This window comes from Thermobia domestica, chromosome 1 (assembly GCF_964235325.1).
Source record: "Thermobia domestica chromosome 1, izTheDome1.hap1.1, whole genome shotgun sequence".
Taxonomy (NCBI): domain Eukaryota; kingdom Metazoa; phylum Arthropoda; class Insecta; order Zygentoma; family Lepismatidae; genus Thermobia; species Thermobia domestica.
The window spans coordinates 209,008,341-209,585,056 of NC_137454.1; the positions used below are offsets into that span (position 1 = coordinate 209,008,341).

The window sequence follows — 576,716 nt, forward strand, 5'->3', positions numbered from 1 at the left end:
ATTCTCTGACCACATCTCCTCAATACTAAAGAATTCAATGTACATGTTGGGACTTCTTTATCGATTCACTGAATTACGCACTGTTTCTTCATTAGCAACTTTTTATAAAACTTTAATAGCGCCCAAGATCGAATACTGCTCTCCCATATGGGCCATGACAGCACATCTCTTCAGACTTGATTCTATTCTCAATTTCTTCATCGCTTCTCCGTTTTCGTGTTCCTGCACTTCGAATATTATCTAAGAAGGAACTCTTGCGACATCTTAATATTCAGACTCCTGAAGTATGCAGAACTATCTCTGACGTGAAATATCTTCATAAAATAGTTAATGGAAACTTAAGATCGGAAATATTACTTCAGGAACTACCTTACGTGTCCCTTCCCACATCACCCGGAATACCCACCTATTCTATCTTGCCCGTCCTAGGTTGACTATTATATTTCTTTTTCTTTTTTTTTTTAAATACAGAATACCAAACTGTTATAATCAAGTAACAACTGATATGGACCTTTTTTTCGAGCTACCCAGTGTTTGAAAGAGCAATGAAACGAGTTCTGACGGAATAATTTTACTTTTACACTCTTTTTTGACACTGTTCTATGTTGTTGTTGTTGTTGTCTTGTTTTTTTCTTTCTCTTGTTATCATTTCTCTGTGTAAAATGGCAAAGTTATGCTGGTAATTTATTCAATAAATAAATAAATAAATAAATAAAACCGAGATATCTTTTTCCACAAAACTGGCAGATTACAACAATCTCATCTTCTGTTAATTTCTTTAAAAGTAAAATAACATACCAATTATACACAAGGCAAGATATTTTCTCTGTCCTTAGTTCGTACATAGACTAACTGTTGTGTTATAATTTTGAACAAACATTAAAAGAATATGTTAAATTTCGCTAACTAAGCAAATATTACTTGAAATAGATGCAGTCCCAGTCGCCGCGAGCTATTTCTAGTGCTAACGTGCATCATTTGTTTGATGACAAATTAGTATTTGGACCAGGGGGCAGGAGGAGGCAATTGCCCCCCTAAGATTTTGAGGAATACTTATACTTTAATCGATTGTCTACTAATATACTAGTACAAAACGTGAAAGTCTTACGTGGGTGGTGCTCTTGCCTCTCCTCAAGCAAAGTCTGAAATGACGCCACTGATTTGAAGTATCTTCTTAGAAATCAGACAACAGGAAACGTACAAATGGACGATTGCATTATTTTGTGAAAATAATAATATCCGGTTTTCAGCATGATGTTACGCTCAAACTCACCTACATTTCGAGTTAAATTCAACTCACGTTCACATTTTTTAAAACAACTTAGCGTATGATAATACTCACGAAAAACGAACGCGCTTACTTACAACCCTGTTAGTTAATCTATGAAATGCATACAACTGATAATTGACGGATATTGTAAGTACTCGTGTGTATGAAAATTTACAGACCAAATGAACTGTTTTGAAAGCGTGAGTTGAACACTTAAATCAAGAAATAAAAAAGAATATAGTAGTGATAACAAACTAGTTTCAGTGGAATTAGTAGGCCTACAAACATTTGTGTTGCGTTATGTCATGACGCGTAATATACGCACTATTCTGTTCTAGCGAATAAAGTAATACAAGGGAAACTAAAGAAGCTTAATGGAAGTGTTAAAACTCTTGGAACATTCGCGTGTATGAATGTATTATTTTTGTTTTCTTGTGAAACAAACGAAATGCAGTATTTTCTCAGCATAATCTTTTCCCAAATGTACACTTCTGGTCACAAAAACCTAGACTCCGCTCCAGAGATTATTTCGAAAAAATTACCCTAGATCCTTACTAATTCTCTTTAGGTCTGGATCATTTTACGCGTACCTTCATTTCTGCCACAGATACGGGTGGAAATTGAATGATAATATTGCAGTAAGCATATGAAAATTTTGATGCATAAACAAATTAGCTACAATACAGAAAATTACGGTAATTTTAGATCGCGAATTTGATACGTTATTTATATTTTTAATCTAGAACGATTGAAAAAGCGATGGAAGGGGAAATATCATAACTACAAATAGACTACAATGATGAACCATCTGCTTCACGCGATTTGCTAATTGTTTTAGTATCAATTTGAGTGTTCCCATAACACTTTTGTTTGATTACCTTCCCTCGACCGAAAACTAAGGAGTAATTTATGATAAACTCAACGAACTCAGCAGGGTAAAAGCAATATTATTTCAAAACATTGTGCTGTTTTCTGGTATAACGTGATTCATCTGACCCGTCTTTTGCGTTGGAGGTTGAGAGGAAACTGGTCTGTATTTCTAAAAAGGTTGGAGATTTCAAGAAACAAAGTAAAATCACATTTTCTTGTAATGTCAGTATTACAAACTAGCAAAAAATAAACCAAAACTTGAATAAATTTTGCTACGTATAAGGCGAGTAAGTTTTGCTTTCTTTCCTTCTTTTACAGAGCTCTTATATCACGAAAATAGATAAAGACTTTTGGAAGTTTTTATTCTGTAAAATCCTTCAGAAAGTAGCTCTGTAATTAGTATTCAAAATACAAACACGATGAGAATAATTTTTAAAATTATGGATCTTTACTTTAAAAATGTAGTAATTTGCTTATTACTTCTATCTGGCGCGTGGGGTCCCTGGACTTTATGGTACACAAACACCATGAATCTCGATATTCTTAGAGTCCTCTCTTTTAATCCCACCTTTCTCCATTCTACCATTATTATCCATCTAATTATCACCATGTCCTTTAGCTTCGGTGCATTATGATGGTACCCTCTGTTCGCAAATCAGACCCAAAAAAGACTATTATAAGCTAAATTGCATGACAATTCCATATTTTACCAGGGAAAGAAATTTGAATGTTTAAAAATGTAAGAATAATGCCGATGTTTCATTACGTTAAAATAACTCTTGTGCATTTTAAATTCATAATATCCCACGACTGAAAGAAAGTAGGATTCTTATAACAGCATTCCTTAGAAGTTCAGTAGCGTATATTTATATATATACAGGGCTGGCCTTAAGCTGATTGCTCCCAATCGGGCCCCGCGCTAGTGCCGTCTACTCTACTCTTCAGTCTAATCTACTCTTCAGCAGGCGTGCCCACAAGGGGGGGCTATGACGCAAACTGCGTCATTGAAATATTTGGGGGGGGGTAAAAATCTATATAAATATGTTTGAGGGGGTGTAAAAATTAATCGAAAAGATTTTTTTTTTTCATGGAAGAACACCTACGGATAGACAATTGAGGGGGGTGCGTCATAGACATGAGGGGGAGTGGGCACCACTGTCTTCAGTGCCGTTTTAACAACATACAGGGTGTCCGAGAAGTCCTTTCCTGATTACAGAAATTGATAACTCAGGCTAGAAATAAGATAGAAATATGAAACTGGTGTTGAATTTTTACAAACTATAAAAGTTTTGGTCACATCAGTACACTTCCATATGAGCACCCTTGCTAGCACGTAGCACATCTAGGCGATATTCAATTTCCATCCATCCACACATTAGCCAACATCACTGGAGGGATCGATGCAACGACTGTGGTTATTCGTTGCTGCAGGGTTTCAAGATCTGGTACACGTGTTCGGTAGACCTCATCCTTGACATAACCCCATAAAAAGAAGTCTAATGGGGTTATGTCAGGAGAGCGTGGAGGCCAAGCTGTTGGTCCATCACGACCAATCCATCGCCCAGGAAATGTCCTATCGAGATAGGCACGGACGTGTTAGGTTTGTTCTGTTTTACAAAGTCTCAAATTTGTTTGTTTTAGGTTTGTAGTACGTAAGTAAGAAGCCATGCCAACCAACCAGGAGAAGGCACAGTGTGTCCTGTGGTACCATGAGACACGATCACCAACGGTGCAGAGACAGTTCCAGACAACATTTGGGTGGACTCCACCTGATGTCAAGAGCATTAAAGCCTGGTATGAGAAGTTCAAGAACACAGGGTCGGTTGCTGACCTTTGGAGGTCTGGTCGACCAAGAACCTCAGCAGACACGGTGGAGGCTGTGCGGCAGTCTTTTCTGAGAAGTCCTAAGAAATCGGTGCGCAGGGCCTCACGTGACTTACAGATGTCAAAAAGCTCTATCCATGACATTTTACACAAACGGCATGGTACCAAGACGGTCACCACCTCATTGGGGTTTGGACGTCCGTGCCTATCTCGATAGGACATTTCCTGGGCGATGGATTGGTCGTGATGGACCAACAGCTTGGCCTCCACGCTCTCCTGACATAACCCCATTAGACTTCCTTTTATGGGGTTATGTCAAGGATGAGGTCTACCGAACACGTGTACCAGATCTTGAAACCCTGCAGCAACGAATAACCACAGTCGTTGCATCGATCCCTCCAGTGATGTTGGCTAATGTGTGGATGGATGGAAATTGAATATCGCCTAGATGTGCTACGTGCTACCAAGGGTGCTCATATGGAAGTGTACTGATGTGACCAAAACTTTTATAGTTTGTAAACAATTCAACACCAGTTTCATATTTCTATCTTATTTCTAGCCTGTGTTATCAATTTCCGTAATCAGGGAAGGACTTCTCGGACACCCTGTATTAGGCCTCAGAGTGTTATGGTCCCTATGACTAAATTTTGCTCCTAATACATGTAATTAATACATGGCGAGCCCCCAGCCAAGTAAGTGGCTATGGTATCGTTAAAATGGCTTTGCTACTTTGCTATTCAAGTACACAACAACAACATATTACAATACAGGTGGATCCATGCACTCCACAAGGGAGGGTATGGCTTCTCCCTAACAAGTAAATGAATAGTTTGTATAGTTTCTTTGGGCCTTATGCAGAGTCGTTTTGACGCGTGATTAGTGCCATACTAAAGAGATCGACTAACATATGTTTCCTGCAGGCCTTAAGTATGACACTAATTATACGTCAAAACGACCCTGCATAGGGCGGTTTATTTTTTGCGTTACAACTTCTGTTGTAAAAATAGATACTATGTTCAGCTAGTATTCTGCACACTCCCAACATCCCTAACACTCCCCCAAATTTCCTTACACACACCCGTGGGCGTAATATATATATATATATATATATATATATATATATATATATATATATATATTTGAGTTTGCACACTCATCACATTATTATTCTGGGTGCACACCTCTTTTACTTTGAACACCCCACTAAGTAAAAGTTCCTGGCGTTCTTATTGATTATGCCATGTAATACTATCGTGAATACCGAAATGGTATCAAATAAATCAGCCTCAGAGTGACTTCTTTGCACATCCTTTCTCTTATTATAGCTATATTAAAAATACAAAACCAGAAGACAAACTGTGCCCTCTGCAGTGAAAAATCCCGTTTTTTGTTTTGTTTTTTAATCAAGTCAGAGAAACCGAATTATACTGTAGTGCGTAATGATTAGGTATCTGCTTATGAAGGTTTGTCTTCTAACTCGAATAATCCAATAGAAAATATGTCATCCATCTTCCATCAGTTCCTTAAGGTTTGTGATCGTTTCATCACCATTTCATTTTGTCTGCAGTCGATAACGATTTCGAGCTGATTATGCCTTTCATAAGTAGCTATCTACGATGTTCTCAATAGCGTACATTAGCTTTTCCTGACTTGAATTCTTTTCAAAAAGATACAACTGTTAAGAAATCTTTGAACCATCGAATTCATGTCAATGTACATTTCATTATATCTTACAAATATAAATTTATGGAAACAGACTTCGCCATTGGATTTCTCGTAAAATTCTAGCCCAATTTGACATATTATAAGACATTCCTCATTTTGAGATTTTAAACTAAAGTATATAGTAAACAGGTCACCTCCAAATATCAAAGACAATATAGGAGAGTGAAATCATCTTAAAATAGAAATGACATGTTTTGTTTGAAAACGCGGAAGGTTTAAGAAAAGTGAAATCGAAATCACTTCATAAACAATCCTAGTTTCAACTTTCAGTTCCGCGAATAGTAGAAATGAAAGTGCAGAAAACAACTATATAAACCTTAGACAATTTAGTTAAATCATCAAATGCCTATCAACCATACGCCTCTTAGTGACTACTCGCGTCTACTCGAAATAGAGATTAGTGGTTTCGGAAAGTGCTGTGCAGATTCTGTTTGCAATGGACACCATCATATTGTAAGTACGCTGATAAGAACTCTGTTGGTTACCATAGTGAAATTCACACAAGAGAGTCTTAACATGAAAGCGAGAATGCGAACCTCATAAGAATCATGATACTATTATTCATTTCATAGGCACCTTGGTGATGGTTAAAATTTATATACATTTTTGTTACGCATAATTCCAATAAATCAATTCTTCTTTATAGTATGCCATGCCCTTAATGCCTAGTTACTAGCTCTATACTACCTGTCCAATGTCTATCCTAATGTTACTATATTACGTCTTAATTATATGACACCTTCCAATTTTAAATGTCAAACGAGATACAAGATGGCCGACTTAAATATGACGGACATTATAAGTATACCCTCAAATAGATGTCTACTTCCTCCCAGTGTCGGTTAATGTCTTTTTGTTTTTCATCGCTTTACCCGTTTTAAAAATAAAATGAAAGTATCAAACTTGAAACAAATTGTTACGGCTTAGTCTGATCAATCAGGTTTTTGGCTACTGTGGCCGAGCCATTCCATGTGAAATTAACCAAATTTTCAAGAAAAAACCTCGTCGTCTCAGAATTTGATGAAACTTGGTGTATATGTAGGCCCCTATGAGAGATTATCATGCATCAAATTTTAGCCCTGTACCCCCTGTAGTTTCAGAGTACAGGGTGATAAAAAATGGACAAATTATGTTTTGTAGAATTTTGTTAGCTTCCATTGGTGATATCTCCCGTAAATATTGAGCTAGAGAAAAAATAATGTACCATTTTGAAGAAGAAAGAATAGGCTATAAGATATGTCAGTAACATTTATTTGAAAATCAAATATCATTTTCCGGAAAATCCTGGGAAAATTTTGGATCTTGATATATCTCAAAAAGTGCCAATTTGATTTCCTTGAAATTGGGCACGAAGGTAGCCCCATATGTCCAGCATAAGTGTGCCAAATGTCAACTTGGATCAAGAATGTGCCTGGAGTTTACAATGATTTTCGTGTGATCATGTCGGGAGACACCTAGAGTGTCAATATGGCAACTTGCCAACTTGTCAGTACTCATAAAGTAAGGTGTAACTGACCCAGCAGTAATATTTTTCTGTGCAATTTGTAATTCAGTAATCCTATGGGGATCTTTGGAACATTCCATTATCAATCGTTGAGTTGAGTTGAATGTCCCTTTCAGCAGCGAGGCCATAGAGACGGGACCTACTGATTAACGTGGAATCCGAACCACATGAGTCCCGCCGGGAATCGAACCCGGGTCGCCCACGCCAAAGGCGCGTACGCTAACCGTTTAGCCACGAAGGAGCTCATTATCAATCATAGTACATTGCATTGACCTAAATATGTGATGCAGCTCGACAGATACCTGGAACCCATAGATTTTACTCTATGGTTCCTGTGTCTAAAAGCACATTGACACGCTATATGAATCTTGTAGCTGTCATAAAAAAAAAAAAAAAACTTGCATCCCGATCTTTCTATTTACTGTTTAGATTTTACAACTTCCTGAAAGCAAGAAAGGTATCTCCACCCATACAGCACTGCACTCTAGTAGACAAACAGTGAACCTCCTCATTAAAAACGTGTATTTTGGGGCACTTTCCTTCCCTGTCCGAAAGAATCCGTTGTTTCGGAAGCGGCGATTTTCCTTTGTTAGGGGGAGGGCGATAGCAGGTAGCAAGCAAGATGTCCCAGAAAGTTGCACATGGTTCAACTCCTTGCAAGATGGAAAAAATGTTGTGTGTCCCTTTCAAGACTATGTTTACATGGTGAAATATGGTAGGGTTTCAAGATATTTTTTATGACAGCTACAAGATTCATTTAACGTGGCAATGTGGTCTAAAAGAAAGGTCACAATGAGGAAATATTCTTCTAAACCAGACTTGAGTTAGTAATTGCAGCAGATGGTTCACAAGCTGGCATTACCATTGATAGAATGGGGGCTTTGTTACTTGCACCTCTAGGTGGCTTGCTTATACTTAGCAAGTCGACGAGACATGAAACAGCAACGTTGTGTTTCCTGAGCCCTCTCCCTTTATATATCCAAATATAACAGATGTGTTCTCACTGTCTGCTTGTGATCTTGTGACATCACCTCTCTTTTTGATCCCATAACTGCAATTGGCCGTACATATACACTCAGCAATAGAGAGATGGAAGAAGCCAGTCGACTGCTTCAACACAGGCACCACTGACAATTGATCACTTCCAGCAGGTCAGTAATAATAGCTAAATATTTCTTACACCTCACTTCATCAGTATTGACAAATTGACAAATTGCTACATGGGCACCTCAGGTGTGTCTCCCGATATGGTCCCATGAAAATCATTGTAGACTCCAGGCACATTCTTGGCCCAAGTTGACATTTGGCACACTTATATCGACCATAGGGGCTAGCTTCGTATCCAATTTCAAGATTAAATGGAAACTTTCTGAGATATCACTGATCCAAAATTTTCCCGGGATTTTCAGGAAAATGATATTTGATTTTCAAATAAATATTCCTGACATATCATGTAGCTTATTCTTTCCTCTTCAAAATGATATATTATTTTTCTCTCTAACTCAATATTTACAGGAGATATGACCAATTGAAGCTAACAAGGTTCTACAAAATGCATCAACTTTGTCCATTTTTTTACCACCCTGTACTCTGAAACTACAAATGGTACAGGGTAACAATTTGGGGCATGATCATCTCTCATAGGGGTCTACAAGTATCATCGAAATCTGACACCATTAGGTTTTGGTCTTGGTTGATTTCACAGGAGATGACCCGGCCGTCTTTATGAACGGAAGCACTTTAAATTTTGCTTATGTTTGTTTCTTGATGTTTCACACTTCTCTGCCAAGTTTGGTCAAGAAACTAGATTTCGACATCGATAGGTTTATTTGTAAGGGGAAAAAACTATGAAATAGTAGTACAGAACCTTCTTGAAAAATTGCGTGACCAAGGGTGAAATATATATATATTATAAAATTTTTCGCTGTCTGCGTTTTTTTTTTTTTTTTAATTAGCCGCTATAAGCAATGAACAGGGTGAGCGTTGTCACCAGAATATTTTGCAGATGTAAAAACGTTATAAACGAAAATGGGTATAACCAGCAGATCAGCAAGGAGAGCACTATATATATATATATATATATATATATATATATATATATATATATATATATATATATATATATATATAGGTTTCACAGACCTTGGTGCAAGTTACTTGTTAACCTGGGGCCCCTGTATATATATTTACACCACATAAGACCGGCCCTGTATATATATTTACGTCACTTCACACTTAATAACGATGCCGTTTGCGCCTATGAAAACAAGAAATTTTGCACGTTTGCTTCTCGTTTCTTTACTTTTCTGAGGTAGACAAAATAATTAAACTAAAATTCCCAATTGTATTCATGTTTAAGAGCTACCTTTATTTGTTTAATTGTTTCAGACTGATTTATCTACATCATATTTTCTTTATATTGCACAACTTAATCCAATGCATAACCTGTATAAGGTTCCATACACGCACACACATGCATGAAGAAACTGTCCAACTTGAATGAAAAATGATAAATCCACGGGCAGGTTGATCGTGACCTCGTTCATGCGTGTTGAAAGTTTTCAGAATCTTTTGTAAATTTGCATGATGGTTTTGTTCTTCTTCATGCAAGTTGGTTGTTTTATATGTAGGTCCGCCAATCACGACAGCGGAAGAAATCACGTGACTTTCCTCCGTAATGCCAAGGTGATTAACGATGGATGATCTGCATTACATAACAAGGGATTCTTTGCGTGAATTTATTCAGATACACAAACAACTACCATGTTTGTGGAAGGTAAAATCAGAAAAAGATACTGTATAGGGAAGGACGTAAAGAATTCGGCGTATGAAAAACTGCTAGAAAATCTGAGTGTGTTTCAACCTGATACAACACTTTGCGCTCCAACTAGAGGAGAGAGCACAACAGAGAGAAAAAGCAAATTAAATGGTTCTGCCGCTGATGAAGTTTACATGCCGAAGTGATGGTACTACGAAGTACGGTGTGTGACAGTACGTCTGTCCTCTGTAGCCAATCTTTGGTCCATTTAGATCGCTTCTTTTCCAATTTTTTTCTTATTGCATAACGCTACTGTAGTTGGAGAAAGTAAAAGCACGCATTTCCTTATCCTCCACATTTCTCAAACTCATTTCATGCAAGTGTGTGCGTCTATGGCTCCCTTATGAATCCAAAATATAATTTCCAATCCTGACCATCCGAACTTAACATCATTCTTTCATAAATTCTGTAACATTCTTCTTCTGCCATGAAATTATCTTTAGACACGATAGTGCAGTATTGTAATAACAATATCATAACGTAAATTTACGTATATACGGAATAAACCTTAAAAATAGCTTTAAAAAAAATGAATTAAGCACTTCACTCTGGTCTTTCTGCATGTACTATCATGGAAAGAGAGACGCTCAATGATAAGAGTTAAATGGTTGCGTGGAAAATACGAAAACACCAAGATCAGTGGTTCCAACCCTCTCAACGACCTGCGAAATTTTTTTTTAGAAAAAATATGGTAAAGTAAGAGAATATTAAGGGTTGATGGGATGTTAGGGGAAAAAAATATCATAATGAAGTAATCTACACCAAGAAACACCTGCTTCATGTCAAAAGAATCATATACATCAGAAACCAACAAACTTGACTACTTTCTAGATTTGATTACCCCAAGTTCTAACGAGCGAATCTATAGCAAGGTGCTGTAGATTGAGTTAATTGGTGAATGAAAAATAGTCAGTCACAGAAAAATGTCTACAAAATATGGAAAAAGTTGTTTTATTTGCTAGAGTTAAGGAAATATTTATTCATCTAATAGCATCAAAATAGCATGAGCCGTATTTGAGAAAACTATTAGAAAATAATAAAAACACCCCGACGAGTAAACTACTCATTGTGGATATTTTCGTACGAAGTAATTTATTCACCATTATATAATTATTAGGCTATATATATAAGTGACTAAGTTTGTGACTTGGCACTGTTTGAACCAAGGATGTTATAAAATAGAGGATCTGCCCATACATATCTTCATCATATGATCTCAACGAAGCCAAAAACAACCGAGCATCGTCCAAGCCTGCACGTCTGATTGGCTACTCTCGTTTCCGCCATGATTGTTGGCTCGAAACATTGTGATCTTAGTGGCGCGGAGTGGGCAGAGTAGGTGTGGCGACGCTGTGACGTATGGCTTCATGACTTTGTTGTATGGGCAGAGCCTCTATTTTATAACATCCTTGGTTTGAACCACCTACCTAATCTCGATCAAATTTGCAACGTAATTAACTTCGGGTCTGGTTATGTTTTTATCATTTCACTTTGGCGGCACAACGTAGGGGAGGGATATATATATAAAATGACCGATATTTTTGTCAAATCAATAGTTTTCCAGGTCGCTGAGATAACCAATAACACTTCCGATGCCGCGTTTAAATCCAAATTCATCCCCGCAACTTGGGGGAGATATATAACAATGATCGAAAATAATTGTGTCGATTCCATAGTTTTCGGGGTCGCTGAGATGAAGAGTGACACTTCCAATGCAATTTAAATACAAATTCAGCCCACAATAGTAATATTTAATTTTTACTGTCGTTTTTACCACACATGACATAAGAAGTTGTGCATTTAGTTTTTATTTCAACCCAGCGAAGCGGATAATCAACGCTAGTGAAATAATAAACAAAATTACCTGACGATTTTGAGGAAATCGTCCGAAAATTAAAAAAAAAAAAAAAAAAAAAAAAAGTTTTGAAAAATATTTCGAGTAAAGCCACTATCCCTCGTAATTTGTTCAAAACAAATAAATTATATATTGTCAGATTATTAATAAAATATGTGTTCATGAAAGATGAAACACTTTTTGAATGTGTCTCACCGCCATGAATAAACTATTACTAGTAGCTTCTTCCCAGGTAAATGACTTATACTACAGGACAGATTTGTTAATGCAACATTGTTGAAGGAAATCATTAGAGCTGTTTTCGAGAAAATCATGTATTTTAATTTTCACCCTTCAGTAAACTACCTTTGTTTCGGATTGGAAGAAAATTCGAGAAACTCTCCTAGAGAACCTAAATTACTTTCAAATTTATTGCGGATTTATTGAACGATACGATTTCTAGGTGTGTTATTAGATTGGGACGGACGAACGGATATTCAAAATCATTTTTGCTGTACATAGGGGTCATGAAATGTGTAAATCTGTTGAAATCTCGAATTCGATTTTTTCAAGATTATACTTCCTTCTCTCCTGCTTCACACTAGGTTTTGTCAGTCAGACACAACTGGGTTTGCGGCGAATAATTGGAAGTTTCAGCTATTGCAACATATAAAATCAAATTCACCCCAAAAACCTGTTTCAGTCATCTATGCTTACCAACTGTCGTCTGCTGGTTGAAATGTTAGGTGTAAGTTGGGTTGCATCTGTCCAGCCATTCGCGACAGCAGCAAAAGTAATGGATCCGACCTAATATGAGTTATAGGAGTCAGGGGGGGGGGGGGGAATAGTTTTGTTGTTGACTGTACAGCACACAATATCTTGCAATTTGTTAAGCTAGGCACTTAACTGCAGAATACCAAAAGAGTCACTGAAACGACCGCAAAGCTGATCATCAATATATTATAGTAAATTATCAGAGATACATTACACTCTTGACGTGTAGTCTTTGCTGAAATCCAAATTTCTAGTAAGCTGACTTGATTTGTTTTAATGCTATTACTTATTGGTGGCTCTTAAGGAGAGAGCTAGGGTTCCCAAGTAAAGAAAGTCCTGCAGAAGCAATCGGGGAATCACACACATAAATCAAGTCAATGGCTGTGTTGTTATGGTTTCTGACAAGATCAAGTTTCAACTGTTATTTTTTAAAATAACTCTATGATTGAGGGATACAAATACCAATCTACGCTGTGGCCAACTTGCTGAATTTGAGGGCCCCAAAACTAGCCGGAGCCTCAAAGAGCTTTATTACAGATTTATTGTATGTTGTACAATGCTCCAAATGGGTCATATACTCCGGTATGATATACTCAAATACCATTTAATTTTCATACCAACATCTTTCATAGTGAGATTGTACATGCCAAGTTTTTAACTGGATGGCATGGCATTGTTGAAAATTCATACGCAAAATATATATAGGGTATCGGTACTATATATGCGTACTATTTCTCGTTTCGAGCACTGGTTCTATAGGATTTCGAAGTGATCTCAAAGAAATAATAATTAAAAAAAGGATACTGTTGTTCCTAATTCGAGCACAATTATTTGCGAGTACTGGAGAGACGACAAAATCTCCAGCGATTGTTGGGTTTTGAAGCAATTTTATTATTTCAAAATCGAAAATCGATTTTCAGTTATTCGATTTTTAGACAAACTGAAAATAGCATGAAATCTGAACAACATTAGTACATACATAGGGATGAACAAACAGACATCAAACATAACTAGGGGCACGAGTTTTTCGCACTAAGAATTTGAAAATTTCCAGTTTTGTTTTTCATATTTCGTGTTTTTTCCAAATAAAGTTTCGCATTTTGTAGTTCCTGTGGAAAAGAATTCCCTGACATTTTTACGATTGTTTCTTTTTATTCATAGACCACTTTAAAAATAAACCATTAATTACCTAAAAACAAAGTATACTTAATATTTCACTTGACATCGTCAATTTCACTTATAGAAAATTATATATATATATATATATATATATATATATATATATATATATATATATATATATATATATATATATATATATTAAAATCAAACTGAAGGAAAATCAGTAACTAAATTTATTATGAGTAGGAAAGTTTTGCTTTCTCCTGAAAACAAATAGGCACAAGTTACATTAAGCATGTTATATGTTTCCACATTTTATTCCTTCAGTTTGTACGTTTGTGACTTATCACCAGTACATACTTGAGGGGAAGGGGAGAACTCACAATTGGAAGATACACAAATGTAAATGTATTTACAACAAACTTTAATCAATCATCACTTCGGAACTCCCTATTCAGCTGTGATGGCGATAGCTAACGCGCAACATGTTCCCTGTAGCCGTGTTCGAATCACCCAAAATGCACCGTTCATGCCACGTTCTACTGTCCCGTCAGCGGAAAACTAGCATTTTTAAAGTAACGGAAACATATTTTTAATATTTCGCGTTATATCGCGTATTAGAAATTTCGCGCAAAACCGCCAATTTCGCGTTTTATCGCGCAACGGAAACCAATGAAAACACACATAGAATATCGTAAAACGTCAAGAAACTGAAAATTACTTAATTCTGATCAGGGGCGGATCCAGGGGGGGGGGCAATCGCCACCCCCCCAGAATAGGAAACTTTCTTATTTTATATATATAACTAAAACCCATCCCAAAGTTTGTAGCCCTTAAAAGTAGCAGTATGACAACCAACCAACCCCCCCAAAAGTCGGTCCTGGATCCGCCCCTGATTCTGACGCATTTCCTTTTATCGCGCATTGCGAAAAACTCGTGCCTCTAAACATAACTGTTTCGATATGTTGTGGTATGAAACGTATAAACTCGATTACTCTTCAATTCATTTTTTTCAGGATTACAATATACTTCTCTTTTATCGTCGCTTGGAAGTACAAAAGGAATTTCAAATTCGGAATCAGATATTGATGAAACATTACGGAATCAACAATTAAAATACCTCCATACTCGAATGTGGGCTGTTGATTACGTTTTTTTTTTCTTTCTTTAATGGACTTTCTTTCTTTCTTTTGTTAAAACTATACATGTGAAAGTTATCCTGGAATTTAGTTCATCGATTTAAATTTTAAGAAAAAAAATCAGGATTTACTTGAGTGACATCTGTATGGTTATTTTAGTATTTTTTGCTTCGTTAAAGTTCCGTATTTATACATCATATTTAAGTAATATCAAATTTCCATCAGTAAATGAAAATTTCCTGAGTCAGAAAGTTAAAATAACCACACAGAAGTTATCATTCGTAATAGTCTTCCCTTAAACAACATAAAAAATGATGTGATTTATAAAGTAATTACAAATTTATTTATAAACGTTTCCGATTCAAACCATAAATATGTATATATGTATATAATTACATGGAACAATAGTCGACACAGAAAAGAATAGACTTAAATAAAGGCGAATTTCCAACAACCTGCCTTTCGATGACTAGCAGAGAATAAATCTATAATAATAATAATAATTCATTACACAAAATTTTAAAAATAACGAAATACATTCATAAGCCATTACAGTTCAAAAATATATTTTACCTTTCACAGTTTTTAAGGGAGCTCTGATCTAAGGGAAAATACAGTTTTCGATTTACATTTTTTTTTTTTTTTTTTAAATGGCTGGATCACTTTACAAAATGTCAATGTTTACATTATATTTAGACTAAAAACACAGACAGAAATAACCTTTACAATGATAGTAACACAACAGGAAAATCACAGAAGCAAAACAAAACCTATCACACAATTATAAACAGAGAACGAAAGTTATTTCTTCTAATATATATACACCGAGTCAGCTCAAAAGTAATTTAACTTCACCTATGAGCATTTTTCCAAACCTTCAGATTCTGATTAAGTGAGATATTAATTTCCAATGGTAATATTACGTAATATTATTATGATGAAGTAATTTATACTGTATTTCAAAAGATGTTAGTTAAGGAATGTATTCATATGCTTAAAAGAATTAATTTCCTGTGGCATTTTAGATATATTACCACTTAAAAAATTGTACAATATTAAATACAAAAACGTACCCAAAATGCAAAACTAGTCCAACTTGACTGATATTTTGATAATAAATTCTGAGGATTAGTAACTTTTTTTTTTCACAAATGAAATATAAGTTTTATAGCTGCCTATAAGCACAGGTACAAAAGTAAATAATACAGCAGGGTGGTCGTATTCGCGGGAAACCTGCTGTGGATAGAAACCCACTTAATTCTCTTATATTAAACTTATTTTCGTTTTATACACTCACATTCAAAAATCATTGTAATGATCACTTATTATCGACATCCGTTTATTCTTTTATAGAATTATACTATTCAATCTTATTCCCTTGTACATAAACCAAGGAAAATCTCGTTGGAAAGATAGTGAATATTGCAGAGTTTTTGAATATGGCCGTACATTACCGTAACACACACAAAAGTTTAATAAATTTAACGTTCAATAGGACATTATCAACGTTACTACAGTAAACAAAGTATAACTATCTTAAGACAGGAAAAAAGAACTTAGAACATGCACTTCTCTTTTGAAAATCGAGCCTGTATACAACAGCACGGTTTAACATATAAGAACTCAAACTGATAAGGATTTTTTTTTAGTTACCACATTACGAACGATCAAGTAATGAACATTATGATACGTATTCACACAAAGATACGGTTGTGTAACTGTAAAATATTGACGATTGATACTAAACACAAAATTACGCACAACTTTTTTTAAGTAATAAGTTTGTACTAAGTAATGCTAATCAAACAATGCAATACTAATACTAATACCAATAATAGGAATTAGAGAGAGAGAGAGACCGTATTTATGGACTTTTAATTCTTGAACGAACTATAGCAAACTGTATTCCAAGACATCATCTACTACATATCAAAATTATGAGAGAAACAGAATGAACATCAATTAAATTTTTAAACTAAAATTGGTCAAAGGGATAGAAATTTCAATTATTTCGAACAACATTCGAAGCCTTTATCAAACAATTTCGAAAAATGCTTTATCATCCCATCCAATAAAAGGCATTATTTCAAAAAATAAAAACAAATCAAATTAAACTATTCCTTGCCATATTTCTTTCACAAATATTTTTGTAATTTCAATAAAATTAGAATTTAACTTGTATCGCACACAGATTACGGACATGAAACAAATTGTTACATGTCTATTCAATATGAGCTAATGCAGATAAGATTCCTATAGAGAACCGAACGCCAAATCACACGCATTAAAACAAATGCACAAACTATTCAGGAGAAGACAAAAATTACTTTAGAAAATACAATGTGCTTTTTGTTTCCTTTTCCTACCCTTTATCATTTCATTTTAATAAAGAAAGTTCACACTTTTGAACACGAAATATATTTACAAATTTCGTTAGCCTGAATTATAATTTTTTAACAAAATACAAAAATCTAGTGCAAATTCAAACCATTTATAAAGATTAATGAAACTTACATCGATTCCAAAATAAAGCTGGAAGTGTTAATAAATTTCAATTAGGACTGTGAACCTAACTGGATGTTCATTACAGGTAATAAGCTAAGTACTTACGTAAGACAAGTACTCAAGAATTTCTTTTTTACAATTTCTATCCTGTATCTTAAAATTTCAAAACGATCGCTATTTTTTGTATAGTTTATCCAAGATTTTCCTTTTCCTTCTTTCTTTCTTCTTTTCATAACGAAATTATATTATATACAGCATTACTAAATTCCTTTGCTTCTGCGTCTTAGAAGTTGGTGGAAACAAACTCCCCACAATAGAATCCAAAATCATGACCACCAAAAGACCGTATGTTACATTTCAGCTATTCATGCGAACCTTCTGTTTTCTTTTTCAAATAATAATGTTCTGCAAAAAGAGCAAGATAACTAAACCCGCTCCCTCACTTAACAAGAAATATACGACGAAAATCACAGTAGAAATTCGACTAGAATTAATTAGCACTGAGAATAAAGAAACAAATGAGTATTTCACATGAACGATATCTCGAGGCTTGTTTATGTGTAATATGAATAGTTACATGTATACTTAGCTTAAGCAATGGTAACTCATACACTTCACCATGATATGAATCGTGCCAAAATCTTTCTTGTACTTTTAAATTACTTGTTTTGTAATAGTATTTTACAAAACAAAGTTCATGGTTTCCAAAGACCAGTTTCTGACATCCATTATTCAATATTGTAATTTCTGCGTTCATTGAAAGCATGTTCTATTAATGCACTGTATATTTCTCTACGTAGCGGGTTTATAACTATACGTTATCACTATACCTGCTAAATTTGGCCTGCAGTTCATATAATTACTGACACGAAAACAGTACATATTGTAAAATAACACGCAAAATAGTTTGATCACAGTAATTAAATATTTTGTACAAATATCTGAAGCGTCTGTCGAATTTGTCTTGATTGGAACGTAGAAAGTAAGTATAACATCAGGTAAAAACATGTACTTTTATTAATTGACAGATGTTGACAAAACAATTACGAAATTCAACAGATCTATACAAATAAAGATATGAGCAATAGTTTGTACTTTAAATAAAACATTAAAACAGAAAGTTCCGAGAAAAGTATGAATATTCGAGAAGTGCCTACGGGAGATATTTCTTATAAAATTTAGCACTAGTTCATAATAATTTATTTTCTTAACGTAAACATGCATGCTATATGTAACTTAAGGTAACATAAATAACCATGCGAAAATCTCCCAAGACATCTTTTCCTCCAAACGCCATTATTATAACAATATAAATATAAGGATACATATCTACAAATTATTACATAGTCACAAAAAGCATACACTAAATGTTTGTTTGGAAGCAGAAATTACTTATAATTCAGCGTTAATCAAATACAAAACACAAATATTGATATAAACGTTCTTTGCAAACTTGCATTATAGAGCTCATACACAATTATTTTTGCTAGATTATGTTATATTATGCTTACACAAAGTACTATCCTTTTGCGGGTTTTCTACTTGTGTACTAATTAATTTTACTGTTTACATGTGATAAAGTTCTTACCAACAAATGATACGCTATTTCATTGAGTCCAACTGCTATCTACTACATTACGGAGAAAGAAAGGAAAATAACAAGCTATTTCTATACCAACTTTTAACAATTATTGTACAAATAATTCCTCCCTATTTTGCCCATTTCAAACAACAACCACATCTTCAATATACTTATTCTTCCATTTGATCTACTGGTGTTTAAGTGCATCGTGAAAATATACAATACAAATGAAACACAGAATGCTGATTTTCTCTGCTCTAGATAAGTGACAATCGATAACCTCAAATACACTTTTTGATTAAAATACTAAATTGTGTATTGTGGACAGCGGTGCAAGTACAACTTAAACAACCTGACCATGCATACATCTCCGTATCCCATGTTTAGCAAAACTGTCCACATAAGAATAACAACACAATAACAGTTACAAAACAATATTCTAAAGACATAAAACCCACTAAGACTACTGTCGTATTTTAAACAAAGGAAATTCATTCGCCAACTGACCTTGTAGCATTGAATATTTGTGACTAGATAAAAATTAATATCTACGAAATATGTGAGTAAATTCACTTAACTTCAATTAGTACCAAAAACTCTAATACAAGCTCATAAGGAATATATGAAAACGTTACATTTAATCTGCAAGCTTTTATGTATAATGAGCTTTTTATTGATTCTAAGGTGTAATCTTACTGAATAGAACTATTAAACAAAAAAATCTCTTTTGGACAATGATCTCAAAATCGAAACAAATGTAGTAATTATAATATTAAGCTCAAAATTATTTGTCGCTCTCAACTGTACATTTGATTGTTATTCGAGATTCTCGAAGTTGAGTTCTAATTAGTTTTTTTTTTTCCCTAAACATATCTATTCTGCAAAAACGCACCTTATTATCAGCTCACTGTATTTCCTATAATACTTCTGTACAATACTTACTATTGCAACACTGTACGTCCACCAAATTGGCGCATCATACTTTCTCTAAAATACCTCTTCTTTAATTATGCTATATATAATTGATATTTTGCTTTAACAGCTCTATTCTTAAAACAAAAACACCATAAGCCTCAACAAACATGGCGAAAGCAGTAAAACCCTACAAAGATTGTATATTTATATTAGTCATATGGCTTGATTGAGTGTTCCCAGTTAAGTCTTGAGCATTTCCGTTGCTTAAATGATTTCCTTCACGATCACCATCCAAACTTTTCGAAGAGGCTAGGATACTCTTCTTGGTTGAGGCATCTATAATAGTGTCTACCAAATTGTTCGCGAATTCTCGCAAACACTCCGGAATGTGTGTTTGTTGGTCGGTGTCTTTAGCGCCTTCTACATGATTCCTTCCCGTGCTTTTCGTGCCATCATGTATCGGTAGGAAGGAAGGTCTCGAATATGATTCTCCCGATCCCTGTTCCACTGCACACTCGCTGATGCCCTCGTTTGTCCCATTGACGGGTAGCACATCGCCCGACTCACCGTTACAAAAGGCTTCATTTCCATTAGCATCAAGTGTCAATGGAAGAGCATTTACAGCTGTTATATCGGTTTGTATTACAGCGTTGCATAATTTTTCCTCAACAATGGCGTCACTTTGAGTTCCACTGTCTTTGTTTGGAGGATCTAAAGGCTTTGAATTTGGGACGGGTCCGCTGCTTGGTTCCTGGTCGCCTTTAATTTGATTCTGGTCGGTAGATAACGACCTTTCTAATTTCTCCAAAGCTGGAAAATTCTGCCCTTGGGTTGTGTTTGAGTATTGGTAAAATATAGACATGCATCTCATCACATTCTGTAGCGAGTCCTGTAATTGCTGCACCTGTAAAATGGAGATATATACACTAATTAATACTAGTAACTGAAGAATACAATTCAGTTCTTGAACGGAGAACCGAATTCAATAGTCGTCTTCCGAAAGACCCTTGCTTTCAGGGCACGTAATTTCGATTCATAACTTAAACTAAATAAACAAGTTTTACATGACCTCGATGTTGGTCCAGACAAACTTCACACAAATAATACTGTACTAAATTGTGTGTCAATTGTGTATACTGTAATAAAAGTAGTAAGTGCATACTGATTCTGAAATATGTCTCGGAAGTATTGTAATATAGGTAGAAGAATGGAACGCGTATGAACGCACAATTACTTTTACATTCTCAAGAGTCTCATCTAAAATGTCCCTTAGTTACCTTGGAATGGAGATACTCTTTTCTGGGAATAACTGAGGATTTCTTATTCTTTTTGAAACGAAAAATTACGGATCTTCTGTTTCTATCCGTGTTCATAATTCACCAAATATTAAGCCAACGGTATTCGACAAAAATGAAATTAATTTTTTTTTTTTTTTTCAAACTCGCTTCATAAACATTGAAATAAATAAAAATGTTCATGATTTTTGCACTGAAAATGATTAAGGTATAGTGTACAAACTGTGCTGACTACTACTCGTTTTTGACGATCATGAAGGTCGATTTTAAGCAAATAAAATAAACTTCTGAAATATAGTGTCGCTCTACACATTAAATTAGAGAGTTTAATGTACTTACAATGCTAGCAGAGAAACTCACAAAACCACCTTGGGAATCAATGATAACTAAAATATATACAACAGCCTTAAAAACTTTCACTGCCATATACGTCTAGCTTATTTTTACTTAAGTTGTCCCACTTTCTAATCCTTCTAAACTGCAGAAGACAGTACTGATATTAAGGGGTAGTAGGCAAGGTGCAAGTTATAATAGCACACAAAGTATTGAATGCTGTAAAACAATATTGCTCCCATAATCCTTTGTACAGTGGTATATACGGATCTCCAAGTAAACTATTTTTTTTTTTTTTTCTCAGTTCGCGTGGTGTATGCAAATGAGACGAAAATATTGTGTTTTCACGTCGCGATTATGTCTGGTACTCAGAAATGAGGAGGAAACGAGTATGTTTCGAGAAAACTTATGCGCACGGTATTTACTACACTAAAGCCCGTGCTTCAATAAATAAGACACTAAGTTTGAAGTAAAAAATATTTTCGAAAGAATCTAAATCCAGAAATTCACCGTCTACGTCTCTTATTACGTCCCGACTCCTCTAATATATGAAGTCTTAAATTTATTAATAATCGTGTATGGTCAACTTCTTGAAAACGAAAGAGTGCCTCCTCTGATTTTCTACCTCAAATCCTTACCTCTTAAAAGCAATGTCATATATATTGGATATTAGCAGAAAAAGTCTTAGAGTTACACAAGACTAGGTATACTTATCAGCTACAACTTGTTTCAAATAACAAATTTGCAGAAAGAACGACAGGAAATACCAACAAGTGGATGACAACGTGCATACATAAATAGAACATAAAAATTCACACTTACCTGATTTTGCAACATGTTACATGTTTTCGTCAATTCTCCAACAGCAACTGAATCGCTTTTATTTGGAATCTGCCCAACAAATTGGTCCTCTGAGGGCTGCACTGGTGGTATTATGTCAATACCACTGTCTCTATTGGTGCTTGGAGTCTGCTCCAAAGATTCACGAGGAGATTTCGGCTGCAGTGTTTGCACCTCCAAAATAATGAAACAAAACTTGAACTTTAGTTTCACGTCTCTTAGTTATAGTCTAAAGGCGGATGAGAATTAAAAGTGAACGATTATGGAAGAATTAGCACAATGAGAATGTAGAGAACACCAAAAATTCACAAAGGTATCACATGAACTCACATAACCTAGAGTTAAAACAGGAACTTTTCTCAGAGATGAATGCCAATGAACCAACGTGCCGCCATATAATACCTTCAAAAATTGTCTTATAGTTAAATAATAATTGGGGTCCCGACTTCATGAAAAATCATGAATATATTTTTCTTACCTACTTTGTGCGTTTTGTAGAAATTCTGTTATGTTTCATTCATAAATTAAAATTTTTATTATTAATAATTATCACGTTAAAGATTATGTACTTATTCAACATGTGAGATATGACAAAAAAAAAAAAAAATAAAAAAAAAAAATTGCTCAATCAGATGAAAACTGGAATTATTTTGAACCTCAAAGGCTTATACTTATGATTACCAAAGTGTGAATACCTTTTTAGAATAGAAAATCCAAGGTATGTCAGGAAGTGTGTAGTAGTTTTATTTGTTTTTTTCCGTAGTATCCCGTAAAAGCGCTATTTCTTACTGCAGCTTCTAGAATTTCAGAACATCAATCTGACAATTATGTACCCCTGTATAATTTATTTGTATTTAACATTTTATCAAATTTTTCCTCTCTCTCTCTCGAAACTATTTTCCCATTCTAACATGGTTCATACCATTTAATACGATTGACTTGTAGCACGTGACGGGACTCGTTCTATTTTCTTCTATCTACCTTATGATGAAAGACATTTTTCCTCGAAACCTTAGTATTTGTATAAGTTTCCCTGCTACTAATGTAAATATTATACTAATTATTATCTGTAGCAATGTAAGTCAACGAAATATTCGACTTACAATACTCCGAAGATAAAAAGAAGAGAAAAGCAGTCTGACATGACCATGCTACTTTTGACATAAACACAAAACTCAGAATATCTTCATTCTTTACTTCATTCCTATTTCTGTTCCTCCCATGTCGACTGAAGAAACAATACTGAAAGCGCTTTCCAAAATTTTCTTTCTTTGTGTTTACTGTTACGCACAGTACTTTCGACATATTTTCTGGTAAGTATTTAGATTGTTTTACTTGTGCCCAATATATACACATGTAGCTTAATTAATGTAACAAACCTTGGGAGGTAATTCCTAGCACCGAGGTAAGCAAAAAAGGTCCTATGAACATATAGCATTTTGGGCATATTGGCAGAGTTAGCGAGGGCCGAAAATGTGGGAACGTTAAGTTCGAAGCGATAGATATTGAAAACCAATAAACTTAGAGATGGCGATATAGAAAGTCTAGAGGTGGCGCTGATGTTCAGTATGTGGTTGTTCGGTTCACGCACTCAAATGGCGCTTGTGTTCACACGCTACAGTGTAAGAAGGCGGTCATTTTGCTGCGAGCATTGAATAGGACAAGTGGCAGTGCTCAACTAAAACACGGTGCGTTATTCAAACTGCGAACACGCCGACATGCTATTCATGTAGGTCGTGCAGATGGCAATGGGCGTGAAGCAGCACGACTCTATTAGGAGCGTTTTCCTAACAGATGCCAACCTTCATACAGGATGTTTGCAGTAATTTATCGGTGAAACAGGGGCTGTCCTACCTGCCCATGTGAATGCTGGTCGACCCCGTCATGTACAAACACCTGTGACGAACGTGTGTTAGAAGCTGTGGGCAATGAGCCAGGTACGAGTATGAGGAAATTTAGCCATGAAATGTATGTTAGAGTCACATGACTGTGTAGCGTACGTTATATGAAAATGCCTTGTACCCATACCACTTACAATGGGTACAAGGACTGACAGAAGAGAATTTCCAACCACGTGAAGCATTTTGCCAGTTCATTCAACAGACCACTGCCATCATGTTGTTTCAGGCATCAGTACTGTTCACTGACGAGGGTAGTTTGAAAAGAATAACGTCAACATACATAAACACGCACAAGTGGGCAGATACACATCACATAGTACAGTTGTCACTCATCATTAACATCAATTTGGAGTCAATGTATGGTGTGGTATTGTCCACGATCAACTTGATCGGCCCATACATGCTACCCCGAAGCTTGATCTTCCTGTACGATATACTACCCGAATTACTGGAAAATGTTCCCCTAGTGATTCGCCGCAAGATGTGGTACATGCATGATGGGGTTCTCGCGCACTTCAATGTGAATGTTTGCCGGTGGTTGAACAACTTTCCAAGACGCTGGATTGGGCATGGCGGTCCAGTACATTGGTCAGCCCGGTATCTAGACCTGAATCCACTGCACTTTCATCTATGGGGACACATTAAAGGTGTGATATATAATTACCCGTGTCAACGATGTTAACGACTTGGAGCAGCGTATTCATAACGCCTGTGATGTGTCCAACGTACGTACGTTTGTCTCTCTCTGCACCTCCATATTTACAGTCTTGAACTTACTGTTCCCACGCTTTCCGACCTCGTTAATTCAGCCAACATGCCCAATACGCTATATGTTCGTAGAATTCTTTTTCTCATCTCGGTGTCAGGAATCACCTCCCGATATTTGTTACATTAGGGTTTAGGGATTTAGATTTCTGAGCTTTCCGCATCTATGGCTATTTAGCCCATCACGTATGAGGGATGACATCCCTCGGTGAGCATACTATCCGGGGAAAGGGAAGGAAGGAAGAGGCCTGGGACCTATAAGTTACCGCACCGGCATTTGCCTGGTGTGAATGATGAAAACCCAAGAAAACCTCATTCAGGATGGCTGGCCTCAAAAAGCTCTTTACACTTTTTCGACCGGGTGCCCCACGTCCGGTCCGCTCCGCTCGTATCGAAGGCGAGAGCGTTAGCGACTATGCTATGCAGGGCCACCCGACGTTTGTTACATTAAGTTATACCCTATATATATAAATCAATACAATCGGTATACCTCCTTTTACAACGCTTTGATGGCTTTTGAATGAGGAAAACCCAGGTAAACCTCATTCAGGATGGCTGGACTCAAAAAGTTCTTTATACTTTTTCGACCGAGTGCTCCCACCGCGAATCGAACCTGGAACCACTCGCATTGAAGGCGAGAACGTTAGCGACTACGCTATGCAGGGTCACCCGACGTTTGCTACATTAAGTTATACCCTATATATTAAATCAATACAAACGAATCAGTATACCTCCTTCCATAGTGCCTTGATGGCTTCCATTTGCAGAAGTCGAAGACTCCGTTCCTTTTCCAAAGCTGCCTTTGTGGCTTCTAGTTCTGCTGCTAGAGAGCTACAAACAAAGAGTACTTTAATTACTTATCAAGCGTATGGAATTCATTGTAATAGCTCAAATTGCTCATCTAGCAACGCTCTTGTCAATATTTCCTCCAATATTTTGAGTGTGACACTCGGATATTCAGAACTTAAGCAAGCCGTTGTGTACCCTTGATGATGAATGCCCCGAGTGTCACACTCGAAATATTGGAGGAACGATTGACGAGGATCATTACTAGGTGAGTAATCTGAGGTAAAAGAATACTTTCATTACATTCCCGTCGTTAATTGTAAAATTCTATTTAACTTTTAATGCCTAAGTATTTTGTTCTCTTATTAAATTTTTGTTTTCACTTATTCTCTTAACTGTAACTGCTGCTTTCCACTGTCTCTCCTACCAAATATCTAATATTCCAAAGCGTGAATTCAGCGTAGTCTACCAACTATTTTTCTGTATTGTAAATCATACATCTGATGTATATTAATTTGAATATACAATTCTGCACTACTCTGGAACTTCGATCTCATTTCTTAATATTTATTTCATGTGATCTATGGCTCTAACTAAAAGTCAGCATTGATTCAACACACAACATATTCAGGACATACAGGTCACATTGTTAGTACGATGCTAGAAATCCCAAATTTTTAATGTACTTGTAGCAGTTAATATTAGTTCCGTATCTCTCAAGTTACAGGTAAAATTTGCAGAGAACAGAATTGGTAACACACACGTCTTTGGTATAAATTATTTAGAATTTGATCTTCCGTTTAGGTACAACATTTATTAGCATGCAGAGGAGGATGCTAGGATATTAAACTAGGAAAAAATAAATAAATAATAATAATAATACCAGAGAGAAACAACTATGATTTTCAATTTCTTCGTCTGAGATTTCCTTGAAGTTTCGGATGACAGTTAGTTGCATTTTTCTTCCCAAATTAGCAATATTGCAAATGGTGTTATTAATTACGTTTCTTGAAGATGAACTTATTACGCTCAATTATTCTGCATTTTCATATTTAAACGTGCATATTATATAAATGTTTGACTATTCGATTACCAAATAATATTTCCGTTAGATCAACTGTATATTATACAGTACTGAAACAAAATAAAAGGAATCAATAAAGTCACATCCTTGTAATTTTCATTAGTTTAGAACTTATTAAAAAATCTGCTATTACGAGATTAAACTAATCCCTTTCTTGGTTTGCTGCTATTTCGCTTCCTTGTTTGTTTGTTAAACGCCCCACAATTATGCACCGAAGTTAAGGGAGACGGCGACGATGAGATGGATGATAATGGTGGAACGATGTAAATAAGAGAAAATGGGAGAATCCCAAGAAGACCCACGTACACGGTTTGTTCATCATAAATCATGCTTCCAGATGAACTAATAAAATCAATTAGTGGAAAAAAAAAATAAACAAAATAAAAATACCAATAGACATTTCCTTTTTACAAATAGTTGTCACATATATTCTTGTGAGAAATATACAATAAATAGACTTAATTACAAACATAACCTGTATAATATTATTTAAAAAAAATAATAATAAATTTGCTAAGATAAGGGACATCACGATTCGAATTTGAGGTGAATTAACTATTAAGTGAATATCATCATTATGTTATCGCTCAATGAGGATAATGAAAACGTGCTTTTTATTTTGGCATGTCACAATTTTGAATAATTCTTCTCAATGCAATGAAAAAACAGAGACGCTATATGCGCAGTTTTATTACGAACAACTGACGAATGTTTTATTACGAATATAAAACATTTGTGCGTCTTCAAATCACTGAAGTTTTGTCAGGTACGACTTGTCCAGTATATTAGACTTCAATAAGCGTATATTATTTTGAGCTAAGTCGGGACTTGTGGATGATCCAGTAATCCATCCTTCTTGAAGAGGCGAGATAGTGTGGTAGGGAAGGACTTATTCCCTGCAATGCGAATTTTCATGATGGTCTGTATACTCGCTAACTGCACTGGATTTAAGATCAAAACCTACATATGCAAGAAAATAAAACAAGATCAGTAATTCAATAATTGGAATTAAAGAAACGATTTTGAGCAGGAGAAATAACAGAGTGAGTGAAATCGAGTATTCATTATTCTGGAATGAATATTCTACTATACATTGAGTAGTCAGGCGCATATACATATGATGTCGGCTGCTTTCTCAGCAAGGTTCAACACATAATGGGGAAGCAGTACAAATGTACGACTATGCTATATTAACTCTTTTATATTTTATTTCTATCATGATACAGAGGCGCATACTGGAACAAGGACACTTTCGTTTTAATTTGTTTATAAATGGATCGAAATACACCGATAATATAATTCTTCTAGTAATGAACTGGTACGAAGATGAACAAACGCAACTGAAACGTCTATGGCCGAGAGTGCCTGTAGGTGATTACGTGAGTAAAGAGCTTTATATTAAACATGCATCCCATTAATAAAATAAATGAACGCCATTTTTAAAAAGATAAAATTGTGTGTGATAATGAATTGTAGATAATGCAATCTTGAGTTCCATTCAACTATTTTTTTTTCTTCCTTTCTTCATGTAGTCACTTCACAAAAACATATTAAAGTTGAAGAGTGACCCTCATGGCGTTTTAGCACCCAATCTCTGCTTCGGCATTCATTAACTTTCATCTCTCCAATTAACTTTAAAACAACTCTCGAAACCATACTTGTACTGTTTTTATTTTTCTTCTTAACAACTTATTCTTATTTATTATTCATCAATTGAATTCACTGTCCTAGGGAGACTGTAGACAAGAGGTAAACTACCAAAAAGAAACGTGAAACTTTCATTATTCGACATATCGGTACGCATGGTAAAATTAGTTTGTTTGTTTGTTTTTTCCTAACTTCTTTCACTCACATTAATCTTATTAAACGAATTTATTAGCAGAATTGAGCAGCCGTTTGGGTAATTCGTGATCAACGGAAGTAGTGACTGATATCCAATGTTAATCGTAATATTAAGAAATAGTATAATAATATCATTGCTCTTTACAAGGGACGACTTGATCTATTTGTATTTACGTGAAGCCAGTTTATTACTTTCTATGATGTCAGAAAAAACTTGTGGTTGCTTTCCAAAATTTTTAGTAAATCAATTAAAATACAGCGATAGTAGTAAATCAAATAATTACTTTTTTTGTTTAGAGACAACGTTTATTGTGAAGGTATTTATACATTTATATTTATCACTGGAACTTTGTAAACTTATCACACACTAATTAATTAATGTTTAGTAATATCCGAATTCAGCCTTCGATTTTATTATTGATTTGGTATTTATATTGATTTTTTCTATCAAATTAACGTTATTTTAATTTTTTCTTTAATTTGGCTGTTTTAATACGGACGAAGCGCTTGTTCTGAGCTGACCCAGGATCTAAGCTTCTGACTCTAGAGTAGAAAAATAATACAAGTTAAATTAATTGATTGCTCTTAGTTTCTTTCAATACGTTAGCGAATTTTTTTTTTTTACATTTGCCCAGTACAAACACTTCAATCATAGAACGCGCACTCACACACACACTCACTTGTATTTTCTGTTGGGTTAGAAATATCTTACTTCACATCCATATACAAGATTCACACGACATTCGCATATACTTATACAAGTTGTTGCGCTTAAGCCACACTACAGAGTAAAATAGTGCTTTTCCCCTCAACAATTAACTTGCGGTTACACAAATATTAATATTCAAATCTAAATATGATACGACGCTTGTCTTCATAATAAACAGCAAAGCACGTTCATATTCAGTATTATCACTATCCATTTTTAAAGAATTAAACTGAAACAAAACAAATTTATTAACATGCTCACTTACAATCATTTTCTTGCAGGTAACTGTAATTCCTGAGAACACCTTGTACTACATAGGTTTCGGCTTTCCCCTGGCGCCTTGGTCATGGAGGTTAAAAATAAGATTAATAATAATAATAATAATATAAACATCACAGCCTCGCCAGGGTCGAGCAGTGCGAGAAGACATCTTGTCAAACTTTTCGTCACTCTAATTGTGAAGCAGCACATTGCAAAACGGGGGGTTTAATTTGTGTATTCTTTTTTGTTCAATAATAAAATGTTGCCAGTTCATATTGGTAATTTTATTATATGTTATTGTTGTTTGTCTTTCTCAATTACCGTCTCCTATTCCTTATCAACTACCATTTATCTAAATTCAACTTTGGATTTCTTAAACAAATATGAAAACGAGTATTCGAACCCAAATCTCTCAATTTCATTTTGTACCCCCGAATCAACAACCTTGTGCTTCTTTCAATGTGTTCTGCTTTGGCGTCTCTAAAATGTTCTTTGACCCGTATTTTAAGGTTTCTTTTTTGTCATACCTATATACTTTCCTTGGTATCTGCATCTTATTTTATAAACAACCTATTTTTCGCTGACATTAGTACAATAGCTCTTAACCTGAGTAACATTTTGCTTTCCAAAGTTTTGGAGTTTCTCAATGCGGTACTGAAATCATATTGTAAAAAATCTTATTAATTATGATTGACAACCGGGTACATAGTTAAACCATTTCATTTAGTCATTGGTTTCAGTTTCAGAACTGTCGGAATATAAGTATTTTTTAACCTAATTATACCAACTTGATAAAATAGACTTGGGATATCTATTCATACTACCTAGCTTTAGTAATCACTCTTCTTTTGTAATTCGGATTCCAATGAGGTAAGTCGTATGGCACGCAGAAAAAAAAAAAAAATCTTCCGAAATGTTTGCCTTGGTAACTGGTAGAACTATAACGTATACTGTGTGCCCACTCTACCACTAAGCCACCTTGTTCCCTATATGCTTAAATAAATCAATGTTACGAACAATTCACGTTAATATTTCTATTGAAGCTTCACCTTTTTGAATCAAATGACTTCTCACTCAGGAGCAGAGAAGGTGGAAAACCAGGTAACTCGAACAGCTACAGGAAGTGATCTCATACGAAAATACACATTTCAGAACATACTTTTGCCGTCTAAGGAATACTTATTGGAAATCGTAAATGCTAGTACTTCTCTATGTTCAAAAATACAAAATGATATAAAATTACTGTACGAATGGAAACCACAGAATTATAAATTAAAACCTAATTTTAGGTAAAATATCATCAGACTACAAAATAAAAACATACCGAACATGATCTTCCGTGCGTGCATTGCGAATTTCCTGACGAACATTCACGCTTGTTTGATTCAGATGTCGTGCATGATAGCCTTTCCACACGCGCTGTATAGTCACAGCTGCTTCTTGAACTGTAAATAAATAAATAAATACATACATATTTAACATTACAGTCCTCTCTATGGAATTTATCTAGTTGTATGGTAAGAATATGAACTAAATTTCTTATTTTGCGACGATTCTCTTGACAATAGAAACAATGTAGCTTTTTAAATCTCTTTTTCCCTTTCCTTGTAAGTTCCCTCTTAAAATTCAATTGAAAGAGCTGGTTTTTTTTTTTTTTTTTTTTTTTTTTTTTTTTTTTTTTTTTAACATATCTAGTCTTAAAAGATTAACACACACTTTAATTTTCATATGCCAATTGTAATATCCTTTCATTCTAAACAAATTCGACATACCAAGTTATCATAATTAAAGTATCGTTGTTCAGAGGACTCTAGAGACATAACCAGTGGATGGAATGACATCAAACTTGGTAGGAGTATATTTGGGTGCATGCAGAAGTGATTGGTACAATAAACAAAATTATTTCCAATTCTCGTTACCAGAGGAAATTGTAACATTGTATAATGCCAATTAAGTGCGATATGGAAGAAAAACATCACTATTAATGCTAAACGATAAGAAAAACAGTAGTTATCTCCCTTTTGGGTCTTGTGCCATTGATCAGTACTGCTATTAGCATCCCGTGATCTAGTGGCTACTACCATGCTGTGGGTAGGGATAAGAAAAAAAAAAAAGTACGAGGAAAAATCGAAGGCCAGAATTTGACGGTAAACATTTTACTGAACAAATAGCGACACAATTGGGCATGTGACCGCACTTACACAAAGGAAACACTCTACTCACGGTTCAATCTGTATCTGCAAAATAAGGCTGATGTTCCATGAACATAATCCGACTTATAGCATGGTCAATTGCGGAACGCAGTTAGTTTGCAGTAGTAGCCTGGACGTGCTGAATAATATTCTAACGCAAAATGTTGTCAGAAAGAGTTCCTGATAAATCAAACCTTTTACGTACCCCCTCAACCAAAGGTCACACGGACTGAAGTCGGGTGGTCGAACTGGCCATGGAAAGTCAAATAAACGACTAATATTCATGCTATCTGCGAAATATTGGCGACGAATCTGCTGTACATTACACGTAATATATGAGGTCGTTCTGTACTGCGTGAAAATAGTTGAGTTGTGGCACCAGCATTGCTGCAACTGAGAAATAACAAATGTGGTCAGCATATTGGAATCTGAGATTTTACGAACCTTGTCACTTACCTATTTGAACCTTCATTCTCAGAGAAGTGCGATCCAATGACAAATTGGCAATAAATCCACACCATAAGTAACCTTTTGTGAATGTGATGGCATTTCGTATATGCCGTATGGATTTCCACTAGCCCATATGCGGCAGTTATGAGTGTTCACCATCGTCTTTAGATAAAAGTACATCTCCTCATTCCACAGAATATTCCACGGCCAAGTATTATCCACATCCATGGAAAGTCAAATATACGAGCACGAAATGTTAATGTGAATGTCATACGAGCTTCTGCATCTGTGTTAGTGTTAATTTGTATGGATACCACTACAATCTCTTTGGAGAATTTCCCAGATAGATGAATACGGCAAGTCCAGAGTTTTTGATACTGCATTAGCACTTACCTGTCTCAAGCCATTGTTACTCATGGATTTCTCCACGATAGCAGTAGCAATGTTTCCAACTCCTTGCTGTCACTGTTTTACGACCTCTTCCTGGTTTCACCTCTAACATACCAGTCTTTTCAAACTTTCTCATCACTCTTTTAAAACAACACGAAGTAATGGGACCACGAAGTAATTCCATATTCGTCGGCAGTATTCATGAAAAGCACTAGCATTATCGTTCAACGTATAGTGCAGTTTCACTAATAAGGCCTTTTCTGGCAATTTCAGTACCATGGTTTGCTACACAATGATATCCCACAGGAACGGAAATATTACTAACACTATTAATCAATGCCACGAAATCTACAGGGAAGATAATTGCAGCCTTCCTTATCATTTAACACCAATAGTGACGTTTTTCTTTAATAACGCACCTAATTGGCGTTGTGCAACAATTTCCTCCGGTGGCAAGAATTGGAACTAACTTTGTTTATTACACTCGCTTCTGCATGTCCACTGGCTAAGTTTCTAGAGGTCTTCGAACAGCGATATTTTAATTATGATAACCTGGTGTGTATATATATTAAAAACAATAAAATTAAATCAGATGACTGTCTTTATTATTGTTTCATATTTTACGAGTACCTCTCCTAACAAACTCAATAAAATTAACAACTGGGTATAGAAAAACGTCATTCTTGCTTGAGTGTTTTTCTTTTTTTTTTCTGTTGAGTATAAAGGAATAGAGGAATCAGAAATTGCTCTTAGTTTATTTACGTTTTTCATTTTCTGCCATCAGTTCTGTTACGCATAGTAAGAAAACCATTTCATGCTCCACTGCAGAATTTTATACTTCCTATAGTGTTTACTTTGTAATTAAATAAGACTTTGATTTAAGCAACGTCCCGAAAAAATCAGGTTTATTCTGCCTGGAACTGCACTTCATAATGATTGCCATATACAGAGGGTACTAAGAAAGTTTTGCAAAATGACGCAACCATATGTCGCAGGAGTCTGCTTCTTGGTGCACGCTGAGACATGTTCATACTTGCACACTAACCGCTGCGCCAATTCGATGGGCTGAGTTATTCCTTAGCAGGGGCGGATAGGGCCACCGGGCTACGGGGAGGTGCCCGGTGCGCCCCCTCGATGCAGCATATAAACGAAATTTTCGAACTGAACGGAACAAGTTTTAAATCCAAAAAATCGGTGAGTGGAAACCAATCAACATATTTTCTTTTAAGTGAGGCGCATACGTACAAAACCGGTTGAATTTCCGGTTTTTTGAAAGTTTAATCAGGCTTCCTTATCCCGACCGTAAACACAAACGCTTCCGACCTCTCTGTGTAAGCATAACTTTATATTTATTATTTTGCATATGAAATTAGGGTTAGGTTATTTTGAAAATTATTCCAGGAATCTTAATTTTTTGATACCACAGAACAGACAATGAACCAATGTCTTTATCGTTTCTATAAGGTGGTCAGTAAGTGCCTTCCCATTCAAGTATCTAATGAAGGGAGTTTCCTCTGCATGCTGTGCATTCTCGTTTATAATGTTATTGATACCGTGTTCTGTGAAGCATTTCTTCGGACTTTCCTTCCACTTTCTTGCGATATATATTTTGAGGAAGGCCTACTTAGCTTTCCTTAAACATGGCTTGCCCCATGAGGTGTTAAACTGATTACGGGCCTGGTGTGTACTGTCTGAAAAACTACTCAACCGACCATGTGACAAGGTAACCAAAGTATTTGCCGTTCTAGAGCAGTGATAAACAAAGAGGAATACAGTGGTCGGTAGGAACCTTTAGGTTTTGAAGTAATCCCCATGGACATCCAACTCCTTTTATCACCGTTCCTGCAGCTGCACAATATCCTGGTGATAAAACTTGGCGGTCGTAGATGCAAAGAAGTACTTGTGTGATTTCCACAGGACTACCTTATTTGCGATGGATTCTCCACGGAGGTGACTGTCGAAGGAATAAAACAGGTAGCAATATGTTGGTGCAAGGTCCGGTGAATATGGTACATGTCACAATGTCTCCAGCCAAGTTGCTGAAGAGTCTCCCGGGTGATCTTTGCCACATGTGGCTTGTTGTGCAGAAACAGCACGTCCTTGTGATTCACCAATGCCGGCTCCTCGTGCTTCAATACACGGTGCATCCTTTGCAACTACCGAGAGTAGAAGTCAATAGTGATGGTCCGACATTTGGAATGGGTTCCTAACGCACTAATTGTCGACAATTCCACCATATAGAGAGTATAACCTTTCGTGTGAGCAGAAGTGGTCTTCAGATATGAAAAACAGGGTCACGTGGCCGACAACCAATATCTGGTACGTTTGAGAATGTTATAGATTACCCAGTTTTCGTCACTAGTGAAAAGCGATCAAAGGTGGGTGTGTTCAGATGCCGAGTGAGCAAGGACAAACAGGAAGTCACTTGTTGTTCCTTGTTGGCTGCCAACAGTGTATGGGGTACCCACTTTCTTAACTTGTGTGACTTCCCTACCCCACGAAGGTGCAATCTGCCCGTTTCAGTGGAAACATGGAACCTTTCTGCAAGTTCGTCACATGTTATACCACTGTCATCCTCCATGGCTGCTTTCAGGACCTCGTCTTCCAACACATATGGTCGCCACTGCGAAGTTCATCCGAAAGGCTCATATCTCCCGAACGGAATTTCTAGAACCAATACCTGGCGGTGACATTCGTTCATGACATTCTCCCCAAACACCTGGCATATGCGGCGACTTGATGCGGTAGTTGCCTGGCCTACTTTAAAGTCATACAACAATTACATGCGAACAAGCTGCTCAGATATCAGTATTTGTCTTCGACACTGGTCGAGCTATGATTGCTGTGTGTACGCAACGGTCCTGTATTACTGAAGGTCGATAGTCAGACTAAGTCCCGATTGCTTGGGACTTACGTGCATCATTTCGTTTCCTCTCTGTGAGCATATGATTAATCAATGCTTTGGATGCGGTGGACGGATTAATGACAGGTCAATGTTGAATACGGTAATTTCGAGTATATCTTCAAGATTCAAAAGCAAGATAGATACTTTATGGACTGATTTGTCGTGTTTGGACCCTAGAAATTTCAACCAAGTAACAGAACTTCCAGACATGGTTTTTGATAAGCTTACGCGCCTTCAGGAAAAAAAAAAAAAAAATAAATAAATAAATAAAAAAAATCAGTAAATAAGCTTCTAAGGATTCTATAAAAGAACTATTGGACTTGCCAAGGAAGTGGGAATCTTTGAAAGTTAGTCTTGCTGACGAGTACAACTGAGAAGAAACGACTGATTATGCTGATAGTGCAAGTGAATCAGGATTAGAGAAAAACAAATTTGTTCATAAGGAATGCGAGTGCAAAACATGTTGCAAAAATTATCCAACATGCTACTTTTTAATTTTGTAGAATTATAATTTATACAGTAATGCCTATCCAGGTTTGCTACTAGCATACAAATTTCTCTCGATTTAGCCAGTAAGCCAGGTAACATGTGAAAGAAGTTTTACAAAACTGAAATATATTAAAAATAATTTAAGGAGTGCCATGTCTCAGGAACATTTGGAAACATTTATATTAATGTCTATTGAAAAGAACTTGTTAAGAGAATGTTTCGAATGAAAAAGTGATCGACCTTGAAGCATCAAAAAGCAGTACACTAAAACACCTGCTAATTTTGTAATCTATTGTATAAGTTTCTTTGAACTTTGTGTAATACCTTGAATAATTCGGAATGATATACTGATAAAAGAATATAACATTTTAAATGTTAATTGTTAACACTATTGACTTACTGTAGAAGAAAACTGCGCAACTGGACTTGTGACATTGAGGTGCTAGTGGTCCTTGTGGGAGAAGCCCCCGCGCCCCCGTAATGATGCCTATCCACCCCTGTTCCTTAGCAGCAGTGATAGTCTAAAGTGCTTGCTATGGCATCTAGGTCATGATACGAGTAATTTTGCAGTATAACTTCGCGCATGATTTAAACGTAGACCAGTGCTCAGAAGAAATTACTCTTCACTCTGTTCACATAGTACGACTATATTCAGGTGGTGCAGAGAATTCCAAAGGGGAAATTTCACTTTGGAAGACGCTGAGATGGAGGGATGGCCATGAACGTCAGTTACGGAGGAAAACATTACTGCTGTTAGGAAGACGAAGGCAGGCGAGGGACCTACCTGCTCGTTCGATTCTGCATGATCATTTGCACGTAAAAAATACTTCGTTGTCTCCGGGTACTGCATAGTCTGACTGAAGAGCAGATGACACGTCGTGTGACATAGTACCGGGAGATGCAGCAAATGTTTGATAAAGGAAAACCTAGATATGTGAACAACATCGCGACAGGTGACGACAGTTGGTTGTACTATTATGATCTGCCGACCAAGACTCAGAATAAAGTTTGGGTCTTTGATGATGAGGATACACCTGTAGCTGTCAGAAAAATCCCCATCAGTAAAGAAAACGATATCTGCATTTTTCAAATTGAGTGGAATTGTGGAGCGTGACGTTTAGGACACACAAAAGACAGTCACACCTAAGTGGTACACTGAACAGTGCCTGCCTAGGTCATCGAATTTATGAAGAATCTATGACCAAATTAAAGAACGAACACCTGGTTCTCACAGCTCACCGGCAAAAGCCTGCATCGAATATTTGACTACTACAGGATTGAAACTTCTTGAACACCCTCCTTTTAGTCCTTGCTGCCTGCGACTGTACACTGTTTCTGTATGTCAAAATGATTCTCAAAGGGATGCAGTTTTCCAGTGATGAGGATTTTCTGAAGCCTTGGGACAACAAGTGTGCCTTACTCCTCAGTGGAGCTTGGCAGATCTGGTTTAACGATTGGTTTCGGAGGACGGAGAAGTGTACTGAATGTGGTGGAAATTATTTTGAAAAAGAATAAATAAATAAAACTGTATTGGAAAACTTTCCTAGTACCCTTTGTATATTGCTCTCCGCACAAACTTTAATGAAAAAAAGGCTAACGGTGACAATAATTAGGATAGCCTGTGCATTCCATGCACAACAAAAACACAAACAGCAATAATAATAATAATAATAATAATAATAATACATTTTAATATGAGAATAAACCCTTACACTTACACTTACCCTTTTTGTCAGAAGCACAAGTTTGTTCCAACTGTGATTTAGTTTTGTTCTTTGGACTACTGCTATCTCCACACTTTTCTGCAAGCAGATGAGATTTCTTAACAAAATTAGCAGGATGAGTTTTGTTCACTCCTGTCGGAATATTTGATACAGTATCCGTTCCTGATTTAGACTCTTTCTTCTTTCTCTCGACAGCAACACTTTTGATTGTTTCTAATTTTGACACAGACATTTCACTATCTGTATTCTCACTGCTGTCCTCATCCATCTGAGCGCAGTTCTTACATCTTCTTCTGGTCGGCGACGGAGTTGCACTTTTTTTGTCGGCCAACTTCCGAAGTGGTGATCTCTTTGGATGCTCCATGGAGAGAGAGCGACCATGAGCACTACGTCTTGGAGAGTGTAGTTTACTCTCTGGCTTTTGCCAAGGACGGTCGCTGTGATACATTACTCCATGATACATCACTTTATTATGACTGGGCGTAGGAGAACTCCTTGTTCCTTTATCTACTAATTCTGGTGATAGAGAGCTTCTAGCACTATGTCGACATTTCGGGACTCCTTCTGCTATAGTTGTACGCTTCTCGACGGTCATGTCCGCATACATTGGACAAACACCACTCGGGTTTTTCAGTATTTTTTTGGCCTTATCTTGGACTCCCGAGACACTGGAGACCTTCTCATGTATTAAATGCGAACACTGGTCGTGGCTATGGGCTTTACCCAATCTTCTCTTCTCTATTTCCATCACTTCCACATGTCGTGTGGTATATGCTGTAGCAGGTCGATAATCGGGACTCATTATCGTTTCTGGTACAGGAACAAGTTTCGTGGCAGCTTTCAGTGGACTACTCTGAGATTCTTTTGTATCTGGAAATAAATATCATTCATTAGAAACTGATTTCATTATAGACTAAACAATTAATTAAAAATATATTTGTTTACCTCTTCATATTTCTAGGTTAGCCGAGCACTAATCTACTTTGTAAGTTTTGCCATTTCCTACGGTAATAGAAAGGACTAGGAAAAACCTGTCAGAACATTTAAGATATTTTTCGAAATTATAATTGTAAAAAGACTAAAAAACCTTGAGATTGGCAAAATGGTTGGTTTGAGTCTATTTGACCTCTTTAGAGGGTTCGATGGAAAACGTTGGATAAACACTCAGGGACTTCATATAACATAGCTCGCTCCTGAACTAATACAAAGGGAAGTTTAAGTTTGTAATAAATAAATAAATAAAAAAATAAATAAATAAAAATAAATAAATAAAAATAAATAAATAATAATAATGCTAGAGGAGGAGGAGGAAGAGAAGTGAAAAGTGAATAAGAACATTCGAATAGTTATCTACGAAACGGAATATTAGACTCTTTTTTAATAAGTTCTTAAAACTGAATGGACCCTGTTGGTCTTAACACGTTTCTTATCTTCTCTTGTATTCTACGATGACATCTCAGAAAAAGCACTAATTGTGAGGAAAAATAAACATAAATGCCGTTCTTCATTTTTTACAGCTACTACCAATACTCATTCATAAGGCACAAACCTATTTATCACCACTTCTAAGAAGTTGTAATATTACGCTAAACTACTATCTACTGTAATTAGTCATTACAATTTAAATATTATTATTTCTTTTACCTCCATTTCTCCTAATGTGTTTGGACAACCTCGCAGAAAAGTGGCTGACCTATTTCGATATAAATCGTAGATAGCATAGCCAATATGTTTCTAAATACGGAAGTTAGCATCATGTGTTGGTCAAACTCTTAGTACGTCGCTAATTACACGTGAATACAGTTATATATGTTTAAAGCTTATCTCTGTCCTTATCTTTCCCATTTTCTTAAATTTTCACTCAATTCTTACCACAATATTATGAGTGACTGGTATAGCGCCTCACCTTCTGAGCGAAGGGATGCGAGTTCAACGCACAGTCGTATCACTACGATTAGTTGATTGGTGTTGAGGTCCCTTTCCAGCAGTGACAGGATCTACTTTCTAAAGGGAATCCGAACCATTGTTGGGGCTTTTACTTGTGATGTCATCTCAGTAAAAGCACTAACTATAACCAACTGGGGATCAATATCCTATCGTAATCCCTTTATGAATATGATTCTTTTATCACAATTCATTAAATTTCTTATAAGTACTAATTCTACAGGGATGTCTGCTAATTTGTCAGCCGTGGCCCCACATAACGTAGCAGCTACCGCTTGCCTTTGGTACAAACGGTCCCAGGTTCGATTCCCGATGGGGACACTCGGTCGAAAAAGTGTAAAAGCTTTTTCAAGCCAACCATCCTGAGTAAGATTTTCCTCATTCACATCAGGCGAATGTCGCGATATAACCTCACATAATGATCCCAGGCCACTCCCTCCCCCTTCCCCAATTCCCCGGCCAATGTAATCGCCAAGGGACATCATCCCTCATACGTGACGGGGTAACATAGCCATAGATGATGAAAGGCCACAAATCTAATTCCTAATCCTAATCTTGTCACCATAACATACACTACAATACAGCAGTCACTTCGCTAAAGCTTTTGGTGTCATTCTGCTTATTGCACTTTCTCTAATATTGGCTCTCAACATAATTTACAAAAACATGATTTTTCTCTTGACACTCTTACGAGTACGTTATGTCTTAACGCTGTTTAATGGGTGTCATACTTAGAAAGATAAATACAGAAAGAAAAAGATAAAACGTCTTATATTAGTTAAGAACGATGACTCACTACGAAGAAATTACACACCTTCGCAATCTTGTAACATTACTTCAGCTGATCCATTCTTTCCCTGATTCTCGTTAAACAAATTCGTTGGACGTTGTGAATTGGCTTGTGTATCGTGAGATTTCACATTGTTTCCTGAGTCATATTCACCTCCATCTCTGGTAAAGTTCAGTAAAGAAGCATCTAAACTTCTTGTCATAAGCTTAGACATTTCTTTGCTGGCTGCGATACTTAGCGACGCCGCGTCTGCGCTAGCAACCATCACATCATTCGCAGTTTCTGCCTTGCACGGATCATCCCCATACAATGTTATTGGTAGCTCGATATTATAAGAGCTGCTCATAGATTCTGAACCACTCACAGATCTTCTACGTTCTCCAGGCAAAGCTGAAAAATAAGAATACATGACTGATTTATATTCACCTTCAATTTTACATCACACCGTCTCATAGAATAAAACAACCATCATTATAATCAATATCTGCAAGGCAAAATAACATATAACAAGATATGAATATGTATATTCCATAAAGTAATGTCTTTGGTGTGTGGTAATTTTTTGTCTTCCGAAATAAAAGACCAAAATGTTAATTCCATGAAAGCTACCTACCTATGTCAAAAATAATTAAAATACAGTAATTTTTTGGTGGTGTAATTTTAAAAAAGTAGCTTTTATTTATACAACCTGTACTTCGGTCTTTGATGGAGCACACAACAAGTTAAGATATTTTAGGAACTATTATGATCTAAAGATACAAGGGAGCGCTTCTATTAATGGATGGATCAAGCATGATATACTTACTCCAGCACTCTATCATTTATTTCCACTGGATTCCAAAAAAATGTACTACATGTGGTACTTCTAATGGCAATGTTTTTGCGATGACCTAGAAATGTTATAATAAAAGAGATAATAATTTTTGTTTAAATTTCCGGAACAGATAACTTTAATAGATCAAAGATAAAGGAGTTAAGAAAATGTACTGAATCAAAGTAACTTTTAAACATATACCGGTCTAAGATACTTTTCTTTATATACACAAATAGGTAAGTAATTTAGTATATCGAAGCATGTATTCCATACTTTCTATCAGTCAATACTTTTCTTTATTTAATAAACATATTATTTAGAACCGAAAATTCAACTTCCTAAATCTTGCACTTTCGTTGTTATCGGAAGTGACACATTACTTGACTCATACATTGTGAAAACATCACAAACTCTCATAGGCGTGCTTTTCCATCCATAGAAGACTCCCCACGGTAAAAATACCACCAACGATTGTGTTTAATGTGAGGCCATGCTCCCAAACGAACGCCTCGCAACCTAGTTTCTACTGGAGTGAACTTCTGCGTAAAATGAGAAGGGGATTTGTCTCGCCATACAGCTTTGGCAACTTTCAGAAGGTACGGGAACGGCGTTGAGCAAGTGCCACTTTGAGAGTTCAGGTTCATAATAGTCCACTATTGAGGAGTTCGGGGAATTCACAGGTAGCATGAAAATGGGATAACTCGAATTCCCGTCTCTTCTGCCTTCCTTGTGTAAAACGTACAGGATAATCGAGCGGTACAGCTGAAGGCCCTGCCCATATGGATTCATACATTTGTGGTCCCGTCATTGTACAGATGAAGGATATGTGTTTCATACAAAGAGACCATGACATTCTCCCGAAAGTAAACTGCGCTAACTTTAGTATTGGAAGGCACTTCGACAAGTGGGAGCATTCCCCGTCTGCAATATTCCGCCACCGCTAGAAATTCCTTGGAAAACTTTTCCTCGCACTGCAGCACGAAGTCAGAATAGCTTTTGTGGTCTGCTTTTGAGGCAAGAATATGGATCAAATTTGGTAAGTCTCATCTATGTTGAGCCACGTCTCAGCTAGGGTTATCCACCCATTTCCACTTGTTCCCTGTGAAGCACGCCCCATACAGTTTTCTGGCGTTTGTGAACATCTCCTGGATGTGAGCAGTTGTCGGCGCGTTTTGTAACGCGATTCCAATGAGAAGTTTTTCCAAATGATGTTGAAAGCTGTGCCTTTTAAGATACCGTTTTGCATGGCCAAACTTCTCTGCGTAAGAAGATTATCCTGTGTCACTGCTCTCTTAATGACGCGCACTGCCTTGGAGATTCGAGCAGGCTGAAGACCTTCACAATTTACGGCCGACCACACATCGGAGGAGCCTGTTGTGCACATTGTCGGATGACGTGGTCCACGTCACCTTCGCTGACGATCAAATTCTCTTCTTTTCACCGCTTCGCTATTGCTGAGTGGCTACAATGGGAGACGAAAAGTCCACAAGTAAATCCCTTCTAAAAAGCTGTCATTTTTACCTTCGTAGTTACAGATTGTGCTCAACTGATACTATTATCAAGTACAGGCCCCACTGGAGCCAGCAATGTATCGGGATATAACAGCGGTTAAAAGATTCGTTCAGAAGGGCAAGTGAATATCAGCTATTTTTATCGTGCGCAACTTACTGAATCCTACAAAGAAATTTCGTTATATACTAAACGATAGTTTATCTTGTATATTTCGGTAGGTTGTTTTCGCTGTAGTTGAAAAATAACCTCAATGAAATAACGGAACTCCTAGAAAAAAGTTAGAGGACATGGTTGCTTTTTATCTCAAATTAACATAGTGAGTATCTTCTTATGCCAAGTTAGTATTAAAATGCAAAATATTAGGTAAAGTTTCAGATGGAAAATGTGAGTTAAATCATTATATCAAATGAAATTTTCGACGATCACTGGTCAACTTTTTTGCGAAGTATTTTCTCGACTCAAGCTATTGTTTTGCTTGCATCTTCCTTTTCATACTACCATACACTAGTTATGTCCTTCCGGTATCACAGCTTCGATGCCTGGTGTATTTTATTTTAGTTTTACGTTTCACATATATGCCCTGTAGGCTGAAGAAGACAAATGATTAATGGCAATAAATGAATGTGAATCAATTAATGGAATAAGAATGTAGGAGAACCCCGAGAAAACCCATGAACACGATGCTGTTTACCACAAATTCACATGACCTAGTATGAAACTAGGATTTCTCACATCAGAGGAAAGTGGTTTATCACTGAGCCACCCGGTGTCATCACAAGTACAAGTTTCAGTTTAACTTTTACTTACAATCTCAGTGGACAGGGTCGTTGTCTTCCAAATAAATATTGAAGATATATAATTTCTTTTATCTGACTAGCTGAAGTGCCCATTTTTCGCACAAAGAGAATAGGTTTGTGGAGAATATTTGAAACCCTTTCTCCTCTTAGGATACGCATTTCAATGAAAGTGTTCCGGTAAAAACCCATTAGAAATTCTAACTTTAGCATAAATTTTGAACCACCTACCCCCTTAGGATATGCCCTCGAATCAAAGTGGCACGATAAAAAGCTAGCTCGAGGTAGGTACTATGTTCCAAAATTCATTTCAAACTATTCAGCCGTTTTCCCGTGATGCGATCACAAACATCAGACAATTTTGATTTCAATGGCGAAGAAATTTAGACAATTCTTCTCTTCCCTCATTAAGAAGAAAAATTTCAAAAACGCTACGAACATGTCCGCTTACTTTTAATGAGGAGTTTATATACCGAGTTTCATGTTACTAGTTTAAGGGCCTTGTGATATACTCAATTTTTCGCAGAAATGAGAAACAGAAATTTTCATTGTAAGTAAATAATTTTTCAAACAAATGCACTACGATGTTTTATACGTTGAATATTCAGTTCACGTTCCGAATATACTGCTACGTTAAAAAAAATCTACATCTTACATAACTATGAGTATATAAAATGAGATAGGGAAGTCATGTTGATATTACTTAAACTGTCGAAATACTACAATTAAAAACAACCTATGCTTAAACATTAAAAGCAAAACTGATGACTACGAGGCTAGTTCCAGAAGTACCCGACCCGACGTGATGTTTCAAAAACATTAATATGGTCGAAAGTACCAACCTTATAAAGCTTAAGTTTGATGTTTGAAGACGCTACGTTGTTTAGTATTTGTTTGGCAACAATCAATAGTGAACGCTCCCAGTGAATTTGTAAACATGGAAATAATGGATCATCGTTATATGATGCAATACTTTCATTTGAAAAGTCTCAGTCCAACGAGTATCGCTGAGCTAGATTCTACTTTGGAGGAGTCTGCTCCTTCGTTTACAACAGTAAAATATTGGGCGGCAGAGTTTAAACGAGGCCGTACGAGCTGCAAAGACGAATATCGCGGTTATCGACTAGATGAAGTTACCACGCCAAGTATGATGAAGAAAATCCACAAAATGGTATTGGATGACCATCGACTGAAAAAAAAAAAAAAAATGTACTGTACATCGCATAGCAGCTGAAAATCGGAACATGAGAAAACAATGCGCGAGATGGCTACCGCGTTTGCTCACATTGGAACAAAAACAACGTCGTGAGGATGTTTCAATCGAGTGTTTGGAGACGTTTCACAGCAATAAAACCGAGCTTTTGCGTCGATTCATAACCACGGATGGAACATGGGTCCTCATTTCATACATGAGAGGAAGGAACAGTCAGAACAATGGACTGAAAGGAAAAAATTGGCTTCCATCTACTGGCAAGGTCATGCGCGTCCGGAAAGCATTATCTTTAAAAAGTAAAAACAATCAACAGCCCGAGTATTATGCAAACTTACTGCAGCGTTTGAGTGATGAAATCAAGAAAAAACGGACGCATTTGGCGAAAAAGAAACGTGTTGTGTCATGCAGATAATGCACCAGCTCACACATTCGTTATCGCGACGGTCAAGTTCGAACTGCTTCCTCACCCACTCTATTCGTCAGAGTTAGCCCCCTCGGATTATTTTATCTTTCCAAACATGAAAAAAATGGGTCGGTGGTAAAAGATTTGTCAACAATAAAGAGGTGGAGTCTGCGGTTAATGTGGCCGTTTTGAGGGGCTCGACAGTTCACACTATAAACAGAGTATCGAAGCTACTGAACATCGATGGGAAAAATGTACAGATCGAACTAAAAAAGAGACACTGTTGAGAAATCAAGGTAGTTTTTGGCCTACCCTCGTACTTACTTGTGCGTTTCGGTGAGGGCCTTCGCACACTCATCCTTCTTCTCATTACAGGTGAGGCCGAGGGCCTCGTATCGTCCCGAGTTTTTCCAACTGCAATTGACTTACTTTCTTCTTGCCTTCCTGTTCCACTACAACTTCTTGCTGGATCTGGTCTTACAGGAACTTGATCATCTGCAATTATAGAAAGACGTCTCAACATTAATTTCTCAGATTAAATAGAAAATCAATGTTAATTTCAATTTCATATGGAAAATCAATAACAAATAATGGGGAAAAGCGAACTAGTTATTACACTAAATCTTTAAGAAACTGGAATAACAAAAATCGGGTTATTATTACACTGCTAGGGACTCAGAACTATATGAGAAGTTGCTTCACATATGAAGGTAAGTGCAGCATCAGCCAGAGAAAAACTGCACAAAAACAGTACAGCAACTAACTTAACGATAAATAATCAATCATCAACTGCCTATATATTAAATAATTACTTCGTCGAATATGACATGAAAATTATTTTTTCTCACCCATTTAACTCATTAAGGGAAATGACTATTAAATAAATAATTTAGAATAAATAAATATGCAAAATCAAAAATAATAATACTGAATAAACCTCTATCGAGCAAAGAGCAGATATAGATTATATCAGGTTCTCAAGTTCTAAATGATAGTGCGTAGCCTGACTTCCGACAATTAACACAGGCGGTGAAATATGACGCAATACGACGACTAGAGTTAGTACAAAGTAAATAAAATCATAAAGAGTAGTCAAGTTATAATAATAAAAACCGTTTTTATCCTATGTCCATATTTTGCATTTCTTAAGTCTTATCTAATTTTCAACATCGTTCTATAGCACCACATTTCAAAAACTTCCCCGTACAATGTTATCCTCTACGTCTAGTACGGCTTTGTGATAGCTTTTATCAAAAGATGCTAATAGTTCTCGTTTTTCCTCTTTTCTAAAGTCCTTACCTTACATTCATACAACATCATACTCCATTCATGTGCTTACAAAAAAGATTGCTTTAACAAAATGTTGTAAAATTTCAAAAGTAACAAACAATAATTGCTTTTAAAAAAATAAGCAAGATTTGAACAACGTTAAATACATCTCCAGTAAACTGGAGAAAATTCAATTGATGTATTAACACACTCGATTGTCAAGAGGGTTTTCTTTTCTTTTTTTCTTTCTTTTCTTTTCTTTTCTTTTCTTTTTTTTTTTTTTTTTGCTTTTTTTCAGATTTCCGTATGGCCTATACTAGATTTCAATATAATGAGCATAATTATTTTTACTTTTCTTCATTGTTTCCTGTATTTGCAAAATAAAATTTTATTCTTTCTGAATCAGCAAATTTAAAATTATGTTTCTGAACAATTGAGTATCGTTTCACAGTCTGAAACTGATACTTCCAAACTATGTGAACACAATACTTAAATTTGAAGTAGTTGATTTGATTTGATTTTCAGTTTAGCGTCTCTTTCAGCAAAAAGACTATATGAGATGTGGACCTACTCCTTAACGTGGAATCTGAACCACATGAGCCGGGAATCGAACCCGGATCTCCCACGCCAAAGGCACGCACGCTAACTGCTTAGCCACAAGGGAGCTCACCTTGAAGTAGTGTATCTCTAAGTACTGGTTGTAATAGAGTAATAAGATCAAAGACAGAACCTCTTCGTCGGACGCTGAATCTATATTAAAAAGGCATCCCTTACTGTTTTTGTTCTATGGTGGTAAAGGTTAAAAAAAAATAGTTTATTTCAACCACTTCTGGTTTGCATAGAGGGTTAAGGGGGAAAATAGAATCGATTCTTGGGACACTGAATTTATTGCAAAAAGCCGCTCCTTCATACCTTTTGCCATTTCTGCTCTACGGAAATCAGTATAGAAACAGGAAAACTAGTAAATTTGAACAACTTCCGGTTTTGGTAGTGTGAATAGTTATAATATACTATCTTGAGATGCTGAATCATTTGTAGAAAACGCTCCTTGCTATATATTAACTTGTTTGTGATGTGGCAATAAACGCTGAAATCGGAAATGGCTAACTATAACCATTTCCGGTTTGAATAGAGGTTCAACGAAGGAGATGAAACTTGATCTTGGAACTCTGAATCGAATGCAAAAACCAGCATTTACCTTTTTTGTTCTACGGAAATCAGTACTGAAACCGAAACTAATAGTAAGTTTGAGCTCCTTCCGGTTTCAGTAGAGTGTTTGGCATAGTCATGGTATCTTGTTTTGAGACACTGAATCGTTTGCAAAAAATAATTTGTCCCTATGTTAGTTTTCGTTTTTTGACGATAAATGTTGAAACCGGAATAGTAAATTTGAACCACTGCCGGTTTTGTTAGACTGTTGTAGATAGTCACCTTATGTTGTCTTGAGACGCTGAAACGTTCATTTAGCCATTTCCGGTTTGAACATAAGGTTAACTGAGTATATGGGCCCTATTCTTGGGAAGCTGAATCTACTACAAAAAAACATCTCGGTATCTTGCTGTTTTTGCTTTACGGAAATCAGTATTGAAACCAGAAGTAATATTAAATTTGAACCAATTACAGTTTTGGTAGAGTGTTATGGATAGTTGTAGTATGTTGTTTTGAGACACTGAGTCATTTGCAGATTATTCCTTCTATGACGATAAACGATGAAACCGAATGACTAATTTAAACCACTTAACGGAGCAGATGGAATATATTCTTTGGATGCAGAATCGATTGCAAAAAACAGCAACTTGATAGTATTTATCGTTTTTGCTACACAGGAAACAGTATGGAAACCAGTAGTAATCGTAAATTTGAATTACTTTCGGTTTCGTTAGAGTGCTGTGGATAGTCATGGTATGCTGTTTTGAGAAACTGAGTCGTTTGCGAAACAACAATTTTTGCTGTCTGTTATCGTTTTCATTCTATGACAATAAATGTTGAACCTGGAAATGGTTAATTTTAACCATTTCTGATTTGAACAGAGGGTAAACGGAGCAGTGAAAGTTATTCTTGGAACGTAGAATCGATTGAAAAGAAACTCTTGACAAAATTCACAGTTTTTGCTCTACGAAAATCAGTATTGAAACAGAAAATATTATTTTTGAACTACTTCGTTTTGGCAGAGTGTTGTGCCATAGTCATGATAAATTGTCTTGAGACGACAAATCGTTTGCAGAAAAAAACATCTCGCTATCTGTTACTATTTTCGTTCTATGGCGATAAACGTTGAAAACCGGAAATGACTAATTTGAACCACTTCTGGTTTGAATAGGGAGTTAACGGAGGACATGAAACATATCCTTGGCACGCTGAATCTATTGCAAAAAACCGCATCTCGAAATCTCTTATCGTTTTTGCTCTGATACCTGTCGACAGACAGAGGGACTGATGGATGGACAAAGACGTTCTATAACACTCCCGACATTTATGCGTAACATAGTTTGGAAGTCTAAAAAGAAATCTAAAACATGTACAATCTAGTACCAAAGAATCCAAACTGCAAGTTCTAAAGCGATGGAATGTTCGGCCAGCTTTTCCTATGTTGTTGTAATATTTCAAATATAATGGAGTCCCAACAATTTTAAATGCGCAATTATATTTTGGAGGAATGACGTTTATGTCAATACTCGTTCGCTTTTTTCTTTTATCTTCTGTTTATTTCAATCCCCTTTTTACATCTTACAGTAAAGTCTTACCTTCTGAAAACGTTACTAGTTTAGTTAGCAAAAGTATAACTGCTGGTGCAATAAGGGTATTTTACTTAATCGTCTTGCTTTAGGATCATTTAAGGTACCAAGGTATTGCTTAAATTGAATTATTTCTTTGTAATGCATTACGGTAATTACTAAAAACTTGAATCCTGAACCTCGTTCCCTCATTTTCTATTATTATAAGAACGTGTTATATACCATTCCTAGCAAGTTCCTCTCGTAACTGTTGTTGGTGTTGTTGCGCTTTGCTGAGAATTCTCATCAACTTCTGTTCTTCTTCCGACTGCAAACTGTCTCCCGTCAGAGGGCACACAGTAGCAAGATATTCAACTAGTGCCTCCTGCTCACCAATCCGGAACTGACGACCTTTACCTTGTGAATACAACCACTCTGCTTTTAAACTGTAGTAGAAAAAAAAATAAGTGTTAAATAGTTACAAACAAAAAATACATTTATAATGGAACTTATTCATTCCATTTGAAGTAACAAATTGTTAGAAGCTGTAAAATTAAGGTAAAAATATATATACATTTTAAATGGAAGGAAACACGTACTAAAATAAGATATCTGCCAAAGATTGTGATATAAGATTAAAGCGGATGCAAGTAGGTAATAACTAATCTATCTCATAATGAAATTCATTTTTTTTTTCATCTACAACAATAAAATTTTACTTCCGGAGCATCCTATAATCTGAAGCTATTTATATCTTTCGTACTACGATTTGTTATGATATAATATCTTAACAGCAAACAGAAATAGTAATTCAGAAATCCAGTGGAAAAGAGGCACCACTATACACACTGCTATTTGTGAAAATTGCAACACCAAATCAAACACATGTGAGTGGAATGAAATACATACGCAGGTTCGTAACATAATTATACACAAATTATTACAATTTCAGAACTATACATCTCTAACTTGAAAAATCAGTACCACGAAATTTCCACATGTTACAATCAGGGCCTCTATACGTCGTGGTATCGAATCAAACAGGGGCTGAATGAGTTCCTAAGGAATCAGGTGCTTGCATACGAACCTACAAAAATTCGACACTATCTGCTAGAGGACTCTGACGAACAAAGTACTGACCACCATATTCCACACATGTTCGATGAATCACTTATTAGCCGACATGTAGGAAAAGGAAGCAAATGTATATAATTCCACAATATATGTGATCGGGCGTCGTCCTCAAATATGTTCGAAATTTTCTTAAATTTCTCGCCTCGCCTTACAACTTCCCTTAGGAAACGGTTAATGGTAAGACTGCACTCTATGTGTAGCAGTCAATGTCTTGTGTTGTACTCAGTGGGGTCTCACATTGTCACACTTGGCATTCGGTCCCTATATCCCCCGACACGTTGGCTGATTGAAGTGGGACTCATCAAAAGCACGATCGTCTGTCACTAAGCAGGCCAGCGACAGTGTTCACGTATCCATTGTAATTCCGAATCAGTGCAAGCCGACGCACAGACGTACACACTCGTTCCATGTTTCTACATCGAGCTAGCAACATGGACTAAGCTGAATACTCAGTTTCGGCTGTGCAGACAAATCTTCTCATCCATGGTGCAATATCTACTGCCCAATACTCGCTACGTATGATTATTTTTGTCCATTCCTTGCACACACGCATCGCTCTCATTGTTACATGCAATGTACGCACATCCCTTTCGTGGTTCGAGTAGCCAGTTCCTTGGCCGACCACGCAGCGCCAATCAAACGGAACATAGTATCCTTGCTCACACGTTTCCTGCTTAATTAATCACGCTTCACTACGTAAGTGGTGTGTGAACCGCTCTCTCACGGTACTACTACGAGAACTGAACTAAGGGTGTTGGTTTACGCTGCACCATACCGATGAAATTGTGATCATTCATACATCATACTCTGGCATACAAATCCTGTGGATCTGGACACATTCCCGTTATTTCTTCTTGTTGCAATTTACACAAACAGCAGTACAGAGAGAGGAGGAAGACATCAGTGATAGATATAGTCAGTGGTCGAAGTAAGACGGTATGCGGTGGTGTGCCATACCGCCTCTGGTTTTTCAGTAATGAGGACATACCGTCTGGTTTTTCAGTGATCAAGACAATATTTAAATAACACGTATGTTGAGTCAAAATCATAATAAAACATATCGCCTCTGCTTTTTTTCCACTTCGAACACTGTATAGAGTGGTCAATTTGTCTTAAAACGCCTTTGTAACTTTTAAATTGATAGACAGGAACTCTGAAATTTTACAGGATGCAAATATCAGCAGGGGAACGTAGTTTAATATACTCTGCAATACCACCAGATAACCGTGTTGCCAAAGCAACATGAGTTGTATTTTTCAAATGCCACTATGTCAGATTATTACATATTTCAAATCTACATGTTAAAAGAAAACTTACAACTTCACATTAATTATTCAGTGAAACAAACTAAGAATACCCATCACATTCAAATTTCGTCAGTAATAACGCAAGAGAGATGGACAGGACCAATGCACATTTGAAGTGCAAATGCTATAGTCATGAATGATTATTTCGAATGAATAGGAAGAAAGTTAGAGGAATTGAAAGTTTGATTTTTTCAAATGACTTATTTCGAAGATACAAAATGCTTAGGTAACTATCACATTCAATTACAAATGGTTTTCAATAGACATAAAGATTATACCGCCGTTTACAGCAATGTGGTATTTCAAACTGTTTCGGATATATTAAAAACACGGGTAGAGACTGCTAATACTGTCCAAAATGAAGAATTTGTGGGAATTTTAAAAATAACTGTTGTTTTCCTTTGGTCCTGTAACATTACAGCAATAGTTTTATGTCGTCGTAATTACAAGTTATCACATTACATAATTTTAATTAATCTTGCAAAAACCTTTACAACATTCATTATATCTCAGGAATGGTTTGAGGTATCAAATTGCTGTAAATAGCATTAAGATCTTCACGTTTATTGAAAGCCATCTATGTGATTGGATGTGATACTTAACTAAACAGTTTTCCTAAATAAAGGCTTTCGAAAAATGAAGTCAATTTTTCAACCCTTCCCAACTTTGTTTCTTTATATTAGAAATTCGTCCTATCATGATCATTGTATTCAACAATAAGGCACTTACAATGTGCGTTGCCACGTCCATCGCACTGTGCTAGAGGGCTCCAAAATTTGGATATTTGTGATAGTGTCCTCAGTTTGTAGTATTGGATATTAAGTGTGGAATGCAAGTTTTCGTTTGACATGTAGAATTTAAATGTGTTATGACTTGATGTAGTGCAATAAAACAAAAAAAAAAAAAAAAAAACAAAAAAAAATTGAGTTGATAACACTGTTATTCTGATGATACTGGAGAGTATGGGAGACAAGGTCCCGCTGCCAATATTTTTAATCTTCAAGATTTCAACGTTTTCATTCTATTACTTTAAAGGTTACTATGACGTTTCAAGATAAATGGAGTATCCTGTATATAGGGACGGAAAGAAGAAGAAGAAGAAGAAAAAAAACAGAAAACAGTTTGTAATGTCCCATCCCTATATATCGACAACGATTTCTTACAATATAGGTCTCATTGTAGTGTGAATTATTAATTTTTCTTTGTTTTCTTCAAGACTATATAGCTATCCATTCCCTCTTCAGGATTCTTTTGTTCCAACTACCAACTATTTTCCACAAGAAATATTAACTGGTTATTCAATGATTTTTTTTTTTTTTTTTTTTTCATTTAGTCGGATTAGAAACAGACACATCACATTGTGATACAAGTTTATACAATGTTGTTCGGAAACAGATGGGCGGTTCCGCATTACACATTACTACTGAGTTTTGCAATAGAGAAAACATACATACATCACTCAAGTTAATAAAGTACTTACAAATTGTCGGCAAGTGAATACGCGCATGCTCGTATTCGAGAAGGCTGTGGACAATGGTAGTTCAAACTATTGTCGAAATATAGTGGCGAAAGCAGTCCGTAAACGAGGTACTTCTGGTGCTGGGTACGCAATATCCTAAAGCATGTTCGCATGTGGTAATGATGCACTACCGTAACGGATGGTTGCATGACAGGCCAAAGTGTTTTATTCAGACTGCAAGGTCTTAGTAGATTGGGATTGTAGCAATCGTCTATCCGTTACAAAAGAGCAGTGGAGTTAGTACTAAGTCTACTTGAAACTGAGTCGTTATTAGACTGTCCAGTTATATCCGCAGAAGTCACCGAACTGAGTGGCACGTCATGAAGGCAAAACTAATCATAAGAAATTGCGACATCTCACGGAAGTGCAGAAGAAGAACCGGTACACGATATCTCGGTTCCTCTACACAGATATTGCATCGGAGATTAATTCCTGCGAGTATTGGTGCACTTACGAGATCTGAATACGGCCATACAAGATCGAATGAAAGCGTTAATGAATGAATAGCACCAACAAGGATCATCGCGACAAAAAGGGCAAGAACCTAGCATGTTACACTGACAGTAGTGTACGACCACGAGTGATGCAGTGTTTGCAGCCGAAATGTCAACACAGGTACAACCAACGTTTACTCGGGCATCACTTGCGTACGGCTCAGCATCGCAAACTTCCGTACTTCCTGAGGGACATACTACCTTCCATTCTGCAAATACTTGTAGTCACCTAGAATTCCCTCGTAGCTATATACTAAGCGTACACGCCTTCGGCAAGCCTCGGTGCTGAATGGGACAGTAAAACTACAAATCAACCAACCAACTTATTATCACGTGGCAGACAGTGATCTAATTATTGACTAATTGGAACTACGAGGTCTTGAAACAACACCATATTCGCCAAACGTAAGCCCGTACGATTCTGATCTGTTTCACGGTTGAAAGAATTCCCCCCCTTCCCCTTTCTGAGTCACCAATTTCCAGATAATCCGTTATGCTACTAAGCAGTAGTGCAGTTCATCGCCGAGATCAACAAAAAACAATTTCGCCAACGAAATGCGACGGCTACCAAGAATTTGAAAAGTAGTGCAGAGCAACGCACGAGAATAAATTGATAATGTGATTCTTAAGGTCAACACACATGTCTACAACAGGGTGATATTTTTAGAGAACGGATGGATTTCATTTGGTCATACAGGGTCTACTGAGTTTCAATTTTGAAATTCCAGTATATTTGCAGTATATTCAGTGTAATTATCAGCAAAATTCCAGTACTTAATACAATGATTTTTTAAAAGTTCTTTAGGAATAATCACACTCTTGATGATTTCAGGTTTGTAATTGTTTCACCATAAAATGAATATTTTTTTTTAAATAAATTTAGTTAGCCTTGATTTCTTTGAAATACAAATGATTAGATATATGTAGCTGCTCATGAAAGCAATGAAATCTTTACACACATTAAAACTGGCCCTCAGTTTTCTATCATTGGGCATACTTCTACTGACTTTACCGACTAGTTTGCAGCCCTGTATACTGTACTTGAAACACTGCATATAATATAATGCTCTCATTGGTATTATACGTGAGATATTGGAGGAAAAAAAAAAAAAGAAAAAAAGAAAGAAAAACGGAAACTGAAAACAGTGTTAGTAGAAAGGGGAAAGTTAATGACTATGTGCAGCCCTAAGAGAGATGGCGGCACGTGTTAACGCCGTCACAATTATTTCAGTAACTGCACTTTGTTGTTCTTTAAAATAACTTTTTTCATGATCTGAAGCTCAATTTCACTACTTTCCTTTGACCGACAACCTCAATTCATGACTTTCAGGGCCCGTAAACACCCTGCTCGGAGACCCGATACAGTGAGCCAACAGCATTATTTGTATTATATAAATGTATTATTAATTTATATTATAATTGTATATATAATAGTGTATTATTCTATTCTAGTTATAAGATTGTTATTACACTGGAATTTTGGAGTTCAAAAATCCAGGACAGATTATAAAATATATTATTTGTATATTTCATAATTTTTCCAGTATGTGGATCAAAATTCCAGTATATTTTCAGTATTTCCAGAATCAAAATTAAATTCCCGTATAATTCCAGTATTTCAAATATTTCAAGTATCAGTAGACACCGTCACAGCATCTATAAAAATTGTTCAATTTTAATGCAATTTGTTGCAAATGACGCAGGAAGGATGAAAATTTTATGCATCATTCATTGTGAATGTCCGGTGTATGCAAACAATGTCGTAACCGGAAAACCGCCAAAATGCTTCAGCGCTTTAGAAGAAAAAGATGGAAATCCTGATCTAAAACATTAAAACGCCTGGCAACATCGGTAAATGACAATTTTCAGGTTCAGATGACCGATGTCACTACGAGACGCGCTAAGGCTGACGCAATAAGCAGTTTAGACCGATTTCTCAGTGAAATCTAACGTCCATATTGTTGTGTGTTGTGAGCTGAATTGTTTACCAAGTCATACACTTTGGATCTACGTATGTTTCTAGTGACAGCATACAGAAAAACTTATTCCATCATTGCCACGCAATGAGCATATCAGTGGAAGTATGATGTACGTGCACCTAAACAGGAGACAATATTGGCTCTGGTAAAGAAGTTGGAAACGATTGGGTCGCATTTAAAAAAAAAAGGTAAGCATCGATCGCGATGTGAAAGTGTTGTTGCTGATATCGCGGCTCGTCTTATGAGTCGCCAAAACAGTCTCTCCGACGTTTATCCCAGGAGGCGGGATACAGGCTACTTTACGTGCCAGGGCAACACAATTGTGACCTTACAAACTAACTGCTGTTCAGGAGCTGCACTACCAAGATCGGGATAAACGGGTTACCTATTGTCAGTGATTTCTTCACTTCATTACGCATATTCCAGACATTTTGCCAACGTCTGATTTACAGACGAAGCATGGTTCCACTTGTCTGACTACGTGACCTCTCGGAACATATGCACATGGGTATCAGGAAAATCCATGTAAGCTAATTGAGGTACCGCTCCATGCCCTCAAAATTGGAGTGTGGTGCCTTGTGTTCGCAACATAAATAACGGGATCTATTCTTTTCGAGGGGATAGTGAATAGAGCTCGTTATATGGATATTTTTAATGAATTTGTAAAAAACTGGACGACACTGAGCTAACAGAAGGTTATTATCGGCACGATCAGACCACATGCCACACGTCTCATGAAAGTATGGCCCTGATCAGCAGTTACTTTGCTGATCGGATCATCTCTAAGAACCTGTGGGTCATGTGTACCGTGATAGCCCACGAAAACTGGAACACTTGCGTGCTAACATCACAAGAGAAATTGGAAACAACATCCAGGATACACTGCGAGCTACTGTAAACAGGGAGCGACAGCTCGCCTGTGTCTAAGGGAAGATGGAAGTCATATCCACCATCTGCTTTAACGGTATGTGATTACCATCCTTCCTGTATAAAATTTGTATTCTTCAGCGTCATTTGCAACAAACCCCATTAAAAGCGATATTTTTTACAGATATTATGAAGAATGAAGTCCACCCCTTCACACACAAACACAAAAAAGCCAGTTTGGCGGTTTTCACGTTACCACATTGTTTGCATACAACGGGCACGACCACAATGAACAGTTCATAATATTTTCATTCTTCCTGTGTCATTTCAAAAAATAAATAAAATAAAATTGGACAATTTTTCAAGATGTTATGACCGAATAAAATCCACCCGTTCTAAAAGAAATCACTCTGTACATAATAATAATACGTGGTCTGCAAATATATATATATATTTTTTAAAGTGCCAGTACTTTATTTGCAGCCTACGTATTTCTTTGCCTGGTAGAATGTACGCAATGTGGCAGAAGCTACCAACTGGTATCAGTGAAGTTTCTGAAAACTCTATGACGTGTGTCTTTTTCAATGAGACCCTCAATTCTTTCAATACTTCAATGTCTGACACTATTTTTCTCTTGTGGCCAAGTAAAAGGCAAAATACACTGTTACAGATAATAATGAATTAAAAAAGCTTGGGTTATGTTTAATGTACCTCATAATTTTCTTGTGATTTACTTTTCCATGTTTAAGCAAAGTTAACGTATGAGAACTTTGCGCCTACACATGAGCGCAGAAATAAAAGTAACTTTGACGTTACTACAATTACTTACTTCAGCCATTTTATATTGTACATATAAAAATCTTTGGCCACTTTTCGATCCATATAATACTATTCAGTTCTGTCAAAGTTCGGAACCAATGAAATTTCATATTGTTCTTGTGAATTAGTGACTAAACATTAATATTTGTTTAAACATTACGATCCACAGATTAAAATAACTATAATGAAAATGAAAAACAGGTCAAGCAAGTGGGACTTCAAATCAATGTTTCACTACTTATTAACTGCTAGCTTTAAAAGATACAGGTTAGTGAACAGGGATAGGAGATATAAAAATATAAGTAGAATTTCATTGATACATTACTACTGGAAGTGTATAAGTGGTTGTATATAGAGAAATTATCAACAATGATGTACTTCTCTAGCAACATTGATTTTCTGAAAAGATCCGTGTTGATGATTGGAAATAACCTTTTGCTGAAACGTTCAAGATGGAATTATAATCTGGTCATTTTGGTAAGCGTAACTTTGGCATGTTTCACAATAATCTGAATCGGAGTCAACAAATCCCATTACAAGATAAACTTGCAAAAAATTATTTGTAGTTACAGAAGCATACCATAAGCAATTTATTAATGTTAAATAACGCAATGTTATTTTTCTTTACCAAAATTTTACAAAACTCTGCTATGTACTATGAGCAGCAATAATATAATTTAGCATTTAGCATTATAAATAAAAAAAGCTCATTAATTAAAAAATATGTGAGTAGCCTTACCTTTCCTTTACGTTAACAACATACCCATCTATAATCCTGAGGTTCATGCACCAGTTAATAACAAATGGTCTATAATCAAAACCACTAGAATTAGTTAAGAAAAAATTTAAAAATCCATGCACACAAGCCTGCCATCTTATTTTATGTTACATAACTAGTCAGGGAATATAATTTTTCCTTAACGTTAGTTGAAAATATATTATGTTTATGGATGATTTATGTAACAGTACGACTTTAAAACATTCTATCCTATGTTATACATACGCGAAGCTCATTTTCTAATGAATAAAGAATTCTACCGAAGTCTATAAACAACTTAAGTGGGTTAATTACAACGGTAAACCCGATTTCGAGTAGTGTTTTAGAACTTACACTGAATCGTTTTGAAATTAAATATTATTTGAAAATAAATGAAATTTATTCTTTAATTTCACGTGCTCTGTTGCACCCTATTGACTATAAGAAACCAACGATAAATGCAAGTATATACAATGCTTATATCATAATAGAAAGAATCACTGAAATATGAGTGAGGGTACTGCAAGAAAACTCATAAGCACGTGTGGCCTGAAACTAAACAAACCAACACCAATGCTATATAGGACGTGAACTTACAGCTTAACATGGGATAAGAAACCATGAGCTTCCACCGGGAATCGAATACGAGTCTCCCGGATCGAAGGTGCGTATGCTAACCATATATCCACAAGAGAGTCCACTGTCAACATTAATGCAAGGTTTCAAAAGTCACATTTGCAGAGCTTGAAACAATGAATCTAGTAGGTAAAGAGATAGTAAATCTACGTTTTATTTTATTTTCGTGCAAGTACGTTTCCTTACTTTCCTTAGCCTCTGGTAATTTATTATTTAAAGTTTCTCCTGTTGGTAATTTAAAAAAGAATCACAATTAATTCTTTCATTTCATATTTATAGGTCAGCGCAGAACATAACCACTGCAAGTTTCATATGTAACACACGTCTTTGGAATCCAAAGGATGCCGGGAGAACTGGCGGAAATACGTCACGACTATTCCTGATATAGTTCTCATTAAAAGTTATCTGTTGCACATGATTTTACGGTAGAACTTTCAGAACTAACAGAATTTTAAGATTATTACATATATTATATATGAATGCATTCATCTATACGATATGCATAACCATTCAACTCATCAATCAAAAGTTGGACTGGAAAATAATTTTGTATAGTGAACCACTTTGAACGACGTGATTGTTGATGTGATATTAATCGAGTTAGAAAGGGAAGACAAAAACCTTTTCAATACGTTTCGTACGAAGGATTACGTTATGTTCGACATATCGAAAAAGTAAATTGAAACGTTATATTTCAAAGTTCTCAGTTTAAAATTAACGTACAATCTGATGAACGCAAAAAAGTGTATTTATAGAGGTTCGGTTAGTAATAAGGAAGTCACAAGTTCCCAACTAAGAATCAAACCTGGGACGATGAGTACTAAATTTAACCATGCTAACCATTACAGAACTTCGGAACCGGGCCATAGCTACCATTCACATCTGACTTATTTCACTCATACTCTGAGAATAATGAAATTTTGCCACACACAAAACAGTAAACTTCGACTCACGAGAAGATATCATACACCTTTTCATCTACCTATATTTTCTCACTATTAAAAACAAGCATATATTCTTATAGCAAAATCGTATTGTAAGCACTCAATCCCTATGTAGTTAATCTCTAACTATTCTAACTATTACTGTTCTAACTCTAGCAAAACTCTTCTTTCGAAATAGTGATTGGACGCTTCTGAAAGCTAATATATATATTTAAAAATAAAATTTAGTTTTCAAAATCTTGCTAATTTTGCTTAAGACAACATTGAAGGAAAAGTAAATTTACATGAAGAAAAGTTCAAATACAGAGACCAGTCTCGTAAGAATTACAATGCGATTGATCACATCATCTTTAGACAAAAAAATACACAGCAACCAAGAATAATTCATCATATTTGATATTCAGACCTCGAATTTAATCTTCCTTTAAACTGTACTTAAGTGATCCGTTCTCTTTCAAAGGCACCTTCAGTAGTGTTTAATATTCATTCTTTTCTTCATGTGAATACTTCTACCTTTCATTCGAACCTGCTAATTCTCAACTAAATTCTAATACATGCACTCAACGCACACTAAAAATGTAATATTCACAATTCGCCACAAGAGGCACATTCACAAATAACAGATTCGTGTTATACATCGTAAGTTTAATAAAAGGATACATACAATTTCCTGTCATCATGACACAGGGATTATTCATGATCGAGAACTCTTCCAAATTTGACAAATGGCTAAGGTGAGACACTTCATTTAAATCAATCATTTGATTACCATCTAACGTAAGAGTCACCAAACTCAAAGGCAAGTACCGTTCACAAAACTGCAGAGTCGATATTTTATTTCTATGAAGATAAAGTTTCTGCAAAAGTAATAATATTTTCATCATATTAATTGACTGATATAGTAATTACTATCGTTGAGCTTAGGTAGTTTTCTACATCCTCATTTGAAAAGTAGTTAAAGACAGAAGACATATCTCATCATCATCAATTAAAAAAAAAAAAAGGTAGAAAATGAAAGAATGCAATTAAAATTATCAAAACAAAATATATTCCTGACCAACTGAACTGTGGTAAAACATTGTTTCTGAACTATTGTAATCTTTTCAATTAATTCTCACAAGCAAACATATCCCGTTATCATTAATAACGTGTGCTGTTAAAAAGAATAAGAATAGAAACGTCTACTTACTTTCAGATTCTTCAAGTGAGATATATCAGAAATTGACGTGATACTATTTTCAGACAGATCCAACAACTCAAGATTGACATTAGTGTTCAAATGATCTATACTCTGCAATCAAACAAATAGAAAAATATATAACTAATGGCAATTTAGCATTGCACACTGTAATAAGGATAATAACAATACATTTACTCACATAGATGGTTATCAGAATAAAGAATTACCTGAAAAAATCCCACATTAGTATGTCGTTGGACTACCTTTCCCCCTCAGAATAACTCTAATGTGATATGGAATGGAGTAATAGAGGTTGTGAATGGTAACAAGGGAAATATTTCACTATCCTGTGTACCGCGCACCATTCAATTGTGTGAGAGGACAGAGGTGAAAATCTCCGCTGAAATTTTGTCTTCAAACCGGACCACAGATGTTCAATTATGTTCAGCTCCGAGGTCTTGGCGGCACAGGGGAGGTGTTCAACTTCATTTCAATGTAGCAACAGCTCTAGCTGTGTGAATGGTTGCACTATTATCCTGCAATATCGCATCACTGCCAGAAAACAAAATTTGGACCATAGGATGCACATGGTTCCCTAAAATGGTGACGTAATCACAGCAATGACATGACGCGAGCACAGAAACCAATGAAAACCAGAATATCATGGTCCTCACTGTTGTACAACCTCCCATGTTTCACGGTTGGACGGAGACACTGCAGGTCATACGTTTCTTACGGCATTACCACACATAACACGGCTCGTGGTTTGAAATAAGGTGAACAATGACTCGTCCGACCATATCATACGTTTCCAGTCATCAGTCATCTATGCTGCAAGTTCGCAAAGTTATTGGTGTCGTGCTAAAGCGATATGGTTATTTAAATTCTCGACTCACAATAGCCGTTTATGGCTTTAATAGAACACACTGAATCTCACGATAAAATGTTTCTTCAACGGAGAACTAGATGTAAGCAAGATTTTATACCAAAAACAAAATGTTGTGTTTGTGTTTCTTGGTTTATGGTACTCTTCTTGCCTACCAGATTGAATTTAGGCAACCAGTAAAACACATATATACGAACCAAGATGTATACCTTACAGGTACTTTGTCATTTTGGTTAGGCAACCAACATGACATTCGGGACATCGGCAGAGTCGGATTTACGGAAGTGCAACCTTGTGCACGTACACAAGGTGGTAAATTTTTGCAGAGTACCACTTTCATAATTCTATTTACTGCACAAACTGAAATGATGAAACCTCGTCTACTTGTAATATTAAACGAAGTAAACTGAAATAAAAATACACTTGAAGAATCCTGACGGTTAATGTTGTTAAACGGTAGTGGTAGTACACGTAGTACATAATGTAATACACGGTGGTAAAGTTTAACGATCGATAATGTCAGGTGTGTCACGTGCGGTGTAGCCTGTAACAGTAGCATATATCAGGGCACTAATGCATCTGCCGGCTCCACCCCCATCGCCAACGCACATCCCACTCTTGGGTAATCTGTCACTGTCATTACACAGAACGCGCACGTATCTGCAATCTGCAAATTTGGGAGGATTATACTCAGGGTGGATTGATTTAAATCAGTCTGATTTAAATCACGATTTTAATCAAGATTTAAATCACTTGATTTTTAAAATAAAAATCGTTGATTTAAATCAAATTCCGAAATGAATTAATTTAAAGTGAAAGTAAGTAAAATCCCGTTTCTCTTCTGTTATTTCGATTATGGAAGATAATAATCATAATACAATGAGACTCAAATGTATGTAAGCACAGTATGAAAACGAGTATCATGTAGGAAACGATCAGGGAAAATCCCGTTTGTACGGGTAACGGGTGAACCCTGCTTTCTTCTCTTTGCAACACGGGGTTTTAAAATTGCTATTTCAACGGGGAAATCACCATGGACATTTAAGATGAAAACTCTTTTGTGTCCACGTCTATTTGTTTGTTTCCAGATAATAGGGGCGTATTTAGAGGGGTCCGATCCCCTCTCCGAAACAAACAAACAAAAAAATAGATTTTAAAATTTTGGGCGAAATTTATGTACTAAATACATAGAAGTTCCTCGGGATCGTAATACGACAAATTTTGGATGCGTTAAAATATCGAATAATACTTTTGATAAAGTGGATACTTGACCCCATTGCAGAACATGCCGCGATCTGCGATGTGATCACAGAAAATTTGCCGCGCCTGTGCAGGAAAAATTGTCAGAGGAAATAAAATAGCCAACAGAAAAGTATAAAAACGTGCCTGCTATGTATAGATATCTTAAATGCACGGACAACTAGCATTTGAACTGTTTTTCAAGTCACATAAAGCATATTTTTAACAATCACAAGTGTTTCTTCTCCTGGAACTGATCATCTTGATTTTTTTATTTTGAAATTCCTGCAGGGAATTCGTGTTATTATTCAGTTCAAAATCTCTTATCGTTGCGAATTCTATCGAGGAATTTGAAGCTTAAAACATATAAAACGATAATGATGCCTTCGGAACCAAAAGGAACGGAAATGAGGAATGGCGAAAACTTCATTATGAGGAACTGCATAATTTATACCATTCACCAAACATTGTTAGGGTCATCAAATCTTGGAGGCTCAGGTGGGCAGGACATGTAGCGAGAATGGAAGAAAGTAGGAACGCTTTCAAAGTTTTAACTGGAAGTCCAATCGGAAAACGACCATTAGGAAAACCTAGGCGCAGATGGGAGGACAATATTAAGATGGATCTCGCAGAAATAAGAATACAAAATAGAAACTGGATTCAGTTGACTAAGGATAGAACTCAGGAGAGCTTTTGTGAACATGGCATTGAACCTCCGGGTTCCATAGGTCATAGAGTGAGTGAGTTAATTTTAGGCGAAATGTATGTACTTTATACTATTTCGTGCCGCCAGCTAGTTCCAATTGTTTAAAAATATGCCCCTGCCAAATATCAGTAACTTTCGTGAAAAGAAAAGTGCCATGTTGATATACATTGCTGTACTTTTTCCTTAATGCTTAAGAAACATTGTTTGGGATTGAAATAGGTTAACGATTGGTAATAATTCAAAACTAAAACCCAATACTTTCACTTAAATGACATAATTAACATTTAATACTAATTCCTAATGTTTTTTCTTCAGTTCGCGACTTGTATTATACGAAGAAAAAGATTTGATTTAAATCAAAAAAATCGATTTAAATCAAAAAAATCAACAAAAATGATTTTTTTGAAAAAAATCATGATTTTTTTCCACCCTGATTATACTAGAAGTTGTAACACATTTATTATACAGCTAATTTGCCAAAAATAATATTCTGTGATGTAAACTTCTGATTTTTATTCTTGTTTCAATGTTTGGGTTACTTTAATAAGTTTAAGAACTTAACGGTAATTTTCCTTTAACTTTGAAGGATTCTTTTATTAACATTAACTTACACATGCAAACTTAAGTCTTCTATAATTTTCAAAATACTGCTCCTGCTATCTATGCATTTTACCTCCTACACTAATTCAATACTAAAAACACAATTCTTACTTTTATTGCCATGCTGCGGTTCCATAAAAATATACTTGATACATATATATACTTTTTATTTTATAAATTATAGTAAACCCTTTATGGCTGGTACTTTAAACATATATATATATAAAAAAAAAAACTTAATCCCATTAAAAAGATAGAACCAATAATTTTAAAGTTGCAACTGGAATATTAATGGAATGGGAAGTATTATTTCATAGTTGAGCTATTATTTCAAGTGGGCAAACGGAACCTGGGCACTGTACTATAGAGTCTGTAGGGATGGATGAGGCCTGGCCCTGTAAGAGGGTGGCAAGTTTGGCTGTGCACATGGGCAGCAGTACCATTAATTCGGCCTTGGATATGGGTGTTGCATAACTTACACTAGCTGGCAACAACTGCAATGTCAATTTGAAAATCAATGAAGACAACTAGCTCCTTACTGAATTTAGGACTCACAAGTATTGGATGTTGGAAATGCACTTTCTTCATTGTAGGATTCAGTACAGGAAAACAAAAAAACCGCACAAATTTCGTTTTTTTTCTCCAAAAAGCAAGCTTTTCTGAAAAACAACCTCTCTCCGAAAAAGATGCCTTTCTTGCACTTTAGTTTTTACTATTTGTTTCTTCTACCAACTTTCTTTGCCCAGTCTCATTTCCTTCTTCTTTAACGGAACTACAAAGAGGTTAATTAATTAATTTTAGCAGATTATGCAAAAATGATTTTACCAGTGCAAGAATTATTAGCAGAACAAGTGGAAGTTGTTTTATGTAATTACAAGTAATATGTACGTCACTTTTAGTGGTACGTGTGTGTATATCACTATTTAGAAGATTACAAACTTACAAACAACAATAGATGGGATCAGCTAGTTAACCGTTTTTTTTTTTTTTTTTTTTTTTTTTTCACATACAGTACATCATATTGTTCATCTCAATATTATTTGTTGATAGATACATGTCTCATCTTTGAGCAAGTTGAACGCTAATTATAATTTTGGGTATATCTTACTAACCATCTTATATACCAATCTTGTTACTGTCATAAGGAAGACTTAACGAGAGTATATTTCAGAATTAGTTTCTGCTCAACTAGCTGCATGATTCACATACAGTATCAATACGATCTTCTTCATTTTCTCAAAAACTAATCACACTCACTCATATCACTTTGTTTATTTCAATACGATCTATCGATTGGTACAGTCCGCAGCAAAAGAACCTGCAACATGAGCATTAAGTTTATTGTGAAACTACGCCTAACAGCGCAGGGAATCAACATAACGTCTAAGTGGCACAAATCACAGCAGGAGAAACTTTGGCGTCCTCCTCTGTACACTTATTTTGGAGCAAAAGACTTCATCGTATCACAATAAACTTACATGCTCATGTTGCAGGTCTTTTGTGCTGCGGACTGTACATGACTCATCCCGGGTCAAAACTGTTTCCGTTAAATGCTAACAATATTGTAGAATTTATAAAACTAGTTTTGCGTATGTAACCTTAAGATTAGTGTGGCCCAATATACAGTTAATCGTCAATCTACAACTGTCTGGTATATGAGCCAGTTGGAAGTCTACTATACAGACTACGATCTTGATCTATAGTCGACCGTTATTAACAGCTGTTAGTTGTTTGTTGCTTTTAATTATGTACGTATTCTTAATTAATTTCTAAAATCATTATGTTGTTTTCTCCTAGTAACACTAGCATTTTTCTATTAGTGATAAATCTATTATTATTATTATATTATTATTACTATGCCATTATTTTTCTTATTATTACAGTGTAGTCATTAATGCTCTCCCTTGGTGTGATTAACCCTGGGTTTGATTTCTAGTGAAGACACTCAGTAGGAAAGATTAAAAAGCCTATTCAGATCAGTCATCCTAAGTGATATTTTTCCTCGTTCACACTATATATGCCAAGGTGATAATACAACGGCCCCAGATTGCTTCCTTCCTTTGCCTTCCCCGGGTAATCTGATCATCCCTCATATGTGGCAGAAACGGTACATTTACAAGCAGCCATTTTACGAATCGGAGAGCTTTTGCGAGCCGAGAGCTTTCCATTGACTTTCGAAACAAAGAAGTTAAAAAAATCTTCAAACTTTGCCAGTGAGTATTTACCTTACTAGTTTAGTGAATTGTGAGTTACTATTTTATACTGTAATTTCTTTATTGTGTCAAAATATTTCTTTCGCTATCCCAACCACTGTGCGTAAGTTGATGACAAACTATATTCATGTAAGTTTTTGAAACCCTAACTGCAGCCGACAGGAGATGAAGCATGACGCAAGTCAGATTTACTCGCGTACAAATAAAAGTGTATCGAAAAACTTTAAATTATGTAGCTATTTTTGCAGTAGTAGACAAACGATGAAAGTAAAACAGATTGTCAGAACAGCAATAAGAAAACGGCAAGTTTATTCTCTGTCGATGATTTTTTTTTCAATGGAACAAGTTTGGCATCATCAACTCAAATCATTAATCAGTAGGTCCCGTCTCACATAGCCTCGCTGCTGAAAGGACGTTAAACTCAAAATCAACTCATATATGGCTACTATCATTTAGAAGGATTACAGTTGCTGACCTGTGACGTATATGAGGAATTCAATGATTTTTGTGATGCATTTTTGTCGACTGATATCAAGAAGAAGAAGAAGGAAAGCAATCCGTAAAATAACGCACAGCAATGCTGAAAATTATGGTTTATTTGTTTTTCCGCTTTTTTCTTCCCCTTCCTTTCTTGAACTCTACTATTTCTACCAGTATAGTAAGTATTAGTGGCAACATCGCTCTACTCAATGTTACGTTGAAGGTCACTTCCGTTTTGCTACTTTCTAAAAGTACACTTATATCCTATATATTTACAATAGGACCCGAAACACATGTACTGTAACCTAGCCATTCAAGAGCTCCATACGCATATTTAGAACTAACAGAGTTAATCTCTTAACCTATAATTTCTTTGGTTCTAGGGTCTACCAACATATATGTAGTCACCTACCTTAATAGAGTTGCCTGCCAGACATAAGACAGTTAGGTTTGGTATATCCTTTAAACCTTCAATCGTCACAATATTGTTGTGAGCCAAATTTATCACAGATAAATTACATAGCCTGGACACTGGATACATTCTAAGTAAATGGTTGTAAGATGCGGACAACTGAAAGTAGTTAAACACATTAACATTTAACTTTTTCTATTCACGTAGCTAAGAAAACAAAAGTGTATTTTCATTGCAATGTACGAAAATTCGAAGTTTACCAAATGCCATACTTCATGAACTGATATTACAGTATACAAAAATCTAACTACAAATAAAATACAAGTTTATACTACTGTGTACATACTGAGAATAATTTCCAATCAGTAAAAATGTGAATTTTCTTTTTATATTTTATTAGTTTTTATTTCGAAAGCTAATTTCTGTTATATAAGAGTTTCACATATTATTACACGTATTACTGTACAAAAACTTACATGTTAAAAGTCAGTTAATATTTTTTTGTCTTATAAGTGAATATTTTACTTTCCAGGAGAAAAAAAAAATCATAGTTAAATCCACAAACTTCACATTTAACAAAAAATCAACTAGAAGAAATATCAAATGCTGACTTTCTACAATGCTATCTATATATAAGCTGTAAAGATGGCACTGACTGCGTGCGTTAAAATTATCAGATCTTCAACTTGAGAGAGTGAAAAATTCATTTACATATTTCACAATGTTTTAAATTAATAAAACTACAAGAAGTCAATTAGAACAAATTGCATCGGTGCTGCAATCTACAAAGAACTTCGACCAAGCACAAGGTTCATAGAACACCATTTCCACCACTTATCAGCATTGCTATTTTATAGTTATCACTTGTTTATTTTCATGTACCTCATGTGTTTGGTGACAACATGGCTTTGTGGCACAAAGCTCACCTCAGGTGCGTATGGTTGCTGCTTCGATCATAGGTGATACGCTTGTTGGTGGATAACAGAGTACATGGGCCACCCCGGGACCTCTTTTTCATTTCCAGTTTCTTCATTCCATTATTATCATTCACTAGTGTTTATCATCAATCTCCATTAGCACAAATACGGAACGTTAACTTAAAGACTTCATTAGCTTACAATATTGAATTGTCGGTATTTGATTAGTGAAAGAAAAAGAATCATTATTTTCTGTGGAATTATAAACAGATTTGAAACGATATAGACTTAAACTTCATTCCTCAATAATTGCTAAGAAATTTGAGAATGCTATGAGCGACTTTTTTACATAATATTCTTATTTCTATATTATTTTTAGTGTAAAATTATTTTATGGCTTCATTTAAGTTTAATTACTAAATTTATACATTTAAAATAAAATATACACCTTTCTAAGGGATGTGTATGTGTCCACATTATCCAACTTCTGCAAATCATTATTATCCAATATCAAGGAGGTAACATGGATATCCGTCTCTTCTGCTTTACTGAGTTTCTTCAACCCTTGACCAGACAAGTTAATGGTATTTTGATCTCCATCTGAAAGAAGTAAATAAATAGATAAATTTTCTGGAAATGAACTCTAATGAACACTTTACAGTGTGTTTCAAAGGGTTATGGACAAACTTTGAGGGGTGATTCCATGTGTCATATTAAGGAATCTGATTGGTTGATTTGAAGTCTCGAATCCAGCTTAGCACCGAGGCTATAAGACGACATTTACAGCTTAACATGGAATCCGAAACACATGAGTTTCTACCGCCACTCGACCCCATCTTCCGCGCCAAAGTCCATATCCACGAGGAAGTTAATTGAGGAATCTGAAACAGATAGATTACTTAGGGTCAGCGAAGCGGAAGTTTGGACCGTACAAGGCTTTCCAAAACTTGGACTTGGCCATTTAACTGGGACAATGTAAGTGCTGGGAATAATGGTAGGGTAGATATATGTGTGAATGTGAGGAAGGCAAAAATTATGTAGCAATTCTACACGTCCGCCTTGTGAAATCATTTCTGCAACAAGTTATTCCTTATGCAGCTCTCTTACCCGTAACAGCTTTTGCATGAACTAATTTTACCAATTATTTTCTTTTTAAATTCTAAGCCTAAACAGTATCACATAACCCATTGAAATCCGAAACATTTGAAGTGATTTTAAAACGGCGGATGATGTTGAATCTGAACCTTTTACATTTTCTTCCACTTCGCAACCATTTATATTGGTGTTTTCTACCCTGCAACATTCCTAGCGCTTACGGTTTTCCAACTAAATAATCCACCCTGTATATCTTAATGTAATGTTATGACTAACTTTACTTGTGCTTCACTAGTTAACCATCTGATGTTTTCAGAGCTGCTCCTGTCCTCATCGCTAGTCAGTCCAAAAACGATGAAGGCAAAAGCTTAAAGAACTCATATAAATATCTGGCCACTTCTAACACAAGTTGTTCAATATAAAATGAACGAGAAGCGCCTTCGTGGCTAGGGTAGCGTACGCGCCTTTGGGTTCATTTTCTCGCTTGGAGTTCATGAGATTGATCCCACATTAAGTTGTAGATCCACGTCTCACGTGATTTCTGATGATGCTGAAAGGGACGAAAAACGCCAAACCATCAAATACGTAACATGAAATAGAAAAATAAATATGCAAGTTTACTACAATATACTTCAAAAACACCCAAAATTACCTAATTGTGAACATTTCGGCAAAAAGTTAATACCTTCTTCAGCATTTTTCTTTTTCCGGAAACTAACGTTGTCTGTTAAGTTACATCTGGTTGATTATCTTCTTCCGAATACTATTACTTTTCTTACATCCAGTGGTCCTCCATAGAGTTTATCCTGTACCTAGATATTCTTCATGAGCCTAACCGGTACTTCATGTAGCTGATTAATACCATAATTTAAAAACCACTGCTTTTTAGAATCACTTGTCTCACGTGTTTTAGTTCACTCGACTAATAAGGTAATTGGTCGAACTGTTAATACTACACTAATATAAATTTCTTTTAACATTCCTTAACAATCAAACGCTCCCCTTCAATCACTCTATCCTTTATATAAGGAACATAATGAAACTAGAAGAAAAAGCACGATTGAAATTTCTTCCTTCACTCAATTCACAATTTCCTCCCACTTCCAAAGTTTACAGATTACATTGGTAGCACCTATGGACCTTCTACACTGGTGCTAGTGGGAGAAGCTTTGCCAAACCTATGACTTGTTGTACCGTAACCTGAGTTAAACTTTAAAAAATAATCTGATTTAAAATTATTGTATTTAATTTGATTTACCAGCTGTTAATAAAGATTATACTTCTATGAGGGATGGCTGAAAAAATCAAATTAGTATCGTGTTACTTTTCTTCGGCCAATTATTTTACTAGTGAAGTAAACCATACTGAAACAAGTGAGACTGAGAAGCAATGTTCCTTTAATTATAATTAATCAGACAATTTAAAGCCACGCTCAAGAATTCTAACTATCATTCTATTTATAGATTTGTGCAATTCCTGAATACTACTTGTATTTCCGAGCGTTCGATTCTCCCCGGGTGTCTTGGTCACGTTGGATAAAAACAGCAAGAAAAAAAGTAACATACCAGATAAAAAATAATGGATATTGTTTCGCGTTGGGGGGACAGCTTTTTGACATACTATTTTCCGATATTCGTCTCAGATTTGGTAGTTTTACGACTCCATACGTTAAAGTAGGGGTTCACTCAAGCAGACGATTCTAGAAAAATGGAAAATTTTTACCTAAAATACGATGTGAAACCGTGAAGGAATGGACGTGTGAATACAATTACTGTCAGTGCACATACTGAAAATGAATACTGAATGATAGTGAAACATTATATGTGTAAGTGTGCTCTTCTCTAAATTTTCGTTTATGCGTATAACCCCGTCGTTGATGCGCCTGTTCTCTGCGGACGTACCCCCACGCTACCGGTCGGCCCTTCCTCTACTGCTCTCCCATCGTGCTTTTTTGTGGCCACCTAGCACAAGCTGGCTCGTGTTTCATGCACTGTAGTTGTTATGCTACGTCCACACTGTATTTATATTGAGCCCTCTTCAAGTCAATCTGCAAATAGTAACGGAACTATTCCTTTTCCCACATAAGTCACTTTCACTTACCTTTACAGTTTATACAAGTCTCCTACGATATTTTCTTGAGTAACTGAACATCGAAACAGGAATATCAACTAACTTCTTTTGTAAATAATCCTGTTTTTTTAACTAACTTTGGCCCCCCATCTTGGAACTGTTACCTTTGATATTCTCGTGTATTCCCATGTTAGAGGCAAATTCAAATATGTATTTCAATTTCATGTATGTTGCTCTTCTCAGGCAAGGTTCTAGAACACGTCTCCCTTCCCATTTAGCTATAATAATGACAGAAAACAACGCGCCCTGCGGGGCTGACCGGCCTTCACTCGCTAACGCTCGTTCGACAATACTAAGTGAATTAAATATTAAACTTTGGTACAAAAGGAACTAACCTAGCTACTATATGGGGAGGCCTGTATTCGAACCCACCCCTCTCTTCCGAAATCAAAATTCGCATTTCTACCGTAACTTTTACAAAACTGTGCCCCCATAATATAGGATAGCACCAAAGTTTTGAAGTAATATCATACATTACTTACAATCTAATTTTGCTGAAAACCGTAATCAAATTTCGCTGTATCTTTCAATGTACAGTACTTCCATGTGATTCCAAAAGTACAGGACGAACACAATAACCTTAGCATTTAATATCACAATATTACATGTACTATTGAGAAAAAATAAATAAATCTTAAAGCAGACGTTCTTGATATTTATACTACATAAACTATTAAAAAATATTTTTCACTAGTATATATTCCTTTAACTAACCTGCGGCAGCCATATTTATCGCTTATTACCATGTCTTACAGTTTTGACGCATTTTAAAACCTTATATTACATGAATAACTCATTAACATCACTATTTTCGCATATATTACGCCCTCCCCAAGCATAAAACTTCATCTTCTTCTTCTTTACACAGACATCAGTTTACCGCAATGCTGCCAAATATTACAACGAAAAATATGCTTTGTGACGCAAAAAATGAAGTTAATATCAAGTACCACGAGAAAAAAAAAATAGTTTTTATTAGTTTGTTGTTTTAAAAAGAAGCATTTCATAATATTGGGAGTGCAGCAATATTCTTAGAATGCATGTGAACAACAAATTATCATTATTATCATTAACATTTTAAAAAGTTTAATACCAGTAATTTGTTTTTTAATTATAATACACAGTTCAGTGCTACAAAGATTAGACAATATAAACTCGATAATGGGATCACACGAACTTATTTTCATTATGAGATACGGATAGACAGTGTTAGTCATCGTTAGCCGTTGAGATGTTAACGAATTGACTCCATGAGTGAATTCGATCGATGTGATTTCTTTAGCTATGCTGTAAAAAAAAAAAAAAAAAAAAAAAAAAATCGCTTATAGGTATGGGATATGACCTATGGATATTGACCATTAAAATCGCCGTTATCTGATAATACGTTAACAGATTTACTCTATAACAAGCCTGATCGAGGTAATCGCTCTAGATATGTTTCAAAAACAGGATTTGAAAAATCACTTACCAGGGAACTGTACGAATGGGGCACTCGAGTTGCCGGACGAGGTGCATCACATGTGAAAGAGGATGTAAAAAGATGTCCATATGCAAAATTGTAGCGGCTGAGGGCAATATGTACGAGCGTGAGAGGCGGAAGTACTGGGGCCTACAGTGGGACTTAATAACACAGAAATATGCAGAATAACACGTTTCGCTCCCGAATGGTGAAAGAAATGCATGTCAAATGTATAGGAAGTGGAACATGAGAAGAGTTGCTATATTGTGGGAGATATGGACATCATGGGCGCCATCTTGAATTTGAATTCAAAATGTTAAATGAAAAGTGAGGCATGTGGTATATCAATTAAGACTGAAATTTTACCAGAAATGCATTGGTGTGAATAATTTTATACTTTCTTTATTGTGAGTTGAGAAATATGCACATGCAACAACATCTGGAGGGGATATATGAACATGGGCAACATAACCAATGTTTCATTTGAGTCCTGTTAAAGTACAAGTCTATTGTCCAGCAAAGAATACATGACAAAAAGATATACTGTACGCATATGACAGTGATCGTGTGGAGAAGCATATTATCTAAACCATTCGCAGAATGTACTCACTGGATGCACCTCTATTTAGAAGAATACAAAAAGTGTGTTCACATGGCGGAAGCTTCATAACCAGGGGCGCCGGAACCGGGGGGGCAAGGGGGGCAGTTGCCCCTCCTGAAATTTTCAAAGGGGGCAAGATACTCGTTTTGCCCCCTCACTTTCAGACTGTAAAAACATCACACAACACTCACCATAAGAACTAAATTTTGCTTTTTATGGTAATGTGAAACAATTCTCTATTCCAGATTCATCTTTCTCTTTGAAACAAGGGACCGGGCGCTTTTTCTGCCCCCATGTTACACAGAAAGAGTTAGGAAAAAGAATTGAAAATTATCTTTGTTTCCATTGGTGTACATTCTCAAAACACTGTAAATTCTTTAAAAATTGTTGTTTAAGTAATCGTAAGTCTGCAATATGAAACGAGTCGTCTAGCGAGATTTTAAAGTTTTAAAAAAATAACAGTTTAAATAAGTAACAGGACATTTAGGGCCTAAATACGTTTTCCATAAAGTTAAATTAATGTTCTTACAAACAATATGCAGAGTGCAGTAAGTTTTATAGTGAGGAGGAAAAATGTATAAGGTAGGATTAATAATTCAGAGCACATGAAAAATGAGAACTCCATTGTCGTTTCGCCGTTTCGTTTTTCGACGTGGGAAGGATGGAACATTATATATCCCACTGATATTTTTACGTGGGACCTATACAAGGGGGCCCATGTTGTTTCCAGAGGGGCAAGAAAAAGCGACATTTCAAATATAGTTTCAAATTTTGCTGTAACTATTCTAAAAATTCTATTGGGTTTTCGATATTCCGAGGTACAATTTCCTCTAGGGGAGCGAGGCGCCCTTGGACCTATATGTACCAGTGATAGTGACATGAATGATCATCTTGTATTTTCAATGATGATACGTATATTGTCAAAAAAAACCATTGGGTCGTATTTATGATTACAAATATTTTACATTTCGGCATCCTTTTTCAAATGACAGTACATGCAACCACTGCTTTATCACTTGCACATTGTTCCTCACTTTCATTGTTCACGTTTACTTCCACTACCGTCTATTTGATAATGTTCATAACAATTCTGTAAACCATTTGCAGGCTTCTCTTTACTAGTGGAACATCGATTCATAGCAATAACATGCGGTAAATTACCACGGGTCCTCTGAGAGTGTATCGTTGTACCTTGCGGACAACTGGCGAAAGTGCTTCAAAATTCTGAAGCTTCTGCTTCTGGAGCTAAAAGAGCAGTAACAATTCTATCTAGAGGATACTCTGAGAAACCTACGAACGGACAGTGCATTTGAAAACATCTATAAGAAAGTAAAGGAAAATGCAGACAGACTACACTTAAAATTGCTCACTTCATCAAGATCAAATAGAACACCAATTAAGTTGGAGCAGACTGATAATCCTTCTATAGCACCTACCCTAGAACCTGTATCAGATCTTCCAAAAATATACTTCGAAATTATTGACTATTTGTTGAATGAAGTGCAGCGTCGTTTCAATCAGCCAGGCCTCAAAAAACTCATAAAACTCTAGAAAATACTTTGTGAAGGAGCTATATGTGTTGGTGGGCCTTTCTCAAAAGATTATTTGAAGCAGGAATTGGAGTTCACGAGTCGGATTTTAACCTGGATAGATTATGAGCTCAGCTCAGGCTGCTTCCACCTACTTTGATGACGACTGAGTCGCTGACGACCACCAGAATATTAAAAAATATTAATGCTGAAACCCAACTGTTCGCAGCCTTCTCGACCAAGTTGTTCGTCTAGGGACTTTCGTTCTCACTATGCCAGCTTCTTGAGCATTTACGAAACATCATTCAGCTATTTGTGTCGTTTAAAGATATATTTGAGGATGTCCATGACACAGGAAAGATTGGCTCATCTGCTGTTGTTGCATAGGCCTATGTGTAGCGACCAGACTTAGATTTAAACATCATTGCAAGGGAATTCATATCAAAGACAAGCGAAAGAAAAGATTTTTCGTCAATTTTGAGAAGAAATAAGTGTAGAATTATGTAAGTGAAAATGTTATCTGTTATATAACCAATTATTTAAATTACAAAATATCACTTAAAATTCAATATAAACTTGAATTATTCCTTATTAATTGTGTCGTACTTTATTATTGAAGTGAAGTGAATATAATGAGATTAGGAAGAGAGGTGAATGTAATAACAAACTGGATATATTGAAGTAAGTGTAGTAAAAAATACAAATAACTTTGGATAATTAGTGTAATTGAATTTTCTATATAAATTTTATGGTCTTTAGTGAAAATTCCATTTTTCCATTCCTGGCACGAAGTCAAGTAGGTAGAAAAATGTATTTTCTAATTTTTTTACTTGATTATGTAGCCAAGGGCGCCGATCCTGGGGGTGGGGGGCCCGCGCCCCCCAAAGTTAATGTGGGCCCTCTAATGTATTTATGAATATACAATATTTGGCATAATTTGAATGCAACTTGTCTTAAAATTCTCATATATATATATATATATATATATATATATATATATATATATATATATATATATCTTCTGCATCTGAATGCCCCCCCCCCCATTTACAGAGAAATCGGCGACCTTGTATGTAGCCTGTTTTATAATGTTCAAGTTACTTTGTACTACAAAATGCTACAAAATTTGTAGTTCTAAATAGCAATTTCTAATATTACAGTGTACTGCAACACTAAAATTGGATTTTTAAAAATATAACTTTAATTTCCTCGTTTCCAAGTGATTTAAGTAGCTTTAAGATTCTTTAATAGTGTTCGTGTGACCACGTCCAATATAGTTAAAAATATGTACCAGTATGCTATATGAAATGGTAAAAATTGTACTTACAAATAGTCATTATGAGCAGTACAAATTTTACAATTTTATGTTTTTAATTCTGATTTCAGTCGTTGAAAATTTCTGCACCAGACCAAAATCCAGCACAAAACTAACACGGGATTAATTAATCTAAAGATGTAAACTAAGATGCGTCTTATAGATGGAAATTTCACTCTTACGAAACTGTTTGCAGCTTATATTATTATTATTGTTATTATTATTATTATTATTATTATTATTATTATTATTATTATTATTATTATTATTATTATTATTATTATTATTATTATTAACCAATAAAATCTAATTATTGTTACATTACAAACATATATTCGTATTATCTTACCTATGTTACATTCCCGTGTCTATTTTCAAGACACAGTTTGCCCCCCCAGCTGAAAAATACTTCCGACGCCACTGGCTAACTAGATGAATAATAACATGTATTTATGTGTCTTATTCTATGTTCAACTTAAACTGAAACTTTCGTCTTGATCCATCAAATAGCAGCAGAAGAAATATGTATTTGATAGTCTTCACAATTTTCATAATAATTGATTTTCATCTAGGAGACGCTGATGGTAACACTCAACGAGATGGAATAAAGAAATGTTCTGGAGGCAATGGGAGAAATAATTTAACCCACGAGACGAGAAATTCGTTGTCACGCGTCTACAACAAAACAGAGTCTTGACAAGAAATATATATTCAAATTGGAGATGAGATTAGAAATTTCTCGACTATCGTGGGCAACATTAATAACCCAAGGTCTTAGATTTCAAATTGTTTTAGTGGAACATTATTCACATTTAACCCTTAGGAGCTCTTAGCTTTTTGGGCTATTTTTGAGACTTTCAGTCAAGCAGCTACTGCATCGTCACTATTTATCCTAGGATCATGGTTCATACCTCATTCTCTTCTGAATAGAGGTGGCTTTCAAATGGTACCACTTGCATGCTCATACCATATACCAGAAGCGGGAAAAAATGTCAAAGTGAAAATTTCGAAGTTAAAATTTTTTTCTCGAACTTTGCCCCCCTGGACCCCCCTGTGTGATCGTAGCCATCTAAAAAAATCTGATAAATAGTACTTGGTATACTGAATGTGTGTGCCAAATTTCAAGTTTCTATCTTGAATAGTAAGGGCGGGAGAATTTTTATCAAAAATTCCCACAATGCCCCAAATCACCATAAAACACTATGATCTCAGGGGAAAAAATTCCTGAGACATCCCTAATTACCCTAGGACTATAATCCGCCAATCATTCTCTTCAGAATAGAACTGTTTTTCAGGCGGTACCATTCACATGTCTCCATCATGTATCTAAGGCGGGAAATTCATGAAAAAAGTTATTTTTGGGGGGCAAAATTTCCCTTTTTTCAACTTTTGCCCCTCTGGATCCCCCCTGTTTTTACGCAGAAATCGGAAAAAAACTTCTGGTAAATACTACTCGGTGGACTGAATGTTTGTGCAAAATTTCAATCTTCTACGTTCAAAAATAAGCCCGCCAAAAATATATATACCGACAATGCCCCATTTTTCCCTATATAGAAGTATATTTTTCAAAAAATCCCTGAGACATCCCTAATTACCCTAGAATAATAATTCGACCGTCATTCTCTTCAGAATGGAACGGCCTTTCAGACGGTATGACTCACGTGGTCCTATCATGTATGTGAGGCGGGAAAATGACGAAAAACGGGATTTTTGGGGTAAAAATATCCCTTTTTTTTACCCCTTTGCCCCTCCGGTTCCCTCCTGTTTTAGCACTGACATCGGAACAAAAAATCTGGTAAATACTACTTGGTGGACTGAATGTTTGTGCAAAATTTCAATCTTCTACGTTCAAAAATAAGCCCGCCAAAAAATAATGAACATAGGCTTAAAAAGGGAAAAAATACATTTTAAGATTATGACGTCATCACCTCCCATGTCTGGACGCAGGACGGTCTGAAACAATACGTAATGTCTTCTACAATGTCTCTGGACTTGAAAAACAAAAACAACCCGGACGAAAAAGCTCAAATAGAAGAGAAATAACGCAATGTACCATGAAAAACGCGTATGGTACAAAATGTACCATAAGATCCCCAAAGGGTTAAAAGAAACAAACTATAAATTGAGAAAGTGATTGTATGAACACAGCATTAATGAAAGTTTAAAGATACCGGTACTCAAGTTATTACTCAGTATACTTCAACAAAAATATAGTTTAAATTTTAGTATATCACACGCTTCGTGGACTTCTCGGGTTTCGAAAGAATTTGGAAAAGTTCTAGATTAAATTAAGAAGAAAATCAGGATATATCTTAGAATAAATTTACAAAAGGAGGTGCGATGAGTAAAACTTTATGAGAATCGACACGAAGTCAAAAAGAATTCTCCAAGAATGGTGATAAAACGAAAATTCGACAAAATTTTTACAGGACAGGACTATACGAGAAAACCTTATTTGTCGTCTCGCGGACAATACTAGAGAGAACCCTCGAGAAATCCCACGGACACGGTGTCTATTCACCAAAAATACCCACTTAACTACAATGGTTAGGGAACTGAAGGAAGTCCATCTACTTCTCCTGATAAAAAAAAAAAAAAAAAAAGGAAAAATCTGAAAGAGTTTGTTTTGCTGTCTCTAGACCTTCAGATTGTGAATTAATAATATTGATCACTGCTTGCTCCCGCTCAGACTTCCAGAGCTCTATAAACTTGTTTCTACCTTAATTCTTCCAAAATTATGACCCCTTTATACCTTGTATATGAATAACTATATTGTTAATCATTCTTACTATTCATCATACAGGAGGCAGGCCGGTAGCCAGCCCAAAAATGTAGGGAGGCCCGGCTGAAGTTAGGGGGCCGATCCAACCTTTAGAGGGGACCCGCAAAAATTTAGGGGGGCCCGGCCTCCTAAACCCCCCTGGATACGGTCCTGACTGGAGGCACTGGGAAATGGCTCTCAATGTTAGAATTTTTAGAGGTTTAGTGCAACGGTGTCGATATCTAAATAATTTGGGGGAGGGGGCATTCATAGATGCGTTTTAATGAAAATATATCTCTATTTTATCTTGAGAATAGAAATGTTGTTTCATAATCTTATGCACGCAAGATTTAAAGTTTTTTTTTTTTTTTTGTAAGAAGGTCTTAATGAAAATTACATTTTGATCTAATTCATAAATATTTCTGAATATATTTTCAATCTCGCTAATTAATTGGCATAACTTGGATAACCAACTTAACAGCACGAATAGTCATGGGCGCCCGAAGAAACTTATCTAGGGAGGGGCCCATCTCCCTTGTTCCTATATTGCGTTTGGTATTTTTATTTGTATTAAGAAAATTTTAAGAAATTAAAGTTGTTTTCGTGAGCCAGAGGAGGGCTCGAACCCCACCTTGCCCCCACCTTTGGGCGCCCATGTGAATAATCTAATATTCTGTACAAGATGAAGATATTACAGGACCAGGATAGCAGTTCGGTTTTGGAGGGATGGCGCTGCTGTTGTGTTTACATCAGTTCCACTGCAAACCCGGAGGGACAGAGGAGCGGAAGGTTTCACCCTGCAGTGTATCCAACGGTTTTGCAGTTTAGATGGGGACCGCGCCAAGGTCGGACGACGACAAGCCTGGACACTTTTTGTGTCCAGGCTTGTCGTTGGCCGACCTTGTCGTCAGCGACCCAAAATGAGATATGTCAAAGCATCTCGGGGTCGATCCCGACAAGCCTGGACACCTTCAGGAATGTGTCCAGGCTTGTCGTTGGCCAACCTTGTCGTCAGCGACCCAAAATGAGATGTGTCCAGGCTTGTCGGGATCGACCACGACAAGCTTGGACACTTTTTGTGTCCAGGCTTGTCGTTGCCCAACCTTGTCGTCAGCGACCCAAAATGAGATATGTCAAAGCATCTCGGGGTCGATCCCGACAAGCCTGGACACCTTCAGGAATGTGTCCAGGCTTGTCGTTGGCCAACCTTGTCGTCAGCGACCCAAAATGAGATGTGTCCAGACTTGTCGGGATCGACCACGACAAGCTTGGACACCCTAGGAATGTGTCCAAGCTTGTCGTCGTCCAACCTTGTCGTCAACGACCCAAAATGAGATGTGTCCATGCTTGTCAACGACTCAATTTGAAATGTCTGTTCCAACAAACTCTACCAGTTAAGGCGTTTCTAGTTTATACATACATGCCCTTCAATATAGAGTTGCATGGCTCGCATCTATATCGCTATTGGCTGATTCTCGCCAGTCAGCTACTGCCCTCTACTAGAGGATTTTCGAATTATTTTAAATTTATTTATCTTTTATTAAAAGAGATTATTATTATTTACAAAATTTTCGTTTTACTTAAATAATTTACTTAAATAATTATTAAATGGGATATGTGCCCTTGTACATAAAATTTTCGCCGAACTGAGCTGGCGCCGAAACGGTGTCGTCGAAACGTAGCAGCCCCAAAGCCTGATGGCTTGAATAGGTTTGAACCCTAGGCATTTTTGGGTTTTAATCCTCGTTTTTTTTAAAATTTTAAACCGGGTTTTTATTTTTCAGTATTGATATATGGTATTGTAATTGAATAATCATGTCTGTGGTACTTCTTACGATTTTTATGAATATCACGGTGGTATAAAAATAACACTGCAGTATAATCAGAGAGAACAGTTGTCCTTGTACATTGATAACACTAACTGCCCTTGTACACCCGTACAAGTGAATAAACAGTTGTATTTGTCAGATCTACGTGCTTTGAATGCACCAAATCGGTCCATTGGAATGTGTCCAGGCTTGTCGTTGGCCAACCTTGTCGTCAGCGACCCAAAATTAAATGTGTCCAGGTTTGTCGGGATCGACCACTACAAGCTTGGACACCCCAGGAATGTGTCCAGGCTTGTCGTCGTCCAACCTTGTCGTCAACGACCCAAAATGAGATGTATCCAGGCTTGTCGGGATCGACCACGACAAGCTTGGACACCTCAGGAATTCGTTCGAGTCTGGCGCAAGAGGATAAATTGAGAAGTGTCCAAGCTTGTCGTTGTCCAAGTTTGTCGTCGTCCAACCTTGTCGTTGTCCAACCTTGTCGTTGTCCAACCTTGTCGGGAGCGACCAAAATTAAGTGTCCAGGCTTGTCGTCGTCCAACCTTGTCTGCGTCCCGTTTAGATGTTATGCATAGCCTAATCCGTTTACGCTTAATAAAGAAAGCCGTAAGTTATGTAGTTGTAGTGAATCATTCCTGCAGTAATGCAGATGTACTGTGAATAATGATATATGAATGGAAATTACTAATTTTAAGAACAACATAGCACAATTAGCAATTCAGTGATCTTCTACCTGTATTAAGAAGATTGTATAAAAATTGGTTACGTTTTATTCGATTTCATTATAAAACAGAAGCAGCCTGTAAAACGCAGGAATGACAACGTCAATGACTAAAAGATTAATTTAAGGTTGATAGCTTAGATATTTTCGAAATACCTGTAACAGTAAATTTAAATCAAGTTAAGGTTAAGGCTCACTATGCTTGTTTTTGTTTTAAGTATATGTTTATCAGTTGACCAATAAATTATTTCCTCAAGTTTTGGCCTGGGAAGAATTCCGATATGTTTCCACTCGAGAACTGTGAAAATCCTCTCCGTTGGTCTATTGGGTAGTGCATATGCTTTTACTCTACGTGATTCTGGGTTTGATTCCCAGTGAGAGATCGAAATTTAATTTTATAATCCTTCACTTTCATTAATCACCTGTGTTCTCTAGCATATACAACATAATCAAGGGACGTTAAATAAAGAAATTTCAAATTTCTTTTCTTTTGAGAAGTGTTTGGGGGGAAAGGAGGTGAAGAAATTTTTCCTTCATTTCAAAGATTTATGGGATTGGATAACTTACCTTTCGGGATTGATTTGTAAAATTTGATTCAGTGCATCCTTCTTTTAGGATCATTATAAAAATCTAGCCCTTAGGTAGAGCTCGAATAAAAGTTCAAATAAAACATCAGCGTATGGGAAGTGTAAGCGTTAGTATAGTACGTGACAAAGCATAACCCATTTTTTCCTCGAAGGTCAGGATCTAAGGGTTTACTTGTCTCTACCATAAATCCTTCATTGTAACTAGATTTCGGCGTTGCCGCTCCAACTCAGGTAGAACTGTATAAAGCTCTCAGTATGGCTAACCCCATTACGGTTATCATAGTAGCATCGTACAGCGTTTGTTCCGTCTGGCATTTGTAGCTTTTACAACGTGATTGAAGAACGTATATTTCGGTAGCTAGGCTTTGCAATCAGCCCACGTCATGTGACAATATATAAAAACTATTTTATTCTACTTTGTACAGCTTAAAACACAAATTACTTTGATATTTATTATGTCGGGAAGTATGTAAATGTTATCGAAATAGAGCAAATCTTCTTTAAATTTTACTCCCGATCCAAACCTTTGCATTATTTTTTTTTTCAAAAATGACGTAAAGGCAACGCTCTAAATAGAAGAGGGGGGTATGCGGGATATACTTTCTTAGATCTTCCACTTCGGGCACTGCATAAAGGAATAGCAACACAGTTTAAAAACCGAGATCTTGCTATTTTGAATATTTTCAGTGCGTAGCTGATGCTTGTTGTATTGCGACATTGGGTAGGCACTGCCTCTCATGGACCGTATAGCTCCAGGGAGTCAGTTTAGTACATTTCCTAGCTAATTTTCTCACTATTTCAATAAGCATTTATTATTTTATTATCATCGTCCTAGCCACACTGGAATATTACTCCCCATGAGATCAACGAAGTCAAGCAGTCCTGGGTCTGGTCAGAGGAAAGATAGGTGTGACTATTCGTACTCACCAGACGGTGTTGGCGCTGCGGCGTCCACGCAGCGTCGTGAGGACAATTGGAAGCCACTTGAAAGAAAAAAGTAGCAAACTGCAAAGCGAGGGTAGCCGATCTGCTGACAACGCATCATCCCACAGGAATGAGTGTAAAAGTGTATGCAAACAATTAGAGCTCTTAAGATTGAATTTAACCTATAATTAGTGCTTGAACTTTTCAGGTAAACAGTATCCGCCCGATAACGATTGCGTTTGATTTACTCGATCCTTAGACCTGATAAACCCGTTTGGACCGTTTGACACGATAGACTCGTTATGGGTTCCTACGTGATAATTAGAACAATTTGTGTTACGATAATAAAGTGAAACAATACACTATTTACAATCATGACACACTATAAGCTTGTTTTCATAAAAACGGGGTTATTAGGCCAACCCTATTCATACGGTTCAATCGGGCAAGCCCGATTCATACGTGTAAAAACACAATATCGGTCCAACGGGCGGGCCAGGATCGATTCTATTTTCCGAGCATTACCGAAAATGCACAATAGCCCGAAATGGCTCGGACGTAAAAACTATATTATTATTATTATTATTATTATTATTATTATTATTATTATTATTATTATTATTATTATTATTATTATTATTATTATATTAAAAGGAGAGAAAATTACTTGTCGAATGACCTGTATGTATTTTATTACTATTTTAAATGGTTATTCTTGTTTTATTTATCTGCTTATTGGTTTGCAACACTCAGAAAGAATAGTTCGAGACTTCATTGTTTACCCTGGCGACGGGGAGAGCGGCTAAGCTTTTGTAATACCGGCAACATTCAACTGGTTGACAAACCGCACGTGGCCGCTAAAAACCATATGACAGTTTTACTGCTAGTAAGACAAGTTGGTTTAGCTTTGAAAACCACTATATCATTGCTTCAGTAGATAATAAATTCACAAATTTTATTTATGAGATCAAACATTCTCCTTGAACTCGCTCTGAATTTCCTTCAGATTCTAGCTATCATGTGATAAAGAATTAAATCTACTATCTGCTTTCACACACAATATAATTTTGAAACTTGAGAGCCTAGTGGATCTTTGTGTGTGTAGTATATAATAACGCTGATACGTAATTCTCTTGAATATCTTAATGGCATTTGTCGATTAACTTCAGAGAACTAAGTTTAGGCTGTAAACACAAGTTGCCTATTGTTAAAACATATCAAATGTACGATCTTGTTTAATAAAACCCTCTTCTCCCTCTCCCTCTTCTATCTGAAAAAGCCCTATATTGTTATTCACATATGAAATTCAGACACAGCCAACCAACCGTCTTTATCCAGTTGTATTTTTATTTTAACTGTAAATATTAAAATGTGTTACACATGGTTGCAAGAGGCTTTTGTCTTTTTTTGTTAATACTGAACTTAGGTACCTAATAATGGGACTCATCTTCTTCATGAATTGATGTAAGAAGCGGCCGTGTGATTTCCGGCCAATAATTTCATCACTGGTAACTATGAGCAATGAGATAACAAGAGTGGAAGAAACTTAGTTCTTCTCAAACTTGATACTTTGAAAAACTTATGAAAGTGGTTTTGTTATTCAAGTACATATTCACTCCAATCAGGTTCAGAAGTAGCATTAATCTTATAATAACGTAATGACTGTAAGAGTTACCCTGAAAATGGATGTTGTATGTTTTCTTTTTTTACGTAATTCAGAGAATTTTCTGAATTTCACTGGAGTTATAAGAAACCTTCAATTATCAGGCACCCCACTTTAATCGCTCCTCCTCTGCCACCAATGCAACATTGGATAGGCTATATTTGCAGCTTAGTGCAGCTTAAAGGAACCATGATCGTGCACATTTGATTTCTAACTCACTTGCTCATAGCGTTGCCCTCGAGACGAGATGAAAATTCAGGTTTTCTCGTCCCGTGTCGTAAATGTTTGTAAAAGTCCCGTTCTTGCCTCGTTTTGTAAATTTATGTACAAAATGTGTCCTGATTTCCGTCTTAGTTTGATGTAAAATTTTTCAGAATTCTTTCAGATCACTACGAGTCCACGAAAGATTGATATAACAACATTTAAATCATTTTTATTATTGAAGTAAATTGTGTAATGACTTGCGTATCTATCCTAATTATTAATCATATAACACTAAACAGTGTTTGAAATTGAGATGTAACATTTGGGTGAACTAGTCATGCCTACAAGACTCGACAATTGTCTCACCTATTCTTGATTCACTTCTCACTTCGTATTTACGAAAGAAGGAGCGTATACATGTATAACATACCCTATATTTTTGGAAACGGGAGATCGTATGTCTACCAAAAGATCTAGTGTTTCTTGTGAGTGAGTACTCTACAATTTGTTTCCTCAGGTGATTTTTTGCAACAAGTTTTTCTTGAATTTGACTCTATGCATATTTTATAGACTTAAAAATACTAAAGACAGTCACCCCCCCCAAAAAAGTACACATTCTACATATCCTCTCGTCAAAAAACTTCGCAACGAGTCGAATCAACCAATGTTAATTCGTTTTCTTTGCCACAGAGAGCATCTGATCCTTTGTACAATACCGAGGTTAGTTTATTTGCAAGTTAATATGGAGGATGTATGTTTTTTTCCTATTTTTTGCTTGTTACTTAAAATATTCTGCAAATAACTTCAATAACTTTTGAAACTGTTTGTCTTCACTTGAGCATATGCATAAAGTGGTTTATTACGAACAGCACAAAAAGAACTGCGATACATTAATTACAAGTAATCCGGTTAGAAATACTTCTGCCTTCATTTTAGTTCCAAAACCGGCCGCCCCCACTTGTTCGCTGGTCAGGTAATAGTAGTCTTGACTAAGATGCATTTTAGCTGAGAAATTCTCAAAACACGTTTATGAATAAGAATTACATCTAGAAGAAAATTTTATCTAATATGAAGTTTTACTCAAGACATGTTTTGAGTCTTGATTGTTATCATCTATGAATACACGTATCATTTCGTTTTTTTTTTTTTTTCATAGTCTCAGTGGCCCAATGCCACTTCTGGGATTCTGTGTTCCCTCGGCGCCCTTGGGATAAGTTCTATTCTGTGCTTTATGGTATTGGGACAGAAAACGTTCGTGAACTATTGGTGTAGGCTGAACAATGGCGCGCACAAAGAAAGTTCCGGGTTTTAATAGTCGTTTCTGCAAGATATTACGGAAAAAATATACCAATTAGCATACTAAAATAGATTGCGTATGTCATGAACTGACATGAGCTCAGGTGCTTGGAGCTCCCTGGATAACATTTTTTGCACGCCACTGAGGATATACGTTGTGATGAGATCCTCAAAATTTCAGATAACTGGTAGGGAATGGGACCCCTAGATGCATACACCTTTTTTCTGAAGTATTTTCGTCAACACAACGCTATATTTGCCTTTTACTTTCCAATAATCTGCTTACAGATCTCCAATAATCCTTTGAGTTGAATCGCAGTTTGCAAATTTTTGAGATGATTGGTACGGAATGAGGGCCAGGTTCAATAGTCATGAATTTCATTGAAATACCTTATAGGCAAAACTTGAGGGAGTATCATAAGAAAGTATAACTTTTCCCATATTTGGTATAAAATGTTTTCTTCATCTATTGCATTGCCTATGTACTTTCCATTTTTAAAATTGTAACATTCATATTTTTGTAGACTAATTGGTTCTCTTGAGTTCAGTTTAGTTCAATTGACCTCCTTCTTGTTAATCTCAGTTGATCACGTTAATCATGTCTAAACGCAACCAATACGGTCGATACATCTTCTAACGACTACGATGGCGATTGGCATTGGCGTCGAATTGCAACCGATATATGGAAGTTCATAGTGGAGTACGAACGATTGCAATTACGTTTCGATATAGACAGTCAAAAGTTGATAGCTGAACTGGTGTCGCGGTAAATTTAGTGCTGGTTCGTTTTATTAAGTTTACGTTTGTGGACAGTGTTTGAATATGCCATGTGATGTTACGAACTACGAAGTGGTGAGAGTTTCGTATGACTTATTTTGAATAACAGTGTAAGTTGTAAACTTGAGTTCGAGATGTAAATAAACATTAAGAACGAGTGAGTGTTAGTGCAAGTGGTCATTTGATCATTAACAATAATATTGTTCTCTTGTATAGTTGTAATTAATCAAAATGATGGAGGAAACTCATACATTGTCTTACAAAAAATTGGTTGTTCCAATGGCAATGAGAAGTATATATTGGAAATATTTCGGGTTTCCCGCTACAGACGAAGGTGATATTTTAACGAGGATGAAAATTGTTTGTGTACTGTGCAAAACTCAACTTGTATATAATAGGAATACGAGTAACCTCCGAATGCATTTACAAAATAAACATGCATCAGAATTGCTTGAGCTTGAATCTAATGCCCCTCCCCGTAAACCAAGTGCAAATCTAAAAGAAAAGAGGGCCCAAAAGAAGTTGGTAAAGCAGGAAGGAGCAGGACACATCTATACCACATCTGCTGATGGTACCGTACAAATTGAAGGTGATATTCAGTTTATTTCAGCTCCTACGGTTAGTATCGGTAATTTGATCAAAGAAGAAGGGACAAATGCTGTTAATCAGAATTTACGTGTTGTGTTTAAAGGTGATAATAATCCACAAATTTCGGATCAAAATGTAGCGATTATTTTACCGAGTGATACATCAACTAATACTCAGCACGGGATAGATGATGGTAAAACTGTGTCTGACGCAATTGTTGAATTTGTTATTCTTGATTTACAATTACCAGACGTTGTGGAAGGAAGAGGATTTCAAAGACTTATCGCTACTTTAAGATCACCTTGTGAAATCCCTAGTAAGACAAAGCTTGAAGAGGAACTGATTCCAAAGATTTATGAGTCATTTAAAGAAACAATACAATCCAATCTCTCTTTGGTGTCGGATGATGTAGGCATCAGTATTGAAGAGTGGACGTCCGCTAGCGGAGAAGTGTTTGCAACTTTTTCAGTGCATTATCAAAATGCCGAGCCTTCCCTCGAATCGAAAGTGTTAAGCACCATTCACTGTTCAGATCAAATAAATACAGAGCAATGGTGTGTTCTGTTTGATAATTTGTTCCAAGAATGGGATATAAAACTCGACCGAGTCACTGGCGTTGTAACAGCCACATCGCGAGCTGAAATTATTGATGCCCTTAAATCTAAGGGACTCGTAGTTATTCCATGTATGATACATAGTTTGCAAGAATGTGCTGAAGCATGCTTTGAACTAGAACCGATTCAACGAGTTATCACTAAATGTCGAGCTGTTGCCTCTATGATACTGGAAAACCGAGCGGCACATACACAGTTAAAGCTTCGGGAAGAAATGCTTCAGTTAGGAGATTCAAAGCTCGTTACAGACTATCCGAAAGTATGGACAAGTACGCGCATAATGTTAGAAAGATTACTTGAGCGTGAAAAAATTATCGGGTGCGTTCTGGATAACATACAGGACGAAAACAGAGATGCGTTAGTGTTTTCAGATGAAGACTGGTCAGTTATCAGGGACTTAGTGTCTGTTTTGGAGCCTTTTAAAGTGACAACGATGACTTTGAGTGAAGAAAAAGTACCTTTAATATCTCTTCTTAAGCCTCTTTTGTGGCAGTTGTTAAGTGCGCATTTAAAAGTGAAAGAAACTGATTCTGAAATAGCAAAGACTTTGAAAGATCTGATGGGACAGCGTCTATGTGAAAAGTACAGTGAAGAGTCTATTAATTTATTGTTACAAGTTGCAACAACTCTTGATCCACGTTTCAAACACTTACCATATGCTGTGGACAAAAACTTGATAACAAATCATTTGAAGCAAATGCTTGTATCTAGCATCTCGAGTAATGGTAAAAACTCTAGTTCCTCGTCTGATGGAAGCAGAGAAAACAGTGGTGAGAGCTCGTCTAAGAAGAGCAGACTATCCATGGAGTTGCTTCTTGGAGGGTTGTGTGTGAATCAGATTGGTATGTCAGCTGAAGAAAGAGCTAATTTAGAACTTATACAGTATCAGTCTGAAAGTACAATTCCCCTTGGTGAGTGTCCTCTACAATGGTGGTCGAAAACTGCGGCCAAATGTCCAAATCTTGCTAAATTAGCTAAAAAGTATTGGAGTGTACCAGCAACAGCTACGCCACCTTATAGAATTCCTCCTGAAAGTCAGATATTGTTTGATATCAGAAGGGCTAGTTTAAGTACAGAATTGGTGGATAAGATGTTGTTTCTCCATGGAAATCATCGAGCATAGTCATACTGTTTTGTAATATTTATATATATTTTTTTAATGTGTACATACTTTTTATTTTCAAGTAGAAAACCATGCAGTATAAATAATTAGATTGTATTTTGTGATATTACTGTTGTCGGGTAATTGGAGTCCGCAAACAGAGTTGTGTTAATGTATTTTTTCCAAATGATGAACAGTTTGTTTATAATATTGAAGAAAATATATTACATGATATATAAGCATTTTGAATTGAAGAAAAAAAAATCTTCCGCTCTTGAAGAGCTATTCAAAGTATTGCTTGTTCCTTTGATTTTTGTTTCCTGTAAGTCCTCCAGAGAACAGAGGAAAGCTTTAATATTTTTTTTCTTATTATTATAATAATAGAGAAAAAATTAACAACACTGTCTTCTGTATAATAGATTCTAGTGTGGTAATTCATTTTGTTCTTATTGAAGTATGAATTTTCCACCAGTATGGCCTAGTGATAAATTCAAGAGCAATTCACAGTGATAGTATCAACTACATTTGTAACTATTTATATGTTTTATAGTAATTAATTGGAGGTTAAGCGATAGTCAATGGGATTTTAATTATTTTTGTGAATACTTTGTACCTATAATGTATTTTGCTGCAAGGTAATTTAATATTTGTTATTGCTAGAAATTCCATTTTTAGAACATCATTTGTTCTAGGATTGTAGTATTTGTATATTTTTAATACAAAACAAATGCTCGAGTGTTTGAAATAAAGCATCATGGAATGTATCGATAATTTTTTTGACGTGTAAAAATAACATAAAGCTTGCACTGTATTGTTATTGATAATTTGCAAATTGCGTTTAACAATTGATATCTTGCTAATGCACGCTATAAGATACACATTTTAAATTAAAATTAAGTACTAATATTGTATTCCGCTCCCCCCAAAAAATTGTTATATTGAATTATTTCAATCCCCTCTGGAGTTTTTCTCAGTAATTCTTCTCCTGCTGCTATGCTTGTTATTGATTCTTAATTCACGTGGGGGACATTGGTGAACAACAAAAATTAGGAACATGAAAAAGATCCTTTAAACTTTTTGTATAGTTTGTATAACTTGTCACATGTTCACTTTAGGGCGTCTACTCTTGAAAAAGAGAACTATAAGCATTTAAATTCTCAAAATATTATTACACTGCATGCCAGTACTAACGGTAGAGAATCTGTTTAATGTTGAAACACTTATGACCTTCGCAAAAATATATACATAAACAGTTCCTACTATCCATAGTCTTCTTGCAGAAATAACTGATTAACAATCAATAATTAAAGTAACAGCAGGAGAAGAGTAACTGATAAAAACCCGAGAAAGGGTTGAAATAATTTAATATATAATAAACTTTTTTTGGGATACAAGGTTAGTACTTAATGTTAATTTAACAATTTTTACCATTTTAATTTCATTTACATTTGCAGGTGGATCGAACCTTTTGTTATAGGCTGTTGAGGCGGGGAAAACTATCAGCAGGCATTTAAAGTGAGGTAATTTCCCGTATGTAGGTGGAAGAACATTTGGAAGTCAAAATGTCGAGGCTAAATTCAAGTAAGAAAGCAATATATAGTGGATTCAGCTCATTAAAAGCCGTGCTAAATCGCATTAAAGATGCAGAATGTGGCATTTCACGTTCACCAGGTTTTAATTCGTGAATAATCCTTGTATTTCAAACTTTCGACTGTCCATTAGAGCCTGTTTTACGTTGGATAAAAATAAAAAAAGAACGGACTTACAGGGAAGAACAGTTCTAAAACTCCTTGTCTTGTGTATCATTGCTTCATTTGTCAAGTGTCGTGTTGACAGCGAGCTGTACCGTCACTTTACGAGCGAAATACAGTAATACATAGAGCATTGCGTTTTTACGCTATTCTTCTCATATCCGTTTCTTTTTATATTTCGTTAATGTTTCTTTTGTTTTATCGTTCGTGAATCAGGCTTTGTGGAAGAGCCGAAAGTTTTAAGTACAGGGATCGGTGAGGAATTAAAATTTGAAGTAAACGAGATGATTAGTAATTCCTGAGCGTGTGTGCTCTCACCGTTTGGAGTAGACTTAAGAGTAGTAATACTTATTTTTACATTCAATGAAAATTCATTGTCCACAGTTTTACTATTACCTAACAATTTCATTATAGGGATTAATCGTAGGAAAAATAATCATTGATATTAAAATCTTACCAAGCCTGCGAAACATTAAATCGATATTAACACTAAATAAAAGCTCCCATACCAGTACGGTAAATCATCCGAAAGACTATTAACGTTTTCGAGTCATTCCTCACTTTTCCCAGCGCATCTAAAGAAACATTGAAGCTACATAAAAATTATGATGTATGAAATTATTTGCTTGTCCATTCTGTAAGAGTGATGAAATGAGTTTGAAATACTGGATTCTGGAACAAAATAGTTTAACCCTCCAGAACAGTGACAAAAGCGATTTAAGGCATTAATTGAACGTTAGTGTAAGATCTTCAATTGAGTATTTATTATTCCTGATGTCACGTGGCAGTATTGCCAAGTGCTTTTCATTATCCATAAGTTAGGAAGAGAAGGAGATCTTTTATTCTACAGGATAGACAACCGGAAAATTTCATACATTATGTCTTACGTAGCAGAAAGTTTTCTTCATAATCGCTGAGAAAACAATGAGAAGTGTCTCGACACCGCTCTTAGATTTTTGTTTTCTGGATGTTTTAACGTATGAAAATTTTTATTTACTGTTGATAAGACATGCATGTCATCGTAATAATTAGTAATTATTAAGACAGTATATTTCGGACAATCTTCTGGAGAAACAGACATACAAAACACAAGTAAAGTTACATTGAGGTTTATGCACAAAGACATAGGGAAGTAGCAGTTTATTATAGTGTCTTGTTGGATATGCTGTCAAGAAATTGTAGGATTTAATATTTTCCTCTCTGTGTCTTTAGACATTTTATCGGTATGTGTGTTGTCTCTTTTCCCTCCTTTTTCTTCCTTTCTTTATCTTATTTTCCTAATAATCGTTGTCGTATTAGTTTATTATTTTGAAACATCAAAAAGGTAAGATTTTTATTTATATGTAATTCAGGAGTCAGATATCATTACTAAATTACTAACCATAATTCTCTGGACCTGACAAGTCCCAACTCTGGTTCTCTAATGAATAATCTTTATAAACGAAATTTCAGGTGCAACTACAGCTTCCGTCAACCCTGATAATAGGAGAATAGGTAGGCAAAGATTGTGACGTAAAAAGTTATTGTAGAGAAGAAAGCTCGTCTTCCGTAACACATAAGAAAGAGTATTATATAAGTGGAGGAAATAACCAATTTTATATAACATAATTTCCTCTATAGGTGCGAATTGAATTCAATATACCGGGTATATTGAGAGTCCGGGACCATGGGCCAGCTTCGTTTGAGAAAAGATACGAAAAAATGGAATATATGATTTTCAATCTAAAATAGTGTATTATTTTCAATTGCACCAGTCATTCGGGCTCCATATTGGTAACGCTTCCTATGTTAAATAGAAAAGTAATGTTTCCAGCTCAGTAGGCTGTTTGCACGGAACATAAGGTCACGCAAAAATAACACGGGAAAGTGCACATTGTTATGTGAAGGAACCTAGAATATCTCGAATCCGTTTCCTAACAATGCTGTATTATTGGAATAGTGGGGTTCCAAGGGAAACAACCTGGTGAAATGGCAGCGTTGCTTTTCATTTAACGTAGGTCGCATTGCCAGTGTGGAAGCCAAACGGTTGCTGCGATTGAAAAAAAAATCGACCATTTTAGATTGAAAACCACCTACTTGTTATTCGTATCTTCACTCATTACGAAGCTGGCCTATGGTCCCGGAATTTTGTTACACCCGGTATGGGAATTGGTGTGATGTGAAATTGGTTAATTTCTCCATATAACATATTAAACCGTTATAAGTGTTACATAATATCGACATTGGATAAAGCACAACCGGAATTGTGATATAGTCTATGTTATCTGAGGCAGTTGAGCACCGACCTAAGATTGATAAGATGTATCGCTCTTCAGAGAGCAGACTGGGTAACGTAGTAGTTAACGCGTCAGCGCGGTAAACTGGAGACACGGGTTGGATTCTCGGTCCAGTCGCGTATTTAAAATGATTTATGTGTATGTAATATGTATGTTTCGTGTATTCGTTTCGCTTCCCAAATGTTTGTTCCTTAAGCTTTGGAACGGGAAAACAAATATTCAAGGAAAACCATACATAATGACATCGGGAAAACTTAATAACTCAAAATCCACAAGGAACGCATTTTCGATAATTTAAAAGATATCTAAAGGACGGTGACAAACCTAGAAAATCGGAAAACATCCCAGAGAATTTGAGATAAGACGGAAAAGTCGGAATTTCAGTTTGTGAACGGTGAGATTTTAAGAACATTTAAAAATGAAATTTTTAAAGACGATTTCAGATGTTGACTACTCGTTTTTTAATTGAAAATTTCAAACTTAGAAACTCACGTGTGTTCCACCAACGATGTGTAACAAACTGTTCTGCAGCTGAATGCATTATCGTTTGCTCTTCATTTATGTAGTAGAAAATGAAATGAAATCTTTAAGTTTTACGTCCCACGGTTATGCCGGTTAGGCTAAAGGAGACGGTGATGATGAAAGATGAGTGAAATGGTGGAATGAATAAAGTGGGAGGAAACGGGAGAACCCCGAGAAAACCCACGAGCACGGTGTTTGTCCACCACAAAGTTCACATTTATGTAGTAGAATATCATGGTGAAATCATTTACGAAATGCAGTTGGATCCACGATGCAATGGTAAATTCGTTTTCGACGCACACTTAATTCCAATCTGTTTGCTATTTCATCTCCACTAATTTCAATTTTATCGGAGTTTCCTTTCCAGCATTAAGTGATGGTAGCTTATACTCCTAATGAATGAAAGATGGGGCCGCGGTGGCTCAGTAGTAGAGCGTTCACCTCTGGTGCTTGGGGTCCCGGATTTGATCCCAGCCCCCGCCAAGTGTACTTTGTGGTGGACAAACACCGTGTACGTAGGTTTCCTAGAGTTCTTCAGTTTCCTCCCACTCTTCATTCATTCATTACGCATCATCACCGTCTCCTTTAGCCTAACCGGCACAACCGTGTCACGTAAAACAAAGATTTCATCTCATTTTTATGAATGAAAGATATACATATGGAATACTGTTCTTGTATTTTAACTTCTTTGCTTCCATTAGAATGGATTATAATTCTCAAAGAAGTTAATTTGGAAGTGCTTATGACTTTACGAAAATTACTGATACAAGTGGCACATCAGTGTATACACTGGGTCAATATCCTGTGCATAACCGAATTAATTTCATCGGACTCTTGATCCTTAAGTCTTGATCTTTAAGTATGTGGTACGTCTACAGATATCAAAGCGTACTTTCTTACTTCGTGCCTATAATACAATATTTATTAATTGTTATACGTTTATAGGTCATATTTCATCATTCTTCGTCAATAGTTACACATTGAGAATAATTTATACATGATGATACGTCCCATAAGCTGTATATATATATATATAAAGTTCATTTCCATTTTAAAATAATTATGACATTAAAAATGATGCTGCACTTTGCGAACAATATTTGCGGTGCATGAGTTCGAATAAAGTTTCACTCTCTCCAATTATTCTTTGGGCTAAAATTTTGTTTTCTTTTTCAATGCCAATACGAAATGTCCAAAATTTATAAAACATCATTCTTTCAGACAAGACTTGTAAAATTATTTTGTAACTTGAATGCAGATTTTGAAAGAAGATATAAAAACTTCTGAGGTTGGAGGGTGTGCCATGGGGATACCTCTTGTGTCATTCCTCTCCATATGTAATATGGAATAAAAACTTAATTTCTTTGTTTAACAATTCACAGTGAAATGAAAGGAAAAAAAAAAAAAAAAAAAGGACACAATTTTGCCATTCAAATTATCGTAAAATAATAATTTGTTTTCAGTATATTTTGAAAGTAATGAGGTTTCATGATATACAATTCCTGTTTTAATGTTAACATGTTTATACGTATGTGTGCTATTCTATAACTTGTTTTTCAGCAAAATCCTTGGATTTTGGAACTAGGGAAATAAACGGTTCTTTCTTGCTGACGGTTTGAAATATTTTCTCATGTTGATACTGTTTAACACGAATTCGGTGGCGTAGTCGGTAGAGCGTTCTGACGCGAAAGTTGCTGCGTTCAAGTCGTGGGTTCGCGATATGGATTTTGTGGTAAACACTGAGTATGTGAGTTTTCTCGAGGTTGTCTCGTTTTCTCCCCAGTTCGCATCCATTTCGTTTTTACATCGATAATTTAGTAATTACCATATCGTTTATGGGACGTTAAACTAATGATTTAATGTAAAGTATACACTAAATATTAAGCAACGAGATTTCGCCTGTCAATAACCATACGACCCTTCGGGAACTTGCAATGATTAGAGCCCGGATTTCCATGCACAAACCAACCCCGAAATATGCTCGAAAAGTATCAAAAATATGCATTAAAAATTTTAACATATGCACTAAAATATACATTAAGAAAATAAAATTTCAATTTCTTATAAAAATATCTCATCTTCATGACCTCTGTTGTTCGAACTATTAACGTCTTCCTTAGGTTTTCTTTTGTGAACCCTCTGCGTTTATCAGTGAGAAACTTTTGTGGATCGGAATGTTCCTTTCTACATCAGCCGAAGTTCCTGATACATGTGAAAATCACTAAATGTCTTCCGTGTTAGGTCCTCTTCCAATTCCATATTTTCATCATTAAGTATATTTGCAATGTCACAGATTGCTTTGTACCCAGGATTTTTGCCTAATACTTGGAAAAGTTCATTTGACGGTATTTTCAAAACACCGTGACTTTCACTGGACAAAATCTGCGATAATTCGCCCACAAGAACACTGAGTTCAGCAAAGCATTGTTACGGCATTCCAACTGTGATAATTTCAGGTATTCTTGAGAAGTGGTGTATGTATTTAATTTTGTTCTTAATGTCAGTTGTAGAGAAACATTTTTGTAACATATAAACAGCAGGTGCATAATCAGGATTTAGTGAGTTTAAAACTGTCTTCATTTGATTTGTTTTTTGCATAATACAACACAGCTTCTACCCGCGAGCCCTATCAGGTTTAAACTAAAGGGTGTTTTCTTTAAAGGTGAAGACTTTTATAAAATAAAACCAGAAAAATGTTTTTAATATCCATGAAATTTGCTTTATTTCACAGATCATTTTATGTCATTAATATTTGAATATGATTTCGGGCATGTGGTCCCCGCTAGTGGCGTGTACATAGCGTAATCTGGGGGTTCAATTTTCGCGCACTCTTCGCAGTAAATCAAGCTGTATTTCGGCAATAACGCGTCGAATGTTGGCTTCCAAGTGTTCAGTTGTTTCTGGTTTCTCGGCGTAGAGATGCGATTTTACATATCCACAGAGAAAACAATCTAATGATGTTAAATCGCGCTAACGAGGTGGCCAGTTAACAGGTCCATTTCGTGAAATTAATCGTTCGTCAAATGTTTCTTTCAGTAAATTAATTGTGGCGCGCGTTGTGTGGCATGTTGCGCTGTCCTGCTGAAACCACGTGTCTGCGACATTAATGTCGTTCAATTGAAGCACGATAAAGTTGGTAGTCATGTCTCTGTTCCGCTCACCGTTGTCGAATTGACACATTTGGATCATCATCAACATTACGCTGCACACCATCAATCGCTTGTTGCGTCCGCACTGTACGACATCTTACGGGATGCGTATTATCGTTTAGAGTAAATGTATTGCGAAAACGATCCATAGTTTTTCGAATTTATTGCTCTGATGGACGATTATAAGCACCGTAAAATGCACATAATGCCCAATGTATTTGTTAAAGTGAACCATAACACAAATTTGCATAATTTGCAAACGTTGCTCTGGTGTGAGTTTATTCATGATGAATTGCCAAAACAAACAAGAACTGTAATATCAGTTGTGACAAAAACAATCTTGGCAGTTGAAAGTTCTGTTTTTTTTGTTAAGTTAGTTGCGGAGGTAGCGGGACATTTTTCGCAACTTCGCGAAAGATAAGTACGAGCGATGGAGCTTTCGCAAACACTTTGTTTATATTTGGTACAAGCGCGTCTACCTCCGAATATTGGCATCTGATTCTTTTTGCTACACAATAAAGACCGTGTGCAAGACAAGTAAGGTGACAGCCGAATTTTGGATACAACATTTTATTCTATATAGTATTGTATTCTACATCTGCGTTTACAAAGTGATTCAGTTCACTTTAAATATAACGTACTTTCTTATGATATAGTCTGAAATATGCTAGTATGCAGGAATAAAATTCGAAAATATGCAGTATCCTGCAAAGTTTACGAAATATGTATGCACATCGAAATTCACACAAAATATGCACTTATATGCGCTATCATATGCGTCTCAAACGAATCCTTACAAGTCTATCTGAAAGAAAAATATATTTTCCATACGTTTCTGCATGTTACTATAAACATGCATTTTGTGCATAAATCCGGGCTGTTGCAATGATCGATTTCCTTCGACCCGTGTAAATAATGTCCGAGACACGATTTTATTTTTCTCAGAAATAAACTGTTCTCTGTTCATATAGATATTAATGAAAGAGGAAACAACCCATTTTTTTTTTTTTTTTAGCACACCAGATTCTCTGTATGTGTGAATTCTATCACACAAAGAATGAAAAATTGACTGACTGTACCGGGACACGAACCTGGGACCTCCGGCATACCGTGCTAATGCGTTAACCACATCACCCAGTCCGCTCCACAGAAAACAGTCACTCTCTCACTCTCGTGGTCAGTGCTTTCCAGTTGGACCTCGTGGCTTGTACCACATACCACTGCTGTGCTTAGACAATCTTGACGACATATATCGGAGATGTATCGCTCTCCTTTCTCAGGCTTTGACCTTGTGCTAATTATATACTTCCGCTTCTCGTACGTAGTTGAAGATTAATATTATAGTCGTCTTGTAAAGCGCATAAGGTTGTTACACTTGGGAATATAAGGTTAGTGTATACAATTTTTACAGAAAATGACTGTAGTCTATGATTCCAGACATATACTATCATATATCAGAAGCGACATTTCCATAATTATATGTTGCACCTTAAATACACTATTTATGAGTTCAAATATATATATATATATATAATGTCCCTTTTTAGCACTGAAGTTATATGAGACATAGACTTACAGTTTACGGTGAAATTTGAAGCACCATATTGCATCAAATATTAATGTTCTCCTATTGGGAATCGAATCTGGGACCACGTGGACCGAAGGGGCAATCGTTAACTAATAGTCCAGCGGGAGGGAGTACTTCCTGTAGATTTCGATTATTTCGATATTTGCTTCTTTTATTAATCTAATTCTTACCTGAGTAAACAATATACAGTATTTTATATCTGTTATATTTTTTTCTCTTTTTTCATACTATTATCTACCCTTTTCTTAAAGAAGAAATACATTTTGAATATATTTTTACACATACAATTTAGGACTTCCAGGATTAAAATGAATATTTATTTAGCAAAGCTCCAAGTACACCTACGAGGCCATTTTCTGTTAAAATCTTCAGAATTAAGTGGAGGAAAAAGTTAGGCAGAAGGGATATTTAAAGGACATATCATATGGACTGCGGCGGCTCAATGGTAGAGGGCTCATCTTTGGTGCATGGGGTCCCTGGTTCGAATCCAGCTCCCGGCAAGTGGACTTTGTGGTGGACAAACACCGTGCTCGGGTTTTCTCGGAGTTTTCCGGTTTCCTCCCACTTTCTTCATTCCACCATTTCATTGATTTCTCATCATCACCGTCTCCTTTAGCCTATTAACAGTTGTATTATTTAAGCAAAAGTTTTCCGATTCGTGTGTTTTTAGAACTTCTTTTGTTTGTTCATTTTGTGAAGGAATTATGTTCTAGACACGCTGTATGTGCTGTTGTTATCTGTAGGGATCATCATAGCTGAACATGTACATAAAAGCATGTGACACATTATTTCTTTCTTTCGTAACCTCAAATGCAGATGTAGGTCCTAGTAAGCTATATCACTAAGCAATGTTATTAATAATTATTTTGTATCGTAATAAATTCGATTAAAAATTGATGAAAATGATGCGTAATGATCCAGTGTCTCTAAGGTTATAAATAATTCAACCTTTGGTGCCTCATTTCAAATACTTAGGATTTTTTAATTTCAATTATTCAGCACTTTTTATGATCTACAAGTACATATTATTGAACACTTTTAGAACTGAGCAAACTAATACAACAATGAAAAGTATTATGAATGTATCTTGATTCATTATTGCCATGATAACAATTGTCTTCGAAGTTGGTAGTTTGTTGGTTGTGAAAGATTGAGGGAGGTTTCACCTATTAGTGGAAGAATTTCTGTTGTTAACGGTAAGATCAAATTTCTACATTAATACTCTGTGAAAATCTGTAAAGAATGTAAATAATGATATACTTTTACAAGACAAATAGGATAGTTATACGCTAGTGTACTACCCAGGTAGAACTCAATTAACTAATACAGAAAGTGAAAGTTGTTGATTTTAAAATTTAATTACATAACTATTGAGGTTCTGTGAAGTCTGAATTTCCAACTAGTTTGAAAGTTATATATTTTAGCGAGCCAATAGGAAGAGAGTAAAAAAATATTGGGTATAGACAGACAAACATGACTTAACTAGAGTTTCGGTAAGTTAGTCGAAAAATTACTTCAATAACAAAAGAAAAGGAAAGGGAAATGAACGAAATAAAGTGCAATAATGACACGACCCGCTCGGAAGAGTAATGCTCTCGGAAGTACGTTTTTTTCGTGCGCTACTCTAGCCAGCTGTTTTACGCGCGATCCTAGTCAGCTGTTTTAAATTGATCACAAAATTTATATCAAGGTGAAACAAAACGAACCATGCGGGGCTTCTAACCCATTCCTTCTCCTCCTCCTACTACTACTACTTCTGCTCCTCCTTCTTCTCCTCCACCTACTAGTTACCTGCACAAAAGTAAGTAAGTAAACTTTTTTGATTATTATTTTCATCTTATTTTAATTAAAATAACGTGTTATGAAAATTTTTTTAAAAAATAAAAAATTTCCGTGACTGGGTTTGAACCCACGCCAAAAGCGATTTCTGTTACTAGCACATAGCGCTAGCACACTCGGCCACAAGGGCCGACAGCAGCAAGCGTTTGATTTCTGCTATATGAATGCTACGTGGCAAGACATGGATAACGCCAACCAATAAGAACCGTGTATTTCGTTCATACTTCCGGGAGCATTACTCTCCCGAGCTAGTCCTGTAATGACAACTTAATCATACAAGATGGAGTTCTTAAGCTTTTCTACATTACGAAAGTCAGTTATTATACCATCCAAGTATTTGTTCCCAATAGCTCTGGTGCCGAGTGAGCAAGGACAAACAGACTGTCACACATTGTTCCTTGTTGGCTGCAGACAATGTGTGGGGTACTCACTTGCTTAAGTTGTATGCGACTTCCTTATCCCATGCAGGTGCAGTCTGACTGTTTCAGTGGAAACATGGAACCTTTCTGCAAGTTCATCATATGTTAGACCACTGTCCTCCTCGATGGCTGCTTTCAGGACCTCGTTATCCAATACATGTGATTGTCCCATTTTGAGGTTCATCCGAAAGGCTCACATTCCCGAATGGAATGTATGGAACCAATGCCTGGCGGTATGTTTGTTCACGTCATTCCCCTCAAATGCTTGGTATATGCAGCGACTTGATGCAGCACCTGACAGGTTCATTTTAAAGTCATACAGCAAAGACGCGAATAAGCTACTTCGATACCTCGATTTCTCTTTGACACTGGATGAGCTATGACTGCTATATGTGCGCAACGTGCCTGTATTACTGAAGGCTCATGGTCAGATCAACTCATGATCGTGTCATTTTGTTTCCTCTTTGTGAGCACATGATTAATGGGACATCAAAAACGTCAAGAACTTTTTTTTGATCATCTTGTATTTTGCGAATGAGTTTGCAGCCATATGTGATTAATGGTCAGTATAACATTTATTTAATTTCACTAAAATAAAGAAATGGCAACATGCTCCAGCGTTTTCGAGAATTATGCTTCTGAAGAGGGTTAGGGAGCACTTTCTAAAATATTTTAATTTCTCATTTTATATTCATAAAATCACCGGCGTAAATATGTAGCAATTTGAAATGTTTCGAATTAATTTTTGAACATAATTAGCATTTAGTTCGATTTTTTTCATTTTTAATCAACTCGTCTTAATTGAAAAAGCAAACTGTTTTAATGGGAGAATGGAATTTAAATTTGTTGCACAGAATAACGGCTGACTCTGTAAAGTGGTCTTCTGAATATAGTTATCATTGTCTGAAAAATATTCTATCTTGGTCTGGAAAATCTGGTGAAGTCACGGAATTTTCTTTCTCTAAAATAGTAGATACCTTGAGACTGATTTCATAACAGTAATTAGAATAGATTTACCGGTATATATACAATTTTGGATGACAAATTAGCTTGTAGTAATCTAGGACATTGAACGAGCTTCGCTTCTTGGAACTTTATGCTGTAGAGTCCGTTCATAATTAAGGAAAAGCATTCAATACATTTTCTTCTCAATTAAGATATTGATTCTCCCAAAATCGTTCAGTTTGGATATATTCAGGTAATAATACATATTATTATGTTGTGTTACAAAAGAGTGTCTTTAACCTTTATAAAATATATGAGAATCTATATTATAATAATTTTCATCAATACCAATTTAGAAAACAAGAACTGGTGATAGAGTGCAATTTAAAAAGAGACATCACAAATTAGTCAGCGAACCCGTCTACACAAAACACATACATACGTAGAAAGTACTATGTTTAAACAATCATTTTGAACGGTTCAACCGTTTCTTCACTTTCGCAATTTTATAAATACGAAGTAAAATTAAAATAGAAATTGCCCCTTCCCCTCTTAAAAGTAAAACTTTCGGAATCGGATACGTTCGCTTAATTTTACCAGAATTCTTGAACTCCCTCTCCTCCGTAGGATATGCATTTTAATTGAAGTGACAACCAGTTCAAGGTAGATACCAAGTATGTTTCAAAATTGATATGAAACGGTTCAGCCACTTTCCCGTCACACGATCACAAATACTACATATTGTCAATTTTAATGTAATGAAAAAAACTATCGAAATTGCCCCTTTCCGTCTTAAACCGGACTTCCAGAAAAGGAGAGGACCTTGTTCCTTTATTTTTAATGATTTTATGTACCGAGTTTCAACTTCCTAACTTGAGGGGCTGATGGGATACTCTACTTTTGCAGAAATTTTGAATTTCTCTCCTTAGAATTGGCATTTTAATCGAAGTGATATAAAAACTCAGTTCGAGATAGATAGATGATTCACTATATTTAGTATGATTATATTCGAAAATACGCTTCTAATTCTTCAGCCATTTTCCCACAATGCAACCACAAATAATATTATCTTTTTTTTTATTTATATAGATTGTTACGAGGTAAAACTGTTTCATGGTACTCATTCCCAGAGTTTATACGTTCTAATAGAAAAATCCTTGAATTTAAGACATACATGTTCTTGAATGTTCAGCCCGCTTATTCACAATATTCACTAGGCAAAAATTCTTTACAGTGAAACCTGTCTATGTTGCCCACCATCGGTTCCATTGAAAAGTGTCCAACTTAGACAGGTGGCCAACTTACAGAAAATAAGTGTGATTGGCGTATTTTTAGAATAGGGTTTCTAGTATTACTTGATTGTATAATTTTAATAAGCAACGGCACAACGAATACTTTTACATAATTTATATAGAGTAACCATAACAATACCAGTAGTAGGAAAAAGTACTACATATATTTAATATATGTACCTTTCTCTTCCTGAAACCTAGTCTGGTACATTGAAAACACAATAACACAAACAACCACAAAATCACGCAGTTTATTGAAATTGATATTGTAGCACACTGAGTTATTCAGATTGAAAACAAGAAAAGCAAAATTATAAATTGAACAATTTATATGCAGTTTATATATTTTTTTTCGGCAGTTACAAATATTTTCTGTAGATACCTTTTGAAAAGTAACAAATCAGTTACTAATAACAAATTTACTCATGGTGGTTCATTCTAGACGTGTCTTTTATTTTTTTTGGCATATATGCACATTTTGATTTCGTAGTTAACTACCTTTTGTTATTGAGCTACAAGTGCTTCCCTTGGAGCGAAAGATATTTCGAGAAAATCTTAAGGGAATTCATATCTCAAAACCGCTACCATTTGACAAGCTGTCAGGTACCAATAGATGACAATTGAAATGGTTAGCTTTATCCTTGAGAATTTTCCGGAATTACTAAAGCTCCCCACTGATGAAAGAAGCCGATATAATGGTTTTACCAAAACAGATAGGGTAAACAAATACGTACAACCATACGTGCTTTTCCTTACTTACATCTTCCTTCACCACCTCTTTGTTGGGGTAGTGTTCTGGCCATTGACCTCCAAGAACAAGTCGTGCGAATCTATGCTTCTCTGTCTCCAATAACAAATACAGAACATTTGTCTCTCATTTGGGAATACGAAAGAGTTAAGAAAAATAAAACGTATTTTGCGTGGCCAAGATATGCAGGTAAATTTATCATTATCATCATAGGATAAACATTGCTTCAATGCGGCCAACTTCCAAGATAGATATGTGACCAACTTACAGAGTAATAAGTAACGAATGTCTTATGGGAAAATGCAGGTTCAAGACGAACCAGGCCAAGATAAGCAGGTGGCCAACTTAGAGAGGCGGCCAAGTTGACAGGTTTCACTGTACTTCAGAGAATTTATACTAAGCTTTATATATGAGAATCGTTATATATGAGCTTTATATTTAATTACCGTTTCATATTCTACCAAATTTCCAACATCACACAGTTGCATTTATTATCCATCTTTAAATTAAAAGGCATACTCATCAAATGCCCCCCTTCCCCTCACACATCCGCTGGTTTAATGGCTAGCTCGCGCTTCTTTAGTATACGTAGTTTTGGGTTCGATTCTCAGTCGGAGAACCTTGAGATCTGAACACATTATGGTGGTTCAGATTCCTCTTTAAACCGTAGGTCCACATCTCATATAGCTTCGGTGCTGAAAAGGGACAGCAAACTCCAGCCAACCAACCATCAAAGATAAGAGTTAATTTCACTTCAACGAAAGCATTATCCCACGACATACTTTGGATGAATTTTCAATCTATTTCATTCTCACGCAAGGGAAACATATCATTAAACACTAACTAAAGTTTTCAACCTAGGAAAAGGTGTGTTCGGCCAGGTGGTTTTCAGTGTTACTAATCACCTCCCATTACCGTTCGTTGTAAGTTTCTGGGTCAAAATTTGTCCTAGTTCAAGTAGCATTCCAGTTGCTTCGTAATGTAGAGTCAATATCAAAACCTCTCTCTTCATCAGACATTGCAGCCACGTGCACCGAAGACAAGAGCAGTCACTAACAATCATGTTTTACATAAAAATGGGTAATTTTATTTCTCCTTTTCTGCAATATACAAAACCAAGATATATTTAAAGTACGAAAACTTATTTCATTTGTATATCATTAAGAGAATATTTAATATATTTTATTAAACAGTTTAGAATGCGATCTTTTTAATTGTGTTAAGGCTCGTAAAAGAAAGGAAAAAATACTGTCTAGTTATAAATATTCTTTGTTTTATTTTGCATTTTTAACTATGCAAATTTCGTTGTTTAATTATTGTTGTTGCTTAGAGACAAGAAGAGAAAAGATGTACATGTGTGGTGTGAGAGATAAATTTAATATCGGTGCACAAATTATATGAAAACTTAAACATCGAAAGAATCAATTCGTTCTAGAAATTAATACCATAATAAAAGCAAACCTTGTGGAGTTGAACTTAGATTAATTTTGGTTGCGATATATATATATATATATATATATTTGGATTTTTCTTCTGTTTGATTACCTCCATACCGAAATCTCTTTACAATTTTCTTCCTGTGCCACTCTTGATTGTAAAATTAAGAATTTCACTTCAGTGGTTATTCATTTTGGAAGATATTTGCTTCTAGAAGAGAAGAGGTTACTCCTATTGAAAAGTGAAGATTCTTATCTTAATTCATAGTGAATATGAATTTTGGAAAAGACAGACGAGTAAGTACAACGCTATGTTGAATAGTATAAGGTAGAAGCAGAATTTAAATCCAAGATTATCATATTTGAAATGATAATGTCAACTATAATTGGAAATAAGAGTTTTTCGTGCAGATGTTTTTTATTTCGATACAAACAATTGATATTTCAATATCAGTGATCTAATAACAGAAAATTTAAATTAATTACAATAAGAATGGCAATGGAGATTTTGTTTTTAACCATGTTTGATCCAACCATGAAGTTTTAAAGCCATATCCTTGACCTGACAACGTGCGTTAGTTTCATATTTATATACAATTTTAATAATTTAATTAGTTAATGTGACGAATCTTTAGTTTATATAAAATATTAATCAATGTGGGAAACAGATGATTGATTATCAATACACAAAATCTTTAACAATGTTTTTTTCCTAATTAGGCTTATACAGTGTTGCCTTCTGTAAAACCGATTTATTTACTAATTAGCGACCAATCTACGAATATTTAATAAAATTTGCTATTTTCTTAAAAATGGTAATTACCGCTCGTAAATAAACTCTTGAGTGCGTTGCTGGAAATTAGTTTTATAATAGGGATGACGTTTTTATTTGATGTGAACGTAAAAGAACCTTTGAAAATTCGATAATATGAAGGAAATGTTTTGTTAAAATCTTTATGTAACGATGTTAAAACCTTTCTATTTCAACTGTGCCCCTTCTGACGCTGCTGTCGATATGTGTTTTCCAATACCTCTCTCGAAAGAGGAAGGACATGTTGCTGCGGCTGAGATCTTTCAATTGTTGGATGCGGAAGCGTTGCCATAATGAATTATTTCACGGATTTCGCTATGCTCTTGTCTTGTTAGCTATTCTAACGAGCCTACGATCTTCACTCGCCAAGACCAAACGACTGAATGACAAATTGACAACACAGCTGAGGTCATTCAGTTCTTTTCCCTAAGCAAAGGGAGGGTTTTCTCCATCAGAGGGTGGTGGAGGTGGGGCCGAAGTATGTTTCGCATATTTTCTGAGGGCACATTTGAAATAGATGCTCTGCCAGCTTGTTTTACTTGTAGGCCTCCACAACACAACCCAATAACGCAAGTGGAACGGACGGGTCAGTATATATCCAGGGTACCTTAGTGTCGAATACTATGATCATGATATGACGTGTTTCTAATAAATAGGAACAACGTTACAAGGGAATGAAAATATATTTTTTTCAAGGGCCTTTATTTCGAAAAAGTGCTTAGATAGGTAACACATCTAATCATGTGGACGATTTTCAATAAACGCAGAGATCATAATGACGTTTACAGCAATTTGATATCTCAAGCGATTCCTCAATATGTTTAGCCCTTTTAAGGCTGTTCTGTTAATTTTACATCGTACTTTCACATTTTAAGAAAGATTGCAAATAAATATATTTTAAAATCTACAAAAATAAAATAATTGAAATTACACAACATGACTTTTTAGCGCTCACAAAATACCATAATCTAAAATGAGCAGTTTTGCAGAAATTTCTCATAGAAGTGATAGCTTCAGAATTCTACAAAAGGGAAGTTAAATTGACATTGAAATATAACAAAACACTTTGAGTTATAGAGTTCAATTTGGAAATGAAAGATCACATGTGAATTAATCAGTCTAGTCACAATTTTAATTTGAAAAACGCGTTTTTTATGTGCCAGACCTTGTATTTCATCGTTATTTATAGAACTCGTCGGCTGATTATTAGCTTATACTGACTACATCGTCGAGCACTTGACACAGAGCTCAGAAATTAGTTATACTTACGATTACGTATTTACTCAATAGTACATATACATTGATAGCATGTTCCAATGCTGAGAATATTCCTATGTGTAGTTACACAATAGGAAATGGAAATCCAGCATAACACAATAGCGTAGGGAATGCAGGCAACGAGAACTTACAACTTCATATTTGACAGTAGGTTCCATATAACATCAACAAATCCTATTGTCTATGAATCTAAATAATACACATGGATAAAATTACAAAGCTGAAATTACTAAATTCGGTCATAAACCACAGTCAAAATAGTAGAATGACATACATAACCCGATGTTTGGTTCTGGTTTTCAAAATTATGAAATTCTAATTTTTTTTAACAATATTGCCCATGATGATCGAAGAAAAAGGAAATTTTAGAACGTGGAGAATAATATCAAAATAGAACAAATTTTTGGTACAACACATAATGCGATCATCTTGAAATTTACATGAATATAAATTAACAGAATAAATTATATTCAGATAATAACAGAAAAGTAATATAAACAGAAATAAGAGAAAATCATAACATTCAAGATAAACATATAGATGGAACAAATAAACATTTTATTATATGGATACATATGCAGGCATGGAATCGAGATTTGTCATGCCAAAAGATCGAGTTTTTACAATTTAACTGGGATTTGAAAATAAAAGAACGAAGTGAAAACAGTAACTTAAGGTTAAGCAATGACGCAACACAGATCAAATAGTAATAATACATAGAATAAAATAAACTATTACCATGCACCACGAACTTCTAATTTATTTTACAAAAAAGTATATTTCAATAATTGTAATACATAGAATAGTTTGCATGCCATCATAGGACATCAATGCGAAGCTTTTTTTTTTCATGAAACTCTCACAAATTACACTAAGGATTAACACAGAAATTCCCCATAACTCGCCCGTTTTGTTTTATTTCTTGTGTTAGGTAAGATTTCTTGTTTCTCCTTCGCATTTTTCCGTTCTTTGTTTTCCACCGATTCGTTTTTCGTTGTAGCAACGTTTTCAACAAGTTCTTTTCTCTTCCCTTTCTTGTTAATTTGTTTCTTCACTCCTTCTTTTGCTTATTTGATGTTTAATCCTTTCTTTCATTGGTTTTCTCTCTTTCATCTCAAAGTAAATTTATCTTCTTTCTTTTCCTTTTTCCGTATTTGCATCTTTCTTTTCCTTTTCGATATTTCCTTTTATCTTCTTCCTTGTTCACTTTCAGTGTATCATTCTTTGTTTTTGTTCCTCTTCTTTACGTAGTTTCTTCTTCGTTTTTGCTCTTTACTCTCGAATTGCTTTCGTCTTTCTTTCCCTTGAGTATCTTACATTCTGCATTTCCTTTTTCACTTTCTTCCTTGTCACCTTCTATTCTCCTATTCTCGATTCAAATTTAGTTCTTATTAAAGTTTCATTTCTTCTTCCTCATCATTCTCATCTTTGTTTTAAAATTTCTTGTGTATTTTCTCTACCTCTTGCTATAGTTTGGCATTCTTCTGACCTTCCTATCATTATCATTTCTAGTTCACTTTCAAGTCCACTTTTCGAGTTTCAACTCAGCGTTTCGTTTATCTTCAAAATCAATTTCGTTTGTTCTCTCATTCTTTTCCGATTCACATCTACTAATTTTTCATTTTTTTTTTTTAATTTCCTCTCCTTCCTTTTCTATTTGTTTGCTTTCTTCGGTCACTTCCTTTTCACATGATAATACGCACTCAGTTTACAATGTTTTTTTTTTTTTTTTTTTTTGGTATCTCCATTTTCACTTTTCTTTGAGTTTCATTCTTTTTTCCCTAATGTCAACGAGTTAAATTTCCTCCTCTTTCTCGAATTTATCTTTTCTTCCTCACTTTTTATTCTTCAAAGTCAGCATTACTTTTTCCTTGTTACCGCCTTCTTTTTTCTTGTCACCTTCTTTTACTTCAAATTTAAATTCTTTCTTCGTGTGACGATTTTCTTTTTCGTCACAGTTTAAATGGTAACTAGTTTTTGCAACGTAATTTTCCTTTTGAATTATTTGTTAACACATATCTTCTGGCCGGTTTACCCCAGGACCCTCATCGAATTTCAATTCTTCTTTTAGTTTAATGCACTATTCATCAAGATGTTTTTCATCGTTAATAATCTCTTGCCTGAGATTTGCTCGGTCTTTCTCGAATAGGATGCCAATTCCAACCTTCGGTTCAGGCTTTCCATGAAACTTTCAAAAACAGAACTGCATTCTGTTGTGTCTTAACTTTCTTTACAACAACCATATTCATTAGTCACTGTTGTGTAAAATATTTTCGCATGTGTATTCTTGATTCCCAGAGGGAGCTTATGTCATTTGGATCTCATATTAAGCTGTAAAGCCATGTCTCATATAGCCTCGCTGCTGAATGGGACACTAAACTTAAATCAAAAAGAAAAAATGTATTCTTCACCATTTTCGTTACCTTTTGCTCCGTCCCTCACCCTAATTCCAGCCAGTTTAAATTTTTTCGTAATCTACTTCGTTTACTGCGACGATTCCGCATCACTTTGTACATCTTGCTGCAAACGTCCTGCCGCTATTTTGAAACGTTTCGCTTTCTTATCGAAACTTCTCATATTTGTAATCTAGTGCAGAAGAGCTCTAATTTATTTCTAACTGCAGATTGCGGTTTTTCTCAGCAACGAGACCCCTCGCGAAAACGAAGAAATATCATCTGCAAAAAACTGTCTTTAAACAAATCAAAATACCAATTCTATAGTTAAGATTTATTACAGTTTGGAATCAAACTTTTATCATAATTGCAATCAGAAATAGTAACGTACTGATCGATCATTCATTTGCGGCTTATACAGACGTGTTCAAATTATTAGACTCAACATTCAGTTTCTGAATATTTTACTGTTCTTACAATATTACGTGAGAATATACGTTCGAACTTAGTCCAAATTACTACTTTTTAACTCTGTCCTAATTTCTAGTGGGTGTGGCATATGCTTTTCAATAGCAATAAAACAAATGCGTACGTAACATTCAAATTTAATTACTATAAAGTGTGTATATCCAAATTAGAAACAAAAAATGAAATGGAATACTTACAAGAAAATTATCTCTCATACGAAGATTAATATTTCTTATGAAATTCCTTATTCTTTATTAAATCTTTTATCCTTTGTGGCATCCTATGCACGAGGAATCCTTTGTGCATTTTGCATTCAATTCAGTATCGTGATACCACAAATTGTTGATCTCCTTGATCAATTGAAGTTTGGTTCTAATGTGCTTCTTCTCTAGCTTTTCTTTCATGGAGCTCCAAAAGTTTTCAATTGGGTTCATATCAGGACTAGTGCCTGGCCACGGAAGAACACTAATTTCGTTGTCCTCGAAGAATTCTGTCACAGCTTTGGCCCGGTGGCATTGGGCTCCATCATGCATAAAGATGAATTGTACGTCATCAAACCAGAGTTCAGACTGGTAAGCAGTTCTTCTTGAAGAACTTGTAGGTATTAGTCGTGCTTCATTGCCCTCTCTACTATATACAGTCTTCCAGGCCCGACGACAGAGATCACACCCCAGACCATGACTGAAGTAGAATGCTTCACGGTTTATTAAAGGGCATTCCAACTTGAATTCCTCCCAAGTCAACGTCGCACATATTGTGAACATTTATCAAACACAATGATACATGATTCATCACTGAAACACACTATTCTCCAATCGTCAGCAGTCCAATATTCTAGGCCTCGTGCCTATTCGAGGCGCTTCTTTGTCATGATTGGAGTAGACCCTAATTTTTGTTTTCCTTCTTGACCGTGTGCTTTATTCCCTCGGTACAAAGAATCCTTCGAACACTTTCAGGCCAAATGTCTGCGCCATACTCAGCCATTTTTATGCTTAAGTCTATTAGAAGTTGCACTTTTGTTTCCCAGAGCCAATCTTTTTAGTTTTCTGATACCTCTTAGCGATAGCTTTGGTTTTCGCCCACGCTTCCCAACCCTATTTTGGCTCTATTTCATTTCAACAGAGATTCTATTCACAGATCTTTGTTCTATCCCAACTCTACTAGCAATGTATTGCCGCGTATATATCTTATTTCCACCAGAAGTATTTTATTAACTTCCATTTTACGCGGAGAAAGGTCTTTTGCTTTTCTCATTATGCTGCAATTACAGTACTACTCAGAATAAAAGATTGATACACGAAACACGTCATGATCATTTTAAACTGGCCCATTCGACCTGTTGAACGCTTTGAATGTCGTTAACTTCTTACGACAGCAACCACAACACTTCAGACTGTAACTTGTTGATAGGAACCACAATAGCTATCTACAACTGAAACACCACTTTCAGAATTTCCCTCCTTCACTAATACCATCTGCTGTTCAACGGTGATATCACCACTTCAACTGTACAGTAAACAAATGATGGATCTTATATTGGTGGTTTAACCATGTTCTAGAACTCTGAAATTAGGGCTCCTACATCAATTTTGCATTTTTCGAGCGTGAGTCTAATAATTTGAACACGTCTCTAAATCATAGATAACAATATATAAATATATCATGCATACAGAAAAGATCAGACATCCCATTGCGTCTCGATAAGACTCATTAGAGCAGGCCACGTTCAAATGGATTTATAATGTACAACATTTAAATCAGCCTTCGGATATATCTTTTTGAATACACTTGAAAATTATCTATTCATCTTCATCATTTACACAGATATCAATAATTCTTACGTGCTGTCGTAACAATCATCTGTCATTTATATTCTTTATTTATTTTTATTTAAAATAATATATTATTTTCTCGTTTCATCTAATTATAACGAATTCCTCGGGAGACTACTTGTGAAATTGTTAATCACTGAGCAACTGACATCTTGAACGTAATGAGTTGGGCTTAAGAAATTTTATATTTATGCATATCACAAATGAACGCATTAGTGACAACCTGCAACTTCCAAAAGACAGAAAGTACTCAGTTATGCACAGACATCCGTAAATCAAAACATGACTTACAAATCTATTAAAAATCCAACTTGAAGTAACGTTAGGGACAAAAACGATGAGAAACTTACAGATCCATATTTGCTATCATAATGCACATACAAATCTGCAAATTCATAGCTTGTGGTTCTAAATATCGGATGACAATGCAATAAAAATAAACTGAAATTCTATCACAATTAAAATCGAGTAAATTTATATATGTTGATCGATTTATTTTAAAAAAATCAACACTAGAATTATTTACAATATTAAGGAAACGAAAATTTGAAACATAGATATTATTGAAACACATAAGGTGTTATGCGCTCCATCTAATACCAATGTTTCACAATTTTCTTATACCCACGCAATTAGTACTTAAAAGTGTATTCCCGTACTCTTAACTTACTTCATATAATTTGTTACGCCAGTGCCATGGGATTATGAAACATGGATATTTAAATAGTTTACGCCTTATTTTAATTTCAATAAATAAGTATGCAATCTGATCAGAAAAGTATTAATTATATAGTTTCTGGGTAATTGCTTAAAAAGTTTCTGAAAGATCCCATAATTTTGCAAGCAGGGCATTTCAAAACGTTATGTTTCGGATTTCTGGCGTTCTAAAACTCTGGAAGGAGGTGCTTTTCGACCTATGTTTATTAGAATTTTTTCTTATATTTGATATAAGGAACCATCTCCTAAATTTGTGGTGCTGAGTTGATGAACACCCTGTATAAGGAACTCGCAATAATTGAAACATTCAAAACGCTACTATATTGCAAATCAAATATGGATATAGATAAGTAAGGATATTGAACAATTACATAACTACAGAAAATGAAAAGAAACAGAATCAAAACAAAAAAATAACAATAGGTGAACATTACATAAAGCAAATGAATTTACAAACCCGTGAAATTCGAAGATTTGTAACAGCTTGGATTTCGGCCAGTTACAAGCAACAATAGATGTCATAAACTTTCGTTACAAATAACACTTTGAGCCCATATCTGTTTATATCTTGAATGATCAGAGGTGCTATCACAACTCCATTTGCAGTGTAAACCATACCCAATGTTACGTTGCTCATTGCTCGCTTGCTATCTGGTTTAGTACATATTACATTTTCACTTCACATTCACTGTCACTAACACTGATGTTATTTTTGTATAGTTTGTTCCTTTTGCTTTCATAACGGAACAGCAACTTGGATATAAATTATGATTGTTTCTTGACTTTTTTCCATTCGTCATGTACTGGTTTTTCGTTGATTTTGCAGACAGTATCATTGATAAAGCTTCTTCCTCTGATAGTTTTATGGCTTCACTCTTTGTTTCGCCTATTGTAAGTGTTCCGTTGTCACTGCTTTCAATAATTTTACGACATTTGTCACCTTCAGCTCTCAAATTTTTCATTGTGACAGAAAAAAAAATTACTTGTGCCTTTACTTACGTTCTTCTTGAGATTTTCAATTTCCTTCTCTTGCTTTTGTCACTCAATTCTTGAAATTATATCTACGGGCGTCCGTGTACGTCTCCAGAAGAACAGGCGGGCGGATGTCTGTAATTGGTAGTTCATTTTTTCCTGTAACCAGTCTGCATATTTCCGAACAAACGTACTTTTGCTGCCAGCGAACCCCAGCTCTGATAGTATGGAAGAAATAAATGCATTCTCGGTTCGCTATAAAAAGATTTTGTTTAATCCTAATTATTCTTCACATATTTCACAATACGTTCTTGTTGTTGCACATGAGTCTCTTCTTTTCTCTAATTGTTTCATGAAGTGGTCGGCGAGACACATGCAAATGCATCTTTTATTCTCCATACTACACGATGGAAAGAAATCAGCGGCACAAAAGACAGCCCTCCATAAACTAAAGACCTCAAGGATATGTTGGTTACCTGTCACAAATAAGTAACCTCTTTGTTTTAAGGTCATTAAACGTTATTGCCCAAAAGTACTTATCGCGCACATGTTGACACATGGGGACAAAGAAGGACAGTTTATTGAAATACTGCTGAAAATATACTATTGTAGTAAGTTAGTTTCGTGATATCCTTTTGTTGCCCCAAAAATATCTGTTGCGCTACTTCTACTTATAATTCTGTCATAACATGTCCGAGAATAACATATGCACTTCTGTGTAAATTGTTTTCATGGGAAAAAATACTCGAAATCAAGTTGCCAAATAATCAACTTATTCAAACAACTTTGGTACACGCATAATTACAATAACTGTTACATAATTGTGAAAAAAATCAGACAGGATAATTTCTACAATGATTTTGCGATTATAATATGTGGTTCGAAAAATTACTTTGGTCCGTGAGTTACGCTATATTGCTAAATTTCTCATGGACATCAATTTAGAGTTACAGACTCCATTGATGTCTGTAACAACTAAAATTTGTGTTCGGTCGTTCCTCATTCGCATATAAGAATACATATGCATAATTGTTCCTTTTTTAAAGTATTTTTCTTCGTATGAATTGGAAAGGGTTAGACTTATCATTACATTACAGAACCTGCTCCTGTCTCTGCTAAATATCGCATCTATAAGTCAATTTTGATATCACACACCTTGGTGACGTAGGGTTTATTAAAGAACTTGAACAATAGGCTATTTAACAATATTTATATTTTTAGGTACTAAAAATTACTTTATCAAACTTTGATATTGTCTTTCATTAGAAAAATAAAATAAAAACTAAGCTGAAAAATTTAATGCAGTCTTAACAAAACAAAACAAAACATACGTGTTGCTCACATGTAATAGAACAATATACAAAGTACAATTTTTTTTACATATATCACATTTACATTATTTCATATATAAAAAGCCACCTCAAAGTACAAAATTTTACATTATTTCTATGTATAAAAAGGTACCTCGCATATGTAATTTATATATCATAACATGATAAAGTGAAATGTTTTTTGATTTGGTTTGATTTAACATCCCGTTCAGCAGCGAGGCTATTTAACATCCCGTGGACCTACAGGTTAAGGTGGGATCCAAATCATAGCTTCCGCCGGGAATCGAACGGCGCGTATGCTATCCACATAGCCACAAGGGAGCTCACAAAGTGAAATGTCATTTCTCTAGCCTCTTTTACCTTAAGCTATTTAGATCACTTTAAAGATATGTTCATAACAAAACTGATTCATTCACCTCCTGCAAAATCCTTATATTCTTCCATCTACTATCTTAAACCTTCTTCATGGTATTGTCCCCATCATAGTACATATTTCGAAAATAGTCGAAAAGTCTGATTTGTCACAATGAACTAGATTAGTACCGAGAATTATTTTTAGACAGAAGATCCTCACTGTGAATAAAATTATTGAGAATTTAGCTAACAATATCAATTGAATCGGACTGGAAGAGGGGCACATAAGCCTCAAATTTCTGGAAATATAATGTTTCAGTATCAATTGCCAGCTTTAGTTTCGTATGTCTAAAACAATACGTCTTCGAATGCTTCTACTGTAAGAAACTCCTGAAAACATATTTTGTGACATGTGCCTCAATTAAACTGACCTCATCAAATTCCATTGTCTGCATTATGTAGCATTAAAAACGTATCCTTTCTTCTTAGATATTATATTCTCTCTCTCTCACACACACACACAGACACACACAATTTACACGTGTATAGAATAATGCTTTCAGCAATTGACTTATGAGATCATTACATACTCATCTAGTATAAGCGTGTGATTGTGGTTAAGGTGATTGGTTCAAATGCACAGTGTATTATCACAATTTTCATACTTTTGCGGAAATTAAGAGAGTGTATTTACAACATTACTATTCAGCACATATAAAATGATAACATGTAAAGCATATGTACTCAAAAAATTCTAAATTGCTTAATGATAGTTTGTAAACTAAATACAATAGTCTGGTAATAAAAAAAAATAAAAATAAAAAAAGATGATTTTACCAAATAGAAGTCAAATGGAAGAAAATGTTGGAATATTAAAGGAGGAAACTGAAGATCAAGAAACGTGAAAGAAACATTTCCAGACCCTGCCCTAAAAAAGAGTTTAAACAAAGTCCTATTAGTAGAAAAAGTTATGAAATTGTAATGCAGTTAAAAAAAAAAAAAAAAGCGCCGAAAGATTCAACTAACGGCCCTCGCTTTTTTAAAGCATAGTGTATAACTTAAGACAACAAAAGACATCAGAAATTTAGAAACTGAGCCAGATAGTATCTGCAAAATATTATCTGAACTGATAGTTTCAAAACCTTCCTGTAGTACAGAAATTTGTCCCCCCGATAATTATAATGTCATAAACTGCGTATCGAGATTTCTGGCCTGTAACAAAAATTCTGTTAACTATTTATTTAGTCTCACTATTAAAACGACAAAGAGGGGTACGCGTAGCGAAAATCCTTAATAGACAACAAACACGTTATACACACAAAAAGCTGAGAACAAAAGATATGAACGAGGCTAAAAAAGCGAATGTTCTTACTATTCAGTGGATTGAAAAGTTAAGTATTTTACATTTTAACGCTGAAAATATCGTTTATTTGCGGCTTCTCAAACAACGTTTGATTACATTTGACAATCTCCTTAAGTGATTTCGGAAGGGCAAGGTTCACAGTGAAAAACCTAGTTTTGTTGTCTTCCTACCCTTGATAAACACTGTACTGTAAGAAGCCTAATAATTTCTACGTGGAACTACAAAATTTTTATTTTTCAATTATAAAAATACATATATAAAAAGATATTTTGTTTTCTCTTTTAAAATCTGAATTACACTGAATTAAAAGTCAAGTGACGAATGGTATTATTCACATTAATTCTATATCATAAAATGAACATTTTGTATAATATTTACACATTGTTATCTAGAGAGATAATGTCAATATACACGCTCAAGAATATATTACATCATGCAATCGTTAGTGTAAAATTGCATACAGTGTAGATATCCACGAAGCTAATCATGACAAATTGCTTAAAAGAAATAATGTAGAATGAAATATCTTCTTTTATATTATATCGAGACTGCATAAATTTTTAATTAAGAATACCTGCTGTAAACTTATAACTTAACAAATCTATCACCAGAAACGCAATAGGAAATGACATGTGAATCGCGTTTGTCTCTCTATGTAACTTCGTGAAGTGGCATGTCGTGACCATCCAGTGAATCACACAGAAAGCCTCAAATTAAACTCCTGAATACAAAACCTTGTTTAAATTAACAAGACACCTGTTTCACCGTGAAATTAAAATCTACTTATTTTAACGTGTAAAGTTTCACATACATAAATTATGGAATTCTTGTAATAATAGCTGCTGGTTAGTACAGTTCTAACTGAACTATTCATATTTTGTATAATGTCCACACGACTTTTTATTTTTATTTATTTATTTTGAGGACTTAAGAATAATAATGTATTAAACTCAGCTCATCCAAAGAGCATTGTTTTTTCTTTCTTTTAAACTCCATTACAAATCAACATGTATTATATAAAACATTTCGATCCAGCTTGCTAGTTCTAAATTTGCATGCCACTGTCTAAAAATTGACTATCACTTTTTGTATCATGAAAAAATATGGAACAGTGCGACTTTTTGTGTTCAATTGCATGCAATTCAATGAATCAGAACAGCAAAACGTATCTTGCGATGCACTGCACGCCCCGATTGCATAATGTAGTTTAGCCTTAAGACATACATAATACAAAATGGACGGATTCTTTTTAGAATTTACCCCAGTCATGCTTTTGTTATTATTATTATTATTAAGTTGTATTTCCTTTCCAAAGCGTTAATTAAATTGTTTGTTACAAATAAATTCGAAAGGTTTAGGAAAAAACAAGAAAAAACATCTTTAATACGCTATCTCCTATTCCTGTGTAAAGCACAGAGTTGAAAAGAATATGTAACAATGTCCAAAAATATAGTTTTTACAGTGTTAATTCGTTTTAGTATGTATTTCAATTACTCAAAGTTTGCACAACTATGAAGACTTATTTACAATAATTAATAAAAGAGAACTGACCAAAGTACCAAACATACCAATAATACTTGTGTAACCATTTCGGTAATGTAATATCATCTTCATCATAAGATAACGCGTTTGCGGAAGGCGATGTTACACTGCCGAAATTGTTACACAAGTATTATTGGTATGTTTGGTACTTTGGCCAGATTTCTTTTATTAATTATTGTGAATATTTTCAAAGCTATAATGAACAAGTCACAATAATTAATTACATAGATTTGTTACAAACTGTTTACACAAAATATATTTACACAGCACTGAGCATCATTGCAACGAAACCAGAAAGAAAAATTCTGATCACTTAACTTCAGTTCGAGGTATTTTACTCTTGCATGAGCGTGCGAATGTATCAAACAAATACGAGTTTCGTACCTCCTTTCTTCTCTTACTTTCAATCTTTATTAAAGTTTAAAAGTGACCAAGTTTTTATGAAAAACTTTATACATTGTACTCGTATATGGTTATTTCTTCTCTGTGTTTGTGATGTTCAGGACAATATACATTTGAAAAACAAAAATTCATGTCATGTTCATCTTCCTTTTCATCCAGTCCAAATCTTCGTAATAACACGGATCTGAGATTCTTAAAGCAGCCCTTTTGTACTGGTAATAATACACCGGTGCAACTAGAACACAGAAAATACCGCATATGAATTCAGGTTTTTAGCAAAATATCAGTGTGAAGTTATCACTAAATGCTTCTTCACGACTGTATGGTTCTACATAAAAGATTGCAAAAAAAGAAAAAAAAAGTGAAACTACAAGAAATAGACTATTGCGTATCCACTTTGTGAACGAACACATAGTTATGATTAAATTTGTTTTAGTCTATTTTCTAACACAAATGTTCGTTCTTCGCACTGGAAGATACAAGAATGATGGGCAAACACAGGGTGTCCCAAAAGTTACCGAATCCGATGTTTAAGACCGTATAACTAAAAAAATTAATGGAATGAGAAGGAACGCTCTTTGCAACAGAAAGCCCTATATATTGAGAAAATTTTCAGACACAAACATGTTTCTTGCCATGCATGATATAATAATAAACATTAAAATGTTGCCAGTCCGATTTTTTTTTTTTTTTTTTCAAATCGATTATACTGAATCACATAACCATACCCGTAAATTTTTTCAATATTTCTTAATACTACCGAACAATCTGGATGCCCATATATTGAATTTGACAGAAAAAGTACGTTGATGAAGTCTTACAAACATTACACACCTGTATTGTTGAGCTATTCACAAAATCCATGTTTTTACAATAATATGAACCACGCTGGTAACAGTGCTGCCGTCAAGTGTCACTGACAGATGGGTTTGATCTCTAGCTAGCACACTAAGGCACTTTTAATGAAAAAGGAGAAAGTTGATTTTTTAAAGGAAAAAATCTGATAACGTACATACACCTTGCAACCCTGAAATTGACAAATGATTACAAATCACATGAAATGTTCAAAATGTCCACCATTTTCTTGGATACCTCAGTTTGTACGTTTTATAATATTTTAGGACACCTTAATGTTGGTTACTTCACAGATATTCCCAATTTCCTGTGTAATGTTTCTTTTCAGATCCTCCAAAGTCCTGAGTTTATTTTGGTTACTTTCCCTTATAGTAACCCCACAGGAAATAGTCAGCAGACGTCACATCTGGAGAGCAACTGGGTCATAAAAATCTGGGAAATCAGACGATCGTCAAAAAATTCACGCAGCATACGAAGTGAATGGTTGGATGTGTAGCAAGTTGCTCTCGATCTTGTTGCAGCCAAGCATCACGTTCATCTTCTTCCAGGAGAGCAACGAATTGCATTTGAGATCCCCGTACACAGCAGTATCCACTGTTGTCTCAAAGAATAACGGTCCGACAATACGACGCCTCGATATTGGGCATTACACCCCGATTTTTTGGGAGTCCAAGGGTTGTTCATACAACTGGTGTGGGTTTTCTGTGGCCCAGAATCTCGAATTATGGCTGTTTACATAGCCGTCTAATTAAAACTACGCTTCGTCGGTTAAAAAAAAAAAATAAATAAATAAATAAATAAAATAAAATAAAAAAAAAAATTAAGAACATTGACACCACTTCTTTTGATTAATGATTGGAACTAACGACAGTAACTCAACCGTGATGTAAAATCCACCTCTTTCAATTCATGCACAACATTAACTCTATATGGATAAAATTTAAATTTCCGTACAGCCCTGTGAGCAGTTGACTTGCGTAAATCACATTCTGAGGCGAGCTTCCTGACTGAATTCTTTGGTGATGCCACAATTCTTTGTTCAACACGCTGCATAACGTCAGCCACCAAAAACAGAGGAGCGTCCTGAACGTAACCTGTCTGCTACTGATCCAGTTTCGCGAAACCCTTGAACTAGGGAAAAAATGGTTGACTTCTGTGGCAAAGGAGACTTTGGGACCTTTACACTAAATGCTTCTCTTACCCAGAATATGACACTGTTTGGAAGTATTGTTCCACAATATACACTCTTTCCTGCGTACAGAATTTTATTTTGAAAAACAAAGCACTTCAGCACAAGTGGACACCATCACCTATCGAACAACGAACAGCTAACTGGATAACAACTATCCTAGGCACATACACAAATGAAATATTAATCGCAACATTTCAAGGTTGCAAGGTGTATGTACGTTATCAGATCTTTCCTTTAAAAAATCAACTTTCTCCTTGTTCATTAAAAGTGCCTTAGTGTGCTAGCTATATGTCAAACCCATCTGTCAGTGCCACTTGACAGCAGCACTGTTGCCAGCGTGGTTCATATTATTGTAAAAACATGGATTTTGTGAATAGCTCAACAATACACGTGTGTAATGTTTCTAAGATTTCATCAACGTACTTTTTTTTTTGTGTGTGTGTCAAATTCAATATATGGGCATCCAGATTGTTCGGTAGTATTGAAAAATGTTGAAAAAATTTACGGGTATGGTTTCTGTGATTCAGTATAATCGATTTGCAAATTTTTTTTTCGGCTCTAACAACATTCTTAATGTCTATTATTAAATCATGCATGGCAAAAAACATGTCTGTGTCTGAAAATTTTCTCAATATATAGATAGGGCTTTCTGTTGCAAAGAGCGTTCCTTCTCATTCCATTTAGTTTTTTAGTTATACGTTCTTAAACACCGGGTTCGGTGTCTTTTGGGACACCCTGTATTTGAAAAATACGTAGTACTTTCTGCCTCATGAAAACTGTTGTTGACGCAAGTTCGAATTCACTGACGATTCTAAACCTCTCTCCTCCTCAATTCTTTTAAAAAAATAAATAAAAATAAAAATAAACTAAAAATTAAAAAAAGACTAGCCAAATTGCCTAGACATAGAACCACATTATATATTCAAGCGATTTCATGAAGTATCGTTAGCTTCTACCAAAGTAACTATCAAACTCGCCTGAAATGTTTTTTCACAAGCTCAAACTTAGTTGAATCACTTTGTCATAACCGAAAACTGTAGTTCACTGAAATTCTTAGGGAAAAATCTTAATTGTCCCTTCCCTCAAATGAATTATTCTGAATAGACCATAATAAGATTTCCCAAAGTAGATATTTAACTGTAAACGTTTCTGTTACCCAATGGAATCACCCTATTTTCAGGGTAATCGATAGGCAAAAATTACTAGGCCCAAAGAAATAAAAAGATATGAACTGATATTTTTCATAAATTGAATGATAAACAGACAGTTAAAAGCTACAAAGTTATTCTTCCGTTTGATTTGAAGATTTTCTGATAAAACAAGCAGTATTATTGATTGATTAAAGTTGTGTATTTATATTTGACACAAGAAGTAGTGTTGAGACCTGTATGGAAAAGTCCATTCAAAAGTTTTTCTATTAGCGTTGGATTTCTTGCTGACACTTGAAATAATAATAATGCCTCGTACTATGGTCGTATGCTTAGTAATTGAAATTTGCACAAAAAACTGAATTTTTTGTTCGATCTCGTTCACTACTATGCTTCCTCTATACTTACGCATGGGTAATATTAATTGATTATTGATATTGTCTTTGTTGCGCTGGATAAATTCTAAATAATGGCATTTAATTCCCATACCGTTTCGTCAGCGATTCCGTTAAGGTTATTTCTAGCGCTCTATGATTTGAGATTTTTTTTTTCTCCGATAAACAATTTTAAATTTCGGCACCATTGAATCTTTCTGCTGTGAGAGCGCGTTACAGTACCCACGTACAGACAATTCGAAAGGTCTACCTGGCGTTCGGTAACGATGCCATGAGCATCTCACGATCAAAAAGTATTACAACAAATTTTGAATTTACTTTGCTAAATACAGTGTCTAAGTGGTTCTTTAAGTTCTCTACTACTCTGAATCGCGTCATGTGACTTCTGTCTCTTCCCAAAGTTGAATCTGCCGCTAAAAGAAATCAATTTGATTTCAAAGAAGATAATATGCGGCCCAGTTCAACACTATTCCAAAAGATGTATTCCAGAAATATTTCCAACAATGGAATAGACGTTGGGATAAGTGTGTGTAAGAGGAACTACTCACTTATGTTATTTGAATAAAGGTATTTTCGCCAACCAAAGGTTCGGAATTTTTGAAACACACTTAATAAAATTCTTTTTATTTTATTGTGTAAAATAAAATTTTCTACAAAAGAGGAAATCTGAAGTATTTATAGAAGCAATTTTCATGAAGGGTTAGTGATTCGTATATGAATATTTTTAAATATGTAACAATCAGCCACTGTAGGAGTTGCGTACGCATTATATATTCAAGCACGTTATTTATTTGGTAACAAATTATATTTTTGTTACCAATTTGTCTTAGAAAACTGCCTACCGAGTCTTTGATAATGAAAGTTTAAGTTATGATCTGCAATAAATGAGTTGCCAATTTGTGAATTATAAAACAAAATAGCTAAAAGTTAATTTCGGGATGGTAATGTGGCCAAATTCAAAATTTAGAACGGCAATCATAGCTGTAAGCAATAGGTGTTTTTTCTACCATGAGCAGAGATGGACCTCTATGAAAAAGAACGTTCATATGAACCAGGAATCTCCTTTTTCTTTACGATATTTTTGTAAGCCTTACTTTCTCTTTCTTTCTTGTCTTAGTCCACTTTTTAAGTACAGCAAAGAAACGATGGTAGCCTATTTGTTATATTGTTTTGCACATAGAAGTAACAATAACTATGTTACAAATATTTTAATTAATGTCACTTAATTAATATTACTACTGGCATTGAATAAAGTTATAACACAGAGAAGTTGATAGGTTGATTTGGAACTTAGCGTTCTGTTCAGCACCGAGACTGAGATATGGACCTACAACTTAACGTGAATTCAGAATTAAAGAGCTCCCACCAGGAATTGAAGCCAAATCTCTCGCGGCAAATGTACGTCTGCTAATCACGTAGCTACGAGGGAGTTCTTAACACAAAGAGTGTTTGAATAAATCAAATGAGAGACACAGAAACTAATCGTGTCGTTTGTAGATCAAATGGATAGCACCAGTACGGCAGGAACAAAACAAGGATTCAATTCCTTGCCAGACCAGAGATAAGATTATACTGTGTTACTGTGTTACCCTAGCTTTAAACAACTATCACCTAATTCTAGTATGATTGTAGTGAACATTTTTTGCAAATTTCTCATCTTTCACATTTTAATAGATTGTTACACTAACTCATTCGAACTTGGACAGGATAAAATAAACCTTCAATCAGGGCCGCTTTTCCGGTTAGGCATGCTAGGCACGAGCCTAGGGCGCAAAAGATTTGGGGGCGCAAAAAATTGGAGGGCGAAAGAAGAGAAAAATTAAAAAAATAAGTGAAGACAATACTCACAGACCTGACATGCGAGTCACAGCTGAAGGATTCCGCGAAACACTAGAAAGTTTTCAGACTACTTTGTTAAAGGTGATTTGGGGCGAAACCTTACAAAGGGTGAACAAAATCAGTAAGATACTACAGCAGAAAGAGCTTGGTCTCCTTGGCGCTACTAAGGACTTACAAATGTTATCTTTGTTTTTATCTGAAAAATGATCCAATTTTGATTATTACGAGGCAAGAGAATTGCAACTAGCTAATGTGCCTGAGCCCGGCTATAAAAAAATCAGAAAAAGATTTTTTTTTTTTTCAGATGAGAAAAGAGACCCAGATTTTCGGAGAATGACTCCAAGAGAGAGATTTCGAGCTGGAGTTTTCTTTCAAATTATTGACAATCTTGTAACACAATTAAACAAAAGAAGAAATTGCTACGAAGCTCTCAACACACAATTCCATATATTCAGAAATCTTCATGAAAAGAAGTAAGAAGATGTGACAGAACAGGCTAAATACTTGGCTCAAAGCTATCCCAAAAACATAGATGAAGAATAGTTTGTGCAAGAGTGTCAACATTTCAAAATGTATATGAAGGAGGAAAAACAAAAACAACAAGAGGAATCTTTTCCTACATCAAGAAAAACAAGTTGGAAATTACCTTCCCAAATTTAGAAGTCGAAATGAGAATTTACTTGACTCTTCCTGTGACAAACTATACAGCAGAGAGAAGCTTTTCTGCCCTTAAGAGAGTGAAGATTGAAATGAAATCTGCTATGGAAAATGAAAAGCTTAACAGTTTGATGCTGCTAAGCATTCAAAATGATATTAGAATCGAAGTTGATTTCAATGTCATCATTAATTATTTTGCAATGAACAAAGCTCGAGGAAAACCTTTGTTGTACAAGTACAATGACAATGACTCAACGAAGAATAAAGATGTCTAAAAGTAAAAGATAGTAAAGCGATGCAAAAGATGATAATAAACAAGTTGAAAACAGTTCATACAATAATGTATACTCTATACTGTAATTGCAAACGATTTCATTAATTTACTGTACTAATTTACAAAATGGTGGGTGGGTGGTCCGTGATGCCGTTAAGGCAGCGAAGGCCAACTTCTTTGAACAAAGTGGCCGCATTATAGAAATTTCTATGTGGCGAGGACCGCAAATTCATGATACTTTAAATTCACTTATCTTGAAATTTTCGGTTTTTATCACTAATCTTCCTTTTCTTACTCATACTGAAGTGCCATAACAAAAAGAAAAAAAAAAAAAATCGAAATAATGTAATTTTTGAAGAAACTCCTTGAAATTCCGAAGTATGCTGATGTAATGCACCAGTCTCATACACAGACTCAGAGTTACTAAGTTCTCAACGAGAAAATCCCATCAACGAGTCATAAAACTCCTTTTGCTCGAAAAATATCCTTACATTCTCAAGGTTGGATGAAAATATCTGGGATAATTTCTCAAACATGAAAACATATAAGAAATGAAAAAAAAAAAAAAAAGAAAAAGAAAAAAGAAAGAAATTAAATTGCAAGTGAAAACATATACCTGCCCTCAGTAGTACTGACAGCCACTCATTTTTCGTGCTACAGCATGAACAAAAATGGTACGCTTAAATTTTTAGATTTCTAACGCACTCAAATAAACGAAATAAAATATTAATCTAACTAATCTTAACCTTAAATTTATTTTTGGTTTCCGCGCCTAAAACATACATCCACTTTGTGTATTAGTCAAAGTTATTACATTTTAATTATTCTTTAATTTTTTTATATGCATAATAAAATATATAAAAAATGTTAACACATCTTCTCGAGGGCCGGACGAAAAGACCTCGCGGGTCCCATGCGGCCCGCGGGCCCGTAGTTGGCCATTCCTGCCGTAAGGTCAGAAATGAAGAAGAGTAGCTAAACCATGCTACTATCCTTTCCTTACGGCTGTCGGTTGCCAGTCCGGGACATGGCGAGTCCATAGGTGGTGGATAATGGAAAGACTCTCTAAAGAGCAAAAACAAAGAAAGGGAAAAGAGTAAGAGTGTTAAGGGAAAATCCCTCCCAAACCAAAACTGGCAAGGTAATAACTGAAGGAGGTGGTTCTCTGGAAAAAGTTAGGGGGCGTAACAATTTGAAGTGCCTAAGGCGCCGGGGAGGTTAAAAACGGCCCTGCCTTTAATCAATTATCCTCAACCACACTTTCGTATTTGTTCTTCAAGAAAATGATGAACATAATATTATGATTACTTACTATAGCAAATAACTTACCAAGTCTCTGCAAACAGTATATTGTTAGAAGTCCATCATTCCAAATGTATTGGTTTGGCTCGTGCCAACGAAGCAGAAGTGTCCACACATGCAAAGTTAATGTCAAAGCTAAATACACGAAACAGAGCAAGATGACTGCCCTGAATTTCACAAAGAAGACACCAAGTAATCCAGCCTAAAATAAATATACAAGCTATATGTATACTGTTCATGAACCTTAAGCAACACTACACATCACATACAAAGTGAGCATAAAGCGCTAACACATAACTAATACACTTCAATAAAGAGTTTTAATCCCCTAAAACAAAAAGGCACAAACCTTGTCTTCATATTCTAGAAAAACTATTAATATACTTAAGTACGTATGTCATTTTACACTGTTATTCCATTGAAAATGCACGACCTAATTCGTATTCTAGATCAGCTAGAAATGTAAATTACACCTGCTGCCAAAAAACGTATTGTCATCAGATTCTGTTTCTTCATTACTTTATTGCTCAAATCATCTCTCGGTTAATCTTTAACTTCTAATGATTAACCTTTACATCGATACAGAATTGTAATCATGTTTCTACTTTTCCAGAACATATAATATACATATTAACTACTTCTGTTCCAGAGAAAAATATACATGATATACTATATTCCTTCTTCTAATTTTAGCATCTACAACGTGGTCCGGAAGTGGGCGTACCCCTAATTGGTGTTTACTTCTTCGAAGACAATGTTAATGGACATTCTTACCTGGAGATGCTTAATGAGTGGTTGGTGCCTCAACTTAAAGAAAATGGTATCAAATACATTGTTGTGATACAACAGGATGGAGCACCAGCGCACTTCGCGATTCACGTGCGCAATTACCTGAATCAGACGTTTCCTGGCCGCTGGATTGGAAGAGGTTGTGCATCTTCACCAGCTCCCTTTGCCTGGCCTCCAAGAAGTCCCGATCTGACGATACCAGACAATGCTCTCTGCGGTTTCATAAAGCAACAAGTAAGAAACACTCGATATCACACAACGCAGGAATTACGAGCAGCTGTGGAACACGCCTTCACCCTCGTAACTCCGGAGTATCTCTGCAAAACATCTGCGCGAACTTGGTGCAGAATTCAGCTGTGTTACAATATGGATGGTGACCATACAGATGTTTATGACTCTTAAGACTTCAAGGTAACTGTGTACAGACATTCTACTATAACTAACACTATACTATTGAAACTAAAGGGGGGGGGGGTCGCCCATTTCCGGACCACCCTGTATAAATTTCGCAAAAGCCTTTCATACCAATCTAATAAATAACTATTCTACATTTATGTTGCAATATTAATGTAAATTCACATTTATAGTACGATCTGATCTTATAATTTTTTTTTTTTTGGGGACACTAAATTTAACATTGGTTAACATTATTGACGTACAAATAATCCAGAACAACGAGTAATCATTTTTTACTTTACGCCAGGGCCAGCTCTACCGTATGTGCAACACGTGTATTTACACGGGAAGGTAGAAAGCTGGTATAAAGTATACAGAACTGAAATATATGAAACTATTATTTAAAATACATAATTCAAAGTTAATTCATGACAAAAATACTGTAACTTTGTGCGTCCTCACTGACATACAAGCCTTCTTATTAATAATTTATTATTATTTCATACATGCTACTATAAGTATGGGTAACGTACTTTTAAGATCGCTCTTTCTACGGAAAAGCGGGAAACGAGGGGGGGGGGGGCACGGGATGGCAAATATATTATTGGGGGGATATATTATTGCACGGGATGGCAAATTACTTGTAGCTGACCCTACTTTACCTTTCACATTATTACAACAGATATTAATTGTCAGGTCGTACCTTTTGACAATATCTGATTCTAATAAGTGAATATTTTAATATTATGTTTCATAATTTTGTTCAAGATGGTGATTCACACCAGACACCATATTGTATACAGAAAAACTGATACAAGCGTAAACACAGTATAGCTCATTATGCTTAAATAACGTAACACGTGTCTCTAGCGTTTGATTTTAGCCTCTAGATGGAAGAATTGAGCACAATCCAACCCAGAGCTTTAAATAAGGTTGCTCAATTCTGACATATTTTAACAAACGTCTACATCTACAACTTCCTTTTAGACGCTGCCTGCTAGTTACTTATTTTTTCTACCTTCGGCTTGATCATCTAATGATTTTTTAAAATCTTTACACTGTACAGCTCACACTTTATGTTATCTTATCTAAATTGTCTCATTAGTTTATTTCTAATAATTGAGAAATAGATTATAGTTTCGTAAGTTTTCCTTGTAAATACTGAGCAAAGAATGTACTCTTACAAGGTCAGTACGGTATTGGCCTGAAAACAGTACGATATTTTCAGTATAAAAACAGTTTCGTAAAAACTATGCGAGTATTACAATCGCCAGTACTCACACATTTTTTTTTTTTTTTTAAGTTTATTTTTCTTCTTTTTTTCTTAAAAAGATTATTTCGTAGTACTCTCCGCGACCCATGCTGTTGTATGACTCGTCAAAGTCACACTATATACGAAATAGTAATATGTCATGTTATGGTTCGATTTAATTCAAACCGAAAATTTCTTATTAATGTATTTTTACTACATTTTCACGGGGTATTCAAATCAATCTGAGTCACCACCAGAGCACAGAATATGCAGTAATAACCACCGGAAGGAAAAAGGTACATAAAAACTGGGAAGTAAATATTAAAAACAGTTTTAAATTTATAATACTGTATGTTAAAGTTCTTATGTTTGTATAATACGTGGTTATGTAACTCCAAAATGCATAAGATCAAGTATTACAATTTTCATATTTATTTAAATCGGTACGTTTACCATTACCTAATATTTTGAAATGTAATATCTTATGCTGGGTATTTTTATGTATTCACTAAAATCATCTCAATAACTTGGGGTCGTATTATATTCAAGCCAATATGGTAATTCCATTTTTCAGTTAATTACTAATTAACTATATGCTGATAAGTTTTCAATGGTCAGAATACCACCTTCTCCCGAGTCTTTTTAGCTAAGATTTTAGTTCGAAGCTTATTAATCAGAATATTGACTTATTCTTCACATTTCTGCCGTTTCTCAAGAGTTTCATGTAAAAGAAAGGAACGATATAATTGTAAATGATTTTTTTTTCATTTAAAATTCCACGGTTATACCCCTTAAGCTAAAGGAGAGAATGATTAATGAAAGTGAATGATTGTGAAATTAAATTTTTGGACTCTCACCGGAAATCGAACCCGAGACCACATGCACCAAAGACATACGCGTTGCCACTAGATCACCGTAGAGGACTAATACAATTGTGTAGAGGATTATTAAGTATAAATTAACATCCTGATTAACGTATTTAACATAGAACTCGTCTTTTTCTTCATTTATCTAATACTTATTAAATGCTTGTACAATCCCTAGCCAAAAGGCTTGAAACGAGAAGGCAACACCAACCCCGAAAACGCAGCATCAATAAATAAATAAATAAAGTAATAACTATTTTATCTTACTAGATGAATCCCAAGGAAACATAAACCATTCCTATTTTCTATCAAGATATTTGAAATCTTACTAAATAAGAATTTTTACCTGAAACACGTATGTTGCGAAGAAGCTGATAAAGACCAAAATCAACAAAAACACTTGGGCAATGTCTTGAGTGCTGCAACAGAAGGAATACAATTAATTTTTACATTATATACTGTGTTACATCTAGAATCTATAGTTTAGAAAACAATAATACACTCAATACTTATAACTGATCACATTTATTACTAAAAAATGTAAAAACCTTTATAATAAACACACAATTCTTAACAGAATTCAGAATGTACCAAGATAAAATGAACCAGCTGGCGTAGTCGGTCTTTAACTACTAACCGACTCGATCTCTAGTAAGGACGGGATTTATTGTACTGACGATTGTTGTACTCTCGTACAAATGCAATTTAGAAATTTACTCAGCCTCTGTCAAATGGCCACTTAAGGAAACGTTGGGAGGGGAAAGGGGAATAAAAGATGGTAAAAGCATAACATTGACCATAGCACTTTCCCTTTGTGCCAATTAAACGTATGATTCCTATTGAGGAAAGACCACTTTAGCACACGGGCGGTGTGAAGATACCGCTTCTCCGCACAAATAGGAAGTAATGTGGTTAGCATCATGCTTTAGTTTCTCTCCAGTATGTTCACATCATGTCGCTGTGCTTGGTTCAACAATGCAGTTTGTTGAGAGAAGGCTATTCGCTCAATATTTGTCATTTTTCTACTGGAAAGTGTACAGTTTCATTTAACAGCTAACATTTCGCTCTTATTTTGTTTTTCTTACTACTCTATTCGCTCTTATTACTCATTGTTCCATCGAATATACACCCTGTTTCAAAAAGAATAAAATGTATTTCGAATGCATATATTTATTAAACTTTAAGACCTACAAATATGAAATTTTATACACATATTTAGGAACCTTTCAAGTTCAAATTACAGTTCAAAGTTGAAATCACAGATGTTCAATATGTCCTCCATCAGCGACACGAACAATATCACATCGATACTCAAATTCCTCCCATACTCGGGCAAGCATGTCCTGTGTCACTGATGTTATGGCAGTACGGATTCGGTTCTTCAACTCTTCCAGGTTCTGTGGGAGTGGTGGTACATAAATGTTGTCTTTAACGAAACCCCACAGGAAGAAGTCACAGGGTATCAAATCCGGTGATCGTGGAGGCCAGTTGAGACATGCTAAGTCGCCAGCTCCTTGATGACCAATCCAACGATTCGGTAGAGTTTCATTCAGATATTCACGCACTTGACAACTCCAGTGAGGGGGTGCCTTGTCTTGTTGAAAAATGAAGTTGTCTTCGTGCAGCCTCGGAAACAACAAGTTTTGTAACATAGCGAGATACTGCTGACTGTTAACCGTGTTTCCATTAAAGAAGAATGGCTGTAAACAGATGATCGGGATATCGCACAAAACACATTGACTTTGGGCGAATCTCGTACATGTTCAATGACTGCATGTGGGTTCTGTAGGCCCCAAATTCGAACATTTTGTTTGTTTACCTGACCACTAACACGGAAAGTCGCTTCATCACTGAACACGATGCGTTGTGCAAAAGTGTTATCATTGTCAATAGCATCCAGAATCTCGTTACAAAATGCCACACGTTTGCGTTTGTCATCAGGACGCAGAGCTTGTAACACCTATAACTTGTACGGCTTCATAACCAACCAACATCTCAAAACACGCCAAATTGTTGTTGTCGGCACTTGTAACTCCTGACTGGCACGACGAGTTGATTTTGAAGGACTACGTTGGAAAGCAGTTTGAATTCGTGCAACATTTTCTTCAGGAACACGAGGGCGGCCAGGACTCTTCTTTACATACACATCCTGTATCTACAAACTGTCGATATCATCTGCGAATGTTCCACCCATCAATTTGGTACCTCAACCTGAAACGTCTTTGCACTGTAATCACGGAATTGCACTTCGCAAACTCGAGAGCACCAAATGATTTCTGCTGCGGAGTAGCCATTTTAAACATATGACGGTTACCAAGTGACATCTAGCTGCTATTAATATAAACTAGACTATGTATTCATTTCTCCAATAGCCGAGACGAGGCGCAGCGATCGATAGCTTGGACAAAATAATTCTTCGTAATACGCATATTCTTTTTGAAACAGGGTGTACTATCAATGGCTCAGGTTGGCGAGTCATAAAATTATTTTCTCCACTCACAGTAGACCACGAAATCATAAGCCTGTTAGTTTTATTCATGGATAGTTACTTATGACGCCGAGATATTAAGGATCGGCGGTGTCCCTGAAAAGTAACGGTAATTGATCACTCCCGAATCGTAATTGGTCTTATCGTTACGAAATTACAATTTGCATATTGCGAAGTGCCTTGCTTGTGAGCCTGCTAAGCTCAATTTTGCAATTCAAATACCATTATTACGTAGTATTCTATACGCCCTTTTCCCGGAAACTGTCTCAACATTTTATTTAAAATAAATAGCTTTTCTTACGAAATTAAAGTACTTGTATAAGATACTTACATAAATAACACCAAGAGCTGAACACTTTGATGGCGGAAAAAATCAGAAAAAGCATTGCTGATGAGATCAAAGAAGAGAAGAATAAACTGGGCAAACAGCATTGAGCTGTAACGTGATGTTGATAGCTTCATTCTGTTATTATTACAATAACAGTTCCTCTACCTAAAATAGAAACAGAACTTTATATAGTTACAAATATAATATAAAAATATTTATTTCTAGCACAAAAATTTCTTAAGAAATAATTTACCTATTACGCAGCTCTAACCTTTGTCATCTATCCTCTCCTTTCTTTCTTATATCATCGAGCTTAAAATGTGGGAAAACTTCTTCATATAACCTCGATTTTTGGTAATTGAGTGTTTAAGTAGATACAACTTCAAAAAGTTCATGTTTTACTCATATTTATTTCTTTTTTAGTATTAGGCTAAAAAAATGTTCTCTCATTAATCATGATATACTGTAATTGATTCAGTTCAAATTGAAAATAGAATCAAATTGTGAAATAAATTTCTGTCGCACGGAAAATTGCTTAATTCTATCTTAGGCATTAACAGTAATATTTTCATATTACTGTGGCTTATATAGTACGAGCGAACCCAAAGGCGCACGCACTAGCCTCAAGATGAGCGATGAAAGCTTGCATAATTAAAATTATATTGGTAATGATGGAGTAACTGTTTCTAGTAACTTCACAGTGTTATTTATAATAGCATATGACAGTGTGGAACAGCACAAAGCATTGAACGTATAAATTAACCAAAGGTCTACTCGTGCTGATACTTGGCACCATTATTTTGCAATTTATGTATCTCAATGGTCGTTCATGAGATACGATGGGGATATTAGTTAATTCCAAATTATTACATTTCGATGGAATGTAAAATTTGGGTAAACACTAAGCCTCTCATTCATTTTCAAATATATATAAATGGTATTTTTAAGTGCGAAGTTAACACAAGCAATACTTAATAAGATACAAAAAATAAGGTGGTACTATTTGCATGTCAGTACAGGCAAATGAGAGTGGAATTACTTTCCTTCAGTAACCGTAGCTTAGAATGGTCTGAACCTTAAGTTGTGATACGGTGAACTGTATCACATTGTAAAAGCACATTTTACGGGTGATAGTGTGTATTTCTAAAGGTTGTAATAATTAATTTATTTGTGTAAGCAAAGGTAACTACATTACCCTCTACAGGAAGTAAAACTATGATGACTTTCTCACTGTGCATGGAGAAATACCATGCACTTGCTTTAGAAACTAATAACCTATACGCGGATTTCTATTTGTACTACGCATAAATGATGCAGACGATTGTCAATACAAACATGGTACCAAGCTCTCTACATAAAACGTTGCCTAATGCTTTGAAATCTCTGCCCCATTACAGACTTGCCCATTTTGCTAGGTTCGAAGGGAATTTGCTTCTGTGATGCAATGAAAAGTGAAGGAGCACGAGGAAGCACAAGCAGGAAAGTAAATCAAAAGTTAGGGCGCCCACGGCGTCGGGACGAATGCTATTCAAATCGTGGTTGTTGCGTTCTACAGTCAAATTCAACTCATTAAAATGAAGCTCAATTTCAATAAAAACTTGTCTTGCACCTACAGGGTGGCCACTCATTTGGAATTTCAAAATTCCCTGACTTTTCCAGAAATTTTCCCGGTTTTCCAGAAAATTTCTAGAGAGATCTAAAATTGGTATATCATTGTTTTTCAAAGCTTAAACAGAAGCTACAAGTGAACTACAAAGTGGACTAGAGGATCATTATTTAAAAAAGAATCACAAAAAACACTAGCGAAGATAAATAGTCTAATTTTAATCACTTACTTGCCTAATTTTCAATTCTCCTGTGTGTTTCCACTCCACTGTAACCAACTGCTGCACAGAACGAGAAGAGGAATGTCTATCCCTATCGCTTTCCAACCTTAAGCTTAATACTAGTCACAAAAGTACACACACTTACAGTCCACTACTAAAACACAAATTACTGGAACGAACACTACTTTACTGAAATGTTTTAAAACCTCAAATCACAATTTGCAGTTCACTAAAATCAAACTGAAGTTAAGACCACATCGACTTAAATGTTTTAAGACCTCAAACCAATAATCTCATCATCAATTGCAGACAGTTTCTCCTTGACATCATTCAACAACTTCATTTTCTTCGCCTCGAGTTCAATAACTTTATCCTTAATGGCATTTCTCTTCTTCTGTTTCTTCTCTTCCTCTTCTTGCTTCCTCAAAGACTCAACATATACTCCATGAGTATTGCGGGCAGCATGGACAACCCTCTTTGTAATTGGAAACTTACCAATACCACCCACAGCTGAAATTTTATCATGTACCTGCCTGAGTGCAATTAGACTCAACTCGCTTTGATTTTCAATTAAACATTCTTTGTTGATTGAAAATCCCCTCTCCACACTAGCATTTCCATGAGATAAAATGAGGAGAAATTTCACAAAATCAGTCATATGTATTGAGCATGCGCCTAAATGCAGCATCTCCATCCAATGGTCATCTAATCTCTTACTTTTCCTGTCATAATTCCTCATTGCTTCCAATACAAGAGAATTTTTAGCAAAAACTTTGAATTCACCTTGGATTTCATCAATTAATGTTCCTGAAATCCAATTTTTGGATACTACAATTTCTAGGCAATTGGACAATCTCTTTGCAGCTACAGTGTCATCCATAACAAACACACTTGGATCCAGGAAAGAAAAGAAATTGCTCTTGTCAGGTTGGATTTTAGAGGTGACTGTCCATTATTTTCAGTATGAATTTCTGACATCCTGCGCGAGTCTTGTCGAAATTCAAGAGTCTGTCTATCCGATACGGTATTGGTTTTTCGTATAGCATCCTTTGATGTGTACCCAATGTTTACAAACTTGGCTGGCTTTAACTTGACAAGTGTGTTAATTACAAAATGGTCCCGATTTCGCTCCAGCTCAATTCATAGGCAGCACTAAATGACAAAAGAATATGAAAAAAGTATGCGCAGCCCAAACCAGCAAAGGTAGATAAACGAAACCTGGAACGAAGGAGAAATCTGGGGGCGAAGCCCCCAGCGACCAAAGTTATTTTGTATATAAATAAACCGGCTAAATGGCTAGGAATACAGCAGAACGTAAATTTTCCCCCGAGTAAAAATTCCATGTTTTTCATCAAAATTCCCTGACTTTTCCAGAATTAAAAAATTCCCTGACTTTTCCCGGTTTTCCAGGTGAGTGGCCACCCTGACCTAATTTACACTGAATTCAATGGTGGCTTCTCTCAACTCAGCTTTTATAAATGAAATCTCGCTTATGGGATACGACTTTGTAAAATATTAGGACGATTTTGGTGAAGTGCAGAAGAATAGGTCCGGAAATATGAAACTTAACCTAAGCTTTAACATCTTGTACATACTATGGACTACATACTTGGACGCCGGCGATTTTTGTAAACGAGCCGCACTACATTTTGGAAGATTTACAGGGAAAATTGAATACTTTACATGAACATACATGTTTATAAGGAACAAATATCTGCAGGCGACAGAATTAAATACAACTACAGCTGTATTTTAGGTTTATAAGTGTAAGGTTATTAGTCTAAGCGCTTTATGACGGATAAAATAGATGAGCGCATATGAAAGATGACTCTATTAAATGCTATTTTCCACCGGCAGTATATTTCAGTACAGTGTATAGAACCTGTATTTTATGTTTACATGTGGAGCGCTACTAGTATGAAACCATGACACGTGCTATTGAAACTCGTATCATTGCCAAAACTTACATTTTTCAGTACCCTCATCTACGCGCGTACTCCCTTCGGGCGTATACTAGCTTCGCCCTGTCATGACTCAGTTAGATAGCACTTATGCTTTTTAGTGGCCACCTAGCACAAGTTGGTTTGTGTTTTGCACTAGTTTTTATGCCACACATCCGGAAGCCACATTTATACACGAATCGTAAAAAATTGTAAATTTTCAACAATTATTTCGGTGTCCCCTTGAATTTTATTTATGTCAAGTGAGATATTTTCATGTCGCACAGCGGAAACCTTTTAGGGGACAATAACAAGGAAATTAGTGAAACAACCATAATTTTCCAACAATTCTCTCTAGTGGTGCACAAAAAGTAAACCAGTGCGAAATATATATTAACAGGCGTATACGTTGTAGCTTCCCTGAAGTTTAACTATACCGAATAAATATGTGCACTCTCATTTGTATGCAAAACAGGCAAATAAAGAAATAAAGAAATATGATCTGGTATTGATAAGTACAATTTTGCTTCAAAAGATATTGAGATAATATGTTCACTCGAGCACACACACATATATATATATATATATATATATATATATATATATATATATATATATATATGTGTGTGTGTGTGTGTGTGAAGGAAGGAGGAGCGTGGATATAAGTAATTAGTGTCAGTACATAGTATTGAAATGAATTTTGGGGTTAAGTTTAGAGTTACCCCTCAGCTTTTTATAAAAATCAGGAAAATTTACAGGAGAAATGAGGTAAGAAATGATAATTTGAATTTGATATTTAGGAATGTAAGTTCGGCAGGAGAGTTATGTTTAATATGAGAAAAGATATGTGGAAGTTAGTACTGTTTACCGGATGCGGAAGCATTCGCGGAAGGTTTCAGCAGCATGGTAGTTGTAAAATATGGCGAATAGGTGTAACGGATGCGCAAAAATAATGAAGAAATCCTTTTAAATTTTTGTGAAGCTCACGGAGTACTGAAGTTAAATGAAATGTAACAATTTTTTAATACTTTGAGCATTGTTTTTTGTATGTTGCAAAGTCCAAGGGCACCTTCAGACTGGAGAGGCAACTCTAAACATAGCCGAATTTTGAGTGATAGTGAAAGTACTGTATGTATAAGTGTATTCTTCCACTATCTCGTGTATGCGTATACTCCCGTCGCTGACGCGCCTGCTTCGTACGGACGCACTCCCTTGCTAACGACCGGGTCCTCCTGCTGCGTTCCTTTACTAACTCGGTTAGATGGCATTCGTGGTTTTTAGTAGCCACCTAGCACAATTTGGATCGTGCTTTATGCACTAGTTTTCCTGCCATATGTTCATACTGTATTTATAGGGCCATCTTGAAGTTAATCTGCAAGTAATAATGGCATTCCTTATTTAGTGCAAAGCTCTAATCTAACCTGAAAATGGGCGAAATGGGTCAAGTAATGCCGAGATAATTAGTGATATAATTTTTAATGTCTTAAGTTTAGAGTTGCCCCTCCAGTTTCAAACCTACAAAAAAGCAGTAAAAACATTAAAACGTGCGGTTTTATTATACAGATCAATAGTATAAGTAGGAGTAGGAGTAGGGGTAGTAGTAGTAGTAGTAGGAACGGGTTAGAAGCCCCGCAGAGGTTCGTTGGGTTCTGTTCTCGACATAAAATGGACATGCTACTGAATCATGAAATCTTCCGCGTCTTGCAAATAGTACCAACTTCCACACATCTTTCCTCGTATTAAACATAACTTTACTACCAAACTTACACATCTAAACATCACATAATAACTCCAAATCATAATTCCTTACCTCATTTTTCTTGTAAATTTTCCTAATATTTATAAAAAACGGAGGGGCGACTCTAAACTTAACCCTTTTTAATTACTGCAATGAATGCTACTACTGTTTTGTGAAATATAATGTAACGTAACATTACATTTTCTGTTGCATTCTTAGTTTTGTCGCTTACAGAAATATGTTTCTTGCATGATGCCAAGATCCAATTTCATATTAAAAAATTTCCAGAATTTGGCGCCCATGAACTTTACCTGCTCCCTAACCTATTATGAACTACACTATATTTACCATAAACGTGAAGTTCAGCTGCCTTGATATATGTTCACCTGTATTTGCCTAGTTGGTAAGTAGCAGCTAAAATAATAATTATAAGCTACATATGAAAAATTGAACAATTCACTTCATATTACGTAGCACAGAGACTCGAATAAATAAACCAAACACAGGTTGCTTAGCAACGGGAAATTAAATATTTTGGAACTTTCGATTTCTTATTCAAAAACTACCTAACCAAGTTGACCGAAATTGTGACATCGTATGCAGTAATTAAGATATTGTTTCTTGCAATTTACGAATATTTTCTTCTAAATTTATAAAATATATAGCACATACGCTTACTCTATTCAAAGAATACCGTAGCAATTGGTGCCATTATGAGTTCTTTTTATTATTATTGTGGACTATATATATAATGAAATATCTCAATATTTTTCAACAAGTGGAAAAGTACAATATGTAACCGATTTTCTTAATGCCGATTAGATTTATAATTAACGAATGCGTTTTTAAAAGGCACGTTTTGGATTAAATATAGGGCGCGACTTATTATAAGAGATCTTGTTCTTTTCTCCACTGAACAATCCACAACTCTACAAACAATTTTCAAACACGTTCTTATGGTAAATTTGCCTTGAACGTACAAGTGAAAATCGGTCAGAAGATATGCGATTGCAGTTCGTATCGATATTTTATGTCTGAAGTTGATTATAGTATCAATGTCGCGGTAAATTCAGAAGAGGACAAAATGTATGTGTTGGTTTTTCTATAATATGTGTGGCAGTGAAAGCAAATGACTAGAAACGCAGTTTAGAATGTAAAATAACCATTTACAAAGTGTTTGCGCAGCGAACAAGCACAATGGAGGCGTCCATCGGAACTAGAAGTAAAAGTTGCAATAGATGGGTGGAACTTACTGTTAGTTTATCATGTAATAGATATAAGTGAAATGAAATAAAAGTACGACTCATAACTAGTATAGTTTAAATAATGGAGGACACGCATACGTTAGTGTATCGTAAATTAGTAGTTCCTATGTCAATGCGGAGCATATACTGGAAATACTTCGGTTTCCCAGCAACAGAACGCGGTGAAATTTTGACGAATGTCAAGATTGTCTGTGTACTTTGTAAAATGCAAATTGCATACAACCGGAATACAAGCAATCTTCGTATGCATTTACAAAATAAGCATGCACAAGAACTTTCCGAGTTGGAAGCAAATGCACCTCCCCGTCGCCCATCGTTGACTCCTAAAGAGAAAAGGGCTCAAAAAAGAGCTCTGAAACAGTTAGAGGGACAGGGTCATATTTATGCAACAGCTTATGGTGGGACAGTACAACTTGAAGATAGTATTCATTTCATTTCAGCTCCAGATATTACTGTCCAGAATCCCACTGAACATGAAAGTTCCAGTACCGGTAACCAAGATGTTCGAGTTGTTTTAAAGGGTAATGACGATTCCCAGGCAGTTAATGAAAATGTAACCATCCTTTTACCAGAAGAGGATTACAATACATCACACCAAGGAGTCGTTGATTGTAACACTGTATCTGATGCGATTACGGAATTTGTGGTATTGGATCTTCAGTTACCAGATGTAGTAGAAGGGCCTGGATTCCAAAGGCTTATAGCTACTTTGAAATCACCTTGTGAAATTCCTAGTAAAACGAAACTAGAAGAAGAACTCATTCCTAGAATGTATGAATCATTTGAATCATCAGTTCGGTCGGATTTATCCTTAGCCAGTGAACTTGGGTTAACGGTAGAAGAATGGAAGTCAGCTAACAGGGAAGTGTTTATAACTGTATCTGCACATTATCACAATTCTCAGACTGAAGCCGTTCTTCAAACCAAAGTGATAGGAACGCTTCATTGTTCAGATAAGTTAAATGTGTCACAATGGTGCGTTTTGTTCGACGAGTTTTTTGAGAACTGGGGCATAAGACTGGAAAGAATCACAGCTGTAGTCGTAGCAATTTCGCGGACAGAAATTATTGAGGCTTTGTCACTCAAAGGCTTATTAGTTGTTCCATGTATGATTCACAGTTTACAACAGTGTGTGGAGGCGTGTTTTACATTAGAACCAGTTGAGCGTGTGCTTAGAAAATGCCGTAATCTTGTGTGTATTATCTTACAGCATTCAAGTGTTCATTCTGTGTTAGAAAGTCAAGAACAAGTGCATCAGCTGGTAGAAACGAAATTCACGATAGATTATCCGAAAATTTGGACAAGCACATGTGCAATGCTGGAAAGGTTCATTGAACGGCAGGAAATAATAAAGTGTATTGTAAATAGTATGCAGGACGTAGAGAAAGAATCTGTGTTGATCACAGAAGAAGACTGGTTAATTATCAAAGATTTAGTAGTGGTTTTGGAACCTTTTAAAGTGACTTGTATGACTTTAAGTGAGGAGAAAATGCCTTTAATTTCCCTTTTGAAACCGCTTATGTGTCAATTGATTAATGTCCACTTGAAAGTGAATGACACAGATTCCTCGATAGCCAGAATGATGAAAGAAAAGATGGCAGTGCATTTATGTGAAAAATATAGTGATACAACGCTAAATTTATTATTACAGGTGTCAACAACTCTCGATCCCCGTTTTAAATTGTTACTGTACACAAGAGAAGAAGATAAGACTGTGATTATTGACCATGTTAAAAAGATGCTTATAGCGTGCATTATTGAAGAAAATAAAGGCTGTGGAGAAAGCGATCAGAACGCGACTTCAGAGAGTTGTTTACCGAAGAAGAGTAACCTATCAGGAATGGAATTACTTCTTGGTGGTGTATGTGCAACAAAAAATGATATGCCAGTAGAAGACAGAGCCAATTTAGAACTTTTTCAGTATCAGTCAGAAACTGTAGTATCATTAGTTGAATGTCCTTTACAGTGGTGGTCAATTACCGGAACTAAATGTCCAAATTTGGCGAAATTAGCACGAAAGTATTGTTGTGTTCCAGCTTGTGTTACTCCACCTCATCGGATACCAGCCGAAAATCAAGTATTGTTTGATATTAAACGGGCTAGCATAAATCCTGATGTAGTAAACAAAATGCTTTTCGTACATTGTAATCACAATGCGTATAGTTATTATAATACTTAACAAATCGCCATTAATAGAATTTAAAGAAGTTAACAACACTATAGAAGCAATTTTATGCTAAGATGGTCCCATTTAGCAAATGTAATTGTTTTAACAGCTTCAGGTATTTCTCCGTAATGAATTTTGACAAGAAAAAATTCCAGCGAAAATGCGTACCGTACCTATCCATTGCATACATGCTTAGTTAATAACCAGAATGAACTAACTTGTTAAAAATACTGATTTTTCTTTCTTTCTTTTTTAGTTTATCACACGATTGTATCCTTTAAGCTATAGGAGATAAATAATTAGTGAAAGTGAATGATTATGAAAGTAAATTTCTACCGCTCTCCCACTTGGAATCGAACCCGAGACCACTTGCACCACACCAAAGGCACACTCGTTAGCCACTAGACTAGCGCGGAGAATACAAATTTGCAGTTTCAAAATATAGAGATAATGTTACTTGTACGTATGTTATTCGAACATAGTTGTTTTCGTTTTGTACTAAAGTGAATGACTCATACACACACACACGAAAGAAAAGGTTTGGAATGGGTGGGCCACATAGTTGATGATCATTTAAAACGTAGGAAGGTCAAAAGTTTTGTTTCAAAAGGAAGTATGATTAAAATTAAATCTAGTGACATGGTACATTACGATTTAGTTTATTTTTAATTATTTTTTTCTCAATTCGATACGTGAAATATAAACGAAAATGTAATTAATGCAAGAAAGAAAGAAAGTACTAGCTCAGGTCACACTCAGTAACTGTATAAATCTGATAATAGTTTCGTTGGCTGCTGTTGCGTTCATCTAATTAAAGAATGTTCAAGCTTAGAAGTAGTTCACAGTGACTTTGAAATCATAACTTCTTATCGTATAGAAATATTTATAAGAGAATTTAACACATTTACAGTGGATGGAAAGTACAGGACAACGACGTTACATTTCCAAACTCCAAGAGTTTTTGATCAGCAACAGCAGTTATCGAAACCATTATCAGATGTAAAAATTGAAATTATATTAATTGAAGCACCCAAATGTTGATGTCGAATTGACACTACGATTTAATGTTCTTTTGTCATTAATATGTACTACAAGCAGCATTTCTTTTTCTTTCCTTCATTCATAGGCATGAGGAAGACGACAAGAGGTGATTCAAACGTAACATCAGTTTCCCGTAACATTTGAGTACTTTAGTATAATTTGAATTTATAAGTAACTATGTCATTAATAATATTAGGAGATGCGTCTAATTATTGGAGGCATCAGGTGAGCTAAACTTTTCATTTTCGTGAATTGTGAAAAGAAAGGAAAGGTTTAATTCACCTTTCGCGTTGAATATTTATGAAAGTCGGTTAATGTTTTTGATAACTGTTGTTACTTTCATCCGATCAAAGAATCTTCGAGCTTGCAAGTGTGACTTCGTTCTGCTATATCTGTTAAATATTCTTGTACACCATCACCATGAATTAATGTTGAGTCAAAGATATTTTGATCAGGCAAAGGTAACAGCAGTCATTGAAACCAGTATTATATGTCTGTTATGGTTATTTTGTGAGGAGTAATTTTTTAGTTACGTGCATGGCATCTGATCCTGCGATATTGAAATGATATATTTTTTCAATATGAGATACATTTATGAGTAACGGACTTTACGTGACCCCGTTTGTTGGGTGCTCGAGACAAGAATCTCTATTACAATTTTATAATTGTAAAGCAAAATCCTTTATCAGTGTGCTTTGGGAAGGGGTAAAGTTTCGGGTAAACTAAAATAATCCGGTTTTATATTGTAGGTTAAGTTAAGAAATAATATAACAGTAACCTAACGGGAGGAAAACTTTCAACAAAATAGTAACTGGCAACAGTTAAGTTACTTAAATTATTAGAAGTAGCATATTATGAAGGCACTTGTTTTATCTGAAAGTTTTCGGGTTTTCAAACAGTTGTGGATAATTTCTTTACGATCAAACACTTCGTGATAAGATAAGCCGGTTACCATTTCATTCGTCTTTGTGCGAACATTTACGGGAAATGAAGTCTTTATTGCGATCTGAAATAAGTAACTTATTTATTCGAAACCTTGACCGTTATGGATATATAACAAATTTCACATCTAATTATACACACCTACTTGTGGTCATGTCATTTGTTATATCTAATGTTCATGAAGTCAATATAAAAGTTTACTTGGTGCAAAATATTTAACAAGGTTGCGAAAAACCTTGGAAAATCAAGGAATTTGAGAAGACTGTTAAAAGTCAGGGAATTGTGCTAAGGGACAGGGAACTTCGATTTGTTAAGAATGAGATTTTAAAGACTTTGAAATGGAAATTTTAAGATGATTTCAGATATGGTCGAGCTTTTTCTTTCTTTTTTTTTTTATTCGCAACTTCAAACTTAGAAACTTACCTGTGTTTTCCAAAAACAATGTGTATCAAAGAAATTAAAATTATGTAGGCGCGTGAGAAGATGATTCAAAATTAACAAAAAATTGTTTACTTTGCAATATATCCTCCCGTGGGAAAACTAAATATTCTCTAAACGTATCGGTAGTAACATAGCGTGAAGTTTCGAAATGGGTAGACTGAAATTAGACCAGTAGCTACGGAGTGGCTAGGACAGGCCTAGTTTCCTTGCGATCAGTCAGCCGCATTAAAGCTTTCAATTGTTTGTTGTATGTGTATATGAGTGTTAAATGAAGTGAAGTTTGTACCCATTCCTCTGCGCTTCTAGTTAACCATACTCTTGTATGGTACCACTTAAACTGAAAATGTCTTACTTACTTTTTATCTTTTTCCACAAGGAAGAGAGATGAAGTGGGTCGCGTATTGTTTACTTCAACTTTCTCCTCTAATGTGGGACTGAGACGGGTAAAATACGTCTTGTTTTCACTGAGACTAAGGTTTGCAGTAATGCCATAATAGATTACATATATCACTCCGCTAATACACGTAAACACACGCATATCACACAAAAATGACAAAGTACATTGTATTACTACTTTAAAGAAACAATTTAAAACGGATATAGTTTGATAAGTATAAATTCCTCAAATCATACACACGAATTTAACCACCTAACCCACAACGACACACATCAGCCTACTAATACAAACAGTAGTGCTGCAGCGCACAATCAATTGTGCTTTATATGCTTTTACGGAAATAGCTATTTTTTAGATGGAAATATTAAAAAAATAGAAAACTATGCTTCAACCGGGGCCTTAGTCCGTATCGCCCCTCGCCAAACTTCTGATTGGCAGGGTTGGCAAAAACCATGGTTTTTATTAAAAAAAAAAAAAAAAACACGTTTTTTTTTATTTAAATAATTTGTTCTATGTATTTATATCACATATGGACAGAAACAAGTTTGTTTCGCCTTGGTGTTATTATGCAACAACCGGGTTATGCTGGAAGGGCTCACATAAGCTTAAAGTGGAATCCAAACCGCTTCTTGGCTTACATCGGAGAGAAATTGTTCTCCATTTGAACTCGAAACCGGAACTAATTGGCTACAAATGCGATACGTCTGCCGACTCACTCACGAAGGACTCCTGATAAAAATACGTTGTACTGATCTTTACGTAGGCCTAGTTGTTAATATAATTGCCAAGAGTCATTTCAGGACAAAAAGATAAATAGTTGCACAAGTTAAACCATTATACAGAATTACATATGGACAATTTCAAAATACTGCAGAGTACAGAAGAACTAATTTAGTCTAAGTCAGTTCACTACGACTTTTATTAGTCGAAGTTAAAGAAATATAGCGACTTACTTTGCATATCAGTAAGAAAAGTGAATAAAGATACGAATTATTTGAGTCCACTTTGGCTCTGACCCATTTATACATAAATAGATACTAAAGATACTTCTGATTTCAATAAATGCCTCTCGTGGGGTTTGTATGACCCCCCTCCCAAAAAGTACGGCGATTCCATGTATTTTATCAATAGTAAATATTATTAAAAACGAAACAATATTTAGAATTTTCCTTTGATTGCAATTGCATAACAATAATAATAAACTATAAAAAAAAATCACAAAAAAAATATTCATAAACTTATATATATATATATATATATATAAAGAAAAAAAAAGTTGCTTTGGCAATATAATCTATGTGAGTAGTGAATAGGGAATTTAGGTCTGAATGTAATACGAATAATGTACGGGAGTGAAACGTGATAACCCACAAATGTGTGTTCATCGAGATTTTACAAACACTTACACTTTTACGAACATTTTTCGTTTTTTGGTTTAGACCAGCCAACCCTGCTGATTGCAATACAAAAAATACAAGCAATTATAACTGCTATGCCAATTACCGCAAACTAAAATTAAAGTTTTACGTTGCGATACCAGTAGGAATAAGGTACTATTCATATATTCTTTTTTTTTTTTTTCGTCGGAAGTTCTTACTGAATGCAAGCTGCTAAATTTTTCGTAGTCTCTTGTTTTCTATATCCTGACAAGACCGCGTCTTATCGCTTTTGCCTTCCCGAACACCCGAAAGGCTAGCCTTACCTAGCTTCGTCAGCATTCGTCTATTTTTGTTGCATCGTGTTGAATTTGTGTATTGCTCAGTTTTCTTCTGCTGAGAGCGATGGGTGAGTCGCTGTTACCGCCCACTCTATTTGATTCCATGGGAAGGGCCGAAGGCTGAGAGAAAATAGCCTAAAATGCGATATTTCAGGAGCTCTACTTCAAAATCTATTAGTACTCACTTGAAGTTTAAAACAGCGTATTATAAAATACTTAATTAATTTTAATATTGTTTTTAGACATTGTTACAATGAATTTTATTTGAGACTGCTGTATGAATATTAAATAGACGGAGCCTTGTAGCTTTAATAGACCCTACGTCCCTGCATATCGGTACAAGCTAGATCCCTCTTCAGTGGTAAGGTAACAAGGATAAAAACGGACAATAGAAATATGATATGGGAACAGAAATACATACTACCAAATGAACGTAACGTAAAGAATGGTTACTGAAAAGCACGAACAGAGAACAGTTGAAGAAAGAAAGTTGAGTTTGAAAGGAGCGTGGTATCTATGCTATGTCACTATTGCCAGAACTAAAATACACATCAAAGGTAGGAAGCCAGATTTTATTAATGTCGCTAGAATCCAGATTCAAAGCCGGTTTATAATCGTTTGGTTTGACCTATATGTGAAGAGTCACATTCACACCGAGCATTATAAATATTAAAGCACTACTAGTATGTTTAAAGAAAGAAAGAAAAAAAAGGCACTATACTACTTACGTACATCAACAGTCAGGCCAACAAACATTGTACAAGGCCAATATTTGGAAGAATTTCTTTTGTAGGGCATTCTAATTTTGTAATCATTCAAGTGAAATACAGTTTTTATATGAAATGGGACAAACGAACTGTTATAAGTTGCGTATCTTACAAGAATGGTTTAATCAAACGTAGATCGGTGCCAGCTAATAAATAAATAAATAAATAAATAAAAAAAAAAAAAACTTGGATAGGAATTCCATATTTTCCAAAATTATGGGAAAAACTTCAACATATTCTTGCAAAGCTTCCATTATCCCCCAAAGGTTTAGAAAAGCATCTCACTGGCTTAACAATTTACTTTATTGATCCATTAAAAAAAGTCAGGTATTTATAGTGCTCACTGTGAATGTGATTCTTCATATATAGATCAAATCAAGCGCTATTAACATCCAAAATTAAAGAACACATTAGACAATCAAAAAAGTCACAAGAAGAGGGTATGTAGGGATTGTCACTTCACGTAAAGCAACATATACATAATATAAGATTAATGCAGTAGGTTCAGTAAAAACAAAAAGTAAAAAAGAGAGATTAAACGATCATTCTTTATTCATAAATATAAACCGGCTTTAAGTTTAGATTGTGGCAACATTGATAAAATGTGGCTATCTACCTTTGATGTGTATTTTGGTTCTGGTAACAGTGACATAGCATGGACATCACGCTTTTTTAAAACTCATTTATTTCGTTTTTCCACTGTGCTGTGTTTGTTCTTTTTAGGTCTCATCTTTACGTTACTCTCATTTGGTGGTATACATACTTGTTTCCATACCATATTTCTCTTATCCGTTTTATCTTGTTGCCTTACTGCTGAAGCTTGTTGTTCCGATACGTTTGGAGAATATTTGGTTTTCTCACGGGAGGATACGTATATTGGTAAGTAACCAATTTTTCGTTAATTTGGTGTGTAACAAATTTATGTCCTTTAGTTGTGCGCATTATATTTTGTTTTCGCTTGAGCTGGGGAATATTATATTGGTGAATCGTCCAGAAAATGCAGTTGTATCAACATTCCAATGGGAAGTATATCTTCGGCACACACATAATTCCAAGTGAGAGTAATTTTTATCACACAAATAAAAAGGTTTAGGAATACTCGTATTTGAGCTTGTTTTCATTGAAATGTATAATAATTCGCAAAGAGGTTTATTTCGAAAGTGCTTATGAGTTTACGAAACTAAATGATAAATTTGCACATCGGCATATGTATTGAATCAATACTCAGTGGATAGCTGGATTAGTTTCATCGGACTCTTTAAATATGGGATACATATGAAGGGTAAGGGGAAAAAACAAGGAATGTCCATGCATGTGCTTTACCGGGTGCTTTGTCCTATCTGTTGGTGACTCTTGGTACTATTTGATTGTATATGCCATGTACGCGTAGATGTAGAAATATCCATGTAAAAAGGGGCGAACGATTTAATAACCCTATTCTTTGTACACGGTTTTCAATATTAAAATGCCGTTTTCTCAAAAATGTAATTTTGTGACATTCCTTCTTTTTTCCCCTTACCCTTCATATGTACTTTCTACTTTGTGAACATAATGCAATATTTATTGTTATACATTTATAGATACATATTTAATCATTTTCCATCAATAATTACGTATTTGTAATGTTTAAATATGTGATTTGTCACATAGGTGTAAAAACAAACATTGTTTATTCTTATTTGAAAATGGACATTTTCACTGATTTATTTATTTATTGCGCTATCAAATAGTTTAGAGCAACCTGATTACGACAAGCATTTCCTCACGTAATACTACTGATTTTTTAAAAAATATATCTCTAATATACCGCAGCCACATCCACCCTTTTTAGTTTTTTGTCTTTCTATGACGTCCTAAGATCTTTAATTTCTTACTTTTATGCATGAATTTTTATTAGGAAAGTGTTTTGTAATTTGGTAATAAAATATGTTGTATTTGTTTTTATATTATTAATTTTTCTAATTTCTAGGGGAAAATATGTTACGTAAGTTTTCTTGATTTTTCCATCAACATACGAACGTTTGTAAGGTTAATTACGTATCAGGGAAAATTTCAAAAAATGTTCTCGAAAGCCGGGAAAAGTCGGAATTCTTTCCCATGTTTTTGTTGCCTCCCTGATTAAGCGCCATATGTCAAATTTCCTACAAATGTGATGCCACGTACGTAGGGATGACAGAAAAGAAATATTTGCCCAGATTGAAAGGAGTCCCGAGACAAAGAAGCCATTTCGCCCAGTTTCAAGCGACCAAATAATTAGTATAGAATGTCAGTATTCGACTCCGAGACTCTACTATTGAAAGAAATGTGTTCGAGTCATATTGCATTGGGATTAAAAGATCCGAATAAACACCGATAAAGGAAATTTAGAAAGAAATTGGCATGGCATTATTACTAATTTTATCAATAAGAGCAAAAAACCATTATCAGCTTAAAAGCTTTATTACATTTAATTTTGAAAAATAGAATTTATACTGAAGACGAAATAGAAAATTTATGTTATAAATAGTTACACCAAATAGGGTAACAGTATGGTATGGCTAGATGGAATACACATCGATTCAAATATGCCTTCTGGCGAGCTATAAGGACAACAATTCGAATACTGTTATAGAAGAATCCATTTGCTGATAAATCCAGGAATAAATAAGAAAAAATTCAAATAGGGTGTTATAGTACTCGCGCCGAGTCGTGAAGCTTGGGCTCTAAACCAATCATAGAAATATTTTGCTTGAGCTCCAACACATCGGAAAACTTCGGTACAATTCGTGGAGCCGCTTCCCGAGCGCACACTTGGGGAAACATCGAACAGCTGAAATTCACCAACAATGTTGCCAAACTTTGAAGACATATTAAACGAGTATAGAAACAAGGCATTTAAAAATTGCCAATAATAACACTACACAACAATAACTACTGTAACAACTATTCTAAAATGGTAACAATAGCACAAATAGTAACAACGAAAATATAACGCAACAAAAAAGAATTAACAAAACGAAACTTGACGCCAATCCGACAACACTGTACTCTCGGGAGATGTTTTCCGTGTAGCGCGAGAGAAGACACTGACAAAATTTGATGGGTGGGGGTTGACGAGTGGAACACACCCTCGCGTTCTATTGGGTGGTGAAATCGGTAGATCTAGGTCAAGCTTAACGACTCGGCGCGAGTACTATAGTGCACTAAACGCAGTACATGGATTCATATCTCAGAGTTTACATTAAAATTCTAGTATTAATCTTCTTAAATTCCATGACTAAGTAATTTTTCCTGACCCGCTACACCGCGAACACTGTCATTTATATTAGTTAGGTTTATAAAATAATAATCGGCTTCCATCACCCCTATAGACGCCCAACGCACTCCTTTTTAGTTTTTAGAAATTGTTTGAGCCTATTTTGTTACTCTTAAATGTTTACTGTAGGTCAAATTTTCTGCGCTTGGAATACAATAAAACAATCTAAGGTTGAAAGATTATGATGTTAATTTTGATAATTTTTTTTATTTAAATTGATTTTTTTTTATTTAAATCATTTGTACTTGATTTAAAGAAGCAATAAAATTTAAACAATGTTCTTTTTCTTAATTGTTAAACTACGGAGATTTTAGGTTTCTTTATTAAGTGATGTTAGAATAAGTGCAAAATCAGGATCTTCCTGATACTTATGTTATGTTTCCTCAAAAGTGTTTCTCACACGTGACATTTAATTAGTAACAGTACAATATCTTTCATCGAACATGTAAGAGCAGGTGCAATCATCATGATGTGAATTCAATTCACAATGATTGGAAGAGAAAGATGTTAATTTTTCTTGTTTAACATTTTAATCACTAAACAACCAAAGTAAAATATACAGTATAGAATATGTTGTCATTTGCAAATTGAAAAAAAAAAAAAAATCATTCACTACACAGCGAGTATATAGCCTTTTTGAAGTGTGTTAATTGTAAATAGAATACAATATTTGTACTTCTCCCATCGTAACGTTCTTATCATGAATATCAGTAACATTTGCTTTAAAATTATAAAATTATTCAAGATAAACTTGTATATCAGCATGAACTATATATGTATATAAATATTTGATTTCGTTATATGCACGAAGTATGGCAAAGATACTAGCACAATATGTAAGATACTTTAGTAGTGAGGTGTTTCTAATCAAGAGTGTCTTCCTTTTTTAATATTTTTCATTTCTCTTTCTAGTAACAACAGCTGAAGTGCCCGTTCTTAGCAGGGGAATAATAGATTTATGGCAGATATTTGAAAGGTGTATTTGAACCTCTTGTCGACCCCATTGAGATGCATATTTGAATCGAAATGAAATAATAAAATTCCAACTCGACCCAGGTGTTAATTCTCTTCAAAAATTCATTCCAAATGGTGCAGCCATTATTGTTTGAGGAAAATTTACCGCTCTTTCTACTTAAGGGACACGTTTCAATCAAAATGTAATGATAAACACTCAGGTCAACGCAAGTACTATGTTTAAAAACTCATTTTAAACGGTTCAACCGTTTCTGGTCCATGTGTCAACTTATTTTCAATGAGAAGTTAATATGCAGAGCTCTATCTTTCTAATGTGTGAGAGGATCGTCAGATACTCAGATTTCGGTACATGTTTTAATTCCCCTTCCCCCTTTGGGTACGTATATCAATATGTTTTTAAAAATATTATGCAGGGTGTCCGGAATGGGACTGACAGTTTTTAAAAGTTATAGTTTTAATATGGTCAGAGATGCAGAAAAAAAAAACATTCATATTGAAGGAAACTTCAAAACTTTTGTTCAGCAAGTTTTCCTACTTGAACAACTACCAGCGATGGCGCTAGTATCGCCGATAAACAGAAATGGCTTCGGCAGTCGAAAAGACGCAATGCGTGTGGTGGTTTGCAGAGACAAAAAGTGATGTTCAAGTTCAATGAAACTTTCGATGTTTTTACCACAAGGATCCTCCATCACGCAACAGTATCCAGGCGTGGAAGGATCAATTTTTATCAACGGGGAGTGTAGTGAAACAACACAGCGGTGGTAAATCGCGTGTGTCAGAAGAAAATGTGGAAGCAATAAGACATTGTTTCTCACGTAATATGAGGAAGTCAATTCGCGCAGCGAGCAGGCAATTGGCAATTCAAAAGTTAACAGTGCACGATGTGGTACACAATAGGGGTGTTCGGAATTCGATTTCGTATTCCGGAATTCGGAATTCATCTAATTCCGGAATGTTCCGGAATTCCGGAATTTCGGAATTCCGGAACGTTTCGAAATTCCGGAATGTTCCGAAATTCCGGAACGTTTCGAAATTCCGGAACGTTTCAAAATTCCGGAATGTTCCGAAATTCCGGAACGTTTCGAAATTCCGGAATGTTCCGAAATTCCGGAACGTTTCGAAGTTCCGGAATGTTCCGAAATTCCGGAACGTTTCGAAGTTCCGGAATGTTCCGCAAATTCCGTAACATTCCAAAAGTTTGGAATTGTGGAATGCTCAAAAGTATGAATTTCGGAATTGTTTTCAAGACTGAAATTTTGAAGCTCACTGTTGATTCTGGAATCATAATATTAATATTAGTTCGAAGTTTGAATATAAAAGTTTGAAACAGTCCTGAGGCAATGGTTCTCAAACATTATTACAAGGCTTTAATCAAACAAATTTACTCGCAAATACTTTCTCGTTTTCACTATGGTATCTATGGAATATAGTAGCAACATGTCTTAAACAGTTATGCATTCTCGTATTTACACTTATTGGAATAAAGTACAGCATTTTATCTTTATCTTTTACATTTTTTTCAATCATTGCCATTTTGTATTTTGAAGTACCAACAAGGAAACAATTTACATGTTTGGCATTTTAATTCCAAAATATTTGTTTTACTATTAAGCAAACAATACAAGAGCACATGAAACATTTGTAGTCATGTCATTTGGAATTATATTAATGAACTTTTAATCTAAAGTACAAGGAGTACACATGAGTAATACATAATTGTGAAAATTTTGACAACTGAAACCCTGAAATGGTATAACTGATGCTACTTGAGACGTCATCAAATAATGCAACAAAAATGTAAATGTAAATTACTATTGAAAGAAAAAGCAAAATTTCTGTGCTAGAAAATAATATTGTTAGAGAACAATGATGTTGATAAAATATTATAACGGCATGTATTAAATGTCAATTTTCATATAAATGCCCAGATGATTTTTTTAAAAAATTAGGGGAAAGTAGACTTTAGACGATATTAGACAAGGCCATTATGTATGCAAAATTAGAAGACACGCATTCAAATTATTTCCTGTAATAAAAATTAGAATTCAACTTTCCATGGTAGATTGCACATGTTCTATCTCCGAACAAGGTGAAATACGTGCAATTTACTATGGAAAGTTGAATGTTAATTATTATTACACGAAATAATTTGAACGCATGACTCTTAGCATGCAAGATTGCATAGAAAATTGCATCGCATAAAATGGGCTTTATGGACTTTTAGCTTAACAAACTTCTTTTATCTCATTGATCTTTTTTATCTGATTTATTTGAGAAATCAGGAGAAAGAAAGTTTTCGCCAACTTTTCTACTCAAGGAAAGTAAGACATCAATTTTTGTAAAAATCAATTTACGCGAAGTACGAATAGTTTTTGATGCAAATTCATTATTTCGTAAGAGCGAAATATGAACATTAGGCTAATACTTTTAATGTGAATATTAACATTTACGAAATGATTTCTTTCATTTTTAACTCTTACCATCGCTACTCACAATTTCGGGTATACTAATTGAACATTTACCTTTCTTGTTGTTAGTTAGTCATTGGTGCAGACCCTTTCATCTGAATGCATAACTACCCTTCATATTGCAGCTTTGTATGAAAATGTACATATTCTGTTGGCTTGTATCGAAGTAATTGTTTAAAGAAAGTAACATGCTTTTACATCAGAATTTCACAACATTGATAATATATTGGTGATTAATACAATTTCTCAACAAACCAATTTTAAATGTTTTTCACTCACACAATTCATTTATCACCTTGCATAAAATTTTGATTAGTAGAGTTAGAACTAATCTTCATACGTAGGTTCCAATGCTTAGTATTTAACTGATAGACACCTTTATTTAGTTAGTTATTCAAATAAGTGTCGCAGGACAAGAAACGAGTAGCGCGTACATGTGAATAATTATAAGATATTATGTAAAGTTTGCACCTCTATTCGATTTACTCTCATTGTACATTTTGACAAGTTATGCAAATAATGCTTGATAAAGCTTTCATTAAAAAAAAAAAAAAAAAAAACAGCAGTAGCATCATGATTATAGAAGTTACAAAAAACATTAAACAGTAATCCCTTGTTCTAAGAATTTTTTTGCTGTTTGCATCATGCAGTATACTAAATATATACAAGCGATGCATTAATAATTTTAGCTTTGCGTGATTTGAACCTGAAAATATGAAATACTGATTCTAGTTTCCAAAAAGTTCATGTAACATCAATAATGCATATTTTTACATAATACGGACAGCAGCATAATAATTGTACATTTTTATTTCAGACTATCCTATCCCTTTAATTACTGAAAATCGTATTTTCTTTTAAATGATTCTCTGCCCCTCCTTCAGGTACTTATACTTAACAATGGCCATACATCAAAAGATATGCAGTTCAATTTCTTGTTAGGGTTGCCTCGTATAAATGTAAAAGGTACAGTCGGTATTCATTTTAAAAAGAATATACAAAGTGGTTTATAAAAAAGGTGTTTCTCGGAAGATAAACCAAACTAAAGGGAAGAACTAGCTCGAATTTCTATGTTCCGACTTCTGCAACAAAATCACGGAATTTACACTGAATCACTTATGATTGAGACTTTATGGATAACCAGACAAAGTTCCAAATCTTATGCGCAATCGTTCACAGTGAACGGATCTAGAGAATGAAACAAACCAGTTGCCGTGGACCAAAACTCTTTCCTTCAGCACAGCGGAATCAATATCCAGTTTCAAAGCTAAGCTTTGCGCACACCTCTCAGTTCGGGGTAACAGCAAAAATTATTTTTTCAATAAGAAGTTCCGGAATGTTTCGAAATTCCGGAATGTTTCGAAATTCCGGAATGTTTCGAAATTCCGGAAGGTTTCGAAATTCCGGAATGTTCCGAAATTCCGGAGTTTCGAAATTCCGGAATGTTCCGAAATTCCGAAATTCCGGAACGTTTCGAAATTCCGGAATGTTCCGAAATTCCGGAATGTTCCGAAATTCCGGAATGTTCCGAAATTCCGGAATTCCGGAACGTTCCGAAATTCCGGAACGTCTTGAAACTGTGTTCCGATTCCGGAATTGGAATTTCCGTTCCGAAAAATTCCGGAATTCCGGAATTAGGAACAGCCCTAGTACACAAACGATTACGTTTACGCACGTATAAGGTGTAATTGATGCAAAAAATTAAGCCACAGAGAGCAGCATTTGCTACTGAAATTCTGGACAGGATTGATTATGACCATAATTTCCTATTGAACGTTATTTTCTCTGATGAGGTAACTTTTCACTTATCTGGCTGTGTTAACATACACAATGTTAGTATATGGGGATCTGAGAATCCACATGCGTATATAGAACATACTAGAGACAGTCCCAAATTGAATGTTTGGTGTGCTTTAACACATAATGCAGTTATAGGCCCCTTCTTTTTTCATAGAACAAACCATAACAGAAAATGTGTTCATAGACATGCTTCAATACTTTGCTGTTCCCCAATTACAACATCTGCAACCTCAAGTGATATTCCAATTGGATGGTACCCCGCCACATTGGAGCCTAGAAGTGAGGGAGTACCTTGATACTGAATTTCCCGGCCGTTGGATAGGCAGTGATGGGCTAATTAGGTGGCCTCCACGCTCTCCTGATGTTACCTCCTGAACTTCTTCCTGTGGGGGTATGTGAAAGACCTTGTGTATTCTGGTGAAAAGGTGCGTAACCGTGATGAACTGAAAAACCGTATTAGGAATGCGATTGGTTCAGTAACGCCTCAGATGTTACAGAATACGTGGAGAGAGATAGATATTGTATAGTTCAGGCTAGATATTGTAAAAGTTACAAATGGAGCTCATGTGGAGTTACACTGAGTTAGAATGACTTGTAAGAAAGACCAAATAAACTTATGCATGTTTTTTTTTTCTTTCTTCTGTATCTCTGACCATATTAAAACTATACACGTTTAAAAACTGTCAGTCCCATTCCGGACACCCTGTAAAACTCGGCTGGGGCCAAGTGCTATGTTCAAACATTCATTTCAAACAGTTCAACTGTTTTCCTGTGATGATGAGACAAAAGGGCTATGTTATTTAAATATATCGAGAGGAACCTAGAAATTTCCCTTACCTCTACCGAAGAAAACCGGAATTTTCTAAAACGCTGGGGCACATGTCCACTTGTTTCTCATAAAAAAATGTTTATACAAAGATTCATCTTCCGAATGTCTCGTGAGATAGTCTATTTTTGGTCTACATTTTAAACACTCCTCCTGCCCTTAGGATACACACTTATGAAAGTGACATTATAAAATCCCGGCTCGAGATAGATGCTATATTCAAAAATTAATTTCAAACGTTTCTCGTTATAACGAGACAGACAACGTCGATTTCAATGTGTAAGAAAAACATATATAAATTCCCTCTATTTTCGAAAACGCTCAAACATGTGTCAAATTATTTTTAATGTTGAATTGATATCAGGTAACCTAAAATGCATTGAGCCTTTTGCACACGATATATCGTTAGTGTCCCAAATCTTAGGGTATAACGTGTGATAGGAGTTGTGGACAATCGCCATGACTAAACTTAATCGTGAAATATTCATCACATGACTGTGTAGCGTACGTTATATGAATATGCCTTGTACCCATACCACCTGGAAAGTCAAGGACTGACGGAAGTGGATTTCCAACCACGTAAAGAATTCTGCTAGAGGTTTATTCTACAGACCACTACCATCATGCTGTTTCAGGCATCAGTACTGTTCACTGACGAGGCCACACTTGGGAGGGATGGTATCGTCAACATGCGTAACACACACACGTGGGCAGATGCACATCCCCATGGTACTGTTGTCACTCATCATCAACATCAATTTGAACTCAATGTATGGTGTGGTATTGTCCATGATCAACTTGATCGTCCATACATGCCACGCCAAAGACTGAATAGAGCACAGTATTAGACTTCCCTGCAGGATATACTTCCCGAATTACTGGAAAAAGTTCTAGTGATTTGCCGCAACATATGATGGGGCTCCCGCACACTTAAGTGTGAATGTCCGACGGTAGTTGAACAACTTCCCAAGACGTTCAATCGGACGTGAGAGTCTAGTGCATTGTACTGCCCGGTCTCCGGGCCTGAATCCACTGAATTTTTATCTATGGGGACATGAAAAGTGAAGTGTATGTTACTCTTGACAATGATATCAACGACTTGGAACAGCGTATCCATAACACCTGTGCAACTGTTCGCCAGACCTAGGAATCTTCGAACGGGTTCGCCAATCCATGATCTGGCGTTGCCATGCATGCATTGCTGTCCATGGCGGACACTTGGACATCTCCTGTAATGTGCCCGACGAACGTACGTGTGTGTCTCAGTACGTCGATATCTACTGCTTCGAACTTAGTATTCCCACGCTTTCGGCTCTTGGTAACTCTGCCAATATGCTATATGTTCTTTTTGTTTCTCGTGGTGTCAGCAATCACCTCCCAACGTTTGTTACATTAAATTACATCCTGTATAGAAATTATTTGCTTTCGTTGCTTAAATATTTCTACATAAATAAAATAACATAGGCCACTGTAACTGCAAATATCCATATTTTACTGCTAATCAGAAATCAAAATGAGCTATTTTATATCACAAGGGAATAATATGCTGTTATATATGTACTGAAAGAAATTGCTGAATAAGAAAGAAATTAAAAGTAGGATTTTATAAGAAGTAACTGTCCTGCTTTAATCTGCTATTCTTTCAGATAATCTATAATATGAAATCTGCATTTCAAATGTAACGGTATTCAACATTCATCATCAGATGCAATGTTAATGTAAAATCTATAATAAGGTAATTTGGATTTTCCAAGACCTTATTGTTTTATTTACAAATTTAGGTTAAATCATGTAATCGAAAGACCTGAATCCCACTGTAATTTTTACTATTATGAACATATTGCAAATTGTATGTCAAAGTATTACGCCTTTTTTGTTTACATTTCTGTGAGTATAGAAAATGGAAAGCTAAAGTGATTTAGCTTTCATCTTGCGATTTTAAAACTGTCATGAAAAGTTACGAAAGCTCCAAGAGATACGTTCGAATTTGGTATTTTGTTCCAAAATCCACAATAAATATCAAATATGGTGAGTTAGCGAATGCACCTTTGGCGTGGGAGACCCGGCTTTGATTACCGGCGAGAGTTCATGTAGTTCAGATCACACGTTAAACTGTAGGTTCACGTCATATAGCCTCGCTGCTGAACGGGACGCTAAGCTCTCAATTAAATCAAATATAGATGAAAATCAGTAAAAGTGCTTTCGCTATATATTGTGTCTACTGTTTCATAACATGTCGGGACTTGCCTGCTAATGGGAAGTTGCAACAACTATATTTTCATACGAATGTAAATTAAATAAGTAACTACTCGTTACGTAATTAATTGTTTAAGTAATCACTGAACTTTATTATTTATTTATTTAGTCAGTTGCTACTTCAGTGGCTGAATATACTAAGATAATAATAATAAATTCATAATAATAATTCTATATGCCTAGTCCTACCATATATACTGTCCCAAAGATTTGAGTACATTCATACAAAATGATTGGAAATATTTTAATATCCCAATAGCCTAAGTTACATGGATGTATTATGATCCAAAATTGTTCAAAATGGCCATCATTAGCATGCACGCAGTTCTTAAGTCTTTGTGGCTACCCATCAGTTGCATTAAGCAACACATCAACTGGAAAATTTGCAGCTGTCTTCCGAAGAGAGCGCCTTAAACTATCAATATTTGGATGTCTTTCCTTGTAAGCCATCTCCTGAAACTTGGACCACAATTTGTAGTCCAAAATGTTTAGGTCTGGGTTTGCAGAAGATCAATCTAAAGTGGAAATGAAGTCCGGAACATTTGCCTCCTGTCACTGTTGGGTTGTTCGTGCCTTGTGTGCTGGGGCCAAGTCCTGCTGGAAACTCCAGTTCTACCTATGGAAGAGGGTGTTGATGGGATTCTTGACATCTCAGCTCTATCTCCTGGTACATTTTGGCTGACGTTTTGACTCCCTTTTCACAGAAATGGAGCTTCGTTGTGCCCTTGTAGCTCACACCCCACCATATTGTGACTGAGGCAGGATGCTGGCCCCTCTGGATCATTGAAGCCTTGTAGTTTCTCTAGAGGATGTAGCATATATCCTGTCATTTTGGGCATTGAAAGTCTCCTAAACACTGAAAATTTTTTCATCAGTGAAAAAGGATTCGACGCTGCCATTTGCTGCGCAACACTTAAGTAAGCGCTTTGCTTTTAGGAGTCTTTGGTGCTTCAGTTCATTTGTCAGGAGATATTCTTTGCGTTGTTCGTAAGCATGCAGTCCCAGATTACTGTTTAATTTGCGATATAAGGACATTCTTGATATCATGAGCTCACGAGCCATATCTGACTCTTTCCTAATTGAATTTCGTTAGACACGCGCTGCCACTGCTTTCACAAGTTCCAGATTTCGTACTGTGCGTGGTCTTCCTTGTTGCGGGCGATTTTTCATAGTTGCAGTCTCAACAAAGCGCTGGATAGTGCGGGAAACGAATTTTTTAAATACTAATTTGCAGCTTCTGGAGGGTTTTGAGAATCTCCCCTAGTGATTTGCCTACCTTGTGCAACGCTATCGCGGCTACACGATTTTCATACTCGCCCCATTCCATCTTGAACACTTACAACTGATGCCTTTACACTTCTTCAGCTTATCCAGCAATGACTCACCCTTCCATATACCGATCTTGAGGCAGCTCGTTTGTACGGGCGGAAGTACAGCCACCATTAAAATTTGGGACAGTATTTATTGTAAGACTAGGTATATTGGAACTTAGGTATTCACTGTCGAATTATAATAGAACTAGTTCGTCTTCCTACACTAAAATTATTTCCTCTTGCTCGGCAGAAGGGGCTACAGGTACGTAAATAGGGCAGTGCTACTTAAATATGTGGGATTAAAGAGAGAAAATACATTTCGCTTGATTTTGACAAATTTAGTCGTTGACAAATTAAAATGACCAAACTGCTGTAAAAATACTTACTGAAAACCTCAGAAAATTATTCAGTGTATAGAAATTCGATAAATTTAACTTCAATAAATATATTAGCAAAAGCTATTTAACTCAACTGTATATCTACTACTCTCCTGCTATGTAGGTATGTGACGTAATCGCAACTAGGAAATATCACTATTTAGACACTCGCAACTAAATATTGAAGAAATTTGTTAATAGACGAACTGAATATGAGGATAATAAATTTGTTTGGGGTTGTAATTTACCACCAAGTATTAATGTAATTTGTCAGTATTTCCACTGTCTTGATACAACTAAACATGGGAGAGCTCAATGTAATAAATTACTTTAGCCTGTGTTTGTTCCTGATAAGCGATGCACGAGTAAAGCATTCGAAATATTGGATGTAACAATTGACATATGAACATGTGTAGGTGAGTAATTTGTTATATGCAAAACCTTTTAACCTCTGCGCCAAGTACCCTGATGAAGGATTTAATTTGATCCGAAAAGTTTTATATACAATCACACATTGAAAAGAAAAGTAATATGGTTAATAAAACAATAGGATGTATATTAAATAATAATTATAAAAATATAAATAAAGTAATGTATGTACCTGGCTTATAACTTATTTGTATTAAAGAAAAATGATTTCGGCTCGTATAGGAGAATCTGGAGCCGCCTTTTGGTTTATAGTACCTTGAAAATAAAATAACTGGTTGTCACCTACATTCCTGTTGTTATTCCAAAAATACTGATTCCTTCTACTCCTACTTGCTATAGCAGATTCACACTGATTTGAGGGTATTTTTAACATTGGTATAAACAATTGATTCCTTCTGGCATTATGAACTAACCCACTCACTCTATGGGTCGCGGTGGCTCACTGGTAGAGCGTTCACCTCTGGTGCTTGGGGTCCCGGGTTCAAACCCTGCTCCTGCCAAGTGAACTTTGTGGTGGACAAACCGTGTGCGTGGGTTTTCTCGGGGTTCTCCCGTTTCCTCCCACTTTCTTCATTCTACCATTTCATTCATTTCTCATAAACACCGTCTCCTTTAGCCTAACCGGCATAACCGTGGGACGTAAAACTCAAAAATTTCATTTTTTTTTCACTCACTCAATGGCCTATGGAACCCGGAGGTTCAATGCCGCTTTTACAAAAGCTCTCCACTGATTTCTATCGTTAGCGAACTGTATCCAGTTTCTACTTTGTATTCCTATTTCTGCGAGATCCATTTTAATATTGTCCTCCCATCTACGCCTATGTCTTCCTAATGGTCGTTTTCCGATTGGTCTTCCAGGCAAGACTGAAAGAGTTCCTACTTTCATCCATTCTGGCTACATGACCTGCCCACCTGAGCCTCCTAGACTTGATGACCCTAACAATGTTTGCTAAACCGTATAAATTATGTAGTTCCTCGTTATGAAATTGCCACCATTCCCCATTCCCGTTCCTCTTGGGTCCGAATATTCACCTCAGGATCTTGTTCTCAAATACTTTCAGTCTATGTTCTCTCAGAGTAAACGACCATGTTTCGCAACCATACAGAACAACAGTCATGATTATCGTTTTATATATTTTAAGCTTCACATCCCTCGACAGAATTCGCGACAACAAGAGGTTTTGAACCGAATAGTAACACGAATTCCCTGCTTTTAGTCGACATTTAATTTCTTCGTGAATATGATTTTCGTCTGTTAATATTGATCCTAGATATTTGAAAGTATCCACTTTATCAAAAGTATTATTTAATATTTTAACGCATCCATAATTTGCCGTATTACGGTCCCAACGCATTTCCATGTATTTAGTTTTCTCTGCATTTACTTCTAAACCCATGTCCCTGCAAGCGTTTAATAAGATCTCGGCATTTCTTTTTATTCTCCTGTCATCCCTTATTAAATTTACATCAGCGTACGCCATAACCTGATGAATACCATTCAACTCTAGACCCTGGTTGCTATCTTACAGTGTATTCCAGGACAAAGTTGAGTAATAATGGCGAAAACGCATCTCCTTGTTTCAGGCCATTCTCCACATGAAAGCCCATGGATAAAAATTTTCCTACCCGGACTTAACTTGGACTTTCAGCGCTATGAAACACTTTAAAATACGAAAAGTTTATACCATTTGAGTAGTAGTTATACATCCATTTTCTGCTGTGGGGGGGATCAAATGAAACTCATTCGAAGCTTATATGTTCACTATCAGTAGATGTTACAGAACGTGTGCAGGAGAAACATGCATATATGGTGACTTGTGTCACGGTATTTGTAGTTCAGAATTGCCAATAGGCGTTCAGGCACATGTACCACTAGCTGACGAACTTTGTTTAGATAGAAATCAGTCACTCATTGACTGCATCCTGAGCCGCAAATCAACGACCCTTTAGTGCCTTCTTCAGTTGACTGATGGGCAACGGTGGCTCAGTGGTAGAGATCCCAGCTTGTGTTAAGTGAGTTTTGTGGTGGACAAACACCGTGTGCCTGGGTTCTCTCACTTTCTTCATTCCACCATTTCATTCTCATCAATATCGTCTCCTTTAACCTATCCGGCATAACCGTGGGACATAAAATTCCAATATTTCATTTCATTTTTATGGGACCGAACACGCGAAAATCGCAGTGATAGGCCCGGACTGTACGGAGGGTGATTCATCATCTTCCATTTGAACCGATGGAACAAGTCCTGCATATGTCCGGTAACATGAGGATCGACATTCTTGTGTAACACGATAGCACTCGACGGTAACATTATAGATCGTTTGCGTTTGATTGCCTCCCGAAGGCAGGTCAACTTAGCACAGTAGCGTGTGGCATTAATTGATTCTCCTGGTAGCTTGAAATCGAGCAGTAATAGTCCTCTGCAGTCAAAAAACGCAGAGACCATGACTTTGCTAACTGACGCCTGAGATTTAAATTTCTTATGGCATAGCGAAGACATGTGCTTCCGTTGCATATTGACGGATTTAGAACTTGATTCAAAGCGGTGGCAGCACAATTCATCCACTGCCACAATCCACAAAAGAAAGTTATTCCCCTCTGCAGTAACGCATCAAATGTTTGAGAGACGCATCTCCGTAGTCGTACGCTCGTGCTCTTGTTTCTCTGTAAGAAGCGTAGCATCCGCTGTCCACACACTTCGTGGTATCCCAGATTCTTAACTATTGTTTATACTGTTCCATAGCTCATAATCAGTTTCTTGGTTATCACTCGGGTATTTACTTGTCTATTGTTGCAAACACTCTCATCCACCTCAGTACGATTGTGATCTCTGGCAGTAGCGTGCACCCAGCCGGGACAAGGAAGATCCCGTGGTATTCTACTTGTGGAAACCATTCGTTCTCAATCCACGACGGTACATACGCATCCCCTTCATCCGACGGAACACCTCAGCAGGTTGACATCCCTCTGCACTCAGAAACTGGATAACTCGCTGATCCGACTTGAACGGATTTAGGATGGTAAATGGCATGACGTTAAACGTTGTACAGTGATTATTACACTGATGCCACAAGTATACATGCTACTACACTGCAGCGATACAGTCCTGTCATCAACTGTTCTTACCAGGGATGTCGAACGGGTTTCATGTGAACACCTCTGATATATAGTTAGAATGGTATGAAATATTAATTATTTACCAGAAAATAGTGAAAACATACCACGCCAAATACTGTAAATACTTTCGCTAAACACTTCATCAGATATCTGTTATTATCTGTGAGGCGTCGAGATGGACACGATGTTTGAATGCGTAATTACCTTATACTGTCACCAGACAAAGAGTGATAAAAGAAAAATGTATTGATAAGAGTGCACAAAATAAAGAAATATTAAATGACTACAAATTTTTAACTGTGGGGCGAACAAAATTTTGAATTTATTCACCACAATATTTTTTCGTTATTTTGTAATTTATTTCTTGTTTTGTTATGTATTGTTATTTATTGGTGTGTTATATGTTGTTAGTTTAAAATATTTCGCAATGATGCTATATGAGTAGTTTATGTCATACGTCATCAAGTAGTGCATGTCTGAGCGTATGAATATGAAGAGGCAAAGTTAGTTGTCCATGTAAATTTTAAAATTTATAGAAATATTTCTAAAGTCAGATAATTCAGTCTATTTCTAACTTATATTTCAATCAATAGAAGCCAATGATTATTTAAACTAATTACCTAGACTCTACCATGATTACAAAATCATAAGTTTAATATACATGTTTCCATGGATACCGTTGGGTAAATCCGAAACTCCGATATATAGTGAAGCAATAGTGAGATTAGTTGGGCTCGACAGTTTGTACAAAAGAAAAGTTTTAAAAAGGTCGGACCTATATGATTTAGTTAGCATCAAAGTACATAATTTTTCTTGTTTTAGACTGTCTTCAGAAGGAATAATTGCTTAAAAGATTGTGATTTAAGTTTGAACTGGATCGTATTTAAGTGAAAATTCGTCTGAAAATAGTAAATTACACACAAATATATTGGCTGTGGACTGATGAAAGGGAAGTTGGGTCACGATTTAAGCTGACTTGTATTTTCTCTGTGAATAAAGTAAACTAGATTTAGCCATATTGTTAGCTCATTCAAGTAAAATTTTAATTCGTTTTCAGTGGAATAACATATTTTACAAGTGACATGGCCTTCAATATGATCAGTGCCTAAGAAACTTCAGCTCACCTCCCTCGATAGGGGACGGCTGATACCTAGATTTGCTACACAAATGTCTTAGCTACAACAAAATCAAAATTTTCAGAAATGTTGACTAACGTATAAAAATTAATTCACGTAAATAAACACGTCTTGGCCATTGTAGAATATCATGTATTATCAAAATTATTTTCTGGGTTGAACCTGCTCTATACTAAATCTATTCGAATTTTTCTTTAATTAAGTCTTGTAAATGGATTGCATATTTGATCTAATTAACTTCTAAATTACAATGTGATCGTTCATGTTTGTTCTATATAGTACAGTAAAATAAAGAAATTCCAATTACATTTTATATTAGATTATCTTCCAGGTCTTATCTTAGTATATTTCTTCAGTAATGCATGTACAAGGGTCTGAAGATTTGTGTAGTATTTCTTTGACAATTGTACTAATAATGAATGTGTAGAAAATACCTACTAGAATACCAGTAATACAATTAGTAACGCATTTGTGTAATGTTGTATGAATTGATAGAATATTCACAGCATGTTTTTATTCTCTTGTTTGGAAATTGAGATCTGTAAATTTGTATTTGTGGGCACATGCATGCTGAATGTTTAATATTAATAACAGGAAACTGAATGTATCAAACAGCATATTATGTTGATCAAAGAGGACATCCATGAGCAAATGTAGAGCTATTTTTTGAAACATAATCCCTGTTTTTATTCCTATGAAAATTACGAAATAAAAGTTGAAAAGCAAATTCATTACAAGTTGAAATTAATTCTACAGTTTGTATATAAGAAATAGTTCGTATTTAATGGCCATAGGATTGATCAGCAGGGATTTGGAAGAATCTGGTATTATCTTATTTTTATTACAGTGTCAGATTGCGTTAAATACAAGGGATTTTACTTTCCATTAATCTTCGAAGTAGTTAGGTAATTCCAAATTTTACAGCTACTAGACAATGTGGCGACCTAGAATAAGCCAATTTCAATACACATCACACTTCCAAAATTTACATTTTTGACAATTTTTTACCCATGAAAGGAAACGAAATTTATAATGGTATATATTAAGAACCTATATTATTAACCTCCGAAATTTGAATTTTTAACATTTTTTATCCATAAAAGGAAACAAAAATGGACCACCCAAATTTATACTAATACATATTAGGGTCCAATAGTACTATATTAAATGTTTACATTTGGCAATTTCCAAACTTTAAGGTGGTGGGCCAATGTACTCCTTCAAATTTTTCAACGGATGCACCAATGTATCTATATCTTAAGAAATAGAATAGACCCCTATACATTCCCTATAATCATATAAGGTAATAAGACCTTACCAAATGGGTCAATAATCTCCGAAATTTGACTTTTGGTAGTTCTTTACCCATGAAAGGGAATGTGATGGATCACCCAAATTTATAGTGATACATACTGATGTCCTATACTATAATACCAAATGCTTATATTAAACAATTTCCAAAATTTAAGGGGTGGTCCAAGGTACCCTCCCAAATTTTAAAAAGGATGCACTAATATACCTATGTCTTATGTAAGATAATTGACCCCTATACATACCCATATAATCATATAAGATAATAGGATCTCATCAAAGGGGATAACTTAGGTCAAAACCAAACACGTCATACTAATTTTCAACAATCTTTTACCCATGAAAGGGAACAAGGTGGACCATTCAAATTTATTATGATACATATTGAGGTCCTGTACTATAATACCGAATGCTTAAATTGGAGAATTTCCAAAATTTAAGGGGTGGGCCAAGGTACCCCTTCCAAATAATTTAAAGGGGTGCATTAATGTACCCATGTCTTATGAAAGGGAATGGACACCTATACATGACCATATAGCTATATAAGGTAATAGGACCACATCAAAGGGGATAAATTGGGCCAAAAACCAAACACGTGGTTGTACTAAAATTTGGCAATTTTGTCCCTAAAAGGAAACAAGGTGGACCACCCAAATTTATAGTGATCCATATTAGGGTCCTATACTATAATACCAAATATTTAGATTGGGCAATTTCCAAAATTAAAGGGGTGGGCCAAGGTACCCCTCCCAAATTTTTAAAGGGGTGCATCAATATACCCATGTCTTATGAAAGGGAATGGACCCCTGTATACCCCTATATAACTATAAGGTAATAACACCTCATCAAAGGGGATAAATTAGGTCAAAACCCCCGAATGGCAATTTTTTAACCATGAAAGGGAACGAGATAGACCCCCAATACTAATGGAGGTACATACTATGGTCCTAGGCTACCATACCCAATTTTTAGATTTGGCAATTTCTAAAATTTAAGGGGGTGGTCCTACGTACCCCTGCCAAAATTTAGGTAGTGGACCGAGGTACCCCTGACAAAATTTAGAGGGGCTGGTCCTATGTACCCCTAGGTTATTGACCCCGGGCCAAGGTCATTGACCTTTGACCTATGACGTCACAAAAATTTTTGCTGACGACGCAGTATAGAGGGGGGACTACTACTGAAGCCGAGCACTGTATTTTTTGTTTCTGATTTTTTTCTTAAATAACATTGATCGTTTTCGATCATTTTTACAAACCAACTCACTACCAATTTTCCACATATAGAAAGTGCCTCCCCCATAAAGGAGAATTTAAAAAAATGCTAGGACACTGTTTATTTTCAATACACTGAATTTTAGCTCCGTAAGTTAAACGGCGTGCGAGATACTAATTTTTTTCACAAAAATTCGGATCCTCGCTACCTCCTTAGGGTATTATGCATTATAATGAAAGCAATATAACATCCCAGTTTGGATTAAGGCCCAACTATATACCAAAAGTAATTTCATTTGACTTTGCAATTTGACCGTGATGATCAGGCACACACAGTTACATTCAATCTTATATATAAAAGAGAACGCACAAATCCTTTGTTCCCTCATCACGCTAATACGGCTGAACCAATTTCTTTCATTTTTGGGGGGTTATTAGGATTTGGACCCTAGATGGTTTTTATCATATCACTTTAATTTTCAATTACCAGTGTCTTGAGATAATTGACCATTCAAGTGTCCATAACGTACAAATCCTTTGTTAGTTCATCATAGGTAAAAATAAACGTATTTATATGCAACCCGCATGACCGTGTCACTCGGCGGGTTAACATAAATGACAGGCAATATAATGTTAACATTTACTGCAATCTACTATGGTTTTTATCATATCACTTGAAAGCGAAAAAGTAAAAATTATCTAATTAACAAGGTTTATTGCGTTCCGGGGTGACCCCAGCGAAGCGGGGCGGGTTAACATAAATGACAGGCGATATAATGTTAACATTTACTGCAATCTTCTATGGTTTTTATCATATCACTTGAAAGCGAAAAAGTAAAAATTATCTAAGTAACAAAGTTTATTGCGTTCCGGGGTGACCGCAGCGAAGCGGGGTGAACGCTGCTAGTTTTTTATATAATAATTTATATATTACAGTTATTCAAAAATGTATTTTTTTCGAGTAGTTAGCTCCTCTAAAAACTCAGAGGTCTCGAAAGTCAAGTAGTAGTATAAGTCCTATTACTATTATTACAATTAAAAATATCAATATCCAAAAGTGCCTGAAGTTCTTTTTTTCACTTGGTTAGATATACTCACCTCAGATAAGTAAACAGCAGTGGCGGCTGGTAATATATGTTGCATGGTTGTGCAACCGGATATTTTTTAATACTAAAGATATTAGGTATTAAAAAAGGCATTAGATATTATATTTTTAGGTATTAAAGTAGTGTATCAGTAAAAAATAAACCTTTGCTCTTGGGCGCAAGACAGTATTGATGCATTTCTAAAAAAATGAATTAAAAATAAACTGAAAGAAAGAGAGAGATTTACATTTCCAGTTGCAGCGAAAGTTGCCACTGGAAGCAGTAACGTTGAGCATATAGCGGCGAGCGCCTATCTCTTAGCATGAGGTGCCTGTTTGCAGTTGCAGCTCGTTGCGCAACTGGTGTATCGTCAGCTTCTGTAATAGTTACGAATTCCTCCGCTTGGCAGCGCTTGACTCAATTGATAGGGTAACATACAGACGCTTGGAAGAAAGAAGTTATTCACAAAACAAACTCGCAAAGAACAAATACGCGTCTAGTTGTAGTATTGTTTCTTTCTTTCTTAATATCGGGGGAGTTTTGCTCTCCCAAAGTTGGGTGGTTGTGGTCCTAAGTATTCATTATAATTAAAACAGAGGAATTATCAAAATATAAAATAATTCTGTATTTTAATTTTGTGCTTGTATCGGTGCAGTTTTTAAGAATGTTTACTGCCTCAAGAACTGTCCCTATCGGTTCTCTTTCAAGCAAGATGTTTTCTTTTTTCTGGAAGGGGGGGGGGGGTAATTGTCATATTACCAGCCATGAAATCAAGAGATGCCAACATGGAACACCAGGAAGTATGTATAAATGTAGTCAACGGGACTTAATACTGTATTTATGATATTTCTTCCCACTCCACCCAGTTAAGTAATTTGTAATTAATTTCTCATCAGTACTTTTTATGGCCATATACTAAAGAAGATGATGGGAATGAATGAAATGTTGGAATGAAGAAAGTGGGAGGAAACACACGTATACGATGTTCGTCGAACACGATGCCCACTAGACGGGACCTGGGATCGAACCAGGGGCCGCAAGTAATTTACAATATAGGAAATAATTTGTGACACTGAAAGAATAATAATCTTACTATGCACAGAACTATACATATTATTTTTGTGTTTAAGAGGTTGCTTGATTTTGTTTTCACAAAATTTCTCAAATTTAAAACATCGTTACAGTTAAGAACTGAAATAAAGGAGACACAATAGTCAAATATACATATAATATGATATACAGAATGAATGGTAAACCAAATCAAATCAAATGAACATTAATAATAGCAGAAATATCTAGTCCTTGCAATCGCAGTTCGTTCTTTTTATCTACTTTGAGATATATACCTACCATTCCCAATAGAGAAATTCCTATATTCAAGATATTTTCAGCACCAAATTCAGTTATTTCGAATTCACGGTTAATTCCCATCGACTGAAAACTAACAAATCATTCCAAATATTAATATTTAGTAAATCATGTCTCGAAGGAGAAAAAGTCCTATCACTGGTCTAATTCCTAGCTCTGTGTCTTTCATGCACATGATCCCGTGTTCGATTTCCGGCGGAAAGCATAAAAAATTAATCTCAAATCATTCACTTTCAATAATCATCTGTCTTCTTTAGCCTAATTTGTTGGAATGTTACACTATTTTTTTAAATGATTATTTTCGAAGGAAAACATTTTAGATTTCATGCTTCTTTATAGTAGAACAGCAGACAACAATACGTGGTTACTGAAAATGGACTTTTTGTCCCTTATATTCATACAAAGAAATGCTAACAAAATGCGTATTGTGGGAGAGACGTATTTCTGTACCCTAAAGAAAATAAAGCAGAATATATTTGCGGTAGCGATGCTTTTTATTCAGAAAAACTTGGCGAGCAGCATTTCAGATTTCAATGAAGTCATATAAAAATTTGAAGTTCGAAAAGAACGAAGAAAGACCTTTTATCTTAAAATAATGCATAGCTTATTTAATTAAATAATTTTTGTTTACGTGCTTACTTGAATATCTGCAATTTCCTTGCTTTTTTCTTCTTTTGGGTTAACGCCATCATTCACGGCTTACAGCACATACTATATATTCAATTTATCTCTTGTTCAATAACACGAGTGTAGAAGTTTTGTACCTGGGTATATAAATGGTTTATGAACGTTCATTTATAGTGGTTGTTTCAAATAAAGAAAATAGCTTATATATTAAATCAATATTAGAGAATACACTTCAATCAATAAATATACAAATATAGCTTAAAAGACTTTCCTCTTCATATTTCCCGAATATTTTTTGGATAAAACTCAAGAACGCTGGGGGAGGGAAACATTGCGCGCATCTACATACCTTTGATATTGCAAGCGGTGCTTCTACAGACTACGAACCGCTACTGGTAAACAGAAAAATGGAAAAGGAAGGTAAATGAAGGTCCTGAAAGCAAAACGAAGACAAATTTACCGGTCTTCAGAAGATACTGTCTACAATGCAGTGAACAGAGTGGGTCGGTAGATCATACTGAGTCGGTGGGTCGCACTGGGTCATGGTGGGTGGTGGGTCGCAGTGGGCCACATGCTGTTGACCCACGACTCACTGACCCACTACATCTCTGGCTTTAACTAACTGAGCTATTTGTTTTCTTACGCGAACTGAACCTGTTCTACGGTAAAGACGATTTTTCATTACGATCGTGCTACCAATTCGTCCTTTTCCATAGGTAATTTCCACTATTTGCTGTTTCTACACGTTAATACTTGGCATAGATTCATATATTTGGAGTTTGCAGATAATGCGCGTAATAAGACATTAGAAACGTTTCGTTAAAAGTTTCGTTTGTAGATTTAATCCACATTGCTCTCAATGACATAGATGTCGCTGCTTCGTGTTGAACTACAGAATTCCCTCGCGTTCTTGAAAAATTCCCACTTGAGCAGAGTTGGTAATTCTCGTAATTTCGATCGATTTAATGTTTTTTACTTCTACTTTATTTATTTTAAGCTAAAATCTAACATAAATATTAAAAACGGGTTTGTTATTAACGTTTCCTGCTGGGGAAATCTTCCAAAATTTCGAACATGTAAAGAAAACGGAGATATTTTCAAAAAACTTCAAAATTAAGAGACGCGTCATTTATTTTGCTCATAGTAGTACAATGGTATCCTTAATGTCGATACCCAGACATGTGATATCTTGTTGAGAGAAAATACTTTTTTGCTTGTGTATTTTTACATGTAACATTTGAAATTTATGTAGAACTTGTTTTGTTCGATGGAAACCTTCTACTAACGAATTAACGAATTATCCCACAGTAAGCTGTTGACCCATCACAATCTTCCAACACTTGATCAATTAATTTTTGAAGTAATCGGCGAGCGCAGTTTAAACCAAAAAGCAGTCGCTTCTGCTTAAATAATCCTCACAATGTGCTGATGACTAACAAGGGAACATTCCGATTTTATAAATTCAATTGCTGAAAATGATTGCTAGATTCAGCACCAAAAGAAAGAGAGGAAAAGGGGGTGTTTAGTGGCAGACCGTATACAGGGTGGGAGATAAATGAGGGCAAAGTGCAAAGATAGCACATAGAAAATGTCTACAAATCCATTTTAATTTTAAAACGAATAGAGGGATTCAAGTCAAATGTTGGACATGAGGAATGCATGTAGAGATGCACTGAATAGACGTAATGTGAATCATCGGGTACTTCTGGAAAGCCGCCATGTTGGAATTAGCACAGGAAGAATATACGGGAACCCAGACAACACGTACATGTACGGCACATGTGCACTATGCATGCATAAGCCGTACATGTGCATTTGTGTGGATGATGCACACATATATAACCCGTGTATGTGCACATGTGCATTTGTACATAACCCGTGATTAAGTCGTGCATGTGCACATGTGCATTTGCATGGACGAAGCACACATTTATATAATCCGTGCCTAAGCCGTTTTGTTCACATGTGCATTTGCGTGGTTCAAGCACACGTAACTCATGCTTAAGCCGTTATATGCACAAATGCATTTACGTGGATGAAGCACACATTTATATAACCCGTGCTTAAGCCGTTATGTACACGTGTGCATTTGCGTGGATGAAACACGTATATAACCCGTGATTAAGTCGTGCATGTGCACATGTGCATTTGCGTGGATGAAGCCCATTTAAATAGGCTACTACATATGTGTATGACACGTCCATAATACCGTGCAAGTGTATACTTTTATTCTCGTAGTATTTAAAACATGCAATATGGGTATAGTATTTTAATTGAAAATAGTCGTTTTTCCTCCAGGCGGTGTTAAAGGGACTTTTTGACAAATGACAGCTGAATGACTGTAAATACTCCGTAACGTCCGCTGAGCTAGGATATAAGATCAATAGGTGGCAGCACTGTACTGATATAACTACTGTCAGACAGTTCATAGGTTTACAAAGTTATTTTCGTGACCTATTACAGCAGAACATGTTGCGATATTTGTTACTTGGCAAACATGTCAAATATACTACCTAATGCTTTGCTCATTGCAAATAATAAACTCCAAAAGTAAAATCCTCACTGGCAATTATTAGTTACTTGTGATATACTTGGAAGATGTATACTTGATGTACGAACTGGCCACCTGGAATCTCTAACCAGGTAAAAAAAATAGGGTATCCGTAGCTGGCGGAGAAAAATAAGCAAGTCACTTAGTGTGTCCATCCCCATTGGTTTATTTTATTCGCGATCTTCGTATATACGGTTGGATTACTTACCTCTTTGGGGTTAGGAAACAACCGTCGAATTGTATTTTCATCCTCCACGGAGGTTGACACCCTGATTTGATCTTAACTGTTGACAACCTTGCTATTCTCTAGGCTTACGATTTATTTTGATACTCTCCTCTTCGGAGGTAGAGATACCTGCAGAAAAAAAAATATAGTTGACGACTTTGGCACTTCTACCGGCGAACGATTCCTTTCGTGCTCCCTCTCTGGAGGATAGAGCATCTTAATAAACTCTTAACTTAGAGCTTTGCTCTAAGAGCAGAATATATCCAGGGGCCGTCATTACTTTTGTGGTAAGCTGGCGCCATCTCCCACCTTAGTTATAAAGATGGCTTCTCAGAAGACATCAGCGAAATCAGACAAAAAAGTACAATCACCCCGGATTCCAGGTCTGAGGGGGAAAATAATAAAACCTACGTACAAATCAGAAGATTTTCTGGTGCCTTTAGGCAAAAAGAAGCAAGCAGCCGCCCCAGCGAAATTGAAATCCACTCCACTCAAGCAATCAAGTGCTTCGCAACCATCCACTTCGAATACTCCTGAAGATATGGATTTCACGGTTGTCGGAACGCTAAAACGACGTAGGTCTTCTTTAGCAAACCTCAACAAGGCAGAACACCTTTCTAATAGTCCCTCAGCATATCCACCTCTCCCACTCAGTAACAAGTTCGATGTTTTGTCCGCAACACAATCAGATAATGCTAGCACTAACACTGGTACGACAAAGCAGCCTCCAAGTTTCAAGCCTCCTCCGATCTTCATCTACGGAATTACTAACACCTATACCTTTATTAAGACCTTATCACGAGCACTGAAGGAGCCCCCTCTAGCACAGCCCAATAAGGAGCGCATCCGTATTCAAGCAGCAAACAGAGATGATTATAATTCTATCAAGGCTTATTGCGAACAAACAAAAACTGAGTATGCTACAGGCGTGGCGAAAAATGAAAGGCCTATTAAGGTCGTTGTCCGAAAACTGCCTATAGACACCGACCTAGACGATCTGAAGGAAGAACTATTGCGTCTCGGTTACAAACCAATAAACGTCCACCAAATGTCTCGCAAAAGCAAGACAGAAGACAAGAAAATTATGATGCCACTGTTTTTGGTTGCATTGGAACGAACTGCAGCTGTTAAGGAGATATATGCTATTACCAACCTTCTTCATTACAAGGTCCACATCGAACCATACAAGCCTCCCTCAGTGCTGCAATGTTACAGATGCCAACGCTTGGGGCATTCACAGGACACCTGCCAAGCCCACCCGCGCTGTCTCAAATGTGGGCAATTTCATTTCACCCAATCCTGCAGTAAAGCCGACTCCTCCACACCCGCCACTTGCGCCAACTGTCAGGGAGATCACCCCGCAAATTACCGTGGCTGTCCAGTCTTTAAATCCTATTCTGAGGCTCTTAAATTGCCGGCCCAGCAGCCGAGGAAACTTCCAGAAAAGACTAAGAAAACTTCCAACAAACCATCAGAAGAAACGACTTCCATGCCCACTGCTGTTAATATCCAACCTATAGCTGCGGACAATGAAGACACTGAAGCTTCCACTTTCTCTCCACACCCAATCAGCTTCTGTCGAACAACAGGAGGGCCCGAAAGAAGACCTAGACTTAAAGTCCGTTCTTTCATTTCTCAAGGGTTTAGAATTACGCAAAATAATAACACATATTAAACGTGGTATTACCCGTTTCCGCCAAGCAGCAGACTCAGCTTCCAAGGCTGCAGCAGTAATAGAAACAATAGCGGAAATGGTTGATGATGGCTGTTTCTAAATCCAGCGTATTGCATCACACACTTGTCCTTGCTACATGGAATGCAGATGGTCTCGAGGGGCAGAAACAAATGCTTATTAGATTTCTCAAACACCATAGAGTTGATGTCATGTTTATTCAAGAAACACACTTCACTGCTCGTATCACTACTTGGCGACTACCCAATTACATTGTGTATCGACAGGATAGAGTGGGCAGACAGAAGGGAGGATTACTACTCATAATCAAAAAGGCATTCCCCGTCAGGTCAATTACAATACCACCCTTACTAACTTTGGAGGCACTTGGTGTTGAGCTAATAACTCCAGGCGTTCCATTAATATTGGTCACCGGGTATAGGTCCCCAGCTACACAACTAGAGCCCACAGACTTCGATGTCATTGCTAACTTAGGGTCCAAAGTCATCTTAGCTGGAGATCTTAATGCTAAACATGGAGAATGGAACTCCATTACTCCAAACACTGCTGGAGATACTTTACACGAATATTTACTCACGTCCAACTTCATCATCAGTGCTCCACCAGACCCAACTCATCATCCAAAATTCGGCGGACAACTCGATGTGCTTGACGTAGTCCTTTGCAAAGACGTATCCTTTTCAGTCCATCCATATGTCATTTCAGATTTAGATTCTGATCACGATCCAGTCATTTTTCACGTCTCCCACCGCAGCATCGCCCATTCTGCCCCCATCTTCAAGCAAATAGACACTGACTGGGACGTATTTAAACAAGAACTAAACACCATGATCGATCTACGAAATAGGCCTGCCACCATTGCGGACATCGATCAAGCGGTCTCTCACATCACGCTAGCACTTCGTACAGCAGAGGCAGCGAGCTCCACTACACTAATCTCTCCATCGCAAACCAGTCATAGCGACAGTTTTCATTTACAACTTTATCTTCATCTGAAACGTTGGGCTAGACGTCGATGGCAGCACACACTACATCCCGCATATAAGACTTTATGGAACAAACTTTGTAAGAAGCTCAAGATGCTCACTACAAGACAGAATCAACAATACTGGGAAGACACTTTTCGAAATGTCACACTAAATGACCGTAAAATTTGGACGTACTCCAAATCATTCCAACGTGCCACAAATGCTTCCAAAGCCAGAGTCATACAAGGACCTCAAGGACTGACTCAAGATCCTCAATCGCAAGCGGACATTTTCGCTGACTCTCTGGAAGAACAGTTCCAGCCCAATAGAGCACGCCTCGATCCCTATCTGAAACAGCACATCCGAACCACATTATATAGCATAAGTACACAAAACCCTACACATGGCATCACCTTAGTAACACCCCGGGAAATAGAACGACATATAAAATGTCTGCCGGCAAAGACAGCATCTGGGCCTGATGGGATTCGATCTGAGATTCTTAAACATCCAACTAGAAAACTACTGGTCTTTTTAACTTACTTATTTAACGCCATCTTTCAATTATGCTACTTTCCCAAGACCTGGAAGGAAGCTCGTGTCATCACTATCCCCAAGCCTGGCAAGAATCCACTGCTCCCGGAAAATTACAGGCCGATAAGTCTTCTATCGCACTTGAGCAAACTCTTCGAACGGGTATTTCTCTGGAGGCTGAAACATCACGTAGATAATAGAGACCTTCTACCTTCTCATCAGTTTGGGTTTCGTGCACAACATAGCACTACAATGCAACTCGTACGAGTAGTGGATCATTTAACAACAGCTTTCAACAGGAAACAATACACTCTTGGAGTATACCTGGATGTGTCAAAAGCCTTTGATAAAGTATGGTTAGCAGGACTATTATATAAACTATACACCCAAGGTTTTCCAGATCGTCTTATACATTTACTACGTTCATACCTGACTGACAGAAAATTTCATGTATCTGTTGACGGTGTCAAATCCACGTCCCGATCTATCAAAGCAGGTGTTCCACAGGGCGCTGTACTTTCACCGCTTTTATATAATCTGTACACGGCAGACCTCCCGACCTTACCACATTGCTTTTCCACAACATATGCTGACGATACTGCCTTTTTTACAACCAGCGGCTCACTTGCACAGTGTTACATCTACATGCAACGTCAACTCAACGGCTTTCAGGAATGGGCAAGGCGTTGGAGAATTAAAATCAATGCAGACAAAAGCTGTGCTGTCATCCACAGTCGACGACGCATCCGCATCCCTCGAAATTTAACGTATGAGAACGCACACATTCCTCACGCCACACACGCTAAATATCTGGGTGTGACATTAGATCATGGGTTAACGTTCGCCTCACACATCAAAGACATAAAGCAACGAGCATTACGCAAAATATCAGCATTGTACCCCATCTTTCGTTGCAGTTCAATTTCTCATGAGGTCCGCGTGCACATATTGAAGATGATAGTTCTATCAACTCTTTGTTATGCATGCCCTGCCTGGCAACATGCTGCTAACAGTCATCTTCAAACACTTGAAAGTGTGCAAACAAGAGCCGGTCGAATCATCACTGATCACGATAGATATACACGCAACAGTCAAGTTCTGGAAGATTTAGAGCTGCCTCCTGTTAAGGAAGTTCTACGGCATCTCCACTATAAGTTCTGGCATACTTTGCCAAGGCACATAAATCCAGCTATAGCTACCATAGGAACCAAATGCGCCCTACGGAACGTTCATCGCACGCCACGCCTTTAATATCTTTCCTTAGATCGTAATGACTTCAACATCAGCTACTCTGCGACAGTTGCAGATGTAGTCTCACAGACATAACAAAACAATAGTATTACCCAACAAGCCACCTGCACATCTGTATATATTCTTTCTGCCATCTTACTCATGGAGTCAGGGGCTTCGGCCCGATACTCTACACAAAAATTCAACATAACCGTGACCGTGACCGTGATGTACATCTCTTACCAGCTAGACGTACCATACGTCACAAGCTGTATTTTGCACCAAGCCTAGCCTAGCTGAGAATCGTTAACGTGCTTTCGAGGACATTGTGTAGCATACGCACAATAGAGACCAGCACGCATACGCTCTCTCTGGGATTGACAGTACTTATCAGTGCTGGAGGGCGAAACTTATCATCATCGTTGTACACTCTTTCATCATATCATCGACATCATCCTGACTGATTATTGTTGTTCATTTCTCATATTGTACTGGCTTCGGCCATTCCGCAGTCTTCGCGATCCGTGGGTGTGTCCCCTGTGAACTCGATGGAGTGCAAGGGGGCCAAACCCAGAACGGGTCCCAATTCTCAGAAACGATCAGGTGAAACATTACAATCACAAAATCAGAAAAAGCAACCTCGTCCTCGATCAAGATCTCCTGTCAGTCAGGCCTCCGAAAGTGACCTATATGATCTAGCTATGGACATCGCTTCAAACCAACCTCCAGCAACCTTCAATTATCTTCTCACAAATGCTGACAACAAATACTCTAATCCTAAACACATTCTAATTCAACTTATGAAATACTATCCGCGAGCTAATGTATCAGAAATCATCTTCACTAGAAACGGCATAATTATCAAGTCTCCAGACCAAAACTTCCTTACTACAATAAGAAACAAAGCAGGTTTTCACATTTTTGGCGACAAAGCTAACATTCAAGCTCTTTCTCAAACCAGAAAAAAGCAACCACCGCCGCCTCGACGCCAACCCATGTTTTCAGTGGTGATAAAAGGCGTTCCACCAGCATATTCCGATGAAGAAATCCTTGACGAATTAAGACTCGAATGTTATGAAGTTCACAAATGCATTCGCATCAAGTGCCAGTCCGGTCCCACCTATCTCGTTCAAGTTCTTACAGCATCCAAGGAAACAGTAGACGATCTGCTGCAAAATGGTGCTTATATCTATCGCAGACGCCATAGAGTAGAACCATCCCGCACTTCACCACCACTTCCAATCCGCTGCGAAAGATGCCAAACCTATGCTTCACATCTGACTAAAAACTGTCCAAACTCACCCCGCTGTGGACACTGCAATGAGGACCATTCCACTAACAACTGTCCTAACCTGAAAAAAACACCTCAATGCAATACCTGCCATCAACAACACCCAACCTATAGTTATAAATGCCATCAAAAACCTGCTCCGCCAACTGATAAACCTGAACTATCCGTTCCCATCCGCACCACCGATTCCGCTACACCACCTGCTAACTCCTTACGAGAACCCATCACAGCTGAAGACTTGCTCCGTTTCACCACTCTTGTTCTTCAAAATATCCAGCCCTTCTTACGCCCACACATTCTTATGCAGGTCGATCACATAGCCCAACAATTATTTGGCCTACAACTTTCTGCCACTTACACCGGTCCACATGCCCACTTTTCCATCACATCTACTAAAACAGATCCAGAATGGCCATCTCTATAATTTACAACCATCGCCCAGCAACTTCTAAAACAGTTTCAATCTTCATGGCAGTCACTTTCCTCTTCATTAATATCCGATCTCTTCTCACTCACAAAGCAGTTTTTGAACAACTCCTAAGGGAGAAACAAATACAGGCTTTTGCGTTGAACGAAACCTACCTCAAACCTACACATCATGTCCGCTTTCCACAGTTTCAACTACACCGTCATGATTGCTCTAGACCATACCAACGAGCAAATGGAGGCACTGCAATTGGAACATATCACAATATCCCGGTACGCACTCACTATTTTCCAAAGCCACATAACCTTCCCGAGTATTCCATAGTCACACTATATTTTCGCACCAAAATCATCACTCTATGCACTATCTACATTCGACCAGGCCACCCCATACCATATGAATTTTTTCAATACATTGACAATACTTTTAGGCATTACATCATCATGGCAGACATAAATATTCATTGCCGCCCGCAGGCTGAGAAACAACAGTTTCACAACTACATCTCTAATATCATTGCCGCCGATTTTCATCATCTCCCATCGCCATCTCGCCCCATCAGCAACACTTCCCCAGACATAGTTATCAGCTCTGCGTCTCTGAATATTCAAAATCTTAGGGTTCTCCCACCTTTCGGCAGCGATCATGCTCCGATACTACTCGATATTATTCTCACCCACTCAGCTCAAACACAACCACCGCCCATTCACTATTTTGATTATAATCATGCAAATTGGGCTAATTTCCAAGCGGATCTTACAAATTCGATACAACATCTTCAAGAGCCTACCTCAGAGCACGAACTCTATGACCTTGTTGACCAACTCACATCATCTCTTGACACAGCCACCCACAATAACATACCCCTACGTATACGTCATCCACACAAACCTCCGATCCCTCCACAATATCATTCCATCCTTGCTGCTTCTCGCCGCTCTTTCCGTGACTTTCAACGTACTCATAATCCTATATCCTTAGCACAGCATCGTCGTTGGACTCGCATGCTTCATAATTACCTTACTGCCTATAAAAGAAAACGTTGGATCTCCACCTGCAACTCCCTCTCGACTACATCACATCCTACCAAATTCTGGCAAAAATTCCATCAGTTAACTGGTCAAACTCGACATACATCATACCTTATCATTTCACATCTTCATCCTCTCCAAACCGATACTGATAAAGCAAATGCTTTTGCCTCCTTCTTCCAAGAAATATTTACCCCTACCGTACAACTACCACATCCAACTATCACCCGACGTGTCGAACGCCTTGCAAATCCGCACTCCCCCCTCCTACAACCCAACATTCACCATCAACTCACCGATTCACCTCTTAATGATCCCATTACTCCTGCAGATATCTCAGCCTCCATCAAATCGAAACGTACCACGGCGCCTGGCTTTGACCATATAACTTATAAACTCATAAAAGCCTTTCCTCCCGTCTTATATACACTTCTTGCAGCCATATACAACTTCATTCTCCGCACCGGCTTTTATCCACCACAATGGAAAATCTCAAAAACTCTGCTTTTCACCAAACCCAATAAATCTCCTACAGAACTCTCATCATACCGTCCTATACAACTGACATCAGTACTCAGCAAAATATTTGAACGCATTCTTGTCAGTCGCCTTCATACCCATCTTTCTGAACGAAACCTCATTCCTCTTCATCAAGCTGGTTTTCGCCCAAACATCAGTATTTCCGATCAACTCTTACGCCTCACGACTGCCATAACTAATCATTACAATACCTCCAAACCTTCCTGCCTGTTATTGTTCGATCTTGAAAAGGCTTTTGACAAAGTTTGGCATGCCGGCCTCATCGCTAAACTTCTCTCTTTTCATCTTCCTTTCTCCTACATCAGATGTATCCATTCTTTCCTTTCAAATCGTATGACTTACATTACCATCAACCAATCACTTTCACATCCGATCTTTCTTCACTGTGGTGTTCCTCAAGGCTCTGTTCTTTCACCCCTTCTTTATGTATTATACGTAGCAGACATGCCCCCTCTACCACAAACTGTCTCATTATATCAATATGCCGACGATACAGCTTTTTTCGCCACAGCCAACACTGTTCAACAGATAAATCGAACACTCCAACAAGCAATTGATGCATTCACTTCCTGGTGTGACAAGTGGCGCCTAACCATAAATCCCCTCAAAACGCAGGCTATCATTTTTCTTTCACCTCGCTGCCGATCACGAATTTATCGCAATCCTGCTCTTCTTCATATTCACGTCAATGGCACTTTCATACGCCCATCATCAAAAGTAACATACCTCGGAATCATCTTTGACTCCAAACTCAGCTGGAAACCTCACTTACAGAAAATCCGATCACAGGCTACAAATCGATTAAACCTTCTCCGGCGGCTAGTGGGCACCACTTGGGGCTTACATACTGACACTGTTATTAAGACTTATAAGGTTTTCCTTCGACCTGCTCTCACACATGGCCATATATGCTGGATCTCTGCCCCTGACGCACTATATACTAGACTTGCAATATCCGAACGTCATGCTCTCCGCCTTGCTTATCGCATAAGACTACCAGCACCAACTGCCGATCTCTATCGCCGTATCAACTTTCCCACCATCTTACAACACTTGGAAACACTCCGCACAAAATACATAACAAAAGTCATTGCCGAAGGTAATCCGCTCTTCCTCGACACCTTTCACCAGGACATCATTCATGATACCCCTCCTCAACATCAAGCCACACCTCTTCAACATCTTCTTACTCTTTATCATACGACTTTAGACGATAATGACCCCCACAAGGCCGATTTTGCTATATACCGTCCACCTCACCTTAGTCCATGCATTTATCCATCTCTGCACTAGTGTTTCCATCAATGTTGTTAGCAGCGGGCTTCATCTGTCATCATCAGCCCTGTGACGCCCCAGGGCAGAAGATAACCATTCATTTGTCTACACTAACCATATCCCTGTGTTTTGTTGTGACGTCTATCAGCACTTCACCTCATCTCTCATTTCACAACCATAGCCCGGCCTACAAAATGCAATAGTGAATAATAAATAACCCTACGTATACTGATGCCTTCCCTATGGAAATTGATGCCTCCAAAGCCATTTTGAAGAAAGAAGAAGAAGAAGAAAAAAATGATGACCACAAAAGAATAAAATAAATAAATGCTTCTCAAACTCTCAATGCCCAACTATCAATAAAAGTAAAACCCTATACCTTGTTTTTCCTCCTACCGAAGAAAGGGCGTAACCCTTTGATCGGGTTAACCTTAAAAAAAAAACTTGATGTATTCATCTTTACCTTTGAGCAGAACCCAGCCTCTCTTATAGCTGTTAATCTGTTAGCGAGGATCAGGTGTAGCATACGCACTTGTGAGCATCACAGACATACTCTATTTAGAGGACTGACGGAAGTTGACGCTTTCGGAGGGTCGCTTATATTTTTGGACTATTGTCATCATCTTTATCATCTTCGTCATCACTTGATCATCGCTTCATCACACGGATAGGTTGTGCTGGTCTTTGGACCCATGCACAAGAACCTACCCCCATACGTGGGGCCACCGGCTCCTGGTTCCTCTGCACCAGACCGTGAAACTTTGTCTCGTTCCGGTCGTACCAGACACCTTTCATGGGGCAGTCAAACTAGTTCGCGAGCAACCAGACCCAGAGATCGTACTGATTCTGGTGACTCCGCTCATTCAAACAAACGACCTCGGGACAGATCTCGGTCTCCTGTACCTACTAACATGGATTCGGCAATGGACACGGCTTCTGGATCAGGCTCAAATTTCTATACAACTAAAGAACCTATCTATTCTTTTCTGCTTACCGATTTCGATACAAAATATACGCATCCTAAAATGGTTTTCTTACAAATAATCAAGTATCTGCCTCGAGCTAGTATGGAAAACATTGTTAAAACTAGGAATGGTTTTATCATTCATTCAAAAGACCCGAATTTCGGCATCACACTTAGGAACAAAGCATCATACGAGATCTTTGGCAAAACGGCTAAATTAACCAAACAAGCTGATCGGAAGACAAAACAACCTCCTCCTCCACGCAAAGCACCCATGTTTTCTGTTGTCATCCGTGGAGTAATACCTGAAATCAGCGATGAGGAAGTTTTCGAAGAACTCAAACAAGAAGGCATTGAGGTCAACAAATGCATTCGCATTAAAAATAACAATGGCCCTACTTACATGGTACGTGTTCTGTCCCAAGATCAGACAGCGCTTGACTATTTGTTAGCTCATGGAGCTCCTATCTATAAGAAACTCCATCGAGTCGAGCCTTCCAAGACACCAGGACCTTTGCCAATTCGGTGTGAGAAGTGCCAAACTTATAACGCACACTTTACTCGCCAGTGCCCGAATCCATCTAAATTTGGCTATTGTGGTGAATCTCGCGACACAAAAGCATGCAAAACTCAGCAACAGCAGCCACACTGCTCTACCTGCAACGAAAACCATCCAACATATAGCTACCGCTGTAAGGGAAAACCTCAGGCACAACCGGAACGTCCAGAACTTACAGTGCCAGTACAGTTTTGACAAAACCACACCACCCTCACAATCTCTTGCTCAACCTCTCACTGTCGAAGATCTTGTTCGTTACATCCCCATTGTACTACAAAATGCTTTTCCTTTCCAACGCGAGCACATTCTTCGTGTCGCCATATCAACAGCCAAATCTCTCTTCAATCTTAACTTTACTGCTACATATTCAGGACCTTTCGTTCACTTCCACATCGCACCTCTAGAGACAGAAGTCTAAGACCAATATGGCTATGGCAGTATACATTATGGCTCTTAATTTACTTTTCGTTAACATCAGATCATTTCAGCAACATAAAGTACTTCTAGAGCCTCTTTTGTTAGAAGAAAAAATCGATATTATAGCTCTTAACGAAACAGCCTTAAAACCAGCCCCTTCTGCACGACTTTCTGGTTACCAACTTCAACGCTGTGATTACCACGATGTACACGCACGCGCTCAAGGTGGGGTGCTGATTGGTTTTTCTCCGAAACGTCCTTATCGACAATACAATCCTACTGCATTTACAAATCTTCCTGAACATCTGTTATTCTCTATATACTACCCATCTCTTACAGTTAATATAGCAACCATATATATATGCCCTGGTCATCCAATACCTTTTACCTTTTTCGAATATATCGCTCAAAACTTTAAAAACATAATCATCATGGCTGACATAAACATCCATAGCAGAAGTGCACGGGAGAAACAACGTTTTACAGACTTTATTTCAACTACACTACAACTCCACATTCATAATCTTCCTGGTCCCACTCGGCCAGCTAGTCAAACAACCCCAGATGTAGTAATCACATCTCTCTCTCTTATAAATGACTCTCAAGTGACAGTTCTTGACACGATTGGAAGCGATCACTGTCCTATCAAACTAACAATCAAAAAGATGCGGCCATCTCTACAAAAGTTAGAGCCACATATTATCCAGCGTTACGATAAGGCTGACTGGACTCAATTTCGACAGACCGTAAATATCCGTCTCTCCAATCTTCAACCACCAAATTCAGAATCTGACATGTACAATGTTGTCAACCACATCACGGACGCTTTACATACTGGTTCACAACAATATATACCTGTGGAGAAAATTTATCCGTCTAAACCAAAATTGCCTCCAACCTATCTTTCTTTAATACTGAAATCACGACAGCATTTTCGAGAATATAGACGAACTGGCAATGAAGAATGTCTCCAACACAGACAATGGCACCGAGGTGTTACAAATTATCTCACAGCATACAAACGTCGCACTTGGATCAGCGCGTGTAATAAACTAAACGACGAAGCCTCACCAAGCCGATATTGGAAAACCTTCCATAGACTCACAGGCAAAAGCACTAAAATATCATATCCTCTGTTGGACAATAGTGTCTCTCTATTTACAGATCATGATAAGGCACACGCTTTTGCAACACAATTACAAACAGTTTTTACGCCTGCAATATCATATAATTCACATAACCGCAGAGACTTGTCCACTATTCCAGCTTTACAACCATCACCATCACACGTAATAGATATCGACCATCCTCTTTCAGCACCAATCACTACACATGAACTTCAACGCGCACTTCATAAGAAACGAAATACTGCACCAGGCATCGATCATATTTCCTACCGGCAAATAAAAGAAGCTCCATTCTCTTTACTTATACTACTCGTTACAGTCTACAACTTTATTCTCCGCACTGGCTTTTACCCTGCAGATTGGAAAGTATCCAAAATTTGTATGTTTCTTAAGCCTAATAAACCAGCACATTCTGTTACTTCTTACCGCCCAATACAACTGACAACAGTTTTCAGTAAACTGTTTGAGAAAATTCTTGTCCAGCGGCTTCATTTACATATCCAGGAGAATAACTTATTGTCCATACATCAAGCAGGTTTTCGACCAGAATTTTCTATTAACGACCAGTTACTCCGGCTCTCTACAATAATAACAAATCAATATAACAAGGACCTTCCATCTTGCCTCGTCTTAATGGACCTTGAAAAGGTTTTCGATAAAGTATGGCACTATGGAATTATTCAAAAGTTACAGAAGCTAAACCTCCCGATCTGCTACCTACGTATCATATATTCCTTTCTAATAAATCGAATCGGATATGTCTATATAGGTACTGCTATCTCACACCCTATTTTTCCGTATTGTGGCGTTCCACAGGGTTCTGCCCTCAGTCCGCTCTTATATATACTATATGCCTCTGATCTACCAAAACCTACGGAAAACGTATTCTTATTTCAATATGCCGATGACAAGGCTTTTCTAGCTCTTGGCAAGACCATGCATCAGGTCAGCACGGCATTACAATCCACTCTCAATGGATTTTTGCAATGGTGCAAAACTTACTGTCAATAGTGACAAAACTCAAGCGCTGGTCTTTTTACCCCCGAAACGCCGCTCCAAGGTTCATCGCAATCCGCGAAACCTTAAAGTCACACTTAACGACCATTCTCCAGAACCAACTACTACGGCCACATATCTCGGGGTTGTATTTGATTCCAAACTTAACTGGAAGGCTCATCTTGAGAAAATCTCTCAAAAGGCCAATATCCGGCTCAATCTTCTTCGCCGTCTAACTGGCACTAATTGGGGTCTAACCGCCACCTTGCTCCTAAATACATATAAAATGTTCCTTCGGCCTATCTTAACTTTTGGCCACATTGCTTGGTGCAACGCTCCTACGAAGTTCTATGACCGTTTGTCAATACTCGAGCGTCATGCCATTCGACTTGCACATCATATCAGGCTGCCATATCCCAACTTTCTGACTTACGAGCATATTGACTTTCTTCAACTGACTCAACACCTCGCCGATATACGCTTGAAATATATACTCTCTCGACTACCAGTCTCTCACCCATTTCTTCTCGATACCCTACAAGCGGATGCTGAAACTGACGCCCCATATAAATACTTGCACACGCCATTAAATATACTTATTACGATGTATCTTAATACTGGGCACCCTACCATCGACGAGCGTGATATCTTCCATATTTATCATATAGATGATCATCTCCCTCATTTGTTTCCATCTCTGCACCATGTATAATTTCAGCACTAACACTGGGCTTTCCCCATGTCGCCATCAGTCTCGAGCCGCCCCGATACAGAAGAACTAATCTGCATTTGTCTTCTTAACAATGTGTTTGTGATTGTGGCGTGCACGCACTGCATCTCATCTTTCACCGTCATCATATTTATTTCATAAAACACCTCACTCTAAAAAAAAAAGTTTGACTTGCACCACCTTTATGTGTTTTCTTTTCTGCACTCATATTTAAGATTTTGACCTAATCTTGTGTTTAGTTTCTTTTTTTTAAATCTTTGCTTTTGAACATTGCACATAGACCATCATGAAATTCTTTAAACAATAGTATACAAAAATCTGTGCCAAAGAGAGGGCGTAACCCTCTAATGGCCAGGGTTAGAAATAGTCTTTAAATTAAATGATGAATAAAGAACTCCCTAATTCCTAACCCTTTACTATTACAAAAAAAAATTGATGTACTCATACATCACTTCCCAGGGCTCTGCTTAGCATTGCTCTGAAGCGCCACTAGAGCTTAGTGACGATTTTTGTTATATCCTATCCTCACTCCTGGTCACTGAAGCTTGATTCCTGTGTGTATCGGTTGAAAGACTTATCTAGCCCAACTCATCAGATACCTACGCAGGTTGATAGCCTCTTTGGCCCACCTAGACCACTATCCAAACGGGTGGTCTTCTTCAAACCTGTAACCTTGTAGACGACCTTCGCTATGGCTTCTGGACAACTCTCCGGTCATACTGGTCTACCTTCTGTTGTTGCTCAGGGTCCATCTCTGACGGCGGCAAAGATCGACAAACGGAAAGCCCGCCAAGAGTCAGAACCGAGTAGTCCAACGGCTCACTCTACAACCGTTGCTAGTTTTGCTGCTGCGCTTCAAATGACACCACCAACCAAACGTCATCATACCTTAAGTGAGTCCTCAGCAACATCTAGTAACATGGAGACCGAGACCGCTGATAAAGTACCACCATCTAAGCCAGTTGTTCACTCTTTTCTACTTACCAATTACGACGCGAAGTACCATGATCTAAAGCAAATCTTCCTACGTCTGCTTAAGTATGTTCCACGCTCAGACGTTAAACAGCTAATACTTACCAAGAATGGTATTATTATTCGCTCGACCGATCCAAAGATACACTTCGAAACAGTTACTCTTTCGAGATCTTCGGCGCCTCTGCTAACATTCAGAAGCTTACATCAAATCAGGCAAAGCAGCCTCCACCTCCTCGCAAGTCTCCAGCTCTGTCTGTCGTCATCCGATGAGTCGATCCACAATATACAGATGCCGAGATAGCTGACGAACTAAAACTTGATGGCCATTCCATCATTAAATGCATTCACATTAAGAACACATCGGGATCCACTTACATGGTCCGTGTTCTCACTAATAGTCAAGAGACGGTAGATGACCTTCATAATGGTGCTTTCATTTTCTTAAAACGACATCGAGTAGAACCTTCTCGCTCACCTCCCCCCTTCCTGTCCGTTGTGAGCGCTGCCAGGCCTATAATTCGCACCATACTAATGATTGCAGGAACCCCTTCAAATGCGGATATTGTGCTGGCCCCCATTCGACTAAGTCTTGCACTAATCTACAAAATGCACCTCAATGTTCAACCTGCCCAGATCAGCATCCCACATACAGTCACAAATGTAAGGCTAAACCTGCGGCAGACTTACTCAAACCTGAACTCACTGTTCCAATCCGGATACATAACACTGATTCTACCACACCGCCTCCCAGCTCGGCCCACCAACCGATTACCATCGATCAATTTCTTTCATTTCTTACAGTCACCTTACAGAATATTCATCCTTTCCTCCGTCAGCACATTCTCCAACAAGTACAACTCGCCGCTAAAACCATTCTGCATGTTCATTTCACTGGCACCTATTTCAACAACTATGCTCACTTTTGTTCTACTATTCATGAATCTACAGTATAATCTCTTTCACCATCTACCTTCATTTCTCTTCAGTATGGCCGTTCACTTTTTTATTTCTGAACATTCGCTCCCTCCATAAACACAAACCTCTGTTCGAACAGCTGCTCCTTGAGGAACATATCCATTGTTTTCTGCTTAATGAGACATTCCTCACGCCGAAACTCTCCTGTAAAGTTCTATCCTATCACATTCTTCGCCATGATAATGCCGTCCCAGCTCGCCGTGCCAATGGCGGTGTAGCTATTGGTTTCCCCCCATCTATTTCTCATCGCTTACATACTACTGGTGACCGAACGCTGCCTGATCATCTCATTTCCACTTTATATTTCAAACAATGCTACATCACTGTTGCTACCATCTATATCCGACCCGGCCAACCTATTCCTTTAAGTTTTTTTTCAATATATATCAGACCACTTTCGCAGTTACATTATCATGGCCGACATTAACTACCACAGCCGTTCCGATCACCAAAAGCTCACTTTTCTCCATTATATTCAGACCCACACGACAGGATTCTTTCACACTCTCCCTAAGCCGACACGACCATCCTCCAATACAACCCCAGATATAGTCATAACTTCGCCCAATCTTCTTACTAAGCTTACCCTGACTGTACTTGATCCTTTGGGGAGCGATCATGTCCCTGTCAAACTTACTCTTCAACTTCAAGGACCTCCTCAATTACCTCAACCAGCTCCTCCCCGCTCAGTAGCACGTTTCGATCGTGCAAATTGGCCACAATATAGAGAATTTCTTTCCAATAGGCTTGAATCTGTACCAGCTCCTACCACAGAAACAGAACTCTATCATACCCTGCATACCATCACCGACAGTATACACCAGGCATCCTCTAAATTTATTCCTCAGACTCCAATTACTTCCTACAGACCTAAGCTGCCTCCACAATATCTCCCTTTAATACGCCGTTCCCGCCAGTTCTACCGAGATTTCACTCACACAGGAAACCTGGAATCGCTTCGGCAACATCGCCAATACCAACGGGCAGTCCATAATTACATCATTGCATACAAGACCAGAAACTGGATAAAAGCTTGCAATAATCTATCTGATACAGCACACCCTACACAATACTGGAAAAGATTTCATCAGCTCACCGGTAAAAACACCCGCACATCTTACCCACTAATTGTTAACGATACGCCCTTACTCACTGACGAAGAAAAAGCCAATGCTTTTGCTACCCAACTCCAAGACGTCTTCACGCCTCTTGGACCTACTCTCTCACTCCGTCCTCATCCTACAGCTCGACTAAATCTTGACTCGCCCTCACTTCAACCAAATGTTCAACATGTTTTGCCAGACGATTCGCCGTTGACAGTTCCAATCACCGTCACAGAAATTACCACTATCGTTGCCCGTAAACGTAATACAGCTCCCGGACTGGACTCAATCACATTTCGCCATATCAAAGAGGGACCGTACATTCTCCACTATCTTTTATCTCTCATTTTCACATTCATTCTTCGCACTGGGTTTATCCCTAACGATTGGAAAACATCCAAAACTTTAATGTTCCTGAAACCGAACAAACCAGCTCCATCTGTGTCCTCCTATCGACCCATTCAACTAATCCTTGTTTTCAGTAAGATGCTTGAACGAATTCTAGTCTCACGCCTCCACACACATCTCGCCGATCACAACCTCATTCCCATACATCAAGCAGGATTCCGACCGAATTATAGCATTAATGATCAACTCCTACGTCTTACCACATTCATCACTGCTCAGTTTAACCAATCCAAGCCTTCCTGTCTCGTCCTTTTCGATTTAGAAAAGGCTTTTGATAAAGTCTGGCATCTAGGCCTTCTATACAAACTATTTTCCTTCAGACTTCCATTCTGCCATATTCGCTTCGTGTACCATTTTCTCTCTAGCCGTCTCACTTATGTTTCCATTAATGATACTCTCTCTCACCCTGTGTTTATCCACTCTGGTGTTCCCCAAGGCTCTGCCCTCTCGCCGCTTCTTTACTTACTGTATGTTGCAGACTTTCCTGCCCTTCCTCCACATGTCAGTATATTTCAGTATGCAGACGATACGGCTTTCTTGGCGATAGGTAATACTATCCACCATATTAACCGCATCCTTCAAGCGGCCATAAATGATTTCCTTCAGTGGTGTGAAACGTGGCGTCTCAAACTTAATGCAAGCAAGACCCAAGCAATAGTCTTTCTGCCACCAGGCAAACGCAGTCGTGTACATCGAAATCCATCCAACCTCCACGTCACGATTGACGGCACACCCCTTGCCGCTAGTCCCACGGTGACGTATCTTGGTATTACCTTTGACTCTCATCTCAAATGGTCTGCACATCTCAAAGGTATCATTCTCAAAGCTACTAACCGCCTGAACCTCCTCCGCCGCCTCACTGGAACAACCTGGGGTTTGAAGTCTCACATTCTTCTAAACACGTACAAAACTTTTCTCAGACCCGTTTTAACTAACGCCCTACGCCTTGCGTTTTGCATTAAATTACCAAGCCCCACCAGAGACATACGAGAGAACGCCTTTTCACCACATACTTTATCATCTCGAAGGTCTCCGGCTCAGGTACGTTGCGAAGCGATTCCAGAACCACCATTCACTACTCTTTGATGCAATGCACCACGAAGCCACTCTTCGTAAGCCCTCTGTTACTCTCCGACATTCTCCACTCTCCCTGCTCTTTACTTTGTATAATCATGTTCTTCCGCCCAATAGTCCCGATCTACTACTTCTAGAAGATTTTCTCGTTCCTACTCTACCCCCATACATCACTCCATCATATGTTGCACTGTAACCTTCCAATACTAATAGGGCTCCCCCTCGTCTTCATTGCATCCAGAGTAGCCCCTGGACAGAAGATAACCTACATTCGTCTCTCTAATCCTGTTTATGTTCTGTTGTGTTGTCTAGTGCACCTCATGGATTCATCCTGCATCACTGCTTTGCTACCGCTAATGTCATAATGAATTAAAAGACAGTATTCCTAACCTTTCCTGATGATTATGGTTAACGGCCATAATGACCTGTACTTAAATGCACTTAATAGTAATAAAGATTATATAGAACCTCCTTGCCCCTCGAAAATACCCCCAAATCAAAATGAATAGTAACTTCACATCCCAAATAAAGGGCGTAACCCTTTGGGTGGGTGCTAGCTTCGGCTAGCAAAAAAATTGATGTACTCACAACCGTCGGATAATCATCTTGAACCAAATAATCCACTTACGCAGTCTATAACACCAGACGATATCACTACAAGTCTACAAAAGAAACGGAATACTGCACCTAGCTTTTCATCACCTATGTACTTATCAAACATGCTCCAACTTCTTTTCTTCTATTCCTCAGCCAACTTTACACTTTCATACTTCGTACTGGTTTCTTTCCCCTTGATTGGAAGTACTCAAAGGTTCTTTTATTTCCCAAGCCAAAGAAACCTCCATCGGATGTTCAGTCGTATAGACCAATTCATTTAACTAGTTGCCTCTGTAAAATCTTGGAACGGATTCTTGTTCGCCGACTTCATGACCACATTCGACGTCACAACCTTCTGCCTATTCATCAAGTTGGTTTCCGGCCTCATTTTAGTACTATAGATCAGCTATCAGGCCTTACCACGGCCGTTTATAACCAATATAACCGGGGTTTTCCTTCCTGTTTAGTCACATTTGATCTCGAGAAAGCGTTTGATAAAGTTTGGCATTCTGGGCTTATTTATAAATTACATCACTATCTATTACCTATTTCCTACATACGCTTAGTCAATTCCTTCTTAACAGGACGTCTGGCATACATATCCCTAAACAGCACTCTTTCTTATCCAATCTTCTTACACTCTGGAGTACCTCAAGGTTCGTCTTTGTCGGCTCTCCTCTATCTCTTATACGTTGCCGATCTCAGATTACCAGCTAATATCCAAATTTATCAGTTTGCTGACGATACAGCTTTTCTTTCAACAGCCCGTACTATTCAGCAAATTAATCGCCTTATGCAAACTGCTATTGATAGATTTGTCGATTGGTGTAACATATGGAGACTGAGTATTAACTCTGCGAAGACACAATCAATTTTATTTTTACCACCAGGACGACGCACCAGAGTGTACCATAACCCGACTTTACTACGCCTTCATGTTAAGCATACACCAGTTCCGGTTCATTCGACTCTGACTTACCTTGGCATCGTCTTTGACAGTAAACTATATTGGATCCCACATCTTAAGAAGGTTGTCACCCAGGCTCAAAATCGTCTCAATTTGCTGAAAAGGCTAATTGGTACAAGCTGGGGCTTACAACCCTCTACAGTACTACATACCTACAAAGCCTTCATGCGAAGTACCTTAACATATGGCCACACGGCTTGGGTCTCTGCATCTGATAAATATTATCAAAAATTGTGTATCATGGAAAGACATGTTTTACGGTTAGCGTATAGAATCAGGTTACCAAGTCCAACTAGGCTCCTGTATGATCTTATCGATTTTCCGTCCTTACTCCAACACTTGAAGCAGCTTCGAACCCGATACATTACTACTCGGCTTGATTTACACCATGTAATGCTACAGGACATTATACGCTACGATAGAGATAACAATGCACCACCACGATATATCGACTCTCCGCTGCAACACTATATGACACTATATCACCTCTAATTGGACCCTGCCACTAGAGACCCAGAGATCTTTGCCATATATCATCCACGTCATCTATCACCTCATGTTTATCCATCATACCCACAGTGATTACCAACTAATATGGGCCTCCCCTGTCTTCATCAGTTCCTGAGTGGCCCCAGGAACAGAAGATAACTGCATCTGTCCATTAACAAAACCTCGTGATGTGGCGTCTAGTGCAATTCATTCATTATCCTTTCATCATATCGTCCTTTCAGTTATATATTATGTTTTCTACTTCCTCACCGCTTTTTCCCTTTATTAGCCTATATGCATATATATAATATTGCTCTACTTTTCACTTATTTTCTCATTGTGCACCTATCACCTTATATGTTCGTTTTGTGCACCTATTACCTTTTGTTATTATTATTGTTTAGTTATCGTTCCCTTGATTAATCATTATCAGTATTGAATATATGTATAAATTATTTAATTATTAATGAATAAAGAAAAATCCCATAGACCAACTACAATATTATGGAGTCCAAAATGTATATGAATCACTTCCCCGAAGAAAGGGCAAAACCCTTTAACCGGGTAAACGAAAAAAACTTGATGTATTTACATCTTTACCTTTGAGCAGAACCCAGCCTCTCTTATAGCAGTTAATCTGTTAGCGAGGATCAGGTGTAGCATACGCACTTATGAGCATCACAGACACACTATTTGGAGGACTGACGAAAGTTGACACTTTCGGAGGGTCGCTTATATTTTTGGACTATTATCATCATCTTTCTCATCTTCGTCATCACACGGATAGGTTGTGCTGGGCTTTGGACCCATGCACAAGAACCTACCTCCATACGTGGGGCCACCGACTCCTGGTTCCTCTACACTAGATCGTGAAACTTTGTCTCGTTCCGGTCGTACCAGGCACCTTTCATGAGGCAGTCAAAGCAGTTCGCGAGCAACCAGACCCAGAGATCGCACTGATTCTGGTGACTCTGCTCATTCAATCAAACGACCTCGGGACAGATCTCGGTCTCCTGTAACTACTAACATGGACTCGGCAATGGCCACGGCTTCTGGATCAGGCTCAAATTTGTATACAACCAAAGAACTAATCTATTCTTTTCTGCTCACCGATTTCGATACTAAATATACTCATCCTAAAATGATTTTTTTTACAAATAATCAAGTATCTGCCTCGAGCTAGTATGGAAAACATTGTTAAAACTAGAAATGGTTTTATCATCCATTCAAAAGACCCGAACTTCGGTATCACACTTAGGAACCAAGCATCATACGAGATCTTTGGCAAAACGGCTAAATTAACCAAACAAGCTGATCGGAAGACAAAACCTCTTCCTCCACGAAAACCACCCATATTTTCTGTTGTCATCCGTGGAGTAATACCTCAAATCAGCGATGAAGTTTTCGAAGAACTCAAACAAGAAGAGATTTAGGTCAACAAATGCATTCGAATTAAAAATAACAATAGCCCTACTTACATGGTACGCGTTTTGTCCCAAGATCAGACAGCGCTTGACTATTTGTTAGCTCATGAAGCTCCTATCTATAAGAAACTTCACCGAGTCGAGCCTTGCAAGACACCAGGACCTTTGCCAATTCGGTGTGAGAAATGTCAAATTTATAACGTAAACTTTACTCGCCAGTGCCCAAATCCATCTAAATGTGGCTACTGTGGTGAATCTCACGACACAAAAGCATGCAAAAATGAGCAACAGCAGCCACACAATATGGCTGTGGCAGTATACATTATGGCTCTTACTTTACTTTTCGTTAACATCAGATCATTTCAGCAACATTAAGTACTTCCAGAGCCTCTTTTGTTAGAAAAAAAATCGATATCGTAGCTCTCAACGAAACAGCCTTAAAACCAGCCTCTTCTGCACGACTTTCTAGTTACCAACTTCACCGCTGCGATTACCACGATGTACACGCACGCTCTCAAGGAGGGGTGTTGATTGTTTTTTCTCCCAAACGTCCTTATCGCCAATACAATCTTACTGCATTTACAAATCTTCTTGAACATCTCTTATTCTCTATTTACTACCCTTCTCTTACAGTTAATATAGCAACCATATATATACGTCCTGGTCATCCAATACCTTTTACCTTTTTCGAATATATCGCTCAAAATTTTAAAAACATAATCAATCATCATGGCTGACATAAACATCCATAGCAGAAGTGCACGGGAGAAACAACGTTTTACAGACTTTATTTCAACTACACTACAACTCCACGTTCATAATTTTCCTGGTCCCACTCGACCAGCTAGTCAAACAACCCCAGATGTAGTAATCACATCTCTCTCGTTTATAAATGACTCTGTGATGAAAGTTATTGACACGATTGGAAGCTATCACTGTCCTATCAAACTAATCATCAAAAAGATTCGGCCATCTCTACAAAAGTTAGAGCCACATATTGGCCAGCGTTATGATAAAGTTGACTGGACTCAATGTCGACAGACCGTAAATATCCGTGTCTCCAATCTTCAACCACCAAATTCAGAATCTGACATGTACAATGTTGTCACCCACATCACGGACGCTTTGCATACTGGTGCTCAACAATATATACCTGTGGAGAAAATTTATCCGTCTAAGCCAAAATTGCCTCCAACCTATCTTTCTTTAACACAGAAATCACGGCAGCATTTTCGAGAATATAGACGAACCGGCAATGAAGAATGTCTCCGTCAACACAGACAATGGCACCGAACTGTTACAAATTATCTCACAGCATACAAACGTCGCACTTGGATCAGCGCGTGTAATAAACTAAACGACGAAGCCTCACCAAGCCGATATTGGAAAACCTTCCATAGACTCACAGGCAAAAGCACTAAAATACCATATCCTCTGTTGGACAATAGTGTCCCTCTCTTTACAGATCATGATAAGGCACACGCTTTTGCAACACAATTACAAACAGTTTTCATGCCTGCAATATCATATAATTCACATAACCGCAGAGACTTGTCCACTATTCCAGGTTTACAACCATCACCATCACAGGTAATAGATATCGACCATCCTCTTTCGGCACCAATCACTACACATGAACTTCAACGCGCACTTCATAAGAAACGTAATACTGCACCAGGCATCGATCATATTTCCTACCTTCTAATAAAAGAAGCTCCATTCTCTTTACTTACACTACTCGTTACAGTCTACAACTTTATTCTCCGCACTGGCTTTTACCCTGCGGATTGGAAAGTATCCAAAATTTGTATATTTCTTAAGCCTAATAAACCAGCACATTCTGTTACTTCTTACCGCCCAATACAACTGACAACAATTTTCAGTAAACTGAGAAAATTCTTGTCCAGCGGCTTCATTTATTTATCCAGGATCATAACTTATTGCCCATACATCAAGCAGGTTTTCGACCAGAATTTTCTATTAATGATCAGTTACTTCGGCTCTCTACAATAATAACAAATCAATATAACAAGGACTTTTCATCTTGCCTCGTCTTAATGGACCTTGAAAAGGTTTTCGATAAAGTATGGCACTATGGACTTATTCAAATTTACAGAAGCTAAACCTCCCGACCTGCTACTTGCGTATCATATATTCCTTTTTAGTAAATCGAATCGGATATGTCTATATAGGTACTGCTATCTCACACGCTATTTTTCCGTATTGTGGCGTTTCACAGGGTTCTGCCCTCAGCCCGCTGGACCCTCTGATATACCAAAACCTACGGAAAACGCATTCTTATTTCAATATGCTGATGACACGGCCTTTCCTGCTCTTTGCAAGACCATGCATCAGATCAGCACGGCATTACAATCCACTCTCAATGCATTTATGCAATGGTGCAAAACTTGGAAACTTACTACAGTGAAACCTGTCAAATTGGCCACCTCTATAAGTTGGCCACCTGCTTATCTTGGCCTAGTTCGTCTTGAACCTGCATTTTCCCATAAGACATTCGTTATTTACCACTCTATAAGTTGGCCACCTGTCTATCTTGGAAGTTGGCCACACTGAAGCAATATTTACCCTATGATGATAATGATAAATTTACCTGGGTATCTTGGCCACGAAAAATACAGTTTTGTTATTTTTCTTAACTCTTTCGAATTCCCTCCCATATGAGAGGCAGATGTTCTGTATTTTTGACGACACAAAGAAGCATAGATTCGCACGATTTGTTCTTGGAGGTCAATGGCCAGAACACTACCCTCATAAAAGGGTGGTGAAGGAAGATGTGAATAAGAAAAAGCACGTACAGGGATTCAGGAAATGGTTGTACGTTTTTGTTTAAACTGTCTGTTTTGGTAAAACCATTAGCTATATCGGCTCCTTTCATCAGTGGGAAGCTTTAGTAATTCCGGAAAATTCTCAAGGTTAAAGCTCAATTGTCATTTATTGGCACCTGACTGCATGTCAAAAGGTAGCGGAGGTTTTGAGATATGAATTCTCTCAAGATTTTCTCAAAACATCTTTTGCTTCGAGGGAAACACTTTTAGCTCATTAACAAGAGGTAGTTAACTACAATATTAGAATGTGCATATCTGACAAAAGAAATAAAGCAAATATCTAGAATGAACCACCATTCAGTAACAGCTGAAAAGAAGTCATATAAATTGCATATGAATTTCTCAATTTATAATTTAGCTTTTCTTGTTTTCAATCTGAATAACTCAGTGTGCTATAATATCAATTTCAATAAACTGCGTACATACACTTCTATTTCATGGTTGTTTGTGTTATTGTGTTTCCAATCCGAATAATCCAATGTACCAGACTAGTTTTCACGAAGAGAAAGGTATGCATATATATTAGACATACTATCAAGAGCGCCGATCCGGGGGGACCGAGGGTGCCCGGGCCCCTCAAAGCCCTATTTTATTTATGAGTATACAATATTTGGTATAATTTGAGTGCAATTTGTCTTAAAATCTTCATATATATACCTTCTGCATCTGAATGCCCCCCCCCTTCAAATTTACAGAGAAATAGGCGCTTGTGCATACTATAGTAATATTTTCTAGTACTGTATATTTTTATGATTACTCTATATACATTTATAAGTAGCTGTCGTTCCACTGCTTATTAAAATTTTACAATCAAGTAATACTAGAAATCCTATTCTAAAAATGCACAAATCACACTTATTTTCTGTAAGTTGGCCACCTGTCTAACTTGGCCACTTTTCGATGGAACCGGTGGTGGCCAACATAGACAGGTTTCACTGTATCAATAGTGACAAAACTCAAGCGCTGGTCTTTTTACCCACGAAACGCCGCTCCAAGGTTCATCGCAATCCGCGAAACCTTAAAGTCACACTTAACGACCATTCTCCAGAACCAACTACTACGGCCACATATCTCGGGGTTGTATTCGACTCCAAACTTTACTGGAAGGCTCATCTTGAGAAAACCTCTCAAAAGGCTAATATGCGGCTCAATCTTCTTCGCCCTCTAACTGGCACTAATTGGGAACTAAACGCCGCCTTGCTCCTAAATACATATAAAATGTTCCTTCGGCCTATCTTGACTTTTGGCCACATCGCTTGATGCAACGTTCCCACGAAGTTCTATGACCGTTTGTCAATACTTGAGCGTCATGCCATTCGACTTGCACATCATATCAGGCTGCCATATCCCAACTTTCTCACTTACGAGCATATTGACTTTCCTCAACTGACTCAACACCTCGCCGATATCCGCTTGAAATATATACTCTCTCGACTACCAGTCTCACACCCATTTCTTCTCGATACCCTACAAGCAGATGCTGAAACTGACACCCCATATAAGTACTTGCACACGCCATTAAATATACTTATTACGATGAATCTTAATACTGACAAGGGACATCACCCAATTGTCCGACTCCGATTTCAATGAAATTTTTATTGCTGATAGAGGACATGTATTCATTACTTGTGATGACAGAAATTTTTGCCATGGTGCATGTTTTCTATTTTTTAATAATTTTTAAAAGTTGTGATGTGGTTAATAGAGATTACTGCAGAAGTTCCTTACTACCCTTTGTAAACGGAGTGTTAATGAAAGAACAACCATGTAGATACGTATAGGGCCTAGGGGGAAGTCGTATGGTACATATGACCTTGACGGCAGCCATCTTGAAATCCGCCATTTTGAATTAAGGTCAAGTTTTTTAAATGGAAATAGGGTAATATGATACATAATTTCGGGCTAGAATTTAATCAGAAAGACAATGGTGAAGTTAGTTTTAAGATGCACTCATTTGGTGAAAAGTTACAGGCATATTAATTGTTTATACTTACTATGTGCGTAAGTCCCTTACCTCCGTTTCTAACCCGCGTATTAATGATAATAAGTGGATAAAGATTTCGGTAATACATATTGTGCCTAGAGGGAAGTGATACGATAAGGGTATCATTGACGGCAGCCATCTTGATATCCGCCATTTTGAATTAAAGTGAAGTTTTGAAAACTGAAAACCATAGCATGTGGCACCAAATTTTAATAGTAAATTTTCCCCAAAAGCCAATGGTATGCTTAATTTTGTTCTATAGTTAACCAGTATGAATTTATGACTCTTCTAATGTGCACGAAACATCCATTATTCGATCTTTCAAACTGGCAACACTCCTAATTTTCACCGCATGTTTTAAGATTCCAACTGGCACTTTGCAATTGTTTCCATGGCTCATGTTTTCTAAATTTATTACATTTTTTAAGAGTTGCGATTAGTCAGTTCATGAATAGTGTTGGGATAAGCATCCAGCAATCTATCTGAATTTTGAAGACTTGCCATGTAATTATTAATTTCATAGGCAATGTAATTATTTATTTCCTATAACTGCCCTTCAAAAACTCGTTTACTGACATGAATCATCGCAGAACGAAGGAACTCCAACTTTGCATTCAGGTAATACCGGAGATGTAGCTTGTAATGGATAGTAGATGAGACGAGAAATATGTTGAAAATTCACTTCAAAAAAGGAAACGAAATATGATTGTTGTGAAAATCAATGGTCTTTTGTTTTGTTTTATATTTATTTGTTTATTGTATATTTATTTATTTATTTATTTATTTTCTATGGCAATATTTTAGCTAGTCAGACAAAAAAGTCATTTGTTTTCTAGCGATTGTTGTCGATGGTTCATGTTTGTAAGATTTATAATCAGTATTGATCGGGAACTCGATTAAGCTACACCTCTTTATAAACAAGTTACCTGTTTTCATATTATGTTCAAGGTACAAACAGCGTGTTGAGAGCAGTCATATTATGTCTCTCTGATATTTTCTATCATTGCTGCTGTACCTTCAAAGTTGAAAAGTTGTATTAATTAAAAAAAAAAAAAAATACTGTTTGTCGTTTGCGCAACATGTAGGCTACATTTCATGATAATTTTGAGTTCGTGTTACATCAATTTCTTATAATTTCATTTGTATTTCTTTACATCACATAGGTCCATAGGTTCCTCATGTACTTTGGGTTCAAATAAATAATTACACTGCCTAGGAAATTAATAAATACATGGCAAGTCTTCAAAATTCAGATAGATTGCTGGATGCTTATCGCAACACTATTCATGAACTGACTAATCGTAACTCTTAAAAAATGTAATAAATTTAGAAAACATGAGCCATGGAAACAATTGCAAAGTGCCAGTTGGAATCTTAAAACATCGCGATGAAAATTAGGAGTGTTGCCAGTTTGAAAGATCGAATAATGGACGTTTCGTGCACATTAGAAGAGTCATAAATTCATACTGGTTAACTATAGAACAAAATTAAGCATACCATTGGCTTTTGGGGAAAATTTACTATTAAAATTTGGTGCCACATGCTATGGTTTTCAGTTTTCAAAACTTCACTTTAATTCAAAATGGCGGATTTCAAGGTGGCTGCCGTCAATGATACCCTTATCGTATCACTTCCCTCTAGGCATAATATGTATTACCGAAATCTTTATCCACTTATTATCATTAATACGCGGGTTAGAAGCGGAGGTAAGGGACTTACGCACATAGTAAGTATAAACAATTAATATGCCTGTAACTTTTCACCAAATGAGTGCATCTTAAAACTAACTTCACCATTGTCTTTCTGATTAAATTCTAGCCCGAAATTATGTATCATATTTCCCTATTCCCATTTAAAAAACTTGACCTTAATTCAAAATGGCGGATTTCAAGATGGCTGCCGTCAAGGTCATATGTACCATACGACTTCCCCCTAGGCCCTATACGTATCTACATGGTTGTTCTTTCATTAACACTTCGTTTACAAAGGGTAGTAAGGAACTTCTGCAGTAATCTCTATTAACCACATCACAACTTTTAAAAATTATTAAAAAATAGAAAACATGCACCATGGCAAAAATTTCTGTCATCACAAGTAATGAATACATGTCCTCTATCAGCAACAAAAAATTCATTGAAATCGGAGCCGGACAATTGGGTGATGTCCCTTGTGAGCACCCTACCACCGACGAGCGCGATATCTTCCATATTTATTATATAGCTGATCATCTCCCTCATTTGTTTCCATCTCTGCACCATGTATAATTTCAGCACTAACACTGGGCTTTCCCCATGTAGCCATCAGTCTCAAGCCGCCCCGAGACAGAAGAACTAATCTGCATTTGTCTTCTTAACAATGTGTTTGTGATTGTGGCGTGCACGCACTGCATCTCATCTTTCACCGTCATCATATTTATTTCATAAAGCACCTGAATCTCTATATACACTTTCTTAAACATAAAAAAGTTTCCTAGTTGCACCACCTTTTTGTGTGTTCTTTTCTGCACTCATATTTAAATTTTGCACTAATCTTGTGTTTAGATTTTAAAAATCTTTGTTTTTAAAAATTGCACATAGACCATCATGAAATTCTTTAAACAACAGTGTACTAAAATCTGTGCCAAAGAGAGGGCGTAACCCTCTAATGGCCAGGGTTAGAAATAGTCTTTAAATTAAATTATTAATAAAGAACTCCCTAATCCCTAACCCTTTACTATTTAAAAAAAATGATGTATTTACACTTCCAACCTAACTCCTCTTGAGTTAGTTACTGTACTAAGCAGTGATCAAGTATTGCAGACGTACTTGTGAGAACGGTACAGATACGCTACTTAGGAGTCTGACAGAAGATCCTCATCTTCTGGAGGGCTTTTTCTAATTTTTTTGAAGGTCATTGTTTACAGTCATACTTTGACCAATTCTTCTGTCTTTTGTATCACGTATTCGAACGGGGTGCTCGTCCCTATATACTACCTACTGCTGAGTATTTCTTGTTTCCATTGCCTTGATCCCTTTGAATCATGCATCGGTTACCGGGGATAGTTGTGCCTCCCACCAGTAACCCCTCTGAAGAAACAGGAAGGGATCCTCGCAGGAACCGGCGCAGTCGACCATTATCGGAAAGTAGTATTTGAACGCTCTCGATCCCGTTCACCTGCTTACATACAGAAACCGCCTGTACAAGCAGAACCAATGCAATGCAATCTCTCGCAGCCATCGACATCTACTTCTGGAATGCAACCAAACTTTGTAGCATCTCTCACACGACCAAAGATGCATTCCTTTTTGCTTATCAATTACGACAACAAGTACAGCAATAGCCGTCATATATTTAGTCAAATAATGAAATACCTTCCTCGCGCTAGTGTCAAAGAGATTGTGTTTACCAGGAGTGGCATTATTATTAAGTCTGATGATGAAAGCTTCGGTATCGCGCTTCGTAACAAAGCTAGCTACGAAATATTTGGAAAAAATGCTAAGCTTACCAATCTCAGTACTAAGATCAAACTAAAACCACCACCCTCTCGTTCACCGATGATGTCTGTTGTCATTCGAGGCGTTCTGCCAGAAATAACTGACGAAGAAGTCTTAGAGGAGCTTAAAGCCGAGTGCATAAATGTAGCAAAATGTCTTCGAATCAAAAATGACAATGGTCCAACTTATATGGTTCGTGTTTTGACCATGTCTCAAATATCAATCGATACTTTGTTGCAAGATGTTGCTTACATCTTTAAAAAACGACATCGTTTTGAGCAATCTCGTACCAGTTTACCTCTTCCAGTTAGATGTGAGAAATGTCAAATCTACAATGACCATGTTACTTCCAAGTGTCCAAATGTCCCCAAATGTGGGTACTGTGCAGGACAACATGAAACAAAGGACTGCTCATATACAGGGAAGCCACCACATTGTTCAACATGTTCAAATAATGCACATCCTACTTACAGTTATAAATGCAAATCTAAGCCAACAGCCAAACCGGATCACCCGGAAATGACTGTTCCGCTCCGTACAACAGACGTTTCTGTCCCTTTTTCCCAATCTATTGATCTCTCACCGTTGAGAATTTCCTGCGCTATATTACTCTTATCTTGCAAAATAAAATTTCCTTGCCTGAACATTTGGTAATAACCATATATCTTCCAAATATGGCTCTAACTGTAGCTACAATCTATGTCCGTCCAGGGCATGATATTCCGCTCGATTTCTTCCAGTACATATTCTCGCAATATCGTCAATTATTAATACTAGCGTATATCAATATTCACAGTCGATCCACCAGGGAGAAAACTCAGTTTTTGATTATATTTCCCTAGGTCTACATGGCCATATATATCAACTACCCAAACATATCAGGCCGAGTAGTCAGACTACTCCTGACGTTATCATTAGTACAGCTTCAATAGTTGCTAAAACTTCTATCACGGTTCTTGACTGTATCGGCAGCGATTGTCTACCAGTAAAAGCAATAATTAACCATGCACGACCACCATCGTCTCCACAGTCAACAAGAACTATTTTCTTATATGATAAAGCTAACTGGGAACAATATCAGACTGATATCAATACCGCAATAGATCAGTTACAACCACCAACCTCTGAAGCTGATCTGAACAATGTCATTCATAGCATTACAACTGCTCTTAACGACAGTGCTGCAAAGAATATCCCTACGTACCATGAGAAAACATATCAGCCAATATTACCACCGCAATATCTTACACTTGTACGAAAATCCAGGCAGTATTTTCGTGAATATGGGAAGACATGAAACCCAGAATATTTAACCCAAGCACTTCGATGGCAACGCACAGTTCACAGTTATATAGTTGCCCAAAAAAAGACTTACATGGACTACAACGTGCAACAAGTTGAACACCGAAACACACCCTACAAGATACTGGAAACAGTTTCACCTGTTAACTGAGCAGAAAGTCAGTACTTCTTACCCTCTTGTCCAGGACGATCAGCCTTTGCACACTGATCAGGCGAAAGCGGATGCTTTCGCATCTCACTTACAAACAGTATTTACGCCGCCTCTATCCACACATCGTTTAAGTCCCCGCATATCTGAACCAGCAATCAACCAACTGCTCCAATCATTAATCACTCATGAGTTGCATACAACACATCCTTTAAATCACGAAATTACCTCTGATGAAATAAGAGATGCTTTAAAGCGGAAACGTAATACAGCACCTGGTTTTGATCATATATCTTATCGAATCCTCAGTGCTCACTACAGATTTTCTCTTCCTGGCAACGATTTATACGTTTATTTTAAGAACTGGATATTATCCACACGACTGGAAGATGTCTAAAGTTTGCATATTCTTAAAACCAAACAAACCACCTCACTCCGTGAAGTCATATCGGCCCATACAACTGACATCTACTTTGGGAAAATTATTTGAGAAAATACTGGCGCATCGTATCCATCCATATCTCAATGATCATCACCTTTTACCTTCTCATCAGACAGGATTTCGTCCATATTAGTCTCAATGACCAATTACTCCGTCTTACCACTATTATCACAAATCATTATAACAAAGCACTACCGTCCTGTCTCATACTCATGGACCTTGAGAAAGCATTTGATCGTATCTGGCATTATGGGTTATTCTATAAATTGCTTAAGCTCGGTGCTCCTCTAAATTATCTTCTAGTTATCTACTCTTTTATATTAAACCGTATTGTCTATGTTAATATCAACGGCTCTCTATCACATCCGGTTTTCCCCTATACGGGAATGCCACAAGGGTCAAGTTCATCACCTCTTCTGTATATCCTATATGCCTCCGATTTACCATCTCCCGCACCTCATACATATCTCTTCCAATATGCGGATGATACTGCTTTTCTTACACTCGATAAAACAATTCAGCAGAGTAACGTCAATTTGCAGACTACAATTACGGACTTTCTTCGCTGGTGCAATAAATGGAGACTTACTGTTAACGAAGAGAAGACACAAACTTTAGTTATTTTACCGCCCAATTGTCGTAGTAAAGTCCATCGTAATTCGAATTTGCTTGGGATACGTGTTAGCGATCATCTCGTCCGACCAACTAAAACTGTTACTTATTTAGGTGTCATTTTCGATGATAAATTGAGATGGTCAGCACAACTACAGAAACTTGTTACAAAAGGCAAAAATAGACTTCAACTTCTTCGTCGCCTTGTAGGTCAAACCTGGGGTTTAAATTCAACATTGCTACTGAACACTTAGAAAGTATTTATGCGGCGTATTCTCACTTTTGGTCATGTCGCCTGGTGTTCAGCCCCCAAAAGTTTTATAACAGATTAGAGATACTCGAGCGTCATGCCTTTTGGCTAGCATTTCGCATCAAACTACCTTACCATAATCAAGATCTCTACGACAAGATAAACTTTCCGCCGCTTGTACAACACATTGCCCACTTACGTAGAAAATGTATAGCTAAATGCCTTCACGACTACAAGGATATTTTTCTAGACACCATATTTATAGATTTGGAGCAAGAATCACAATTCAGATACTGTTATACGCCACTAAGTATCTTACTTTCTATTTATGCTCGCACTCTACCGGATGAGCACCATCATGTCAGATTTTTCCAACGACAACTCATACATCATGAAATTCCTCATCTTTTTCCATTATAGCACTGTTTATTTACCATACCACTAACAAGGGCTTCTCAGTGTTTTCTCATTAGTCTTGAGCCGCCCCAAGACAGAAGACTAACCTGCATTCGTCATACTTACAAATTTAATTGTTTTGTGTTGTGATGTCAAGTGCACTGCTTTTATCATCATCACTCAACTGTCGTTCTTCCAATTCGACCTTATTTGAACTCCACTATTGCTTTATATATATTTGTACATTCATTTCGTCGTATTCTTAGTACCTTCACTGTTCTTTATCATTTCACTTCATTATATATTTCATATATATTAGTTAGTTATATTTATCTTGACTTCATTATATATTTCTTATATATTACTTATATTTATCTTTCCTATGTTATTTTTTCTTTATATTTATGTTTTCTCTTAGCTTATCAATATATATGTTGCTGTAATATATTAGTTTCTTTGATATTTATTAATTATTAATCACCAGTATATTTCTCTACAGCTCAATGCCCAACTATAAGTAAAATAAAGGCACAATTGATGCAAACATACCCCATGCCAAGAGAGAGGGCGAAACCCTCTAGTGGCAGATTAATATCATCTGCTTTTGAAACAAGAAAGATGTTCCCCAAACCTGCCTCCCTAAAAAATTGATGTATTTGGTGTTATAGATGGTGTTACTGCGTAAGGAACGTGCTACGTGTGAATCAACTGTGCGGTAGATGTAAATCACTTGTGCAGGACGTGAACATTGCACATGTACTGCGCACGTGAATACGTTGAATAGGACCTGTGACGCTTTTGTGCATCACAAGTACAAGCGTGTATTTATACACATGATGCACATGTTGCATCCGTGCAATTGTACATGTACTATACGGGTACTGTATGTGCATTATGCTGTCTGGGGAAGGGGTCATTCATAAGACATATGGCTCTTGGCGCACACCGTCTATTGAAATCAAGTGGCCAATATCTGTAACAGGAGGCTTTCCATACTGTAATGGCTCACAATACACCTTATCATTGATATGATTCGTGACCCTATCATAACACAACCAAGAATCAATATCAATAGCTCCATGTCTACAAGGTTATAAATAACCCACATTATTCTATACAGCCAGCAAATTCTAAATAATCCCTTACGGAAACTCTGATTCATTTCTAAACTGTTACGGAAACTCTGATTCATTTCTATACTTTTCTTTTCGATAGGTAAACTACAGCCAATATTGAACATCAATAAGAAAAGCAAAGAACAGAAATTCATTTTCGTTTCTTTTCCAAATCTCGCATTGCATGTGCTTAATTCTTAGCACTTTCAGCCTCTAACCATTCAACATTTTCCTCTTTTTTTATTTTTTAGTATATAGATATATATATTACACAGGTAAATAACGTTCTGGCTGCCTTCGTTCTCCAGTAGAACGTCTGAATACCGGCTCTAAGTTTTCTTCCTGAAACGCATATTCTGGCTTGTTATTTGGAATTTTTCATCGTTTAGAATAATTCACCAACAGCAGTGTGTCGATTTTAAGTTACTCTCTGATATCTTCGTGGAAGGTAGGTTTCTGAACCTTCTGTTGACGATAAGTCAATTTTTTCCCGTCGTTCCTAATTGGCTTTGGCACATCATCGGAAGATTCCAGTTGGCAATCTATAAATCGTAATTAATGTCTGTGAACTCTTCTAATTCTGCTCTATACTCTTACTTCATACATAATCTTCCCAAACAACGATTAATCGTACCCGGCAAATATTTAGGAAAGTAGTGTGGTAGATTTAACATCCATACAGCTTGACCTTGAAATTTGTCACAATATTCTGCTAACGAAGTTTCCACCGAGTCCCTGTGACAAGATTTGTAATTGAAATTATACTTATGTTTGGGCTCGAAGGCGAACATTAGACCAGCTGATGAATTCTTTAATTAGCTTGATCGCGTAAATTGTAAACCATACAATATTTCATAGATCAATTGATTAACTTGTCAGTTAGTGCATGCCCAGGAACCCAGCTCCAAGTGTTTCTTTTTATCAGACTTTTGACTAATTTAACAGGTCTTTCCGCCAATCCGTTGCTTTGTGGATGCCAAGGCGGCGCGTGATTTATTTTCACTCTTTTCTTCCAATATTCTGTAATTTTTTTATTAGCAAAGGGTGGTTCATTGTCTGAAACTATCACTTGTGGCCAGTCAAATCTAGCGAAACAAATATTTAACTTTTCGATTGTTTCCCAAGTAAATGTTTGACCCATATTTGCCAAATCTCAATCCACGGGGTAAAAGCATACACTAATACAATAAATTTACGTTCTGCTCAGGCCCGTAGCCAGCCTCCGAATTTAGGGGGGGCTAAATGTAAATTAGGGTGGGCACACATACAGAGACACAAAGACATTATACCGTATATATATATATATATATATATATATATATATATATATATATATATATATATATAATGTCTGTCTCTGTGTTTGATTATGAATAATTTCTTATGCTCTTAAAACTAAACTACAGCCTGAAGGAATTATTATTAAAATTTTCCCCTATAGCGCTAGTACAACTGTACCTCAAAGCTAGAATACTATGTGTTTCCTTTTTATTTATTTCTGGCAACAAAATATTTCTCCCGTTTTCTCTTCTTCAAGGAAATAAAAAGAAAATATTTTTAAAAAAATATAGTTCGCCGAACGAACCAATCAATAAAATTTCCAAAGAATTAGTACAGGATATTCGTTTTTTTTAAGTTTTTGATCGAATGAAAAAGTAATCACTGAATTATCGTATTCACAAAAGACGTTGTGGAACGTACGAAATACACGTATTGTTGAAATTTTTAACCAAATCATGTTAGCTGAAACATGTTACCTAAGGCAACAAAAACATCACTTTTATTTTGTCAAATTTGGTTCTATCTGTTAATATCCCGCCAAACAGCAACCAGCTTAGTCTTCTAGACCAGTGGTTCTCAAACTTTCCGATAACGCGGACCACCTGGCAATGTTATCTGAAATTTCACATGGTATTAAAAAATTACCACTGATAAGAAAAAGATCAAGAAAATAATGCAATAAGTATTTTATTATAGGTGGAGGTGTGCGTGGCAACACTTAAATCCTTGAAAATAAAAACTTGAAAATGTGAAGGGCAGTTAAACCGTGCTTTTATGATCTAATCACATGATTTTGATATTGAAGAAAAAGAACAACATCGAGTGTAGTTTCTCTTTGTTGCTTAACAATACAGCAAGTCCCAAGTTTAAGTTTTTTTTTAATTGATCACTCATGGAAAATTAAAGGAGGAAAAAAACTTGCTTCAACAATAAGACCACAGTTCTATATTATTGTTTCAGAGTTGTTCTTATCTTTGCTGGAAAGAAAGAGGTTATAAACCAATGTTGTGTGTTTGTTGACTGAAAGTGATTGAATCAAAGCAACGTTCTTGTTTCTCTGTTGCGATCTATCTTCCAATATAATTTAAAAGAAACCTGAAATTGGTGGTAGTGGTGGGAGCTTTCCGCCACTGGAAGATGAAATCCAGGAAATTTCGTGGCGTCGTGCAATTAATGTAAACTCCTTTTGAAAAAAAAATGCCCTAACAAAGAAGGTATTCCTCTCACCTGAAGTAATCCTATATAACGGTTGAGCGGCCAGGGCAGAAATTTAGTAAAGAAAATATTCAAATTTACAAACGTAGGTATAATTTCTAATTGCTTTCTTTTTAGTAACTGAAAAAATACTTTTTGCATAACAGCTGTGAGTTCCATTTTATCACAACACATTTCAATTTTTAGACGTCGTGGACCCCGTAGCCGGGTAACGCGGACCCCCGGGGTCCGCGGACTCCAGTTTGAGAACCACTGCTCTAGACGCTTTGGAACATACTATTAACAATCATTTAGGACGATTGCTACTAAAGTCATGTTTAAATAAAAATCATCTGTTATGTTTTGGTACTCGAGCATTCAAATAAGAAATAACTCCAAAAAAGTTCGCTGTTCTAGCGCAGTTACCTTCTTTCTCGAAACGAAATTGATAAGAGAAGTAACAGTTCATTAAATTTTCTTTGTATAGCACAATTCATATCAAAGTATACATGAAATTCTTCTTTACATTGTACAAATAAGAATTTGTGATCAGTTGCTTTCGTAAGTACTAAAAAAAGTTTAAGTTAAGAACTAATGATTTAAACAGCTATTTACTTATTTCTATTGAAGATATCTCTTCTTCAAAATGAAACTACATTAACAAATTGTTACTTTTGTGGGCTACCCCGTAGCCTCATGGGTACAGCGCTCGCCTTCGGCGCGTCTGGTTTCGGGCTCAAACCTACTGGGATTCCTCGGATTCAAACCGATAGTGATTTGGATGTTACTTTAAGCTATAGATCCCGTATCTATATAGCCTCTCTGGTGAAGAGGGACGCTAAACTCCCCAACACACCGTTTTAAGTCAAAGGTCAAATTTCAAATTTATAAAGCATTATACATATCATCCAATAAGGTTCAATTTTTAATTGAAAATCCTGTTTTTCCTATAAGTGCAACCACTACCTCCGTTTAGTCCGCTGCATTTTTTGTTTACATACTAGAAGATTGCAAGGTATTCTTTTCCAAAATAGTAACTTTGGATGATTAGGCTTACGTCTGATGATCTGCATGAACATTTGAGTATGGCACCAAAGATTGGCAATAATTATTAAATTATTTTAATATAAGTATCTAATAATTCATCCCCGATAAAGATTAAGTGAATTGAACTTATCTTTAGTTTAAAGATATATTAAAAATATTACTTACCTATTCCAAGTTATTTAACAAATAGTCAAGTTGCTGCTACACTAGAATTCTCATTCTTCAAGTCAACTTCGGTGCATCTTCAGAAACCAGCATCGATCAACTTTCAATTATAACTATGTTCAACTCACAATACAACAAGAGTAAATACAATTCAGAAAATGAAACTTTTCTTACTCCGTTATCACGTGACATAAAACGTAGTCAAAATCCCCCCTTCCTCTCTCCATGTCTAATATACACAAAACAAACCCATACACCTGTGTGGCTATTAGAGCGAAGCAGTTGCGACCCCCTGTTGAGGGATGCTGTCTTTTCAATCTCTCGCATATTGACCGAAACCCAATGACTCACAGCAAAAGGATGTTTTCAGTTGCAAATTCCAAAAAGGACAGGAAGAAGTAAACTCTTCGTTCGCAGATTAAGGTAAAAGTATGATGTTTCTGAACACAAATGCATGTTTGCCGATAGAATAACAATAAATCATTTTTCTCCTGCAGCTAGGGTCGTTTGCACATGAAGCATTAAAAAAAAAGTCTCACGCTCAAAGAAATATTAGTAATTCAAAGAAGCGTAGCACATAAATAGGCCAATACTTTAAATGAGGATAATAAAAGTAAATTTTAATTTAGCACTGTAAAGTACATTTGGAAATACAATTTCTTCCAACAGTACAGTCAGTGTTCGAATTAAACTTTCGAACGAGAGGGTGATACTTATGTATTGTTACTGTAAATGTAGAAGGCGAAAATTTATCCCAGACAGGGATGTTATGTTACTTCTGTGATACGAGCCAGCCATAAATTTTTACCGAAGGGGAGTTTCCCCGGCATCCCCCGTTAATTCAAACTATGATTTTAGTTAGGGGGGCTACAAAAAATTTAGGGGGGGCTGAGCCCGCCCTAGCCCCCCCTTGACTACGGGCCTGGTTCTGCTATTCCGGAGAAGTCGATATGTTCTCGTTGCCATGGTTGGCTAGGAGTTTTCCATGCATGATAACGAGTTTGGGAATCTCAATTATGCATTAGTGCATTGTTGCAACATTCACAATATCCTTTTCCATAGTTGGCCACTAATAATGAGCTCGGACTTCAGCCTTAGTCCTATTCAAGCCTAAATGTTGATCACGGAGCATAGTTAAAATTCTTTTCTTTAATGAGCTTGGAATGGCTAGCTTGTTACTCCAATAATAAAGAGTTTTGTTCGATAAGTAGCTCATGTCGTCGACTACTGTACGCTTGCAATTCACTTATGCCACCATTCTCAAATTGTTTAGGCCATCCACGTAACATCCAGTTCATGACTTGTAACATCACTCTATCATTAGTTGTTTCCCTCATAACTGCCTCACATAAGGAAGGTTCCATTGTAAGAATATCTAGGTATTGGGCTACTTGCTAATCACCAATTTCTTCTACTGGCAAACGTGATAAGCAGTCCGCAAATTCCACATGTTTACTATAGGAAATTTTATAATCATAATTGAGCAACATTAGTGCCCATCTTTGTAACCGAGGAAACGCTAAAGTAGGAATACTGGTTTTGTCGTCGAAGATTAATTTTGCAGGCAGGAAATTCGTATATATCTCAAATGACGCTCAATGAGATATTTATGAAACTTCCGTAAGGTGAAAAATTATAGCTAGCGTTTTTTCTCAAATTGACTATAATTTTTTCTGCGTGATTTAATGTAGCTGAAGCACAAGCAACTGTAATGAGTTTGTCATTGCATAGTTGCGCATCTACTCCATAAGCACTGCTATTAGTAATAAAAACTACTTCAGCCTTACTGTCAAATGAATTAATACATTTGGCTTCTTGGATCAATCATTTGGACAAAGTAAATTCTCTTTCATGGTTATTTGTTCACGACTATTTTACCTTTCTACTTAACAAATTAAACCAATTAAACAATTGTATAGACATGTTGGGTACGTTCTTATGAAAAAAGTTGAGCATTCCAAGGTACGACTTCAACTGTTTTACATCCTTAGGAGTCTGGCATTTCAAAATTGCTTCTTGGTGTTTCTCTAGTTGATGTATTCTAGTAACATGAGTATTAAGCTCTTTATCATCACATTTTGATTTTACTTTTTAGGGGTTTCGTGAACATTTGTTCATCCGACACAGTTGAATCGCTGGTAGATCCGAAAGTTACAGTGTTGCGCCAGTTGATAAGATCTATTATAGATAATGCCAGAAAGACTAATTATCTTATCAGTAGGGCACTTATAATTAAATGAAAAATGAAATGAAATCTGAGTTTTACGTCCCACGATTATGCCGGCTGGGCTAAAGGAGACGGTGATGGTGAGAAACGAACGAAATAGTAGAATGAAGAAAGTAGGAGGAAACGGGAGAAGCCCGAGGAAACCCTTTCACACGGTGTTTGTCCACCACAAAGTTCACTTGGTGCGAGATGGGATCGAACTAGGAACCCTATGCACCAAAGGTGAACTATAATTAAATGACTAAGGATCATAAAGCGTATATCGAAAGATAGGCATCGACCAGCAGGAAATCAAGTTACGAGTTATTGCAAGTAGCGGAACTACGAAACATCTTACATTCAGTAGCATAGCGTGGTATTCCGAAATGGGGATGCCAAAGTTAGATGCTATATAATACATGTTCAATGCGTGTTCTCCCTAACAAGTGAAAAGATTCACTATGCAGCAAATGTTGTTTCGATGACTCATGTTTTATAGCTTTCTTTATGAAATTACCCAAATCAGAAAGTCCGTTTGACCACCACTCCAACTCTTTTACCCCCAAAGATAATGCAGACAAAATAGAACATTGTGTTTCTTACAGAGCATGCAGAAAGCCAAGGAAACCTATCATCCCACGAAGGCTGAAATATTTGTGAATGGTTGCTAGCTGTCGTTTTTATGGAAAGCTTTGGGGTAGGTCATCTGCCTTTCAGAGAGCAACACTGTTCATAAATCAACCGAGATATAGGAGTTATTAACAATAAGTCAATTAAATTTGTGTCTGGTACTGTTATCACAGTGATCATTTGCTAAAAGTCAGAAAGTTACTATACCTTGTTGCAACCGAACACTTCCCACAGCTTTGTCTATTAGATAATTTTCTTCATACTGCACTAACACAATAAAACAACTATTCACTTCAAATCACAATGCAAAAGAAACTCTATAACGCCAATTTTTTCTTGACCACCAACGATCAGTGTTGCTAATCAAAGGCATAAATCTATTACAGAAAGCAGGGGTGTAGCCAGGGAAGGGTGAGCCGAATCACGCCCCATTTAGGGCAATGATATAATAAATGATTTCCCTTGCATGCACCGTGTTTCACATATGATCCCACTGTTCTGATGTTTTTCAATAATTTATCGCAGAAAGGATTCTAGAGCCATGTTCATGAAATAACTTTCAGAAGTTTTATATTTAGCACGACATAATCTGCACCCATCCCAAACGATCACAGAATACAAATAGAAAATCAATAACAAGCACTACATGGCTGAGCCTGCTCATTAAGGCCCATAACCAGCCTCCAAAGTTTAGGGGAGGGGCATAAATATGCTAGGGGGTTCAATCGTCACAATTCTAGATCTCTGTATCAATAACTACTCATAATAATTGGTTTGGGAGGCCAAAAAATTTAAGGGTCCAGGCCTTCCTGATCGCACGCCTGGCGGGGCATACAGAAGCAAATGCGTGGATTACGTTAGAAGCCAATAAGCAATTGTCTCAGCTCCTTCTTCTGCCACTAATGCACATTTGGAATCGTGTATACAAGGACTTAAACTTAAATAGTTGTGCAGAAAGGTATAGTTGGTCAAAGGCAGCGGTTGTTGGTTGAACATTATAAAAACTACCTGGAATATAATTCATGGAGAATAATAATAATAATAATAATAATAATAATAATAATAATAATAATAATAATAATAATAATAATAATAATAATATGCTTAAATACAGTGTTTTTAGTTTTCCGGAAGGAAACAAAAATTTTCCATTTTTTTCAGGCCTCAAAAACACTACCTACAACACAATTATTTTGGCTTGGCCCCCCTTCAAAAATGACGGGCCCCTCCTACATAAACCTGCTGGCTACACCCCTGTATAAAATTCTAACGGGTAGATATTGTCTACCCTTCTCCTCTCAAGCCTCGCCACTGCACAGTAAGGAGAGTAGATCGAACTTTAACATTTTTATTTCTATAAGTCTGTAACAGATGATGCATCTTGTGTTAGCAGATGCTTTACTTTGGTTTCTACTATACAATAATCTGTCTCGAACCCTGGTGAGAAATTATCCAAATTAATATTACTTTCTTCGTCTGAAACTTCATTTACTACCTTCCTGAGAGGTTCTTCGTGTGTGACCTAGAACCTCACGGACCAACAATATTTGGAATGAAGAAATACTATAATGATTTCATTTACGTATGTGGTTTAATTTTATAACAAATGCGTTAATGTGGGGATCTGTGAGCATCCCAAGTACAAAATAACTCCCAAGTATGTGATAATTAAGATAATTAAGAAGGGAGCTTTTAATTTCTGGAAAGAACAACGACGAAAGAGAGGATGTCTACCTGACTTTGGTTTTACCAACTTTTTTCAGACAAGAACATCTAAACTGTGTAAGCTGGAGGTCTGCTAGACCCCCACGTTAATTAAAGGGGGCACATAATATAATTATACAAATTTACACTACTACGAAACTACATAAAATTATTAAAATAATGAAACTAACTACCTTGAGATGTTCAGCTACATCATTAACCCTTACACTAACGCCGAACGTAAGCAGGGTTTCACCATCACTCAAACAGAAACTTTGTCGTTCCCCACAGAAATCGAAAATTTGCCTGAATGTTTCTTATTTCGCACGGTAATGTTGATAGGCAATGATTTAACAATGCATTTTCATTCATTGTGTATATTAATGTAATTGTCATGTATTGTTTTAGATAATAATTCCTCATAACTTCTAAACTAATAGGGATATTTCAACGAATAAAGTTTAGGTTACATATAGGAAATTGACTCATCTTTATTTTAATATATCAACTAAGTTCGTATCATTTATAGGAACTGTGATATGGAAATTTGTTCACTGCTTCTGATGTCTAATTATTCGTTACACGATTGAAATGATTTCATGATGATTCTTGATTGATAGATCATATGACTCTCATCAACATCATATACCAGACTTAAAATGTGCTTTTTGGGATAAGTGTGAAGATTTGTGTCCGATTGCCACAAAGGAATATAAGATGAAGTTGATTTTTCTTGGCTTTTCCATTTTTTAAAAAGAATCGTATTCTGTAGTATTTCAAACTGAACTTCATGCTGTAGTGCGTTTAGTAGTCTCATCAATATCTACTAATTCCCTTCCGCTAGTTGGCACAAATTGCAATAAATGCCAGAGGAGGATATGGCCTTCTCCTCATGCTGGAAAGTTGTCTCAGCTGTAGGTACGGGCACAAGTTCCGGGGAAATGGAGAGACATGTTCCCCCTCCCCAATATTGGAACTGGAGGCTCTCCCAATAATACGATTTGAAAAGTTTCTTTTTTTTTTTTCAGATAAGTGTGATGATTTGTGTCCGACTGCCACAAAGTAAAGTGAGATGAAATTTGTTTCTCTTGGTTTTTCCATTTTTAATGAAAATGAAGTCGTGCGACTGTGCGTGACGTAACCTAATATGAAATCTTATCTCCTCCTTTCTCCTAGGCCCTAGCACACGAAGAGTATATAGACTAACCAATGTCAGTAGAACCCATCTTTTCAGTAAATGCGAATTTAATCTATTTGTAGTATCAGCCTAGGTATCTACTCATGCTTCGTAAGCTAACTCTATAGCCTATGGAACTCGGACGTTCAATGCTGCGTTCACAAAAGCTCTCCACTGACTTCTATCCTTATCCAACTGGATCCAGTTTCTGCTTTGTATTCCTATTTTTGCGAGATATATCTTAATATTGTCCTCCCATCTGCGCCTAGGTCTTCCTAATGGTCGTTTTCCGATTGGTCTTACCGCTAACACTTTGAAAGCGTTCCTACTTTCTTCCATTCTGGCTATATGTCCTGCCCACCTAAGCCTCCTAGACTTGATGACCCTAACAATGTTTGGTAAGCCGAATAAATTATGTAGTTCCTCGTTATGAAGTTTCCGCCATTCCCCATTCCCGTTCCTCTTGGGTCCGAATATTCGTCTCAGGATCTTGTTCTTAAATTCTTTCAGTCTATGTTCTTCTCTCACAGTAAACGACCATGTTTCGTAACCATACAGAACAACAGGAGTGATTAAGATTTTATATATTTTAAGCTTCAAATTCTTCGACGGAATTCGCGACGACAAAAGATTTTGAACTGAATAGTAAGTAACACTAATTCCCTGCTTTTAGTCGACATTTAATTTCTTCGTCAATATGATTTTCGTCTGTTAATATTGATCCTAGATATTTTGAAAGTATCCACTTTATCAAAAGTATTATTTAATATTTTAACGCATTCATAATTTGCCGTATTACGGTCCCGACGCACTTCCATGTATTTAGTTTTCTCTGCATTTACTTCTAAACCCATGTCCCTGCAAGCGTTTAATAAGATCTCTGCATTTCTTTCTATTGTTCTCCTATCATCCCCTATTAAATTTACATCAGCGTACGCATAACCTGGTGAACGCCGTTCACCTCTAGGCCCTGGTTACTATCTTTGATTTTCTTTATAGCGTATTCCAGGACAAAGTTGAATAATAATGGCGACAACGCATCTCCTTTCAATTCTCGACGTGAAAGCTCGTGACCAAAATTTTTCTTACCTTCACTTTGAGATGCATTTACACATGCCTTAATTGATCTAATTAGCTTTTTCGGTATTCCAAATTCTGTAAGAACGTTGTACAATGTTTCTCTCCTAACCGAGTCGTAAGCCTTTCTAAAATCAATAAATAGTTGATGTACCGGGCTACTGTATTCCCACTTTTTTTCGAGTATTTGGCGAATGGTAAATATTTGGTCGATAGTTGATCGATTACGTCTAAATCCACACTGATAATCTCCAATAATTTCGTCGGCATATTGGGTCAATCTTGCTAATAGAATGTTTGAAAGGATTTTATATGATGTTGACAGAAAAGAGATGCCTCGATATTACAGACAGTTTTGTCGCCTTTCTTGTGGATTGGAACAATAATTGATTCTTTCCACTCTTGTGGCAATTCTTCCTTGTTGTAGATAAGGAGAATGAGTTTTTGTATCTTGTTCCACAATTTTTCGCCTCCAGCTAAAATTAACTCAGCCGGAATTTCGCTTACACCCGGAGATTTGTGTTTCTTTAATTTCTTTATAGCGATTTCTACTTCTATTCGGTTGGGTTCTGGAATATATGGTTCTGCGGTGTGTATCTCCCTTTCTCCACGCACATTAGTTTTTGGCTGCGTGTTAAGCAAATCGTCAAAGAAATATTTCCATCTATTTAAAATGCTATCTGTATCAGTGAGAACTGTTCCATATACGAGGGCTGTCTAAAAAGTATCCGACCTTTGGCCAGAAAAATAGTTGCGAATACCTGACAGATTTCGGACCCTAATCCCCTTCAAAGTAGGCCCCTTGTGCTTCCACACACTTAGCCCACCGATCCTTCCACTGCTGGAAACACCACTGGAAGTCTTCTTTTGGAATGTTGTTCAGCTCCGTCGTCGTGTTCCGCATTATGTCTTCTCTACTCTCAAAACGGGATCCCTTCAGAGGCGTCTTCAATTTTGGAAACAACCAGAAGTCACAAGGAGCCAGGTCTGGAGAGTAGGGAGGTTGGTGAACGGTTGTAATTCCATGTTTGGCTAAGAACGTGTGGATCAATTGGGATGAATGTGCTGGGGCGTTGTCATGATGGACGTGCCAGTTCTTCGCTGTCCACATGTCTGGTCTTTTGCGCCGGACTGCGTCACGGAGTCGCCTGAGAACATCTTGATAGTACTCCTTTGTCACTGTTTGTCCTTCCGGTCCGGGTTGCATTGTATATTTGATATATATACAATAATATGATATGTTTCATAATTCCTATTACACCTCTTCGGAATTAAATGTAGACACGAGACAAGCCAAAAAAGTATATTACACCGAAGTCAAAAGGGGTGTCTTTTCCGGGTTATAAGAGCGGGAAAATACAGAAAATTGCATTGCGCAAGATTTTATTGAAAACTGCCGCACTCAATCCACAATTATCTATACCTTGACTTAATTTGTAAAATTCTGTACCTGCTTTACCCATATTCACCCATGAAAGGTGCTTCATCACTGCTTATTAAATTATTAAACCTTGAACACACTATCAGACGAAAGGATTTGAAAAGGCGGTGCCTGTACTTATAAGCTGACTTATTAATCCAGGATTCACTTAATCTGTCAGAGAAAAGCTTGGAAAGACCAGTGACGATGGCTGGCTATCAATTTTTTTATAATAGAATTACTGGATCAGCTATTTCCAGTGAAATTTAGACTTAAGAGCCGTTCACATAGATGTAAATAATAATAATCTGAATATTATGTTATCGGTCGAATAGCCATGACCTTCTTTTATAGCTTATCTGAAGTCTTTGCAGATAAGCTATCCTAATAGAGGTATTTCTTCATTCGCAATAGGTAAATGTCGGAATGGTACCTAACTTACGGGCCCCAAATAATCTCCTTTCTAATGCCTTTCCAAAGGACGTTATCCCTCTGAAATTTTCATCAAGTTGGAGATGTCATAACAACTTTTATAATGTGAAATAAATAAATATGTCTTTCTCTGAAGTAGTAGCTGGCAAATTAACATGTTCTTTGAATTTTCCTTCGCTATTTTTCAATGTCTTTGTTTTTACATTTTCATCAACGAAATTTACACAGCTATTGTCTCTTTTTATTTTTAACTAATTTTCTAATAACTTCCTGGACATCTTGAAAATTGCGAAGCAACTCTTAATTCGCCAACCCACAAAAAATGTTGTAAACACTATTAAGCAAATATTTTCGAAGTGACGGCTGTACTGAAATGATCAAAGATTGCTGTGACATGCTGATACGCTACAAATCTTTCCTGAATTTTGTTTTATACCCCCTCCTGTTAACATATTTTCATTAAATATATTTTTTTTTTATCTGAACGAAAATGAAACAACAAAGAAAAATATTTATTTTTACCTCCTCCCTTTTTTGCCCAGTAGGTTGCGGAAAAACTACTACTAGTACAAGCTGGTGAATATTTATCAAAATCAGTCACCGCTTCCTTGGATGCTAATTACGGCTACAAATGAGCAGTACTAATCCGAAGTTCGCTGTTGTAGTTAATGCTATTCGGAAGCATGGTGAATTCTTCAAATTAAACCAACGATAAGACACTTGTTTTGTTATTTTTGTGGAGGCCAGCGATTTCTTGGTGCTAATATATTCATTTAATTTTCTCTTAATCCTTGAACTAAAGTAAAGTCCACATTTTTTTCGGAATCACCTTACGTAATTAGAAAGGAACTGTCTCCATCCCGCATTGCCTTGCTCAAATTGTATCGAATCGGCAGACATTGAATTTGGATCAAAGAAGGAGTGAAAACTGTGGTAATCGCAATATCAAAACAGTACAGCTTCAATGTCACCACATGAATATAGGCCCTACTCCTAACCCTCAACTCTGTCTCCCACTGATCTTTAGAAACAAGAGTTTCTAAGAGTTTCAAAAAAAAAAAAAAAATGGAAACAGCTTTGCTTTATATAGTAATACCAGAGGTCAGCTTTCAGAAGGGAGAGACAGCGCATCTGACATCTTGAGGAAAAACCACTGCAGGTTCAGAATGCTGTTTTCCATTATACAAGGGATTCTCGGAAAACTCGATTCCCACACCCCGAAAACGTAAACATTTTAAAAGAAATTAGACTTCATTCTCGGCAACAGCTTGACGACCAGCTGTTTAGTGTTTTTTTTTTTTTTTTTTTTTTTTTTTTTTTTTTTTTTTTAAATAAGTATATGAAAATCAGTTTTTGTTTGTTCCAATGAAGTGAGTATACTGGATCGAATGTAGCGTATACCCGCGTACTTCCTAAATTTTAGGTGGCTATACGATAGTTTCCAAAAATTAGAGGTGGGTATACGCCGTATACCCTCCAACATCCCTGAATAACTCTGAAACGCATAGAATTGTTTCAACCAAATTTGGTACAGATATGAGTTAGATCTGAGAAAAATTTCTGTTGAGTAAGACATTCCTAGCTCTACTAGGAGTGAGGATTAGATAGGAATGACTTGAAAATTAGTTAAAAGAAAAAGAAAGAAAGAGAGAGAGAGATTAATGTCGAATAAATAGTTTCTGCAGGTTAGTGACATGAATACTAACATTTTCAACGCCATTAAGTCTAAGTTCAGATCCAGTATGGCTAAGACATCTCTCGGCCATGAGGTGACATGAAACATGAATGAGGTGACATGTAAAACGACACATAGTAGTGTCGAATCCATAGTTTTCGAAATATGTAATAGAATTAATGGAATAATAGCAATCATTTCTAAATACTAATGGTAATACCTCAAATTTGTCATGATTTTATGGTATGTTCGATTGTAAAATATTTGATTCTGAAACGTTTTGTTAGTTTTGAGAAATAGGTCCAAGTGGCATGGTCAGATTCGGTCTCGCCTTAACTCATTTAATTGAAGCTTGGTGGACCCCTCAGTAGCATTAGAACAAAATAAATTTCACGCCTATCGGGGATCGAACACGGGTCATCTAGTTGGTAGGTAGACGCCTTACCGACTTTTCGACTCTGTTACATAAGATTACGTGAATCGAAAGACCATGCAAACTGACCGTGCGTTTGATTTTATTATCCATTATTGATTCTCTATCTCCGTTTTTCTCCTCCACCTGTGATGTTCTTCTGTTTACTGCTCAAATATTCAGAGATTGCATTGCCCTGTAGACTTTCATATCGAACTCCTTTCAACTTTATTAATTTCTTACGTAAACTTCCTTTTCTTTTTTTTTCTTGAAAAGAGGAAGAAGAATACACAGAGAAAAAAAAAGGAAATTTATTTCCTTTTGTCTATCTTCTTATAGCCCGTGGACAACGAATGAATTCCAGCAAATGGACATTCTTCCTTGATTGTGTAACAGAGCATGTCTGGTTTGCTTGTAAGTTTTTTCGTTTTTCTTTTCAATATTTCTGAAATCATCAGCAAATCTTCCGTAGAATCCAAGTGTTTTGCGACACGTTAATAATGGCTTTCATGATTGTTTTGCTTGTCCTTTTCCACATTAATTTACATTTTAAACTGACTGAAACTACGAAACAAATAGTTACAATGAATAATACCGAAGTATCAGGATGCATAAGTGAATATTATAATACAGATGAAACAAAAATTAGCAGCGCTGACTCTAAAACGAAAGTTTATTATGTTCATAACTTGTTTGAACTACTGTTTAATTCTGATCTGCCTGATGTATTCAACAATTTCTCACACATTCAGGATGTTATCTTGGAGGAGTCAGTTTCGAAAAACGAACTTTCCAATATAAGTGAACTCGTTCGTTTATTCAAGACGAAATTTCCTGTTGAATTATGGAGTTCCAATGGCCCTTTTACAGAAGATTATCTTTTCACCATCAACAAACATTGGCTACAATATGATCCTCCAAGTCCACTATCACATTATATACTTGCTGGACTTTATGTTGTCATTTTTATTATTGGTGTGTTCGGGAACTCTTTGGTGATTTCAATGTTCATAAGGTAAGTAGGAATTAATATTCTTTACCCTAAATGTGTGGTTATAAACAACTATTTTTTTCTTTTAAATAATAGCATGATATCCGTGCTTTGTTATAGAATTTAACTACGGCAGATGTTCAATAATTCAATAATTGTTTGCTTTGCGGAAAAACAGATAATTATTCTCATGTCAGACAGCATATAGAAATGTAAATAATCATTTCGGAGAATGGTCATTACTGATAAGCTCTGTATAAGCAATGTAAGTGCTAATATTATTTAAGAATTCTGGCTGAAGACTTCCGTGATATCTACATTTATCCTAAATTGATATTTCTTTAACTCTAAAACCTCTCATTCTAATACTAGTAGCGTAGCGTCAATCAGCCACTTCACTGGGTTAAAATAAGAAAAATTAACAATGTTCCGTTAGTCACTTTTAGGCATTACTGAAGCGCTCTCTGAAATATATATATATATATATATATATATATATATATATATATATATATATAGGGCCAGATTTAGGGGGTGCAAAGGTGCACATGAACCTCCGTTGTAAATATACATTCCGTTTGGCCTTAAAACAAAGGGGAGTTTTGTAAAATCGATAGTTTAAGTCAATTTTTTAAAAGCTGAAAGAAAAGGATTCACCGAGAACAGACACTTAGCTTTTCTATAGCTTTTCCAGCTAATTCACACCACAGATGCCTAAAGGCATTTAAAAATTTCCAATTAATTCAAATGTACTGGTAGTTATTGGTGCACCCCCTTAGAAAATCCTGGATCCGACTCTGTATATATATATGAACAGTGATCCGACCCTATATATATATATATATATATATATATATATATATATATATATATATATATATATATATATATATATACCCATTCCCCTCCCCCAAGTTACGGGTCTGAATTTGGATTTAAACATCATCGGAAGTGTCACTGTTCATCTCAGCGACTCCGAAAACTATGGATTCGACACTAATATCAGTCATTTTTGATCATTTTTATATATTTCTACCTCCTACTCCCCAAGTTAAGGTTGGTTTAAAGGGACAAGTTTTGTCGATAGATGGCACTACAGTCTTCGTATATATCTCCCATGTATTTTTTTACCTTCACGAAAATTCACGATTTCTCTTACAAATAACAACCTAGAGACTTCAAATTTTTAGAAAAGGAACTTTATAATCTGTCGAAGGCAATCATCCGTGCCGATTTTTGATTTAGAATTTTCTTCAATGTTGAAATGGCTTGACTGTTGAAATGAATATCCAAACCTTTAACAAGGGACTGTTTCAACAATAAAGACAATTCTAAATAAAAAAAATCGGCACGGATTGTTCCCTTTGATAGCTTATGAAGTTCCTTCTCTAAAATTTTGAAGTCTCTAGGGTGAAATTCGTAAGGGAAATTGCAAATTTTCGTGAAAGGTAAAAAATACACGTGAGAGATACAAAGATTGTAGTAACATCTATCGGCAAAACTTGTTCCTTTCTACTAACCTTAAGGGGCTGAATTTGGATTTTAACGTCATAGGAAGTGTCACTGTTCATCTCAGCGACCTCGAAAACTATGAATTCGACACTAATATCCGTCATTTTCGATCATTTTGATATATCTTCCCCTCCCCTAAGTTGCACCGTCAAAGTGAAAATAAAAACCATCCCAGTCCCGTCCCGAACCTCATCTACAGTATGTTGAAAATTTAATCAAAACTCAGGTGGTTCAAGAGTTATTAAGTCACAAACATAGTCACTTTCATTTTTATTTATATAGATGATAAATAAGTAATTCATTCTTGAAATCGTATTGCGTTTGATAAACTAACTAACTGTATGGCCTATGGAACCCGGAGGCTCAGTGTCCTGTTCACAAATCCTCTCCATTGACTTCTGTTCTATTCAGTTTCTATTTTGTATTCATATTTCTGCAAGAGTTGTCTTAATATTGTCCCGCCTCTAATGGTGACGTCTTTTTTTCCTTGGTGTTATTTGCTACGATGTTATTTGCCATGACTTGATTTTGGTGTTGTTTGCCACAATTTTGCCACAGTATTTGCATTCTGGTCGTATCAGATTTCATTATCGTGAAGATTCACACACACCTGACGTAAAGTATGACAGTTGCCAAGCACATCTATTTTTAATTAGCATTGCGCACGAGACAAGATCTGAGACTCTCTCGTCTCGAAAATGCGCTGTAAAAGTGATGTTCGGGCTCGAAAAATGTATATTTCTCTATTGGAATAGCTGTGTTTCGACTCGAATTTTGCCAGGAAAATTCTTTCTCGTCTCGTCTATTGCTTATCCTATTTTTGATCCTTTTTGAATAAGTAGAAGTGATTTCGCCTTTGAGCCGAGAAGAATCATTAGCCTAGCTGCTGAAAAAGAGCATTAAGCTACATACAAACGAAGACACGAAGACTCAATTTGGGATATTCTCGTTTGGAAAAGTTGCTGTCAAGGTGATTTCTCGTCTCGAAAAATATATCTTTTCTACTTGAAATACCTATTTCTCGTCTCGTATCTCATCAAAAAATTCTGTCTCATCTCGTCTCGTGGACAACACCAGCTGAAACAAAGAAGGTATCTGAATGACATACCGTTTTTCGTTCGATAAGAGGATTAGTAGGATAAGAGACTTTCATTCGAACATTTTCCTACTAGTGCCAAATTCTAAAATAAAAATTGGAAACAATGATATAATATACTTCCTCTCTTAATGTGGTGTCAAAGATTTAAAGCATATCGTAGTTGATACTACCAATTTTTCAAAAGAAAATTTTTTGCTTAGCATTTTGATTTCTGAGTACTATGATTAAAAAATGAAGTCTTTGAGTTTTAAGTTCCACGATTATGCCGGTTCGGCTAAAAGAGACGGTGATGATGAGTGATAAATGAAATGGTAGAATGAAGAAAGTGGGAGGAAACGGGAGAACCCCGACGAAACCCACGCACACAGTGTTTGCGAGTACTATGATTAGTAAGATGTCAACGTATATGTCACTACTGGTCTAACTAATGTTTTATATATGAATATTTTTGCTGTTTTGGCTATTAATTTACTTCTGAACGATTTCATAACAGGAATAACAGGCTTCATCTTCTGACTGCATTCTATCCTGGACACAGGTACTTATTCTATTGCTTTTATCGATTAGGTTTCCTAGATGTTCGAACTCCTTCAAATTCCTTTCCTCTGATATTCAAGCTTCTTGAAGCTATTTCCTTTTCTGGAGGTCTTATTTCCATGTATTTTGTCTTCAGTTCATTTATTTCAAGTTCCATTCTTTTGGCGTTTATTTCCGTTCTTCACACTTGTACTAATTTTTCTCTCTCAGTTTGGTTATAATGGCCATATGATTTATATACCCATAGCTTGGACATGATTATGTAAATATACTACATTTGTGATCGATACCCTTAACAATCTAGTGCAAAACCAAGATGAGTAGCATTGTTGACAAGCTATATCCTAATTTCACTCCTTGACTAAAGTGAAAAATGTCAGTTAATTTGTTGTTAAATTTCATCCTAGTTGTATGCAATCCATGGTCATTTTTATTAATTTACTTACTTTTAGTTGAATACCATGGAATTTACTTGTTGTAGTGCTCTCCTGACCATGCTAAGCTATCAAACGCTGTTTGGAATCAATGACTATAATATGTACTTTCGATCCATGTTCAATATATTTCTCTATTATTTGTCTGATTACAAAAAAATCTATTGTACTTTTATTTGTTCGGAATCCGTATTAATATTCTCCTATTATTTCTTCCGCTATCTTCTTAATTCAGTTATTTATAATATTGGTGAAAGTCGTATAGACTGTATTAAGGAGAATGGCACCTCTGTAATTCGAGCAATCTAGCTTCTCCCCTTTCTTCCATATAGTGCTCTCAGCGGATCGGGTCGGCTCGGGTTGAAGACCGACCCGACCCGACCCGACTGACCCGAACCGTGATCCGACCTGATTGACCTAACCCGACCCGAGCTGACCCGGTTGACCCGACCCGAGTAACCTGACCCGACAACCTGACCCAAGCTGACCCGACTGACCCGACCCAAGCTGACCCGACTGACCCGACCCGACAACCCGACCCCAGCTGACCCGATCCGAGTCAACCCGACCCGTTTGAGAGCATTATGGTCACGACACTGGGTGAACGCCAAAATGCACTCCCATTGGGAATTAAACCCAGACCACGTGTACTGAAGTCTTAGCGTGTTTGCACACGATACCGACAAAATCGGTGGAAGCCCCGACAATATCGTTGCCGGTGATGAGCGAAGTAAGCGACACACACACACAAAAGAAGATCTTCTCCATATATGAAAACAAATAAAAAATAATAATAATTGAGAAAATTATTTTTTAAAACAAGGACTACAAAAACTGTTCTGAAGAGGTGTGGAGGACGGTACAAAACTTAGGAAAAAATAGTCCTATGCCTAAACATGTTTAGATTTAACAGTGCCGTTTTAAATAGTTGCCGTTAACATATTATTTTCGTTTCGATGAGAATTGATGCTGCGGTACATTGCAAACTATATTAATTTTTGTTGAAACACTGTTACATATTGTATGTATATTATTTTGTTTTCCATGCAATTAACCCTAATGTCATAGTAGATTAAATGATAAGATTCGAATTAGTAATTCTGTGTTACATTGCTCCATACATACACTGGCGCAAATCCCGGGGAGATGAAGGGGACATGTCCCCTCCAATCTTGGAACTGGGGAGATTCTCCCCGCCCCCTATAATTCGATTTGAAATGTGTTTTTTGGGAGAGAAATTTGATTATTTGTTTTCGATCGCTAGAAAGGAAAGTGAGATGAAATTAATGTCCATTCAGAAAAGCCTCAAATCTGCCCGCCTCCCAATGTTGAAGACAACTCTGCTCCCCTGATCTTCCACAGCATTGTTTCTCGACTACAGAAATATTTTGAACATCGCCATATATACAGGGGCGGATCCAAGATATGTTCAAGGGAGGGGCTAAACCATATTTTGCCGTTTTATCCAGTGTAAAGCAGGATTGAAGCCCATTTTATGCAGTGTATATCTGAGAGTCAAGGGGGGGCTATAGCCCCTATAGCCCCCCTTGGATCCGCCACTGTATATTATATATATATATATATATATATATATATATATATATATATATATATATATATATATATATATATATATATATATATATATAGTTTTTTTTAAGTGCCGGTACGCTGGACCTCACGTTCACAATGGTTAAAAAGTTGGTTGCATACCTTTCAGGGTAATAAAATAATAATAATAATAATAATAATAATAATAATAATATATATATATAATAATATATAATAATAATAATAATAATAATAATAATAATAATAATAATAATAATAATGAGCACAATATATAGCACAATTACTTTTGAGTAGAACAGCATTTTCATAAAAGATAATTGAAATATAAGCACGTACGCAGCAATTTTTTCGGAACAAAAATGAAATGAAATCTTTAAGTTTTACGTCCCACGATTATGCTGGTTAGTCTAAAGGAGACGGTGATAATGAGAAATGAATAAAATGGTGGAATGAAGAAAGTGGGAGGAAACGGGAGAATCCTGAGAAAACTCACGAGCGCGGTGTTTGTCCACCACAAAGTCCACACGGGGCTAGCTGGGATCGAACAAGGGACCCCAACCACCGAAGGTGAACGTTCTACCACTGAGACACCGCGCCCCTATTTATTTCGGAAGGGTTAAAGGTATTCGGGGGATTCAAGTTTAATTTGAAGATAAATTATATTCGAATTTGTAAACTTGCCCCTAGAATTAGACTAAATTTGCACAAAAAAGGATTTCGGGGGGTCCCGACCCCAAATTCCACCCTTGCATTCGTCCCTGTTGATATATCTACATTTTATAGCCTATTGCAGACAGCAACGTAAATTACAAAAAGACAGCATAATATTTTAAAACACGGTTCATAGGATAAGAAATGTACTCACATGGTCCTTGGTAATTTTAAAAAAAGAGACTATATTTTTTGTCATATCTGGAGATAAATACTCGACGTTCCTCTACACACTACACACTTATACGTACGTTTAAGATTCAATTAAAATTTTCATAATTCGAAAATATTTACAGCTTTCTTGTCCGCCACACCACGCAACAAATCACACGACCAACTAAATGAAAGATACTTCATTGCTTAAAATTCATCCCACGACCTTTTAGTGTCCCCGAAACCGAAGTCCCTTGCAAAATGTTCAGATTCACAGTATCTCTTGAGCCGCTGTGGTCGGAACTTCAATATTTTCCACCTGTAATTGAGCACAAACTCGAGAGCGCGACCAGTTGAAGTTGCTTCTCAATGCAAAAAAAAAAAAAAAAAAAAAAAACTAAGATTTTAGACAGAAAGCTTGGTTTACTAAATTGCTTTTCACAACGTGTCCGCAAGTAACAAAAGTGAGCGGGCTTCGATATCCAAAAAAGTTTCTGCTAAGGCATACAAAGAAACAATAGCACAATAGTTTCGATAACATCTGTGTGGTCCTACGGTAGGTTACACATCCCGTAAGAAGCTAAATCCTAAATTGTAAAATTGGTAGGAGGAAAGGGTAGTTTGGACTGCATCCGTGGCCAAAACAAAAGACTCGTAGCCGGCTTGTATAGATAATAGAATGCTGCATCTTGAATGCACATTTCCATTTACTGAAAATCCTTTTGTGAAAGAGAGAGAGTCTGATTTTTGCTTACCGTCCACTTTTGCCTTATTGCTTTATTTATGTCAGGAATTCAACCTTCAACTTTCCATCTCTAAGGACGTTTGCACACGGCAACGATAATATCGGTGGAAGCCCCGATAATATCGGTGTCGGTGTCGGCGTACTTTGCACACGTCGCCGACAATATCGGTGGAAGCCCCGACAATATCGGTGTCGGCGATAGTTTGCACACGTGGCCGATAATGTCGGCGCTGAGACTAGTATTGGACAGGACGTGAAAGAGAGAAGATGAGTCCAGCTATCAACAAGAGATATCTTCCTGCCTTGTTGTATTTACGACGTAGAAACAGGAAATGTAGATTGCGAAAGCTTTGGGTTCATCCATTATTGACTGTGCGTTATGTAGAAGGTGCTTTTTATACACTATATGAGAAATTACGCGAAGACGATGCAAAATTTTTTAATTACTATCGCATGTCCACACAAACTTTTGATTTTTTAATAGAAAGAATTGGAAACCATATTCAACGCCAGCATACAGAAATGAGACCCTGTATTCCACCCATAGAAATGTTGGCAGTTGCAATAAGGTAAGTCTATTATTATTATTATTATTATTATTATTATTATTATTATTATTATTATTAAAAAGATTTTAAAATATTCAAGAGTGGGTATACGTTATGGCAATAATTTCTAGAATATCACTTTCAATGGAAAAGAACGTTTTTTCCCGTCGACGGGCTTTAACTCTGACGAACAATTATACAAACAAGTGTTTTATCCAGTCAGGGATTCCGCCAGACCCCCCGGATAGGGGGTGTCACCCCTAAACTTCGAGTAACACCCTCCAAACTTCTGCCTTGATCCGAGCCTGAATAGGCGATTTTTCACAATTATTTCATGTTTTGTGCGAAGAAGTCCTATTTGAATATAGAACTTTCAAACGATTGAAAGAATAAGTTTCTTCAAGGGATTTCTAATGAAACTTTCCTGTGAAGAATATAAATCCATTATATTTCCTAATTTGTCAGCTCTGGCAACAAAACGTGTGCTTGTTCCAATCGGTACCGCTTCAGTCGAGAGATCATCTTCAACAATGAATAGAATTTTAACTTCAGAACGGTGCCGGCTCCCCCAGAACACGTTAATAATTTGAAGGTGTCCTTGGAAGAACCTTGTTTACAGATGTTTGAAGTGAAAATAAAAGTGTTGAGGCTGATTTTGAAAATTTTATAGGTTGTGCACAGGCCCATCCGCCCGTATCCAAGGGGGTCTAGGGGGGCGGTCCCCCTAAATTTTTGCTGCCCCCTCCTAAAATTTTCACGGTAGGGTTGCAAATGACCTATAATATGGTGATGAACTATAATATGGTTGGATCGGGCCATCCCTAACTTCTGCCTCTTCCCCCCTACATTTTTCGGCTGGCTACCGGCCTGGTTGTGCATACGGGAAATGGTTCAGAAGTCCTATACGAGTGACATCGGTTCAGTTGGACCATGAGTGAATCAAAATAAATGAACTTGCGTTTCAAAGAACATTAAAGAACTTGGAACAGTGATTTTCAATATTTGTAAGACTGCACCGCGGTTCACAAATATGCTTGTAAATATATTTCCAATACTTTTTTTTTCCATTAGGATCACAAAGAGCATTTAACTTGCTTATTAAACAAACCCGCATAAGGCATGTATAAGTTATAAAGTGGTGTTACAATGTGTGAAAATGTGAAGAAGCGTAATAATGACGGTTCAGAGGAGAGTTTGTCAAAATATGCATACGGTAGTCATCAAGACTATTAATACATTCGTGAATATATGAGTCACATTGGTAAAAAATTACAAAATTACAAAATACAAAATTACATTGGCTATAAATTTAAACGAATTGAGTTACCTACAATGTTGCGATAAAGGTACACTCATGTCCAAAATTATTGTCGCATGTCTATAAATATGTTGATGTAGGAATATAATTTTTGCTTTTCAATTTTGTCCTTAAAAGAGTCTGTTGTCTTATCCCATATGCAAGGTCTGCATTCCACAAATTCGATAAGGGTTAAAATATCATACGGAAAAATTTTTGCCATCTCTAAAATTGTAAGCAAAACTAGAAAGGTAAGAACACAAGAACACACAACCTTTTCGCCCACTCACTATAGCTAAACTGGAGAACTCTATCAGGTGGTCGATCCCGGTACAAAGGGGAGAGGGAAAACTTGCATACATAGCTCTGGTCTTTGTTTCCATTCGCCATTCCACAAATTCTTTTAAAAAATGGGGGTAGCGTTGGAAGTTAGAGAAAAGATGTGCGACAAGTGAAGCGTGGAGTCACATCCCTGTTTTTGAGATCACAATCAAGAGAATGCCAAATGAGTCACTTGTCCTCGGGAGCTTTGAAAAGAACGTTTGATTATCCTAGGTTCGTTTCAAAATAATAATAATAATAATTCTACTTGTCAATAAATATTCTATTCAATCATTGCTTATCGAGTGAGACCGGGAAAATTGTGTGCACACAATTCTGATGGAAATAAAAGAAAGTAATAATAATCAGGATTTTTCCATATGCTTATGTTCACAGAGTATCAAACTTTGAAAATTACGCTTGAATTAAGTTCCAGAATATAATAAAACTTAAATCCATTAGTAGATTTAAAAAGATACAATCAAAGAGAGAGAGAGAGAGAAAGAAAAAAAAAGGGAGTAGAAAATAATCAACGGAAATTGGTTATGTAAATTTCCTATATTCTATTTGATAACTATTTAGAGGGAAATCAGTACTCTTCAGACTTCCCACATTTTATATTTATTTAATAAAGGGAATTAGCTACTCCAAAACAGAGACTGTAAAAAAATAATAAGCTGTTCCAAAGTTGTTTATAGGACAAGATAATAATAATAATATACAATTGTAATAGAAAAAATGGAAAAACAACAAAATTCCAAAGAAAAGAAAAAAACAAAAATACACAGCGCCTTGTCACTCTCTTCATCTAACCCGCTGGCCGGCCGACATTATCGGTGGCGTGTGCATCCAATCATAAGAAAACATTGCCCCCGACAAAATCGGTGTCGGCGGTACCGCCGACAGTATCGGGGGCTTGGCCGACAGCATCTGCGTGTCGGAGGAACGGCCGATAATATCGGTGGCGTGTGCAAGCTACGATTTGAATACATTGAAGTCGATTTCACCGCCGACATTATCGGTGGGACCACCGATATTATCGTTGTCGTGTGCAAACGCACTAATGGTCATTGAATTAGCGACAGACAAATTTGTTGGGAGACATCAGTCTTTTCAGAAAAAAAATCTGGTCGGTTCAGAGCCTTTATGGTTTATATTACTGTTCGAAAAAGAAATTAACAAAGGGAAGCTTGAGAACGTACCAGTGAGGGAAAGATCCCTGAATATTATTAACTGATTTCAAGAAGGAACAAAGATTCGCATCTCTTTTTCTTGAAAGAAAAAAGGAAAACGAAAACAAACAAAAAGAACTCTGATTTTCAATAAACCTATACATTTACTATTTGGTATTTTAAGGTTCTTCTAAACCCATTTTTAAGCCAGAAAAGGAAATATTCCGCTACCATTAAAAGGTGCCATTATGCCGTACCGTTGCGTACCGACAGAAACTCGACATATATATTCTCCCTTCAGCCAAGTTGCATGCCGAATTTGGATTTAAACGGCCAGAAGTGTCACGGTTCATCTTAATGACCCCGAAAACTATCGATTCTACACTAATATCGGTCATTTTCAATAATTTTTATATATCTCCTCCCTCCTCCAAGTTGTGGGGCTGAATTTTGATTTAAATGGCATCGGAAGTGTTATTGTTCATTTCAGTGACTCCGAAAATTGTAGATTCGACACTAATATGTCATTTTTCCCTCTCCCCTTTCCTCAAGTTGTACCTTCAAAGTGAAATGATAAAAACCATCTCGAACCTCATCTATGTTGAAAATTTTATCGAGGTCGGTCTGATTTATTCAAGAGTTATTAAGTTAGAAACATAGTCACTTTCATTTTGATTGTAATAGATAATCTGTCACACTAGAAAACATGTATTTGTTTACATACAGGATTTTGTACATAAAGTTTATATAAGTATCTAAATTAAAATATTAGATAATAGTAATTATATATGTTTTAGTGCATGAGTATTAGAGAAATTTGCCTATTGTTCTTTCTCTTAAGAAGTAATCTGATTAAAATTAACAAAACTTAACCAGACCAAAGAGCATATTGAGAACTTAGTTTTATTCAAAAGACCTATTTGTTGCAACAGAACACTTCAAGTTGGTACGCTTGTATGTAACTGTAATTAATGCATGTAAGTTATGTAACTGTAACTGTAACTTCTGTAATTAATGCACATTCACGAATAAAGGACATAACAGAAATAAGTGCAGACTATTAATTTTCAACTAGCTGAACCTGCGCTCTCTACACAGCGCATAATTCACATATGAGCATGAATCTCCTTGTCATTCCTCATATCTGTACATGCCCCTTTGCAGATACAAGTGAAGAACGCCTTCATACAAATCGGCAAGGGGTATCATAAAGGGGAAATTTTTTCGACTATTTTTTTTTCAATATCTCGCACCGTTTGCAAGATTTGAGCCGACTTGTGCTTGGAATTTCTAATTCATATATGACCAGTGTTTTCTTTCTTTGTCCACGTATTATGTAATAAGTAAATAAATTACATACACAATTAATTATGTCAGTTATATATGGAGTTCTTAAAAAAAAACTCTCCAAACAATGAAGATTCATCTTAGACTGGAGAAATGGTTATCCTTCGTTTTCTTATCATTTGGTCATTATCATGAAACAAACACCTGAGAGGTATACAACCCCTATATACATCTATGTGATGTTGGAATATATAACTCGTAGGGTATGAAGCTTTACTTTTAAAAAAATCAGTACTTCCAGTGTACCCCTAAAAATTTAATAAAGAACTAATGGTCATGTTTTTTTAAATATTCATTAGAACTGGACAATTTACACAAAATTTGGAACCAACCAATGAAAACGGCACATTTCTAGCGTTTGTGGGTTCAATATCTCATTGTCGAAAGGACTGGCGACAAACATATAAACTTTTCTTTGGGGGCAAACATATACGCGTAAATATAGTATTTTAATACAGATAATAATTGGAATAGTTTTATTTTCGAGTGCTATATTTTAATATTCGCAATATTGAAATTTTTGAACTTATATTTTTCACGCGTTTGAAAAAAAAAAGATATCATTACTAGTAAAATTAACCGAATACAAACATTTTTTATTTTTTCAATGTTTCCAATTTTTTCGGAAAGAAATCGAAAAAACGGATTTTTTTACCAACAGGTTCAAAATTTCCGGAAATTTTCAGACACACTTGTACTTGGCCCAGCATTAAACTCTGATGTTAGTTCCGATGCAGTTCGTTGCCTGTCCTGCTTTACCAGCCTGCTCAGTCTACAACGTCCGACATATGTAATGAGGTGGGGGCGCCCAAAACCTCGACGTTTGGACGTCGTTTCCCCTTTGTTTCGCCACTTGTTGAAGACACTCACCATAGCAATCCTCGAACACCTGACAAGTCCTACAGTTCCCGAAATTCTCGTGCCGAGTGTTTCTGAATGAGTACTTTCTTCAAAATAATATTAAAAAATTATAGAAAGATTTTCGAACATTCGAGTCGAGTCGAGATATTTACGAGCTGTCTCGACTCGACTCGAATTTTACAAAGTGTGTCTCGACTCGTGCGCATCCCTACCGTTGTCCTATTAACATAATAGTGAAAACCTTATTGAGGGTATATTTTAATACCGGTATCACCTGAAAAAGTGGCATGATTCTCGTGCTTAGATAAATTGTTTACATTTACAAATTTGTTTTTTCTACGCTACACTCTTACACTCATTCATATAATTTTGTTTGTCTTTAAGATCCATCGATTGGTACACTAATCTTTGGACAATTTTCGACCAACTAAATGCTAATAATGTAGAATTTACCTTAGTATGTATCACAGTGAGGAAAACACAACTATTATATCAACAATGTAACTTGTTACGTATATAGTACATAAATAACACTTTATTCCAGCAAAATAAAAAAGTTATTGATTGGCAAATAATAACATTGCGCGTGTGAGTTTATCCACATACATTTCGTTTTGTTCAGTTTGTTGTAATATGAGGAGCTTGTTTCCAAAAGGTACTATATCCATTTATTTTTTTCAGAATTTGAAATTTTATTGGCAACAGAAAGATTATTGGAAATTCTGCATAAATATGATGATAATTTGTGCCAGAACGCTGTGAAACCATGTTAAAAAACGAACTTTAGAAACACATTTGTTCCAATATGTACTATATCCGGCAATTATTTGTTTCAAAACATACTATATCCTTTCTTCATTCCATAATGTACTGTATCCAGCAGTGGCGTAACAAGACGGGAGGAAAGGGGGCATTGCCCCCCCCCCAAAGTTCTGGTAGAAGTTATTGGGGACGCCAAAGGCGACTAATGATTACTTTTCCTTTTTTAAAGCCGATTGAAGATGAAAAGTTAATGTACAAAAGCAGTGTTTTGAATGCACTGCCAAATCTTCGACAAAATATAGAGTGCAGTGCTTTGTATTATTATAACTAATGGACACTTTTCTGTTCCTTTTGTGATGATTGTCTAGGGCACCTTTTGTACAATAAAATAAAGAAATAAAAATTACCTATATGACAATCAAGCAGCGATATAAACATTTTCTTAATTCTTTATCGCCCCTCATTATGTATGGGCGACATAATGCTTCGATAGAATAAGGAAATAATGTTACAATGATGGAACATTGTAAATATATTAATTATTCCTTTCGTCGCCCCTGATTGTATAGGGGCGCTTTCGATAGAATAAAAAAGAAATAATATTGCACCAAGGGGCGCTGTAGATACATTAATTATTCCTTTTGTTGCTCTTGATTGTATAGGGGCGCCTTCGACGGAACAAAAAGGATGTAATATTGCACCAAGGGCGCTGTAGATATATTAACGCTGTAGTATCGTGCAATAAAGGATGGAATTCTGGAAGGTAACTTTTCTCACGACATTAGTGACATTTTAAAAGAATACCATGTCAATCCGGACCGACTGCAACTACAGATGCAACAGTTACTCACCAGCATTCCCACTTCAAAAAATCTGAGAGACCTGCTTGAGGACTTGAAGAAACTCTGTAAAGAAACAAGAGAGTTGTTTCCTGAAGTGTTGAAAGTCTTTCGTCTCCTGTTTTGTCATCCCGGTGACATCTGCAACTGCCGAGAGAACTTTTTCAGTGTTGCGGCGTATCAAAACTTATCTGAGGTCCACAATGACCCAGGAAAGACTGAACCATTTTGCAGTTCTTAATGCATACCCAGGCAAGCTTGACTCACTGGACGTGAAGGAAATGTGTAGAGAATTCACAAATAGCTCCTACCGTCCAACTGTCTTCGGAAGAGTGTGAATTCTGCTCTTTGAAGTGTGCAGTTTTTGTGTCAAAATGAGCTATAGTACCACAGTGGCTCGTTATTTTTTACATTGAACATTTTATCAAATTGAAACTATATTATTCCGTTCTTGTTAAATATATTAAAAGTTAGATGTTACGTACGCAAGGGCTCAAAAAACGGCTTTTAACAAAGTTCTTTCCACCGCTTTTATGCCTGTCAAATTTTGATTTTTTTTTTTTTTTTTTTTAATATTTCAACTTTAATGAAGAAAGTACTTTCCACCTTTGTTCCCCATTATAAGAAAAAGAGACTTAATTACTGCATTCTGAAGAAAGATAAATATGAGAAGTTCAACAACCAAGAATAATCGATCACTCATAAGAAAAAGAAGGGCAAATATATTAACTCTTTGGGGACTTTTGGTACACATCTGAACCATGTCGTCGACCTTCGGAATTTGCTTTATAAATCTCTAGTAAAGCTTTTCACACCGTTTTTTTTTTTTTCATTCAAGCGGGGAAGCATCAAAGTATGTGTTTCATGGACATTTTGCAGTCACGCCTGCTATGCCTGGGGGCAGTGACGTCACAAACATGGACGAAGGAAGAAAGAAAAGGATAAATTTTAGAGCTCTTTAAAAAAAAATCCTAACACATCGCTATTAATACTAGGATCATGTTCCATACCTAGTTGTGTTCGTAATAAAGAAATGTTTCCAACTGTACCACTCAAATTTCCCTATTGTGTATCAGAAGCGGGAATATCCCACCCAAAGTGGAAAAAGGGGACTTTTTTTTAGATATTTTTCTTTTTTCGGGAATTCCTCCCCTCAGGGACATGTGAGTGGTACCGTTTAAAACCTACCACCATTCCAAACAAAACAAGGTACAAACCATGACCGTAGGGTAAATAGGATTTTTCAAAAAAAAAAAAAAATCTGAATTTTTCCCCTATTACACATTTTTAGTCAACGTGTTTAATAAAGTAGCTACAGGTCATCCCTATTTGTCGTAGGATCATGGTCTGCACCTAATTTTGTTCGTAATGATGCAACATTTCCAACGGTACCACTACCATTGCGCTGCCATGTACCTGAGGAGATAAGATTTCGAGAAAGTTAATTTTTGAAAATTTGAATTTCCCGTTTTCCTTTATACATTTTGGGCGGCAATTTCTCCCCTCAGGTACATGATAGGGACATGCAAGTGATACAATTTAAAACGCTGGTTCATTACAAACAAAAAGGTACAAACCATAATCCTACAATAAATAGTCTTGGTGCTAGAGCTGATTTACTAAATTTCCTCCCCATTTTAGGGTAATAGTTCCTAATGTATTGTTCTTGAATAAGCTCTAGCGTCAAGAATGTTCATTGTAGGACCACGGTTCATTTTGTTTTGCAATGAAATAACGTTTCAAACTGTACCACTGCCGTGGCGCTAGCATGTATCTGGGGGAAGAAATTCTCAAAAAGGTTATTTTTTGCTGACAAAAATCTCCTTTTCCCAATTTGAGCGGGATTTTTTTTCACTTCTGGTACATAATGGGGAAATTTGAATGGTACAGTTGGAAACATTCCTTCATTACAAATACAAAAAGTTACGAACTATGATACTACGATAAAGAGTCTTGACACTAGAGCTTATTGAATAATAATAGTAGATATTAGGAAAAATAGTATAAATGAATTTTAGCATCAAGACTATTTACCCCAGTATCATGGTTCATACCTCGTTTTGTTTGGAATGAAGCAAACTTTTTTTTGGTAACATTTGCATGTCCATGTTGCGTACCGGAGGGAAGAAATTCGCAGGAAATGGAGACTTTAAAAAAAAATCTTTTTTTCCCAATTTGGACAGGAATTTTATTGCCTTAGCTACATATTAGGGAAATTTACAAATTAGGAAAACACTGTTTCATTCCGAATAAAACGGGGTATGAACCATGATTCCACGATAAATAGCCTCGACGCAATAGCTGCTTGACTGAAAGTCTAAAATTTACCTAAAAAAGTGGAAATCTCAAAAGGGTTAATGTATAGGGTTTTCTACTTCGAACGAGTTGTTTGTACAGTTCTTAGAATAATGTTTAACGACAAAAAACGTTCTAGTGAAAAGTTAGTGTGGGAATAATAACTGTTCTGAATAGTTGTTTGTCTCGAAAAAAATATTTTCCATGCTTTTTTGGCTTGGGATTTCTTTTTCTTTTAATATTTCATATTTAGTGAAGAAACAACAGTGTGTTCCAGCATTCTTTTTCCATTAAGGTCTAACTTAAAAAAAAAAAAAAAAAAAAAGACTGTATTCTGAAGAAAAATAAAAGATAAGAGCCACCGCACTAAGCTTTGTTGCTCCAGTTCCTTACACTAAATCATATTATGCTGCTGCTATTAATGAAACATTTTCTTCTAAAATATGAACAAAATTATGAAGCCTTTTCGGCTCCAATATTAGGTATTGAAGAGTATCTGAAACAATAATGTTTCTGGAACGGCGGTTATACTTTTTCTTGTCTGCCAGTTTGACTTTAAGCAACCCGAACAATACATTTCAAGATGTATAAATTTCAAGAACTTGATATCATGGTTAGGCAACCAACGTGGGACTTATGAGATCCTAGTTGTGTCAAAAGAGCGAAAATTTCCGTTTTCTTTCCTAAAGCCGTTTTCTTAATGAAAATAAAGCACGTCTCATAAATCCGGCTATTTTGCATTTCTAGTCCGGTATATCAATACAAAGTGCAGTTTAATCTATGTACTGAAACATTTAAGATTAATGTGGTGTGAAAGTAAAATAAGAAAAGTGTGCGTGTAGGTGTATTGTGAGAATCTGTTGACCACTTTAGAAAAAAAAAAAATTGTTGTTGTGATATGTCTTCAGCCTATGAGTTCTGGAGAGTGAGAATGTGGCGTTAGTGCCGAACGTATACGGAACAATCATGTCGTACTATTTAGTGATTAATTAATAGTAAACTATACTTCATACGTATCCCGACGCATATCAAATGAGGTCTACTAGTTTTACTAATGTACGACTCCTGTGTTGCAGGAATACATTGGGTGGGTGAAGAAGCTGTCTTTACTTCAATTCAGTCTAATATATTAATTTTTTTCAAATGTATAGCTGTTTTCGTAAATTATAATTATTTTCCCACACACAGGAAAAAAAAAATACATAATAATAATACTGTAAAAATTAGTGGAAATTACACGCTGTGATGCGGGAGGGGCGCTGTTGAGCGAGGGGCACAACAAAAAGACTTGCCCCTCCTATATTCGAAATGTTGTTACGCGGCTGGTATCCAGTATTGTCTTAATACCTATGTCTTCCTTTTCATGGCAAAATGTACTATTTCCTACTAAAACAACCAAACAGTTCTTTTAAGCTCCTTTTTAAGTATTCTGAGTGGAAAACGTGACATTTTTTCATTTGTAAACTGTACTGAAAAGATTCATGCTTTCATTTGACAAACACTGCAGTAAACATTTATTATTATTATCATGGTTGATGTCACTCTTATTGCTAGCAGTGCTTGTTTTTAACTAGTTTTGCACGTTAGTTTCCGTCAAACATTACACTTTTCAAGTTGTTTCTGTAATATGTTTGTTGGTTGAAGCTAGTTTAATATCATAATATCATAATGCTTCCTAGTAGCAAGAAAGTTTTCGGCCGGTTGGCGCGTGCTTGGCTTTTGGGTTTCTATGCTTGCACTTGAAATGCATGCTTTCATACAGTCTGTCTTTTGTTGTACTTGCAAGCGATGCCTTAGACCAGCGTTTCCCAACCGGTGTGCCGCCAATGGTCCGCCGGTGTGCCGCGAGGAAATCGAAATAAAATTATTAATTCATGGCAATCAAATTGCAAAACATAGCGGAAAAAGTATATTTGTATTTCACATTACTATGAACCTCTACTATGAATCTACAATTATAATTTTCATACTCGGTTACATTTCTGTACATTTTTAATGTTGAAAAGTGTATTTATTATCATTATGACCATTATTGCTTCTTTATTGTTGCAGACTGTTTCGTAATATCAGTCAATCTTTTCGACAAAGCAAACATGCATACAAATTACCTACATTTGTGTTTTAAAAGTAAAAGAGATTTGTTTGTTTGTTCGTTATTTAGTGATCTTCCTTCTTAGTGAAATATTGGATACAGTTTTCGAAAAAAGTTCGAAAAAGGAAATCTTGAGTCCTCTATCTCATTGCAGTTGTTTTCTATTTTTAAATTAGAATGAAAAATAAGCATAATAATTTACCGAAAACCAGTCATCAAGCTTTCTTCTCTGTGAGGAGATCAGTAATCACAGAAATAAATTACCACGGTATTTTATATTTATAAATATTAATAATAATATTTACATGACTGTGCCGCGAGAATTCAAGTTACACCTGTAGTGTGCCGCAACTTGAAAAAGGTTGGGAAACGCTGCCTTAAACCCTTCGCAGAGCGTCATAGCATCTCTGGTCGTTCATTAGCTATTGACTTGACTTGACTTGTACAACGCTTGCGTCAAGCTTGAATGGAACACTGAATGCATGGTTGCCCCATGTAACTTCGATACCGGAATTCAGCTTGCGATATGCTTGCACGTTTTCCAATCAAGTTGGATGCAAGCTTGGTCGACTTGCAATTCAAGCTTACAGCAAACGGTTTGCAAGTTGTCTTTGCTATTAGGGTTATCGAGTGAAGAAGAATATAGTGATCAAGACGCATGGGACTATTGTGCTGAAACACCACCAGAACATTCATGGAAACGACACAAATAGATTGTGAACTTATATGCATTTATCTCGTGTAATAAAAAAATTATGTCTGAGTGTATGGTTTTAGTGTACTATTTAGTAAGAAAGTATTTTAAAAATATAGTCTTTTATTACCGTCTTCTATAATTTTAGCTTCAAAACATACTATATCCATTCTATTTAGTACCAAAACATACTATATCCATTCTATTTAGTACCAAAACATACTATATCCACTCTATTTATTATCAAAATAAACTATATTCACGTATAAACCCAAAAGGTACTATATCCATAATTTCTAAAATTTTAAATATTTATTAAAAATTACTAAGTACATGTATGCACCGAATTATGTATCATTAAAATAAACGTAAATAAAATTGAGTCACTATTCTACAGCAAAATTTAATGATCATATTTGTTTTGTTTTTTTTTTCTGTTCCCTGAAAAAAAAATCCCAAGTGTGATATAGTACATTTTGGAAACAAGCTCCTCATATGTATCGACTGATATAGGTCTTATTTTTGGATATTATTTTAGTTAAACAGAAATTAAAGTTTAAGATTTAATTATATTTTTAGGTTTACAACGAAATCCGTTTTCTCGGAAACAATGCATGAGGTCTTACACTCTTACGCATATAATTTCGTTCTGACGAAAAAGTTATACCGATTGATACATATGCTATCTTTAGCTATTTCCTCCAGTTGAACGCTGATAATATTGTAAACATTTATTATCTATTTACTCTATGTTTTTTTGAGGTTTAGCGTTCCTTTACATCACTAAGGCTATATGAGACATGGACTTATAGTTTAAGGTGGAATCTGATCCACTGAAATGCGTTGTTGGAGTTGGTAGTAGTAGAAAGAATTAATGTTTTAGAAATACTTTTGGATTGGCGAGGAGGAAGGAAAGTTTGAAAATAGTATGAGCAAACCAGATTAACTTACTTATGAAGGAAGTACTTTGCCTACTTTGTGATCGGAACAGTAATGGAGTGAGTAACCCATGACCCAGAAGACCTAGAAGCAGTCAGACTCGCCCGGAAACCCGAAGATGAAGTCATACACATGGGAAGTATGTGTGAGTCTACTAATGGAAGTTTTAGCAAACATATGTCTCTCCTCTCTCATTGTTTCTTCACTAAATATAAATTTTATCTTGTTTTTTGCGTATGTGTATGTGAAACATTGCACTGAAAGATAATTACAAGGTTTATCAGAGTTCAAACGCATCAGAAACACTGAAAACATAAGCAACATGTTTCTCTTTTCAGCGATGGTTAAAATTTAATCGACTTATAAAACTTATCGTTCGGAATATAAAAGATATTTTGAGCCAAACAGTGTTTTATTAATTTTTTATAGGCTATGTTCAAAAACCACATATGGGAAGACGAATAAACATGAAATTATATTTGCAATATTGAAAACATGTTATCTTGATTAAGAAATGTCACACCGAGAATCAAACAGAGGAATGTTCGAGCTCAAGCACTGAACAATCAACTATAGCTCATTAATCAACTACACAATTATGCAGTAACGCTGCAGATATGATATTCTGGCTACTTCTGGATCGCCAGGTCATAGGTCAATCGGTCTGTCTGGATTTCAAGATCTGTCCGGGTCACCACGTCTGACGGAGTAAAAACAGGTCAGATCGGGTCTAAGAAGCAATACTCAGACCCGGAATGACCAAAGTAAAAGTCATGACTCAAGTGATCTAAGTGACTCGATGACCCATGACCTATTACATCACTGCTCTGTAACATTATTTGTTTATTCTATTCCTTGAATAAACTAAAAGAACAATAATGTAGAGAATATATACTTCCCAGCATCTGAATTGCAAAAACTTTAGCTTTTCTATATGTGAATATGTTTTCTACATATTTTCTGTTCAAATATTTATTTTTAGGCTCCTCCGCCCTGGTAATAGCATTTCGATTTTTTCCTTTCTTCAAGCAATTATGTCCTTTAAAATTAATATTTAAGTGTAGAAGGCATTGCTTTCGAGTAAATATGATGCGTTTGAAGTAGTCATTTCAAATTTTGCCAGGGGGAGGGGGGAGGTTATCCACCGTAATAAAAGTTTCACGTTTTTTAAATTAGTATTTTAGTGTACACTTTATTAAAAAGGATGTAATTCCCAAAACCCAGGTGGTTTAATTGCCCTCAAATGACGCCCCTGCACGTTTACTTGAAATAATTATGCTAAAAGCTCTCGAGTTGATGTCGAGTATGTTGTACAGAAGATTACCATAATAGAAATAGAATAGAACAGATGTTTGAGCGTGACTGTTAACCTTTAGATTCACATATTCTAGCTGACAGATGGAAAATGAAGTTTTGTTCCCAAGAGAAGTATCACACATTTGTTGTGCTTAAAGAAGATACGTGTATAATGTTGCAGAATTCATAGTTGTTATCGTTATATAATTGTTATAACACTTGCATTTATTAACAGAGGTTAGACAGAATGGTTGTCCAGATGATATTTCGAGGCAAGGATGTAGCCCTCTAAGATTAAAGGAATGGAATACTGTATTTGATATTCCTAATGACAAATCATAATAATTTTATGGCATCAATATTAAAAAATAAAGGAAAAAAGTAATATTAAATTTATTATCGTACATGTACAATACTCTAGAACTCCGTAATTTTACTTGCTCTGTCTGCTGGTCTAGTAGCTAGAGCGCGCGTCTTTCGTACACATTGTTCCGCCATCGGTTCCTGGTGAGAGAGCCTTGAAATTTGAATGCCTAATCATCTGAGCTCTACATCAAAGTTCTAAAAGGTTTTATTACTTCGGCTGGTGACATGATCTCAGATGATTATCTTTACGTGGTTATATCCTCATTCTGGTTGTAAGTAGATCTCAACAATCCTCCAAACGTGTCCAAATGTTTGCTGACCTCAATAATTGTCCTCATAGTCAATTTGAGGTCGAATCCCGGAATCTGTGAATAGCTTTTGGTGATCCTGCCAGACACCAACACTGCATATTAATCCTTGGGTGCATACTGTATGTTCTCTGTGTGATGGACTTAGTCTCTTGGTCATTCCTATCCAACGCTTCCTTGCTGTGGTGTTGACACTGACGACAAACGTTGAATCATTCTTCACAGCACTCAATGACCAATTCTATGCTCTGGTTTGAACCTGTGTCTTACTGACTAACTGAAATCAAAAGTTATGCGTGGGAGGAAATGAGAGGTTAAAGGGCATCAAGATTGTTGCTTTCAATTTATTACCTAGATATGCAATTCCGTAATTTTTCAATACAACACACTAATCAATGCTTAGTGATTTTTTTAAAGACATCTTCATGACGACACAATGTTTGCATGGCTGAGTGAAACCTTACCAGGGAGGATCACGAAGTGGTTCCGTTGAGATCCAAACGAGACAATTGTGTTTGCATTTGGTGTGTTATAATTAGACGAATCCCAAAGTTATACGTGCCACCGGGCGGGATGTCGTGAGTTATAAGCTACAAAGCTGGCAGAATAGTTTGAACCGGGTCATTTGTTCGGAAACGGTTGAGTAAATGGAAAACTCGGCTAACACGTATACCATCATTTTTAAAGACACACTTTTTGGGATAAAAATGTTTGCTCCAGTGTTCCCCGTAGGGTCCCAGACGGGGTCCAACTCAAAGATTTCAAGTGGCAAGGGAGGTTAAGTAGCACATTTGAAAGCTGTTATAAAATGAAAGAAAATGGAGCAAGTCTCGACTCTTTACGAAAACCCTGTGCAAAATTGGCGGCGCATCAAATTTAAACAAAAACTTAATTGAAAAGTCCACGGCTACCCCTATAAATCAGAAACAGTGAGATAAACGTCAAAACAGGAAAGGGCGTGTGGCATTATTTTCAAAGTACAACGATCTAAGTTAAAACATCTTGTCCCAGTGCCACCACAGGGTCCTAGGTTGGGTTCAACTCAAAAGTTTCAAATAGCAAGGGGGGTTAAGTGGCACATCGTTTGAAAGCTGTTGTTAAATGAAAGAAGATGGAGGAAATCTTGACTCTCGATGATAATCCTGTGCAAAATGGCGGCGGGTCAAAGTGTAAACAATTGAAAAGTATATGACCACCTTGAATCCAAGATAGCCGCCTAAAACCTATGTCATTCATAACAGTATAAATTTAAATTTCTACTTTTCTCTATTATGTATTTAGAAATAATAGGAAGACAAAGAACAATTGAATTTCGATCCACTTCAACTATTATTTCATTCCGTAACAACATATATATGTTTTGTTCCTAATGCACGTTCGTCACGGTTCTCTCGATATCATTTACGTGAACATAATGAATATGCGATGAACACACAACTATGACTTCCTATTTATACTGCTAAACAAAAGTTAAATACCTTCGGGTACTTTTCTAATTTTGTCATACATAGTTCATACATAAAGGACTTACTGCACCAGTCAGATTGGGGAGTCTATTGTAACGGATTCGTAATGGTTATTACATTTGTATGCCATTCGTTGATTTGATCGCAATGTTTCAAGCAATACAAATATACAAAAAACATTCATTTACAAGATTGCGAGCAGTACCAGACCACGTGTAAGTCATTTCAGTACATCGAGCTGCGTCAAACTTTGTTGGTTTGATCACAATATTCCAAGAAATAGCCTATTTATATACAAATTCATTTTTCACCTGGCAACCATATTGAATTACACATAATACTCTTTGATATTTTGTGGATATCTACTATTAACCATAAACGTAAATACCACATTTCGCTTTTCCAACACCAGTGGTTTGAGCTGAACATGCGTTCGATACATAGTGCAGCATTTTGAACGCAAGATGTCACGTTTTTTAACATTTTGCATCTTTTCGTCACCTACTGATCAACATTCATGCCAAATTTGGTTGTCTTAGCTTCAGCAGTTTGATATGCCTATCCTTTCTACATAGGTTTTAAGTGGCTATTTTTGATTCAAGGTGGCCATAGATTTTCAATTAAGTTTTTATTTAAATTTTGACTCACCGCCATTTTGCATAGGGTTGTCGTAAAGAGTCGAGACTTGCTCCATTTTCTTTTATTTTACAAAAGCTTTCAAACGATGTGCTACTTAACCTCCCTTGCCATTTGAAACTTTTGAGTTGGACCCCGTCTGGGAACCTGCGGGGGACCCTAGGGCAAAGTTTTTTTAACCCCAAAAAGTGTGTCCTTGAAAAATGATGGTAGGCCTATACGTGTTAGCCGAGTTTTCCATTTACCCAACTGTTTCCGTACAAATGACTCGGTTCAAACTATTCTGCCAGGTGATCTTTTCTAGTTTTTACATTACAAAATCACGATATCCCGCCCGGTGGCACGTATTTATTTTGGGATTCGTCTAGTTATAACTTAACAAGTGCAAACACAATTGTCTCGTTCGGATCTCAGCGGAGCAACTTCGTGACTCTCCCTTGTTAGAAGAGGCATCATTCTGGTTGAGGTGAATAATCGACGACCACTACCACCAGGTAGGCTCTGGCTCAACTCTGGATGGAGGATTACTGGAATGTGCACGGGGTAATTTTTCACGCTGAACTGTGGCTACATAACAATTTGGTGGTCCGGCGATGAACAATTTCACAACATCGGAGCTTCCATTTAAGGTTTCTATTCAGCACAGCGTGTCCCAGTTTAGCACACTTGTCATTGCACACATTCCAAAGTGTCTAAAGCTTGACTTTTTGTGATGTTTCACTTCAATAGTTCAAAAGGCACAAAAGTCCGTGGGTAGTGAATCTGGAGTCAATCCATTCTAAGTGATCAAGCATGCGCCGCTCGACCATCTCAAAAAAAAAATCTAATTTTTCATGAATGTTTATACTATATCAGGGTACTCCAAAACCACAATTAATTATTTTTTAAAACATCTCGTAGCGACGCAGCTTCCGCCGCCATTTTGCGTTTTCACGATTTCAGGCGTTTACGTTGTTTTGAATATCTCAGCATGTATTTGTCCTAGCAAAATTAAAATTGCTGGGCGTGTCCAGCTTGTGCAGCGCTAAAACTTTGTCCTCTTAACATTTTTTTGCCTAAAACCACTTGAAAGGGGTGAAATCAAGGCCTTAAGTAGCAACATTTTTTGACGTTGAAGACATATTTGGGAAGAGGAAGCAACTGACGTAGAGGTCTGAATTTGTGTGTGCATGTAGTCCGGGGTCATAAGTTTATACTCAAAAATTTGCAGATCTGTAGCTGCTCCCAAAGGCCTGAAAAAATATCGTAAAGTTGGGGAATTATGCCAATTTGGTATATTTCACTGTCCAATATCTCCAATGTCCTGGATAAAAAATCTGAAATTTTGGGAATAGTTACTGCTTTAGCATACCATAACACACAACAAAGCGCGTTTTGTGTTTTTGAGCAGAAGAAGGTCAAAGTATTAAGTAATGACGTCATACTCTAGGAGGTGTTTTGTTCACAAATTCAACTGGAAATTCGTTGTTGTGAAGTAAAATAAAGTAGGATGAGTGGCTAGTTCAGTTAAGGCTCTCAAGCTCCTTTCTTTCCTCTAAGTACGCTGATATAGTATTCATGAAAAAATTATATTTTTTTGAAAAGGTCGAGCGGCAATTTTTCTTTTTTCTCGATTACTTGGCATGGATCAGGTCGGTAGCCAGCCCAAAAATGTAGGGGGGGGGGGGCTGAAGTTAGGGGACGATCCAACCTTATTATAGTTCATCACTATATTATAGTTCATTTGCAAAATTTTAGGGGGCAGGAACAATTTAGGGGGGGCCGGCCCCCCCTAAATCCCCCTGGATACGGGTCTGGCATGGATTGACCCTCTGGCTATTTAACAGGATGTGTCTGAATTGAATAGCCTTGATACGAACAGTGCCGGACTGGCCAAGCTGAGGGCCCATGGCGCGGGTCCTTAAAGGGCCCTCTATCTATCTATCTATCTATCTATCTATCTATCTATCTATCTATCTATATATATATATATATATATATATATATATATATATATATATATATATAACTCAACACGTTAGTTGCAAAACATAATAAGTGACAAAATCATATTTTCTGTTAAATACATATGTACAGCCGCTACTACAAGACAGATCGCAAAAAAGGTTACAATAATACTGAGATAAAATCAAATGCAATCCTGAAGTTCTTTCAGTTTCTTTGACAGTTTTAACGTACTTCTTCACTTGATGAGGCAATCAAATCAATTACTTTTTCTTTGTCTATATTCTGGAATAAATCTTTTTATGTAAACATAAAACGTAAAGGAAACAAACAGTTTTGACATATCGGTTTACGCATGAGACAACAGGTGAAAGTGAATAAGCGCAAGGACTAAAGGGGTCCTTTACTAATTATGAAGTTTTACTGGATTTCTTTGAGGATTTAACACGCAGCCAAAAACTCATATGCGTGGAGAAAGGGAAATACACCCGCAGAACCGTATATTCTAGAACCTAACCGAATAGCAGTAGAAATCGCTATGAAGAAATTAAAGAAGCAAAATTCTCCAGGTGTAAACGAAATTTCTGCTGAATTAGTTTTAACTTTAGGCAAAAAAAAAAAAAAAAAAGGTAGAACAAGATACACAAACTCATTCTCCTTATCTGGAACAAGGAAGAATTTCCACAAGAGTGGAAAAAATTGTTCCAATCACAAGAAAGGCGACAAAACTGACTAATAATTGTCGAGACATTTCTCTTCTGTCAACATTCTATAAAATCCTTTCAAACATTCTATTAGCAAAATTGATCCAATGCGCAGATGAAATTATTGGAGATTATTAGTGCAGATTTAGACGAAATCGATCAACTATCAAAAAAATATTTACCACTCTACAAATAGTCGAAAATAAGTGGGAATAGAATACCCAGTTACACCAATTATTATTGATTCTAGAAATACTTACGGCTTGGTAAGGAGAGAAACATTGTACAACATTCTTACAGAATTTGGAATACCGAAAAAGTTAATTAGATTAATTAAGATATGTATAAATGAATCCCATAGTAAAGTCTGGGTAGGAAAATTTTTGTCCATGATCTTTCACGTCGAGAATGGCCTGAAACAAGGATGTGTGCTGTCGTCATTATTATTCAAATTTGTCCTTGAATACGCTATAAGGAAAATCAAAGATAGCAACTAGGGCCTAGAGTTGAATAGTATTCGCCAGGTTATGGCGTATACTGATGATGTAAATTTAATAGGGGATGATAGGAGAACAATAGAAAGAAATGCAGAGGTCTTATTAAACGCTTGCAGGGACATGGGTTTAGAAGAAAATGCAGAGAAATCTAAATACATGTAAGTTGTTCTATATGGTTGCGAAACATGGTTGCTTACTCTGAGGGACGAACGTAGACTGAGTGTTGGAGAACAAGATCCTGAGACGAATATTCGAACCCAAGAGGGACGGGAATTGGAATGGTGGAAACTTTATAACGAGGAACTACATAACTTATACGGTTTACCAAACATTGTTAGAGTCATCAAGTCTAAAAGATTCAGGTGGGCAGGTCATGTGGCGAGGATGGGAGAAAGTAGGAATGGTTTTAAAGTCTTAACTGGAAGACCAATCGGAAAATAACCATTAGGAAGACGTAGATGCAGATGAGAGGCCAATATTAAGATAGCCCTCGCAGAAATAGGAATACAGAGTAAAAACTAGATCCAGTTGGCTAAGGATAGAAGTCAGTGAAGAGCTTTTGTGAACGCGACATTGAACCTCCAGGTTCCATAGGCTATAGAGTTCAAGAGAAGTTTTACTGGCTCACGGGTCCGTCCTGATATGAGCAAGGGGGACCCGAGAAAACTTCTTTTGGAAAGACGAACTTAGGCTTCCGCAACCTTTTTGGTAGGAAGACTCAAGAAAGCATTTGCGATCGCAAAAATTGGACCAAGGCCTACAGGTCATGCGCTTCGTGATCCCTGCGGGGCCCCCGTGGGACTCGGGCCTTTGGCGATCGCCAAGTAGCCAACGTGGCCAGTCCAGCACTGGATACGAACCATGTTGACGATCTTTGTTTTAACCTTGTCTTGATTGGTGTAAACTTTGGTGGTTTCATTGCCTTATAGCGTAATACAAAGCAGGGGTATGTTGGCAGTATACGGAACAAAATTGGCAGAAATCAAGCACTTCAGGTTTTAACGTTGATCATGATAGAGAAAAAGAGTAGCGGATAGCGAAAAGCAGTTTTTTAAAAATTGATTTAGTGTCCCACGAATAGTTTCATTACCATCCTTATCTCTAAATTTAAACCGAAAGTAGTAATATTAGAAACATAACAAAGCCGGTTTCAAGATTGATCACCAAAATAGTAATAGATATGAAGAAATTGTTTTCTAGAATGGATTCATTACTCCCAAGAATAGGTTCTACATCTATTTTTTCTCTATTACAACGGGAAATGTATAAAGGTAACCAAGAAAGTTCTGTAGCTTTTTCACCCACCACCTTCGAACATCGACATGTCACCTAAGATGTACTTGGAAGATGAAAAATAGTCCCCATCAGTATCGACCATCTTCTGCTAACGTTCTGGAAAGCCGTAGATTCAATCGCGGTAGAACTTGGTGGTCCATGAAGCGAAGAAGATATCAAGTACATTTTGCACCTCTACTAGGAATTTGAACTGGCGTCCTCTAAGGTGATTGTCCAAGGAATGGAACAGGTGATAATTGGACGGTGCAATGTCCGGGAAGTATGGCGGATGGAATAGTGTTTCCCATCCAAGGTGAGAATGGTGTCCCGAATCATTCTAGCCACGTGTGGCCAGCGTTGTTCTATAACAGGAGGACCCCTTTGCAATTCAGAAGTGCTGGTTCCAGAGTTTTGAGTTTTTCTTGAACACGGCTCAACTGCTGACAGTACATAGTTGTATTGATCCTCTGACCAGCTGGTAACAGTTCTCAATGCACGATGCCGCGGGCAGTCCACCAAATACACAGGAGGTCCTTCTTTTGGTGCAATGCTGGTTTAGGCTGTTTTAGAACCGGATCATGGGATGTTGACCATTGATGACGGCGCCGTGGAGCTTCGTACAAGACCTACTTCATCACATGCCAACACCCTGTTCATAAATGGTCCCTTCCTCAGACGGGACAGCAAAGAAATACAGGTGTCTGCTCACGTTGCCTTCTGGTCCGGAGTCTAATCATGTGAGACCCGTCAACCCCACTTGTAGTGTTTCCCAAGTTGAAGGAAATGCTGCCGAATGGTTTCTCCACTCACACTGAATTGTGGTCTCAATTCCTCAGATATCTGGTCATTGTTCGCCTCAATTGCTGCATGAATTCACTTTGTACAATCCGCGGCAAAAAACCTGCAACATGAGGATGTAAGTTTTTTCTGAAACTACGCCTAACAGCACAGGGAATGAACATAACGTCTAAGTGGAACGAATCACGCCAGGATAAACCTCGGCCTCCTCCCGTGCACACTTATTTTGGAGCAAAATATTTCGTCATTTCACAATAAACTTATATGCTCATGTTGCAGGTTTTTTGCCGCGGATTGTACATGTGTTGGTATTCCGGCACGTGGTGCGTCTTCGAGTGTTTCGTCACCGTCCTGAAACTTGTTAAACCACCCCTGCACTGTTCGCGTAGTCAGGACATCCTCACCAAAGGCCTGTCATATCTTCCTCCCCGCTGCAGCGGCTTTTGACCCCAGTTTGAACTCGTACATCATACTAGTGATGGGTATATTCCCGGGAAGATTCCCAAAATGGGAATTTATCCGGGAATTTATGTACAATCAGAAAGAAAATTGCATTCTATTACTATATTATGATTTCAAAGTTGAATTAATTTTTATATCACAGCATATTATTACTGTTGTCCCCAAAGGATTCTTTAAAATGTATATACTGAACGGTACTATGTTACTTTATTAACACTTTATTATATTTAGTGAGTACGGATAAATGTATATATTTACAATATGTTCTATCAATTAAATATGTGTGAAAAAAATATATAGTAAATTATATATAGTAACAGTTTAAATTTATATGTAAGTGGATTTGTTCAACTTGACTCTATTACTGATATTATAAACACATTAAATTTATAAATGTTATAAACCAATTAGATTGGGTAAATGCTAGAGATACATGTCTCACAAATTTATCAGCATTTGCGCATACATATTTATGTTCACAAAATTCAAGATACTTACTTATCTTTATATTTTAGCACGTAATATTGCCATACACGACTTTTCAATCTACCTATTTCTCAAAATTCCATACGTTAATTAACATGTAAAAGAAGTCCGAGTACCTCTTCAGAAATTCGAGTGAAAGAGAGGAGACAGACCGACGTCTTATTATTAATGATGGTTTAGGGTTTATTAATAGTACTTCATCTCTATTTCTACATAGTTCTAAATTACTTTACAAAATGGTTCCTTTTCGTCGTTTGCTAATTTTGGCTCTTCTTTAACATTGGAACCAGCTTTTGCACCTACTTTTTTTTGCAATATTCTATTCCGATGCGGTTGTTTTATGGTTTCATACGTTAAATTACGTTACCAACATTAAATTCAGACAGAATTGCAGAGCGAGCGTTAGCGAATGAAGGCGGGTTAGAGCCCCGCATGGCACGTTGTTTTCTATCTTCGTTACCAACAATTCACTTTCTTTTCTCACATAAATCACTTCCACTTACCTTTCCGTTTTGTATAAATTCCCTACTTCCTTAAAAAAAATGTTCGATAATTTCTTGACTACTTGAACATCACTATCAACTCATTTCTTCCGTAAATCATTTTACTTTTTGCTAGTTTTGGCTTCCAATATTAAACAATTACCCTACTTTTTAGTGGAAATGGAAATGGAACTTTAAAAATCATACTATTAGTTATATAAAGTACCGTCAAATAATTTTAAATTTTTTAACCTCCAAATTCTTTAAAACCTAAAAATAAGTCATAAGATATTAAAATAAAGTAATTAGTCATATGATTCTTATAATTTGGAAGATAAAGTAAAGAAATGGAAATAAATTCCTTCCCGGGAATTTATAGGCCAGGGAAAATCCCGGGAATATTCCCATTTTTTAAATTCCTTCCCACCGGGAATATTCCCACTGCCCATCACTACATCATACACGCCCTTATGACGCTCTGTCGAGGTCCATGTTTACTCTGTCCCTACGGAAGTTCACTTTGTAACTGAACTGCCACAACCAGGTAGTATGTTAAATATACGCACACCAACAACTGACCTTCGCTTTATCTCCATTCGCATTCAACTCACGGTGTGAGGGCCAATTGAACACAAACCTCACAAAAAGCAATAAAACTTTCTTGCTTACCTTTATAGAAATCTACTATCAGTTCCAGTTTCATTATTGATTCATAATAATAATAATAATAATAATAATAATAATAATAATAATAATAATAATAATAATAATAATAATAATAATAATAATAATAATAATAATAATAATTGTAAGAGATATTAAGAAACTGCTTTTGATATGGATTCGGTTACGAAGAGCAGGAACCGTCTCTCCAGTACTTCCGGTTTCAATATTGAATTTGCTTGCATAGCTTGGAAGTCTATCGTAATTTCACAATCTAAAATGAAACTGACTTGACAAAATTTTGGAGTTGTACTGTAAACTAGGGCCAATACAAAGAGCAAATTTTCTTACAGTTGTTTGTCTAGCATAGATTTAAAGACGAAAAAATGGAGTGAGGAGAAGGGAATTAAGATAAGCAACGTTTGAAAAGACATATTCCCTGTTGTTTTACAGTCTGAATTAAAATATTAATTTATATTTTTCGTACTTTTATATAGGCAATATATTGGTTTTAACATGCAAATGAAGATACTGTATAGATGCTAAACATTCGTAATTTTATATTTTGTTACAATCCTGTTATTTTCTTTATTTAACATGAGATAGAAATAATATCATAATCTTGATTATAACGTCACAGATATTACGGTGCTCGCTGTGTAAGTACGAACACGAAAATTATATAAGAGATTTTGAATCTCATTTCGTAGTAATACATAAAGTTGAGTGTATTACGTAAGATCAGAAAATATATAAATGAACGTTTTATATCGTACAATTTAGATAATGAGCATATCAATAAGAATACAGCGTTATGTAATAAGACTTTTCCAATTAAAGCTTAACCTTCTTTCCTTTTTTATGCTTGCGAGGGAACTTAATCTCTCTTGAGTGCTAGAAGAAATATGCTTCTTTTAATAGAAGTTCAACATGCAATGCCCGTCTGGGTAACGTTTACCGTTTCTATATTTTTTCAGAGAAGAAAAACTAAGCTATTTATTTTAAAATCCTGTTTGTTGCAGGCGAATAGGAATAACAGAATCGATAAAATTGAAGGTCATACACAACCCGTTGTTTTCACTTTTGACTTGCCAATTTTTTATTAGGTCACTATGTTCTCATGAAGAACAGGCTAGGTAGGCAAAGGCGATTTTCGTCCATAATAATAATAATTTTCAGTTTAGTGTCCCATGATTATGTACCGAAACTGAGGAAGACGATGATGATGAGGTGGATGATAAAGGTGAAATGAAGGAAGCAATGGCGGAGCTAGAGGTAGAAACTGGGGGAGGGGCAGCCAGAACCCTGGCTATGATAGTTATATCACGAGTTTACTATAAACTTTCAGAAATATATAAATAATGGCTTAAATTATTTTTGTCACTCAAACAACTGGGGTGTCTTGGCTCCTGTCACCGCGCCAGAACCGCCACTGGAAGTGTGACGAAATAGGAGAATCGTGAGGAGACCTACTGCGTCACACGGTATTTGTCTACCACAAAGCCCACTTGGCGAAGACTGAGATAGAACCAGGGACTCCACGTACTAGAGGAATAATAATAATAATAATAATAATAATAATAATAATAATAATAATAATAATAATAATAATAATAATAATAATAATAATAATAATAATAATTATTATTATTATTATTATTATTATTATTATTATTATTATTATTATTATTATTACATTGCACGTTAAATAGCAATATAAAATAGTAAGTTAATATGTATGTTTTTCAGAAACATTGGACCTATAACTCCAGATGACTGATGATTTCAGGAGATGGCCCGGAGAAGGAATTCCTTCCCACAGAAACAAAATTTCCCGGATCCGTGTCTCCGTTCATGCTCAATGTGGGTTACCTGAATATTCGCAATACTATTTTTCACCCTCCTATATTGGAAGCTCCTTCCTGCAGGAAACCTGAAATCGCCAGTGGGTCCTCTCTCGTTTTGTTAATGTTAATGTACAGTTGTTTAAATAAAAGTGAATAACCATATTTCTTGTAGACAAAAGTTGTCTAATGTAGGTCTTTGGGTCTATATTTTGATGTATGCGCTTTAAGAAAAGCTACAAAAGGTATATCCTTATATTTGGTTATTTTTTTCTACAGATGTGGATGCAAAGCTTCTGAAATAGATGTTTATTTGTCTATTCACCTTTTGCAGTGACGTACGCAAGGAGAGTTTCGGCATTTAAACTCCTTTGAGCAAGATATTATGGAAATATTATATAAGCACTTAATATTTGAGATTGGGTGCTTGAACCTTTGATGATATTCTGCGTACGCCACTGACCTTTTCAGCACGTCTACCTTGAAGGAATTATTAAATAGGGCTTAGTGTCCGTAGACATGCAAGTGAGCGAAAGCGGACTCTGTACTAGGGGTGTTCGGAACTCGATTTCGTATTCCGGAATTCGGAATTCATCTAATTCCGGAATGTTCCGGAATTCCGGAATTTCGGAATTCCGGAACGTATCGAAATTCCGGAATGTTTCGAAATTCCGGAACGTTTCGAAATTCCGGAATGTTCCGAAATTCCGGAATGTTTCGAAATTCCGGAACGTTTCGAAATTCCGGAATGTTCCGAAATTCCGGAACGTTTCGAAATTACGGAATGTTCCGCAAATTCCGTAACATTCCAAAAGTTTGGAATTGTGGAATGCTCTAAAGTATGAATTTCGGAACTGTTTTCAAGACTGAAATTTTGAAGCTCACTGTTGATTCTGGAATCGTAATATTAATATTAGTTCGAAGTTTGTATATAAAAGTTCGAAACAGTCCTGAGGCAATGGTTCTCAAACATTGTTACAAGGCTTTAATCCCACAAATTTACTCGCAAATACTTTCTCGTTTTCACTTTGGTATCTATGGAATATAGTAGCAACATGTCTTAAACAGTTATGCATTCTCGTATCTCCAATTATTGGAATAAAGTACAGCATTTTATCTTTATCTTTTACATTTTTTTTTCAATCATTGCCATTTTGTATTTTGAAGTACCAACAAGGAAACAATTTACATGTTTGGCATTTTAATTCCAAAATATTTGTTTTACTATTAAGCAAACAATACAAGAGCACACGAAACATTTGTAGTCATGTCATTTGGAATTATATTAATGAACTTTTAATCTACTTACAAGGAGTACACATGAGTAATACATAATTGTGAAAATTTTGACAACTGAAACCCTGAAATGGTACAACTGATGCTACCTGAGACGTCATCAAATAATGCAACAAAAATGTAAATGTAAATTACTATTGAAAGAAAAAGCAAAATTTCTGTGCTACAAAATAATACTGTTAGAGAACAATGATATGGATGAAATGTTATAAGAGCATGTATTAAATGTCAATTTTCATATAAATGCCCAGATGATTTTTTTTAAAAAAAAATAGGGGAAAGTAGACTTTAGACGATATTAGACAAGGCAATTATGTATGCAAAATTAGGAGACATGCATTCAAATTATTTCCTGTAATAAAAATTAGAATTCAACTTTCCATGGTAGATTGCACATGTTCTATCTCCGAACAAGGTGAAATACGTGCAATTTACTATGGAAAGTTGAATGTTAATTATTATTACACGAAATAATTTGAACGCATGACTCTTAGCATGCAAGATTGCATAGAAAATTGCATCGCATAAAATGGGCTTTAGGGACTTTTAGCTTAACAAACTTCTTTTATCTCATTGATCTTTTTTATCTGATTTATTTCAGAAATCAGGAGAAAGAAAGTTTTCGCCAACTTTTCTACTCAAGGAAAATAAGACATCAATTTTTGTAAAGATCAATTTACGCGAAGTACGAATAGTTTTTGATACAAATTAATTATTTCGTAAGAGCGAAATATGAACATTAGGCTAATACTTTTAATGTGAATATTAACATTTACGAAATGATTTCTTTCATTTTTAACTTTTACCATCGCTACTCACAATTTCGGGTATTCTAATTGAACATTTACCTTTCTTGTTGTTAGTTAGTCATTGGTGCAGACCCTTTCATCTGAATGCATAACTACCCTTCATATTGCAGCTTTGTATGAAAATGTACATATTCTGTTGGCTTGTATCAATGTAATTGTTTAAAGAAAGTAACATGCTTTTACATCAGAATTTCACAACATTGATAATAATATATTGGTGATTAATACAATTTCTCAACAAACCAATTTTAAATGTTTTTCACTCACACAATTAATTTGTCACCTTGCATAAAATTTTGATTAGTAGAGTTAGAACTAATCTTCATACGTAGGTTCCAATGCTTAGTATTTAACTGATAGACACCTTTATTTAGTTAGTTATTCAAATAAGTGTCGCAGGACAAGAAAAGAGTAGCGCGTACATGTGAATAATTATAAGATATTATGTAAAGTTTGCACCTCTATTCGATTTACTCTCGTTGTACATTTTGACAAGTTATGCAAATAATGCTTGATAAAGCTTTCATTTAAAAAAAAAAAAAAAACAGCAGTAGCATCATGATTATAGAAGTTACAAAAAACATTAAACAGTAATCCCTTGTTCTAAGAAATTTTTTGCTGTTTACAGCATGCAGTATACTAAATACAATACAAGCGATGCATTATTAATTTTAGCTTTGCGTGATTTGAACCTGAAATATGAAATACTGATTCTAGTTTCCAAAAAGTTCATGTAACATCAATAATGCATATTTTTACATAACACGGGCAGCAGCATAATAATTGTACATTTATATATCTGAAGATAAAAGAATATTAAACACTATTTTGTAACAAATTATGTAAGATACTAAACGGTACCACTATAATATCTGCCTACCAGCTATAACATCATAGTATTAAACTGTCATTACAAATTACTAGAATTTTGTGGGGTTATGAAAAATCTTTATTGAATTTTGACTGGTTGAGTTTAAACTTGAATGACTAAATTTCAATTTAGTTTTATTTTTAGGCAACTAAGGCTAAAAATAAAAATAAAACTGTCGCGCGAGAGGCGTAGGTGTAAAGATGTAGAAAGGCAGAGTCCTGGCCGTACAGCTTTATATGTAACTTTTGAATAGTTCGTTATAGTTAGTCCTGATGAGACGATCCATGACCTCAGTGCTTTCTTTTCCCATATTATCTCTACTTTATTCATTAATAAAAGTTAAGGAGATTTTTCTCTTATTTTGATTCTTCGCCATGCCATTTTGATTTTTCTTTTTCCGTAATTAAAATATATTTTTATTATCTATATTTGCAAGTAAGAAGGTAGTAATATTATGCATTCTGTAACTGAAAATTTTTAAAAAAATATGCTAATTAATTACTAATTTATTTTTTTACTTTTCAGCTCAACGACGGAAATTCAAAAGTTGTTCTTCCTCTATGGCTTAAAAAATGCAAAGCCTCATTTACAAACACTCGTCTAATATTATTTTTTTAAATTACGTGATCCTTGATTAATTCAACTAAATATTAGACGAGTGTTTGTACACAAAGCTTTCCAAATTACTTTAAGTCATAGAGGAAGGTAGACCTAATCAATTTCTGTAGGGTTGGTTGTTTTAATTTACTTTGCTGAGCTGAAAAGTAATAAGTTAAATTTACAATTAGTTAGCAATCATCTTGTAATTCAGAGGCGTACGCAGGGGATGGGTCCTGGGGTCCGTCCCCCCCCCGAAATCCCGACTTTCTTGTAAATGTAATCTACTTTTAGGGACAATTTTAGAAATTTTTATAAATTCTAGCCTCAAATTTTATTTGGACCCTCCGAAACGCTTTAGACCCCTCCCGAAATAAAACCAAACTAAAGGGAAGAACTAGCTCGAATTTCTATGTTCCGATTTCTGCAACAATATGACGGAATTTACACTGAATCACTTATGATTGAGACTTTATGGATAACCAGACAAAGTTCCAAATCTTATGCGCAATCGTTCACAGTGAACGGATCTAGAGAATGAAACAAAACCAGTTGCCGTGGACCAAAACTCCTTCCTTCAGCACAGCGGAATCAATATCCAGTTTCAAAGCTAAGCTCTGCGCACACCTCTCAGTTTGGGGTAACAGCAAAAATTATTTTTTCAATAAGACGTTCCGGAATGTTTCGAAATTCCGGAATGTTCCGAAACTCCGGACTGTTCCGAAATTCCGGAATGTTTCGAAATTCCGGAATGTTCCGAAATTCCGGAACGTTTCGAAATTCCGGAATGTTCCGAAATTCCGGAACGTTCCGAAATTCCGGAATTCCGGAACGTCTTGAAACTGTGTTCCGATTCCGGAATTGGAATTTCCGTTCCGAAAAATTCCGGAATTCCGGAATTAGGAACAGCCCTACTCTGTACGCACATACCAACAACCTGTATGTTGTTAAATATCAATTTCAGTAATAGAAGACGTGGCTTCATATAGGCTAAATCAGAGTTGTCAGGTAATCTTCTCTTAAGTTGTCACGAGTGTTTTTTCTCCTATGAAAGTGATCGCCTACTGTTAATAATTTCAACGTCATTTGAAGGCAGCATAAAAGTCATTATTAAAATTTTACATTACAAATAGGGTAACATGTTTGATGTTAACATTACGATAAGATCAAAATACAATCTATTACAGAAAATATCCCCTACATTTTATAATCACACAAAACCTACTTTGTGGATAGAGAATATTTTTAGAATAATAGATAACTACCTGAATTATTATTACCCTTAAGCATCTAAGCATTCTAGTCTGAAGGAGGGAGGCCGTAATTTTATTACGCGTATCATCACAAGTTTCGTTTGATCTGCTTGATATAAACGCACGAGATTTGATATATATATATATATATATATATATATATATATATATATATATATATATATATATATATATATATATATATATATATATATATATATATAATCTATTTAGTAGTCCTAGTATGATTATGTTATTGATTTATTCGAATTTACTACGAATAACTCACAAGGCAAGGTCACGAAGTGGCTCCGCTGGGATCCGAACGAGACAATTGTGTTTGCATTTGATATGTTACAACTAGACGAATTCTAAAGTTATACGTGCTACCGGTCGGGATATCATAAGTTAGAGCATATTTTGTAATTTGAAAGCTATAAGCTGGCAGAATAGTTTGAACCAGGTCATTTGCTCGGAAACAGTTGGGTGTAGGGAAACTCGACGAACACGTATCCCATTATTTTCAAGGACACACTCTTTGTCAGACACACATTTATATATTGTGCGCCCCTGTGCTCGAAATAATTTGCCGTCCCCGCACAAAACTTGTCGTTCTCCCCCCTTCGAAAACGACCAATATTAGAGTTGAATTCATAGTTTTTAGGATCGCTAAGATGAAAAGTGACAGCTTTAATAAAATTCAACTTCAAGGCCATACTCCATTCCCCAGGAAGGAAAGAAATGAAATGAAATCTTAAGTTTTACGTCCCACGATTATGCCGGTTAGGGTAAAGAAGACGGTGATTATGAGAAATGAATGAAATGGTGGAATGAACAAAATGAGAGAAAATAGGAGAACTCCGAGAAAATCCACGCACACGGTGTTCGTCCACCACAAAGTTCACCTTGCGGGAGCTGGGATCGAACCCGAGACCCACACCCACCAGAGGTGAATGCTCTATCACTAAGCCACCGCAGCCCCTCCCAAGGAAGGGGACGAGATTTTAAAAGTAATAGAAAACGACAGATATTAGTGTTGAATTCATAGTTTTGAAGATCGGTGAGTTTAACGGTATCAGTTTTTATGATGTTCATCATCACCCGTTTGGGTGGGGTGGGGGACAAGGGCGCCGATCCTGGGGGCCGAGGGGGCCAGCACCCCCCAAAAGCTCATGTGGGCCCCCTATTCTATATTTGAATATACAATATTTGGCATAATTTGAGTGCAATTTGTCTTAAAATCTTCATATATATATACCTTCTGCATCTGAATGCCCCCTCCCCCAATTTACAGAGAAATCGGCTCCCTTGGTGGGAGAGGATGGCTTTTTAAAAATAATCAGATAAAATAGCTAATTAGTAACTACTGTAATTAGAGCGAATTAAACACACTAACATATTTTCTTGCGCTTGCATAGGGTCCTTGGTTTGATCCCAGCTCTCGCAAGTGAGATTTGTAGTGGACAAACACCGTGTGTTTTTTTTTCGGGGCTGTCCCGTTTCCTCTCACTTTCTTCATTCCATGATTTCATTCATCATCACCATCTCCTTTACCCTTCCTTTAACCGTGGGGCGTAAAACTTAAAGATTTCATTTCATTTAATTTTTAAAAATCCAAAATTTTGCCGCCCCCTAAATTCTGCCGCCCTGTGCTCGAGCACAGAATAGCACTTACCTAAATACGGGCTTGCTCTTTGTAGTAGAAAAGTAAGCCCCAAGGTCCCCCGCAGGTTTCCAGACGGGCTTTAGCTCGAAATATATCGGGATCTTATCTCTCACATATAAGGTCACTTCGGGTAATAACATTTGAAATAAAGCAATGCTTCTTTAATTTCTCCTGTCTTTATAAAAAACATTTGACAATACAATATCTGGATAATTGAATAGACATTCTTTCCTGCAGCAAGGGAAAATAGCGTTTCGTTACTTCAATATAGTAACTTGAGAGAGTGCCATTTTGTATGAAGGTTCGTTTTGGTGTTATTACTCATATATTAGGCTAGCTTTAGTCGGAAGCATTTATCGTAGCATTTCTTGTAGCAGATGTGCTGCGAAAAATTTCGTATAATATTCTATAGCATCAAAAGTATATGGTGCTTTTACACGGTAGCATTTTGATAAGCATCTTGTCGTGACGTAGCAGACAAATCACTGGAGAAGAGCGTAATTATGGCTCCGAAAATAAAAACAGAGATTTCAGTCGCTATTTCTTCTAAAACTCTTTGTCGCATATGCTTATTATGATACAAAGGACTTTTAACTTTGTACAAACAATGATGCTCTTCATATTTTTTTAATCAGCATAAGAATACCATTCCTACTCCAACTCATCTTTCTTTACTACTATTCAATTTTCCACACAGAACAAAGAGCATGGATATTTGGCACAAAATCTTTCACTTTCTTTTAACACACCACGGCGCTGCAATCGGACCAGAAATGCTATGAAACAGAGCAGGTCATATAGACAAGAAATGCCATAGAATATGCCATGTCATGGGAAATGCTATAGTATTTGCTACTTTACACGGAAGGATATCGAGGATACGATTTTTGCTACGAGAAATGCTACGATAAATACTTCCGTCTAAAACTAGCCTTAGATTCGAAAGTGTACTTACACATACACGAAATATTGAAAATTGTGAAGAATATTAATGAATGTTTTGTTTTAGCTTTACTAACAGAGAATATGCACGGTACCAATTTAAAAATTAAGAATTTTGACGCCCTTTGCTTTGTTATTATTTGACTTAACAATGATCTTATGAAGCTACGAGGGTGGGCTGATAAGTTCTCGGCCCGACCCAGAAGGACTTGAGCTGCAGGCATGAAAGTGTGAGGATGTTCAACCTAGTTCCCTCGAAGGTCAACACACTTGGCACTTCGATGCTGCAACTTCTCCAACCCCTCAAAAAAAAAAAAAAAAAAAAAAAAAAAAAAAATCTCAAGGTCTGCAGAACACTGTTCCGCAGCTGTTATCACCTCTTCATCACTGTGAAATTTCCGTCCTTTCAGTGCTGTTTTGAGTTTTGGAAACAGATAATAATCAGAAGGGGCAAGATCTGGCGAGTAAGGTGGGTGGTCAATGCACTGAAACCCTAAGTCCCTCAGAAAATTCATTGTTCTGTCAGCCTTGTGGACGGAAGCATTGTCCTGCAAGAACAAGATACCTCGTGTCAACTTTCCCCGGCGCTTTTCTTTAATAGCGTCCTTTACCTTAGCCAGCAGACTGCAGTAATACTCTGCAGTTATGGTTTGGCCCTTTGGAAGGTAGTCTGAGAGCAAAACACCATCCTTATCCCAGAATATTGAGACAAGCACCTTCCCTGCGAACTTTTGTGCTTTGAATTTTTTGGGCCTTGGAGATCCTGAGTAGCGCCACTTCCCAGCGTAACTACTGTTTAGTTTCCGGATCAAAGTAATGCAATCACGTTTCATCCTGGGTAAAAAGCCGATTCAAAAAATCGTCCTTCGAGTTCGTAAAATGACGTAAAATCACCTGCGATGATCTCACACGTTCGCGTTTCTGATCCGCGTTCAAACATTTCGGAATCCATTTCGCAGAAAGCTTGCGCATGTCCAACTGATGATGGATTATTGACCCAACACGTTCTTTGGATATGTGCACTTTGTCAGCTATCTCTTGAAGCCAAATCCGTCTGTTGCTCGAAATCAGGTCATGAATCTGGTCCACTTTTTCCGGAGTTGACACTGACACTGGCCTGCCACACCTGTCACCATCTACTGTTGAAAATTCACCACGCTTGAAGTTCGCACACCATTTCTTCACAGTGGAGTATGAAGAGACCTGTCTACCCAATGTGTCTAGCATGCAACCATGGATTTCCTTGGGCGACTTCTGTTGCAGGAAGAAGAACTTTATTACACCTCGCAACTCCTCTTTGGTGAATTCGACATCTGGCTCCGCCATGGTTCATTTAATTACCTGCAAAATAAAAATCGTTTATGGTAGGATCGTGAAATTTGGTACTTAAACATATAAAAGATCAACATTTCACATGACATCAATTACATCAGGGTAATACATTCAGAAGGGGCTCGGGCCGAGAACTTATCAGCCTCCCGTCGTATATGCTATTGTTTGAAGCTTGATCGTTTTCTTACAAAAGAAGCCACAAATATTGGCGACTTTTGCCTTCTATTTTTGACTTAACGCTGATGTTATTTTAATGGTGTGTCCTGTGTTGTGTGTATTTGTTTAATAATTGTATGTAAAACATCTGTCCCAAATGGTCTGTCCGAGAAAACCTATATTGATACTACTGGAAGAATTTTAAAACAAAAGTTAAACAAGGTATGAACGATGAATACTGATCGCATTCTGTCCCTAGAAATTGAAACAATAATCTTGACGAAATTCTACACCATAATTATGGTGATTTTAACTTCCAAAGTAATCTGTTCTCATTCAATTTTTCTTTATTCTAGCAAGCAAGGGCGCCGATCCTAAGGGGACCGAGTGGGCCCGGGTCCCCCAAAGCTCATGTGAGCCCCCTCATGGTATTTGTAAATTTACAATATTTGGCATAATTTGAATGCAATTTGTCTTAAAATCCTCATATATGCTTTCTGCATCTGAATGCCCCTCCCCCAAATTTAGAGAGAAATCGGTGCCCTTGCTAGCACGCATGAAAGAAATGAGGTTTTCGGAAATAATTCAAAGATACATACGAATTTTCTTCTTTCCCTATTCGTACTGCCAAGCAACAACTTGTATTCTGGATATTACAATACAGATTTTGAACGAAATAATGAGCTTGCTTCTCAAATAATCACAGGGGGCGCGGTGGCTCAGTGGCAGAGAGTTCACCTCCGGTGCTTGGGGTCCCTGGTTCGATCCCAGCTCGCGCCGTGTAGACTTTGTAGTGGACAAATACCGTGCTCGTGGGTTTTCTCGGGGTTCTCCCGTTTCCTCCCACTTTCTTCATTTCACTCATCTCTCATTATCACCGTCTCCTTTAGCCTAACCGGCATAACCGTGGGACGTAAAACTTAAAGATTTCATTTCATTTCAAATAATCACATTCCTTGATTTACTTTGTATGTTTATGCATCTGTCTGTGTAACGTGGGTTCCTGTCACCACGGCATGACGCATCCTCAAGTTGCGAATCGAAGAGAAGGCCTCTAGATATAGAGGTTAGCTGCGAATATATTGAATAAGCAGTCGCGGACAGACGACAAGCAGTGGTCCTCCAGCTTGAGGGTTTTGGTAAGGCTAACATGTAAAAAACGGCACTTGTTCAGAAACATTCACAAAAGACTCGGACAAGGACTGATAACTTGGCACGACCTCAGCAAAAGAAAATGGACATGAGATTTGGAACATGGAATAGTAGAAGTACGGTGTATTTATAGGGCAGGCGCGTTAAAATCCGTAACGAGTGAGTTAGAGAAATACAGGATGGACAATGGACATAATAGGAGTTCAGGAAGTTAGGTGGGAAGGAAATGGATCTGTGAATTCCGGAAAGTTTACGGTTTTTTTTTTTTTTTTAACTTGGAAGGAAATAAAAACCACCAATTAGGAACAGGGTTTTTCATTCACAAGCGAATATTACCAGCGATTAAGCGGGTTGAATTTGTTACTGACAGACTTTCTTTTATTACTCTTAAGGGTCGGCGGTGTTATATTTTTGTTTTAAATGTATATACCCCAACAGAAGATAAGGATGACGATATAAAAGACCAACTCCCGCGATACCATATGAAAATTCTATTAGGAGATTTCAATGCGAAGGTAGGGCGAGAGGATATTTTCAAACCGATTATAGGGAACGAAAGGAAAGTAATGACAACGGTGTTAGACTCGTGAACTTTGCAACATCCAAAAACCTAATCGTGAAGAGTACGAAATTCCCACATCGCGACATTCATAAATACACTTGGTCCTCACCTGACGGAAAAAAACACATAATCAAATTGACCACGTTTTAATAGATAGAAGAAGGCAATCTAGCATAATTGATGTCCGGTCGTTTAGAGGAACTGACTGTGACACTGATCACTACCTGGTAGCAGCGATAATAAGTGAGAGATTATCGTTGAATAAAGGAAATATTGAATGTCCGAAAACGGAGATTTAATTCAAGAAATTAGATGAGAGCCAGGTAAGAGAGGAATACCAGATTGAAGTTTCGAATAGATTCTCGACTTTAGAAGGTTCGGAGTGCACTAATGTTGAGGATACTTGGATTAAAATTAGAGATAGCATTAATATTTCAGCAAACGAAAAATTGGGGCACGCGGAAATACGTAGGAACAAACCATGGTTCGACCAGGAATGCATTAAATTAGCAGAGAAGAGAAAACAGGCAAAATTACGTTGGCTACAAAATCCGAATGAAATAACTACATAAAATTTCGTAGACATCAGGCGGGAAACTTCCAAAACTTTTAGAACAAAGAAACGCGATTAACTTGTTGAAAGCTAAATTTAAGGAACTTGAAGATAGTATTAAAAACAAAAACATTCGGGACATGTATAAGGGGATCAACAAACTTAAGAAAGGCTATCAACCTGGTGCTTATATATTAAAGAAAGCTGACGGAACAGTTCTCACTGATACGGATAGCATCTTAAATAGATGGAAAGATTTCTTTGACGATTTGCTTAACACGCAGCCAAAAACTAATATGCATGGAGAAAAGGAGATACAAACCGCAGAACCGTATATTCCAGAACCTAACCGAATAGAAATAGAAACCGCTATAAAGAAATTAAAGAAGCATAAATCTCCGGGTGTAGACGAAATTCCGGCTGAGTTAATTTTAGCTGGAGGCGAAAAATTGTGGAACAAGATACACAAACTTATTTTCTTTATCTGGAACAATAAAGAATTGCCACAAGAGTGGGAAGAATCAATCATTGTTCCAGTTCACAAGAAAGGCGACAAAACTGACTGTAGAGGCATTTCTCTTCTGTCAACATTCTATAAAATCCTTTCAAATATTCTATTAGCAAGATTGACCCCATACGCAGATGACATTATTAAAGATTATCAGTGCGGATTTAGACGAAATCGATCAACTATCGACCAAATATTTACCATTTACCAAATACTCGAAAAGAAGTGGGAATATAATACCCTGGTACATCAGCTATTTATTGATTTTAGAAATGCTTACGACTCTGTTAGGAGAGAAACATTATACAACGTTCTTACAGAACTTGGAATACCAAGAAAGCTAATTAGATTAATTTATTAAGATATGTTTAAATGAATCCCAAAGTAATATCCGGGTAGGAAATTTTTTTGTTCACGCGCTTTCACGTCAAAAATGGCCTGAAACAAGGAGATGCGTTGTCGCCATTATTATTCAACTTTGTTCTGGAATACGCTATAAGAAAAATAAATAATAAAAAAAATAACCAGAGGCTAGAGTTGAACGGTATTCACCAGGTTATGGCATATGCTGATGATGTAAATTTAATAGGGGATGACAGGAGAACTATAGAAAGAAATGCAGAGATCTTATTAAATCCTTTCAGGGACATGGGTTTAGAAGTAAATGTGCGTCGGGACCGTAATACGGCAAATTATGGATGCGTTAAAATATTAAATAATACTTTTGATAAAGTGAACACTTTCAAATATCTAGCATCAATATTAACAGACGAAAATCATATTCACGAAGAAATTAAATGTCGACTAAAAGCAGAGAATTCGTGTTATCATTCAGTTCAAAATCTCTTGTCGTCGCGAATTCTGTCGAGGAATTTGAAGCTTAAAATATATAAAACGATAATCATGGTTGTTGTTGTATATGGTTGCGAAACATGGTCGCTTACTCTGAGAGAACATAGACTGGAAGTATTTAAGAACAAGATTCTGAGATGTATATTCGGACCCAAGAGGAACGGGAATGGGGAATGGCGGAAACTTCATAACGAGGAACTACATAATTTATACGGTTTACCAAACATTGCTAGGGTCATCAAGTCTAGGAGGCTTAGGTGGGCAGGTCATGTAGCTAGGATGGAAGAAAGTAGAAATGCTTTCAAAGTCCTAACTGGAATACCTATTGGAAAACGACCATTAGGAAGACCTAAGCGCAGATGGGAGGACAATATTAAGATGGATCTCGCAGAGATAGGAATACAAAGTAGAAACTGGACCCAGTTGGCTAAGGATAGAAGTCGGTGGAGAGCTTTTGTGAACGCGGCATTGAACCTCCGGGTTCCATAAGCCATAGATTTAGTTAGTTAGTTTATGCATCTATAGTATAAAGTGAAATGTTCATGGCAAAGTATACAGCACTGTTGTAGTGGAGAAAATATAATCTAGATCATTAGCCTTCGATGTACAAATCATGTAAGAACTCAGTACAAAATACTCGGAGTGAAGTACTATGTATACTAATATTAGTTAAAATATAAATTTCACATAACGTAAAAGTTGCTCTACTTCCTACACCCTCGGAAATAATCAACATACCTATATGAGCGGAACAAAATGAAATACTCTTATTTATAAAGATAATTTATTATTTTGGTTGGTTTGTTGATCTGGAGTAAAGTATCTTGTTCAACATCGAGGCGACATATGAGTGGGCCTCGAGCTTGATGGAGGATCCGAACCACATGCGTTCCCGTTGTGAATCAAACTTGAGTCTTCCGCAGATGGCACGTGCAGCAACCATATAACTACTAGGGAGTTGAATTTTGTTCACATTTCCGTCATTTCTTTTCAGAATAAATTAATAATTTAATGATTTTGACTTTTTCCACTAGGTGCAAATCACTTCGTACTCCAGCCAACATCCTTGTGATGAATCTTGCAGTGAGCGATTTCTTCATGATTGCCAAGACACCGATATTTATCTATAATAGTATCTTTAGAGGTCCTGCACTTGGAAAAATTGGTAAGTCATTTTTATTTAGTTCAAATTTACTGTTATACTTTAAGAATATGTTCTAATATTATTAAACTCGTCTTTCGGAGTGTGTGTAGGGAGAAGGAGACGTTCGTTATTCGATCCTCAACAATATTAAAGAAAAATGTTTGATGTTTGACCAACAACGAAAAGAAGTTGGTGTGTCGAGAAATTTGAGGGTGGATATGACAAGCCACATTTTCTTACTTCCGAAAAGAAAGCAAACCTGAAGGTTAAAATTCATCCAATGTCCTTTCGTAGCTTGCGTGTTCAACTTGCGTGGGCCCTGGTTCCATTTCCAGTGTGGGTTGTTTGCCTGGGATACAAATCAAAGTAGTGGTTTCATTTGATTGCACTTTATTCAGCAGATTCCATCTCCTACTGCATCGATGTCGAAAAGGGATATTAAACACCAATCAATCAACAAGTTAACAATTCTTTGCTTTCCTTACTTCCACTTGCCTTTTGCAATCTGAAAATCAACAAAAACAATATTAACTCTCTTCATTCATCTTGATTTTTTAAAATATAGCTTATTATTTCTGAAACTATAGGTGGTTTGATATTTTCTTAATTTAGAATTATAAATGAAGAATGATTTTGGCTTCTCCCACTCCACAAGAACTGATCGTGCTCAAGGGCGTGAAAAACTAATTATGTCTGCTGGTAAATGAGATAGATATTTTAGTTCCACCTCCCTCGGTTATGCTCGGTGGCTAAGGAAGATGGTGATGATGATGAGAATTAACAAAATGGTGGAATGAAGAACGTGGGAAGAAGCAGGAAGAACTTCGAGAAAACCCATGAACGCGTTGTTTGTCCACATCACACAAGATATTCATTCAAGAAAATGCTAATCATTACTGACTTTAACTTTTGTACTATGAATAAATGTATACATTTCTTAAAGGAACATCACTATAGTAAAATATAAATAACTAAAATGAAAACTTAAACCACTACTGTCTAACTGTGTAAACATAAATCTCTATTGTGTTACTGAATATATAAATTGTTGCGAAATCATTTTTTAATAACCTAACGTAAATAATGTATTATATACAGGATGAGAATAGTCATTGCATCTAAAAACTCTATTATTGTGACTTTTGATCAGCATCAAATAAACTAGTTGTTTCCAAATTGATTGATTGGATTTTACAATGAATACATTGCTTCTATTGACAAGCTTTCCATAACTCGGACTTGCATCTGAGAAAATCACCACTGCCAAGAGTTGAAGCCAGAACTACGAGTACTAAATGAATGTGTGTTAGTTATTTAGCCACAAAATAGTGCATAGTTCTTCCAAAAATTTTACTAATTGGCCAAAATTAGATGTCAACAAATAGTTGTTTCTCATTTACCGCACTATATAATTTATTTACTTTCTTTCATGACAGCTCTTTTTCTCTCGTAATTTATGAAGACTATTTTTTAATTATTGAATATAGCCTTGTTTCAGATGAAGACTATTAAAAACCAGTTTCAACACTTTTTCAAGTTTGTTCATATTTTTTTTTTTATTCAGATGGAGCCAAAGCTATAATTACACAGTTTTTGTATATACGTGGTACAGCTGACTCTAATTCTCAATCCATGCAACTACACCAGCTCATAATTTCCAGTTTGCCTAATCCTTCTTGAACTACAGGGGAAAGTAATTGCCTATCATATTTCTGATCTACTGACTTAGTGGTTCCGTCCTAGCTACGTAAGAGTAAATGGACTATATAACCCGAGTTTGGGCAGAACGGGGGAAAACCACGTGGAGAAAAAGTCATGCAGAGATCTTGACAAGTCTTGAGTATTGAGTCTAAACTTGAAAAGGCAAAAGAGACATCGATAACTTATACATTTTTTAAAAAAAAAAATTACCATACGACAGTACGCACTTTTTTTTTCAGGTTGCATGGACAACTGAGAAGTGAAGGTGCTATAATCTGACTTCCTTACCTCACAACAGAAACTGAAGTCTTTTAAAATAGAATATAACCCTATCTGACTTAAATTAACATAATTCAGAAGTATTTTGCTAACCCCTGTACGTGTTTTGTCATCTTCTTAGCATTACTGTCCTTTAAGGAGTTTTTGGCAGCAAACACAGTTTTCCACTAATCCTCTAGCCCAAACTTTTTCAGATCTTCGTAGGTTCCTATCCCTCTTTAGCTAAGTCTGTCTTTCGGTCTTGTTCTTTCCATTTTTTTCTATCTTTTTTGCCTTCTCTTTCTTTGTCTGTCCCTTCTAAAAGGCCAAATGATCCGACTTTAGTTGCCTGAAATTTTCAAAATGAACCTTCTTGTACTCAGTGACATGCGGTGGTACTCAAACATACTGAAGCAGTCGTATTTTTAATACATATAATAAGTAAACATTACCCACGCAAATTTGTAGATCTACAAACAAATAAATAGACCTGGGAACATTGAACTCACCTAAACCATAGGAAGAATCCCAGTTTGTGGGATTTTTTAGCTTAATTTTCGAGAATGGGATAGTTTTAAAAAAAACTAAATTAGCTATTTGTGTGTGATTTTAATCTCATATCTACACAAAAAATAGCTTATATTACGGAAACATTTAAGAGATTGTTCCTTGATGTATTGTCTTACTTTCGCAACAGCTTTGATGAACTATGGGAACCACGTGCTGCCACGATTTGCTACCAGGGAAACGTATGCAGGCAGGAAAGTACGCGAGGGTGGGTCCTGGGACTCCGAAGTCCCAGAAATCTCGACTTATCTGTTTTATTCTAATTTTAGGGGTGATTTTACAAATTTTAATATAATTTATCCTCTTATTGCATTTAGACTTCCCCTGCCGAAATCAATTCCTGCGTTCATGCTTGACGACAAGTGATCTACTTGTTTAGAAGCGAAAAACTCAATCTTAGGGGGGGCGGGGGTGAAAGATAAGGGAGGTAATAGTCATACTTAAGCGCTGCGAGACAAGTCTCTAACAAGGATTATCATGTAGTTTTTCTTCGTTGTGGTCGAAGAAGTTAGTGTTGTGAAGTGCAAGAATAGTGTGTGAAGCGGTTTAACTTTTAACATGCGTTATGCAGGACTACAAGAGTTTTAGGAATTTCTTAATCCTGAAAACCATAAACTATTGAAACTATCATGCACTAAATGGCTGGCATTGCATTCATAAATAATTAGACTGCTACAAACCTGGGATGTGTTTCAACACAATTTTCGACTTGTTTACGTAGAATACAAAAGCACTGAATTTATTTTTCACAAACTAAATAACCGTTACACAAAGGTATATGTATTCTTTTCTTAAAATATTCTCCAAAGTTTCAATGCTATTTATCAATGAAGGCAAGTACTGATTCATAATTCTAACAAGATACATTCGCGAAGTGTCCCCTCGGGATTAATCTAAAATTGATTTAAATGCAAAGTTTTCCGCGGCCCAATGCGTATTGTACTAATTTTAGCGGCCCATACGGGTAATTTACATATTTATGGGCCTTCATATATCCGGAATTCAATCATATACTACTATAACGCTCGGCCACAAAATTGCTTTTAGTTTCTTTAGATGAAATTGAACATGAATGTGGGTATATGAAAAACAAATTGGATCAAGTATTGCTTCTCTGAAACGTGTTATCCACATCGGCCACATCTTGGATCCGCCATATTGGATTCAACTTTCGATTTTTCAAATGGGAATAGGTACATGTGATACATCAAATTCATACAAAATTTTCTCGGAAATTCATTGATGTAGCGAGTTTTACGGTAACTTATACCATTTGCAAAGTATTGCATGTTAAATGTCAGCACTTCAAGAATATTCAACCAAATAGAAAGTTGTGCACGACCCAGTGTGTATATGTAATTTTTTACGTGATTTATTATTGACGAAATATTCTCTGAACGTACACACATGCAGATACACAGACGTAAATACGGAAATGGTAGGTGTTCACCCAAATCTGGTCGTATCTAGAATTACATTAGGCATTTTGACCGTAATACAATACTTCCTTGTTATAGTATAACATGGAAGTAATAACAATCACTCATGGAAATGTAATAAGATTATGACACCAATGTTGTATGGAATTTGTTTATATCTACAGTACTTTTCCAGTTAGAAATTGTTTTGATTTGTCATCATCAAAAACGTAAGCGTAATTGATATTACTCTGCAATGTCTATTCGCGAAGTGTCTGGAAAGATTTAACATGCAATGCCTTCCAAATGGTACAAGCTACAATAAAATTAACTACACCAGTGAATTTCCGAGAAAATTGTACATGAATTTGATGTATCACTTCAACCTATTCCCATTTGAAAAATCGAAAGTTGAATCCAATATGGCAGATCCAAGAAAGCGGCCGATCTGAGTAACATGTGTCAGAGAAGCAGTACTTTGTCCAATTTGTTTTGCATATGCTCACACTTATGTCCATTTGCATCTAAAGAAACTAAAAACAATTTATGCCCGAACGTTATAGTAGTGTATGATTGAATTCCGGATATATGAAGGCCCATAAATATGCAAATTACCCGTATGGGCCGCTAAAATTAGTACAATACACATTGAGCCGTGGAGAACTTTGTATTTAAATCAGTTTTACACGAATCCCGAGGGGACACTTCGCGAATGTACCTTGTAAGATATTATTATGGAATTTTGGACAAAACGTTTTGTTACCTGACGTCCTTGAAGAAGTAGAAAACATCAACGTTCCCCATCCTGCAAATTTCATACCTGTACAGTCATATTATTTTGGTAGAATGTGAGAATAGTGTTGTAAATAAAAAAAAAACCGTTCGTATTTTTTCAGAAATTTACGTTTTTTTAGAAAAAAAACATTGCCTCTCGTTTTTTTTCTAAATTTCGTTTATTTTCAAATAGTCATTTCTAATGCATCTTACGTCCATTTAAGTATGAAATATTTTTATGTAGGTGTAATCACCGTAAAATGCAACATAAATTAAACGCTAAATACTGATACGCTACAAATATTTTACAATTTACATGAATACCATACCTATAAACAATTCGGGTTTCAGCAGTTTTCATCAATATCAACTAAGAAATAAGAGTAGAAATGAAATTTTGTTTTTTTCGTGAAAGCAGGCTTTAATATATACGAAAATAATGTCACGTACAGTATAAAATTCAAATAACTTGTCTAAAGGTAAAAACTAATGTTAATTTGCCTTATAGTATTTTTAAATAATTTGTCGAGTAGATATAGGCCTATATGATATACAGAGCCGGCTCTACCATATCTGTAACACGTGCATTTGCATTGAGCGGCAAGTTTCGAGGGTCCGGCAAAATCTGTTATAAGTAGAGACAGGATGTTTAGGCATTAAAAACTTAGAAAATAGGCAGGCAAGAAGGTACTTAAAATTTAAAAAATAAGCAGTAAATAGGCATCAATAAAATTTTAAAAAATAGATTCGTCATAAATAGTGTTCAAAAAATAAAGCAATATACCTGTTTGTTAATGTCTTCTTTCACTCTATATGTAAAATGAGAGAGAGAGAGAGATTGTAATGTACCACGTGCTTGTGTTATTTACAGTATATAAATTATATATATTTCCCAATTAAATCTTATTTCAAAGAAAATGCATAGAATACGCAACATTAGGCACTAAAGCAATTATTTAGGCAATGAGGGGCGAAATAGGCAAAATTTGCAAAATAAAGTTGGCTTAAATCGAAACTATAATCCCCGATATAAACTTTAGAACGTTATTTTTGATCATATCTTTAGCACTGAAGAATAGGCATTTTGCCTAACATCCGGTCTCTAGTTATAAGTATATTATTTAAATTAAATATTTCTTGTTGGAAACAGACTTCATGATGATGGTAGTTACATTTACTAAGCTGGCCTATATGAATACTACATTCATAAATTATGTTTAGATTGCATTAGTTTAAGGTCACATGGATAATGCTAAAGCAAATGGTCGAATCAATCCGAGCACAAATTGCTTGATTGTTTTCAAATGCAAGAATTCAATTCTCGAATAGTAGCGAATATCTGTTCCATTAAGTAAGTTATCACAGTTTAGATATGACAACTAGTCTTGATTTTGTCAGAAACAAGTTCCTTACCATTGAAGATAGAAACAAGTTTTTTTTTTTTTTTTTTTTTTTTAATGTTAACAGATGTAGAAGAAAAATCAAGAAATAAAGATAAAAGAACTAGTTGCACTGGAATTGCAAACCGATACATTGGAATTGAAGCTCAATATTGAATTCTATAAAACGGATTACCATCTTTCTTCTGCAGATGTGTTTGTTTTATCTTTCACTAGAGTAATAGATTAATATTTAAAGAAAAAAAACAGACACAACGGGATTGCATTTTTAGTAAGTATTTAAGCCTTTCTGAGTGCGACTACACTTACCCTCCCCTTCGTTGTTCATGCTGGAGTAGCATACGTAAAATCATGCCTTTTAAGATTTGTTCTTTCTGGAGAAAGGGGGAGGCGGCAAATTATGCCATTGCACGGGGCGACAAATTGCCTAGGGCCGGCCGTGTGTATGATGATGAAAGTTAATAGTTGATAATAATGGCACGTCTTGTATATGTATATACAAGACATGAATATAGGATGACTCAATTTGAAGTAATGCAGGGTGTTTCAAAATTAATACTAGGGTTTTGAAACCTTGTAGTGTCTATTACAATTAACTTACAATTATAAATATTATATCAAATGGAAAAGCTACTCAAACTGTTTTGTACGCACGCACGTGCATGCATTGTTTCTTCTGTCTGCTGTTAGAAAGAGCAAGTAGCAAACATGGAGACTAGAGAGCAGAAAGCTTTTTGTGGTTTAATAAAGACTAAATCTGTACAGTGCAACCGTCTGTGTGAAGAATATTAAGAAGACGCTTGCAACTACGTCCATATCGTTTGCAGTTGCTACAGGTCTAAAGCCTACAGACTACGGTTTACGTGCCAATTTCGCAAGTGAAATATTGCTGCATAACAATGAAGATTTTCTGGATCGTGTCGTCTTCGGTGATAATCGACATTTCACCTAAGAGCTAATGTGAACACTCATAATGTTTGCATCTGGCCGTCAGCAAATCCTCAGGAGATGGTACAGTTGAAACGAGACTCTCCTAAATTGAATGTGTTTTGTGCCATATGGCGGAAAGTTTATGGGCCTTTCTCGCCTATCGACTAGATGTGCACCGTGTGACGAATGAATCTCACATCGAACACTTGTAGTAAAGACTGTTTGAGGTGCTCTTTTACTTGATACATTGCTTATAATTGTACGTAAAATGCAATAAGTACTACGAAGACTTAAAACCCCGATATTCATTTTGAAACACCCTGCATTTCTCACTAACAGTGTGGGAACTAAGATGTAAAAAGGAGAGAAAATTTTCCTTATAAAGTTATTGTTTACAACAACGATATTATTATTAGTCGAGACTATACCTACAACAACAACATGGGTTGGTACTCAAAAAATGTAATCAAATGTACGTGTACACTAGGTGGCCCAGGTGCCCAAAGTGGCACACACGGGTGTGTCACTTTTTTAATCCGCTCCTGTGTGGTCACTAATTAAGATATCGGGATATTATTCTTTCCAAATATGGTTGGACCATAGTTTATCATATTAATTTCATTTTCTTCTGGTGTCAAATTTCACCACAGTCAAATATTCGAGAATTTTCCAATTTCGAATTTCCTTTATTTCTTTTTTCCCTGTAGCTTCGTTGTAGAAAGACCTCCTTAAGACTTGCCAGATAGATACCTCGGATGGATACCTAACTGTTGACATCAATTGGACGGGCCTGTGCGTAGTGTTGCCAATTAGGGAAATTAAAACTTCCCTAAATTTGGACAAAAATTCCAGATTTTTGTTTAAAAATCCGTATCTATACGTCCAAGTGCAAGTCACCTTACTACAATCGAACATTTGTTCTTACTTAACAAACGCAAGTACAGATCGTAACAATGGGGTAATTAGGGGGTGCACGAAAAAATTCGTATTTAGGTTCTAACCCTTGATTTTCCTAGTTTTTCCCTTTTATGTTTACCGTAATATATTTTTGGTAATTAGAAGCTTTGTTCCTTAAATATCGCCATAATACTTGTAGGATATATTAGTGGTGTGCCAGTGTTTAATTTAAGATAGTCTGCGTCTATCTGGTAGCAGTGTTGCCAGCTACAGAAAATTTTAATTCCAGATTTTAGGGGGACATTTTGGAAAAAATCCATTTTTGTTTCTATTATTTCCCTCTTGTTGGCTACACGCGAACAAACGTACCAGTGTCTAAAAGGGTCTAGGTCAAAACCCCCACAGCCAAAACCCCCACACTCAAGAAATGTCAAAACACCCACACAAACGGTCATAACCCCCACACAAATGGACAAATCTCCCAAACGCACGAACGGTCAAAACCCCCACAGCCAAAACCCCCACACTCAAGAAATGTCAAAACGCCCACACGATCGGTCATAACCCCCACACAAATGGACAAATCTCCCAAACGCACGAACGGTCAAAACCCCCACAGCCAAAACCCCCACACTCAAGAAATGTCAAAACGCCCACACAATCGGTCATAACCCCCACACAAATGGACAAAACAGCCACACATAGCAATGGTCATAATCCCCACATAAATGGACAAAACTCCCACAAAATCGGACAAATCCCCCACACTCTGAAATGATCGTCATTTCACGTCTTTGTTGCGGCTCTTTATGACGCCCAAGAAGAATAGTTGCAACATCAGTTTAAGTGGAATAAAAAATGTTATTAAAAAGTACAAGGGCAATACATGAGTATGGGGTTTTTGTCAATTTGTGTGGCAGTTGTGACTATTTCAGCATGTGGGAGTTTTGTCCATTTGTGTGGGGGTTTTGTCCATTTATGTGGGGATTGTGACCGTTGCTATGTGTGGCTGTTTTGTCCACTTGTGTGGGAGCTATGACCGTTAGAGGTTATGACCGACTACCAGTGTGGGGGTTTTGGCTGTGGGGGTTATGACCGTTCGTGTATTTGGGAGATTTGTCCATTTGTGTGGGGGTTATGACCGATCGTGTGGGCGTTTTGACATTTCTTGAGTGTGGGGGTTTTGGCTGTGGGGGTTTTGACCGTTCGTGCGTTTGGGAGATTTGTCCATTTGTGTCGGGGTTATGACCGTTTGTGTGGGCGTTTTGACATTTCTTGAGTGTGGGGGTTTTGGCTGTGGGGGTTTTGACCGGTTCCCGTCTAAAAGCCTCGTCCTTAGCCTACACAGCACACCATAAAAAGTTTCACTAGAATAATTAGGGGAAGTACAGTTGAGGTTTATAATAAACCATGTTCTGTAAATGATAAGAAAATGGTGAATTTCTGAGGTAGAATGAGATATTTTTTTTAATTTCATGCTTACTTTGTTAGATATCGCAATGATACTTGTAAAATGTATTCTTGGAGTAGCAAGGTTTATTGTCAGATAGATTTCGTCTGTCTGATGGCAGTGTTTCCAGCCAAAACAATTCCCGATTTTAGGTGAGAAATTCGGAAAATTTCCCTTTTCCCCTCTATTATTACCCTCTTGCTGGCAACATTGAAAGAAGGGTACCACTACCTGAAAGCTTCCTCTTTGCCCTACAGAACGCACCATAAAAAGTTTCTATAGGGTAATCAGAGAAGCTGTGGCCCCGGCATATCTGTTGATTTTTTGCTTCTGAGGCGTAAAAAGTGTCAAAATTTCATGTGTATGATGACAGAGAATTTTTTCTTTCCCCCTTTGAATGGAATCCAGAAACTTCAGAATTGCACTGTACCTTGTTAACACACCAAAGAAATTTTTTGGGTGACTTGAACCCATATAGCAGCAGTGGTGCTAGATACAAAAAAAAAAAATTGAAATTCGGTTAGGGATTTTTTGTAAATTTTCACCCATACATTTCCCTCAATAATTTTCCACCCGTTAGCAACACTGCAATGCAACTTACACCAGAAAATAGCCACATCAATTTTCTAAAAAACAAGGCCTTAACCATATCAATCGAGTGTATGGTTCCTGAGCAATATGTCACTAACTGAAAATGTAGGAAAACGCCAAAAATGACCTGGGTCCGAAAGGAATAATCACATAATTTTGCTCGTATAGGTAAAGCGAAACAAACGATTTGTAAGTTACGAGGGCTTCGACTCAAGTTCTGTTGATTATTTCAATAATCTGCAACATAAATCAATAAATAATAGTCGCCAGAAAAAAACAGACATTTGAAAAAAACATGAAAAAGAACGATGTTTTTTATTGAAAAAAAACTTCACAGAAAAAAACCGTTTTTTTACAACACTATGTGAGAACCTCTTACAAACATTCCAGACTGAATGAAAAGCAATGCATCATATGAGGCTTAAATGTCTAGAATTCTATATCAGTACAACAGAAGAAGTAATTTCCAGTTAATTTTTATTTGTTTACGCAGATGACGTTTCTCACAAGTAAACCTTACGTTTGGGTGAATCGAGTTGCTGACTGAGACACATATGAGAAAGTAGTACTAAATGTGGTCAGTATTTCAGTGAAGTTGTAGGTGCGAAGCTCCAGGGATTTAGGAGATACAGCTACCAGAACATCACATGGAAGTACAGAATAGTCTTCATACAGTCGGAGGTAAAAGCTCTGTAAGACCTCTTGTAACGACAAAAGGTGAATAACAAATATATGGGTACATATTAGGACTAGGGGAAGTCATATAGTAAGGGTATACCTGACGGCGGCCATCTTGAAATCCGCCGTTTTGAATTAAGTTTAAGTTTTTAAAATAGTAATAGGGTCATGCGATATATGATTAAAGGCGCAAATTTAATCAGAAGAACAATGTTGACGTTAATTTTGATTTACGCGCAATCGGTAAAAAGTTACAGGGAAATTAAATATTGTTGCAGCATATTTATGTTCTTTACCCCACCTTGTAAATTTTGTGTTAATTATAATAATTAAATAAAAAGTAGGTGGATAAATATTAGGTCTATGGTAAGAGTTGCCTTGATGGCGGCCATGTTCAAATCCGCCATTTTGAATCAGACAAAAGTTTTAAACAAAACGCATGACATTGACACCTTATCAATAGCAAATTTTACCATAAATCCAACGGTATAACCATTTTTGCTTTATCATTAACCAGCATTTGTTATCGCATAAACAAGTTGCTAATTTAAGGAAAAATGACCAAAGTGGAATTGAGTCATAATTGAACTTGGGTCTTTCTTCCAGAAAAGTCCTCAATTAGTACAATCAATATGTAGTTCAGAAAGGAGTGCATGACTCGCACAAATGCTCTGCTCACAGTGAGCACACCTGACAAAGGCAATCGAGTTACACTTGACACATTTGTTAACAATTCCGTCAAAGCAGTAGTCGTAAGGAGCGATTCCATTTAATTTCGTGCTGGTTAATGATAAAGCAAAAAAGGTTATACCGTTGGATTTATGGTAAAATTTGCTATTAATAAGGTGTCACTGTTATGCGTTTTGTTTAAAACGTTTGTCTGATTCAAAATGGCGGATTTGAACATGGCCGCCATCAAGGCAACTCTTACCATAGACCTAATATTTATCCACCTACTTTGTATTTAATTATTATCATTAATACAAAATTTACAAGGTGGGGTAAAGGACATACATATGCTGCAACAATATTTAATTTCTCTGTAACTTTTTACCAATTGCGCGTAAATCAAAATTAACGTCACCATTGTTCTTCTGATTAAATTTGCGCCTTAAATCATGTATCACATTACCCTATTACTATTTTAAAAACTTAACCTTAATTCAAAGTGGCGGATTTCAAGATGGCCGCCGTCAGGTATACCCTTACTATATGACTTCCCCTAGTCCTAATATGTACCCATATATTTGTTATTCACCTTTTGTCGTTACAAGAGGTCTTACAGAGCTTTTACCTCCAACTGTATGAAGACTATTCTGTACTTCCATGTGATGTTCTGGTAGCTGTATCTCCTAAACCCCTGGAGCTTCGCACCTACAACTTCACTGAAATACTGACCACATTTAGTACTACTTTCTCATATGTGTCTCAGTCAGCAACTCGATTCACCCAAACGTAAGGTTTACTTGTCAGTACTTCAATTGCTTAGGGAAATAAAAGGAAGGCTGAAGTAAAATATCTGTCGACACTAGCTACTACTATTGGTTGTCTTGATTTAAATACATTAGTAGTGGAATGGAAAAGTCTTCCAGTTGTATGTGTCAGAAAAGTAAACTAACCTCGATGGATGTAGATATTATGTGCGACGAGACATCGAAAATGAAGGATTTCGTTATGATTCCCAATTGTTTCGCAGATTAATAAATTACGTTCTCTTGCCCACACTCCAACACAGAGGCCGAAAGAATATTTTCCACTGTAAGCGATATCAAAACAAGGAGAAGAAACAGAATCAGGGCTAAAAGTTTAAATTCGGTGTGTCTTATAAGGTCAACTTTTCACGTTAACTATAAATCATTTCGAAGTTGGAAACAGTGATGCCAACCCGTGGAAAAAGTCCCATTTCGTGGAATTCTTTTGACATTAATTTTTCAGAAAGAGATAACGGGAATTTTCGTTGAAATTGCTAACATGGGCTATATGAAATTTTTCTTATATCCAAAATCCACACCTACAAAATTCTCTAGGGGTGAAAGTTAGGCATAAAGAGAAATAAATAATCATGAAATCACTGTTAATTGTCAAATTTTAATCCGATTTAAAAAATCAGGAAAGTCCATGTTACTAAGGAAATGGATTGTGTAGTGTCTGATATCAAAAGTAATAAAAAATTAACCGTCAAGGAACGGAAATTGTTTTCTGGTATTTAAAGACAGAAGAAAAAATAATGAACGAAAGAATGAAAGAAAGTAAAATATCAAACGACAGATAATCATCTTTCAAAACGTTCCACGCAAAATGCATGCAGAAAGAAGTTTTTCTGGCATCATTACGATCGGTACGAGATATTGGCACAAAGGTGTGGTGAAGACACAGCATTTCTAACAAAATATACTTGTTTTCAATTAAGAAAATATTTATTCACAAGCTATATTCTATGCGTAAAAGATCAAATAGTTTCATTTTCACATTGTTATTATTATCACCTTGTAATTAGAATAACGTTGGAAATTCAAAATCAAAATGGGACTTTTTGACTCTTGACATGGTATTTTATAATTTTTCAGATTGGTGTCACTGGTTGGGAAATAACATCTCAAACTTCACAATAAGGTCGATGCGTATTGATAAAACACATAAATATAAATAATTGAAATTATTTGTTGCATGCAAATATAAACAAATTATATTTTTATTACTGTATATATTGAGTCAGTTTCACGAAATACGTAATGTGTATTAATTATTTTATAGTTTTCGGCCACCTGACCGACAGCCAAGAATCCCACAGTAACAGTAGTTTTGATTTTTATCCTTTAGTTAATTTAATTAACTTGTTACAGTATATTTTCCATATTTAAAAAGAGATTTCAATAAAGTTAAATTTACTAGTTTATTGTAGTGTGTTTATAGTTTGTGAGCTTCGTAAATATAAATAAAGAATAGAAAAATTTAGTACTGTTATTAAATAGTTTAACATATATGTTCAATTTATTTCAGGTTGTCAGATTTATGGATTTATTGGTGGATTGACTGGTACAGTGTCGATTGCCACATTAGCAGCTATTGCAGTGGACAGATACTTCGTCATAACATATCCTTTGAATCCATTAAAAAGCACTACTGTATTAAGAGCTAAACTATGCGTTCTATTCGTTTGGTGTTATGGATTTATATTCTCATCCATTCCTTTATTTGGAATTAATAAGTATGTTGCTGAAGGTTACTTAACAAGCTGTAGTTTTGATTATTTATCAGATAGATACGATGACAAGCTGTTTATTTTTATATTCTTTATTGCTGCTTGGTGCATACCATTTTGCATTATATCTTTCTGTTATATTAGTATTTGCCGAGTTGTTAAACAAGCAAGCAAAATGAAAGTTGCTGGGCAGGAATCTACAAGACATTTTAAGGAGAATGAGAAACGAAAAAGAGAAATGAAATTAGGTTTCATTGTCATTGGTGTTGTAACTATGTGGTTCGTTTCTTGGACACCATACGCTACAGTCGCTCTGATGGGTATTTTTGGAGAACATCAGCTGATAAATCCTCTCCTTACTATGATACCTGCACTGTTCTGCAAGACAGCAAGTTGTATAGATCCTTTCGTGTATGCTGTATGCCATCCTCGATTTCGTCTTGAGCTAAAATCAAGTTTCCCATGTCTTTTGCCCAGAAGTGAACAAGTTATGGCACGAGCTGCAATTTCTTTCAGAACGGCTACCATCAATAATTCTTTGGTATGTGAAACAGTGGATAAAAACAGTATTACAACTTACCATGTGCAAAATGCGTTGATCAATACAGGGAAAGTTATTGATTCAGATTCTTTAGAAGATGAGGAAATAGTAATGTTAGCAGTGCAGACAACAGTTGTTGCAAGAACGGAGACTGCTGGAGGGCAGACAGAGGCACTTACCAGCTCTGAAGATAGTTTGTCAACAACAGATAGTGAAGACGCAATGAAACCAAGTGTTTCGATTATTCGTAGCCCGTCAAAATATAACGATGGAAATGTTGTTCAAACGTCCATATCTATGTTTACAAGGAACTTGGAAGAACGTGAGTCTGAAAGGGGCAAATGGTTTTCTCGCTTGAAGAGTAGTCATAGAAGTTTGCCAGTCCTTGGAAAAACAGCTGTAGAAAATAAAATTAAGAACTCCACGTTTTCGAAGAGTTCTAATACCAGTCCTTTGCCAAGGACTGTCATTACTAGATCCAGTTTTCAAGTCAAATCGAAAGTCAAGCACATTCGGGAAGATATATTACATGATCACCAATCAATATAGAGTTAATCGTGAATCCTCAAGAATATGGTATTTTCTTCGTATTGTTAAAATCAGAGGTACTTGTGTCCTGCTTTCGTATTATCATAACTTTTACGGTAATATTATTATTACCTATATTATTTTTATTTTTTATTTGAATGATGATCAAATTGATGGGTTCCGAAATATCTTTATATATTAATTTTGACTTCAGAATACTTCTATAGATCCCAATATATCTTCTCTAAGTGTAAATAGTGTAAATGATCGTACTAGATGCTGATAACTTCAGTGAATCTTCGAAAATGAGTTTACTTTAATTTTCCGGAAAATGTGCAACATAACGTTAACCAAAATGTTAGAAACAGAGGGAAATGTATTAACCTTCACACTTAGGAATTTTCATGATCTATTATGATATTCTGAGTCTGTAATATAGCATACCGACGTAAAATAGTATTCTCATAGAACATTTATTCTGATATACAAGGTGTTTCAAAACAACACTGACACGTTTGGGAGGTGATTCTTTAACCTAATATAGAGCAAACAGTATTGATCAACTTGGATATAGAAATACTTTTTTCATAGCTATGACCAGACGAAATTTTATCGGAAAAATTCAAAAGCAGCCATAGCTTGAGAATAAAATGTCGGAAAAAGTGAATTCCCATTATTTTTAGTCGTAGATTTCATTAGTGCATAAGTGGATGTGGTGCAGAGGCGGAGCAAGAGTGACTCCTAAAGAAACTGGAGAATTACTAGGATATTTTATCAAAATTTAAATAAGGAAACTAACAACAATCAAGCACATTATTTAAACAAACAAAAGTCATAGTACATCGTTCAGGTTACAAGACCACTGGTAGAATTCGAAAGAAGAAGAGATACACTAAAGTGGGACCAAAAAAAAAAAAAAAAAGGAATTTTCGAATATCGAATTCAAATGGCGCGGAAAAGTTGTGTATTCGCATGCTAATAAAGGGAAATATATTGAAAGAAATCCTATGTTTTGTCTTCAGTTCGCGGTAAGGACCTTAAGTTTGAAAATATAACAAAAATCACCAATTATTATCTTAGCGTTCAAATTTTAAGGATTCAGTTTTCCGGCTTCTAGTAGCATGAATTATTTTACTTTAATTGTTTAATAATGATAAAAACATTTTTAAAATTAAAGCGATAAATTTAAGAGTTTGCGCTTATGACCGAAAGTTAGTGAATTTTGCGGAAAATTTGATTTTTAACAGTTTTACAAACAGACACGCTTTTGTGTTAGTATATATACAAGGTTATCGTTAACTAACTTTTCCTAGAGATTGATTTTATATGTATCCAAATTTGAGATGAAAACATTAGTTTGCAGCTTGCAGAACATGTTGGTGAAATAGTGACTGAGAGACAAGACATAATAGAATTGGGTTACAGTAAGATTCTAAAAGCTAGGAATCAACAGACGAAGGGAAAATCTGTTAGAATTTATATGCCTCTCTCAATAAATTTTGGTGCCAAAAACTACATTGAGCTGATTAATTATACGAAATGTAAGCTTCTATCCTCTCCAATGATAGAAGGCTTGGTAACAGAAATATGTTATAATTTATGCCAAATAAAACTGAATTTAAATTTATAAACTTTCCTTGTCACATCCAAACAGTGAACAGATGTGGAAAAATTTGTTACAGAGTCAGCCGGAAAAGTGCCGGAGAAGATAACAAAGATGGCTTTATTAGACCAGCAGTGTACTATTTGATGATCCAATTCGACAGGATATCCGATTTCATGAGTAAGCCCTTGACATAATTAAAGCCCGAAAATAATATAAAAAGGCCATAAATGCTATATACAGTATATTGCAATTTTCATGATAATTTCAGGAAAAGAGCAATTTCACAATTTAGAAGAAGATTTGTTGGCATTTTCTATTTTCTCTTCCACTGCTCATTATCCACGTATGAATGACAGCATACCAAAAATTTGGCTCGCTTTTATCTGACAAAGCAATCACGGCGTCTAATAATAACTGCAGTCTATTGCCGTTCGAGTGTGGCATCTGGACGGGATGTTAGTTCGTCTTTAGTTCTTGAAATTTGGGTTGACAAAGATACTTATCTCAAAGAATTAGCCAGCTATGGTCAGTTATTGCGAGTCGCTGGTGTGCGTGACACCAGGGGCGTCATTTAGGGGGGCAGGAGGGGGGAATTGCCCTCCCCCAAGAGTTTGAGGAATGCATATAATTTAATTGATTGTCTACTAATATACTACTACAAAACGTGAAAACCTTATGTCGGAAGTGCTCTTTCCCCCCCCCCCCCAAGCGAAGTCTGAAATGACGCCCCTGCGTGACACATAGCTGCTGTTTATAGGCGCAGACTTCGGGAGGGGGAGCAGGGCACTTTTGCCCCCCAATATTTAAACGTAGGGTCTTCGTCCCCCCCCCCAATATAATCCAGTCAAGTAAATATTAACAAAGAGAATTCTTTCGTAAACTACGTCGTGCCTTTAATTCAATATTAGGAACAACCTTCTTATTCGATAGGAAATGCCATTTTCAAAACTGTGTTTAATAGAGCACTGAAGCTTCAACTAACACTCTAGCAGCATTGATATGACAAGTGAAGATCAATGTGGTGCGCAAACTTGCAATGAAATTCCCAAATTTTCAACTTGAATTTGTTTTAATCTCTTTAGGCAAATTTGACTTAGGTCGTGAATTTCGCAGCGAATGCAGCGAACCGAAATCTAGCGGGAAGGGGGGTTATCAAGCAGTTGATAGAAAACAGCTGAATATGATGATATACTTATTCATTGTTTGGGTCCCTCCAATATTTTCTTCAAGTCGGTGCTTATACTGCTGTTGATATACATTTCAGTGTTTTAAGATGCTAAAAGTAGGTCTTCTAGAAGAGAGAATATGTAAAAATTTGTGAGTGAGTTCGGATATAGTGTGTTTTCAACAGATGGTTCTGTACTGTTTCGCAAATTGTGAAGCTGTGATTTCCGATTAGAAGCGTTGTTTAGTCACACGCTCATATAAGCACTGCAAAATACAAATCTGCAAAGATTCGCAAATCAGCTGATGAAAAGGTTCACAATCTTCTTGGAATATTCATGAATCCCGCTTTATGTACTAACAATTTTCTCGAGAAAGACACAAAACAAAAAGTTCCAAGGGAATAGTGTTTGAGAAAAACGTATTTTGATAGCGCGTACAAGAGAACTATTGAACGATATCCGTAAAGATATTGATGATAAAAATACCCTAACAGCACAAGATGTGCTAGGCACGTTCCATTTAGGTGTCCCAGATACTTCTTAGGTACCCGACACTTGGCACATATGATATTCATGTGCTAAGTATGTTATACAGTCTTAGGTACTTGTTACACCTAATTGATATTTGCAACTATGCACCACAAATATACCATTTATATACCTGGCTCAGTTTCGCACTCTAACAGTCATTTGTTTCTACGTCGTCACTGTCGAACATATATCTGTCATGTTCTAGGTACGTCCTTTAGATACATACTGTTTCAGATACCCTAACAGCACAAGATGTGCTAGGCATGCGCTATTTCGGTGTTCTAAATTCAACTCCCACATTTGATGCATTTGTTGCTTCTTTTTCTAAGCGATTGTGTACTAGAAGCAGCAAACGCATCAACTTTATTAGATGGCAACTGTTGCCGATCATTTAAAAGTGAATATGAGAAAAAGTAAATAGACACTCGTCATTTTGTTATGAAATTATATAGCGAGCAGATTTTATCTGATCCCAAACGGTTATCGTCGAATATACGTGGTTAAAGGAGCACTCTGATTAGCCAAATTCAAAAGACCTAAAAAAATTTATCCCTCTACAAGCATCTTTCTCTTCATCGCCTCTGTGCCCAGGTTAGCCGGTGGGTGTAGCCGATCGGTCTGAGGCGTTAGGCTGATGATTGCGAGGTGAAGCCCATTGGGGTTTCGAGTCCCTATGTAGTAGCAAGGGTGGAATTTTAACTGTCCTCGATGTTTCTGTGTTCGTGTCCCTGTCGTGTCTAGTAGTCCTGAGAAGTGGTTGCAGTAGAAAATAAGTCAGGAAGTTAAAAAAAAAAGTCGGAAGAGCACGCGGCTAGTGATCTAAAGGTTCGTGGTTCGCGCCTACCCTAAGGTAACTACATTTTTTTACTTGTTTAAAGTGATTTTAGACTCACCTTAATGTAAACACATTACGCATATAGGCGATTTAACATATTTTGGGGGAGTAATTTTGTGGTTCATTGACGCTTAAGGCATGGGGAACATGCCTAGAACATATTAGGGACGTTCTCCAGGTACATGCCAAGCATATGCCTAGGGACGGACATAGACTGTGACTATCACTTGTCATCTATGTGATTTCACTCTCAGAGGTACACTCATGTCCAAAATTGTTGTCGCATATCTATAACTGTCTTCTTGTAAGAATATAATTTGATAATGATTTTGCAGGGTAGTTTTAATACTGATACTATGTGTATAATCGGGAAATGTATACTTGTGGTAAATTTCATAGGATAAGAATTATAAATACGAAAATTAGAATGAGTAAAACAGTATGTTGCTAAATGGACAAGAAAGTTTTATTTTCGTTTTATTGTTCTTATTTACTGCTCTTTTCACATAAAATTTGCCACATACATGTCTTTGCCGATTATACACATACTAATTTTATAAGAAATACCGGGCGAAATCGTTATCAAATTATATTTCTAGAACAACATATTTATAGACATGCGACAATCATTTTGGACGTGAGTGTACATAAGGCACGTACTAGACACATTCCCATGTATCTAAGGGAACATGATAGGCATATGCCTGCTATGTAATTGTGCTGTTAGGGTATATGGATTTCAGTTAATGAAACATGCGATATTCTACGCCGTTCCATTGCTAATGTTGTAATTGGAACTTTGGAAGGGGTTGATTATTCTGTGACCAGAATGCATTAAACACGATAGAGTTCTTCTTTTTGTCATTGGGGAGCACCGTGACTCAGTGGTACATAGCTTATCTCTATTGTGCGGGGTCTGGTTCTATCCTCGGCCAAGTAAGTTTGTAGTGGACAACACTGTGTCCATGAGTTCTCTTGGGGTATTCCGTTTCTTTCCACATTTTCATTCCACCGATTCTTCCATCATCATTCACTTGCCTTAATCATTGTCTCCCTTAGCCTAAAGGACATAATCGTGAGGCGCTAAACTGAAAGATGCCATGTTTCTTTTTCTTTCTGTTACAGACGAAGCTGCATACATTAAATGCACAGAAAAGGTCTTAAGGTTTTATTCCCAAGTATGCTGCATGTCACTTGTTTGGCACACTTATTACATAAAACTGCAGGGGAAGCACGTTCTCATTTTTCCGACGTTGATCTTCTCGTGTCAAATGGGGAAAAGGTATTTCTGTAAGATCCCTGGGAAAACAGTGCCTTTCGTGAGTTAGCCCTGAACTCCCACTTCCACCACAGCCCATCTTAACAAGACGGGATACATGGATTACAGCTGTTCTCTTTTATGCTAAGATTTTCGAATCCATCAAAAGAGTCATGGATACTTTTTATGAGGATGGTGCGTCTTTCAATTATGATTGCTCAAAAGTTTACTGAAGAAGAATTTCTTGAAAAAGAACATACTGTAGGTTTCATTGCAACCAATTTTTGCAAAGTTGTCAGACACTATTACCAACCTTGGGGGCGCGGTGGCTCAGTGGTAGAGGGTTGACCTCCGGTGCTTGGGGTCCTGGTTCGATCCCAGCTCGCGCCGTGTGGACTTTGTGATGGACAAACACCTTGCTCGTGGGCTTTCTCGGGGTTCTCCCTCTTTCTTCATTCCACCATTTCATTCATTTCTCATCATCATAGTCTCCTTTAGCCTAACCGGCATTACCGTGAGACGTAAAATTCAAAGATTTCATTTTTTTCATTTCCAACCTTGAAAAAAGAAAACTGTCTAGCTCTCTGAAAACTTTCAATGATCTAAGTGTTGTATCATACCAGAGGCGAACTGGACAGCCTGGATACCCGGAAATTTCCGGGTGGGCCCTGCGGTCTGCAAAATCACTTAAGATATTGCTTGATTAGTTATAACTAATTCAAAACTCCGTTCTCGTTCATAGTAACCAGTAGAGTAACTAACAGGACCGCAGTGCTAGCGAAAAGGGGGGCACTAGGGACAGGGGGCCCCTGCCCAACTCGTAGCCTTGTTTATTGAAATATCAATAAGACAATAAAAAAGTCTGAAAATACATATAAGTTATTAACTCGAAAATGTCATCTCGTCCATAATTTATGTATTCGATAATGTGTTGTGCAATCGATAACATATAAGGAGCATGGAGCTGATTCTCCTACGCTAAGGAAACCTGTTAGACGTGGAGTTGTTGGACGCGAGTGGTGGCGATAAATGATGGTTCCGTGAGCACAGCGGCGATGTCAGAAAACGGGTCCGAAACCCCAGAAATCGGGCCCCGAAGTTTCGAGATTGGTTCCCTTCTATTCACTAATGAAATATGTAGTTCTTAGATGTGGGAGGTGGTAATGGAAAGGTCGTGGTCCCCTGAGCACAGCGGTAATGTCACAAATCGAGCCCGGGGCCTGATGTCTCTAGATATCGGGCCCTGATAGCATAGGGTCGGGTCCCTTCTATTCACCAATGAAGCATGGAGTTTTTGGACGTGGGTGGTTGCATCGGAAAGGGTCGGTTTCCCCTGAGCACACCGGTTATGTTGTAAATCTAGCCCGGGGCCCAAACCCCAAGAAATCGGGCCCCAAGGAATGTTCATGTTTTATTCAGCATACTTTTTGCTTACAAAAATAAGTTCCCTTATTATCCTGCCTGCATGTTATTCAACCAAACACTACAAGACAATACTGTTAGGGTTGACATTGAGAAAAGTAATAGGTGAGCCATTTGATGGTGTTTCCAATATGAGAAGTGAATTTTCAGGGTTACAGAACTATATTCGAAATTAATCGCCGAAGAACGTATACATTTGATGTTATTCTCATATTTTGAATTTGTGTATTACTACTGGATGTCAGAGCGTTGTAGAAGTGAAAACAATTTTTGGCAATCTGCAACAGTCGGCTACTTTGGTGAATGAATCTTACAAGCGAATGAACATGTGGAAACCACTCATCACTGTGGAAACCATTCGTGGCACATGATAAAATGAAAAAAAAAAAAAAAACTTCACAAAATGGATGGGATTCGGTGGTGGTCGAAGAGTCGAGGTGTAGAGAGATTACTTGAATGTAAAGATAATCTAGAGAGTAGGGTGTATGTTGAATTAATTGTTATGTTGCGTGCAATTATAAGTTCTGGAAAATTTAAGTGGCGGCGACTTCAGGATTGATCTCATATTGGTTGAAATTCGAGTCTGTGGTATTTGGTATTTTCTTTGTTCGCATGTTTGATATAATTTCTCCAGTTTCTAAGTACCTTCAGACAAAAGGAGTGGATATGCTAGCTGCATTCCACATGATAGAGGACATCAGTAAGGAATTTAACAAATTGGTGCTTGTTGATCAAGGAAAGAGTTTGCTGAGTATGTGACTGAAGTACTCGAAAAATTAAACTGTGATAATGAAGTAGAGTGCACATTTCCGAAGAAACGAATTCGAAAAAGGTCATTTTTTGACGAAACTAAGGTAGACACACAATTACCAGGTGAAGCAGCAGCTTTCCGCGTTGTATATTTCGACATGTGCTCGAAGAAATTCGGGGTAGATTAAATGATAGATTTACAAACAACAAAAAATTAATCTTTGATACTTCTTGTCTTGATCCTCGCCGATTTACTGATTTACTAAATGAGGGTATGCCAGAAGGTGCTATGCAGGAGATAGCTGAAAAATGGTTATTTGAGCATGACAATTTGAAATCTGAATTGTTGAATTTTGTTGAAATTTTTGAAAATCTCCAGAAAACTCTGCCAGACTACTGTGATAAAGCAATTAATAAAGACTATACTGACGTACAACCCGATGTAAATGTTGCGAAATGCGACAGTTCTACTGAGTGCAGTGCCTCGGAAGGCGAAAGTGATTCTGAGGAATACGTTGCCTCTTTTTCAGAAGGCCAGTCTTCTAAAATATGCAACGAAAATCATAAGTGTAATCAGTGTTACTTGTGTTGCTGCAGGTTGCTACTAAGGTATACCATGCATGTTTCCACTTGCAAAACAATGATTACTATATACAAATATTTGTTAACTCTTTCAGTTACTCAAGTATCGTGTGAGCGAGCATTCAGGTTATCTTAAATTAATTAAAACTCATCTGCGTTCGTCTTCGTCAAATCATATCTTGGAATCATTTATGGTTATGGCCATTGAAAAGGATGTTCTATAAAAAAATCTCTAATGATGAAATTATCGACGAAATTCTGAAATCTTCTTCTGTCTTTGGAAAAATGCTGCTGTAACAGTTGGTTTGATGAAAGAACTTCATTACTCACATATTTTATAAGAGTTGCAAAACGCATCGAAAACATGATTGACAAATGCGTTATCACCTCTGTGCAGTCAATAAGTATGCGAATTTTTACATCAGAAGCTCGTGCTGTTCGTTCCGTTTTTCTTTTTTGATATTAAGAGGGGGATTCTTAACTGCCGTTAGTAGAAAAATATTTCAGGCTATAATGCTAATATATTATAGTAATGTTCCAATGTAATTACTGTTTAAGAAGTTAACAAATGGTTATTTATTATCAAACTCAGGGTGCTTTATCAGAAATGTTTTAAAACCGTTTCTCTGAACTTTCTGTTTTCAAAATGTTACTTTCTTTTTTTCTCATCTCCAGAATTGGATGGTTACTCAATGTTCTTAATTATATATCATGTAAACAAATCTACAAAGATAAACTATTATTTTACGCAATAAAATTAAGTTTGTTATCATTATTTCACTCATGCGCATGCACCATTCATGAAAATTAAATTCCTCATAATTTTGAAGATGGAATTGTATCATATTCAGATCTCTTTCAATATAAACAGTCGCTGATTTAAATATAAACAGATTTTCAGACTGTAAAAAATAAAGAAAACAAAATAATACTTGGCTATAGATACTCATATACAACTTATATTTCGTAGGGAGGGAAGTTTAGGCATCCCAGTCTCCAGCTAAGGGTTCATTTCTAAAAGGGCAGTCTACTCCAGACCAACTTGGTATTCATCAAGGCCCTTATGCATCATTCTCCGGGTGGGCCCTTGTACTCCCAGTCCGCCTCTGTATCATACCTGGTGACAAGGGCTCACACGATCGGCGAAAGTGTGATCGTGTTGTAAGTGATAATTCAGATTTTGAAAAATTGAAGAAGAAAGCTAGTGTTATGGAAGGTGATACTGATGTAACTGTTGACAATGGCACGAATCCTTTCCAAATTACTTGTTTCCAATATGCTAGGGTGACCAGACGTCCCGCTTTTAACGGAATTGCCCCCCCCCCCCTTTTTTTCCAGAACGTCGTCCAGTGTACGGAGAAAAATGCAAACATAACGCAGAAGTCCCGTTTTGGGTTCTTACTGTTAGTTACGTGGCATACAGTAATTTCTTGTATGGATTTCTACAGTTGTTTGAAGAAATGGTCAACGCTTCTACAAGAAATTCGGTCAACAAAAGACTGTGGCATTCAAGAGACAATCTATTCTCCTAATCTTGGTTCCTGTTAATTATTAAGAGGGTATAAAATTGGAATCAAGTTAGATAAATAAAAATCTGGTTATTTTTAAAAGCTACAGAATTCTTCCTCACTGGGATGAACAGCGACATATCAATGATTATACTTAGCTGAATTTACAAATTATGTCAGTTTGCTGATTCTCCTTTTTAAATATTATTTATCTCTAAATCTGGTCAGTCTACAGCAGCCTTTTCCAACCTGGGGTCCGCAAACCAATCTGAGAAAGGCACACACAGTGGTGAGAAATACACTATTTTAAGTTAAATGATCGAATTAATAATGACAAGTCAATTTCTGTGAGAACTGATATTCGGCCAACAAGAAGTTGCCTATACTCCAAAGGCATTTTTTTTTCTCTGACAGAGCCAAAAAGCATGTAGATACTGATGTATGTGTTTGTAAAATATCAGGGAATGAAAAATTCTTGCCCGGCATTCTTTCATTTGTCCAAAAAACCCCTACTAACAAGGAACGGACATGAATCTGTTATTTGGACACCCGAATCAAACCTAGTCCATTCAATAAATATAACAAAGATATGGTCATGCACAAAAAAATAGGTGCCATAGACAACGGAGTAAGTCCCTTGGGCCCATTAACCCTTTTAGTATAAAGAAAATCGTAGACTGGCAGTGAAATAGCTATTGCATCAACACTGGTTATTGGAAAGTCATGGTTTATAGTTCATTCTCTTCAGCATGAAACATGCTTTTCAGAGGTGCTATGTATTGGGGCCCATAACGTACTTGAACCGGGAAAACTGGGATAATGTCGGGAAAATTCCCTCCAGAAATCCCTCCCTTCAACTTTGGACCTCTCTGGAGTGACCCCGAGTAAAACCACATAATCCAAATGTACCTCGAAAAATACTATAGGGTATAAGAAATGTGTGTACCAAGCTTTGTATTGATAGACATAATAATTGAGTTGAGTTGAGTTTGAGTTTAACGTCCCGTTCTGCAGCGAGGCTATATGAGACGTGGACCTACTGATTAACGTGGAATCCGAATCACATAAGCTCTCGCCGGATAGACATAATAAGTAAGAGGGGAAAGCGTGTATTAGTATACAAGCTTTTCCCTCATATCTATTCCGTGTGAAATGAATTTTGAACATAGTACCCACATCAAGCTGGGTTTTTATCATGTCATTTTGATTGAGGGCGTAGAGAGTTCAAACTTATGTTAAAAATAGAATATACTACTGGTTTTCCCCATTACACTTTCATTGAAATACGTATCTTAAAGGGGGGAAAGAGATTTCAATTATTCTCGCCGTGCGAGAAACGGGTATTTCAACTAGTCTACAGGGTCTAAAAGTGTGGAAACTCCCTAATAAGTGATAAAAATAAACTCAAGTAACAATATAAGTTGGGAATAGGGATGGGTGGAAAATGTTTCAGGACACATAACAATAACGTCCGCCATCTTGAATTTTATTTAATTGTATTAACTGGAAGACATAGCGTATGACATGACATTTTAATAGCAACTTTTTGTAGAAATTGATTGGCACTGTTATTTTTGCTCTAGCTTTAACCATTACGAAGATATTTTTGTATCGTTGCAGGTGACTTACTACCAGAAGATGACCTTGTCGCACGCAGAGTGCATTGAGATCGTGCTGATATCTGGAGAGCAAAGGCAGGATGATTATAAACGGTTTTATCACCGTCATTCGAAAAAAGAAACCTCCCATCAAGAATGATACAATTTGCAAAGTGCTGAAGAAATTCCAAGAAACCAGATATGTGGTAGATCGACCCAAGGCTGGTAGACCCAGTGTGACCACCCAACAAAAATATTTCGCACTAAACTATGCAGAAAAAAGTACAGAGGTGTTCAAATTATTAGACTGAACATTCAGTTTCTGAATATTTTACTGTTCTCACTATATTACGTGAGAAAATACGTTCGAACTTGGTCCAAATTACTACTTTGCAACTCTGTCCTAATTTCTAGTGGGTGTTATGCTTTTCAATATCAATAAAACAAATGCGTACGTAACATTCAAATATAATTACTATAAAGTGTGTATATCCAAATTGGAAACAAAAAATGAAATGGAATACTTACAAGAAAATTCTCTCTCACACAAAGATTAATATTTCTTATGAAATTCCTTATTCTTTATTAAGTGTTTTATCCTTTGTGGCATCCTAGGTACGAGTTTAGCACATTTTGCCTTCAATTCAGCATCGTGATACCTCAAATTGTTGATCTCCTTGATCAATTGAAGTTTGGTTCTAATGTGCTTCTTCTCTAGCTTTTTCTTTCATGAAGCTCCAAAAGTTTCAATCGGGTTCATATCAGGACTAGTACCTGGCCACGGAAGAACACTAATTTCGTTGTCCTCGAAGAATTTTGTCATAGCTTTGGCCCGGTGGCATGGGGTTCTATCATCCATAAAGATGAATTGTACGTAATCAAACCAGAGTGCAGTCTGGGAAAGCAGTTCTTCTTGAAGAACTTGTAGGTATAGGTCGTGCTTCATTGTCCTCTCTACTATATACAGTCTTCCAGGCCCAAAGACAGAGATCACACCCCAGACCATGACTGAAGTAGAATGCTTCACGGTTTATTAAAGACATTCCAACTTGAATTCCTCCTAGGTCAACGTCGCACATATTGTGAACATTCATCAGACACAAAGGTACATTTTTCACCACTGAAACATACTATTCTCCAATCGTCAGCACTCCAGTATTCTAGGCCTTGTGCCCATTCGAGGCGCTTCTTTGTCATGATTGAAGTAGATTCTAATGTTTGTTTTCTTTCTTGACGGTGTGCTTTTTTTCCCTCTTCACAAAGAATCCTTCGAACACTTTTAGGCTACATGTCTGCGCCATACTCAGCCATTTTTATGCTTAAGTCTATTAGAAGTCGCACTTCTGTTTCCCAGAGCCAATCTTATTTTTCTGATACCTCTTAGCGATAGCTTTGGTTTTCGTCCACTCTTCCCAACCCTTGCTCATTTCAACAGAGATTCTACTCACAGATTTTTGTTCTATCCCAACTCTACTAGCAATGTATTGCCGTGTATATCTTATTTCCACCAGAAGTATTTTGTTAACTTCCATTTTACGCGAGAAAGGTCTTTTGCTTTTCCCGTTATTCTGCAATTACAGGACTACACAGAATGAAAGATTGATACACGAAACACATCACGATCATTTTAAACTGGCCCATTCGAACTGTTGAACGCTTTGAATGTCGTTAATTTCTTACGAGAGCAACCACAACACTTCAGACCAGGGAGCAAAATTTCGAAGTCAGACGCAATCGCCAATCCCAAAATGATGGTCACCAGTGCCTTTCACGTACAAATTATGAGAGGTCCTCCCTCCCTACAGCCTTTGATTTGACAAAGAAAAAGACTACATCAGGGCATAAAATTTCAAAACCAGACAATTAGATTCAGGATAATCAATTTTGAATTGGACAATTCATTTACACGTTAAAAACTATCTTACCTTAAGACTTCACGTTTGTGTAAAGCTCTCACTGCACTGAAGTACCAGATGTCGATTGCAGTTTTCGGATCAAAGTAAGATAATTCTCAGTCAGTGACAATTACTTTCGTGCGAAACAGAAACCGCGCAGCTCTGTGAGTTTAGGCAGAAACCATTGCTACGAAACACTGGTCGCCAGCTCTAATTTTCTAGTCGCCAATGGTGATCTAGCGACCGGAAATTTTGCGCCCTACTTCAGACTGTAACTTGTTGATAAGAACCACAATAGCTATCTACAACTGAAACACCACTTTTAGAATCTCCCCTCTCTAATACCACCTGCTGTTCAACGATGATATCACCACTTCAACTCAGGCCGGTAGCCAGCCCAAAAATATAGGAGGGGCCCGGCTGAAGTTAGGGGGGGCCCGATCCAACCATAACATAGTTCATCACCATATTATAGTTCAATTGCAAGCCTACCGTGAAACTTTTAGGGGGGCCAGCAGCAAAAATTTAGGAGGGGCCCGGCCCCCTAGACCCCCCTGGATACGGGCCTGCTTCAACTGTACAGTAAACAAATGAAGGATCCTATACTTGTGATTTAACCATTAAATTAAATGTTCTAGAACTCTAAAATTAGGACTCCCACATCAACTTTGCATTTTCGAGCGTGAGTCTAATAATTTGAACATGTCTGTACTAGATTTGGAGAAAAAGTAATAAAATTTTATCTTCTCCCGTTTCATCCTATTTATGGCATTTTACGATATTAATATCTTATTAGAAGGTTTCCGGCAGCTTCCCCTCCCCTGAGTGTGGGAGAGTGATCGCCACATTCTTGAAAGAACCCACACTTTAAATTTTTTACAGTCAAAATTAGATACAAACCGTACAAATCACTTACATCCTCCCAATTTTGACTTTACACCCTCAACTAAAAATCCTGGCGAAATCCCTGCTTAATTGCTGTATTAGAATTCACTGTAAAACCAAGTATTACACAAATATAGAGGATGTCGGAAGCAAACATAAAATATCATAAAATGGACTTATTGAGAAAATCGAGTTTTAGTTCCTTAATAACCTACGGTTTAAACGGACACCAAATATGTAATATTGTTTATTGTGGTCATTTATTAGGTGGAGGAAACACCTATTTCCCAGTTCCGCTTTTGTAAATACTACTGTTAAAAAAACGCAGAAAAAAGTTACCAAGAACAGTGAAATTTTCGTACATTGCTAAATTTTCATGAGCTTCCCTTTTCTCTCCCAAATGTATTTATGAGAAAAGAACAAGAGGAGAATAGTACTAGATTTGTTGGTGAACGTACTAGAACACTAACATACTATAAAAGGTACTAGATATAGTACGAAAGTACTAGCGGTGGTCACACTGGGTAGACCACGCACAGCGACAGACGAGCCAACACGTATGTCAGTGTTGGCATCATTCAATAAAAGTCCCAAGAGATTCACGAGTAGTATAGTCCTTGAAAGTGGTGTTAGTCGCACCTCAATCATACATATGATGTCAGTGATTAAGTGACACCCTGATAAGCTGTAACTTCACCAACGTTTCACAGAAGGTGATCCACATGATTGTTTGGAATTTACTCAACGGGTCACAAGAGCAGCTACGACAAAGCCCCACATTCACCTCTGACATATAATTTACTAATTAGATAAATTTTTGTGTGTCGGGAGAGGCTAAGAAACAGCACGTACAGTACTGGTCTGGTAGTAATTTGCATCGGTTTGACGCATCTGCAGGTGTTACCGGCAAGATTATGATGTAGATGTAGTGTAGCGTGTGGGAAACTCGCATTGTGGATCCATTTTTCATCTACAGGACGCTAACAGCGATGGTTTATCGGCAAATGTCAGATGATGACATCTTGTCATCATAGCTGTCGGAGGATGGGTCATTCCCTAAATTTTTCCTAAATTTTCCCTAAATTCCCTAGAGAAAAAACAAGGATATTCAATTTCTACAAAATTTGCTATTTAAATGATATATTAGATGCTGTGTTTTCATTTAAGACAATTGTGTGAAATCAAGATGTCGAACTTCAAGATGGCGGACGTCATTGCGATATGACCACAAACATTTTCCCAAATCTGTATTCCCTACCTACATTGTTATTTTAGTCATATTTTGCAGCGTTCACCACTTATTATGGTGTTTCCATACTTTTGGAGCACCCTGTATATCTACATCAAAATATATGTATGTATGTTGCAACATAACTCTGGAACGCGTGAATAACTCTAGAGCAAATTTAATCATTCTTGTTACAATATTACTTACAATTCAAAAAAAAAAAAAAAAAAAAAAAAAAAAAACTGTGAGGGTAAGAGTGAGAGAAGATGACATATAAAATGATCGGAAACAACCGATACTAGTGTTGAATTTATAGTTTTCTAGTTCTCTGAGATGAATAGTTACATTCCCGATGCCGTTTAGGTCCAAGTTCAGCCCATTAGGATCTCTAGAGGCGCGGAAATCTGTCATATAGAAATAATCGAAAACGAAGGACATCAATATCGAATTCACAGTTTTTGGAAACCTTAAGTTGTGTATGCCTTTCTAATTTCAGTGTTCGTTGGGGTAAGGCCTCCTAGCACCCCCAGGGGGCGTGGAAAGTAGGAAAGGTGTAAAAATAATAATAAAAAATTACTTATATTAGTACTGAATTCAATTTTCGGTGTCTCTAAGATTAATAGTGACTTCCGATGTCTTTAAAGTCCACGTTTAGCTACCATTACCATCTCTATGGGATGGGATGGGTGACATATGAGAATAATCGAAAAGAACCGATATTGATGTCAAATACATAGTTTTTCTTGTCACTGAGATGAATGGTCACATTTCAGATACCGTTAAATTCGAAGTTCAGCGCCTCGGCATGGGAGATGAGAAGATGTATAATAAAAAATAAAGCACCTAAAATGACCGAGATTAATATCGAATCCATAGTTTCCCTTTGCGAAAAACGGACATTTCAACTAAATGTTTCAGCATAAATCTGGAGCAGCTAGAGCAATTTCAACCAAACTTGGTAAAAGTAGCACTTACAATCTGGAAAAAAAATACTGTGGGGTAAGACACCTCTACCCACCTGGGGGAACAAGAATGACTGGCATGTGAAAATAAGCATAAACGACCGATATTAGTGTCGAATCCATAGTTTTCAAGGTCGCTGAGATAAATAGTGGTGCTTCCGATTCCATTTAAGTCCAAGCTCAGCAACCATCAGCATGGGATGAATGGTGAAAAACAAATTGCCAAAGGAGACCGAGCTTAATATCAATGCGATATACGCTCAAGTTTGGTCGAGGTGATGAGACGTCTCTAGGGAGGTGGAGGAGGAGACATGTAAAATAATCGAAAACGACCGATACTAGTCAGGTCCTTAGTTTTGGGTATTGCTGCGATGATGGTATCGTTTACGTCCGTCTTTAATCCTTATCAACATACCGGGAGAAGAGTGGAAAATAACATGTCCATAATTAACGAGATAAATATCAAGTCAATAGTGTTCGCAGTCATTAACTAATAACTGAAAGTCTGAATGGCAATGAAGGTCAAGTCTAATGAAGAGGGCTATACAGTCCTAGAGGAGTTGCGTAAAGGGACATGTTAAAATAACTTTTAAAAATGACCGATATTAGTTTCGAATCCATATTTTTCGGTGTCACTGATCAGAATAGTGATTCGCCGGTTCCGTTTAAATCCAAGTTCAGCCTCATCAACAAACGAGGGAGAAGGAACAAAAATAAAATGTCGAAAAGGACCAAGATTAGTGTCAAATCCATAGTTTTCAGAGTCGTCAACAGGGCGTAATAATAGTACTTAGCGCCCCTAGGAAAAATCCCTAATGGCGCCCCCTCATCCGTCGCATAGGCCCCATTCATGACTATCTATAACTTATGTGTATGCGCAGAAACGGCCTTCAACCGAAAATTATCAGTGGGACAGTATTGACAGTTTTTCTTTTTACATCGTTGTGGTATGTGTTTCAGAAGTAAAGTGGACAGAGCGCCCTGTTCATTAAAAATATACTCATGTAAAATTCAGACTTTTTTGCAGTGGTAGTGTAAATAAACAGTAATGTATCAACCAGTATTACCAAAAGGATTTCAAATGAATATATCTATATAGTATGTTACGGTTTTACATAATTATAGAATAAATAACATTTTGTGAAACCGCTTATAAGCATTTTTGTCTATTTTCATTTTTTTTAATCGACAAAATGTAAACAAAATCAGAATTGTTTCTTTTCCACTTTTGCTTATGCAGGTTTTTTTTTCTCTTTAATCAAATCAGAGATGTCCAATTCATGAGCCAAATTTTCATGGTCAAACTGTATATTTGCCGCCCCACCTAGTTCTAGTCTATATTTAACGATGATTACAGTGATATTAGAAAATACGTTCAAAAATTTATTTTGAGGTGCTCGTTTGGACGCTACCTGACATTCGAGCCCCGGGCAGTTGTCCGGTTTGCCCGACCCTTGGTGCTTGTGCTTTGTTCTGTGTAGCCTCATAATCATGGCAACACCTTTTAACTCGTTTTAATTCAGATTTTATAGGTCATAGAATTTGTTATTATTGTTGAAAGCTGTTGCGCAGGGGAATTTTATTTAAAGTTAGTAAGCTCAGTAGGCCTACATGTAATATAGGACTGATATCGTATTAATACAGGAGGATTAATTTCTTAGTTGTACAGTGCTATAACAGGAGGATTAATTTCTTAATTATACAGTGACTAGTTTACAATAATGCCAATAATTTGATAAACAAATGTAATAAACTGCGAGTAAAGTGAGCACTTGCCATATTCAGAAAGGAAGACGGCGGAAACTTGGGGCTCTATTTATATAATTTGCTTCTTTTCTATTAAAACCCTGGGGCGCCCTCTAATATACCGAAACTCCCTGCGCCCGTAGGCAATGTCTACCCTGCCTACCCTATTGCTACGCTACTGGTCGTCAAGTTGATTGGTGACAATCTCGGTAACATGTAAGCTCAAGTTTAGTTGAGAGAGAAGACATTGTTAGCATATGTAGAGATGGGAAAGGGAGAGACATAAAAAAAAATAATTAAAATCGACCGGTAGAGTTGAATCCATAGTTTGCGGGGTCGCTGAGATGAATAGTGACAACCCTGATGTCATGTAAGTCCAAGTGCAGCCTGATCGGCATGGGGTGAGAAGGGAGGAAAATTACATGTTCATAATGACTGAGACTAGTGTCAAGTGTCATATCCATAATTTTCAGAGTCGGGAAAATGGCAGGTCCGTTTGAAATGACTTTTGGAAGTGGAACAGTTATTTCCCACGTTAAGCTGTATTTTCATCATGTCATTTTGATTAAAGGAATTATTCTAGTGGAGTAGGGTGTTTAAAAATTTATGCCAAAATAGAGTATCTTACAGATTTTCACTATACAATTCCATTGAAATGCGTACCCTAAGGAGAAGGGGACTCAATATTTTCCGTGAACTTATTTTCCCCAAAGCGAAAGACAGACATTTCAGCTAGTATAATTATATAAAGGATTTTATTGAAAGTCTATGCACCAAATTACTGCATTAAGAGCTTGAATACAAGGCATTTAAGGAAAGCAGGTGGCCAACATTTTTCAAGGTGGTATGCATAGAAAATGTTATGACTTTTTTCAAAATATTAATGTACTTTACAGCTGTGTATCGTTTACGTCTTTAAAATAAAATGTTTATCATGTAAATATATTGCTCTTGAAGGATGAAGATTATCTTTTCTTCTCATAATCCTATCAAAAGGTTCTATTTGTAAGCGGTCACTAGATATTTATCGTTTTCTTATTAGCATTTCAAAGATATTTGTGCGTGTGTCGTAATTATCTTCTCATTGTCAAGGTTTTAAATTTTGCTTATGTAATCAAGTATTTGTTCTTATGAATCAAGTATTATGGTATTTCATGACTATTGTCGTTAGATACAATGTACAAAGTCCTAATAACCTAATCATACTTTGCTATTTGCTGTAGTTTCCTTGTAAAAAATGTTTGTCATGCTCCTGAATAAAACTCTCTATATTAAGTTATATTGTTTTAACTCCTTTCGTTGTTTTTATAATGGTGTCTTTATAAGATTGTCATTTATATCAATTCAATATATCAATGACTTATAATTATGTGCAGCATCCAGCATTTGTTGCTAAATACATTCAGGTATGGTATGACTTTTTGCCATATTAGCTGATCGATCAACTAACGTCTCAAATGAATTACACTTTTCTCTTGTTTATCAATATATAAAGGTAACCAAGAAAGTTCTGTCGCTTTTTCACCCATCACCTTCTAACATCGATATGTCACCTAAAACGTACCTGGAAGATCAAAAATAGTTCCCATCAGCATTGACGACCTTCTGCCAACGTTCTGGAAGCCAATGGATTCCATCGCGGTAGAACTTGGTGGGTCGTGAAGCGAAGAAGGTATCAAATGCATTTTGCATCTCTACTAGGGATTTGAACTAACATACTCTAAAGGGATAGTCTAAGGAATTGAACAGGTGATAATCTGACGGTGCAATGTCCAGGGAGTATGGCGAATGCAATAGTGTTTTTCATCCAAGGCGTAGAATGGTGTCCCGGGTTATCCTAGCCAATTGGGGCTTAGCGTTGTCCTGTAACAGGAGGACCTGGATCTGGAATCTTTTCGGAATCAGGAATCAGTTGCACATCACATATTCACCGCTAATCTATACGTATAAAGAAATTAATTCCAACCTAGAATATAAATACAGGAGTAATTTAACAAAATAACTTTATTTAACACTGTTCTTTCCAAAAGAGGAATAAGATTTAGATTGAGTGATTCTTTCATTACATATAGAGTAACATAATATAGTATTTTTTGTATTTTATTATTGAGTGTGAACGTCGTAGCACATATAACATTCTATATTGCTTTCAGCAGTGTCATATTTTATATCTTATCAACTTTATCTTCTGACAGCAACTCAGTTGATGAATGACAAAATTAACAGAACAGATGGTGATACAAGCATCCATATCTAATATTCACGTCATTGTAAGAATGATAACCCGTTCTAATGCAGACCAGGAAAATTAAAATTAATGTTGCAACTGAGTTAAACTATCATAGTTACGATGAATCTTTTAAGTGGCAAAGAAATTTTAATGATAAAATTCTAGTAAACTCATACATTCAAACATCACTAAGCTTATCTGAAACTTTTGTCTAGGAAACTACGTATCCACAGCTTAGGATAATGCTCAAAATAATATATGACAAACTTCTTATGTTCTCTTTATCGCTTCGAAAGCGTAAACTGATCTACCTTACGTAGATTGTAGCATAGCCAGAACTTTGTTCCTAGAAGGCGAATCAATTTTCAAGAATATTATCATACATAACTATTGACAAAGAATTTAAATAAGTCTGCTTGATTTAACTTTGTAGATAAGGTAGAGTTACCATATGTTAGGATTTATACGGACATTTTGAGAGTAAATTTTTCCGTCCGTATATATTTTCCACACAAAACCTCATTTGTCCGCATTTTCTAACTTCAGGTGTATTGACAAATCAATTTAAGACATTTTACATGTAATGATATGTTGGCTATTGTATTCAAAGAAGGAATTGTCAAACAGTTCAGATCTACCGAAAAATATGAATAGCCAAAGTAAATATGATGCTAAGTATGTTCTCTTGCCAGGCCCCCCTAAATTTTTACTGCCTCAAATTTTTACGGTAGGCTTGCAAATGAACTATAATATGGTTGGATCGGGCCCCCCTACATTTTTGGGCTGGCTACGGGCCTGGTTCTTGCCTAATTATTTTCATATTGAGTTAAAAATAAGCTAGAAAATAAAAGATGAAACTTATTATTCTTGTGTTGGAAGTTAATGTTTATAAAATGATTTAGCAAGGTGGAAGTGTGTTCCCAGCCATTTTAGAATATGGTAATCCTCAATTAAAGTTATTATTAGACTTACAAACTATGCTATTACACGATGTCGGAATTAGACTTCTAAATTATACTACGCATAAGTGTTGGAAGCCTTATGCAACGGATAAGTTCGTCCCTCTGTACTATAGCGATGAACCATCGACTTTCTTAAGGCATCGCGGTAGCCAATAACTTAGCAAAGCTTTGTCCATTTCCTCTTAGCGATTAACATCTGGGGAGCGGAAGTACTGACAGATTTTTCTGTATGTTCACAGGTATCAGAGCAAAATTGATAAGAGATATCAAGAAGGGGTTTTTGTAGTCGATTCAGTGGCCCAAGAATACTTTCCAAATCTTCTGTTAATCCTCTATTCAAATTGGAAATGGTAGAAATCAACCCTTTCGGGTTTTAATGTTGAGTGCTATAAAACAAAAACCGTAATAGAATAGCGACAAGCAGATTTCAGCAATCGACACAGCATCCTCAAGAGTGCATACCATCGCCATCCGCAACATTTTGCCAATACCGGAAATGGTTGAAATTTACTAGTACTTTTGGGTTCAACACTTATTTTTATAGGGCAAAAATAATAATACATAACTTATCAAAAAACGGCTTTCGGCACAGGTTCGGCGCCTCAAGATTGAGTTTGTCTCAACTTCTATCTATCTGTTGAAACCGGAAGTGGTAAAACAATTTATTCCATTACACACTGATCGCATAATGAATAAAACAGAAATAGCGACAAGCAGATTTTTTTTTTTTTTTATATGGAGTTAGTAGAAAGAATATGTTTCATCTCTGAGTTATGCTTTCTACTGCACCCAGAAATACTAGACATCAATTATCACTTCCGGTTTTAATGTTAATCCCCATAGTGGAAAAACAGTAAAAGACAGCGAGTAATGAATTTTGATTCGGATTTAGTGTCCGAGAGACAGGTTCTATCTTTGACCTTATAAATCTATTGCAACCATTAGTTACAGATATACTACTTCAAGTTTGAGTATTAAGTAGAGGAAAGTAGTATGGAGTTGTAGTTTGAAATAGTTTGAGTAGTTGGATAGAAACTTACTCCAAGAATAAACTACCCCATTGTGAATTTATTCGTAAGGATTAATTTGGGCAATATTATAGACTTGTTAATGAAATATTTATTTATTAAATACGAAGAAAATCGCCTAAGTAACTCGTTTTTGAGAAAACTGTTCAAAAAACTCATTCCCAAGAATAATCTATTCTTCGTATATTTTTTCAGGACAAACGAGTTTAAATATATTATCAGGTTATTAACGAAATATTTATTTATGAAATATGAACAAAATCCCCTGAATCGTTTTTGAGATCTTCCGAAAAAAAAAAAAAAACACCCTAAGAATAGCTTCCATTCCTCTGTTAACTCTCTTTTCAAACTAGAAGTGGTTCAAATTAGTCATTTTAAGTTTCAACGTTCGTTACTATAGAAGGAAAACGGTAACAGATATCTATATCTATATCTATATCTATATATATCTATATCTATATCTCTCTCTCTCTCTCTCTCTCTCTCTCTCTCTCTCTATATATATATATATATATATATATATATATATATATATATATATATATATATATATATATATATATATATATATATATATATATATATATATATGCAAAAAATTCAGCATCTCAAGACGATATAATATGACTATCCACAACATTACCAAAACCGTAAGTGATTCAAATTTACCATTGCTTCTGGTTCCATGCCGATTTCAACGTTTATCACTATAGAACTAAAACAATAAGAGATAATTCTTAAAGCTGATTCTTGTAAAGATTCAACATCTCAAGACAACATAGCGTGACTATCCACAACATTCTACCAAAACCGAAAGTAGTTCAAATTTACTATTATTTCCAGTTTTGCGGAGAGCCAAAACGGTAAAAGATATCAAGGAGCGGCTGTTTGCAGTCGATTCAGTGTTCCAAGAATAGGTTCAATCTCCTTCTTGGCCTTCTATTCGGACAGGAAGTAGTTGAAATAAAGAAAAGATTTTTGGTTTCAATTTTTATCGTCGTTGAACAAAAATTAAGAGATAGCATTTAATGGCTATTTAATATGTATTCAGCTTCCGAGAATTTATGTTTGATATTATTACTCTATTGCAATCTGTACTTATAGATGCATTACTTCAAGTATGAATATTGATTTCGTATAGTTTGGAAGTCTTAATGAAACGACACTCAGTTGTTAATTTCCAAACAATGCTATGCATAAATGTAGGAAGTCTTATAGAATGGTTTTGTCAGTCCGTCCGTTTGTCGACAGGCATCATCGCAAAATGGTACGAGATATCGAGATACGGGTTTTTGCAATCGATTCAGCGTTCCAAGGACAGATTCCATCTCATCTACCAACTCTCTATTCAAACCAGAAGTGGTTCGAATTAGTCATTTCCTGTTTTATCGTTTATCACCCATAGAACGAAAACAGTAGCAGATAGTGACAAATGGTTTCCTGCAAACGCTTTAGCTTCTTAAGACAACGTATCATGACTATCTATAACACACTACTAAGAACGGAAGAGGTTTAAATCTACTATTACTTCCGGTTTCAATTCTGATTTCTGTAGAGCAAAAAATTAATTAATAAAAATAAAAGGTAAATGCTATCAAAATGTGGTTTACTGCAATTGAACCAGCATTCCAAGAATAAGTTCCGTCTGCTCCGGAAACTCTCTTCAAACCGGAAGTTGTTGTAATAATTCATATCCGGTTTCAACGCTTATCGCCATAGAACGTAAACTGAAAATTGTAACAGATGTCAAGAAGTGGATTTCGCAAACGATTCAGCGTCTCAAATCAATATACCATGACTATCCACAAAACCTACCAAAACCGGAAGTGGTTCAAATTTACTATTACTTTCAATTCCAATACTGGGGTTTCAATGTTTATTGTCACAGAACGAAAACGGTATAGTGAAGAGCTTTTCTTTTTTTAAACAATGCAAGCTCTCATGACAACATGCTATGATATCCACAACACTCTATCGTAATCGGAAATTTTTAAAATTTACTACTAATTCCGGTTTCAATGCTGATATCCGTAGAGGAAAAGCGGTAAATGGTATTAAAATGTGGTTTTCTGTAATCGATTCAGCGTCTCATTAATAGATACCATTTACATTGTTAAACCTCTATTCAAACTAAGTGGCTAAAATGAGCCGTTTCTAAGTTTCAACGTTTATCGCCAATGGTATCGCGAAAATGGTAACGGATAGCAAGAAGCAGGTTTTTTGCAAACAATTCAGAGTTTTAATACAACATATCATGACTATCTACAACACTACCGAAATCGCAAGGAGTAGGGGTTCAAATTTACTATTACCTCCTGGTTCATTACTGATTTCCGTAGAACAAAAATGATAAATACTACCAACATGAGATTTTTCGCAATCGATTCAACATCTCAAAAATAGGCTCCATCTGCTCCATTAACCCTCTATTCTAAACCAGAAGTTATTCAAATGAACACTTCCTGTTTCAACGTTTATTGTCATAGAACGAGAACGATAACGGATGGCAGGACGATCCAGTTTTTGCAAACGATTCAACATTTCAAGACAACATAACATAACTATCTACAACAATATACCAAAACTGGAAGTGGTTCAAATTTATTGTTAGTTTTTGTTCCAATACCGGTTTCAAAATCTATTGTCATAGAACGAAAACGGTAGCAGATAGCAAGAAGCGGTTCTTACAAATGATTCTGCGTCTCAAGACAACATAACATGATTTTCCACAATACTCTACTGAAACCAGAAGTTGCTCAAATTTACTATTAGTTCCGGTTTCAATATTGATTTCTATAGAACAAAAGCAGCAAATGCTATCAAGATTTTTTTTCAATCGATTCGGCATCCCAAGAATAGGTTCCATCTGTTCCATGTACTCCATTAGCCCTGTTATTGACTTGTATAACAAATTTAATCATTTTTTTTTTTCTGAAATGCCTAGTATTCTTTATAAGATGACCTACACGTCACTTCGATCGAACTGAAAAACAGTGAAAAAAGACATTTAGAGAAACAAAGGAAAGAGGATAATATTCACAAAGATTTTCTGGAAGTAAGTATCCTGATTAGGTTGGTTTGCTACAATAGATTACAAGTAAAACGAAGAGCTTTTGTTACTATAGCGATGAACCATCGGCTTTCTTAAGGCATCGCGGTAGCCAATAACTTAGCAAAGCTTTGTCCATTTTCCTTTTAGCGATTAACATCTGGGGAGCGGAAGTACTGACATATTTTCCTCTAAATGGCAGTAACAACAAATTAGCTACTTTTAGATCCACTACATTAAATTACGTTGTTTTGGATGTATTGTTCTGTGTATTATTCACCTCTTCCATCCTCCCTTTTCTCAAACATTGAATCTCTCTGCAACATCGAATATACAGGTATTGTTTCATTGGATTTCGTATGAACAAGATGTTACAAAAATTGTGGCAGAAGACAACATGATAGCTCCGGTAAGTGTTATTTAAATTTTATATATTGTAGTGAATGACCAACGATTAAATGAAATATTCGAGGAAGATGACTGATATCTTTGAACGACGTTTAGCTTACAAATAAGATTTTATATATATAATTACTAGACATCGGATTTTTATGCACTTAAAATTCATGAAATATGCATGCAACTATGCTGTAAATGTGTTAAAATATGCAATTAATATGCACTAATAATGCAGTAAAAGAGAGCATTTTCAAACATGCAGCAAAGCAAAGTCTGACAAAGTTTTGTAGGTGAAATATAACTTCGAAAGTGTACATTACCTTTTAGGAACTTCTCTTCAGAATTTATTATATTTTTTAAAATCGCATTTACAGTTTATATACTTTTAACTTTTTAAAACATACACAAATTATGAGATTCAAATAGATACAGTGATATGAGAACATGATCTCAAGTTGTTTTTCTTTACATCTGCATTTTAGAGTGCTTTATTTTACACGAAATAATACGAGTTTCACACTTATTAGAGGACTGTACGAGTTCGGGCCGAGCCCGAGGGCCGGACTCGGGCCTACAAAACATATATCACTTCGGGCTCGGGCCGGGCTCGAGGCGTAAATTATTAAATATACAACCATATTTCTCGGGCCTAACTTCGTAAATGTACTGTACAACGATATTTATTGGATGTTTGGACCGTTCTTTCTGGAGAACTGGTAAAGCACAGCTGCAAAATTAAAATTCTAAATCGCTGTAAATAAAAAGAAAATTTTGCGTAAATTATAAAGTTTCTCTAATTCGGGCTTATTTCGGGCTCATTTGATTATCACAGAGCTTGGGCAGGACTCGGGCCTAAATGCTAAAATATATTTCGGACTCGGGTCGGGCCTCACATTATAAATTCACGGACCGGGCCGGGCCCATGCTAAAAATTTCGACTCGTGCAGACCTCTAACACGAGCACCAGTGCTGCTTTTTGTACGAATTGTGACCAAGGTGGTCATGGTGCTGAAACTCTGTACATCGACCAAGCCCTCTTGTGTCAACTGCAAGCCGCAAAGGTGAGCGTTCTGCTTGGTATTGAGACTGCCCAACCTTTTAACATGTGAAACGTATCCGAGAGCTAATGGTTATGGAGAAGATCTGTCTTTTGTTACTGTTGCAGCTACCTCTTGTAATTCTGTGGCTACCCAGACGTCCGATTTCCGCCCAAACTGATATTGTTTCTGACAAAAGTCCAGAAATTCAGACCCTAGTCGCAACGACTAGCGAACTCCACAAAATTCCACGTTTCTATCATTGGTGGTCTTCGGCGAACTCCAACTCATTGCCGGTCACTTTATATCGCCGACCTAAAACTTAGCCATTCCAACTCAATGATGCAGTCCTTTCCCCAAAAAGAAAACTAAATCTTCGCCTGTTCGTAAGCCACCTGCAGTTTTTTTGAAGGCTGATATGGTGGAAGACGGCCTGATAGATACTGACAAGAGACGTATGGGAACCATGACAGCTATATATTTATGAAAATTGGAACCGCGACTAATTGTGGATCCCTTATCATCGTGGTTATAGTCACTCGATGCGGAAATGCCTTGTTTATCCGCTACCTGTAATACATATACCAAGCTGTGACCGGGTGAAGTTGTGCCAAATTATATTCCAAAAACGCCGCAAAAGAGGCAGAAAATGAAAAATGTTTGCAGGTAACCTGATACCTATAGGAAGGGGCACACGTGACCAAGAACACGGCAGTACAGTCAGACAAGCAGTGTTGCCACCTGAACACAAACTTATAGTTTTTCAAATAGAACCTACACAATTTTATGGCATTAAAACAATTGGCATAAAACGTGAAAGAAAATAAGCCAAAGCTTGGTTATCAGTGTTACCAAATAAGAGAGATATGATGCTCTAAAGTTGAGAAATTATGGGGGTCCGTACAAAGAAATGAACAAATGTACAGCAACAACAAGACTACAGAAGGAACAAATGTACTGGAGGGAGTAAAGTACAGCATGCACAGCATCCAGTGACTAACAGGCTTGATACCGGATTCACCCAAGAGAGACACATGGTAGAGTAGCCGTAGAAAGAAGCGGATATAATGCGTTTGACATAATGCGGAAATGTGAACAGCAAGTCTTCCTGTAGCGCAGCAATTCCAATGGCGTTTTTGTGGAATTGATATCTAGAACCGTTTCCGAGACCTATAAAACGAACTGTCTTCGGGTTGCAACACTGCATAAAATCTTTCATGCCTCCCAAACCACAGAAACGACGGCATAGCACCTGAAAAGAGTACAGAAAAGTTATGTCAAGATAGGTAACAAAATCAGTGACAAGAAAGCATATCATAATCAATTCGCAAAGATTAATATGTAGCGGTCAGTCGAGAGTATAGGAAACGTTAGTATGTGAGACAACGATGAAGACAAAACACACTGCATTCAGGTTACCAGTTATATACAGGCGCAAATATTTTAACAAAATACACGAATAAGTCAGAAAAGCCATAGATAGTACAGCAAAATACGTACATTTCTCGCCCTAGCTTCACACTCAATATGACTCGATTAAGCCCGTTAGTCACTGGATACTGTGCATAGTGTAGTTTACTCCCTACAGTACATTTGTTATTTCTGCAGTCTTGTTGTTGTTGCATATTTGGTAGTTTCTCTGTACGGACCCCATAATTTCTCAACTTTAAAGTATCATATCTTCCTTGTTTGGTAACATTGATAACCCACCTTTTACTTATTTTCTTTCACATTTTATGCCAATTGTTTTAGTGCCATAAAATGATATACGTTCTATTTGAAAACATATGTTTTCGTTGAGATGGCAACACTGCTTATCTGACACTATTGCCGTGTTCTTGGTCACGTGCCCTCCTCCTATAGGTATCAGGTTACCCGCAAACATTTTTCATTTTCTGCCTCTTTCCGGCGTTTTTGGAGTATAATTTGGCACAGCCTCACCCGGTCACAGCTTGATATATCTATTAGAGGTAGCGGATAAACAAGGCATTTGCGCACCGAGTGACTACAGCCACGATGATAAGAGATCCACAATTAGTCGCGGTTCCAATTTTCATAAATATCTAGCTGTCATGGTTTGCATACATTCCATGTGAGTAGACGGTACTTATTCACATAGAAAGGTTTGCCTCATACGTTGTTTTATGATGTTTTATTACTTTTTGCTATTGTTATTGTTATATATTTTCTATATTGTTACTATTATTGCTATTTATTGTTCGTGTACCAGAAGTAGTGAGAAGTAGCTTTTGAATGATCAGTACATTTATATTATAAACGAGAATGGCATGAAGCAAAATTGTAGGTACAGAGTAATGATGTAAAATATCAAATGTAAAATATACCTTTACATTATCTAATTTAATCCCTATTCTCCATTTGGAGGTCCGCCCGACGGCCATTCTGTAGCAGTAAAGCATAGTATGTCCCTGTAATTGTCGTACCTCTTGCCAAGAAATCCATCATCAGTACTTCCTGCTGGTCCCAATCAACTTTGAGCATGACCTTGCCCGGTGATTGTTGGACACATTCTTTCTTGGAGTTAGTAAGAATGCTTCCATTGCTTTGACTAAGTCTTAGTCTCTGGGTCATAATGATGGATCCACGTTTCATCCTGAGTTATTAATTTGTCAAAAAAGTCCTTCTGGTTTTCATAGTACAGAGTCAAAAGTTCCTGGAAGAAAGCGACTCATTTGTGAGTTTGAGAAAGTATCAGTGGCCAAAGAACCCATTGGACAGACACTTATGTATTTGTAAATGCGTATGGATTATTTTTTCCAGATTCCCCACAGTTATCTTGACATCTTCAGGTAGTTGGCGAATGTCTAAACGGCAGGGTGGTGACTTCCTTTTTGCCTAATGGTGTCTTCCTCTTGTTTGGTGTCTTCATCAATGGTGGACTGAGGTCATCCTGTAATGGGAACCGTTTGTACAGAAATCCGACCAACTTAAAGAATCCAGTGTTCTCATCATACAATGGGGCTTCCTCTCCATAAGGAACTTTCATCTCCTCAAATGTTTCCTTTGATGTGCAGCCTCTTAAGTACAGAAATTTTATCACCGTTTAGAGTTCACTTGGACCCATCTTCACACTTCCTTCAGTTTGATGCCTGTAACACAGAAAATATTGGGAATTATGAGATGAAACCTCATAATCTATAGAGATATGTATCAATACAACTGTAAAATTTCAGTTTTCTACAGTAACTACGACTAGTTCAGAGGAAACCTTTTAAACGAAGTCCCATATACTGTTAGGCTAAATTGCGTTTCTTTTCTTTTTTTTTCTTTCTTTTTTTTTAATATGTATCGCCACACTTTTGGACCAGTCTTTTTACATTTAAAAAGAATACTTTTTTTTAAAAAAAAATTCCGGAAGTGAGATCTTGATAAATATTTCATCTTATGCAGTTAAGAGTATTATTGTGGATTCTAGATAAATATGTTGAAGGAGCTTTTAAATATTTTAAATAAGCAGAGTCTTCTGGTTTGTATTTTTGGGTTGATTTTTTATATGCTGCTTCTTTCAACCTTCTGGAGTAGATGTTAGTATATTTTCCTCGTTCAAGATGCTCCTCAGGAAACTTCCGATTTCATCTCCTAACTTCCAAGTAAGTACTTCCACTTTTCAACATAAGTTCGTCACTTTTAATTCTTGTTACATCCATAATTCATTATGTGGTTACGTCTCTAGACTCCTTCCTGAAAAGAAAACGACAAATTATTATTTATTGTTCAAAACTTTAGAAGGTTAGTGCAGGCAGATAATGGTTTAAAGCCCCACAGCCTAATCAAGGTCTCTACCTCTGTGAGGACCTATTTTTGACTGGAGAGGGACGTATGATCATATGCGCCATATGATCTTCTGCCGGAGAACCAGATTCTATCAAATTCCTTGATATTTCACTTAGCAAACCCTTTGGAATTCCTTTAATGCCAAAGATTTTGTTACGATACTTTATCAAGTAAATTGCTAGTGGATGATAAGATGAAGGGTAGGAAGAATTCTAACAAATTCCTTCGTATTTCACGACGCAAATCTCATGTCATTCTTTCAATCCCAAAGATTTTGCTGCGATACTTTACCAAAGAATTTACCAAAGAATATATATAAAAGAGAGAGGACAGAAAGGGTGAAATAGAGGATGCTAATTGTGTAGAGAAATGGCGATGATGAAGAAATAAGGAAATTTTAAAGAGATATGTGAGCAATTAAGAAAATAGAAAGAAATGAAAGAAATGCTGCTATGGTTATGAGGGAATATTCTTGCAGCAATTCTCTTTGTTTTCCTAACGTTAAAAATTATTTGCTCATAATTGTTGATATATTTTTCCATGATTGTCATCAATTAGCTCAGTAATTTAATGAAAACCTGCTTGGAAGTTTGAACAATTTTTGGTTTGTCTTGGGGTTAGTAACGAAACCGAAGCAATAACATCACTTAAACGGGTTATCAAGACTGCCTCCAAAGAAACATGTTCTGAGCTAAATGAAACCTCGTCTCTAATGAAGGTAATCTCTATGTCACACCTATCATCACAGGAATATCTGAACAAAAATAGTGCGAAGAACTAAATTAGCAGAAACGTAACAAATTAGAAGATATATTATTTTTATATAGTATATTTACTCCACAGAATCTGACAGTTTTCTAGGGATGGTACCAAGACCGAGACCGAGACGGACTTTTATATACCGAGACGAGACCGAGAAGGATTTTATATAACCGAGACGAGACCGAGACAGGCCTCTATAAATCGAGACGAGACTTAGGTCAGTCTCGGTCTCGTCACGGTTATAGATATTGATAGCTATTAGAATTGCCTTTACTCAAAATTTGTTTCGTTGCTGTGTTAGATAATATAGGAACGGTTGACTGACGCACAGGGGCGTATTTAGGGGGTGGCTATCTGGCTCAAGCCCTTCCCGAAATAAATTTGTGATCACTTTTCTGTATTGCACTTACAACATAAATATTCCTTACTTCCTCAAGCCTCACGCGAAACAAAATCCACTGCTGATGTATAGCCTACCCTCTCTCTCTCTCTCTCTGTATATATATATATATATATATATATATATATATATATATATATATATATATATAGATAATCATTTGTGTTGTGACTGGAAAAACCAGGATAAAGCCCTTTCAGGATAGTCGGTGAATCCAGTGGCGGATCTAGAAGATAAAAACTGGGAGGTTGCCAGACCCCAGAGAGAGAAGTCATGTTATGAGTGAGTTTACTATAAAGTTTCAAAAATATATAAATAATAGCTTAAATTATTTTCGTCACCCTGAAAACTGGGGGGACTTGGTCCCCCGGCTCCGGGCTAGATCCGCCACTGCCAGAATTCCAAGTCAACACAACCACTGAGCCCAAGGCTAATCTGTAGGCATTTATTATTATTATTATTATTATTATTATTATTATTATTATTATTATTATTATTATTATTATTGAATTTCGGGTTTATTCTTTTGTTTTAAGCGTTCCGACTATTGACTCAAGTCTCTTTAAAGCACTGCTCTAGTCCATGTATTCAAAGGACTATTCAAGAAATTACAACCATAGAAGTGTTATAGATAATTATAAAATATATAAGGTGCGGTATATTTATCAAATATCACATCATTAATTCTCTCTTGTTTTGCGAAAGCACATAAAGGTATTATTACTAAATATATAATATTGCTGAAATATTTGATAGTGTATATTTCAAATTTGGGGCACCACAAATTTATAGAATTACAAACTCATTTGTACAGTGCTACCTGGACATTTATTTCTTCCAATCTTCTATTACATAGAAAAAAATTATATTGATTTGGACTATTTAATCAACGACCTATGGATTCGACACTCCGGTAGTATCGATCGTTTTCGATTATTTTCACATGTCATCTTTTCCCATATATTGTATATAACAAGTTTGGTTAAAATTACTCCAGGTGTACTGGGCTAGAACATAATCAATACACAAACACACTCCACACACATATATATACTGTATATACGTAAAACACACGCATCCATATTATCGCAGTCACTCTCTGCTCTTTCCTGGCAACACTTGCTTCCTCCCTCAACACCCTTCCGGCAGTTTGCCGCGTATATGTGAAGAGCTTCATTGCTTGCAATGTCCCGCTTGGCTATACACGGCGATCTACCGCGCCGGATTCTAGCAGGGAGATCCGGCTGTTTTTGCTCGCCGGATAAATGTCCGGCGACCGCTGCACATATGTGAAGAGCTTCATTGCTTGCAATGTCTTTCTATCTAGTCCGGCAATTCGCCGGATAATGTGAAAGGGCGGTAAGCCCGATGGATGTGACAGGAAAGTTGCAAGCAGCAATAATTTGGGAAGATGACATATTTCCGGCTCTTCCCTTGCGCACAATTAATCGTTTCGCAGCCTCCGAAAGTTTTCTGTTCTATCATACTTCCTGTTCTTTACGTATTGTGAGCCCAATCGAACGTAATTATCAATTACACAACTTGAACGATTTAGCTGTTTTGCAATTTGCCGATTTGACAGGCCCATGTCCTTGTACGCACAGACACGTGCTTGTTCCTCACTCGACAACAATTTTCCACGAGGCATGGCCCACACAACTGCTCAAAGACGTTCGCACCCGCACTTCCCTTATTGCACTGTGTCAGCTGATTCTCAAAGTGGCATCAAGAGTAATACTGAACGTGTAGAGGGCGCCAAACAACAAGTAACCGTGGGTGCCTTTATACCAATTTCCACCCGACAATCGTCTCGTTTCGCTTTTTGTATAAACTACAGTATGCGTGCCAGTGACATATTAGCAAACGATATGCTTTTGATTTTGTACAGTCTACAATCTTACTTTGTAAATATATCATATTTATCCATCCTCAGCATTCTTGCCTCCTTCTATTATCAAATGTCCCTGTGCCTTTATACCAATTTCCAGCACTGTAGAACTGCAAAATTAAACCTCTAATTGCTGTAAATATAAATACAATTTTCCGTTAATTATGAAGTTTCTGTAATTCAGGGTTATTTCGGGCTCTGTTGATTATTAGGCCTACACGAGCTCAGGCCGGGCTCGGGCCTAAATGCCAAAACATATCTCGGACTCTGTTCGGGTCTCACATTGTAAATTCACGGGCCAGGCCGGGCCTGGGCTAAAATTCCGGCCCGTGCAGTAGAGACCTGCACGGGCCGGGTTTGGACGGGCCGACGCTGTTATTTCTTTGGGCCGGGCCGGGCTTGGGCGGGCCGACACTGATTTCTCTTCAGGTCGGGCTGGGCTGGGGCCGATTAATTGCAATTCTTTAATAATTATTGACTTTCGTTAAACGATAATTGGAATAAAGCCAAACGTTGAAGAAGTGTGCCCGTGAAAAATGCTACAAAGAATGCAATAGCTATTTACAGTTTGTATTGCTTAGCGGCTCCACTTTCACTATAGAGGATTTCAGGCATTGCGCGTTAAATTGAGCTCTGACCTTGACCTTCACTGAACCCAAAATATGACAAGAAGGGGTGGGAAAGTTTTGCCTGTCGGTAAAGAATATTGCCATCTTTACTTTATGCTAAAAAGTAAGATTAGCTTAGATTAAGTTAGATTTTTGTTACAGGAAATGGAGTTTTTGCTCTCTCGATGACAGGCAAAGTTCTAGGAGGCAATGGTACCATTCGGGAGACAAGTGTCAGGTTGTGAATCAGAGTTTAGAAAATGTTTCTGAGGGTTAGGTCAAGTTTAATACTAAATTTTGAGAAAGATTGGGGCTCGAGCTATTTTTTTTAAATTATCGGGTCGGGGTCGGGCCAAAAACTTTTAAAAGTTATCGGGCCCGGGCCGGCAAGAATTTTAAAAAACTTATCGGGCGGGGCCGTCGGGCCAAAAATCTCCAAAACTTTTCGGGCCCGGGCTGGGCCGGGCGTAGGTACATTCGGGCTGGCGTGCAGACCTCTAACTCTATAGGGCCTACATGTTTCCACAGTACAAAAAAAAAAAAAAAGTTTTAGGTTTTAAGGATTTACTCCTTTCTGTAATTAGTTTTACAGTATATCACAAAATTCTTTGTATCATTTTGTTGTCAGTTTGTGACATTTGTAGCCAGAAAATGACTTCTCAACTTCAATAGATCTTACTAGCCAATACTCATAGAGAGGAGCAAGTTTAGTATTTTCTATCTATATTTTCTGGCAAGTTGAAATTTAACCTTTGAATGTATTTTCTCATAGCTTCAATTGTTTTGTAGTCGGAGTTTCTAGCAACAACATTCGCCAATTTCTTTCCTACAGAGTGTCCGAATTTACCAGGAACTGGAGCTTGTGTCGAATTTCATCCATTAGAGTTAAGCATTCACTGAGCAGCATTCCTCGCGTCTCGTATTTCTGAATTGATGTCGACACGATTTCAGTGTCTTTATCAGATTTCTCTTAACGTCTTGGAAATTGTAAACGTCTTTGATCTACTGATTGGTTGCCAACATTATTGGTCCTCCATAAATTAGGTATTCTTCCATCCTCCCATGCAAAAAGCCGTTCTGTTGCATGGACATGTAAATGCATTGAAAGTTTAAACGAAAACTAAATTTATTCCATGATATAAGCGGATATCTAAAATAAAAACTTAAAGAATATGCTGAATATGCTCTTAAGAACTAAAATATGCTCTAACGTTTGAAATATGCATTTATATGCAATATAAAACTTCAAATGCGAGCTGTATTATTATTGTTAGAAACTCCTACTAAGTATAACAGAGCACTGGCGCAAATCCCAGGGGTAGGGATGGTACCGAGACCGAGACGGACTTTTATATACCGAGACGAGACCGAGACCGAGACCGAGACGAACTTTTAAATACCGAGACGAGACCGAGACGAGACTTAGGTCAGTCTCGAAAGTCTCGGTCTCGTCTCGAATATTGATATAGATAAATACTAAAATTTCCTTCACTCAAAATTTGTTTCGTTGCTGTGTTAGATAATATAAGAACGGTTGACTGATGTACATGGGCGTATTTAGGGGGTGGTTATCGGGCTCAAACCCCTCCCGAAATAAATTTGTGATAATTTTTTGCATTGCACGTACAGCGCAAATGTTTCTCACTCGTTCCTCAAGCCTCTCCCGAAACAAAATCCACTGCTGATGCGAATAGAATTCTCTCTCTGTGTCTCTTTCCCTCCCTCTCCCTCTCAATCTCTCTCTCTCTCTCTCTCTCTATATATATATATATATATATATATGGTCGCGGTGCCACCCAGGTCCGCCCTGCATGGGTTCCCGGGGCCGAACTTTAATTTTAAATGGAAGCAAGGAGTGAGTAGTACCTCGTTCGATAGATCTTGAAAAACTAAAAAGCGTTGTGGCAAAAGATCTTTCATATCGGGCACTGTATTCAAAATGGCCGCCAAGACATGTTGCTTCTATCATATACAGTAAAACGTGCAGTACCACTAATATGAAAACGGTTGAACACAAATGAACCGAACAGAAACTCAAACAGGAAATATCATGTGGCACATCGATTGATATTGTCGCGGAGACTCCCAGGGCCACCCTTCATGGGGGCCCAGGGCGAAACTTCAAAATTGTAAATGGAAACATGGGGTGAATGATACCTCTTCGACATATCTTTAAAAACTAAAGAGTGCTGTTGCAAAAGATTGTTCATATGGGTCACCGTTTTCAAAATGACCACCAAGACATGGTACCTGCATTAGGTAAAACGTCCAGTATCCAGTAATATGAAAACACCAGAACAAATATTCGAATAGGAAACCACAGAGGTTACTTATCATTCTATAGCTCGGGAATGTTGCAACAGTCGAATAGATGATTAGAGTGAAAGTGCCATAATGGAAAGAAACAAATCTAACTCCTAGAAAATAATCGCTACAACCTCGCTCCGTAAGTGAGTGTATCGCGAAGGATCAGTGAAATTGCAAATGAGAGCCTTAGTTTTTGCAAATTGTATTTACGAAACATAGTTATTTGAAATGTGTTTTTATAAGAGATAAATGTCTCTGTAATGGGATAAAGTATGTAAAATTCTTGTTAAATGGTACCTTCCATTTTGATTGCAGGCAATAGTTTGATGCAAAAATGAATCAACTGAAATGCAAAACCAATTTGTCGAACAATGCAATTTTAGAACAATGTTTACAAACGTTGATTTTGTTCAACAGTCGTCTGCATGATATTGGTTCGCTTCTTTTCCTTCTATGTCTTCTTACATGTGATAGAATATGAGTTTCACTGAGATGTCCACAGTTACATTCCGAATAACTTTCACGGGTAATTTCAGTTGTGATCCTTAGTAACGAAACTGTACATATTGATGCAGATATGTCCCAAAAATCTTGCACGCAATGCGTTAAATTATCAGAGGCGAAGGGGCGGGTAAAATGTTGTTAAACTTGAATTTCACCTTATTTTTATTCACCTTATTTCACTTGATTTTTATTCATTATAATACCAGTCATTTGTATACACAAGTGTTTCAGACAAACCATATCTATTGCAAATAAAAAGTGAGGTTCTCATTTGATATTTTACCATTCATTCCCGCTTCACTTACTTACGGACAGAGGTCGGAAAGATCATTTTTTATCATTTCCTCTTTTGCATCATGTCAATTATACTTTAATAATCTTTTTCTCCGTTGCATTGTATTCGAGCCATGGAATGATAAATACCCTCTGTGCTTTCCTATACGAGTTTTATTCTATTCATTTATCTCCAACTATTTACATATTAGGGGTCTAGTGGTACTGGACGTTTTATCTGATACAGGCTCCATGTCTTGGCGGCCATTTTGAAAACGGTCACCGATGTGAAAAATCTTTTGCACAGCACGTTTTACTTTTTAAATATCTATGGAACGAGGTATTACTCGCCCCATGTTTCCATTTAAGATTTTAAAGTTTGGCCCTGGTACCCCATGAAAGGCGGCCCCGGGAGGCGCCGCGACAACACCATTCGGTGTGCCCCGTGGCATTTCCTATTTGAGTTTTTGTTCGGTTCATTATGTTCAACCGTTTTCGAGATATCCCCGTGGAAAGATTAAGATGGACCATCCTGTATATATATATATATATATATATATATATATATAGCCGCGGACACTATATGATCACAGTATATCACGTCTCATCATGCAGATGCTTCCAAAAGACTTAAATGCTTATAACGCCATTTACAACAATTGTTATTTCAAATCGTTTCAGAGATACCAAACACATTGGTAGTGATTGTTTTACTGCTTAAAATGACGCATTTTTATTAAATTTTTATAATGATTATTGCTTTCCTTTGCTTCTATAACATTACAACAGTTTTTGGTGGTTTTAATTACAAGTCGCAGTTACATTATTTTAAGCAGTGTTGCCTACTTAAATAGATAGCTAAATGTTATTCTAAATATGTGCAAATGACGTAGATAAACTGCAAAATATTTTAAAATTACTCGTAATTTGTTTTATGGTGCAAGAATGCTTTCAAGAGACGATGTTTTTCATAGTATTTGGGCTACTTATAATGTTAATGTTTAAATCTTCGTTCCAGCAACACATGTAAATGCAAATTGTAACTGAGATTAAATGTAACTGATGCATTTTCAGTAACACTAGTTGTTCCCCTTAAGCCTTAGGCCTGGTGTACACTTTAGATTAAGATCGTGCTTAATTAAAAGTTCTAATTGCACCCTAATTACATTTCACTTGCTTTAGTTTGACCACCGACCACCTCAAACTCGATCCATACCATATAGCTATATGCAATTATTCAAGAACTTACAGTTAGTAATACACAGTGTTCACATTTGTTTTGTTTTGTTTTAGTTTAACGTCCCACAGTTATGCTAGGGCGGCTACAGGAGACGTGGAGCTAATGATTATAGTGGAATCCGAACCACTTCGGTCGATCAACTTTACCCCTACCGGAAATCGAACTCGGCACCACGCGAACCGAAATCAAAAGTTCTAGCCGCTAGACCAATTAGGGGTCCTCACATTGTGTTGATTTAAATCATTCAGTCAGTGTTGTCAGATTCGATGATTAAAAAGTATTGTGTCTGTACTCCGAAAGTAGCGAATTCGAACTATTTGTAGCCCAAATATATAGAAATGAATACTGATGGTGCTAATGAAATAATTTAATATGAGCTGGAAAGTGTGCTGGACGTATTGCAAGAAGAAATTATGATCGACGGACGACAACAATTCTAGACTGGATACCACGAGACAAAAACAGCCTAGGAAACCTCCGCATACAAGAAGGTGTGACGAAATCAAGAGCCACTGGAGGAGTAACCTGGAAAAGAATTGCCCATTAGATAGTTGTGGAGAAGACTTGGAAAGACCTTCATCCAGCAATGGATTGATAATGGTTGATTATGATGATGGTGATATTTTATTATATCTGGACCTCGGAGGTAAACTAAACCAAGTCATAATTTCGTAATTTTACAGAAGCGAAAAACTGGTTCCTCAACTAAGACTAAATATATAACTTTTACTAGGTAAGGTAGGGTAAAAATGGATCCAAAATTTAATGAAAATCATAGAGCGAAAAAAGTATTTTTGACTATTCAATCCATCATGTTGCAGCAAAACTACGAAAATTAATACAAAAGAAAACTAGAAAGTTAAGAATCACTTGTTTTGGCGAATGAGAAAAAATAGATACAGATAACTCGAATTATCTGTATACTAATATACTTATATAATATGTATATATTATAAAATTTCAACGTAATAAACGCAAGATTAGTTTTCTCAAATAAAGATTGCATGCACCGTTGAGAGCTCAAGAATAAGATTAATCTATGTTACGGCACTGGATATGTGCTTACGTAATGCATTACGACCTTATGAACTAGTGTAAGAACAGAATGCACTTAAAATGAGACGCGAACTATGCGAAACATCGGACTTTGAATCTAACTTGTTTTGTGATCCAACTCGAAACCTCACATAACAAAGATGAGTGTAGTAGCTCCCACCACAAGGTTCAGGATGTTCGTGTTGTAAAGTGTCAATTAAACACGGAGATGTGAAACGGTAATAAAGCATTTCATCAATTTCAAACAAAATACGTATATTGTAGTAATACTTTACCCTATTTGTTAAGATAATGAACGTTATATTCTGTTTTTAAAATTACAGTCAAAGCAGAATGTATTGAATAATGAGAAATTCTAAAGTTTCAATTTCGGTACGATTAAATACATTCGTGCTGCTATGTGTTGCGTTATCCGTTAGGAGGTATTCAAAGGAAGGAAATAAACTACTGTATAGTACTGGAGTTAATTTAATAGAGTTTAATTGTATAGGCAGTTCTGAGGTTATATAAGACAACGTCTATTGCTGGAAGTGAAATATGGGTTCTATTCGGGTTTTAGGGTGATATACACACTGATCATTGAACCTGGAATAAAAGCATTAGCACTAGCAAATTAGCTATGAAGAGGTACACCATACCATAATTCTAAGTCAAAATGAAAGAAAAAAAAAAAAGCGGAAACGACAGACTGTACGAGAATAATACTTTCACTATTTTAATTTCACACTATTTATTTCGAGACTTTCGAGACGAGACCGAGATTTAGTACTCGAGACCGAGACCGAGATCGAGACAAGCATCTGTCGACCGAGACGAGACCGAGACCGAGACTGTGATTTTTTACTCGAGACGAGACCGAGATCAGACCGTTATTTATCAACCGAGACGAGTCCGAGACTGTACAAAGTCTCGTCTCGTCTCGTCTCGATACCATCCCTACCCAGGGGGGACGAGGGGGACACGTCCCCCCAATGTTGGACCTGGGGGGACAGTCCCCCCCAATAATTTGACTTAAAAAGTGCTTTTTGGGATAAGCTTGATGATTTGTGTCCGACTGCCACAAAGGAATGTAAGATGAAATTGATTTCTCTTGGCTTTTCCATTTTTAAAAAAGAATCGTAATCTGTAGTATTTCAAACTGAACTTCGTGCTGTAGTGCGTTTAGTAGTCTCATCAATATGTATTCATTCTACTTCCACTACTTGGGCACAAATTGCGATAAATGCTAGAGAAGGATATATCCCTCTCCTCATACTGGAAAGTTGTCTCAGCTGTAGGTACGGGCACAAATTCCGGGGAAATGGGGAGACATGTGCCCCCCAACATTGGAACTGGAGGCTCTCCCAATAATCCGATTTGAAAAGTGCTTTTTGCAGAAAAGTGTGGTGATTTATGTCCGACTGCCACAAAGGAAAGTGAGATGAAATTTGTTTCTCTTGGCTTTTTCATTTTTAATGAAAATGAAGGCGTGCGACTGCGCGTGACGTAACCTGATATGAAATCTTATCTCCTTTTTTCCCCTAGGCCTTAGCACACGAAGAATATACAGACTATCCAATGTCAGTAGAACCCATCTTTTCAGTAAATGGGAAATTAATCTATTTGTAGTTTCAGCCTAGGCATCTAAAGCGTTTTTCACAGTCCTTTGCACCTTTCAAAAACAAACCGCGTAACTTGATGTTGTATCACTGCGCGCACGACTACTTGCTGATTGGTGAAGAGGAAATTGTTTCGTCTGTTTCCCGCAATATTTCTGCTGCAGTACGTGCATGAATTTCTGCTACTGCGGTGTACATTACTCGTCTCACTCTCACACCATTGATGTGATATAAGGCAAAATACCCAACACTATATAATCCCCCCTCCTTTAAGAGCAACAAAACATCTCCCAACAGTAATTATGGATGAAATTACAATGAGTTATGTCAAATTATCAACTGAACGATAAAGATATGACGCTGGTATGTAACAGCAAGCATATTTATCATTATGGGAGATTATTTCTTTTTCATCAATTACCTAGATCATTATGCATATCCATGAAAAACATATAGTACTTTTCCCCCTTAAGTTCAATTTATTGATGTGCTTTCTTAGATTGTATAGCATGCGAATGTATAAATAGTAACTTCAGTACTACAAAGTAAGTAAATAAATATTCTATGAGAACATGAAAATTAGCTATTATAGGTCTTAATTATCTTCAAGTGAATTGAACAACGTTGATATCGTTTGATAAAGTATTTGCTTTTCTTCTGCACTCATGGGTTTGCCTTGTATAAGTTTAACAGAATAACTCGGAGCAGCAGGTAACCTGCTGGCTTCCTTGGGCGACATCTTTAAATTGTGGCTCGCATTTCATGTGTTTTTGTCATTTATTGTAACAGTTTTCTCTTACAAATTCGATTTTGGTTAAAGATTTCGATCCCATATAGATACATACTTTGAGTCGAAACCTAAATGTTCTTACTGTGTCTTAACAATACATTAATTACCATGATACATTGCATTTGTTGTGTAGTATTTGCTCATGGAAGAATAAACTGTTATTAGTTTCATTTGCAATGTTGCTAACTCATAGTTAGTTTTCAGTTTTTCACAAAGAATGGTTGTCAAACAGTTGTCATTTCATGAAGATGGGCTAAGAAAATGTAAAAGAGAAATCAAGTGAACTCGCTGTTCTTATTGAAGATAATAAGTTCCTTATAGTATTTCAGATCTTTGTTTAACCTTTCATTAGAGATGAGGAAATAGTCATTTAAAGAAAAAGAGAGAGAGAGAGAGAGAGAGTGAGAGTGAGGGGGATAGAGAGAAGTTAAAGAGGATAAAACCTGTTTTAGTGATTCATTACTAAGTAATATGAGGCTAATTTTTTCAGTTATAATTTGTATATCGCGCTTTTAAAATCCGATCAGAATAAATGACCATTTTAAAGATGCAAAAACTGAATATTCGGTGCCAGAAATGAAATAATGTACACAAGAATCTTCAACATTTAAGAATTTTTATAATATTGGATAGGAATGTTCATAACTTTTGAGTCTTATTTTTTTCTGGCTGCAGTGAAATTAAGAGGAGGTACTATGTTCATGTTTAATAATGTGTCTTTATTCCTATGTAGAATCGAAAAAGTTTCTTGGAATTTATTGAATAAGATGTCGATAGAGTCTTCATACTCTCATGACTGATATTAGTTTATGGCGTAACTTTTCTGTTAGATATTAAATGAAAGGATGTCACGAGGATTCAATATATATATTTTATAGGTATTTTATTACATATAACAAAGGAAATAAAATAATAAATTCTCTATTCAATAAATAAGTAAACAGTAGTTTTCAAGTTCTTGCAGAATGAACAATTGCTTGTTCCAAACACTCGCTCGCCTATAATGGAAACGTATAAGGAGCTCAATTTTGAAATGAAATTAAATGAAATTTTTCGAGTTTTACGTCCCACGATTATGCAAGTTAGGCTAAAGAAGGCAATGATGATGAAAACATGAATGAAATGTTGTAATGAAGAAAGTGAGAGGAAACTGAAGGACCCAGAGGAAACCCACGCACACGGTGTTTGTCTACCACAAGGCGCGAACTGGAATCGAACCAGGAACCCCATGTACCAGAGGTGGACGCTCTACCACTGAGCCCCCCCCCAAGAGCTCAATTTTGAATAGAAGTCGTGAGTACAACTGCGCATGCTTCTAGATCTGATAATTAACTCCTTTGTGGCTATATGATCCGCGTACTCGTCGCCGGGCGGGAGACCCGCATTCGATTTCCGGAGGAAATTCATGTAGTTCGGATCACTCGTTCGGCTGTAGGTCCAAATCTTATAGAACCTTGTTGTTGAAGGGGATGATAAACTTTAATCTATCCATCCAACCATAGATCTGCTAGTAGGAACACTAAGTCATCATGTAATAGTGGCTCTGAATCCTAACATTTTAAGTAGATTCTCAGCTAGAGGAAACGTGGAGTGGGGATAGTAAGTTTTAGTTGTAATTTACACTGGTAGAAGAAATTCAACTTTCTGCTCTTCTTCCTCCTGATGCGTTTACATAGTAGTTCAAAGATTCAGGAGAGCAGTGCGTACGCCACTGCAAACGATAGAAAATGGTTCCTGATTCTCTTATCACAAGCCCATGCCATTTTATTTTTAACCTCATTGTTTTTTTTTTTCCTTCAGTTTGTTTATTCATTTCTTAGCACAAATTTGCATATAACATTTTTTGTTTAATTAGTTGGCAACATTTCTGCACTGCAGTCTGCATTGTTTACAAGGGGTGCAAAGCTTCGTGAAAATCAGATTACTCATGCTTCGTAAGCTAACTCTATAGCCTATGGAACCCGGAGGTTCAATGCCGCGTTCACGAAAGCTCTTCACTGACTTCTATCCTTAGCCAACTGGATCCAGTTTCTACTTTGTATTCCTATTTTTGCGAGATCCATCTTAATATTGTCTTCCCACCTGCGCCTAGGTCTTCCTAATGGTTGTTTTCCGATTTGTCTTACAGCTAACACTTTGAAAGCGTTCCTACTTTCTTCCATCCTGGCTATATGTCCTGCCCACCTAAGCCTCCTAGGCTTGATGACCCTAACAATGTTTGGTAAACCGTATAAATTATGTAGTTTCTCGTTATGAAATTCCACCATTGTCCATTCCCGTTCCTCTTAGGTCCGAATATTCGTCTAAGGATCTTGTTCTCAAATAGTTTTAGTCTATGTTCTTCCTTTAGAGTAAGCGACAATGTTTCGTAACCATACAGAACAACAGGTATGATTATCGTTTTATATATTTTAGGCTTCAAATTCCTCGACAGAATTTGCGACAACATGAGATTTGAACCGAATAGTAACACGAATTCCCTGCTTTTAGTCGACATTTAATTTCTTCGTGAATATGATTTTCGTGTGTTAATATTGATCCTAGATATTTGAAAGTATCCACTTTATCAAAAGAATTATTTAATATTTTAACGCATCCATAATTTACCGTATTACGGTCCCGACGCACTTCCATGTATTTAGTTTTCCTTGCATTTGCTTCTAAACCCATGCCCCTGCAAGCGTTTAATAAGATCTGTGCATTTCTTTCTATTGTTCTCCTATCATCCCCTATTAAATTTACATCATCAGCGTACGCATAACCTGGTGAATACCGTTCAATTCTAGGCCCTGGTTGCTATTTTTGATTTTCCTTATAGCGTATTCCAGCACAAAATTAAATAATAATGGCGACAACGCATCTCCTTGTTTCAGGCCATTCTCGACGTGAAAGCTCGTGGCCAAAAATTTTCCTACCCGGACTTTACTTTGGGATTCATTTAAACATGCCTTAATTGATCTAATTAGCCTTTTCGGTATTCCAAATTCTGTAAGAACGTTGTACAATGTTTCTCCCCTAACCGAGTCGTAAGCCTTTCTAAAATCAATAAATAGTTGATGTACCGGGCTACTGTATTCCCACTTCTTTTCGAGTATTTGACGAATGGTAAATATTTGGTCGATGATCGATCGATTTCGTCTAAATCCACACTGATAATCTCCAATCATTTCATTTGCGTATGGGGTCAATCTTCCTAATAGAATATTTGAAAGGATTTTATAGGATGTTGACAGAAGAAAGATGCCTCGATAATTAATACAGTCAGTTTTGTCGCTTTTCTTGTGGCTTGGAACAATGTTTGATTCTTTCCACTCTTGCGGCAATTCTTCCTTGTTGTAGATAAGGAGAATGAGTTTGTGTATCTTGTTCCACAATTTTTCGCCTCCAGCTAAAATTAACTCAGTCGGAATTTCGTTTACACCCGGATATTTGTGTTTCCTTAATTTCTTTATAGCGATTTCTACTTCTATTCGGTTGGGTTCGGGAATACACGTTTCTGCGGTGTGTATCTCCCTTTCTCCACGCACATTAGTTTTTGCTGCGTGTTAAGCAAATCGTTAAAGAAATCTTTCCATCTTTTTAAAATGCTATCTGTATCAGTAAGAACTGTTCCATCAGCTTTCTTTAATATAAGCACGAGGTTGATAGCCTTTCTTAAATTCGTTGATCCCCTTTATACATGTCCCGAATGTTTTTATTTTTACTATTATCTTCAAGTTCCTAAATTTTAGCTTTCAAAAAATCGCGTTTCTTTGTTCCAAAAGTTTGGGAAGTTTCCTCCCTGATGTCTACGAAATTTTGTGTGGTTATTTCATTCGGATTTTGTAGCCAACGTAATTTTGCTTGTTTTCTCTTTTCTGCTCGTTCGAACCGTGGTTTGTTGCTACGTATTTCCGTGTGTCCCAATTTTTGTTTTGAGAGAGGATACTTCGCAAACAAAGAAAAGAATTCAATTGCTGGAATATTTTTCTCCATAATCTTAAGGTTACATCTGTTAACTAAAGAGTATATGACATGCGTTAGATTTCTGTAACGATTCCTTTAATGTTATTGAGATCAAGGGGGCCGATCCTGGGAGGTCGGAAGCCCCCCAAAAGATCACGTGGACCCCCTGTATTTTTATGAATATGTATTTGTATATGTATTTTCTCTTGTTATATGTATTGTTTTATGCATTTTTATGAATGCCCCCCCCCCACAAAGTTACAGAGAAATCGGCGTCCTTGATTGAGATTATCACCATTTTGCTCAAAGAGTATTGTTGCGTCATACATAATTGATATTCTTTTTTCATAGTTTTGGGGAAGTCATTATTTATATTATTATATTATAAAACAATTTTAACGTGGATCTTTGTGGATGCCTAATTAGAAACATACCAATTATAAATATGCATGTATTCAGATTTCAGAATGTGTTCACGGCAGTGGTTTGTAACACTGATATGTACTACTACTTCATCTACACCGCCTAATATATAATATACTCTACAACAGTTGAGTAGATTCATCTACTGTAAATTGAGTTTCATCTCCCTTCTCTAGAATAAGCCTCAAATCTGCCCACCTCCCAATGTTGGAGACAACCAATGGCGTATTTAGGATCTTGTTTCGAGGGGCTATGCCCAACACAAGAAAGGAAGTGGGCAATTGCCCACCTGATTTTGAGAATTAAATATATTTTAATTTATGCATAAATTGAAGTTATAATGGCAAGAATTGCAGACCGATAAATCCTATATGATATGATACAAAAATTTAGGAGTGAATCTAACCCTTTATTCTATTCATACAGGAAAAAGGAAGCATCCTCTTGGCCTTCCTAATTTCTCAGGCTAATTACTCCCCCGTTTTGATTTTTTTAAATTCAAACATTTGCTTCTTTTAAAAATTACTAAACGATATAATTTTTCCTTTCTTTATAATAACTCAAGTCCTGTCATGTTGATATCCGCGCAAGTTGGTGTGGAATACCAATTTCGCTTATCAACTCCTCTTAGTTTTAGTGTTACTGATGACGGCCGACTTGAATCACAACTGACCATGGTCGATAAAGTATGATAGATGAAATGAAAGAAAGTAACGTCAAGAAAAAGTAACAGAAAAGTAGAAAGGACGAAAGAAAGAACAAAAGGACGCAGTTTTTACATGGAATGAAATTTGGCAAACACAGTATTATTTCTGAACAAATAGCATAAGAAAATGGAAAGTCATCGACATTCTTAGAAATGGTTAGAAGGATTATTGTTGTACGTGGAATGCGAAAAACTAACAAATTTATTTCGGGGGGAGCTTGAGCCCGATAGCCTCCTAAATACGCCACTGAAGACAATTGTCCCCTGATTCTTCACAGCATTGTTCTTCAACTTAATAAATATTTTGAACATCGCTTATATATATATATATATAGTGTTCGAAGTGGAAAAAAGCAGAGGCGGTATGTTTCATTATGATTTTGACTCAACATACCGGCTATTTAAATATTGTCTTGATCACTGAAAAACCAGAGACGGTATGTCCTCATTACTGAAAAACCAGAGGCGGTATGGCATACCACCGCATACCGTCTGACTTCGACCACTAGGAAACGGTCTTACCCGCCCCCCCCCAATGTTGAAGACATTTTTGCGCCGATGTAACAGAGATAAATATAATCAAACAAAATATGCATTTGCATAAAAATATGATGTTTAGTAATGACAACAACCATGTCTTTTCTCAATTTAATAACTTATGTATTCGGTGTGCATTACACGAAATCACAATAAAAGAGTAACATTATGTTTCGACACTCTGTAAAAATTACTGGATACTAATTTTGTACTGGAAACATAGGTGCCGATCCTGAAAGCCAAGGATTTACAGACCATCATCCGTCATTTGCCTCATATTTGAGCGTCGTAACCCCATTGACTTTTATCTAATGCATTGTCACCATTTTGCATAATCAGCTCTTCTTAGGGACTCTGAAGAGATAAGCCAGTTGTGTGTTTTATTTGTCATTTCCACCTGCGAATTTATACATTTACGACCCGCTCGGGAGAGTAATACTCCCGGAAATACATTTTTTTTCGCGCGCTATCCTAGCCAGCTGTTTTAAGTTGGTCACGAAATTTATATCATGGGGGCCAAGATGGAACAAAACGAGCCCTGCGGGGCTTCTAATCCGTTCCTATTATTATTATTATTATTATTATTATCATTATTATTATTATTATTATTATTATTATTATTATTATTATTATTAATTCTTATCTGCACAAAAGTAAGTAAATCACTTTTTGAGTATTATTTTCATCTTATTTTAATAAAAAAAGTGTTATGATTTTTTTTTAATAAAAGCTTTTTTTAGACCGGGTTTGAACCCACGCCAAAAGCGATTTCTCTTACTAGCACATAGTGTTTGCATGCTCGGCCACGAGAGGTGACAACAGCAAGTGTTTGATTTCTGCTATGAATGGTACGTGGCAAGAAATGGATAACACCAACAAGTCAGAACCGTATATTTCGTTCCTACTTCCGGGAGTATTACTCTCCCGAGCTACTCCTAGTATTACTCTCCCGAGCGACGATCACAGCAGTGTAAAAGTTGATTTTCATTCAACCTTTGCGTTGCCTGCTTTGCTTGAAAATTTCTCTAGTCGAAAGTAAGTTGTTTTATTATATTGTCACTTAAAAACAAAAATTCAAAATCTTTTAAGAACCAAAATAGTAAGTTTTTTAATGGTGTCTTCCCGTTCTGCCTAAAGGCCCTAAAGCACTTTGTAGAAAATATTTTAAACGGTGTTTAGGCAGAACGAGAATTCCCGTTCTAGCTAATCTTTCGAGACGAGGAATTTTGTCCAGGGAGGGATTTCTTCAAAAGAACTTTTCTTTAATAATTGTAACAGATTCTGTGAGAAGAATATTTCTTTAAGTTTTATCATAAATTTTAGATGTTATTCTGCTTGTTCTTCTAGGAAAGATGACTAGATACAGTTCTGTTATTAACAGTGTTATTCACATCTACTTCAGTAGAAATTAATGTGATTATAAAGAAAAAACTACCTGCAGAGAAATGGAAAATTGATTGACTCAGTTGCAAGAAAACCGTTTCACATTGTAGCTGAAACGTAGATAACGCGAAGTTACTTCGATCTAATATCAAGTCATTTCATAACAAAATTTTATTCCGTTTTCCAGTAGTTCACCTTCAACATGCTAAAGCTCGCAATCAGAGGTGGTTTTAGAATTTTAATTTTGGGTACGCCTGCTCTCTTGCGTATGGATACATATGCATAGTTGATTGATTAATGACAATAGGAAATTACTTTTACAGTAGTGGTTGATGCTGTTTATTAAATAATTATTTACCATTAATATAAAAAGTGGTAAATATATTTACTCTTTATTGTATCTTTTAAAGTTTTTGGGTAGGCCTACCTGGCCTACCCGCTAACCGCCACTACTTGTAGTGCGTAAAAGGTGCCACAGTTCACATCCTCAAGATAAATTTGGCCACGTATTAAGCAAGCAATGCAAAAGGTTGCGTAAGACAGCTCTTACCCCCGATCATCTTACCTTTTGATTTGATTGAAACTACAAAAAAACATGCAAGTATTTCAGTATTGATATTGGTATTTTGTATTGCTGTTATTTACACTGACAATATAAATATGAAAATAGACGTGCATATGATACTATTGCGTATAGTATAGAATTATGTATATAAGACAAATCAGCTCATAAGGTAATGCCGAAAAAGGTGTTGTGATGTAGAACATTAACATTTTCCTTAATAGTCGCCTTATGCATGCTCTTGTATTGTTGCCTTTGATGTTGTTTGTGCATTCTGCTGTTGGGTGTGAATTATACTGTTGACACTTCTCGCATCGAACAGGCAGAGGTGCTGGCGTGCGAGATGGCTCGACCTTATATCGGCGTCGATATATATAGGCGCCCTTGGAGAGAAGTTGATCAATCAACTGTTGTTGATCAGTTAGCACTCGTACGAGATAGGTTGGCCCCTGGTTGTTCTTGATACTAATACAACACTTTATAGGTAACCCTTCCTGATGAAGTTCAGCAAGAATTTCGTCATCAGTAAGATCAGGTTCTACACCACGAATAACTACAAACAACATAGGAGGTCGCCGTGGTGGAGGAGGAGTTTTGCGTGAACTCGGTTGCAAAGTAGATATCTTTGCTTTCGTCCCAAAAATTTCATACGTTGCCTTGTTACGTACTCCCATGCGCAAAAATATTGCGCGTATACTGTAACTCACGATTTTTCGCAATTATTCCATTTTCCTTATGCTTATGGGTAAAATTCAGTTATTAGTATGTGGAGATAATAGAAAGCAATCCATCTAAGGAGATATTTCCAAAAAATATAATAAAATAATAAAAATATAAGCAAAAAACAAAATTATGTTCGGTTTTGTGTATACTGGCAATAATGTTTTCGAGGGATTTTTTGCAGTAGCACAGCACGATTGCAGAGGGAATAACTTTAGTTGAATCAAGGAACTGGAAAGTGGACTAATATATTGCATTTATTGGCTTAAATCTAGGGTGTAAATTGTCTACCAAATATAAATTAGCTTCTGTAACCAAGATGTTATACGGAAGTATAGAAACAAAGAGAAAAACTGTTGTCTTAAGTTTGGAAGTGACATGCTCTATAGCCATAAGCATTTATTTGTTAAGAAAAAGACAGGCAACAAATGGTAGTCTGTGTGGTCAAGTGGATAGAGTGGCGGACTAGTAATTCTTATATTGTTTTGACACCAGATCGAATCCCATGCGATCCCATCCAATTTTTTCTTTAAAAAACATTATAGAAAGTGTATAATTTTTATGTTAATAAGAACCGAAACAATATAATAATGAAATAACTTTTTGTTTTTTCTGATGACGTATTTATTTAGAATTAGTGTATTATTACTAATAGCGATTGTTTTCAGTTTATGGTATGATATGCTTAATCATTCCCTCTCCGTCAGCAGAAGTAACTTCAACTCACTGCGAGTGTCTGTGAGTCAGGAACAGTAAAAAAAACAAAACATGCGCGACCTGCTGCCTTACACACAGCGTGGCGAACAGTCACAGCGATAGCTCGTTGTCATGAAGAAAAAAAAAAGCTGATGTTAAATTACTGTTCTAGTGTTTCAGTGTGTGTGTTTCTTTTTAGAGTATTGACTCTCTCTCTCTCTCCTTTTGTTTCATATCCACAAATGCAACAAATGCAATCATAAGTCTGTGTAAGGAAATAAAGGATGCTTTCTTTAAACAAAACTAAATTAACAGCTCTATTTGTGAGGAACACGAATGCTTCCAAAAGATGCCATGGGTATTAATTATAATCATACCGAATTATACAGTAGCGTGAAAAACTGATAATAAAATGATGTAACATGCATAACCTTTTTTTTTCTAGCGTGACAACACATTAAACATAACAAATTAAATTTTTGGGATTACAAATTATCACCTTACGTGTCGGTATAGGCCTATTCGTTTTCACAGTCGAGCGACGAAAGACGAAAGTGTGGTGATAGTTATAAAAACCGAATACCAGATTTCAATGAATTCAAGCTACAATGCTCCTACATATCGAAAAAAGTATTTTTCGATGTCTGTCCATCTATTCGTCTCTCGTTTCGTCACGCTTTTACATGCACTCAAATAGAGGCCATACTGTTCAACGTATCTGGACCGAATTCTAGACATAACGTTTTAATAACATACTATCTTTCGAATTTTATATCCTTCGACACCTAAAAGTAAGGGTAATTTACTGAAGGATTAAAATTTAAAATAATTCAATTTTCTCAAGAAAAAAAAGCTGTGACGATTTTATTTACTTTTTATAAATATATATTTTATTAACAAATATCCACCGTATATGAATATTTTTTCTGAGAAAATATATATGGTGTAATTTACTGTATGGTATGCGTTCTTTTTCCACAATTTTCTCAACCACATTTCATAAATAAACGTATTATTAATAACCTAACAATATGACAACTCGTTCGAAGGAGTAGTTTACTCTTAGGGTGAGCTTTCCCCCGATGGTTTTCCCATTAATGCCTCAGGCAATTTTGTTCATATTTCGTAAAGAAATGTTTCATTAATAAACTAAGATACAGCATAAATCGTTTATTCCGTTAACATACAGAAGAAGTGGTTTTCTCAAGGGTTGAATTTTTTTTTGACAATTTTCTCAGTAATAACTGAGACAAATTTCTTCTAATTTCAGTAAAAATATTGTCTGTAACACTCTTACAATATGCATAACTCGCTTGTTCCGAAAAGAAAAATCCAAAAGAGAGAGTTTACTTTGACAGTGAAATTTTTCCCGACGATTTGCTTAAAAATTATTCGATATACTGTCAAAATTACAGATAGAAGAGTTTACCTTTGGGGGTAAGCTTTTAACGATGACCTTCCTAAAAACAACTCAGGAGATGTTTGTTGTTCATTTTTTATAAATACATGTTACATAAATACCCTAGCTATATGGTATAATCCCCTCATCCGGAAAATCTAGAAGTGGTATAATACTTTTGACAGTAAGTTTTACCCTGCGATTTTCTCAAGAACGACTCAGGCGATTGTGTTCGTATTTCATAAATAAATGTTTTATGAAAACACTAACAATATAGCATAGCTTGTTTGTCCTGAAAAGATCCACAAAGGATAATTTATTCTTGGGGTGACTTTTTTCATGATTTTCTCAGAAATTACTCAGACGCTTTTGCTTATAGTTCGCATACAATTATATCCTTAATAATTCCAATATATGGATCAAGTTATTTCTAACCAAAATATGACCAATGGGTACTTTACTTTTGGGCCTGAAGTTTCTTCTAGCAAAGTTTTCCAAAATATTATTTTATTCGCAATTTCCCAAATAAATGTTTCAATAATAGTTGCAGCCTAACACGAGTCAGTGTAAGAAATTCAAGCGAGAAAGTACAGTGCGTTTGCTCCGTACCCTTTCTTGAATGTATTTTTAATGTTACACCTAATCACAATTTTCCGAACAAAATCGAAACCTCTTTTTAAATGTGCCTTGTTGTGGTCAAATGGTTCAAGTGCATTGGTTCTGGATTTGATTTCCAGTGAGAGCTAGTGTATTTTCGTCCAAGAGATGTTACACGTCGGTGCAAAGAAAAAAAGTGTTTAAATAAGCCTAACCAAGCTAATCAACAAAGAAATAATACAATGTTACGAAATTATCGTAGAAACATTGTTAATATTAGGTAGGTGCGACTGAAATGTCCAAACGATGATTGTCAATTCCAAAGGTAAAAAAGTGAAAAATACAATGCCAGGTTAATCAGTGGCCTCTAGGTAAAGCTATCCTACTAACATAAGAAGTGATTGAGACGCCAAAAAATGTTGTAATCGCTGGGAGACATGTTAGGAGAATACAGAGGTGAGAGAGAGTTTAATACTGCGAATCATGGATAGTCTTCACTTTCGTTTGAGGGCGAATATTGAAGTCCGTAGGCCTACATAGGTTTGCATTGAAATGAACATTCTTTGTTTTCGGCCGGCGGGAGCTCAGGTGGTTCAGATTCCACTTTAATCAGTAGGTCCACGTCTCATATAGCCTCGCTGCTGAAAGAGACGATAAACTCAAAATCACATCACACATCTTTGTTTTCGCCTTTGTTTTAGCCCATAAATGTCTCTGTTCATGAGCTCCTTAGTGGATATGCGGTTAGCGCATGCGCCTTTGGCGTGGAAGACACGGCTTCGATTCCCGGCGAGAGCTCACGTGGTTTAGAGTCCACGTTAATCAGTAGGCCGAAGTCTCATATAGCTTCGTTGCTGAACGAGACGATAAACTGAAACTCAATGTCTTTGTTCATAAATTTCTTTGTGTATGGTTTTGATTTCTAAGCCATATGTATCTAATTACATACACACCTATAAAACGAACACAACAAACTTGGAATATCTACATTGTTTGCGTATGGAAAATCATCACGTTCTGCTGCACACGTGGAATTCCATACACGTGGCAATCAACCTATTAAGAAATGTATAATAATAATAATAATAATAATAATAATAATAATAATAATAATAATAATAATAATAATAATAATAATAATAATAAACAGAAAACGATACAATCATTTACATAATTTATAAACATAAGTTAACATTTAATAAGCATATAACTGCAATGGAATTAAGTTGTTTCTCTCTCTCCCTTAACGCAACAGCCCTTATTGTGCTAAGGCGTAGAAGAGAACTTGTAGCACTCACGATTTGGGGCGGTGTGCGGTCAGAACATCGGATCCCTTTGTTGTTAGTCCTAGCTTTCTAGACGGATGCAGTTATTCCCGATAGAATATACAAGCAAATAGACTTTTGCATTATCCCTCAATGTGATACTTGTGGTTGCTTAACCGTATACAGACAGCTGTCCATGGAAGAATCGTTGATAATAATAATAATAATAATAATAATAATAATAATAATAATAATAATAATAATAATAATAAATAACAGAAACTCGACAAATATTCTTGCAAATAATAGGAAATAGTTTGCGTCACACTGTTCACTTTGCTAGACACACCAGTGTGCCGCGTTATACCAATTGTGCCACACTGGAATATAGGGTATGGCTTTTTAATTTTTTCCAACTATTCCAACTGCTTCAATTGAAATGGATCTATAACAATAAGAGAGTGAATTTAGTCTTCTTACCCTTCGATTTAGAAATAAGGTTCGCGAGAATTTCATAAAAAAATAATATACTCAGAATTGTATATAGTAGTTTGTTTTATTCGAAATTACATACTTCCTACAACTGTTTTTTGATTGAAATGATTTGAAATGAAACCTTTAAGTTTTACGTCCCACGTTATGCCGGCTAGGCTAAAGGAGACAGTGATGATAAGAAATGAATGAAATGGTCGAATGAAGAAAGTGGGATAAAACGGGAGAACCCCGAGAAAACTCACGCACACAGTGTCCAGCACAAGGTTCACTTGGCGCGAGCATAGATCGAACCAAGGACTCCATGCACAAGAGGAGAACGCTCTACCACTGAAACACCGTGGCCTCTGAAATTGCTTAAAGGAGAAAGGGACTACTTTATGAAAACTTGATGACAAACACATTTGTTAAAAAATACATGCTTTTCGTGAAATATTGCTTATAGACATGGGCGGATTAAGGCTTTTGGGGACCTAGAGCCGACTATTTTAAGGGGGCCCTATGTTAAGAATAGTTCCAGTGCATAAATTTTCTTTGTTGCCTTCCACAGCCTCATAGGTTTATGGAACTACCGAGAACTATGCTGTAATATTTGAATGTGCTCCAAGTTTACAATAATTAGTTTAGTTAAATCCATTATTAACAATTAAATAATTGCATTCATTATTAACAGTTAAATGCTGCTGATGGAAAGACTTAAATCTAGCGATACCGCGAGCGTAACGAGCGGAAAAAAATTAGCATCGGTTTGGAGCCTATAATATAAGTTGATTACTATATTTTACTGTTAAACAGAGGGAGCCCTCTGAGCTTGGGGTCCCGAAGCCTGGGCTCCATTGGCTCCGCCCTTAATCCGCTAATGCCTATAGATTATAAATTAAAGGGGACGGGCAGGGTCCGTTCTAAAAATTCCGGCCCGTGCAGACCGCTAGCCCCTGTGTATATGCTATCTTTGGAAATACAGTAGAGTTTCGTTTATCCGACATAAAACAGACAGGCAGAATGCCGGATAATATGGGTGTGTTAAGGAAAGACCTATTAAAAGTCAAACTATGATATAATTTTACATATTACTCATCCAATAATCATGTTTTGCAAGAAACAAATATAATGCATTGACTCAGGGACGTATCCAGCGTGAGGTCCTGGAAGCTGTCCCTTTCCAAACCTCAAACACTTTTTAATAAACCTACTTTTTTCCTTTTGAGGTTCTTTTATATCAGATTACTTTGAGTCAGTGTTCAAACTGTGGGCAATGCGTTGTTGTTATAATTCTAACAAGTAACACTTCCCCAGTGTAACACTCCGATTTTGATAAAATTTGGCAGGTAGATACTACACATAAAGTAAACAAATAAGTGCTTTTTTATTTTTTGCGGAAAAACGGTTTTAGGGGGCAAAAGCCCTCACCCAAAATTTTGAAAGTTGATGCCCGAAAGGCAAAAACAAGTGGACCAAAGCGAACGAAATTGTGCACAGATATTGCAGACATAAAATTAGGGAATACGTATTTTGTATTTTCCTGGAAAAAACGGTTAGGTGGGGCACAGACACCTCCAAACCTTTGATCATGAAATATCAAAAGTGCTAGTAACATGTAAGATGTGTGTAAAGGACATGAAGAATTGCAACGACACTTTGTGTATGAACAATACGCAAAAAATAAACGAATACGGTTTTTGTTTATTTTCTGCGGAAAAACGGTTCTAGGGGAAAAAGCCCCACCCAAAATTTTGAAAGTTGACACCTGAAAGGTAAGAAAAAGTGAACCGAAGTGAATGAAATTGTGCATAGATATTTTAGACGAAAAATGAGGGAATACGGGTTTCGTGTTTTCCTGAAAAAAACGGTTAGGTGGGGCACAGACTCCTCCAAACCTTTGATCATGAAATAACAAAAGTGCTAATAACAGTATGTCAGAAGTGCCCAAATTTACATGAAGAATTGGAACAAAACGTTGTGTTAGGACAATAAGCAAAAAATAAACAAATACGGCTTTTTTATTTCCTGTGAAAAAAAAAACGGTCTTAGGGGCAAAAGGTCCTACCCAGAATTTTGAAATTTGACGCCCGAAAGGGAAGAAGAAATCGACCGAACTGAATGAAATTGTTCACAAATGTTGTAGAGGTAAGATGAGGGAATACGTGTTTCGTATTTTCCTGAAAAGAAAAATACTGTTGAGTGGACCGTGGTGTTGAGTGTCGGAAGGAGTGGACCGAAGCCAATGAAATTGTCTATAGATATTGGATATGATAAATAAAGCCTCTCCTGTTTCACAAGTGTCTCCATCAGATTTATTCAAATTTGGCAGATCAACAACAATCACAAACAGTATAGCGTATTTTATAGTATTTCACGAGGCAACTTTAACCCTTACAATGATTTTCCGCATAAACAAAAACACGTGCCGATTAATTTCCTGTTTGCTGTTGATGTGCCAAAATTGATAGGGACATCTTAAAAACACGAAAGTCCTTATTTTACATACAGTCTATACAATATCTACACACAATTTCATTTGCTTCGGTCCACTCCTTCCTGCACTTTTACGGTAATATTTTTTTTTCGGAGTGGCTCTAGGCTCCAACACTGTTTTTCCGTACAAATTAAAACACATTTCATTTATTGTTTTGCAAATTGTCCCTATACGAAATTTTGTTGCAATTCTCCATACTTTTAGGAACTTCTGACGTATACTTATTTGCACTTTTGATATTTCGTAATAACCAACTAAGAAGATCCGTGCCCCACTCAACCGTTTTTTTTTTCTGGAAAATACGAAACACAATTACCTCAATTTACGTCTAGAATATGTGTGCACGATTTCATCCAATTCGGTGCACTTCTTGTTGCCTTTTTGGCCTTAAATTTCAAAATTTTGGGTGGGGAATTCTTCCCTCTAAAACAATTTTTTCGCAGAAAAAAAACCGTATTCGTTTGTTTTTTGTGTATTGTCCCTACACAATGTGTCGTTCCAATTCTTCATGTAAATTTGGGCACTTCTGACATACTGTTATTAGCACTTTTGATATTTCACGATCAAAGTTTTGGAGGGGTCTGTGTCCCACCCAAACGTTTTTCTTTTCTTTTTTCCAGGAAAATACAAAACCCGTATTCCCTCATTTTACGTCTACAATATTTGGGCACAATTTCTTTAATTTAGATTCACTTTTTCTTGCCTTTCGGGCATCAACATTCAAAATTTTGGATGGGGGCTTTTGCCCCCAAAAGCCATTTTTTCGCCAGAAAATAAAAAAAACAGGTATTCGTTTAGTTTTTGCGTATCGTATATACACAAAGTGTCGTTGGAATTCTTCGTCCTTTAAACACATCTGACATATTGTTACTAGCACTTTTGATATTTCGTGATCAAAGGTTTGGAGGAGTCTGTGCCCCACCTAACCGTTTTTTCCAGGAAAATACAAAACACGTATTCCTTCATTTTACGTCTGCCATATCTGTGCACAATTTCGTTCACTTTGGTCCACTTGTTTTTGCCTTTCGGGCGTCAATTTTCAAAATTTTGGGTGGGGGCTTTTGCCCCCTAAAATCGTTTTTCCGCAGAAAAAAAGAAACATGTATTCGTTTATTTTATGTGTAGTATCTACCTGCCAAATTTGATCAAAATCGGAGTGTTACTTGTAAGAATATACCGTAATGCCATTGAAACCAGATGGAATTAAAGCACACTTTTAAATGGGATTATAATTTCGTTTCCGTTTTGTTTATAACATTACTGTATTAGAACGATACACTCATAGCCATTTGCTATTTTTTTATGTGATATACGTAGCAGACAGTTTTCCTTACATGTCTCTAGAAAATATTTTTTGATGTCGTTTGTGTTACAATGCAGTTTGACCGGTTCATAAATGAAAAGTAAGAAACGTTTAAGAGAAATACAGAACTGTTGCATTGTTATTATTATTATTATTATTATTATTATTATTATTATTATTATTATTATTATTATTGATATTTTTGAAACATTAGAATTACATGCTTACGAGAATTCGTGTTGGGCCCCCTCCGAAAAGAAAAGCTGGATACGTGCCTGCACTGAATGATAGACGTATGAGTCATGGTATAGACGGGCGTGCTAGGCGATCGAGTCCGGAGCATCGAAAACAGACCACAACTTGCAGTTCTTCTTGCCAATTGATGCTGCTTTTTACCTGCTATGATATGTCGGATAATAATGTGGAATAAACGAAGGTCGAGACCATGGCGTATTGGTGTTTCATGCACCTAAACCTGTAAAATATTTGTGCCGAAAACATCTTTCACTCACTAGCTAAATTTGTGGGTATGATCGCACATCTTCCCTTATAAAGTATAGTCTTATAAAGAATATATATAGCATGCTAAAAACCTAAAGACCAAATTCAATAATTTTCTATAGTTTTCTTTTTTAACAACGGGAAACTTGTTTAATTCATCACGATTAATCACGTTTGATACTAAGATGTCTGTTTCTGTCTATATATATTTTTCATACTTTATTGGAGACAATTTTTTTTCAAGAAAAGAGGGTGATAAAAGAAGCTATACAACAGCATACACTAATTCTAAATAAATACGTCATCAGAAAAAACAAAAAGTTATTTCATTATTATATTGTTTCGGTTCTTATTAACATAAAAATTATACACTTTCTACAATGTTTTTTAAAGAAAAAATTGGATGGGATCGCATGGGATTCGATCTGGTGTCAAAACAATATAAGAATTACTAGTCCGCCACTCTACCCACTTGACCACACAGACTACCTTTTGTTGCCTGTCTTTTTCTTAACAAATAAATGCTTATGGCTATAGAGCATGTCACTTCCAAACTTAAGACAACAGTTTTTCTCTTTGTTTCTATACTTCCGTATAACATCTTGGTTACAGAAGCTAATTTATATTTGGTAGACAATTTACACCCTAGATTTAAGCCAATAAATGCAATATATTAGTCCACTTTCCAGTTCCTTGATTCAACTAAAGTTATTCCCTCTGCAATCGTGCTGTGCTACTGCAAAAAATCCCTCGAAAACATTATTGCCAGTATACACAAAACCGAACATAATTTTGTTTTTTGCTTATATTTTTATTATTTTATTATATTTTTTGGAAATATCTCCTTAGATGGATTGCTTTCTATTATCTCCACATACTAATAACTGAATTTTACCCATAAACATAAGGAAAATGGAATAATTGCGAAAAATCGTGAGTTACAGTATACGCGCAATATTTTTTGCGCATGGGAGTACATGCATGGCGAAATTCGGGTTACTGGATTTCAAAATGATGCCACGGCGTGTCTTAACAATTTCACGAATCTCAGGACGACGGACATACTTGGTTAATTGCTGGAAAACAGCACGAACAGTGTCATACTTCGGATCATAGTCTGTTAGTAAGAAGTTGTACACAGTATCTGATTAATATGGCTGCTGTTGATTATCGGCAGAAGTGGATGCCCAATCCATAGTATGGCTAGCAGCTGGAGGTGTAGTCTGGCTACGTTGGGAGTAATTCGTTGTTTCTTGGGATCGAGGGTTTGTTCACCATCAGAGAGAGATCGAGAACGAATCCGATGTCCTTTAGTTATGCAGTCAGCGTATGTAGACGGAGGAATAGTGTTACGGTCTGAACGAAATGTTCCCGTAACAATAAATGGCTGTATTTTCTGGCGATCGTTAGGCCCGATGTTGAGAGGTAGTGATCCTAAATCCTGACCGAGTTTCGAAGTTCCGGTATCTTTGCCAAAGTCTGTCATCGTGATAGAAGAGCCGAGGGCCGAAGCCCAAATGACAATGAATAAGATGAAAAAGATGTTAGATGAAGTTCAAAAAAGAAGACACCCTCCGAAAGTGAAAACTTTCGTCAGATTCCTAAGTGTTGTAATTGTGCTATGCTCGCAAGTACGTATGCCATACTTGGTCCTCGCTGGCACAGTAACTGACACAGGAGAAGTTAGGTTTCTTGGTAAGGTGACACCAAGACATCGCCTTCAGAGCATATCAAAAATACCTTGTTACTGGCTGTGATTATTTGCATCGTTTTATACTGTTTGGTATGAGTAAAGCTTTGCGAAATACATTTCGCATTTATAGTTAGTGACTAATAACATTTTATGTTTTCTGTAATCGGCCACAATAATATTGTTGTAAACCTGTGAATCATCTGACAACAGTTACACAGATAGCAGTGTTTTCATCTATTTTCTTTATTTATTATGCTTGTGTCTTAGCACGTATGAACAGAAGATGGCAGAACTGTTGCTTATGTAACTGTTGTCAGACGATTCACATGTTTAAAAAAATATTGTGATCGATAACAGGGAACATAGAACATTATTCGTTACTTAGCACAAGTGCTAAATATATTTCGCACAGCTTTGCTCATATTAAACGATAAATACCAATGCAAATTCTCTCATGTAGTAAAGAGTTATTTCTGATATGCTCAGAAGGCGAGGTGCTTGGTGCTGAACCTGGATTCGACTCTATTACATATACTCTCATCAAACATGCACCTCCTTCTTTCATTCTGATTCTCAGTCATATTTATACGTTCATCCTTCGAACTGGCTTCTTTCCGCTCGATTGGAAATACTCCAAAGTTCTTTTATTTCCTAAGCCAAAGAAACCATCATCTGATGTCCAGTCGTATCGTCCAATCCATTTAACAAGCTGTCTTTGCAAAGTATTCGAACGTATACTCGTTCGACGGCTTCACGAACACCTCCTTACATACAATCTTCTGCCAATCCATCAAGCTGGTTTCCGACCGCGTTTCAGCACACTAGATCAATTATTGCGACTTACCACTGCCATTTATAACCAATACAATAAGGGATTTCCTTCTTGTTTAGTTACATTTGATTTGGAAAAGGCATTTGATAAAGTCTGGCATCCTGGCTTGATATACAAATTGCATAATTATCTGCTACCCATATCTTATATACGCTTAATCAATGCCTTCTTAACCGGACGTATTGCATATATCTCTATCAACAACGCTCTATCACACCCAATTTTCTTACACTCTGGCGTACCTTAAGGTTCTTCTTTGTCTCCATTGCTGTACTTACTTTACGTTGCTGATCTCAGAGTCACTCCTCACGTCCAAGTCTATCAATTCGCTGACGACACAGCATTTCTAACAACGGCTCGTACTATCCAACGTATCAACAGACTAATGCAGCCAGCCATCGATACATTTGTCCACTGGTGTGACGTATGGAGACTCAGTATTAACTCTGCGAAAACACAATCTATTGTCTTTCTACCACCTGGTAGACGATCCAGAGTGCTTCGCAATCCAAATCTATTAAACATTCATGTGGACAACACGCCAGTTCCTCTTTCATCTTCTCTTACCTACCTTGGGGTGATATTTGACACAAAGCTCACTTGGACACCGCATCTTAAGAAAATTATTACTCAAGCCAAGAACAGACTAAATCTCCTTAAACGCTTAGTTGGAACCAGCTGGGGTTTACGACCACCTACTGTCCTCCATACTTACAAAGCTTTTATGAGGACTACTTTAACTTACGGCCATACAGCTTGGGCCACTGCCCCCGACAAATTTTATAAACAATTCTCTATAATGGAGCGACATGCTTTCAGATTGGCCTATCGAATTAAATTACCAACTAGGCTCCTCTATGACCTCATAGATTTTCCACAATTGCTTACCCATCTAGAACAGCTTCGCATCCGTTATATTACGCAACGTTTTGACTTACAACACCCCATGCTTCAGGACATAATACGCTATGACCGAGACAATGATGCACCACCACGATACGTCGATTCTCCGCTACAGCACTATCTCACATTGTACCACTTGCAAATAGATCCTGCCGACCGCGACCCAGAAGTATTTGCTATATATCATCCACGTCATCTGTCATCTTCCATATAAGCATCATATGCACAGTAAATACCTACTAACATGGGCCTCTCCTGTCTAGATCAGTTCCTGAATAGCCCCAGGAACAGAAGATAACCGCATCTGTTCACTAACAGAACCTCGTGTTGTGGCGTCCAGAACAATTCATCCTCATATCAAATAATTATTCCTATGAGTTCTATTATTCCTGCTATGTTTTGCTATGAATTGTTATTCCTTTTAATGTTTTCATATTTGTTGTTATATTCACGCACTGAACCTAATGCACTGCACTAACTTTGTTATTTTCTTGTTTCATATTACTCATCGCCTCCCTGCACATTTTCTGTTATTATTATTTTCTTTATGTATATCACCAGTTCAAGTTTATTTCTAATGTATATATGTTCATGTCTTTAAAACAATAAATAAAGAGAAAAACCCTTAGACCAACCATAATTGTTATAGCCTCCACAATATCAATGCAACACTTCCCCGAAGAAAGGGCCCAACCTTTTTTTTTTAAAAAAAAAACTTGGTGCTGAATTAACACACAAGTAACACGCCAAAGTCATTTTGTGTTGTTTCAACACCTCATTTTTTACCGTGTACTGCTGTGATTTTGTCCTCATCAGAATTTTCCTTGCATATTGACCGCTTGGATTTAGTTCCCGCCCTCGTTATTACAGCCATTTTATACATGAGTTCCAATCTGCATACAAACACGCTAGGAGTTAAGCTTTTCGGTGCTGCATTTCCCTAAAAAATTTCTCTTCGCATAGAATTCCCTGTCTCCAAAGACTAGGCAAAACGGAAATTCCCGTTCTGCTTAAAAATAAAATCGATTAAAATATTTTCTACAAACTTCTGGAGGGCTTTAGGCAGAACGAGAATGAATCTTTTTGATTTTGCACCCCCCTAGTTGGAGGGGTGTAAGGAATTTATTTCCGGGGGGTGACCGAAAATTTTAGGGGGGTGCTGGGAGGGTGTTTGGGGGTGTAGATAAATCACTCCTCATGCAGCTAAAATTTTGCTCCAAATACTGAACAGAAGGTTATATTGAAGAACAAATGAAGAAGTTAAGGACGAGCAGTTCGGGTTCAGAAGAGGTAAGGGCACAGGAGATGCTATTGGATTATTAAGGGCGATCGGTGAAACATTTATAGAAAAAGGGAAAGAGGTGTATGTTGTATTTATCGATCTAGAAAAGGCTTTTGACCGCGTGAATTGGGAATTGTTGTTGGGAGTTCTAAAGAAGATAGGGTTGGAATGGAAAAATCGAAGACTCATAAGAAACTTATACATAAACCAACAAGTAAGTGTTAGGATAGGGGAAGACCTGACCGAAGAGAGTTCAATTTGAAGGGGAGTTCGACAAGGATGCTGCCTCTCGCCAACACTATTTAACATCTATCTAGAAGAGATAGTGAAAAAGAGTTTACATGATGATGACGGCATTTCGGTAGGAGGTAGAATGATTAGATGCATAAGATTTGCAGACTATATGGCGCTTGTTGCAGAATCTGAAAAGGAAATCAATAAAATGTTAGAAAACCTGAGGATAGGCTTTGAAGAATATGGGATGAAAATAAATGTTAGAAAGACAAAAACCATGGTGATTGGAACGAAGAGATCTGTGTCAAATATAAAAATGGGAGGGGAGCAAATAGAACAAGTGAATAGTTCTCGATATCTGGGTAGTATTTTTAGTAATGACATAAAGTACGAACATGAAATAAAAGCAAGGACAGGAATGGCGAAAGAAGCCTTTAGGAGGAAGAAAAGTATGTTTTGTGGGACCTTGAATAGAGAGTTGAGAAAAAGACTCATAAAATGGTTCGTGTGGAGTGTTGTACTGTATGGGGCGGAAACGTGGACATTACATAAAAGTGATGAAAAACGACTGGAAGCATTCGAAATGTGGGCGTGGAGAAGAATGGAAAGAATTAGTTGGGTCGAGCGGAAAACGAATGAGAGAGTGTTAGAAATGGTGGGTGAGAAAAGAACACTTTTAGATATTATTAGGAAGAGGAAGAGAAACTGGTTGGGACATTGCCTAAGAAGAGATTGTATCATGAGGGACGTCCTAGAGGGTATGGTGGCGGGAAAGAGAGGGAGGGGCGAAAGAGACTACAATTAATGGATGATATAAAAACAGAAAGATCATACGCGAAGACGAAGAAGTTAGCGGAGGACTGTGGAGCATGGAAGCTTCTCAGATGCGGCAAGTGACCTGCCAGTAAGGGCAGAATACCTATGATGATTATTATTATTGCTTGAACCTGATGACAAAAATATGTAGGGAGACTGTTTGATGTCATAGAACTGCAACTCTACAGAAGGTGGAGACATAACTTTTCCAGAAGCCATTGTTCATATCTTACTTTATGATTCTGATCACGGTAGGATAGGCAAATAATACTATTTTTTATATTATTTATTTCTTTAGCAAAATTATAACAATAGTGATTGAATTATTGCTTTTAGCCAATAAAAGAAAACCAGAGTCAAAATTATTAGTTTACCATACATTTTGAATAGCAACCCGTACACCGTATGAGTTGTTAAACCCGTACAATACGGGTGAAACCCATACAGTTAGCAGCCCTGAAAAAATTGAGTTCAGATTTTCGTTTGGGGAAAGAATCAAGATTAACAGATGTGTTACAATCCCCTTTTGTATTCAAACCAGGATTGGAAAAATCATGTTTAAAAAAAACAACAAAAAGAACGTTTTTTATGTTTAAAACGTTTTTTTTGTTTAAAACGTTTTTAACGTTTAAAACAAAGTACTTTGTTTTTTAAAAAAAACATGTTTAAAATGTTTATTTTGTTTAAAACAATAATCTAAATAGGCATATATATTACATTTTTACACTCCTAGGTATTGCTCAGTCCTTAATTAAGCTAGAATGGTACCAAAGTATTTTTGAGGGATAAAGCTTTCCGTCAGTTGCATTTTATGCATATAGAGGGTACTATGTACGGCCGAGAGAGGAAGCATGAAGTTTTTTTTTAATTTTCATCAGGTTTTGGCGGGTATTCCTCCCCCCTTTGTAGTACATCCATAAAAATTGATAGGTGAAGCAATGAAGTAGTCTTCTACATGATATCTCCCAGCCAACCAGAACCAGGTATTATTGTTAGATTTGTTAGGAGATTAGATAAGGATAAATTTATTGCAAAAGGAAAAGTGAAAAGAAATCTCAGTTGTAAAGATCTGGGTCTGTCAGTGGGTGGGACTATTTATGTCAACCAGAGTTTAACATTGCACCATAGAATAATCTTTAGTGAGGCCAGGAAAGTTAAGAGAGAGAAAAACTTTGCTTTCCTCTGGATTGACTATGCGGGTAATATCAAATTAAGGAAAAAGGCTGATGACTCCTTTGTATACATCCTCACTACTATTGATGAAGTCAGAAGTTTAACGTAAAATATGAACAGCAATGATCAGACGTTATTTTTAAATTATCAAAATGTTAGGGGTATTCGAACCAAATTACATAAACTGTACACGGGTATTGCAGCCACTAATTTCGACATAATACTTTTGACCGAAACTTGGTTGTGTGACGGTATATATAATAATGAATTTATTGATGAAAGGTATAATGTATTTAGATATGATAGAATTCACAAAGATGGAGGAGGTGCACTTATAGCAATTTTAATTAACTATAATGTTACTGAAATTCCAATTGTTATAAATTATGTTGAAGCATCATGTATAAAAGTTAAAATAGCAATTAAATATATTTATGTCATTGTTGTATACTTTCCACCGAATACTAAAGTGGAAAAATATCTTGAATTCTTTGAAAAAATTGAACAAATAGTTGATATACAATTTAATAATATTGTTATAGTTGGTGATTTTAATATTCCTTCAATTATAGACTGCTTGTTTGATTTGTGAGATGGTGACGTTATCTGTAAGTCCTTGGCAAACTTTATCTCATTTCATAATTTAAGATCAATGAACTCAGTAAAGAATGCGTATGGTAAAACTCTTGACTTAGTTCTCTCTAGTGCTGAGTTGGAAGTTAAAGTAAAATATCTAGAAATATGTATCCCTTATTAGAAGAAGTTAAACATCATCCCTCATTACATTGTCAACTGTACCTTATTAACACTATTTCGCGTATCAAACATACTACTAGTATTGCATATAATTTTAGTAAAGCTAATTTCCTTAATTTATATAGTTCTTTAAGGCAACAAAACTGGCCAGAGTTACTTGCTATAAAAGATGTTAATCTAGCAGTGAATTACTTTTATAATATTTTAAATGTTATTATCGATAGTAATGTATCCAAGAAGAAAATATTCAAAAGGCACCGTCACCCTTGCTGGTTTACGCAGGAAATTGCTGGTATACTTAAAGAAACAATTACTATAGAAAACATATGCATGTTTCAGTTTATAATTTGAATAAATTTAAGGAGCTACGAAAACAAGCTAAAAATCTTATTAATAGGGCTTACGAACTTTATATAAGGAAATCAGAAAATGACTTAAGGAGAAACCCTAAATGCTTTTGGAATTACATTAAGAGCAAAAAGAGTAATAATTTAGAAGTCAGTCATATGGTATATAACAATCAAATACTTACTTCTGATTCTGCCATTGCCAATAATTTTGCTCAATATTTCAAAAGCGTTTACTCTTCATGTCGTCCAAATTATAATGGGTATTATTCTCCCATCCTAAATGTTAATAACTGTCTTGTGATCAATTCCATTACTGAACAAGATTATGTGAATGCCATTAAAAAGTTAAAATCATCTAAATCCTCTGGTCCTGATTTAATTCCTTCGTACATTGTTAAGGGATGTGGGGAAGTTCTGAAGATACCTCTATGTCACATCTATAATCTCATATTAAAAACTTCTCTCTATCCTGATGTTTGGAAAATTAGCAAAGTCCGTCCTATATTAAAGAAGGGTAATCCTACAGCAATAGAAAATTATAGACCAATCTCATTAATTTCTACAATAGCTAAAGTTTTTGAACACATCCTTTATAATAAAATTTTTAATCATGTTAAACCATATATATCAATTTATCAACATGGTTTTTATCCCAGGAGATCAACAGTTACAAATCTTGTTACTTTCGTTCAGTATATATCAGATTCCCTCAATAATAATCATTCAGTTGATACAATTTATACAGATTTTTCAAAAGCTTTCGACAAATTGGATGACGATATATTAATTATGAAGTTGTCTAGTTTTGGATTTTCAGAACAATTGCTTCTATTGATTTCATCTTACCTAAAAGACAGAAAACAATATGTGGTGTTCAATAATCAAAGATCTACTTTATTTGATGTTTACTCAGGTGTGCCACAAGGATCTAACTTGGGACCTTTGTTTTTTGTATTATTTATCAATGATTTGCCCCGTCTGTTCTCAAAAATTCAAATTGCTTATTGTACGCAGATGATATGAAACTGTATAGACAAATAAGAGAACCTAATGATGTTTGGAAGCTTCAAGATGATTTAAATAGCTGTTATAACTGGAGTCTTAAAAATAAACTGCATTTCAATATCAATAAATGTACTGCAATAACCTTTTCAAGAAAAAATAATCCCACTTATTTTGATTATAAGATTAATAACTTAAATATCAAAAGACGCCAAGAGGTAAATGATTTGGGAATTATTATCAATAATAGGATGTCTTTTAATGTACATATTGAGAAAGTATGTAATGAGACTTTTAAGCTTTTGGGATTTGTAATGAGGAACACCAGAGACTTCCACAATGTGGATGCTTTAATAACTATATTTAATACCCTTGTTAGAAGTAGATTTGATTACGCTTCTATAGTCTGGGCTCCTTATTACAAAAACTATATTAACAAGGTTGAACGTATCAAAAATAAATTTTTGAGATATCTGTATTATAAGGTTTTTAATATTAATTCTTACGAAGCAAAGGTATCGTACAAATCTCTTCTGAGTATTTTTGGTTGTAGCTCATTGGCAACTAGACATGAGCGCACGCAGCTAATTTTCCTTTACAAATTAGTGAACAGAATTGTCGACAGTTCAGAGTGCCTAAAGCTATTGAGTTTTAATATAAAATCTAAAAAATTAAGAAATCGATTACCTTTTATCTGCAACAGGTCTCAAACTATGGCACATTTAAACTCACCTATTACGAGAATTTGTCGATTATACAACAAGCTGATACAGGAGAATGTCGACTTAGATTTTGCTATGCCTTTTTCAGTTTATGTAAAAACTCTTAAATATGTTTTGATTAAGAGAGATTTTCAATTCGAACCTGACATTGATTATGGTATTTTGAAATTAAAAGAGTATTTCTATTAAATGAAAACATTTCTGCTTCTTGACAGAAATCTTATTTCAACATTTATATTTTGGATATTTATATTTTTGTTATGTTCTGTTTGTATTTCATTCATTTTTTTTTTTTTTTTTTTGTCACGAAGGGCTGATTTCATAGTCTTTACTAGATTCTATTTCTATGTTTGCATTTCTTATTGAAGGAATTAATACAAATATATCTCTTACTTGTATTTTCTCATGTTCGTGATGTTAATTGCATGTTTATTTTTTCTTTTTGTTGTGTGTTTCAATATTTATAAAGCTTGTAATTATGTAAGCCTATTGTAAATGGGAATATTCTTTTCCTGTAATAGGTGTCCAATAAATAAATAAATAAATAAATAAATAAATAAATAAATAAATAAATAAATAGTAACCTGTATGTGTACTTGTTTATAGAGGAAGAGGAGTTAAATTGGGTTAATTTACATTTATTTTCGGGACGGTCCCATATAACACAAGATATATTTCACTGAAGTGGTCTAGAAGCATAATTCTTGTTCGTATGCATAATGTATGCAGCAAAAATGATTTGCATACGGACGTGATACTATAGGGGGAGGGGAGAGAATGTCTAATTCAATGAATGTTTTTCTGCGCATATTTTTTAAAAAATATTTCCTACTCCTACATAAAACGAATTCATTACGCAATGGCAGCAATGGCTACCATTTCTTATATTATTGTCACAAGTATGTGGCCTACACATTAGCATCATTTTGTCAGTGTAGGATGACTGCAAAGTCTATATTTTCATATTTATAATGATTTTTTATGTCTGTTTTTTTCTTCTACGAATACAGCGGGAATTTCACTAATGTTACCTCGTTGGAATTTGTGGTCTATAATAGGGCGTTTACACTTAGTCGATTTGCGTTCGATTCAGTTGAATTGACGTCACTTTCAACTTAATCGACCGTGTAAACGGGACTTCAATTTAATCGCTTGTTGATCGAAGGCGACTAATCGACTGGCAACTGAATTGAAAGACGTTCTATTTTCTTCTGCTATAACACCGCAAATTGTACCAATTACTGCTTGCTTGGACATCTTTAAAATTGGCAGTCGATTTCGAATCGACCAGAGGAGAGCGAGACGACAAGCAGCATTCAATTTCGGTTGAAACAATTGAACACATCCATCGATCTGATTCGGCCTAGTTGCTTCGATGTAGTCGCAAATGCAACGAGTCGATTTAGCCGTGCGACTAAATCGACCAAGTGTAAACGCCCCATAAGCTTTCCAATGGTGTATAACTCATTACTCTGTGATAATTAGGGGGATCACCAGAACCCCGAACATGAGAATCTACCATTTTGTTAAAATCCCTGGCGGGTGTCTAGAGTTAATTGTGTTGTTATGCCGTAGACACTAATCATTATTAGTACCCATGTTGCAGATAGAGATGCATCTTGAAAACTGTTTAGTTAAAATATGTTATTTGCTCCTTGTAGGCTAGTCACTGCTCTTTTCTGTGAGTTGTAGGGGAAGGTCGGGTAGTATCGGACACTTAAGGAACATGTGATGTAACAACTTTATGATAGTCAGAAATTAAATAAAAACCTCATATGTGCAATCCTCATACATATCTTTATAACACTATATAAACCATATTTCACTTTTACTACAAAATTTAGAGAAACTGAAAAAAATGTAAAAGTCTAATTTTTCAAGATATAAAAAACTGGCGGGTTATATCGGACAGATCTGTTATTACATTCTTAGATTCCTTACATGTCTTCTTACATACGTTACAAACTGCAGATTGTTATGTTGTATTGCAAATATCACATTTATAATAAAATGCCTCTCTCTCAAGACTTGCAAAGTTTTCATGTGCCCAAACTTTGCACGAATTACACTGTATCCAGTTCTCATCAAAGTTTCCCTCACAAATTACGCAATCAGTCTTTGTTTTGCCGTCGAATTTCAAAGACTTCCTTGCTGATCCAACCGCTTGGTTGAGCATCAGATACGGCTCCCTTCGGGAGCATCTTTCGTAAGTTCTTTGTCCATTCTTATTCTTGGGAACACAAATAAAGGAGGGATAAATTGATCACCTGACGCGTTTATGCATAAAAGAATTGTTACGTTTTTGCCTTTTTCTCCAGATGTTAATTTCCCTACCTGCCTTTTTCCTTTCATAGACACAACTTTTAACTGATTTTCATGATCTACTAACACACCAGTTTCATCAGCATTAAAAATTCTCGATGGTTTAAAATAATATTTATTCATAGGTTCAGAGAGTTTGTCAAAAAAAATATATATATATATATATACCAACGTGCTCCTTGTTGAATCCTATAGCCCGCTGCAAACTTGTGGACTCCGCGCACCTCAAACTTAAATCGGGATGTCTCTTCATGAAAGAATAATAAAAATCTTTCCCGGCTAGTCCTTTATTTCTGTTAAATTTATGGTTCAGTTTCAAGTGTTCAGCGAACTTAAATGCTAGTTTCAAATTTTTTTTTCTTGGTGAGAGGCATCAACTGGCTGTCCAGATCTTTGACAAGATTATACAGTAACTTATCTTGTTCATCCGTAAAAGTGTTTTGAAATTTACCCATTGGCGGTTTTACTTGATTTTTTTTTCCAAAGGAAAAAAATCTTATCCTGTCACCTAAAGTGCTTTTCCGGACGGAAGACTGTTTACTTGCTTCTCTTGTACTCATCCCACCACTTATCACTTTTTCAATTGCTGTTTTCATATTTTACTCTGATCATTTACCTCTCTTTTGTCCATTTTTACCTGAAAAACATGAAAGAACTATAAGATTTCGCATTGAAACTTCGAATATTGCTGTCCGATATTGCCCGCCAACACCCTGTCCGATCCTACCCGACCAACGTGCATGATAATAAAGAGTCTTGAAATAATTTGTCTTGCAATGTAGGCAATGATATAATGCCAATTAGGATACAAAACTACAACAAAAATGTACAACTACTTAAATTCATATTTCACTTCACTTTGTTTCTGTAATTAGCCGACAAAATTAAGTACGTGCAACCATAAACCGCACAAAAACTACAAATCGTCGCACCACATGTACATCTTTCAACGTCCTATCTCACAATGTTGGCGCCACGCTTCCCTCACAAAGAACTACTAACACATGGCTAAAGAGTATCACCATCCTGTTCCGAAAATAGTGAACTATACACTGTCCGATACTATACGCTGTCCGATACTATCCGACTTTCCCCTATTTGTCAGAGCATTTCTTCTAGCTTATGATGTGAGAACTGTTCATTATTATGGAAATGATAGTGATCAAAAATACCCAAGTTTTGAATTTGTGAATTTGGATCTTAGCATAGTGCATAGTGTCTTTAACCTCCGTTATTCTTGGAAATTAAGAAATGTTCAAATACTTCACTTGAATTTCTGTTGGTTTAGTTATACCCACACTCATGTGCAGAATTTCTTTCAGTAATTGCTGTTATAATAAGAATATAACTCTGCTTGTAATTTACTCCATGCACAAATCCGACGGAGGATGGGTTGTTGGTTAGAAAATTAAATTAGCTTCTTCAACCTGTTATTTTAGTTGTTTTAAACATGTCCAACCAGCATCGAAAAAAAAACACGTTTAAAACAATTTGTTTAAAACGTTTAAAACAAACTGAATAAAACAACAGCCCTCGTTTTAAACATGTTTTAAACACTTGTTTTAAACATTTTGATTTAATCATATCAACCCTGATTCAAGCATACTGTGTGATATCCAAGTGAAATCGACGTTGTTTGTCATGATGTCCATAGCACCAATATTCACTTGCAACGTTTGCTTTTCCTTCATCTACGAGTCTCGTTGTTACTGACCTATTCCAATACTTTCGACTAACCCTGTATACAGATCCACATGCAGTGGCGGCGATTGGACGTTAAAAGTGAGGGGGCAAGACATGATTTGAATATTTGTATATCAATTTTAGTTTCTCCTGCTATTTCTAACAGTTTGACTGAAGGTTGTATAACTAATAGGATACTATATTTTTCAGTCAAAATATATCGTATTTCATATTTTATTAAGTAAATTGGCAAGACTAACGCAAGTAGGTAGTAGGTACTAGCACTTTCTACCCTTAAATAACGAAAGTGTAAGAAGAGATTTGATTTCTTGCTCATGAACATTTTAAAATTTTGTCTGGAAAATTGTGTGATCAGATTATTTAATAACAAATTTACAGAACAGATAAATAGAAAGGATAATATTAATCATAGTAATGAATAATGAGCCTTGTTTTGTATAAGTCATATAAGTGAGGATTAATGAACAACTTATATTTTTAATTCCACACATGCCATTAAATGTATGTTATTACTCTTAGAAAATGAAAAACAGTAAATACTACAAGCATATGCTACGACGTTTAAAGAAATATTTTCTTCTCAGCTTCCCGAAACGTGTTCGTTGCCATTAGGTGCAGTTTTCACTTTCTTGGAACACGTCAAAATACTTAGGATCACTCACACTACAGTTATACAAAATAATCTTAAACCTAGAATTATGTTGAATCACTAAATTTAATTGCATACACACTTACACCACTAAAGACACACCACTTTACTCGTATATTACAATACAAAACAATGTAAAAGGTATAAGTTGTTTATTACGCTCTTTTTAATCAATATTCCTTATTTTAGGAAGAAGACATTTTAGAAATTGTCAATTTTTGTGCAATTACAGAATAACTTGTGAAATACTTTTTTTTTTTTTTTTTTTTTTGCGCGAAATGTTCTCTGAATTAGTTTCAAAGCGGCTAACTAACATATTGAACCCTTGTAAGAAGGGAATATAGAAGTAAAATCTGCTAAATCCATTTTTGAATTTTGTCTGGAACGAAGAAAAAGTGACGCCCTCATGTTTTCAGAATTGTTGAACAACTTTTTTTGTTTAGAGGTTGATTTCACTCATTTGTATTAAGTAGGGACCACTAAACAAGAAATTGTTCAACAATTCTGAAACATAAGGGCATCACTTCTTCGTTTCCTGACAAAACTGAAAATGGATTTAGCAGGTTTGGCTTCTATAACTCTGGATTGAAAATATGCTCGAATTTTTGGATTGTTTTCCGTCGCACTTAAAACGCAATTCCTGTAGCTTTCTTAACTTTAGGAGAAGACAACCAATACGTAAGTTACTCACGCAACGGCAAATATTATATAGTACAATTTTTCTATGAAACAGTAATACATACAAAAACTTTATATATCCAAATGAAACATACATTAATGAGTTGCTTCAAAAAAGTGGGGGGCAACTGCCCCCCTTTGCCCCCCCTAATCGCCTCCCATGTCCACATGTATGTTCTTTCTACACAAATATAAAAGGTGATGTCTACAGTCTATTTTTCATGTTAATAAGCATTTTTATACTTTGATTTCAGGATCTTTTGATGTGGTGCCATTTTGTCCCAGTTTGTTTTTACCTCGGGCCCTCTGTCCGGGCCCCTCTAGCGGGACACCGTTATAGTGTTGTTTTACGTGTTATAAACAGTAGAGAATAAACAACCATTGATATCATAGAAGAATATCGAACTCAGTGTTCTCCATCCAACTTAATGTTTGAAAAAAAATAAACTAACAGACAGGTAGATCATCACATAGATGCATATCCTGTTTGAAAAGAGGTGTGGTAGTGTTTTGTAATCAACAAATTATCTTATCTATTATGATTGCACGAGTGCGAGTAATTTTGCGTCACTACTTGGCCACATTGCTAGTTCCGCCAATAATGACATGCGGCTTCTCTATTCTGTGCTTCGACGTGTTTCAAACTTTAGCGAGTTTCGAGTGCAGAATTTAGTTCAAACAGCAGTAATAGTGAAACGGAGAAAAGTTTGCAGTACTAATCAGTTTTGCAGAATGTACACAACTGTTGAGAGAGGAGCTCCAAACACAACTGATTACAGGATATATTTTAGTAAGTCTATATCACAGCTGTTTATGTCGATATAGCAGGCATGTGAAAGGCATGCCGTAATTTATGTATGACCACATCATCGTTACGATTTAAAATATTTTTAGTTACATTCTCGACTTTTCTTTCGGGTAGAACATAACATGCAAAGGTAGTGTGGGATTGTCAATAAATAATGAATGTAGATATTGTGTCTTGTGCATGAAATCGATTTTGAATGTTTAAATAATTCCTACTTGTTAGGGACTTCCCATATTTACTACCCATACTTGCACAGATAAATGCGATGCCAGCGTGTAATGACTGGAGATAGGAATGACCACAAAGTATAATAATCTCATAATGTGCTAAAAAACATTCTTTGCAGAATAATAATGATACTAATGCTCGCACGCACAAAGAACGTGGACTTCACAACATAATTGTTACAGAGTTATTTTCTGTTTACAAATATCAAGTGCCGTGAAAAATCGTACTTTGTTTGATAACTTCCTATATTTACTAGATGTACTACTTACTGAAGGGGATTGTCTTCTCCAAACACACTTGGTTCTCCCGTAGCCTAAAGGGTATAATTATGGGATATTAAAGATTTCATTTCGAAACACACTTGGAAGTAATGCGAATTGAACAGCGAAGATAGAAGATTAATATTGAGCATTAATGTTCATTGTCATTTTCTCTTATAGCAGTACATCTATTTAATTGCCGTCTATGAGGGTGTATAGTGCGTATAACGCTACTTTCGTAAAGTGTTACGTACCATGCTCCGGGGCTTGAAAGGACCCGTTTCTTAAAGTAAATCTCAATCCATCTGGATCCGGTTTTTTTGGGGGGGAGGGGGGATTCTTGGCTTAAATTTAGAGTTGCCCCTCCAGTTTCACACCTACAAAAAAGCACTAAAAACATTAAAACGTGTAGTTTTACTATACAGATCCATAGTATAAGTAGTAGGAACGGGATAGAAGCCCCGCAGGGGTTCGTTGAGTTCTGTTCTCAACATAAAATGGGCATGTTGCTGAATCATCGAACCCTCCGCGTCTTGCAAATAGTACCCACTTCCAAATATCGTTTCTCGTATTAAACATAACTTTACTGCCAAACTTACACACCTAAACATCATATAAGGTTATATGTTTAGCAAATGGGATCCAAAAGTACGTAAATTAGCAAATGCAAAATTTACGGGAGAAATGGAAGATGCAAGTACTTAGAAGACATATCATAACCCAACCAAATCTAACCTAAAGCAAACTAAACTAACCTGTACTAACCTAGTATTAATAGAAACAAGCGAAATTCCATCATAGTTTCGAAAATTATGTTGAACTCTTACACTAACTTAACCTAACCGAAACTAACCTAACATGAACAGAAACTACCAAAATTTTTAACACGTTTTAGAAAAAAAAAAAAAATAGCTGGACTCCTTCTGCTAAACATTATCTCACATAAGAACTCCAAATCATCATTTCTTACCTCATTTTTCCTGTAAATTTTCCAAATTTTTATAAGAAACGAAGGGGTAACTCTAAACTTAACCCTTATTCTTAAGAACTGTAACCTACTTCTTAAACTGTACCGTACATGTTTTAATAATAACGATAATAAATATGTGGTAAGTTACCCAAATTAGATATTTAATAAAGGATTGGCAATTTAGGAGCTGTTAGGAAATATGTCCCTATAATTCCTATAAACTACATTTTACTTTTTAAAAAAATAAAATTTTCTTTCGCAACTGCAAATCTGACTTATTATAGATCTGTCAACTTACAATTCAGAAGATATGTTCCACGTTCATCTTTGTACACATGAGAACTTTATTGCTGCTACTAGTTTATAAAACTAATTTCTCATAATTAAAAATGCACTGAAGAATTGTTATGAAGGAAGTCCCAAAATGCAAGGAAGTTATTTAGCTAAACTCGGAAATAAAATTGTATAGTAATTATGTTAATCTTCATTCACAGCAAGTTATACATGAGAATTTTAAAAGAAAAAGTTTGGAATGAACTTTAAGTGACAACTGATATGAATTCTGCTAATTTACAAAGTTGTTAGTAATTGTCGCTATAATCTGTTTTCAATAGTTAAGTTATGTAATTTTCATATATTAAATAAAATGCATCTCGTATTTTCATACAAGGTTGTGCTTAGGTGTTTACATGCATAGTTTATGGAATATTAAATTATTTACTGTACATGCAATTCCAATATACATACCAAATCTAAAATATGGTAGAGCCTGTCTATTTCAGATGTGCCCTCGAAAAATATGTGAAACATACTTCGGCTCCACCCCCGCAACCCTCTGACGGGTGAAACCCTCAGTTTTCTTAGGGCAAAGAAGTGAATGGCCTCAGCTGTGTTGCCAATTTGTCATTCAGTCGTTTGGTCTTGACGAGTGAAGATAGTAAGCTACTTAGAATGGCTAACAAGACAGAGCATAGCGAAATCAGTGAAATAATTCATTGTGGCATCCAACAATTGAAAGATCTCGGCCGCAGCAACTTGTTCCCCCCCCCTTCCTTTAGAGGGAGGTATGGGGAAGCACATATCGACAGCAGCGCCAGAAGGGGCACAGTTGAAATGGGAAGACTCCAATATCCTGCATGCTTTCTCCTCAAATTATAATATACATCACTACTTTGCTCTAATATTGGCCCATACATAAATAGAAATTTCGTATACTATTCATATTCTATTATTCACATTTTACTACTTGTAATACTTGTCGTAATATTTATAACAATTATTTAGACACATAGCCATCTTTTCCGGGCCACTAAGCATGCATTTGTACCAAAAATTAATATAAGAAGGTAATCAATTCTAAAGATCTGTGTAAATTATTCTTGTAAACACCAGCAAAAGAACAATTTGGATGAATTTAGTATCTCCTGTAATCTTGCACATATAAGATTTCTAGTGTTACTTCACAAAATGTTGCTGAGCGAGCTAAGGGGACTAGATGCCCCGCGGGGCCAGTTTTTTCTACCTTTATCACAATTTAGACAAAAATAAGGACTCTTGTTTTGGAGCCATGGAACGAGTTGGGGGAGATATAAATGCCATCCAAACAATTCTAAATAAAATAAAAGTATTCATTAAACTGTATTTGTTCCATTCTTATTTATCTGCTGTGACTCTATATACAATAGTAAATACTATTATTTTACGGAACGAAACTGCTTTGAAGAATTTTGTCATGAAGTACTATAAATTTTAAAGTCATTGAATTGTAGAAAAACAAAATTGTATTTTTATTCACCAAGACTCTTTCATTCTGCCAAGATATTAATAATTTAGATATGTAGTAAAGTATTATGCAATGCTCGAAAAATACAGCCGTTATATTTTGTGGAAAGAGAGATCAAAATTAGCCACGAATCACGTTACTACCCCTTGCTCTCAAAATTCAACTAGTAAAAGTAATTTGAACTTCACCTTTGAAACCTCCAAAACGTTAAGCTTAGTTTTACCTTAATTGTGAAGAATCTGTCAACCGAAATAATTTTTTAGCTTATGGTACTGCCCCAAGATTCACAAAGCAGCAAGCATAGGAAACAAGTTGTCACTGATGAAATCTTAGCAGCCCATCTGGTAACAACAGTTTAGAGGTATTTTAACACTTAGTTGTTCTCCAGTTGTTTTATTTAGTCAACTACAATTTCAGTTCATTATTTCCTTTTGGACTTACTAATTAAACTTCCGGTGTCTAACATACCTGACTTTGCTAAAAATCGGCGAAATTACAAAATATATACCGGAACAGAAATCCCGTACGAGTTAGTTTATTTAAAATCACCATCGATGCGCGTAGTCTAACCAGGGTGGAAAAAATCGTGATTTTTTTTTCAAAAAAATCATTTTTGTTGATTTTTTTGATTTAAATAGATTTTTTTTTATTTTAATTAAATCTTTTTCTTTGTATAATACAAGTCGCGAACTGAAGAAAAAACATTAGGACTTAGTATTAAATGTTAATTATGTCATTTAAGTGAAAGTATTGGGTTTTAATTTTGAATTAATTCCCAATCGTTAACCTATTTCAATCCCAAACAATGTCTCTTAAGCATTAAGGAAAAAGTACAGCAATGTATATCAACATGACACTTTTCGCGAAAGTTACTGATATTTGGCAGGGGCATATTTTTTAAATAATTGGAACTAGCTAGCAGCACGAAATACATATAAAGGACATAAATTTCGCCTAAAATTAACTAACTCACTCTATGACGTATGGAACTCGGAGGTTCAATGCTATGTTCACAAAAGCTCTCCTGACTTCTATTCTTAGTTAACTGAATCCAGTTTCTATTTTGTATTCTTATTTCTGCGAGATCCATCTTAATATTGTCCTCCCATCTGCGCCTAGGTCTTCCTAATGGTCGTTTTCCGATTGGACTTCCAGTTAAAACTTTGAAAGCGTTCGTACTTTCTTCCATTCTCGCTACATGTCCTGCCCACCTGAGCCTCCAAGATTTGATGACCCTAACAATGTTTGGTGAATGGTATAAATTATGCAGTTCCTCATCATGAAGTTTTCGCCATTCCTCATTTCCGTTCCTTTTGGTTCCGAATATTCGTTTTAGGATTTTATTCTCAAATACTTTCAGTCTGCGTTCTTTCCTCAGCGTAAGCGACCATGTTTCATAACCATACAGCACAACAGGCATAATTATCGTTTTATATATTTTAAAGCTTCAAATTCCTCGACACAATTCGCGACGATAAGAGATTTTGAACTTAATAATAACATGAATTTCCTGCAGGAATTCCAAAATAAAAAAAATAAAGATGATCAGTTCCAGAAGAAACAACACTTGTGATTGTTAAAAGTATGCTTTATGTGACGTGAAAAACAGTTCAAATGCGAGTTGTCCGTGCATTTAAGACATCTATACATAGCAGGCACGTTTTTATATTCTTCTGTTGGCTATTTTATTTCCTCTGACAATTTTTCCTGCACAGGCGGGGCAAATTTTCTGCGATCACATCGCAGACCGCGGCGTGTTCTGCAATGGAGTCAAGTATCCATTTTATCATAAGTATTATTGGATATTTTAACGCAGCCAAAATTTTAAAATCTTTTTTTTTTTGTTTTGTTTTGTTTCGGAGAGGGGATCGGACCCCTCTAAATACGCCCCTATTTGGAAACAAACAAATAGTCGTGGACACAAAAGAGTTTTCATCTTAAATGTCCATGGTGATTTCCCCGTTGAAATAAAAATTTTAAAACCCTGTGTTACAAAGAGAAGAAAGCAGGGTTCACCCGTAACCCGTTCAAACGGGATTTTCCCTGATACTTCCCTACATGATACTCGTTTTCATACTGTGCTTACATACATTTGAGTCTCATGATTATTATCTTCTATAATCGAAATAACAAAGAGAAACGGGATTTTACTTTCACTTTAAATTAATTCATTTCGGAATTTGATTTAAATCAACGATTTTTATTTAAAAAATCAAGTGATTTAAATCTGGATTAAAATCGTGATTTAAATCAGACTGATTTAAATCAATCCACCCTGACCAGGGTGGAAAAAAATCATGATTTTTTTTTAAAAATCATTTTTGTTGATTTTTTTGATTTAAATCTATTTTTTTGATTTAAATCAAATCTTTCTCCTCGTATAACACAAGTCGCGAACTGAAGAAAAAGCATTAGAAATTAGTATTAAATGCTAATTATGCCATTTAAGTGAAAGAATTGAGGTTGAATTTTGAATTATCCCCAATCGTTAACCTATATCAATCCCAAACAATGTTTCTTAACCCTTTTAAATCATGGCTCTTTTTAAAGGTAAATTATAGATTTCAGTCAAGCAGCTACAGCATCATCCCTACTTATCCTAGGATCATGGTACATACATCACTCTTTAGAATAGAACAGTTTTTCAAACGGTAATATTCATATTTCCCTATCATGTCCCTGAAGCGGGAAATTTTGAGAGTTATCGGCATTTTTTTTAAAAAAATTGATCTTCTCTGGATTCCTCTGTGTTAACGTACAGATCTCAAAATCAACTGGGAAATACTAAGGGGGTGCACTAAATGTGTACAAAATTTCAAGCTTCTATCTTGATTAGTAAGGGTGAGGAAACTATTTAACACTGAGCTAAGAACATCCCCACAATGCCCCAGATGACCCGGATGTAATATAAAAATTTCCTCAGACATCCCTATTTGTTCTAGGATCATGATTTGTACAATATTCTCTTCAGAATAAAACAAATTTTCAAACAGTACCTTTCAAATGTCTCCATCATGTATCTGGGGCGGGTAAATCACGAAAAAAAGTATTTTCTGTTATATATATATATATATTTTTTTTTTAAAATGTTTGCCTCTGGACAAAAGTAAGCCCGCGAAAAATAATATTCCCCAAATACCCCACATTCCCGTATAAAACAGTATCTCAGATAACAGTTTCCTGAGACATCCCTATTTATCCTAGGAGCATAGTACGTACATCATTTTCTTCAGAATAGAACAGCCTTTCAAACGGTACCATTGATATGTCTCCATATAAGACGGGAAAATCACCAAAAAAGCTATTTTTTGTTAAAAATATCATTTTTAAAAACCTTTCTGCCCCTCTGGACCCCGCTGTTCCCACGCAGAGATCTGAAAACATTTGAAGATTATTAAGGGGTGCACTGAACGAGTGTGGAAAATTTCTGTCTTGTGAATGCAAAATGTAACCCGCTAAAAAAATAAGAATAATACGCATAACAAAATTTTTTTTTAAATTTATGACGTCATCACACACTATGCCTCAACGCAGAAAGGCGTGAAAGCATATGTAACGTGTTCTAAAATGCCTCTAGTCTTGAAGAAAACGAAGAAAAAGCCTTATTGGTACTTTTTAAATCGAATAATGAAGGCTCTACCCTATCACCTAGAAGTAGGTGATATAATTTAAAAAGGTTAAGCATTAAGGAAAAAGTACAGCAACGTTTATCAAAATGACACTTTTTATCACAGAAGTTACAGATATTTGTCAGGGACCTATTTTTAAAAACTCAGAACTAGCTTGCGGCATGAAGTACATGAATTTCGCCTAAAGTTATAACAAACAAAATAAATAAATACATTGGAGAGGGGATAGGACCACTCTAAATACGCCCTATTATCTGGGAACAAACAAACGGACGCACACAAAAAAGAATTTTCGTCTTAAATATCGACGGCGATTTCCCCGTTGGAATAGTTAACGATTTTAAAACCGAAACCCAGTGTTACGAAAAGAAGAAAGTAGGATTGCTCCGTTACTGTTCAAAACGGGATTTTCCCTAATCATCCTCTGCATGACACTTGTTTTCATACTATACTGTACATTTGAGTCTCATTCTATTATGATTATTAACTTCCATAATCGAAATAACAGAACAGAAACCGGATTTTACTTATTCTCACTTTAAATTAATTTAATTCGGAATTCGATTTAAATCAATGATTTTTATTAAAAAAATCAAGTGATTTAAATCTTGATTTATATCGTGATTTAAATCAGTCCACACTGCTTCTAACTAGAAACATTGACATAGAACTGAAGAAAAGTCTGATAAAAGCACATGCGTAAGGTGTGCTCCAGGCACAGAGGAACAATAGAGAACAAAAGTCTTCGAAATGAAATGCTTTAGAAGGATGTTGGAAAATTTAGATGTGTGGCATGGTATGGAAAGAAAGAATAATGAAAATGGTGGGTGAAAAAAAGTAGTATACTGAAGACTTTCTAAAATAAGAGAGTGTGTGATTGGATAAATCAGATGTGAAGGGATCACTCTATTGGCTATGGAGGGAATATTAAAAGGAAGAAATACCCAGAGGAAACCTGCGATTGAAATATACCAACAAAAATATGGCGAGAAGAAAAAATACGACGTTGAAATTCGCTTAAAGCGAGTAACTCTTGGTTGCTCGGGGAGTGGGATACGCACACTGCGCGGCCGGACCACAATCCTGAGCCTATCAGCGTCGTACTTGTCGAGTTGGTCTTGCTAGCGAGTCAGGTCTTCCCGTATTTTGCAGGCATGGTGCGCAAGCTAATCTCCTCCAAGTGCAGGCTTTAGCAATCGAATCCCATAGTTTGACCACAATCCGGGAGCCCCAGACGAACTTGGGCAGGGTGGGGGCTTGGCCGTTCCTGGCTCTTCCTATCTTTATCGTTCAGTGGCTTCCGCTTTCCGTGTAGAGGAACCGCGAATACGTCGAAATGCTCCGTATTTCATCCTGGATCCAATGGTACGTGTCAGATCACCATTTGGGTTTAAAATTTTCTCCTTTTTCTGCGCAGGTCGTTCACCTTCACTGGTATCGGAAACCGTTACGGTAACTTTCTCCTCAGTCACTCTGCAAGTAGTAGGTCACTCGTTCCCTCTCGGTACGATCGTCCAAGCAATTTGGGACTTCCTCTTTTCTCGTGTTGTGGTACTATCTGTCAAACAATTGAATGTATGCCTGTTTGTGCGTCTGGCATCCCTGCATCGACTGGTGTGGAGACTATGAGAATCAAATCAGTCAAATCTAAAGTCCGGTGGAGTGAGGAAGGAAGTATGAAGCACATGCTTAAGACAGATACTATAAATACAAATTATGCATAGTAGAGATAAGAGATAACAACATAAAGAGATACGAAAAAATTATAAAACAAAGAAAAAAAACTTCGTAGAAGATTAGTAGTGGTGGTATAGATTGGAATTGTCTCTAAATACATCAATGAGACAACGTTCAGCGAAAAGTGGTCGTCGTCTAATGATTAAGGCAACAGACACCCAATTCAAAGAGCAGCAATTCGAATTCGTAGAAGGAACATATTATTATTATTATTATTAGAGAGCAAAAGTTTTACTTTCGCAGCCATTCACTTTCATTAATCATCTGTCTCCTTTAGCCTAAAGGGCGTAACCGAGGGACATTAAACTTAGACATAATAGAAGAATTATCACGTTATACAAACCAAACTCCCGTGACGAACACATGACACTACTAGTTGCTTTTAACACAAATTGTTTTAAGACTTCTCTCACTTTTTTAAAGTAAAGCAATTGTCATATTTAACCGTGTTTGAGACTGGATTTTCTACAATTTAGAGATTCAGTTAATTATCAGTATAATTGAAGCATATTTTCAATCATTTGATAACACTTTACAGCGTAGAAACTGTTTTTCAAGAGTAACAGTTTAGCGTTTTTGACCTACATAACTTGCAAGTGTGGAATAAAGTGGTATAAGATTTCATTTTAGAAGGTGTTTTAGTTCCTAAACCCTCGCATGTCGTAAGTTTAGCAGCGCAGCAAAATAATACAAATCCAAAGAAGGGCAGGACAAGCCTTTGAAACAATTTATAGTAATAAATAAATAAGGTGAGGTTTTTTAGATAAGAAGTGGGTAACATCTCTGTAAGCAGAATGCACTCATCTTGAAGATGTAATAAATTGAACGAGACTTGAACAGCAAAACTAACCGATTGATTTCAGCTGGAAGTCAGTTTTTTAAAGTAATAGTATGGACAGGATTTAACTATGAAGTTTAACTGTACATTGTATTATTTGCTGATAAATGCTATAGCGTACATAACTCAAATAATAGTCCTACCTTATTTCGCGAATTTTTGTGATTCACTCATAAGGTTTTAGTGTTCTCAGACATCTTCTTCGGTGACTTCTAAGAATTGCTAAACTGGAAGCATTATTAAACCTCTCTCTCTTTCTTCACAAACTATCGATTTTTACGTTTTGAACGGATCTATGTTGTGCAGTTAATAATGTTTATTGTCACTAATTTTTGTTTAGCTCTTTGTCTTTCTGTGAGGAAAATAGTAACGAAATTCCAGATATTTGTTGATCCCTTTCCACTACCTAAGCGAAACAGGCTTCTTAAAAGAAATTATGATGCACGAATTAAATTGACAAACTATGATTGTTGAGGTGTGAGGTTAACTGCTTTTTCAAGAAGGGAGGAAACTTAACTCCAGTTTAGCAATTTTTAGACATCCCGAAGAAAGTGTCGGAGAACACTAAAACTGTATGAGTGAATCATAAAAATTCGAGATACAAGGTAAGACTGTTCCTATTCATTATATTCTTGTGTTTTGTGTATGAATCAAATTTTCGGAATTTCGACTATTTTCATCCTCCTAGCCTGAAGGTAAGTAGGAATTCGAGTTTGATGAGTTCTGTCTTTATTGTAATGTGGGAAGGCTATGAACTTCAAGAATTTTAATCGAAAAAAAAAAAAAGCTCTGGTTTTGTGTGCTGATTGAAGATCTCGTTTTCTTATTTCTATTCAGTTACTTCAAAATACAAATTTTTAACCATAGAAGTACTGATTTATTATGTAAAAGAAAGTAGTTCCATCCATTTCTTCGTTGAAAATTGTATGTTGCCAGGTATGATTTCCTTCTTCGTTGTAGTTGTTGAATTGAAATACTACATTATGATAATATTTGTGTATGTAAATTCGTGAAGTTAAATTATTTAATAATAAATCGTAGATCGTTGGATTTTTTAGTGCATCTTATGCTTATACTTTTCAATAATTTCATCCCATGCTTTATGAATTATCGGTATTCAGCGAAGTATGATGCTTTGTACGTATGTGATCTGTGTACTTGTAGCTTCGTTACCGAACTTTTGTATATGAATGATTCTCATTGAATTCCCCAGCCACTTCTTTCTTTTTTCTTTTTGTATAACTTCTACCTTTTTTCTTCTTACTTTTCCGTTTTGTGAAGAATATTTTCGTATAAACTGTTAATCGTAATACCTGCCGAAATTAGTTTTAAGAGCTTTCATATTTTATATGCTAGTTAGTTACTTTGTTACGTCAAACCTAAATCTTAACAATTCTAATTCCTTCTTAGTTATAAGTTTAAGTGTGAAATTGGCAGTGAAAAGCCGACGAAATGTAGCAAATCTGATTCGCACACATTAAACACGATCAAGAAAACCAGGTAACTGAACATCGGTATATGATAAATTGAGAAATCGCCATTTTCTTTTCATACCATGATCTCCGTAAGTGCGAATTCAAAAACAGAATGTAACATGTACAGCGGGGGACACTTCTAAATGGTACACCTTAGCCGTAAATCTCCATATGGCTGTACCATTTAGAAGTGTCCCCCGCTGTACGATTGGATTGGAAATAGAACTTCTAAATTTCATTCAAACATTGTGTTCCTTGTTTTAGGGAATGAAGAAGGTCCCATCTCCCCATTTCATGACATCCCATGTTACGCTGATCCTGATAAGAAAATCGTTAATATGGTGGTAGAAGTTCCAAGATGGACAAATGCTAAGATGGAGGTAAGTAACGATAAATATAACAGATAATTTTCACGTACCTGTGGGTATTACGATAAATGTAGTTTTAACTTTAAAGAAAATTGATAGTTACGAAAGTTTTTATGGAGGTAAGTTGTATGTTAACAGAAATTGAACTTTATGCTCCGATCTCGCGTCAGAAGAAGAGCAGAAACACTGCTTAAGTTAATAATTAACGTTAGTGAAAAAGTAGCATGTGGCAGACTGATGGACGCATAACCCGATATTTTTTAGTCTTTTCCGCTTTTTACAGGTACATTTTTTCTTTTCATTTAATTTTTCTTTGTGCTCAGATGTCAGAGCTAAAGGTCTGGAATCTTGCCTCTATAAGAAGTGAAAGATATGCTAAATTGAAATCCAGAGTTCTTCAGGAGTTCTTAAAGTGTAGACTTAATTCTGTATTTATAGAACTAATTCAAAGCATTTTTATTGCATGCAGCAGTTCACAAACAGGTAATTTATTCATTCGTGGCTAAACATTAAGGCAGTGGTGACAGGTAAGCGAGAACATCGATGGTGAGTCAGTAGTTTTCCAGATATACCACTGATGCATCCGTAACTACTTGTACACTGCTAACATTTCTCTGCTCAGTCTGTATGTCCATTCCCTTGCCCTCTCTGTTGCTGCTCTTAATGTAAAGACGTGGTCCGACTTAATGCATTGGACAGTTGGAAATTACTGTTGTAAAAGACAAAAGCATGTCCCCCAGTCAAGATTGGCTGAAATGGCCTATGGGCAATATCAAGATAAGGTATCACACTTTCATCATACCGTCACATCGGTATTTTGGTGAACAGTGTCTTTGCCTCAGATACCAATTTCACTCAGGAAACTACAAAGTCACATTGTGGACGAGCGTTGAACTAGAATAAATCCGATTCCTACTGGGGATTGGACAGGACGTCCGATTGGTAGACACCTCACCGACTGCGCCACCACTGCTTTCTTTTTATACATGTAAATATTGAGTAAGATTTTAGGGTCATACTTGATCATCCTATTTGTAAGGAATGAAGTAATGTTACACTTAAGTTTTCTATAGGTTTAATTTAATAATATTGAGTGAGGGACAATGTTGAGATTTCGTTGTAGGTGTGTTCTTTGAATGTGTCATGTTATAAAACTAAAGTTATAGGTAGAATAACGAAGAATAAATTTTCATTTTGTTGAGTAATATATATTGTTTTATTTGTATGTATTTCAGATTAATTTAAAAGAAGCGTTAAATCCTATAAAGCAAGATATAAAGAAAGGGAAACTTAGATTTGTCGCTAATTGTTTTCCACATCATGGCTACATTTGGAACTATGGAGCAATTCCTCAGGTAATTATTTAAATAGACATTCTTATTTTTCTTAAAATGAATATTGATATCAGGAAAGTAGTGGTAGTTTAATCAAGTGTTTGATGTGCGTAATCGTTTTCTGTTATAAAAGTACAAAGAAGTAATATATATATATATATATATATATATATATATATATATATATATATATATATATATATATATATATTTTCTAAGTAGATGGCTGACAACTCAGCTAGAACGGAAACACTATACGTTATTAATTGCGCGGTTAGTCAGAAGTTAAGTGTAGGAACTTCAATTTTCTGAATGTTTTATAAAAGCACAAAACTTCGCTATGTTTATCCCATTCCCACTAGGTTCATCAGAAAACTAGCATATATAAATATATGCTTGTAGTTATTCACTAGAAGATGAATGTGTGAATGCTTCGAAAGTGCAATGGGAAATTCTTCCTAACTTTCCCTAGAGTATCTCCTATCATTTATTCGGTTTTGTGAAGGACTAGTTACGGAACCAGCGTTATCAGACGACGAACAATATTTAAAAAGCTGGGGGCAACTGGAATGGAGTTATACTGCAAGGGTATTTTCAAGCTTCCAGTAAGGTGCGAGAAATACGTGTAAAGAAATAGATAGTTTGTTGAAAAGTGAAGTCCATAAATTAAGATGTAATATGTTTTTCTTTAATAAAACCAAACTTTGTTCGAAGAAAGTTGTCCCTCACATTTTTGTTTGAATTATGTGGTCAAATCTAGACATCTAATCAGGGGATGAATACTTACACACCATGTATATATTTAACAAACCTTGTAATGTATTTTAGTTCATTTCTGTAAGAAAAAAGAAATAGAAAAGATGGTGTGCTTGAAAACGACTGCAACCATTTTTGTGTATATTTATAAATAAATATTTTCAGTAATGACTTACAGTATGACATAATATGAAATCCAGTTTTAAAGATGGGAGTGAGAAATCTGAGTACGATTGCTCGTACCTTGTTTTAAGGTTTAGCCATAAGAGAAGTCATGTGAGTCAAGGCTTGGATATGAGGGAAAATTGCAGAATAAAAATAAGCAAATAAATAAAATTGATAATAAAATTACTAATATTTGATCTGCTTTTTAATTTCCAAATGCACTGACCGAACACTGAATTATGTCCACCAGTTGTAACATGTAGACAGCGATCCATTGGAACAGCGATATCAAATGTGGATTATCGTTTGCTGGTATGGACAACCTAGCTGTGTGTAATACGGCCTTCACTGGCGAGATGGAAGTTGGGGTGTCTCATAAGACTAGATGTGTCGTTCCATGGTGTCTTGCTGGGCTTGCAGAGTGTCTGGGGGCCATGGAAAATACTGTTCCGTATTTTTTCTAATCATTTCTGCGCGGGGGGTTCGCAATGGCTAGGTTCGTTTTTGTCGTGGAAGATAACATTGACATGAGGGGAAAAAGTGTAACGTGGTCTAATGTACCCAATCTGTCAGATGATGGCGATACAAGTCATGTGTTCGTCTTCAACTACTAGGAAGTATAGATCTTGCTATGTAAACATCCCCCAAATCATACACCCACTGTCACTAGCCTGCACTGTTAACACCTGCAAAATGATTCCTGCACTCGTGGTGTTTCCACCAAAGATGTACATGCCAATGCATGGAATAAATAATATGATTAAATTGCTAGCAGATCTTCCTTCAGTCTCTATCACCAGTTCGCAGACAGCACTGCTGAATCCGGGTGACGCGGGAAATAGCCCATATGTTGTGAGTGTACGGCACATTGTCATAAGATATGTTTTTATTCGAGTTAATTACACCCCATTGTCCTTTGCCTGCAATCCCGTTCCAGTCACTAAATGTTATGCACATCCCGACAATCAGGCATGTTCCATCCTCGACAGTTTTGGCAGCAGTTAGTCACTTGTCCCTGCTAGCAGCAGTCTAGATACATTTACTCTGTGGCTTTTCTGGCAAATTCCAGTAGTGCAACTATTTTTGTAATCGAAGAATACACTATTCGGAAGGGTGGTCATAATTCAGTGACGATCAGCGTATATTGCAATATATGATAATTAGAGAAGTTTAATGGCTAAGTCCATTGAAATGTACGTGAAGTTATTTCTGTTGCATTAAGAAAACAGATATGATCTATTTAGCTGTAAAAGTAATGTTTGAAATATTACGTTTTGCAGACATGGGAAAACCCCGATATTTTAGATGAATCCACTGGTTGTAAGGGTGACAATGATCCTATAGATATTCTTGAAGTTGGTTACAGGGTAAGTTGTAATTGTATCCTTTGTTCAACTTCTACTGCCTTGTATGCCTTGTATGCTGCATAATGAGTGTTAGTGGTAGAATAGCGTTATAAAATGGAAGTAACTCGTTGAAACAAAATGGTAAATTGGTTCAATGTTGTGCAGCGTGATAATTATGGACTATCGTTTTTAGTTTCTTTTATAAGCTTCATCTGTAAACATGCCAGCATTATTATTCAAGACTAGTGTATATGAAGGGAAATTTCTACGAGAAGCTTGTGAAATTAATTAGGTGTTACCTTGGACCGATAATTATTAAATAGACATGTGGTAAATATTATGATTCAAGTTTACATTATCATCTTCAGTTGGTATCCTTACGAACTGGTAACGATACTAACGCTATAAACAAATATTCCTATACGCACATACTCACTGTCGCTAACGCGTTTGCTCTGGCCCTCTAGTTTTTTCAGTCCTGAAATGGAATAGATGCATAGCTAGCTTATAGTGACCACCTAGCACACGGTTGTTACTTTTTTAAAACCAGAACTCTACCAACCAGCGATACTAATGTAAACTTAAGCCAGTATTACTTTCTGTTGCTTATCGTCGTTAGGTTTTAGGGGGCACGATAGCTCAGAGATGGACTTCCCATCCTTGTGCGTATGTTCTTGGTTCGATTCCGGACCGTGTGGGTAAAATCGTGTTCATGGATTTTCTCGAGGTTCTTCTGTTTCCTCTCACAGACTCTTCATCCTGTTCTTTCATTAACATGCATTTGCAGGTGTTATCCCCTCCTTTAGCTACAAGGCCTAACTACATGAGTTAAACCTAGTATTTCATTTCATACAACATTATAAGATAACTGTGTACGCAATTTTGTATTTATTATTATTAAGTCATTAGATGAAGTTGATCTCAGTCTGTCTCTATTAATTTTGCCTTTCTTTTATACATATGTATGTATAATATTTATTTTTGAATTTAACGTCTGACGTTTACGCACCAATTTTAAAATAAAATCGTAAAGATAGATGTACACGAATTTCGGTGTGTACATAATATAAAATGAATTAGGTGCTTACCAATATAGTAAAACCTAGAAAAAGATGCAATTTGATATGACGTTGGACGACCTTTCGCCCTCAGAATAGCTCTGACGATGTGACGCGGAGTGCGAGTCAGAGGCCATGAATGGGAGCAAGTGAAATATAAGACCATTCCGCATATAGTGTATCACTCAGTTTCGTGAGAGATGATGAAAGCGGAAATATGTCCGGATTCATATATCTAAAACGGACCACAGATGTTCAGTCATGTTTAGGTGCGGGGATTGGCTTGCCCAGGGAGATGTTAAACTTCATTGTGATGTTCCTCAAACCACGCCGCAACAATTTCAGGTATGTAAGTGGGCTTATTATCATCCTGGAATATGACGAAGCGGAAATCACGAGCAGTTTCGCGACTGGTAAACGTCAGCACGAACCCACTGAAAACTGTGGATATTGCGATCTACAGCATCACAGAGCTGCGCCATGTTTAACGATTAGGCGGAGACACTGCGGATCATATGCTTCTTTGGACGTCCATCACACATAAACATGGTCCGTGGTTTGAAATAAAGGTGAATGATGACTCATCCGACTATATTACACTTTTCAGTCAGTAGTCCATGTTACATGTTCACGGCACTTTTTTTCCGTCCTAAAGTGTTATGGTCCTTTGTCAGGGGATTCAGTGCAACTTTACTTCTTATATCCATGTCATGTAGGTCGTGGCGAACTGTGATTGTCGACACAGGCTGTGGGGGGTGCTATCCGTCACTTGCCTTCCAGTGGCATGATGGTTCTGAGTGACTCTGTCACTGAAGGTTTTCTTTACTCTTAACAAGTATGGTTTTGCCGCGAGTTTTGTATTCATCATCTTAAACACGGTCCTTATGACACGTCCAGAGACATACTTGCTACTTTCGTCACGCTCGCAGCACGTAACAGAGCACCAACAATTTATCTTTTTGAGAACACCCATTATACACTATCACCGTGTGCTCGGTTCGTTGCACAGAACCGTTTTAGTGCTCATCACATAAAACCTAGTTAGCCTTAACACACTACCACGAACAACTGGACGCTGCGATCGCCGCTTGACTGTTGCTAACCGAGATCCGACTTGTTTTCATTGAATTAAGTGTCTGTGTATAAACTTGTACATCACTTCAACGCTAAAGGATTTAATATAAAATCTCTCTTGACGCTAATTTAGCATTTGAAGTACTCGTACTGTATAATATGTATATACATTTGTCTCTAAAAATTTTCTGTTTTTCTTAACCTGGAATCAGTGATATAAAAAATTGAAATCTAAATTTTGCCTTTTTGGTTACCTGAAAGTTTTAATCCTGGATTTAGTTTCCACTCAAGTTATTTAAGTTCGGATATAAAATTGTGCAGATACCTAGACTATATCTAAATATACGAGGCAAAGTGAAATCGAGAAGAAACAAATGAAATAGTAGTAATATTTTATAGTGTTATTTTTTTAAATTTTATTTATTTATAGAAACAGCACCTGCATGTTTGGGATTATTTATTTTAGTGATAATTTTAGAATATCTTTAAAGTTCAGGGTTACTTGCAAAAAGGAAGATAATTGAATTTACATAACGATATAAACTTTAACTCTGTTTATAGGTAGCAAAACGTGGAGAAGTTCTTCAAGTGAAAGTTTTAGGAACGATAGCACTTATCGACGAGGGTAAGTTTTATAGCACTAATGCTTATTTTAAAACTACTAGGTACCTACAAAATGATGTAGGATTTTGACCCTACAAATCGAAAAGCTGTCATATAACGTAAGGCATGCATGGAAAATCAGAAATAGTCCCCATCAGCAGCAGCACTCGAACAGACTATGGACCCCATGGCTGTGGAGTTCAGCGGATTGTGAACGTGTACCAAAAGATACTGTTCAGACCATGAAAACTTGGAACAATGGAATGAATGAAAAAATGCTAATACACTATTGTAATGTCCGAGGAATATGAAGAATATAATAGCTGTTCCTAGCGGATAGTAGTGATACAAGAGACCTTGGTAATATCTAATTTCGGGCTCACAGTGGCTTAGTGGTAGAGGCCTCACTTTCTGTACGTATGGTCCCTGGTTCGATCTTAGCTCTTACCAAGTGGGCTTTGTGGTGGACGAGCACTGCATGGGTTTTCTTGGGGTTCTCCTGTTTCCCTCCATTTTCTTCATTTCATGATTACCATTCATCTCATTATCACAATCTCCTTCAGCCTCTGTACATAATTGTGGGACGTTAAAAAATGTGGTTCCGTGTTGTCCTAAAGAAGAATAATACCTTTGCGTGTTTCACAAGCAGTAACTCTATGGGTTTCTCACGGCATTTTCTCCAAATGCCTGGTATATGCGGCGACTTGATGCGGCAGCTGAAAGGCCTACTTTAAAGTTACACAACACACACACACGCGAACAAGCTGCTTCGATACTTTCATTTCTCGTCGAGACTGGATAAGCTCTGAGTGTTGTGTGTGGACAGCGTGCTTGTATTACTAAGAATCGATGGTCAGAGTAGCTTCCGATCACTTGCCAGGAACGTGCGTCATTTCGTTTCCTCTCTCTGAGCGTATGATTAATGGGACGTCAAAATTTTCAGGAACTTTTTTGTTACGTTGTAGTATCGCAGCATTTGTTCTCGTAGCCTCCTCCCGAGGTTTAATAAATATGTTAGTCATATCATATATAAATGTTGTTATATTATTGTATTATTATTATTTTATTTTCTTATTATTAGTTATTTATTTTTTCTTTTTATTGAAGATGACTCTTGTGCTTTTCATAAGAATAATTTCTTTAAACAAGTAAATTACATTTTGTTGTCATAAGATCGCATTATTTTAGAATATTCTTGTTTATATTTACCTTAATAGTAGTCTTGTAGATTTACATTGAACTTAAAATTCTGAATTAATTGTAAATATCAACATATCTCAAAGAACAGACTTACTGTATTTGGTAATAATAGAAAGGTGACTATTTGTGGGAGCTATATAATTGAAAAATGGCAAAACTCAAAGTAACTGCATTTCAAGTTTCTATTTTCTAAGATGGTTTAAAGCTTATATAAAGAACTTTGAGTTTTTGCTATGTCAGAGCTGGAGAAATACTCACGACGCATGCCAGTGAATATGTGGATAAAGTTACCATTACTACTCAGTTCTGGTGTAAGTGATATTCCTAATCCTAATTCTTAATCTATCACTTTATTTTATCTTCCTAATTTCCACTTTATCATAGTTTTAAAACACAGTAGAATGAAATATACCCTTGTTCTGTTAACTAAGTGGCGGCTCGTAGCTATAATAAGTAACCGAGCTTTAAGTCTTCATCCAGGCGAAATTAAAATACCGCTAATTTTACAGTAATTATGTGATATCTTCAAATATATAAAAGATAATTGAAATGTGGATCAAGAGCACCCTAGACAATGTTATTTTGCGTGAGATACCGTTATCACAAGTCACCTAGTGACTTTCCGTTTTCAGCTGTTTAGAAACGCAAAAATAAATGCCGATTTTCAAAATGGCTCGAAATCGAAAGCAGATAAGTGAGTCGTGATAACGGTTTCTCATGTAAAATAATGTTGTCTAGGGCGCTCTTGTTCCACATTTCGATTATCTTTTATCTATTTGGGGCCGCGGTGGCTCAGTGGTAGAGCGTTCACCTCTTGTGCTAGGGGTCTCGGGTTCAAACCCTGCTCCCGCCAAGTGAACTTTGTGGTGGACAAACACCGTGTGCGTGGGTTTTCTCGGGGTTCTCCCGTTTCCTCCCACTTTCTTCATTCCACCATTTCATTCATCTCTCATCACCACCGTCTCCTTTAGCCTAACCGGCATAACCGTGGGACGTAAAACTCAAAAATTTCATTTCATTTTTTCTTTTATCTATTTGAAGATACCACATAATTACTGTAAAATTAGCGGTATTTTAATTTCGCCGGGATGAAAACTCTTAACTTGGTTTTGAGCAGAACACCAATACGCATACGTAAAAGAATGTTTAGTGCAATAATGTTTCTACATAGGTATATGTATTATTACTTAGTATTTTCTTACTTATTTATTTCTATTTTCTTCAGGAGAAACTGATTGGAAGATCATTGCTATTGATGTGAATGATCCAATGGCAGAACAGTTGAAAGGTACGAATTTAAGCTTTTTATGAATGCAATGTACTTTAATTTCGTAATTCAAGTTTGTGGTTATACAGGGTGTCTCAAAAGTTCCCTGAGACAGTGTGACTGTTATCATCAGAGTTACAACAAAATGTAAGAGGAAAAACCGTCTCCATATATGATGTTTTCAGTCTAAAGTGAATGATTTTTTTTTTTTTTAAATCTGACGAGCCGTTAAATCTGACGACACATTTACACGCCCAATATTAAATGAAAATGCAACGTTGTCATTTACCCGGACCTACAACATAAGTAAATGAAGTTATGTCTTTTGCACTAACATGTCAAGACCAGCCCCATTTAAAACAGTAACTTCTTTCACTTGTGTTGCAGGTCCAGATAAATGGCCACGTTCCATTTTCATTTAACATTGGGCGCATAAAGAGAGTACAGCCTAAACGGCTCGTCCGATTAAAAAAAAAAAAAAAAAAAAAAAAAAAAAAAACCACTTTAGATTGAAAACATCATATTTCGAGACGGGTTTTTCTCGTACATTTTGTTGTAACTTTGATAACAATAGTTACCCTATGTCAGGTGACTTTCGAGACACCCTGTATATGTTGTTTAATTATAGGTACTTCTTTGATAAGCCGTAGTCCCATTCAAATATGGTGGGGTTGTGTAGAATGAATAGCTCCCTGAAGCTATGGTTTACATCCCAAAATATTTTAATTACCCAACAAATAGTAAATGTGATGGCGAGTTATTATAATGATTAATGTTGGATCGAAGGATTGAAATCCTTCTCGTTAATTACGCATCCCAGATAGTATATTTTTTGTATGTTGTGTAGCGTATTTCTCCATGGCGAGTACACACACACTGACCTGCTAGTCCACGGACACGCACAGCCTGCGAGAGGAACGTAGGAATGTAAACCGGCCAACAGTTATTCATTATTCAAGAGCTTATATGGCGAGCGGGGAAGGGGGGTGCCGAGACACTTCTCTGTGGATCACAGAGGCATTGAAGAGGCATATCTTACTGTAGGTACCCTTCTCGTCTCCCGTTGTATACAAAACCGACTGAAACGTCATCCATGTGAGCAACAGTGATGCGGGACGATCACCCAGCCTGCCGTAGCCCCATCATACGACTACAATCACAGTTTCACAATAGATATTTACAGCACGGTCCTGGTATATCAAACGTGCAGTGAGTGATTCACACACAACAAAAGCCAGTGTGTTGTTGAACAACTTTCAAAATAACAGCTGCGCGTACCTTTTATAGTACGAAGTTTGTATTGAACAATATATACGGAGTATTCTGAACTGTGTTTACACCAGTATTTGTATGTATGTATGTGTGATTATAACAAAGCAAATAAAACTAGTATGCCATCATAACAACTTCCCGTTCCCGTCTCATTTTATGCTCTGTTTTCTTTCCATTTCCCTCCTGTCTCTTGGTGCGAAAGCTTATAGCCTATCTTCTTACATGGTATGCAGTAACATACTTTCGTGAACACATTTTCTAGCATATCAATAAATATTATTATATCGTATTTTCATGATTCATTACGAACAAACAATTTTTAAACGTTTTTCAATCTTCAGGAATGCCTTTCGGTAGAAAGATTAGTTTTGCGTTAAAAGTGAATTTAGGTTGACAAGTGACATTTGATTTATCTTTATATTTTTTCAGACATAGATGATTTAGAAAGGCTAATGCCAGGTCTCCTGAAAGCTACTGTAGAATGGTTCCGAATATACAAGATTCCCGATGGTAAACCTGAGAATCAGTTTGCTTTTAATGGAGAAGCAAAAAATAGGGAATTCGCACTGCATGTCATAGATGAAGTACACAAATATTGGAACAGTTTGATTAGAAAGGAATCTGAAGCAGGAGGAATCTCGTGGTAAGTAATGGCTACATTATCTGCCATATTGAAAAGTGTTTTGTTTGTACTTGAGGCGTTTCATATTGATTGAGACTAACTACTGCGGCCGTAAAAAACATGACAGAGTGCTCCTGCATGTATTCTCCCTTTGCCTGGATGCATTGTCGACATCGTTGTAGCAGTTTTTTGAGTACCTGGTCGAACCACATTTCTGGGATGGTGCGGCACCAGTTGTGGTCAACTATACGTAAAGTGTCGTAAATCTAAAAAGGACTCCCCGCAGTGTTTCATTTTGTTAAAGAGTGCGTAATCCGAAGTTGTTGAATCAGAGGACTATGGTGGATGTTGTAAACTGTGATTCCCAATTGCCGAAGCGTTCTTGTTGTACAAGATGTGTGGTCTTGCGTTATCGAGTAACAGAACCACATGTTTAATCCATTTCCTTGGTGGTTGTTGCTGAATTACACGACACAGTCGGCGATAGAGTTCATAGTAGTATCACTGTTTACTGTGCCACACGGTGGAAGCGTAGTCGATGATCATAATTCTATCTGCATCCCAAAACACGGAAGTCAGTTCTTTGTGATTTTTAGTAACTGAAAAAAGACTCATCCTTCGTCACCAAACGTGCAAGAAACTGCTCTGGATTTGCATTATGCAAGGTGAATAGAATTTTGAAACATTACACATGCTTCTGTTCGACAGTTAGTTCATGCGACACCGACGTGCCCACACTTCCTTCATCTTAGATCTGTCACCTTCTGATCCACCGCTGGGGGTTCACGATTCACGGGGCATTCAGAGGCTATTTCGTTTCTCCACACTCGCTATACCAGCTGTGAAACCACCTACCCACCGGAACATAGTCGCACGACTTGTAGCTGGTGCAGCAGCACACACACTGTCGGAGGCGCTGATGAATTAAACAGCAGATACACCTTCCACAGGGACCACGTGGTTTATGTTTGACCATGATTGTCTTTTCCATGTTGATTTCTCTTTCTGCACTCACTCTACCTCACGTGTCTGCGAGCACATCAAGTGTGTGCAACATGACGCCATTGTGTGAGAGGAATGTGAAATACGGCCGGTATGTAGTCAAAGGCCATATCTGTCAGACATGGTTTTCATTTCCTTTCTCGCAACACAAATGTTCTCATACGAGATACAATCTCAATCAGTAAGGAACGTCCTAAATATTAATGGTTCTAGTGAAATGGAAAACCTGTTGTTCAGTTGATCTTAAAACACAGTTACTTCTGAATAGTATATTAATGTGTTAATTGGTTTCGAGAAAGGTTGTGTTCAAGTTTTTTTTTTTTTTTTTTTTTAGTTGTAAAGTGCAGAAAATAGCTGAGAATAGGAGAGGAGTAATTTATCTCGTAAAAACTAGTATATGTGTTAAGAGGATAATACATTAAAAGTACTTTTGTTGAGAAACAGGAATCTGCTACATGTAATGGCCATGGAGAAAATTTCTTTGGTAGTGGTATGTTTGTTCCCTACGGAATTAGTCTTCATTATTTAGAGGAAGCATAGTTGAAGTAATATTTATACGAAAAGTGCATACTTTCTATGATTTTTTCTTTCGTTGGTCTGGTTGTTAGGGAGGAAGGATATCATTTCGACATCTTTGTTTTTGAATTAATTTTGTAATATTTTAATACCTAACAAAACATACTAGGTATAAATTGGGTTTGAACTGATTATTATTATTTAAAGTCCGTGTGTGTGAGAAGAAATGAGCTGAAATTAAGACATTTGCAGTAGAGGATAATATATATATATATATATATATATATATATATATATATATATATATATATATATATATATATATATATATATATATTAATATTTATTTGGTTGAAACTACCAATAAATATAACCCATTAAATCTCATCTTTTAATGATTTTCTGTTCGTTTCCTTTTAACATGTGTAGACAATAAAAATTTTATCTCTCTAGCGAAAATTTCATTATTAAGTTCCTGAACCTAGCAATAGCTTGAAAATAATTTCTGGTGTACTTTAGTAATTGTTCTAAGGACTCGTCACACTCGATTCTGCGAAATCTTTTTAAAATTATAGTAAAACTGAGATTGGTATAGAAATTTTGTCAAACGTTATTTCGAAATATTTCCATTTCTTGCTCTTGAAAGCCTAGAATAGTGATTTAGTTGTATGTGACGCATTCATCTAATATTCGTAAAAAAGTGAGAGCAAAACCTATGTCATATTAATCATAATACTCTTTTGTCTTCAGTGCTACAACGACTCTAGGTGATAGTCCATATAAGATAGAGTTAAGTGAGGCTGAAGAGATAATCAGCAAGAGTCCTGAACCTGGACCTGAACAACCTATTGAACCTATTGGTAAGTCTAGTGACATTTTATTAAGGTGATGATGTATCCAATATTAACTGCAATTTATCTACATAGATAAAAGTTGCATATTTAAGTTTCTTTTTGATGAACCTAAACAACTTACGTTTGGGTGCGAGTAGAAGTTTTTCAGTGAAAGTTAGATTAATTTATCCTACTGGTTGTAATAGTAGGAAGAAATGAAGATCAAGAGTTAGCGGTTTATAAGAAGTAAGTTGCTAATCTTGCATTTTGTTATTGCATCTTACTTATAAGATCACTTTGCAGTACTTTATTATTATTTTATAACTGACCTTTCAACTGTAAAACGGTTTAAAAAGTTAGAAATGTGGATTTTATAGATCCTTCAAAGATTTTTTTTTTAAATTCTAGCTTTTAATGACGTTTGTAAGTAACAAAGTTCGATAAAACATTGTGGGATTATGAATGCAGACTTGCGTGGAAGTTTGATAAATTAAAATTTCTTCAAATGTGCTTAATTAATAATTTAGAAACTTTGGAATACAGTACCACTATACAGATTGACCACAAACGTTAACACCAATATTATAAAGAGTTCAGTATTGTTATCGTGATAGAATTTGAGTAGTTCAGGGAGATAAGGAATCAATATTACTCAGATCACCTAATTTGTTTTAGAATGGGTTGTACAAGATAAAGGATATATTTTGCTCACCTTTGTACAGGCATTTTTAAATGGTACCAATGGACACACACATATACTTCTTTCTAGTTGCCAACACAGCACTATGATTTTTTTTTAAGTGAAATCTTTCAGTTTTACGTCTAACAGTTATTCCGTGCAGGCTAAAGAAAACGGATGGTTAATAAAATTGAATGATTCTGAAAGAAATGGTGGAATGAGGATATGAGATAAAACTAGAGAACTCCGAGAAAATACAAGGACACAATGTTGTCTACCAGAAACTCACGTAAACTAGGATCGTATCAGGGACCTACAGGTTAGCACTCTTAAGACTGAGGCACTGACTGTAACTTTTATAGCAATTACAACTTTCGTAAGACCCACTTTTAGAAGATCTACAAAATCTACTTTCCAGATTTTTAAAACTCGTAAAAATAATGTACTGCTGTATATCGGATATATCAAAAGGACGGTACCATAGGCCAACTCCATCACGAGTAAAGATACGAAAAAATGTTGGGAATAGGTGGTTTTCAATCGTAAATGAAGGGATTTTCCCAATCGCATCAGCCGTTGCGCCGCGGTGGCTCAGTGATACTCTGGTGCAGGGGTCCCTACTTCGATCTCAGTTTGCGCCAAGTGAACTTTATGGTGGACAAACACCGTGTGCATGAGTTTTCTCGGGTTTCTCCCGTTTCCTCCCACTTCCTTCATTGCACAATTTCATTCATTTCCGTCATCATCACCGTCTCCTTTAGTCTAGCCAGCATAATCGTGGGACGTAAAACTCCAAGATTTCATTTCATTTTTTCGCATCGGCCGTTTGGGCTCTATACTGTTAAGACATCGCATGTTAAAAAAGCAACATTTTCAATTGAGCAGGTTGTTCAAACGGAATTTAAGGGTACGCAGAAATGGCACGAGGAACTTCACGTTGTTGAGTGACGAAACTTACAACAATCTGTTGTATTATTGCTATGGTGAGGGCCCAAGAGAAGATCCTGCTAAACTGACAATGTTGCCATTTCTTTTAACATAAGGCACCTACCCAATGTGGAGTTCAAACGACATGTGCGATTGGAAAAAATCTACTGTTTTAATTTGAAAACCCCTATTTCCAACACTTTCTCTTATGGTCTCGGACTTTTGATACACCCGGTATATACTCAGTTATAAGTTTAAAGTCAAAAGTATTATTATTATTATTTCCACTCTTAGCATATGTATTTAAACAAGCCTTTCTTTAAAAAGAAATAGATTACTTGTGAATATATTTTAAACTCCCTATGTCTGTGATAACTTGGTATTCAGTAAGTTTCAGATAAATCAAGTGTAGCAGGGCTCTGGATAATTGGCAAATAGCAAGTTAACAGCACTGGATAAAGAATATCTTTATGAGTACTATTATCACAACAACTGGGATGTTCGTGCTGTGTTTAATGTTGTTAGCTTTATGCAAAGAAACTCGAATTTATGACTCAAAGATAGTTCGAAAAATCGAGTATTAGTTTATTATATTACTCCTCCTATATTCGTAAGGACTCTAAGACACACATATTATGCTAGCGGATTCTAAAAGAAATGTTAGGATAGGCTAAATATGTGATTTACGTGATGCTTTTGTTAGCAATGCACAGAACCATATACTACAATCGGGTTTTGTTCACTTTGTTAACCGGTTTTTGCTTTTCGTACCAGAAATAAGGTAATTTTCTCACTGTTGCCATTAACTTTATAAATAGTTGAGTTTGATAAAGAAATTCATCGCCCATTATGATGTAATTCTTTCTCCTAATTCGTTAAGATTTAAATATAAATTATTCGAAAGATGACGTATTATATGATTTTAAATACGTATTTGGTTCGCTTATATCACTTTATTCCTTTGATCACAATTATTTAATTACCTATGTATGTCTAGATTGAGCGCACGAAGATCGGTGTAAGTTGATAAAAAGATGTGGATTTTTCAATACTTTCTTTACATATTACGTGATTCTGGCATGGAATTGTTGCACCGTTATTTCGTTCTATTGAATTCTGCTGAAAGTGAAATTTCGGTATCTTGATGAGGAAGTCTGCAAAATGAGGATTTAAAACATACGTACATATTTGTGAATTTATCAGACATACAATACACGAGAAGTGATCTAAAAGTAATGATAACTAGTATATTGTAAAACGGTTATGGTTTAAAGTTATTTTTCTACAGTCTCCTAAATAGTGTCGTGAAGGCCTGGAAGAAAACGGACAATTTGGGAAAAATTGAGATTTTCGAATATTTTTACTACGTTATGCTTTTAAAATGAAAACTATTTTACATTTACTAGTTTACAGTTAAGTTCATTGAGTATTTATGCTTCTGGTATTATGAAATCTGAGAGTTTTACGTCCCACGATTATGCCGGTTAGGCTAAAGGAGACGGTGATTATGACAAGTGAGTGAAATGGTGGAATGAAGAAAGTGGGAGGAAACGGGGAAAACCCCGAGAAAACCCACAAACACTGTGTTTTTCCACCACAAAGTCCACACGGCGTAAGCTGGGATCGAACCAGGGACCCCAAGCACCGGAGGTGAACGCTCTACCACTGAGCCACCGCGCCCCCCTGTTTCTTGTATTAGAATCGGGAAAATTTATAGCAACAAATATATGTACACCACTCCTTTAAAGTTAGCACCGTGATAGAATGGAGTTACGGCTACAAAAGATACTAAAATATAATCCCAGCTAGATTAATTAATATAGACGAATTTAAATTATCTTAAGCAATCTTATGAAGTTTCAGCTTTATGGCAGGGAAATGTTAAAATAACCGGGCCAGAATCATTTTAGCTAGTACCGGTATTTTAAAATCAAATATATATTTTGTGGAGATAGTATCTTCCTTGTACTGTGTAAAATTTCCGGCAATTTTGAAACCATTAAAAAAGTATTTTGTTCGGAAATATTGGCAAAAACTGGAAAAAAATAATTTTAAAACTATTTCTTCCTCTGATGCTAATCTTATTTGCTATAACGTGCCTGCAGCATAAATACAATGTATTTCGCTAACAGGAAAAATATTTCCTTTCACCCTTCTCCAAATTGCAGTCGATCATTTTTTATATATCACCCCCTTCCTCCTCCCTGAAGTTACGGTGCGGAATTTTTATTTAAGTGGCATCGAAAGTGTCACTGTTCATCTCAGCAACCCCGAAACTATGGATTCGACACTAATATTGGTCATTTTCTATATATATTCCTCCTTCCTTCCCCCAAGTGACATCTTCAAAGTGAAATGATAAAAACCATCCCAGGTCCGAATTTCATCTATGTTGAAAATCGAGATCGGTCTGATGGTTCAAAAGTTAAGTTACAATTATAGTCACTTTCATCTTATAGATAATTTGTCGCACTAGAAAACAGGTATTTGTTTACATACAAAATTTTATACATAAAGTTTATATAAAAATCTATATTAGAATATTAAATAATAGTAATTATTTGTTTTAGTGCATGAGTATTAGTGAAATTTGCCTACTTCTCTCTCTTTTAAGAAATAATTTGGTTAAAATTAACAAAGTATCACTAGATCAAAGAGCACATTAAGAGCTCAGTTTCATTCAAGTCCTTTTTATTGCAACAGAAATACTTCATGATGTTAGATGTGTATGCAACTGTAAAAGTTCTGTAATTAATGTACAACCACAAAGAAACAACTAAAAAGCACATAAAGGAAATAAGTGCAGACTATTAATTTTCAAGAATAATTATGCAATACTTTTATTTTCGAATGCTTCTTTTTTAAATATTCACAATATTGAAATTTCTCAACTTTCATTTTTCACGCGTCCGAAAAAAAAAAAAAAAAAACTATCCCATTACTAGTAAAATTAACCTATAACAAAGATGTTTGTTATTTTCCCAATTTTTCCGGAAAAAAACTGTTTTTTACCAACAGGTTCAAAATTTCCGGAAATTTTACAACACTACTAACAAGTCTATACATTTACTGCATCTTTTTTTCTAAACACTGAATATCCTTAAAAGAAAATCTGGCTTGACTCTCCAAAAATGCTTCCACAGTGGCCATTAGCTCGCGATTTTTATTTGTATGACAAATGTCCGATCATTGCTGTCATATCACTCCTCGTACTTTTGGCTTTATGTACAGAAATGCACAAAAATATCTCAAAAGTTATTCGAAATGTGTTTAGCGCGCTTACGATGTGGAGATCACAATTTAGTGGTGGTGGTGAGTTGCTACGTAACATGTAATATTACCTTCGCCAAGTACAACCAAGGCCAACCTTTGAAGTTCTAATTCGGAGCCTATTAAAATATATTTTCACATATACCATTAGCGAAGGTTCATCATATCAAAGCAGGTAATGCATTTGTAGACCAACGAATCGTTTTAGAAGTCCTGACTGCGAAATGTTTCTGCAACTATACACCAACAGATACACTGATTTGCATGTTTGTTTTCACAAAACGTTTCGCATGTGATATTAAGTCAACGCTTGTCTAATATGAAAGTTTCTTATAATATGCTTAGTCGAAGTTTCAGGAGACTGTTTCGATTCCCAATGGGAGCTCATGTGATGTAGATACCACGTTAAACTGTAGGTCTATATCTTATTCAGCCATGGTACTGAAAAAGAATGTTAAATTTTAAATCAGCCAATCGTCAAAGTAATTCGTAATCAGCCAATCGTCAAAGTCGACTATTCAGTTTTGTTTCTTTGGCATTAAAGGTGCGGAGAATATGAGATGTAAGTCTTTCTTAAATTCCTTTTTTTATACTTCAACTTTCGTGTCATCCATATGAGGACTTCCATGGGTTATATATTGCTACTGAAATTGAATGACAATGAATTGTGGAGAACGATGCAAATATAGTAAGTATGAATTTAGAAAAAAAGATCCACAATGCAAAAAGACTACGCACAGAAGTCATAGATATATTTTTAGGCGTTTAATGCATGTATGATTGTGCTTTATATCAGGGTTGGCTGGTTTAAACCAGCTAGTTGTTTAAAAAAAAAAAAAAAAAGTTTAAACCAAAAAGCGAAAAATGTTCGTAAAAGTGTAAGTGTTCGTAAAATCTTGATGGACACACATTTGTGGGTTATCACATTTCACTCCCGTATATTATTCGTATTATATTCAGACCTAAATTCCTTATTCATTTCTCAAAGGGATTAAAGTTTATGAATGTTTGTGATTTTTTTATAGTTTATTATTATTATTATTATTATTTATGATATAGAGTTGCAATCAAAGAAATTCTAAATATTGTTTCGTTCTAATAATGATTACTATTGATAAATTACATCGAAATGCCGTACTTTTTTTGTCTGGGGGGGGGGGGGTCATACAAACCTCACGAGAGGCATTTTTTTAAATCAGAAGTATCTGTGGTATCTATTTATGTATAAATGGGTCAAAGTGGACTCAAATAATTCGTATTTTTATTCACTTTTAGTACTGATACGCAAATTAAGCCGTTGTATTTGTTTAACTTGGAATAATAAAAGTCGTAGTGAACTAACTTGGACTAAATTAGTTCTTTGTACTCTGAAATTGTCCATATGTAAATCTGTATAATGGTTTCACTTTTGCAACTATTTATCTTTTTGTCCTTTTGAAATGACTCTTCACAATCATATTACCAAGTATGTAAAGATCAGTACAACGTATTTTTATCAGGAGTCCTTCGTGAGTGAGTCGGCAGACGTATCGCAGACGTGGCCAATTAGTCCCGGTTTCGAGTCGAAATGAAGGACAGTTTCCCTCAGATGTAAGCCGAGAAGCGGTTGGATTCCGCTTTAAGCGTATGTGACTCCTTCCAACATAACCCGGTTTTTGCATACCACCACCAAGGCGAAACAACTTATTTTTGTCCATATGTAATATAAATACATAGAGCAAATTATTTAAACCAAAAAACCTGTTGTTTTTTTTTTTCAATAAAAATCATTTTTTTTTTTCAATAAAAACCATGGTTTTTGCCAACCCTGCTTTATATTAAGAATTTATTGTTGAACTTACATTGAAGAGTTAGAGATAAGAAATATATATTGACGGGCTTGAATTCTCTCACGTACATTCCAAGAGTCTAGAGCAAGCAATATGAAGAATTACCAGTTTACATATGCTTTAGTGTGTCTGCGGTAGCGCACTCACCTCTATTGCAAAGGGTCTCTGGTTTGATTCCAGATTATGTGAGCTTGTGGACAACATTGTGTCTATGACTTTTCTCGAGGTTCTTCCGTTTCCTCCCACATTACGTTCGACTAATTGTTACACAATCTTTCACTTCTATTTAGGTGTCCCTCTCCTTAAGCTGAGAAAGTATAACCGTGGTACTAAAACTAGAAATTTTAATTTTAATTTGCTATAGCGACCTTGATTCTGATTCTTTTTCTAGCGTGTTGTAGCAAATGCAAAACATCTAGTGTTCGTCCCAGCTGCTGCAGTTATCATTATTTGAAAATTCAAAAATTTCAAAGTTGGAGAATGGAAAATATATCTTACAATAATCTGCAATATTTTAAAAATGTAGTGAATATTTTATTCATGTAAATGAGAGTAGTCTTAAAGCCTATTCGTGCCTACTTATAGAATATATATCTTATGTGGTAGATTGGTAAACTGTAGAATCGTTCAAATCTTGGTCAAAACTTGACTCTCAGAAAAGTAGGAAGACTTGATATTTCTAACCTATTTTCAAACTGTAAATCTTTAATTTAATAGTTTGTAACATTCTTCTGATTCCCACCCTCTGAGAGCACGGAATTTCAGATCTGACTCCAGTAGTCAGAGAGGGGCACGGAACTTACCTCGTGCGTGGGTTCTTGCTTCGATCTTCTGCCAAGGAAGCTTGTTGTGGACAACATTGCGTCCGTAAGTTTTCACGGGTTACTCCTTTTCCTCCCACATTTTCATTCCACCGATTTTTTCATTATCATTCACTTGCCTTAACCATCTGCCTTCTTAGCCTCAAGGGCACAATAGTAGGACCTTAACTAGTAATATTTACACACACACACACACGTTTTCAATTTTTGCTACTTACTGTTTTAGTGTTTCGTATTTTTTAAATTTAATTTATTGTACTTTGTCGCCTCCTTAACACATACATACATTTGCTTTCCTTTACCTCTTGTTTGGTGACTGTCAATAAACTGCCTGAAGTACTGCTTTTGTATGTGCAATTTTTCGTGCCCTAAACCTTGATTTTTATTTTAATGTTGAATTGCAGGTGTTTATTTTATTTAGAAGTAATTACAATAATCCACCTTAGAAGTTTAATTTGAATATGCAAAATACAGTAATTTCATTTTACATATATAGCTGGCCATTTTAAAACTTCAGGCGATTGTCGTGTATGTGAATTGGATTACAAAGGAAAAAATATCCCAGTATTCAATGTTAATTATTCCAAAATTCGCTAGTAGTAGACACTTAAATTCGACGAGTTTTTACATGCTATTTACATGTTTAATTCTTTTATTTCAGTGAACTTGTGGAATTATATTTCAAAAGAGAAAAGGAGGTGCAAATTTTAAAGAAGTTCAAATATGTCCCTATACTGAAATATAATAAGAAAACTTTAGTGACGTTTCAAGTGCGAGTTAAAAATTTTTGAAGTATATGTTGATTAGAATAAAATATTTTTGTTACAGTATATACTCGGTGTATACTTTTTTTTCACTGATTATCAGCAAAAGATTGATGTATTTCAATAGTTTTATAAATATCATTTATATATATATATATATATATATATATATATATATATATATATATATATATATATATATATATATATATTGATCTAAACGATATCACAGAATGAGGCATATGAGACTTGGTGGTTTACCTTAATAGTTAGATAAAATGTGTTCAGAATATAGAAAGTACTATGTGAAAGTTAGATGATAAGGATTATTCTTCTCAAAGACGTTGTTCCTCTTACGAAACTTTCAGAAAAATAATATAAGTTGATGTACATGTACTGACATATTTCGTTTATTACTCAAATGATGTATAACATAGTACGATAGTAAGATAATTGATCTGTAAAACGAATAATATCCTTTATTTTTTAAAAGGACTACTGTTATTGTAAACTATACTTTTTGATATTACAAACCATAAAGGACTATGGCGTATCAGATGACACACACTCAACTGAATGTTGCATAGTGAGCGAATCGGCTTTTAACGGCGTTATTTCTATGATGTTATAAGGAGTACAAATATAAAATAACAAGACATGAGCTCAGTAGTCATATAAATTCTGTTATAAAGTTAAGGAACTACAGGCTTGGATGTTCATCAACACGGAATACAAATCACTGTTCAAAATACCCACCTCTGGCCTTCATACGGTCCGAAGTCTCTGAGGCCAATCTATCGCAGCATGCACAGTCTCAAGGAGAAATTCCGCCACTGCATTCACAAGAGAACGTTGACACTCGCAAGGTTTGGGTGCATCTTTCTACATATATTCCTTCGAAAACAGACTACATGTAGTCCAATGGGCTAAAGTCGGGGCTACTAGAGGCCCAATCAACCGAAGCAGTGAAATCAGACACATTCCTTTGTGGTCATGACTTTGTAGGCCGATGCTTAGTTGTGCTGCGAACTCCACGGCTCATTGTTGAACATGGTACGGGTCAGCAGCTTCACAGGTGTCTCCAGCATTGTCGCTTGGTATACTTTTGCAGATGTTTTCACATCATCTTTACAGAAGTGGAGGTCAGTTGTGCTATTGCAGAACCCTTCCCCTCTCCCTCTTCCTTATTAAACCATCACTGAGTCGGAATGATGACCTCTGAGGATCCATGGCGTGTTTTCACTGGCATTTTGGAATGTTAAGGCATTTGCGTGGTCGTTTTGACGATTATAAAATAGTGCAAACTTTTTCATCCGTAAAAAGGATCTTTCTGTAACCACCATTTGCGTAACGATGAAGGAGTTGTTTTGCTTTTTGGTCCCGCTGGATCTTCAGTTGTGGAGTGAGGAAGTGACCAGTACTTCGCCGATAACCTCTGAGTTCTAGGTCACTTCTGAGTACATGCTACATCGATATTTTCGACATGTTCAGCTCGCTAGCCATCACTAATTATTTCCTCATAGGATTTCACGAAATCTGCGCCGCGACAGCTTTCACAAGCTTCTGGCTCTTCACACTGCAAGATCTGGACCGGTCCTCAATTTTTCCTGTTTCACAGTATTGGTTTATGGTCCAATGCAGGAACATCCTATTGTGATCTTCAGTTTTCTGTAAGTGTTTTAAAAATATATGATAGCAATTTGCCAACTTTGTGCAATGCGATTATTGCCATACAGTTCTCGTATACACAATTTCCATTAGACTCACAGTACAATTCACCTTTCCACTACCTCTAAGTACACAATGATACTGATTGTTGTTTGATCACACATTGCGGGTTTATCTTGGCAACCAGTTGTCATCCCTGGCTGAAAGAGTTTGATATGACTAGGTAGAGTGCTTATCTGTAGAACTCTGCTTCGTATTTTGAACTCTGAATTGAATCTAAAAGTTAATATCCATTTTGTCCATCCTCTTGCTGTTTGTGTCATGAACATTGAATTTCATTTACCAATTTCTTGAGCTATGGAAGGACTTTAAATTTAAGATTTTATTGTAGTTAGTGTTCTTAATCTGTTTCTTCTGATTCATTTCTTATTATTATTGAAGTTCAGTTTTTCAGTTAATGCCTTCATACCATAAACTTTAATTTCCAGGGGGAGGGGGTTATGTGTCACCTGTGGCATGAGAGAGCTTTAATTACAGGCCATGTAACAATATTGTATCTGGGTTTCTTGCATTTCGCCAATTTTATAATTATTTTAACTTACTTTCATTGATTAGTCATCTTTGTTAGCCAAATTTACATAAATGTGGAAAGCTGTAAAGTAATAATTTAATTTTATATTAATTCCAGGGAAAATTTTTCAAATTTTATAAAGTTAATATTTTGTAACGGGAAAAATTGTTTAAGTAAAGTTGGTACAGGAAGTTATTTCTGAATTCTTGATTATGAAGCGAATCTACTAATGGATCAATCTAGAAGCTAATTATATTCAAAAGGAAATGTAGAGCAACTCTATAATGAAATATTTATCATCAAACGAATGGTCGAGTCAGTCTAATAAAGAGGAATCCAGACAATTTTGGTTCTATTACTGTAATTACATGTCACACGATTGTTTGTTTACCGGAAAATGTTCACAGTGTGCTTAAAGTAGTGTCGTTTAAATTAAAATAATAATAATAATAAAACTAGAAACTTCTTAAATGTAAAATGAAATAGATTTCGTAGTTTCTTATAGTAATTTTTCCTAATGCGTCTATCCTTTAATATTTCAGATACATAATTAAGAAAGTACTATGAGTAATGTTACTTTATTTCGATGAAATATTTCAGTAGATTAGTACGCACCTCTGAAAGATATTAAAATAATTGTATGAAAAATGCGAAAGGGAGACAAACTAAAGTATCGATAAAATATTTAAGATTTTGTAGGGAGGAAAATTTCGCGTGATAATTTCAACAAGATACAAATTTTGAAAGATGCTGAAAGTGAACAAACAGAAAATCAACTTAGCGCAAGAGAAAGATGTATTACATTTGCTTATTATATTAAACTCACGTTTCTTATGTTTCTACCCTTGAAACTGACAATGCATTTCCCTATTGAAATTGTCAGTGAAAGTCTCTTCAACGCAATTGTGAGCATATCATCTTCATATAATCTACATACTATCCATTTTAAAATTGTCATAAAAAAATAAAAAATAAAAACCGTAGTACAATGGCTGGAATTAACTCTGATCAAATTTTTGTCAATCCCATGTAGACTAAGTCCTTATTACCATTTTAATTATGGCTGATTAGTCTCTCTATTAACCAGTAACTATTGTCAGTGCGTGAATACGGTGCAAGACATGAACTGGTGTGTTTCCAGCAATAGAGTTTCATACATAATTATTACGAGTGACCAGTTTCTTATTTGTAGTTGTGTATACAGTACTTCTAAGAGTACAAATGCCATTGAATTTTCCATATATACTTTTTGAATTTTCATTCCAGTGGAATTGTGGTATTATGTTCCACCAAAGGAAACAGAGAATAGAGAACAACCAGATTTACCACTGCAAAGTACGAAAGCGAAAGTTGTATGTGTTAACCAAATGTCGAAAGCAAAAGTTGTGTGTGTTAATCAAATGCCGAAAGCGAAAATCACATCTGTTGACCAAAAGCCGAAAAAGAGATGCTCCTGTCAAAGTCAAGTAAAAGTAAAAGTTAAAGACCAAGACGAAATGAAAGATCTTTCACGTGGAAAGAATTGTAATTGTTCAAAGGCTCCATAGTTACTTAAGAATACGAAAGTTACAATATATGAATAAAATAATATAAATATCTTACCTTCTTTTACTGAGTATAGTAGGTATTTTGAGTTTTATAAGAAAAATAATAGATAACTTTTTATTTCCGATCTTTTGCATGGGGGAAACCGAGAACCAGAACTTAATCATAAAACATCAATTCATCAAGGAAGTGTATTAAAGTCAATGTTATTTGTCGAAGTTTAGCGCCCCTTTTCAGCAGTGAGGCTATATGAGACATGAACATGTAGTTTAAGATGAAATCTGAACCACCGTAATGTGTTCAATACCCTCCCTACCTGGTATCTAACTGCACCAAAGACGCGCACGCCAGTCACTAGACCAGCAGGAAGAGCATCAAGAAGGTACTACGTAAAGAAAACAAAGTAATATTTTCTAGAAAAAGATATTCAAGTATTCACTCAGTCCAGATAAACTTTTACAAGTAAAGGAGTGTGTAGCATCGTTAGAAGACGGAAACAACAGTAGATACAATCTGCTTCTTAGCATCTGCAAAACACCGTCGATTATTATTGGCAACGAACGACGTACATTTTAGCGCCACAGATTTCGTGTTCTGGATTTACTTGTGAAATATACATAAAAATGTACTCTCGAATATGTTGTTTTGTTCAGCTCGATGTAATCTGTAGACTAATATATATTTTCGGCAATGTTTTAGTTAAACAGAAATTAAAATTCAACCTTTAAACGGTACATTTAAATTATTAGAAAAAACCGGAACCGACTAGCCATTTTACGTAAATTTGTGTTTCGATTTTTTTTTTTTTTTTTTTTAATATCTCGTACTAATTAATACAGCCACATGAAACACATACTACTCTAAATTTATTATACTTTATTTTTGGCATAACTGTTCGATATGACGAAACAAGATCGTAAATGCTGCAAATATTACAAGAGTTACGGCAAATATTTATGGATCACCATATGATCTATGGTCAGTTTAGGACTTTGCCGTTATGGATCGTATGGTGATCCAAGGACAATTTAAAAGTTAAGAGTTTATGATATTTTTAAGCTGCATCTCATTAACCATGCAGTGAACTTTCATTTTGCTAGTGTTATAGTGAAAAGTTTAATAAGGGAACATTTCACTGGTTAGCATGATTTTTGTACATCATCAATGTTTATGCTAACAAAAATTAAGTTTTTCCTCCATTTTCTAAAAAACTACGCATAAGGTTTGAAACTTGTGTATATAATTTTTTTTAGCGTAATTTCCGATTGGTGTATGTCTCAAGCTTGGAATTTTCCCCCCGTTACCACTAACAGTATTATACAGGGTGTCCGTAAAGTCACGCAGCCCGAAATTCGTAGCATTAGAACTTTTGAACCATAAATATGAATGAAATGAAACATCCCAGGGAAGGCCTGTTTTTGTAGATGTTTTTGAAAAATAAACCATGGAAGTCCGACGTTTGCCCTCAAAAATGCCTGAAACATACAAAGATAAAGATTTTTTTTCTTTCTTTCAGAAAACGGCTTTTTGCTGGCCAAATGGGAATGTTAGTGGGTAGGCTGTATAGAAATGTATCGTTCTGAAACAAGAACGATACATTGACTCCAAATGTAGACATCCCACGACCGTAATAATGGCGTGTCGTAAAAAACAAAAAAACACACACACACACACACAAAAAAAGAAAAAGGTTTTCCGGCATATGGCGTAATATGACAACACTGATGGTGTCAACACACTGGCTGGCCACAAACTATTCTACAGATAGGCAGTTACAAATAAACAAAAAAACTTGCAAATCAGCCACGAAGTCGTGGCCAGGCGTAGATTGATTGCCATGCTTCCTCAATGATTTGGAAATTCCTTGTTTGCAACAGTAGATAGTTGGTGGCCAGGCACATGTATTGGCACCATCAGTGTTGCCATATTAGACTATAATACCGGGAATCAGTTTTTTTTTTTTTTAATTATACTCCATTATCATATCTCTGGGATGTCTACACTTTGTGACAATGTGTCGTTCATGTTTCCGGACGATACATTCCTATTCAGCTTTCATTAACATTCTCTTTTGTCTTAAAAAAAAGTAACAGCTGCCTTTAATTCCTGATTTTTCACGTTTTATGCAAAAAAAAATTCTTCACTTTCGTCTATTTCTGGCATTCGTGAGGATAAACATCGAACCACGTACCTCACAGTTTACACCTCATAAATATCTATAAAGACAGGACAGGCTTTTCCTTTCATTTCATTCGCGCTTATGGTTCAAAAGTTCTGATGCTCCAAAGTTCGGGCTGCGCGACTTTACGAACACCCTGTAGAATTTTCTTTCGACTCAAAGTTGTTTGAAATTGTATTACTTCGTTTTTATTTAAATTTATTCGGAATATCGTTCTTGATTAATTTGAGGTCGTGTATGTTTTATAGGATGGATTACCGAAACTTAATTTTCGTTGTGTAGTAACCATTCCTTAACTATTAAACAGCATATTTCGAGTCACTATCGCTTCGTATGTAGCTTTTCTAATACTAGATTTCAGATATTGTATGTTAAATACATCTGAAGATCTGTAACACCATCAGTACTGCCATCTTCTGATGGCATCTGAGTATGATTGCCATCTTCTGATAAGCTTAATGTATTGAACATGTCCGGGTCACCAGTTCCTCAGACCCAAATTCGTACATGGAACAATTAATTAAGAATATTAGAAAGAGGTAGGTGTATTCATGAATAAATAATGCAATAAAAATTTAAATTAAAACATACAAAATAAAACTCGTGGCGCCGGCTAGTTTGCTGTTAGTGGAGCAAAAGTTGTGAACCATTGAACCTTGCCATTATTTTACTGCTGCCAATACGAAAAGTTTTAGCGATATCTCGCTAGTCATAACTACACAGTTGAATAGAAGCTATAAACCATTGAACTGGTGAAGAATAACACCATTTGAGTTATTTTAATGCTATCAACACGAAAAATTTCAGCGGTAGTACCGTTGCGAGAACTTGCTAATTATAGCACATTGTGGGTTGAAATTAACAGATGACAATAAGAAATTCTGGGTATATTCTGTAAGTGTTTCGAAAAATTTGGTACCGTGCCAGGGACGTGGAGGTCTTGTAACTGGTTTTAATGGCGATAACACAAAATGTGAAATTTATAATAGTTTAAATAGCTCATAACAATATTTTAAAAACTATTCGTAAGAACAGTATTTTCGCTTCTCTTGTTGAATGGATTGGTATGAGTCACGACGAGGAGAATCGCAAGAACAAATACGATAGAAGACATTTGATTCCTGTCATTCTATGGCCCGGTCGCAGGTCAAAACATGCCTGCTCAAGGACTGTAACCGCTCCGCTGGAGTGTAAAATCCCTACTTGCTATAAACGCACTTTCGTTGTCGAGGGTAAAAGTTGCATTCTTGCACCAGACATACTGTTGTCGAAGTCAGGATACCTTTATATAACATTGTGTGTGTGTGTGTGTGTGTGTGTGTGTGTGTGTGTGTGTGTGTGTGTGTGTGTGTGTGTGTGTGTGTGTGTGTGTGTGTGTGTGTGTGTGTGTGTGTGTGTGTGTGTGTGTGTGTGTGTGTGTGTGTGTGTGTGTGTGTGTGTGTGTGTGTGTGTGTGTGTGTGTGTGTGTGTGTGTGTGTGTGTGTGTGTGTGTGTGTTTTCCTTCCTGCTGAATGTTATATGTGTATATATGTAGCTTCCACACTCCCTGCATGTGATCTCTCACACATGAAATTTTTTCCTCAAGAGTAAATTATGAAAAATGTCTTAAAATTCAATAAATGCCACATTGATACTATATATATATAAAACAAAATGGTATGCTACCTGGAATATTTGCATATACAGGGTGTCCATAACCTTTTGGGTCAAAATTTATACAGGTGATAGAGGAGTCCAATATACGTATTTTGAGATAGGAAATCGAAGGTCGAAAACGGCTAGTTTAAGGGTTACGTCGTCTTCAAGTTACAGCAATTTGTGGGAACAAGTACGAAGTAAGGAAATTTTGCCTCACTCGCTCAAATATCCGCGGTGTCTCTTGCACAGTTAAGCAGGCAGCTAGGATTCCTGCATGCAAGTCCTCCACTGGCGATTCATATATTAAGGACTTGGTGTGTCTTCAAAGGAAAAAATCGAGATAGTTGAGATCCTGGGAGTGCACTTGTTACCGAATGGGACCTCTTTAAATCCAGCGATTAGGGAAGGTTGTATCCGAATAATGACGAACGTCCATATCTAAGTAGGCAGATGCGCGGGCATCTAGACGTACAATCTCCAATACATCACGAAGGAAGGAAGGAGGGTAGCTACAGTGCAGCAGTAGTGTGTTTGCACTAAACTTTACATACTCAAATGTAGTGTTATGCACAATAAAGCAGGTTACATCGACCTGATAAACACATTTGTTATTGAAACTTCATACTTGTTCCCACAAATTGCTGTAACTTGAAGATGGCGTGGCGCTTGAACTAGCCGTTTTTGATCTTCGTTTCCTATCTCAAAATGCGTATATTGGACCCCTCTATCACGTGTATAAATTTGACCCAAAAGGTTATGGCCACACTGTATAAAACATGATTTGCCTACTTTGTCTGTGTATTCTGCCCGAAGGCAGGTTCTTGCTCTTAGTGGCGGTATAAGCAGCACTACCATTTTATTTCTCCTATTCTCGTAGCACTGCCTTTTATTCATATTATACATTGCAAGACATTTATTTTCTCTCCTTATCGTTTTCTAACTTCCTCTTTTTCGATTTAGCTCATCTGTTTCTGGTCAGTATGTGTAGATTTTTTTTTTTTTGTCTCGCGTTCGAAGCTTTTCCTTCTGGAGAACTTACTGGAAGTTTATAACGAATGACGACGACGACCAAATTTATATTGTACAATGAAAAACAGAAAAAAATAAAAAGCTTAACTATTTGTTTTATTCCGCTGCTTGTTGGTAAACACTATAATCAGGGTGAATATTACCGGTCGTAAATTCACAGCTGAGGACCGATTTTGATGTTTCGATACTTGGGCGAGACAACTGGGTGTGTCGAGTATTTCCTTAAACCGACAATCTTATTTAAGGACCGGTTTTGATATTTCGATTCTTAAAAGGGAGAGACAAGGTGAATGTTTTGAGTATTTTCTTGAACTGACAGTTTTATCTACATCCATCGTTACAAGCAGAAGGAAGGAAAGAATATAAAATAGATTGTAGCGTTTTGTAATACGTGTGCAAATGGCAAATTAAGATATATATTTATTACATGGGATATTTCTTTTCCGCGGAAATAATTTTTATTATATATTCTTTACAAGATACAAACCAATACCTAGGTAATAATTAATGTATTAGACATCCGTATATAATAATTTTTGCTTCAAAATATGTTCATTTTGAGTAAGCTGGCCACTTTTCAGTGAGCAGACGGTGGCCAACATTGATAGAATTCACTGCATGGGAAATTGATAAATGATTGTTGAATGATTGCCACTTACTAGTTGAAATTTGGTAATTTCTCACCTCGAAAACATCAATGGTGAATCTTATAATGCATACATGTAAAAGTTCTACTATTTTTCGTGTGCAGATAGAGGTCCTAACAACACAAATTATGTGTATGATCTCCACCACAATCGATGACCTCTTTTGTCTTCATGCTGGTAGGAGATGAATCTCATGCTGATGAAAGTTCTGACGATTGGACTCGGGCAGTTTCAGAACTTCCACTTCATGAAAGATTTTCCGAGCGAGCGGGTTTTGCAACGCACGAAAAAGGTGGAATCTGTAATGGCCAAGTCAAGAGAGTAGGCTTGGTGGGATAAAACTATCTAACCAAAGTCCATTAATTTTTGATATGTGATAACAGCTTATTTCCTGTTAGCATGGTAGATGGTAACTCCTTGACGATTGACGAGGCCTGGCTGCTTAATTTTAATTTTAAGATGATTTATAAATTACATAATACATTTATAAATAACTAGGTGAAAATCAAGAGAAAATTACAGTTACCTGGTAAATATTTCTTGTATGGAAACTGTTATTCTTGTAGCCATGGGCGAAACAGTAGTTGTTAATGTTACAAATTATTAGTTGATAAAATTGAGCAGCTCAGCGAGCTTTAAATTTGATAATAGACTTAACTGTAAACACATCTAACGAGGAATATCACTTTAGACATACAATGCATTGAATCATTTGAGTGATGCTGGATTACTTTTTTATGATATTTTAGTCCCGTTTGATCTTCAAAGGCAGGTCTATAGATAAGAAGTACAGATATCAATGAACAGTAAATGCTTTTATCTGTAGTAAATATTTACATAACTCAGCAGCAATGCAAAAAGTAAACAATACGGATGGTCAATAAATGAAGTGATACTGTTGTGATTATCAAGTATGTAGTATTTAAGTTGAAATACGTTCATTGCTTGTGAGTTAAGAATCTTGAGTGTGGGGAGCAAACGATAAAGACAAATTTATCAAATGGATTAAAGGAATCATTAAAAAATATGTGACATTGATTCATTTTTTTCGTAATTAATGACGTGGAAAACAAATTAACAAATCAGTGCTTGTTTGAGGAGTAAATGCATTCGTTTTGTGTTTATATGAAAACTAGTTATTCCCCTTCCAGGCCTCCGGCTCGCTGTACATTGTAGGTTAGAATCGTCTGTAATTAAAAGTTGTAATTGTTAATTTTTAACTACTTTATTTGTTCAGTTTCCCCACCAATTAACTTGTGGTTTCACAAATATTCATATTCATATCTAAATATAGTAACGGGCCGTGTCTTAACACTAAACTGCAAAGGCCGTTGAACATCACAATATATTACTATAGAAAGACACAAATATTACGGCTGACTCACACGTCGCCAACGCTCTATAACGAGATACTTTGTATCGGTTCATAATTACATATATCTCGGGCAGAAAGTGCTTTTACACAAGCACTATACCTATTATAATGTTAATTAAAAATAATAATAAAAAAAGAAGAATGTTCTAATATATAAGAAATATACATTATTGTCTGGTTGGTTGCTATGTCGTTGTTTATAGACACTCAGTTGACATGTTTAATAGCAAGACAGTTTGTGCAAATATACATTAAAGGGAAATCAAAGAATAAATTATTTAATACTTATCATGGACTTGTAATTTCAGTAGAAAAGGTGAGCATACTAGTGAATATAACATTAGAAGATATTTTAAGGTATGAACGATTATTGCCACTAAAGATATACTTATATTCGGAACCAGGGTTAACGACCACCTTTGGTGAGTCGTTGTAGCTCTCGCTTTTAGTGTAAGTGGTCTCGGGTTCGATTCCCGTTGGGAACATTCGGTCGAAAATGTGTAAAAACTTTTCAGGCCAGCCATCCTGACAGTGGCGTCATTTAGAGTGGGGAGGAGGTGGCAATTGGCTTTCCCCCCAAGAATTTGAGGAATATATATACTTTAATCCATTTGTCTATTAATATACTAGTACAAAACGTGAAAGTCTTATGTGGTTGGTGGTCTTACCCCCCAGGCGGTCTGAAATGATGCCCCTACATCCTGAATGAGTTTTTCTGGTTTTCCTCATTCATACCAAGCAAATAACGGGATGGTACCTCACATAATGGTCCCAGACCGCTTCCTCCCCAATTCCGCGAGTAATGTGATTGCTGAGAGACATCATCCCTCATAAGTGACGGGCTAACTTGCCCACTGATGCCGAAAGCCCAGAATTCAAATTCCTAATCCTAATCCTCACAAACTACTACTTTCTACACCGTGCCGCCACTACTTTCTAAACCATTTCTAAAGATGGTTTGCAAGGAGAAAGGCGTGGTTTTGGTCGACTTTTGTGTCCCTTCGGGTACTCCGAGGAGCGGCGAAAGATCGCGGCCGCCGAGCCGCTACCAGACTGCACTGTTGGTGCATGGTAGCGAAACGACACGTAATGTGAGAATTAACAAAAAGAACCCAATGAATTTTCAATGCCACAGTCTGGAAAGAAACTTGGTGGGTCACGGTACAGACGGCGTATGCCATAGGGTCGTGTGAATTAGCCTTCAATGGTCAAATTTAAATATATTTAGTTACGTCCTTGTCCAATTTCGAAATAATTAAATTAAAACAATGCAGTTGTCAAGTTACAATCAAATCGTCACGATCCTTATTATAAAAAGATGTTCAGTAAGAAAGATATTTTCCTTTTATACGAGTAATAAATTTAAAAGGGAAAGGGTCGTTGCAGCGGGAGGGGGAACAGACATAGCTGATTATCTGTATTATCCATGAAGGTTGCCGCACACCAGAGGATGAATCGGTTTCAGTGCCTGTTGTATTGTAATTGCTATTGTGTAACATGGTGGGAGTGGTCGTGAGAGGCAAGTTCTATGTTTTGAAAAGGAAATAATAATAATAATAATAATAATAATAAAAGCCGACAAAATATATCTCTGTCAGAGTTCATTAATTCGTACAAGGTCGTATATTGTACTACTTTCATTTCCTATCATTCCATCATTATCATCCATACCTCCATCACAGTCTTCCTTAGCCTCGATGCCTAATCGTGGACGTTAAACTTAAAAAAGGAATATATTTTAAATGGATTTCGAGATATGGCCATATTGTTTTAACCTGTGCCCTATTTTCTTCCCATCTAAAAGGGCGCGAAAAATGTCCCGGGACGGTCCAATACCTCGCGAAATATACAGGTCAGCAAAACAAAAACGTGTTAGTTTTGAAAAAGCTGTCGAATGTTACCAAACGTAATCCTCGGTTCCCACCCCCTTCGGGGATACGGGAGGTAACTTTAAAGTTTTAAATGAGAACACCCAGTTCTTATTACACATTTGGATTTTCCACAAAAAGGGACGGTGATTCGACCCAGAATTGAAAACATTGACTTCACGGATGGCGTTTGAATCGACACACAATAAACTTCGAAAAAATAGTCTTCATAATTTGTTCATAAAAATAAAGTGTTCGATTTGTTCATGATTTATTAAATTGCAAGAAAACACACATTGCAACAAAAATGGTTTGTTTTATTGTAAATAACCCTATGAACTCTAACCTAAAAACCTTATTACTACGAACCACATCATAAAACTTTTTGCAAAACAATTATCGAAATTAATATTGTATGTAACTTCAATAAAGCACAAATTGAAGGTAGAACATATGGACGTACTACTTGGGGAAATAACAAAAGAAAAAGATTGCTTTGAGCGGGGATCGAACTTAGGACCTGTGACTCCGCAGTCCAGTACGCTAACCGCATGGCCATAGAGTACGAGACTGACAATTCGCATTTTCATAACTTTTTTGTACCTCCCTGTTTTGTGTGTCGATTGAAGCGCTACCCGTGAAGGCACTGTTTTGAATTCTAGATCAAATCATTGTTTCTTTTTCTGGAGAATTAAATGTGCAATAAAATTTTAAATTTAGCCCCGTACTCCAAAAAGGATGAGGCTGCATTTGGTATCATTGAATAGTTTTTTCAAAACTATTTATCACATGCTTTTTTTTGTTTGTTTTGCTGATTTGTATATTTCGCGAGATATTGGACTAATCCGGGATTTTCCCGCACTAATATATATATATATATATATATATATATATATATATATATATACAGGGTTTGTATGATAAGTAATGAGACCAGGTCTGGAAACATTGTTTTATTGATCTGATCTGTACAGGGACTTAAAAGCTTTCGAAGTACTCTCCTCTTGCGTCGATGCACTTCTGCAATCGATGTTTCCACGCTGCAAACGCCCCCTGGAAGTCAGCAGCCGGCATGTCCTTTAGAAATGTGGTCACGGCTGCTTGGATGGCTGTGACGTCTGCAAAACGGGTTCCTTTCAAGCGTGGCTTCAGCTTCGGGAAGAGGAAGAAGTCGGCCGGGCTCACATCTGGGCTGTAGGGTGGTTGTGGAAGGACTTCCACCCCAATCCGGGTCAAAAAGGAGGTCACTAAGAAGGCGGTGTGGGCAGGGGCATTGTCGTGATGCAACTTCCACCGGCTAGCGATCGCCGGTCTTTTCCGCTTGACGCTCCTGTGCAGTCTCTCAAGGACTTGTTTGTAGAAGGCGGCGTTGACGGCTTGTCCTTGGGGTACAAACTCCTTGTGGACCACCCCCACATTGTCAAAAAAAAACAATCAACATTGTTTTCACCTTTGACTTCGACATTCTGGCCTTCTTGGGGCGCGGGGACGCAGGAGTGTGCCACTCCGCGCTTTGACGTTTCGTTTCAGGGTCGTACTGGAACACCCACGACTCGTCACCTGTTATGACGTCATCTTCAAAGTTAGGGTCACTGTTCATGAGGTTCAACAGTTCCTGACAACAATCAACACGTCGTTGCTTTTGTTCGTCAGTCAACACTCGCGGCACCAGTTTCGCACAGATTTTTCTCATTCCCAATTGTTCCGTCACAATCTTGTGCACTGTTGTGTGGTTCATATCGAGTTCATCAGCAATCAATCTCAACGATAATCGACGGTCTGAGTTCAGGAGATCCCTCACTTTTGCCACAGTTTCGTCCGTAGTCACTGTTGTCGGGCGTCCAGCCCTCTCCAGATCCTCAACGCTTTCCCGGCCGTTCCGGAACGCACTGTGCCAACGAAACACCTGGGCTTTGGATAGGGCTTCCTCTTTGTAGGCCTCCGTGATGAGAGAAAGCGTCTGAGTAGCCGTTTTCCCCAGGCGAACGCAAAATTTGATCGCATAACGCTGTTCGATGGAACCCTCCATGTTTGTTGATTTTCCGCCGTGACAAGAATGTTCACAAGGGCTTTGTCCAAGGCTTGTCCGCGCTCCACTAAGGCTCGGAGCCAACTGACGCGCGGTGCGTTGCTTTGCTCGGACCCCCCCCCTACATCCTCCATCACCGACAAACCCGCTCCAGCGACACGCGCGCCGCGGCGCGGCGAGTCTCATTACTTATCATACAGACCTTGTATATATATATATATATATATATATATATATATATATATATATATAAGGGCGGATCCAAGGGGGGCTATAGAGGCTTAGCCCCTCCCCCCTTGACCCTCAAGTATACACTAGATAAAATGGACTTCAATCCTGTTTTACACTGGATAAAGCGGCAAACTATGGTTTTGGCCCTCCCTTGATCATATCCTGGATCCGCCCCTATATATATAATATAAACTGTAATATCTAGTTAATTATTTTAAATTAAAAGCCTGAATACCAATTTTCATGACTAACCTTAAATGATATCAACATCGTACTTTAACAATTGCAACACTGACTTTCTTTTCTCCCCGCATTTTTTTCTACCCTTATAGGAGACCTCCAATTTTGCATCACCACCGTCTCCCCTCTTCAACACGCCTCCGTTCTGACTCAACCTACGTGCTCCAGACAATCACCGAACGCATCACTAACAATGGCAAGGTGCTGCTTGTGTATTCATAGTTACTCTCACATATGTATATATACACGGCTGAACACGCAGCCAAAAACTAATGTGCGTGGAGAAAAGGAGATACACACCGCAGAACCGTATATTCCAGAACCCAATCGAATAGAAGTGGAAGCCGCTATAAAGAAATTAAAGAAACACAAATCTCCGGGTGTAGATGAAATTCCGGCTGAGTTAATTTTAGCTGGAGGCGAAAAATTGTGGAACAAGATACACAAACTCATTCTCCTTATCTGGAACAAGGAAGAATTGCCACAAGAGTGGAAAGAGTCAATCATTGTTCCAATTCACAAGAAAGGCGACAAAACTGACTGTAATAATTATCGAGGCATTTCTCTTCTGTCAACATCCTATAAAATCCTTTCAAATATTCTGTTAGCAAGATTGACCCCATACGCAGATGAAATTATTGGAGATTATCAGTGCGGATTTAGACGAAATCGATCAACTATCGACCAAATATTTACCATTCGCCAAATACTCGAAAAGAAGTGGGAATACAATACCCCGGTACATCAACTATTTATTGATTTTAGAAAGGCTTATGACTCGGTTAGGAGAGAAACATTATACAACGTTCTTACAGGACTTGGAATACCGAGAAAGCTAATTAGATTAATTAAGATATGTTTAAGTGAATCCCAAAGTAAAGTCCGGGTAGGAAAATTTTTGTCCACGAGCTTCCACGTCGAAAATGGCCTGAAACAAGGAGATGCGTTGTCGCCATTATTATTTAACTTTGTGCTGGAATACGCCATAAGGAAAATCAAAGATAGCAACCAGGGCCTAGAGTTGAACGGCATTCACCAGGTTATGGCATATGCTGATGATGTAAATTTAATAGGGGATGATACGAGAACAGTAGAAATAAATGCAGAGATATTATTAAACGCTTGCAGGGACATGGGTTTAGAAGTAAATGCAGAGAAAACTAAATACATGGAAGTGCGTCGGGACCGTAATACGGCAAATTGTGGAGGCGTTAAAATATTAAATAATGCTTTTGATAAAGTGGATACTTTCAAATATTTAGGATCAATATTAACAGACGAAAATCATATTCACGAAGAAATTAAATGTCGACTAAAAGCAGGGAATTCGTGTTACTATTCGGTTCAAAATCTCTTGTCGTCGCGAATTCTGTCGAGGAATTTGAAGCTTAAAATATATAAAACGATAATCATGCCTGTTGTTCTGTATGGTTGCGAAACATGGTCGCTTACTCTGAGGGAAGAACATAGACTGAAAGTATTTGAGAACAGGATCCTGAGAAGAATATTCGGACCCAAGAGGAACGAGAATGGGGAATGGCGGAAGCTTCATAACGAGGAACTACATAGTTTATACGGTTTACCCAACATTGTTAGGGTCGTCAAGTCTAGGAGGCTTAGGTGGGCAGGTCATGTAGCTAGAATGGAAGAAAGTAGAAACGCTTTCAAAGTCTTGACTGGTAGACCCATAGGAAAACGACCATTAAGAAGACCTAGGCGCAGATGGGAGGATAATATTAAGATGGATCTCGCAGAGATAGGAATACAAAGTAGAAACTGGATCCAATTAGCTAAGGATAGAAGTCAGTGGAGAGCTTTTGTGAACGCGGCACTGAACCTCCGGGTTCCATAGGCCATAGAGTTAGTTAGTTAGTTAGTTAGTTATGTATATATACACGGTGAATTCCCCACAAATAACATATATAAGGGGAAGTCCATAAGTAAATTTTCAATGCTGACATTTTCCATGTAATTATTTTAGAACGTTTGTATTTTGCATAGAAGTAGGTACATAAAGTCCCTTCACACCCATACTTATTTCATCCCTACATTAATAACGCTTACGGTTATGAGTCCAAAACATCTGTATGTGCACCTTAATTATTCGTGCGTATTTTGATATGCCTCCATGTCCTCATACTCATCCACTCTAGCAGCTGCGGGGTCACAAGCTCACAGAGCGTCATTGTTCACGTATCATTTCTTCCTGACGTGTGATTTGATACCCACAGGGCATTGTCTGCTGTAGTAAGATCCGGACTTCGAGACTGTCAAAGATAAGGAGCTGGATAATTTGGGGACCCACGTCCTGTTCACCGGCCAGGGAACAGTGCGTTCAGGCGTTTATGAACACCAAGTGCGAAGTGGGCAGGAACACCATCGTGTTGGTATAAAACAGTCTTGCTGATGCTCAGATTCTGCGGTTGTAGTAGAAACCAGTCGTTTAACATCTTCAGATATGTAACCCGTTTCATGGAAACTCTCAAAGAAGTACGGGCCAAAGATGCTGTTCAGTCATTCCTGCCCAAAGCATGGCTGAGGTCGCTGATAATGAGTACCTGGCAGTAGGTGGCAACACAATGCACCTAATATGAAAAACGTATGTTTTGGGAGGTGTCCGGATACTTTCCATCATATAGTGTATATATATATATATATATATATATATATATATATATATATATATATATATATATATATATTTTGTATGTGTGTGTGTGTGTGTGTGAGAGAGAGAGAGAGAGAGAGAGAAATATCTGCCTAACGGAGTATGTGAAAATCACTGAGTGCAAGATTCGGACTGTAAGGGAGTGGGGGTGTTCAATGCGTTTCCAGCCTGGGCTATGCATATGTTCCACAGTTCTGCTGGCTGCATGAATCCGAATGGTACCTGATGTGAACATGCCAGGTCGCCGTTTTTTGATTACAGTCGTCAAACGAGTTAAGTTTTTCATAATACTACTTATGTATTGACAGACCCTTCTTTAGGGAACTGTAGCAAAACAACACTTCTTGTGTTCCAGAAACGAAGAAGAGAATTTAATCGCTAATGGAATCAGCTTAAACTTCTTGTGCACTGATGAACTAGGATATTCGTACTCCATTGATGCTGATTTCATCTCTAGTGTGTAGTGGAGGACAAAAATCTCGTCGGTAATAATTTGGCTAAGGACCGGTTGAACAGCAGCGTATGTAGGGAGATGACAATCTCGTTGACTTTTGATCAGGCATCCACCATGCAGATCATAACGCATGGTTACATATGCTTGTCCTTATATCCAGTGCTAAATTCCTCCGCAATTTCATTGACAGTCTTCTCTTCGCTTGAAGAAGTTCATTCGCCGTTCAACTTCTACCCACTCCTAGATGTTGATGGCCGTCTTTCGCGAATTCTCGCTATTGACACTTTCACGCCCACCTGGGACCTATTTCTCAACGCAAAGAGTATTTATTGTTTTTCTTACAAGTGGTAAAATGTCATGTAATAAAAATATTAGAATAATAGTAAAAGTCATTTCTAAATGCTAATGCCTCTAATTTAACATATTTTTATTGTATATACAATTGTATAAAATCTGATTTTGAAAAAAACGTACCTAGTATCACAAGATTAGTTGTTTTTAGAAATAGGGCCCTGGAAACTGCCTGCATCACCATCTTATCATTTACACCGATATGGCTTAGGGGATCATAAACATGTATGAGTTGTCTGTGAATTTTTGGACGTGTTATTCCACATACCCATCCATATCGCACCAGTATGCATCACATCCTCCCCCATTATGGTTGGACACGTTTTTTCCTGCTAGTGTTTCCTCAAACCGCTACACTATCACCCACGTGTGTAAGGAAGGGAAAAAAGTTAATGACAAGGAAAATGGAAAAGTATCGATCAATCAGTTTTCTTCAATAAGTAGTTGAGGAGTAACAACACGCCTAAGAATCGTGGAAAAATTGTCAAACTAAACATTTGGATCTTAAACTTGTAACTTGAAGCTATCCAAAAATGCAATGTTTCAGAATTGTGCAATAAAGGCGATCGGAATTTATTTTTATAAGGCGGAAGGAATTCCTAATTTTGAGTAATAAATGAGGTGTAAATGAAGATATATGGGATCACTGATCACCAACAAACGATAATTCTCAGTTCCTTGCTTATGGTTTGGAGCAATGTCGCTATGACGCCTATCATACTGTTCGCCGTGACCTGCAACGTTCGAGCGTTCGCTAGTCTAGCTAACGCTTCCATTGCCATTCATGACACTTACTTCTAGCATTTGCTGTAATGAGAACAATGGGGAGCCAAATCATTAGTACTGTTTACCCTAGGACATTAGGTCCCTCGACACTTCTGCGCATGACAGAAGTAGAAGAGTCCATTACGAAAAATGGGTATGTGTATGTACGGACAACATGTGTTCGTTTTCTCTTCTGGGAGCGAGAGAAAGAAGGTTGGAAGTTTAAACATAGTTGCCAGCCTACGTAAATTGGTCCCAGGTTAGCAATACATTCTTCTTAGGTGATGATGTCACGCAGTGAATAGAGCGCGCGCATTTTAAATGCAGCTTAGCATTTGTGTTTTAGGGGCTTCGACATTTGGTGGATTGCGCCAACAACCCGCGGGAGAACTTCAGTTATTGTCTTTCTGTACAGTACACATACGCTTGTGCGTGTGGAGTTTACTGTATTTTTCTAGTTCTTTTTCTTATCTGTTTCGTGGGTATGCATGCATGAGCGTGTGTGTGTACGCGCGTCGTTTTGTTTTTTGTTATTATAATGGAGCCAATACCGTCAACCAGTGAAAGCAAAGTATTGTGCTTATCCCCACCTCCGTATTTTTTTCATCTTGCACCGTAGATCCACAGTCATGCCCTACGGACAATAGTAATCGGTAATCGTGCTTTCAGTGCTGTAGGCCAACTATAATTTCATTCTCATATCCTAACTATATATAAAACTACATGAGCTGACATAAATTATTGAGCACTTCCTGTAGGGCTACAATGATTAAATTTGGCATGATTGTAGCTTTTCGGAACTAACCCACAGGAAAATTGTCAAAAGTAAATATTTTTAATTTTTAGGGGGTCTAAAGAGGGGATGAAAAATTTTCCCATGTTATTTAAATGGACCTTTTTTTGGACTTATAATCTCATGTTTTAGGTACTTAGAATTGGAATAGAAACTTGAAATTCGGTATGCTTACACATTTTCGTTAGCACTACCTAAGTAAATCAGTACAAGTAAAAAATTCCGACCTTAGAGTGGTTTTATAGGGAACTGAAAAATCTTTCCCATGTTATTTATATGGGACACCTTTTACACCCTCAAATTATTGAGCACTTCCTGCAGGGCTACAATGATTAAATTTGACATGATTATAACTGTTCGGGACAAACCTTCAGGAAAATTGCCAAAAGTGAATATTTTTAATTTTTAGGGAGTCTAAAGAAGGGATGAAGAATTTCCCCATGTTATTTAAATAAGACTTTTTCTGGACCTATAATCTCATGTTTTAGGTACTTAGAGTTGGAATAAAAACTTCAAATTCGGTATGCTTGTACGTTTTTGTTAGCTTTACCTAATTGAATCATCAGAAATGAAAATTTCTAACCGTAAAGTGGTTCATGGGGAACTGAAAAATCTTTCCAATGTTATTTTGAGGGGCTTCTGAGGAGGCCCTATACCCCCCAGTCCGAGACGGGTGCCTTTGAAGCTAAAGCTAAATTGTAAATGGTAATCACAAGCGTGGTTTGTTCATAGTTTCACAGTTTATTTCTGTGAATAACTTGTACCCTCTAGCCCGCTGTTCATGCCTTCCCAGGGGTGTTCCCCTCAGGTTGGGAACCACTGGTCTATAGGGACAGTATGACATGTTCCACCGCGGGATACTTCTCACGACTCGCAGATCGACTTGCATCATCGCTCCATAGTTCTCTGCTGAATGGACGCGAAATTCCAAACCAACGAACTAAGTCTATGGATGATGAATTTTAACGTCCCTTTTCGATACTGATACCATTAGAGACGTCAACCTACAGTTTAACGTCGAATCCCAATCATATCAGCTTCCACCAAGAATCAAACCCAGTTGCCCTGCATGACATGCGAGGCCGTAGGCCGAGCATATACGGGGGTCTGGGGGCGAAGCCCCCAGCTGGCCAAAGGCTAGTTATTATTTATAAAATCTTATCAGGTATAAATTTACTGCGCCGGGTTGGTAACGCTGCAAACAATACCTTTACCGCCGACCAACGCCTTCCTTCCTTTTCTTTTTCTTTTACAGTCCATTCCTTTCATTAAGATAGACTCTTGGCATTCTGCCAACTAGAGGTCTCAGCCGAATGGGTAAACAGTATTAATGCCGATCTGCGTGGTGTGTATGTCTTCATGGTTAATGTTTTTTGTCTAGTCCCTGTCAGTCCAGGGATATATCTCACACAGTTTACGGCCTATTCTTATTTAAAGCGAATACACTCACTTTTCTATGTAGATAATGTGCAAAACCACGCATAAACCTCTTCCACCATGAGATAATAGACGTGCCGTAAACGAATTATCGTCTTTTGGTGATCAGTTGTCCCATGTGGTCATTTGAACCCATATTTACTTTTAAAAATTACCGGGAATCCTTTCGGCCTTACGAGGAAATCCTGTGGCTGCCATTGTAGTATTCTGAAAGGTGCATTTTTTTGATAGAGTAGGTTACGAGTCTAAGACATATTTCTATGATATTCACCTCGAAAGTAAATTTCTCGACGATTTCTGAAGCTTATAACTCCTCAACAACTGAATACCGGACATGGGTTGATAAGGACTTCTTTGTTTCTTTAGACTTCCAAACTATGCTATGCATAAGTGTCGGAAGTCTTACGGAACTGCTTTATCCGTCCGTCAGTCGACAGGTATCAGAGCAGAAACGGTAAGAGATATCAAGATGCAGTTTTTGCGATCTGTTTAGCGTCTAAAGAATAGGTTCTGTTTCTAACATTCTCTATTCAAACCGGAAGTAGTTCAACTTAGTCATTTCCGGTTTCAACGTTTATCGCCATAGAACGGAAAGGGTAACAGATAGCGAGAAATGGTTTTTCGCAGATGATTCAGCGTCTGAAGGCAGTATACGATGACTATCGGGAAGTGGTTCAAATTTAATATTAATTCCGTTTTCAATACTGATTTCCACAGAGCAAAGACAGTAAGAGATATCGAGATGTGGTTTTCTGCAACAATTCTCTGTCACAAGAATAGGTCCCATCCTCTTCATTAACTTTGTATTCTTTGGCGTGGGAGACCCGGGTTCGATTTCCGGTGGGAGCTCAGTGGTTCGGATTCCACGTTAATCAGTAGGTCCCGTCTCATGTAGCCTCGCTGCTGAAAGGGACGTTAAACTCAAAATCCACTCCACTCCTTAACCTTGTATTCAAACCGGAAGTAGCTGAAATTATTAATTTCCGGTTTCAACATTACTCGTCATGGTACGAAAATGTCAACACATAGCGGCAAGCGGTTTTCTGCAATCGAATCAGCCTCTCAAGAGAACATATCGTCACAACCTGCAACATTCAATCAAAACCGAAGCGGTTGAAATTAAATACTACTACCGTTTTCAATACAGCTTCCAATAGAGCAAAAAATGTCAAGACATACCTAGATGCAGTTTTCTGCGTCCGAAGAATATGTTCCATCTCCTTCATTAACCCTCTATTCAAACCAGAAGTGGTTCAAATTAACCGTTTGGTTTCAACGTATATCACCATAGAACAAAAATGGTATAAGTTAATCTTTGTTTTTGGGTGTGCTGATAACGAAAACGTTAATGAACATGCAAGATTAGCTCTCGTTTTGAAGTTATGATAATTTTACGTTATTGCCTATATAAGCTTATGCATGTATTTTATCTTGTTGTTATCCCTCGCAGGAAGGTCACTGAAGACGCATCCGCTTTCCTTGGCGTTTGTAGTTTTCAGCTGGTGATCCCCTGATTAGTGTCCAGCAGTAATCGGCTAACATTGATGCATTCCACTTTCCCTGGTATCTCATTTCCATGTCCGAAATTTTCTGGTGGAACTGTTTCCCGTGCTCATCCCTTGCAGCACCCCAGTTGTCAGGAAAGTAGTCTAAGTGCGAATCTAAAAAATGGAATTTTAAGGACATGTTGCACCCCAGTCAATCGTAGCAGTGCAGGTTTGTCACAAGATCCTTATAGTTTTCTGCATTCTTATTTCCTAAAATGTTTGTTGATACTTGAACAAAGGCATCCCAAACTAACTTTTCATCGCCTGTCGGGATGGTGTTGAAATTCTCATCTTTGTACAGTTTGCATATCTGGGCACCCGCAAAAATCCTCTCTTTTATTTTCGCCTCGTTAAGACGGAAATTTCTCGCGCAAATAGAGAAATGCTTTCCCAGTTTTGTCCATTGCCTTAACGAAGTTTCTCATTAGGCCCAATTTTACATGAAGAGTAGGGAGAATTATGTTATTTTCGATAAGTATTTCGTGCGTAACATTGTAAGGTCCTGGTTCAAGTGATTGACGCTTAGGCCTATCTTTCTTTTTATAATGAAGTACTTTGGCGCGGCTATCCCAGAGGCACAGGAAGCAACAATTTGGTGTAGCCCTGTTGTAGCCCAAGTAATATGTCTAGGACTTTCAGCTCCCCGGAAATCTGCCATTTAAACTTGTCATGGTTCGATTGCAATAACAATTGTTTCATGTTGTTATATGTTTTTTCATGTAAGGTACATACCTAACCGGAATTGATGGTAACACGTTGTCTTTATGCAGGAGGACACACTTGACACTTATTTTGGAGGAGTCGATAAAAAAATCTCGGCATATTGAATTACAATAACTACACGCACTAACTACACTCCAGTAACACGTTCTTCCAGCATCCGAACACAACACAGCTTGTAACTGACTGAAACTATACTTAAATGAAACATGCTTCACTCCTCCCTTTCCCTCTCCTCCCCCTTATTCCTATGAGCTCGGGCTAAAAATAGTGACAAAATGCACGTAGCTATTGTTGCCTACAGAAAATTTAATCATTCTGTCTACCATAAGCGGCCTATGTGGGAAGGGATTAACAATAAATGCTAATAAAATATAATAATTATAATTAAATTCACCCTCCTCTCTTTAACTTGGAAACGAGAGCTAATTCGAGTTTTTCATTGTAATTTTCGTTATCAGCGTGGTCGATATAGTTAAAAAAAAAAAAAAAAGCATTTATTTTATTCTAATTACAGTTTCACTGTTGGGTAGTGTTACTATTATTTTGACTTAAATGCTGATTTTCTTAGAGCAAAAACGTTAAGAAATATCGAGATGCAGTTTTTTGCAATCAATTCAGCTTCTTGAGAGTAGGTTCTATCTCGTCCCCTATCTATTCAATCCGAAATTGGTCCATATTAATGATTTCTAGTTTTCAACCTAGATCGTCATTTATTTATTAAAAAAAATAGCGAGTAATGTCTTTTTAATACGGATTCGGCTTCCGAGAGAGAATTGTCTTTGCTGTTATTAATCTACTGTAACCAGTGGTCGAAGTGAGACGGTATGCGGTGGTATGCCATACCACTTCTGGCTTTCAGTGATGAAGGCATACCAACTCTGATTTTTTAGTAATCCAGGCATACCGTCACTGGAGAGTAAATACTAAATACCTTTAATAAATCCATTTTATACACAGTAATTGACAAATGGTTTTGCAAGAAGAAAGATTTTATTTCTTATGTGGAAATAATTTCTAAATTGACAACACCGACATTTTTGTTATCTTTTTCCTATCTTTTGTTTTTAAAATGAGGTTTATTCAAAGAAGTTCATCTAGTTTATATTTTGATGTGTCATATTGAATTGTTTCTATGTGGGTATGTGTGTCTTGCCTTAATGCATATAGATGTGTTTTGAGCATGGGCGGATTTAGGGCTTGTCTGCTGTGCGGGGCGAATCTTCCGGGGGTTTCGAATAGTCCTCAGTCGAGTAGAGGGTTCAGTTTTCCCGCAGGAAATTGTTAATATAAAAACTCGGCTTTTGAGCATTTTCGTGTATAATTGTCTATAATTTAATGAGATGCTTGGGGTCCCGGGTTCGATTCCAGCCCCGCCAAGTGAACCTTGTGGACAAACACCGTGTGCATGTGTTTCTTCGGGGTTCTCCCATTTCCTCCCACTCGTCATTCCACCATTTCATTCATTACTCATCACCACCGTCTCCTTTAGCCTAACCGGCATAATCGTGGAACGTAAAATCAAGAAATTTCATTTAAAGCAATTGATTGAACTTATGCGATCCTGACCAAATTTGGCATGATCGTAGAACATTCTGAGCTTACTACATAAAATATTATGTTGTGTAGATCTTCGGTCCTTGAGATTTAGAACATTATGAGCTTACTACGCTTATGAAATATTATGTTGTGTAGATCTTTGGTCCTCGAGTTCTTTTCCATCGAAGTTGGAGATTGGAGTTAGGACGTGTTACAAGTAAGTCAGTGTGTATCTATATATTAGAATGTTAGGTATATACGTTTGTCTCCAATCTTTTCGACAATGAGATCTCGAAAACCACAAGTGTTAGAAACGTATCTTTTTCACTGGTTGATTCCAAATTTTGTGTCGATTGTCCATTTCTAATTGAATATTAAAAAAAAAAAAGTCCGTTATTTCTTCATTACATTTTTGTGGATACACTGGAAGTGTTGAAATTTTAAATCACATCCTGCGAGTTATACATTCCAACACCACATAATTGTATACAGGGGTTGTATATCTCAGGCGTTTGTTTCATGGGCAAATGATAATGAAAAACGAAGGATAACCATTTCTCCAGTCTAAGATGAATCATTGGTGTTTGGAATGTTTTGTCCAATGAACACCATATACTGTATCACTGACATTATAATTAATTGTATGTGTAATTTATTTGCATGTTACATACTGCATGCAAGAAGAAAGAAAACTCAGATCATACATGAATTAAAAACTCCAACCTGAAGTAGGGGGCGCGGTAGCTCAGTGGTAGAGCGTTCACCTCGGGTGCTTGAGATCTCTGGTTCGATCCCAGCTCGCGCCGTGTGGACTTTGTGGTGGACAAACACCGTGCTTGTGGGTTTTCTCGGGCTTCTCACGCTTCCTTCCACTTTCTTCATTTCACCATTTCACTCATCTCTCATCATCACCGTCTCCTTTAGCCTAACCGGCATAAGCGTGGGACGTAAAACTTAGATTTCATTTTTTTCCAACCTGTAATAGACTCAGTTCTTGCAAACGGTGCGAGATATTAAAAAAATAATGGAAAAGTCTCCACTTTATGACACCTCTTGCCGATTTTTTTTAAAATCAAGACATCCTTCACTTGTGTCTGTAAAGGGACATGTACAGATGTTGTGAGGAATGCAAAGAGATTCATGCTCATATCTGAATGATACGCTGTGTAGAGAGCGCAGATTCAGCTAGCTTATAATAAAAATTTGCTAAAAATCAATAGAACGATTTTTTTTCCGCTATAGGAAAACTTATTTTGAAAATTGATGTACACGCAGAAATCTTACGTAAAGCAGCATCTCTGGTAATTGCAGTTGTAATTTGTCCAATGTATGGTAATTGTGATTTTCGGTAAAATATACGCCGGACCAGAATAGTAAATCAGCAGATTTGGCAGGATTATTTATTTATTTTACAGAAAGATCGGACGTTTTCATCCTTTAGCTATCGAGATAATGTTCTGTTCGCATATTAGGCGTTGAATTTGCTGATATTTAGAGAATAAAATAATTTACATTACATAATTTCTTAATACTTGGTCATTTCACTGTGTCTCAAGAAGAAGGATATTCCTTTAGGGAGAAAAATAGGAAAACACTCTAGTTCCTGATTCAAGTTGATATGTAACGTATTATTACTAATTTTGTAGTAGAGACGTCAGCAACAGTTTGCATGCGGTATGAATATTTAATACCGAAAATTATTAATTTTTCAGAACTGAAAAATAAGTCACCAGTTACGTCAGTTCTGAAAAAAAAATACACTTAATTGAAGAATTTTTATTTATGACCATCACATTTTATTTGCAATTTAAGTTTTCTTGCAAAAGTTGTGGAAGAGTCTACTTTCCGTTTACGTAGACTTAAATTTGGTGCAGTTGTCGGATGTGCAGGCCATCGTGCAAGACCAACTTTCATAACACAGCCCGTTCCCCATCATACTGTCTCGCCTCCAAGAAAATTGGAGAACACAACTATGCCATTGACCCCTGCTATATCTGCATTATCAATATCCAACTGATCCAAAATTTAGACAATAGAGATTCCGTATCAAAATGGACATTCTGTGACGTTCATTGGTGTTTTTTGTAGTCAGAAACGAATATTGAGTACTTTTTCTCCTCAACTGAAGATGTTCATTCTCCCTGGAGCATTTTGGTGCTTTCAGTCAGGTATGTATGAAAGGGTATTTGTAGAAAAATATGCTTGTATTTAATAAACTGTCTATTCTATGTTTCTTTATTTTGTAATTTATTATCTGTACTATTAGTTATTTTCAGAATAATTACTACATTATTTCTCTTGGCTATTTTTCAGTGGATAAGTGGCATTACGTGCATTTGAAGTAAAAGTAATACTGTGTAATCAGAAATCACGCAGCTCGGTTTCCTATTGAAGCATTGGAGGAAATTGATTGAAGTGCACGGCTTTCATACATAGATATAATGTGGTCAAAAATCTTGCTGTGAGCTATAAGCATTGTTTACATATTTGATGGTGATGGTAGCTTGATTCTAGAGCCTGATGAATTATTATTATTTATTTATTTATTTCAAGGAAACAGAATGTTTAAAAAAAATAAAATAGAAAAATTCATATTCAATATATCTATCAAATGATTATATAATTAATCTATATATTTTCATCGTTTACTTGAAATTTTGGAAATTTTGAGTGAATTTTTAATAAAATTTTAACAATTTTCCAAAATTTTAAGAAAAGAAGGGGATATGGTATACGTAAGACCGTCTGAGTTCCAGAAGAAGCTGGACGCTCATACTTTTAGAGATTATTCATTGAGTATCTACGAACTTAGAAAGGGGGTAACAAACCCACTTTCATTTACTTATCCACTGATACGAAAATAAGAAAGAACGTACCTATTTGCCCTTGTACTTTATATGCTATAGCGCATTACATTATATGCAACAAGGATTTTGGTCCGCATCATGATATAAATTTAAAAATATTTAACATTTTTCGAATCGAAATCAACAAAATTTATTCTAGAAAGTAAAAATAGAATGTTAAGCACATATAATGAAGACAACGCAGTGATTTGGTAACGTATAAATATATAATATGAAGTATCCTCGCGCACGGAAGACAGGGGGTTCTCATGTATACTATTACCACAAGGTAAAATAAAGGATTAATTTTACCTGCTTGATAGGTATTTTGAATATAAGGCTTTACTGTAGAATTTGGTACAAATTATTCTTGTTTTGTTGTTATAAATTTTTAACAAAATGTTGAACTCAGTTTTCAATATAGGCTCTTATTCCACGTCAGTTCTTTCCAAGGTTATGGTGGCTCTTAATTCAGAACACCGCATAAATATATGAAAACGGTATCTTTGTGTAACACTGAATTATGTCGATGCATTTTTCAAATAATTATTTCTATGCAATTAGCCAATACGTCTTGAAATTTGTAATGGAGTTTGGTTTGAGCATGGTTACAATTTGTAAGAATACTTTGACAGCCAGTTATACACTCTTCTACATGAAAACATTCAACTCTATAAATAAAGACGTGCAGGGTGGCTCAAAAGTAGATATACAGTCTCGTACTGATCGACTTACGATATTTTGTATAATTTACTTATTGTTATACATGCATGTTTAACTTAGGCTAGTTTGTTATTCTTTTCACTTATACGTTAAAGTCGGAATAGACTGAAGCAAATAGCCTTATAACCTTAATAAACTGTAATACTTAATCAATGCAGGGCTGTATACATACTTTAGGGTCATCCTGTAGATGGTATAAGTATTAGTTGATATCGTGCAGATTAAGAATAGGTTGGTACAGTATTTCAACATCGTGTTTCCTGAAAATGTTATCCTTTGCCTTCTACACAATTTATATTTTTGGCGCCTGATCAACTACGTACGAATTTATATGCCTACTTGCAAATTTAATAAAATAACAACTATTATACACTTTTTAGGTGTGCTTACACGATGAGATACGTTTCATGACCCAGTGAGCAGGCGAGTAGATTTACATCCATCAGGTGCGGGTACTATTTGCAGTGACTGTATAGATACAATTCTATATACTATGTGCGAATCTAATTTTCACTGTGCGTTATATACAAGAGCAACGTAATGAATCACATTGCTTAATTCTCTTTCATTATGTATTTCAGGCCTACCTCTAAATTTTCCAAGAAAGGAGCTCCGTATTCTTAATCTGCACCGTTGATTTTTTTTTTCAAAGTGCTAAGAGTTGAAACTATTTTCAGTGCTTACACTTAATAACGTTATTTAGAAAAAATTGATGCCGATGTCGAATCTGGAACCATACATTTGTAAAATTTAAAAACGAAATATCTATTATTTAAAAAGAGAAGTATGTAAGTCATCAAAATATGTAAAGATCGTACCCATGACATGTCTAATAACGTAGAAATACAACAAAAAACTACAAACTTGTGTGCCCCTGTTGAACTTTGTATTCCAAACCATAATTGTTGTTGTAGTACTATAGAAGCTTTTTTTTTTTTTTCACTTTTGTATGAATTTTACGTACTGTATTAATTTGTTGATGTAGACAGATGATGTAAAGTTTAGTTATTGGTATTCTTTTGAAAATGAGTTCATTTCCTCAATTGTGCAAAAGTTTATTTTCTTTATAGTGTTTGCATGCTAATATTTTGTAGAGAAATATTTTGCTACAGATCAGGTTTATGTCGACAACTATATGGTTAGCATATGCATCTTTGACGCGGGAGACCCGGGTTTGACTCACGATGGAAGCTCGTGCTTTGCATTCTACGCCAAACTAGGTCCACATCTCATTAACTTTGGTGCTGCAAAAGATGTTCAACGTCGAACCAATCAGATGAAAGAAATGTGTACACAGTGGATTTAAATATATAATTTTATAATGATATTTTAGTGAGGCATATAGAATAATTAAAAACAAAAAAAAAATCTTTGGCAAATGTTTGTGCTTGCTTTTCGAAAGTAAACTCTTATCTAGTGCATTTAATACCAAATCCCATTAGAAAATGTGCCACGAAACTTTATAGAAATGTATTCGCAAACAATTGTATTGTTTCACGAGATACAGGTGGCAATTTAATGTATGTCTGTATGAATATTTTGCTCATTTTCCTCTGTGGTTATTGTTATGATGAAATTCAACATTTAGTTCCTAAATAATAGGAAGTAAATGAATTGTAAGAGTTTCTTTTTCAAGTTGCAAGTTATTGATATAATCTTTAAATAGTAGCACTCAGAGTGGAGGGCAGGGTGCGAATTGGCGGGGGGGATGCCAGGGATTTCCCCCCCTGACAAAAATCTTTCCCACCCTGGAGAAGGAAAATTTTATACCTGGCAGGGATAACTTTTTCCCCCTCTGGAGTATTTTTAAGTGGACATAAAGATAAGTAGGTCTACTTTGCGTAGCTAACCTACTACACATCTCAACTGTTTTGTACTTGTTAGTGTATATATATATATATATATATATATATGGGGGGGAGGACTGGGTGCGCATATGGGTGAAATTCATCCCCCCTGGGAAAATTTTTCAATTCGCACACTGGTGGAGGGTATGCAGCTAAATGTATCGAATTGCTGTTAGGTGAACAGATAAGAAACTGGTCGATTGAGTAAATCAATATTGTAAGACAAATTACGAACTTATTAGATTTTTATAAACTTTATACAAGTCAAGCATGGTATAACATTATTCAGTGTTAATGTAGTTTTGGCGCTCCACATTTTGGAATATTTACGGGTAAAATTGAATACTTTGCATGAAAAGACATATTTATAAATAACAAATTTCTACAGGCGAAAGAACTAAATACAAAATAACACAGCTCTATTTTAGGTTTACAAGTGTAGGGTTACTAGTGTAAAATCATCACAAATAGTTTACGACGTATAAAATAAGTGAGTGCATATGAAAGAGGACTGTATTAGGTACTATTTTCCACCGACAGTATATTTCTGCACAGTGTACAGAAGCTGTATTTTATGTTTACAAGTGGAGCGCTATTAGTATGAAAGCATGACAAGTGCTACTGAATCTCGTATCACTGCCAAAACCCACTTGTTTTCACTACCATCGCTTACGGATATATTCACCATCGCTAACGCGCTAGCTCACTTCGTATGGGCCCACCAGCTTCACCCTGCTCTGACTTGGTTACCATTCGTGGGTTTTAGTGACCACCTAGCACAGGTTGGTTTATGTTTCTTGCATTGTAGTTTTTATGCCAGATATTCGGACGCCGTATTTATACGCAAATTGTAAGAGAATTCTAATTTTTCAACAATTACTTCTGATTGCTTCCCTGAATTTTATCTATGCCAGGTGAGATATTTTCAGGTCTCCATCTTCAGGTCTCATTTAGGAAACAATAAGAAGAAAATTAGTGAGATAATTATAATTTTTTAACAATTATTACGAGTGGTGTGCCAAAAGAAAAACCTGCACGTGAAAAAAATATCTTTTGCAGTCATTAATGTTCGGTAATTATCAATAGTATTGCGACTTTCTGTAACACTAGTACCGGTTTCATACTAGTTACCCAATGGAAATCACCTTACACATTCCTCTTACATGTGCACTCACTCATTTTAACCGTAAAGTTACTTTGTTTTTGTACGATGGCTCGTAAAACTAATAGTATTTATATTTGTGTAAACTTCAGTATGGAGAGTTCACGTTTTAAAACTTATAGACAAACTAGGCATTTTGGCCATTTGTTAACATTCAAACAAATAACCCGAAGTGAAAATGCAGTAATGAAGCTAAAAGAATAGGAACTAATTAAAGCTGGCAGATTTTTAAATAAGTACGAAAACCTTTCTTATGTTGAGCGTAACATCCTGAATAAGAGATATTGTTTTCTATATTAGTAATAACGCTATCGGCAAGAATTTTAAACATATTGCGGTAAGTAAATTATACACACTGAGTCAGTTGAAAGTCTGTGCATAGCAAAGATTACTATTCACCACACCTTGTGTCGCTGCAAAGTGTAGTGACATGATGACATGTACATTTTATGTTCTAGTTTTAGTAGTGAGTGAAACAACAACAATAATGAAAGCTAGTGTAATGTGTCCCGATCGATCAGAAAGTCTTGCAGATGTTTATTGTTGAACACAACTACGTCAGTAAAGTTCGAGAAAGAGAATGGCAGTACTGTTCACAAAAAAATGGAAATAAGTTGAGTTCTTGTGATGATGTATAGTATTTATTTGGAGGGAAGAATCTGTTTTTCAATGCCTGAAACGGTGTAAACACCAGTAATAATGAACTAATGTAGAACTACATTATAAATCGAATTGGGAATGTAACAATTAGGCATATCAAGTGTTTGGGTGAATTGCCATTTTGTTGACTATACCACATTGTATATTGTTGTATGACTGATCACAGCAAACTGAAGCATAAATATTTACATTTGATATTGTGAAGTTTCTTTTCAATATCTCCTTGTGCAAGAGTAAGCGCTGATTCGTCAATATAAGTACGCTTATTAGTTATTCAACCAGCAAATCTGTAGAATGTTAAAACCTCACAGCTGAAGAAGTCTCCCTATTATAATCAAGGGTAACAGGGTTGCTTTCTGGCTATCATAGAGAGTTTCCCGTTCAGCAGCGAGGCTATATGAGACGTGGACCACAGTTCAAAGCAGGATTCGAACCGCATGAGCTCCCGCCAGGAACTGAATCCGGGTCTTCCAAGCCAAAGGCGCATACGCCAACCGCTCAGCCACGAGGGAGCTCATAGAATTATAGTTTTGTTTAGGTGACGTAGATATGCTGGCGACATTTCATAGCAGTGATATAATTTATAATAGTTTTCCGATTGCATTAGGAAAAAAGACGAAACATTCTTTCAGGTGACTGACAAGTATACCAGTGAAAAAATATTTATACAAATATATATATATATATATATGATAATAAGTGAATGATTTTGAAACAATTGTTATTCGTTACTAAAAACAAAAAATTGTACCTCACCGGAGATCGAATCTAGATTTATTGCTTTGAAAGCGAGAGCACTAACTACTTGCCTACGAGAAACATTGTCTATTACTAGCAAATAATCGTTATATGTTGTAGAAGTACGCTGGGAAATTGTAAGTCTTAATTGAAGTCAAGAGAGAAATGGATACAATTAGGCAACCTTAGAGCTTTTTGTGTTGACTGTGACTTTATTCAAGATTAGTATCTTGTGTAGTTCCCGTTAACTTCCAATTAACGGCTCGTAGTTGCCTTGGTACGGAGTTATCTAAGCTGGCGACCTATCGGTGTCCTTGTGTCACTTCTTCCCACGAATTAAGAACTAGCTCCCATTGCTCGCCAACTCTCCATGATGGGTTGTCAGGCCAATTTTCATGTAGATTTCTAGTCACTTCTGCCCATTGACTTTCCACTGGATTCAGGTCGGATGCTCTACGAACTAATTTAGAAAAAAAAAAAAAATCTCAAAATATATCTGGAGAAAGATCAATTAAGGATTTTTCGTATGTAGAAAACTTTTGATAGTTTTTCCTACATTTTACTTGCTTAAATGCACGTGCTTCGCAAGAAAAGGAAAGATCTATGGAGAACATTTGAAGACTATATATAAACCTCTCACCCCCTTGGGATATGCACTTCAGTCGAAGTATAAAATTTCAGCTAACTATGCTCATATTCAAACATTCATGTTTACACGGTTCAACTGTTATTTACTTTGGCATTTTTCGGAATATAAAATGGGAAATCAAACTGCGGACATAGAAATTGTCCACTTTTCCCTTTGGAAGCGAAAGTTTTGAGAACGCTGGGATACGTCTCAACTTACTTTTAATAATCAATCTATATTCCAAGTTTCACCTTCCAAACTTAAGGGGTTAGTAATATATTTTTCATATATCTATATTTTGAACCTTTCCTCCTCCCTAAGAACATTCAGTTTAATAAGTGATGATATAAAACGGCGGCTCGAAACCCTGCTTTATTCATAAAAATTAATTTTGAGTGATGTAGCCGTTTTCCCATGATGACGCAGACAAGGTCAAGTTGAATGTGTAGAAAAAAGGCATTTTAAATTACTTCTTCACCGTAAACGCGGAACCAGAAAAGCAGGGATAAGTATTCGTTTAATTTGAAATAATGAGTTTATTCACCGTTTAATTTCCCTTTAAAATAATTTTTGCATTAATTTTGAAGCTTCTCTCGCCTTTAGAATACACATTTTACTAAAAGCGACACGACAAAAATCTGGCCTGAGCCAAGTGCTAACTCAGCAAAAAATTACCCGATTCTTCATGATTATGAGACAGACAACCATGATATAATTCTTGATGTATGGATAAACAGTCGGACATTGTCCTTCTTCCCCTTAAAAGCGGAATTTGCGGAAACGTTGTGGCACATGTCCGCTTCTTCTTAATAAGGAGTTTATAAATGAACTTTCATTTCTCTAACATGAGGATCTCGTGAGGGTACTCTACTTTTGGAACACATTGAAAGCCCCTTCTTCCCTTTAGAACAAACATTTTAATAAAAGTGAGACTATAGGACCTTAATCCAAAGTAGGCACTATGTCTGACACGATTTTTTTCCCCCCAGGATAGTAGATTTTGTCCCCTTGTAGTAATAGAACGTGTGGGAAAATCAGTTCACGTAAGTTTTTTCTTGATCTTAAGAATTTTGAAGCTGTCAATCTTGATTGAAAAAAATACTTTACGTTTGCAAATGCAGTTTACGCAACATATAGCACAATAGTGTAAGAAGCAAGGAAAATAGAAAATCTGTTATATGTTGACTACCCCGCAATAGAAATATAAAAATAACTTTAAGTTTTATCGCAGGAGTGTAGTACGTGTTTATTTGGCATAGTGAGTATCGTTCTTACATACAAGTCTTCTGGTCCATGTTCATGCAAACAATTTTGAGTTTAACGAACTCGGAGAAAGTACTTAGTTCTGGCAAACCATCTATGAATCGTCTGACGTGCTTTCGCTTTGGTATCGACTTAAATTGATTTTTTTATTTTATCGGTGACTTACGAAAAATAATAACATTTGTACTTTACATGAGATACTTTGAATACTGTCAGGAGAATAAATGGAGTTCAATAATAAAGCGAATTCCTTTACCGTTACTCTCACTTGTTCTGGGTTTTTAAAATTAGCGTAGAGAGAGAGAGAAACTAAGTTGTGTGATACAATTTGCTTTATTTTGTCTTTCCAGTGTTTAGCACCACATGTACAATATACACGAACGCACAATATCATTCTTAAATTTTGATCAAAAGTACACAAAACACCAATTGTAGTGTCATAAACCAATGTTCGAAGTTTGTAGAAAAAAGATAGAATCTTCTGCTTGCTGCTGAAAGTACTATATACTTCCCAGCCGAGTTGAGTTGCTTTTTTCTCCTCGTTGGTACGTAAAGGAAATCTTAAGACTGAATACAGCATATACTGATGAAACGCGCCAAACACATTAATTTCAAGTTTATATCTAGGTATAATACATTTGACCAGGTGGCAGTGCACAATAGTTTGATTTTATCAAAAATAAGAAGGAAAACAACTCATATCCATAAATATAAAAGACACTTGACAGTTCCAAAAGTCAAAACAACTAAAACTCCTAGTTCCATCTTCTGATACCTAAATCAATAAAAATCTGACCGTCCAGATCTTCGTCTTCTAACGTGTGCTACAATATATTAACACACTGTGAACATATCAGTACGTTTGACATCAGACCAATGTGAGCATTTTAAAATATATATTGATCTATAAAATATAGTTTTTTTTTTTTTTTTTTTTTTTTTTTTTTTTTTTTTTTTTTAATGCCGTCAGCATAGCATGTATTCAGCCTAATTGACATGACAGCATTCTCATAGTTTCTCTGACCCACTTCGAACACGTAAATACCTCGAACAGTTTATAAAAAAGGAATAAAACAAACTTTAATTAACAGCACTGCACAAAAAACAAATTACCCTGATTATTGCATATGGAAGCTGTACTAAGAAATCAATGACATTTAGCAATCGCAGATAAAGGAAGACTACATAACCAACAAATTGAGCATGCATATACTAATTATAAGGTAAGGCATGGAAATACTTTTTACTATTTAATGTTACAGCAAACTTAATTTTACTATTGTTAAGTTCCTACTGTAACAATGAGATGAGACTTTCAGATAGTCGCGAAAATGCTAAAACAAATACTATCCACTTTCAATCTGGCAACATTAACACGAGACTCGGGACTCGCTTCACCTACTTTTTTTATTTTTATTTTTTTATGAAGCACTTATTTTCAATTTACTTTTTATGTTGTGTGAGAAGTGCTTTTATTATTTTCTAGTAGTAATATGCAGTCAGTTTAATCATATATACACAGTAATAATATATGTAAATTGTGCTATATCTCAGTTATCACGACTGCTTTCTTTGATTTATCTCATACAATACTTCTCTGCTTTCATTTCTTATGGATTCTAAATACGATCATTCAAACACTGTCAATCATAAATTTCAAAATTAACAGGCAATGATTTAGTAGGAAAAGTTATATGGGAGAAAACCTTGAAACATAACTATTTTAATATATATGTATGCTCAATTTGTTTAGTTTAACAAATACTACAATAAGAGACAATGAAGTGCAGAAATTTTTAACCAACCAACCTCATTATGTGACTACTTACTGCAACAGGTTTTATGTCATAAGCACAAATGTTTAACAATAAAGTACAAAACTTGACCCTTAATATTCCGTTATGTAATTTCTTAAATGGCATTTGTGGAGAGTAATAAAATAAAATATATATATATACTTATAGAGAGATCGATATGTAAATTACTCTAAATCACCGTATGAAAACTATTTCATTCATCTTTTCCAACACTTCTTTGTTTTCATTTCTTTACGCATTCTAAGTACTATCATTCAAACAATCACAAATTTCATAATAACTGGATAATAATTTAATTATTCTGCAAGTCCTATGGGAGAGAACTTGGAAATAAACTATTATAGCACAGTTTTAAATCACATATACATAATATGCAATTTTCTTGGTAATACTGTTGTGAATTCATAAAAACAAAATCCAAATAAATGATGCACATGATTTAACTCAGAAAACATTCTGATAACATTAAACAAACAAACAAACAAAAAAGCTTTGAACCATTTTCCATGCTTGCCCCCCTCCTCTCTTCTATTCTGTAGCGAAAAATCACTTGACTCGGACGTTGAGATTATCTTTAGTGTTTTCAGTTGATATTCTTCTAGATAATATATACACTTCTTTAAATATCCGCACCAGGACTTTTTTTTTTTTTTTTTTTAATTCCAATCATGTTCCCGACAAGGTTATTCTTCCCAAATAAATATCAAAAGCCTTTCAATGATTTATGGAAGTTCAAAGGAAGATAGGCATAACTGATGCACAAAATTATGGCTGTTACTTAAATAATGGTAAGCATAATCACCCTGCAAAGACCTTTGTTTTCTTTGACATCTGGAACATTTCAACATCAGGATAGAAGCCTACTTACTAAACTCTGTTTGAAGAACTGTTACAGATTTGCTGTGCCAAAGATGTAGTTATTTCAAAGGGGATAACCATTTTTTTTTTTTTTTTTTTTTAAATCGTTGAGAAAGCTCACCTGTTCTTTATTTACTTAAACGCATTTTATAATTGTTAACCAGAACTATACATTTTCAGGGGAAAAAAAGCAGGTGTGTTTCACTTTTTTTTTTTTGGTTTTTTTTTTTAGAGTATTCAAAACAATGAGACGATCAAAATTTCTGAGAGAGTGCAATAAACACATTATTAGTTACAATATTTTAAATGTCGAACATATCTTTCTAGATTAAAAGCATTTAGTGTATCATCAGTTTTAGGATACAGGAGAATGATGGATTTGGGTCCAATAATGTGCAACATTAAATTCAATACCAATCTATGGCTCGGTTCTAGATCAGATTGAGCCAAAGTTATAAGAAAATGTTGGAGATTCACGTACGAATAGAACCTGATCCGACAGTCAACTCTGATATCAAATCAATGACTACTCAAACATCGCATGCTCAGTTTAAAACAATAGTCTAGTCACCCAATAGTTGAATGTACTTGCTGAATTTATCGACTGCTATTAAAAACAAACAATAGAATCGAACTGTTATAAAAATTCAAGAAGCAGAGACCCATTTTCATGTCTACAGTTTCATCATGTTTATTACCGAAAAGTCAGCAGCTGTGTGTAACTCACATAAAGAACTTGGCAATGCTAATTACACGTTAACCCTACATACAAGTAAATATCCAGTATGGAATACTTCGGTGAGTAAATGTAACATTTACATTTAGCACCACCTACTGAAAGTTCAAAACATTTTTTCCTGGGAACACTTCTTTCAGAAACTTGATGTTTCTTCACATGTAACAGAAAGAATATATTGCGAAATTTCAGTTGATACAACTGCCTAGCAGTGTTTCATGTGTGCGTAGTCCCGTGTGTAATCCCCTGTGAAGTCATATTTAAATACTGTGTAAGTAACACAATTCAAGGGCCAACATCAAGCCACATAAAAAACACACATTTGATGAGGTTTCACAGACTCATCTTTTTCTTTATAATTTTGTTTGATCAGAAAAATTTATTAACAAGTAAAGAAATACTTTCACGTTGCATGCCTTGGACCCAATCATTCATAAAAAATAGTCAGTTACCAAAAAAAGCTAATGAAATATTCACTGTGCACAGTTGCGTTAAGATAAAATAATCGCAATGTCAATATTTCAAATTCTCTCAATCAATCCTACTAAATCACTCCCCAAATAATACTAGAACCAAGAACTGAAATATACAGATGTTAGAATATTACACTATCAACCAATAAGTAATTGGATACCCGTGACGGGAGGTTATTAGGACTCGTACGGCTGTCATGAAACCTAAACCACTTCTGACGTAATTCTGCGACTAAGATCCATTTGTGAATAAAAAGGCTTTCAGTACAGAGCTATCAGTTTCACAAGGGTGCAATCGTGGGAACCACCTTAGCGAGCTGTCCAGCAAGGTAAGAGTTACTAAATTAAACACGTCCAAACCAACCGTGACATTCATAAAAAGTACAGGGACATCATAGAAGTGACAAATATCTCAGCCGACCGAAAATTCTGAATGAAGATCTCAGGATCAGCGTAGATTTGTCAAAGAATCGGTCATAGCCAAGAGCCACCATCACACAGGAACAATGGTACCAGTTTTCACTATAATACTGCGACCAGAGGTTCAATATTTCGGATATTCAGGGAAACCAGCTGCATAAGACCCTATCACAAAAACTAATATAAGTTTCAAGGGTCAAATGATGCTATACTGAAGTGTATAGTGCCCACCAAGAAGCTCAGTGGTCGTGACATGATGGTGTGGGAATGTTTTACGTATTATCGTTTGGGCCCACTGGAGATAGTTCTTGCTACCCCCAATTGTATTGCAGAATTCTAGACAACATTGTAGTATTTCAGAAATGAACTTCTGTTGCTTCCAGAACCATTATAAAATGTATTCTTTAACGTCTAACAATTAAGCGCTGAGGCGAGGGGAGACTGTCATTATGAATGAAAATTCAGAAATTGGTGTAATTGAAAAGTGGAAGGAAACGGGACAATCCAGAGAAAACCCACGCACACAGTATTTGTCAACCACAAAACTCACTTGGCACAAGCAAGAATCGAACCTAGGACCCCACGCACTCAAGGTGAGTGCTCTATTACTGAGCCACTGCGGCCCTCCCAGGACGATAAAGTCAGATCACATGTTTCTATTGCTACTCTTAGCTGGTATGAAAAAGTAAACAACGTTTAATATTTGGGTTTACCTGCACATAGAGCCAACCTCAATGAACTTCCATTGCTCACCTATCAGATATTGCAAACGGAATGGGGGAACGTTCCTGAGAATATTATCATCAATCTAGCAAAGATGCCTGGGGGTAGCTCGAGTTGGTACCATCACGTTTTGACAGAGCAAGGACCTCAAACAAACATTCAGGTAAGTGCTAAATAACTTCTGGTAGATAGTGGATTTATACAGAAATGTCAGATGATTGATTAATAATACATAAGGAATATCAACAATTTTCCTTGCAACTGTAGCGTTCATTTTCGTTCAAAAGAATAAGCTGTAAGTATGACCAATTCTTGCAACATTAACAAGTAATTAGTTTGTCCTACTTCATTGAATAAGTTCACAAAGTATTTAATGCACAAAAAACCACCTCACTCGTATGAAACGCCGATGTTGCTGAAGAAAGAAAGAAAGAAAAAAAACCCTGGATGTCATAAAGGAACAATCACTTAAAAAAGCTTAACATTATATTCGGTGTTACCACATGGTTATAACTTCTTTTCTCCCCATTCACTTGATATAAAATCTAGTTTTTGAGAGTAAGAATAAAAAACACCATAATTACAAGTAATTTTCAATATTGAAATTATCAGAAGATACAACTTCCATTTCTCTTTCTTCCATTACCCTCCCTCTCTCTCTCACACACACACACATACATACACACAATCAATCAGAATGCATTGACTCCAAACTAAATGCTGATATAAATTTGGAATTATTTCTCCTCCAACAAATTTTTATTCCCACACAAACGAGAACAGTCTCAGTCAAATTTACTGTTTCGTCATGATAAAGAAAATAGAAAAAACGGTGATATTATTACTAGGTAAGCTACAGTATACATTTATCAATTATTCTATTCACTTTTATCCAAAGCTTTCAGTCTTTCAAGTAACGGAGGATGTGAATGATGCCATGCAGAATACAACCAGTCATACACTGGGAAACTAAGGTTGTCCTGGTTCAGTTTGATTAAAGCAGCTTTTAAATGTACAGCATGTCCTAACTTCTTCGAAAACGCATCTGCTTGGAACTCAAATCTTCGACTTAGAACAGTCATTAAGAAGTCAAGAAGCTAAAAAGATAATAAAAGGCAAAGCATAAATAAAATGACTTAATATGAACAACTAATTGAAAGTACAGAGTACATTATAAATTTAACATAATATTAACCTTATCTGTTCCAGCAGTGATGATGAGTTAATATCCACTCTTTAATTTCTCATCAACATTTCAGGCGTAAATTTAGAACGTTCTTCATTGGGCTAAATTTTAACAATATTGGTTATTCACATTTTATACATAGCACTTCGGTAGCATTCATTAAGTTTAAAAGTTAATCTATTACAGATCTTCAAACGATAATAAGACACTCTCTGGGAATGTAATGTATTTATTTCCTATATATCATACATGACTCTAAAGTGTACTTTATGAATCAATATGAAATTAAAATTTTATATTTCAGTCTTCTTATGACACACGTTTCAAAGAACTTTCTACAGGTTTCTGAAGCTGGATATCCTTAAACTAGGGTTGTCAGACGCCCCGATTTCCCGGGACAGTCCCGGTTTTCAGTGAAAGAATTAACTGTCCCGAAATAGGTTTTCAGGACGCCTGTTTGTCCCGGTTTTCGTCCTCCAGATTTAAAAAATGGAAGGTTTTCGGAAGATTTGTGTAGCCAATTAATTTTACTAAACAACAACAAAGAGTTTGAAAATCACATCCATTCTTTTGTCCTATAACTATTCTATCAGGCCTTGTTTCCATTTTGTACTAATACACAATAACACTGAGCAAGACTATGTGATAATATGTAAAAACACTATCACGTAACAGTTTCAACACAATAACTGTGTCTTCATCAGACTTCCACTCCTTCTGGCTGCTTGGGAGTTGGTCATCACTTATATACTCTCCGGAGATCAACTTTTAATTAGGCTCAGCCCCTTTATTAAAAAAGTAACACTTGTGTGACTTTCACTTTTTAGCTGCACACGTGTCCAATTAAAAGTTTATTTTTTTCGCTGGATACATTACGTCCTCTAATTATCCTTATTATTTTTTTCTCTTTCTTCTTCGTTTTCATTTCTTCTTCTTTAAGCAGAATCTTCTCCCATTCTTTCTTCTCGAGAATCCTGCATTCCAATTCATCACCTTGTCTCCTGCCTTCATAATCTCCCGACTTTCTTCCATTTTCTCACCAAAGTTCTGTTCTCTACTTCTATGATCTCTGCTCCTTCCCACCCTATCCTGTGGTTTGTCTCTTTCTGATGCTTGTATATCACATTGCTGTCCCTTTTCAATCTTACATCATCCTAGTGCTGTTTTATCCTTTCTTGCATTTTCTTTTTTGTTTCTCCTATGTAAATTTTGTTACACTCTGCGCATCCTACTCTATATATTACTACCCTTTGATATTTGTCCGCTATTGCTTTTCTCTTGGTTCTTCTGACTAGTTCAATTATTCTGCTTCCTCCTTTCCTGTACGTCCTAATTCCTGCTTTCGAAGCATTCTCTTTTATCTTCTCTGTTTCTTTGCCTAGGCTTTCTATTCCAAACCCATTTTTTGTTCTTGTCTTCTCTTTCTTTCTCTCTCTTGCTATGTTTCTTGTGACCCTATCCTCTTCGTTGTATCCATTTCTCCTTAGTTGTGTCCAGAACTTCTTTAAATCTGTTTTCCTCTGTTCTTCATTTGTGTTTAGGTCTCCCATTCTTTCTTCCATGCTTTTTATGAAATTATTCTTTGTACCCTCATCCACATCACTTCGTTTGTGGCAATACACTCCCGCTGCACACACTTTTTGGTACCAGGATGTAATAAACTCTCCTCCTACCGACTTCTTTATTTTCATATCTAAATAGTTTATCTCCTTGTCTACTTCTATTTCATTTTCTAGTCTAATCCCTTTCTTTTCATCTTCCACGTCTCATGAATTTCTCCAGCTGCCTTTTCGTTCCTTTCCATATTCCTAAACAGTCGTCCACATAACGGCAAAGAAGAAGCAGTCTTCCTCTTTCTATCGTCTCCTTCTCCCATCGATTCATTATTATATCTGATAGTACTGGACTCAAACAAGATCCTATATTAAGTCCTTCCTTCATTTTAACAATCCTGTCTCTGATTATACATATCCATTCTCTCACAATGCCTCTAATCCTACTGTCCCAATTTTCTATTCTCTTTTCACCCATTTCCTCTTCTATTATTTTCAATATTTCTTCTCTCTTAAGGCCCGGGAACATATTCTTAACATCCAGACAAAATAACACTGTGCTCTCATTTCTTCTTCCTAATTTATCTATCATTCTCTTAACCTCTTGCGTATTCTCTACTCCCCTACTTTCTTGTCCTTCTCTCACTGCCTCGGCTATCCTCTTAAGCTTTTTCTCCAACAGTTCTAACATATTATTCCTGCAATTAAGCACCGGCCTCAACTTCACTACTTCTTTGTGGATTTTTGGAAATCCTTTCATCCTAGGTAACTTTCCTTCTTCTCTCACTAACCTCTTGAACCCTTTCTTTCTGCAGTCCTCTATAATCATTTTCTTTATCTCTTCTTCTTGTCCTTTTTCGGCCGCATCTTCATATGTCTCATCTTTCAGATCTCCAGGTTTTTCTTCATACCATACTTTATCCATCACAACTACAGCTCCCCCTTTGTCTGCCTGTTCCACTACTATGTCCTTTTTCGTTCTTATCCTTTTCATTCCCATTTCTCTTTGTCAGTCAGATTGGCTCTTTGTCTTCTTGATTTGTTATTTACTATATTTACTAGTTTCCTCCGAATTCTGTTCCTATCTTCTTCAACTTTGGTCCTATGGGCTGTTTAGCTTCCGGAGATAGAGATAGAGAGAGAAAAAGGATTTAAAAATAGTCAAGAGGGGCATATGTTGTGACAATGCTTTCTTAAATATCACTTTCAATAGAAAAGAAAGTCTTTTTCTCGGTGACAGGCTTTAATTACTAGTTATTTTATACTTCAGTTAGCAGCCTAGAACTGCCCCATTGTTGGAACCAATGGAACCAACAATGGCGATACTCAGTCGATGCGTGTTAACCTCATTTAAACTGTCTATTTCGTCCTATCTGCCGTCTTCTGAGGCACAATTTTACAATCAAACACTTTAATTAGTCAGTGGCTATGCTAAACCTATCTTTACAAGTGAGGTGAAGTAAATTAAATTTCCTTGTCGGTGTAGAGTGAAAGTCAACGTTCTTCTTTCACATTGCTAGTGTATAAAGTGTTTCCATCATGCCCAAGCGCAAATGTTCTTTTCAGGAGAAATATTCAGTGGAGTGGTCATTTATAAAACGAGGAAGAAATTACCATAAATTGGAGTGTAAAATGTATAATGGCGTGGTCAATGAAAACTTGACCCACCACGATCCATTCTGACCCACTGTGACCCACCAAGACGCATCATCAACTCTGAACCATGATCCACGCCCTCCTCTCCACTGACTAAAGGGTTTACACCTGTAATAAAATAAGGCTGTGAAATTATCACTAATCGGAGTTTGAATTTCTACGGTCAATCCTTCAAGCACATTGAGCGGTATGACCTTTACAATATAAAATAGTAGGGCCATATTACGATGAATTTCAATTTAATAATCATATATAATTATCATATATAAATAAAAGCAAGGATAGGAATGTCAAAAGAAGCCTTTAGGAGGAAGAAAAGTCTGTTTTGTGGAACCTTGAATAAAGAGTTGAGAAAAAGACTCATAAAATGCTTTGTGTGGAGTGTTGTACTGTATGGGGCGGAAACGTGGACATTACGTAAAGGTGATGAAAATCGACTGGAAGCCTTCGAAATGTGGTGTGGAGAAGAATGGAAAGAATTAGTTGGGTCGAGCGGAAAACGAATGAGGGAGTGTTAGAAATGGTGGGTGAGAAAAGAACACTTTTAGATATTATTAGGAAGAGGAAGAGAAACTGGTTGGGACATTGCCTATGAAGAGATTGTATCATGAGGGACGTCCTAGAGGGTATGGTGGCGGGAAAGAGAGAGAGGGGGCGAAGGAGACTACAATTAATGGATGATATAAAAACAGAAAGATCATACGCGAAGACGAAGAGGTTAGCGGAGGACCGTGGAGCATGGAAGCTTCTCAGCTGCGGCAAGTGACCTGCCAATAAAGGCAGAATACCTATGATGATGATATAATTATTTCCATGCTGAATCACAGATACTTTACCAAGTCTCAAACCAAGGTAGAGTACACCAACGTCAAGGAAAAAAAGTATAAAATTTTCCATATAATTAAGCATACCGTGCGAGACTTAAAATTTCCATGCAAATAAGCTTAGAGTACAAATTTTATGTCTACTTTTCACAACTTTGTGGCTTGATTACCTTGTGTTCTGAACGCTCCATGTAATAAACACAAGCTTCAGCAATTATTATAATAGAATGCAGTGGATATATAATGTGAAGCATTGTATTTCTTGTTTCTCAATTAATAATTGTTTCTCAACTAATATCGATCGTTTTCGATTATTCTTTCACGTCAACCCACTACCAATGTTCCATATATAGAAAGTGCCTCCTCCCCATAAAAGAGAATTTAAAAAATGCTAGGATAGCTTCTATTTATTTTTAATACAGAATTTCAGCTGCCTAATTTGAACGGCTTATGAGATGTTCAATTTTTCGCAAAAATTCGGACCTCTACTCCCCCTTAGTATATGTATTATAATAAAAGCGATATAACATTCGTTGGAATTGGGTCCTAATCTATATAGCGAAAGTCATTTCATTTGGCTTTGCCACTTGGCTGTGATGATCAGGCACACGAAGTTACATTCAATTATGTTATATAATAATTCATGTATTACACATGATTCAAAAATTTATTTTTTTCTAGTAGTTAGCTCCTCCATAAACTCACGGCTGTATCTCGAAAGAAAAGTCCTATTGCAATAGTACAATTACAAATATCAATATCCAAAAGTGACTAAAGTTCTTTTTTCACTTAGTTATACTCAGGTCAGTAAACAGAAACAAATGAAAAAGGAAGAAAAATAGAGGCCTTGAAAGTAAAACGTAGACAAATTTATCAGTTTCAGAAGATGCTGTCTACAACGCACTGAGCAAAGTGGGTCGATGGGTCCGAGTGAGTCAGTGGTTCAGAGTGGGTCACGGTTGGTGGTGGGTCGTAGTGGGTCACGTCCTGTTGACCCACTCCATCTCTGACATTAATATAGTATTTTTCTTGCTAAATGTTATATGTATTTCTTTTAGGATAGTGTTTTAGCGCAGGTGATGACGCAACAAAGAAAAAACTATCACTTCGGTCATAAATGGGAGGATGTGTCGTAATTAGCGAAATATTTAAGACCTGTTAAACACAACAAATCGGAATTCGGAATAAGGAGCGGCAGCTCTTCTTATGTTACATTTTTATATTCTTTATACATCCTTTGTGGGGCTTCAGTTGTGTTAACCGTGTTTAGAATGAACTGGAAAATTGTGAGTAGTAACCTGGAAAAGATAGGTAATTAACTGATTCCAACCAAATGAGTAGGAACCCTGACCTTATACGAGTATATTGTAATATGCTGAAGCCGGAATGGTATAGTTTAATAATCACATAAATCTAGATTTAAAAAGTTTGCAATTGACGAAATTTTCAAACGCCATGGACACTCTGTGCTTCGTTTACCCCCTACCACCCGGAACTGAATCCAATTGAAAAAATTCGTCTTTGGTGAAAGGAAGGGTTGCGTCACGAAACATTTAAAATTAATGATGTTCAAAAACTCTCGGGCAAATAGGAAGGAAAAAATGGATATCAGTTTGTAATCAAGCGAAGCAAATTGAGACTGAGTAGGGAAGCACAAGGATTTATGGATGAAATTACTGAGGGTCGTTATTAGTCTCGGTAGTGTCGATAGTGATAGCAACAATGATTCAGAAGAGGATACTGACGGTGACTTATCCGGAATAAAAGAAATGTAGGTGAGTGTTTCCTTTATGTACGCATACACATAGATGAAAAATATTTGACATTTCATTTTTAATTGTGGAATGCAACGTCTATTATTAATAGTAATGATCTAGATATACATAGATAAAAAGGTACAACATGCGAATTATGAATAATACCTCAGATTTTTAGGTTCATGGCGAATATTTATTTCAGTTGGCAACAGGGTGTTTTTCTTTAAAACAAATTATTAAAACTTATTTTAAACAATTGATTTTGTTTAAAACAAATTTTGCATACGTTTTTAAACATTTTGTTTTAAACACGTGTATTTTTTAAGACTTGTTTTAAACATATGTTTATTTTTTATTTTATTTTATTTTTGTAAAAATATCTTCCAGAGAAAGAAAATTGTCAAAAGTGCTCCTCATTCAGAAGACTATTTTATTCCCATGTGAATGTTTTGATTTCTCGTGGTTACAGCATGTCAATGTGGTGATCTACAATTTATTTTGTCTCTTTTCCCCCCTTATTTTTAATGTATATTGTATTGTTTAAATGCTTCTCAGTTAATTTGTGAGAAAGTGTCGTAGTCGAAGGTTGAACTACTTGTAGAACTGATAAATAAATAAAATAAAATAAAATAAAATAAATAAATAAATAAATAAAAAATAAATAAAATAATTATCATGGAAACAAATTTTTGTGTTGTATTCAGAAAACAAACAAAAGGTTATTTACTAAATTGCAGTTCTGAATTTAAAATATCGCAGGCATTCGTTGATACAGTACATGTTAATTCTCAATCTCCGTAAACTTGGAATCGTTTAACGTGTGTTTTACGGGAAGAAAAAAGATCATCATTTGGAGAAATTTATTAAAGTAACTCAAACTCCATCAGATAAGAAAATGACCATACGAGCTCGCTGCAAAACTTATAAGAAAGAAATGGTTGTTTAGTTCAAAGAATGAAGAATCATTATGAAAAATGCAATGCTGTGAAAAAACTGGAAACCCAAACAAATGGTAAAAGTGTTGATCCGAAAATTGCTTTTGATGATTCTAACGTTATTAAGAATTAATTTTGTATCAACAATATTTTTTTTCATTATATTATGAACATTTTATTTCGTCCATCTTCCCCACCTCACTTCTAAATTTTCATAAAATCTTTACCCTTTGGAATAGCTTGTAACCTTGTATGAAGGGACCAGGCGAGAAAGCGCAAGATATGGCAGTATCTATCTATAGGGATCGGAGAACACACAGATGATTAAAACTGGAAAGTTGCTTAGGCCCAATTTCCAGAATTTTAAGCAGGCCCGAAACTCGAAAGTAGAGCCACCTTTGGAATCCTCGGGCCAAAAAATGTACAAGAGAGCAATATAGGTCTATAGCTCCTTACGGCCAATGGAAATGGTATATAACTGATCAAAATCCGTATATATTCGGAGTAAGGACTTCAAATTTTTTATGTTGGACTTTGATCAGCAAAAGGTTTCTAAATCTGCATTACTGCCCCCAAAATCTTAAATTCAGAGTAAGGGACGGACGACGACCTCTAAACGAATGCCCCTCTGGCGGCAATTATATAAAATTATAGATTGCATCTTGTCATATAATTTTTCTTTCTTTCATCTCGGATTCGTGGTTGTGAAAATATGACGTTTTCCGTCGGTGTTTTCTTTCGGACATACCCTGCATTTATATAACTAATTATGAATCATTGACTATAGCATTCGGAGCTTGACTTGTTAATCATCCCCATGCTGAGCATAAACAATATAATGTTAATATCTTAAATTTATGAGCAAGGAGGGAGAAATTAGCCCTTCTCCCTCATTCCATCAACGCCCTTGTCTAGCGGTTGTCCTATGAAACTCTAGTCCACACCCTTTCACGTGGTTTTTGTTTAATTTATTTCGTACCCTTGGCTATGAAGATACTATGTTTGCTGAGCAAAAATGAGCCTTTCTGAAAATGGACTTGGATCACTTGTGCTTTCAACGCCCCATATCTAAAAATATTGTATGAAAACAGTTGGAGCCAAATTTATCCTGCAACCCAAGTTTGTTTGAAACGCATAAAATTAGTTTGTTTAGTTTGATTACAGTCTTGCATTAGTAGTAAGGCTATATGAGATAGAGCTTGCCTCTTGTGCATTTCTACTACGTATATGAAATCGTGTGTTAAAATGATCTCATATTTTTAGTACGACACATCAGTTTATAAAATGTATTTAGAATTCTTTCATAGTCGAAAGTGGATTTTCTTTTGTCAGTGTGTATAATACACAATTTACTTTTGAAAAATGATTACAAAGATAATATTATAATATAAAAATTATTAAATTACATTCAGAGAATCAGTCAAAAACGTACATGCAGTTTAACAAATGATATACGTGGAGTTTTTTCGGATGTTGAATTAAAATAGCAATATGAAGTATGCTTTCCTCTCGACAGATATCGTTACTAATATGATTGTAAAATACGTATGTGATATAAGAACGTTCTCAAACTTGAATTATCACTTTAAACTGCCCTGCAAGCGACTACCGTGCGCCGGCCATTTTGATTCACTACATTACGTCACATGTTCGTTTCAGTCATGTACGTAGCAATATCTGTTGAGAGGATATCATTATTAATATATATATATATATACCCTGCAGTTTGAAGACAACTGAAGGATAAAACACAGTCACCGATATCAGTTACTGATATTAAAAAAGAAGAAAATCCCAACATGGCTCTAAATGATATACTTACTGCATTGTATGGCGAAAAGATGTACTGGAACACAATAATGAGACCAATTAGGACCGGCTGCTCGCGCTCGAAACCAAAGGCAACATACATAGGTGTATATTTAAATAGCAGTGCAAAGGCTAAGAACACCAAAAACAGATTAGCCTAGAAGAAAATGAAGCACGGAATACAATTATAATATATACTACAATTTACAATCTACATAATCATGATAATTTTTAAAATCTGGATCCACGCCACTACATGTTATGTATTTACCGTTAAAGAAACATTTAATGACATTGGAGTTAGTGCGTGTATCGAGTTCAAAATATTTTGTCAGCGCTGTCGCGAAACAAAAACGTAATGCAGAATACGATTCGAGAGGGAAAGATGGTCTTGTTCAAAAAATCTTGCCCACCCAGTTTGTTATAGAAAGCGATATTCTGGCAACTATATGTAGGAAATTCTAATATTTTGACTCTACATGAACATCTCAATCGGCCACAGAAAACTCAACACTTGTTTGATTTATTTTTAACTATAGGTAAGAGTGCACAGCTTTTCGAAGAGAAGTGGATGGCCAGGATTTTCTGAACAAGATGTACCTTCATATCTCTCCAAGGAAATAATAAGGATCTTAAATGAAAAATAATTCCATTTGCTTTCCTTATATGGATGAAGAATTTTCGGTTTAAGGTTCTCATTTTGAAACAATGAGAAATTTGATTTCCGGCGGGAGCTCATGTGGTTCGGATTCCACGTTAATCAGTAGGTTCACGTCTCATATAGCCTCGCTGCTGAAAAGGGACGTTAAACTCAAAATCAACTCAATGAGAAATTTGAAAATTACTTCGGCAATGAAGGTAACTTAACCTTAAATAGTAAATCGAGGAAGGCATTCAATAGTACTTACAAATGATCTGATTAAAAAACATATATAGCTACGACTTTGTGAAACTTGACTGTATAATTGGTATCATCACGAGGCACGAGCAAAAGTGGATATCAACTTTTTTCTACATACATGAAAAAAAATAAATTTCTTTAATAAACTAGGCAAATATCAACTACAATAACTGTTCCAACTTTGAAGTTACTGAAAAAGAAAGATTAAAAAAAAGATAGTATCAATTTTTGCTGGATGCTTTTACATACTTTCTCAACTTTTAACTCCGTAATTATTCTTGACGAAGTTCATTATTCACTTCCACCTTATTATGATACCAAAACTACTTTTTCTTAAACTTTTCCGAATGCGTCACGGTATACGTACGAATTTCACGAAAATATCATGAATAATGATCTGCATAAAAACAGTACGTGTGTGTTATGTTAAAAATTTCAAACCAAAACAAATCAACTTAACAGTGAACAGTACGTGGTGTGACTGGAAAGTTTTAAGACCGGGCTTGTAATTTAAAAATGGCAGTACTTAACAGGCTATTGCGATGCATCTACTTCAAAGTAGTCCCCTGCTGCCTGAATACAACGAATCTAATGGTGTTTCCACTCCTGGAAGCATTCCTGAAAATTATCTTTCGTAAAGGTGAGAAGAACTCTCTCCGTATTTCCCTGGATGTCTTCAATTGAGTCAAATCTCTTCCCCTTCAGCGACAATTTTAATTTAGGAAACAGGCAGAAGTTGGCAGGGGTCAAATCAGGGAAACAAGAGGGGGTTTACGAAAGCACAGGAATGTTGAATTTGGCCAGAACTTCCTGGATCGATAACGCACAATGTGCCGGTTCAATTCTTGTCTTTCCAGAGGGCAGGTCTTTTTTTCACATGTTCGCGCAAACGCTGAAGGATACTTTTGTAGCATTTCTGGTTGACTATCTGCCTCCTAGGGACAAATTCATGATGCACGATACCCGTAGAATCAAGGAAAAAAAAAAAAAAGACCAATATTGTTTTTACATTCGACCAACTTTGTCGGGCTTCCTTCGGTCGTGGGCGAATCTGGTCTCTTCCATTAAGAAGATTGGGCCTTCTGGCTCATACCTATAAACCCATGTTTCATTACCTGTTATTACCCTATTTAACAATTATGCGTCCGTTTCGGCCCAATTAAGCAGGTCTTGGGACACTCCCAGTCGATATTGTTTCCGCTCGTCTAACAACAATTTCAGAATGAATTTCGCGGACAGTCAATGCATGCACAAACTGTCAGTTAAGATTGACTACACTGTGTAGAAACTTAAATTCAGGTTGTCAGCCATCTTTCTAATTGTAAGTCTACGGTCCGAACGCACTAAATCGCGAACTTTTACAATGTTTTCCTTGGTTTTGGAAGTCGAAGGCTGGCCGGACCGGGGGGGGGGGGGAGGTTATCTTGGACTGAGTCACAGCTATCTTTGAATTTGTTAAATCAGATAAACAAGTTTGACCGGTTGAGATATTTATCTCCACCTCTGAAGCAGATTTCCCGGTTTTAAAAACAATATTTGGCACAAATGCGTCGTTTCAGTTTTTCATCCATTTTGCACAATTAATAATCTGCCACGATACACACACACATACGCCCGCAGTCAACAAGTTGCTACGCTGTACTAAACAAAGATATTGCAGTGATTCTTGCAGCACGTATCAAGGTCACACCAAGTCACCGCTTCCACACTAACGGGTAATTATATCTACTCCTCTTGAGCAGTGGCGCCACTTGTCTTAAAACTTTCCAATCACATCATGTATAATACAAAAGAATCAAATACGTTAAGTACATTATTCTACCTGTGCTATTATGATATGCTTCAATACATGGTTAAGTTTCCAGTGCCCAAGTTCATGTCCTAAAACAGCAAGAACTTCATCGTTTTCACATCCTTTTTTCTTGTCTTCCTTATTGTCATCGTCTTTTTTATCTGCTGGCACATAGTCCTTAAGCAATGTATCGAACAATACTATTCTCTTGTTCTTGAAAAACCCATAGAAATATGCATTACTATGTGCTGAACGCTTCGAACCTGAAAGTAAAGCCATAATTAATAACAATACGTGTTTATCTTATTATATTATTATCACCTTTCACTAGCTCTACAACTTTAGCTAATCTCAAGTCATATTGGTGGAAGGACGTCTCTAGGAAACAGAATGCAGTGATTTATACCTGGGTTACCAAGTCATCATGCCTGAAACAACCACATATTATATTTTTGAAAAATGACTATGATACTGCTAAACAGAACTCAAGCTCCTCCGTGATATCAGGTTGTCTTAAAATAATAAGCCTTTCAACATCAAAATTGAGAATATATTTAATTATATTGGAAACTAACATTACGAAACCACACATGTACCATTTGGTCGATGACCTAAAATTCTTTCGCCAGCACCACAATCCCGTCGCTATCGAACTTCTATGGTTTCCTATATTACAAATAAATAAAAATTTTTAAAAAATTTAAAAAATCGTGACACGTGGTTTTCACAGGCTTCTTTTGAAACTAGCTTAACACTATTCAGGGAGTTCTTCACGGATACAAATGACAGTTGGTCGGTACCAGGTACGGGCTATACGGCATATACGTTAAAACCTTCCAGCCAGATTCTCTCAATTTTCCACCGATCGTTTAAGATAATGCAGTCTAGCGTTGTCAGCGTCGTATACGACATCCCTTCCATTAAACAAGGTCCGGCCGTTTCTTTGAGTTGCTGGTTGCACTCGCGCCAATTGTCTACGGTACAGGTCCCACATCGTTCTGCCTAGTGGCAGCAGCTCGTGATATTCCATGCTTTCCCAATCCCACCAAATGCATGACAAACAAATTGCTGGATGTCAGTCTGGGCTTCCCCTCGCTTCGACTACGAGTTTTTATTGTAGGTTATCTACTTTTCATCACTTGTCATGAACCGCTTCAGATATGGATCGAGTTTGTTACATTTCAGTAGAGATGCGTTGAAAATATAACCGGTGTGTCTACTGCCTTTTTTGTCCGCCTTTGTTACAAATATTGCTTTTTGTATATTAATAATAATAAAAATAAATAGAAAAGTAGTATTTTATATTCTTTCTCAATGTGGCTTTATACTTATGTATTACATTGAAAGTTATTTTCAAGAACTGCAACTGAATGCATTTTTTTTATTAATAATACATTATACACGTATTTACAGTAATATGCAAACTTTACCTTATCTATCACGACGAGGGTTTGACATTCTTCAAAGTTTTTTCGATATTATGTCGGAGGAAGATGACAAGATTAACGAAACGATCGTATTCTAAAAATTAGAATTACACGACATAATATCCGAGAACATTTGACGTACATTCATTTCACCGCGATTCAAACAATTCCTTTCATATAAATGTAAAACAGTTGAACAGAATGGTGAAAAAGAAAAATGCCCTGGCTAAACCCCTCTTACTTGTTAATTAATTTGATTCTCAAATTGGAAATAACTGTATTGTACACAAAATAACAATTAAGTGATTACAGAGATTGATTCATTTACATTTAGCCGAATGTGAATGTGCCACTTAACTAGGAAATGCCGTGTTTCCATCACCAGTCGTGTTCGATTTGCAGGCCATCCCTATTGACTGTTGCCCGGAATCGGAGTTTCCATTGCAAGAGAGTGTGTTGCAACTGGACCATGGGTATTCCATCCGACCCCTCTTTATAGGCTTTCCACAGGCTGGAGACGGTGCGGGTTCCCGACTTTGGGACATGTGCCGCTTGAGGAGCCCGAAAGCACAATATTCCATTGGGTTGCATCTGGACTGTTGACATAGATGTCAGAGAAGGTAATGCCGAAATTCTAGTTTACTGCTCCACATGGCGATAGAATTCTACTGATATTTTCGCCGTGTGGTTGGACGCCTTGTCTTGGTGCAGTTCAACCTAGTTCACGCCTTATCCATACAATGCTGAGATTTCATGCTGGTACATTTCAGTCAGGACGAATCTAGTAGTACGCAGTATTGATTTTGACGTTTCGCTCCATCTTTCGGAGACGCAATTTATCCCTACACGAGAAACCAGCCACAATCATGAACCCCTTTTGCCTTGGCGCCAACAGGTCTGTATGTAATGGCACGAACTTTACCAATCCGTGGGGTAAATCTACGCCTCATCATGAATAACAACCAACTTCCACCGATTATTCGTGAGATGAAGTTTATACAGCCTCCTACAGTTTCTTTTTGACATGGTTTCAGGGTTTGCACACTGTTCTTGAGAACGAGCGTGAGGCGTAAATTCCTGTAAATGGCGGGGTCGATTGTCGCCTGTGATGAGCGGCATTTGTTGGCTATCGCACCCTGTGTGGTGAGATTTTCAGAGGTTGCCATACGCCGAAACACATGCAATAGTGGCGTGGTTCTCTTCACGGGAGGCTGGGTTCTAGTTGTTCGCGTCGGGACTGGAGGTTACGAAAAGCGGAAAACATTCGTCTGTGAAATAGTATTTCTCCGTTGCATGCATGCACAGAAATACCAGACAGAGCTACGGGAAGCACTGGATGCCCCACAAAAATGTATGAGTGATGCTGCTGGAACAGTACTTGATATGACATCCAGTGCTTCCCGAAGCTGTGTGTGGAATTCTCATGCATTCCTGCCGAGAAGAAATGCTATTTTCACATATCAACATTGTTCACTCTTCGTGACCTACATTTCTGACCCCTATCGCTTACAAACTGAAGCTCAGGGCGTGCTCAGCCCCCAGCTCTGTTCACATTTACCATCTGGTAGCATCACTCGATAGCAGATATATATGCAATATACTTCCCAACGTCTATCGTCGGTCTTTCAAGTTATCTCCCATTTGCGAGGGGGGAAAAGATTTATGAATTCTCTTTCATGAAATAAAGTGTAAAAGGAGTTGAGTTGATTTTAAGTTTAACGTTCCTTTCAGCAGCGAGGCTATATGAGACGGGACTTACTGATTAACGTGGAATCCGAACCACATGAGCTTCCGCCGGGAATCGAACCCGGGTCTCCCACGCCAAAAGCGTGTACGCTAACCGCTTAGCCACGAAAAGAGCTCCAAGTGTAAAAGGAGTTAAATGCAGAGAGCTGCATAGCAGAAAAAGACTTATTTATAAGGAAATGAAAGACAAACTCATGTTTCTAAACCTGTTTGCCATTATATTAAAATTAGAATAAACACACATTAAACACCAAAGAGGCAGAAAAAGACTTACCTTCCACAACATACAGTTTATACAGAGGAAAGTCAATACTAGCTGCTAAATTCTCTATTTTGGTCCTCAATTCTCCTTCTGGCAACGGTGTGTATTTATCAAATAATGGAGCAATGAACTCTGGATATATGGTCATTAAGAACAACGTTACAACAACAGCAAATACCCATAAGTAGATGAAAAAGTAATTGCCACCAATTTTTACAATAAAGATCATTCCTGCAGCAAGAGGGACTATGATACACTGCGCAACCACATATTTCTTCAGTTTATCTTTGATGAAGAACCCGACAGTCTGCAAAGATAATGATGCCACAAATAAAATTAAGATATATCTCGATATTAGTGAATATTACAGTATAAACTAAAATATAATATTGACCAAAATACTTTTTTGTTGTTATTTACTCATATATATTTCGTACGCAGAGCTACCAAAGTCAGATTAAATAGGTGTAGAAAAATGTTTTAGGTTTGAATTTTGTAAGAGGATTGTTAACCGAAAATTATTTAAGAATATCTTTTCATGTAAGTGGATCTTCATTTAGCTAGATTCCTATCATATTTCGGACAAGAGACAACAGTGGTTATTAAATTAAATATGTAAATCTGCAATTTTATACATCTTAAGAAGATCATGTTTGTCGAACATGAAACCTATGCTGGACGAACTACTTGGCTATTTATGAAACGAAGGAAAGATATTTCCATAGCTCTTTGTTATGAAGACACACACTCTTGTTTCATAGATTACGGGAAATAATGAGTTTGTATATGAATAAAAGTGCGTCGGATATCAATTTGAATAAAATAAAACAGCAAATGAATCACTTTATCTTGTTTCATCTGCGATATTGAAAGTTTAAACCAAAAATAAAATGAATTGTGTAACTGAAGTTCTACCATCTCCCTGCAATACTTTATATCTTGGTTGATAATGATGAATTTCACCCTTAATTAATCAAAAATATACCGCATCATTGCATTCCCCTCATCATGCATCAACTATAGTATAGCTTTATTGAAACAACACTTAACATGTTCTCTCTTATTTCAGTTTCTTAAATACTCGAACAGACACATGCAAAACACGAAACAAATGACTGGTATCATGTCACACGGAAGATATAATTAAATACATTTAAATTAAATCCTACAGTAAATTACCAGGTATGCAGATATTGAAGTAGAACTACAGAGGCATCTCAAAAGTATAATATGCAGATACTAGCTGACTTCATAGAATGAATTCGTACCACTTGATAACTTGGTAGTTTCCACTTCGTATCTCAATGGCTCTAACATCTAGAAGTTTCTAAAGAACAACGAATAACTTTTCTTTCAAATACAGACATTTTCGTGGATATTTTATTCTTTATGAATAATTATCAGTTGAAACTGTTCCTTCGTCCCTAGTACATATTTATTATACCATTTAAATTCTCTTTTCATCTACAGGGTATCATTTAAAGCTTAAAAAACAAATAAAAAGAACAAAACTGTTACAATAATCGTGTTCATGTTGTATAAGATCCACTTTTAAACGTGACAAATGCTTAAACAGCTGATCGACCTAGAATAAATTAGGGGCTCTTTTCTTCTTAAATCATATCTATTTGAAGAACATCCTATCATAATGTTAACTGTATGGAGTTTAACGGTAACTTTCAACATTACATCAAAATTATATCTACACTTACAGTTCGAAGAGGATGCCCACCGGGATCAAACCCACTTTTCCGCAAAGAAGACAATAATACAGATCATTTAGCTACAAAGGAGCTTACATATACAATATGGATTTGGCCGGTGTACATTCGTTTGCTCCTCTATCATACGACCAATGATATGAATTTCTTATTGAACCAATTTTTGCATTTATCATTTTCTCTTTAAGCTCAAAGAGAGTAACCACACTTCTTAAGCCTAAAGTTTAAACCTTACGATACTAACACTGCTCAACAATAAAAATGCAACATGAAGGAGACAAAATATCAGCGCCAAGGTTGGTTGACAGAGACCTGATGATACAAGTAGCAAATGATTAAATTTGTTGCTCTGTGCAACGCATGACGACGTAATGACAGCGGAGCAGAACTGGCGACTCTGTGGATCCACTAAAGCCGATCAGAATGGCTGCAACACAATGAGGCATCGAGAGGATGAGCCCTGGGATATCCTTCTGAGACATGGAACTTATGCGTCTTCGACATGATGTCACAGCTCATCAACTATAGCTGAGAGAGTTGAGTTAATTTTAGTTTAGCGCCCCTTTCAGCAGCGAGGCTATATGAGATGTGGACCTACTGATTAACGTGGAATCCGAACCACATGAGTTCCTGCCGGGAATCGAACCCGGGTCTCCCACTCCAAAGGCACGTACGCTAACCGCTTAGCCACAAGGAGTTCAAACTATAGCTGAGAGAGTTCGCAGATGTGAGAGGCATTGTGCAACCATCGACCAATCGTTTTCAATCGGCGAGAGATCGGGAGAACGCGCCTGCCAAGGAAACAGAGGAACACTGTGTTCAGTCACAAAGTGTAAGATAGTACGTGTGATATGAGGGCGCACGTTATCCTGTTGGAAAGTAGTATCGGCAGAACCTGCACTAAAGGGACCACTTGCGGGTCCAACATATCGTCAAAGTACCGCTGGCTGATCAAATGTTCGTCAATGCGTAGGAGGCAGGAATGTGCATGGAATCCATTAACACCTCACATCATAATACCATTCTAGTGTCAAATACGACTGCGACCATCATGATAGTGTAGACAGAAGCAGGATCCGTCCGATAAAGAGAATGGCCTGCAATTCCTCTCTCCATGCGTGACATTCAGCCTATATCTATGCTGTGTTGTCAAAGGAAGCCGCAGCAATGGGCACTGTGTAAATATGTCCCCTCTGACAGATGGCGTAAAACTGTTCGTGGGGACACTGGGAAGTGTGCAACAGCCTCCAGTACTTGTGCCAGTGTGCAGGATATGTGTGTTCGATTCGCCAGAACCATGTGTACAAGCCGTCTATCCTCGCGGCCCGTGGTAAGGCGCGGTCGTTGGGATCCCAATGTAGCTGCGTAGTGCTTTGAGAAAATCATCAAGTCCATATGCGCTGCAGTGCCCACATTCCGTCCAATACGGGAACCAATGTCGCGCAAGGATAAACCTTATTCGCATTCGCCAGTTCGTCTGTGATCTAAGGACGAAACCTGCTGGAAGGACTGCCACATTCGACGACGACGCATCGTTTGACCGTACGCACACCAACTTTGGCCTAAGAGCCAGCCTACGCTTGCTGTCATCAGGTAGCATAGCCGGCGTCTCTACTGCTCTATCGTGCAAATCATTTATTTATTCTTCCCTGTCCCACATATTCTGCAATTTTGAATTTTCTATGATGTCTCTCCTTCTTGGTGCTCCTTAATGGCGAGCGGGTATTAGCAAAACCATGCATACGGAGAGAACTTCGTAGTCTTTTGAAACGCTTACCTGCTTATTAAATCCATGTTTTTCTTCAAGCACGAACGTATAATATGCTGACAATGGCAAATTTATAATGGTATTGAAAGTATTAAAAATAACGACAAACACGGAGCTGTGGACAATTTCATGATCCATACCAAGATTTACTTTTCCTACAGCATTTCCAGCAGTTGTCCAGAAAAAATAGAATCCATTATACATGATAAGACCCTGAAATTAAATAATGAACTTTAATTTACAATCATCACAAATATAAAGGAAAATAAGCAAGTTTTGCATTACCAGACTATTTGGTAAATATTCCTTACCAAATTCCTGACATTTCCCCGGCTTCTCATGATATTTTCTGATTTATTTCAAGAAAATTTTCGAAATTTCAATTACCAAAATACGGAAATTTAATCTTAAAACTACAGAAATCTTAACAGAAATTTATTTCTTGAAAGAAAAAAACATAAATTTTCAATTAGAAAAATAAATAAATTGAAACGCACATCTCTTCCATGTATGCAATACCTAACATGATCACGCAACCCCTTCAGATAATTAAATATTTTCCTTTTCTTCATTTTTTGAAGCTTGGGCTTCTCTCCGGATGTTTTACCTACGATAAACTTCGGTTCCCTTAAATCACATATATGAACATCCTATTTTCAATATAATTTATTTTAGAATAGACAGAGCTTAAAGGATACTAGGTTTTAATACAAGACTCTAAAATACACAGTGTAATCATTTTATTCTCTGTGGACCTGAAAACAGCATAGTAACAATACAAAAGTCAGTATTTTTTTGTATTACCAATAGACTAAATTTCCTTTCTCTCACCAAAGTGTTTAAAAGATTGCTAAATCTATATATTTAAATTTAATCTCTAGGAAAGTTATGAAATATTAAAAGAAAAAATAATTTTTATTACGGCTCTCCCGAAGATCTGGGATCCCATTTGTCGAGATTGCTATCCCCCACTCATGGATGGTCTTGATGATATGCCTAGACTAAATATTGGCTACACATTCGACGGCACACAAATGACTACCTCGAGTGCTTGAACTCAACTTGAATAAATTTGGTGGTATTAACAGTCGATAGCGCCCTAACCTAATAACGTGCTTGGAACTGTTTGTATTGTATGTATTCTGTTTATAAATATAATAGGTTTGATTGTTATATTATTGTCATCTGGCAATCTCAGCTTATGAGTCGAGCTTATAAATCACCATGATTATGATATAAGGTAAATCAGAGAGGAATACCATGGTAAACAACACCAAAATCGAGTCGTGGCAAACAACACCAAAATCAAGTCGTGGCAAACAACACGTAATCATTTTTCCTTCATAATAATTTATACATGAGCGTCGTAAAGAAAACGCAATCCTTCATCGAAAATCTACTGCGAAGCAATGGTGCCTTGAAACGTTGTGAGTCATTCTTTCTCCCGCGACTGGCAGGTCTTTCCCCTTACGCTTACTTTCATCTTGTGGAGCGCGCAAAACCAGCAGAGAGCTGAAGGTCTCCACCCTCCCGCTCACCTCTCCTCCTTTCTCGCCCGCTGCCGCAAGGAGATAAATAAACAACAGGTTTTTTTTTTTTTCCGTCACGTTAAAAGTATGATCTATATAGTACGTACGAGGAGGCGTTTAAAAGACTGTTCCCTCAGGCTGGCTAACGCGAGAGAGAGCGAAGGTGAACAAAGGAATCAAGGATCGTGACTTACGCTATGCTGTCAATTCTCTCGTGAACCCTCAACTAGGGCTGCAAACTTAATATTAAAATGACTACAATTTTTGTTCGGTCCTCCTCATTTATATACAGCAATAAAGATTTATAATTATTTTTTGTATTAACCCCCGGATACCCATGATATTTTTTTTAACTCCGGATCCCCAACAGGGGTACAGGTGTACCCCAATACAAATTTTTGCAATTAGAAACATCCTTATTTGTGCTATCGATAATATTGGTATGTTAGTTTCTGTTGGGTTGTGCTTTGTTAGGTTATGTTGGTTTTGTTAGTGTAGGTTAGCTTAGGATAAGTTTAGGTTAGGAAAACGGAAATTTGTTTATACTCTATAGAACTGTATTAATTTCGTAATATTTTTGTAGCAGGAAAGGTTGCAATTTTGCAACGATATATTGCAATAGGCTCTAATATTACCTGTTCTTTATTTTGTTCTTTACAATAATAAAATACAATAAAATACTTGAAACAAATATGGTAACATAGATACCCACGGGGGGGGGGGGGGGGTACAAATGTACCCTAGTGTAGTTTTAGCTACATATGTAAGCAAATCACCTTACAACATAATTGTTATTGAGAAAATAAGTTCCCTTACAGTCCGGCCCACACTGTAAGGAATGCTGTAAGGAACCTCGGTTGTCTGTGACATAAAATATACAGTAAAACACATACATGGGGTACATTTGTACCCCCTTGGGTATCCGAAGGTTAACCGAGAAGGCACGTGACTTAATGACTACATTACAGAGCCGCTCTTGGTTGGACTAGAGTTAAGATTATATGAAACGTAGACCTATACTTAAAGTGGGATCCGAATCACAAGAAATCCCACCCGAAATCAAACTCTACTTTCCCGCGCCCAAGGCGCGTACAATAACCATATAGCCAAGGAAGCTGGGTAGCTGCTCTACTAGTGTACAGGTAAGCAAACATTTCTTTTTGCAGTAGCTTTCATGTATTTGCACAGATTGTATACGGTGTAATATTAAATAATAATAATGTATACAATCCTCGTCCAAAGGTTATATACTCCCAATACTTCCATTAAGAGAGAAGTAGGCACACTTTTACAACCCTAAGAACGGACAATATCAGTTGGTAAAATTTGGTTCATTCTGAACTAATCAGATCTGCACTTATTTCTCAAACGCTTAGTTGTCTTTTGCGCATGTACCTGACCTATAATAATTCTTGTTTCGTCATTTGCGGACCGGGCCCTAGAGACGTTAGCCTGAAACAAAAGTTCCCATACTGACTTTTAATAAACAAACATTCCAGAGAAACCATTGAAGATAACAGGACAGTCAAATACTTGGGTTCAGGAGTGAAGACAAATGGGAGAATGAGAAAATAAAATTAGTAGCATAGTAAAGCCAAAATAATATGTATCCAAAGCTTAGAACATCCGATACAGGTAAAGAACATACGTTAAGAAACGTAAATATTACTATAAAACTGTACTTCGCACCCGGAACAACTATGATGCTGAAATGTAAGGACGAAAAGAGAACGGAACAGACTTCTTTACAATCGAAGGTAAGAAGCATTCCGGGAAAGACACCACAAAGATCGAACAAGAAATAATCAGAAGAACGAATGTCCAACTTTCATCAATAAGAGATATGGGGCATGAGAGTATAGAGATTGACCTAAGTATTATTAGCACAAATTTAAGAGTGTATACAAGAAAAAATAAAAAAAATCAAGGCAGGGCTGTATGAATACATAGAAAAGATAAAAGAAGAAAGATCACCGAAAAAGTTTACTCAGAACAGAAGCGAAGTCACACATGAAAATGTCAAGAAAACTACTGCACGAAAGACTAAGCAACAGATCAGATATGATTAACTATAAAAGGATGTAGAAAGAAGGGAAGTTACATAAAAGAAGGATTAGGATGAAAAGCTGTTGAGTACATTGACTGATTGGGGTTTAATGAAGATGTCTGCATCAAGGGTATTTCTCTGCTCACTAAACAGCCAATGGCTAGCATACCGCTCATAAAAGGAGAGCTGTTAAAAAACGGTTAAGGAAAGTACCATTTCTAAGATACAGAAAAGGGAATAAAAGATAAAATGTATACAAAATAAATAACTAACATAAATTAAAATTAAGATCCTGAAAAAGCTAAAATAAAAACGTGAAGTGAAAGAAATCGTTGGACCTTGAACAGGAGCTTAGAAATTTATGATAATGTAGAAGTATTTTAGGTCAACCTCAAGTTAAATTAGAAATTTCCACAAATTAACTTGTCCAACTTCTTGGAGACAGCAACTTTAGAAGAGCGTACAGATCTACAGTTCAACGAAACGAAAACTAAATAAAGCTTCTATAAATTCTGTAAGAGATGTTCCCTTCAGTTCCAAGTATGGTCAGTTTATTGATAAGCAAAAACAGATACATTAAATTTTTTCGAGAATGTCTCCTAAGATTTGTTAATATTTTTAATAGTTATTTCTTACAACAGGTTATTATTATGTCACTCATAGTTTATCAGGTAGAAAATTTAGACAATATATTCCTCTCAAATGAAATATAATCCTATAAAACATTTCAGAAAAAGATTTAAAAAAAAGGAAAAAAAAGCATACTTACTGTTAACAATGCTACAGACAAAAATCCTTCCACAATACTGTACGAGCTTTTATCTAATCCATACAGACGAGCCTTTTGATACGTGTCTTCATCCAAAATTTGCTTTAATTCTGCAGGAACTTGAACGGTATTCTTGTAAACACCATGCTGAAAATAACAATAATAATTACATTGATTTTCCAATATACTGTCCCATATTGTTGAACCTAGTAATTCTATTGTATTCACTCAAAAAACCTTAAGACGAATGGTAGATCGGCCAAGTATACTGCTTTCATAATTACATTATGAACTTTGGATATACTAAAAAATGAAATGAAATCTTTGAGTTTTATGTCACAAGGTTATGCCGGTTAGGCTAAAGGAGACGGTGATTATGAGAAATGAATGAAATGAAGAAAGTGGGAGGAAACGGGAGAACCTCGAGAAAACCCACGAGCACGGTGTTTGTCCACCACTAAGTCCACACGGCGCGAGCTGGTATCGAACCAGAGATCCCAAGCACCGGAGGTGAACGCTCTACCACCGCGCCCCCTTTGGATATACTAGTGTGACATTTTTTTACGCACTTTTATCTTCTCTGGTAAGAAAAGCGAGGGCAACACACCTACAAATTTATTTGGTTTATATAATTAACAGTATTAGACATAATACTTTATTATCTTTGCTTTTGTTCATTAGCACATTAGCGCAGCGTTGTGACTTAGAATAAATCATGATTTTTTTAAATTCGAAAACTAGTTTTCAATAGTAGACGGGATTACACTTTTAAAATATACAAAATAAGTTAGTATGACAGAGGGGCGTGCAATTTATTCAGCAACTATCATATATATATACCTGGGTCAACAGAACTCAACACAGTATTAAAACATACATTTATGCTAACAGCCTGACGGACTACACCATACGTTGATATGTCTACTTAGTTGACTGAACAATATAATTTATATGATAGGAATGCTTTTTCTTTGGATAGCATTCAGTATCTTCCCCAAATTCATCAACGGCTCCAGAGCCGGTACTTTGACACAGTAAGCCGTTGCAAACCACCTCTATTATGCGTATACTTATTGTCGCTGATGCGCCTGCTCCCTACGGACGCACAATGTCGATAAACGTTCGGGCCCTCTGCTACTCTTCTGCCCAGTCTCAGTTAAATAGCATTCGTGATTTTAGTGCCCACCTAGTACAAGTTGGTTCGTGTTTTATGCACTGTAATTTTTATGCCATACGTATTTATAACACTGTATTAAACTCATGACTACATCACAGTTACAAATAACGAATCGTAATCACACAAGCCAGGGCCACTACCAAGTGATTTGGGGCAGAAACTAATTAATACCCTTAGTATTAATTTATTTGAAAGGTAGTTTTGATTAAAACGGTGGCATACACTTCAATATCTTTACTAAGAAAGTTATCGCATGTGTATATCCACACATGAACTACATGTGAGGAAACAATTGTGGTCAAAATTTATTGAAACATCTGGACTTTATACACACCAAATCATCTGAGAGAGACTGCTATCAGGTGCAGTTTTTAACAGGCTTGGCTGGTTTAAACCAGCTGGTTTTTCTATATATAAAACAAAACAAAAAAAAAAAAAAGAAAAAAAAGGTTTAAAGCAAAAAGAAAGAAAGAAAAAAAAACGAAAAATGCCTTAAATCGTGTGAACTTCATGGTGACGCTTCCAAACTATCTGCATTAGTTTTATCTCCTTTTCACCTTTTAATCAAGGTGTCCCATGTTCAATTCTCGGTCGAACCATAACCCTTCTTTCATGTGTAAACCAAGTAGGGGTTTGGATGTCACTTTCAAGCGAAAGTCTTCTTTATAAACTCGGTATTACATAAAGATGTGGATATAGTATACATGAAGCTGCATCAGTTCCCGAAGGAACAGGACGCTCATACTTTTAGGGATTATTCATTGAGTATGCACGAACTTACAAAGGGGGTAACAAAGCTACTTTTATTTACTCATCGACTGATACGAAAATAAAAGAGAACGTACCTGTACTTTATATCTGCATGTGTAGTGCCCTTGTACTTTATCTATGACTATGTGTGTGTGTGGAAGGGGGGGGGGGGAATTTAACGCATATCGCATGTCTTGTGCACATGGGCACGTACTTCTTACTATTGCACTACGTAGAAAATTTATGGTATTTCATGTAGAAGTGGTAATAGAACACAGAAGAAACGCAGATCAGGGGATTCTCATGTATACTATTATCAAAGATGTTAAGCCTAAACATACGAAACGAAGCCAAATTGTATGTTTTTGCTTGCCTGAATGCTTGTTGCTTTATAAATAAGCAAAGGTTGTCTAAATGTATTGATAGACATTGGCAAAATTTATCGACTGCCTACTTAACTTCCAACATTAGCTTGGATTCAACTTGGTTTTAATTTTATTGAATGATATCTACATACTAAATCTGGAATTTAATACCTCAGTTTTAGCGTAATAATTATGATACGTTGACCTTAGATTTTACATGCAAAGTATAATAGGATTTGCTTTGCATTTAAAGCAACAACAAGATGGATTGAGTATAGCCCGCTCCTCCCAGTGATTTTAAACGAATCATAGTGATTCTGACGATTCATATTAGTTCATAATGAATCGGAATCGCTTGTTATAAAGATTTAGGATGTAAATCTTTTGGTAAGGAAGTTTTAATATAAGTAGTAGTAGTAGTAGTAGTAGCGGTAGTAGTAGTAGTAGTAGCAGTAGTAATAGTTAGTAGCAATAGCAATAGTAGTACTAGTAGTAATAGGTACGGGTTAGAAGGCTCGCAGGGGTAGGTTGGGTTCTGTTCTCGATATAAGTAGTAGTAGCAGTAGTAGTAGTAGTAGTAGTAACAGTAGTAATAGTAGCAGCAGCAGCAGCAGTAGTAGTAGTAGTAGTAGTAGTAGTAACAGTAGTAGTAGTAGTAGTGACTTCCAGTTCCGGTGACAAAGAACTGGGGGGAGCGGGCTATACACAAGCCAACAGGATTTTCCCAATGGCTAACGCGGGAGTTTCCCGATTTATATGTAATTCTGTATAATGGTTTCACTTGTGCAACTATTTATCTTTTTGTCCTGAAGTGACTCTTGACAATTATATTAACAAGTATGTAAAGATCAGTACAACATATTTTTATCAAGAGTCCTTCGTGAGTGAGTCGGCAACTCATTGCATTTGTGGCCAATTAGTCCCGGTTTGCCAAAAAAAAAAAAAAAAAAAAAAGTACTGAATTTTATCTCTAAATTAAATCTTCCAAAATGTAGTGTACCAAAACTAGACCTGCACTTACCTAGTACAAGTTGGTTTGCTTTTCGCATGAATAATCATTCTTATGGGATATTAGTTTGTATATATATATATATATATATCTATCTATATATATATATATATATATATATATATATATATATATATATATATATATATATATATATATAATCAATCTGTACGCGATCATTGGGCACGATGTACTATAATAATTGTAGAATATTTTAGGGAACTCTTTCAAACATAAAGCAAACATTGATGCTGGTTTTTCGCACGAAAAATGGCACAGTTTTACTATATGGATCCAGAATGTAAAATGCACGGAAAAAGTTGGGGAAGTCTTTAATTTGGGGATTTTATGTCGAGAACAGAAAACGAACCCCTGCGGGGCTTCTAACTCATTTCTACTCCTACTACTGCCCCTACCCCTACTACTACTTATACGCATACATCGATCCGCATAGTAAAACTGCACGCGAACAATTTTGATGGCACGTCAGTTGGTATGGACATCATAAATCTGTGCACATTTTTTTATGCATGCGCCTGAAAAATAAAAATACAGAATGTCTTCGGAATCAAAGCAGGAAATCTGAAGCAACAATGAGTTTTCAACATAATAAATTATTGTGATACGCACACTCAAATTTTAATTCAAGTTTTCTACTTCTTTTTACTATACCTGGCGTATTGACAGATATAACTCCCATAAATACTCCACCCACAAAAATCCTAAAACACCGTAAAATACATATGTAGCTTCCTCGTCCATCATGTCACATTCACCACGTTCGTATGTTTTGAATTTTCCTTCTCCTTCACTTAATCTCTATTTCTTCTTCCTCTTCTTCTGAGATAAAGCAAAGACTTCACAGACGAGAAGGATGGTGCACCCAACAAAGTAGAACTATGTACACATCATCATCATCGGTGTCACGTCAGAAGGGCCCGGACAGAACGGCCCGAGTCAAAACGACCCCGCGACAAAAGGGCACCACGTCAAAAGGCTCCGGTTATAAGGGCCCGAGTCAAAAAGGCCCTGCGTCAAAAGGGTCCCCGGCAAAAGGGCGCGAGGCATAAAGGCCCTGCGCCAAAAGGGCCAGAGTCAAAACGAACCCACGATAAAAGGGCCCCACGTCAAAAAAGCCAAAGATATAGCCTGAAAGCATGAGAAATATAAAAATACTTATTAGATTAAAAGTATTCAGTGGACACCACCTGATTTGTGTTGAAAGAACGTACATGTGAACCTGTATACAGTGTTAGTCAAATCTATTACGACAGCCCAGTTACGATTCATGTGAATAGAGAAAAGTGTTGCAGCTAGGTATTGATTAGTGCCGTGTGGTAGTGCGGGTGAGCGGGGCAACGGCCCTGGCTGCCGAAGTAAGGTGGCGCAAAATTCGGAAGTAAGAAATAAAAGGAAAGAAAAAGAAAGAGGAAAAATTACTTGGAATATTTTAGATCAACAGCAGGAAAATCTATGTACACCCAACCACAAAAGTATCTCCCCCCTAAGTGCTCTAATTCCATAACTTGGGGTCCAGGTAATTTGCAGTTGTCAGAACGCCTAGACAGATGCAACCCAATTTACACGTAACTTTTCTCGGCACTGACAGCAGTTTGTAGCACTGAGTCCAGTCTTTATGCAAGTAAAATTGTGAGTAGATGACGCACGAAACATTTCTCCATTCTGAGATGAACCTCTCTGGTTCAGAGCGTGTTGTCCAATGAACATCATATGTTAATCTCAATATTGCTGTGTATGTAATGTATTATTTCACTATATACTGTATATTCACAGAAATAAAAACACTGATCACACATAAATCAGAAAATGCTTGAAAGTAGACGAAAATATCAAATCTAGAACAACTGCTGGAAATAAGTTAGTAAATGATTGCCTTCATTGAGAGACCTTCTCCAATTCTTCTCATTCCAACATCTTTCTCTTTCTGGAGGAGAGAAAATCTTGCTTGTCAGACTGAGTATGTATTGAAATTGAAATCGAAACATTTGAAAAAAAGTTAGAACCTGACCAGGATTTGAACGCGGGTCCGTCGAATATAAGTTCAATGCCTTAAACACTTACCTACCTCGTCACTTCATCTTCCGCCTAAACTATTTGCTAGTTAAAAGCATTCCATGTAAGACTATACACAAAATACTCGCACTAATACTCGTATAAGGAGACATTCCTCTTGAGTGTCACAATGACTTACTCAAGGTTTCCTTCTTTAACTCAGAAACAAATGATACTGACCTTCGTCAATGAGGAAAATATCGCGAAGCGTTCTTCAAGATGAGGCTACCTTATCGTTTTTAACTGGTCCCGATTTACATTACTGCAATTCTTCCTCACCGTAACTTCTAATTTCTAAAGAAGAAAAGCCGGCAGACATTATTTTCGCATTCTTTGAATTGCATCAACACGTGTAGAAATAGTATGTGCTATGTTTATAACATAGCTACTAGTTTATTTTCTTATCTTTGTATCAAGTGTGAAAGCAGAGAACTGCCATTTCAGTGACCCGGGTTCGAATCCCAGCGTGACATTTATTTTTACTTTATTCGAAGGTATTGTTTACGTAATTGATATTGTAATTATGTTATTATTATTATTATTATTAACATTATTATTATTTGATACGATCTAAAAATGGATTTAAAAAAAAACCAATGGTTGTGGTCGCAGATTTTGTACACCTTTCTCTCAGTACAAGAAAAAAAAATTAATCAATCATAGCTGGTGTAGCCAATTTTGAAACAACCTGTTTTGGCTCTCGTTTCTATAGAAATGGATCTTTGGCTTAAAGGAGCCAATTTTGCAACAGTCTTTCCCAGGAATGAGAAAATCTCAAAAACAAATCGAAAATCCTGGCTGGTATTGCCAATTTTGATACGTTCTAGTTTAGGCACATAAAAGTAAATGGAAAATATACCACGCAAAATCTTAGACTGGATTAAGAAAAGGAAAAAAAAATTCAACGTATAGCAGATTCAGTAGCTTTACTAACTTAACCCAGTATTAAAAATCAGAATGAAAATTAATAATGATTTCTAATTTACACGCGCAATAAGAATTTAACATTTATCGCAGGTTCTTGCTGTAGCGGTAGACCCTCAATGAGATTTTAGTCGATGTGCAATCTAGCACATGTTCGACACAAACTTAAAATGCACCTTAATACTATCAAATAATCTGAATGTTTCATATGAATTTCTAGAATGTAAACATAGATTCAGAGTTGAATTTAGTATTTATTGATTCACAGAAAGAAAAAAAAAATTAGATTACAATTTAGCACGGTTACTGATTTCGAAATATGTTAGCTCTCAAACATCTTGACTTTGTACTGTTTTGGTTTTCACATTTTATCATTCCATAGATGTGAATACACTTGTTATTATTATTACAAGATTTCTATATCCCCAGCTTTCCAGTACAAGGAAGATAAGATAAACACATAAATGACAAATTATTAGTAGCTTCTTTTGGCAGGTCAAATAGATCAAGATAAGTTAATATCCTTTGGTGAGACAATACTCATCAGAATGCGATGATATGATTTGGCTACCACTATTTCATATTATTATACATTGATCCATTAAAACTTATTTAAACTCAGGAAAGTACAAGAAAGGATTACAAGAAAAAAAAATGATAACAGAAAATGTTCCTTGCACGTGCCCATACTTATACTACAATGCTATTCCACTTCGGGAATTATTTCATACTTCATATGTTTGTAGCATATTATAATATTGGCTCATACGCCATGGGTCACATTTTACAATACAAGAAGGAAACATTACATTTATTATCCCTATAAATGAGTATGCACTATATACAAATGAAGATGAGAAAGAAAAAAAAATCTAATTTTGGGTACTTTCCTGATCATGCTATAGTTGTACTATTTAATTATACGGATCCATCAATACATCGCACTATTCCACAGAAATTAAAAAAAAACAACAAACAAAAAAACGACAAGTTATTTGACCATACCGGAGCTAACCTAAACTTTCAAATTACGTCATTTAATTAAATCGGTAAAATTTTCGCACTGGAAGCTAATTTGATAATTGTACTGATACATGCTAGATTTTGATCATAATATCAGCGGATTAGCGATAATATTAGGATGATACCAGAAGATGCGTAACGCAGCAATAAATTTATCTGTACATATTCATCATACTGTTACTAAGTACGGATAAAATTTGTAAAACAGTTTGAACGTTTCAGTGCTTTAAAAATTTCACCACACAAGATATGGTACCATAAAATCACATTGTCATCTGTCTGATCGATTCAACTAAAGAAAAGGTAAACCTCGGTTTTACCTGCTTATAAGCTGTTTTACTAGCCCAGACGCCTTTCGTTCCCTCCTCTCCAGTAGACTGCAGGGGCCGGTCTCAAAACGTGTCCTGGCAGGAAGAACAGCAATTCTACCATCCCCTTCGGTTCCTCATCGCGAAGCGAAGATGATAGTTCAGGTGACACTTATTTGCCTAAATATGTTGATTAGAAATTTAGGTCGGGAGCCTCCAAAATGTTATCCAATTGACTACAGGTTAAGCCTAAATCAGAAATTTCTAACTGTTCGTCCAAAAGAAGCCGTTTTGTGCTTATAATTTCAATTTTAGTTGGAGGTCGCCGACTGTGTCACCTATTTCCTCTCACGCTGTATTCGTGAAGCGTCATGCAATGCTCGGCCATTACAAACCCCACTATTTTGCAATATACCATATCGCAGAACATTAACATTATTATTATTACCGCCTTAAAATTTTGCAAATCTAATGAATTCTCAACAACTACAATATATTAAACTACATTACCAATTCTTTAAATTAAGATTCAAAGTATTCATACCCATCACTTATTCGCTCCTGTCTTGTACGAGTTACTTCGGCCAATCACCAATTTACAACACTCCTAAGTAAGAATTCTGTCACGCGCCATCTTAAATTCTTCTACCCATAATTCCACAGCACTCGACAAAAGAAGATCGAATCACCCATGTTCGATTGCGGAATGTTTACGATCAATGTTATAGGTAAGTTTTAGTTAATAAAACAAATTTAACACATTCATTATATGTTTTTACGTAGAAAATTTAAAAATATGCCGTTATACTGTTAGAAATTACCTATGACTAATATTGGTTATATAAAGATATAGGGTACAGTTATTGCATAGATGTGCAATTATTGTTATTGAATAACCTTGTCCCCCGAAAGTTTTTGTTTATAGTGAAGAAACATGAATTACTACTAACAGTGATAACTAACTCATAAAAACAAATAAAACGTGTATTTGCACTAATGGCACGACTATACTAAATGGGGGCCACTTAACAAAACAACAGTAAAACAATAACAATGTAAAGTACCGGTAAAACAATAACAATGTAAAGTACCGGTAAAAGGGTACGTTACATTTTTCCCAGCGACCTCGAAAAAAAAAATTTTTTTAAGTTAAAGTTGTTCGAAATCTTTTAATAACTCAATTCGCTTCTCTTCTGAACAATTAAACAATTTAACATTTATTAAATTTTGGACTGGTACTTCTCTCCCCTTTAAATCCTTTAGAAATACAGAATTATGTTGCACTTTCGACACAAAATAAGGCCCAGTGAACACAGGAAAATATTTGTGCGTGACCTTCTTGAAAGAAATGAGTCTTCACCATGACTAGATTCCCTTCTTTAATTTCAACTACATTCTTTTTCAATTTCCTCTTCCTCTTTGACAACAAACGAGGTTCCACTTGTATCAACCTCTTTGAATTTTCTGCATTTTGAAGTTCAGGAGGCCAAGGAAATTTCTCCCGAAACCTATCTGCAGCCGAAAAGGAAATGAAAACTTCTGCAGGTGTACAATTAATGGAACTATTGTAGGAGTAGTTTAACAGGTCTTCTGCGACCTTCAAGACATTTTTCCATTTGGTATGGTTACTACTACATAGCAATCTGATGATCCTATTCAAGTCGCAATGCGATCTCTCCAATATTCCATTCGCACGAGCATTGTAAGGAGAAATCTGAATATGCTGCATCTGATGTTCCTTACAGTAATCCTTCCACCTCTGAGAAACAAACTGTGGGCCCTGATCAGAGACGATGTAATTTGGGTATGGACAAAGGTAGAAGTAATCTTTCTCTAAAGTCCGAATAATTTCAGCTGTGGTTGCTGTTCTTAGAGGTAGGTAACAAAGGAATCTGGAGTAAACATCAACAATTGACAATACATAATAATAACCATAGCTACATGGAAGCTTACCCACGAGATCAACACACACCTTGGAATGTGGTTTATCTGCCTCAATATGCAAATCTTCGCGAGAGATAGCTCTGTTCGAAAATTTCGTTCGCGCGCACGATTCACAATTATTTATATGTTGCCGAAACGTTCGCTTTTGACCTTTCCAAAAGAATAGCTCTTGCACTAATTTCATGCATTTAGCAACGCCAAAATGTCCGGTGTCATGAATGTTTTACTGTTCTTTCAATCAGAGATTGTGGAATCACCAGCAGCCAATTCTTAGTTTTTTGAATTTTGAATATAAATTAGATTATTTATAACCTTGATTCTAGAATTCGCAGATTCCGAATTCATTTTAGCTCTCAACTCACGACAGTATTTGTCTGATGCTTGCATTCGAGCCAACTCGTTTGAATCAAACAAGGTATTCTCATTGTAATTTATGAAATTTACATGATAGTCCTCCGATTTGGTAGGGAGTTCAGGAGAATTCCTACTCAATATATCTGCAATTTTATTATCTACTCCCTTGATATGATCAAATCGTAGATCAAACCTTTGGAGTTTCAACAAAATTTTGGTTGTTCTAGGATCAAGGTTTTGCAAAGTGAAAGCATAGGTCACTGCACTGTTGTCACAGTGAACCGTCACCTTCCTGCCTAATATATAATACGAAAAATGTTCACATAGGAACAGAACAGCTAGTAACTCTAATTGAAAAATCGAGTAAGACACTTCTTGGAGTTTTAATTTTCGACTCGCGTATTCGATGACCAAAAGTTCTCCATCATCGGCATATTGAGCCAGATAACTCGCCAAGTTTTCTAACGAGGCATCTGAAAATAGACGAAATGGTTTGTCGAAATTCGGTTGACTAAGTGCAGGAGGTTCACTTAGCAATTCTCTTAATTGTTGAAATCTACTCATTAATTCCTCCGTAAAACAATATTTTCTGTCTTTCTTTAAAAGGTCAAAGAATGGAGCCGTTAACGCAGCAAATTGAGGAATAAATTTTCTCCTCCACGAAAGGATACCTAAAAAGGATCTTAACTTCTTTTTGTTTTTAGGAACCGGAAAACACTTAATGGCTTCATTCTGTTTAGGGTTCGGCTTCAATTCCTTTCCATTCACTATATGTCCAAGAAACGAAATTTCAGTTTTTACAAATTGACACTTCTTAAAATTTAAGGCAAAATTTCCAAATTCGAGAATTTTGAAGAGAGTTTCTAAATGTTCAAAATGTTCAGTTAAGTTTGAACTAAAACATAACAAATCGTAAAAAGAAGTAAACCTAACAATCCAGCCTCCATATTCTTATCTATAATTTCCGGCACACTGAGAAACTACTTTTCTCCCGCAAACGCATTTAAATGTACACTGAGCACAGGTTGAACCTAGTCAAACGAAAAGAATTTTGGTAAGGTTTGCCAAATATTATAATTTAGAAAGTTCAGCTCGACTCCTGTGTTCAGGATACATCTTATTTGTATCCCCCCCTTACAATTTAGAGAAAGGGGAAGGAAATATCTCAAAATTTCAAATTGCTGTTTTTCCTTCTTCCTTCAGAACAAGGTACGTCAGTAATTTTCAAAGAGGGTAATACAAATTCACTTCGTCTCTGAACGAATTCATTTTAAATTCAAATATTATTTTGAAGAGAGAAGTTCAGTCAAGTAACCATCGCCTTCTCTTAATGACGACTGCTCAATCTGTTTATCCGAATTAAGAACTTGGTTACTAGCGAACTGGGAAACATTATTGTGATTATTGTTATTGTTAACAATTGACTCCGCTACAACAAAAGAATACAGCGATGCAATACTGTAGTCACTATTGGAACGTTTGAAGAACCACGGAGAAATCATCATTGGACCCGAAAAGAATTAGCTACCAGGTAGGTGTATACCGTTAAATTATACATTTCCGGTATCGCATAATATACTGGTACGTAAAAAAAATCCTGAATATTTTAAGTTAGTTCTAAACAATCCTTTTCATTGGAAAACTCTTTTCCCGTAAGCCTAGTTGCACGATAAGAAATTTTAAAGTTTTTTTTTTTATGACCACTGCTCGGAGTGACTTGAGTCAACTTGTTTTTTTTTACAAAATTTTAGTTCTTAAGTTCAACTTTAAAGCTTATTTTTAAGTTAAATAAGGCCACCGGCAAGAAATTTATATTTCAAGGTTCTAAACCCTCCGTTCTGTTATTGCAGATCTATATATATATTATTTTACCTCCTACATTAGTTATAAAACATCACAAAACCTAACTTTAATTAATAGAAACACAACGTAAGAAAAGAAAAACAAAATTCATGGTTACAATTTCAATTGTAGGAGGAGCTAATACAGGCGGTGATATTCTAGCCTGTCTGATCCTACAAAGTGCTTCTAGCCACTTCCAACAATATTTTTCAATCAGCATATGTCTCAGACCCTGGCTAGAGCAGTTCCCTACCAACCACATGAACACCTTCGATCTGTTTACATTAGCATCTATGATTAGTCTTAGATTAGGTTTCCCTATCTTTTTCCGAAATCTACCCATTCTTGTCACTACTACAAGGGGAAATATCAACGTCATCACCATTTAACATGTGAAGCTTTATAGTATCTACTGTACTAGACTTCGCTACTCTATAATATGTATCTTTTCCATATAAAACATGCATGAAAGAGCTATTGTTAACAGTATCATTCCTTATCTGGGGTTCATCTAACAAATATTTATTAACATTTATCACCTTACATCTACTACTACAAACTAAATCTATCATTACATCTACATCTACATCATTATAATAATGATCAGTCTCATCTTTTAAGTTAACATTATCAACATTTATATGAGACTTAAGCTCAGGCGCTCTTATCGCAGCCATATTATTTCGCAAATTATCATTTATTTTATCTAAGACACCACAGACATTATTATTTCCTAATTGTGTATCTGTGCCTTCAACACTATCAGTTACACATGACCCCATAGCTCTTATTTCTAGTTTTTCAGTAGCGAGTTCAGTTACTTCGTTCTCAGAAGTTAATACTGACGACGTTATCGATGACATTTCATATGATATTTCATTTTTAAATGATTTCACACAAGATGACAAGTCGTCCTTAAATGCTTTCACGTCGGAAATTATCTGCCCAAATAACTCATCCATAGTATTAACTATGCGTTGTTGGCATGAGACACAAACCCAGCATGAGTCTACTTTAATGGTTCGTTCAACTCCGGGCTGTGATAGTTTCAGACAGTCAAAGTGAACTTCTTTCCTACAATTCGCACATGCCATCGTTTTTATGTTACTTCGATCTAGGTTTTCTTTACAATAAACACAAACTTGCAATTCCTGATCGTCACTGGCAGAATCACTTAACATCATCTATTTACATCAAAACATGAGTCACGCATCTCTCAGGCTCATCCCAATACTTCCGCTAATCATTCTAAAATCTCATTTTAGTCCTACCTGCTAAAGCTAACAAATTTTAATTTTTAAGCTAATAAAATATCCTAAGGCTGAAGGGTCGATAATTTTGAAACGACCTTTTCTCATTCAGCCTTCGCTCCTATAGCTAACACATTATCAAGTAAACAAATATCCTGAAGCTGAAGTCGCCAATTTTGATACGATCTAAAAATGGATTTAAAAAAAACCAATGGTTGTGGTCGCAGATTTTGTACACCTTTCTCTCAGTACAAGAAAAAAAAATTTAATCAATCATAGCTGGTGTAGCCAATTTTGAAACAACCTGTTTTGGCTCTCGTTTCTATAGAAATGGATCTTTGGCTTAAAGGAGCCAATTTTGTAACAGTCTTTCCCAGGAATGAGAAAATCTCAAAAACAAATCGAAAATCCTGGCTGGTATTGCCAATTTTGATACGTTCTAGTTTAGGCACATAAAAGTAAATGGAAAATATACCATGCAAAATCTTAGACTGGATTGAGAAAAGGAAAAAAAAATCAACGTATATCAGATTCAGTAGCTTTACTAACTTAACCCAGTATTAAAAATCAGAATGAAAATTAATAATGATTTCTAATTTACACGCGCAATAAGAATTTAACATTTATCGCAGGTTCTTGCTGTAGCGGTAGACCCTCAATGAGATTTTAGTCGATGTGCAATCTAGCACATGTTCGACACAAACTTAAAATGCACCTTAATACTATCAAATAATCTGAATGTTTCATATGAATTTCTAGAATGTAAACATAGATTCAGAGTTGAATTTAGTATTTATTGATTCACAGAAAGAAAAAAAATTAGATTACAATTTAGCACGGTTACTGATTTCGAAATATGTTAGCTCTCAAACATCTTGACTTTGTACTGTTTTGGTTTTCACATTTTATCATTCCATAGATGTGAATACACTTGTCATTATTATTACAAGATTTCTATATCCCCAGCTTTCCAGTACAAGGAAGATAAGATAAACACATAAATGACAAATTATTAGTAGCTTCTTTTGGCAGGTCAAATAGATCAAGATAAGTTAATATCCTTTGGTGAGACAATACTCATCAGAATGCGATGATATGATTTGGCTACCACTATTTCATATTATTATACATTGATCCATTAAAACTTATTTAAACTCAGGAAAGTACAAGAAAGGATTACAAGAAAAAAAAATGATAACAGAAAATGTTCCTTGCACGTGCCCATACTTATACTACAATGCTATTCCACTTCGGGAATTATTTCATACTTCATATGTTTGTAGCATATTATAATATTGGCTCATACGCCATGGGTCACAATTTACATACAATACAAGAAGGAAACATTACATTTATTATCCCTATAAATGAGTATGCACTATATACAAATGAAGATGAGAAAGAAAAAAAAATCTAATTTTGGGTACTTTCCTGATCATGCTATAGTTGTACTATTTAATTATACGGATCCATCAATACATCGCACTATTCCACAGAAATTAAAAAAAAAAAACAAACAAAAAAAACGACAAGTTATTTGACCATACCGGAGCTAACCTAAACTTTCAAATTATGTCATTTAATTAAATCGGTAAAATTTTCGCACTGGAAGCTAATTTGATAATTGTACTGATACATGCTAGATTTTGATCATAATATCAGCGGATTAGCGATAATATTAGGATGATACTAGAAGATGCGTAACGCAGCAATAAATTTATCTGTACATATTCATCATACTGTTACTAAGTACGGATAAAATTTGTAAAACAGTTTGAACGTTTCAGTGCTTTAAAAATTTCACCACACAAGATATGGTACCATAAAATCACATTGTCATCTGTCTGATCGATTCAACTAAAGAAAAGGTAAACCTCGGTTTTACCTGCTTATAAGCTGTTTTACTAGCCCAGACGCCTTTCGTTCCCTCCTCTCCAGTAGACTGCAGGGGCCGGTCTCAAAACGTGTCCTGGCAGGAAGAACAGCAATTCTACCATCCCCTTCGGTTCCTCATCGCGAAGCGAAGATGATAGTTCAGGTGACACTTATTTGCCTAAATATGTTGATTAGAAATTTAGGTCGGGAGCCTCCAAAATGTTATCCAATTGACTACAGGTTAAGCCTAAATCAGAAATTTCTAACTGTTCGTCCAAAAGAAGCCGTTTTGTGCTTATAATTTCAATTTTAGTTGGAGGTCGCCGACTGTGTCACCTATTTCCTCTCACGCTGTATTCGTGAAGCGTCATGCAATGCTCGGCCATTACAAACCCCACTATTTTGCAATATACCATATCGCAGAACATTAACATTATTATTATTACCGCCTTAAAATTTTGCAAATCTAATGAATTCTCAACAACTACAATATATTAAACTACATTACCAATTCTTTAAATTAAGATTCAAAGTATTCATACCCATCACTTATTCGCTCCTGTCTTGTACGAGTTACTTCGGCCAATCACCAATTTACAACACTCCTAAGTAAGAATTCTGTCACGCGCCATCTTAAATTCTTCTACCCATAATTCCACAGCACTCGACAAAAGAAGATCGAATCACCCATGTTCGATTGCGGAATGTTTACGATCAATGTTATAGGTAAGTTTTAGTTAATAAAACAAATTTAACACATTCATTATATGTTTTTACGTAGAAAATTTAAAAATATGCCGTTATACTGTTAGAAATTACCTATGACTAATATTGGTTATATAAAGATATAGGGTACAGTTATTGCATAGATGTGCAATTATTGTTATTGAATAACCTTGTCCCCCGAAAGTTTTTGTTCATAGTGAAGAAACATGAATTACTACTAACAGTGATAACTAACTCATAAAAACAAATAAAACGTGTATTTGCACTAATGGCACGACTATACTAAATGGGGGCCACTTAACAAAACAACAGTAAAACAATAACAATGTAAAGTACCGGTAAAAGGGTACGTTACATATTATTATTATTATTATTATTATTATTATTATTATTATTATTATTATTATTATTATTATGCGTATAATTGTATGAATTTCGATGGCAACTGTCGCCGAATATTAAAAAGTGAATATGGGAGAACTATGAAATAAAGTAAAGAGATGCGCGTAATTTTATCATAAAATTATATGGCAAACGAATTTTATCTTATCGCAAACGGTTATCGTCGAATATACACGTGGTCAAATTAATAGAACTTGCTAGACAAGTATTGGCCACCGGTAGAAAAAATACAGAGTAACTGCAAGTCGAGTACCTATTATTGTACAGGAGTATGTTCAAAGACCTTTAGAGAACTATCTTCGTGGCTTGGCTCACAATTTTAATTTGCAATCCACGTAAGCAGTTTGAGACAAATGTCAATCGAATTTGTCATTTGGAAAGTTAAGCAAAAATTATAATAATCTTATGTCATCCATATCTTATCTTATGGAAGAATTTGAAAACAGATGAAAGTAGCCAGAATTTTTCAATGTAAGTTCACATACTTTATATATATATATATATATATATATATCTGCGACTTGGGACTAAAAGGGCTAATGTCAACACGAAGTAGTTTGGTTTTTTTGCCAAAAAGTGACATTGTCAATTTTAGACCCAAATCGCACACACACACACACAAACACACACACACACACACACACACACACACACACACACACACGCATATATATATATAATTTAATCGACAAGATATGAAGATTTTTCTTTGTAAGGATTCATGTTAAGTAACTACTTTTCAAATATAATAAATGTAATATGTTTATCTCAAAAATACTTTTTATTAGTAATGTTTGCCTTTTGTTTTTCTCTTTTTATCTTATTGTAAGGCTTTATGCAACATTGGTGCTTCTAAAATATAATGATCATAATATAATGTTCATCAAAGTCAAGTTGTTCAAAAAATATACTCTAATGTAAAATAATTATATACGTATAAAATTTGAACAGATACAACAGAAAATAAAAACAAATGTTATTTGTTTGTAATGTTTGTCATTTGTCTTTCAGCCGTTTTTAAAACCTTATTATAAGGCTTCGTGTTAGGTTAGCACCGTTAATATATAATAAGAATAATGTAATGTTCACCGAAGTCAAGTTGTTAATATTATATATATATATATATATATATATATATATATATATATATATATATATATATATATATATATATATATATATATATCCAGGGTGTCCGGTGAGGAAAGTCAAAGATTTTGGGAGGTCATTCTAAGCAAAAATGCTTATGTGAACATAGGGTCTATTCCCCCTAGGGATAGGGTGGGGGTAACTATTTTGTCTCTCACACTTGCTGATTTTCGTTTGAAACGTTCTAGCACACTATGTAGTTGAGATTATGTTACATATTATATCTCGTTTGAAAGCTAATGAAACAGGATTGGAGATAGTGTACAAATTGCCCCAGTATTACATATAAGAGAGAAGTAACGGACAGAAATTTTACGAATTTCCCTATAAAGTTCCCTTTTTAAACAATTTTGCACTGTTCTTGAGTGAAAACACTGTTGCTAAAGGAACAGTATCTGATTATGCGAAAATGATATTGTATTCCAAAGATCCAGGTGAGGTGTCAAATTTTTAGCTTCATTAGAAGCCGTGAAAAAATCATTCTTCCTAACTCCTTACTTTAATAACCTAATAATGTTCGAACTTTCCATAGATGACAATGGTTACAAATATTAATAAACGAATGTTTTTGTGCAAAATTGGAGATTTAATACTATTCCCTAACATACGAGATATCTACATTTCTATGCGGTAATACTAATTACAGATTTGAACAACAGATGGCAGTGAAACTTGAATTAAAGTTTGCGTACAACATACTGCACCGCACCAGAATGTCCATTGCAATAATTACTTCTAATACATAAATAACAGTTACTTCTTTTAAAGTTAATTCGGTTGCAATACTTCCCGGCAAATGCTTCGGACTCAACTGGTGGAGCACTTTAGCCGTAAACCTCCATATGGCTGTACCATCCAGAAGTGTCCCTCGCTGTACGTCAATTTCTGTACAAATATATGAATAAATCATTTAACGTGAAGAAAAAGATATTTAGTGATTTGAGACGGCTTTTCATTGCAGTTTCCGGTATCAACAGGTTTGCAGGTCCGGCTAGTTTAATAAATAGTTCGTAAACAGTGGTGTCGGCAGGGGGTGCGCAAGAACCCTGAAAGTAGACTTTCGCACTATCTATCTGTATGAAGGCCTATGTGTCCATTGAAATAAGTGTTTGAGATAAACGTAAAAAAAAAAAGATGAAATATATTGAAATATGTTTTACTGATGATGTTATCCTGCAAAAAATTCCAGTTGAGAGTTTTTCGCCTTTTTGAATAAATAGCCTTTGTTCAGTGCAATTACGACAAAAATCGATCGAACTTAAAGATTTTTAAAAAGAATAAACCTATTTGAATATGTTCTATGTATTGAAATTATACTAAAACAGTCCTAAAACTCTAGTTATTGGTTCTCCATAATTTTTGTGGCTAATTATATGAGCAATATGTGGGGTTGATCACAAAATATTATGGTAATAATGTATTTGATGATTATGATGATGGACCTAGCGTATAGGATATAAAACACTGGACATGAACAAAGAAACCATGAATACGCGTAATCGTTGAGGATAACATCCACGTTGTTCATCTCAACAGCAATTTGGTTCTAACACATCTGTATTTATATCACTTCTGACGAAATATCTCGAGGAATTGGTTGTATCGTACATCAATCACCTGGAGATGCAGACACATTAGTTGTGTTAATCGCAACAAAGCTTGCAAAATCTGGTTTGTCAGTAATAGTGGGAGCTGGTTCTGATGGTAGCACTCACAACAGTTGAGACATACATGTTTATTCCTGGCTCGAAGCCATCACATAAGATATACAGCAGTACCAAACTTCAAAGAGCATTGGGAGATATGGTGAACTCCATTTTATTTGTGCATGCCATCACTAGTTGTGATACAACTGCTGCTCCACACAGTAATGGGAAGGAAGTTGTGTATAAAATACTGGAAAAAAATGAAGAACTACCTCGAGAACTACTACCAAATAGTTTCCCTCATTTTCTGTAACCCATGGTTTCTTAGCAGTTTTGTATTCTCGATAACCTACTTCTTCTCCAGCCTGCTATATGCAAAATCTTTAATGTGTTCCCACGTCTGTTACTATCTGCACATATGCTTTTGTCGTTTGAGTATTTTTCTTCGAATTTCTCAAAGAAAAGATTTCTTACTTCCTTTTTTTTAACTTTTCAGTATTCAACAATTTGTTGCCTACTTTTCTCCTGCCTACATTCTTCAGTTGAATATCCACTTCGGTCAGCACAAGATTATGATCAGAGAAAATGTCAGCCCCGGGAAGTCTTCGCGTTCTTCAAGCTATTCCGATGTCTGTAGTCTATCTGATATCTCCTGCCATTTATTGAGGATTTCTGTGTATATCTTCTCTTGTACTGATTGAACGACATGATCCCAATTACTAGGGAATTCTCTCTATAGAAATTGACCATTGACTCCCCTTTCATTTCTTTCGCCTAAACCATATTGCCTACGACACTACCTTTCTGTTTCTCTTCTATTGAAATCTCCCATGACAATTACACATGTACTTCTTTTTCCCTGTCTATAATTTATTCTATTTTCTCATAATTCTCTACTTCTTCAATTGTATGCGGTCATTTGTGCATATGTTTGAATCACTACTTGATAATTCTTTTTTCTTGTAAGTCTTAACATCATAACTACATCATTAACAAATTCTACTTTCACTACCTTCTCTTCTAAGCGCTTACCAAGAATTATTCCTGCACCATCATGACCGCCGTTTTCAACAGCGGAGTAAAACATTCTATATCCTTCGCTTTTCAACACCCCATTACCTTTCCTCCTAATTTCACAAACTCCTACCAAATTTAGATTATTTTGTTTCATTTCTTCTTTAAGATTTTCTAATTTCCCAAGAATTTCCAGGAAACAGAGGAAAAAGATGCTAGGTGTATATATATAAAAAAACGGGCTCTATGCTCCATCTGCACACTTACATATCGAGACCTCAAAGAACTAGGGACAGAAGTATTCACAATTCCAATATGTTTGTAATAAATACTATTAAGTACCACACATTTTGATTAGACTCTGCTAGGCTTGTCACACAGATTGGACCGGTCGATAAAATAACATATTTGTAATTCCCAACGATAAATACTGGAAGTAAAAAAAAAAAAAAAAACCTTTGGGGATCGCCTCCTCCGCGGATCCGCCAGTGCCATCTGGAGATTTGAATCAAGGATATTTTACCTAAGGAAATTATATTTTTATCTACTAAAGAACATTGTATTAGTTATAAAATAACCACTAGAGGCACAATCGGCGCCACCATTTGTTATTCTAACTGATACAACAAGAGGACTATCTCGAAATCCTTTAGAGACAAAATCTGGTATTTCGATTTTTCATTTAAAATAAATGATGTGTTTTAGCGATTTTAGATTTCCCTTACAAGGACAGAAGAGCGGCGGGAAGAATAAAATAGTGGGTTTTGCAATTTTAAAACAAGATGACCATTTGGTGAACTAGACAATAGTAATAACACAAGCGAGACAGATGGGGCAACGCCCATTAAAGTACTTTTAGTGTCATACTACAATCATGGTATGACGGATGAAGAATTAATACAAACAATGTTATAACGGATTTGAAATGTTGACTTTTTTCAAATATCTCGAAAAACTGCTTAAGTTCATTCTTCAACACAATGAAAGCAATTATTATAACAATTCTAAATCTTGTTTCAATCTCTCACACCACAAGTGAGTAAAAAATCTGCAGGAAAGATATCCCGATGCGATTTTGACTTGTTCGGGCTTCAAAGAATTTCACTTTTCAGTCTACGAAATTCCTCTCCGGATGCTTTTTGAATACACCACCTAACGAAATAAGTAACTGATTCATTGGATCTACAACGGCAACTACCTTTATCGTGGCAATGTCCCGATGAAAAACGCTAATCTCATTTATGGCATAGTTAACAACAAACTTCGGTCTTATTCCAGGATGATTTTCCCAACCGTTGCCCACGTAGGTAATTGATCGGCGACCACAATTTGATATGTTAAAGATGGAATTTCTTCATCGTTTTCTAAGGTATTCACAAGGTTAAAAATAATCTCAAAATATTTTTTCGAGATGTTCTCTTTTCTATCTTCAGAACATAAATTTGTCGACGCATCATTCACTACTAGTTCTTCAACGTAATCATCATCATCTTCTTCGTGATTTTCTTTCTGCTTTTCGTAGTATTTCTTGACGTTGAATGGCGATGGAATAGATCTTGTAACGTCCACGGGCAGTCTTAAACTTCACAAAGTATGAGTTGATATTGTCGATTTCTTGTATTATCCCTGGACCAAAAGATCTCCCGCCACATACTCCAGTAGCTGTGTAGCATATTTCTTCATCATGCTGTCTAAGATCCAAACATTGTCTCTTATTTTAAAACCTGGTTTATCGAAAACATTTGTAGCTGTCCTATGCTAGCAAACCATTTGTCGTGAGCTTTGCAACGAATGTTTTAAGGTTGTCGTGAACTTCGGTGTTTCTTGAAATTGAGAAGGGGTGTCCAAAATCGCTTCGTGTAGCATCCTCGCTCGCAATACGTGCCAAAGTTCGTGAAGACTAAAGCACGACGATAGATTAACGGACTAACACAACAGATGGCAGTAGTTCAACCCATCTTCATTGATCTTTACCACACAAAGCAGACTTCAATCGTTGTTCGATATTTTTATAGCTATTTCTGCACTCCCATTTGCGTACTGTCCTTGCACATAAACAAATCGGATCTTTGCACCAATCATCGCACATAGTTCTTTGAACAAACGACTAGCGAAGGATGATCCCCTATACATTATCAGTTCCTTGATAATTCTTATTTCAAAATTACATTTGCATGGAGAAAAGACCTCACAGAAGCTGCTGTTGTATCAAGTGATCCATAAATTGTAAAATGGGTTGCAGCATTAACAATTAATTAGATATTTATGTCTGAGTATATTACTAGTCGAATACACACAAACTATATCGACGAATAAACGATAAAATGAAAGAACCTGGGTATGTCTGCAATGTTCCAAATGCAGAATCTGGTCTACTCTTGGAAATTTGACATGGAACGCATTTTTCTGATACATATACTGCTTGATATTTGGAATATATACAGATTTTACAAAAATCCCAAATGGTTTAGAAAAACGTTCATGATTTGAACAAAGAACCGATGTTTGGGCAGCGTCAAAAAGTTTATAGCGTGATGAAATAAGAACAGCAACTAATAACTTCATATTATGAGGTTTTGTTTTCGAAATAGGATTCCATCCTTAATCAAAAAATAAAAAGCTTGAAGTTCAATTTTGGAGTATCTTCTCTAACCAGGCAAAAATATCTATAAAACAGATCTTTTAGTTGTGTTTCTCTAAGAAGGTTCGTTTTCTAGCATGTTATCATATTCAGGTGTATTGAGAACAAACACACGAATACTGTTTTTCTGTTCTTCCAAAATGTCTCTGGGTGAATGAATAAATCTGGAGATAGCGTCGGCCTCTACATTTGACAAACCTGAAACAAGAGTTACAGTAAAATCATACTGTTCCAGTGCCGAGATCAACTTTGCAAATTTGCCCGCGTTTTTCGTTTGAGGTAGATAAGACTCTTGCAATTAGTTTTCAGGAAAAAATGTCAACTCAAAAGAAAAATCAAAATGATCTAAAGGAATACAGTATATACTGAACAAGTCGAGTTCGTATGGATGTTCTCTTCGGTCGTTTGCAATCCAACCAGACCAAGACTACTGGCATCATAGAAGACTATATAGGGTGTTTCGATTGTATTGCATTAAACAAAAAGCCGACACAATTGCCTCATTGATTGTTTCCAATGAATCTTTATGTTTTGAAACCCATCGAAATAGAGCATTTTTTCTCAGAAGAGAAAGTAAACGCTCACAAATTTTAGAAAAAAATAGGCAAGAAGTAACACACAAAACTAGCCAATCTGAGAAAACTCTTTGGTTTTTTTTCGGTGCTGATAATTGCGTATAGAACTATTAATCTTTTGAGAAATGCGTATACCTTGATGCGAAACATCCTGACCAATTTAGTTTACTCTGGAGAGAGTACGAAAGGGTAGAAAAATATTTCTTTTTCATGAGGGTCAAAAATTAATATTTCCACTATATACACAAAAAGTAGGGTTGGGGTGAAAAATAAAAACCAATATCGACATTTAGAGATAGAAACCTAATTAAAACCAGCATTCCGGCCTGTGCAGCATGGTGCAGTCAATTCTTGTAGCTTGCCGTAAAAAAAGTAAAATTAAGGATTTGGGGATTTAAAACTGACAAAGATTTTGTAAACTAGAATGTAATTTTAAAATTGACCTAATAATGAAAATTCACTGTCCATAATTTCAAATAAATAATGTTTGTCGTTTTCACAAAATTTCAGTCCAGTACATCACATGTTCAAAACTTAAAATCGCATCATTCATCGTGCTAGAAACCATAACTTCAGAGTACCACATCCAATTGCATAGATGTTTTAAAGAAATTTGAAGATCACAATGCCGTACAGCCATTTAATGTCTCAAACTGTTCTGGAGATATGGTAAAAATGTTAAAGTTTGCAAACACTGCTTAAAATTATGTAATTCTGTAGAATAACTTTTCCCATGCATACCATCTTCTGTCGATAAGATTGGTGCCTTCCGTATAAGGAACCATAATGTGCAGCTGTCAGATTTTTTCAATCGAAATATAGCACATGCGCGAGTTCACTCGATGGTTTAGTGTCTCACTGGATAGGGACGTCCACCATGCTTCCCCACTGTAATGTCAGATTACACAATCACATAGTTCACAGTAATTCTTTGACATCTGAAAATGCTAGACTCTCCCATTTCCAATCCTACCCTAAGTGCTTTTATAAAGCTCACCACATTTCCACTTTACTACAGAAAGTTGCTCACGATAAAATAGTGAACTTTGAACCACTTACCTTCCAGCAAATCCCCTTTCTCTATCATCAATTAGGTTCGTTGTGATAGACACGGGTCCGAACGATCGTGTTAAGTTTCCAATATAGCAAACTTTTGCGTAGAATAGGAAGGGGGAACGTCTCGCCGTACCGCTTTGGCAACGAACACCATGCAAGGTACGGGATAGCGTCGAGCAAGTGTCCGTTTGAGGAGTTCAAACTAAGATTTCATTTGTGACATGTTCAGGGATTCAATACGGATGGACGAAAATGGGATCACTCCAATCTAAGTCTTTTCTACCTTCACTGTATAAAACGCCTAGGACGATCGGGCGGTATGGCTTGAGACCCTGTCCATGTGGATTCATACATTTGTGATCTCGTCACCATACATGTGGAGAAAGTGTGTCATACAGAGGGTTCATGACATTCTCCTGGAAGTGTGCTGCGTGACTTTTGTGTTGAGGGAACTTCTGAGGATGGTGGCGTTGTCCGACTGCAATATATCTTGCCACCAACAGAAATTCTTTGGAAAACTTTTCCTTACACTGCAGCACAAAGTCAGAACGGCTCTTGTGGTATGGATGGAACCTTGTTTGTCTCATCCAGGTAAAGCCACTACTCATTCACACCATTCCTATTTGACCCTTGGAGGTATGTTTCAGTTTTCTGGAGTTTGTAACCTCTTCTGGATGTGGCGCTCTGTTAGGCACATCCACGTGCTTGCAATGCGAAATTTTCCGGATGATGTTAGAAGCTACGCCTCTTTAGACACCGTGTCGTATGGTCAAACTTCTATGTCTGGGGATTGTCCTGCGTCACTGTTCTCCTAATAGCACGCACTGTACTGACGACATGAGCGGGCTGGGGCCGTGTTCTCCTTACAATTTTCGGTCAACAATGTACCGTAGGGATCTGATGGGCGCATGATGAAACCCACACCAGTTTTACTGTCGATTAAACCCCAATTCTTGCACCGTTTCACTGCTTAGGTGCTATAATGTGGAGGAAAGTCCATAAATTTACCGCTTCCACCTTCATCGTTTTACAGATCGTGCTGCATTGATACTGTTATCCAGTACAAGGTCCAGAGGAGCTAGCAACAGGACACAATAGGGGTTAAATCCGTCATCGTTGGGGAGGACCAGTGAAAGTGTATGTATATATATTGTTACGATGTAATATTAGCCTGGTCTTGAAACTAGGGTGAAGCCGCCACTGATTTATTTCGGCCACTGCTGATGTGAGGTGTGCCTAATCTTGGGGAGAATCGGTAGAGAATCGTTATTGAAATTTGGTTCTTGTAGGCACCATGCCAACGTGATTATTATTATTATTATTATTATTTTTGTCTTTTTAATTCTCCCAAACCTTTGGAAAAGGTAACAGAGCAAGCCACGATGAAGGGATTGACGTAAATAAGGAGCCGATGATAAACACGTATTAAATTATCAACAAACAATTCCCTGAAGTACGTGACGAACAAAAGTCAGAGCGTTTCTGAGATCTCTATTCTACGCAAGTAAGAAAATTACGGAATTGAGTTCTCCTGAAGTATGACGCTCAGAATTATTCTAAATTCATCAGTGTCTCTGCACATCCAGATGTCTTGGGTTGCGTTATTTTTCCAAAGGAAGGGAATGACGGTGTCTGATAAAATTGGGCAGTTTTATCTCAAAACCATAAAATAAGAACAGCTTCTGCCGACTCAGTTCCGGAATGGGTGATCTTACGTCAGACGGCGCATATAAAAATTAGAAAAGGAAATTCTCAGGGTGATTGGGGGGTATTGTGTTGTGTTCGCCTTGTGCGGGTCTTGGTTCAACGTCGTCGCGCGGAGTGTCAGTCAACACTTCGTGTAGAAGTTACTTCACGTATCTTTAATATTTTCTACTAAACGGCAAAGAAAGTGCAGATATGAAGGTTGGGAGGCTGAAACTTCGGACTTTAACATCTTTCCGGCAATTAGTACCTTAACTCTAGCGTGGTAGATGATATTCTTTAAATATTCCTTTACTTCATATGTCTTTTTGGACGTCAGTAACTACCTTACAGTCGTGAGACAAAAGGTATTCAAATCGGTGATTAATATTAAGAAAAAGAGACTAAATAAATGGTAAAAATATGATATCGAAGACGACTCTTGAGTTACTTTGGAATTCTTATTTTGTAATTTTATTGTATAAATTATTTTAAATAGTCTTGTAATAAATTTGCTAGCTTAAAAGGATTATTTCATATTTTTTTATGGATTATTGTTCTAGAGTTAATGACCACCTACAGCTATTTGGAGGATCAGTCGATAGACATACTATGCTAGTCGATCCCGGTAGTGTATTGTATCTAACGTCCCCGTTTTCTTTACAAGTATCCTGTGAACTTGGCGCTGATGACAGAAGGTTTTCTCGAGGCTGTTTAGATAGCTGACTATTCACTATCTTATCCAAGGGACATGATACTGGGAGTTGCTTAAGCAAGTGCTGAATTAGAGTGTGAGACACCGCCGTGAACGAAAGGTGTGTCGGAATCGAACCTTCTCGTATGAATCTCTCTCTCCTTCAATCTTACTCTTCCGACACCTACCCTGTGTGCATTCTCAACAATGTAAGACTTGCTTAAGGAAGATTCGCCTAGAGGAACAGTCTGGGACCAACCTCGATAATGGCATCATGGGAATCTAATACCCATATTTGATAAAGTAAGTACGTTTCTTTTTCAGGATCCTTCTAGGGACCCCATAACTAGTGTTTTACATCTTACGTAGTGACTAAATTAGGGTCGCCACTTGACTCTTGCAACTCCCTCAGATTTTAGTGTAAAATGCAGTGTGTACATACACACAAATATATATATCGTAATAACTTTGGTGGAGGCTTTTCCGAATAGCATTTTCACTGTCCTGACGCTTTTTCTCCAATCCTTCCCTCCATACTCTGGATTTTTCTTTGCCAAACTATTGTTGTAGGTAGAGTAATTATATTTTATTTTTAATTCAGCCAATATTTATGTTTATCGTTTAAGTATAGTACGTATTTTGTCTAATATTCTTTTAGAGTGATGTTTGATATTTTAATGACTATCCAGTGGCTAGCTAAGTATCTGTCTTGCGCGAGCGGAAGTTTTTCTCTTGGCAGTACAAGATACAAAAATATCTAAGTTTAGGAGTAGTTTTATAGAAATAGAATTTTGATTTCTGCTCGGACACTGTCCAACTTGAGAATTGCAAAGCTCAACAAGTCCGCCTGGTAATGAAAATCTGATATCTTAATTTATCTCTTCAACTTTTCAAATAAAATCTAATAGGTGTAAACGACAGTTCTTTTAAATTAAAGAAAAAGAAGGATAGGTCTATCGGAAATGTAGAAAGGAAGGAAGTGGTAAATGATAATAACGATATTTAATTCATTATCTTAAGTAGGTTACTATAACAGGTAGTGGATAAGAATATTGGAGCAATGTCGTGAGAAAAAAAGGCGTCCACATAGCATACGAACAATTATGAGTTTTTCTGAAAAGATTAAACAAGCTTTCCGAGATTTGGGATTTCGACGATGTCCATATTCGCCCATTCCTGATGGAACGCATTACATTATACGAGACCGATTTGGAAATGTATATTGTATTCATTGTGTTAAGAGGAGGGCGATAGGAACACGACGACCGGAATTTGGTCGGTGGATAGGGAATTAATCAAGAGTATTTGATACGTTGAACCAAATACAGTATTTAGACTCGCTTACGCTGAGTTCGAGTTCTAGTTCCACAGTACAGGACGTACCTAGGACACGTTGCGTCTGATACTTCGTAAAAAGAATCGATCACGGAAAGAACGCAGACTGCCCTCGAAGTCATGTCCGAAGTCATCTCACAAGGATGGTCGTCCTTCGGTCTCTCCTTCCCAAAAATTACTAAGCGAAATAATCATTAATGAAAATAAAGGCAGTTTTTCATTCCCCAAATAAAGAAAGAATTTTCATTCCCCATTCAAATATGTGAATTCACGCACAAACAAGCAAAGAGAACTTAGAGATGGGAAGGCCGCAAACTCAGTCGACCTCCTAGCTAAATCAGGAACTTCATCGTCTATGAGAGAGTGCGCAACTTTTTCTCGAAATCTGAAACGAAGACATTTCCGTAAATCAGAGGATAATAATTCTCGCGGAAAACCCCCGGAGAAGAAGAGGAATACCTGTGCTAATCAGTCTATAAGCGACGCCAGTAGAACATGTTCCCCCACCCACATACCCTCCATTACTGTAACTACTCTATATTCGGAGACCCTTGTTGTAGATTTACATGCAGAATCTCCTCAGTTAGAGGTTAGTAAGAGTCCCGATAAGGACGCTAAAACGCCATCCCCTCAGAGCACCGTCAGCCCACCCCTACTTTAGAAACAGGCGATTAGAGAGGGAATTGCACCGCGCTGTCAAACTGAGATAATTAAAGCTACTACTACTAGCCTCAATAATTAAGTACACGCTAACTTCCCTCAGGTAAAATATACAATTGCGGTAACAGTAACCTTAAGGCAAGAGTCCGATGGTCTTGCGCAATACGATTGAGGACATGGCATCAATGTTCTTTCCCTCAATTAAAAGTAACTAATTCCGCTGGGAAACTCCAAATCCCTGTCATGTTTCTAGGATTTCCAATTACTGGCGAAATTTTGCTTGGTGGTTTGCTCTTAGGCACACTAGTCCCGACACCTAGCAAAAAAGGGACGGAAGAAAATAATCACACAAAAGTGAGCACCGTTTCTGTTACAGAACAGCAAGAATCGAACTCAAGTGCTGGGACTCCGCTCCAGTCCCAGAAAGGTTACCAACCATTAAATTACTCGAATAATGTATCACTGTCCCAGTAATGCGGGACAAAGGCGCAACATGAGCCTGCTAATATGTCAGGCGCTGAGATCCTTCCTCCTCGTGACGAGTTGAAAGACAGTTCAGACGAGTGGGAAATGGAATTAAAAAGCAATTCTGGTACTCTTGGTCAAGTCAGAGATGAAGAATATCTAGGGCGTGTTATAATTAAATCAAACGAATATGACTTCGTCGTGAATTGTGTAACGTTTCCGATTTTCTCTCTTTTAGTCGAGCTCTGGGAAACTAGTGCAGTTTAAACTTTTTAAACTTACACCTGCAGGTCGGAAAAAAGGAATTACATCTATACAGTGGACAATGAATTAACTAGGAACCATACATTTCCTTTCTTGCAGTTGCTCGATAAGTAGAGAACTTAATTTTACTTCAACAGAGTCACTATGATGTAACTTACGATTTAAATATGAATGATACGTTATCAACGGATGTTTTTGTTCCCTTTAAACTTAGCAACGAAACTATCTGTGGTGAGAACCACTATCTCAGGAAATACTCTCATTGAGTGCATTCCATAGGAAATAACTCACGAGAAAACGTCACCATAAGTTAAACTGTCTATTTTACAACATTAAAATACCCTTTCAATGTAACCACTTATAGTGTTCTCTAATTATGAAATTTTACTGTGTCTATTAGTGTTTTTCAGTGTGGTATTGTACAGCCGAGTAAAAAAACACCAGCACGAGTTCGCTATCGGACGCTTGAATATATTTCAAAATATTCCGTCTAAAATATCTATGTTAATTTGACGTGAGTGGGAGATCTTTTAAAAACATAAATAAAGAAATAAATAACGAAATGTTTGCCATAGTTATCCAGTATGACGAGCTATGTATAGTTAGGTGCATATGAAATGCTCCGGATGAGGTCCAGTTTTGCATTATACTCTTACTCTGATCATTGTTATCTCTACATATTGGTTGTCAGTAACTTCCTATACTAGTCATATAGTTCCTGCAGGGTGGCCAACTTGCTAGGAATTGAAGTGACTAGATTCACGTTAATCACAAACCAGACAATACCGGTTATAATCTGAAACATGTATAAAGTATAGAGATTCTATCGAGTGAATGCGCGCGCACCTGAATGTGTTTCTCCTCATCCTATCTCTCTCTTACTCTATACATCCTCTCGACACATAACCGAAGAAATTGGTCCGGACCTAAACTTTTATAATCCACTTAATATTTATTGCACGGTACAGAATAACCAGATCTCCCGCCATATTACATTTTTTACGTTATTCCGCATTCCTGTAAGTTTATGTCGGAGTGCGTCTCTCATTAGTAGTAAGAGTAATATAATAATAATAATAATAATAATAATAATAATAATAATAATAATATAAATACTATTATACTAGTACGGCTTGTAAACAGGAATCCCACGTCCGCTCTCTGAGCCAGCGTGACCCCCACAAAAAATATTTGCGATACTTATTGCCTTACATAGTGTAAACAAATTTGGTAAATCTACGAAAACGTTAGCATTCCGATTTGCAATCGGCCAATCTTATAACAATCATAACTATAGGAAGTTCATAAAGTTAAGCTATGGTGTTCATAATAGATAAATGTGATACCTTTTAGCACGGGTTTGTTCTCACCTATCTGAGGCGAGTCTTCAGCATCGTCCATCAGATGCTGAGTAGTGAGTAGGTAGTCCATGAGCAACCTTTACGTAACAAATTACTGTAACAGATGGGCGAGCTTCCGATCTGTAATTATGTTTCCATTCCTCTCTGTATGCCTGCGGTCTTGTAATCAACGGAAACACGATTATGCATTACTTGCCTCAGTCCTTAGACACCTGAGGTCGTTGCATCATTAATTTGTAATTACTTTCGGTAATTTCCCGTGTCTTAATTGTCGTACTACTGTACTCATAACTTTCCTTACATTCGTTGTGTGATCTCATCAGATGTAGTACAGTAGAAACGTGTCTAGCGAACAGAATCATTGCAGCTTATACATTAATATTCAGAACTGTATTCCCATGAACGAATTATTTTTACCTATTGTGAAGCGAGAAACAGCTCTGGTATGAGTAATGGATAAATAAATAAATAAATCATCTGAGAATTGTATATATTCATCAATCGTATTCCTTTTCTTTGGTAATTTTAGCTTTTACGTGCAACCCCCGTACACTTAGGTCGCTCACTACCCCCTTGCTCCGTTCGAATTTTTATTTTCCGGGAGATTCCGGCGGGCATTCTGCATTCTGCCGAAGCAGGTTTTATAATAATTACACGTCATTGTCATTAGATAGTACTGAGAGTAATAAAAATTCGAACATATTAGAGCTATATCTGACCTTAGTTACTTGTTTAATGGTAAGAACGCTAAGTTAGGAGATATACGATATATAAAGTTTATAGCGGAAATTCGTCATTCCAAAATGGTAAAATTTATGGACCCCCGTTTTTTTTTTTTTTTTCCTCTCCTTGTTATGGCCTATCGTCCACGCCACAATTCGAGTGCTCCATGATTCAGCTTACTTAACCCTTTCAGACCTGATTTTTTGTTTACTCTCCAGTGTTATTGTTATTTTGAATTATTATTCTTTATGACTTAACAAATGAAATACAACCGTCAATTCGTTTGCGGATGTCATATTTAGAGAATTATGGACGAAACATTTTGCGTGCATTAGGGTTGAAATACGTATGTAAAATAAAAATGGGACTAATCGAACACATCATTGTGATCTATATAGTTTAGAAACTCGAAATACATCACTAAAACAAAAGGAGAATTTATTGCAAATACCTTGTTTCGCCAAGAATAAAACCGCCTACGTGGGTGAGCTTTGTCCATTGTGATAGCTCCTGCAAGTAGTCTACAAGAAATGTGCATTGCTTCCTGACAACAGATTAAAACACCACAGAAATAGTGGAAAGTGATTTAGAAAAGTTCAAACAATTCTGACATAAAAAGCCAGGCATTTAGAATCCTCCAGAGTAATTATATTAAGCTTAAAACTTAATGTACACAAATGTGACCACCAGGTCTGAAAGGGTTAAATATCTGCTATCTAGTTAAATTAATACTAGTGACCTTACACATTACAACAGTGGATTAATTTGCTTAAATTAAATTTGTGTTAGGTTAAGTGTCTCTTTCAGAATCAAGCCAGCCGCTTGGCACCTCCATGGACCAGGAATGCAAACCATAGATGTTGGACCAACTAAGGAATTGGCATAAGGAACCCATTGGATGGAAGACGTATAGTAAAACTCATTTGATTAATTCTTACGTTTCCGTTTTCACTTTAGACTCATACAAGAACATATACCTAAATACCTAGATTTCTTCTACTTAGGCATGAATTAAGGCAATGTAGGAATATAGTGAGTTAAGTAGTTATCAAACACTCATGATGTCTGAGATCAACATAAAAAAAATTCAAATAAAAGAAAGTCTAAATTTAAAAATTTGGCAAATTGGTATCAATTACGAAGGTTAAACAAATTAGTTTAAGCTGTGAATTACACCTGATTCAGTATATTCGCTAGGAAAGTGTATTTAATATAAGGGTAGGGCTTAGTTTATAAGGACACAAGGATCTAGTTAAAAGTATGAGCTTATCTGATAAAAAGAGAAAATATCACTAGTAATAGAAACTGAATTGAGTAATGTTGACAACCTTTTATAATGATACAACAGACGACAGACTGTAGAGTTATTGGTAGGAATTTAGAAAAAATGAAAAAAATCTGGCTAGTTTATAAGAATGTTTTGGTTAAAGATTTAAACACAAAAATCTCTGTAACCTAAAAATTACCGTATAAAAAAAACTGTAAGAAGCTAGTGTTCAGAAACTTCTCTCTCCCCCCTTCCATTACGAAATAAGATCCAGAAAATGGAACTTAGTATAAGAATGTAGGAAAACTAGGATCTGTTGAACACAAGCAATTTATATGTCTATCCCGAGGTCTCCTCCTACATGTTCATTCTACAAACATTCGACAAATATTAGAGTCCCACAAGTTGTTGTGTGTTAAATCAGATTTTGAGAGTCAAACAGCATAGGCGAAATTATTTTACCTATTCCTACATATTCTACTTTACAATCAATTCTCCGATGTGTGGTCAGCACACATGACTTTATAAAGGGGAAAACCAAATCCACTCATGCGAAATTATATGAAGCTTGGATGAATAGAATCCCTTATAGTAATTTTTTTAATAGCTCAATAAGTTATCAACCTGATCTCTTCCATGTAAGCCCGAATGTTTTAAACACAAATTACAAATATTTTCTATATTGTAGGACCGTTGAGTACTTCTATCCAGCCACTCGCTAGACAAGGCTTAGAGGTAAGCCACGCCAACCCCCGACTTCACCTGATAGAGTTCAGTCCAGAGATACTACCGCCGGATGGTGTTAGAGGAGACGACTCCATGAGATCTGAACTATCATGAAGCCAGACCGACGTCCGAATTTACTCAGACGTCTCCAAAAGCTAAGGCCGAATACACCGCATCAAATGGTTCACGTAAAGCTCCCCCTATTCAAAACAAAGCCTGTACGACCGTTTAAGGAAGACACTTTCATGCAATGTACCTGAAAGGACGAAAGGAAAATTACTCCTTCACATCATACTTAGAGGCCATGAAACAGAAAGGAAATGAATGGCCATTGCTTGACCATTTCGAGCACTTATCATGATTTTTTTTTTTAATAGACGCTGGGAGATAAATATTTGGTAAAAAGGAAGCCTGGAAGGAATCCCGTCTGACACCTGCCGAAGGAGCGTACCGATGGTGGTGAAGAAATTAGCACGAATCTACATCTCTATTGCACTTTACCCAAAACTATTAACCTTGGTAAGAGATCCAATAGAAGGAATAACCTCCTTAGGACAACATCAAATTGCTCCCGGAACCATGCGCCCCTCCATGGGAAGAGGCCCGTCAACGCCAAACGGCCACCAAAGTTCAAATTAGTAAATATGTTCCAGCGATTCCCAGTGCAACAATTCGTTTATCAATGTGTCGCCCAGGTGAACAACCACCCTTGTGAATGTGTTAAAGCAGCAAGTGTCCTAGTGAAACATACAGGAGAGAAACTCAACAGAGGATCCGAATTCAATACATTGTGCTGACTTACTTTCCTAGTGTTCCTTTCTATTATAAATAGAAAAGAACACTTGGGTATGTTAAATACCTTAGGACCTATCTTTTTTGTATGTGTTAACCGGATAGAAGCATAAAACACAGCTTCGATACAAACAACAATAATTTGATTTACAGGTGATAGACCCCTCTTCTATCAATCCAATCATTTTCTACATAATAACGTTCGTATACTCAAAGAAAAATATATATGTATAGTTTGATGTCCGGTACCCAAGGGCACATGACCTTTTGCGTTTTTCTAACCGAGTGGAGCTATATACACTTCACAGTTTCTTCTTTTTGCCTTTATGAAATAAAAGCAATCGTTTCACCCGAACGGAAAATTCGAGCGACGCCACTGTAGCTGATTTTTATGCTTCATCCACGAAAGGATACCTCTTGATAAAGTCAATTTCTCTTGTGACGCATTACACAACATAGTTCGAGTTCACAACATCGATTACGTGAGAGCGGAAACAGCCTACCAAACAGGAAATACTTCCAGCCACAGACGAGCTGTTATCGCTCAACCTGTTCACAAATCACGCATAGAAGAGTGTAGAACAAACGATATAGGAATAACATTGTCAAGAAGCTTAATAGCTGTAAAAATTAGTTTTATATTTCTTCTAATCAATGATCGGATCCGGCTGCCGGAAGGCGACTAACTTAGAGTGAATGTTATCTAATTCTTGTATTAAAAGGTTCCGTAAACAATATTGGTGTTGATATTCTTGCTTTGTTGCTGTTATTGTTATTATTATTGTTCATAATAATAATAATAATGGAAATAAGTGATAATAGTGGTAATAATGATATTATTATTATTAATAATAATAATAATAGAAAACGCAGCATTCTCGCTGGTCGGCTGCCGTTCCGAGCATTGCCATTGAATTAGGTTAATTGCTACTTAATTAGGTTTAATAAAACAAATTACTCATATTGTAATTATGTGATCATTATTACTCTCAGTGTAAACCTTCGCTTAATGATCAGTTGAATTCTTGTATATATTCAATTCAGGTTGAAATTATAACCCAATTACGGATGAGAGTATGCCAATTTAGCGTACAGTTAACATAATTCGCAATAAGCAAGGGACTTTGTTTATACTGAAAGTAAAATACATTAGTTTCAATTAATACAGAAATGAGGAACAAAAACGAGACCTATATTTCACTCCTGAGGCAGTGAAACCTTGGAGAAATTGGTTCGAACCCCCACTGTTCGTAAATATAGAATGGTTGGGCTTAATAATTTCTGCATTGAGCTATATAAGATACCCGCCACTCGGCTATGAGTAAGTACCTCTTGTTGCCTTCTAAATTATGTTAAGACTGAACAGCCCTTGCTGCGACAAGGAATACATGGCCAGTCTATTGTGGAGATGGCTTAACCCTAGTGTAGGAATTATGAATTGTTGGTTCGATGGATTTTTTTTTTTTGATAGTACAAATTCAATTTACAAGAGGTTAATAGTTAACTAAAACAAAATTTGGAGTATGGTAATCATTAATTCTGCTGGTAGAACTGCATAGCAACCAACATTTTTAGAATTCAACGCATAGTGAGCGTATTGGTTCTTAAGACTTAATAAATAGAAATGAAAACCATTTATGCTCTCTTCTTTGGAAGCTGTATGGAATTTCTAATCTTTAATTAGCTTTGCAATTTATATTCATTAATTTCACTTTGTAATTTAGGATCCATAACTACGTAAACTCTATGAGAGTAAGGAGCGAGGCATCGAACACATATTACAGTAAAAAAAATAAAAAAAAAATGTACTAGTTAGAAGGTTAGACTATTTAATTAATAAGCTACGATTGCATAAGTGATAACTTTTTGTCAGCCAGGAAAGACACAAAAATAATTGGATAACAATAATTATGTCATGTTTACATACTAGGTAATATACCATAACTAGATGTTTTTTTTTTTTTTTTTTCCAAATATAAAATAAAATGGTAATATCATCACGCATGCTATAACGAAGAAAAAGAAGCGTACCTTAGCCAGAAAACGCAAATATTCTCGCACGTAATGCAGGATTGATTGTACCGTAACTAACTTACAAGAAGAACGATGGTATTAACTCAAATAAATTTTATAACACCTTCCTCTCTGGGTATTCGTAAGGCTCGTCACTAACCGGGTACCAGCATCAGTACCTGGCAATCTCCATCTTGTTAGTCAGTTAAAATTTCCAATGTTCATTAGGATTATTGCATGTATATTATTTATATTAGTCAGGTCTGTTTTAATATAATAATAATATAAATTATATAATTGTAATAATTAACTATGTTATACCAATTTAGCGTTAGGTATTTCACGACTGTTCGGTTGATTGGAACCACTATGCGTGAAGGTAAAAGATTAATACATGATTTAGCCAATTAATAACTTTAAAATAGACATGATTGCAATGTTATTTAAAGTAACAAGCTTTCAATATCTTTAACTCAGTTCTCCTCAACTCTCTGCTTTTAATGCTACTATGTAGTGTAGCTATGACTTATAGTTCAGGTTTGTTTACAGTAAAATATGTATTGTTATTTATTCGGACGTATTGATATTTACTCGGATAGGCAGAACCTAAGGCATTCGCATTGTATTATTTGTCAATACAAACAGTAACAGAAAAAAAAAATAGAAAAGGCACACGCATAGAAGTTCCAATACCACTGTAGAGGTAACTTTACGCATTTTTTCTTTTTCTTTTTTTTTCTTTTTTTTTTTTTTTAAAGTCCAAGTTTCAGCGGATGTTACGATGTAACATTAGCCTGGTCTTGAAACTAGGGTGAAGCTGCCACTGATTTATTTCGGCCACTACTGACGTGAGGTGAGCCTAACCTTGGGGAGAATCGGTAGAGGATCGTTATTGAAATTTGGTTCTTGTAGGCACCATGCCAACGTGATTATTATTATTATTATTATTATTATTTGTCTTTTTAATTCTCCCAAACCTTTGGAAAAGGTAACAGAGCAAGCCACGATGAAGAGATTGACGTAAGTAAGGAGCCGATGATAAACACGTATTAAGTTATCAACAAACAATTCCCTGAAGTACGTGACGAACAAAAGTCAGAGCGTTTTTTGAGATCTCTATTCTACGCAATTAAGAAAATTACGGAATTGAGTTCTCCTGAAGTATGACGCCCAGAATTATTCTAAATTCGTCAGTGTCCCTGCACATCCAGATGTCTTGGGTTGCGTTATTTTTCCAAAGGAAGGGAATGACGGTGTCTGATAAAATTGGGCAGTTTTATCTCAAAACCATAAAATAAGAACAGCTTCTGCCGACTCAGTTCCGGAATGGGTGATCTTACGTCAGACGGCGCATATAAAAACGACGACGTCAGAGGATCCTTCTAGGGACCCATAACTAGTGTTTTACATACTTACGTAGTGACTAAATTAGGGTCGCCACTTGACTCTTGCCAACTCCCTCAGATTTTAGTGTAAAATGCTGTGTGTACATACACACACAAATATATATCGTAATAATATATATACTAGGTATATGACATTTTTTTAAATTGAAAAGCCTGGGGTGGCAAACAATGAACATTTGGCTGCAAACCTAAAAAATGTCTTTAAACAAAAATGATTTTGTTTAATTGTATAAAAATGCTCCCGCACCTGCATTGATGTTGTTTTTGCATTAAAAGAAAATTCGTCTACTTACATAGTCTACATTTGGCACTGAATATTCTATACAGTATATTAGCAAAAGGTTTTAAATTTGTGGATTACTATTAATGAACTTGCTGTTGAGGTATCTGTCACTTCTGCAAGTGTCGTGAAGCTCTTGCATCACTTTCACAGCTCGCTCGGCCACCATATTTGAGTGAGGCACATCCAGCACAGAAAGTTATTTTACCCAGTGAGCGGAAAGACACTTTAAAGCTTTAGGACACTTTAGGTCGGAGATAGCAACATGCAGTTCATTGTATGTGTCCTCTGTATAGTGTTGATTTGAAAACCATACCTTTGCCCATGTAGTTGCGATGAAGTCGCAAGTACGTTGTAGCTGATCTCTCCATTTTGGAAGGAGAAAAAAGGCAACCAGTGCATAGATTGCACGTGAATTCCACCTAGCGTTGTTGAGGGAAAGTAGCTTCTGCCAGTTCAACTGAGGCCACTTGTTTTCCTTCCGGTAGAAATTATATCCTTCACAAAGTTCAAATAGAAACCGGAAATCATTTCTCCATCCTGGGTTTTCACGTAGTGGTACCTTTCCTGTGCCAGAATAGTTTTCTTGTAAGTCCTCATACCCAGCTAAAACATCTTCAATGAATTGATAGTTTAAGTTGGGTGACCGTGATTTTATTGGGAACACTGAATCCATCCAGTGTCGCAGAACCAGGTCAAGAATATGGTGCTGACATCCTATAAACTGAGGCTCATCGAGACCCATTTGTTGAAAATGTCTCTGGAATCTAACAACAACACCAATTTTGTGCCCTATATTCAATGCTGTAGTGTCAGAAATGATCATTTTAATACTCCTCCATGCATTATACTCATCCAACAAGGCTTGCAGAAAGGTATAGATGTTCTCGGCGGATCCGCTTTCACAAAACAAAACTCCAAGGCGAAGACTTCTTGCACAATTCTGCAGACAGACCAGTTGATAATCTTTACTTCCTATTCTCTTCCCATCAAAATGCAAGCAGTATTCCCCCTCACCGATAATTTCTTTCAGCCGGTTCTTCATTTTTTCAGCTTCCTCGATCACTCGACGCCAAATCCCCGATTATGAAAGTGTGGGTACATTTATCTCTCCCTCCGCCAAGTTCTGAAGAACTCTCGCTGCTTTCCTTGTAGACAAAGACAGTTTTGACGCGAGTTTGGCTGCAGACTTTGCTGCTTGATACTTCGTTTCATGGGAGGAGGCTCTTCTGAAAATTCAGAGTCACTGCTGACCTTACCTTCTTCAATATCACTGATACTCACATGTTACACTTGGCTTGTAGACGGATCAATTGAGCTACTTTGCCTTTTTGAAGGATGGATCGTTGATATAGAGGCTACTTTCTCTGTAGTGTATTCGACTCGGCCTCCAGATTAAAGTTGTTTTCTATACAATTCTTTGCCTTCACTGCAAAGCCAGTTTCCTTTTACTTTTGTAATATCGAAGACACTAGTGAGAGATTTTTCAAATACCTCATTCCTCCTTTTTCTGTATTTCACGAACAACTGTATCAACTTGTCAACTTTTGCTGAAATTCGCTGCATAGAAAGCAAAGGAAAGTTCAGCTTCTCCCAAAGTCTGCACAGTTCTTGAGAGATTTTCTTTATTCTGTCCGACTACCCTTTCAGTTCTTCGTACAACCCCAGGTATCTACCAACTATGTATCTGTTTGTAGGCATTTTACACATTTCACTCATGTCCGTTTTCATTTCTCGTATGCTAGGACGGCGTTTTCTACATGTTGTTAAATTCTGTGTCCACTTTTTCCCAGCTGATTTTGATCTTTTGGTTTTGAATGACATTTTTCAATATGAAAATAGAAGATATTGCAATTAGAAAGACAACTGAGGGAAGCATTGTTGCAAATACATATAAAAGCAAAGAGTACTAAAGTTTTGTCACCGGCAAATCAACCTACTAGGCTCGCAATACAATAAAAGTGATTTGCAAAAGTGTTTAATGTGCGTAGTATAAATTAAAATTTGGAAAACAACTCGTATCTATGTTGCTTACTTATAACAAAACACAATGTGCTATTTACATAGGAATCTCTGAGTTTCTGCGTGCCTGATAGGCTGATGTGCAAACACAGATCTGTACATTTTGATTGTAAATAAACGATAAACAGATTACATTACCACAATTTATACAAGTGTCCAGTGGCGTAAGGAAGGGGGGGCGGAGGGGCCAGGCCCCCCCCAAAGAGGTCCGACAATGTACTTTGGTACTTTGATGTTTGTAATTTTTTATATATGTTTATGTTTATATATTTTTTGTTTGTAATTTTTCTATATGTACCTATAACAGCACTTGCCCCCCCCCCCCCCCAAACACACATCCTGGCTACGCTACTGCAAGTGTCTATTAAACCTTTCCTAGATGCCAGACTTCTTTTCATTATCATGTTTTGCGAATCAAAAATTCTTATCATATATCGTTTTCTCATTTACCTCGCATATGACAATAGATTAGGTGCGGGACGTTTTTCCAGCCCCGAACGAAAATAACACCAGAGAACTAACGTATAGGCAAAAGTTCATTAAATACATCAGGAAAATGAAAATTTTGGAAAAAGTTAAAAAGTCATATCCCTAATATATATATATATATATATATATATATATATATATATATATATATATATATATATATATATATATATATATATATATATATATATCGCGGGCAACCTTCTGTAAGGTTTGTTATAAAAGTGGCCTAAACGAAGCATTGTTCAGAAATAATAAATTGACAGTAAAAGGATAACAATGACTAAAAATGGTGATGACATTACAAGTAGTATATGTATCAATGTTAGGAGTATTGTGCCATAGAAGACAAACAACAGTACATATTATCTACTACTTAAATTTGAGCAGAATTGGTAACGAAATTGGTAAAACTGGTAACGAAATTGAGAAAATTGGTAACGAACGACATATTTTTTAGCGTCATAAAAATTAGCTTTTTCATTTTCCAGAGAATTAACTCGTAACTACGCCATTCTGTTTAGTTTGATATTTAGATTGATTTACGTGTTTCATCTTTGCAAAATATTACAGTTAAACGAAGTTTTAGAGATAATAATAATAATTCTGACCTTCTTGAGGGTATACTCCAGTATCAGCGCACATTATTAAATGACGTCGTTATTGTACAGTATCGCTTTTAACCCATTACTGCCCCTTGGCAACTTAAGTTGCCATGGCAATTTTTCATCATAGCGCAAAAACTCATGGATTGGCATTGCTAGTTGTAACCGTAAAGTAACTTTGGGGTCTGTTTGCTTATAGAATTGTTGCATTTTCTTTGTATAATATATTGATGCGGGATTAGCACTGTTTTTTTGAGTACAATGTGTTTAGAAGAGAAAGACGCAACTGGATTGATTTGAAAGACTCCAAAAGAAAGGATTGAGGGTCTGTAAAGGAAAGATTGATTTGATTTTGATAGTTATGATTTTCCAGTGTATTTTCTCCTTGAAAATTGTAACTTTTCAAAATGTTCCCTTTTTTTGAATATGTTGCCTGTTGGGAACTTAAGTTGCCGGGCTAAAAAAAACAAGAAAAAAACATAAATGTTTTTCAAAAATATTCTAATATATATTTTAGAGTACTAGTAAGACCAAATAGGCGAAAAAACTTTTCAAAATACCAGTGGGAAATTCTGGGCACTAATGGGTTAAATTTATAAAATATCTTTTGGAAAGTGTAGAATTTATGTTACGGCTTGGTTACAAATAATTTGGAAAGCTAAATACTGTATCTACATAATGTAGTTTGATTAGTATATTTAGAATATCATGAACAAATTTGATTTAATAACTTTACTTTACAAATGGTGATATATATTTATTCATAACGAAGTTTGGGAAGTCTTTACTTTGGCCATTTCATTCATTTTTTCGATTTGTTCTTTCGGTCCATTGAATTGAAAAAAAATGAATGAAATGGTCAAAGTAAAGACTTGCCATGAAGTTTACTTTTCACAGTTTGACAATTATATTAATAACGAACCATATTCGACAAAACTTAGGTTACAAACAAACATGGTAATCAACTGGCCAGATAACGGCACGTATCTGGAAAGAAGGATACCAAGAAAAGGATTTGTGAGAAATTAGGAAAATATGTGTTCTATAGTCATCAGCAAACTACTCAAATTAGTTAATTCCTTTGACAGAAGAAAAATTAGGGATAGTTTTGCACTTTTGCCGGCAACTGTAAATATTAGTTGTACAGCTGTTCTGTATATTCATCTATTACATAGCCATCACGAGAATTTTAATAACTGTGCATATTATGATACACAGTTACAATATGCTTACAGCCACTCTATACACCTTCTAGTATTATATTTCAGGAAATAATAAAACGGCGACAATCATCTAACAACTGCACTCACCTAACCCTTGTCAATGCATCTACACAGACGAATGTCAACACCTTGCATCGAACGTTTTGCTCTACTATTACATATAATACGTATAGCTCGCGGATGATCGGTATACGTTACCAGCTGCTGTGAAATGAAGACCGGTAAGCAAGTGAGTTCGCTGTGCATAATTACACTTTTTTTTTGACAAAAGTTTTAAATGGATGCTAGTAATAAAATTGATAACATTAATATAAATAGTACAATTCACTAGTATAGTAATACGATGTTGCGAAATTGCAGGTAAACAGAAAGGAAATACACTCAATAAATTCTCAGGAAAATCCCTCTATCTTACATTTAATCGGTAATGGGAGGACACTAATGAGTGACTTTACTATCATACTCTCTGCTTATAAAAGATTCAATTATCTACATTGGAATAATTGCACAATTAAAATTTCAACTTTTCTCCGAAGTTTCAACTATTCCATACTTCATATTATTTAGAAGTCTTTTCCCCTTGATTTCGTTAACTTATTTTCAGAAATCTTGTAAGTATGGAATACTATTAGTAGCTACGACGCTATTTTCTTTTTCCTGCTGTTACACGCTAGCAACTTTTTTTTTTTTTTTTTTTTTTTAACCGATTGGTTATTATCCGAAGATGTCACACAAAATAACGTTTTTTTAAGAACACGTGTGGAGGAGTTTTTCCTTCACACCATGATATATTAATAGCATTCATTTCCCCCTGATAGCCTGCATAAGTAACTTTGGATCAGAAACTTCATCTCATTCAAAAATCCTTTTTATCACCAGCATGCACAAGCATTAATCTGAGAATTTCTCTTTTAACCTTATTGAATTAAGGCTATCCAGCCGAATTTTCCGAACAGTGTGATAAATATCTACAATTTTTACCCATAAATGAAGAATTCATTTCTGTCAAGGAGATTCTTGTTATCTACTTTGTATTTTTTAGACCCTATTCTTTGCTTCAATAATTATATACAACGCTCCACGCGAGCGCGTAAAATCATACATGTATGTATTCTAGGCGTCATAAACATGACGGTTTCCTATCGCAACATTTTTGTTATTCCCTTTCACTATTCTTCACGCAGACCTCTCACTATCAAGAAAACTTATTTTCTAATCACGTCGTTTTCGTTGTCTCCCGTGTATCACTTTTTTTTTCTTCATACACAACCCACAATCCCAAGTAGATAACAAAGAACTCACTGTCGAAACATACACACTGCCGTTTCGCTGGTGCGGTACAAGACTCATACACATGATTGAGAGAGATTGGGTACTGGCTTCACCATATCACGCAGGATTGTCATTGCACTGCATCGTCATAGTGCTGTCTGCTATTGCGAATGACTAATTGACACATTCATATGGAGCAAGGTGAAAGACACCATTACTGCTTCTTTGCTGGATTATTGGATTTATACACGATTATGAATATATGTTCTTTTTTTTGTGTATGTCTGTGTTTAACGTTACATGATTAAGCCCGAAGGCTAAGGGAAATTGTTATGATGAGATGGGTCATAATGGTGGAATGAAGAAAGTGGAAGAATCTCTAGAAAACTCACGCACATGGTATTTGTCTACCACAAAGTTGAAAAAGTATGATGTCAAATCTACGCATTTGACATCATACAAAGAAATGAAGTATAACATCAAAAGCTCCGATGATGAAGTGGGCAAGAACGAACACCATCTCAAAAACTGACTAGCTTTCTCAATAATACGAGGCGCGTTTAGAAAGCAAGTTTCCCTAGGGCGGTAAACATACAGAAGACACAGTGACCTTGAAACATTTATTGCTATAGATACAACACAGGCGCTACTACTTTTCAATATATTCACCACCGGCGTTCATACATCTGTCATACTATGGGATCAATTTCTGTATTTTGCTGTCGTAACAGCCGCCTAGGAATGGAACCAATGTTAAGACAGCCGTCTGCAACAGTTCCTCACTATTAAAATGCTTACCAGACCCAGGCATTTCCTGAGGTTTGAAAAGGCATGAAAATTCAATATAATGCTCGCATACATACGTCTCATATGACAATCGATCTTCTACAGTCATTCTACTGAGACGTGTTTGACTAATGGCTGTATACCTCGGATCTTGCTAGGAATGATTTTCATGTCTTCTTACACTTCAATATACTCCTGTAGTGAATATATTGAAAAGCAGTGTCACCTGTGTTGTGTCTATGGCAGTAAACGTTTTAAGGTCACTGTGCCTTCCTTGTATTTACCACCATTAGGGAAACTTACTTTCCTGACGCACCTTGTATTTTGTACTTAATAGAAAATTACTCTAAGAAATTTCAGAATTTTTCTTTGACTCCTGAAGTATTTTGAAAATGATGAAACAGTGGAGATAGGCTTCATAAGCATCATGGAAGTGGACTAAAGTCAAAAAGGAAATTATTTTTCTTTAAAAAACTTACTTGCCTTACTCACCTCTATCTGTGCAACGTACAAGAAGTACATTAAACCAGTTTTGTGTGTGTTCGAGAAAATATGCCACTGTACAAGGAATGTTTTTATTACAATTCACAGAAAATACAAAATGGATATTGCAACGGTTCCTTCACAATATCAGACACAAAACACATGCTAAATACACAGCAAGTACAGATGACGTCATTTCTTAATGATTTATTGCGTATTCCTTAGTATTGCCGCCCTCTTCTAATTGGTAGTCCCCTATTTGGTGGATAAATGGCAATATCCAAGTAATCACCAATAACAAACCTAATGAATAATAATAATAAAAAATAATTAATACCCATTAAATATCAGTGGTACATACTGAACAATGAACGAATGTTGAAATCATGCTTATCTCTGAGGCAAAAGTACTAACACAAATAGCAGTAACATATAAATATGCAATATTTCCTGAAATTTGTGAAAACCGTAACCTCAAGTGTACAGGATGGTATAAATATGAGGAAAAAGATGAGCAGCTGTATCGAAATATCCTTATCAGAACAGGAAAACTTGTCAAATCTAGAGACAGTATGTTGAACACTAGAGTATATCAACTTAACTGATATATGTATTACGTATTTCTCAATAAACATTTTAATCATGAGGTTAATTATAATTGTCTCGAAGTTTACTATATAAAAGTATTCAACAAGAACTTAGAGATCTTCAGAAATCTCACCCCCACTTTTTTTTTCCTAACGAATACCACAACGAAGAACATCAAAAATTTAGAAAATAAACCAGATAATATCAGCAAAACGCATGAACTAAAAATAGTTCTCAAGAACTTCCCTGTACTGCATAAAGTGAGTGCCCAACAACTGAACGAGTGAGTTGAAATAGAAACACTTTGCAGGAATATACTCAATTTTCCACTCATACGCAGTGCTCGAAGTGGAAAAAAAAGCAGAGGTGGTATGTTTTATTATGATTTTGACTCGTCATACCGGCTATCTAAATGTTGAAATACAATGAGGGTATGTTGCCTAAAAGATTGCATTTCTATTTACATAATCACTCAAAATCATTTAAGAGCTGTTCTGTAGTTACGGGGGAGGTACATGAAGAGACTTTGATCCCCCGCCAACAACTTTCTGAAGAAAGAAAAAAAAAATTAAAATATCACATTATGTTGTATTACAGAGAATTATACCAAACCCCGGAAGGTCCTTCCCATCAGCAGACAATCCCTAAATCCACCCATACTCAAAACCCGGCATTTATATGTATTAAGACACAAACACATACATATCAAAGAAAGAATTCAATATGGCACATCAAAATATAAACTTGCTGAGCATCAGGGTGGATTGATTTAAATCAGTCTGATTTAAATCACGATTTTAATCAAGATTTAAATCACTTGATTTTTTTAATAAAAATCGTTGATTTAAATCAAATTCCGAAATGAATTAATTTAAAGTGAAAGTAAGTAAAATCCCGTCTCTCTTCTGTTATTTCGATTATGCAAGATAATAATCATAATACAATGAGACTCAAATGTATATAAGCACAGTATGAAAACGAGTATTATGTAGGGAACGATCAGGGAAAATCCCGTTTGAACGGGTTACGGGTGAACCCTGCTTTCTTCTCTTTGTAACACAGGGTTTTAAAATTTCTATTCCAACGGGGAAATCACCATGGACATTTAAGATAAAAACTCTTTTGTGTCCATGTCTATTTGTTTATTCTCAGATAATAGGGCGTATTTAGAGGGGTCCGATCCCCTCTCCTAAACAAACAAACAAAAAAAAAAAAAAAAAAAGATTTTAAAATTTTGGGCGAAATTTATGTACTAAATACATAGAAATTCCTCGGGATCGTAATACAACAAATTTTGGATGCGTTAAAATATCGAATAATACTTTTGATAAAGTGGATACTTGACCCCATTGCAGAACATGCCGCGATCTGCAATGTGATCGCAGAAAATGTGCAGGAAAAATTGTCAGAGGAAATAAAATAGCCAACAGAAAAGTATAAAAACGTGCCTGCTATGTATAGATGTCTTAAATGCACGGACAACTCGCATTTGAACTGTTTTTCACGTCAGATAAAGCATATTTTTAACAATCACAAGTGTTTCTTCCGCTGGAACTGATCTTGATTTTTTTTATTTTGGAATTCCTGCAGAAAATTTTTGACTTACAAAAGCTCATCGCATAAAGACAAAGTTCTGCCATCGGAGAAAACGATATTCACGAAAAAATTAAATATCGACTAAAAGCAGGGAATTCGTGTTATTATTCAGTTCAAAATCTTTTATCGTCGCGAATTGTGTCGAGGAATTTGAAGCTTTAAAATATATAAAACGATAATTATGCCTGTTGTGCTGTATGGTTGTGAAACATGGTCGCTTACGCTGAGGGAAGAACGCAGACTGAAAGTATTTGAGAATAAAATTCTGAAACGAATATTCGGAACCCAAAGGAACGGAAATGAGGAATGGCGAAAACTTCATGATGAGGAACTGCATAATTTATACCATTCACCAAACATTGTTAGGGTCATCAAATCTTGGAGGCTCAGGTGGGCAGGACATGTAGCGAGAATGGAAGAAAGTAGGAACGCTTTCAAAGTTTTAACTGGAAGTCCAATCGGAAAACGACCATTAGAAGACCTAGGCGCAGATGGGAGGACAATATTAAGATGGATCTCGCAAAAATAAGAATACAAAATAGAAACTGGATTCAGTTGACTAAGGATAGAAGTCAGGAGAGCTTTTGTGAACATGGCTTGAACCTCCGGGTTCCACAGGTCATAGAGTGAGTTAGTTAATTTTAGGCGAAATTTATGTACTTTATATGTATTTCGTGCCGGTAGCTAGTTCCAATTATTTAAAAATATGCCGCTGCCAAATATCAGTAACTTTCGTGAAAAGAAAAGTGTCATGTTGATATACATTGCTGTACCTTTTCCTTAATGCTTAAGAAACATTGTTTGGGATTGAAATAGGTTAACGATTGGGAATTAATTCAAAATTAAAACCCAATATTTTTACTTAAATGGCATAATTAACATTTAATACTAATTCCTAATGTTTTTTCTTCAGTTCGCAACTTGTATTATACGAAGAAAAAGATTTGATTTAAATCAAAAAAATCGATTTAAATCAAAAAAATCAACAAAAATGATTTTTTTGAAAAAAATCATGATTTTTTTCCACCCTGCTGAGCATCTTCGATGACATCTCATTTTAAAAACAAAAAGGTAGAAAAAAGATAACAAAAATGTCGGTGTTATCAATTTAGAAATTATTTCTGCAGAAGAAATAAAAAATTTTTATGTACAAAGCTATTCGTCAATTATTGTGTATAAAAATGGATTTATTAAAAGTATTTAGCACATATTTTCCAGTGATGGTATGTTCTAATCACTGAAAAAACAGAGACGGTATGCCTTCATGACTGAAAAACCAGAGGCGGTATGGCATACCACCGCATACCGTCTTACTTCGACAACTGCTCATACGTTTCCATGGTACCGACATAGTAAGTATAGAGGACCTAACATTAAGAAATGTTTTCCTTGTTGCTCTTGACGGCTGTGTGTACCCATAAAGAACATATAGTTATTTCAGTTTAGCTCGCCTATTTTGTAGACTGTGTACGTTTTCCAACTCACTTATCTAATAATGATAACATAAACTATAACAAGGAGACGGGCTGGTTATGAAGTGGTACCAGAAGGAGTGCTCAGCGGGAGTGTTCTGCCACAAGAGGAGTGACGTGGATATGAGTACGAAGAAGGAGAGCATAGAGAAATTCTACACAGTTAGAGAAGAACGCTTACAGCAGGAAGGAGTTAGAGAGGGAGAAAGAAGGAGGAAGAGGATGAGAGTGGAAAATGGCATGGTATAGAAAGCGGAGAAACTGAAGAAGTTATTGAAGAAAGGAGTCAGATCTTATAGGAGTGGAGAAAATTTATTGAGATCAATAAAGAAGAATAGAAAAGGCATCAAGAAGATTAATGAAGAGGAAGGAGTCATCTATACCCTTGACCTAAAACTACGTTAAAAAAAAAAAAAAAAGCCCCTCCCTTTACCGAATTATCGTATCATATATGCTCAAAATTGAATATTTTTTAATTTTGGTGGGGGTGGTCCAAAAATTTTGAAAGTTTCACAGATTATAGATACTATCTAGATGCAAATGTGCAATTTTTTTCAAAACTATCGATGCGTATTTTCTTTACTTTTTTGCGTGTTGAAAATTTCAAAAAATTATAGAAAAAATTTGAGGGGGGGGGACACGTTCCTGATATTTTGGTTAAAAAATTTGTTAGACCCTTAGGTACGATATATATTTTTTTCGGGGCCTGAAAGTGATGGCAATATTGTCAAAAAGAAATAAAACTGAAAACAAACGTGTTTTTCGCACAGTTTTTCCACCATTTTAGGGCTCTCAAGGTGAGGGCCTCTTCAAACAATTCTTTGCCAAAGTTCACAATTCTCCTTTCTCTTGCGTCATTTCTGCTTTTGTCGTTCTTTGGATGCTCCGATTGTATCCATTTCGGAATAGAAACACCAAATATACTTCCGTTACAGTGCTTCAACTTCAACCGACTCTTGCAAAGTCACACATACCTCGCGTCGGTTCCTCGTATCTATCAGTGCTTGATTCAGTGGCCGCACATGGTGGCGCTCTCTACAGCGAGCTGTGTGTAACTTTGTTGTGCAAGAGTCGGTTGAAGTGGAAGCACTGTTACGGAGATATATTTGGTGTTTCTGTTTCGAAATGGACACAATCGCAGCAGCCGAAAAACGACAGAAGCGGAAGGGATGCAAGAGAAAGGAAAATTGTGAACTTTGGCAAAGGATTGTTTGAAGGGGGCCCTTACCTTGAGGGCCCTAAAATGGTGGAAAAACTGTGTGAAAAACACGTTTGTTTTCACTTTTATTTCTTTTGACAATGTTGCCATCACTTTCAGGCCGCGAAAAAAATATATATTGTACCTAAGGGTATAACAAATTTTTAAACCAGAAAATCAGGAACATGTCCTCCTCAAATTTTTTCTACAATTTTCTGAAATTTTCAACACAAAAAAAAAATAATAATAAATAAAAATAAAAAAATAAAATAAAAAAAATAAAGAAAATACGCATCGACAGTTTTGAAAAAAAAATGCACATTTGCATCTAGATAGTATCTACAATCTGTGAAACTTTCAAAATTTTTGGACCACCCCCACAAAAACTAAAAAATATTAAATTCTGAGCATGTATGATACGATAATTCGGTAAGGGGAGGGGATACGAGGGCAAAAATTTTTTTGAGGTAGTTTTAGGTCAAGGGTAACCTTTTTGGCCAATAGCGACCCAATTTGGATCAAGGGCCGATTTCACTATCTTACCAGGAAAGACCCTTTATTCAAAATCCATCATACTATGATCATAGTACATCATACTAAAGACTTCGGATATGCATTGTCCCGTCCATCTCACTTGAGTCTTTACTGTTGTAGAGGCCTCTCTGCAATATTGTAACGTCCTTAGCTTGTAACACTGAATAATGTGGCATTGTACGCTTTCTTTTTAGTTTAGCGTCCTATGATTAATATACCGGGTTAAGAGAGGTAGTGATAATGACATGGATAATAATGGTGAAGTGAAGAAAGAGAGAGGAAACGGGAGAACCCCGAGAAAACTCACTAGATCGAACCAAGAGTTACGCAAGTGCCAGAGGTGAGTGCTCTACCACTGACCTACAGCGGTCTTCTTGTACGCCAATATATATAAAAGCTGGGTTCGTAACGTTAATCTGGTGGTACTGCAAAGCGGACAAAGTTTCAACGACCTATATTCATTAGTACAAAGTTACAAGGGTGTCTCATGATGAATGGGCCACTTTGTGTAACAAACACTTACCGGAGCGCTTCATTACTGCTTCTCTATAAAAGAACAAATAGCAAAAAGCCCTTGAGCGTCAAGGGGTATTACTTTTCTACACACATTGATGAACTAGTTTCCTCTTTATGTATTTATTTATTATTATTTATTTTTTACTTTTCCCTCTTCTTAATTATCCTCATGAAGCTTTTATCGAAAGTACACACACATACACAGGATAGTTTCTTTCTTTTAAAATGAGATTGTGTTTTCATTCCCGTTTGACATTCCTGTGTTTCAACTATTATACACCTCACCTTGCATGAGAGAGGGTTTTACTATCATCAGATCCCTTCTGTCCTGAACATGTGGTTCCAATCTCCCTCATTCGATAACCAGGTGTTCTAAAATCAGGGGTCACAAGTGCAAAATCAAAATAGGTACCCTTTCGTCTGGCTTCAGGGTTTACTTCTTTTACTAGACTCGTAATTTCTTTCAAGGTTGCATCCATCCTGGAAAAACAAACTTATTACAGTATTCAGAAAAATATTTGTGCTCGAAACTGCAATTTTTACAGAAGTACTGAATTGTAATCCATGTAAATGAATCCGCTATTGTGCATTATAAGTTCAGCATGTTCATTTTGTAAAAAAACATTTGTTTTAAAAAAACTAAACTCTGCACATTCAAAAAACGTGACCAACTATTTGTTTAATCAACCCTACTTGGAAAATAACAGATTGCGAGTCTACCTTCCTGGAGCATGTCGATTTTAAATTTACAACGAACTTCTTTAAACTTCTTAAAATACGAAGGTACTAGTAAATTGTTATTGAAATGGTCCTTCTGATTTGTAAATAACTGTGGAGACAACAAATAATTTTTCTTTATGCGTTCTAAGTTTGCATTATTAGAATTAATATAGTAAGAAGTATTAGAAGTGCAAGATATTTTTAGATCATGCTTAGCTAGAAACATATATTTTTAATTTTTTTTATAATTATTTAAGATTTATTGTTATAATTTACTGTTTTAAATACATTATACAAGCAGAAGATTCTTCTAGTTTGAAGTACTTTCAACATGCTAATTTAACAGAAACATACAATAATATTCAATTTCTTCTTAGTAGTAGATACACCATCTTAGTGGCACAATAAATAGACTATAGGAATAGAAAAAACATTATGAAATCTCCAGAAATACAAATAAAATTGAGCATATTTGTTTAGATTATGCTACAAAAATTCTGAAATCACTTTTACATTATTAAAAGCGCACTTAACAGTTGTAGTTATGATATTGTTCGGGTGTTTCTGTTGTAGTAGAGAAGAAACACCTCCTCCAGCTCCCTTCCTGGCGGCAAGGTGCCAAGTACCGACGAAACGTTGCCTCGCTGGATCGCAGATATTCGTTGTATTAAGAAAGATGTTGAACGAACATCTCCAGAAACGACAGAAATGTGTCTACCTACCTCTCTGATAAAATCCAGGCTTCTAGGACCCCATGCTCCACTAATCTCGATGACTATTCGAGCAAAATAAATTTATCGAGGAGATTATTGTATTTCCTTTCCTCTTCTACCTCTCTACGTCTAGCAACTTCTCCAGTACTCATAGCAGTCAATGGGAGGCTTGAGTGGGCAAATTTGTCCAAACTTTTAATGTATTTACTTTTCTGAAACGTTATTTCAAAGTTTTGACATCAAACATAAGATGCTAGTTGAAAACTTGGACTTACTTGATTGCTCGCGTAATATAGGTATCGAGACTGATGTCCACATTAAAAAAAGCTCACATAAGAGTGGCATATACATTTTTTTTTAAGTTGCTCGTCTAATATAGGTATCAAGACTGATGTATTTTTTAAAAAATCACGCAAAATCTGCATTACTCGTACAGGCATCTCTACTCAACTCTGGAGGTTGGTTAATATAAACTTAAATTATAACAGCCTTCCAAATATATGCATTCAAAATATAATTACCTAGGTACATCATCTCCAAACCTACTTCTATTTTTCGCTCAGTAGACATCTATACCACTGAATACATACAACACAACTTTACCTAAATCATAATATACAGCATGCTAACAGCATATCAACTGAATTCTTGTATCCCTGAACAACAATAACAACACATATCTCCAGCATGCCAACCACATCAAATACGATAACGCATTACAAGTCATCATTACACAGCCACAAAAGATGGCCATATTATACATGTCCTTTACTTTTTAACATGTTAGGGTACTTTACTCAAAACTTCAAACGGATATCATCGTCACAAACTCTAAAAGACAAAAACATACCAAATATATAGCTAAACAAGGATTGTTTCCCTTAATAAAAGTACTTTCCCTCCCCCACACATAAACTAATGTTATAGTCTCCTAAAAACGCCAAACCTACCAACAATATCCAACCAATACTCCCGCTTCAAGAGTTCCTACTACCCTAACTATATCAAAATTTCTTTATTTTATGCCTTTGCCATTCGGGGAACCTGTATCTGTTGCACCAGGTCATCTCTCATCAACTACCTTAAAAGTCCACTCGTCAACACTTTCCACTTGGGGACAGCTCTTCAACTTTTATTAACAATTTGAATATATGCATGGTGTAAATGAACTATGCCGACAAACTGTAAGTATATATCAAAATAAGAAAAAAAGTACATAACAGCATGCATAGTTCCGGAGTAAGAACTATCCACAGCATGAAAAAGCACATTGCAGTATGCATTATTCCGAACACGAGGAACTGCAGAGTTGGAGGGTCTTTACATCTCCGACTTCCTGCCGATGGAGTCCGTATTCACTGTTGTCAAAGTTTACTTCCTGCCTACCTTGGACCCATCTTTAACTCTGAGCATATCTGGCAATTATGCTCTGTAAGGAATCCCTTGCTAACCCAATACACATTGCTGAAATATGCATTTTTGAATTCGTATGTGTGATTTCTTTTACGCCGACATGGACCGTCACCTCACAGTTCTCGTGTTCGAAATAACGGCATGTTACAATTTATTTTTTCTACCCTTTTGGGCAGCCCTCGTTCTGAAGCTATGCACTTTCTCCCCACAGTTTTTTTTTTTAAATTTATTTATTTGGATGTGAGGAATCACCTCTTAAAATTTGCCGGTATAGTTCATTAACACCCTGCATATATAAAAGCTTCTAATCCAAAGATGCTTAATCATTACAATCTCCAGCTTCCATTTCTTACAGAAACTATCGAATCTTACTTATTCCATTTTCACCACCTCACCTGAAACCGGAAAGGCTTTAAACGACCCGCCCTAAAGTCTTTCCAAAGGCACCCCAGCTCCATAACCTCCCAAGAAAGACATTACACCTTCAACCAAATAATGCCAGAAACTCAGATGTAAAAATCGTCCTATACTCGATAGCAGCTTGACTTGGTCAAGAAAGTCCGTACTTTACAACATTCCACTGTTTGTGATACTTTGAATACCATTTACGTTCTCAAATAAACTTATAATCCAATATCTTGGAATATCTTGGTGGGAACAGCACCTACCTAAATTCCCTATCTGCCAGTTCTAGTACAATCTACCCAGCACAACAGTATATTCGGCCAACCTTCCATGATACGTATGGTCAAAACTCTTTCCCCAAGAATTCCTTCCCCCCTCCCCCCGCACACACATTTGGTTTTAACGATCTTTATCTCATCTCGGTGTATTTACCGTCTCCCATACATTTCTTCACTTTTGCCAATTTACTTTCCCTACATACTTTCCATTCTGTACTATCTCATTTTTTAAATTTTTTCATTAATTAATATAATTTTACAAGTATTTAAATACTTTTATTTTTAACTTATATTACATAAATTTTCTCTTCATGCCATTCCATTATTTGTATTTTCCACCACTAAACTTCATCTACTTTTATATTTACACATTAGGCATTATACAGGGTGTATCAAATGTCTGGAACCACACGCAAATTCCGCTATGAGTAAAGATACGAAAAATGGGAAGTTTTTGAAAATAGGTGATTTTCAATCTAAAATTAGGAAATTTTCCAATCGCACCAGCCATTCGGCTTTACACTCGTAAGGCACCTTATATTAAATTAAAACGCAACGGGGTCATTCCACGCCAAATCATCACAGCTTCCAACCCGACCATCTCCGATTTACATGAAAGTCGGTGAAAAGTAAAAATACATGAAGTTATACACACACGTAAAATTTTATCTCTCACTGATGTATGATGTCCATACAGCAGTGTTGCCAACTTGAGAAAAAGTGCAAAATTTGACCTCGAGTGCTCTGCAAAATTAAATCATAACTTCGCTTCTAATTGAGGTAGAAACTTCATATTGGTCTTATTTTGAAGCTAAAGGGCCATAGTATCTATTAAAAATAGTTACAGTTCAAAATATTATATTTTTGTTTTCAAGGTCAAAAGGCGTAACCTTTGACCTTGAATATCTCAGAAAATGTATCTTGACTTTCATTGTAGAAAAAATATAATTAACAGTAAAATACCATCTCTTTTTGGTATAAATTTCATTTTGGGAAGGCTATGGGAACAGGAGTAAAAAAAATCCTGAAAACATAATACTGCAGATTAAATTGAATACCTTAACATTTATGTATGGAACATACCTAATAGAAGGATGAATGTAATGCTGTATACAACACGCAATGAAACTTATAAGCAAAAAACAAGTTAGTGCCTCCTCCTCTGTAGTGCTTCTTCTGAACTTTGAGTGTCCACAGCAGTTAATGTGTAAGTTCGCCCAGTTGCAGTACGTGGATCAACCTTAATGAGAACTTGTTCACTTGGAATGCTCAATATGTCTGGATGGGGAGGATACACATATGATGGTGATGGCCCTTTGGGATGTAGGAAGTTGATCAAAACTTCTTGTGATGTTACATCTACATTCACGACACAACCTAACCACCAGGCATCATTATAGATACAAGTCACAAAACCTTTACTTTCGTCCAACGGCAATGTTTCATGTGGGCTGTTTGTTTCCTGCACAGTACTGGTTGTGTCTGTTGAAAACCTCTTTATTACTAATTCATTCCTTGTTCCTGGGATGAAAGCATGAAATGCGTGAGTTCCAGGTATTGGTCTTGCTTCTTCATGTCGACTGTGAAGCATCCGCCCATTTTCCAGGATTTCATTTTGACACACATATACAAAGTTCATATTCTTGATATTGTCTTTTGTCCACTCAAACAGTTGTCTTGGAGTCATAATCTGATCAGTATAGATACGTTTGAAACTTGCCCTAGCGGCTAGTCTCTTGACAGTTCCACCTAGTCCGTCACATGAATTCTTACCATGCGATGTGGCAAAGAAGTGCCACTCCGCTGGAATCCCAAAGTCAAATTTGTGGTGTACCAGGTTTGAAAAGTTTTTTCTGTTTTTGTATTGGCCTGCACACCCATCTGAGAAATAATATATCTTAGTTACATGTTGAATATTCTGTTTTAGAAATTGAATGAGATGCTTTTCAAACGTATGTACAGCTATTGTAGTGTGTTGCAAACAATCTGAAATAACTACTAAATTTGTACATGCCAATTTTCCTGCAGGCATTTCTCTGTAGTAAATGGCAAATGGATGTATTGTTGCTTGGGCATTGTTCCAGTGGAAACCCTGCACCTCGTCTTGTAGTATGAACGAATAATTTTCTGCAAAATCACACAACACAATAATTTCACCCACCTGTATGTTATCTTTTAGGCTTTTCAAGTATGATGATTCCTGTGCTGCAACGAAAGAGTGTGTTTGTAATTGTATCAACTTAGAAATAAATAAATCTATGAATTCGTCCGTGGTCTTGACAAATGTCTCAAGTGTGCATATTTGTGATGTAATCCACTGCTTGCAGGTAACAGTTTCAATGGCATTGTCTTCTAGTACGTTTTCCAATATTGTCTTTACATTATTGGATCCTACACAGTCACTACATTGCTGGAACCAACACTGTACTTTGGTTGGATTGCACATCATATTTGCCAAATAGTGGTGGTACGTGAATAAATTAATATCATGGTCTTCCATTAGCTTGTCTAATTTACACCCTTCCATTAATAATTTAACATTTTGATGTAAAGCACACACACATACAGTGTGTGTACCACTTGCTCCCACAAGAACACAATGTTTAGGCCGCAGAGGCAAATTTGGAAAAAACAATTTTCACACCAGGATACGACTGTTTGAAATGAACATACACTTCTGCAAGGTTGTTTAACATTAGACTTTTTTGTATGTGTTCTTTTGTAGCACCCATTCTAAGACTCACAAAGTCTTTCTTACCTGGCATAATTCTGCTGACATCATCATTGCAGTAGAAGTTCTTCACAGTGTCAGCAACATCTGGATCCAAGCTCCTCCCTGGTTTGGGATTTGGTGCAGACAAAATCCCATGTTCTTTTACTAATTGCTTAGCTTTACGTATCATGTAGTTACTTGCACTAGGAAATTCATGCTCTATTTTTTTGATACTCCACTCTTTCGGAAGGATGGTCAAAATTGTCACTTTCTCACTCTTATCACTGGTTTCTTCGAACTTTTCTTTTAGTTGTTGCAGCATGGCTACACAACCGTTGTCATCAGGCACGGGATCTTCAGCTGGTATGTGAAATATCTTCTCTTTTACAACTTTCGCAATTTTCGTAGCTTTTTTTTGGCAGTATGACTCTTCCTTCATTCTCTTCTTTTTGATGGGTGATGCACCGACACTACTCAAACTTTCATTTAATGACCGCATAGCAGATTCAGTCCTGTATGTGTCCACATCGATATCACTTTCTTCATCAACTGATGTGCTTGGGTTCTTCCTCATCAGTTCTTTTAATTTTCTTCCTACAGTTGTCACAAATCATTTGTTCACTAGTCACATGTGGTAGTTTTTCTATCATCCATGGTAGCACCTTCCGTAATTGCTTTCTACTGCTCTTGTGCCCTTTCAAATCAAATGGGTTGCAGCACTGGGTCTGTTATACTTCTTCTCCATTTTCATGCACTTTTTCGAACTATCACTCCTTACGAAAGCACTAGTCTTTTAATCACTTTTGCCCTCCACACAAGATTGAGCAGGATTGAGCTTGCTTCGCAGAATAACAGTGCACCTAGAGAATCATAGGGAGTGTGAACTGGTGTTATGCATGTTTGGTGCAATTATAATTTACTATTGTGTCATTTCACATGCCAAAACATAACAAAAAAATGCTACACTCATACTTTCTATTTGTTTTTACTCCTGTTCCCGTAGCCTTCCCAAAGTGAAATTTATACCAAAAAGAGATGGTATTTTACTGTTAATTATATTTTTTCTACAGTGAAAATCAAGATACATTTTCTGAGATATTCAAGGTCAAAGGTTACGCCTTTTGACCTTGGAAACAAAAATACAATATTTTGAACTGTAACTATTTTTAATAGATACTATGATCCTTTAGCTTCAAAATAAGACCAATATGAAGTTTCTACCTCAATTAGAAGCGAAGTTATGATTTATTTCTGCAGAGCACCCGACGTCAAATTTTGCATTTTTTCTCAAGTTGGCAACACTGCTGTCTGGACATCGTACATCAGTGAGGGGTAAAATTTTACGTGTGTGTATAACTTCATGTATTTTCACTTTTCACCGACTTTCATGTCAATCGGAGATGGTCGGGTTGAAAAGTACACTTTTTTGTGATGATTTGGCATGGAATGACCCAACGATGTCAATTGAGGAGGGTGTTCCCTTCGGCCCTCACAGTACAAACCACACAGGATTTTCGGAAAGTGGATTTGAGCTGTTCTAGGTTTCCTCACGTAACAATGTACACGTTTGCCATATCACTTTTGCGAGCCCTTATGTTCCGTTCAAACTGGCTGCTAAATTGGAAACATTGATTGCTAATTTAACATTGGGCTTACCAGGTGAAGCCTAAAACAGTCGAGCGACTGGAAAAATTACACCAATTTACATTGAAAACTACCTACTTCCAAAAACTTTCCATTTTCTATCTTTACTTTCGAACTTTTTTTTTTTTTTTTAACAGCTTAGTCTATAAAACGTTAACGTATTCATTTTATTCACGCACTTATATATCTATGTATAATAAAGTAAAATAAAATATTTAGCTTTGTACGTCTTCTCCTATTTACTTACACAATGTTTCAGTAACTCTTGACTGTTACTTTTTGTCTGTGCAAAACAACAGAAATATAATCCGTTGAAATCTACTTTTTTCGTCGAGTTTCCGTCCCTAGACAAAAATAACAGTCAAGAGTTACTGGAATATAGAGTAAATAAATAAAACAAGACGTGCAAAGATAAATATTATGTTTGGATAGGATAGATACACCAACTGAAGTTTCCTGGGCGCATTTAGTATCAGTTATTATATAGATGGTACTAATTTTTTGGGATATCAAGATATATATATATATATATATATATATATATATAAATTCTCATAGCCTACAAATCTTAAGGTGAAGTTTACAGTTTACAGCTTACCAAGTATATATTTGAAGTTCATTCGCAGGTACATTTCCTCTGCTGTATTCCAAAATATTGTGATGATGACCAGTGCAACAAAAAACTCGAAGCAATAACGGACATGTCTGAAATACAGAAAGATAATGAACTGAACACTTTCTATTGGCAATATCTTGTGATTGAAAGCTATTATATCTAAGAAGAAATCACTCATAATATATTCATAATGCTGGAATTGAATAATTAAGATACACTTCAACACAAACAACACGTATACTTAGTGATTACTTGAGACCTGTGTGACTGAATCGAGCAATTATGTGCCAATACCTTCTCGCATCAATGGTAATAACACTTTACAGATGACACGAAAAGTTGGCGCGTTGGCCTTGAAGGGTTAAACGAAAATTACTAACCGAAGCATTTAAAAAAACGCTAATTTCATCTTACAGTCTCTTAGAACATACCGTATCTTAAGATTAAATTTTAAAAAAAGAGCGGCAAGGTAATTGGTCCGCCTCACAGTGATAATGCTTATTGCGTATAGTTGTTCTCAAAGCTAAACCAAGTTTTCTTATTAGCAGTAAAACTGTCAAATTGTTATTAGCAGCCACGTGCGGTTTGTCAACCAGTTGGATGTTGCCGGTATTACAAAAGCTTAGCCGATCTTCCTGTCGCCAGGGTAAACAATGAAGGCTGAAACTATTCTTCGCACTGAATGCTGTAAACCAATAAGCAGATAAATAAAACAAGAATAACCATTCAAAATAGGAATAAAATACGTACAGGTTATTCAACGAAGTAATTTTCTCTCCTATTAATATAATAATAATAATAATATGATTATGTGCTCATATTTTGTGCCGGGCTACTGTGCATTTTCGGTAATGCTCGGAAAATAGAATCGATCCTGTACCACCTGTTGGACCGATATTGTATTTTTACCCTATGAATCGGGTTTGCCCCACTTTTATGAAAACAAGCTTAGTCTGTCATGATTGTAAATGGTGTGTTGTTTCACTTAATTATCGTAACACAAATTGTTCTAATTATCATGTACGAGTTCGTAACGAGTCTATCGGGTCAAACGGTCCAAACGGTCCAAACAGGCCAAACGGATCAAACGGGTTTATCAGGTATAAGGATCGAGTAAACCAAATGCAACGGGCATCGGACGGGTACCTGTTTACCCGAAAAGTTCAAGCACTAATTATAGGTTAAAATCATATTTAATTAAGAGCTCTAATTGTTTGCATACACTTTTTGTTAGTTAGCCGACCAACGAACTTGCGGATACATAAATATAAATGATGAAATTTAAATGATAGTATTATATTATTGCAATGAGCATGAACGTGATTTACTATTAGGAGTTAGCGTGATGTACTAATGTTAGTCTTTTATAAATAGCATTATTATTATTATTATTATTATTATTATTATTATTATTATTATTATTATTATTATTATTATTATTATCTTGTTTATGCCCTTCATGCAACTTAGAATCAATCTCACATAAAGCATGTCAGACCTGATTGAATATTATTTTGAAAATTCTCACATAAATAGATAAAATAAACAGGTGGAATTTACCACTTCGATTGTTTAAAACATGTTCTAGTTTTCGTTTTCCTCACTTTCTGAGGGCGGTTGATCTATCCCAATGACAACATGATTCTTGCTTCCATCAAAAACATTTTTCAAGACACGATAATTTTGTTTAATGTCCTGAGACAACTTCTTCTTCTTCTTCTTCTTCTTCTTCTTATTATTATTATTAGACAGGCCATCTGTGTATAATGACAATTTAAAACTTTTTGTCTTTAAGAAAGGAAATGGTTAAAAATCTTTCTACTAAGTATTTAGATCCATATTAATGTATGCAGGTTAACGTCTGAGTAATAAAGCTATCCTGTGTGTAGTATCCTAATTTGTAGTTTGTCCAGTTTTCATGAACTTGATGAATCATATTAGAAAGAAACGGACCAATTATTGACCTGCCTAAATATACCATAAAATTAGAAATAATGTACTTAGGTACGAGCAGAGCAAACAGGCAGGATCTTTATTAATCCTATTACTAATATTATTATTATTAGCAATAATAATAATAACTAAATTCCTGGCGCAACAGTTCTTAGGACGCCTAGACTTAATTGCACTCATTCCTATGGGGTCATTGTCAGAAGATCGGCTACCCTTGCCGTTAATGCTGGCTTCCTAGACTGCAGTTCGCTACTTTTGTTTTCAAGTAGTTTCTCAATAGTCGTCACGGCGCTGGGTGGACGCCGCAACGCCAACACCATCTGTTGAGAACGAATGATCACACCTATCTTTTCTCTGACCAGGCCCAGAACTGCTTGACTTCGCTGATCTCACGGGGAGTGATATTCCAGTGTGGCTAGGGCGTTGGTATTAAAACAACAAATACATATTGAAATTAGCTAGGAAATATAGATAAGTACTAAACTGACTCCCTGGAGCTACGGTCCGTGTGGGGCTATGCCTGCCCAATGTCGTAATACAAGCATCAACTACGCACTGAAAATATTCGATATAGGAAAATCTCGGTTTTTAAACTGTGTTGCTATTCCTTTACGCACTGCTCGAAGTGAAAGATCTAAGGAAGTATACCCCACATACTCCCCTTCTTCTATTTAGAGCATTCACTTTATGTCATTTATGGAAAAAACATAATGCAAAGGCTTGGATCGGGAGTAGAGAAGTTTTGCTCTAATCGATAACATTTACATGGTTCCCGACATAATTTACATCAAAGTAATTAGGATTTTAAGCTGAACAAAGTAGAATAAAATAGCTTTCATATATTATCACATGACGTGGACTGATTGCAAAGCCTAGCAATCGAAATGTACCTTCTTCAATCACGCTGAAAAAGATACGGATGTCAGACGGAACAAACGCTGTACAATGCTACTATGATAACAGTAATGGGGTTAGCCATACTAAGAGATGAATAAAGTTCTACCTGAGTTGAAGCGGCAACGCCGGAATCTAATTCCAAAGACGAATTTATAGTAGGACAAGTAAACCCTTAGATCTTGACCTTCGAGGAAAAAATTGGTTATGTTTTGTAGCGTACTATAAAATTAGAAATTTACACACACACACAAACTAATTTGAAGTGCAAGGGTGCATTTTTCACCCTTAATGTACAGCAAAAGTGATTTTTTTTTAATTAGCTCTACAGACTTACATAAACTTCGGGTAGAAATTTCCAAGTGAAACATTACGTCGATACTGAGATATGTTCTTGCATTAAGCTCTACGAAATATTAGATGGCCTCGAGAACGACCGGGATGCCTGAAATTCTGAAACTTTGGTCTCGTATCTCTCACAAACTATTAGGATTTCGGAAGAAAAATTTTACAGGTCGTCATACTTTAGTAGTGTTAACAAGTACACGAGGTTTCATTAAAATCTAAATCAGTGGGTGACATTTCGGATTTTTTCTGGGTGATTTGACGCACAATGAGCCCAAACCAGCAACTCACATTGTTCTTCTGAGCATTGTAAGATTGTTAAAAAACATCAGCAAAATTTTCGCTGACTTCGCTAGTGCATTTTCAATAAGCATGTGAGAAACATAGGATAATGAGGACAGAATACAATACATTAATATAAAAATACAAACTACATCATACACAATATGCACAGAGAATTTTAGGATTGATATCAAACCATTGCATTATTTCATTTTACTATTTATAACCCAATCAAACTGTCAATACTAGTATGTTATTCCAACTTTTACCCACAGAACTCATACTTTAATTTGACCCCCTTTGTATGAATGAAAAGGATCTCATACAGCCCCTTTCTATTAGTGATGAAAAAATTCTCAATGAACTTGTTTAACACTCCTGCTATTCTTTAATACTTGTGTTTGTGTTCATTATTTTTATCTGAGCGTTCTGGCACGCTCAAGACACTTGTGAACATTTGCAGACTTTAGTTGATTGATAAAAAACATTTTATACGCAGTTAAGATTTTCTCTGCTCTTATTGGGAGTGTCAATGGTATGTTGAGAGCTTGCTTGTTGATCTACTGGCGTGTACTTTTGTGCACGTGATACCAGGTTCAATTTCCGGTGGGAGAGCATAAAAAATTAATTTCACAAGCACCCACTTTCATTAATTGTAAATCTCTTTTGCGTAAAGGGGATAACCGTTGGATGTTTAATGTTGGATGTCAGATATTTATTTTTTGAGCACCTTTTTTTTATTTTGTTGTGAATGTTAATGAAATGAAGTGAAATCATTTAGTTTTACTTCCCACGGTTATGTCGTGTGGGTTAAAGGAGATGGATGATGAGAAATGAATGGGATGGGGAAAGAAGAAAGAGGAAGGAAACGGGAGGACCCGAGAAAACTCAAACACACGATGTTTGTCCACCACAGAACCCACTTGGCGAGCTGGGATCGAACCAGCAACCCCATGCACCAGAGGCGAACGCTCTACCACTGAGCCATTCCGGCTCCGTGAAATTGAATGGAATAACACTTGCTATCTTTACGCAGACAGACAATGGCACTATTTTCAACCTTGAGAACAAACAAATCTTTGTTTATGTGCATTACCACCCTGCCTGGTGCGCTTTCATATTTCGTTCTGCTCTGGCGCAGATCGGATGCAATATTAGCTTGTAGTGATTACCTACCACAGGTTGGTGTATGTTTTACGCACTTAACATAATTAGGCCTATATCGTACATGCTAAATCAGCGAAGATACAAGAACGCCTGCCGCAATATACTTCTAAAGTACTAAAACGTCTTGATGCAGATGAAGATGAAATGGACAGTAAACTCGTAATGGGAGTTGATGCAGACTAGGAATATAGAGATTTTTAAAAAAATTTACAGGTGAAATCTGTTTACACATAAAGGAAAAGTAATATTTAAGGCACTTATTTACGTAGACAAAGAATGTAGGTCATCTCTGAACATAGAAAGAGCGTTTAAAGATGTTCATTAATATGCAATTGAAATTCGAAGAAAGCTTGTAGTCATCATTTAGCGCAGCTTGATGTGCTCTTAGCATCTGTCTTCCTTTAAAGCATACCTATCATCGCTTCGCTCTTGTTCATACAAACGTAACCCTCGTATGGAACCACCAGTTTCGCCCTACTATGAACTGGAAGATAGAAATTTTGCTTGTAACGACAACCTATCACAAGCTGGTGCGTTTTTTTTTTTTTTTTTTAACGAATAATAGTTTTAATGGCATATTATAAATGTGTACGCAGTTAGTGGGCACGTGGCAAGAAATTGAGTTTAGAAGGCATTAGGAAATAATTACCTAAAAAATGCCTGCTAAAACACCCAAAATTAACTAATTATGAACGTTTTGACAAAGAGTCATTGCTTTACATAGTACATATACAGTACTTTCAGAATACTATCATTATTTACATCGCGTTGATTATATTCATTCAAATGTTATTTTTCTTCTTTTCAGTAGACTTCCATAAAATTCCGCTGAACCTAAATTCTTCTGATTAATATTAATTAAAGAAATATTGTTTCTCAGTTTTACTTGTTTCTCCAATGCTTTAACACGTTTTACTAATAACGTAATTGGTCAAAGAAAAGTAGTACAACTGGAACTGTACCTAGAAGACATAGTTACTTCTTCACTTTCATATTCGTAGTCTATGACCTCACTCCAAGGGTTATCGTACGAAAATAAGCATTTAATCTACTACTGTCCACTTAAAACTTTCAGATCCTATAGAGAGATCGCTAGAATACTATTTCTAAAATTTAATAAACGGAACATGTATTGTAAGAACTAAATTATTGCTTGTTTGCTCAAAAAAACATGTACTCTAATTACTTTGATATGAACTTTACACTCATTTTAATCCACATCATTACTTTAAAATTCAAATTTATGATATACTTCATTTACAATCGCTCTATTCTCTTTTAGTATGAAAGTAGTGAGACTACTTGTAAACATAAAATACTGTGGCATATATCGGACAGCATTTATTACCAAAACTTGTTACTTTCTGGTAAATTTTCAGTAGATTAGGTTAGGTTTGCTTCCTTATTTATGTCTTCCTTACTTTCAGGGTTTGTAGCCGCCATACTTCAAAACGGTCAAACTTCAATTTGTGTATTCTACACCCTTACGTATTATTCTCCGAAAAGCAAATAATATCTCACATGGGAGCAGGAAAATTCGGTGTAGGAAAATTCGGTGTAAGAAAACTCGGTGTAGGAAAATTCGGTGTACGGAAAACTCGGTGTAAAGAAAGATTCGTTGTAGTAGACAGTAGTATTTATTAAAAACTTAACTTTGAGCATAAATGAGCGTATTAGTTTTAAGTTCAAACTTTGTGTAGAACGTACTTTTACTGTCTGCTATACCAAATTTTGAAAAATTGTGATCGTGAAATAATTTGAATTCTAGATTTCGACGGATTTTAGCATTTCATGGCCTTTACATGACGAGAAATTTGTTTATTAATGTCCGTTTGTGTGATTTAGCGAAGCGATCATCGATACCAATCGACATTTCATTTAAAACTTAAGTTTTTATGCTGTTTTGGAGGATGTCTCCTAGAATTTTATATTTCAAAAAAAAAAAAAAAAAAAAAAAAGTTACTAGACGGGTAAAGTTGAAAATTGTCGATTTTTCAAAAATGTTCTGACGATTTTATGTATATTTTATAAATAAATATTTAAATTTAAATTCTTCAAAAACGACATAGTTTATTTATGTTACTCAAAGGTGTAAAAATAAATGCCTCAACTAAAGTATCTACGCCTGATTGGAGGAGAAGTCAATAAGGAGTCAATAGGGTTGCAGTACTTGTTTACCTTAACTTAAGGCAAACAAACTAAAGTGTCTGATTGGAGGAGAATTAAACTATTTGTACAAATATTATATGATAAAACCATCCTGCTTTATATTGCCCTTTCCACGAAGACTTTTTTGATCAATATATTTTTGCATCTTACATATGTATATGCAGAGTGATACTCCCGGATTCATTGGGCTCTAGAATTTCCAACTAAAGTCCGGTTTTCATGCGGTTTGTTGCAAATTATCAAGGGAGAATGGGAGGAGGTTTATGGGACTATGTTTACTGGTTTAAATTCATCCGGGGTAATATCGAGCAGGCCGCAAGAAAAACAGCAAATATTCGCCATTGTACGTTACAGTTCGAATGAGATATTGGATATTTGAAGCGAAATTGAAGAATACAAATTAAGTGTTAGTGAGAATACAAATTAAGTGTTAGTGAAATGAAATGAAATCTTTAAGTTTTATGTCCAACAACATCCGCCAGCAGTGTCCGATGCTTCCCTGCCTTACTCAGAAGAGATCCTGTTTCCTGCAATTTATTCACTAGCGACCATATTATGTTCCTGTTTGGGGCAGAACGTGAGGCAAAGTTGCGTGTAGCTGCCCTTTGCGTAGCAACAACAGATCCCGGCCTCTAAAATCTTTTTAACGATAAAATCACGTTGCTCCAAAGAGTACATTATTGTAACTGCGTCCTGATCATATTGGTACAGTAGCACAGCATAATTCTCAATACGAAGGCCCAGTTTCCTGTTTCTTATTGACCGTCGCGAGGTTACCATCTAACGAAGAAACTCAAATCTCCATACCGCACCTCACCTAATTCCAATTCGGTACAGTGGCGAATATTTGCTGCTTTTCTAGAGGCGCGGCCTATATTACCCCAAATGAATGTAAACCAATAAGCATAGTTCCATAAATCTTCCAACGTTCCTTGATCATTTGCTACAAACCGCATGAAAATCGGATTTCAGTTAGAAAATCTAGACCCCCAAATGAAATCCGTAAGTTTTAAAAGAATCACCTTGTATATGTTCTATGATGTACTATATAGGAAAGGTGTTTTTAGTTGTTCCTATAACTATTCTCTGAACTGATAGTTGTAATTGTTTTATTTCTGACAAAAAGTGTCAGCTTCATTGTGTGATGAAAAGTAGTTTATAGTAATACCCCGCAAAAGACATGCAAGAGGTATTGGACTCAAGGCAGAAAAATAAATTTGCTTTTCTTGAAATAGGTAATAACATTTTATTCGTTACATTATATGGTTTTCGTTTTCACAATATGAAATGTCGTAAATTATTGTAAGTAGTAATATTCAATATGTATTACACCGAATCTACCGTACACCAAAATTTCCCCACACCGAGTTTTCCGTACACCGCATTTTCCTAGACCCATCTCACATATTTCACTCCCCCCGATTGCACACACTGATTTTCGATATCACTGCCATCACAGATTACTCACACTTCAATTACCTTTTCGTAACATGGAATCATTTCTCCTGTACACATTCTGTTTATCTAACTTTGGCCCCCCATCTGTCCGACATAACCAAAATACAGGCTTCCTAAATTGTAATAGAAATGCTCCGACACTGGAAATAAATATCCAACACTATCCTCTTTTTCTTTCTATATGTACACGCTCATTTTAACCGTAAAATTATCATTTGAATGACGGGATACCCTGCACCAGTGCCTCATTTTTTCAGGTGGTGTCCTCAATTTTAAAGTGGAGTATCGGCAAGCGCGAACAAAAGAAAGGGTTAAGTGCCGCAGAGTAGGTTCAAGAATAGTGAACCTAACCGAAATTAGACTAATTCAACTTAACCTGCCCTAGGCCTTAAAATGCTGGACCTACTTTGAGCACAAAGGCCAAAAGCAATACCTAGAAGCACGGTTAGCTGCTTTAAACCAGCTGTTAAATAAATAAATAAATAAAAAAAACTGGTTTACACGAAAAATGTTCATAAAAGGGTAAGTGTTCGAAAATCTTAATGTACACACATTTGTGGGTAATCACGTTTCACCTCCGTATATTATACATATTATTTCAAACATAAATTCTCTATTCATTACTCAACACAGATTATACTACAAAAGCAACTTTTTTTAATATAAGTGTATGAATGTTTCTTTTGTGATTTTCACATAATTTATTATTATTATTAGTATGCAACTGCAATCGATGAAAATTCTAAATACTGTTTCGTTTTAATAATGTTTACTATTGATAAAGCACATCGAAATGCCGTATTTTGTGCGGGAGGGGGGGGGGGGGGGTCATACAAACCCCATGAGAGGCATTTATTGAAATCAGAAGTATCTTTGGTACCTATTTATGTATAAATCGGTCAGAGCCAAAGTGGACTCAAATAATTCGTATCTTGATTTACTTTTCTTAGTGATATGCAAATTAAGTCGTCGTATTTCTTTAACTTGGACTAATAAAAGTCGTAATGAACTAACTTGGACTTAAATTAGTTCTTCAATACTCTGCAGTAATTTGAAATTGTCCATATATAATTCTCTATAATGGTTTCACTTCTACAACTGTTTATATTTTTGTCCTTCTGAAATGGTTCTTGACAATTATATTAACAAGTATGTAAAGATCAGTACACCGTTTTTTTTTTTTTTATATATCAGGAGTCCTTTATGAGTGAGTCAGCAGACGTATCGCATTTATGCCCAATTAGTCCCGGTTTCGAGTTCAAATGGTGAACAATTTCTCTCGGATGTAAGCCGAAAAGACAACTGGATTCCGCTTTAAGCTTATGTGACCCCTTCCACCATAACCTGGTTGTCGAATAATAACATCAAGGTGAAACAAACTTATTTCTGTCCATGTGTGATATAAATACATAGGGCAAATTATTTAAACCAAAGAAACCTGGTTTAAACAAACAAACATAAGTTTGGTAATAGTACATATGAGAACCCCCTGATCTGCGTTTCTTCTGTGTCCTATTACCACTTCTACATGAAATACCATAAATTTTCTATGTAGTGCAATAGTAAGAAGTATCCATGTGCACAAGACATGCGATATGCGTTAAATTCCCCCCCGCCCCCCACACATAGTCATAGATAAAGTACAAGGGCACTACACATGTAGATATAAAGTACAGGTACGTCCTTTTTTATGATCGTATCAGTCGATAAGTAAATAAAAGTCGCTTTCTTATTCCCCCTTTGTAAGTTCGTACACACTCAATGAATAATCCCTAAAAGTATGAGCGTCCTGCTCCTTCGGGAACTGATGCAGCTTCATGTATACTATATCCAAAAATTTAAACCAAAAAACCTGGTTTTTTGTTTTTTCAATAAAAACCACGGTTTTTGCCAACCCTGCCTAGAAGGCATAATGATATAGATGTGTATATATAACACAGTATATAAATGTTTCCCTGTCTTCTTAATCTGTACAGGTAGGATTTCTATTTAAGGATGCAACATAGAAAATAGAGACCATTATCGGATTACGTTTTTTCGATACGATGATCTGTTTAAGTGACAGTTCGTGAACACTCCAACGACTCGTAATAGTAACATTCAGCCTTGTTTTGCCATAAATGTAACTCTTCGGGAAGGTTTCGGAATGCTGTTTCCTACAACAGTTATCAGTAGACAGTAATTAAACAAAAGAAAACAAAACTATTCATTAATCACGGCAAACATGTGTGCATTTCCACTCAAAACGCTTTTACAAATTTTTAATGAAAATACTGTATATACATATATATCAGAGCACTGTTATTAGTGCTAAGTATTACATTCGAAAAAATAACGCATTTTATGGCTCCCTAATATAGAATTAACGCCAGTATTACAGGTACAATCGGAATTTATGTAAATTATTAAATAAAAACAAAAGGTATAAACAAATACTTGTATACACAAATCCAGACTATTCTCTCTCACCTTCTCTCTATCAATAGGTTTTTCTGGTTCTGGTTTCTCTTCAACAATCATTGATCCAATAGCACCTGATGTCATTTTAATCACTTATAACTGGCAGTATTAAAAGCAGTAAGTGTAATTACACAAAAAAATAAATTTGTTTTGGTTTTCTAATTTTCTCCGTGAATTCCCACCGGTCGACTACGATAGTGTTTTGGGGTTAAATTCCAAAGTTGGGCGTCCGTTACCAGCGAAATTTTTAAAATTTACAGGAAAGAAATGGATAATTTGATCGTTTGTGTGCTTGATAATATATAAGAGTCTCGAAAAATCTGTTTATTTGTTATATATAAGCGGTTATAAACGTGGGACTATACGGCGAGCGGAGGGAACTACTTGGCGCAAGGTAACCGAACAGTTACATTGTGGGAAAGAAACGAGCATTTACGTTACCAACATGGCGAATGTACAAGGGCAATGAACTAGCAGTTTTAATATTTGTGAAGCAATACGTTGATAACGAGCAAAATCTTTTAAAAGTTTGTGAAGAGCACGGATTAATGAACCTAATAACAAATTGCAGAAAGTGTGGAAAGGAGATAACAGCGAAAAAACTTGACGAAAGCGGACGCCCAACTTCGGAATAAATGCCGTGTTTTGTTATGTTCACTGTCAATTCTTGGCAGGGTTTTGTTTTCTTCTTCTTCTTCTGCGGTTGAAACTGGGGGCTGAGTTCCTCCCCCTAATGATCCATCCATACTTTAATTGACTTGCAGGTAGGACTACTGTTCATAGTTTCAAAACTCAGCGCAAGATTTTGTGTTTACTTAAAAAAAATAACCTACTACATATACCGCATAATCTATCCGTATATTATTTGATAAACATATATGTAGTCTTCTGAAGTAATTTAACTGGTTTATATAATCCGTCAATTGAGTTAATTATAAGATTATTTAAGTTCCCCGACTGTTATCTCCTCATCGGCGTCTCTGGTGTCCGTATATTTTTTTCTGGTACTGTGCTGTGTACTGCGAGTACAATTATCCAAAGACTCCCTTTTATCATTTTGTCAGCCAGGGTTTCGCTTCTCTCCTGCACAAAAACACTTTTTACTATTTGCTTCTTTAACATGGGGGAGCAACTTCATGCTGCCGTTCTATCTAGCTACTCTACCAGGCGTAATTCATTTTGGAGCGGATGCCAGTTGGGTTTCTTAACTCACGGATTTTGTACCTCAAGAATTTACGTGGCCCACTGTACAATCCAAATATATGGTTCACTTAGCAGATTTTCAACTTAAAATTTTTGGTGCTTTTTCTTCTGAGATAAAATACGATTTAAGTGCATCATAAAGCATCAATAACCTCTCTGCTGCAGCAAACGAAGATAACCATCTAAACTTTATATGTGAAAACAATGTGCGGTATTCTACATCCACAAACTCGCAAACAGGGAGTAATCTACACCCCCCCAAAACCCCCCTAACACCCCTCCAAATTTCTTTACACACACCCCTGGATGGAAAAGGAATACTCCCAGAAATCCAATATTATCAGTCAGTATCATATAGATTGTTTATTACATCAAGTTAAAAAAGGTTTAGCGTTTAGGAAAGAAGGCAATATCCTTATTTATTTATTTCACTTCAAAATACGAAGCGACCTCGTTCTCATGTACGGCTTCGAGAACCACATGACCTCATTGTTTCGGGCGGTGTTTCGATGGAAACAATTGACAAAACAGACCGCTGATACCTACCCTCCTGGGCTCCGCAGTCGTTTCCGAGAAAAGAGATTCATGGACAGATGCAGATTACTGAAATTGGCAACGTCTTGAGCGGTCATTCACCTACCTCCTCCTCAATAAGGAAAAATGTGACAATATAGTAATAAGGCTACACCAGATTCAGTTGGTAAGTGCTACTCTGGAACAGGCTCGCAACCAGAAGGGGGCTAAGGAGGGCCTGGCACTCCCTAAATGTTTCATGTCCAGTCCAGAGTTCAATACGAAAGCACGATTTAGATATTTATAAGAGAATTTTTAATGAGTTGACTCCTACTAACATATTCATGGACCCCAAAGCTCTGTGGCTGGTTTCGAGCTTGCTCTGCAAGTGGTGTATCAACGAACGGACGTTACAAGGGTGTAGTCAAGACGTTTTTAGAAATGAAGAGATCGATCGAAGTAAGAATTATATATTTTTTAGACTGTCTCTCGTGCTATGCAGGAACACATTTGGCGCTAGCTTAATTTTTGTAAAGTATATTTTTATTCACGTAAATTCATTGAACGGAACAGGGCTCATAGCGAGTCACTTTTTTAAACTAAAATTTACATTTTTTTCCAAGTTGGTCACTAAAAGTTGTCATTAAAAGTTACTTTTTTGAGAGGTAAAGTGACTTTTTCGTGTGATTTATGTTTTGCATTGGCAGTTTTCTAAGAAAAATATTTTAAAAAAATGGAAAAAGGCAAAATTTGTTACTCATTACTCTTCTGAAAACTTCAGAACTTGCTGCCACACGTGAAACAGTCAGCTTTATTCTCACTTCAGCTTTTGTTCTTTCTAAAGCACAGTGGACGGTTGGTGGATGCTTAAGCTCTCAAGGTGGGGTTGAGAACTCTTCTGTGTCTATTCTTTCTTCTATCATAATAATCTTTTAGTTTTCTCTCGTAATAGTTAACGCTCCGTTCAACGTTGTGTGAGTGTGTTTGTGTGGTTCATCATGTTCGTCTTATGTTATGCTTCTTGTATGTTCTTCTTAAGAGTAGTTGATGAATTTGAATATTTCACGTCTCACGAATGAGCACTCTTAATGCAAAGTTAAATATAATGTCTGGGGTGAAGAAATTCGGAAATAGGCCAGAACTGGTTCCACTTACTCAGAAGCTTTTTACATCTGCTAAGTCTGCTTACCGTAACTACAAAGCATACTTTGAAAACCTAAGAAAGGAGGAAGCTGAAAAAGAAATAAAGAAGAAACAAACGAAAAACAAAGAGAAAGGTGATGGAGAAATTGACAAAGGGAAAAAGGGGCATGATGAGATTTTGGTCACTTTTTGTGTGCTTTTGGCCATTTTTGGTCACTTTTCAACTATTTACAAGAGATCAGATCACTATGAGCCCTGGGATTATTAAAATTAGGGTATATTAAAGAAGACAAAACAGAAAGATACAACATATTTATAAACTGAAAAACTGGAATTCTGGAAAACAACTAAATCAATGAATAAATTTCTTATGAAAGATATTCAGAGCCAATAACGTAGCCAGGAAGGGGCAGGAACGGAGATTAAGAGATCAAATAATATTACAATTAACGTTAACAACAGGGTCAGAGTATTAAATGAAATGAAATTGGAACTATGTACAGTATTAATTACTAAACGAATGTGATTTCAGCGTGGGAAGAGGAAATTTTTTCCCAATTAATATTTTTTTTGAAAAAAAAAATCACCCACTAGAACTTGCTGGTGTGAATCAATTGAAATAATAACAGAATTTTGCGAAATAATTAGACTACAATAATTCGTATGTAATCAATTCACATGTAATTACTAGGTAAAATAGTGGAGGTTAATTTCTAATACAGTGGAACCACTTTTAACGAGCATCTCTCAATAGTGGATATCTTCGTAAGAGAACAAACTTTCTTATTTTTCCATGCCATAAATATGTGTGATGTGGTGTTATGAGAGAGAATACTTCCTTTTATGGACACCTCTCATTTACGGACAAATAATCGGTTCCACCGATGTCCGTTTTGAGAGGTTTCACTGTATTACTTAGTTTAATAATACTAAATGCTCAAATGTGTGAACTTGCTTTATTGAACCTACCACTGCAAAGAGTTATTATTATTAGTAATAATAATAATAATAATAATAATAATAATAATAATAATAATAATAATAATAATAATATAATATTTATTTTTAGTGCCATGAACAGCCAGATAGCAAAAATACAGCACTTAGTCATAGAACTAAGGGTTATAACACACATCTTATATTCCTTTTAATATTAATAATACATTTGTTTCGACGATAGGAGGTCATTGTTTATCCTATAATGTACACATAATTTTATGACTTGTGTCTTGTCTGGACAAACATAATTACTTCATTCTTCATTAAAATAGCTAGTCAATTATCTTAAAATTGTCCTTAAAACAAGGATACCGTCAAACATACAAATATACTATAAAAAATATGCATACCTATTAAAATCTATTCGTCTGTTCAATAAATACAATTATCCCGATAATATATTAAAAGAACTTCTCACTTTTCTTAAAATTATAGAATTTTTATCTGTCTGGACAAACATAATTATTTCATTCTTCATTAAAATAGTTAGTCAATTATCATAAAATTGTCCTTAAAACAAGGATACCGTCAAACATACAAATATACTATAAAAAATATACATACCTATTAAAATCTATACGTCTGTTCAATAAATACAATTATCCCGATAATATATTAAAAGAACTTGTCAGTTTTCTTAAGATTATAGAATTTTTATTCATGGGAACCACTTCCGATGCTCTTCTAAGATTATATGTTGGTACCCTTATACCTATATTATGTAGGCAGTATTCACTACTATATCTATTATCTAAAATTTTCTGAATAAAGTTTTTCTCTATCATTTTTCTTCTTACATGTAATTCTTGCAACCCCCAGTATTTGTTCCAGTAATCATAACTATGAGAGTAGTAATCTTTTTTCTTATTTCTACACAATAGCCTAATGAAACATTTTTGAACCGATTCAATTTTGCTACATAATGTTGTGGATATATTATTCCATATAATTGCACCAAATTCTAATCTGGGTCTTACAAGTACCTTAAATAGGTAGACATATGTATTTGCATTTTTAAACTCAGGCCACTGTCTAAAAACAAATAATAATAATAATAATAATAATAATAATAATAATAATAATAATAAATAATAATAATAATAATAATAATAATAATAATAATAATAATAATAATAATAATAATAATAATAATAATAATGCAATAGTTGCGTAACAAGATATACTGTTTTCTTGTTTGAATTTGTTTAAAAGTTATATCACTATTCTGAGAGCACCCCCCCTTTTATATTGAACACCCCCCTAAGTAAAAATTTCTGGCGTACTTACTGCTCGCAAAACTCGTTAAGACGCTTTGTGCGTACAGTACATATAGAAAAGTGATTGAAAAGTTTAATTATAATTGTCTCCACATCTACAGTCAAAATATCAGCTGCTGTCTTCCAGGGGCGGATCCAGGGGGGGCGATCGGGACGATGGCCCCCCTGGAAGAGGAAACTTTTTTATTTTATATATAAATAAAATATATAGTTTATTTTTTGACGCTCTTAAAAGTAGCTCTAAAAGCAATATTACAACCCACCGATTCCCCCAGAAGTCCGTCCTGGATCCGCCCCTGCTGTCTTCACTACATTATGAAGTATATGAGCTGGTCATCCGACACCCAAAAGATTTGGATTCAAATCACTCTTCAATTTTGCGAACACATTGTTTTATCTGTATTTCGAATACCAAGAAAGTTTGTGTTTACATTGTCACCACAGAACGCAATGGATTTATTCTTATCAATGTTAGTTTTTCTAATACGAGGCACATTCCAAAAGTATTGGCCTTCAACTTATAGTGAAATGGGAGTAGACCGGAACACAATTTCACGCATGCAGCGCCAACGACGGACTATTGACGAAGACACTGCAGTTGTTATCTTGATTCAATAGGAGTTTGGCAGTGTGGAAGCAATGGCGGAACTAGAAGTTAAAAATTGGGGGGGGGGGAGGAAAGCCAGTACCTAGACTATGATAGGTATATAGAAACTTTCAAAAATATATAAATTATAGCTTAAATAATTTCGTCACTGAAAAAACTGGGGAACTAGGCCTCCCGGCCCTGACTTAGATCTGTCACTGTGTGGAAGGCAGATTGCAATGGCCGCGAGAATTGTTTTCATCGCTAGTTGTGAAGTGCACGGTGTGATAGATTTTTGTTTGCAAATCGAACTTGTGCTGTTGATATCCATCGGGAGTTGTGCCTAGTGTATGGATCTACAGTAATGACTGCAGGAAAGGTTCGAAAATTGTATCACAAGTATCAAAATGGCCGCACTAACGTGCAGGATGAAGACCGGAGTGGCAGGCGTAGTGTTGAGACCGATGACCTCGTGGAGCAAGTGAACCAAAAACTGCGAAGTGATAGGCGATTGATGATCAGTGCTCTGCCTGACTTTCCCCACGTTGCACTGACCACCGTCAACAGCATTGTCATAGAAACGCTTGGATATCACAAATTAAGTACAAGGTGGGTGCTGAAAATGCTAACGGAACAGTACAAAGAGCAGCGCATGTGCAGTGCCCGACATTTTTTGGATCGCTATTGACAACAGAATGATTTGTGTTCCCACATTGTGAAGGGAGACGAGAGGTGGATCTAGTACACCAATGCCGAATCCACACAACAGTCCAAGCAGTGGCGCCATTCAGGTTCCTCCAAACCAAAAAAAGTTTAAGCAATCGCCGCACTCGAGTCGCAAACTGATGGCTATCGTCTTTTCGGACGACAAGGGTGTCCTGTTGGTTGATTTCTTGGAACGTGGGACAACAGTTATAGCTGACATGTACTGCGACACGCTCACCAAACTGCGACGTGCGATTTAAAATCGACGCCGCGGGAAACTCGTCCGGACACGACAACGCGCGTCCTCATACCGCTACCGTCGTCAAGAAGATTTAAGATTTTCGTAGGGACCTGTTCGACCACCCACCATACAGTCCCGACCTTGCCCCCAGCGATTACTTCCTCTTCTTGCATTTGCAACAGTGGCTTGGTGGACAACGGATTGAAAACGACGAGGATCTCAAGACTGCCGTTGTCAACTGGTTCCAATCAAAGGCGGCAAACTTTTATGTAGAGGGTTTATGAAAGATGCAGCTTTATGAGAAGTGTTTGGAACGGCATGGTGATTATGTGGAAAAGTGAAGTAGCTCTGTAGGCACTTATTTCTAGCAATAAATCCCGTTCTGCAGTAGCGTTTGTGTTTTTATCATCAAACGGCCCTTACGTTTGGAATACCCCTCGTATATTAACACAGAAATTGCTTATTTCAGAGGCTGATTCATATTTTTAACGAATCTAATTTAAGCAGTTTTACGATGATGCCAGGTTTGAAGAATCAACGGGAAGATTTTTCTGCATTATGGTTACTAGCGACAATGGCAATATCATAATAGTGAACACTTTCTATATCATCTTATATTCGTTTCGCAGTGTCAGGAGCCAAAGTGGATTTTACTATCGCTGTTGATTTAGCTCTCCCTAAACCGATGTTCATTGCTGTTTTGAAAATACAAAAAAATTTTAGAGTTTAACTTACTACTGCAATACCTTGATTTAAATAGCATGATGTTTCATTGTAGGAAGCACATTGTTAATTCAGCCGCTTGTACCAATTTTTCCTGTTCAGAAGATTCGGGTACAAAATAACTGTCCAGTCTTTTTGAAGTGCTAGCAGAATATAAGATAGATTCAGGTAAATACGCCACGTTAAGGGTATTATATTTATTATGGCCATAATTTTCATGAGACACAAGGAACAAGTCATGTGCGTTGCGGAGTTACCTTTTCCACGCGTAGAAAAAATGTCGCAATGATGTGACTCGCTTCTATTTTTACCCAAGGTAAAAGAAAAAAAAGTGTTATATAGTGGCGTATTTATCAACAGGTGCAGGTAATTACGCCAAGTGTAGGATATTACTAGAAACCTGTAATAAGTCTTGCAACTACTTACATCGTCTGTATTATACGAACTCAAATGTTACGACACAACATGGCTGAAGCGAAAAATAGAATATCCAAAATGCAATATGAAGATAAAAAGATAAAATGTCAAGACGATAATCTCCAAAGTTGAAATGAAGTTCCAGTCTGAAAAGTTTTAGTCCATAAGAATATAAACAAACAGCATCACTGTACTGTGACTTAAGAAAACTATATCGATATTACATGGAACATGGGGGACAAATGAAAACATATTTGTCTTCTGCAGTCAGTCCTGCACAAGCCCTGGCGTATTTCGTTGCACAATGCTTGGTATTGATTTAGTAGTCATGGAATCTCAAATACTGAAGTTACACTTACAAAACAAAGTGTTCCTAGACGGGCACGAAAGAAGGCGTACATTGCTTAAGCAATCGACAATGTTCTGAGTTAGTACGGTACTAATAACGGATTCTTACCTTTATTGAAGTAATAACGTCCTTCCACGGAACCTTCCCAAAGCAAACAACACTGCACGACTTGGCGGTCTCAGCGCTGTCTCCCAGAGTATTCGTCAAATCGGACTTGTCCAAGACCGTGGCACATATTGGCGGCGCATTTTAGCGGATTTTGTCGGAAACATCCCAGTACGCCACTGAACACTTGGCGTATTTAGCTGCACTGGCGTATACCTGCAGTTACCTCATGCTTGATTTATGCTTTTTGCATGCTATGTGGTCTTTAATATCCGCTGTTTCCCCATGCGTTATATTAATGTAACACTTACACATTTTACACTTCACTTCATGCTCATTTCTTCCTCATTTTATAAATGACCATACCACTGATTATTTCTCCTGAAAAGAACACCTTTGGGGATGATGAAAACACTTTATACACCAGACATCAGCAATGTGAAACAAGAACGTTGATTCCAATCTACATCAACAAAGAAATTCAGCTCATTTCACTTCTTTGCAAAAATATGTATAGTATACCCACTGGACTGGATAAAATGCTTGATTGTAAAATTGTGCCTCAGAAGACGGCACACAGGACGAAATAAACATTTTAAATACGGTTAGCATGCAGCGACTAAGAGCAGTCATTGGTGATTAATGATTAAAGTTCCAACAATGAAGCAGTTCTGCGCAGCCGATTGAAGTATAAAATAACTAGTAGTTAAAATCCGTCACCGGGAAAAAGACGTTCTTTTCTATTGAAAGTGATATTCAAGAAATGGTTGCAATAACATACTGTATCTCCATCTTGAGTATTTTTTAAAATCTTTTTTTCCTCCTCTAAAAGCTAAACAACCCATAGGACGACGTCCAAATTTGTTGTCTTAACATAGAGTGTGGTGGGTATGTTGAGCGGTGAGTATGAGTACTGATATCGAGATAGAGCATCCGTAAGGGCATCAAGTCTTAGAGTGTCAAGATAGAGTGGATGAGCATTTGTAATGCGTGATTGAATGTATCTTGCCCGGAGTTTAGCAAGATGATCGAAAATGATTGGAAAGTCTGTGTTCGTAGGTCATGTAATTTGGATATGGTAAGTGAATCCGATATGCCAGGCGTATAACATGGCGTTCCATAACAGCTAACTTTTCGTAGAATTTAGGTGAAGCATGACACCAGGCAATGTGACCAAAAGTGAGAAGAGGTCGGAGAAAAACTATGTATGTCTTTAGTAAGACGTTTGCACTTAACCCCAAGTAGTGCCAGTAAGGCGGCGTAGAAGATTTAATCTAGTGGATGCTTTTCGTAATAGTTTCTGAAAGAGAGGCTTCCAGGTGAGTTTGGTATCGAATACCACACCAAGATACGTAGCAGTAGCAGTTGGTCGAAGAAAATGTCCGTCAACTGACACACAAAGATTAGCAGGATTTCGGTGTACTTTAGTTTTACGTTTAGGTGGAAGGAAAACAAGGGCTTGTGTTTTCACGGAATTCACAGTTAATTTCCACTTCCTGCACCAGGTAAGTAGTAGAAAATGGATCGATCTGGAACATATTAGAACATACTTGCTCAACTCAGGAGCCCCTGGGAAATTGAACACCTTACACCGTGAACCCACGGTCTTTTACGACCTCCATTTTAGGGGTGAATTTATTCCCTTTTATGAGCACTTTTTAGGGGGTGTACTCGTTCTCTTTTATGAGCATATTTTTAGGGGTGAACTCGTTCCCTTTTATGAGCATATTTTTCATCCCCTATTTTAACATAGCAGAACATCAGACTACGTAACACACAGCAGAGCGGATCACCCATATTTGAACATAGCGCATCAGAAAGAGACTACAAAACATAGTGAAGATTAAAAGGTGAACTCGTTTCTATCCCCTATTTTAACATAACGAACATAGCAGAGAATAGGGGTGTACTCGTAATTATGAACACACAGCAGGGCGGAGAATACATAAGATTCGTTCCCTTTTATGGGCATATTTTCCAACCCCTATTTTAATTACGAACACATAGAAGATAATACGAAACATAGCAGGGGTGTAATCGTTTCCAACCCTAATTGAAGATAGCATCGTTCCCTTTTTCAACCCTTATTTTAACATAGCAGAAATAGCAGAGACTATGAAACAGTCCATTTTAAGGGTGAACTCGTTCCCTTTTATGAGCATATTTTCCAACCCCTATTTTAACATAGCAGAAATTACGAACACACAGCATAGCGGATCACCCTTAGGGCTCATTTTTCAACCCTTATTTTACCATAGCAGATAAACCCATTGCAGGGATCCACCCCTAATTGAACACAGCATAGATTTAGACTCGTTCCATTTGGACATGGCAGAACATTGCAAATTCATTCCACCCCTATTTTAACATAACAGAAATAGGAAGGGTGTACTCGTTTCCATGTAACATAGCAGTTGGCCTATTTTTCCACCCCTATTTGAGCATAGTCCATTTTTAGGGGTGAACTCGTTCCCTTTTATGAGCATATTTTAAACATAGCACAGGGGGTGTATTCATTTTTTCCACCCTATTTAAACATAACAGAAATAGCAGGGGGTGTACTCGTTCCAACCCCCTATAGCAAAGATTCTTTTAAGGAGTGAACTTGTTCTAACCTCTATTTGAACATAGCAGAGATTATTTTCTTTTACGGGGGTAGCAACCCCCAACCCTCCTCCTTTCTCGTCCAGGGCTTGGGACCGGCAATGGCGGAGTTTAAAAAAATAACATCATCATACTCTCATAAATAAATAAAGCATAATATCATTAGCATCAATAGTAGTGAGTGAGAATTTGTTTAAGAAATCGTGCAGTGAATAACCAGATGCACGACATGCTAGATATAAAAAATAGTAATGTCCACAAAATTGAGATAAATCACCTTGAATACGTCTATTAGTCCATGTATAATACAGACAGTTTCGTTTTAAAAACCTCATATGATGTTGTATATAAGGAGGTATACCATAGTTATCGAAATACTCTCCCACACACATATTAGATATATAAACAGCAACCCAATGTTCACCAGGCTTATCACTAGAATCAGTATTTATAATTATGGCGGCTGGAAATGTATGAATAAACAAAGGCAACTCATCTGCAGCATATACACTAATAAAATGATCTTTAGGTAAATTTTGTTGTAATGCTTCATAAAGTTCAATTGTATTTAACATTTTATTTAATTAATATATATTTTTCTCTGGAAATCAATTTCTAATTCTGAAGAGAATTCACCATAAATAATTGCTGTTACAGGAGATGGCAGTGCTTCTTTAAAATGAACCTCTAAACGTACACTTCCTTGCTGTTGTGGACTCGTATGAAATGCAGCACTTGCGCTTGAATCAGTTAAATCAAACACCAGTAGAGTATAACCATTAGGATATTCAGCAAGTGAAATATCATTACCTTGATTAGAATAATAAATACCTGAACCTGTAAATAACGCAGAATATGCTTGTATATATAGCTTATTATCAAAATCCGGTTGTAATGGTTTGGATGGGACAGGCTATCCATCAACATACAGTGTAAAAAATGACATACTAAAATGTTGAAAATTGAACGGATTTGTTTGATAAGTACCATTGAAAGCAGCATTAGTAACGAAACCAATAATAATACGTTTAGGCACTATGCCTGAAAACAGATCTGGAAGTGTACTATCCATAATTCCTTGTGGCAGAGTTTCTGTCTTCACCTGCACTTTTGTTAGAGGATATTTTATTCTAAATCTAGGATCTTGTAATACAATAATATACCTTGTAATGCTATTTTAACTGCTGGTGATACATCAACCTTTTTCACAAGCAATGTTGCATCTGTAATTACAACTTTTCCATCAGCATCTGCGTCACCCATTAGACAAAATGTAGGTTTAGCTGGAATTAGTTTAATACGCAATTGTACACCATTCAGTAAAAATTTCTCCTGATTGAAAATATCAGCATGAATATAACCCAATAATTCAAATGACTGACTTAAAGTAGTGAGAAGAAAACGTTGTTTAAATCCTAAATTACCATCGGTCACACTGTCCATATGCCCTGCAGTATCTTTAAACCACATTGATGTTTGAAGATGCGTTGTTTTAGCATTAGCATTATAATTTAGTAGTTTTTCAATATACGATCGATATGGATATGTATGTGAAGAGTAGGAAATAAGTTGATTATTCAAATATATTTTCACTTCACTGAACATTGCATTGAGAAAATCATTTACAGGCCCAATTTTCTTATCGGCAGAAGTTAAATTAGAACCATCTGATTTATTAATTTTACCTTTAATATATAACATTGTGTGCGGTAAGTCCATATAGTCATCCCCATGACCGGGGACAACAAATTCTATTGGTGCATTATCAGATATTGAAGCCACAGGCTTATATGGAACTATTTTATTACCTATAATACTGGTTTGAGTGGGTAAACCAGCAAATAAATCTAATTCTGATTTCATACACTCACACTGCATTTTTGTCTTTTTCTTACTATTAATATTCACACATGGTAAAATTTACAATACTGTATTACGTCTACGAAAATGTAATTTTACACATACACTGCCATATTGAAAAGGAAGTGGATTACTTGTACTATCTCTTAAATCAATAATAATTTGATCAAATTGTTTACGTTGCACGGGCACATAATGAGGATTGTCAAAAATATGTACATTATTAATACCATGCTCTGTAATATTTGTATTTATAATACGTAACAATGGAGCTATGGTGTCACCTACTATTTGTGGTTCTACAATATCACTGTAAATATACATAAGTGTAGGAAGCGCTTTTTGTAAATCAGGTGGATAACGAGCATGATGAACAACTGCAATATCTTCCTGCAGTATATGATCAAACCCTAGTATTCTGGCTAGTTCAGGAGATAGGCGTACTTCTATATGCTTCTCTTGATCTTTTATTACTCTATTAACCTCAATTCGTTTTACAGATGCTTTGACTTTTAATTGTAGATTTAATATATCACTTTTATGATTAATTTGAGATAGAATATCATCAACATGATAATAGTGGCCTGGTAAGATTTGAGTTATGTTCCAGTTTTTTGTATTCATGATACGGTAATAAATATTATTTGTATATTTGGAAACATTCTGAAATGAACTTGTATAATGTACTTCAACAACAGCTGTTTCCCACACTCCCTTCTCCAGTACAATAGGATGATATAATTTAGTAGTATAACAAGCAAGAGTATTTTGAGGAAAATATTCCATAGAACTATTGCTAGGAAGTGTGAGATAAAAACTATCACTTTGCTCCATAATCAATCAATCAAAAATATCTTAGGATCTTTTTATCCGTTTCACACCACCACTAAAATGAACTTTCTTTTTCTTCCAGATCCTACCAACACCTGATTTAATTTATTTTGAGCTTTGTTTTTTGAATTTGTTTTAGCTTCTTGCCACCGATTTTGTAAAGACTCTTCAATAGGTCTATTATTATCTAGTACATCTGCTACATTAATTCCTGTACGTATCAATTCTTTACCAACAGTTTTTGCACCTTGTTTTAATAAAGGAAATACAGTACAGAATAAACCTCCTAGAAAACTACCAATGCCATAACCTTCTTGATATGCTGTACCTTTATACACGTTATAACCACCTCCTGCTTGATTAGTGTAGTATTTAAAGTACGGATCATTCATCTTTCTTTCTATGTACTTAAAATATCAATAGATTACAATAGAATATTATTATTATTGCTTATAAGTACACCATTTGCATTTACGTGGTGGAGAACCATCCTCTTCCTCCTCTTCGTCCTCTGTGAGTTTTCTAATATAATCTATTCGTTGAGGATTACCAATGTACTCTAAGGGTATATTAGCTTTTGCTAATAATGTAGCAAAAGGTTTCCAACCGGCAACTGAAATATTTTTCTTACGACATCTAACAAAATTGGATATCAAATCCACTATAATATTTTTTTTGAATAATATTTAAATATTTTTGTAAGGCTTCTCTATATCTTATCCATTTTTCTTCTGCATTTAAACTTTTATTATTTAAAATTTCTTTCATTTCATAATCAAGATTAGATATCGTTTGATAATGATGTAATTTTTCTGCTGAGATTAAAATAAGTTTTTGTGCGTTTTGCATAATTATTTAATTAAACTAGATAGTATACCTCCTAAAATAGGTGCAAGCAATGCAGTAAGAAAACCACCTTTTTGTATAATTATTCGTTTTTTCTTTTGTTTTAATGACGGATCTTTTTTCACCAAATATCTCAGTTCCTTTTTATACTTTTTAGCTTATTTATCTGTTTTATTTAATGGAACATTTCCCTGTAATACGTTATAGGAACATTCGCAAATAGAGCGAATTAAATCAGGATCTGCATTTTGTAAAATTGCCTTACGTGCTTTCGGTTTTGACTTTGCTAAAAGTTTTAACAAATGTGCATTTTCCTTACTAATAATTTTTTACGGCTATTAAAGCACAAATAGTTCTTAGAATATAAACCAGCAAATATCTTTTAAAATATTGCAATTATTTTTTACAGGCACATAAACATAATTAAAAGAATCTGTTGGAAAGATATTTGTTTGAACTCGTTGCTCATCAGGAGTATTTTGTTTTAAATCAAAAAGTAAATAACCATGTGCAATTCGAGTTGCATCTTGATATGCTTCTTGAATAAATTTTGTATTATCTGGATACAATTGTCGTGCCAGATAATTAATTTGAGCTTGGTCTGTAGGATTTTTAAAGCAAACAATATAATGACAATTTAACGAAATATCCCGCATTCCTTTTTGTTGATGAAAAATATTTTGTGTTATAAATATTACACTTATATTTCTATGATGGCTACCCTTAGTAAAAATATCTACAATCCGATGGTCACACTCACGCACTAAATCATCAATAATGACAAGATGTGGACCTTCGTGTGCTTGAAATTCATTATTTTGAGGTAAACATTCTTTAAACGTGCAGCTTGAAAGAGTATCATACAACGGCTGCCATTCACCATAACACCATACAATATTTTTAAATAACTTACTATAATGGTCAAGAAATGTTTTAACAAAATATGATTTTTCACAGCCTGTAGGACCTGCTACCATACATGTAAAAGGAATTTTCCATTCCAAATTTTTTTCTCTCTCTCTATTACAGATATATCACATTTATTTTAAATAACGTTTTTAAATATTTTGCTTTATTTTCTCTACATAAAAACACAACGTTTGTTGAAGAACAAATTTGATTTAATATACTTTTTACTTGTGATACTCATAGACCTCGTGATGATGATGATGATGACAATTTAACTAAGCAACAAAAATTTACAGTGTTGTTAGAATTTAAAATATAAAATTCACCTTTTGAAATTATAAAATCTAAAAGAAATACTTGTGATGACATGCTTCATCTATAAATTCTTAACTTTCCTTTTTTTACAATATAGTATGCTTTAAATCAATCCAAGAATTTTCACTTTTTGGCAGACCTAACCATTTCACATAGGCCTTATTATTTTTCTTTCGCAAAACTTTTTCAATTAAATATGTTTTTGGAAATTTCGTTAATTGTAATTCGTGTCCGTAAAATCTTTCTTTAATAGGTTTATTATTTGAGTCTACTAAGTGATATGTTGGAGGATTAGTAAAGAAAACTTTAGCAATTCGAAAAATTTCTGTACTCCAATTGCGTGTAAAACCTCTATCAAAACCAGGACGCTTAAGTTTACTAATTCTTACATATTCACCTACCTTAAATTTACTTTCTCTTTTTATCACAGAAAACTTTTTGCAATAGATGGTTGTCAATAGATGTTTTTCATTTTCTTTTTTAATAGCATCCATAGGTTTCATTTTAATAGTGGAATGAATAGTATTATTATATTTATGTAGTAATTCCGGCAGAATGCCAATCCATTTATAATTTCCCTGCAGTGTAAATTGTCTCCACATTAAATTACGTAATGTTCTATTAAATCTTTCAACAATACTTGCTTTCACATCACTGTACGTGGAATAATGTTTAATATTATTTTGGTTCATCGCCTTCTGAAACTCTGAATTATAAAATTCTCGACCCCTGTCAGTTTGTAAAAATTTGGGGCTTTTGTTTGCTTTTCTCAGTACTGTTATAAATGCTTGTGTAATTTCTTTCCCAGTTTTATTTTTCACAGGAATAGCCCAAGCATATTCAGAGAATGTGTCTATCACAGTTAATAAATATTTGAAATTTCGATTAATGTTTGCTAGACCTTTCAATTTCCACTATTCATTTCAACTAAATCAACTTGCCATAAATCATGAATTCCTTTCGTTATAACGGGTATTCGAGGATAGTTTCGTCTTGCACCTTTATGTAACTCTGCAACTATTTATTCTCGAACTGATTGTGACATATTTTTTTGTTTATCAATACTATATATACAAAAAGTAAAATATCATATTTACAATATACAAATCTCACATGTTAAATCTTTATTATGATACCCCATGGAACAGTATGTATATTACAATTTAAAACTTTTCTTTTGTCATCATACGGATCTAGCGCTAATTTTGTTACCTGATTTGTTGTTAAATTGTGATATTTGCTTTTAATTTCAAATTGTGTTTTATGAATCGTTTCGTTTTGAAATAGACATGATTTATAATCGTTAAACGTAATTTGTTCTTTAACTACATTTTTCTTGATCCCTTTACATTTTTCAATTCTTTATTTTCATCGGTTTTTATTGCATAATTTGTTGCTCGTAAACCAACATATTCAATGATAGGAACTCCACTTAATTCATCTTTCATTTTACCCAAAACGTGTTTAATTTTTGTGTTATATAAAGCATGATTTTCCACATAATTAGAAGTATCAAAATATTCGTTCATGTCTTTTATATCTTTACAAATATAGTCGGTTTTAATGTAGTAAATGAAAGAAAAATGAAAATGAAATGAAATCTTTGAGTTTTACGTCCCGCGGTTCTGCCGGTTAGGCTAAAGGAGACGGTAGTAAATGAAAGAGTCAGTATCCATGTAAGTAATGCTAATCTTATCTCCATATCGAGGTTTCATTATATTGTAATGGAATTCATACATTGCTAATTTTGATAATTCTAAAACTGTAGCTCCTAGATAAATCGGTTTATTTAGAGTTACAGATTTTTTAGCATATGGAATAATGCAAGATTATCTCCTAATTTTACCCAATTTTGAAACTGATCTTGCGCTACTAATTTTTTACACTTTTTTCATTATTAATTAATTTTATATCAATGCGTTTTCGTACATTCTCCATTGTCTTTCCGTATACAGAATTATTTAATAACTTATAGAAATCTTTTTCAAATTCAATTGTAGCATTTGCACGACGCTGAGTATATTCTTGTATATAAGATGCAAGCCATTTAGATTGACGAAACCATAATATTTTATGTACTTTTACCAATATTAAATCTTGTTTTAGATAAAATTGTAATACTCTATAATGCAAGATATAATCCGATTTCGACTTAAGTGTTAATAGTAATTTTGAGTATTTACCATTGGGTGGAACTTCATTAGTGGGAGCACATGGAAAATCAGAATGGTATTCGTGTATATAATTTGGATACTCCAAGTCTACTTCTAGAAAAAGAACCATTCACTATCAGTGGGCCAATTGATAATTTTATTCTTGTCTTGCCAATTGTCAATTTTGTCCTCCCACCGAAAACCACCATATGGTAAATAATCAATCATTGATAGTCCGTACAGATTGTTCATGTCAATATACAGTAAATAAGATTTTTCTTTTTCCGCATCAAAATCATGTAGGTACGTAGGTATCATTAGCTTTGGCATGTCTTAATACAGCTTGTGTGATGCCTCCACGAATCGATTTTTCTACAAACATATACATATTGATATCTGATAAAAGTTCAAGTTCAATTTTTGTTCTATATAACATGGCTTGCCATGCCAAACCAGGTGCAGTAAAACAAATAATTGGATCAATACTAAAAGCATTTAAACACGTCTTTCGAAAATTTTCCAATACATCTGCTGTGAGAAGTACATCACATATTAAATATATATCATGGTAGTCCCCTAAATTTTGACACTTAAACACACGCCAAATCAGTTTTGCATATTGATAGTCGGTCTCGGAAATTTGTGTTCCATTCAATTTGCTATTAAATGCCTCTCTTCCAGGAAATTCAGTTTCTTTAAATATATCTAAATTTGTTATGTATTCATAAAAATTAATTCCCTTACGGAGAATTAAAGGAAACTTATCATCGGAAAAATATTGCCTTGTATATACGAATTGCTCAGGTTTTAATTTTGACACCAAATTTTCGAGACTGTACGGAAGAAATTTATATAAGTCTACAAAACGTAAGTCGATAGGTCTACCATTAAAATTAAAATGTTTGGAGAATGTGATGTATTTCTCAGTGCTTTCAGCAATTACAGATATATTGCCAGGTGTGCAACCTAGTTCTTTCACAAATAAATGTGCATCATAGGCAGATGAATTATGGAAGAATACAGGGATAAAATTACTCTGACGTTTAATTTGCAAATTGCAATTATTGCACACCGTGGCAATATATTCCCCAGTTAAATGGTTATGATGTTTAACTTTTCTGTTGTTACTCATATATTTACTATCGCAAACAGAGCATTCAGTGGATAGATTATACTCTTGTAACTGAGAACTATTTAATGGTATTATTAGTTTTTGTTGATTTAATATGTTTATTATTTTTCTTAATTCATTCTCCATAGCAGACATAAACTTAATCGATACATTTCCCCCCGATAAATAACTGAATCTGATTTAATATATTTGTTACTCCAACATACAATATAACCAAAACTGCATGGTATATGTTCCTGAATTTGTATTGTACTAGATCCAATTTGTTTATTTATAGGTTTTAATAAACTTTCGAAATCTGCAACTATTATGACATCATTCTGTAATAACAATTTCAGACTTCGAAATTTTAAAACATCTTGTTTCAGCATGTTAATTTTGGTTGGAGTGTGTTCTTTACATAATTTCTCATGTTCATCTAATTTTGATTTGTTATAAAAAGATACTAAACATCGTCTACAAATAAATGTTTGATGAGTACCTAATTGATGTCTAACTAAACCATTTAAATTTGTAATTAAACAATAATGAGAGTTTAAATATAATAAATCAATATGATTACATACAACTGTGTTTTCGCTTATACGTAACGGAAAAATTGTTTCATTATCATAATTAATGCCATATATATTAATAGAAATTTGTTCCTTAGTAAATACGGAATTATACATATGTTCAAATTTGCTTATGTGTGCTACTTCAACAGGGAATTTTATATTCGTTTTTTCAAATAACGGTAATAAAGTATTAATATATTGTATGTAATTATTTACACGATGTGGATTATCTTTTACTGGATATAATGCAGCTAGAATGCAATACATAAAACATCTATTATTGTTATTTTCAATATTTAAAACACATTTTGTGGATAAAATCCATTGAGGCAATTTTATATAAGTTTTCCCTTTATGACTTTTCAATAAAGCATTGAGATTTTTTATAAGACAATAATGACTGTTGCAATTTTCTTCACAATACAGTAAATTTATACGTTTATCTACAGCTGTGTTTTCGCTTATACCTAACGGAAAAATTGTTTCATTATCATAATCAATGCCATATATATTAATAGAAATTTGTTCCTTAGTAAATACGGAATTATACATATGTTCAAATTTGCTTATGTGTGCTACTTCAACAGGGAATTTTATATTTGTTTTTTCAAATAACGGTACTAAAGTATTAATATATTGTATATAATTATTTACACGCAGTGGATTATCTTTTGCGGGATATAATGCAGCTAGAATGCAATACATAAAACATCTATTATCGTTATTTTGAATATTTAAAACACTTTTTTAAAGATAAAATCCATTGAGGCAATTTTATATAAGATGACGCGGTCAGGGAATCATATTTACTGATTTTAATTTCTAAGAGATGGTTAGATTGAGAGCATAGAGACCACCCTGATTTCTTAATTGCTCTGTTTTCTTGTTCAACTAAAATTTTATTAAATAGTTTTTCAATTATAGTATTCACATCTGTACTCGGTAAAATAATTTCGTTACCACTATTTACAAAGAATCTACATGTTTCTAAATCTACTGGTTTTACAAAAGTTGTAGCCAAAGAAAAGTTTACTTTAAAAGATGTATTATGTTGTTCCTGTTTTAATATATCTAAACAGCCTTTTCTTTAATTATTTAAAAAGCATCCACTATCCTCATTTAAAACAGTATCACATTTTAAAATGATTTTTTCAAATTATTATTAAATAGAGTATCAGTTGGTAAATTAATAGTATTTGGTTTAACCTTTTTCGTTGCCATTTTTTAAATAACGCAATGTTACTATAATAATTCAGAAGTGAGTTTTTATAATATGATATTATTGTTATAAGATGTCTTACCTATAGACAACTAAAAAACAAAACACACACAAAAAATTAGAACTTTACACCTGAAACACCAACAAGGAACTGATTACAAAAAACTTCTCGATCAGTCTTTTATACCTTTTGTAATTGCATTGCGCAATATTGCTCAATAGGGATGATGTCACCGAGCCACGGTCAAGGTTTAAATGACAAGACAAATCGCGAGCGATCAACATATATCTGTGTGATTGCATTGCATAATATTGCGCAATAGAGATGATGACATCGAGTCACGGTCGGTGTTTCCCCCCTTTTTTAATCCTATCGTTGAATGACAAGTTATACCGAAAGCGATCAACATATACCTGTGTAATTGCATTGCGTAATATTGCGCAATAGAGATGATATCATCAAGTCACGGTCGGGGTTTCCTTCTTTTTTTAATCCTATCGTTGAATGACAAGTTATACTATTAAATCAGTATTGTCTGTTAAAGAGAAAACTAGCTCAATGTTTTTAAAATCCGGATGAATGACGTAATGAGAATTATCCACATATGACGGAAGTTATTATGTAACTGATAATAAAACACGGAAGTTTTGCATTCCTTTGCAATCTTTAAATAATCTCTGCTATGTTCAAATAGAGGTTAGAACAAGTTCACTCCTTAAAAGAATCTTTGCTATAGGGGGTTGGAACGAGTACACCCCTGCTATTTCTGTTGTTTAAATAGGGTGGAAAGAAATGAATACACCCCCTGTGCTATGTTTAAAATATGCTCATAAAAGGGAACGAGTTCACCCCTAAAAATGGGCTATGCTCAAATAGGGGTGGAAAAATAGGCCAACTGCTATGTTACATTGAAACGAGTACACCCTTCCTATTTCTGTTATGTTAAAATAGGGGTGGAATGAATTTGCTATGTTCTGCCATGTTCAAATGGAACGAGTCTAAATCTATGCTATGTTCAATTAGGGGTGGATCCCTGCAATGGTTTATCTGCTATGGTAAAATAAGGGTTGAAAAATGAGCCCTAAGGGTGATCCGCTATGCTGTGTGTTCGTAATTTCTGCTATGTTAAAATAGGGGTTGGAAAACATGCTCATAAAAGGGAACGAGTTCACCCTTAAAATGGACTATGTTTCATAGTCTCTGCTATTTCTGCTATGTTAAAATAAGGGTTGAAAAAGGGAACGATACTATGTCCAATTAGGGGTGGAAACGATTACACCCCTGCTATGTTTCGTATTATCTTCTATGTGTTCGTAATTAAAATAGGGGTTGGAAAATATGCCCATAAAAGGGAACGAATCTTATGTATTATCCGCCCTGCTGTGTGTTCATAATTACGAGTACACCCCTATTCTCTGCTATGTTCGTTATGTTAAAATAGGGGATGGAAACGAGTTCACCTTTTAATCTTCACTATGTTTTGTAGTCTCTTTCTGATGCGCTATGTTCAAATATGGGTGATCCGCTCTGCTGTGTGTTACGTAGTCTGATGTTCTGCTATGTTAAAATAGGGGATGAAAAATATGCTCATAAAAGGGAACGAGTTCACCCCTAAAAATATGCTCATAAAAGAGAACGAGTACACCCCCTAAAAAGTGCTCATAAAAGGGAATAAATTCACCCCTAAAATGGAGGTCGTAAATGACCGTGCGTTCACGGTGTAAGGTGCTCAATTTCCCAGGGACTCCTGAGTTGAGCAAGTATGTTCTAATATGTTCCAGATCGATCCATTTTCTACTACTCAGGTAAGAAAGTTATCGAGTGTGAGTTGAGGGTTTCTACTGATTTGAAGCATAGTTTTCCCAAATGACAAATATGCAGTGTCGTCAGCCTATTGGAAAATATAGACGTTAGGCGGTGGTCTAGGAATATCTGAAGCATATAGGATATAGAATAAAGGACTAAGTGCGGATTCCTGAGGAACACCTGTATAAGGAAAAATAGTTCTAGATAAGACATTTCCTATTGAAACATATGCAATGCGATTACTTAGAAAAGAGTAAATTATACGGAGGTAGCAAATGGGTAGTCGGAGTGACTGCAATTTGCGCAACAAGCCGTAATGCCATACCTTATCAAAAGCTTTTTCTAAGTCCATTAAAAAAAGCCTGAACTCCAACCTCTAACTTTGGATTCCAAACCTTTGATTTACGTTATTTGTGATTTCACGTTTAAAAAAAGAACATTTTAATATAGGGGGACTGGGTCGGTAATGGTCACCCTTTCTGTAGTGTTTACCAAGGACAATAAACTTGAAGTGTAGACTCGTATTAGCCAATAAGCTTTAGTTTTTCATTTTTACTGTAGTGCCTATTACCCTTTCTGTATACTGCAGCCTTAATGGATTGGTTTTTTAGTTGGAGTACGAGTCTAGAAGAGGGTTTTTTTAGTGTAAGTGGAGAATTTTTCTAATCTCCAAATTTTGAAGGTAAACAAACTGTTCGAATTATTCAACTATGTCTCGTTTATTTTATAAATATTGTGAATCTGTTTAATATATAACAATTCAATAATGATCAGTTATTTCAAAAATATATTTACTTTTTACGCTTACATTGTTGCAGACGTGAGTTGAAGGGGTGACCACTACTAAAGTATTTAAATGACTACTTTATTAGTACCGGTCACACTAGGTGGCCATAATTGAAAGCACAATTTCAGTAGTGGGCATAGAAATAACCAGAATAAAAATTAGTGGTAAGCACAGAAACAAGTTTTTCGGTTTTTAGTTTTTGCAAATTAAAAAATCCGGGTTTTCAACGGATCTGGTTTCGGTTTCCTTAAAAACCGGTTCCGTTTTATTTTTTTAAAAAATGGTTCTATTTCTGACGAGAATATTGTTTCGTTGTTCTCCGGAAACCGATTATGTTTCCACAGGAATAGCTTTGTGTTCACCGAAACTGCTTTCGGTGAAAACCAAAACTGGTTTCGGTGAGAAACCTAACCGTTTTCTTGAAGAAAACCAAAACTGGTGTCGGTGGAAAAGTCGAACCAATTTTGGAGAAAATCAAGACCGGTTTTGGTGAAAAACCGAACCGGGTGTTGGAGAAAACCGGAGAACTAAGGCCGGTTCCGGTTTCGGTGAAAAATCGAACCGGTTTTTGAGAAAAACGAAACCGGTTTCGGTGGTAAACCGAAACTTTTTTTGAGAAAACCAAAACCGGTTTCGGCGAAAACCAACAGGTTTTTGTAGAAAACTAAAACTGGTTTCGGGGAGAAAACGAACCGGTTTCTGGAGAAAACCAAAACCGGTTTCGAAAAAAACAAACCGGTTTTGGAAAAAACCAAGAAAAAGTAATACGATAAACACAGTAGTCTATAAGTGTCACTTAAAATGTGTGGCCACAACTAGAAAAAAGTGGCCACTACTAGCAAAAATGCTCTTATCAGTGAAAAAGTGGCATATTTTCTTACTGCTTCACCTTATGAATGAAAGCTATGGTTGCATTGAAAGAGAACAAAATTTTCCTTTAGCTGAATAAAAACCATTACTGTAACATTAAAACACAAGTGACAAAAAATATAAAAATCAAAATTTCCTTAAGTGTGTCCACTACCGGCCCAGTCACCTTATGTGTACTTTAAATAAATTACTTAAATACTTCTTTTTTTATAAAATTTACGTTTTAAAACTATTGTTCAAAGCCTTTGTATTTTAATCCAAAATCAATGCAATTGAGTTGCGCTGCCATCTTAGAGTTCTTTTAAACTATACGTTTGTGAACGTCTATATGATTCTGGCCAATCCTTTCCATAATGAGATCTCGAAAACGACAGGCTCTAGAAAGATCACGTTTTCACTGATCAATTACAAATTTTGCGTAGATTGTCCAGTTCTAATTGAATATTAAAAAAAATGACCATTATTTCTTTCTTACATTTTTACGGGTACACTGCAAGTGTTGAAATTAAAAAAATAAAAAGGTAAAGCATCATATCCTACGCATTATACATTCCAACACAATATAATGGTATGTAGGGGTTGCATATCCTCAGGCGTTTGTTTCATGATCAAATTATAATGGAAAACAAAGAATAACCATTTCCCCAGTCTAACATAAGTTGAATCTTTATTGTTTGGAGTGTTTTGCAGAATGAACACCATATATCACTGACATTATAACTAATTGTATGTGCAATGTATTTGCTTATTACATACTGCATGCAAGAAGGAAATACTGATCATACATGAATTAAAAACTTCAACCGGAAGAGGCTCAAATCTTGCAAATGGTGCGAAAAATTGAAAAAATAATCGAAAAAATCTCCCCTTTATGGTATCTCTTGTCGATTTTTATCAAGACGTCTTTCACTTGTGTCTGTAAAGGGACATGTGCAGATGTGAGGAATAACAAGGAGATTCATGCTTATATGTGAATGATGCGCTGTGTAGAGAGCGCAGGTTCAGCTAGTCTACATATTAAAATGCTAGGTTTATATGTTTGTCCCCAATTCTTTTGACAATGGGATCTCGAAAACCACACGTACTAGAAACGGGCCCTTTTTTGCTGGTCGATTCCAAATTTTGTGTAGATTATCCAGTTCTCATTCAAATTTTCAAAAACCGTGTCGTTATTGTTCTATTTAGCATTTTAGGGGTCGTTTAGAGCCCATAACATTAACATTGTTGCAGGCCGAAACTACGGTGTTAGGCAACCAGTAGAAGAATTACGTGTAGTGGGTTGGCTAACCTTCCAGGCGCTTTGCTTAAATCTGAATGGCAAAACCTATTGCATGCTGGCAAATTCAAAGGCTTCAAGAGACGCAATGAGGCGTACTCGGACAGATATGGATTTATTAGGAAAAAATATTTCCATTTAATATCGTGTTACTTCTACAACTTTGCTACAAACTCACTCCAACATCTATACATAGCAATTCACTTCCTTTATGAGTCTCCTATCCTTTATTTGTGTGAGAAGGAGACATGACAGTGGGAAGGAGATTCATGGTCGTAATGGAACGAAGCGCTGAGTAAACAGCGGAGGTTCATTTAGTTTATATACTAAAATGTGTTTATCGAGAAAAGTTTATATGTTTCTGGTCGTTTATATATTCTTTTCCAATCCTTTCGACAGTGAGTTCTCGGGAACCATAGGCTCTAGAAAGATGCCGTTTTACTGGTTGATTGCAAATTTTATGTAGGTTGTTCAGTTCTAATTGAATATTTAAAATACATGGCCATTATTTCTTTACTACATTTTTGTGGGTGCACTAGAAGTGTTGAAATTTTAGAAAAATAAAGCATCATATCCGACAAGTTATACATTTCAACACAACATTTTTGTTTATAGAGGTTGTATATCAATCAGGTGTTTGTTTCATGTCCAAATGATAATGAAAAAATGAAGGAAACTTATTTCTCCAGTCGAAGATAAATCTTTATTGTTTGGAGTGTTTTGCCCAATGAACACCATATATCATTGACATTATAATTAATGGTGTGTATAATGTATTTGCTTATTACATACTGCATGCAAGAAGAAAGAAAACACTGATCATACATGAATTAGAAACTCCAACTGGATGTGGGCTCAAATCTTGCAAACGGTGTGAGATATTGAAAAAAATAATCGGAAATATTACCCCTTTATGATTTACTTAGCATATCATAAATATTTGATTTACTTAACATATCATAAAACAGGGTTATAAATGATCGCGCTCGTTTGAGCTAGCTCAATTGAACATTTTTGTTTTTCGTGAGTTTTATCACGAGCTAAGTTGTTTTGATAAGTATGGGCGTGTGTTGAGTTCAACTCGAAATATAAGTGAGTTTGAGAGTAAAACCACGCTCAACATCTGATATTGTTATTTTCACAAAATAATGTAATCGTCTATTTATACGTCTGATGTCGGATCTCTGAGATGAGAATAAATGCTAATTTGACATGAAACAAATTATGAAGGTGGTTAGCGAAATCTATGTATGTATGTATGTATGTATGTATGTATGTATGTATGTATGTATGTATGTATGTATGTATGTATATATATATGCATGTATATATGTAAGTATGTATGTATGTATGTATGTATGTATGTATGTATATATGTATGTATGTATGTATGTATGTATGTATGTATGTATGTATCTATCTATCTATCTATCTATCTATCTATCTATAGATATCAGTTGTTCTAAAAATTGCGCCCACGGACCAAAGAGCATTATTCTACAAGTCATAATAAAGCAATATATATATATATATATATATGGATACTTTTCGGGTTCTTGTCTGGAGAAACGAATTGCACTATGTGGCAACGTTGCAAATAAAGAACCATAGAGTAGGTCTACTAATCTATCAAATAGTTGCATTAAATCTTTCCAGATGGCAGCTAAAGTCGATATAGATTAATACCAGAGGCCGATTGGGGATAGTAGGGCCCATCCGGAGAATAATGCTTGAGGGCCTTGATGAATACCGAGTTGGTCTGGAATCTGGACTGCCCTTTTAGGAATGAAATCTTAGCTGGAGACTTGGATGGCTAAACCCCTGCCCGAACGAAATGTAAAGTTGTGTATGAGTATCTATAGCCAAGTATTATTTCGGTTTCTTTATTTTGTACAGTCTGAAAATCATGGCAATGAATCGTACATGTGCCTTCAAAGCAGCGACTGTTTATATTGAAAGAGATCTGAATATGATACGATTCCATCTTCAAAATTATGAGGAATATAATATTTATGAATGGTACATGCAAATGAGTGAATAAATGAGAATAAACTTAATTTTATTGCGTAAAATAATAGCCTATCTGTAGATTTGTTTACATGATATGTAACGAAGAACATTGAGTAACCATCCAATTATGAGGTGAAAAAAAGAAAGTAACATTTTGAAAACACAGAAAGTTCAAAGAAACGGTTTTAAAACATCTCGGATAAAGCATGCTTAGTTTGATAAGAAATAATTTCTCGCTGACTTCTTTAACAGTAATTAAAGTGACACATTACTACAATATGTACTTTTGTGTAATTTGTGTACCTTTTCTCGATTCCACCACTTTCAAATTTTAATGAAAACCAAGTTCGCCAAATGAAACAGTTCTACGCTTAAAGTATCGCATATAAAACATAATCCTTATAGTCCAGTCAATGAAAATGACGTAGACGACATAGTCGGGAACAGAAGTTTTGACTTCAAGGCTGTGTTTGGAGTCTTTAGAAGGTAAACATACTAAAGGTTCCCGGACCTACGAGATGAGCGGGGATTATTAGGAGCGTGGAAAGTCATTTTTTTTGGGTTATCGCTTATATCTCGAAAACGGTGCGACGTAGCGAAAAAGTTTTTATGTTCAAAAAGAAAGCTGAGAAAATTTCCTACAAGATTGCTTCTATTTCGTTTTTCCCTATTCTTAATAGTTTACGTGATATCCGCTTGCGATAATCGCAAATTTTCAAAAAACGCTTTTTCCCCCTTACTTTTATAGACAAACTTTGTCTTTTAGCACCTCATTCCTTAACTTCAGCCAAGTCTTCAGGGGAAAAAATCGTAGAACTAAGTGGCGTGTAACGGCTAGCATTACTCGACTATAGTGCTGTGAATTTTGTGTATCTTAATAAAAAAAACTGAAAAAATGGAAAACTAGCCAAGAAATTGAATAAAATGGGCATTTTGATTTAGCTTTAACAAACCGATTAACCGAGTTCAAAGAACAACCGCTTCCATTGTTTGTAACAAGAAATTACCCGATTAAAAGTATTTTTTTGGAAGGGTGGAACTCATTTGTGGCTAAGCGGTTAGCGTACGCGCCTTTGGCGCGGGACACCTTGGTCCAATTATCGGCAGGAGCTCATGTGGTTCGGATTCTACGTTAATCAGTAGGTCCAGTCTCAAATACCCTTACTGCTAAAAGGGATGTTTAACCAAAAATAACTCAGCTCAATTTTGGAAGGTTGGACAGAGGAGGGGTATTTTCCTTAAAAGGGTTCAGTTTTATTCATGCATTACTTGAGTCCAATTTGTTTTTAACGCTTGTCGTGTGACATTGCTAAAGAATCCGTTCGATTATAAGAGTACTTGTATATTTCCTTAGAGTGATTCAATTTTTCGATGACTACTGATAATAAGTGTTTTGTGTGTGATGGAGACATCGATTAATGAGCTGATGACGTTTTAAGAGTGTCAGAAAAGGGAATTCTTTTGCTTATAAAAGGAAGTGAGGAAAGGAGAGAGAACAAGAGTAGATAGATAATGGGGATTCTGCAGACAAATTCATTATTAGCCCATTTTAACTATATGCCACCCTATCATCTCTAATAACTTCTAATTTACCCCCTAATAATTTGCAGCGCACTCCCTATCCCAAATAACTTCTATCTAACTCATAATAACTTCTATCTTACTCATAATAACTTCTAATGCATTCTATTACTAAATCTAGTTACAAAAAAGTCACTAAATCTAGTTACAAAAATCACTAAATCTAGTTACAAAATCACTAAATTTAGTTACAAAAACAAAAAAAAAATCACTAAATCTAGTTATAAAAATCACTAAATTTAGTAAAATAAAATTACAAAACACTTTTATGATTTTACCATAAAAGTTAACTAAATTCTACATAATTACATAATACTTACAAATTAGTATATTGATAGTTACAAGTTCGGATACTGATAATGGAATCTTCTGCTAACCTCGTTCTCAATAGGAAACAATGACTTCTTAAACTCTGTCCACTGATCATAATTCAAGCTGAATAGACAGCCGTTAATATCAAAAACAACTTGAACTTCGGTTTGCACATTTTTCACAATTACATTAAAGTTATTAGTAAGTATAAATTTCTTTTGAGGATCCATTCTATTCACTCCATTTTTTACTTCTGACAACATATTTTTGATCATTTTTTGGATTCACAAAACCAATCATCATTTGAAATTTACATACAGAACTCAACAGTTGGATAATTATCTTTTAAACCAGTGTATTTGATTTTTATTCCATCTTTAACGATCTCATCAATCATTTTATCTGTTAAGTGTTTTGTAAATCTAGGTGGAAGAAATACCTTAAACTCCTCACATTCAACTAAAATGCTCTTTCCAAACTTAGTTTTAATCTTTTCCATTTTCACAATCTTATATTCTGTATTTAATTCTAATTCTCTTAATCCAATAACCTGTTTTTGTTCAAGACTTCCAAGTTTATTTAAAAGTTCAATATGACTCGCCATCGTATTTATTATATTAAAACTTTTTAAAAATCAGTTTCTAATAGCCTCAAATTTCGTTAAGTATGTCATTGATTCTGTTAACAATATCTCTTACATTTTCATCTGTTAATTCACCATTCATGAGCTTAATTACATTAAGCTCATCTTTAAACAGCCGAATTCGATTCACCATATTTTTATAATATTCTTTCTTTAAAGCTATATTAAACCGTGTTGATAGGCCAGTGATAACAGCAGAAGCCGAAGCAAATGCAGTTGTAATAATTGAATACACTGTAACAGGAATAAATACATTGATGAACCCTGTAGAAGCTGATAATAGAATTGATAACGTAATAAGAGTAATATAAACACATTTTATTCTCTTAAACTTCCTTTTGTTTTCATTAATAACTTCTCAAGATTTAATATAGTATCTTCAATTAACACAATTAAATTCTCACGTGGAATGTTATCTGGAATAGTCATTTTATTAAATAAGTTTTTATGATATTATCATAAAAACACTTACAAACTAAACTAATCTAATAAACATATAATTGGTTTATATCTTCTCAATTATTTTTTCTTTCTCAACATTATACTCTAAATTTTTCTTACCAATCATAACAACATAGCAAATTGTTTTATCTGGTACATCGCTTTCAAAATTAACAGTCAGTTTCAAATTAGTTCTATCACTTACAGTTACTGATTTATGCTTGCTTGTGTTAATTACGAACATTGGTCTATTTTCTAAAAACTCTTTAGGATAATAAAACATCTCAGTATCTCCAATTGTAGCTCGCTTATATACCGTATACATTTCATAAACTTTCAAATACTTATGTTTAGCAAAATCTAAGTTTAAAGATTCTAATGGGAAAGATTCATTTCTAGAATTACGAAAATGGATATTCTGAACTTTACAATGATCAAAATAGCTTGAATCTCTTTCTTGATTATCATTTCTATCAGTTTGGAAAAAGGCAATCACAAAATTAGGCATATCAAATTCACTTGAGTTAAATTGTGTGGTTAAATCGAATTCTAAATATTTACCACTAACTGATTTCTGTAAACATTGATACGTGTTAAATGAAATAGGAATCTTACCTTCTTTTAACATATTAGATCTTAACAAGGTGGCATAGTTAGGTTCATAATTAACAATAGGCATTCTTAACTCCATATTTGTAATCTTAAGTTTACCTGGATGTGGTTGATCATTCTCATATGTTCCATCCTGCTTTTTTGTTTTCCAAATAGCAAATGCATTATCATCAGAACCACTTCTTTTAAATGTATATTTCAATCCTCCTTTCCACATAATATCTTTAAAATCTGAACAAAATCCTGGCAAAAGTCTTAGCAAAAACACTATTTCTTCATCTGTTCTTGCCCACGTAATTCCTTCCCATCCACATTCATCATAGTGATTTGCCTCTGGTTTTGAAATCGTACATGTGTTTACAGCTGTTGAAGTTAAACCAGGATAATCTATAATATCTAATATCTGACCATGCTTACTAACTTGAATTTGAGAAAACAAATGTGGGAAGAAATTATTAATAAGTCTAATATTTTGACCAGTAGTATATTCTCCATCACCATCTCTACCTCTAATTTCAAAAGTTACATAAATATCAGCATAATAAGGATGTATGAAGCCATCACCCACGTCAATATCAAATTCAATAGACCTGTTTGGCTTATTTAAATTCTCGATTGTTTTTTGATTAGGTTTAAAGGATTGTAATTCATATGATTCTATCTTATCCATATTTATTATAAAAAAATATTTATAATCGTTTTATGAATTAAGCCCATAAATTAAACCCATAAAACTTAAATATAACTTCTCCAAATATCCTTATTCCTATTCAACTGACTAATAATTTCTGAAAAACTATACCCATCTGTAAACATTTTTAACACTGTAATGCATAAATGTCCACAAATTACCTCGTTAAAATGTTGTATACGGCTGCTATTGTACTCTATATTATGACCAAGATATTTTACGAGTGTTTTTGGCGGATTACCTCCAAATGAATCAAACACATACTTTCTATTTCCCTTTTTCCAATAACAAATCCAATGCGTTCCTATATTTTTAGACGTATCAATATTAACAATACCACACTCATTCTTCCTTGGTTGTTTAGGCAATTCATCACTCATACATACACCTCTAAAGTTTCTTATCTTAAGTTTTTTAACAAGTTGTATTAGATCTAAATTACTTAAAGGTTTAATTTCTTCTTTTTCTTTACTCTTTTGGAGTTTACGTTTTTTGAAAGCTTACCACCTTGTTTTTCTTCCATTGCTAAGTTATGTCTCTTTTGTTCCTCTAATTCCATTTTATTCTTTTTTGCATCATCTACAGTCTTAGCAATAGCAGCCGCACCTCCAGCAACAGAACCTAGAGCACCTATTAAAGCTAAAATCGTTGGAATAGTAAATATAAAACCACCATAATGAACTTTATTATCATTTGCCTTCATTTCTTTGTTTATTTTCTTAAGTTGTGGTATAGAAAGAGATAGAGACATACATTGTCCTTTACTTAGTTTTGCTTCCTTTTGTTTGAGTTGTTTGTTAGTTAAAATGTGATCTATATTTAATTGTTTAAGTTCCTGATTAGGAATCGTAAATGTAAAACCTTTTAACTGCATATTTATTATATAATTAAAAGCTTTTTATGAAAAATTTCCATAAAAAGTACATATAAACCTAAAACTAAAAATACTTATAAACCTAAACCAAATCTTACTTTCATTACTTATAAACCTAAACCAAATCTTACTTTCATTACTTATAAACCTAAACCAAATCTTACTTTTGTATTCATCACTAAAGCAGTTCCAAGAGCAGGTAGTTTTTCAGTTATTAAATTAGCATCTTTATCAAAAACTCTTTCCCAAGCTTTATTTTCTAATTCCTTATCTGCAATATGTCTTGATTCTGTATCTTTATTATCCCTATAGTATATATCATGTTCTTTACAAGCCTCATCTAATGGGTTAATACCTTCATCACCTCTCTCTAACCTTTCTTGAAGTTTTGTACCCGGACCGCAAAATCTAAATCCTGGAATATGCAACTCAAATGGAAGTTTATTAATCAAATCATTTACTAATCCTTTTCCATACTTTTCACTATTCCAAAATTTTGGTGGCAGCGTATTCAATATCTTAATCAAATAACCTATACCTTTTGGATCATGAGGAATAAATTGTGCAAGTTTAGAATTAATCATATCCATAATACCTACTTTCTCATTATAAAAGTTATCATTTCCAGATTTTTCTTCCCCATCAATAACAATCAAACGATCAATCAGTTTTCTCACATCATCCATCCATATGTATTCTTTTGATAATTCGTTATATACCTTTATTCCTTCTCCAGATTTTGGTGTCTTTTTTGAAGGTGTTGTTGGTTTTATATATTCATCCCAAATAGGTTTGATAATTTCTTTATATTTTTTACCTTTACTAGATTTTTGTTTTCTTGTACTTGGATCATTATTATGAAATGCAACACTAGAATCAATTACTATTTGTTTATATTTTTCTAGATCATCATCATTATAATTTGTTGGATTATGTTTTGTCAATAATTCCCATAAACCTTCTGTTCCTGTATAATGTCGATTATTAATAACTAAATCATCACCATGAATTTTAACTTCCGCATTTCCTATCATATGTATAATTTTCCCATCTTCATCATATGGCTGTATTCCAAAACTTTTATCATCTCTAGTTGCATAATATCTTGAGGCAATATTACCAAAATGAGTTGTTGCTAAAGATTCTATTCCTTCTACTTTATATTTAATTTGTTTTTTCATGTGTTTTATTTCTTCTGTTATAGGCGTATCACTTTCATTTATAGAACTATCATACATAGGCGGTGTTTCTAATAAGCTTGAATCCACTCTAGCACTTTTATGTACAACTGGAACTAACTCTTGAATTAGATTTTTATTTTCTTCTACTACTTTTGATATATCTTGCCCTAAATCTTTAATTTCATCAATAACAGGCTGATCTTGTTCTTTAAATTTTTCATACTTACTTCGATTACTTTGTTTAATTTCCTTAAATCTTTTAATAAGTTCTTCTTTTAACTTAATATACTTCTTAGCTTTATTAACATCCATTTATTATATAAAGAAAAAATAAAAACATAACATAACATAACATAACATAACATAACATAATATACGTTCACCTGCATTCATGTACGTTTGTCTACACTTTTAGAAATTATTTAATTTTATTTCTATATTTACCATTATTCACCTTCCTAGTCATATCTATTGTTAAGAAACCATGTTCTTCACTCCAACGCTTGCTACATAATGATAGTAATTTTTCAAACGACATATCAGATGCAACAAATTCATCATATATATGTTTTAAATTTACATTGTCCTGTCTAAATATACAAAGAAAGTTTAAGTTGTCCCTGGTTATAACCAGATTTTGTAGCCAAATTTAGTGATTTTTTAAAGTCAAAACCGGTTATAACCAGATTTTGTAACTAGATTTAGTGATTTTTTGTTTTTGTAACTTGATTTAATGATTTTTTGTAACTAGATTTAGTGATTTTTTGTAACTAGATTTAGTGATAGAATGCATTAGAAGTTATTATGAGTTAGATAGAAGTTATTTGGGATAGGGAGTGCGCTGCAAATTATTAGGGGGTAAATTAGAAGTTATTAGAGATGATAGGGTGGCATATAGTTAAAATGGGCTAATAATGAATTTGTCTGCAGAATCCCCATTATCTATCTACTCACCCCCCTTTTGAGCTTTCATTGATTGGACTATTACTACAACTTTGGCGTCATAAATATGCAGCTATTTGCGTACTGAAACTGAACTACAGTGTGTCTGTAAAGTCGCGCAACTCAAAGTTGATTGCGTATATCTTTTGATCTAAGAATGATATCGCAAATTTTTGAATAAAAATTCATATTATCAATTATGAGTAAATTCTCATTGCTTATCATTAATTAACCTGAAACACACCTGTTGCAGTAATTTTACGACAACAGTGTTACGAGGGGCCGCGTTTCTGTCGAAAAACACCAATTTTCGGACTTGCATTAAATAGCCTTTTTATGTGGCAATACTGCATCACCCTTGACACATTTTCGCACCAATGGATAAATGTTGATGTATATTGTACATATACACAGGAATTCAGTTTTCTGCAACTGAATATTGATTTTCTTCATTTTGAACATTTTTTATTTTACACTTTCGGTAATTTCTTTCGTCACTACACAAAAACGTTACAAATTCCAACATTGGTCATGACCTCGAAAATATCTACATAGAATATGCCTACATTTGTTTCTAATTTCAAGTCTTTATCATTTTTAGATCAAAAGATATACGCAATCAAACTTTGGGTTGCGCGACTTTACGGACACACTGTAGAATACTCGAATTAATGTTTACTTAGCTATAATGGAGTTTATTTTTTTAACACTTTTCAATTTTACCTTTTAAAAAAGAACAAGTTCGGGTTACAACAATGAGCGCGGTTCTTTTTATCTTCTTGAGGTTTTAGATGGTAGTGAAAACAATCGGTGTTGCAACTTAATAAAAAAAATAATGCGATTTTATGATTATAAAATTTATTTTCTAGGGATTGGAAAGGGTGAGATTATGCTTTATTGTTAATCGCTGTGAAATCAAGTGTTAAGAAAATACCAGAAAGCTCATCGTTAATCGGGTTCCAAGTTACGACAATGATTAATTGTAATATATTTCCGTGACCTGTTTGCTTCGGGGCCCCTCTTCGTATTAAAGACCCATACCCAGGGTTGCCAACTTCTCTTAAGAAAAAATCGGGACGGAACAATCCGTGTTGGAATCCCCCGAGAAAACTACACATACGTCGAGTCGTTGAAAACAATGTAAATAATCAGCTGAAGAACACGAACCTGAATGAATGCTGCACCTTATTTTTTCATTTTCCAACCGTCTGCTCATCACTAAGTATAAGCAATATATGCAACAGATTCAAACCAAAAGAACTCCAATATATATAGAGAAAACTGTATAGTTTTTTTTTATCACAAATGAGTGCATAACATTTTAAAGGAATTACTGACAAAAAGTGTTACTGAAATCAGGTCTTATTCTTTGGCTATTATCATACAAAAAATTCAAATCAAAGTAATTGTAAATTATTTAACATAACGTTTAAAAGAGGTTGCAAAAACAATATTTTTAGTGCTGCATCGAATATACTATCATCATAATCAGTTGGATTATCAACTCAAAAGAATTAGGGAATAACTATAGATTAAAGACGAGCTGCTATTTTTTTTATGGGTCAAATTAAAACACACATTTGTTAAAGTGATCCTGTACATAAAACTTCATGTAAAGGAAAAAGTTATTTCTTTGTAAAAATGGCCCAGTAAAATATTAATTAACTTTGAAAATCGATAAAACTGGACAATATGCATCCCGACCAGTGTCCGGTCGGGACGCGCGACAAATAGGTCAGAAATCGGTAATCCCCGACAGAATCGGGACGGTTGGCAACCCTGCCCATACCTGTGTAATTCATACACTTTCCTAGGATGAATTATTCCAAATAACACACGCATAAATACAATTCAAAGTTTATTATTTTTAATGTTACTATTAGTAAGAGTAACAAAGATCACGTGCCCCTACCCTCCGTAATATTCGCAAATGGGCCCCCATCAATATTCGTGCACTATTGTTAGGTATACCGAATTAGAAACCCAATGTTTATATCCCCCTTCCTCTTTATCGACTCGAACTTTTTTTAAAAAAATATATATGGCTGCATCAGCAATGGAGACCTCCTTCTACCCGAGTTTTGAAAACAACTGAAAAAAAATAAAATAAAAATCACAAGTTAAAAAATAAAGATTTGCAAGAGAGGAGTGGAGCGTTTCCGTTAGGGTTCACTATTTCACGTGTACTTTATATATATGATAAAAAGAAATTGTCCCAATCTAATGCCCTGTTAATCTTCATAGCTGTGTAATGTCTTTGTTACTCTTGGATAAGAACATGGAGAATATTCCATGAAAATCCTCTTACAGTAAGGAAACTGTTAGACATGGAGTTGGAACGGAGAGTTTTGGCGTAGGAAAGAAGCGCATTCCCTGAACACAGCGGTGCTATTAGAAATCGGTTCCGTGACAGTATTGTCTTGTGAATAACATTTAGGCAGGACAATAAGGAAACTTACTTTTGTGAGGAAAAAAAACAACAACGAGAATATGGCATGAACATCCTTTGGGGCCCGATTTCTTGGGCTTCGGGCTCTGGGCCAGATTTACATCACCGGTGTGCTGGGAGGAAACCGCCCCGTTCCAACGCAATCACCCACGTCAAAATTTTCTATGTTTCATTGGTGAATAGAAGAAATGCGACCCAGGCCCCCAGCTCGATTTGTGACATCACCACTGTGCTCAGGGGACCACGACCTCTCCATTGCCACCTCCCACGTCAAAGAACTACATATTTTATTGGTGAATAGAAGGGGTCCAAGCTCGAAACTTCGGGGTCCGATTTCTGGGGCTTCGGACCCGTTTTCTGACATCAATGCTGTGCTCAGGGGATCATTATTTATCTCCACCACTCGCGTCCAACCACTCCATGTTTAACACGGTTTCCTTATCGTAGGAGAACTAGCTCTGTGCTCTTTATACCTTATCGATTGCACATCACATATTATGGACGTGATTTTATTTTCGAGTTAACAACTTACATGTATTTCTGAGTCTTTCTTATTGTCTTATTGATTTTTCAACAAACAAGCCTAGGGGTTGGGTAGGGGCCCTCTTTTCCTAGTGTATCCCTTCGCTAGCACTGCGGGTCCGTTAGTTACGCCACTGGTTATTATGAACGAGAACGGAGTTTTGAATTAGTTATAACTAATTGAGCAATAATAAGTGACTTTGCAGAGGACAGGGCCCACCGGGAAATTTCCGGGTATCCGGGTGGCCCAGTCCGCCTCTGATTGACACTAGTATCACTTATTAGTGTGGCAACCGATTTAACTGCTTGTTGATTTCTAGAGTGATGCTAATGGTTCCAAGTTAATCTCCGACGTTGCCACATTTTGAAATTTTGATTCCCCATAGCGGCTGAAGGAGGTCCCGGTGGGCAAACTATCATATAACATTTTCGCTTTATTTTGGCCTGTAGAATAGTGTTCTGTGGTCCGTGGGCGCCATTTTTAGTACACCTGATATATATATACCCAAAATTATAACACGATAGTTATGTCCGAACCAAGGACAGAGAACTTATCTTTCCTTGTGTATAATGGGTATGCTATTTTAGTTTTAAAGTAATCAACAGAAATAGAGGTTGTTATAACCTGCAAGGTTTGTGGGAAAAATCACCTAGATATCAAAAAAATTAATCTCGGTGTTTTTTTAAAATCAATTATTTCTTGACTTTCTCCGTGTAATAACAAAATGTGAGTAGTAAGTTCCTTTCCATTGTAAATTTGAATCTTTTGGCGTCTTTTGGATTAAATTACATTTTTTCAAGAAATATACATTAGTCAAGTTTTCGTTTTTTTACTTTCAAGGGTCAATAGGATAGGGGAAAAAAGTGTGGTGATTGTAGCAAAGTAAAATTCGAGATTTTAACGGATTTACACGTTTCCTGGTCCCTCCAGGACGAAAAAGTGCTTTCAGAATCTCCGTCCGTCCGATTGTTCGTCCCGATGTATACATTTGCCTAGAGGCCAAATTGTTCAACATATCAGCACCAAATTTGAAACGTAAGCTATTCATAAGATTTCTCAGGAGTGTCTTTCGAATTATCTCCTTACCCTAAAAAAATAATGGTAGTTTACTAAAGATGTAGATAAAAAATGCTATTTTCTCACAAACAGCTTTGACGATTTTGTTTATATTTCATATATGAATATTACATTAACAACCCTGTACTGTGGTGTAAACTAATTTACTGATAACGAACGGACATGAACCTGTCATCCGGACATTCGAATCAAACCTAGTCCATTCGATAAACATAACGAAGACATGTTCATGCACAAAAAATTAGGTGCCATGCATAACGGAGTAAATCCCTGGGGTCCATTAACCCTGTTAGTATAAAGAAAATCTTAGAAATGGTTGGTAGTTCATTCTCTTCAGCATGAAACAGGCTTTTCAGAGATGCTATGTATTGGAGCCCATAACGTACTTGAACAGGGAAAATTGGGAGAATGTAGGAAAAATTCCCTCTATAAATCCCTTCCATCAACTTTGGACCCCCTCTGAAGTAGCCTCGGATAAAAGCATACAATCCAAATAAATATCGAAAAATACTATAGGGGATAAGAAATATGTGTACCAAGTTTGTATGGATAGACAGAAAAAGTATGAGGGGAAATTGTGTATTGGTATGCAAGCTTTTTCCTCATATATATTCCTTATATCTATTATTGTTATGTTTATCGAATGGACTAGGTTTGATTTGGATGTCTGGATGAAACGTTTATGTCCCTTCCTCGTGAGAAAAATCCAGAAGTGGTATTTGTTATTTTCCGATGATTTTTTTTCTGAAAACGACTAAGGTGATTTTATTCTAACTAGACTAACTAACTAACTAACTAACTAACTAACTAACTAACTAACTAACTAACTAACTAACTAACTAACTAACTAACTAACTAACTAACTAACTAACTAACTAACTAACTAACTAACTAATTAACTAACTAACTAACTAACTAACTAACTAACTAACTAACTAACTAACTCTATGGCCTATGATAGCCTCTTTGTCCCACCTAGACCACTATCTAAACGGGTGGTCTTCTTCAAACCTGTAACTAACCTTAATAGACAACCTTCGCTATGGCTTCTGGACAAGGCCCCGGTCATACTGGACTACCTCCTGTTGTTGCACAGGGTTCTTCTCTGACAGCGGCAAAGATCGATAAACGGAAAGCCCGCCAAGAGTCAGAACCAAATAGTCCAATGGCTCAGTCTACAACAGCTGCTACCTTTTCTGCTGCGCTCCAGATGACACCTCCAACCAAACGTCATCATACACTGAGTGAGTTCTCGTCAGCATCTAGTAACATGAATATAGAGATCGCTTCAAATGCATAATTCTTTTCTCCTCAGAAACTACAGTACGACGACAAATATCATGATCCGAAGCAGATCTACTTGCGTCTACTTAAGTACGTGTCAAGTAGCTGATACCCACCAAGAATGGAATTATCATCCGATCCACAGATCCCAACATGGCAACCACTTCGCAATACAGCCTCCACCTCCTCGCAAGCCTCCGGCTCTCTCTGTAGTATCCGAGGAGTTGATCCACAATACACTGATTGCGTAGATCGCATAGGAACTAAACATGGAAGGTCATTCAATCATTAAATGCATTCGCATTAAGAACACATCCGGACCCACCTATATGGTCCGCGTTCTAACCAATAGCCAAGAGACCGTGGTTGATCTCAGTAACGGTGCGTTCATTTACCTAAAACAGCATGGAGTGGAACCTTCTCGCCCACCTCCTCCATTTCCAGTGCGTTGTGAGCGCTGTCAATCCTATAACTTGCATCATACCAACGACTGCAGGAACCCTTTCAAATGTGGGTACTGTGGAGGCCCACATTCGACTAAGTCATGCACCAATCTTACTAATCCACTGCAATGCTCAACTTGCCCAGATCAGCACCCTACATATAGTTATAAATGTAAGGCCAAACCTGCTGCAAAGATACTTAAACCAGAGCTCACTGTTCCTATACGCATCCATAACGCTGTTTCTACTACACCACCCCCTACTTCTGCACATCAACCGATTACCATTGACAAATTTTTGGCATTTCTTACTGTCACATTGCAAAACATATATCCCTTTCTTCGTCAACATATTTTTCAACAAGTGCAACTAGCTGCAAAAACCATCCAGCATGTCAATTTTACTGGCACATACTCCAACAACTACGCACACTTCCATTCTACTGTACATGAACCTGCAGTCTAGCTTCCGTTTCCGTCTAATTTCCTTACTCTTCATTATGAGAGTTCACTGTTTATTTCTGAACATTCGTTCTCTCCAGAAAAACAGGCCTTTGTTTGAACAGCTGCTCCTTGGGGAACACATACATTGCTTTCTACTTAATGGGACATTCCTCACACCGAAAATCTCCTGTAAAATTCCATCTTATCATCTTCTTCGCCACAACAATACTGTCTCAGCTCGCCGTGCTAGTGGCGGTGTAGCTATTGGTGTTCCACCATCTATCTCTCATCGGCTACATGCTACCGGAGACCTGACGCTGCCTGAACATCTTATCTCCACCTTATATTTCAAACATTGATACATGACGGTTGCCACCATCTATATACGACCCGGCCAACCTATTCCTCTCAGTTTTTTCAGTATATATCAGATAACTTTCGCAGCTACATTATCATGGCCGATGTTAACTACCACAGTCCCTCAGATCACTAAAAACTTACTTTTCGCAACTATCTTCAGACCCGCACGACAGGTTTCTTTCATCATATTCCTAAACCGACAAGGCAGGCATCCAACACAACTGATATTGTCGTAACTTCACCCAATCATCTTTGTAAGCTTATCTTGACTGTGCTTGATTTTGTGGGGAGTGATCATGTCCCTATCAAACTCACTCTTCAACAACAGGAACCTATTCAACCACCTCCAACTGCTCTTCCCCGTTCAGTAGCTCGTTTCGACCGTGCAAATTGGCCTAAGTACAAGGAATGCCTTTCTAATAGGCTCACATCTGTATCAGCTCCTACTGCAGAGCCAGAACTTTACGATAACTTACATAATCATCACCGACAGTATGCATCAGGCATCCGCTCAATTCATACCCCAGACTACAATAACTTCCTACAGACCTAAGCTGCCGCCACAGTACTTACCATAAATATGCCCTTCCCGCCAGTTCTATCTAGATTTTACTCACACAGGCAATCTGGAATCGCTTCGGCAACATCGCCAATACCAAAGAGCAATACATAACTATATTGTTGCATACAAGACCAGAAACTGGATCAAAACCTGTAATACTCTTCGATACAGCCCATCCAACTAAAACTGGAAATGATTTCACCAACTCACTGGTCAAACCTCACACTTCTTGCTCACTCATCCTCAATGATACACCCTTACATACTGACGAGGAAAAAGCCAACACTTTTGCTGACCAACTTCAAGGTGTCTTCACGCCTCTTGGACCTGCCCTTACAGCTCGTCTTCAGCCTACAGCTCGGCTGAATCTCAACACACCATAACTTCAACCTCATACCGAACATCCTTTACCCGACGATTTACCTTTAACAGCTCCTATCACTATCGCAGTAATTACTACCATTATAGCTCGTAAGGGTAACACTGCTCCAGGGCTCGATTCTATTACCAACGACTCACGGGAGCCAACACACAATAAAAAAAATTCTGCAGACAGATGACGACCCAAACATCGACTAAGGATCAAGAAGACGGCCAGATTTGCATGTGCATGTTTTAAAAATAACAGAATCCCCAACTAACAAAACACTCCCCAATTACAGACATTATTAACATATTAATCTGATACAGATAAATTATTTAAACACAGAAACAGATATTTTACATGGATTTTTACCACCCCTTCACAGTGTGGTTTTGCCATGTAAATTGCCTATGCATGCAGCATGACCGATATAGGTTTTTTTCCTGATTTCCAGATTTTTTGTCCCTCTCTCAAATCTAAATAAGTCTTCTCCTGTGCTTTCCTATCTTCTGCTTTACCCCTCTTTTTTCTGTCTTACACAACTATAGATCCGCGTGTATATGTCTTCCGTATAAGATAGAAGCCGCGACATACGCTCCCCGACAAATGCTTTAGAGTACTAACTGCATGTGAGGAGAGGCATGTAGACATGGTTGATGCCTTACTCTCTGCTAGGACGCGAGCTTTCCTGAGGGGCGTCCTTATTTATAATTTTTCTGTTTCTGTTTCATTAACGCACTTTGCTGCACCAAGACCACTGAAACTAGTGCTGAAGTGAATTAAAATAGCCCACAAAAATAAACATTTATCCCCAGTGAAATACACAGCTAATAAACAATTCGGCAAAAAGAAAAATCGGCCGGCCGGAGTACGCCAAATGAGCTCCTGGCAGCAACCTATTTACCAAGAACTAGTAAATACCTCCGTGTGGTCCCTTCATCCCCCACCACGGCCCTACCAACCCAACAATCCGACGTCCAATCAATTACCGGCAACGAAAGTGCCACAGGACTGGCCCTTTCAAGAGCCACCACAACACCGATAGCGCCATCCGATAAAGTAACTGACAACACACTAGTGCAGTGCGACGATAATCCGGCCCTTACAAGGGCCATGAGTGGCTTCTGAAGAAAAACAAATCAAACAAAAAGTTCTACCAAAATGAAGACCAAACGTGCCAGAACAAGGAAGCCCCCCGCGACTTCACTCAAGTCGGTACAAATCAACTGAAAGAGTTGAATTTCGCCACCCTAGGCAACCCCAACAAACAACGCCTGCCCCCGAAGCCCAAGAAGAAAACTAACAATGCTGCCCTCAGCATCTAGGCCAGGACTAACGAAACCGACTCCGCCCAACGCCCCCTGAGAAACTTCCCCCGAGCTGTTCCCCCACTACCACAACCAGAACTCCAGCAAGAAAAGCCGACAGACGGAAGGGTAACCACAAACACAGAAGATGAAACAATGGAGGCTGGACCGTCCACTGCCTCCCCCACCCACCAGCAAGAACAAACCCACAAGAAGAAGAAGAAGAAGAAAATTTCCAGAGATCCAGGAAAACCATGAAAAGAACAGCTTCAGGGCCCATAACCTCTCTATAGGAATTCAACAACCAATTCGCCCCCCTCTCCAAACAAGGCCGGAGCGACCAAACTACCTCCCACCAGACGGACACTCTCCAAGAAGAGGACAACTCAATCCAGATACAGGAGGAAGACAACAGTTGCGTCACTGGAACCCCCTACGTGTCTCAGCCAAAAAAGTGCCGCAATCTACATATACGATGTCCAAAAACAACATCAGCTCACCAAAACCCTAAGTGCAGCTCTCTCCACCCCCCATTAGTCTACCCATCAAAAGATTTCCTGAAATTCCACTGTGCTACTATGCAGGACCTCAACAAAATCAAAGCGTTCTGCATCCAAGAAAAGAGACAGTATGCAACGGAACTCCGAAGAGGATCAAGCCCACTGAAAGTTGTCATGAGGAAACTTCCGATTGACACCGATACGGAAGATATCAATGAGGCACTCCAACAGCAGGGTCTGGAGGTCACATCAGTTAGCCACCTCAGCGGCAGGCCAGATGAGAGAGGTGTCTGTCCCAGATTCCCCTATTCCTAATAACCTTGCCGAAAAAGCAAGAAATTAACATATATCCGACATCTAATGTGCTACAAAGTGGAGGCGGGAAGCGTGCAAGGGAAGCCGTGAAATCCTCCAATGCCACAACTGCCAACGGGTCGGTCACTCGCAAGCTACTTATAGAGCTACGACCCGGTGCGTCAAATGCGGAGGAGCACACGCAACGCAGGACTGTCCCAAGAAGAGCAGCCTACTGCGTCAAATGTCAGGGGCACACCCAGCCCAGGGGTGTCCTACATACAGGCGGAGAAGAAAAACCGCATGGCCAACCAGCAAAAGTTCCCGTCAGTGCAGACCACAACAAACCAAGCAAAGACCAACATGAATTCAACGGCTACTCCTCCACCAACCCACACCACCAGAGACCAAGGAGCAACGCCCCATACCGAACGAACACCACCGCAACCCGCAGACACAGAAGCAGAAGAACCCACCCCTTCCACCTCTGCAAGAGTCACCCAGATGCAGCAACCAGCTTCAACCCCAGCACCCAAGACGACTCCAACACCTACGCAAAAGCCTGCTGAAACCGAAACCACAATCGATGGTAGCGTGATCACATCCATCAAGGAAGTTCTGAACCTGCTCACTGGCCTGAACATCAAGAGCTTTCTAGACAAGCTGAAGGCAGGACTGCAACAAATGAAAACAACCGATCAGGCGAGCAAGATGGCCATAATAGAGTTAACTGTAGCACTCCTTGATGATAGCAGGGAATAGTCAGCACACCCGCCGCGAAGTCCGAATTTCCTGCTGGAATGCAGATGGAGTCAAAGATCAACGAGAGGAGCTCGCCGACTTCTTCACACGAGAAAGAATCGACGTCACTTTGCTCCCAGAAACACACCTAAAACCTCAGCTACCTTTCACCATACGCAAATATACGGTCTACAGGAACGACCGTATCGGCAGACGGATGGGAGGAACTGCGATCCTAATCAAGAGCTCCATCGCCCATGACCAGCTCCAGCTCCCAGCCCTCCAGTCACTGGAAGCGACAGGCATCAAAATTCACTCTCCGGACGGACGGGTCCACCTCATCTCAGCTTACCGGCCTCATGACAGCCAACTCCATCCACCAGACCTCCAACAACTTCGAAGACTCAGCCACCGAATCCTCATCTGTGGAGATCTGAACTCCAAATATCCGGAGTGGAACTAATTAGGTACCAACAGAAATGGCACCATTCTATATGACGCCCTACACCAAATAGACCTGGTTCCAGACGCACCCACAGAGCCGACGCATTATCCAAGGAACGGAAACCTCCCGGACATACTGGATATGCTCTTCGTGGCCAACGTCGCGGTCCTTGAAGGTCCCACAGTGATCCATGACCTCCAATCCGACCACTTGTCAGTGTTCTTCACAGTGTCGACCACACACCACGTTCCTCAGAAGCAACTACCCAGGAGAAGCAATACGGACTGGAATCATTACAAACAACAGCTACCGCAGATGATCAATCAAAGAATGGTTACCAACACTCCCGCAGAAATTGATGCAGCGCTCAACGCGCTCACAGCATCAATACAGACAAGCATATAAACAAGCAACCAGAAGACAGAACCAAACCTCAGTGCAATTACCGGAGGATCACCGTACCACAGTGCTAATCCACCTGAAGCACTTGGCGTGACGCCAGTGGCAGACCACCAGCCATTCACGTTTCAAAACGCTTTGGAACGCCCTCTTCAAAAGAGTTAAGAAGCGCCTCCAACGCATCAAATGCCAGCAGTGGAACGACTATCTCCAGACCGTGGAGACAGCATCCCCAGAATTCTGGAAACTCACCAAGGCACTCGGCAAGCCTAGGGGACCACCAAGAGTTCATCCGCTACAATCCCATCAAGGCCTAGTCTACACGCCACAAGAACAAGCTGAAGTATTCGCCGAACACCTTCACGAGAACTTCACGGAAAATGTTGTCAGCCCAGATGCAGCGACGGAGGAAGCCATAAATATCAGTAACGCCCAACTCAACCGGGAGCAGCAATTCCAGACTGGTCACCCCATCACTCCCAGGGAAATCAACACTATTATCCGCCACATCAACAGTAAAAGGGCAGCAGGACTCGACAAGGTCATACCACTCGCTCTAAAGCACGAACCAAGGAAAGCGATAGTTCTCCTGTGCAAGATAACCAACGGAATTCTACGCACCAGCCACTTCCCAGCGGTATGGAAAATAGCCCGACTCTGCATGATTCCGAAGACCAGTGGAAAAAGAACAGAACCGAAAGCATACCGCCCAATAAGCATACTCTCGCACCTGAGTAAGTTGTAGAACGCTGACTACTTCAACATCTTCCCAAGACACCAATTCGGTGAGGTGAGGTGAGGTGATTTTAGTTTAGCGTCCCGTTCAGCAGCGAGGCTACATAAGACGTGGATCTACTCATTAATGTGGAATCCGAACCACATGAGCTCCCGCCGGGAATCGAACCCGGGTCTCACACGCCAAAGGCGCGTACGCTAACCGCTTAGCCACGAAAGACACCAATTCGGTTTCCGGCCCGGACATAGCACCACTCATCAGTTAGTCCGGGTCGTAGACCGAATTACAACGCAAGAGGCCACACAACAGTACAATGCGGGAGGCCACACCCTGGGATTGTTCCTGGACATCGAGAAAGCGTTTGACAGGGTGTGGCACAAAGGCCTAGTGCACAAGCTCATGCAGGCGGGCTTTCCAATGTACCTAGTGAAGATTATACAGGACTTCCTCTCCAACCGCTCATTCCGAGTCACCCACTTACCGATCCACGACCGACAGCAGCCGGAGTACCCCAGGGCTTGTGTTTGCCACCTCTCCTGTACACGATCTACACAGCAGACATGCCAACAATGCCACGCACACTGCTAGCGACATTCGCGAATGACACTGCAGTCTTCGCGAGTTACAGCAACGACCGATTTGCAGAAGTAGCCTTGAACCGGCACATCCACCTACTGGAACGTTGGACAAGGCAATGGAAGATCAAAATCAACGCCACAAAAACAACCCTGGTGGACTTCACACAAAAATCCAAAGGAAAGAATTACGACATCAGCCTGCACGGAATCCAACTTCAACAAACCAATCAGGTGAAATATCTAGGAGTCGTACTAGATAAGAAGCTCACCTTCGCAGAACACATAAAACAGACACCAAGCAAAGCAACACGGATCTTCGGTGCCCTGCTGCCACTGTTGCTAAGCAGAAACTTCACCCATGAAGCAAGACGACAAGTCTACACACAATGCATCAGACCGATCATGCTGTATGCCCACCCCGCGTGGCAGCATGCAGCACTAGCACACGTACGACTGCAAAGAGCAATCACCGACCATACCTGGACACGAGGACTGAGCAGCTTAATAAAGATTTGCACCTGCCGCTCCTAGAAGTACGACAGCAACTCTCAACACGCTTCTGAGCTTCCGTCCAAAAACACAGCAACGATTCCATCAGCACCATCGCAACGGCTGAACCACCCCGGAGAGCATACTGCATGTCACGGCCACAATAAAAAACAAAACCAAACAAACTGAGGAAAAAAAGGGCTAGCGACGGTTGCAGCCCTGAAAAACAGATACGCTTACAAACACACCGCTAACAAAACTCACATGGAAGGCATGGGCCCAGTCCCGACACTTTGAAAAAAGAAACATAGCCATTTAAGATTGAAGATTGAAGGTGTTGAATTGACACACAAGTAACACGCTAAAGTGGTAGTCATTTTGTGTTGTTTCAACACCTAGTTTTCGCAGTTCACGAACTCCCTGCTTTTAGTCGACATCTAATTTCTTCGTGAATATGATTTTTGTCTGTTAATACTGATACTAAATATTTGAAAGTATCTACTTTATCAAAAATATTATTTAATATTTTAACGCATCCATAATTTGCCATATTCCGATCCCGACGCACTTCCACATATTTATTTTTCTGTACATTTACTTCTAAACCCATGTCCCTGTAAGCGTTTAATAAGACATCTGTATTTCTTTCTATTGTTCCCTTATCATACCCTATTATATTTACATAAGCATATATCATAACATGGTGAATACCATTCAATTCTAGGCCCTAGTTGATATCTTTGATTTTCTTTATAGTGTACACCAGGATAAAGTCGAATAATAATGGCGACAATGCGTCTCCTTGTTTCAGGCCATTCTCGACGTGAAAACTCGTTGACAAAAATTTTCCTACCTGGACTTTACTTTTTCATTTAAAAATATCTTAATTAATCTAATTAATTTTTCGGTATTCTAAATTCAGTAGGAATGTTGTACAATGTTTCTCTCCTAACCTAAGACTTTCTAAAATCAGTAAATAATTGATGTACCGGGATATTGTATTCCCACTTCTCTTCGAGTATTTGTCGAATGATAAATATTTGGTCGATAGTTGATCGACTTCATCTAAATTCGCACTGATAATCTCCAATAATTTCATCTGCAATATGGGATTAATCTTGATAATAGAATGTTTGAGAGGATTCCTCCTTGTTCCAAATAAGGAGAATAAGTTTGAGTATCTTGTTCCACAATTTTTCGCCTCCAGCTAAAATTAACTCAGCCGGAATTTCGTCTACACTCAGAGATTTGTGTTTCTCTAATTTCTTTATAGCGACTTCTACTTCTATTCGGTTAGGTTCTGGAATATACGGTTCTGCGATGTGCATTTCCCTTTTTCCACGCAGATTAGTTTTTGGCTGCGAGTTAAGTGAATAGACAAAGAAATCTTTCTATCTATTTACGATGCTATCTGTGTCAGTGAGAACTCTTCCGTCGGCTTTCTTTAATATGTGAGTACGCGGGTGATGCCCATTCTTAAATTCGTTGATTCCGTTATATATGTCCCGAATGTTTTTGTTTTTACTATTATCTTCAAGTTCCTTAATTTTAGCTTTCAAAATATCTCATTTCTTTGTTCTAAAAGTTTTGGAAGTTTCCCGCGTGATGTCTACGAAATTTTGTGTAATTATTTCATTCAGATTTTGTAGCCAATGAAATTTTCCCTGTTTTATCTTCTCTGCTAGTTTAATGCATTCCTGGTCGAACCATATTTTGTTCCTACGTATTTCCGCGTATCCGAATTTTTCTTTTGCTGAAATTTTAATGCTCTCTGATTTTAATCCAAGTATCCTCAACACTATTGCACTCTGAATCTTCTAGAACCGAGAATCTATTCGAAAGTTCAGTCTGGTATTCCTCTCCTACCTGACTCTCTTCTAATTTCTTTAAATTAAATCTCTCCGTTTTCTGACATTCAATATTTCCTTTATTCAACGATAATCTCTCTTATTATCGCTGCTACCAGGTTTTGATCAGCGTCACGATCAGATCTCCTAAACGACCGAACATCAGTTATGCTAGATCGTTTTCTTCTGTCTACTAAAACGTGGTCAATTTGATTATGTGTTTTTCCGTCTAGTGAGGTCCAAGTACATTTATTAACGTCGCGATGTGGGAATTTTGTACTCTTCACGACAAGAATTTTGGATGTTGCAAAGTTCACGAGTCTAACACCGTTGTAATTACTTTCCTTATGTAGACTTTCGTTCCTTATAATCGGTTTGAAAGTATCCTCTCGTCCTACCCTTCCCATTGAAACCTCCTAATAGAATTTTCATATGGTGTCGCGGGAGTTAGTCAAATATCCGTTCCACTTCTTAGTAAAAAATGTCTTTTATATCGTCATCCTTATGTTCTGCTGGGGCATGTATATTTAAAAAATAATACCTCACCATCGACCCTTTAGAGTACTAAAAAAAAGTCTATCATTAACAAATTCAACTCACTTAATTGCTGATGTTATTCGTTTGTGATCGATAAACCCTGTTCCGAATTGGTGACTTTATTTCCTTCCCTCCAAAAGAACGTAAAATTTCCGGACGTCACAGTTTCATTTCCTTCCTACCTAACTTCCTGAACTCCTACTAAGTTTATCATGTACAGTGAAACCTCTACTAACGGACAACTCTATAAAGCGGACACCTCCCATAACGGACATATTTTGTAATCCCCAAACACTGTAATAGGCGAAAGCACATTGGCAAACCTCTCTAAAGCGGACACTCTCTAGTACGGACGCGGACAGTCTTTCCTGTCTTTTATAGGTATTATTTACCTCCGTAATAGGACACTCTCTAGAAACAAGTTGAGAAGAACAGTAAAAAATAATACATTTTTTGTGATTCATACGTGTGTCCGCAAGGAAGCACATGAAGGTGTGACAACATTTTGCCTCCTCAACTGTCTGCTCAAGAGGAAAGGTCTCCGTTT

General features: G+C 36.2%; 9 protein-coding genes across 21 annotated transcripts; 5 read left to right on the forward strand and 4 right to left on the reverse strand.

Annotated features, from left to right (window-relative positions):
* Positions 1 to 15,197: 15,197 nt before the first annotated feature.
* Positions 15,198 to 72,488, reverse strand: Cep97 (centrosomal protein 97kDa). Of its 2 annotated transcripts, XM_081769312.1 has the most exons (14): positions 72,330 to 72,488; positions 68,839 to 68,990; positions 67,474 to 67,632; positions 60,947 to 61,048; positions 60,418 to 60,614; positions 58,160 to 58,243; positions 49,545 to 49,747; positions 45,643 to 45,813; positions 40,607 to 40,972; positions 37,849 to 38,718; positions 31,023 to 31,143; positions 25,748 to 25,847; positions 22,333 to 22,524; positions 15,198 to 20,786 (listed from the first exon to the last, which is right to left on the reverse strand). In XM_081769312.1, the coding sequence occupies exons 1-14, from the start codon at positions 72,340 to 72,342 to the stop codon at positions 20,070 to 20,072; spliced, it is 3,447 nt and encodes a 1,148-aa protein (XP_081625438.1). In that variant the 5' UTR covers positions 72,343 to 72,488; the 3' UTR covers positions 15,198 to 20,069. The 2 variants fall into 2 exon arrangements, with proteins under 2 accessions (XP_081625438.1, XP_081625444.1); XM_081769318.1 differs by lacking the exon at positions 15,198 to 20,786 and having other exon boundaries at positions 22,343 to 22,579.
* Positions 72,489 to 87,105: 14,617 nt separating this feature from the next.
* LOC145693388 (E3 SUMO-protein ligase ZBED1-like) lies at positions 87,106 to 90,349 on the forward strand. Its single transcript, XM_081769339.1, has one exon. The coding sequence runs from the start codon at positions 87,513 to 87,515 to the stop codon at positions 89,604 to 89,606; it is 2,094 nt and encodes a 697-aa protein (XP_081625465.1). The 5' UTR covers positions 87,106 to 87,512; the 3' UTR covers positions 89,607 to 90,349.
* Positions 90,350 to 90,625: 276 nt separating this feature from the next.
* Positions 90,626 to 165,885, forward strand: LOC145693457 (uncharacterized). 2 transcript variants are annotated; one of them, XR_014132782.1, is made up of 2 exons: positions 90,626 to 91,105; positions 151,243 to 165,885. XR_014132782.1 is itself a non-coding variant. In XM_081769469.1 (2 exons), the coding sequence occupies exon 2, from the start codon at positions 127,456 to 127,458 to the stop codon at positions 127,864 to 127,866; it is 411 nt and encodes a 136-aa protein (XP_081625595.1). In that variant the 5' UTR covers positions 90,626 to 91,105; positions 127,369 to 127,455; the 3' UTR covers positions 127,867 to 128,051. The 2 variants fall into 2 exon arrangements, 1 of the variants encoding a protein (XP_081625595.1); XM_081769469.1 differs by lacking the exon at positions 151,243 to 165,885 and adding an exon at positions 127,369 to 128,051.
* Positions 114,696 to 402,503, reverse strand: LOC145693417 (transmembrane protein 138). 9 transcript variants are annotated; one of them, XM_081769402.1, is made up of 6 exons: positions 402,225 to 402,502; positions 270,293 to 270,538; positions 132,798 to 132,959; positions 130,325 to 130,397; positions 126,703 to 126,877; positions 114,696 to 119,248 (listed from the first exon to the last, which is right to left on the reverse strand). In XM_081769402.1, the coding sequence occupies exons 3-6, from the start codon at positions 132,926 to 132,928 to the stop codon at positions 119,142 to 119,144; spliced, it is 486 nt and encodes a 161-aa protein (XP_081625528.1). In that variant the 5' UTR covers positions 132,929 to 132,959; positions 270,293 to 270,538; positions 402,225 to 402,502; the 3' UTR covers positions 114,696 to 119,141. The 9 variants fall into 9 exon arrangements, with proteins under 9 accessions (XP_081625528.1, XP_081625535.1, XP_081625553.1 ...); XM_081769409.1 differs by lacking the exon at positions 402,225 to 402,502 and adding an exon at positions 272,107 to 272,126; XM_081769427.1 differs by lacking the exons at positions 270,293 to 270,538; positions 402,225 to 402,502 and adding exons at positions 170,643 to 170,767; positions 216,194 to 216,305.
* LOC145693380 (E3 SUMO-protein ligase ZBED1-like) lies at positions 139,290 to 145,524 on the forward strand. The gene has a single exon (XM_081769328.1). It carries the CDS (start codon positions 139,625 to 139,627, stop codon positions 141,740 to 141,742), a length of 2,118 nt encoding a protein of 705 aa, XP_081625454.1. The 5' UTR covers positions 139,290 to 139,624; the 3' UTR covers positions 141,743 to 145,524.
* Positions 222,777 to 286,749, forward strand: LOC145678506 (opsin, ultraviolet-sensitive-like). Its single transcript, XM_081748731.1, has 3 exons — positions 222,777 to 223,207; positions 269,924 to 270,054; positions 283,698 to 286,749. The coding sequence occupies exons 1-3, from the start codon at positions 222,777 to 222,779 to the stop codon at positions 284,987 to 284,989; spliced, it is 1,854 nt and encodes a 617-aa protein (XP_081604857.1). The 3' UTR covers positions 284,990 to 286,749.
* Positions 359,563 to 425,148, forward strand: Nurf-38 (Inorganic pyrophosphatase Nurf-38). 2 transcript variants are annotated; one of them, XM_081769382.1, is made up of 9 exons: positions 359,563 to 359,777; positions 370,980 to 371,095; positions 372,319 to 372,438; positions 374,619 to 374,705; positions 377,378 to 377,441; positions 379,845 to 379,907; positions 381,588 to 381,801; positions 384,049 to 384,158; positions 420,029 to 425,148. In XM_081769382.1, the coding sequence occupies exons 1-9, from the start codon at positions 359,594 to 359,596 to the stop codon at positions 420,058 to 420,060; spliced, it is 990 nt and encodes a 329-aa protein (XP_081625508.1). In that variant the 5' UTR covers positions 359,563 to 359,593; the 3' UTR covers positions 420,061 to 425,148. The 2 variants fall into 2 exon arrangements, with proteins under 2 accessions (XP_081625508.1, XP_081625499.1); XM_081769373.1 differs by lacking the exon at positions 420,029 to 425,148 and adding an exon at positions 392,319 to 392,487.
* Positions 425,149 to 427,896: 2,748 nt separating this feature from the next.
* Positions 427,897 to 464,561, reverse strand: LOC145693393 (CAAX prenyl protease 1 homolog). Of its 2 annotated transcripts, none has more exons than XM_081769360.1 (7): positions 464,465 to 464,561; positions 456,292 to 456,438; positions 451,956 to 452,159; positions 448,470 to 448,764; positions 445,053 to 445,285; positions 442,343 to 442,486; positions 427,897 to 433,706 (listed from the first exon to the last, which is right to left on the reverse strand). In XM_081769360.1, the coding sequence occupies exons 3-7, from the start codon at positions 452,148 to 452,150 to the stop codon at positions 433,488 to 433,490; spliced, it is 1,086 nt and encodes a 361-aa protein (XP_081625486.1). In that variant the 5' UTR covers positions 452,151 to 452,159; positions 456,292 to 456,438; positions 464,465 to 464,561; the 3' UTR covers positions 427,897 to 433,487. The 2 variants fall into 2 exon arrangements, with proteins under 2 accessions (XP_081625486.1, XP_081625477.1); XM_081769351.1 differs by lacking the exon at positions 464,465 to 464,561 and adding an exon at positions 460,265 to 460,452.
* A 36,460-nt stretch (positions 464,562 to 501,021) lies between these two features.
* Bin1 (histone deacetylase complex subunit SAP18) lies at positions 501,022 to 526,276 on the reverse strand. The gene is made up of 4 exons (XM_081769489.1): positions 526,087 to 526,276; positions 515,332 to 515,438; positions 507,133 to 507,327; positions 501,022 to 501,246 (listed from the first exon to the last, which is right to left on the reverse strand). Exons 1-4 carry the CDS (start codon positions 526,159 to 526,161, stop codon positions 501,165 to 501,167), a joined length of 459 nt encoding a protein of 152 aa, XP_081625615.1. The 5' UTR covers positions 526,162 to 526,276; the 3' UTR covers positions 501,022 to 501,164.
* Positions 526,277 to 576,716: the final 50,440 nt, after the last annotated feature.

Coding starts and splice junctions, on each gene's coding strand:
- LOC145693417 (XM_081769434.1), bottom strand. CDS start 132,928: ATGAAGCTATCAACATCACGTTACAGCTCAATGCTGTTTGCCCAGTTT. Junction 130,398..132,797: donor CAGCTCTTGGTGTTATTTAT/GTAAGTATCTTA, acceptor CTTCTGTTGCAG/CACTCAAGACATTGCCCAAG. Junction 119,249..126,702: donor ATACTGTTTGCAGAGACTTG/GTAAGTTATTTG, acceptor TCTGTGTTCTAG/TTGCACCGGTGTATTATTAC.
- Cep97 (XM_081769312.1), bottom strand. Junction 61,049..67,473: donor TGGCAGGCAACTCTATTAAG/GTAGGTGACTAC, acceptor GTTTGATTGCAG/AGTATAGATCATTTGAACAC. Junction 22,525..25,747: donor TCAAGGCACTATGGAAGGAG/GTATACTGATTC, acceptor ATTATTTTGGAG/GTGCAAACACTGCAGCCGAA.
- LOC145693380 (XM_081769328.1), top strand. CDS start 139,625: ATGGAGGACACGCATACGTTAGTGTATCGTAAATTAGTAGTTCCTATG.
- LOC145693457 (XM_081769469.1), top strand. CDS start 127,456: ATGCTTAATGAGTGGTTGGTGCCTCAACTTAAAGAAAATGGTATCAAA.
- LOC145693393 (XM_081769351.1), bottom strand. CDS start 460,357: ATGATGGACGAGGAAGCTACATATGTATTTTACGGTGTTTTAGGATTT. Junction 445,286..448,469: donor TAAACTGTATGTTGTGGAAG/GTAAGTCTTTTT, acceptor CTTTACTTTCAG/GTTCGAAGCGTTCAGCACAT. Junction 433,707..442,342: donor TCTTTTCGCCATACAATGCA/GTAAGTATATCA, acceptor TTATCTTTTTAG/CTTCTTGACTTCTTAATGAC.
- LOC145678506 (XM_081748731.1), top strand. CDS start 222,777: ATGAATAATACCGAAGTATCAGGATGCATAAGTGAATATTATAATACA. Junction 223,208..269,923: donor GTGATTTCAATGTTCATAAG/GTAAGTAGGAAT, acceptor TTTTTCCACTAG/GTGCAAATCACTTCGTACTC. Junction 270,055..283,697: donor TCCTGCACTTGGAAAAATTG/GTAAGTCATTTT, acceptor AATTTATTTCAG/GTTGTCAGATTTATGGATTT.
- LOC145693388 (XM_081769339.1), top strand. CDS start 87,513: ATGATGGAGGAAACTCATACATTGTCTTACAAAAAATTGGTTGTTCCA.
- Nurf-38 (XM_081769373.1), top strand. CDS start 359,594: ATGCGGCTTCTCTATTCTGTGCTTCGACGTGTTTCAAACTTTAGCGAG. Junction 377,442..379,844: donor GATAGCACTTATCGACGAGG/GTAAGTTTTATA, acceptor TATTTTCTTCAG/GAGAAACTGATTGGAAGATC. Junction 384,159..392,318: donor ACAACCTATTGAACCTATTG/GTAAGTCTAGTG, acceptor CTTTTATTTCAG/TGAACTTGTGGAATTATATT.
- Bin1 (XM_081769489.1), bottom strand. CDS start 526,161: ATGACATCAGGTGCTATTGGATCAATGATTGTTGAAGAGAAACCAGAA. Junction 507,328..515,331: donor GAACTTCAAATATATACTTG/GTAAGCTGTAAA, acceptor TTGTTTTTCCAG/GATGGATGCAACCTTGAAAG. Junction 501,247..507,132: donor AAAACCCTCTCTCATGCAAG/GTGAGGTGTATA, acceptor ATTATTCATTAG/GTTTGTTATTGGTGATTACT.